General features: G+C 43.5%; 31 protein-coding genes, 1 long non-coding RNA gene and 4 other non-coding genes across 44 annotated transcripts; 20 read left to right on the top strand and 16 right to left on the bottom strand.

Annotated features, from left to right (window-relative positions):
• The first annotated feature begins 651 nt into the window (after window positions 1-651).
• Window positions 652-17,246, top strand: LOC139647368 (polyamine-transporting ATPase 13A3-like). Its single transcript, XM_071523253.1, has 32 exons — window positions 652-716; window positions 1,386-1,559; window positions 1,940-2,119; window positions 2,434-2,504; window positions 2,687-2,770; window positions 3,150-3,219; window positions 3,374-3,508; window positions 4,209-4,281; window positions 4,599-4,730; window positions 5,238-5,405; window positions 5,529-5,686; window positions 5,910-6,098; window positions 6,270-6,331; window positions 6,486-6,636; window positions 6,993-7,115; window positions 7,271-7,288; window positions 7,456-7,606; window positions 7,864-7,984; window positions 8,431-8,555; window positions 8,679-8,844; window positions 9,412-9,550; window positions 10,079-10,158; window positions 10,294-10,336; window positions 10,839-10,948; window positions 11,480-11,576; window positions 12,241-12,313; window positions 12,480-12,657; window positions 13,500-13,681; window positions 14,207-14,295; window positions 14,503-14,583; window positions 14,882-14,977; window positions 15,782-17,246. The coding sequence occupies exons 1-32, from the start codon at window positions 666-668 to the stop codon at window positions 15,962-15,964; spliced, it is 3,753 nt and encodes a 1,250-aa protein (XP_071379354.1). The 5' UTR covers window positions 652-665; the 3' UTR covers window positions 15,965-17,246.
• Window positions 17,247-33,440: 16,194 nt separating this feature from the next.
• On the top strand, window positions 33,441-34,966 carry LOC139647393 (transcription factor HES-1-like). Its single transcript, XM_071523287.1, has 4 exons — window positions 33,441-33,551; window positions 33,661-33,756; window positions 33,901-33,988; window positions 34,518-34,966. The coding sequence occupies exons 1-4, from the start codon at window positions 33,444-33,446 to the stop codon at window positions 34,964-34,966; spliced, it is 741 nt and encodes a 246-aa protein (XP_071379388.1). The 5' UTR covers window positions 33,441-33,443.
• Window positions 34,967-41,045: 6,079 nt separating this feature from the next.
• Window positions 41,046-42,629, bottom strand: LOC139647355 (carboxypeptidase N subunit 2). Its single transcript, XM_071523233.1, has one exon. The coding sequence runs from the start codon at window positions 42,627-42,629 to the stop codon at window positions 41,046-41,048; it is 1,584 nt and encodes a 527-aa protein (XP_071379334.1).
• A 1,063-nt stretch (window positions 42,630-43,692) lies between these two features.
• On the top strand, window positions 43,693-46,782 carry cldn1 (claudin 1). 2 transcript variants are annotated; one of them, XM_071523235.1, is made up of 4 exons: window positions 43,693-44,093; window positions 45,206-45,370; window positions 45,545-45,629; window positions 46,007-46,782. In XM_071523235.1, exons 1-4 carry the CDS (start codon window positions 43,871-43,873, stop codon window positions 46,167-46,169), a joined length of 636 nt encoding a protein of 211 aa, XP_071379336.1. In that variant the 5' UTR covers window positions 43,693-43,870; the 3' UTR covers window positions 46,170-46,782. The 2 variants fall into 2 exon arrangements, with proteins under 2 accessions (XP_071379336.1, XP_071379335.1); XM_071523234.1 differs by having other exon boundaries at window positions 45,206-45,442.
• A 29,712-nt stretch (window positions 46,783-76,494) lies between these two features.
• Window positions 76,495-83,179, top strand: bcl6ab (BCL6A transcription repressor b). Its single transcript, XM_071523264.1, has 9 exons — window positions 76,495-76,530; window positions 78,342-78,513; window positions 78,853-79,074; window positions 79,180-80,043; window positions 80,179-80,306; window positions 80,459-80,626; window positions 80,733-80,863; window positions 81,236-81,373; window positions 81,780-83,179. The coding sequence occupies exons 1-9, from the start codon at window positions 76,500-76,502 to the stop codon at window positions 81,921-81,923; spliced, it is 1,998 nt and encodes a 665-aa protein (XP_071379365.1). The 5' UTR covers window positions 76,495-76,499; the 3' UTR covers window positions 81,924-83,179.
• Window positions 83,180-84,419: 1,240 nt separating this feature from the next.
• cmpk (cytidylate kinase) lies at window positions 84,420-88,980 on the bottom strand. Its single transcript, XM_071523276.1, has 6 exons — window positions 88,739-88,980; window positions 87,095-87,241; window positions 86,203-86,355; window positions 86,019-86,095; window positions 85,546-85,642; window positions 84,420-85,074 (listed from the first exon to the last, which is right to left on the bottom strand). The coding sequence occupies exons 1-6, from the start codon at window positions 88,880-88,882 to the stop codon at window positions 85,033-85,035; spliced, it is 660 nt and encodes a 219-aa protein (XP_071379377.1). The 5' UTR covers window positions 88,883-88,980; the 3' UTR covers window positions 84,420-85,032.
• Window positions 88,981-90,039: 1,059 nt separating this feature from the next.
• Window positions 90,040-92,473, top strand: fam78ba (family with sequence similarity 78 member Ba). The gene is made up of 3 exons (XM_071523294.1): window positions 90,040-90,374; window positions 90,690-90,969; window positions 92,231-92,473. Exons 1-3 carry the CDS (start codon window positions 90,040-90,042, stop codon window positions 92,471-92,473), a joined length of 858 nt encoding a protein of 285 aa, XP_071379395.1.
• A 2,168-nt stretch (window positions 92,474-94,641) lies between these two features.
• On the bottom strand, window positions 94,642-104,167 carry slc35a3b (solute carrier family 35 member A3b). 2 transcript variants are annotated; one of them, XM_071523244.1, is made up of 8 exons: window positions 103,998-104,167; window positions 98,699-98,948; window positions 98,175-98,329; window positions 97,767-97,889; window positions 96,784-96,958; window positions 96,396-96,514; window positions 95,810-95,943; window positions 94,642-95,604 (listed from the first exon to the last, which is right to left on the bottom strand). In XM_071523244.1, the coding sequence occupies exons 1-8, from the start codon at window positions 104,037-104,039 to the stop codon at window positions 95,514-95,516; spliced, it is 1,089 nt and encodes a 362-aa protein (XP_071379345.1). In that variant the 5' UTR covers window positions 104,040-104,167; the 3' UTR covers window positions 94,642-95,513. The 2 variants fall into 2 exon arrangements, with proteins under 2 accessions (XP_071379345.1, XP_071379344.1); XM_071523243.1 differs by lacking the exon at window positions 103,998-104,167 and adding an exon at window positions 101,514-101,695.
• Window positions 104,168-104,686: 519 nt separating this feature from the next.
• imp3 (IMP U3 small nucleolar ribonucleoprotein 3) lies at window positions 104,687-108,419 on the top strand. Its single transcript, XM_071523246.1, has 7 exons — window positions 104,687-104,913; window positions 105,523-105,630; window positions 105,870-105,944; window positions 106,123-106,202; window positions 106,404-106,455; window positions 106,556-106,628; window positions 106,843-108,419. Exons 1-7 carry the CDS (start codon window positions 104,777-104,779, stop codon window positions 106,867-106,869), a joined length of 552 nt encoding a protein of 183 aa, XP_071379347.1. The 5' UTR covers window positions 104,687-104,776; the 3' UTR covers window positions 106,870-108,419.
• Window positions 108,420-108,429: 10 nt separating this feature from the next.
• sec22ba (SEC22 homolog B, vesicle trafficking protein a) lies at window positions 108,430-110,361 on the bottom strand. Its single transcript, XM_071523245.1, has 5 exons — window positions 110,176-110,361; window positions 109,472-109,581; window positions 109,146-109,306; window positions 108,794-108,940; window positions 108,430-108,587 (listed from the first exon to the last, which is right to left on the bottom strand). The coding sequence occupies exons 1-5, from the start codon at window positions 110,248-110,250 to the stop codon at window positions 108,433-108,435; spliced, it is 648 nt and encodes a 215-aa protein (XP_071379346.1). The 5' UTR covers window positions 110,251-110,361; the 3' UTR covers window positions 108,430-108,432.
• Window positions 110,362-110,405: 44 nt separating this feature from the next.
• On the top strand, window positions 110,406-116,805 carry LOC139647387 (uncharacterized protein C1orf21 homolog). Of its 2 annotated transcripts, none has more exons than XM_071523279.1 (7): window positions 110,406-110,455; window positions 110,646-110,838; window positions 112,028-112,166; window positions 113,397-113,476; window positions 113,687-113,757; window positions 114,281-114,344; window positions 115,199-116,805. In XM_071523279.1, the coding sequence occupies exons 3-7, from the start codon at window positions 112,076-112,078 to the stop codon at window positions 115,235-115,237; spliced, it is 345 nt and encodes a 114-aa protein (XP_071379380.1). In that variant the 5' UTR covers window positions 110,406-110,455; window positions 110,646-110,838; window positions 112,028-112,075; the 3' UTR covers window positions 115,238-116,805. The 2 variants fall into 2 exon arrangements, with proteins under 2 accessions (XP_071379380.1, XP_071379381.1); XM_071523280.1 differs by having other exon boundaries at window positions 114,284-114,344; window positions 115,199-115,334.
• A 4-nt stretch (window positions 116,806-116,809) lies between these two features.
• tsen15 (TSEN15 tRNA splicing endonuclease subunit) lies at window positions 116,810-118,331 on the bottom strand. The gene is made up of 4 exons (XM_071523278.1): window positions 118,206-118,331; window positions 118,022-118,103; window positions 117,099-117,234; window positions 116,810-116,996 (listed from the first exon to the last, which is right to left on the bottom strand). The coding sequence occupies exons 1-4, from the start codon at window positions 118,269-118,271 to the stop codon at window positions 116,825-116,827; spliced, it is 456 nt and encodes a 151-aa protein (XP_071379379.1). The 5' UTR covers window positions 118,272-118,331; the 3' UTR covers window positions 116,810-116,824.
• A 14-nt stretch (window positions 118,332-118,345) lies between these two features.
• Window positions 118,346-123,575, top strand: colgalt2a (collagen beta(1-O)galactosyltransferase 2a). The gene is made up of 13 exons (XM_071523232.1): window positions 118,346-118,402; window positions 119,070-119,209; window positions 119,854-119,964; window positions 120,180-120,297; window positions 120,524-120,658; window positions 120,837-121,041; window positions 121,180-121,299; window positions 121,715-121,788; window positions 121,912-122,018; window positions 122,341-122,473; window positions 122,628-122,755; window positions 122,930-123,136; window positions 123,290-123,575. The coding sequence occupies exons 1-13, from the start codon at window positions 118,346-118,348 to the stop codon at window positions 123,573-123,575; spliced, it is 1,821 nt and encodes a 606-aa protein (XP_071379333.1).
• A 381-nt stretch (window positions 123,576-123,956) lies between these two features.
• On the bottom strand, window positions 123,957-130,080 carry LOC139647373 (Krueppel-like factor 9). Its single transcript, XM_071523263.1, has 2 exons — window positions 129,301-130,080; window positions 123,957-127,760 (listed from the first exon to the last, which is right to left on the bottom strand). The coding sequence occupies exons 1-2, from the start codon at window positions 129,785-129,787 to the stop codon at window positions 127,504-127,506; spliced, it is 744 nt and encodes a 247-aa protein (XP_071379364.1). The 5' UTR covers window positions 129,788-130,080; the 3' UTR covers window positions 123,957-127,503.
• A 1,895-nt stretch (window positions 130,081-131,975) lies between these two features.
• On the top strand, window positions 131,976-177,112 carry LOC139647353 (uncharacterized). The gene is made up of 68 exons (XM_071523231.1): window positions 131,976-132,152; window positions 132,255-132,325; window positions 132,589-132,754; window positions 132,919-133,056; window positions 133,373-133,550; window positions 133,740-133,873; window positions 134,416-134,519; window positions 135,060-135,225; window positions 135,491-135,676; window positions 135,769-135,921; window positions 136,238-136,382; window positions 136,807-136,965; window positions 137,341-137,459; window positions 138,371-138,529; window positions 138,660-138,844; window positions 139,776-139,958; window positions 140,744-140,835; window positions 141,686-141,855; window positions 142,256-142,409; window positions 142,828-142,904; window positions 143,018-143,198; window positions 143,298-143,453; window positions 143,957-144,090; window positions 144,312-144,470; window positions 144,775-144,958; window positions 145,141-145,352; window positions 145,965-146,153; window positions 146,282-146,424; window positions 146,533-146,692; window positions 146,855-146,938; window positions 147,049-147,186; window positions 147,444-147,560; window positions 147,956-148,173; window positions 148,873-149,066; window positions 149,313-149,567; window positions 149,716-149,945; window positions 150,621-151,625; window positions 152,048-152,419; window positions 153,495-153,848; window positions 154,341-154,676; window positions 154,901-154,960; window positions 155,144-155,296; window positions 155,664-155,780; window positions 157,656-157,860; window positions 158,549-158,700; window positions 158,922-159,034; window positions 159,308-159,389; window positions 161,411-161,548; window positions 161,822-161,984; window positions 162,200-162,315; window positions 164,228-164,374; window positions 165,195-165,327; window positions 165,457-165,566; window positions 165,768-165,926; window positions 166,633-166,794; window positions 167,186-167,348; window positions 167,474-167,661; window positions 167,772-167,864; window positions 168,036-168,240; window positions 168,811-168,998; window positions 173,122-173,219; window positions 173,546-173,730; window positions 173,938-174,143; window positions 174,406-174,568; window positions 174,678-174,787; window positions 174,965-175,090; window positions 176,787-176,934; window positions 177,102-177,112. Exons 1-68 carry the CDS (start codon window positions 131,976-131,978, stop codon window positions 177,110-177,112), a joined length of 11,631 nt encoding a protein of 3,876 aa, XP_071379332.1.
• A 328-nt stretch (window positions 177,113-177,440) lies between these two features.
• Window positions 177,441-183,029, bottom strand: LOC139647394 (V-type proton ATPase subunit d 1-like). The gene is made up of 8 exons (XM_071523288.1): window positions 182,854-183,029; window positions 181,785-181,956; window positions 180,435-180,613; window positions 179,596-179,675; window positions 179,178-179,255; window positions 178,814-178,990; window positions 178,610-178,687; window positions 177,441-178,119 (listed from the first exon to the last, which is right to left on the bottom strand). Exons 1-8 carry the CDS (start codon window positions 182,981-182,983, stop codon window positions 177,958-177,960), a joined length of 1,056 nt encoding a protein of 351 aa, XP_071379389.1. The 5' UTR covers window positions 182,984-183,029; the 3' UTR covers window positions 177,441-177,957.
• A 725-nt stretch (window positions 183,030-183,754) lies between these two features.
• Window positions 183,755-246,331, bottom strand: asip2b (agouti signaling protein, nonagouti homolog (mouse) 2b). Its single transcript, XM_071523292.1, has 4 exons — window positions 246,304-246,331; window positions 246,090-246,209; window positions 185,961-186,034; window positions 183,755-185,586 (listed from the first exon to the last, which is right to left on the bottom strand). Exons 2-4 carry the CDS (start codon window positions 246,196-246,198, stop codon window positions 185,419-185,421), a joined length of 351 nt encoding a protein of 116 aa, XP_071379393.1. The 5' UTR covers window positions 246,199-246,209; window positions 246,304-246,331; the 3' UTR covers window positions 183,755-185,418.
• Window positions 246,332-253,612: 7,281 nt separating this feature from the next.
• LOC139647383 (sorting nexin-16-like) lies at window positions 253,613-259,014 on the bottom strand. Its single transcript, XM_071523275.1, has 9 exons — window positions 258,940-259,014; window positions 257,367-257,720; window positions 256,905-257,269; window positions 256,220-256,306; window positions 255,553-255,701; window positions 255,339-255,408; window positions 254,881-255,017; window positions 254,554-254,772; window positions 253,613-254,172 (listed from the first exon to the last, which is right to left on the bottom strand). Exons 3-9 carry the CDS (start codon window positions 257,238-257,240, stop codon window positions 254,091-254,093), a joined length of 1,080 nt encoding a protein of 359 aa, XP_071379376.1. The 5' UTR covers window positions 257,241-257,269; window positions 257,367-257,720; window positions 258,940-259,014; the 3' UTR covers window positions 253,613-254,090.
• A 302-nt stretch (window positions 259,015-259,316) lies between these two features.
• LOC139647382 (receptor-interacting serine/threonine-protein kinase 2-like) lies at window positions 259,317-269,970 on the top strand. Its single transcript, XM_071523273.1, has 11 exons — window positions 259,317-259,526; window positions 259,761-259,914; window positions 260,630-260,785; window positions 262,148-262,305; window positions 263,386-263,435; window positions 263,595-263,756; window positions 264,187-264,272; window positions 265,022-265,120; window positions 265,495-265,591; window positions 266,392-266,598; window positions 266,698-269,970. The coding sequence occupies exons 1-11, from the start codon at window positions 259,327-259,329 to the stop codon at window positions 267,135-267,137; spliced, it is 1,809 nt and encodes a 602-aa protein (XP_071379374.1). The 5' UTR covers window positions 259,317-259,326; the 3' UTR covers window positions 267,138-269,970.
• A 1,142-nt stretch (window positions 269,971-271,112) lies between these two features.
• Window positions 271,113-276,876, top strand: LOC139647345 (Y+L amino acid transporter 2). The gene is made up of 9 exons (XM_071523223.1): window positions 271,113-271,632; window positions 272,503-272,628; window positions 272,756-272,900; window positions 274,107-274,230; window positions 274,460-274,563; window positions 274,678-274,774; window positions 274,978-275,127; window positions 276,020-276,203; window positions 276,782-276,876. Exons 1-9 carry the CDS (start codon window positions 271,113-271,115, stop codon window positions 276,874-276,876), a joined length of 1,545 nt encoding a protein of 514 aa, XP_071379324.1.
• Window positions 276,877-284,598: 7,722 nt separating this feature from the next.
• LOC139647400 (uncharacterized) lies at window positions 284,599-286,923 on the bottom strand. Its single transcript, XR_011695513.1, has 4 exons — window positions 286,768-286,923; window positions 286,418-286,519; window positions 286,239-286,315; window positions 284,599-286,085 (listed from the first exon to the last, which is right to left on the bottom strand). It is a non-coding gene; the product is annotated as an uncharacterized lncRNA (long non-coding RNA).
• A 774-nt stretch (window positions 286,924-287,697) lies between these two features.
• Window positions 287,698-296,159, bottom strand: ccdc39 (coiled-coil domain 39 molecular ruler complex subunit). Of its 2 annotated transcripts, XM_071523295.1 has the most exons (20): window positions 296,070-296,159; window positions 295,864-295,983; window positions 295,521-295,667; window positions 295,106-295,264; window positions 294,626-294,718; window positions 294,382-294,510; window positions 293,888-294,079; window positions 293,551-293,654; window positions 293,312-293,444; window positions 292,634-292,828; window positions 292,345-292,509; window positions 291,563-291,700; window positions 291,134-291,342; window positions 290,877-291,000; window positions 290,600-290,759; window positions 290,243-290,349; window positions 289,807-289,947; window positions 289,371-289,550; window positions 288,818-288,906; window positions 287,698-288,054 (listed from the first exon to the last, which is right to left on the bottom strand). In XM_071523295.1, exons 1-20 carry the CDS (start codon window positions 296,157-296,159, stop codon window positions 287,862-287,864), a joined length of 2,868 nt encoding a protein of 955 aa, XP_071379396.1. In that variant the 3' UTR covers window positions 287,698-287,861. The 2 variants fall into 2 exon arrangements, with proteins under 2 accessions (XP_071379396.1, XP_071379397.1); XM_071523296.1 differs by lacking the exons at window positions 290,243-290,349; window positions 290,877-291,000; window positions 291,134-291,342; ... (10 more) ...; window positions 295,864-295,983; window positions 296,070-296,159 and having other exon boundaries at window positions 290,600-290,689.
• An 847-nt stretch (window positions 296,160-297,006) lies between these two features.
• dcun1d1 (DCN1, defective in cullin neddylation 1, domain containing 1 (S. cerevisiae)) lies at window positions 297,007-300,136 on the bottom strand. Its single transcript, XM_071523265.1, has 7 exons — window positions 300,077-300,136; window positions 299,102-299,315; window positions 298,716-298,884; window positions 298,389-298,519; window positions 298,216-298,298; window positions 297,999-298,095; window positions 297,007-297,689 (listed from the first exon to the last, which is right to left on the bottom strand). Exons 1-7 carry the CDS (start codon window positions 300,077-300,079, stop codon window positions 297,613-297,615), a joined length of 774 nt encoding a protein of 257 aa, XP_071379366.1. The 5' UTR covers window positions 300,080-300,136; the 3' UTR covers window positions 297,007-297,612.
• Window positions 300,137-300,431: 295 nt separating this feature from the next.
• Window positions 300,432-301,711, top strand: setd9 (SET domain containing 9). The gene has a single exon (XM_071523293.1). It carries the CDS (start codon window positions 300,455-300,457, stop codon window positions 301,319-301,321), a length of 867 nt encoding a protein of 288 aa, XP_071379394.1. The 5' UTR covers window positions 300,432-300,454; the 3' UTR covers window positions 301,322-301,711.
• Window positions 301,712-304,237: 2,526 nt separating this feature from the next.
• On the top strand, window positions 304,238-309,389 carry eif4a2 (eukaryotic translation initiation factor 4A2). Of its 2 annotated transcripts, none has more exons than XM_071523238.1 (11): window positions 304,238-304,319; window positions 305,221-305,278; window positions 305,431-305,563; window positions 305,894-306,033; window positions 306,475-306,643; window positions 306,738-306,847; window positions 307,229-307,372; window positions 307,795-307,932; window positions 308,061-308,150; window positions 308,450-308,529; window positions 308,612-309,389. In XM_071523238.1, the coding sequence occupies exons 1-11, from the start codon at window positions 304,291-304,293 to the stop codon at window positions 308,754-308,756; spliced, it is 1,236 nt and encodes a 411-aa protein (XP_071379339.1). In that variant the 5' UTR covers window positions 304,238-304,290; the 3' UTR covers window positions 308,757-309,389. The 2 variants fall into 2 exon arrangements, with proteins under 2 accessions (XP_071379339.1, XP_071379340.1); XM_071523239.1 differs by having other exon boundaries at window positions 304,291-304,319; window positions 305,233-305,278.
• Window positions 305,607-305,680, top strand: LOC139647409 (small nucleolar RNA SNORD2). The gene has a single exon (XR_011695517.1). It is a non-coding gene; the product is annotated as a small nucleolar RNA SNORD2 (small nucleolar RNA).
• On the top strand, window positions 306,305-306,380 carry LOC139647408 (small nucleolar RNA SNORD2). Its single transcript, XR_011695516.1, has one exon. It is a non-coding gene; the product is annotated as a small nucleolar RNA SNORD2 (small nucleolar RNA).
• On the top strand, window positions 306,945-307,125 carry LOC139647407 (small nucleolar RNA SNORA81). Its single transcript, XR_011695515.1, has one exon. It is a non-coding gene; the product is annotated as a small nucleolar RNA SNORA81 (small nucleolar RNA).
• Window positions 307,492-307,674, top strand: LOC139647406 (small nucleolar RNA SNORA81). The gene has a single exon (XR_011695514.1). It is a non-coding gene; the product is annotated as a small nucleolar RNA SNORA81 (small nucleolar RNA).
• An 8,234-nt stretch (window positions 309,390-317,623) lies between the features above and the next one.
• On the bottom strand, window positions 317,624-323,292 carry LOC139647385 (lactosylceramide 1,3-N-acetyl-beta-D-glucosaminyltransferase A-like). Its single transcript, XM_071523277.1, has 2 exons — window positions 322,979-323,292; window positions 317,624-320,241 (listed from the first exon to the last, which is right to left on the bottom strand). Exon 2 carries the CDS (start codon window positions 319,931-319,933, stop codon window positions 318,770-318,772), a length of 1,164 nt encoding a protein of 387 aa, XP_071379378.1. The 5' UTR covers window positions 319,934-320,241; window positions 322,979-323,292; the 3' UTR covers window positions 317,624-318,769.
• Window positions 323,293-336,948: 13,656 nt separating this feature from the next.
• LOC139647367 (F-box-like/WD repeat-containing protein TBL1XR1) lies at window positions 336,949-355,187 on the bottom strand. Of its 4 annotated transcripts, none has more exons than XM_071523251.1 (16): window positions 355,133-355,187; window positions 352,841-352,907; window positions 349,761-349,864; window positions 349,070-349,215; window positions 348,554-348,773; window positions 346,684-346,816; window positions 345,002-345,143; window positions 344,449-344,512; window positions 344,223-344,320; window positions 343,112-343,172; window positions 341,978-342,099; window positions 340,469-340,543; window positions 340,162-340,289; window positions 339,612-339,777; window positions 339,269-339,370; window positions 336,949-338,138 (listed from the first exon to the last, which is right to left on the bottom strand). In XM_071523251.1, exons 3-16 carry the CDS (start codon window positions 349,816-349,818, stop codon window positions 338,112-338,114), a joined length of 1,542 nt encoding a protein of 513 aa, XP_071379352.1. In that variant the 5' UTR covers window positions 349,819-349,864; window positions 352,841-352,907; window positions 355,133-355,187; the 3' UTR covers window positions 336,949-338,111. The 4 variants fall into 4 exon arrangements, with proteins under 4 accessions (XP_071379352.1, XP_071379351.1, XP_071379350.1 ...); XM_071523250.1 differs by lacking the exon at window positions 355,133-355,187 and adding an exon at window positions 354,884-355,050; XM_071523249.1 differs by lacking the exon at window positions 355,133-355,187 and adding an exon at window positions 354,888-355,050.
• Window positions 355,188-363,600: 8,413 nt separating this feature from the next.
• LOC139647403 (calcium-activated potassium channel subunit beta-2-like) lies at window positions 363,601-365,044 on the top strand. The gene is made up of 4 exons (XM_071523298.1): window positions 363,601-363,659; window positions 363,830-364,000; window positions 364,248-364,443; window positions 364,760-365,044. The coding sequence occupies exons 1-4, from the start codon at window positions 363,601-363,603 to the stop codon at window positions 365,042-365,044; spliced, it is 711 nt and encodes a 236-aa protein (XP_071379399.1).
• Window positions 365,045-366,446: 1,402 nt separating this feature from the next.
• Window positions 366,447-380,048, top strand: LOC139647366 (phosphatidylinositol 4,5-bisphosphate 3-kinase catalytic subunit alpha isoform). The gene is made up of 21 exons (XM_071523247.1): window positions 366,447-366,626; window positions 367,650-368,064; window positions 368,317-368,526; window positions 368,671-368,921; window positions 369,245-369,490; window positions 369,768-369,853; window positions 369,966-370,071; window positions 370,295-370,447; window positions 371,105-371,239; window positions 371,548-371,672; window positions 371,871-371,952; window positions 372,193-372,357; window positions 372,570-372,673; window positions 372,949-373,120; window positions 374,006-374,112; window positions 374,594-374,715; window positions 375,167-375,245; window positions 375,701-375,871; window positions 376,251-376,368; window positions 376,466-376,617; window positions 376,890-380,048. Exons 2-21 carry the CDS (start codon window positions 367,713-367,715, stop codon window positions 377,158-377,160), a joined length of 3,207 nt encoding a protein of 1,068 aa, XP_071379348.1. The 5' UTR covers window positions 366,447-366,626; window positions 367,650-367,712; the 3' UTR covers window positions 377,161-380,048.
• A 91-nt stretch (window positions 380,049-380,139) lies between these two features.
• Window positions 380,140-381,994, bottom strand: kcnmb3 (potassium calcium-activated channel subfamily M regulatory beta subunit 3). The gene is made up of 4 exons (XM_071523300.1): window positions 381,766-381,994; window positions 381,303-381,506; window positions 380,961-381,135; window positions 380,140-380,819 (listed from the first exon to the last, which is right to left on the bottom strand). Exons 1-4 carry the CDS (start codon window positions 381,849-381,851, stop codon window positions 380,451-380,453), a joined length of 834 nt encoding a protein of 277 aa, XP_071379401.1. The 5' UTR covers window positions 381,852-381,994; the 3' UTR covers window positions 380,140-380,450.
• A 1,568-nt stretch (window positions 381,995-383,562) lies between these two features.
• mfsd8l2 (major facilitator superfamily domain containing 8-like 2) lies at window positions 383,563-390,185 on the top strand. The gene is made up of 11 exons (XM_071523299.1): window positions 383,563-383,638; window positions 383,907-384,092; window positions 384,373-384,435; window positions 384,568-384,687; window positions 384,904-384,983; window positions 385,544-385,832; window positions 387,540-387,613; window positions 388,058-388,271; window positions 389,173-389,295; window positions 389,513-389,643; window positions 390,061-390,185. Exons 1-11 carry the CDS (start codon window positions 383,563-383,565, stop codon window positions 390,139-390,141), a joined length of 1,437 nt encoding a protein of 478 aa, XP_071379400.1. The 3' UTR covers window positions 390,142-390,185.
• Window positions 390,186-411,389: 21,204 nt separating this feature from the next.
• On the bottom strand, window positions 411,390-436,234 carry ephb3a (eph receptor B3a). The gene is made up of 15 exons (XM_071523254.1): window positions 436,103-436,234; window positions 430,467-430,531; window positions 427,529-428,201; window positions 425,248-425,403; window positions 422,895-423,230; window positions 422,071-422,195; window positions 421,387-421,543; window positions 421,091-421,199; window positions 420,733-420,785; window positions 419,874-419,996; window positions 418,994-419,241; window positions 416,403-416,618; window positions 415,851-416,000; window positions 414,081-414,274; window positions 411,390-411,501 (listed from the first exon to the last, which is right to left on the bottom strand). Exons 1-15 carry the CDS (start codon window positions 436,164-436,166, stop codon window positions 411,390-411,392), a joined length of 2,781 nt encoding a protein of 926 aa, XP_071379355.1. The 5' UTR covers window positions 436,167-436,234.
• Between the last annotated feature and the right edge of the window lie 12,593 nt (window positions 436,235-448,827).

Here is a 448,827-nt window from a genome sequence, read left to right as displayed (position 1 = left end):
GTACCTACTTTCTACCCTGCACTTTGGTCTAGGTATTTGTAAATGTGTTGCAGTGAATGAGATTTGTCATTTACAGAGATTTGCTGATTATAACCTGTCCAGTTATTTACAGCAATCATGTCAACATAAGGAATCAGCTTTTGTGGGGACAGTTTTGAAACATTCACCAAACTAGTAATTTTCCAGATGAGTTCTCTAACTCTGCTTGAGTTAAATTCATCTGAAGTAACAGCACAGTAATCAACAGTAATCCAGTATTATAACAGTATTTCAGCATTTCACTCTCCACCTCTGCTAAAGTGGCAGGAGAAATGTGGGTTAACTAGGCAAGAATGAGGGTCACTTGTTGAGGTGAAGGTCCCTGGTTTCTCATGCAATGCAGCGTAGGCATTAGAAGACTTTCTCCAGTGAGTAAATCTTAACTAGTATAACTGAGAGAGAAGTAAATGCATCACTGATTGCCTTTCTTATTTGGACTGTTATTGCTCTAGATGCCTGACTTCTTTGTTCTTGACTGAGTTCAAAGTTGCAACATCTTTATTGACCAGAACAGGCTGGAGACTTCCTTGTCTGATAAGGCAACTTCAGCAAATAAAACGCTTTGGAAATCAGGTAAATCAAGTAGTTTTTCTCTTCCTCTTTGTAGGTGCTGCACTTCTGACAGGATGAAGACGAGAGAAGTGAAAATCATCAACCAGGGCCTGGAGGATGAGATGGTAAATCTCATTTCAATTCTACTACTTACCTCATCTATCTAGCATTCACTTATCCCAAAGGGCTTTTGTATAGGTGAATATACAGTATATTATCAGTGTCCTTTGCATCTTCTTAAAACTTAAAACTTCTTAAAACTATCTCCAAAAAAAGTGAACTTTTCAGAAATTGAGAAAAAACAAACATTGGTGTGTTTGTGTGTGTTTTACAATTGATTGATTGACAGTAGGTCAGCTGGATACAAGTGTAATAAGAGTAAGATGTGAGGTTTTTGATCAGTGATATGTACTGTTGGCTTTATCAGTTACTGCAGGCTGAACTTATTAATTTGAATATGATACTGCCTCCGTACACACTGCTAAACAAATTCAAGCATAGTTTCAAGATGAAGTCAAACACCTTCTACCAGATCTAAACATCATTGATCCTTTATTTGTGATCCTTGATCCTTCATTGGAAGTAGATTTCCTCCTCCTTCATCCCTCAAAGAACTGGAGGCTTTCCTTCTTGAAGAAAGGTCCAGTATCTCTACACACAGTTCAGGATGCAGCATGACAGCATCCAAAGACTGGAGCTGTGTTATTGCACCCTTGATTTTCATATATTGCTATATTGCCAGGTGTTCCTGCACCAAACCAAACCACACACTCTGTCTGTGTTCTGTCCTGCAGGAGGTGTGGGGGTACCGGCCCTGTGTGTGGAAGATGATCTTGGTGGGCGTTGGTGCGGTTTGCTCCGGGGGTCTTCTGCTGCTGCTGCTCTACTGGCTGCCTGAGTGGGGCGTCAAGGGGACCTGCACACACACCTCGCTCAGAGACGCACACACACTGCTGCTCAGGTCCACGGTAGGTCAAAGGCTGGCCCACTCACTGGCTCTGTAACGAACCTCGCTGTCTCCCACGTTTCATGGTTCTCCTTTGTCACTTGTTTTACTTTGTTTCTAATCAAAGGTGTTTTATGTATATATGTTGTTGTTTTCATGCTAGGGATATATTTTTTTTAAATTTGCCCTTGGAGACTGGACCGACTCGTAAATGAGCCTCCTGTGTATGAATTTATCACTTCTATTACAGAAGTTGAAGGACAAGTTCAAGTATTTTGAAGCAAACTATGCAGCTGTACATTCTGACACTTGTGTCACTTCGGCACATTACAACACAAATGACAAGTTCAGCTACAGCCTAAGAAAAATGTAATCTCACTAGTTGTTTTATTGTTATGGCAGGATGAGTTCAGGCAGTGGTTTCGGGCCAAGGTGCATGTGATGCTGGCTCCAGGGAAGAGGCCGTTTGATAGTTTGGATCTGCAACCTGCAGCTCAGCTGGCTAACGGAGACGGGGAACACGCCCACGCTGCCACACAGGAGGAGCATCATGGGATATTTGCTGATATCCAGCCTGTTCAGGTACCTCAGTGGGAAAGTGTCCTTCTTTCCCATCATTTGCTGCTCATCAGAGGCTGAATCTAGATGTTCTAGATAGTAAATGACTGATCTGTTAGAGTCATTGATAGGGCAGGTTTTAGATACATTGCATGCATTTAATTTTATTTAGGTTAATAGTGTAGATTTAGGGAATAGAAAAGAATGTGTGAGAGGCTGCTATCAATCTGTGTCTATAAAGCTGTTATTCACTAAACACCCACCCATCTCTCTCTCTCTCTCTCTCTCTCTCTCTCTCTCTCTCTCTCTCTCCCTCTCCTCTCCTCTCCCTCTTTTAGATCCTCTACTTCACTCACCACAGCACTAAATACTACTGGAACGATGTGATACACAACTTTGAATTGTTTAAGTAAGAGCCCCACTTAAAAGCACTGTGTTGTTAACACTCTTGTAATCAGAAATCATTGCCATTGTTTTGACAGTTTTTTAATGTTTCATTGTTGTTCATGGATTTCTGTCACTGTGATGAGCAAAAGTAATATTAGTCCTACATGTGTCTGCAATAGAGATGAATGTGTGTTGCTTCTCTAGAGGCTTGGAGGATGTAAAGGTGAGCTGTGCTGGTATCCACTCTGACCATGGATCTGGACTCAGCAAACTGCTGCAGGACTACAGGTACGCACATGCCAGGTTTCCCCTCACATTTTGTTTTTAGTAGGTGGGGTGCAAACCTGTCATTCACTCATTCACTTACATTACTCATACACACATGCGCACTCATACACACTCATACACAGGGCTTGGTGAAACTACGTATTGCTGTTGTGTGAAAATCTCGTAACTCAATTTTTGTTGATTTTCATGTTTTCACTTCTATTGGGTTACATGTTTCTCTATGGGTTCAGAGACATGTAATCCTCCGAACTCTTTGGTTTATGAAACCCTTTCCAAACCCAGGTACAAGGTTTTCACCCAACAGCGACAATATGCTTATCTTTGTGTGATTTATCTTTATTTAAGTCATTACCAATTGCTTCAAATTGTTTTTCAACAGGAGGTTGTTTTTTGAGGAGAATGAGATTGCTGTGAGAGTGCCTTCTTTATTCATACTCCTTATAAAAGAGGTGAGTTTAGATTTCTGAATATACTCTCAGGTTTGATTTCACTCCTTTTAGCAGTATAAATTGACAGCAAAACCTGACCAATAAGAGTACAAATCATCAACCCCCCCCCTCCATCTCTCTCTTTCTCTTTCTCTCTCTCTCTCTCTCCCATCAGGTTTTGAATCCTTTCTACATCTTCCAGCTCTTCAGTGTTATTCTTTGGAGTGCTGAGGATTACTACTACTATGCTACAGCCATAGTTTTCATGTCTGTCATATCAATAGCCACTTCACTGTATACCATTAAAAAGGTGAGTCACATCTGATCCCAGACAATTTAACTACCACAACTGAACTAAACTATCATTTAAACTCATTGTGGAGATACGCTAAACATTTTGACCTGATTCAGCACCAGTCAGGCCATCTTTTATAATTTAGCAGCTTGGGGTGAAATCCCATAACAAGGAAATGTCTCTGAATATATATAATTTTTTTTTTTTGGTGCATCTGTTTTTGCCAGGAAAATTTGTATTGGGTATATGGAGGTTAAAAAAACACTTGTCCTGCCAAACAATTTATGAGCAGTCTATTATCAGACAGGAACAGAAAATAGTGTCTGATCCAACTCACATTCTCCACCCAGAGTTCCAGCTCTTACCTTCCGGTAGAAGATTCAGGGTTCCCAAGAGCAGGCTGAACCGTTATAAACATTCATTCCCGCCTATGTCCATTAAGCTTCTCAACACTAACATGTAATGTAGATGTTGGCCATGAGGGTTGTGCAATATGTCGCCATTGTCAGTAGGTGTGTTTGTGTATGTGTATGGAAGCCATGTGTTGTATGTATGATTTTATCTTCTGTGGAACTGCAGGACGGAGTCCAGAACAAATTTCCCTACAGGGACATTAAAGTATATCTTATCTCGTCTAGCCTTAGGTGTGTCCAGTTGTGTGTGTGTTTCCATAAATATTTTTTCATTATTTGATCCATTATCACTCTCATTCCAGCAATATGTGATGCTGCATGACATGGTGGCAGCCCACAGTGTAGTCCGCGTTTCAGTGTGCAGAGGAAATAAAGGTGCGTTTTACTTCCTGGTCTTAATGATAGCCTGCGAATCATCATTCATGGAAGAGGCATGTGATTAGATTGTCTTGCTGTTATAGTTACTATATTAAGTACTATTGTATGTAAAAGCTAAATAAGAATATGTGTTAATCCATCAGTATTCCCCCCTCTTTTCCTCAATATACAACAAGACATGACTGAACAACTTTGATAAAAGCACTGTTACGTTGTATCCGATTATTGACCGCTGATAACATCCTCATGATGGCCTGCAGTGCATCTGATATCATTTTCAGTGTCCTATTTCTTCATCTGTCTCTCGATCACAGATGTTGAGCAAGCCATGTCAACAGAGCTCGTCCCCGGTGATGTAATCATTATTCCAGCGAATGGGACGATCATGCCCTGCGACGCTGCGCTCGTCCAGGGAACCTGCATAGTGAATGAGAGCATGCTGACGGGTACCGTGTCTCCACGCCACCTCCTCCTCCTTATAGCTGACAAATGGTTTTATTTCTGCTTTGAGACTGACAACAAAAGAGAAGCACCAGCCTGTATTAGAGGCAGGCCATTATTTCTTTTGGCAGGTTCACAGCATCCTGTATGCCAAAAAGTGGTAGAATTTACTGCTATTCTGTCAAGAATTGTGCTGCTGAGATTTATACATTTGCCTTTTTACAGCCTAAAAATATTACTGGTATTAGCAACTACTACTGTTACTATTCTACAAATGATGACTAATGACTAATGAATATCTGTCTGAAATAGTCACACAATATGTGTTATATTTTGGTAATTTTAGTGATATTTTAAGCTCTAAATACTGTTCAAGAATTCAGACTCCTTTCTGGGAACTCTGCCATTTTTTTTTATTGCCTTTATTTACATATGCACACAACACTCCCTAGCTATTGATAGATATTAGGTGACTATTTGAGTCCCAATATTTGTTCTCCCTTCATCTTCAGGAGAGAGTGTACCTGTTACCAAGACCAGTCTGCCCAGCTCAGGCGAGGAGGGGGCCAGGAGCTACAGCACAGAGGAGCACAAGAGACACACCCTGTTCTGTGGGACCCACGTCATCCAGACCCGCTTCTACACTGGGGAGCTGGTCAAGGCTGTGGTGGTCAGGACAGGTGAGACAGAGTCAAAACCAGAGAGCAGGGATTTATTCAAGTACTGTACTGATCTTCTGTTGGCTGGCATAGAAGATTTAAATCTCAAAAGCAGACGTCATCATTACTGACCTGTTCCCTCAGGCTTCAATACGGAGAAAGGCCAGCTGGTGCGCTCCATCCTCTACCCCAAACCCACCGACTTCAAGCTGTACCGTGACGCCTACCTGTTCCTCCTGTGCCTGGTGGGCGTGGCAGGGATTGGCTTCATCTACACCGTTGTCCTCAGTATCATGTACCAGGTATCACTGCTCCTATAGAATGGATATAACCATGGATTATGGTAACTTAAAGGAGATGTGGTCCGATTTCTCACTCTTGTATCAAGCAGAGAGTAAGCATTTTCTAGAATACGATTTATGATGTTGTGACTATTTCTCACAGAGCTTTAGTCTACTTCATCCTACAGAAAGCTACTTTCTGTCACATGTCGGTTGTTGACAGTTCCTTCTCTTTATCTTCCAGGTTCCAACTAAGACCATCATCATTGAGTCTCTGGACATCATCACCATCACTGTCCCCCCGGCCTTACCGGCAGCCATGACAGCTGGTATCGTCTATGCCCAGCGGCGTCTGAAGCGCGTTGGCATCTTCTGCATCAGCCCCCAGAGGATCAACATGTGCGGTCAGCTCAACCTGGTCTGCTTTGACAAGGTAGTCCAACCCATGGCTGCTCTCTTTAACTGTGTGACAACAAAAGTGATTTTTTTTCTTCTTCTTAAGAATTCAGGAAATGCACAGATCATGAAAAAGTCTCTATTTTAATGTTAAAGCATCAGGTTGATAGCTTAGTGACCGTTATCACCGTCTGGTTTTCCTCCACAGACTGGCACTCTCACTGAGGATGGCTTGGACCTGTGGGGCATTCAGAGAGTTGAAGATGGCAGGTAGGAAAGTCCTTTGTGATTGAGAGCAGTTGGACTTCAGTTTATTTTTCCTCAAAAGTGCTTTTATGACATTTTATGACCTAGGGAAATTGCTCCTTGCATGGATACAGTTAATAGCAGAATTGCCGTGTCAGATCCTCCCTCTCCATTACAGCTTTTCTCCTCCAGAGGCTGAAGCAGCCAAAGACAGTCTGGTTAACACTGCATTTGTAGCCTGCATGGCCACCTGCCACTCACTGACCAAGATAGAGGGGGAGCTCTCTGGAGACCCTCTGGACCTCAAGATGTTCAATGCTACAGGCTGGGTAAGGAACAGTTTAAAGCGTTAGCACCCAACATGCTTGCATTCCTCCTTTGCCAGCCTGGATACCAATCTGTACGTGAATTATGCAGTGCCAAACTTTCTGCCTTGGCAAGGCAAGTGCTCCATGACTGAAACGGTTACAGTCTGGTACCATGGATACGCTTCACTGGCTCTCCAAGGCTGTCAGATAATGCCTGCGCTTTTTAACAGGAAGCAGGGCGGTAGAAAAGTCTAAGCAACAGACTCATTTTCTGTTACACCACACCTAGCAAATATACCGAGTATATATGCTTGACATTATCAAATATATATATATATATATAAACATATATATGTACTGCTGTCATTTTTGTGTAGATCCTAGAGGAGCCCACAGAGGAAGAGACCGCACTCCACAATCCCATCATGCCCACAGTGGTGCGACCACCCAAGCAGGTCCAACCTGAGGCCAACCAGAACATCACACTAACCCACAACATGGTACAGTGGCTCGCTATAGCTCGCCATGTCATTACTGTGTGATCAACAAATTTCTTAATGCCTATATGACTACATTATTCCTAGAAGTACTTTAGATATGCTCCTGCCTCCTAAAAAGCTTTGGAATTAAAATATCATTCAAACATTTTTTCCAGGAGCTGTCTGAGCTGTCAGTAAGTAATCTTTTTAAACTAAACTTTTGCTTTTCATGATTTCATGGTGCTAATGACTTCATAATTCCTAAATTCACAATGTGAAGGAAAAATAATATGAAGGTGTCGTTGCTTTGCTTTCCTGCAGTAGTTGACCATGTATGCCTCATGTGACTCTTTGTCCTCAGTCCTATGAGATCGGTATCGTGCGTCAGTTCCCCTTCTCCTCGGACCTGCAGAGGATGAGTGTGGTGGTCAGGAGGTTGGGGGAGAAACACATGGACGCCTACCTCAAGGGGGCGCCAGAGGTCGTGGCCAGCCTCTGCAAAGAGGACACAGGTCAGGTGCTCGTCCTGTATATTAAAGTTTTCCTAAATACTGTGAAGCTTTGGATGGATATTTCCTCTACGAATTACCGCAAATTAAACACAAATTAAATTAGCAAGATAATGACCATTTGCATTCATTCTAAACAACAACTGTCTTTTGGTACGGCGTCTCTATCTTCTCCCTGCATAAAGAATACATAAAGAGAGATGAGATCACTAACCTTGCAGTTGACATTGCTCTTTTCTTCTGTGTCTGACTCTCTCCAGTCCCAGAGAGTTTCACTGAGACTCTGGAAGCCTACACCAGGCAGGGCTTTAGGGTTATTGCCCTGGCACACCGACAGCTAGAGTCCAAACTCTCCTGGCACAAAGTCCAGAGCCTCAGCAGGTACGCCGCCCACCACAGATAGCACTGCATACAGTACATGGGGTGAAGTTTTGATGATGAAATAAAAGGGATAATCAGCCCTAAAACACTGTTCAACAGCTATTGCCTCTGTACCTTGCATTTTTGGGACTATTTTGTTGTTTGGTGGTGTATTTTTCTTAGTCCCACAGATAACTGGCCAAATGTAGACAACGTGAAGTCACATTGAGATACTTCCAGCAGCTACAATGGAGTTTGATAGCAGAATTTTTTTCAGCTATCTAAAACATCAATAGTAAACGTCTAGACTCACCGTTTTGCACTGACGTTCAACAGTCATACAGGGAGAAATCTATCGTAGAAGAGGCAGAGATACTAATTTCCCCACTGACAGTAGCCTCAGTAGACCAGAATGCAATGCAGCCACAACACGATACGTTTATATTTATATTGTCTCCTCCTCCCAGGGACCTGATAGAGACCAACATGGAGTTTCTCGGCCTCATCGTCATGCAGAACAAACTGAAAGAGGAGACTGCTGGAGTTTTACATGATTTACGACAAGCTAACATCCGCACTTTGATGGTTACAGGTGACACAGTTTAGTAACTGTTTTCACTTCTTTCATGTGTGTTCAGTATGCTACATTGTCACTGTTGTGGATTGATGTGAATTTGTATATAGAGACAGTAAATCCTTGTTTCTCATGTGTTAGGTGACAACATGTTGACAGCTATATCAGTGGCTAGAGACTGTGGCATGATCCGCTCACATGAGAAGGTCATTATAGCAGATGCCTTGCCTCCCAAGGACTTCCAGCCCGCCAGTATCACGTGGCATTATACTGAAAACCCTGTTCAGAACACCAGCAAGGACAATCAGGTAATCAGCCATTTCCGTTAATCAATCTATCAGTCACTCAGTGCATAAATGGGCGAACGTAAGTAACAAGCAAATGGGAAACATAAACTTTTTTTTTTGTTAAGCTAACCCTCAGAGGCTCTAAGGCTCACATGAAGATTGAGACTTGTGTTTTCAGGCATCTCACTGTGGTTATTTGGTGCCACTTGAGTTCTAATGGCATTTTTCTCACCTGGCCAAACAACCTAAAGGAGAAAAAGCTCCAGAGTTTGAATAAACTGCTCCAAACATGCTTGGTGTGAATGTACCCTAAGATATTATTCCAGGACTCCACTACGTGTATCCACCCATGTATCAAAAACCCAATTACTGTATGAACCAGTCAATTAGAGCATGGAAAGGTGTATACAAAGAGTAAAAGGGAAATGTGAACTTTTGTCAGTTCAACCCTGAAGCATTATTTCAGAAGTCATGCAGTTCACCTGGTTTGCTGCTCCTTTGTCGTTGCTCCCATAGAGCGCAGTACTGCAGTTTTCTGTTGTGATAGCAACAACTGATCCATCCTTTCTCCCTAATCCCTCCACTCTCCTCCAGGCGGTGGAGATCAAGCTGGAGGAGGGGGTGTATGATGAGCGACTCACTCAGCAGGACCAGAGCTACCACTTTGCCCTGAGTGGCAGGGCCTTCGCTGTTGTCACTGAGCACTTCCCCCAGCTGGTCCCAAAGGTGACGGGCTAACTTCAGACACACAAACATCTGGGTTTTTGGTTTCTTTTTGGGAATAGAATAATCACATTGAGTGGCCACTATACTCCGCCATACCTCTTCTCATCTCAAATGACATCCACACTCATTATGTACAATATATACGTAGTCTGCTGTTCAAGGCTTTCATACAAGTAGACCCCTTGTGGATTTCCCACCTGTCATCAGTAGCTTACATTGTTACAGTTATAGTGGTAAGTTTACTTGATAGTAACCATTTAGGCTGTAAAACAACAACACAAACAAAATATAGTATATATTCAGATTAGTATTTACTCATGGTTTATTTTCTTGAAAAACCCTATTTTCATGAAACATACATCAGTCCGATACTATTAACTTTAATGTATACTATGACTTGATATCATGGGTAAGGTGGGTAAAGTCTATTTTACAGATTAGCAGGTTGAGTTTAGGTAGGTTTCTCCTGACTTCATGATGGCCGGATGTTGTTGTGATTCTATGTCTCTCCACATGGGGGTGCTGCAGCTCGCGCTGAGAGCCACTGTGTTCGCCCGCATGGCTCCGGACCAGAAGACTCAGCTGGTGGAGGTCCTGCAGAGCGTTGAGTGAGTCTCTCATTTATTTTATTGCTCCAGTGTAAATCTGTTAATGAGCACCAGTTAATTTCCATGCTGTGGACACTATATAATTTTATAGCAGCACAATCTGTGACCATTTTCAGTTTTTTTTTTACTTTTCAGCTACACTGTTGGGATGTGTGGTGATGGTGCTAATGACTGTGGAGTAAGTATGCATTAGCTTTTTTAATATGCATGTACAGCACATTTCATAACACATTTCTTGCAAGTGTTTTGTCCTAGTTAGTAATGCTCTATCTGCCTCTCTCTCTCTCTCTCTCTCTCTCTCTCTCTCTCTCTCGGGTGCAGTTCTCTTTATCCAACACAGCAGACTTTTTCAGACTTAGGGTCATAAACTGGTCAACTTTCATAAAAATATGATATTCACTAGTGCTAGTCAAACTGGAGCAATTACAGTGATTGTAGCAATGCAAGTTTGCTGTAGTTGAGGCCAAAAAGACTAAACCATTTTTTTCTAAACCCACTTTTGTAATCCCACTTACAGGGCAATATCTGACTGTATCCCAGAAAACCAGCTGTAACACTTAAGAATACTTGTGTGCGTCTTAATGCAATTCAGTTTTGTCTGGCAATGGGTTTATGGGTATTTAGAGTGATACTGTTACAGCACAGAGATGTATAGTAATGAAGTTGTTTCTCTCTCTCAGGCACTAAAGCGAGCTCACAGTGGGATCTCTCTGTCTGAGCTGGAGGCCTCTGTCGCCTCGCCCTTCACCTCCACAACCTCAAACATCTCCTGCGTCCCCAACCTCATCAGGTGTGCAGCACAACACATCATAACAGCCAGAGAGTCTCAGGAGAGTCATGGAATTTCTGGAATATTATGCGCATTTTGAGAAGTGTATTCATGTCAGGGAAAGTCAGGGAATTTGATAAATTATCTGGGCAAGTGAGAGAATATCAGGGAATTTTAAAATGGGTCACTTTACAGGAATATACCAGAATGTATTTTACAGCTTGTTTCACACATTCATTGCATTAAATTTAGGTTCTCAGTTGTTTTTATACATTGCATGACTACTTCTCCTCAGCAAGCCCAGCTATAGTGGTAATCAGAGTTACGCCTTACAAAGGTTATTGAGCTGGAAAAATAAAGGAATAACATTTTTAGGTCATGGAAGCGCTCCGGCTTAGTTATGGAAAATTGTGAAAAAGTCATGGGAGTTTTACAGCAAGGTTACAGTGGGAACCCTGGACTTAAATGGCAGCACCAGATGTTTTCATAGAAAGCTTTGTAAGTCTGATTGTTTCTGACTTTCTAGTCTGAATAACAACTGTTGGTCCGCAGGGAGGGTCGAGCTGCTCTCATCACTTCGTTCTGTGTGTTCAAGTTCATGGCTCTCTACAGCATCATCCAGTACCTCAGCGTCACCCTGCTCTACTCTGTAAGTACACCGCAGTTTCTCATGCTTAAACTTCTCCCCACGTTAAGTTTCACTTTTTCTCTAGCATGGGACATGGAAAAATGTCTGGTTTCATATAGTATTATTTGAGTAACCGTGAATAAAATGATTGACCCCTGTAGGGATGTGTTAGATGTTTGCATGGGATTTTACATTTTACATTACACAACAAACAAAGCCATATATTGATGTTGTTGCAGGTCCAGCTCTTCTTTAGGAGTCTCCTTGATGGAGTTAGCCTGCGTAGTTAGAGCCAGGAGAGTTACAAACATTGATATGGTTCCTACGTAGGATACAGAGGGTTAATGGGCAGGATGGCCGACGTGAGAAGCAAGTAGAGGCAAGTTAGGGGGATTTAGGAGATGTGGAAAAACAGTGGGGGTTGTCCGTCCACCGGCTCTGAAACAAAGGGAGTAACTGCTGCGGAGACATGTGGCACACAAGTGGCAGTGAAGGCTATCACAGTAAAATTCACTGAATATAAATAAATGTGATAGCACAACTCTGCCTGGCTCCTAGAGCGAAAGTGAAGGTGCCTGATCTGTGTATCATAGATTTAGAGAGGGATGCTTTGGGGTTCCATCCTCTGCCACTGTATGAATGTGAATTCAGTGTGGATTTATCTCCATCTCTGTTGCTGCCGTAGATCCTCAGCAACTTGGGAGATTTCCAGTTCCTCTTCATTGACATCGCCATCATTCTCATCATCGCCTTTACAAGTGAGTAGCATGGAGACCCGCCCCAGCTTTAATTGATATTTAGGGTTTCTTTCAACTTTCTGATGGACTTCCTAAACAAAACAAATGCAATTCAGTATTATAACACATTGGTGGTACTAATACACTTATGCAAAGCAATTGATGGACTGTTTGTTTGTGTCTGTAGTGAGTCTGAACCCGGCTTGGAAGGAGCTGGTGTGGCGCCGCCCCCCGTCCAGTCTGATCTCCGGCCCGCTGCTCTTCTCAGTTCTGACCCAGATCCTCACCTGCTTGGTCTTCCAGGTCCTGACTTTCCTCTTAGTAAAACAGCAGAGCTGGTATGAGACGTGGACGCCTTTCTCAGAGTGAGTAGCATTTGTGTCACTACTGACCGGCAACTTTTTGACACAATAACATTTGAACGCCTCGGTTACAGTCTTTGGTTTTTGCCTGTTCTCAAACTTTGTCCCTGCTGACCACCGTACACTCCCTCTAACCGTGAGCAAATCAAAGCTCTTTATTAAACAGGCTGTTTTCTGATTGGCTGCCTGTTACGCTGGCTCTACGCAAAGTGGTATTGTCTAAACTTCTGCAAACCTTTCCTCCCGTGTCTCCACTGTCTAGATCGTTAATCAGCCTAACATACCAAAAAACTTAACATTATTCCCATGTGGCGACACATAGCAGGTGTGAGTGCGACAAAAAGAAAAAAATACGAAGACAAAAAAAGATCCATTGTATAAGTGAATGAGCAAGTTTTAAATTAAAACTCAAAATCTTGTGTTTTTAATGAAAGCATCACACATTACCTGATTACCACAAAATAGCAAAATTCTATACACTAAATTTAAATAGAGTGACATATTTCTATGAAAAATGTAGCTATATTAATTATTTAGATTTTTTAAAATGTATTGTTGGCAGGTAATTATCACTCCAAAGAGTTCATTTCCGACACTGATCATACCATTCAGTACTTTGTGACTTTTCAGCTGCACTGAGAAACAAGGGAGAGATGAAAAAGAGTTACAATTGAAGTAGAGTGTTTTTGTACAGCTAGCTTCATGGGACTGGAAACAGTGACAAGTGATTTTTACTCTTTCTACTTTTCTATTGCTCTTGGCGAGTCCTGCTATATGAAAGGAAAACTTTTCAAAGATTGCAGTAAGTCTCTCCATTCATCCCGCTCCTCTCCTCTCTCCGGCAGCGCCTGCAACGTCTCCAGTGCCAGTCTGTCCCACAGCCTCAACGTGACGTCCCCCCACGACCACAAAAACATCAGGAACTATGAGAACACCAGCCTCTTCTACGTCTCCTCCTTCCAGTACCTGGCTGTGGCCATCATCTTCTCCAAGGGGAAGCCATTCAGACAGCCGAGCTACAAGAACTGTAAGCCCCACTTTGACTGTCGAAACACGGACTGCTGCTGATTGTCTCAGTGATGTGTATGGAGAGAGATTAGAGCCAGCAGAGACTGTATTTGAATTTTAGGAATTTGAAAGCATAGGTGCATATTGAACTGTTCAATCTAAAAAAAATGGATGCCGAAAAAACAAATTCAAAATTTGAAGGCACAATTTAAAAATTGAATGCAGTGGCTTGAAGTTGAATGTGGTTATTATTGAATTTAACTTTTATCTATAATTTCAAATTCAGTTTTCCCAAATCAAATTCATTTTCCTGAGGCACACATCCGCACACAAGGGACTTTAATTCCCAGAGTGACGACTGGAAGGGTTTTTCGCCTCCTCCAAATCCATTGTTTTAATTTCAGTGGTTCAACACGAGCATGGTGAATTCACATTTACTGGCACTAAACTCTTTCCGTAGATGTACGATGTGCTTGGCATTTGGCATGTTGAATACATTATAACCAAATTCCACTGAATTTCTTTCTTTCTTTTATTTCACCAGGGCCGTTCATGCTGTCCTGCATCAGTCTGTATACCTTCCTCCTCCTCATCATGCTGTATCCTGTCCCTGCCATCGACAGCTTCCTGGAGGTAAACCGACCCCATCTTCTTTTCTTGCAGAACGGATGATGTTGTTGTTGCACAGGTTACTTGGATAAAAAGATGCTGCGAGTGTAGATGTTTGGGTTGATCTATCAGAAAGTCGTTGCATGATGTGATGAAAGCCATGTGTGTATTGTTGCTGTTGCCATGAAGCAGTGTAATCAATCCTCATCCCGCTGCTCTACCTCCCCTCAGATTGTGTGTGTTCCCCATGACTGGCGCATTACACTGGTCATCATTGTCATAGTGAATGCGGCTGTGTCTTTCATGCTGGAGGTACGCTTTAGGCACATTACACTATACAAGTTCTCTCTGACTACTCAGTCCTTTCACACAATTGAACCGAAACTGTGATTTGCATAATTTGATTCTTCCAACCGAATCAGTATACAGTGATAAATCACCGCCTAATGAATCAAATCAATTAATCACTGTCCAAACTTCCATTTGATTGCCGGTGTTGTTTTTGTTTTCCTGAGTCGGTGTCTGTGGCTGTAACCCAATCCTCATCCTCCCCGTTATTTATGATCCGCTGCCATCTTGTTTCTCAATTTCCCACCGAAATCTCCCGTAGACGTTGGTCCTTGACATCATCTTGTGGAGACTAGTGTTCAGAGACAATCAGGGGGTAAATCAGTCCGCGGTGTCCCCCTCTGCTGACACACCTCAGGTTGGGAAGCCTTTCACTACAGTCTGTGTTTGTTTTTGTCTGTTGCCACTTTCTAGATAGTGATGCATATTTCTTCGCTCTAACCTCATTCCACTAAGAATGCAGAATAGGATTTTTACTTCTCTTGCTTCCTTGCTGGATATTTTTCTCTGATGATTTGTTTCATGTCATGTCTGTAAATAATGTTTTGGTTTTATTATTTCTCATATTTCTCATATTTCTCCATTGTCTGTCAGTAATATTGAATGTTAAAAAGGGGGAACCTCAAATGTCATCTATAAGCAACAAAATGTTCAAATACATATTGTTCAACAGGCTTTCATTGTACTACATTTCAATGGATTATCTGGGTTGAAAATGTATTCCAACAATTCTGGGTCATCTGTGATGAGACTGGATCCTAACTGATGAATCCATCAGCAATCTCGCCAGGAATTTGTGACATTTTGATTGCAGGATTGTTTTTTTAAATGAACAGATCCTCACAGATATTGCAAATTGCTTGCAATTAACCAATCATCACAAATTAAAAAAAAAAACGACCACATCATCAGAACTTTGTCCTCTTTCTCATAAATTCTGCAAAGTGGCTTGCAATTAAAAAAAAAAGCCATCAAAAAATCTGGTGTTTTTGGTCACAGCTATTACAGAAAGACTTAAATTCCTGGAGAGACTGATTAATTAATTGAGCAGAAATAATATAAACATACTGCAAGTTTACAGTATTTCCCATGAATAAACATTATTACAATGCTGGTTCACTAACCTTACTCTCTCTAATATTTATACTGCATGTGTTCCCAGATGGCCAATGACCGCTGGGGCTCAGCCTTCCTGTCCTGGCTGTTCTGTCGAAAAAACAAGGTCCCAAGGGTGCGCTACAGGCACCTGGCCCTGGAGCTGCAGGAGGACCCCGCCTGGCCCCCCAGACCCTCCACTGTCACCTACGCCAGCGCGCCTCCACCCCACCTCCCCGGCCCCATGTGACACCAGTCCAGACGAGGCCATTCTAGCACTGCACAGAACCACTAAAGCCTGCACAGCATTTTTAACCCAACAGACCTTGAATTAGCTTGAGTCGAGCCCAGAGGACAGGACCTTCACCCAGGCAGGACCTCCACGTGCAAGAGTTGATCGACATTGTGAACTGCACATAGCCTTCCGTCATATTACTGTACTCAGTTGTTCATGCGTTTTATGAACAGTTGGGCTTGATTCACCTGCTCCAAAGGGACAAACACCCAGCACTTGGGTCTTAATGGTTTTGTCATGTCACAACACACTACTGAGACTTGAATTGGAGGCTCTGTTCAGACTGGATGTCTTAGTAACAACACTGGCCTCTGCTGCCAGTTGTATTCAAGAAAACGCAGCTACTCCATACTTTCATCAAGTATGTCACTGTTATAGATGCATAGTGTCCAGGAGTATTTTCACTCTTTGACCGTTCAAATGTATAAGGACAGTTACAGTTTTTGCTATCTGAGCCAATGTTGGAGTACATTATAACACTATCATGCCTGGCATTATCAGACCTGGAACTACTTGAGGTGAATTTATTTTCACTGTCAGCCTCAAAAGTGAACACATCCCATCCAAGATAAGATAGATCAAGGGCTCCTCGTGTTTTTTCATGTATGCAGAATGTATCCGGCTGCTTTGCCCGGGTTTGAAAGCCATTTAAGGACAATTAAAGGCCTAACAGTTCTGGATGACTCAACTTCACTAAGAGTGAGAACACACAGTCTTCCACTAACAGTTGCTGCTGCTAAAAAAAAAGTTGTAAAAGAGCATTTGGATTGAAAGAAATGGGTGTTATCTATCAACATGTGAGAATTATGCCAGTTTGCAAATTTTGTTGCTTTTTTAACATGACTGGCACTAGTATGTTTTTAAGACTGGAAAATATTCCATTTTGTTGCGTATTTCTTTCTTAGAATTTGCGTAGCTTTCTGATTGAACTTCTTCCTGTGGAAGAGAAAAGCACAAATTTCTGTGATCCTTTTGTAATTTCAACACCAGTGCCAGAATGTGTGTGTGTGTGTGTTTGTGCGTGTGTGTGTGTGTGTGTGTGTGCGCGTGTGTGTGCGAGCATGTGTGTGTGTGAGAGAGAGCAGATGAACAAGAGACAATAAAAATTAAAGCATTTCACTTTCCCTTTGTAAAAATATCAAAACTTGATTGATGCATAATGGAAAGTTTGTTCTCTTTTTCTCAAAATATAAATTTCTCTTTGAAGGAAATGTTTGTATTGATTGCTAAACTAAATTACACCATTTAACACAATTAAGCTACTGCACATGACCTATACTGCTTTAATTGAAAGGAATCAAGATATACCAGCTGCTGTCTGCATTTTATAACAGTTGATTTTAACTTACGATTTTTATATCCAGTTTTTACATAACTTTGTTTACAGCTGTTGTATTTACATTTTTTCTGTCCAACCTTACACAATGAAATAAACATAAAATTTGTCAAAAATGTGTCAAAAATGTGTCCAATTCTCTCAGCAGGAAGTTGAATTCCCCTTTATTACTACAAAAAACACATTATCTTCAAGGGAATGTGTTTTTGCAAATTGTTATACAGTATTTCTTCTTATTTTCCTTACTTTGTAACATCGTTCTACAATCAAAAATGCTCCAGTTTGGGTAAATGTCAACAAATATCCCAGTGTTTGCTCTGTAGAACTCCCATTACATTTCCCAATAAATCTGTATATTAAGCCACTCTTGCGTGCTTCGTGGGGGGCTGACCTTGGTCACACTTTTTCAGCCAAGACTTACTGATCAATTATGGGCTTTCCCAGCCTCCTCGCTGCCTGGCATATGGGCGCTTAAAGGCGCGAGAGTGGAGGAGAAAGAGGGGTATCATTTCATGTGGAGATCAGGGCCTATAGGCAGTGAATGGGTGGATTTAGGGGGGACTGTGAATAAGGGAAGGGGGTCCTTGGCTGTACCAAAGAAAAGAATCTCCCACAGATCAGGGAAGAGTCTGTTTGGGAATATTCATGATGAGGATGAGGAGGCATCATGAATTCATGTGTGTCTTCCACTTGCACGGCTCATCTTTTCGGTAAACAGTGTTGTGTACAGAGCCGGGATGTCTTGCTTTCGATCTGTGTTTGCAATGTAGTTTTCTGGATAGTGTTGCCTCTCCACAAAGCAATATGGGTTTTTGTGTACTCTCTGCTGTATTCCTTTTGTATCGGTAGAGCAACAGATGGAGACTGGTGGAAAGACATAAAGAACCCAAAACACACAGCCTTTCTTTCTCACAGCTAGCTACTCAGTGAGAAAGACTTTCTCAAGCTTGTGCTCAGACTTGTGCTATTTCAAACATTTTGGACTCCATCTCCTTTCTCTTTTACCCATACGTTTTTTGTCCAAGTCTTGTACTTTCAAGATTTGTGCCTATACACACATTCTTTGTTTACTCTTTCTTTACTTACAACGGTTCCCACAAAGCCTTCAGGCCCCGCTCAGACCGCCTAGTTAGTAGAATAACCGGCGGATTGGGGAGTTTTGCGGTTGTAACACTTGCAGTTTTGCACCAGAGATTGTTAAAAAGATTTTGTCTCTATCTCAATATGTCTGGCATACATAGACAGATTGTGAGCGCTCATCAAAACACATACACACGCTACGTAACTTATTCTTCACAAAGTTTGCGAGCAGAAGTCCATCCCACTGTTGGACACTCATACGGCCATCGCCTTGATTAATAGTCTGGACACAAGGCCAACCTGATGCTCACTTACGGTTGGCCTCATTTTACAGATGACACAAAGGCGGCCATGTCTGGTAAAAGGCCTGCTGAGGTCTGTGACCCAGCAGACGGTCACAAAGCCTTCCTCCTCCCTCCTGTCCCCTTAGCATGGGCTCCTTCCTTAGGCCTTTATGGCGTCCCTGTCCCCTTCCTTTATCAGTCCCCACAGCTCTGAATGGGCTCTGTGGTTGGTCAATAAATTCAGTGATTCAGGGGGTGGACAGTTGCAGCCGTGTTAGCGTTTGTTCACAGGCTTGTCGGAGGGACGGGCCCCGCCCCGCGGCTCTTTGTCTCCCCTGGTCCCTCGACAGGTTAGAAGTCAATGGAGGGCCTTGTGCTGAGGTGGCAGGGGCAGGGATGGAGCCGCCTCTCACATGGCGTTCACATAGGGGGAGGACCGGCTCATATCACTGTGACACTTGTTAGTGTGGGGCCACACAACGCTGTCGGGTTGCCTCCCTCTCTCCCCGAGGGCCCGTGCGATATTCAGCACTTTAAACAAACTAATGGTTAAGGCTGCAGGGTTGCATTGGGGTAAGGTGATCTGCACTTAGAGGCCCTGAGTGACCACACTGAAAAGAAGTTCGCCAGTGTATCTTACTATCTCATTTTACACATCAGACTCACAATAAAATGAGGTCAGGTCTTCATTTGGCCTAGCGTTTATACTACACACTGCAGTGATGGTATAGCCAATCTTTAAATCTGGACTAAGAATAGCAGTGATGTACTTTTGTGCCCTCCGAGCAAGGTGCCGTACTGCGGCTGATAGAGTTAGCCAGCTTCTCAGGCTCGGCTTGGGCGAAGCATGGGAACAACCAAACCGGGAGAAAAGAAGATGAGGAAAGAGAGAGAGAAAGAGAGAGAGAGAGAGAGAGAGACATAGATATAGCATCAGACACAAACAGAGGAGGGCTTTAGGAGACAGAAAGCAGCAGACAGAAAAAGACGCACAGAGACTGAAGGGGGACTTAGAGCCATGACTGAGGCCTAACTGTCATGAGAAGATGAGAGTTGCCATGGCCACCCAGGAGCCACCCAGCAAGCATGTGAGCAGGCGAGGCTCGGGGGCCAGGGGCCTGGGCCTGGGCTGGTGGATCACATGCACTAACCAGGGATTATGTGCATAAGTGATGAGCACTAAGCCGGCAGGTGAAGAAGGGAGGCCCTGGGACAAGGAGCGCGCCATCCCTCAGGACAGCTCCTCGAAAAGAGCAGGGACTTTTTCCCAAGTGAGGCTGATCTCCCATGTGAAGGGGACTCAGCCAGAGGTCCTCGAGTGCTGAAAGGCCATCCCCCAGGCTGCTTTCACAGCGTAAGTGGCCAAAACGCCGGTCTTGTGAGTCATCTTGAGCGGCAAGAATGGGCCATCTTCACATTCATAAATCCCAACGCAAACACACTCACGGATATGGACTTGGATAAGCACCACATGCTAGTGTATCAGCAGGTCTTTTGTTGAGGGGAGCTTTTTGGCTTGATGTTGATATAAAAGAACCAACAACAGATTCTACAACCCTATCCACGATAAAGAAAAAAGATCCAATTTCAGGAAGGTTAAACATATCATGGACATGGACAGCAGCGTCCAGGAAGCCCAACTTAACCAGCCAAAATCAACAGGTTCAGAGGTTGTTTTTCTGTTGTGAGTCAATCCTCATAATATCCATGGCCTTACAGGAATGTGTTTGAACCTTGATGGCACAAAGAAATCGCATTCCCATGGTCCACAAGAGAGAAAATACACAGTTAACCAACCTCCCCCAACACCTTTTCAAGACGATAGTATCCCTGAACATATTAACATGTAAATACACTTAGATACTTTGACAATGCACTGAAATGCATATAATCTACATGCTAACTAGTCCTTTAAAGAGTTTTCACTGCTGAATGTGGTTTAGAAACACTTTCATGTCTGGGTTTTAAAAATTAAATGTGAGGCCTCTCTTAGAATCTCTAAAAGCGTTTTTCAATTTGATGAGGGATAAGGCGATGACTGGATCCCCTTTCAAAGGGGAGACCCAGAGTTCAATAAGACTTCAGTCTCATTGCCTTTGCCTCCAAGTTGAAGGTCTAAATGCTGGCTTTTTAAGAAAGAGCCCACGTTAGGTGACAGATGGCAGGTTGTTATGCTCCTTGGAACTGAGGAATACCAGTTGCTATGGTCCCTTTTTCCTCTGCAGCTTCACTTGCCATAGCTAAGCATCCCTTCCACTGATTTGGAATAAGCTGACTTGAAACTGCTCAGGTTGTTGTTGACAAACATGAGCCCAGATGAGTCTCCTAATCTCCCAGCTCTTTATCCGTTCTGTATTGGCGTATAAACAGGGTTGAATAAACTAGAAAACTAAACCTCTGTTTTCAGCCTCCTCTTATCTCACGCAGGGTTTAATCTAATGCCCTCTACCCTTTTTACATCTCTGCCTCCAGTAAATTCGACCATATTTTTGATTCAGTGGGTTGTCATGACGACCAGTTATTTCCCATCCTTGAGCCCCCCTCCCCTACTCCTCTTCTCCATTGATACCACTGCCCCCCCACCCCACCCCTTCTTTTTTTGTCCAAATAAAACAAAGCGCGGAGTGAATGCGCTCTGAGGTAGGTAAATGTATTCAGTGACATCAGCCAGGACGATTCTATTCTGCCGGATTCCTGTACCACTTGTTTCCAGCCTTGTCTGGGGGCCGGACACTCTGTTGGGCCCATTGTCCCACGTGTATTCCACACAGGCCCGCAATTAATGGAGGCCTTGTCTAAGGCTTCTGGAGCAGAAACTGCTGTTGGGGAGGGGGACAAAAGGCGGGCAGGCCCGGGGCTGGGAGTTGCTATGGGAGGCCCCCCTTCTCTCTGTGAGGGGGAATTCAAAGGGAGAGGGAGGTACGGAGAGTGAGCGGAGCCCTGGATGAGATGTTTAAGTGATCCGCTCTGTCTGTCCCCTCCCCTCCTGGCCTGAGATGTTTTCATACCGGCAGTTGAAAGGGAACTTTCCCACTATTTGATGATGAGGATGGCCATTTCGCTGCCCGCTCGCTTTGACACGGTGGCGGCTGGGTGGAGGGTCAGCGTTGCCGGACCAGGTGAAGATGGAGAGAAGTGTGGTCGCTGACAAGTGGCCATTCCATGTAGAAACAAGCTGCAGCTCCCACTGTGCAGAGTTTTATCTGAGCTTCACAGAGCCGTTAATTCATCAGTGTTGCCTTCCCTAATAAGTCACATTTCTCTCCTCAAATGGGAATTCCTGTGCTGAAGAGAGCAATATATTTTAGCCAGCATATCCCGGAGGTAAAGGCCCTTCTAATCCAAAACAAAACAATTTATAAGTCTTCCTGCCCCCGTCCCGTCCCTCAGTTGGTGGTTATCAGACACATGTTGGCCCCTGATAGCTTTCTAACCCTTCCTCTGTGGTGTCTCCAGTCCCTGGGTTCCCACACTGATACAGATCAGGATTGTGCTATAAACCACAGGTCTACATCACCATCCACAATGCAGGGTTGTTTGTACCAGAGCAGCAGGCTTATTGAGAGTAGAAGCGATAGGACATAATTTATTGTTGGCTGTCCTCTCCAGTATCCTCTCATCTGTTGTACGAAGGAACCTCGGCCTATTTTAAAGGAGCATCTGGTTAAAACATCCTGTTAGAACATGAACTAACCATTTTATGTGATTCCTAAAGAACAGAAGAAATAGCACACTTATGTGAATTAGGTGTATTTCTGGACTACAGAGGAGGCTTTTGGTTCAGAGCTGCATGTCCTACACAAAATTGATAATAGTGAAAATACCCATCATGAACACTTATTAGATGCTGTAATATTAAAATATTTCTGGTAGGCCATACATGGAGATACAACAGCATTACTTGTATGAGTCTTTTTCTTTGGAAGATATTTCCCTCCTCTTATCCTCCTCAAATCTTGACTTGGGGAAATGTGTGAGGCTATTTTCTGTCTTGTATGTCTACCCTCCAAACCTCGATGACAAGTGCAGCGTTATCTTCACTTCTTTTTCTCACTGAGGACAACACCTCGCTATAACAGTCATCGTCGCAAGACAGTCAACATCGCAACCAATGGTGCTGGCAAGGTTTATGGTGCAGAGCTACTTTTTCAGACTTCATAAGAGAAAACAAAATATCTACATAGGTTTTTCCCTTACATGGACTAGTGTTATTATAATTGGTCAATCCCGTTTTGGCAGAAGACTTGATTTTATTTGGTTTAAATCTGTTGAATATTTGCTCAGTTGCCCAGTCAGAAAGCCAGTTGTGCTTGAAGTTCTCTTGCTCAAACAACAAGGAGGCTTTTGGGGTCATTTCACCTCTGAGGATTTAGCAGCTTTAGAGAAGACTTCTGAAGTCTATCAAGGAGGATAGAGCCATCTGATGATAAACCTGTACCAGATGGAAGGAGAGAAAGAGATGTCAGTCAGTAAACATTTCACAGGAAACAACTACTCATCTGGCCTGATACTGCAGCTTTGATGGTTGATCACATTGATACTGTACATACTGTCTAATTTGTAATAAATGACACATAGAGATGGTAAATAGATAAATAGTTCAGATATTTTGTGAGAAAGATGAAAAGGTTTTACTGCATGTTTGTTTTCTGTTTGGTCCAGTAACCAAACACTGACACATTTCACATTTAGTCCAGTAACCAGACATTCTATTAATTTATCTCTATCTCTGCTATCTCTGACACATTGCCTCCCCTTGGAAATTTTTTCTCTGTATTTTAGGGTAAGTGTTGATGATAAACAAAAATCAGTTGGCATGTAACAACCACAGAAAAGCTTCCCCAAATACACCTACATTTCTCACCCAGCACAAAATGGGCGTAGCTGTGAAGAAAGTGGAATAGAAAACACAACTGGGTAGGATGAGGAGAATCTACATGAAACTGACTAATCCCACTACTGTTACCACCTAGTCCCTCTATTTATTTGCAAAATCTTGTACTCTTTATAATGTCTGCACAGGTTTTTATACACAGCTCCTTTAACCTCAGGAACAACATCCATGCTTTACGAGACTCATACGTTTTTATATATTTTTATATGTTATATTTCCATCCTACTCAGTACCACTGTGTTATGGCATGTTGTTCTATTGCACTGCTGAACTCTCATCTATAGCTGCAACCTGCATCAATGCACATAGCGCCATAATATTTTTTATTTGTATTTATGTTGAGATATACAGTAAAAATGAGCACAATGAATCTCAAGTCTGCTTTTGCAATGTCTGTTATTGACACATCCTTAAAGGTTATAAAAGTGTAAAAAAAAAAAAAAAGAGATGAAATAGTTGATGAAACCGGATGATGAAACACAACATTGTCATTTACTTGCATAAACAGGATATCCAACACCCACATGCTGAACACAGGATCTGTAGATTTCTATTTCTAATTGTGTCTCATAATCCCATGTGGTCTGAAAATGAAGAGTTCTCCACCATTTGAAAAAAGTGATTCCTAATCTTATTAATAGAGTGTTAGCAAAAAATTAAAAATATGATGCTTCTTTAATAAATTATGGGTAAATTGAGTCCTTGGTTGACAGAAGAATAACACTTGTATAACTTTTTTGCTCCATATTTTACCAATACTGAATGATGAACTTCAGGTGATGATTTTTCCTAAATTGGATTCACAGTATAGCGTTTTGGAAATTAGCTCTTCAAATATTCATTGACAAAAACCCTTTTATTGATCCATCTTTAAATGAGTTTACAGTGGAAATCAGTCTTCTGCTCTGATTGCTTTCTACCTGATAAGGCAGACAGGGAGACAGAGTTAATGGGCGATGGAGGAGAGCTGAGTGTGTGTCAGTGTGTCAGGATGGAAAGCCAGGGATTTCCTCCTGACTGCAGCAGACATGAGGCCTGGAGTGTGTCAGGCTGGAGGAGGAGCAGGGGGTCAGGTCTGCTCCACAACCTTCAAGCACTCACTGACCCCCCAAAAAAACCCTCATACACACATGCTGCATCCAGGACAGTGTGTGTGTGTGTGTGTGTGTGTGTGTGTGTGTGTGTGTGTGTGTGAGAGAGAGAGAGAGAGACAGAGAGAGAGAGAGAGAGAGAGTTTATCTCCAATTGCATGTATTTGTCAGAAGAAGCAGAGCGATCTCACTCTGCCCCTGTTTCCAAGTAGCCTACAAATGTCACACAAAGTGCAGTGGACCAGTCTGCTGTCAATGTAGGTTAATGGAATACAAGTAAGATATGTAGTCCATGGGCCAAAGCCCAAAATTTCACTTGTCGGTACCACTCAAGGTGGCAAAATCTAGTTAAAAATTTTGAAAAGGTACATGTCCATAGATGATATTTTGGTATGATAACCATTGCTGAATGGTAGCTTTGTCACAGTAATCAGCTCATGAAGTTAACCACCCCCTACAATAAATTGGGTTGTAGGCGCTGATACATATCTTAATTTAGGCTCATTTTCAGGACCTTTAGTCAGGTTTTATGAGAATATGTTTGATATCATTTTAAAGGGTAGCTTCTTAGCTTTCATTCAAGCCCACTTGTGAGTCTGTCTGACAAATAAAGAGATCACATGGGCTCTTCAAAGTGTCAGTGACATTCATTTTTCCACAATTTTCGCCTAAACTATAGTCTTTATTTGAGCACTGTGACATCTAGGAACATCACAGACACAAACATCAAAAACTGGAATACTCACAGGACTGTAAGGATTCAGAAAAGGTATAATCTACCCATACTATCCCATCGTGAGGGGTGATTTTGGGTCTTAAAGTAGAAGAATGACTTCTCGAGGGAAATCTTATGTTCTTGATTGTGAGTAGTATTGTGAATTGTGAATGATTGTATTGTGAACTGGCCATAGCACATAGGCCTTCTATTTAATGACACATACTACTCTTCAGACAATTCCCTAAAGAATTTCAATGTTCAATAATTTACTGCCATTTCACCAAGAGGTTGCTAGGAATTTGTTTTAATGTGCCCAGGACTAGTGATTCTCAACCTTTTGTCTCTCGGACCCAAAGCTGAGAATATTTTAATTGCTAGATATTATTTTTTGGAACCCCCTCAAGGACACCTGGTGGTCCCCGGACCCCACTCGGAGAACCACTGCTTTGGACAAGACATACACTAAACAACCCTGTTCTATTTCACACAGGCTTCGCCCTCTAACGGGGCTTTATTTGCTCAACCACTCATCTAGTCACCTCAGCGCACTGAAAATGAGTAATGTGATGGAGTTGTCATTGTATCGTGAACTGGCCATAGCACATGCCTCAGGCCTTCTACTTATAATGCCACAGACTACTCTTCAGACAATTTCCCAAACAATTTTAAGATTCAGAGCTCTATTGGCTTAGGGGACTAAGTCTGATGACTTCAATCCCTTCCCTGCACCAACACGTTAACAACATACTGTATCACCAGCCTGAATTGACTGTAAACACCTTGGTCAGCCAGGGGGGGCGGACCAACACTACACTCCTACGTGTTAGCACTTGAGTCACCTAGCGCCGGACGACTCGGGGATGGTCTCAACAGTGCCCCAGTATGTTAAAGGGTAACTTCGGTATTTTTCAACCTGGACCCTATTTTCCCAACTGCGGGTGTCTAAGAAACTAATGGGGACAACAATTTTTGAAATTGGTCCAGTATTGAGCGAGATCGCTTCAGCCGGCAGCCGCGAAACAGGCTGCAATGTAATCCGACGGGGCAAATGCGCGCCGTCAATGTACGTCCACTAAAAGTGCTTGTTTTTGCCACTGACTGGCTCAGATTGTTATTATAAGTGTCTGACACAATATGGAAAGGACCCTATACAGAAATGAAACGTACTTCCTTACCTTTAGCTTGATCCCGTCTGTGTGTAACCAAGTCTCGCCCAAGTCCCGCGAGAGCTTAGTTGTTGCAGGAAGTCACCTGTGGAAACGTGAGTGAGAGTTGGAGAGAGGAGTGCCACCGGGAGGAGTTTGTTGTGTTGGAGTACAGAGATCGTAGCTTAGCGTTATCTAAAAGATCTAAAAAAAAAACAACAAAAACAAAACAATGGTTTGTGTTTGCGCATTTCCGTATTGTGCCAACAAAATGTCGCGCAACACTTCGCGCAGCTTTCACAGACTGCCTTTGTTGTGACCCGCTGAAGTTGTGGCAGAGATCGTAGCTCAGTGTTATCTAAAAGATTTTCTAAGTCATGGCTGAATATTTACCTGATTTCGACAACGTGGAAGAGGCCTTTGAATTCGATGGCGGCCCGTATTTATTTGAGCCAGAGTATACGGATGAAGAGCTCCTACTCATTGAAGAGCTACCATCATCATTCATTTCCAGTAAGTATCTCTATGATAGCATATCTGCTAATGTATAGGATATACAAATGTAGGCATAAAAGTGGGCTTATAGGTCGTATAATAGATAAGCATAAATGACATTTTTACACCACGCACACACACTTAGGCAACAATATTACACAGATAATTTCAGCTTGTTGATATCACTTATTGTATTATTATGAATGTCAACTGCTGAAAAGGGGAAATGAATCTATATACATATTTTATAATCAATCATGACTCAGTTGATAGGCTATTTTACACATACTACTGGCTAGCTCCGCCAAGGAGGTTATGTTTTCGGTGCCGTTTGTTTGTTTGTCTGTCAGCAGGATTACGGAAAAAATACTGGCCCGATTTTCATGAAACTTGGTGGAAGGGTGTAGCATGGGCCAAGGAAGAACCCATTAAATTTTGGAGCGGATCTGGATCCGACTCACGAACAAACAATAATAGCATGAACCTTGGCGGAGGTCTGCGCTCTCCGAGTGCCTTTCTAGTTTAGTGATTGTTTTTGCCGTGTGTACTGATGCCAGGACAACGCAATAACTTTAGCTAATAACTTTACCTCCACTCTGTCTGCAGCAGGTCTCTCCACTCTCGGGACAGCATTTTTCTTTAGGAAAAAGTGCTTTGGGATAGGATTTCGTCTCCTCTTTGGCTGGCTGTAGTCATCCCGGTCAAAATGGTCACTGCAGACCCGATGGTCTGCAAGGCGCAGCGTATGGACAGGAGTGTTGGCATCCATTTGTAGCACATCTAGCCACAACTTCAGCGGGTCACAACAAAGGCAGTCTGTGAAAGCTGCGCGAAGTGTTGCGCGACATTTTGTTGGCACAATACGGAAATGCGCAAACACAAACCATTGTTTTGTTTTTGTTGTTTTTTTTTTAGATCTTTTAGATAACGCTAAGCTACGATCTCTGTACTCCAACACAACAAACTCCTCCCGGTGGCACTCCTCTCTCCAACTCTCACTCACGTTTCCACAGGTGACTTCCTGCAACAACTAAGCTCTCGCGGGACTTGGGCGAGACTTGGTTACACACAGACGGGATCAAGCTAAAGGTAAGGAAGTACGTTTCATTTCTGTATAGGGTCCTTTCCATATTGTGTCAGACACTTATAATAACAATCTGAGCCAGTCAGTGGCAAAAACAAGCACTTTTAGTGGACGTACATTGACGGCGCGCATTTGCCCCGTCGGATTACATTGCAGCCTGTTTCGCGGCTGCCGGCTGAAGCGATCTCGCTCAATACTGGACCAATTTCAAAAATTGTTGTCCCCATTAGTTTCTTAGACACCCGCAGTTGGGAAAATAGGGTCCAGGTTGAAAAATACCGAAGTTACCCTTTAAGACTTCAGCACAACAGGTCTCTCACTCACAGGTCTTGGGTTCCAGTTCCTTGTCCTGAACACTGACCCTGAGAGACCCAGACACATCCAACAGATAAAATCTGATAAATGGACAGGGTGTCAACCACAGCCACACTCCTTATAGAACGTGTGGCTGTGGGAGGCTCCCTCCAACGCATATGCCTGAGAAATGCCGTCGCAGAGCCAATGGGCCAGCCCCTATTTTCACAGGGGCTTGCCAGCCACCCTGTGTGCATAGCACACAAACAACTGTTGTGTGCACCTGCACATTCCACATAACATGCCAATGCATTTACTGGACATAAGCAATGCAACCTCTCCATCCTCTCCCCTTCATGAGAAGTGGGATAAAATGCATCCAGCTGAATCATCTGAGACCTAAATTTACTCCTAATGTTCTTAGGCACAAGGATGGATTCTCTGAGTCTGTGGCGCCACTCAGGTATCCAAGTATCAGCATACAGCTGGGGTGGACCAAAAGAGCACACAAATCACACACCCTCTTAGCCGAAGTCAAAGCAAGCAGCAACGTGACCTTGACTGACAACAACTTATCAGAGGTCTGCCCAGTGGGCTTGAAAGGACCTCGAGGACCTCGAGGACCACAGGCAACTCCAACTGGGGGGCAGCGGAATGCATCACCGGGTGTTTCCTCCTAGCCCCCTCCTAACGTTTCAGGAGAGGGTGGCCAAAAACCGACCTCTCTCCAAGCCCCTCATCGCTGACGCATAAACCTTAATGGTAGAAAGCGCCAGTCTCTTCAGTAGGAGCTGGAGGAAAGAGACCAATTGAGCTAGTCAATGGATCAATGTCCCCACACCATTTCCTGCATTTTCTTGCCTTGTAGCCAGTAGTCCAGGTCGCTTCTGGCTATTCGGGGTATGGTCACCAGGTGTTGTTTGTGCCATCGTGGGTCCGAACTCAGTCTGGCAAACCGCCTCTACAGGCGTCTCATGTGCAGCACCATTGGAACCAAATGGTGAGCTGCTGAGAAGAGACCAAGAAGGTGCATTACAGTAAGTACTATCATGAACCTGTCATGCTGCACCATTGAACTGACTCCGCAATAGCTGTCTGTCTGAGTTCTGACAGACAAGCTCTCAGGATGGACGAGTCAAGCTGCAGGCCCAAAAACAGTGTCTGCTGGCACGGTTGAGGTACGCTGTTCTTCCAGTTGACCGCAAAGCCTAATGTCCTAGGGTCCTGCACCAATTGGATCATGTGAGACATGGCCCATTCTTTGGACCAGGCCATGAGGATTAGGTCATCTAGATATAAAGAGACCCGTATTCCCGACGGCACAGCGATTGAAGTGCTGTATCCACACAAGTGGAAAAGATACGGGGGACTAGGGAATAGCCAATGGTAGTCTGCTGTGCACATTCGGAATTCGGAATGTCCTATGTGTGATGTACACGTTGAGTGAGTGGAGATCCAGAGTACAGACCACTTTCCTGTCCTGCTGAGGAACTACAGGAATAGCGTCTTTCTGTAACAGTTCCTGGACTTCCCTGAACAGGGTGTCCACGTCCTCTGGCAAGGTCATGACAGACTCTCTCATTCCTGTGAACGAGGTGGGATGCTACGAAACTGGAGTGCATAACCCAATCTAAGCATCCTGTCCATCCATTCTGTCAAAACAAAGTGACTCCGCTATTTGTGATAAAACTCTGTCAGGGGTTGGGTGGCAAGCTGTGGAGTGGAGGCTATAAAGCTTTTATATACAACCTCAGCCCTCTTTGCCATCAGTCTGGTGAGGTTGTTCATCTGTCCCAGTAAGCGGGACACCAGATACAACTCTTGTGGTCTTGCTTGTTGGTAGCTGTGACAGGAACACACCCAACAGGTTGTTTGCTGCCGTTGCCGACTAGGCCTGCCAGGTAGAAAATTTTAGCAGGGGGAGCAGGCTTCCTGCTTCCCAACCAGCCAGCAGAACCAGGTGAAAAGTGGGCAGCCAGCATGTCGTCCAGTGGAGGATGCCATGACGCAAAACGTCCTATTTCCTTTTCACTCTGGTGTAGTCGGAGAAGCCGGAGACAGAAGCCACGATGCCTCCACACACTTCCAAGTTTCATCCAGCATGGGGGTGCCAAAAATCGTCCTTGTATCGGCCGCGTCTGTGGGATGGATTCATCCACCATATCCGGGTGGGGGCAAGCCAATGCTAGTGGATCTGTGACCGGGGCAGAGGGGCAGGGATCGGCAGAGCCGCCACCACATTCTGCCTCACCATCGGTGCAGCGGAGCTGGATCTCGGGAGAACACTGGTAGCACTGGAAGTGCTTCCATTATTGCTGGCACCGCACAAAAGACAGAGCCCACCAGTCAATGCACTCCGCCAGGTCAGCTACCCCATCTGCAGCTTGTTCAGGCCAAGGCAATCGAAGTATTCCACAGCAGCAACCAGACTGGGGCATGTTGGACAGTATTTTATCAATCAATGGCATCCAAGGCAACGTTGTTCGTCAGAGTACTGATGAAAAGTGGATGCTGAGTAATGAGCTGCTCGCCTTATATAGGGTGAGGCCTTGCAGAGTTGACTAGGCTCATCCTGATTGGCTGAGCGTATGTGTGCATATTTTCAGTGCGCTGAGGTGACTAGATGAGTGGTTGAGCAAATAAAGCCCCGTTAGAGGGCGAAGCCTGTGTGAAATAGAACAGGGTTGTTTAGTGTATGTCTTGTCCAGGGCAGTGGTTCTCTGAGTGGGGTCCGGGGACCACCAGGGGTCCTTGAGGGGGTCCCAGGGGGTCCTCAGCAAACTGATGAATTGTTGTGAATTAAACTTCACCATTATTTAATTTACAAGAAGTTAACACAATTAGAGAATGTAGGAGAATGACTGTTTTGATCATAGTTTCACTGTTATCTCTCTACCTGCATTATAGTCATGGAATTCTGGACAAAAAATCATATCTAGCAATTAAATTCTTCTCAGCTTTAGGTCCAAGAGGCAAAATCTCATCAAATGGGGGTCCATGGCTCTAATGTGGACTAAATTAGGGGTCCTTGATATAAAAAAGGTTGAGAATCACTAGTCCTGGGCACATTAAAACAAATTCCTAGCAACCTCTTGGTGAAATGGCAGTAAATTATTGAACATTGAAATTCTTTAGGGAATTGTCTGAAGAGTAGTATGTGTCATTAAATAGAAGGCCTATGTGCTATGGCCAGTTCACAATACAATCATTCACAATTCACAATACTACTCACAATCAAGAACATAAGATTTCCCTCGAGAAGTCATTCTTCTACTTTAAGACCCAAAATCACCCCTCACGATGGGATAGTATGGGTAGATTATACCTTTTCTGAATCCTTACAGTCCTGTGAGTATTCCAGTTTTTGATGTTTGTGTCTGTGATGTTCCTAGATGTCACAGTGCTCAAATAAAGACTATAGTTTAGGCGAAAATTGTGGAAAAATGAATGTCACTGACACTTTGAAGAGCCCATGTGATCTCTTTATTTGTCAGACAGACTCACAAGTGGGCTTGAATGAAAGCTAAGAAGCTACCCTTTAAAATGATATCAAACATATTCTCATAAAACCTGACTAAAGGTCCTGAAAATGAGCCTAAATTAAGATATGTATCAGCGCCTACAACCCAATTTATTGTAGGGGGTGGTTAACTTCATGAGCTGATTACTGTGACAAAGCTACCATTCAGCAATGGTTATCATACCAAAATATCATCTATGGACATGTACCTTTTCAAAATTTTTAACTAGATTTTGCCACCTTGAGTGGTACCGAAATCTGGTCTGGCCCATGGACTAATGGCCTTCAGTTGGAGATACGCAGAAAAATGTCAGTGTTAAATTAACTCTGAGAGTGTAAAAATCAACTATGCCAGTGAAGTCCACACCCATCAGAGTAAATTCAACTCTTCTCAGAACCATTTCAGCTCTATAAGTGAACAAACAATTTTTCAATCAACTCTTGTCAACTCTAATCGTCACTGAAAAATCAATACTTTAAAATAAAGTTTGCAGTGTTTGTTGTGTATCGTCTGTTAAAAAAAAACATCTGACGTTTATTTGGAACAAATTACACACAAACTGAAAATATATAGCCTAATGATAACATCCCAAACTAAAATTTATATTTTTGTAGTGAGAAGTTTTTGTCCCTATCAAGCGCAATGGAAACATTTTATGTCATCGCTGCTTGATCCCAAATCACAATTAATCTGCGATGCATTTGTGAATGCAAAGATCTTGTGTCTGAAATGCAGTGAGATGAAACTTATTAGATGTAGTTATTGATTGCTGTAGGCTATTAAAATATAATGTTTTGTTGCAGATCTGATTGACTGATTATACGCATGCATTAAACGCATTGAAATTGCTTTAGTGTAAGCATACATAATCAACGCATAACCTACAGGATGAATCCAGTGTTTCCCGCACCAATGCAATGCATCTGCAACACACTAATGCAACAGGTTCTCTCGTTTTAAATGGGGGAACTTCCATCAGAGAGTTGCACACTTGATTTGTACCTGAGGCCAAACTGCAGGAGAAGCCACGATGAGGAGAAACACCCGCTTTTGCAGCCAGTTTTTCCATTCTTTGAACTGCTGAGTGATTTATCTTCTGAAATATAGACTATCTTTGTTTTCCCGCATAAGTCAGCGCAGCTCTTCCTGACAGGTAGCCAATGGGAGGGCCTCCTTGCACGAGCCTACCGCCTCCCCGGCAACATGTCCCGCGCGCCCATTGGATAGGACGTTACAGTGGGAATGGAACCTAGAGAACTTGCGCACGAGCCGTTCGCGTGCAGGCACTGGCTCTATAAATAAGACCCGAGGTGCAAGTAACGGGAGTGAATTTGATATCTCCTTGGTGTCGGGACAGAGACTAATTCACTTCTGACATTTGTAAACTCCTCTTTTGGTTTCCAAGGAGAACGCGGGACACGCTGCCTGTGCAAACTTTTTACAACAGTTATTTCTCTCGGCTGTTCCACTGGTGTGAGCGCTTAACCTGAAGATGCCAGCCGGTACTTTAGAGAGGACATCCCCATCCTCCGTGGCTGCCACTCCGGCAAGTGGCAACACAACGCCGGAGAAACCGAGGATTCCGTCTGAGAATAGAAAGGTATTTGATAGCGACATAGACCCTTTTGTTCATATTCGTTTACCTGTCAACTGTTACTGAAATTTCAACGCTGTTGTACTCAAGAGTATTGTTTTTTCCTGTCTTTAAGTCCTCCAAACCAATCATGGAAAAGAAGAGACGCGCGCGCATCAATGAGAGCCTCGGCCAGCTGAAGACGCTCATCCTGGACGCACTCAAGAAAGACGTAAGGAGACACACATTTATAGTTTGTCTGCCTCCAAATCATTCACGTTTTAATCCTCGTTAGGTTCAGTGTAGGTTGATTAGGAAATACAACGAAATTTCAGTAAGTTCGAAACTACAACATATTTCTCCCTCGTGCATTCAGAGCTCCAGACACTCCAAACTGGAGAAGGCGGACATCCTGGAGATGACCGTGAAGCACCTGAGGAACCTGCAGCGACTTCAGATGACTGGTATGGAACTGTACGATTTCAGGATTTACTGTAGTATGCTGATCTGCGCACAGTCATTCTCGGATTGTCGGTTTAGATTAAGGTCCAACTTGTTCCCACAGACTCCAAAATATATTGCCTACAAGATCTGTATTGCTGCAATATATTTAGATTTATTATATTTAGAAAATATTATTGACCTCACTAATAAACTTAGTCGTGATCCAAAAGTCCACAACTCCTGGCTTCACTTCAGATATATTTTATTATATTTAATATGATATAATTATATATTTAAAATTATATTTATCTTTTCTGTCTTTTCATTGCCTTGATGAAGGCAATGAAGCATGTTGTTTGTTTTAGAAAAGTGCTACACAAATATCTATCTATCCATCTATCTATCTATCTATCTATCTATCTATCTTTGTATTTACGTTTATCTATCTATTAATCTATCTATCTATCTATCTATCTATCTATGTATGTATTTATGTCTATCTATCTATCTATCTATCTATGTATTTATGTATCTATTTTCCTTTGACAGCTGCTGTGAACACGGACCCGTCCATCATGGGTAAATACAGAGCCGGGTTCAGTGAGTGTGTTGGAGAGGTCACCCGTTTCCTGTCCACCTGTGAAGGGGTGAACACCGAGGTGAGGACTCGTCTCCTCAGCCACCTGGCCGCCTGCGTGACCCAGATCAACGCTGTGAACCTCTACGCTCCTCACCTGGGACAGACCGTCACACAGATACCGGGCGCCGCCGCCCCGCAGATGCACGGGGTGCCTTGCAAAAGCGTCTCGGCGATGAGCGTCCCCCCAGAAGCGGTGAAGCTGTATGGCGGGTTCCAGGTTGTGCCGGCCCCAGACGGACAGTTCGCCTTCCTCATCCCCAGCGCGGCCCTCGCACCCCTGGGTGCACAAAACAGCCATCACATGTCACCCGTGGCACCTCCTCCAGTCACCTTAGACTCTGTGTGGAGACCATGGTAGGGTCCCCTCCCTCGGATTTGGGGAAAGAAAGGACAATAACACAATGAGACATATTTTTGTATATTTTGTAAATGTTTTTCAGATCATACTTGAGAGTGATGTTTACACACATTTGCTTTTTTTTGTTATATGGACATCAGGAGATATTCCTGGCCTCCTTTTTTACTGTGTCATTCTCTGTTGTTGTTATGGCACATTTTGTTTGCCTCATGAGGTTAACAAACACCTTGAAAAGCTCTTCGGTGTCTTCTTTTTGAGATTAATAAAATGTTTTTGAGTTGTTTGATACTAAATTGGCCCCAAAGGCATCTTTGTCATTTCTCTAACCCCACCCTAACCCCAAAAATGTTTTTTAGTTTGTAATCATGCTGGAATGTGTTGATCTGGAGGCAGGGGGACCTGTGCTCCCTTTTAAAAATGCAATCAACTGCTCTGGGTGTTACACTTTGTCTTCATCTCAGACTTGTGTACAATCTTCTGAATTAACCGTAACATTTCTTGTATAGCAGCCATTTAAGTCTTCCTCCTGTGTGCCTCATCCACACCTGATCCCTTTCACCGTTCTTATCAAGTGTCAATTGGTAACAGTAACAGGGAAACCTGCTTTCCGGCTGGGAATTAATACCTCTCAAATGAGGTAAGGAACCTGAGAGGTCGTCTGCGAGCGTTGGGCCCTGAAGGCGTGCTGCCAGCCCAGGGAGGAGGGTGGGACAGGGTCTCTGCGACACGCGCAGGCCTGCCTGCCTTCCCGTCACATGGGAAATTGTGCTGATATATACAGTAGATAGGGCATGTTTGTGAACCTGACAGGGCTAAATGTAGACTAGACTTAATGTGATACTGCTATGGTCTGCTTTTCTCTGGGATTAGGTGCAGTTTGAAGAAACATGCAGCTAATTTTCGGGGCGCCCTTCTCAACATTTTATGTATCTGTTCCTAGAAGAGATTTTCCAGTGTTAAGTGACTAATTTACATTTGGGATGATCCAACCCTTTGACCAAGCATGACAAAGCAGACTGGAAATCTAATTTAAAGGGATTTGCATCCTCTTTTTTGATTTCCACACAGGAAGTGTGTGTTTGCGCATGGGATCCCACAGGCTTAGCAGCAGCAGCAGCCTGGGAGTTCAGTCGCAGCGCTGTCCATTTAGCGGACAGTTAAAGAGCCCACTGTCCCAGCGTGTGTCCAGAACATGGTGCTCACACAGCAGGGCACAAGGGGAGCAGGACCAGAGGTCACAGGTGCCCCTCATTCAGACTCACAGGACAACACAGCTCCAACAGCATGTTGCCCTAAATCTGGCAACCCATCAACAGACCTGGCAGCCCATCACCAGACAGGCAGGGCCTCCTTTTGACAGCTTCAAACACTGGCGCCTCAAGAGGCAAACAAAATCACACAATCCATGACCACTTGGTTGTTCCTGATTTCATATTCATAGATTCTTAGGGATTAGATTGGAGTAGGAATAGTAGTAACTACGTTAAGTAGTCCTTGCTTCTCAAAGACCTGAGTAACAGGAGTATATTTTGTCAGAAGTATATATTATATTGTACTTTTATCAACCTATCAAGGAACACGTATTTCAGAAATATATATACAGTATATTTTAAATTCAGCAAAAACAATGTGAAATGTGAACAAATCATCTTTCACACATCTCTGTCGCCCTAATAGTTATGAAAACTCCTCTACTTGTGCAAATGATACAGTCAATTAAGTTTACATCTCTGTTTTGGCTCAGCAGAGGGAATACTGGCAGCAAGGAGGACTAAAAGACAAAATAGAGCCTCCCCTATCAGGGCGGCCTTTGAGAAGGGCCTCTGAAACACAAAAACAAAGACTGGCCCCTCAGCGGCTCAATGGCTCCTCTCTTTGTGACCCTCTCCATCTTCATAAAGGGCCTTCCCCTTGTTTATCCAGGAAGAGGTTTAATGGTTCGCAGGGGGGAGGACCACGCTGTCACTTTCACCACGCTAAAGAAGGCTTATTGTTGAGTGCTCCCAAAGGTCCCAGTCTAAAGGCTTTTGGAGAACTCTTCAGGCCAGGCCATGGCCTTCAGATAAGAGGAGCTCTGAAGTGCTGAACAGGTTGCTCCTATCCATTGCTATAGGCTGCTCTATGGGGACGAAGTACAATGGGGAATTTGGAGTGGTTTTAGATGGAGCGACTTCAACAGACGATGGCTATTCTTGAGGAAATACGTTCTGTTTACTAGTGTTGGTCGCCTCCCTCCCGCTTTTGTCCGATTGTTTCTCATCCCTTCCTCCTGCCCCCTACTCTTCTATGCCTGGCCTTTCATTCCTCCCCCATCAAAACCCCAGTTTGATGCAGTATTTTCCTATACCTTGTAAAGGGGAGAATGGCAAACATGAAGCTGGGTAAGGCGTGCCCCCTCACTGTGCTCCATGATTCATGGTCTCTCCTCACAAAGACAGTGACACCACTGACAGGATCCCTGCTATGGAGACCGTCTCCTTCTGACACACACCGGAAACCTCCACTGCCGCCGCCTCTGGAGCGCATTGGTGTGGTATTGTTCTTAGGGTTGTTATGGTGTTTGATGGGGGTCGAACTAGTCAGCAATGGTTCACATCAAGGGTAATGAATAGATTATGCACTCGATATCAATGGTGAATGAACAATGCTCTTTGTCGCTCTGCTTCAATTCACTCCGTTTTGATTTAGCTGGTTGTTTTTGAAAAACTAAACAGCACGCTCTAGTGTAGTTTCCAGGGTGAATTTAGTATCAGCATGACACGATAACATTGGAAGTGCTAAATTTATTACCGCGGACCCACACAGTGTGATGATGGTGCGACCCTTAAAACCAAATAACTCTGGTGCTACATCACAAGTCATCACAACTTCAAAGGGGATGCTCTGTTGAGTTTCGGGGGGGGGCTCGTCTTCCCTGGCTCCTGCAATTCTTGGCCATATGCCCATGAGGGCTTATGAGGAGGACCATAAAGATACACTTTCACTGCAGGTGTCCCTTCAAAGTGAGGCGACCCATAATGCGGATGCTCCAGTTACAGCCTTGGGTTTTTGGGTCTGGCCAGGCGAGCACGACTGGAAAACCATGTGTGAGGCATCATGGTCAGCAAGTGAGAAAACCTGACAGAGTTTAGAGGGATTAGAGGGAGGTGAACTTGTGAGACAGCAGGTTTTTTTTTGTGGCTGGTAGAAGATGCTCCGTCAGTTTTGAAGCTTAACTTTAACTTTAGAATTTAGGCTTGACAAGGCAAGTTTTTAACTGGATGTCATTGTATACAGAAAATGTTACACATGTAAATATTGTCACATGTTTAGTTTGCTCTTTATTCTTGAATGATATTCTCTTAGGCATACAATAACTGGATGTTATTGTATACATAAAATGTTATACATGCAAATATTGTCACTTGTTTGGTTCTTAGCAATGCTTTAACGAACCATAAACTGTGATGCACACTCAACCATCAATGCAGGGCTCCTTCCATTGTGACACAAGGGCCTCTCCAGAAATTAGCTGTGCTGCTGGATGTTGGAGTGTGGGAGGTTAGTCAATTGTTTTTTTTTATTATTTTGGAACAACCAAGTGCTAAATTTCGCAGCAACTCCTCACTAGAAGGACTTGTAATATACAATGAAGCACTGCCTGAGTGCATAATAAGACCTCTCCATCTGGGGAGCTGGAAACAAAACAAGGATGGCCGTATAAGAGCAGGGTCCCCAGGGCCATAGATGCTGATTCATCCTCAATAATTGTAATTTGATGATAAGGAGCTTATAGGCGCTTGTTATCCTCCAATAGGGAAGACAAGACAAAAGGGCATACCAGAGTATGCTAAAAGATTATCATTCTAGTGACGTTTCTCCATCCACTTAACACCCACATCAGGTCAACTGTTGTTAATTTGGTCAGCAACACCAATTTAGCCTCCACCCGGGGGTCTGAGTGCATCCAGGGATAAATATTGACCCTTGTTTGTCAGCATGGCTCAAGTTTTGTCATGAGTGCAAAATGGCCTATTTGTGTTGTTGAGACACAGGTCATCGTATCATGGAGGATGTGCGTCACCCTCTCATTTGCTGAGAGGGACCTAATAGACACCTATCTGCGTAATAGAAATCGGTGTTGGTTAGTATCTCACGACTGACTGAACTCATTTAAGGATAGCTGAAAGAAAAACAATGAGCATATACTATAGTTGAGATTTAAATATATTTGGTTTCTACATTTTTCCCTATAAAGACTGAGGCATAAACCCCTGATTTTTAATCCAGTATGACATTATGAATGATACAGTTCATGATTACAGGCATGTATCACAACTCTGAGATTAGTCCACATTTTCAGATCAAAAAAATCTTTCCCAGTATTCCTACCCTGGGGCAGCGAGTCTCAGATGACCTCTGCCCTTTGTCCCTCGGACCCTGCCCTGCCCTCACAACCTCCCTCCTCGCTGCCTGTCCTAAACTCTGTGGGAAACCCCCCAGTGCTTTGTGTTGTTTGGACATTGTGTGTCTCCCCAGATAATGTCTCCTCCCCTCCGTCGCTTCCCTGGCCCATCTGAAGAAGGGCTGTGTGGAGTGTGGTGTCCCGTGCTAACCGCACACTAAGTGGGACAGAAAGATGGGGTCTGGCCGGGGGGTTAAGAGCTGCTTTTCATCCGGCCTCACAGGACAGCGCTCACACCCTGCTGCTGTAAATTTGCCAGTCGACAATAATGATTGACAGTGATGGAGGCTATTGAGTGTAACTAAATAATTCAGTACAAGTTATATTTCCTCTGCAATACAAAAATTACTTTACAGAATATACTTACTACATACCATTTATCAAAGTAATATGAAATCACTATTTTACAGAAATGGGTAACCTCATATGCTTTTCTAAACAAATTCATCAATATATTGCTTGTGGCATGGTTTATTTTGATGGTGGGATGTCCCAGTAGTTTCTTGCTTTAGCTGCTCTAAATTATTTATGGGTTGTTCAGTTTGAGTCTCAGTGTCCCTGGATAAAGCTATGCATTTAACAACTTCCATATGTTAATTGCTCATTAGCTAACAACTCTGTACCATCACAGTATTTCCCCACTTCACATGTTCTGTTTACCCCTTAGTTTTGGTCAAGTGAGGATTACCTCCACTTAAGGCCATCCCTCCAAACTTTGGAAGTAAGACAGCCTCTACTTTTTGTCATGTGAATTGTGATGTCATTCAACTCAGACCGAGCACCCAATCGACCCGCTGGCCTTTGACCCTTATAAACTATGGGGTTAGGGTGCTGTATTCAAGGTGTTGCCATCTGTGGCCTCGCTCTGTCGGGTTTTCCCTCCTCCCCACTCCACTCTCTCTCACTCTTTATCATCCTTCTCAGCATTCAGGAGCAGTGGGGTGTTAAGAGGAGTCTCACTGGATGACTTGTTTGTCTCGATCAACTTTAAAACCCCTAGATGAAAGAGTGGAAGGTTCCTTTGTACGCTCCTGCGACCGAACTGTGTTTGAATTAAGAATTTGATTTGAGCTTCAATGTCATGTATTTGATTGATTTGATTCCTTTTCAGTGTGTTATATATGTATGAAAATTGAACTGATTAATTGAAGACAACAACTACGAAAAACACACAGCTTTTAAGAGGACACATTAAACCATTCAGAAGCATTCTGTATTTAGCCGTTGCTGTCCTGAGGATACTTTCAGTATCCTGGGGAGCAAAACAAATTTCTCCTCTACTGGAAATTAAACACACTACAGTCAAAACATATGTTAGCAGATGATTAACAGTTTGCACTTAGTTCCCTTATGGCAGGGTCTTTATTGGGATGAACTACTGGGCTGAACTTTGAGCCTTACAAGAAAAGGTTCATCCACCCCTCTTATCTTTCAGCTGTGTTCAGTGTACTGGTTATCAGCTGTTGAGTTACAGGTTTGTTTGCATTATTGACTGCGACCACAGTCAGAACATATAAACCAAATTTAGTATGATTAAAGACCAAACTTATAAACAAAGGGGAAGTGTGAGATATTCGCACACAGAACAAAGTTTGATAAATTGAGAAATCTGCATAAAGAATAACAGGGAGAAATCTACTCAGTGGGACTCATGGTCTTTGTCCCATTGCTACATTGTAAATGTTCTGCCCACTCCTTTTTCACAGTATGCTCATATATACTGCCATCCTCCTCCTGGAACTGCAGCTTCACTGTCAGAGGAGAACATTTATTCACTTTGCACTTGATGATCATGGTATTATTGATAGTTTCTGTAGAACAACTGCTGAGATCTGGCGTCCCGTCTTTAGATATATGACACACCAGCTGGTCCTTGTCAACGGAGGCTACTGTCTGTCCTCTTAAAAACCTGGGGCCCTTGCAGAACACCTTGTCAAGCTCCTCTATGTCCGCGCTGTTCTTCATCACCCAGTCATGTAGGTACCACATTTGGCAGTCGCATTTCCAGGGGTTTCCGTGCAGCCTCACTATGTGCTGAAAGAGGAAGGGGTCAAAGAAGCCTGGCGGGAGAGTCTGCAGCTGGTTGTCTGACAGGTAGAGCTGCTGAAGGAAGCGCTGGTCCTCAAACAGCAAGGCGTCCACCTCACTTAGGTGGTTCCTGTGGAGGTGGACCACCTTGACGTTGCCGAGGTCATAGAAGATCTTGTCCGGCAGCAAGGTGAGCCGGTTGTCGGACAGGTCCAGACTCTCCAGGGCGGTGAGGTTCTTGAAAATGTCCACAGGGAGCTTGGAGAGCCAGTTAGAGGACAAGGAGAGGTGGGTGAGAGACTTCAGGCTGCCAAGAGCGCGAGAGGACAGCGCTGTCAGCTGGTTGCCTTTCAGGACCAGCTCCTTCAAACCTGAGGGAACAAGTCCAAATACTTCAGCGCTGAAGCTTGACAACAAGTTCCCGCGGAGGTTCAGTACCTCCAGTTTGGTCAGCGCAGAGAAGATGCCGTGAGGGAGCTCAGATATCTTGTTCCCCTCCAAGCTAAGCTCTTTCAACTGAGAAACATTGTGGAAGGTGTCAGAAGAAAGACTGCTGATGAGGTTGTAGTTCATTTTGAGGGTCTCCAGCTTAGCCAAGCCAGAGAAACTCTCCCTTTCCACTTCTGCAAGCATATTTTGGGACAAGTCCAGGACACGGAGACTGTGGAGGTTCAGGAAGAGAAGAGTGGGCAGATCTGATATGATGTTGCCCCTCATCTGCAAAGTCTCCAGCTCTTTAAGGGAGTCAAACATGCCTGGAAGCACAGTCTTGAACCTGTTGAAGTTGAGAAGCAGCTTAGTGAGGTTGCCCTGCTTTGAAAAGGTTCCCAGAAACAGCTTCTCCAGCCAGGGGTTCCCGCTGATCTCCAGCTCCTGCAGCTCAGTGAGGTTCTCAAAAGCCTGAGCGTGAATATCTCGCAGCACGTTGTTGAAGAAGACGAGCTTGGTGAGCTGGGGGCTCTCCCGCAAGGTGTTGGTGAACAGGTAGGACAGGGACGTTGTCATGACGATGAAGCCCTTGACCTGCCTGGAGATGTTCAGGGGTAAAGACGTCATTCGTTCATCAGAGCACAGTACTTGGGTCAGAGTGAAGCACTGGCACCTGGCTGGGCAAGGAGTCTGTGAGACTGTGTTTCCATTGTAACAGAGGAGCAGCATCAGGCCCAGTGTGACGCCTGTTGCCTTGTCCATTCTTCACTGTGGAAAAATGAAACAAGCTCATGTGAATTAATACAGGAAAACCCGACTGATATAGTTTTGACATATGAAAGAACATTCACACTGTATATTTATGATGTTTTGCCGACATTCATAATTCACAGGAGGAGAGTTAATGAGTAACATTCATTAAAACTGACAATTGTATATTTCCGAGTAAATAAAATAAACAAAGCTCAACATACCTCCGTGCCACAGGGATTGTGCCGCACTGAAACAAATTCCCTTGTGGATTTAAGAGCCAGCTGACACAAAGTGCAAATGACAACAAGTCTGAATTGGGCAAGACAAAACCTTTGGTCACTGGCCAGGTCCTACCAGAGTATCGTCAGCTCACAACAAAAAAGATTTTCTCCAAAATTAGCTGATAGCTCTGTAATTCAGAAACCAGCATGCAATAAGAAGCATTTGGTTATCTTTTATTTGACACTGTAAGATCCATGATATATAGAAGAAAGAAAGCTGAGTTAGAGGAAGTTGTTTTCATCTCTTCATCAATTTCCACGAAAGCCTGTCAGAGTTGACTCTGATTGCTTTGATTGTATATCAAAGCAAAACAGATCTGAAAGCAAATGTGCTTTCATGTGTCAAAATATATCACTGTTTCAAATGATTGACCTAGCTGTGTTAATACTAAGATAAGGCAGAAATAACTCAAAACAATCATAATAAATTAAGTAAAAGGGAACATTTCACAAACCTAAAAGTATTTTATACAAACACATTGTGTTATCACACAAAAACAAGTTTTTGTCCACAGAGCCCAAACTCACAAAGATATATATTCTTCATGACCTCTGACTGACTATACTACCTAAGCTTTCCATTTACAGTTTTGCATCTTTCCCTATAAGCACTGCTACTGCTGAACATTTCCAAAAAGAGTCTGAGTTTTCATTCATAAAACCACACACAGAACTAGATGTTCCAGGTTTCCAGTCATCTCTGTCTGCCTCCACTAGGTGTCGCACTGCTCCCCCACACCTCTGACTGAAGTGCCGGTATTCCAGGATCCTCCTTTCCTCCAGGTAATTCCCTGAAGATGCACAGCTAGACAAAACTGTGTAGGAGCAACACATCCTCCACCCAAAACCCTCAGGAACTACATCAAGGATTCTTTTTTGCAATTTGTCAAAGTATCCACTTGACTAAAAGGACTTTTACTCTTTTTCACTCTTTACTTTTTTCACATTTTTACTTTGTGGGGGTGAACCATGGCCAACGGAGGGATTCAGCTTCTTGGCTTTGTGCTGGCCTTCCTAGGTTTCATTGGCTTGATAGCATCCACTATCATGCCAGAATGGAAAGCTTCGTCCTACGCAGGAGACAACATCATAACAGCTCAGGCCTTGTATGAGGGACTATGGAAGACCTGTGTATCACAGAGTACAGGTCAAGTTCAGTGTAAAGTATACGATTCACTCCTCCAGCTACCAGGTAATTTTCTACTCTCACTTAATGTTTTTCATCACAGATTGTATGAGTTAAATTACTTTAGAACTGCCACCAACTGATTATATTGTGCCATCTCAGAGGGAGCAAACTGAACCTCCAAGTTATTGTTCTGTCCATAAGCAATTTCTCATTCTAAATGTATGGGTCAGGGAGCAAAATGGGTAACTGGCCCATGCCTGATGGGTCCCTAATAAAGTACTAGAATCCTTCCATTAGTCTAGGGTGAATATAAATGTATGAAATTTGTGTCCAATGCTGAAAAGTTTAAGAATCCTTGCCCTAAATTATAGGCTGTAAATTATGTTGTAAAACAGGAATGTGTATCCAATGTGTTATATAGTTCTTAAGTTATTCAACACTTTTAAGAGGTTTAAGAATGTGTCCTCTTCCCTGCCTGTAAGGCGACCTCACTCATACATGTAGAGACATGTCAGTCAAATACCAGTACCATCAAGGAGAAAATGCCTGAAATCCATTCAAAAGTAATAGAAGTTATAACCACCTTCACACTGTGCTTGATTGTGTTTTATGTCAGCTGTGATATATTCCTCTGGCTAACTGGAAATCTAATGCAAACTTCACCAGATAAAAGTATCTTTGAATGAATGTCTCCTGTAAAATTCTACTGAATATGACTCATGGCGTCTGTATTCCCGCCAGTTCTGTGAATGTTGTATACAAGAGGTAACCAAGAAGAAGAGCAATGAGACTGAAACAGACACTCTATTGTCATTAAACTGTGATATTCCTTTTTTCCATCTTTTATTGTGCCACTATATTGAACCATGTACAATGCAGTTGCCACACAATGAACTAATCCAGTGATCCTGCTTTGCCATCTGCACATCATGATGACCATGATGGAAATAAGTCTCTGAATTTAGAAGGAGAAGATGAAAGAGAGCAGGCAGTCCACTCACCTTCGGCAATTTATATTTATTTACACAGTTGGAAAGCAGAGAGGAAGACACGGCTCTGGAGACAGTGGACTCAACTACTTAACTATCTCTGGGCACAAACTTAAGCCAGTTTTTACTAAATGAGACATAATCAAATCAAATCGACCGATTCCTGTGCCTTGCCTGTGTGTCCAGGGATTGTACAGGGCACCAGAGGCTTGATGGTGGCCTCCATCCTGCTGTGTGCCATCTCCATCCTGGTGGCGGTGGTGGGCATGAGGTGCACCACCTGTCTGGCAGACGACACCGAGCAGAAGGACAAAGTGGCTCTCGCCGGAGGGGTTGTCTTCATCGTCTCCGGTCAGGGTTCACTCAACTTCAGTCCAGCAACACAGACTCATACACACATCTTAACCGTGTATTATTTGCCTTGTATGAAAAATTCTATCATTACCATAATATCAATGCACCACACTCCTGTATGTTACATCCAGTTCAATGTAAAAATATGTTTTTCTGCACATGGTTTCCCAGGTCTGTGCGCTCTGGTGGGAACGTCCTGGTATGGCAACAGGATAGCACAGGAATTCTACGACCCCTTCACTCCTACTAACGCCAGGTGAGGTCATCCCCCTCCCCCTGTAATTCACATGCACTAATCAGCAGGTATCAGTGTAGTTGTGTGTGATGACGCAGGAAAACGACACTCGCCCGACACACTCTGTTATCATGCTGCTGTTCTTCTGTCTGTCCAAGTTATCATATATTTGTGTATGCATTATTTTCAAGTACACTTCTCCATCTTTTTGTAATTCACTTGAATCCAAACGCTGTAATGATTGCAGGTTGTTGCTGAGAATGAGCCGTTATTGAATGTAATTTGATCAGTTTGCCTTTTGAGACTTGAGGACATGTAATACTTGTTAATGTGCAAAAACCCTGTTTCTTTACTAATGCCCATAACCATAAAGCCTGGTGTTATCTGTGTATTTACAGGTATGAGTTTGGAAAGGCCCTGTTTGTGGGATGGGGAGCTGCCTGCCTCACCATTATCGGGGGAGCCTTCCTCTGCTGCAACTGCTCCAGCAAAGAGTCAGGGAAAGCTCCGCGCTACCCGCCGTCCCGATCCGCAGGCCAGCCAGGCAGAGACTATGTGTAGGACTGGGGGCCTCCAGCTCCATCCAGCCTCTGCCTATGGGATAGAGCTGTCTTTGCAAGGGCCATAAGCGCCATAAGCATTGTGTTTCATATCACTGAGATTTGTTTAATGTTTTGCAGCATGTATATGTACAGGGGTTGTATTTGTTGTACATTTGTATTTGTTGGGAAATACACTCCCTTCTTTGGTAATCAATGCATTGCACAGAGACATAATGCTGTCCAGATGGTCTGGACTGTCTTGAGAAAATACACGAGCTGGGTGGGTTGTCAGTTCCATATAATTCATATTTCATGTAATCATTTCAGCCACTGCTCAAATTTTGGCTGCTAAGTACCTGTGTGGTCTAAAAGTTATTTTCAGGTACATTTCTATGCAAATCCTTGCAGTTTTTCATCAATTTAACATAAGTTCAAAAATTGTCTTTGTCCAGGACGTGTTTAGGACATTTCAGGAGACATTTTACTGCATCATTGGATAGCAGCTTAAAAAAGTTTAGACGTGTTAATCTACTACAGTCGATACCATTTCCTTTTTGTTACTTTGCTCTGTTTGAAGTGTTGCCACCATTGTTTCATCTCACCATGTATAAATAAAATTCTCATTATGTTTATGTGATGGTTTGGAGTTGACTCTGTTAGATGTGTAATACATAGTGAAATAGTGTAGAAGCAGGTTAGGCTGTAAGCTGTGGAGCTCGATCTTAAATCAGGATTCAGAGGGTTAGATAAGGATAGAGGACATCAAAGGTTGATTTACTCATCTATAGTCTCTGCTGATAAAAGGAAAGTGGTAAAATAAAGGTTTTCTCTGGATAAGATACTGTATGATGTCTCAGTACAGATTGTATGAGATTGGCAGCACGGACCGACACAACAGAGTACAGATCATGCAACTTTTTTCAATAGCAGACAAAGTTACAACAAACAGGATTTGATTGTCTAGCTTGCTATATGAAGGAATAAAGCTCCATACCATCTCCATTAAAATTTTCTTGAAAAGGAAAACACTTTGACTTTGCCCAGTGAAGACAATTTAGGGCTTTAGAAACTTAAAACTGAGTATGAGCATTTTTAGACTTTAGAAAATGATGATTTCTCAAGAAAATCTAATTTTCACGCCTGATTGTTGGAAAGCATGAAAGGTGTAACTTAAAATAATGATGCAAAGACATAAACCAAAGACATATGATCTTTCACCATTCAGAATCTAGCTGTTCCTAACTAGTTGAGAGCATTCTCCAGTAAACAGGCAGGAGGAGGAGAAATGTGTAGCCGCAGGGAAGGAAAACTGATCCAAAGAGAGAGAAGAATTTGGGGAGTGGCTCGGGCCAGATAGGCATACCTCAGACCACCATGCCTGTCCCAGCACGCCTGCTTACAACAGGCAGGAGTAGAGGAGTGTAGTCATCAGTCTCAGCCAAAACCAGCGCCTACTGTACCTCCTATCATCCCAAAGAACTGCTTTGTTCACTACACAATAGGGATTTTTGTGTGATCAGAATGCCGTACAAAATAAAAAAAGAGACATCAGTAACTAAATTGCTCTAATGCTTCCATAACTGTGTCCTTTGCTGTTCAAACAGTCTCCAGCCTAAAGACAGGATGTTTTGCATCTATTGTGGTGAGAAGTAAACAGTTGTTTCCATGTGCCAGTTCAATACCCACTGTGCAGGATTCTGTAGCAGAGAGCGCCATCCAGTGGTGAACGTTGACTCTGCTTCTCAAACAAGAAGGGCTCTGAAAAAGACACAGATCAGCTACCATGTTATAGTGCTAGTATGCTAGTATTATATGTAGCCTACTGTTGAATGTCTTACAGTAAGTAAAAATGCTATTGATTAATGCTAAATGATAATTCCATGAGATGAGACGTAATTTGATGCACAGTAAAATAATGTGGAAAATATGTAGTTACTCCAGAATTGTATTTATTCAGTCTATTGCATTGGCTCTATTGCAGACATCCCATAGAAACCTTTCATACCACATGGTGGAGTTAGAGTAGCAGAAGCTACTTTAAAAAAAAAAAAAAATGTTAAAAAATATCCACCCCTTTGGCATTTTTGAGATTTTTTGTGGCAGTAAAAAATTTCAAAATGCATTTATCCATTTTTTTCTTAAATCTGCTACAAAGCATTGTAACATTTACATTTTATTGTCTGATTCTCTCATCCAGACTGACTTACAATTAGTGTAACAGTACAATAAGATTAAACTCCTGAATTCCAACATTACAAGCAACCAATAGTAAGGAGCGTAGAGGTCAACAGCTGTAACAAAATGGTCTTGTGATATTCTTATGTAAGATGAGATAAGATGGAACTTTAATGATCCTTGTGGAGAAACTGGGCTGTTGCAACAGAAAATAATAATAAGATACAGCAAAGAAAATGGAATATAAATAAGAATAGAGCAAATTGTTATATTAAAATTCATAACCTACAGTTTCAGCATATTGCATAAAATAGCAGCAATAATAGAAATAGAGCTTACTGAGACAAAAACAAAATATTTGCAGTATGAAAGAAATATGTGCAGTATGAGAAAACATATCTAAGAAATAGTAGCCTAATATATGCAATATATAGCAAATGTGATGAATATGAGTAGAAAAACAACAGTATGAAGTATGAAGAAAAACAACATGTTAAAAATGACAGCATAAATATATGATATGCAAAATGTAAGTTAGAGAAGTACACATAATGAATCAAGAGCATATTGAATCAAGTGGAGGGGGAAGCGATGGGAGAGGGATTCAAAAGGGGAGACGGGAACAGGAAGTGAGTTGTCACTTAAAGTAGGCCTTAATAATACTTAATAATATCTGAAGGTATAATTCATGTAGGTTGAAAAGCCTCAGGTCCATGATTGGCTGCACATTTTATATCATATGTTTAATACTTGCTCTTTAGTTGGTAATTATTCTGGCTTTCCTGTTTTAATGCATTTCAGTGGGGTTTTAAGGTGTGGGCTCATCTCCATCAGAGTATTCACACGGCAATGTGGCTCCTGGAGGGACCGCATTCAAGTTCAAGAGTCAAGATGAATCACGACGAATGAATCATCAAGATCCTATACTTCTATAAATAAAAGTACAGAGCCCTTACGTGCCCTTTCCAGTGGGGTTATTCAAGTCCACGTTCTTGATTGACGTCTACAGCAAAGTTAGAGAAGAGAAAGTGCAGTGAGAGTGCAGGCTGTGTGATGTCATAGGGTAAAGGGGGGATGATCATTTATTTTTTCTTCACTCCAGGAACTGGACTCATATGACATGGAAGTGACACATGTATTCCATACTGTTGAAACAGAGAATACCACATACCAAAAATACCATCAAGATGTACTGAGGTATTTATGCAAGATCTGCAATAAAAAGGGTAAAATTAGGACAATTTGGAAAAGAAAATCAATTTAAAATGCCCAACTCCAACCTAAAGATGAAGTGCAAAATAAAATATGCTATAAAATGTTGAACTTTTTGCTAGTGAGGCAAATTAATCCAAGTGAGGCCAGGAGATAAATACTTTAACAAACTAGATCTATGTATTCTTTGATTTTTATACCTTAACATACATTTCTGGAATCTCCCTTACATGTTGACAGAGTAAAGTATTTGGCATAGATTTCAGTCCAAAATCCAAAATAAATGTATTTTGAAAAGGTTTTGTAGCACAAGAAAATGCATGAAAAGTCAAGGGAAGTGTTAGATGTACGGCCACTAGAGGACAACAGACATCAAGGTTTGTCTTGGATCACACTCTCCTGCACCACATCTAACACTCCTCAACTGCAACTGTAGGATTTTGACAAGAACACCAGTAAGATATATATTTAATAGAACACCTGCCTATAGAAATGTGATGTTTAAAACTTTCTCATGAATGGGATAAATTGTAATAGCAGTAAAGAAATATTACCTACTGTTCCTGCCTCTCCACCCAAATCCCCCCCACCCACCCTTATCCTCTTCCTCTGTCCCTTCTAATGTAATATAATATCCTCTAACATTGAAGTGTAACATCATTTCCTTTCTGCGTCTGTTTTTAGCTCATATTTCTCGTATGTCTTTTCTTCCCACTTCTCTTTTACATCCTCATTACAGGATTTTTTTTTTACATCTATTGTCACAGTATTGCGACTCTGATCTTTCCTAGATCATCAGCATTTCAAGAAACCAGTGGTAAGAAGTTACCAGTGGTTTCTTGAAATGCTGATGATCTAGGAAATTAACTCACTGGAAATGCACTCATTGCAAGTCACTCTGGATGAGAGCATCAGAGCGTCAGAGCATCTAAAATATAAATACAATGTAAACGTCATAAGGACTCCAAGGGGAATAGGCTAATAAGCTAACATGAATTAAAATCCATCAACAATAAACAGCTGTGACCTGCAGCACGTACAACAATCCATCTGACCTTTGGCCTTTTCAACACGTCATCCTTGGAAGGCTGTAAGAACTGTCTCAGTCGATAAGGACTGTCATCTGACTGTGCAAAGTGTCAAAATCTCCCTACTCGTAAGTCACTATTTGAACGGTTACTGTATGCAGCACAGGCCTGATTGGTGCTTTAGGTTTATCTTCAGCACCACACCACAATAAACACGACTTCTCTTTTCGTATTGTGTTTGCATTTCACTGAATAATACATAAAAAGTATGAGATATGTGGCAATAAAGCCACTTTTCCAATGCTTTAACAGTATGACATTTTTTATTATCTTTATTTAAAGGCTCAGGCATTTAGACTGATGAAATACATCGACAGAGCAGCACTTAACTCAAGGGCTTTCCCCCACTTTAGCCCAAGTATTGGATCTGGAGCTGATCCAGACGCTAACTGATATAATCAGTGCAGTGTAGCTGCCTGTACAGAGGGAGCGGTGTCAACCTGAGCGCTATATTGATGTAAAAATAATCTCCGTTCTACAGTATTGTCTGCCGCCCCCCTCATTATACAGTCCTGCACTGAAACAATGAGGTGAAGCACTTCAGTATAATTTGTTGTCTGACATCTGATATCTATTGGCATCAGTTGTTTAATGTGATTTGCATTAGCAGGTTTGAAGAGACAGAGAGAATGAATTCTGCCTACTCAGCTTACCCAGTTATTTTAAGTAGTTGTTTTAATTCACTGCATTTTCATAATCGTTTTCCATCATTATTTTATCTCCAGGCCTGAATTGACTTCTGTATAGCTGACTGATATGGATCATAGATTGCTTTGTCATGTATATCACTGCAAGTATTCCTCTAGAAGACAGTTATGCAGCTACTTTATTAGGTGCCTAATAATACAATGTAACACTATAATTTCTATACACTTTATAATGTAAGATTCATTTTTATAGACATGATCATTTGTAACATGGCAAATGTACCTTTAATTTCACTGTAGATTGATGGGCTGAACAAAGATTTAGTTGAAAAAAACTTTTATTGAACATTACCACAATCCAGCTCCTTTCATCCACTTTCAGAGGGCCTTGATGGGTGTAATATCATTTGAATGTTGGATCTAATGTTAAAATATTGCTATAGATATTGATATAGAGCAAAGGCTTTGCTGTACCCTCTGAGCTGCCCTCCCACCTGTCTTTAAACACCGTCAGCGGCCAGGCCTGAGGCTCAGTCTGGGCAACGATCCTCCTGAGGAAGCTGTGGCTCCCAGATCAGATTAACTTGATCTGTTAATCCACTCTGGGCTCCAGGAGGTGACGGAAGGAATAACCCCAGTAGTTTAGAGGGCTGTAGTGCCAGTCTGGGACCTCTACCACACAAATTTGATCCAGCATTTGCTAGATCACACTCAGCGGCATACGGAGCTACTCACACTGTTTCCTATCTATGGTAATAGCTGAGGAACTCAAACGAGGAAGAAGTAAAATAATGGAACAAGTAGGGCGGAACAAGTTCCCCCAGTGCCCATTCACTTTTTCACACAAACACAAACAGGTGAGGACAGATGGACCACTCTGTCTTCACCTGTCTTCACCTTGTGACCTGGTCCTGCCTCTCTGACTGATAAATATACCACAAGGACTGCTCTTCCCTTTTCTCTGAGTCAAATACACATCAGAGGAGAGAGAGAGAGAGAGAGAGAGAGAGAGAGAGAGAGAGAGAGTGCAGACCTTCATGGAGAAGTAAATTTCAGAAGTCCTAGCAGTGAACAAGTGATTCCTCCAGTTAAGGCCCATTCACATGTAGAGCGGTAAGTAGAAAGATAACTACAACTACAAAGTGATTGAAATTTATTAGAATTAATAGAATGTCTGTGTTCCCGCTACAACGATAACTATAAAAACATCTGAAACGATAAAAACATTTTCAACCAATCAAATTAAAGGTCGAAGAAAGGAGGAGGCGGGGCAATTCGGTAGCTCACTGCAGTGATGCTTCGTTTGCTGAGGAACGGATCACAGATATCATTGTAGTGTGAATGCTTGAGCAACATACTGTATATATCATTATAGTTCATAGTTACCTAACCCTAAACCTCTCACCAACATTGGAGATCAAACCTGCAATCTTTCAGCAATTCTTTTGGACTTTTGGACTTCCCCTTAAGTTTAGGAATGCTGTGTGTACAGAATATGATATCACACTGATCCTGTGCTTTTATATTCATGTAATCAATCAGTCTACACCTCAGGGGTCACACTAGTGGATTGATAAAAAACGGGATGCTCAATTGGATTATTAATTGTCGAGGAGGGATATTGTCTGCTTCATACAAGCTCCTCTGTGGGGGCTTGTTGAGAAAAGCATGAGTGATGGACTTTCTGGTGAAACTGGTGAAAAACAATGTCAAAAAAACAACAAAAAAAAAACCCCCACAGAGCTCTTTAGGCTTCAATACTAGGAATGATTTTCCTATGCATTCAATGTCCCGATCGGCCCATCTTTCTCCTTGCACTGGGCACTTCACATGCATACATGCACACAAACGGTAAGAAAAGACTCACATATAGGCACATGTTCACACGCACACTTAGATACACACATACACACAGTCGCTGGTTTTAAATTAGGTCTCTGAAAGTGAACTCTGGGTGATCCTCAGGACCTTGAAGCTTAACTAATGACATTGGCTGATGATGTGTGTGTGCGTGTGTGTGTATATGCATGTGTGTGGCTGTGTGTGCTTTTGTATATTCATGTGTATGTGTGTGTGTGTGTCATGTGGGTGAAGGCGTAATCAATTCCCAAAGTATCTTCACTGCACCTTAAAGATCATTAGCAGTTATTCAGACTTCACTGACCTCCTCCAACACCTGGATCGCTTCTGTACGCAAGAGCAAACTAGACGAGGGTCTCCATGGGAACATGTGAGTCTGGCACTTTACCAGCTCCATACCTGTCAGGAATGAACCCAGCAGGGTGGGTAATGTCTCCATCTGCTGCACCGCATGAAGAGCAGGACTGACAGGGCAATGAATACATTTTTATGCAACTAGAGTGAGTGTGCATTCTCTATAATCTTCACACAACTTTCTTCAGCTCAACAGCAACAAAACCGAGGCCATCGTGGTTGGCACCCCACATCAGGATCCAACACTTACCCAGAACCTTCCCTTTGCCTCAAACCACCCCCCTCTCCTACTCAGTCACCATCATGGGCATCAGAATCGACCCTCACCTGACTTTTAATCAGCACATAAAACACTCTGCACAGCTTCCTTCTCCTTCTGTGACTGAGAAGATGATCCGTGCTTTTATCTCTTCAACACTGGACTGTAATTTGCTTTTCATAAGGATCCCTGATCCCTTGCAGGAGTCTCCAGAAGCTCTAAAATGTCCAGCACAGCACTGCGAGGATCCGGATGAGAGTGTGTCCGGCTCCCTGTCTCCTCCAGGGCTGAATTCAAAACCCTTTTCGCGACTGTCCAGTGCGCGACAGTCGGGCCCCACCCTGCCTCAAAGAACTTATTAGGGTTTGATTGATACAGGTTTTTGAAGGCTCATAACAATGCCTTTTTGTTAAAGCTGATGATAGCTAATATATTGCGAAGATACCATTTTCATGCTCAAAAAATGACAAAGAAATCACAAACATTCAGTGTTTTTCTCCCAGAAATTTAGTCTTGGCAGAGAGGAAAATCCTCTCTGCATTTAGAGCAGCATTTAGACCATCATTTGACTGTAAAATGATCCACTGAAAACCATATTCATTAAATAGTTTTAGGTTGGTCAGATAAGATAAGATAGTACTTTATTGATCCCCTTGGGGAAAGTAAGGGAGACCCACCACACATTCAATGTTAGAGGGAATTCTGGGATACATTAGGCCTTTAAACAAAAAAACAAACAAACAAAAAAACCCATTACGGAACAATTAAATGAATAAATAAAAATGGAAAGAAAATTTCATTGCAGGTTTTACAGGCTGTTCTTATGTAACTGGGATCAGGGAGGAACCTCCATCTTATCAGACGACACTGACCAGGCCGTTATCTAATTCATAATAAAAGGCCAATATCAACCCAGCGTTTTGGCAACCTGATATGTTGGACTAACACCTTACCCCACAAACCTGCAGCCCGAGCTCCACACCATGTGGGAGCAGGCTTCATGTGTGGCTGCACCACCTGACCACCTGAGGGCACCGCTGACACCGAGCCGCTCACTGACAACAAGGTAATACTCATAATAATAATATAATACTTCCAAAGTAACAACAGGCCTTACAAACCTTTCACTGCAGAAAAATATTTTCTCTGAACTACTAAACACCATAACACTGCTTTTACCCCCTTTGCATTTATTTTATTTTTATATAATTAATCAATCAATGAATTTGTTTGTTAGATGAATTAATGAATCAGATAAATCAATTAGATGAATCAATCCTGTTTAATTAATCAGATTGATTGAAATTAGTTAAGTATTATAGTTAATAAATTAATTGTTTGTCTATCTATCTATCTATCTATCTATCTATCTATCTATCTATCTGTCTATTCTATTTTTCTGTTCTACTTACTTTTAATTGTCATTTTCTCGTTATTATTATCATTGTCACAAAATAGCATCACAGACACAGACAACTTTGCATACAAAGGCAACTTATTTCATGAGCACCATCATAAGGAGCATTACTTTCTGCCATTTAACGCATCTAATCTCCAAATCTCACCACCTTTCGTCCTCAAAGAGCCATGGAAATGTTTCCCCTTCAGCCTTAATCAAATACAGCAAACTCTCCACGTGGCAGACACATGGTTCTGATCATGAGACATGGAAAGCCAGAAATAATTTAAGTCCTCCGTTACAAATGTACACTGACTTCACTACTCTCATGGTTGCTCTTCACAGTCATGGATAAAAATTAATTTCTGATATTTTTTGATTATCGCTGCTTGTTGCGCACTGTCATAAGAAAGTGACATGAAAAAGCTTCTTGAAGGTTGTGCACCCATGTCGAGAGCCGGCGTCTGCAAAGGGGTTCACTCCTCAGGATGCATTAAGCTTTCTGAAATATCCAAAAGGACTGATACAAATGTTGGTGTTTGCAATTGGGAGTTTAGAAAATGCATTCAAGATCTGTTGCAGTCCTCCAAAACAGTCCCACAATCAGATCTCTGGTGTTTCAGTGCAGTCATCTGAATTTCATTAATCTCTCTGGTCTTCTGCTGGACATGTGTGGCATCATGGCAAAGGATGGAAAGTAGCTCAGTGTTTTACTTTAGTACTGTAGGCTTAGATTTGGCGGTTAAAATTGTATTCTCCTCTGTATTTAAAAATAATCTATATATTATTTTCCCTTAAGCACATTTACGGAACCACTGCAGAAACTAGTTATTTTAATCAATATAGATTTGCATACCAAACATTTGATCAGTTTATAAATAATTCAGCATTTTGAGCCAGCTGCCATTAAGCAAAAGCAATCAAAGTCAGCACTCTAGGGAGATTATAAGCATTGGACATATGATAAATATGATAAATATGTGGACATTATGTTAAGTATGCAATTTTACTTTTGATAGATTTGATGTCAAATACCAAAGTACTATTCTATCAGGGAGTTTGTACTTAGAACTGGTGTTGCTCTTCCAGAAGAGAGTATCTGAAACTGTGTCACTGTGTTCATTCCTTGTTGATAATGGGATCTGGAAAAAAAAGAATGTTGTTACTAGTTTTCCCTACTGTCTGTTTGGCCTCTGCCTTGGTCTAGCAAACAAGCAAAGTAGAACATCTGTATGTTTGAATGTGGCTCAGATTAGTGGAGTGGAGTGGAGCCAAACTGCAGTTTAGTGGCCCAATAGGCACGATATGAAATACTTCCATGATGGCTTACTGTGTGCCATGAACAAACTGTTTTTTTTGACACCCACTGTAGGTGTGTGATGTCCATGAGCAGTGCACTTGCCAGCTGAGGGTCATGTGGGTCCAATGGACAGTGAGGTGCAACTTGTTCCCACAACAACCGTCACACATATCCAACAAAAAGTTATGCACCAAATCATAGCCTAATTCGGTTGGGCCAAAATCAAATAAAATCAGGCAACTAAAACAACTTCTGTTAAGGATAAGCAAGTAAAACAACTTACATTAAGTTTAGGGCTGAGGTTAGGCAACTAAAACAACTCGGTATATTCCAATGAATATACTGTTTGTTAATTTATACAACTATGAAGAAGGGATTGCCCACTCCTCTAATGCTACTGCTACTATTTGACCAGCAGCAAGGCACCAATACAGAAAAGATACACAGACTTTTTAATAATGCTATGCAGAATTCAGTTGGTTCAGTGGCGTTAACATCCACTCTGAGATTTCTGGGATACGCATCTCAGCTGTTTGGTTGCCACCACTTGTAGAATTTTAAAATTATTTCTTGTAACAGTGTGTATGCATGTATACGACTCTGCAAAAGAAAACTGGTCCAGAATAATACCATTATTGAAGAAACTCTGTAGACAACAAGTTGGGGGTGACAGTTATTATCGGTGATACGATTACTTAACTGTCCCTTGACCGGAACGCTGTAGGTTTGCTCCTGTGATAAGATTTGTCCATTGTATCAAAGGGCCATTGAGAGAGACATTAAACATGTGCCAGCTGATGGCTGTTCCTGCCCTCTGGTTCCCTTCATGACATGCAGAACTGTGCACAGATTGTTATGGGGAAGGTTAAAAAAATTCCAGTAAAAAAACATAAAACTGGGGATCTGCCATACTCACTATGTGACTGGTGTTCAAATAAAGGACACTTGATGCACAGGTTGATGAAAAGATGGAACAAAGTGTACAGTAAAGCTTATGTAAATACATTATGTCCCATAAACAAGTGTTGAAGTCAATCATTCCCCATGGCCATGCAACTAAGGAATAATGGAAGATCCAGTCACGGACCCTCAAGGCTGCAGGTATTGAAAACAGCTACGGACGAAAAAACATCAATTGCAATTAGTTGTGGATCAGTCACAGGAAGCTCAAGGCAGCTAGGTTCATGTTGGGCACAGTGTGTACACAGTGTTCCCAACTGATTCAATTTACAGGCAACGTGTGCAGAACAGCGCTCAGAGGACAAACAGTAAAGAATAGGAACACGACAACAGGAAGCCATCGGTGCTTTCATTCCGAAATTGCCTAATACTTTGCCGTTTGGCTGTTTGATTTGACCCCCTCCAACACACGCACACGTCTCCCTGCTCTCTGAAATTTCCTATACGGATGCGTTCATGCGCCTGTGGCCAATTGCTTCAAAATTAACCCAATACGCCTGGAGGGAGGAGACGTACACGCTGTCTGTCTGTAATGAATAAAATGTCCAGCTCCCATTTCTGGATTATGAGCATGTTTTGTCTTCTGTAGTCTTTGTGAGCCGGCCTGACCCTCCCAAGTTGTGTTGGTTTCTGGCTGCCTCCTCCCTGCTGAGACATGGATAGGAGGACCAGGGGAGAGAGCTCAGGTGAACAGCAGGAGGGTATTTAGGCTGGGCCCTCAGCATCGATTGCGTACCCCAGAGAGCTCCTGTTGCCAGGGCTAATCTTGGCCAATAAGCCATGGGTCACTAAGTGTTCGTTCGAGAGTGATTCATCCTTCTACGGAAAAATCAAAGTGGCTGCTGCTGTGCTGGCGGCCTGTCATGCTGGTTTCGCAGAGCCAGTGGAGATATCGCATTAAGGCTGAATTGTGCAGTTTACTTTCATGTGCGTCTGGCACAGCATGAAAAACTAATCGGGGATGGTACTTTTTGATACCCGGAGCATCTGGGGGCACAAAGCCAGTGGTTCACTTTGAGGGGTGATTGAGAAAATACTGTCTGTGAGCCTGTTGGGAGGTGATGGTGTGAGTGAGACTTAGACTAGGAGTCCATCATGGGTTGATCCAAAGGGAGTCAATAAGCAGCTTAAGGCTACTTACTGGAAAAACATCTCTAAAAGATTCATTGTTAGAGGTAGTGTCAGAGTTCATGAACTCTTTCTTCAAGGAACACTCTGGAGATCTCCTCTGGTTACGATCTGAAGAACCCTAAAAACCCCAAAACCCTTTTATAGAAGTAATGGGGCTTGAAAAGGAGAGGTCCAACATCCAAAATCTCCTCACAGGACAAAAGCAAACTCAGAGTAATAATTATTTTTTGCATGAAGGCACATGGGACTGAGCTGAAAAAGATTGTGTTTTTGTCATCAGCTACATTAATAAAATACATGTTTGGAGCATCAAAACAGTGAGTTTCCTTTTTATTTTGAGATAGCAGTTTTGCAGAAAGCCCTGAGAATACATTCAGTTTTTCCACTGGCAGGGCAGCAGCAAGTCGGTTAAGTGGTTTGTTTTGAGAAATAAAGGCACTTAAGTGTGTGCAAATGATACAGTTTGAATTGGACTGTGGTGCCACACGGTTACATTTGCCATTGTTATTACAGACTTACAGCATAATGTAACTGATAAAAGGTTGGGGAGTCGCCTCATTATATTTGGTTATTATTATATTACATTCATTATATATATATTCATTATATTTCAAAAGTATCCATGGTTATTCAGCTACATTCCCTCAGGCGATATGCACTCACCTCAACTCAACCTTAACGCTTACTTTAACTTCATGCTCATGTGTAAACTCCAGTGTCCAACCTCCTGACTTGTGTTTTACATGCATCTTAAGTAAGCAGCCATATACAGTATCTTAATCCAATCTGTCCATGCTGTTATAAGAAAACATCATACAACTGACTCTGCAGCAATGAACAGGATCTGGAATGTAGGCAGCACTAATTCATTTAATGTGATCTCATAGCAAATAGCATCTTCTGTGGTTCTTGTGACGCTGTCGGGGTGCAGCTAAAGGGGCCGTGTCCCTGGTGGTTGGTAATGAAAAGTGACTGGAAATTGTCAGGATTAAGGGTGTGTAAGTGTTGCGCAACAGGCTATACCCAGTTGCACAATGAGCCGTGTGTTCCCAAGGGAATCGTTGCCAGCAGCACAATGCTGCTGTGCTGTGATCCCTTCACATAATCTGCTAAGTATCATATTTCCTTACATTTACCGAATTACATTGGACAGTTTGCATTTGAGGATAACCACTGCATAAATCGAGGCACATCAACACAACTGGACAGGCAGATGTTCCCTCTATAGTCCAGATAATGAATATTAAACTGTAATGTCACGGGTGAATCTTCAATCTTCTGTTTCAAATTTACTTTCATGGTGGACATGTGTACTGAAATGTGCCAATCAAAATAATGAGATATGGTCAGGGCTTGTTGTTGCTTCTCAATCTCACACCCAAATCAGTGATAGTAAGTAAGTGAGCCTATCTCTCTTGAGAGAAAAATTATTTCGTTGTCTGATATTTTCTCTCATGACTGGATCCGAATGTTTATTACATTCACACCAGTCTCTTCATGTTTCTATATAGAAAAAGGTGTTTTTTTGTTTCATAACCACGTTAGATGCTATCAATAATTTCCCATTGAAATATAATAGCAGTAGCTTTTGTGACATCTCATAAAACTATCTATATATATGCTCCAATACATATAATAACAGGACAACAGGAGTAGTTTGTGTTGAGTGTTGGCCTGTTGCAGACTCTTCATGGAGGTCTATTAAAAGTTTACTTTTCTGAGTTTCTCTCTCTCTCTCTCTCTCTCTCTCTTTCTCTCTCTCTCTGTCTCTCTCTGTCTCTCTCTTCTGTCCTTAGTAGTACATCATATGCAATACACTAACAATATTGCATAATTGTGTTGTATAATATATTCTCACCGAAACATAGCCCCGAGAGGAGCTTCACAATGTATACATCTACAAATTTAATTAAAGTATATTCCCATCGCATTGGACACTGGCCAAACAAAGCAGGTCTGAGCAGAGCTGTACGTTATGGTTTTCTTCCTAGCGGAGGAATGTGATCTCTCAATCCACCCAGATCTCCTGTGGCAGACAGTGAACCGTGTGTGAACCCTGTGCCCTGGATGAGGATCATCAACCCTCATAAGTCAGACATGGAGCATGACTGGACCCTCCAAGGAAAACAAGCCATCGGGCCTCATTCATACATTTTTTCGCACATTCATCTTACATTTGTTCTTGAGAGAAGTGGCAATGAACAAACAATGTGGGGTTCATGAAACATGCGCAGGCCCTCGATCTGTGCGTATCCTCAGGTGCATCCGATGAGCAATACCGAAATGTTTGTGGAAAGCACATTTCCAAGTCCCCATGACATGAACACCCATTACTTTTACGTCCTAGAAAATAGAGTATCTTTCATGGTGACCTCATGCTGCACTAGTAGGTGTAAAAATATTAATTTCTAACCAATAAAACCATCAGATTTTTTAACAATCCTGCCCCTCCGCACCCCTCCCATCCAATAAAACAGCTTTTCTCTCCCTGACTCATATTCCATTGGTTTAGGCTTTTGAATGATCCCTCACTGCATTATGTCCCGCCCCAACATCCTATTTCAATGGAAATGCATCAAATCAAGGAGGTAAAGTCTTTAAGAATGATGAACATTGTTGTGTTCACGTATACATGTACACAGAAGTTTGGATGGTTAGATTCAGGTCTGTCTATTGTAAGGATAGGTCACTTTATCCTTACAATAGATTGGACAAATCAGCCTTACTGTCACAGCATAAAGCTTGGATGTGTCCTGGATGTGCGTCACTAAAGTTCACAGGAGTTTCTGCTGTTAGGAAACAAAGGATGACAGGGATGCGTTTAGTAAGCGTAAGAGCATCGGCTTTCCACTCATTTCTTTGGTTCTTTCATAACTGGCAGGATACAGTAGTGAACAGTGTGGATTACAGCCAGCGGCCTCTCCCTCTCTGTAGCAGACGTGCAATGTTATTATGTTTCCTCCCTCCTGTCCCTCGTCCGTGCCGCAGCACCTCGCGGCAAACCGATCCAGACGGCGGTCACACAGTAGTCCTGGAAACCCGTCACCTGCAGGTGTCAAATACAAGGCCAGAAGCCCTCTCGCCACCTGGCCGCTAGCCAAACAAGCCCGGGTGATTTGTCTCACGCACAGCGCCGCCCCTTTCACACCTCCCCAGCACCGCCTTGTGAAACTGTTGTTTACCTCTAGCTCGGGTTTCCCTTATAGCTCTGCCTCCGTGGGTCTTGTGAAACCAAGGCGATGACCTGGAATTCTATCCTTTGACCTTTTTCTGAAAGGTACTCTAGTGACGAGTCTGCACTCACATGATTGGTTTGCACAGAGAGCCTCTTTCTTTCTTTCTTTCTTTCTTTCTTTCTTTCTTTCTTTCTTTCTTTCTTTCCTTCTTTCTTTCTTTCCTTCTTTCTTTCTTTCACATCATATTCAGCAAAGAAGAACTATGATTGCTATGATTGTTTTTGAAATCATTTATGTACATCAACATAAATCATTTTCTCCAAGGCTGTGCAAAATTAGAAACATGACTTAAATATTTAATATTGTGGGCGTCCCTGCAACTGAAACAGACTAATAAGACAGAAAATCCACCAACCAACCCTAAACTCAGAAACAAACTGTGGTGCACGGCACACATGGCTTCATATTTCAAGTCACATTTCAAACTGGCTCGACCACTTCAGTGTATAGCCTGACCTTGAGTGACGGGAATGTGAGCCATAGTTGACACGGGGCAAACAGAGAGCAAATCTTATAGAAACATGGCTGCCAGTGGGCCTCTCAGTGGATACACAAGAAGCTTGGCTACAGTGAAATAAACAGCCTGAACACTTTTGGATCCTGATGACCACAAAAAAGTGGAACTGGCAGCTATGGCTCCTACCAGTCCCTTGACAGACAAAGCAATGTTTTGATGAGCCTTAAAAAAGACACAATGTTTGGTTTATGTGTCTGTGTGCTTGGCAAAGCAGGAGCCACTATGGACAGAGTGAACAGAACAAAAGGTTAAAAGATAAAGACCCCAAGGTCAAGCTAACTGACTGCCAGACAACAGCTGCATTGATGCAACCATATAAAATTCAAACCTCTGTCGGCGCATTCTCAAATCATCATTATTTACTTGGCAACATCCATTACTTGTTTGTGTAGAGTTCAGTTAAACTGATATTCTGAACTTGATTTTGGATCCCAGCTGTCTGTTCAGCATGTGTGAGAGATTTATTCCAACTCTTCATGTAAATAATGCTACAGTAAGTTGTCAAACGCCACTTTCACTAATTGCCGTTTAGCTGATTTAGTGGGGCTTACATTCACAAAGCTCTGTGTAGCAAACTTGATCAATTTTGTTTTTCAGTGCATGAGTAACAGCAAGATCAATGTTATGCAGATATAAAGAGTTCTATTCCAAAATGCTGCATATTTCCATTTTGGAAACAAAACCGGAACAGGAGTTTATTATTCAATATCTCAATAATATCTATGAAAATATGGATGATCCAGTCTATAAAAGTGGTATCATTTTGTAAATCAAGAACTTGATTTCCCTGCTATCCTTTTAAAAGTACAAGTTCAAGGCATTTGCATGACATCTTTTTTTTTTTTACTGTTAATCATTTTGTATGAGTAGGAGTCAAACTTTTCAAATGGTGGATTAAAACTACCAGTTAATCTTAGATTCACCACTCAGGTACAGCACACTCTGGCATAATTTCAACCGTATAACTCAAATCATGCTGCGGACGGCTCCACCAATTAGACTAAGTGTTTTACGCAGTGATGACATCTTTAAAAAGAGTTCGGTGCAAAAGAGTTTTGTGTTTTTTAATTGATTTTTCTGGTACACTATGTGAAATGTCCAAATCAATATCCTCAGTGGCCACAGAATAAAGAATAGAGAAATGTAATAAAGAACTTACTAAAGTCAAATTAGATTTACTGTCTGTTCATTGTATTGAGTGGTCACGCACTAGTGATTTTTCAAATAGATTTTCCACAAGGAAACATCAATTTTCTTTCACCTCTCAAACCTCTGGCCTGTAAAACTCCAACTGAAATAGTTGTGTTGAACTCAAAGTCAGCCAAGACCTCGGAGGCTTTGACCTTGTTACGAACACAGGAGGGATCCAAACGCAGGACACGGACAGAGCGGTGTTGGTAAGAAAAAAGGTTTTATTGTAAGGGAGGATCTGGATGAGGGGCTGATGGCAGGGAATGGGAATCCGGTGGCAGCAGGGGTGAGTGATGATGAGGAGGAGCGGGGCTTGGCGTGAGCGTGGGATGAGGGGAAGCGTGGCCGGCAGGCAGGGAGACAAGCAGGAAGACGGGTGATGATCCTGGGGCACAAGAGAGACTGGTTAGTCACAGGAAACACAAAGAGACAAAGTCGCTAGAAGTTCTAACTAGATTGGCCTGGAAGCTTAACTACCACTGTGGTTGAAACGACAATCTGGCGAAGAATGGCTGAAGAGCCGGGATAGAGATACTGCAGGCAGGTGAGCAGACTGGGAGAGGTGATGAGCCGATTGCAGACAGGTGTGCAGGATGAGCAGAGCCGGGAGCCAGGAGAACGAGGAAGGGAGACCACGCCCACGCCAATACACACACAAACAAAACATAGACAGAGAGAGAGACAGACAGGAGAGCACTGGGAACACAGGGAAGGGGAAACACAAGGAAACACTAGGGAATCTTCTGGGGGTACGGCCACGGCCGTAACAGACCTCACAACTCATCCTCATGTTTAAGTTATTCCATCTTCCAGAAATTACATTAATCTAAAAAGTCATTTCAGCTTAATATATTTTTAACTCACCCTTAAAATAATAGTTCATTTGACATGGAATAAATTTGGTTTTTAATTGGTTTCTAATTCCATTCCTTAAAGATATTACTTTTAGAACGTATATGCAGTAAATTTAATGTTAGACTACACAATAACTTAATGGGCCGTGCCTCCTCTACTGCATCATTGGACCGAAGCCTGCATGCTGCGCAATTTACATTTTTGTGGTTTGTTTTCACTTAATTGAGGTTTCTGGTTGCCTGGATCCAGTTCCCCAAACTGCTATGTCATTAGGCTGGCTTCACTTTTTTTTCTTTTTTTTTTTCAAATTTCTAGGGAATTCATGGATCCAGCTTTGTTTTCCTCTGAAAACAAGTCATGTTTAGCATGAAAACATTTTATTTATCCTCTCAGAAACAATCAGCTCAACAAACTCACACAGCAACAAACTAACTGAGTAAAGGACTGCTCCGTTTTCAAGATTGTCTGACTGATCGAATGGTCTGCATTTAGATAGTTTTGCATATTATCATAATCTTTTTTTATAAATCACTTTATCCTTATTGTTACAAACTCCCTTTATTTATCGTTGATCTCTGCCCAACCTTAAAGTCTGATGTTAGCCAGCTGAATTATGGCAAAGAGTGTATTTTTGTGATACACATTGTTAACATTGTGTAAAATACTGAGTTTTATTACCAAAACAAAACAAAAAACCTAATGTAAAATCTAATGTGCCTTCATATAGGTTTAACAAAATGTAAATAGACACATGTACAACAAATAAACAAATATTCAACAAACTGTAAGTAGATACAATTTCATTTACTCCAAGTTCAAATATTAAATCAAGGTGCCTGTGTATACAAGGAAGACAAAAATGTAGGTAAGGAGTTCAGTGTAACTCAAAAGATAGCAAACTCAATTGCATCCCCCATGTGGTAATAGTGATCTGATTTCTTATCAATATCTACAGTATGTCTCTAATTAACATTACTCAATTTGTTCTAACACAATCAGTTTCCACAAAAAAAGCAGAGAAATGAGAGCACAATGGTCTTCAGAGTCTCAGTACCAAAACACAGCTTCAGTGTAATACGGACGATTAAAAGCATAACATCTGCTCCGTGAGTGACACTCCCTTATTTCCACTTCACACCAGCATTCCCCGAACTAACAGCACACATATATTAAGTGTCAGACAAAACCAAGCCACGTGAGTCTCACAGAGCGCTGCAGAGGAGGCAGACATCCAATGCTCCAACTCAGACGGGGGGGGGGGGGGGGGGGGGGGGGGGAGGACATATTTTCTCAGCACCAGTTAAAACTTTAAAATGCCCATCTGCCTGACGTTAACACAGGTTACACATTAACCTAGTTTTCAAACCGTTCCAGCGTAGAGCGCGCCTTGCTTTCTATTTGTTCCCTCACCTGTTTTCAAGGGCAGATTTTTTCCCCTTTGAGAACATGTAATTCACAGAGCTATAAATCACAAGTTGTTGGAGAGACCAAAAAGGTTGAAACCCAAACAGCGCTGGTATTCCTCGCGTGCTTTAGTGAGAGGATAATGCACCACCTCATCTGTTGACTCCCCAGCTCTTCCCTCCGACGTTTGCCCTGAAAGCTGTGAGGAATAAACACTATGTATGGAATCTGGAAACCCACAACCGAACCTTGGGGACTTCTCTGGGCTTCTTCGCCTGCACTAAAGCCTCATGTGAAAAGAAGTCATTTCATTTTGTCACAATAGCAACAGCTGGGCACAATGAATCACATCTGAACCCACGCTTAAGACAGTGATAGCTACCAACTGGGGTAACTAAGAGACAATCCTAACGATATGCCTGTGAAGCGTGAGCATACTGCCAGGCTGACGTAAGGCTGATCTCCTGGCTACATCCAATCACACCTCCTCTCTGCATGGCCTGAACATTGCTACTATGCAGCGAGTTATATGATTTACTCTGTGGACTCGGTGCTGCTCCAAACACAAAGCCTCGGTTAAGGTCAAGAGAGGATCTCTGGCATGAACATGCATGGAATGCTTTCCTCCGGTTGCCAGGAGGCTGTTGAACCTGACAGTGTTTGCCGTGGAAGACGAGGCACTCTGTCAGCGATCGTGTTTACAGGGGGACGTTGTCAGCCAGACTAGGTGGAAATGTCAGAAATCAAGCAAAGGAGGCACTGGGGGAAACGATTGCTATGCTTAATATGTAGCTCAAATGTGTTTTTTTTTTTTTTGCTTCACAGTATTATTCCCAAAAGATGTAAACTCATCTTTACTATTTCTTCTAGAACTGCACACACTATGGTCTCATATACTTGAACTGTGCAACACCTTGATTTTGTACAACTGAAAAAATGCATCACATTGACTTGTGATATGAATGTGCTTTATTGGACTAAAGGGGAAAAGTTACCGATAGCTAAAATGGCAAGTTAGTTTACCTAGTTACCTAATGCTGATCTGAACTTTGACTGATGATAAAAGCTATAAATAGCTGTTGAAGTATTTGTTGTGTAACCTCCATGTGAACAATTTACTTGTCTACACAGCTCTGTGTCCCCACTCTCCCTCATCTTTGGTATGCAGCCCTCTGGCATCTTTAGTAGCATCCTCCTGTAGCCAACTCTGCTCAGATCTGCTGATCGGAGAGGCCATATTTCACTACCTCACCAGAAAGGAAATAGATGATCCTCTGCCTACTTTAGTTCAGTGACTTATCTAATTCTCACATCGCATCTAGATTAGCTGCCAATTAGTGTGTCGGTCATGTGACAACTCCATCAGTAACTACAGGCTGGCATCTAGACAACGACTTATAGTATTAGCTGCCTAGTTTCTATGAGCCTAATCTCCTAAACTTAAAGGGACAATCACCAGTGTGTCTGGCCAGTTAGGTTTTGGGCATATTCACTTTTGTTATTGAGGAATGTGACTTGTAGATGGAAAGATTTTTTTTTCTTTTTTTTTCTTTTTTTTCTGGAGATATCTGAACCCATTGTAACTCAAAATACAGGTGTTTCTGCACTGTCTACAAATGTTACAAATACAAACAAACCTTTGGCAGCCTCAAACTCAACATGGAAAAATCATGTTCAGCGGTCACGTACAGGCAGCCCTTGTATCAAAATCTCCAACAATGAAAAGGGTGAAGAAATGTCTTATATCCAATAAATCACTACATAAACAAAGCAAGCAGTGCAGCAACATGTTTCAACAGAGGGTGCTTTACTACAGTCACAGATGGGGCCTTTTAAAGAGGCATAGGGACACAGGCAAGGTGTGCTCATTCACATTAATTGTTGTTGTCAAAAGTCATAATGGCTGTTCACCTGGTGAAATGCTATTAATTTGATGTTTGTTATCCTTTTAACCCTTATTACTCTAATGTTTTGCTCTGTGTTAACTACTCTTTCCATTTGCTTAAAACGAATAGAAAGCAGAACGCAATTAGAAAAAAAAATTGAATTGCAGTAGGGTTAAATTAGATGTCCCTGTAATACATGTTACAAACACTAATGCAATTTTACCCTAAACTACATTACACCAAACATGCATGTCCATGATGAGAGCAGTGATCTAATAAACGTATATGCATTATGCAAAACAAGTGACAGAGATAAGTCCAAGTTGGAGCCACAACTTGTTTATCTGGCTGCCTGAACCCCTATGTGGCAACCCAGGACCCTCAGACAAACAATGTTTACATGACGTGGATTCGTTTACATGAACTGATACTTCCTTGAAAATCTGGATAAACTACACACAAGACCATGCATTGGGTTCATGGGATCAGCTCTGTCACATGGTACGCAGCTTTAGCACTCAGTGTGGGGAGGTGATGCCGTACAACAGATTTTACAACACTGAAATAATTCAAGAGGGATGTTTCATGGAGTCTCCCTATGATCTGATCAGTTGTATTTTCATCCGGTTCAGCGACATTTCAAATCACGAAAAATCTTTTCCTTTCAATTCCGTCCTTCTGTAGTCCCACATCAGCGCTCCTTCATTGTTCACAAAATGTTGAGTAAGCATGGACAAAGAACAGCAGGCTACCTTCCCCCATCATCCCAACCCACTGTTTATATTTCAGTGACATTCACACAACCGCCCAATTTACTTTGTATGGAGTTTTTTATCTCTGGGAAGAAGACAACAATAAAGGTTCTCTCCATGCCCAGGAGGACAACAGCAGGAAACAGAAGAACGGGAGAGAGGAGTGACGACAGCGAGGAGAGAAACTCATTTCCAAACTGAAAATTGAAAAAAAGAAAAAGAAAAAAAAGAAAAGAAAAAATCATTAAGTGAAGTTAGTTCCCTGTTGCTATGCAGCAATAAAGGATGGTGCAGGGGTGTGTATGGAGTGCACACACACACACACACACACACACACACACACACACACACACACATTTGAAGATGATTCGTGCAAGAAATTGGAAATATAATAACTGCAAATAAATATACAGTATTCCATGAATCCAGGATGACCTAGTCCTTTATTTTCCACACCGGCTCCTGGGAGCTGCCCAGTGCGACCACAGCCTTCTCCTGCTGCCCTTGCTCAAGGACACTTTGCTGGTAGTTGTTAAGGTAGGAGAGAGGGCATTACTCATTCATTTTCCCCACCCAGACTTTCCCAGCTGGTCTGTGTGGACTCGATCGTAAATTGCATGAACTAAATCATCGGAGAGGCTCTCCGGATCGCATCGGCTACATTCCTCGCCCTCACCCGGCCTCGTCCCCCCTCTCCTGCCCTTCCTCCTTCGCACCTCCCCCTGAGGCTTCCCTGGTCGTTTTGCCAAGGTAACAAGTGTAAAACAACAGCAGAAACCATCATGGCATTAAAATGTCCCTGATGTTCCCTGGTAGTTTTCCACAGATAACGTGTACTGAGAGCTAGACGGCTGCAACATGTCTTCTCATTGATTTCCCCTGTTTATTGCCTCACAGCTTTTCAGCAGTCAATACAATAAGCTTTATTCATACAGCACACAACAAAACAGCATTACAAAGTGCTTTACAAGATGAAATAATAAAACATGTAAGCAATGAATAAAATTGTGAACAATAAAGACAAAAAATAAAATACAAAAGGACAAATGTACAGAATGGTTGAAAAAAGAAAGACACAATACAGACCATCAATCAAGTAAAAGCAAGCCTAGAAAATAATGTTTTTGAAAGTGTATTTAAGGAGGACACTGTTGGCCAGCCTGATCCGGTCAGGCAGGTCGGTCCAGAGACGCCCTGATGGAGAACGCTCCGTCACCCTCAGGGGACAGCCACACTCATCCGTTGTGTCCATTTAGTCATTTTCAATTAATTTCCAATGACAGATGTCCATTGTCAGGGCTGATGACGCATCCGTCTCCGTCAGATTTTGACAGACAGAAATTTTACTTCTACTGTATTACTTTTAACAGATTAGCAAGTCAGGGAACTGGCTAATGTAACAGAAGACAGAAGACTATCTGTCACAAACGGATCAGTGAGGCCGGAAACTTGACAGGACAACTGTATTAACCTCGTCCAGGCTCATCGAAAATGACTCCAACATTCCTACAGTATGAAGATATATAAGTAGACAGTGGGCCAAGGTGGTTTTGGATGTGAGCACTAACTGTAGTGGGCCCAATAATAACATCTTCAGACTTCGCTGTATTAGACTGTAATATATCAAGAGACATTCAGCTTTGAATATCCAGAAAACAGTCTTGTAAGATGGCCCTGGCTTTACAGACAGGTGCAGCTGGGTGTCATTGGCATTTACATGGAAAATAGGATTGCACCCAGAATGGAGCCCTGGGGGACACCATAGGTAACTTTTTCGGTAGTATCAGACAAACTTCAATCCCACAGACAGGATGAAAACGAGTCCAGAGCAGCAGCAGAGATGCGGACCCAGTGTTTGACATGTGTGAGTAGGAGAGAATGAACCGTGTCCAAAGCTGCACTCACTGTAGATCTGGAACTAACACAGAGGATTTTTCTGCATCAGCTGTGAAAAGCAAGAACAGCAAGACATTCCTCACTCTATTAAGAGTACTATGAAGAGTTGAAACAGAGTAAATCTTAAAAGTAAGTAGTTGTACAGTGTAATGTACTATTGCTGTAGTATTACTTAACATGACAGATGGAGAACAGATCAAGGACGGATATTTTCCTCCGCTGGTGTCGTTTCAGGACACTTATGTTAACTGAGAAACACAGAGTCTCATGGGAGGTTTCAGTGTGGGCTCATTGCATGTTTATGGCTTTGTTTCACTTGACAGCACCGATGTGCCCTGATTTGGCCTTGTATGGTCTTTCCAAGGTTTAATCTCTCTTAATCACATTTTCCACAGAGCAAACGAACATTTGCGGCTGACGTCACGTGCTTTAGATTGGCAATAATATCCTTTATCAATACGCTGCTTTCATCAGATACTTAGCAGAGGCACAGTTTGCACAGGAAGCCAGAATTGGGAACATGACCTCTGCTGAGGGAGTTTGCATCATATCACCTGCAAGAGATAGCACAAGAGCATTTTGGTTCTCAACATTTGTGCCTTTGTTTGACCTCATTTTGTATTTCCAGCTCATCTCATGGTGCACCCAGGGTTTGTGCCACTTCTTCTTTTTCCTAACAGGCTCAAGTGGAGGTTGAATTTTGGAGGCTGTGCACTGTGGAACACGTATGAAAAAGGCAGTGACATCACACCAGGTCGCCGCTGTTTTATGCACTTGGCCACTTCATGGTCCCTATGACACCGTTCTTCTTATCTGTAGTCACCAGGCATTACTTTGATTCTTACTTGGCATAAGTAACACACTCAAGCACGCATGCCCCCGCACAAATGACACAAACACACACACAGCTTCTAAGAAGCTGCATTTCATGCGAACACATGATCCCAAAGGCCTTAAGGCAGAGGCTGAATAGACAACAAAGAAACCATTCATGTTTCCCCTTTAAGCATTTTATTCAAGGCCATTCCATGAGGACATGAGGCCAGTTGCTGCACTTGAATGACCTGAGGACAGAAATTGTTTTAATTTGTTGAAGACCAAAAGGCCTCTTGTACACAAATCCTCTGTGATTAGATGCATCATTCAAATATTTTGATTCAGATTTTGGTTGATATTGAAGCTTGCTGTTGACTGGCCTATCTTCAGCACTCGTACTCTCGGGCACTCAATGTACAGAGGCCATTCATTGGATCTGTACAGAAGAAATTGTTGATGGACTTGCTTCACAGGTATGAATTCACATTTGTTCTTGTGAATTCATACCTGTGATTCTTTTTGTTTTTGGACGATCCAGGAGGGAACAGCAACACACTGTGAATTCCTTACAAAGCTCAAATTCTCTGTGCACCTGTATCAACAACAAGGAGGAAAAGGAGAGGTGTGCCGATTTAAAAGCATGAAAATATAACCAATATAATGTCAATAAAAAAAGGAGGAATACAAAACACTTCCTCTTAACAGCCTGTAACAGAACTACATAGATTCATATCACAAGTCCTCTGTGAGGGGAAACTTGATGGGCTGATATGAAACTTAACCTGAAGTACATACCACATCATGGGACATGGAAATAAAATTTCCAGACGTTTCAATATCCTAAAATATGCATGCAAGAACGCTGCCTGCCCTGAACTGATGCTGTCTGGTTATTTACCAAGAGATCCCTTTTGAACCTGGTTGTCTTTAGTTTTAAGGTTTGCTGTCCAACATTGTGCCTGGTGACAAGCAGCAACACGGTGGTTTGACATCCAAGTTGGTGAGTGCAATTTGGTAAAACGAAGATGGATTGCGGCCTTTGAATCGGTGCCATCTCCTGTTACTTATTGTGTGTTTGTTTTGTAAAAACAAATTGCTTTCATTTTAAGTTGTCTAATGTTGTATTTCATGTTGAAACACTCAAGTTTAATGCAAAATAACCTCCGTTTTGGTTACGAACAGAGACCCCTATTCTCTACCTGAACCTAGGGCAGCATAGCACTGTTGTCCTGTGAAAACCATGTAACTCCAATTTTGGTGATTTTCATGTTTTCACTTCAGCTGAAGGATTACTTGCTCCTCAGAGGCTGAGAAACTTCTCTGACCTCTTGGGCTTATGAAACCAAAGGAAAATCCACAGGATAAAGTCAGAAATGCATTGTGATCAAGCTAAAACTAGGCTGTTTTTCTTCATTTCTGAAAAGTTGACATTCTGGACATACAGGGTTTTCTCCTGACAGCGGCGATAGGCAGTCAGACACCACAGTATAGGCTACAGTGTGTATGAAGGTCATCTGAGGACAGGATCGATGGGTTTCAAAATTAAGTACACATGGTCTGCATACCACTTGCAGTTTAATTGTATACTTATGTCCCTTTAGACAGCATGAACGCAGCTTGAAGTTCACTATGTATAGCTCACAGCATCTATCTACTTACTATATTGAGCGTTTCATGGCGTGAGCTCAATGTCTAACTCAACAACAGCTGTTGAAAAATGACACTGACCTTTGTGCTATAGATGATTAATAAGTCTGTTATTTTTAAGCACACCATAATATTTTTACACCTTTTGTTCATAAAAAAAAAGCACGGTTCATGTTTTTGGCCTTTCTGTTCTAGAGCTGCTGTGAAGAATACAGGAACAATACAGTATATTCTTGCAAGATCTTGCACGTGAAGACTGAGCTAGTGTTTTTCCAGAGTCGTATTTTACTAACATGACCTTTGATCCCTGTCAGGCAACCATGTGCCTGGGTCATGTTTTGGGACAGGCACGTTGATATCCGTCTGTGTCTGGGCCTGGGTCAGGGGAGTTCATGAGTGGGGGTGGGGAATATTGCTTGTTAACACATAGCACACACTCTTTAAACAACCGAGCACAAGAGGAACGGCAGCAAATTTGTTTCATGGTTTACTGGTGAAATCACATGGAGCGTTGTTTCCATGACATGCAATCTGGAAATAGGCCGTGCCGAAAACGAACCAGGGGGTCTGTTTGATTTACGGTGGAACAAAACAAAGGCATACACAATCACAAACAAAGAAATTTAGTTTTCTTATTGAGTGTCCTTGTGCTTTTAGATACTTTGAAGTAAACTAAATTTTGAAGTTCAAAACACTAGACTAAACCCAGTTTAAAACTTGGGTTTGTCTCTGTGACCAACAGCAGGATAAAATAAATTTGCAGCTTTTAGAAGGCGTAGCGTTTGTATTTGTCTCTGTTTGTGGTGTGGCATCATCAGACCTTTCCTTGCAGGTCGACACACCGAACAGACATGTACAATCATAATAATTTCTGCAAAATGAGCAAGAAGCAGCATGTTTCTGCAAATAGTTTCTTTAGACAGTTGAAGGTGCAGAAGTCTGCCACAGCAGTCGGCTTGTTTCAGATCTGCTGTAGCTTTTCTGCTAATGCACTGCAGCAAACCTCTTGTCAGTATGTGAGGTTTAAGATGCTGTGCTGATATCAGAGAGGAAAAGGCAGACTGATCAAATCCACATCAAATCAGCCTCTGTCTGTGATGAATGAAGTAAATAAACAACTAAACTGGTACATCACAACTTTAATTTCTGGCAAGTCTCTATTATTAATAAACTGGATGAGTTCATGCCTCTTCTCATCATTTGGACCAGAAAGCACCTCTTGTTTCAAAAGGATGTGAAGATGAACAAACCACAGAAACTTGAGCCACTAAAGATAACCACGGGGGAAAAACATCTAGAGTGAAAACACAATGAACTAGAAATAGACCTCTTGGTTGCCATAGCCACCTGAACGGCTGTAGTTTAAACCTGTCGAGCTGGACTGCAGCTGTTGATGTTTTCATGTGTAAAGATCCAATGAGTTTATCTTCTCTGCCGCATTTAGAGATAATGATGGGAAACTTCTTTGCTGTTTATTGCAGTTTTTCCAAATACTTATTCTGCACTATTTTGGGTGTGGATGAGACGGGGGGTGGTGAATTATTAATAACATAATATTGGCACCCTACAAAATTATCACAATCAAATTATCCATTTAATAATGAATGATAATATGAATGTAATTTTTCACTATAATGGATGTGTATAATGTTGCTAAAGTACATTACAATGTGGCCTACGTAGTATAATGTGCTATTTTATAGCCATGTCCCCACCCAGATGATGTCACTTGCAAGATTCAAATTTTCATTCAGATTTACTGGAAAGGAAATCATCAGGCTTAATGGTAAAAACTAATGTGTGCAGTGCTGATATGAGCAGCCTGAAAAATACGGCCAAGTGTACACAGGAGTACTGTGGAGAATGTGGATACGATACTTTGGATAAGAGAGTTTAGACACAAGTGGAAACAACAAACACGTCAGTGAAAAAGTCTTATTTCTGCCTCTAACATAAGGTTCATAGCAGCAGCTGTACAGGCTGCTGTGGCCCTCGATGAAACCACAAATAGTCCAGTGTTTCATACTATTTCTCCCCAGTGAGGAGTCGTACCTGTCCAACTGGACAGAAGGCCTGGCTGTGTCTACGGCTTACTGTAGCTCACTGGAGAAAGTGAAAAGTTATGCTGCTGGGAGGTAATTCTATCTATCCAAAATAGAGAGCTGATTTGTTTTTACCATAGTACTTCAGTGTTGCATCTTTCTGCTTTTACTGGGATAGAGTGAGTTACTGTGTAGAACTGCTCAGCCACAACTACTGAACCACATCCCAAAACAAATGATTTCACTGGGAGTATTCACCTCTTTGCTTGCCCTTGGAGGTAATAAATTGAGGTTTTCTTTCCAAGAAGGAATTGCATAAAGTGATGAGAGCATAATAGTAATGTTATGTAATGTTAACACCATGTTGAAAACCCTCATCAGAATATTCCCAGACGCTTTTCTAACTAACTGGGGAGCTAGACAGGTTACACACAGGCCTATATGATGTGAACAGGCCACCACATGTTACTGTCGACTTGTCATGACTACAGCACTGTGATGTGAGGACCGGAAGTGGTTGAGAGGTAGAAACACAGCCTGAGGTGAGGAACTGAGGATCAGGATGTGCCATCATTGACCAGTGAGGAGAGAGGGCAACTAGCCTTAGAGTTTAGGATGGTCTTAGTGATGTCTGACACAGCCACACAAACTGTAATGTTTTCTTTAATAAAACTTATTTCAATAAAGTAGAAAAAGGTTGATTTCTTGATAGCAGTCATGTCAGACCTTGCGCCATGCACAGCTCTCATTTCCAGTAACAGACCAGCTGCATCCCATTTACAATCAAGCGTGTATAGGCCTGCTCTTTAAATTAACACATGACGTGGTGGTGGCAATTAGCAGAAATTAAGTTTCCCTAAAACGCCTATTAAATAGAAAACTGCCATGGCACGCCTATACAAAGCATCCTATACTCAAGACAATGCAATACAGCCAACAAAGACAATGCAATGAACTAAACATAGATACTAAAGAATAGTCTAGAAAACAGCAATATTGACACCAGAGGAGACGCCTGCGAGTTATCTCTATATACGTGTATTTTGCTCCCAACTATGTGTTTCTTCGGATGGATCCTACATAATGAGAAAGACTGATAAAGCGTGGTTGCTGACTCGAGCATAAACAATATAAATCTGCATCTGATGAAGTGTCACCTGAGAGACCGAGCAAAACAAAAATACGAGCAAAACAAAATTCACTCTGGTGTACACACGCCTAATCAAAAGCATAGTCCAATGCATGCAGCCGCCGCAAAACGATGCAGAAGGAACAGATCTGAAATTAGTGAATTTCCGTCGGAGAAATTCCGGTATGACTGCAGGATTAACATGACTTATTTCTCGTTTCTCCGCAGCACCCATGGAAGTAGACAGGTTTACCCCGAAAACACGCTGCAATTCTCCATGGTATATATAACTCGGTCAGGTGACCTTGTATTTGGACGCATCTACCCAAACAGGGGGACCAGGCCCCACCAGAGACATCAGATGAATAGTTAAAATCCCTCACAGAGTTTATATCAAACCTACAATGTTGTTTACATGCAAGTGCTTCTTAAGTGCCGACATGTTAAGCCATATTCCATATTTACGACACAGACATGAACCGGGACAGACAGGGGCTGATTCCCCCCGCCGTGGGTGAAATGGTACGGCCCTTTGCTGAAATTCCGAGAATTAAGCTGCTGTGTTTCTTAGAACTGGATTCTCAGAACTGGTGATGCACAGAGTTTCGAGGAAACTTTTACAAGGTGATTTTTTTTTCTTTCTGCTATTTCTCAGTAAGCATTATGTCAGGAGTCTTGCGAAGTTGTACGGGCGCGCATGTGGCCGCCTCGGCTGCTCCGAGGCTGGATTATTAAATACTATTTTATAATACTATTTTGTGATTCCTTTTATATAGTACATGTGAATTCTTAGATTTCACTGTTGTCTAGCCTAGATGTTGGTTTTGACAGCTGCACTGTGTTTGACTGTCTGCGGCTTGGAAGAGCGGTTTAGTCTACTTGAATAGTCTGATTTAATTTTCTTAACGTTACTCGTGTTTAGTATTTTTTGATGTAGAATATATCTGCTACTGTTAGACTAATAACTGAGTGGAGATTTACCACGGTTTTAGTGACGTGAACCTGACCTAGGCTACGGGTTTGCTAGCTCAGTGTTTAATCTATGTACTGAATAATATTTACTGAACTATTGGTCAAGTTCTGCCTGCTATCAGTGCCGTGCAAAGCCGCGCAACAGGACCAGCCTGTCTAGTCACATCTTGCTCTTCTTTTCGCCCTGCGCATTTCGTTTTCTCGCCTGGCTGTAATAATCACTTCACCTCACTAAACTTTACCAACGCATAGCCGATATATTTTAAACGATTTAATCCCTTAATACTTTATTTTAAAAAGTAAAACCCACGGCGTTGCACCCAGCCGTGATAGCTAATGCTATTTCTAAACTTGAACGGACTTGTGTCGGCCTGTTCAGTGGCATAGAAAGTTAAGCAGCATGAAAAAACCCCTTGAAATCACATCTTACGAAAGCCACCTCGTAGTTTAATATTTCAGGTTTATAAATAACTTGACGGGCTAGTAAATGTGAACGGGGTAAATAAGATGTGTTCTACTTATATCGGGAAACAGGAAACCTCTTAGTGTGCTGGCAACCTAATCTGTGCAGCTAGGACGGAATGTGCTTTGCCAAACACGTTTACAACCGACAGGACTCAACAGTGTTAGTTTGGTCGAGTGTAGTCAGTGTAAACCCTAACCAAGCGGATTTATAATAAAATGTTAGTTCACACCAGGCGCTGAATTTCAGATGTCACCAGTGTGGTTTTTCCATGTGCTTGTGTATAATTTGTAATTTAATGTCTCCTGTCTGAGTTGTTGCCGCCTACATAATATAGCCTATGCTGTCTCTTGTTTTCACTCAGAGAGCATATCAGTGTTTTTTAATAATAACTTGTTATGTTAATAATATTAATTATATGTAATTATCTCGTCGTTAAGGCCCCATAATAAGTCAAATTTGACTGAATTGGTTCAGTGGTTTAATGGCGCCGCCTGTTGATGAAACACACTCACACACACTTGCCAGGTTAAAAGCCAATTTTGATTATAAGCCCTGCAGGCATGTGTAGCTATATGAGAAACTGGAATGATCCGAAAGTGACAAAATCAAAAAGTAACGCAGCAGTGTCTTTTTTTTAGTTTTGTGGCTTGTGCAATGTAATTTCTCCAGTGTTCCAGTAATCATTTGTAGTCAGGATGTAGTGGAGGGTGAACTCACCTAAACTGTAAAACACAATTTACCCATCTTTTTAGGCTGACATATGTCTTCATGATGTAAATTCATAGTATAGTATATATTTATAGTATAATATCAGTTATGTGTTTGGTTGGTTTCATGAGTTTTTTTGCCTCATGATGGTGTACGCACCTATTTATTTACCGCTCCATTACTGTAGCCCTATGTATGCCTCTGTGTGGCCCTTCATGTAGGGATGGGTCTGTTTTTGAGCTGTGGATATGCTGTGAACAAACTCTTTCATATGTTTGCTCTCGCTCAGATTGTGACAGCATGGCCACAACTGCAGATGGCTGCATACAGTTCACACGCCACGCAGGCGACGTCCTGCTCAACTTCAACCGCCTCCGCAGCAGGGACATCCTGACCGATGTCACCATCCAGGTGGACGGACAGCGATTCCGCGCTCACAAGACAATCCTGGTGGCCTGCAGGTACGCTCCAAAACCTGCAGTGTTTGTTGCATTGAAGTCATCACAAATTGACAAAATAATGGCACCACTCATCAGGAATTGTCCCTAGAAATTTAGTTGATAGAAGCTGGTTTGGAAGTTTTGGCAGCAAATGCTGTTAAATGAAGGGACATCGCCTTATCTTAGGGTTTAGTGAATTGGCGCACCTGACACACCTTCCTGTGAAGAGTTGGTTCGAACTAAATTGGATTAACTAAAGGGATTGTATGACCTAATTTCATGCCTCTCCCACATAAATTGGGATGCTTTTAATCTATATAGATGTGTAACACAACACTCCCCTCTCTTTCTTGCTTATAGTGGCTTCTTTTACTCCATTTTCATGGACCCTGAGAATGCAAACCTTAGTGCCATCAGCTTGGACCCCAAAGTGGATGCCAAGGGTTTGTCCATCCTGCTGGACTTCATGTACACCTCCCGTCTGAACCTTAAGGATAGTCTAGTCCTGGCCACCATGAACGCAGCCCTCTACCTCCAGATGGAACATGTGGTCGACACTTGCCACAGGTTCATCAAGTCCAGGTAGGGGAGCAAAGAAAACGTGATAATGAATTCACTGCTATCTATATAAATATGAACGCGATCTGAATTGGAATTTATAATTTTTCCTTGGATGTGTTTCTCCAGGCATCAGTCTCTGAATATGCAGATTGAAGAGGTACAGAACAACTCGATGCATCTGTCTGAGGACATTTCTGCTGTGAGGCCCGTTGATGAAAAAGAGCCAAACTTTAGACCCAACCACACGTCGACCTCATCCCCTCTCCAGGAGTGCAGGGCTTATCTCCCCAGTGTTTTCAGCGGCATCAACACCTCAGGCTCCTATCATGTCTACGGACACCTCCACATCCCTGTTGGGAAGCTGGATGACGCCCATAAGGTCAGCACCCTTCCCCGAGGAGGTGCTTTATCTCAGAAACTCTGCACTCAGGTACCCGGCACCAACCTGGCTCGCACCGAGTCCACCGCCATCATCCACCACCCCGTGCCATCCCACCCCAACTTCCCCACCACGATCATCCGACCTCTGCCTAGCTCCGCCTGCCAAACAGGGGCCCACGGGAGCCTTCAAGGGCCTGGCTCACCCATGGAGGAAGAGACAGTTCAGCACCCGCAAACCAGCTGCCTAGGTTCGTCCCCAGGCTTCGGTAAAGGCGTCATCTGTAGCCCCCAGAGCCCACTCAGGTCTGACTGCCAGCCCAACTCCCCCACTGAGTCCAGCAGCAGCAGAAACGCCAGCCTGAGCCTCAAACAGCCTTCTGGCTGCTCTGAGGAAGCCAAGGCCCGGAACTGGAAGAAGTACAAGTTCATTGTTATGAACCAGACTTCTGATGAGAGTGACAAAGAGGCTCAGGGAGGCAGTGCTGAAGCTGGAGCCCTGTCCCCTACATCAAGCCCCTGCAAGACCGACGGGTCAGGTGGACACAGTGAGCCAGAAGAGCATAGAGAAGAAATGCCCATGTCTCAGATCGCTCACCACACCAGCAGCAGGTGAAACTCCATGATACTGACAGAATTAACAGTAAAATACAGCTTGGATATCTGTTCTGCTTTAATGAAAGAGATCTTTCTTATTAAAATGTCCATAACTTCACATTACCTCTGTGGTCTTCTTCCTTTGCGTAGCCACCTCAGATGCTCCTCCTGTGGCTGTGACAGCCCTCAGTGCCTGGAGATGGGTTCCCTCTCTCCTGGTTCATACAGCGGAGAGGAGACTACCAAACTACACTCAGAGTACTCCACCTCCAGCTGTGGTGAGCGTCCTCCTGGAGACAATAATCAACAAAGTTATAGTAATACCAGTGATTCAGCAGGTTTATTTTAGCAGGAAAAAATCCCACAGAGGCATAGTGAATGCACAATTGTATGCGCACATTGATTGAAACTCTTTCGCTTCCTTCTACAGAAAACAACACCTACTTCTGCAATGGGTGCGACTCCAAATTCACAGAGGAAGATTCCCTGAAAGACCATATGCTCCAGGTCCACAGCGACAAGCCATACAAGTGTGACTGCTGCCAGGCCGCCTTCCGCTACAAAGGCAACCTGGCCAGCCACAAGACAGTTCACACCGGTGAGATTAACAACATCTGATAGACTGCCCATTGTATCTTCACATTAGGCTTTATGGATGTCAGTGTCTCATTGCACATCCTGACCCTGTTCATGTAAAATTGCAGGAGCGAAGCCGTACCACTGCAACATTTGCGGTGCTCAGTTCAACCGACCAGCCAACCTTAAGACCCACACCCGCATCCACTCAGGAGAGAAGCCGTACAAGTGTGAGACCTGCGGTTCCCGATTTGTCCAGGTGAGAGGCGTTGAAGTTTAGACATTGATACAGTCAGAACAAAACAGCCAAACTTCATACTTACACCACAGGTTCCCCCTATAGAGTAGATGGTCTCATTCATTTCCGGAGTATCTTGCTGCATAAATTTGCATATCAATGAGGAAAAAGTGATTTTCTTGAAACTTCTATAACTCTTTAATAGAGTTCATATTCATACCACCCATGTTATGTGAAGACAAGTGTGTTGGGAGAGACATATTTGCTAATCAAATGCATTAATTAGCTTAATTAATGACCTCATTAGCATAGCTGGTTCTGGTTAATGCGTCATGGAGATTATGGCGGGACATTAAGTAGCTCAAGTGCCTCTTGTTTCTGATTTTCTCTCAGGTGGCCCATCTTCGTGCCCATGTGCTAATTCACACCGGGGAAAAGCCATACCCTTGTGAGATCTGTGGAACACACTTCCGCCATCTTCAGACACTCAAGAGCCACATGCGTATTCATACCGGAGAGAAGCCGTATCATGTAAGCTCCCTACTCAGTCTCCCCTCCTGACCTAGTGTGCCTGCTGGCCAAATGGAGAGTAATCCCGTCCTCCCTGTGATTCAACTGGCTATCAATAGTTATAAGCCCTGTGGCCAAGAGCGGTAATCCTGGAGAGCTATAAGCTATGTCTGTGTCAGTAACATGAGTGTAAATGCATTTTTAGCATGGGTAGGAATCAGACCCCCTAACACTGACAGTGTCAGAGTTGCACTCTGCCCTTAGAGCTGAACAGGAACATCATGTATAATGTCCCATGACCCAGTTTGGCACTGATTGTACAGCTTTGGTCAAAGCCCCAGGAAACTGAAATCCTGCTCAGCTACTTTGAAAACTGACTATTTAAAAAGTGATTCTAATGGAAATATATTTTTCTCTTTCTCCTCAGTGTGAAAAATGTGACCTCCACTTCAGACACAAGAGTCAGCTGAGGCTTCACCTGCGACAGAAGCACGGCGCCGTCACCAACACCAAGGCTCAGTATCGCAGGACTGCCACCAACCTGATCGTTGGCCTGGCCAAGTCCTGCTGAGCCCGGTACTATCCAGTTGTTTATCATTTTGTTTGTTTGTTTTTTCCTTTTGCATCTGCCACCATTGTCAAAAGATTTTTATTTTTTCTAAATACAAACACAGAAACATATAAATATCATATATATTTGTCATTTATGCATTTGTAAATGATGCGCATTATTTTATATAAGCTCTTTGGTATTTCAAAGATTGTAGAAGTTTATGCTTTCCTTGTGAATGTCTAACAATAGAATGTACATTTTGAATGTGAATTTGAGCTGTATTTTGCATTTACTTAACAGAATGTCAGCATTGAAGGACGGTCTTTCTCATTCAGATTGACACTGTTACGATCCTGTTTGAGATATCGGTATGGATTTGCCTAGTAATGCGGTAACATTTTCAGTTAGGTTGTTTTTGTGAATAAGATAATATATATTTACAGATTGCCATCTGCTGGCAGAGTATGATTGTATTTACACAAATGTAAAGTTTCTTTATCTTTAGTGCAGTGGGCTTCACTGACTGTCAATAAGCAAGGGCTTGTTATTTTGTCATTGCATAGTTGTGGTACGTATTGTTGTATGTACAGATTTTCATTCATTATTTTATGTTATGTACATATTTTCATTTTTTTCTTTGTCTCAGTACGTTCTACTGCTGTTATTTTGCACACACATTATGCTGTAACTCATATATTTTCATACTTTTCATTGATACATTTCTACTTAATATGTTCTTGACACATTGGAATTGTTGGTTATGTTTAGTAACCCCCACTTGCTATATTCCTATTTATATTCTATTTTTTCTTTGCTTTGTCCTATTACCATTTTGCTGCTGCAACGACCCAATTTCCCCACAGGGATCATTAGAGTTTCATCTTATTTGATCTTACCTTATCTAATCTTATGTATTATAGTGCACTTGTACATACGCAGTGTATTCACCGTGCCTTACACTGAGATTTTTCCAGTGGCTTCCTTCCCAGACTAAGTGTTAACACATTATAAGTTTGACAGCATGAAACCCCTGGTAGTTGTGAATTGCTCTTATGATGCATAGTACTTTTCCCCATTCAGTGCATTGCCATTTTGTCATGTGTCTGCATGTCAGGTACTGTTTTTTGTAAGGTCATTGTCTATTGTTATAGCTCTAAGACTGTAAATACACCAGGCCTCAAGCTAAAACATGCTCAGGAATGTTAGCAATATGTTAGCAACATGTCTTTGTAACTGCAGAGTATATGAAAATGAAAATAAAAGATACAGAAATAAAGAATGTATTATATATTGAGACAGAAGTGTTCATTATTTTTCTTTCTTTCTTTTCTTTGATAAAATACAATGATGGTTTAAGTGATGACTTAACTAAACCTGGGCTGAATCACTGCTCATGCAGCTCATGCAAAGTGCATTAACAGGACGTCCTGTGCAGTGGAGCAGTGCAGCTCTGCAGGTGTAGGTAAGGTATATGGGCTATATGGCAGTGTTCCAAAGTAAGGATTCAGGTTGCTGTCTTATCCCAAGTTATTCACAGACACTCATTCCTTCTCCTTCACACATATAATTTAACTGGCTGGGCGTGGAGATTAGCAGCACAACCCATGGATGGTTAACTGTCTGTAAGAGCCAGTAGATCAACCTATGGCTTTGTCGGGAACCTGGCAAAAAGCTATGGGGAGGGGTGGGGACTTGGATGGATGGACAAGGCCATGAACAACCATCTGAACAGGACATTCCCATTTCCCAAATAGCGTGTCAGGCTGCCCCCTGCTGGCTGTTTAGGTTGAAAGCAACCAAGCAGTGTTCAGGAGTTCATGGATTCGCAAATTGTTGTATAGTAGACATAGCTGTATAGCTATACTGCATTTGTACAGTAGGTGGAAGCTACTGCTCTACACTAACAAATCTTGTATAGTAGGAAATAATTATACAATAGGAGCAGTTCACAACTGCCAACTGTTTAAATTGTTCAAAATAAAAAGTTAACGCTAAGGCTGGGAAGGCAACCACTGGATGATTTCCTTTATAGATGCTGACTTCAATAACTACACACACACATATGTACAACCCTTAAAAACACTTGAGTTTAGATCCTAGAGTGACTTTAAACAGTAATAGACATTGGAGGAAAAAAAAGTCAGTATTCATTTTTGTTTTATTTCCCCCCGTCCATATGGAAACAGTATCAGATTTGATAAAACGTCCCTTTTTCCATTGTGTTTGTCATCCATGCTTAGTCTTAGATGGTAATCTTATGGTGCAATGCTTTAACACGTAGAGCCAAATGGTCATGGAAGAATGAGACTTCTATCACAGAAACTTTGTATTGAACAGCTTTACATGACAAAAAAACACCCTGACTGATAGGAGAGCTGCATTAAGCAGTCTGGCCATGCCCACTTTCATGGAAGTGCAAACTCATTTATGGCTAATGTGAAATTAATTCCTCTAAGCAAATGGGGTCTGCTTGTTGCTCTGGTCCTCTTCTCATTATTCATAAAACATGAGACAGTTGTTTAACGCGCTTTATTTGTACACCAGGCAGAGGCCACTCTGTTAAAGTGTGAAACAAGATGGATCCCACCGTCAGCCCGGTCCATCATCATCATGACCGGTCTCAGGTGAAAACAACCATTTGGTCTGTGAGAAGCATTACAGCTGCTCTGGAGATGCTGCTACCAATCACACGCTAATCTGAGGACTAGACAAGACGTTTATGTGATTTTTGTGACCATTTCTGTGAGGTTGCAGTACTATAAGTGTCTTTGCTTGACAACAACAATAAAGGTCTTACCAAGCTAGCAATACTACTTGTTCCTATGCAAAGGCCTATGATGAGAGATACGGCAGTGCAGATGAACTAGTGCCACTGTGAACTGTGACAAGTCGCTCACAGATGGCTGCTAGTCATCTCTACTTCTCATTCACACCCATACACACATACATACATACAGTACACACACTCTTGAACCAGCAATGTAGCATTTACAAAAGACAAAAAAAATGACCAAAAAAAAGTAAAAAGTCATATGAATGAACATATAAACTTATTATAGTGTAACTGCAATTGATAAAAAGAACTAAACTAAAAAGGTAACTGTGAATACTGTTGGCAGCTGGAAGCTCAACCCTCTTTGTCTAGGACGGATTTCACATCAGCAAACACCTGAAAGAGAAGCAACAGAAAAATACATACATTAACAAAAACTGGGTGAGTGTGCAATGATATAAATAAATGGATTCTATATTTCAATACAAGCCAAGTAATTTCAAAATCTTCCCCATCAAAATTATTCAAGATTAAATCTACTCATTCATTCATTCACCCCCATCTTGACTTCAAGTATTACAATGCCACAGAGTATCATGATACCACACCAAACAATGAAAAACCTGCATGTTTATTAATGTTGGATTGTCAATGTGGTACTACATCCAAAAACTGGTGAACATAACAACCTGGCAAACTGAATGTCTCCCTTGTTAGTTTTCTTGTTTGCCTTGAAATGATCTACTTTAACCGTTTAATTAGACATATCTGTATTCATATCCTTCCTATGAAATACCATGAAATATTATATTGTAGGGATGGGACGGGGTCGCGGTCCTGCGTCTAGTGTACCGGCCGTTTACTCACCTCGTCCACATTACGAGAGGCATCTACGGTGCGCACCTTGCCCTGTTTCTCATACTGGTCAATGATTGGCCGCGTGGACTGCAGGTAGGTCTGGATCCTGCAGCACAAGAAAATACGTCTCGTTATTGGGGTCGGCCAACACAGGGGACCCAGAGGAGGAACAAATTAGGTCAAAAATACACATGCAGGCACGCAACAGGAAGCTAAATGGGTCACAGAAGTCCAAACTGATCAGATATGCTTTCTGTGCTTGGTTACAGACAAATCAATATGTGAAATCAATGGTCAAAGCTCTACATCTTTGGAAGTACGACGCTCATAGAAGGACAGAGTATAATTTGGAAACTGGAACTTAATGTGAAGAGAAAAGTGGCTCAAGCTCTCCTGCCAGTGTTAAGTGGAGACTTGATGGTTTGGTTGGAGTGGAACAGGGAAGGGCAAATTATCACAGCATTCTGGTTGCAGGACTGTACCGTTTCTCCAAGCTTTCTCTGTTGTCATCTGTCCGCCCGCTGCTCTTCCCTCTTTCTAGACATCTGTTGATGCAAACCTGTAAACAAGACAATGTCCTCAACATCAAACAGCTCTCGGGATATCAGCCCACCATTGTGAAGTGTAACACTAAAGCGTATTAGATTTCTTGCCTCCATGACCCACCTCATTGCCACAGTCAAAGAAAAGCACAAATTTGACATCTGCTTTCCCGTCCATGACTGTGGTCCATCCCTGGAGGTTGTCCTCGTTGCGGGGGAAGCCGTCTATAAGGAAACGGAACTTTTTCTCATCTGCCTGCATGGTTTCTTCCATGGCCTGAAGGAACAGAAACAAAATCCTGATCTGCAACATTCTTTCTCTAAACGTGGCATGGCATCCAGACAGACCAATTAAAGAAACAGGCACAACAAACAAAATCGATAACAACAAACAAACTATATTCAATATGCTGAATGTACAGGTTGTGCATGATTTTTACTTTTCATATAAACCATGGACAAGGATTTCAGGAGTATAAACATTTCAGGCTTCCAACCACAAAAGAAGGTTTGCATAATAGCAAGTACAGATTCTGTATAGTCCCACAGCACATTGTGGTTTTTCAAGCTACAGCTAGCTAGCTAAAAACAATTTCAAAACACACTGTAATGTGTAAATATCAGCCATGATCCATATATATGTAGATATATATTTCCAATAATATATATTTTTTTTTTAAAAAGGAGATTTTTCCTCAGATGTAGTCAAAGATAGATCAGACAGAAAAATTCTTTCTAAATTCAAGAGGAGAATTGTGGCATTTTTATGAAAATGTGTGAAAGTGTGAAGATTCATAGTTAACGTTGAATTTTCACAATAACAGAACTTGTAGTTGCTTTTATTAAATAAATAAACAGACATGATTTGCAGAAAATAATTTTCTTCGGTGCTGTAAACCTTGACAAAATGTGATAGCACACAGGTACACAGTTCTGCTGTAATAACCTGGATGATTTCAGCTGGTATGTTACACGAACCTGACCAACAGACTTCAATAGCTGCATTTGGTACGTACCTTCCTAAGTAAGTCGATGGTGATCTCTACAGGGACAATTTTTCCTTCCTTGATGAAGCTGTCGATGAGCTGTCCGAACTCTGACCCCTCTCTAGCTCGCTCTGCCCTCAGCAAGTCCCCAGCCGACAGATGGGTGTAGCTGTAGTTCTGAGAGACAGCAAGAGAGACACACACACATTTAAAAAAATATATTATAAACTGACCTATTCATATGTAATAAACTGGAATCTCTACAAAGCACTTAAAGATCAAATTGGCTGTAATTTAGTTAATTACTGATATACAGTAAGGGATAACTGGTCATCATTTAATCCATGTTTGTAGCTCTATTAATACTAAAGGCCTGCAGTGGGGAGGAGAGCCTTATAAGAAATGCTAAATCCCTCTCAGTCGCAGGCCGAGGCAAAAGGCCAGTTCTTGTGCGCTGGATGAATGGAGTCTCTATGCATAGCTGCCATTCAGGCTTAACCACCATACCCTCAGCAAGGCAGGCAACACCCAGTAACACCCATGAACAAGAGTTAGGTTGTAGAGTCTCTCTCTCTGTGAGTCAGTCTAACACACACACGCATCAAAGCAGAATGAACGTCAGTCCCATGGAAGCCAGGCCAGCCCCCTGTGGACCTGCAGCTTCGTGAGCTTTCGTGGGTCTGACTCTCAGACGAACATCAAAGGAGCGTCCTTGGAAAGTGAAACAGTTCATCAAAGATTTCTTTCAGACTTTCACTTTTCAAACTTTCTGCGGGATTCTTAAAAATAACTTTATCTGCAAATAAACTTTGCAGTGTGGAGATAAAAACACAGTGTGTGGCTTTGTTACCATTGGACTGATTCACTCTGCCTTAATTAATGTGGGCAAGCTCAGAATAATTGATTATTTGATTTCATATTGTGCACAAACTACTAAATAGACTAGAAGACAGCAAAGTTGAGCAGCCATGATCCAAAACAGAGCCATGGTGGCATGGCATCACTGAAGCTTATCCGGAAAACACAGAACCAACCATTCTTTCACTAGGCTACACCTAAATGACCGAAATCACTCAGCTGGTGAATATCTACGTCACCATCTGTCTGTTTGTTCAAAGTCTCTGTTGGAGTGTCAGGTGCACTCCAGACTGACACTGATCATTACATAACAGGCACTGCCTAGATAAGTCAATGATAAGGTTGCAACACAGGGCGAAATGTCAATAGGGTATCACTGGGTGGCTGTTTGTGCATGGTGTATCTACTCAGTAGACATCATCTTAGCTTATTTATTTAGGCATATGATCTGAAGACTTCACAACAATAAAAAGTGGGGTGAAATTCATTATATTTTTTTCTTGTCGCCTCAGTCGTCATAAGAGTAAGACTAAGAAACATTTGAAGAGCTAACAACATTGAAACGGTGGTTCATAGTTGTTACATGCCTGGCCAAGCCAGTCTTCACCCAGTGTGGCTAACAGCTAGCTAGCCGGCTAATACAGAGGTTCATTTTAGAGGACAACCGGAAGTTGGTGTAATTAATGATATAAAGACGCCATTAAAACACAATCCCACCCCGACATAGACTAAATGATATTTTCCTAATGATTTGTTGAATCCTAACCGTTACGCTCGACTCCTTTTCATTGTTCTTTCTCTCGCCATCTCTCCTACCTCCACGATTTTGGAGCACTGAGTCCCCTTCCCGGCGCCAGGCCCGCCCAGCACGAACACAACCTGAGGCTTCATCATCAGCGCGACCCTGTACAAAACCTTCGGCACCCTCTGGGAAAAGTTACAGAGAAAACGGACAATCATAAACCGGACACGAAAAGCAAACAGCACAACAAACTACAAACATGAACCGGGAGCCGAGAATGAAAGACCGGTGAATGCGTGTCAGTATCAGTGGGAAGTCGATGGGCCAACCGACACCACTTCCGCTATTGACACCAGCAACCAATGGGATTTCAGATCGGCGTGACTCACGCTTGTAGCCACGCCCGCTCGCGCTTGTTATTTTTTTCAATGCAGAGGTCGGGTGACGCCCCTCCCTGACTGCCTGCCTCTCCAGCATCAGCACCTCCACCCCGAACAACGCGACCCGCGGCTAAGATGCTCTGCTTTCCGAGCGGTTTAGAGCCGTGATGCTCACCGGGTCGAGGACACAGTGTGCGGATGAGTCGAGCAACCGAGAGGCGTTTGAGCGGCTGGGTATATTCATTGTTTTGTGCACATTATACGCTGCCTCGCTGCCTCCATTCATGATGCACCATTCATGCATCCCTAAGAATGGAAGCACATTGCGAGGAAAACATTAAAATATAGCCCCGTTGCGTCTCCGCGATGAGTCACATCCTCGTGCGTTTGGGGAAGTTTCTTTTCACGCTGCAGTAGGGTCAAAGGGAAGAAGCTGTGGCGAGCGCCTATCTCGCCTTTTCTCTTTTGAGGGCGCCGCGCAAATGTAGGGCTAGTACGAGCCAAGCAAACAAAGGCATCCAGCCCCCTCTGACGCACCTGCTGCCCTGTCGCCACTTGACATGACAGCGCAGAGCCGAAACCAGACCACCAGGATCAAGGGGCACCGACGTGCGGCCGGACGCGTGGACTCGATAAGGAATAAAGGAGCCGCCAGACACACGGCGGAGCAGCAGCCCAGGGGAGGCCGGATTGCAGTTTCTGGGGACGAGCACCAAGGGCAGTGCGGCAGTCAGCAGACAGACCGGGGGAAGGAGGCTGCGGAGATCTGTGATACCTTCCCCCCACTTCCCACTGCGCTCTCACCTTCATACCATCCCATGTACCGCGAAGAGACGATGCCGGATGGTTTTATGTGTGATCAATGGTGACTTTACGTTTACTCCCGAAGTGATGCCGTTATTTTTGTCTCCCCTTTCTTCTCGACCAATCAGCGGTGATGGGCAATTAAAGGATTGATCTGCTCTTCGGGCAAGGGTGGAACCCGGAGGGGACTGATGTGCATTCTGGCCAGGTATCATTCGCTCCCTTCTTCTCTGGTTCTGCTTACTTTGCTACTCGCCAGCGCTATGGGCTGCATTCAGAGCATCGCATGCAAGCCGCGCATCAGACGGGAGAACATTGTGGTGTACGAGGTGTCGGCCTCCATTGACCAGTGTCCGACCATCATCGAGGAGAACTCACCCATCGTGCTCCGTTACAAGACGCCGTACTTCAGGGCCTCGGCGGGGATCGTGATGCCTCCCGTGCCCCGCAATGAGACCTGGGTGGTGGGCTGGATCCAAGCCTGCACCCAGATGGAGTTCTACAATACCTACGGTGACATTGGCATGTGAGTGTGTGTGTGTGTGTGTGTGTGAGAGAGAGAGAGTGTGTGTGTGTGTGGCAGGTCACATGGAAAGAGTTCATTGTGTGCATGTGTGTGTGTGTAAGGGGGGTTTGTGTTTGCATGTGCACACCCATGCATAAACCTCTGTCTAACCCCCAACCCCCTTTCTCTCTCTCTCTCTCTCTCTCTCTCTCTCACACACACACACACACACACACACACACACACACACACACACACACATAAACACAGACCACAACCTTGAACCTGGTTCTGTCATTAAAGTCTCTCCCTCTGTGTTCCTCTGTCCTCTGTCAGGTCCAGCTGGGAGTTACCGGAGCTGCGGGAGGGCCGGGTGAAGGCCATCAGCGACTCGGACGGCGTCAGCTACCCCTGGTACGGCAACACCACCGAGACAGTCACCCTGACCGGCCCCACGTCCAAGCCGTCCCGCCTGACCGTCAGCATGAACGACAACTTCTACCCCAGCGTGACCTGGGCGGTGCCCATCAGCAACAGCAACACGCCCATGCTGACCCACATCACCCGGGACCAGAGCTTCATCACCTGGCTGGTGGCCATGAACTCTGTCACCAAGGTAGGACAGGCACCAGACAGCCACTCAGGCTTTATGTACGGGCGAGAAGAAGAAAAAAACAAGTTTCAAGTATGTGGGGACCACTTGAAAACACAGCTTTACAGTGATTGAAGCACTTACATCAAAATTGCATCATTTACAACTGCAATTTCTATAATGCAAGAGGCTTCTGATTTTCTCAGAGGGAAAAGTGCTTCAGGCAGCTTCCAAAACAAAGTGTTCTTCTTGTGCCGTTCACACTCCCTGAATGAAATGTCAAGTTGCATGCAGGAGAAAACCTTTGATGTTGTTATGTAAGAAAGCTGTGGCCACATGTATCAAATTCATATCTTAATCACAACATTCAGACAAAAAAAATCACACTATGATTATTTTGTCAGTATTGTGCGTCCTTACGACACACACACACACACACACACACACACACACACACTGACACGTTTTACCCACTTAGAATGAAGAACATTGGCTACACAGCTTTGGAAATTGTGATTGCTCAGGCATCACATACTCATTACTCTCTGGCTGTGACAGTACCAGCTCCTGTATTTTCCCCTCTGGTGTAATTTATAAAGTTTCTACTGTACTACAGCTTCATCCTTGCCGTCATCAAGCCTGCCCATAGCCCTATGATGGCCTATCAAGGCTGCAGTAGAGCATATGGCATCCCAAATGTGTACAGTAGTCAAGAGTGTGTTTAGTTTATGCCTTTGTAGGAAAGACATATTTCTTCCAGGAAATCATAAGGAGGGTAGTCAGGCTATTTTTTGTTATTGTTGTTTTATCATTTAACAGGAACAGAACAGAACAGTCTCTTATTTTTGTATTGCCTAGAGACAATGTTGAAATTAATATTCTAGGGTCAGGAAACTGACATTAAAACCTTCCTGTTGTGTCTACCAACCCTCTGTATCTCTTTCATTTTATCTGCTGTCCCAATTAAAAACATATTACTTAAAGAGTCACTGCCCGCTCTCCTGTAAGATAACAGATAAGTAATACACTATTTATTAGGATATCCATTAACTACATATCTCTTGTCACTTGATCTGATTAGTTTATTGCTCCTTTAACCATAATGGTTATCAGTCTTAAGGTACTTTTATATATTTACATTTGTCCACGCCTGCCAGAGCAGAGAACATAATGCATAATCAATTGATGAAAACACTTTTCATGAACTTAACATAGACTGCACCACTCATAGTACTCATATGGAGTCTCATACACAGTTTTATGCTTTCTTCTCCTCCTCCTCCAGGAGCGCATAGTGCTGCAGACGGTGCGGTGGCGGATGCGGGTGGACATTGCTGTGGACCCAGACATGCCCCTGGGCTCACGGGCCTCGCTGGTGGGCCGTCCCCACCAGGAGCAGCCTCACATCCTCAACTACCAGGAGCCCATCCCTCCCAACGCGCTGGGGAGGCCGAACGCCAACGATGCCCAAGTGCTAATGTGGAGGCCCAGGAGAGGGGCGCCGCTAGTGGTTATACCCCCAAAATAAGGGGGTCGGTGGCAAAGACAAAGTAACTGTTCCCTCTCGGAGAAAGGGAGAGATGTCATTGGGAGTAATGAAGTGATGACGCCTACCGGAGAAGAGAGAATTGATGGTTTCCCTGTGCTCAAGATGCCAGCGGCTCATTATCATAGGAAGATTTAACCAGACCATTATGACGAATCAGAGTGGATATTATGTCTTGGATCTGGCACAGCGAGGTGTCAGGTTGGACGTCTACTGAGAACTGGTGTCGCGGGTTGTGTTGCATCAAGGCTTGTTTGGCCCAGACACGTTTTGGACTGTATTAGAGTTCTGCTTGCCCTTTGGCAAGGGAGGAACACTGTTTTTAGATGTACCACAGAAGTATAAGACCACAAAGAGAACTGCATCCTGCATCCTTATGTAGATCTTATTGCATGAGAGAGTAAGAGAGAAAAACTGTCCCTGAGAGGCGTAAGAATAGCATTTCTTTTGTATAACTTGATACCTGAAGACATTTTGATTGAAAATTAAGTTGCGTCGGCCATAAAATCCTGCAGGCTGGATAAACCTCGTCAGTGCCAATAAAGGCCTTTAGCACATTCAATACCACAGTTAAAGGATGCATTCAGAAATTTTAAAAGAGACAAAGTATTATATGAATCTTCTGTTAGGTTAAGATAAAACTCACACACCAGTCAGATTGTATTAAGAGCACCCACTTGGCATAAAGGTCTGGAAAAAACATCTGCCGTAGTCTTTACTGGAGTTCTGCTAATGCATTGGATTTATGCACTGACATATTTTCAACTCAAACAGTAGCTTCTGTACCCGTCGCCTCAGTAGCACAACTGATATTGTATCATATGAGTGACAGACTATTACAGGATGAGATGGCTGTTACCACTTTGAATAAATGGAGTTATCTATACTTTCAATCACAGTCACACTAAATGCCAAGTATTAGTCTTGGACTCGTGCCATACAATCTCATTTATGACAAGAGGCTGATATCAGGGCCGTACACATCAGAGCAAGGGGTGAGATCAGTTTGGAATAGAGCCATACCAAAGATATAGGGTATATTGTGTGTCAGTATGGGTTGGAATGGGGCCAAACTGCTTTCAGACCAAGGTTAGATTTGATATGGCACTGGGTCATGTCTCTAGCATATCATAACAGATGTCAATCACTGGATTGTTTTGGTATAGAGAAGGAGCAAGAGGCTGACATGATATGGATCAGGCTATCATCTGGGGATTTGTGGATGGACCCTATTTGTAATAGGGCCATCTTGTTCTGGCAAGACAATGTTAATATATGGATCATCCTGGGAATCCAGGGAATCCAAATCTATTCTTGATAGATTCTTTAGTGCGGGGGTTGGACCTGACTGATCTGGAGCAGTGCCACAATTTATTGACGGTGTGTATATCAGGTTAGAATTGGGTCATACCATAGTATCTCCTCACAGTATTGATTTTGTTTATCAGTTAGGGATAGGGCCATGGCAAGCTTTCTGTAGAGAAGCACAGAATAAGGCATTCCTGTGTCGTAGCTCAGTCTGTCCAGTGGCTCTTCCTCTTCCTGGTCCCTTTCCAAGTCCCTGCCTGCCACTCCACACACAAGTCACATGACTCATCCTCCATCTGTGCCTCTCTCCAGGTTCAGGCCTCACCTTCCCATCTGCCTGCTCTTTTTCTCCCCTGTCTGTCCACCTCATCACATAGCTCCATCCCAAAATACTCCTATTGCTCCGAGTCTCCATAACTATGCAAAGATCTGGGTGTGACTGTGTCGACAAAAAAGACAGGAGGAAAAATGAGCAAAATAAGAAAGATGACTTTTCCTTCATCTGCCTTAAGTCTGTCTTTATATGTCGGGGTTATTCTTGAATAAAAATGGCCGTTACTACCATGTAAAATACCCAAAGAAGTTGAAATGGGTTATATTTATTCAGCTTATCTACCTTTGTCAATGCACCCAAGCCCATTCAGCCATCTGTTGCTATAGAGACTGGTTTGGTTTTTCCGAGCGCACTGCAACTAGAACCAAAAAAACAGCTGAATCAAAATATTCATGGGTGTGCCTCAGCGTGTGTGTGTGTGCGTGTGTGCATGTGTGTGTGTGTTTATGGCTCCAGTGTATCCATTTATTTCACTTTGAAGTAAGAAGAAAGACCGAGGCAGAGCTAGTTCTTTGAACATAACAGACACCAATTTATTTTTTTGTTCTTTTATAAAAAGACATTTTCTCCATTTAAATAACAGTTGAATGTGTGCGTTTGATATTAATGCTCAGACTATAAGCAGCAAGGTCAAAGCACTCGCATCCCATCTCATCTCATGTAAAAAAGGACATTCAGCATCTCTGAACAGAAGTAACCCCTCCTCTTTGCAGCAAATGAGTTGCTCCCCGTTCCACCACTAGAGGGAACGCTCCATCAAAGATGCAGGGAGCTGCTTTGAATATCATCAGAACCCTTTCATACACACTTTTAAAACACACCTCTTTCCCCTATCCCACAATACATAAATATATGGTTAAATATATAAAACTATAAAAATAGCATTTTCCAACTGGCAGTGAGGTCTTGGTTTCATCCATGGTTTCTTCTTAGTCCCTTTAAATTGTCCTTAAAGTTCTAGGATTTAACTCATTGATTAAAACCAACATACAATATGTTCGTATTACTGCAACAATGTGTGTGAGCATGGAAATTAAGCGCCACTACACCCCTGTCACCCACTCTGATTTGAGAAAAGCCTAAAAAAAAATAAGTAGCAAATGTTCCTCTCACATTTTTGACCCCCATCTTTTGTGCAAATCAGCAGCTGCGTTGTTCCAGAAGAGCGATGGGCTCAGCCAGTCTGCGTTCCCCCTGAGTAACAACAGTCTCCAACGGTATTCCTATGGTTTTTTGGCAATAAATCTTACCACTTCCACCTTTTCTCTATTTTTTAATTTTGAGTCCAGTGCTTTCGTAGTTCATGGACTCCTGCTCTGTCTGTCTCGGGTTTCTACTGTAGTAGTAGGTAGGTAGTGAAGTTCTCTCAGTGTCTCTCATCTATACTTTGACGGCACCAGTGGCAGGTTTGCGCTCGTAGCTGTAGAGAAATGTGGCAGCAATGACCAGCATTGCCCCTATGAAGAATACACTGATGGATAGGCAGAGGGAAGGAGGAAAAAGAGACAGAGGAAGGAAAGAGGAATGAATTAGGTTAGTTTAAGACCATTTGTAGTCTCCATTTCATGTAAAAACCAGGATGTAATATCTTTTCTGATTCATTATTTGTAAAGCAAAAAACAAGGGTAGGCAGTCAGATTGTGTGGGTGTGCGTGCGTGAGCATGCATGTATTTACCTGGTGGGGTTAAAGTCCTCCAGCAAGAAATAAGAAACAAGTGTGGACATGATAATTGACACAGAGGTGGCAAATCCTTTGAGGATGTTGTCTGCATATTTGATGACGGCTGCAACGACCAACCCACCCAGAGCCTGCAAACACACAACAGAGAGCACAAAACACAGAGTTTGAATGTATTATGGACTTAATTCTTGTGAAAACACAGATACAAACACACAAGCACAACCAGACACACATACACACTGCAAAAAAAGTCCATCTTAACAAGTCATTTAGTCTCATATTCAGCCTTAAGATCTTATCTTAAAATGACATTTGATTCTACAAACAAGAAACAAGTTGAAACAAGATGATTTGTATTGGAAACGAGTGAAATGATCTAACCCTATTGGCAGATTTTTTCACTTATTTTAAGAAAATTACGATTTTAGGACTCAATGATAGACTAAATGACTTGTTAAGATGAAGATTTTTTGCTGTGCAACCACACACATGAAAGCATTTCTATAGCATTGTCACAAATACATCTGTAAATTAATATTAAGTGAGAGTGAAGAGAAACACAGTGATGAATGTCTCACACCTGTAGGACCACGACTGTGCAGGTGATGCTGTTGTAGCCCTGGAACATTCCAGACTCTCTCACCTTCTGCCCGTCATACACTAACATTCCTATTAAGCCAATCACAAAGCTAAATAAACCTGGAAGAGAGACAGAGAAAGAGGGAGTCAGAGAGGTGGGATTTGGCATTTAAGAGATTTTTGTATTGCGTGTTCTGGCATATTTTTGTTGGAACAAATAATGTGAAGCAACCTATTATCAGTCAATGGGAGACTGAGCTATCTGACTTAGGGTAAAGAAGCAAGCAAATGAGCCACACACACCACAGTGACACAGCTGTACCACTCCACACCATATTACACACACATACCAACACCACACACACCACACACACCACACTGTGTCTCACCTAGCTGTATGTTGCGGACCCACACGCTCTGTTTCGTCTCCTTGAGGATCTTCTCGAAGTAAACCCCAGCAAAGCCGCTGGAGACGCAGGCTGCCAGCACAGCCATCAGCCCCACGAGCTGGGAGCCTGCAGACAGCGGCTTCTGCTCCGGCCCGTCCACAGACTCTGTGGGCCACTGCGGATATTAAAACACACAGGGCTAAACACACAGGGCTAGGAGGGGGGCACAACATACAGCCAGGTATGAGTCGAAGAACTCTGAATGTACGACTAAATAAAATACTGAGGGGCGAATAAATATATATCCAGTACAGTATAGTACATCCATACATTCAGAAACAACAACTTCCTAAACAGTGTTATCATAGTTTGGGATTTGTCAATAGTTTCTATTTTCATATATCAATTTTTATTTGAATTTCAGTTTAGGTTAGTTTTCATTGTTGCTTCAGTAGTTTTAGTTTAAGTAGTTTCAGTATTTTTGGTAAGGGCAGTATTTTTTGAATGTATGATAGAAGTTGAGTACAGGTATTTGCAACAGGTATTGATACAAACAACAAACCATGAATTCTTCTTAAAATGTATTTAAGTTTAAATTTAAATTTACATTTTTAATTAGAATTCAGTAAAAAAAAAGTCAAAAATTCTCCCCATAAACTTAATTCTCTTTTTTACCCTGCACATAAACAAAAAAATGAAAGCTAAAAACATTTCACATATATTTTTTATTTTATTTTAGTTAGAAAAGACTGCTTTAGTTCAGTTTTAGTTTTTTCACAGTCTCGTGTTTATTTTTATTTCAGTTCACCACGATGATTTTAACACCTAGTTTTTTTCTTAGTTTTAGTTTACTATACTAATCTTGCTCTGAGAAATCACACACCAGCTACACGTTTCCGTATCTGTAATCTGCACTGGGACTTTCCATTGCAGCATGTGTAAACAGAGGAGCGCTGTGGCTTCAGGCTTGCAGAGTCTGCTACCTGCACTAGAGCCACTCCGGCCATGAGGATGAGCAGGGAGAGCCACTGGTAGAAGCCCAGCCTCCTCCCCAGCATGGAGACGGAGAACAGCGCAGTGGTGAGGATCTTCAGCTGGTACGTCACCTGCATGCCACACAGGACACACACACCACTCAGACAGAGAACACACAAACAGGAAGTACACATGTAGGATATGCAAATGAGAGGGGAACCATCAGTGATGCTACAGTATAAGAAGTGGTTTGCCCTTCATACCTTTTATACTTGTGTACACACACATTTTTTGTGTCTACTAACCAGTGCTGGCAGTTACAGTGGGAGTGTGTTTGAATGTAATAATGTCATGTTTGTGCCTTTATGTGCTGCTGTGCCTCAGCCACACCCACAATCAGCATATTCAAGTATAACCTGATAGGTGGCTGCGTCCAGGTTGGATAAGGCAACATAGAGCAGATTGTTCTGCAGTGTGTAGATCCCTGCAGGAATGGCCAGCTTCATGGTCTCCATGGGCTTGTTCACAATCTCCTCCTTCAAGAGCCGGTGCAACGCTCGCACATTGAGATCTGGCAGGGAGACAAGGGAGGGAGGGGAACTTAGGGACCACCCATGGAGTAAAGGAGGAGAGAGAGAGAGAGGGAGAGAGAGAGAGAGAGAGAGAGAGAGAGAAAGAGAGAGAGAGAGACTGGACCTGGCATCCAGAAGATGGAGTAACATTTATATGAGAAGTTGTACCCATTAGTGCCAAATCTACACTTGGAAACTGACTGAGGGAAAAGAGAGAGAGAGAGAGAGAAAGAGAGAGAGAGAGAGAGAGAGAGAGAGAGAGAGAGAGAGGGAGAGAGAGAGAGAGAGAGAGAGAGAGAGAGAGACCCCATCCCCTTACCCCCCCCACACCAACACACACTCTCACCTACCCCACCCGCACTACTCACTCTGCTCTCTGAAGACGAGCAGGGTGCAGGCGAGGATCTTGAGCACCTCGGCCAACACCACGGCGGAGGAGGCCAGGTAGCGGGGCCCATCTTCCTTCAGGGTGCGGGAGTAGCGCATGGTGAGCACCAGGGAGGTGGTCTGCAGCACCAGCACCCCCAGAGACATGTACTTCAGCCTCGGGGAGTGGGAGGAAGACATGGCGGCTGCGTACGATGACGCCTCCTTGGAGTCAGAGGACAATAAGGGGGCCTTCAGGACGGACGGACAGAAAAAAAAGACACACGGTTAGAAGTGGCGAGACAAAAGAGAGCAAAGGCTTTGTTACAGTGCAACGCTGTGCTTTGACGTCTCTGAGGAAATCAATCGAAATATGAAAAACAATTGATGAACGGAGCATGAGAGACAGAGCAGCACCAGAAAATGAGAATACTGGAGAGTGACAGTTGTGGCAATATTGGAAAAGAGAGTGAGGTGGTAAATTGCACAGAGAGGGAGGAGGCTGAAGAGTTCAAGAGAGGAGAGAGTGAATGCACAGCCATCTGGAATGCTAGTAGGTGGTTAAAGGTAGTTAAAGAGTAGTAAAGCTAAAAGATCTAGCCTGAGGCTGCATGTGTTGAACATTCCTGGGACCACTTTGCAGTCCAGGGACAGCAGCAGACACAGAATAAAGACTGGACCAATAATAATAACACTAATAATAATTTGCATTATGCAAAAAAGGTTAGCAACAACTACTCTTTCCCAGGAAGCTGGAGGAACTCTTATGTACGTACCATTAAATTGCTTAACTGCTTACAGTAATGTAATGTATTTTTTGTCCGACAGTTAGGACATGGTTATTGTGGTTTATTTTGATGCTAGATGAAGATCTTAATTCATGATTTTTGTGTCTTTTGCTATGTTTTACATACTTTTGTGTGTTTACATTCATATGTTTTTATGCTTGTTCTTATGCACCTGGCTGCAAAAGCTGAACTGAATTAATATTTGATTAAAACCATAGTCCTAGTAGTGACTGTAATGAGTGTGACAATATGCTCAGCTCAGCATATGATCAGGTCATCGATATGTTGGGGTCTCTAATGTTGGGATATTGAAATTAAGTGCTACTTTGGAACAAGGACATTTGCTTTTTAGTCACATCTGATTATGTCTATCACTTATTTAATAATGTATTTTGCACTTTCATAATGCACACACATTTTATCATGTCATGTCTCAATTTGAACATTCACAGGCCATTTTCACCAAAATCAAAGGTTTTTTCTTCAGAAGCCACCATCCTTGTGTTTGCCTAATCTATTTACCATGAGCTAAAACAAGTCAAGAAAGTACACAGCCTGTTATGCATTAATGGGTAGGTTATTAGTAGTACGACAATTATTAGCCATCTCATAACTCCAAGGTACAGAAGGCTATTTCGCAAAAACAGTTATCATTCACTCTGTGCTCTGTGGCATTTCTTTCCCCTTATCAAAGCATCTTATCACCTTAGCTGCTACCACTTTCCTTCGCCACCTCGTCCACTCCGCCCCGAAAATCAACAGAATCCTCCAACACGCAAAGCAAAATGTTTAAACAGGCACACCATACCAGACTGCTGGGGTAATGCTGCTCCTAGGTTGTAAAAGCAGAGGTCTGCTGGTAGCCGCCTCCTCCTGTCACAGCAGCAGGAGGAAGTGACGTGGGACCTTCCCTGGTTTTTACAAGGCCTCTGGAAGATGTGAGGATACTCATGACTAGGACTGGCTTTGGTGGATTGTTTGCATATGGCCGTTGCTCCCCTCCCACCACCTCTACCAGCTTACTCCAGTCCTCTGTACCACCATTAATATTTGAACAGAATCATTGTGTCACTGTGTGCCTCCAACACAGCCGACCACAATACTGTGATTTGCAGCAGTTTCTTTTAGTTTGCATTTCCTTCTTACCCTTTCTGCATGTTTCTCTAATTTCAAGCATAAGAACGAATGGTGACAATAACGTGCAGTGAAGGCACTGACGAAATTGGACAGAATTCCAGTTTTACTGAACCTGAGGGACAAAGTCCACTGAGCTGTCTCATAAAACAGCCGTATAATTCCTGCTGTATAAATCCTACTATTGTAAAGAGGGGATGTACAACAAGCCATGAAGGCCAAGGTAGCGATGACAGAACAGAGGTGTGGTGTGTGTTCAACACACTGGCCTCCTTATGCAGCCCCTCTGGTGGCTCTGTGCAGTGGGGCATGGCCGCACAATCCCCCTCTGTCTGTGTGAGTTAATGTGTGTGTGTGTGTGGGGGGGGGAATGGCACTGAAAAGTAGCCATGAACCCACCCTTTGAAAAAGAAAGACAAAATCAGCTTTCATTTACAGAAGAAAATTAAGAAAAGCAAAATATCTATGCATCCTTTTCAAGTCACTGACGTGTCAGAAACTGTGAACCAAAGGACATTCTGCGATATGATCCAAACAAATAACACATTGGCCTGCAGTTTAAATAGCCCAGTATGAATAGGGGGGAAGAAGAGGGCTATGTTGCTGGAAAATGACCTCCAGGGATCACTGCACACGTTTACAGAATATGAACATTTGAATATTGAATAGTGACGACATATTTTCACATTTCTACAGCTGTTCTCAGATGTTTGGCTACTGATTTACCTTCTTACACAGCAACCCTGCAGTTTGTTGCCCAACTATCGCTCATAAGTTGTGAAATCCGTCAGCTCGGAGCATTACAGCGTTGTATGGCACTTGCTAATATAATGCCACATTCATACCATCTGACACTTCCAGTTCCATACGCCCAACAGAAATATTTTAGGTGTACCTTAATGTCAGGAGTGGCTTCCTCCGTGGCTCCCTCATGTGGGCTCATATCTGGCTGCGGGTCTTCTTGAGACATTTTGATCTTAGCTCCAATTATGTGGAAAAAGGAATCGCAGGTTTCCCGAGCTCATCTGTTATGACCATGGCACTAAAGCCATGGCACTATCAAGCACTAAAAACCGGTTTGATTGTATCTCAAACTCTGCACAAACCAGTTTTCCTGAAAGCTGTGCCAATCGTGGACTACGTCACATGCTGATGACAATGACCAGAAGATAACCAGTATGGGTGGATCTCAGTTCATGCCTGAGGAAAAGGGAGAAATGGAAAAGCTAGAGTTCTGTTGGCCAATAGGGGGCCCATGGTGTCCTCCAACATCCTGAAAAAGTTTGAACTAAATCAGCATATAACAGACGTATCATACTATACTGTATTGCTCTTATTTGATCACTATCTCTACATTCCCTCATGTATTTTGTCAACATACTTCTTTTCAGTGCTATGCTGATGATACACAGCTGTAGGCTATTTGCTCACAAATCCAAGTAGTCTTCATAGAACTGATTTCATGGATTGCTTTTATAAATAGATTTTACTGTTAACCTTTAAAGCAATAACTGTATTGGCCCCAGTTTATATTGAGGAGATTTTAACAGATCCAGAGACTTAAATCTACTGATAAAGCAATTTTCACTGCTACAAAATCTATATTAAAGACAAAAGGATTTACAATCAGCATTTACAGTCAGGGCCCCTGGGGCCCCTTTGGAACAACCTGCCTGAGGAAATGTGATCAGCAAACTGTGATTCACAACCTAAGTGGTGCCATTTGACTAGTATGTAAACTCATGTAATATAGACCTGTAGTGACCTTTAAGTTCATGGAGATGATTTGGTGTACCAGAGTACTACTACTACTACTACCACTACTACCACTACTACTACCACTACTACCACTACTACCACTACTACTACCACTACCACTACTACTACTACTACTACTACTACTATTACTACTATTACTACTAATAATAATAACAATAATAGCCTAATACAATATTTGCTAAAAAAAACAAACTGCTAACTGTGATTTATTCTTACTTAGAAATGCAAAAAATAAAATGTCTCAAAGAAAGGATTGGGCAGTATGAGAACAAGTGTGTCCCTCTGAGAAGTCACAGTCCTTTTAAAGTGTGTCTATATCACCCATACACTCTTAGCAATAAGCATTTAAAGCCAAAGAAAGAAGGAAATGTGGGAATATACCCAAGCCTCCACCCTACAGAGAACCGAGCCTCCCTACAGTTCAAATCCTAAAGAAGCCCTTCACTTTCCAGTGCTCAGTGCATTGCTTTGGAGGAGCGAGAGGAAATGTCCCACGCGCCACTCCTAGGCAGACTGGACTGGGTTTGGCATCAGCAGAGGCACATGTGCTGCCACAGCAACGGGACGTCACCCTTACACTACACATCAAGACACTCCTAATGAGAAGGGTGCAGATGTAATAGCACAGCATGAGAGCATTGCCTTTCACTTTGCCAAATCATTAGATCAGGAGGATGACAGTGATCTAGCCCAGCTCAAATGACAGACAGGCCTATCTATGGGCCAACTGAGGGGTGGGCTTTCCCACACCTTGTGCTCCACCTCTAGGATATTTAGGACAGCTCTCAATCTGAGAGCTGAGCCTAGGTCAGGTAACACAAGACTAGTGAGAAAAAACAGGTCAGAAAAGCAGGCCTATGTCTTACACTTTGAAACACACTCAGATCATTTAGGGAGTGTGCCACGACTGCATATCGTACGGATAGAGCCAGCAATCTCATAAATCCAACCATATGTTCATCCAGCAAACAGCTGATGCTGTGGACTAGCGGATCTTTGTAGTGAAACAAGAGCTGATTTGGCAATCATCACCAGGATAACTAGATTTGTTTTAGTGGGAGTTGACTTGAACAGCAAATATTGAACTTATGTTGCGTCACAAAGGTTCAGGATGTGGATCCGTCAGGAACCAGCCTAAACAACACTGAGAGTAAGAGTCAGTGAGTGAGTGAGTGACTGAATTAATGAATGATTGAATGAATGAATGAATGAATGAATGAGTGAGTGACAGCAACAGTGTTTCTCATAAAAGCCCACACAGTTTAATTATCCTCTAAATAACTATAACTCATATTTGTAGGCTGCTGTCACCTATTGATACTAAGACAGCATTTGAGCAAACTCCCTATGAAGTGGTTTTAACAATATGACAACCTATAGGAGACAAAATGCAGCAAGAGCTACCCCTAAAATGCTACATATTTAAGTTGCACATAACTTGCAGGCTTATCTATATCAGGTTTCTTAACGTTAGATAATTCACAAGACCTCACCTCTCTCTTGTAAACACATTGCAAACCTAACTTCCCCCCTCCATGCCCCAAGAGGAACCAAAGGCGCCCACTCGACAGATGAAAATGTCTAATAAATCAGAGTTTACCTGCAGGATGTGGATCTGGGCTGACACTGTCCGGACACTCATTCGCTGGATAGTCTTCGCCCTGTTTGGCTCTTCTCTCTACTCAAGCAACTCATAAGGTTTTCGACTTTACCTTACGGCCAAGAGACAAAAAAGTCACTCACCGGTCGCGGATCGGTGAGTTTTATCTTGAGTCTGAACCTGTATGGTCTGAACTCGGGACGCGGTCTGGAGCTTCAGCCTCTGTCCTGAGTGAATCGACCTTTATGGACCACGTCCTCCACGGCTTTGGTGACACCTGCTGGAGAAATATATATTGCACTATTTCCAAGATGTGAAGAAATTTTAGAATATATTACAATTAACACACCAAAACTTAAATACTATAAGAATACTGTATTGATACCATGGGAGATAAAAAAATAAAAAAATAAATAACCTATCATAAACTACGATAAGGTCGCTATAAACTCAAGCCCCTATAAGAATATTATAGTGATTTTTCTTTAGTGGAACAAGGAGATGTAAATATTATAAATTTGTGATCAAACAATACCGCTGTGGTTCAAATGATTAACTGCATGATTATATTAAAGGTGAAGAGATACAGGAGCGGAATGGGAATGTTTACTATTGAAGTGCGATAGATGGCGTTGCATCCACCGTTGACTTGATAGTCAGCATGAAACTGTCGACGAAGAAGAAGCACACGTGTTCCTGTCCTTCCCCCGTAGTCTGCATGGGAAGCAGGGGGTCTTGTGAATAGATTGGGTTTATCTTGCGGGCTAAACGGTGCCAAAATGGTTCGTAAATTGAAATTTCACGAGCAGAAGCTGTTGAAGAAGGTCGACTTCATCAACTGGGAGGTGGACAACAACCTGCACGAGGTTAAAGTGCTGCGGAGGTTTCGCATCGAGAGGAGGGAGGACTACACCAAGTGAGCAACAGCGTTTAGTGGCCACTGTTGACCACCATCAGTATTTAGTTGTCGTTGTCAGTGTTTCAGCCGTGGAGATGGTAACCTGGTTACCGATAAAGAATTTTTAACGTTCTCATTTCGAGTTTTGGTTACAAATTCAGTTCCCATCTTGTCTTAGCAGCTAAGGATACTAGCTAGCTGTTGTCTAAAATCAGCTAACACGAGCTAATGAACACTAAAGGCCAGTGGATTTGGGGGGCCTAGTTGAAGGCCAACAACAATTTAAAGGGGGGGAATATGAACTGTTGCTATATTATAACTACTATTTCTCTGTGTGACTTTGAAACTGACACAGCTTTGTAAAGAAAGTTGGTCTGGAAAAAGTCATGGAGGGACATTCAGAAACCTGAAATATGTCACTTTGAAAATTCAAAACAGCCATCATCACCAGTGGTTTGGCCTTTGTAATGTTAAAAATCTGTTCCTTTTCAATGTGTTGTTTAACCTTTCCCATACTGCCTTACGTATACTAGTCAATAAGAGGATATCAGCTGACCAGAGGATACATGTCTGTGTGGCTTTTTAGTGTGTCAGTGCTAATAGCATTTCTTTGCACCGATGCCTCAGGTACAACAAGCTGAGCCGCAACATCAGAGATCTGGCCCAGAAAATCCGTGACCTGGATGAGAAAGATGGCTTCAGAGGACAAAGCACACATCACCTGCTGGAGAAGCTGTGAGTGCTGCAGCATGGCCTTGTTTACCTGGTTTTTAGCCTTTATGTGGTGTGATCAGCCGAGGATGTGCTGGTTTCAACATCTGTGGACACACACTGGATTTTATATGGTTGTGGACAGTATAGTGGCCCTGTTTTATCTGTGTTAAAATGACAACTCATTCTAAACCCTCAACTGTTTGTATGTGCTGACGTCACACTGATATTAAAACTGACATTTTGATTGTTTCCTCTCTAAGGTACAGCATTGGTCTGATCCCCACCAAACAGAACCTGTCCCTCACAGATAAAGTCACAGCTTCTTCGTTCTGCAGGTAAATCATCCCATGTCGTGATCGTCAAAAACACAAACACACTCCATTTCAGTCAGTAGACACCAAATTGATCACAAACCAATGGTACACCAAGACAAAGTTAAATTAATCCATGAATCCAAGTTAATCCATGAATGCAACCATCCATTTACTATCTTCATCTGTGTGTCTCCCTCAGGAGACGGCTGCCCAGCATCATGTTGAATCTTCGTATGGCTCAGAACCTGAAGATGGCCATCACCTTCATCGAACAGGGACGTATCCTTCGCCAGCACTTCATTAGTGTGTGTGCGTGCAAGTGTATGCCTGCATCTCTTTTGTTTTGGTTTTTTTACTAATATTGCACATTTCTTTGGGAGTGGAATGTAGTTGCTGTTTGCCTTTAAGCGACCAGTTTAGATTTTGTCTGTATCCAAGGTGAAAAGATGTTGTGCAGTAGTGTCCTTGACTCTGTCTCGGATGTGCGTGTGGGCCCAGAGATCGTCACAGACCCAGCGTTTCTAGTCACAAGGTTGGTGTCCGCATTTTGTTTTGTCTTATCTGAGTTTCTTTTTAACCACGTGTTAAATCTAGTCCCAAAATATTGTCATTTAAGTCTGACTCTTTTCCAGAAATATGGAAGATTTTGTCACTTGGGTGGACTCCTCCAAGATCAAGCAGCATGTCATGAATTACAATGATGAGGTGAGTAGTATTTTTAACCTCCTATTACATTCTGTAATAGTTGTAGTAGATATATATTGTAATAGCAGTTTGTTTCAAAGCAAATGACTGTATGATATTTGAATTGGCTGCATTACCATAAACACGCCCACACCCTTGAGCATATTTTTCTTTGTCTTGCTTCTGCCTATTAATGTTGATTTACATAAAAATGGCCTTGGTCTTTGTTTTGCAGAGGGACGACTTTGATCTGGTGGTGTAGATCTGTTGTCCTGTGGTCCATCCATCAACCCTGGGGAGCGGGACAGGAATATGAGCCCTGCTCTCTTTCAAGGGTGGCAGCAATGTAAGACTGAAGAAGTGAACTTGTTACTGGAGGATCACCAGTTTGAATCCACTACCAACTGGGAAATTCTGTGAAGAAAATATGAACTGCTCTCTCCACCCTCAACTACTACTACTTACGTTTCTCTTGAGCAAAGGGTATAAAGGAGTGTATGTATCTCTCAATTCAAGACTTTACTTGCACCAATAATTTGTAATTACATCATAGTAATTTAGTAGATGCACAGTCAACATTTGTAAACATTAACGATTCACCCAAAGCTGAAAAGCAAAACACCTATTTTTTTTTATGCCATCAGAATGTGCAGCTGAGATCTGCTCCACTGACAATGTAGATTTGTCAGTGAAGCAGTAAAAGAACTTTGTGTGAAGTGTCTGTCTCACTGGATTCCTTCTTGGTTTCCAGAGCTTAGAGTAGTTTGAAGAATGTGGTGTTGCTACAGTGGCTGTGGGGTTTTGTCTGACAGATCCAGCTGAGTCTTTATGCCAGGTGTCTTTCTCATTTGAGTCCATTCTACTGGCAGCACTCCGTTCTTTACTCCACTCTTGCACGGCCACCAAGGTGCAAGCAAATTCTTCTCTCTCATCTCTTGGGAGAGTTTTGCATGAACATTCAGATTCAGTGGTTTCCTCCCCAGCTTTTCCAGTAGAGCCTCTCGGAGGCCACCAACATGAAGTTGGTTGTACTGGGCGGCTCCCAGGTTTGTGTAGGTATGACTGTCGCTTCTCCTGTAACTCCATGTTGTCGCTCTACATAATGTGTTCTTTGTGTGAACATGAGCTGGCTGAATAGGGTTTGTATGTGTGACAGGGAGAGTGCTTGTGCATGAGTGTGTGAGTGAGTTTTTTTTTTGTTTTGTTTTTTTAAAGGGAGGGACTGTCAGTGTTAAGCGATATTGACAGAAATATAACTGTTGTGTCAAAGACTTGTAATACAGACACTGAGAATTTGGTAAATATATAATCTTATTTCCAAGAAGACTTTCTTACAATTGTGTACACTTTGTAAACAATAAACAACTTTTTGCCACAGAATAAGACTTTTCACACTTTAAGACCATTGCATATGGATAGATGGTTTCTCCTTCACGGTGAAACTTTGAAAGAAACCCCTCTACCACTGTGTAAACAGATAGCATGTCAAGCCCCTCCTCTCATTGTTCCAGTAAACAGGATTGTGTTAACTCACATCATTCACCATGACGTGTAGATAGGGCAGTATTCGCTTTCATACATAGAGAAGGCTGGTTATACAAATCTATGGCACAGAATAATATATATATGGCATAACTCACAGCTGGACAAAGCATAGAAAGAACATTTACTCTTTAACATGGACAAACTGAAAATTACCCCCTTAAGGCACCCTTTAAGTACTGTGTTGTAAACTGAAATGTAAGCGACAAGTTTAAATGTTTGGTTTTAAAAGGGGAAACAGACAAATTTTTCCCCTTTTTCAAAGTCCTTTTTTCAGAGTCCATCAGAGCCACCAGAAACGCACATAAATGATGAGAGTGATGAAGAAAACTGCCCCGGCTGCCACCTTGGCATAGGTGGAGCGGGTGTTGAGGTATTTGGCATCGCTGCGGTACTTCTTCGACAGGCTGGACAGATTGCTGGCTTTTGTGTCGAGAGCTGGAAGAAATACAAGTATAGAGTTGAGATTAATTGGATACTTCTTTGGTAGTAAATGTACATTCAGTTTGGCAAATACGCGTGGCAGCATTGACAATCAGTGTTTATTTAAATTTAATAACAGGAATTGCCTTTGAGATGTAGAATCTATTTTGTGATGGAAACCTGGCTGTGTCTGACGTTTTTTTTTTTTTTAGTGTACTTACCAGAAAGGGCTTCACCACGCTGCAGAACTTCCTCAATGTTGGCCACCATAATTCTCTGCACATCATGCAGCTCTGTGTTAATGCTGCCCAGGTTCCTCCTGGCCCTGCTGTCAATGTATGTCTTCTTTGTCTTCTGGATGTACGTGTCTAGAACAGTGGAAGTATGGTTTAAGCTCAGTCAAGGTTTTTGTCCATTATGGTTTCTGCTTGTAATTTTCATCGATTAATGTGAATGGTCTGATGCAATATATATATTAGCAGGTGAAACGACTTGATGGCTGCTCCCTCTGCAGTGTTTAGAAGAGCTCTAATGTTTCTTGAATGTGCTGAAAAAGAGAAGAAATCTGCTTACCAAACTCGATGAAAGAGTAGGGCCTTGATACTGTGGGCACTCTCTTCCCATGCTGGTCGTGGAACTCAGTTTGGATGTCCTCAAGGTACGCAAAAGCCATCTTCTTGGGAAATGCAGCCTCACACAGGGTCAGGTAGCACACACCGTGCTCTATCAGATAGCTGAAAACAAAAACACCCATGCAATGACTGACAGTAGGAACGAATGCGCTTTTGATTCCATGGAGCGAGAGATGAGATTTTTTTCCCTCTGTATCTCTGAATAAAACACACATAGTTAAGGCAGAGGAGTAGATAATCAATACTCTGTGTCTTCTGTTCACTTACTGAAAGGCCATGTCCCGGGCCTCCAGGGTGCAGCGGTTAGGACTCTGGGCGTTCAGTTTACGGCACAGCTGTTTGGCTTGATTCTGGTACTGCTGGAGGTCTCTTCCTGACTGATGAGGATACGCATGTTACAGCTTGAACTGGGAATTACCATACTGCATGTAAAGTTCAAGTTGAACGTTTCAGAAAGTAATACATACTGTATTTAGAAAGAGATATCAAGATACATGTCTGAATGACAGGCAAGCTATCCCAATAAGTGCCATTGTATTAAAAGGACGGGTCGCCAAACTCCCTTTACGAATAGTTAATCTCCTCTTCAGTTCGACGTGTAGCTATCCAATCCACCAAGCAACAACTATTTCAACCTAATTTGAACTTCTAGATTTGCTTCTTCTGTTATTCTCACAATCTTCTTCCACCAAAATCCGAAATTGATATCTTGTTATGTTAAGTGGTGTGTTAATGTTAAGGGGTGTATTTTAATCAAATGAATTCTGCTTGGTGGATAATCTATACGCCGAATTTACCAGTAGACCGTAACGATTCACAAAATGTCTTACGTCATGTTTTCGGAGGTATACCCTCGCCGATAAGCAAGCCATCATTAAATTGCAAGATTTTTGAATAGAGTTTGGTGTGATGTTCTCTCCAATAGAATGGCTAGTATTGGGGCTATGGACAGGCTAGCTTTTCATTCATACCTGTTCATCCTCCTGCATCGACGCAGCAAGCGGCAGTCCGTCCGCCACGCGAGCGATCATTGTAAGTATAACCATGTTGGCGGTGAAAAATATCGGCGGTGTCCACGGTCGGTTTGGGCTCAAAAGGCACACTTAACAAATTTAAGGAGTTAGCTGTCAACTTTGATGATGCAGGACGAATGAGCTGGCCGGAAGTCCATGGTGCGTCGGGGAATTAGGTCCGAGTAGCAACTAACTTTGTAGTCAATCTAACGTCTACCAAATAGCACTGCATAAAGAGGTACGATGCTTTAATTGTTTTCCTAAATGAGAGAGGCATGTATGTTCAGTTTTTGCACTTAAAATGACAAAGTGATTTTTCATAATTGTGTTGTTTCCAATAATTTTAGGCTTATGCTCGTCATATTTTTCCATTGTTTGTGTTAAGAATTTCAGTGAAACATGATTTTATCACTTTAACACAATACTAGGTTGTGAAATTCAGCAGACGGGCCAGACAGCGGGCAGACGGACTGACTGCATCTCGATTGCTAATGCCTGTGTTGAGAACTGAGAGATGCAGATGCGGTCTCCCGATGCGGGTCCTCCGCCTACAGTCTCGACTAAAGCCACTTTGAACTAGAAACCACGGAGAGGAACCATGGACAGATCCCGTACAGAACGGTATTTGTGCTCTATTGCTATAGCATTTGTTTTGTAATCTATTGTTTGTTTTTCTCCCGTCTATCTGATATGGTGTCTCCCGCTGGCCGTGGAATGGCTGCTCTTTTCGCATTTTCTTTTGTTGCTGTTTGTATAAGGCATCTTGACAATTATTTCCCCACCTTTGATGTTGTGAAATGAGACGATGATTGACATTTGCCGCACCGAGGCGCGTGTAACGTTATTTTCCTCGTCGCCTCTCTTGTTTCTAATGATGTGATAGCCTACAGTCGTCTGAACTAGCCCAGTGATGTGGAGTAGTTTATGGGCTGTAGCCTTTAGCCGGAGCTCTTTATCCAGGGAAATGTAGACATTTAAAAGGATGTAGCCTGTCGATACTGAGACGTGACAGCAGCAGCTGACTCTGCAGCTGGACTCAGCTGTGCGCTTTAGTGAGATCAGCCTCTCGACATCACGGTGTTTCAGAGAGCGTACCTGGGAAATGCAAAACACTCCGTCTGTGTTCAAGCCTGGATAGCAGAACATTAATATTAGCCTAAATGTTGCGGGCCGCACAGGCCGATCCGATGGAGGGGGGAGAGTGCTTGTGCGCGGCCACATTTTTAATCCCCTGAGCGCCACAGAAACCCCCCATTCACCGACAAAATGACCCGGCGCCTTGGCACGGTGGCATCGCTAAGAGCCTGAAAGGCCTATTGTTGCGGTGCAGCTGGCACCGTCGGCCGCTGTGATTGGTGCGTCCCGGGCCGGCGCATGGCGTGCAGCGTGCGTGATTCATAACCCGGCTAAACCGGCTATTTTATTGTCTTTCTAAGAATAGATCGCGTTTGCCTGTGTGTTTTAATTCAAGGGCGGGGCGTTTCATGACTAATTGATAATGTAAATCAGTGGTTCCCAAGCCGGAGTCTATAGGGATCCCCAGGAGGTTCCAGGGGGTTCCCAGCAACATGAGGAGTAGTAGTAGTAGTAGAAGTTAGCAGACAGAATATATTACAATGACTGTTATGATCAGCTTTCACTCTCTCCATTGTTATGTCTCCACTTCCAGTATAGGGACAGACAACCAAGATCTGGGGGTCCTTGGCTAGAAAAAGTTTGGGAACTCCTGATCTAAATAAAACACACTCTCCTGCCTGTATTTCCCATAAATCCCCCCCTCCCCCTCCCTGTGACCGCTCCCCCTCCCTAGGTCGGCCTGTAATGCTCGGGGGTGAGGAGGAGAGCGGCTGAGGAGGAGATGGGCTGCACCTCGGCCAAGCAGGTGTCGGCCGTGCCCAGCGGTGAGGAGGGCCGGAGTAAAGCCTACAGCAACGGGGACCTGCTCTCTGGTCAGTCTGGGGAACAGACACACTTCCTCTTCACCTTCACTTTATTTGCAAGGATTTAGGGTTTAGGGTTAGACCAATCTATCGGTTTGCCAATATAGGCCTTTTATTTAAAATCGGTCAGTCAGCGTCATCCACTGCCGATATGATGGAGGTTCATTCCCTGATCACAGCCACATGAAAACAGTCTGTAAAACCTGCAAAGATATTCACATTTTATTTATTCATTTATTTTTTCCATGTAACGCAAAATTCCCTCTACCACTGAATGTGTGGTGGGTCATCCTGACTTAAGGAGCTGCTGACCGACCTAGAAGTATTTCATCAGGCTGGGTTTCAGTGAGTTCTAATGTCACATGATGGTCTAAATGCTGTTTCAGCTGTTTCAGCTTTCCACCCTGCCAAGAATAAAATTATGGGGGAAATCCAAATACTTGTAATTTTCTGGCATGAACATGGTAATTAATAATGACACAAAATACCGGCTATTGGCAGCGTCACTGGAAAAAATGTTGGTATCGGCCCTCAAAAAAACCCCTATCAGTCAATCCCTACTTCAGTCTTACTAGATATTTCATTTCATCTAGTTGTCCTGTGGATGAAGAAATGTACTAAATAGCTTTTGTATAAACACCTGCACTAAATGACAACCTCATCACTGCAATATTTTTCATTCATTCATAGTTGGTAATGCTGCTGTAATAATCACACCTCATATTTAGCCAATACATTGTGAGTGTCAAATTGATTTTTCACACAATGGAATCAGGTAACTTCATTTGACTGTTCAGCTATTTAGTTGCATTCATAATCAGATTCGGTGATCCCCTAAGTCAGCGATAAGCATGTGCATGGCTTTGTCTGGGTGTCAGACCATCATTTCTGTGCATCATACCTTCTCTTCCATGTAAAAGGGAGAGAGAGAGGGAGACTGGGCATGTGTGAGAAAGAGGGAGAGGGAGAGAGGAGGGGAATCGGTCTGACAGCTCATGTGTTTTGCTGCTTGCCAGCCATTGTTGAAAGAGGATTTAGTTCGAAGCGTGAGAATTCAAGCATATAATTACTTTGCCAAGTACTGAACTGTGAGAACTGTTGACCTGGATTGTGCTGATCAGAGTGGCAGAGAGAGGACAGTCCTCTGCTCGCCTCCCGCTGCGCTCTGATGCCATGTATTAATAGGAGGAGCACTCCTCTCTCCCTCTCTGTCTACCACTCTGTCTCTCTCTCTGACAGAGGAGTACAAGATGAAAGGAGTGGAGAAAGTCAAGTACATCAGTGGAGAAGAGGGAGGAGGGGACAACCAGGACAGTACAGTGCGTGGTTTTATTTCATTCTGCGATCTATCTATCTATCTATCTGTCTATCTATCTATCTATCTGTCTATCTATATATCTATGTTTATCTATCTGTCTGTCTGTCTATGTGCTATTTTTCTGTTCTGCTGTACAATGGGACATAGACAATTATTTAATTAGTCAATTGTTTTGTGTATGTGTGTGTGTGTGCACGGATGTGCCTTACAGGAGAAATGCGCCCTACTTGGCAGTAGTCAACAGGCAGATGACACAGGACCAAATGGAAATGGAAAGATACTGTAAGTGTCACTGACTAATAACTGTAGATGACAATTTGCTATCACAGTGTCATTAACACATTATTTTTATGTCCTCCCTTATTCTCATACTGGTGTGTAGGTCTAGTCTGTACACAGTAGAACCTTGTTCATCCAAACTGTTTGTTGTCCCAGGCTGGGCCATCACATCATGAAGTGTGTGAGTGATTGTGAACTGTGACATGCCAGGCTTTTATAGCCTGGTAAGACCATCCTGATCACATGACCTCACATTCTGTTTTGCTCCACGGATCAGTCTGGACTTCTAGCCGCCAATCATGTAACCGGGCCAATCAGGGACTACGCCCGGTTACGTCATCAACTACAACGCAGTCCCTGATTGGCCCGGTTACATTGTAATTTCAGGAAATCGATGTGGGCGGCTAGAAGTCCAGACTGATCCGTGGAGCGAAACAGAATGTGAGGTCACGTGATCAGGATGGTCTTACCAGGCTAAGGCTTTTATACTGCAGATCTGTAACAGTCTGTACCATTTCCCTTGCAGCAGTATCCACTCCTCAGAGAGCCAGCAGGAATTCTTCAGGATGTTGGATGAGAAGATTGAAAAGGTAAGAAGTGACATCCCGTCGTTGCAGCATCATGTATCTCACAGAATAGGAGACTAGTTCCACCGCAGATGGCAAAAAGATATCACAAAACTTGTTACTTGCTTCACAACCTCAGCTGGTTCGCTGACTTTTATTTATCATACTTAAAGGAAAAATCCATCCTCGGATACTCTAACAATTATACAGTATATCATCAGTCTGTGATGATCAATGCATCCCAGGAGTTATTTTGTGATGAAGTGTTGTGACTTACTTTTCCTACCCGCTTTCCCTCACCGTGCCTCGTCTACTTCTAGTTCAGTTAGTGACTACCTACATTTCCCAGAATGCCTTGCAACAACCGCCATAGAACTTATTGCATTCAGCTGTGGGTTATATGTATTTTTCCAGTCAAGAAAAAAAACACTTGTCTCGTGGCTGTGTTGCATCATGGTCTATTGAGGCTACTGCCGGTGGAGAAATCGGCATCTCTTCCTCTTCTACAATGTATTTCTCATATGACTGTTGAAAGTCAGTGCAAAATACTGCGTCTAGAGAGAAGCCCTTGCTCTTTGACACCAAAACCTGATGTTTACCGTTGATGTTTTAGATAGTTGGAACATTTTCGGTCATCAAATATAAAAAATCTTGAAAATAGAAAATCTGAAATATCTGGACGTGACATCACTTAGCGCGTGGTTGTCCGATTATCCACAGGAATAAGAAAAATACACCACCAAACAACAAAATGAACCTAAAAAAGCAATGTGTTAAAGTGTTTTACGGTGGATTTTTCCTTTTAACTATTGCATCTACTCTGACTCAAGTTTTGTTGCTGAAAATGAAGCATATTTTTCTCTATCTCTTGTGTACAGGGGCGGGACTATTGCTCAGAGGAGGAGGATATGACATAGCACTGTGGCCGTGTCTCCATCAGTCCCAGTATGAGAGGAACTGTTATTCCCGTGTTATGGACGGACCGTACTCTATCTTGCTCTGACCGTCCCGTGTACACGCTTGAGAAGACTGGACAACCGACTTGAATTAAGCACCTTCTTGCCCTTCTACTTACGACCCTTTCTGCCCAGCACCTCCTCATCATATCCCCCCCAGCCCCCCAGCCCCCCCCCAGGAAGAAGCTGTCAAAATCAAAGCTGTTTCAGTGTCTATGAGTTCTCCTGGTTCTCCAATGCGAGCGCGCCGCATTTACGCTTACCTCCGACCACGAGCCGAGCGAGTACAATGGATCCTCTGTCTGGACAGAACTGCTCTCATAATGAAAGCTGTTATGAGGAGGTAGGATGACAGAGGTCCTGGGATCTTAAGGAAACACTTATCGTTTCTCCTCTGATCGGAGAACTCCTGAAAGGTCGATGTACACGGCCGCTGCCGCCGAGACTTCCCTGTAGGTGTTGTGAAACACTCCGACTGTTGCAGATGTAAATGGGTGACAGTAGAACTAGCAATGCTCTTGTCGACACTGAATAGAGAACATAATGTCTCCATCTGCATCATTCTGAATATTTCATCCTTGAACGCACCCCCTGATAAGTCAATGGGTTGGAAACTTCCTGCATTCCAAGACACATTTTGGACAGTATTAACTTCTTTTCTACAGTCTGTTGGCCATAAAGTGCGGTGTGTTTGTCTGTCCATGTCTGTTTACGTTATGATGTAGGGTATTTATGTTGAATAAGGCTCAGGGTTGAAGTGTTCTAGTCACCGTCTCATGTAGTCACGTCCTCCTTCTCATTAGACACTGTCGCACCATTAAGATGAAAACACACATGCACTCACACAACAGGGTCACGGAACTTTCCTGTTTCAGTATCTGCTCCATTAGCCGTGTTAAACCTACAGGGAGGACGCCGCAGAGTTGCGTAGTAGTCTGATTCTGTGTCGCTCTCACAAGTGTTATGTCATTGTGTTCGTTTGGTTTTTATGTTCGATTTTTGTTTTTCTAGAAAAATAAAAAAAAAGTGTTTTCAGGAAGTTATCCCAACAGCTGAGACTGTTTGTGTTGTTTTAATGGGAGCAGCCAGCATGACACCTGCCAGATCAATCATTTTACCATACAAAATATTAGTTTTAGTTTGAAATAAATACCGTGCAGCTGCATTCAACAAACGACATTCATCAGCACATGTTGTATGATATAATACAAAAAAATCACTCCAGGCTGCCGCACCACAACATGCTGGCTTACTGCAGCGTGGGTTAGGCTCCAGCTTCTGCCACTGTTTCTATTATTAACAGGACTTCAGTGGTTTGTGGTAGCCAGTGGTTTCTTATTCACTTTGTCTCCCTGTATCACCCTGAGAGCCACATACAGTACCTACAATGACACTAATGGACAGGTCCGTTTTCACCAGTTCAACCATTTTGTCAGTGGTCTTGTCTTCTTTCCAGACACCAGTCCCTCAGACACAGCGGCTGGCAGCCCGTCCCACATGGCTCTTCTATGGTTCGTGGTTTTCTCCCATGGGCCAGCTGCCGCTCAGTCAGTGTTGCTGGCGTCTCTTGCGGTGCTGCCGGCGTCCCTGGTCCTGGATGGGGCCCGCGGGAGGGTCGGGTGTCACTAACCCATCAGTCATCCTCTGGTAGACCAGGGTGGAATCGGACGCCACGGCGCACAGCAACACAGGAGAGCCTCTGTCCAACACACTTCGTATACTACAGGCGGGAGAGGAGGGGAGGAGGAGGATGATGGTGACGAAGAGGAAAAGATATTTTACGGTAAACGATAACAGTAAATTTGATCCAGTGTGTCGTCACCTTCGGTGGCTCAGGGAGCGGTGGACAGGCAGGGGGAGGACCGTCTGGAGGGGGGCTCCCTCCTTCTCCCTCCCCTCCAGCAGCACCACCTGCAGCTCAGCACTCTTGATGCTGGAAACCTCCTTCCACTGACGCACTGCAATGGACAGAGAAGCGGTGTGAGTGTGTATGGGGGTGAAGTGGTAGGCTTACTTACCGTCTATGCCGTCTATGGCGGTATATGTGGAGTTTATGACCTGGTGGATTCTTAGTACTTGAGTTCGGTTTCAAGTCCACTTTTCTGACTTGGACTTGTCTAGATCTCAGCTGTCTAAAATCTAAAAAACATCTAAAAAACATCAAAGATATGTCCCCCCCCCCCCCCAGTACTACAAACAACTTAGAAGATTGCACCTGTGTATAGCATGTAATGATCTTCAAACTATTGCGCATTGATTAGTCAAAAGGGTAGAGTACAGATCATCTCTGTTGATATGTAAAAAATAAAAACCTCCTGAAGCATTATTCTGACATTTGGAAAGACATGAACAGTTGTATTCCAAAATGCTATATATCCATTTGAAAGGTGTTCATCATTCAGTATCTTTAAAATATACAGCAATCCAGTCTGTAAGTGTTATAATTTTGTAAATGAAGGACTTCAGTTATCTGTTGTCCATAAAAAGTGTCATCATTTGTTTTGATTTTGTTCTGTCAGTTACTTTGGAAAAAGTAGGTGTCACTTTTTTCATATGGTGGACATCTAATTTTGGAATGAAAGCCTTCACATGTAGTTTTTTTTGTGCATATTTTCTTCTTCAATAGGACTTAATTTGCTCTGGTCTTGGTCTTGACTGCAGCGCTGTTAGGATGTTTTAATGAGCCCGGGTCTCTGCATGACACTATAACTTTACTCAGATTGTGTCTCGAGCGGTCAGACTCACCCTCAGCGAGGTCCATGTACACCAGGAAAGCTGCATGCACCTGGCCGCTGTCCTCCACATCCAGACTCATCATGTGCTGATACTAACATGAGGAGAGGCGAGGAGAACACTGGTTACTGCACCGTTTAGCATTAGCAGTCAGACTGCATCATCACCCAGGTCCCTGGACGGGTTTAGCACTCACCACCGGGTGCTGTAAGATCCAGTTGGGAGCTGAAGGTTTCTCTGCTCTGTCTGACGCTTCCCACATTTTCAGAACTAAACTGCGGTAACTACTGGTTAAGTAATGCAAGTCTAACGTCAGGACATCCTGCTGTCGCGGGCATGTGTGTGTTTTCAGTAGCGCAGTCGCGCGTCATTGGTTTGCCGACGTGCTACAATGTAAGTCGTCCGGGTGGAAAATGTTTCTCATACCGTTGTTAGAAATCAATAGGCTACTTCCATGCTGGGAAGCCGTACAGAAATTGATTCAATCATGCCCACTTATTTCAGTCCATGTGGTCTGATATATCCATTTGATAGTTATGTTTAAAAGTAATTAAAAGTGAGAGAGCAAATGTCAATATCTCCTTAGTGGAGAAATAAGAACTACAGAAATGAAATGAATTGAAATTAATAATTGAATGGATTAATGCATGATAAATGTATATATGAGATTTCATTAGCTTGATGAATTAGGGTAATGTTAATTTGCATATAAATTTTTGGGTTGTACCAGTTGGACGCTGACCTCCACATCACTGAAGACTAGATGCCACATGCCTTCAGTCTCTCTCTCTCTCTCTCTCTCTCTCTCTCTCTCTCTTCTCTCTCTCTCTCTCTCTCTCTCTCTCTCTCTCTCTCTCTCTCTCTCTCTCTCTCTCTCTCTCTCTCTCTCCCTCTCTCCCTCTCTCCCTCTCCCAGTTGCACCGGTGCGAGGCTGAAGGGAGACAAAGGTGCCACATTGGAAATAATGCCTTTTGGATTTGTAGGATTCGCATTGTTTCTTGTGATTTCAGCCGGGAGACTCTTGCACACCTGCACAGAGGAATTGCCCATTGATCCCCAGCCATCAACCCACCGGGAATCCTCCCTGCTGAAGCCCAAAGTATTGATCACCATCCTCGCGCGCAATGCACAGCACAGCCTCCCGTACTTCTTGGGATGCATTGACAGACTGGACTATCCAAAGGACCGCATTTCCATCTGGTAAGATTACATCTATTAATCTATTAATAGGGATATTGAGTGATGATTTAATTCCAAAAAATAATTTGTGTATCACTAACATTCAGTCTTGATTAGTCCCGGTAGCCTATAAGTAGGACAACAAACTTTCATAAAATGCACTGATGTTCTAAAAAATCCATTAACTTATAGCAATGCAAACAGATTTTAAATTGACTCAGAAAGTTATTGAGGAAAAAAATTATATAAATGTCGCTGACATAAGCAAACTTGTTAAAAACTAAGATGTAACAATTAAAATGTCAACAAGACAAACACTAGTAGCCACTTTGACAGCACTGGTTAAAAATGTCATTCTTGTCATTCTGCATCACCACTCATTAGCAAACAGGATGGATGATGGCCTGAATTCAACCCCTTCTCATTCAAGTGAGAAAGTAAACATGAGTTTTGGAGATGAGAGAGCGAGAGAGCGAGAGAGAGAGAGAGAGAGAGAGAGAGAGAGAGAGAGAGAAAGATGTAGAGAAGGAGAGAGAAAGAAAGAAAGAAAGAAAGAACAGATAGAAGGGGGATAATGTGGTAAGTCAAGATAGGTCATTGCATGCTGAAGGGAAAAGACAGTGGTGAAGTATTGTTCAGTAATGCTCCTTGACCTCTGACCTCAGGGCAGCGTCTGACCACAGTGTGGACAACACCACAGCTGTGCTGCAGGAGTGGCTTAGAGGCGTCCAGCACCTGTACCACTCTGTGGAGTCGAGACCCACGCAGCAACCAAGGTGAACTGCCACTGCAAACCCCTCATTGTTCACTTCAAACCTTTATCGAAAAATACCCTCTATCCTGGTATTGTCTAACCACAAGTTTTATGGCGTGGGAGAAAACCCGGCATGTTCCTATCCTCTTAAAATATCGTCTTCATTAGACTCAATTTAATTAGAGTTCACTGAATTAGACTTAAGACTGATAGCTTTTCTCTCTCTCTCTCCTTCAGCTCCTATGCAGATGAGCAAGGGCCGAAGCACTGGCCCAAGTCTCGGTTCACCCAGGTGATGAAGTTAAAGCAGGCGGCACTCAGAGCTGCCAGAGGACTGTGGGCCGACTACATACTGGTGAGACACTATAATGATCCGCCGATAAAAGCATTAACTACCTGCTTACTGCTTCATCATCCACTATCACAGTATCTGCTGTATCATTATATGCCACCAGACACTAGTGTCACTCTGTCATCTGCTGTGATGAAGGTCTCTCTGCTTCAAAGTGAGTGATCAGGGAAAAGTGATCATCACTTTGGAGAAAACGCTCCGGTGTTGATGTCTCCTCTGTGTCCCTCAGTTTGTGGACTGTGACAACCTGCTGACAAACCGGTGGGTGCTCACAGACATGATGGCAGAGAATCTCACCCTTGTGGCGCCCATGTTGGAATCAAGAGTTCTCTACTCCAACTTCTGGTGTGGCATGACCGCTCAGGTACAAACTCCTACAGACTAGAAAAAGACATGCTGGGAAACATACAGTACACTGTCGATGCACAATGCTCAAAGCTAATCGCAGAAGCAAAAAACTATGAAGCATTACTAAAAATACCATCAACTGGATTAATTTGTGAGTCTTATAAATACTCCTGGGTCTTTTAACACCCACATAGGGCTACTACAGACGCACTCCAGAGTATATCCCCATCCGCAAGTGGAAGCGTCAGGGCTGCTTCCCCGTTCCCATGGTGCACTCCACCTTCCTGCTGGACCTGAGGCGGACCGCCAGCCAGGCGCTGGCCTTCTACCCTCCACACCCCGACTACCCCCACCACCTGGACGACATCATGGCCTTCGCTTTCTCTGCACAGCAGGCAGGTCAGACCGCACGCACTGACAACTTCTGTTGTTATGTCTATGGTCTATAGAGGTGTCTTCAAGTATTAGGCATGTGAAAATACTGAAAGGATTTATGTACTTAAATCTGATTGTTCTTGTCCCACATGCACACTGCAGAGGTACAGATGTATGTGTGCAACAGGGAGCATTATGGATATTTGCCACTGCCGCTCAAACAGCATCAGACCCTGGAGGAAGAAGAGGAGAGTTTTACCCACACCTTGACAGAGGCGCTGAGTAAGCACTTAACTAACTGCATGAATTGCATGGCTCTCTATCTTCCTCTCTCTCATCTTTTGGTTTGCTCCTTTCTTCTTCCTCCCTTTCGCTCTCCTTCTATTTCAATCTGTGTATATCCTCATGCCTATATTCTCTTTGCTCACTCTGTCTCCTCGGCTTGTCTATGTGAGGACATTTGGTCCTTTTCACTCTCACAGTCCCGTCAGATCTCTCACTCCGCTGTTAAAACCCACTGCCTCTCTTCTCGCTCGCTCCCCCTCTTTTGAAATTTCCCACACCGGCTAGACGTTGAAGGGCAATAAGGAATTCCCTTAGAACCAAAGAATGCTTACCAAGACGGTGCTATGAAAGATTGAATTGACCATATTTCATCTGAAATGATTCAGTGTGAACGTGTGACATTTCTTTCCAGTTGACTACACCATGGAGCCTTCACAGTATGTGCACCACACACCCAAAGAAGCAGGAAAGATGGGATTTGACGAGGTACAGATACATTTGCAAGAGCTGAATAAATGTTTTCCAGTCCAAGTTAAGAAATGCGGTTTAGGTGAATTGGATTTGAGCAGTTGGACAGTTGAAAAACATTTTATTCTCCTCCACTTCTAGATCTTTCTGATCAATCTGAAGCGCCGTCCAGACCGGCGGGACAGGATGTTGAGCAGCCTGGCTGTCCTGGGCTTCAACATCACTCTGACTGAGGCGGTGGATGGCAAGTATGACATAACAGTTCTCATTAAGCCCTTTTTACATAATGAAATACCTGAAATAGGATAATAGGAGTTATTAATAGCCTATATTAGGAAATACACAATTAGAATAGCAAATTTTATGTGTTTTAAGTGTATTTAGCATTTTTGCTTTATTGACAGTAGGAACACTGAGAGGGAGACACAGGAGAGAAGATCTGGGCAATTCACAAACCATCTTTGCACATGTTCATACTCTTTAGTAAGCTTCACCTATCATGAAACTTCTGGAGCCAGTTTGAATGCTGATTGTGATTATAAGTACAATATTTACTTGTGTTGTTTACAGAGCCTTGAACTCTTCCCAGCTGCAGGCAATGGGTATAGATATGTTGCCTGGGTACAAAGACCCGTATTCAGACCGCGTGCTGACCAGAGGGGAGATCGGCTGCTTTCTCAGTCACTACAACATCTGGAAACAGGTTCAGTTTTTAACAAAATATATCTGAACTGAATTCACCTTTTGAATGCAATGCTGATTCAAGGTGCAGTGCAGTGAAGGTGATGCCTGTGCAGCAGTATGGAGAGGTTTAGCTGGACACGGTGAGGCAGCCTGTAGTGTGTGTCGCCCCCTAGGTGGTGAAGCAGGAACTGCAGCAGGTGCTGGTGCTGGAGGACGATGTGAGGTTTGAGCCCAGGTTTCGCAGCAGACTGAAGGCCATCATGGACGATGTGAAGAGAGCAGAGCTCCACTGGGATCTCATGTGGGTCCTGTTTGGAGCTTTCTTCTCTTCCTCACTGATTCAGTCCCTTACCTATTCAGCTTCTCCTTCAATAGTACTTTTTTACTCACTAAAAACATGCCACACCTCTTTGTCTCTACTCATCAATGTCTGTATCTCCCTCTCTCTCTCTCATTGTGCCACTCCCTCACACAGTTACGTTGGCCGTAAGCGACTGCAGGTGAAGGAGCCGGAGCACTGGGTGAAGGGAGTCAGGAACCTAGTGCACCCAGACTACTCCTACTGGACCTTGGGTTACATCTTGTCCCTGCAGGGGGCCAGGAGGCTCCTGGAGGCCGAGCCCCTGAGCAAGATGCTGCCTGTTGATGAGTTCCTACCCATCATGTTCAATAAGCACCCAAAGTGAGTCCCTGCTAGCTTTTATTTACTGTCAAATAGACAGAAGGCAGGCATTTTTGGCAAACATACCCCATTTCTACTTCCTTAACAGCAATGAATTGCATTATTGCGTTGTTTGTTCCGTTTTCTGACATGTCACACTCTCTGTCCCCTCAGAGACGAGTACATGCACTATTTTGAGCGGAGGGAGCTGAGAGTGTTTTCAGTGGAGCCGTTGCTGGTCTTCCCGACCCACTATACCGGCGAGCCCGGCTACTTCAGCGACACAGAGACCTCCACCATCTGGGACGACGAGGCTGCGGCCACAGACTGGGACAGAGGCGGCGCCAAACACCGCGGCAAGCGGGACAGCGAGGAAGCAGAGGCCCGACCTGTGACTCCTCGTCCTGCCCGGGGCGAGGTGCGGCCGCTCTCGGCCAGCGGCAACAGAGATGAACTCTGATGAGTGCTGATGTCATACCACACACCAGGACCACCAGGACCACCGCAAGTCCAGTCCAGATCGAGTAAAGATCAGGGCCAAAGTTCACATGCTACCATCTTAGGTTGCTCAAAGCCTCACTTTTGTCTTTAAACAGCCAAATTTCCATCTGGTGTCATGGTGGAAAATGCATTGAACAAGTTATTTTATGACATAATATCTCAAGTCATTAGCTCTTTAAATAAATCTTTCTGCTGGTGGCATTTCATTGAGGCTGACACATTTTTTCTTAGCTGATCTCTTCTCTATGCTCTATACTCTAATAGTGCAACATAACTCCAAAAGGAAAAAATATATGTCCTACTTAAAAGACGAACAAAGCAACATCAACTTAAGGATCTTTATTTTTTAAAAAGCACTGGTATTTTCATATCAAGCAAACAATGGAACCATTTAATATTAGTAGTGTTCCATATCACAAAATGAGTTATGAAAAGAATAATTAAACCACACAAATGGTACGTTGTAATAAATTAATCAGCATAACAAAAGAAACGAGACATGCTTGTACTTCGGTGTTGCACAGGAAATATTGAAATTCCAACGCTCAAAATTTAATACACCTGAGAATATAAATATCAAAACAGCATGTTGCAGCAAGTATTAATTCAGTTCCACAGTTCCTCCTATTGACCTTAACTAAAGCTTTGATAAGAGGATTTAAAAAATTACATTATTATTAATGTAAAAATTAGGCATCAATTTAAAAACATTTGTTTCTGTACAATGTGCATATCTGAATTAGTGTGGTGAGGAGAGAAACGGTGGCGTTGTTTCTCCAGAACGAGGCAGCGCAGCAAAATGGAAGTCAAATTGGGTCATGCTCGTTTGTCATTCAAGCCACATTTAGTGATATGAACAGATATTTTTGGACTGAGCTCTTTCAATCTACGTCTGGAGTGAAGTGACAGCCTACAGGTATCTTTGTGTTATATGTGAATATCACTCCTCAGTCTCTGTCCCAGTCAACAGTGAGTCATTGTCAAAGACATGGACCAGAACATTTCCCTTGGTTTAGTTTTTTTTTTAGAGAGGCTGTTACTACAGGATTCATCCAGTAGGTGAATTTACTCCAAACCAAGACTTTACTGACCTCTGTACTGACAAAAGGAGCTTGTTGTGGGATAGAAAGGGAATTGTGCTGCTACACAGGTACTAGTGATGCAGCATATAGGCCCAAATAAAGAGACAGAAAGGAGTGTGGGTATATAACAGACCATCTACAGTTAAGTACAGCCAAACTCAGTGTAGAGCAGCATACATCAGAAAATGCTGGACAAACAGTGTCGGTACAGCTGGAAAAAAAATAATTTCTCAAAGAAGGGATGGATGGATTTTCTATGGACACCACAAAATCACTGAGGTAAGTTCTTATGTGTGATACTATAGCTTTGATAAGCGACCCGGAAAGAGTCTGTATATGAGGAAACACTTCCATCTGCGGAGCGAGTTGGAAGGAAACATTTTCATTTGAAAACAAGTATACTGTGTGTTCCTTTGAAGCTGTACAGTCCGCGCGTTCAAGGCCGCTGCCAGCAGCGGCCAAGAACCGGCAACGGCTCGAACCTTTGAAGAAGAAATGTGTACAAATTCCAAAGCATTGCGGTCAAGTCAGTGAGGACATTTCCCATTAAATGAACAGTGATCAACAATGCAGTGAACTGATATATGAAAATGAGCCGATCTGGTGGTTTGACATACAAAAGAGGAAGACAGTGACAGTCATGCCCTTCATTCTTACTGTGGAGGAAACAACTTGAACAGATCTGAGCACCAAATGAAGTGAAGCTCTGTCTGAATAATAAAAAAAAACTAGTTACACATGATCAACTAGCATGACAAGAGATGGCCTGAATGACAAAAAACTGAGCAAACTGACAAAAAAAACCCAAACAAAACCCAATCCAAATAAAAATAATACCTACCCAGATCTTTTATCACACTTCCTAAAGCACTTGGACAAAGGCAGTTTTACAAACCATTGGTTAATGATAGCACATTATCAAAGTTCCACAGTGCTCGCTTGTAGAAGCATAGTAACAGTGCAAGCCATCACACTAGTTAGCCAAATAGATTTTAAAACAACACCTGTAAGAAAAAAGTGCCATATTGCATATGAGTATCTGTAATGAGCCCACAAAAGGGGCATATACCTGTAAAATGATCAACTGTAAACATGGTGCAAAGTAGTTATGACATAGTTTAAGGCTTTCTGAGTTTCCTGAAGTGTTGTTCACTGAGATAAAGGAATCATGTGTCCATTAGCTGGACAAACAGTGTGGAAACAGTAAAAAATTCAACCTCTCTATAAACAGACCTGGACATTGTATGCACTTAAATGGGTTTTAGATGTCTAAATTACTTGAGGTTTGCTTGATTCGGTTTAGCTTGCATGCGTTTTCATTTTTTGAGTGGGAATTTCCAAAATACATAGGATTATGGAATCTCTGTGGCAAGATGTCACTGGAAATATTTCAACACGGTACCGATTTGCTCACATGTAGACTCCAAGCAAATTCCCATAATGTGATTTTTTGTTCGGCATAGTACATTGGATTTGCTTTTCTAAATGGGAGCAGACCATGTTCAACTTTCCATTGTGAGAATCAAACAAAGTATTTCAACAACTTTTAAAACCTTAAATTGATTTTCATACAAAAAGTTGGTGCAGTTCTGACAGAATTAAGTCACCACACTGAGGGTAACTTGACTGCAGTGCAGTTGAAATACTGTTTCTCACTTCACGTGGATCATGACCGTCACACGTAAGATTCTCATTCATCTGGTGCTGAAACTCAAAGGTGTAAAGGAATGTGGACAGCGAGCATGTGAGCGCTTTTACTTTGAAGGCGCCCTCATGCATGGCAGGCTAAAATCAAGCTCACCTCATGGTCACCTTTTTCTCCCAAATATTTTGATACCATTGCATACACACTCTGCCCAGTTCTGTCTCTAACAAAAATGTAAATAAAGAAACACATACACACCAACACTCACAGGCAATGCCATCCTATCAAGCGTATACTGTTACCCCTAATATAAGGACTACAATTCATCACATGTATTACTTCTGCTGCTAGTAGCATTAAGTTTTTTCTACATTAAAAGCTTAAAGCTTATATACATTTGCATCAGTATTAGACATAATACTACTGTGTATTATGTGTCAGCGTTTCATGGATGCTAGCTGATCTAGACTTAAGTATGGCGTGCAAACTGCTCTTCTACACTGAAGTTTGATCCACTTTTCAGTAACATTAAAGTCTGACCTGCATTTTAATCAATAAGTTCTACAAGAAAAATATTGACGACAGACTCAATGATTGATGTTACTAATTCAATTAAAGGGAAAAAAAAGAAAAAAGGAATGTGCCACAGCTAAAACTTAGGATATGGAATCAGCAAAGCTAAAAAAGCTAAAAAGCTTCTAATCATTATCTGCCTCGCTATCTAACATCACAAAATTGTGCTAATCAAGAGAAGTAAAGGGCACTGAAGGAGCACAAAAACACCTCTACAAAATAACCACAAGAAAAAAAAGGATTTGGCTGATGATGAATGTGCAGTTTACAGAAAAAGTGAGAATCCCTGCAATTTGTGAGTGTTTTCAGTTGTAGTTTGAGAGAATGAGGTTGTACTGAGTTAGCGGATAGTGGTCACTTGATTCATCTGTGCGGATGGAGGCGAGGCTACTTCCCCCTCACATCCAGGTCTTTGTGTATTCGCTTGTGTGAATGTATATGTATGTGCACGTACGTGAACACAACACAGCAATGTTAAGTCCTAGCCAGTGGATCTGATTGTAGCTGGTTAACTTGAGCCCACTCCCTGTGACCGTCTGAGCTGCTGCTGCAGACCCCAGGATCCAGAAGCCCCGCCCCTCCCGACTCTACTGGCTGGAGGCATTGCCCTGTCCCAGGGCAGAGGAGGAGGCCGTGCCCTTGTTGCGGCCCAACATGGAGGGCTGGAAATCAGGATGACGGCGGGCGTGCTTGATCAGGTGGTCGCTGCGCATGAAGCGCTTATCGCACAGTGGGCAGAGGAAGCGTTTCTCCCCTGTGTGGGTGCGGGTGTGGCGAGCGAGCTCATCAGACCGGGCAAACTTCTTCTCACAGTCGGGCCAGGTGCAGGGGAAAGGCCTCTCGCCTGTGGAGGCAGAATAAAGTTGTCACTACATCAAAAATTTACATTAACATCATTATGTGGCGACTGGGTTTACACCATTACTTTAAAGCTAATAAAGTGACATGGAAGCATGCAACCGATTTGCTTGATGAGGAAAATATGTTAGCATCCAACTGTGAGTGAATGGCCTAGATAGCCTTGGCCTAGTACCACATCAGTTATTCTGTTTCTATGCAATTATAGAGCAAACTTCAGTTATTACTTTAATGAACCTCATCATTATGAAAACTAAGATAATGACAAGCCCACTCTACTCTTGACTGCATGACACTACTTTTAGAGGAATGACCTGGACAACTTTTTAGCTCTTCATAGTTAAATATGTGACAAAGTAGGCCATATATAGGATTTAGATAGTGTTCTTATTAAGCTACTACTAGCCTTAATCTCTTGCATGGTAACTGGAGTCAAGTCAGGAAAAGCGAGTTGGATGCTCAGAGCCACATTCAAGATCACAAAGCCAGACCACGTTTTTCGCAGGAGTCCTCACTGCTCAGCCGTTTGTGGGCGTTCCCAAAAGAGTTTCTTTACGCACAGTTTCCTGTCCTTAATCCGTTAGCGCCTGCTCAATGACCCTGAACACACCCACTCCCCCTCATTTTGATAAACCCGCGAGCATTTCAGCTCAGTTAACGTTGTACAGTTCTGGTATGAGTAACTATGAGATTTTACCATTTTCAACGAAACCTTTACTCTTACACAGCGGCTATACGTGGCTGAGAGGTGAAATGACATGAAGGGACTATGCGAGGTGAGGTGCAACAAAATATCCAGCGATGAAACCTGCGCAAAGACAACCAAAATGTAACGAAAATGCTAGCTGTGAGACACCCATTATCGGACGCGTCCCATTTGACCCCAATGCATAGGACTTTTTTTTTTTTGCTACAACACACATTTCGGAGCATAAAGTCAACTCTACCCGGCCTTTAAGCCTTGTGTCAGTGGGCAATGCAACAGCTCGTGTCCCTATCTTGTCAATAGATAGTAGAAAAGGGAAGTGATGCCGAGAAAAGGCCAAAACAATAACAGGCGCTATAAGCATTAGCCGCGACCGGGATAGGCTGCATGTCCGATAATGAACCTCTCTACGTTCCGTTCCGTTTACGGTTTCGTCTTACGTTCATTTCATATGCAAATCCGGTCTAGAGGAAGACCTTCGTCACCGGTTTTTACGTCCAGCCCAGTTCTTTTGTTAGTTTACTTCTTTGTCGGGAGCCCTCAGTAGGGGAGTTTTTTCCCTTTGTTTGGCAGAGTTATTGTACCAACTCGCGGGTAAATAGGAAAATGCACCCACCCACCCAGCTTCTGGTAACCCCAAAATGTGAAACGAGCACAACACTTCACACATAATGGTATATCTGATCTGGTAAGTTAGTTAGGGGCAAACTTGATGTTCTGGGAAACAAATACACGAACAAAGGGTCAATATCTGCACACAACATGCTTCTAAACTAGACTGCAATATCACACCGCCGCAGCCAACAAACTCTGGGCTTGCCTGTGTGGGTCCTGATGTGCGCCTTCAGGTGGGACGATTTCCCATAAACTCTGTCGCATCCGTCGAAAGTGCACTGATGTCGCTTCACTGGGGACCGCGGGGCCCCTCCTCCTCCCCCCCACTGCTGCTGTCCGGGGACCGGGGTGGCGGAGGGGGTCATGGTAGGGGTAGTTGAGTCAGACAACGTGGTGTAACCGCTTTCCCCGCACGAGGAGTTGCTGCTCTCCGAGTAGGCCGACATGGGGCGGAACTTGCCGTGGAGGTCGGTGAGGATCCCGGCCACCGCCATCATGTTGGCCCCCTCCAGCCTCAGCGTCTCCCGCACTTCCCTGTCCTCGCTCGACCCGTCGGGCTCCCCGGGGAGCAGGCCCTCCGGGGTCGGCTGGCTGGCGGGGGCGACCGGGGTGGGTCTGTGCAGGACGGGGCCGCTGGATATCGACACCAGACACTCGGCAGCGAAATAATCTGAATAGGCAGACATCGACATTGTTTTCTGCCTCGCTGTAGACGGAGGGTGCTGGCCTTAGTTTGAAAAAAGAAAACGATAAATCCGCCTTGTGTAAGTCGCCAGGAGGGGCTAGTTGGATCTCGACCTCGTTTTTTTTTTTTTTTTTTTTTTTATCAAACTCAACGAACCAACCGTTTCCAGCTAATCCGTGTTACCGCCATAAAGCGTGTCGATTGCTTGGAAATCCAGAGTTATATCAAATAAAAAGCACAAATAAGAATAACAATTTGCCAAAACCGTGCCAATGCCTCCAGCCCGACATGCGTGCCTCTCACCGGTTCATTGTGTCTGAGACTGTGAGAAGCCGGTCAAACCTACGCCCCCCGGTCCGGACTCATGGTGCGTTCAGGCCCTGTCAGAATAATCCCACTCCCGGTTAAAAGCGAGGATTTGGACATGTTTTATATATTCAAATTTGTTTGAAGTCGTCAGAATACTACGATTGAAGTTTTTCGTTGACTTTGATTGGTCATGATAATTACCCTCAGCTTTTTTTTATGGCATGATACATTCAAGTTAATGTTTTACAGCAGCACACAAATTGCAGTGTCAACCACAAACGAAAAGTCCAGCAAGTAGTTGTATCCTATCAGTATGTTTAAAAAAAACACAACATATATAAGGAATTTAAAATTAAGTTCAAGGAATCCCATAGTATTTGTGACTTGGGAGGTGAAGTGAACAGCATTTTCATACAGGAAGCTCGTTTCTACCACTTGTCTCATGTGCCTTGAATGCAGCATCAGAGCAACACGCAGTGACTGACGTCGCGGGCTGACGTGCAGCACAGGCGTGGACCACGGCGGCGAATGCATCGTGGAAAGTCGGTGGCCAGCTCGGGTAATGATGGGGGAAGAAGGGATGTTGGGTAATTTAGTGTGGCAGTTGGCGGAGGAGGGAACCTGAATGTGGCAGACTTGAGAGTATTGCACATTTTCTTTCAAAATGTTTTGTGAATGGCCATCACAGCGCCAAAGACTTTATACATTTTCAGCCTATAGCCCAGTGAGACAGACACTAGATGTCTCTCTTCTCTTATGTTTACTTCCCTCAACTGTTTTCTTTATTCTCAGAGAAGTCTGTGAATGAACTTTTATTACATTCGAGCCAAAATTGGTTCTGTGGCTTATTGATTAGTCAGAATTGTAAGTCATCAGTAAGTTAGAGGTGCAGAAGTGTGTGTGTGCAAATGTATTTTGAATAGCATTTTGTATAATACCCTTCCCTACAGAAACGTTTCTGATATATAATGTCTCAGCCAAAGACTGGGTATCATGCTGCACTGTTTTATTATAACACAATCTATCAGCTTTAAAACTGTGAGTTTCTGTAATAAACTGAATTTCCTATCCATATGTGGCTTATGTCTTTTCTTCTGGACTCAGACCCCCGTCCCAGTCATAGGGGGGTATTAGAAAAGCTCCTTTTTTGTGGGGCCCAGTGTTGTGTCAAGTGATTGGCCCAGTGTATGTTTGTAGCTCCAGCTTGGAAGGTATTTCCTGATTGGATGCTGTGAGCGGTATGGGTCACTGTGGAAGTCCACGCACAAGCATGGTCATTCACTGGCTGTGAACAGTGCTTGGTTTTCATCTCACTTACATGTGGAGGCTTGAAGGCGGCCGGAGCTGCAGTAACTCGGGGCTGCTATGGCCATGTCCTTGTTATTGCTTAATGGTCCACATTTTATGCTAATTTTGCTCCTTCTGCATGGTAAGTTTTCTATGGCTTTTGTTGTGAGTTACTAATGAATTTCATCTCATTTTCCATTCAAAGCAGAATTGACTTAACTAAGTGGAATTTTTAAATGACTTAATGTTCAGTATGAATGAGAAGTTCAACAGGTTTTTCTTTAAAAAAGTTTTTTCAGTATGATTAATTTAGAATTTTGAGATTTTTTATTTTGATTGAGTTTTTGACTTGTGTTTCCATGTAGCAGGCGATTGCTTTGAGATGGAACATAACCTCTGTGATTCAAGTTGTGCTGGTGAGAATTCAGTTTATTGTTATGCACATCAAAGTTGCTGCATGTTCAGTGATAAATACTTTGACAATGAACAATTATTGTCTTCTCATGCAGGAGAGCAAGTGATTTCTATACAGTTGAAAGGCAGGAATTGCGTCACGGAGACATTCATGATATTTTTCTCAGATTCTTAATTCTCGCGTCATGCCTGTAGGGTTTCCCACCCCTGACCTGTCCTACCAGAGAGGGGTGAGGTACACTTACAGGTACAGCACCACGGTTGCCACAACCCTCCATGGCTCTAACTCCGGCAGGAATGGACTGGCTCTGGACTGTGTGGTTGATATCGAAGTGATTTCCAAGTGTCATCTGATGATGCAGGTGGGTGACAAATTTTTTTTTGAAAACGTCCTTATAAGAAGGGATGCATTAAGTACTGGGAAAACAAATGATGTTGTGCTTTCATGTGTGCTTGCCCAACAGATTAGGAATCCACAGATAAAGCGTCTTTCCCATCAGAAGGAACACTCTGTGCAGCGCTTAAAGAGTTTGAGGTAATGCTGGAATAAATGTACATTTCATACAATTCAGTGTGCTTCCACATGAGATAGGGAATAGGTGCATGAATTTATCATTTATCTGTTATTTTGTGTGCATGTATGGTATTTGGTCTTATCGGTTCTCTGTCTACAGCGTAAGCCCAAATCGCTTTGGAATGCTACACTGTTTTCCCTCTGAACGTGATACTGTGTTCAGTCGTCTCTCTTGTCTGGGTTCCCGGGTCTTGGGGGACTCATCTGCTGTTTTTGTTTCCCAGGGAGTCACTGGAGAGAGCGCGCCTCAAGTTCTCCCTACAGGGGGGAAAGGTCGCGGCCCTCTGTCCACAGGAGGGGGAGCAGGTGTGGACCCTCAACATTAAGAGAGCTCTACTGAGCATGCTCCAGACCTACCGCACCACCTCCAGACAGGAAGTGGAAAAAGAGGTGAGGGTTGATGATGGCTAAATTATAGCTAAATTGTAAAGATGTTTGAAGTGTGAAGACGTCACACACCAGTCAAGTAATGATGTGGGCACAGAACCATTTTGACTGCTACCACCTCTACCCCTACTGCTAATAATAACCATCATCATCCCCCTCTTCCTCAGACTGATGTGTATGGGACCTGCAGCAGCTGGTACGAGAGGCGAGGACCTGCACTGCTGAAGACGAGGGATCTAAAACAATGTCAACAGTCCAGACTGTCAAACTTCTGGCCCCATTCAGTATCTCTTACTGAAGACACAGTGAGTTTACACTTCTTATGTCTTTGCTCAAAAGTGGAAGTTGAAACTGTGATTCATTAGTAAGCACGATCCTGGAAGATTCCCTTCCCTTTTTTTTTCGTTAGTGTGGTATCCCATTTCAAGAATAGCAGAAGTTGCAAAAGGGTGATCACATTGGTTGTCATTTGTCTGAGTTTTCTGCAGCACAAAATAATTAGGATTTCCCTATCCTGCCATATTGTCGGTATGACATCAGTAACCTGGCTCAAGTCACCTCCAGACAGTTGACCTAATTTTGTCACATGATGCATCCTTTTCTCGTCTGTTTTGCGTCCAGACGGTGCATTCAGAGCTCCAGTGTTTACAGCGCCATGGAGCTGCAGTGATGGAAGAGGTCAACTGCACAGAAGCTGTTTCCATGGCGACTTGGTCGGGGACGGCAGGACTGGTGAAGACCCAGACAGTGTCCACCCTGCTCCTGCTCAGAGCCCAGCCAGGCGCAGCTTCAGGAGTAGGTCTGTGTACTGGCTGTATGTGCGCAACTGGCAGACAAAAGCATCATCATTATAGTTTTCAGGACTGTTGCACTGATACATAGTACATTACACAGTCATTAATTATTACACAGTTAGAACTGTTGCACTGTTTTTGCGGGACTTGGACCCTTATGCCTGTTCCCCTCATTGCTCCATCAGATTCCTCAGGTGTGGGTGTGCTGACCAGCCTGCAGTTTGAGGAGGAGGGGGCTGTACGGCCGGGCAAAGCCAGGCCGTCCACACCTCAGCAAGCCAGTGAAACTATCAGGATGTTATGTAGTCTCGTCTCAGACCAGCAACAGGTAGGCCTCAATTGCAACAGGTTGCAATCAGTCCTTAATTTTTATTTCTTTTAAAAGTCTGGAACACACAGATCGAACTTTGAAACATTTTTCAGTCTACCTGCCTATAGGTGCTGTAAGTGAAAAAAACCCAATCCCTTTCATAAATGCAAATGTCTCGCTTTTAAGTAGCCCATCTCCTGCCAAACCAATGTTGGCTTGTTTGTGTTTGTCTGCTGGTTTGACTTCCCCCGAGGCTTTGCTTTCTATGAGCCAATGACTTTAACGCCTCCCTTACACAGGAGTTTAGTCAAACCCAATCTGGCAACCTTCATTAAAGTCTGTTTATATGGGAGATGTTTAAAAGGGGCCGTCAGACCCAGAACCTCCCGCACTCTGTGATAGAATTACTGTTTGGGCATCAGATGATTGATGAGCTGAGAGAGTCAGTTCACAGTTCTGCAGAAGTTATTTGGTTCATGTCCTAGTTCTGGTTGGCCAGAAATACTTTTGAATCTGTCTCTAAAATCATTTATGTGTGTCTGTATTTTACCTGTTGATAGATGTCACAGCAGTTCCTTCAGCTGGCCTTCCAGCTGAGAGATCTGTCTCTCTCTCAGCTCAAGACACTCTGGCAAGAAGCGTCTTTCAAGTGCCGCAATGACTGGTCAGTGTTCTCTCTCTGGCAATGTCCGTTTTCACAATTCAATATCTTTGTGCTGTCCCTCAGTGTATCTAAATCTGTCTTGGTGGGACTGTTTCAGTTGCATGTTTATAAACTCTGCACTGCGATAAATGAATTACCTTGTGCTGGGATAAATGCATTAAGGCCCAAAGGATGCTTGTTTATGGGCCGTAATGAGAAAAATACACAGCCTCTGGCCAAGTCTTTGGACAAAGGACAGTCTGTGTGTGGGACAGGAGCCAACTTTCTCAGGAGTTCCTCTCTGACACAGATGACGCAACGGGTCAGACCAGGATAGTGTCCCCTCCTCAGTTCTTAGCATTTTCTTCCACAGAATCTAGTATGCAGAATCCCCTGTCCTCTGAATACAACGAATACAAGTATTTATGAAAACATTTATGTTTTTTACATGTAAATGCTTTCCATTAATATCTAACAAGGTTATAACACCAAATTAGGAAGCCATAATATGACATAGTCTACAGACAGCCGATCTCTGTGTCGATTCATTTGTTGGGACAGGCAGCCGTTGTTGGATGCGTTACCGGCCTGTGGATCGGAGAGCTGCATCCTACTGCTGACTGACCTGATGAGGACCAGGGAGCTAGAAGATGACCAGGCTCACTCCTACCTCACCACCATAGCCCTCATCCCTCATCCGTCGCCTCAGATCATCGACTCCATCAACGTAGGAACCACTGGGTTCTGTGACAGGAACGATGACTTGAATCTCTCATCAAAACTAAATCCTGTATTCGGTCATTTCGGATGAGATATTTTGTCAAATTGATGTTGGCAGAGATGTCTTGTATAGAAATCTGTAAGAATAGTAGCTGCTGCATCCATCCAAAGAAGTATATTTCATAATGATTTCTTAATTTTTTGGAGAAGGAAACACATTAGCCTACACAGGCACAGAGGCCCACCACATCTCTCTCTGCTGTCTGTGTTAGGCCTTGCTGGAGATCACAGAGGTGCGGTCCAAGGCCCTGCTAGCTGGATCATCCCTGGTCTATCTGCTGTGCCAGAGCTCCCGATCCCCCTGCAGCAATCTTCCTCAGGTACAGACCTTCATACAAACACTAGAGGAAACCCTGAGGGAAGGCTGCGAGGGAGAGGAACCCACAAGAACCAGAGAGGTACGGCAAGTGCACTTCACATGTTTTAATGAATGTTTTGTCACAAATTCACATAAATAAAACCCAATCTGCATCATTATGTCCTCCTACAGCTTCTTTATGCATTGAAATCAGTGGGAAACGCTGGTCCGTCTGCTTCAGCACTCGTTCCTCTGCTCAGCCGCTGTGCGCTTGGCCAATCAGCGGCAATGGAGCTGAGACTTGCTGCCATCCAAGGCTTCAGACGCATCCCCTGCTCTGCTGATGTGAGTTAATGCTGACAGTGCTATTTTAGTCAATAGTGAAATGACATTTAGCAACAATACCAACAGGAAGTGTTAGTGTCAAGTGATTCAGGTATTTTGCTGTTGAATTTGTGGAAAATAATAAGAAAAGGTGAAACAACTCTCTTTTTGAGTTCCTTGGATTTTGGCAAAAATCAGATACATTTGAAAAATTGATGGCAGTGTAGGGAGCCAAATGAAGTGGTAATTGGTTCATGATGAGTTGAGGTGGAGGTGAAGAGGTGAAGAGGTGAGCGGGAGTCTGACATCAGTGATTGACAGCCAGTTTCCTCCTCAGAGGTCCTTGCTGTTGCAGCTGTACCGCTCCTCCCAGGAGGATCCGGAGGTCAGAATCGCCGCATACCAGCAGCTCATGCGCTGCCCCGACCCGGAGGCGCTCAGAGCGGTGAAGACGACTCTGAGCAACGAAACCTCCAGCCAAGGTCCGGTGTTAAGCTGCTGTTGTGAAGAGATGCTGCGGTTCATGGAGGGAATGTCCATAACGGCTTATTTCAGTGAATATATTCCAGCAGTGGGAAGGAAAGGATGCTATATCTGTGGGAGCCAAATACATCTAAGTTTATGAATTTGTAATTTTGAAAACCTCCTATTGTTTGATATATAGCCATTTGAGTTATTGATTATTGACACTGGCTGATAGCTTGGCCCCTTATAGATGTGACGGATGCTAAGGGGAAAAGGGAAGTGCAAGAGACAGAGGATGGACTCCTTTTCAGACCTTTCATATCCTGACGCACACATAGATACCACAAATATTAATACTGAACAAGCTTCTTTTCTGTTTGACATTATGAGCTTATTCTCCTCTCTGCTTCCTTGCTTACTTACCTCCTTACTTGTCTTTAGTGGGCTCCTTCGTGTGGAGTCACCTGACTAATGTCCTGAGGAGCGAGGATCCCATGAAGCAGGCCCTAATAGAGTCGCTGCCTGATGACATCATCAGCAGAGACTTTGAGGCAGAATTTTTGAAATACTCCTCCTATTCAGACTACACTGTTGGCTCAGGTAAACATGGGTTCTCAGTTTAAAGATGGGCGCTCTGTCAACTTCAGACATGGTCAAATCATATTAGAATGAATCATAATAGGAAGTTCTAGTCAAGTTCAAGTCTTAATTGTCCCTAATGGACAAATGGACTTAGTGCAAGGCAAATAACAAAATGCAAAATTAGATAAAATACACAAACATACATGACACATTAAACAAAACAGTAAAACATCATCAATATTCACATTAAAGACATTTTGAGCCATCAGTAATAAAGATAAAAGGTGATGCTGATGAGTAAGAGGATAATGAGGATGGTGATGCATTTTTAAGGTAGGCTACATATCAGCAGCCCATAACACTGTTTCTTTTTCTTCGTTTTGTGTGTTTCAGGTATGGGAATCGCAAATCTGGAAGGATCTTTGGTTTTCTCCCCCAAGAGTTTTCTCCCAAGATCTGCCATGGCCAACCTGACAGTGTATTTTCATGGCAGAGCCCACAACCTTCTAGAAGTGAGTTGGATATCCTTTTGATTGAGAGTGTGTTATTTTGTTTAGAAAAAAATTACATGTTGAATACATAAATTCTGATTCCCAATGTAGGTGGACCTTCATGTTGAAAATGCTGAACCGCTTTTGAAGAACATATTCGGTCACCGGTCGCACACCTCTGATCGAGAGCCCGCCGCTGGAAATGGAAGACATGTGCAGTCGAAAGACAGGAGGAGGAGAAGAAGGAAAACAGAAGATGGTGAACATAGAGGAGGAAAAGAAACGTGTTTATCCAGTACCAACAATTATCTGAACCAAGCCAGGGCCATGGTGAGGCCACTGCACAGTTAACATTGTTATTACTGTTTAGTGTTATTGATTGACAGTTACCTCGACTGGGCTGGCATCTTGTTGTAGTGGTGTAGATCACTGTGTGAATTGTACTGACAGAGCGGCTCTCTTGGCTCCTGGCAGGTTTAACATGTAAATGTATTTATGTGGGTAGAGACCTGTCAAAGACCTGCTCTTGTCCAGCAGGTTGGGGGTTTGCAGTGGACCAATAGCCATTTACATTACATTTTAGATTTTAGGTTTTTAGCCGATGCTCATATCTAGATTGACTTCAATGCATCACTAGAATAAGCTTAAATTCCCCTTAAATTCACCAACATTACAAGCATTATACAAAGGAATATAGCAAAATATCATGGCTTCCTTAACAAGGAGTAAAGAACATTAACTTTGAAGCAGGGAGAATGCTTATAGTTCATTTCATTCGATTTTAGAGAATATAAAATAATTTCGTGTTTTTCTTTAGATTTCAGTAAAATGTCTAGTGGTGGAATAAGAGGAAGGAAATCAAGTTGACCCAGAATCAAAATCCAGCAGTGAGATCTGTGGGACATGTCAGATGTTTTCTTTGTGTTCCCCAGTTGTCCGGCAGGAGCAGAGCGGAGCAGGACAGGCCCAGGTGTTGGGTCGGTGTGAAGGTGTTCGGTAACGAGCTCAGCCTGTCGACCTGCGATGACCTCTACGCTCACATCCACCAGCTGTCTCTGAGCATGGCCGGCCTGGCTGTCAAACTGCTCAAGGTAACACTGTCCAGCAGAACTGTAGATGCCGTGTCTGAGTGTCACAGTCGCTAAACTCCCTCTCTTTCTCATACCTGCTCTCTCTTTCTTTTTTTCTCATTCTCTCTTGCTCTCTCTCTTCCTCTTCCAGGGTCAGGAGGTCCAGCTGAGCCACAGGGCGGTGCTGCTGACAGAGGAGCTGGTTTTGCCGTCTCTCTCTGGTATGCCCATCAAACTGGGCATCAACATGACCTCGCTCCTTTCACTGCGTCTGAAGGGCAACGCAAACTACAGGGAGACAACTCACTTTTCTCTGGCCGGCTACATCAAACCCAGGTACGTTCTGTCTAGCTGATAAAGAAATCTTATGTTTGGAATAAAGGCATATACCAGAGTGAAGAGGCATTTAATTTCACCTGATTGGCTACCCGCTTAATGATGTTTGAGAAGCAAAAAAAAAAAAAAAGATTAGTCTATAGATACACACATGTTACCGGTCTCTCCGTTTACCTGTTATCATTACAAATACATTACGTTTTTGTTTTTTTACCATTTTACAATTTTACAGTGAAGACTGCTAAAAAGACATGATTAACATTGTGAAAAAAAGCAAAATAATGTGTTTTTTCTTATTTTTTTCCATGTGTATCTATATGTTGGTCGAGACATTTATTTTCACCCATTTCACTACCCACTGTACACAGACAATACACACATTTACACAACCTGCATTAATTATAGTAAGTCCCCAATTCATGAGTACCCATTTAAATGGGCAGTAAATGTCAGTTCGTACATGTTGTAGTCCATGCTCCTTGAGGTGAATGATTAAAAAAATAGAAAATAAAATAAAAATAAGACAGAAAAGAAAAAAAACACGAAGAAAGTAAAAGAAAGTGAAGAAAGTGAAAGCCATGTATTCATATGTATCTTTCTCCAACTAATGTAGTTTTCAGTAGTCATCAAATGTAATTTCTACTTATAAAACTGACTTTATTGTAGCACGTGATTACATTAAATACTCTGGACAACTATTCAAATGGTTAAAAGCATTGACATTCTCACTAGTCATAGCCTAAAAGCACCCTAACCTGGCTAGTGGTGGACGATGTCAACATACACACATATACATTACATCCATAAATCATCCATACATTACATCCATATCCACTGTTTGATATCTGAGAAGCTACAACTTTAAATTTTGATTATGAACTCTCACTAGTGTTGTTGGAATATCAGTAGTGGCTCATCTCTCTGTTGTCAGTGCCTATGTGGGCCTGGCAGCCAGGATGGGGGTTGATGGTGCGTTGGGTCAGGCCGGTGTGGACTGGGTGTCGGAGCTGAGGAGCTCCACCAGTCTGGATGGCAGCGTTCATCTACAGGAGGGACAGGACCTCAGAGTCACCCTTAACACGCCCGAGGACCTCATGGACATCATCTCTCTCAGGTAAGTTTGGACGTTTTTTTTTTAAACTACTTAAGCATCAAACATGCCATCCCAAATTACGACTAAGATCAAGAAAAGGTTGAGATACTGTACTGTATATTGGAAGGGCTTGGGAAATGAAAGAGATGGAAAGGTTGAAATGTATTGAAACACTGTATGACACTGCCTTTTCTAAAAAAAAAAAAAAACACTCTTGTTCGTTCAACCTGCAAAAAGCAAAGTGCCCAAAATATATAGACTGATTATTTTTACTGTGTAGCCACTGTCACTGTGCAAGGACTTCTAAAAGTCACCATTTCATGAAGATTCAGCAGATTCTTGAAAGCTGTGTGACTCTATGATTATGTTTTGCTCTAAATTACTCTGACACAACACATGCCATTTGGTGGATGCTTTTATCTAAACAGGATGATAAGGCCATCATTTTTGGTTTTCTAAAAAGGAAGAAGAAAACACTGGTCTGAGTTGTCACACTCACATTGAATCATTGTGCTCCTACAGCAGCTTGAAGATTGATCTTTAATGATTATTCGTTCCTACACATTTTTCTGTTGAAGTACACTGCACTGTAATTGCATAATTCTTGTGTAAATCCATGTCCACATTAATATAAGTTATGGAGCCAAAATGTCAAACAATGTGTTGCTGCCAAAATATACATGGAGCTTACTGTGCCAACAGCCTGTGATTGTCAGTTAGTTTATTTTTCTGGCAGTGCTGTTGCTTTGAGAACTGTTTTGGATAATGGTTTCCATAACAGTGTGTGTAATTCTTGTGTTTACCAGCTCCAGAGTGTTTCAGGTTAGTGGAGACCACAGAGAGGAAATAAAGGGGCCAAAGAGTCGTATAGAGAAGACCACCTGCACACCAAAGACCTGTGAGTGTTGACACACTGTATCTGGCATTTTGTATGATACAGGAAAATTGTTGCACAGGTTCTTGCAGATGGATGTCTGAAAATGAACCCTTTACAATCGGTACTGGCTTGACATTTTGAAACATACCATGGTACAACATAATTTGTCTCGTCAATATTGGCTTTTCACAAATATATCTGAATCTGCATCAGTGTCTGCACTGATGCATGTGACCTTTTCACTTGTGTTGTGTGGGCTTGTGCCATTGATTACTGTGGTTATATTTGTGAGTCTGTATCTGACTTTGCATCTGTCTGAGTAACTGACTATTTGGTTTAGCCATGTGCCCGTGCCCTGTCTGTCTGAATGTGGATTAAACCTAATAGTAGTAGTATTAGTACTAGTATTATTATTATCCAATATTATTAGCCGATATTGGCTGCCAATATTACTAATCCATATATGCCCATTTCTATTGTCATTGTACTTACAGTATGTGGGCTGCGGGCACTGTAAGTTTTTGCTGAAGTCTTCTGTTGCTATTTTTGGTATCATGAGTGTGTATCTGGGCTTAAGGGTGTGTGTTTGTGTGTGTGTGCGCAGATGCTTGGGTGTGTGTGGTGAGTGTGATAGCAAGATAATGTATTTTTTTCTCTGTTGTTTTTACGCATGATGTATAAATAAAGAATGTCAAATATATACCGATTTCACAGTATTATCTGATCTGGCATCAATTCACCTAATAATGCATCAATAAAATTATCACAAAAAGTGAGATTTTGGCACAGTCAGTTGTAATAGATAGATGGTCACATTTACAGTGGTTCAGTTGTTTATAAAACACTGACAGACACCTGTGCTTCCTCCCAGGGTCTAAGATGGTGGGCTGGCAGCTGTGCTCCAATGCCTCCTACCCCTTACCTGCTGTGGGGGTTTCACTTCCCCCTCCTGGTCCCGTCCACCTCTCCCTCAGGCTGCTGAAGCTGGACAGAGGTCTTCATTACTACCTGCTGGAGGCTGCCTACTCACTGCTCACACAGGTATGGGGAAACATGAAGATCTACCCCATTTTTGATGATTGTCTTTGAGATGATTCTCTCTTGTCTTTGAGTTTTCTCTGTGTGCTGCCTTGTGTGAAGTCTTCATGAGATATGTATCATTAGATATGTAGATGGTGTGGAATGGTCTAAGAGAGCTTGATGGTAGATTACTCTGTTAGTGTTTATGTCTGCACATTTCAATTTCATTTTTCAAGCGGTTCCTTTGAGACCATGCGATATACATTAATCAATACTCTCGACAAATGGAAACAGAGTGATACACAAGGCATTTTAGATCTTTTGGCAAGAAGTTGCTATCAGAAATCTTGGACAGCCAACCTGCTGAAGTGTAGTGTGTTGTTCTGGGGATGGCCACCAAATGATGTCACACATGTTTCAGAGGGGCTCCTGGCTTCCCAGAGAGGCGTCCCTCCACCTCCTGCTGGCCACCCCACAGTCCTCTATCCCCAGGGACACGTCTCTGGACCTAGTCTTCAACCCCCACAGGCTGCTGCTCAAGATCAGACATCCGCTGAAAACCATCCACATACAAGGCAGGGACACCGCAATCAAAGATCTGAATTGGTTTTAAGGCTTAGTGCTGAAAATCAGTGTTATTATATATATTTATATATATTTTCATTAGTTTTGATTTTTATATAGTTTTGATTTTTTTTAATTCAATTTCAGTTTAGTTGTAGTTAGTTTTCAGTGTGGGTTAGGTAATTTTCGTTTTTTTTTAATATATATATAAATGTTTAGTTTTTGTTTAGTTTTTATTTATTTATTTATTTATTTTTTATATTTTATTTAGTTTTAGATAATAGACAAGACTGTTTTAGATCAGTTTAAGTTTTCTGACAAAGTCTTGTTTTTATTTTTATTTCAGTTTATGTTTTTTAACACCTAGTTTTCAGTTTTCTTAGTTTTAGTTTACTGTAATAACTTGCTGAAAATGTGTTGTTTCCTCAGGGCAACTCGATCAAGAAAGGAACATAAAGACAGGAAAGCTGGAGCTGTTGATTGATAGTGTTCATTATTATATCATGGTATGTATAATGATTTTCTGTGACGCTACATTAGGTTGGGTTTTATCTCAAAGGGATTTCCCAGTGGTTTTGCCTTTTTGATATCCAATCAAGAATGCTGATGTCTCCTATAGGGTTTAGTTGACACCCAGACCCTCCTGTCAGAGCAGAGGACACGCTATCACCTGGAAGCCAAAATGGCCGCTGATGGACGTCCCGTGATCCTCTCTGCTAATGTTACTCGTGGCTTGGGTAGGAAGACCAGCTTTTCTGCCACTGTGAAGAATGTGTTCAGAGAAACAGCCTTACTCTCAGGTATCCTATCAACACCAACAATACCTAAAGAAATATTCTAAGTTGTGAACTCTATAGTGAACTCTATAAACAGTAGCTGTTACTGATGACTGTCCTCAGTGGCTCTGGAGCGCAGACTGGACGACAGCAACAGACAATACTCTGTAGAGGCAGAGCTCCTCTTACCTGGTGTGGTAGGCAGCAGGATCCTGGGACTGATGGAGCGGAAGGGTGGAGGGTGGAGCTCTGCGCTGAGGCTCAAATATGGCCTGGGAGGTGAGTGACTGTCTTTGAAAAGCAGGGTTTTCCTCAAGATTTCCTCAAGATCAACACATTTCTGAAGCCACCAGTTGAGCAACAGATGGGAGGTGCTTTTCTTTCATAGTATGACAGAGGAAAGAATACCCTTGCAACAAAGAAAGATTTTTATGTTAAAGTACACTCGTCTTATCGGCCAAAAATCACAAAGTGGGGCTGCAATGGAGAAAAGCATCCCATCCCCTCTAATTGGTCCCTGCAGATTCACCCTATTTGCCCTAAATCAAATTCTGGTGTCAGGTATGATCACTTGTCTACTCACACAAAGACACATCGAAACTTAACAGCAAAACAGCAGTGAGCAAATATATCAGTATTTTATTATTATTATTTTGTTTCTATATTAATTCGTAACTGTAATTAGTAACTATATTATTAGTAATATTAATATCATTATAATACTATTATAATACTGAAATCCCACCATTATAAGATTATGTTGACCTTTGACCCCTGTACAGATGACGCCCGGCACCTGCGTCAGGAGTGCTACATGTCTCAGAGCCTGAGGAGTGAGAGAGACCCGAACCTGAGCTACATCATGAGAGCAGATCATGAGTTCTACTGCTCAAACACCGCTCACATCAACCACAAGGTAACTGCAGATAATCTTTCATGAACCCAGAAATTATTAGTTATTTCACACAAACTTTTAGGGCAAATTGTTACCCAGTTAAATGATTTTACTGCATTCTGTTATTTGGGTTTATTGGCCATGTACACTTGTGCTATTTTTTTTCCAGCTTTTGAGTATAAGACGTGAGTTTTAGAGAGAGAGTATTTATGTGATTGTACTGTACTGTATGTGATGCCCAGATCCAACTGAGGCACGAGGAGAGCCCCAGCCACACCAAATCCTCCCTGGATATGAGCTATGGCAAACACTGGGACGAGATCAACAACAAGCGCACACTCCTTCTAAGCCAGTCCTTCAAAAACCAGACCACACAAAACCACACCAGCTACACACTGGAGGTAAACAGAACCGGATCTGTGATGGTCTGTCATCTTTGTCTCAAATTACTCTTGCTCTTCTCCCATAAGACATAAGGCTGCAGCAGGTTTATCCAATCAAATACACACGCATGTGTATAATAAACGATTAAGGTCATAGCAGTCTTATATATTTTGATATACAGCAGTTTTGATAAAATCTACCTCTGTTTAACCACTGTGAGATAATCATTGTATTTTCATCTTTTAATAAACAGCAAGCACTTTGTTCTTTGCCCACATGAATAGAAAACAACCACTCCACTGCTGCTCACTTTTGTTCCAGTTCAGTCTCCAGGTGCCAGAGAAACATTTAACCTACAGGACGCAGCTGCTGCACTCTCACCTGAGAGAGAGCGGGTCTGAGAGCAGCACTCACCTCAAAGTCAACTACAATGACCTGATGCCACTGGTGGCTGGACTACACTGGAAAAGCCCGCCCAGAGACGCCTTGCAGAAGAAATGGGAAGGTAAAAAACACTCTTATGGGAAAAGATGACTACGTAGACATACTTTTGTACTGAGATTTTGTGTTATGTTCCTTTAATCATATTACATTATTTGACTTTTAATGTGTTTTGTTGCTGATGTACAGTGATTGCTGTATATCCTAACAGTATATACTCTACTCTACCTTTGCTTTCTTGACCAGGCACATTTAACATGGACACACCGTGGCTGTACGTCTACACTGCCCACAAGCTGAGCCAGCCCCAGCGCCACACACTGCAGCTCACCTCGGAGCTGACAGCCAGGAAGTGGCTGACCGTCCGTAACCTCATCCTGGAGGGCCTCTACCGGGACAGGGGCAGGGAGAGGGAGGCCCGTCTGGACCTCTACACGCCAGCTGTCACCTACCTCAAAGTAAGCAGGGCAGAGGGGATCTTCATCTGAATACTCAAGGCACCAGTATTTAGTTTATTACACAGGACCAGCTAAACACTCAATACAGGGTTCCCACACCTTTTCACGGATGAAATTCCCAAACTTTTCCATGACTTTTCCATGAGCAGATTTTTATGACCAAATTTTAATGAGATGATCAACTACACTAACTTCAGGTATTAATTTGTTTTTCACTTTTAAATTTTCACTTTAAAAATTTAACTCTGTCAACAAAAACAGCAGCAACCAACAAGTTTGTTGTGACATTTGACAGTATTCAAGAAAAAAAATCATTAACAAATAAAATTTCATGACTTTTACACAACCTTTTTCCCTTTTATCATTTTTCATAACTTCTCCAGGCCTGGAACATACTATTTTAAAATTCCATGACTGTTCCAGGTTTTCCATGAGTGTGGGAACCTTGTTAATAGTTTGTATGATCAGCATTTTATTTGTCAGCATTGGGCTACATTACCACTGAAATGGCACCAAACAAGACATTGAGGATGTAGAAAAGTACATGTACTCTAGTCATCTACACAGTGTACTGTCCCACCACCTCCTCCTCCTCTCTCCCTCTCTCCCCAGGCAGGTGGCTGGGGCGTGGTGGGGAAGCGGGGTGTGAAGGCCTCCTGCTCCTTCAGCTCGTTGTGGAGTCCTCCCCTGAGAGGGGACATCTCTCTGGAGGCCTCCAAATACAGCCACACCCTGCAGATGGCCTCCAGCTACGGCAAGCACAACCTCAGCCTCGCTGCAGCCCTCAAATCCACGGACAAGGTGGGTGGAGAAACTGGGGCTCCACGTCTGTGGAGTGGGTGTGTTAAATGCTTTTCATGACTGATATAACAAAAGTCTCTAATTTCTGATGTTCTAACCATCTATTACTGTCAACTAACCTATTTAAGAACTTGAAAAAGAAGCAAGTGATGTTGAAGATGACCTTGTCGGAGCCCAGGAGCCCGTCCACAGAGCTGGAGTTAGAGGGAGCAGTTGAGGAGCTGAGGAAGGACAAGAGGATGTACCAGAAGACCGCAATGCTCCGGCTTAGGTCTGCACTTCAGTTTGTTGATGTATTTCACAATGATGATGATGATATGACACAAAACAGTTCTGACGATGAAGATGTTGTTGACCGTAACAACATCCTCTCGCACAGACAGCCGTTCCAGACCTTTCCTCAGAGTCTCCTCCTGCGGGAGACTTTCACCATTGACCTCCTCAAAGGCCTCTACATCCTGGAGTCCAGAGCTGGTTTCCATGGCAACAGAGAGGTCGTTCACACCCTCACCCTCGGCTACCAACCGCCGAGCCCTTTTGTGAGTTGAGAACAATTTAACGCACACATTCACCACATAACATTTGAAGAGGCAGGGTGGGGTGTCATGAATAATAACACACTTAATTTCTTTAGATCTGGGCAAAAAGACTGATTTCTCTTTTCAATGATTTCCATATTTTGTGAATCTCCTCATGTTTAGGTTTGCTCTGCCCTGATACATCCTTTCAGCTCTTACACTATTCCATCAGACTCAGAAATCTGTGTGACTATATCCAGCAACCAGGTACACTGCTATCCTTCATAACTCACAACACTGACCCAAAATACACAATAATAGTTTAATTTGAAGACAACAACTTATGAAACTTTGCAATATGGGACACTCTTCTACAGACCCAGAGAGAGGTACAAGGGAGGTTGCGGATCGGTAGCAAGGACAGACTGACGTTCTTTGGACAGGTTCAGCTGAACCCTCAAGACTCAAGACACCATGCGGTAAAAGTTAGAGCCAACCTCACCCACCAACTCCAGGTAAACCAGACTGTCTACTGGGGAAAACAAAGTTTTTAATGCTGAAACAGCAGCAGCAGATGAAATATTTCACACTTATATTGGGGAAACTGCAGATTTTTTATGGTGTATAATAATAATAATAATAATGATAATCATAATAATCATAATAATATTTGGTGCATGGTCACCTCCGTAAGTGTATTTATACTAGTATAGAAGAGGCCAACTGTTGAAATCTGTGTCCGTTGCTCAATTCACTATCATTGCTGTTACAGCTGCAACTCCCTTCCTCTGCCATAGTGGAGGGAGATGTATGTTGGGACCCCAAAAACAACACTGTCTTTGATTATCTGGCCAGAGGGAAATTGAGGATAGAGCGGCAGGAGTGCCAAGTGAGTAACACCAACTGTACATTTCAGTCGTTGCTTGTTTGATTGCTTCTTGTAAATTAGTGGTACCAATAGATCAGTAAAAGTGTTTTGTTTTTTTTGTTTTTAGTTTTCTGTACGCCTGAATGGAACATCAGGCAGAGTTGGTCTGTATTCCTCTCTCAGTCATCCATTCAAATCCAAGATTCCTAAGACATTAGAGGTGGGTTATGCTTGTGTTGTGTCACTTTATCGTGTACATTGTTCACAAAATATAAAAGGTCTAGGGAAGGGGCTGGTCGTTTTTGAAGGCCCATGGTAAATTAAATTTGCAGATAACACAACAAAATCTGTGTTTTAGCCTCCTAGTTATACTGTCAATGTTATTGATATGTCATTTTGACGTTTCACATTTCAAGGCGGAGGCCACTGCAGACATATCTATGGTGGGTAGAGGGAGTAGCTCAGTGCATGTGAGGGCTGATGGGAAGGACAGAATGCTGCTGGACGCCCAGATGTCCCACTCCCTCCAGAGGGGAGACAGAGCTGTGGGCCTGAGGCTGAACCTCTCCCAGAGTCTGCTGCCTACCGCCACTGACCTGCACCTAGACATGGCTGCCAACGTCTCCTCAGACAGGTGTGTCAGCGTTATGCCTGTGTTCCTTTATACTGTGTCTGAAATATTTTATCGCTTTTTAGTTGAAAGATCTGGGTCTAAACAGCTACACAGCGTCTAGTTTATCCAATAAACAATGTTGACTGTCTACTTATCCACTTTTAAACAGCGAGGGTCTGATATCACTTATTGCAGGTTTAAAGGAATAGTTCACCCAAAAATGAAAATTCTGTCATCATCTACTCACCCTCATGCCAGTTGAAACACAGGTGAAGTTTGTCCATATAACACACAGGGAGGTTGCCAGCACAACTCCTTAGCAGCCTTCTCCAAAACAGCTGAAGTCAGTGGGGACCAGTTCTTCAGAGTTCCAAAAAGACCTACAGTATATTTACACCATAATTTAGTGCAAATCTTAACTACAGCTGATTGATTTGCAACAAATAATGGTGTATAGGTCTTTCTATTCACAGTGTGATTGTTTGGCTGTTTTTGTTTTGGAACTCTAAAGAACAGGTCCCCATTGACTTCAGTTGTTTTGGAGAAGGCTGCTACCAAGTTGTGCTGGCAACCTCCCTGTGTGTTATATGGACTAATGTCATTTGGCATGAGGGGGAGTAGATGATGACAGATTTTTCATTTTTGGGTGAACTATTCCTTTAACATTTGAACTCATATTACTTTGCATTTCTGTGCTCTGCTTGTCTCCTGCACTCCCAGTGTGTCCATGCATGGCTCCTACACCCAGGGACATGAGGTCTTGCTGGCCCAGGTGAGAGGCTCTCTGAACCACACTCAGGGTCTCCAGCTGGCTGTGTCCGGGGACCTGAGGCACTCCATGGCCAGCCTCACCTCTCTGCCCTCAGCCCTGGGACTGGATGGGGCGCTGGGACAGTCCGACACACTCACCGAAGGTAAAGGTTAATTTGGAAATGATTCATGTGATTTAGTTAGGTCATTTGACTCTCTTGACCTGAAACCTTGGGCTTTGTGGGCAACATGGGTGAGTTTAGTATGGTATTTGGTATTTGGAGTCAGTTTTACTTTGAATTGCCTTTGTTTGGCTGTACAGTATGGAATTTCCTTAGCTTTGTAATCCTGCTGAAAATTCCAAGTAAGGGGACGTCATTTGACATTTCTTTGGCATGTGCACGTTGCAGGCCAGGTGAGAGTTAGAGTGTTGGAGGCTTTGTACAGTGTGGAGCTGAGGCATCAGGAGGATCCCGGAGAATCTTGGGACGGAGAAGATGAAGAGGGCATGATGGGAAAAGAAACCAGCAGGGCCCGTGATTGGCTGTGTGCTCGGTCGGAGGCGGAGTCTTTGTGTGTTAACGTGAGCCGTGAACTGGGAGGTCAAGGGAGGGGTGGGGTCTACGCCGAACTCTCTCACTCTTCCCACCTGCTCAGTGCCACAGGTAATTGCTATCATTATATACTGTATCAATGTGTTCTCTCTCTCTCTCTCTCTCTCTCTCTCACTCTCTCTCGTCCCCCAGATACCAAGTGTAGCCTTGGCACTAAGGGGCACAATCTCAAATATATTCCTCTATCTTCTGGATACAGGTATACCTGCTAACAGCAGTGCCCAGGTGAGCTGGGCCCAGGAGGCTGGTGGACTCTCAGTCCTGGCAGAGCTGCAGGCTGGGGCTGAAAACCTGAAGGCTGAGTTTAATGGGGGCAGGACAGGTCAGCCTTTCCCAGGATGGGAGTTCCTCTCCAGGCTGCAGCACCAAATGAAACCCCTGCTGAAAAGGGGGCTGTCAAGTTCCATACAAGCCAAAGCACATTACCAGGTGCAGGACTATTGTAATGATCAACTTTAGCTTGTTCAAATTTCATTTCAATTCATTAAAAACTTCAAACTCATTTCTGTCTTCTGTCTGACTTATCTCTGACTTATCTCTGTCCTCTGCCTCAAAATCCATCCATAATATCCATAATCTTTTGTTTGCCTTTCTCACATTTTTATCTTTTTCTTCCCACTCCAAGGTGGAAACAGACGGAGTGAACACAGGCTTGGTCCTTCACATGGAGGAGGAGAAAATGGCTGACATATTTCTTAATGTTGGAACAAATAACAGCACGGCTAGATTGGTAGCATCTCTATGGCAACAGATGAGGCAGCTCAAGGGAGTGATACCGACGTCTTTACAGGTGAAATGTACATATAATACACACAAGTTCCCTTGCAAATTTGTTTCTGCAGTGTCCGATATGCATGTGTCTGTTTTAATCATTGTACTTAATTAAATATGCAGAATGCATTATAATTTGTAAAGCTAGATGAAACAGAGTATTTCAACATAAAAAGTGTCATAAAAATGCCTCAGATTAGTACATTGGTGTAGCAGAATGTTTTATGTTGCGGCTGCAGTGTTCTGTAATCCCTCTGTGAAATCCTTCCATCTTCTCTCCCAGTTTTTCCTTTGAAAAACAAACTTTGCTAACAGGGGGTTTTGTTTTCACAGATGAACTGCACAGGGGACGCCACCGCAGACCGCCTCTCAGGCCAATGCTACGGAAGTGTGGCCGGCCGCCCTGTGGAGGTACGAGCCTTTCGCTCCTATAGACCACACAGCAGGCTCTGCTACGGCCTGGTGCTAGCTCATCTTAGCCTCAGTGCTCAAGCTAAAGGCTGTTACAGTCCCCATGGTCAGACAGAGATCAGGGCTAACCTCACCCATTCTTCCAGGCTATTGCTGATGTCCCTGGGCCTGCCCACCAACTCTAGTCTCAGGCTTCTGCTGCGGCCTGGGCCTCTGAGGTGGGCACTGGGGATGGGGTTGGCGGCTGGCCCTTGGAGAGTGGACTTGAGTGCGGGACTGAGGTTGGAGATGGCCGGGCTCTATGGCTGGCATGGGCTGGTTGAGTATGGGACCCCTGGTGTTACACACAAGGCTGAGGTGACGGGTCGGATGAGGTTGGAAAGCTGGTGTCACGTCTGGGTGGATGTCAGCGGAGCGTGGGACTCAGTCAGTTCCAGTCTGTTGGTGTCTGTCCGGTGTGGAGGGGTGGGGAGGCTGGTATGGATGCAGGTTAGGGGCAGTGAGGGGGGAGCACCACACAGGACCTCCCTAGCCATACGTGGAAGAGCTGGGAGAGATGGAATCAAAGGTTCTCTAGGTTTAGAAAACCAACAGGACTCCCTCCAGTGCCTGTTGTCAGTATTATTAAAGGACCATAAGGCTGAGGTGGGCTGGACTCTCCAGCACCACTGGGCCTCTCTGGCCTCCACCATCCCAGAGAGAGTGGACCTCCAAGGGTCAGGCCAGCTCCTGGATACCTCCTTCTCTGGAAGTGCCCGGGTCTCTTTCGACACCCATTCTGCCCAGCTAGACGTCACCGCTGCCTGGGAGCCCTATGCCTCCCTCAGGGTGATGCTCCAGCATAACTTGGCCACGCTAATGTCTGCTGGTGTACCAGGGGGACTCACTGTTAGCATGTTGTCCGGGTCCAGTCAAGCCCGGTTGGAGGTAGAGAGTGATGTGTGCTCTGTGCTCATCCTGGGAAATCAACAGAGGAGAAGAGAGGACAGGAGGACCAGCTGGAGTGTTTCTGTCCGTCAGCGATGTGTCTTACTGAAGGTTAGACAGGAAACATGGGGGCAAGAGAAAGTCCCAGAAAACATGTTTCCCAGCAGAAGGAAAGGAACGGAGACATCTTCACACTGGAGATGACTTTACTCTTTCCTTTACAGTGCAGCAATGATGACACTGTATGATACTGTATAATACTGTATAAGCATTTTTTCACTAATGTTAAAATGCCACACATGAGTCTCAAAGCTGGAAGACTTTATGGCAACACAACCTTATTATGTTAATACTGGTATCTGATCTGTTTGGATGGGCTGAAGAATGGTCCTGAGTTGTTTTTTTTTATCTTTCCTCCACAGACTGTCCTGCCTCCTCAGTCCTCAGTGAATGTCTCCATCAACCACTCCGGCTGCTCCACAAATCTGGATGCACATCTCCAGGCTGGGGGAGAAGAGAAGGGCAGCCTTAGTCTGTCTGTAGCCTGCACCCCCCACCTTAGGCTCAGGGCCTCCGTCCAGCACTCCATAGAGGGGATACAGGCCCTGGGCTTTCCCACTCGTGGTGCTTTGGTCCTGGGTGTATCAACTGCAAACCTCCCTGGTGTGGAGGTGGGCTTCGAGCTGGGACACTGCTATTTCAGGGTTAATCTGGGGGAGACCAAGGCTTCAGAGACAGAGAGAAACCAGTCTTCTTATGCTGTCAATGTGACCAACTACTGTCCTGCTCTACAGGTAAGGAAACCAATCCTTTTGTGTGATTTAAAGGATTAACATAGTGCCTGTGAAAACCTGAATTCCTCTTTACTGTTTATGTTATAAATATTAGTTATCTCTAATTGTGAACATCAGTCATTTCCACCCCTTATGTCTCAGTTATGAGCCCTGAGTTTTCCTACGTGACGCACCCTTATTCATATTAACAAAGCTTCCTTTGAAATAGGATTCCCGCTGCTATAAGGTCAAGCTGGAGCTCATTTGTCACTGGCAACAGAGCAGAACGACACCAGAGATGACATATCTGTATTTCTTCTCCACTTCAGAGCAAGCTTTGGTGATAAAGTGTGTTTGGTCTACCAGCAAGATCTTCCTGTAGATGAAATTGTGAGAACTTTGTTTGAATGGTAGGGGTTTGTGGATGCAGCTGAAACGGAGTCCATTTTGTCATCTGGAGAATCAAATGGTGGTCAGGAGGAGAGGGATTTGTGTTGAGGGCACAGGGAGAAGTTTTTAGGTTGTAAAACGTATGCATTTTATGATGTTATGTCATCCGCCATCCGTGTGTGTATTTGTGTGTGATCATCAGTGTTGGGAAATGTTACTAAAATGCAGCTAGTGCCTTCACTCTGTTACTAACCTTAGAAAATAACTAGTTACATTATAAAGTTAGTCTTTATTAAGAGCAGCTTGGTAGAGTGCTTTGGCGATACTCACTTCAAAAACATGCCGTAGCAATATGGCTTCTGCTGTGTGTTGTCGTTCATTGTTTTGAAATGCAATGCAAGACTATCACTGTGTTTTCAAAACAATAAGATAATCTCATTCATATCAAGCAGGCTTAGCTTGCATTTTAAACAGCATGTTGTCTGCACAAGATGCCACAAAATTTTCATTTTTTTTTATACTTCTAAACACTGTGAAATAAAAAGTACAAATAACAACATTCTTATTTAAAAAAAAAAAAAAAGCAACCAATAATGCATTACAGGAACTGAAAAATTAAAGTTACTAGTTACCACAAGAAAGTAATCTGATTACCTCAACACTAATGAACATTCTCCACCGGTGTTTGTGTGTCTTTCTTCCCTAGGGAATGATCCTCCCAGTCTCTCTGGTTCTTCATGGCCTCCTGGCAGTATTCCCCTGCCAGCTGACCTTGTCCTCCACGCTGAGGGCAGACAACCAGGACCTCACCCTGGAGCTGGGCCAGTCCTGCAGGCCCCCGCGCCTATCTGGGACCCTCACTCACTCCTTCCCCGGGCTGAGGAGCCGAGGCCTGCCCCAGACGACCACCATAGAGGCCTCTGCCCCCGGCGGCCCAGGCCAAGCTGGGGCTCTGCTGATTAAAGCTGGGGCGTGTCACATCAGAGCTGAAGGAATCATGGAGGCTGCAGGAAGGACGCAGTGGCTCTGGGCTATGGAGTCTGAGTGCCCATTCTTACAGGTAGGGCTTTGTGTATGCCAATTACTAAAGCTGTGATGTATTAGATAGTTGCACTATGGATCAGGCTTTGTCTGTCCGTCTGTCCATCAAATGTGACACCACTGGTCTGATTTTACTGAAAATTGGAGGAATGATGCAACTTTGCATTGTGTTCCAGTGTTTTAAATTTTTTAAAATCAAATAATACCTCAGAAGCCAGTGGTCCGATTTTGATGAAACTTGGAGAAATTACATATTTTGTCACTGTGTTTTGGAATTTACAAAAATACACTAATTGGCCTGATGAGGGCGCTATAATTAAAGCTCAGAACTTTCTAAGGCCCTAACTCCTACTCTGTAAGTCTGACTCACTGACACAAAACTGGCAGCACACATCCAGTTATTCTTACAAATTACACTGATTGCCTAATGAGGTTACAATTTTAAACAACATGTTTACTTGTTTAAGTTTTTATGTTAATAGTAAAGCCACTGGTCTTGGTCTCTCCTCAGGCCCATTTGAATGGCTCAGTGTGGCAGGACAGCCAGGGTGTCTGGACAGCCAAGGTGGACACTGGTGTGGAGGGCAATAGGGGTTCCCTATGGCTGAATGCAAGTGCCAGACCTGAGCTGAGGCTGGAGGGCGAACTCAGTCACAACCTCCCTGCTCTCAGAAGTTTACCAGAACACGGCAGGCTGCTAGTAACCGGCAGGGCTGGAGCAGAGGGATATGACACTGAAGCCCTGATACAGATGGAGGAGTGCGCTGTCAGAGCCAGGGGGGCTGTCATGTCACGGCCAGACCTGCAGGGGTCGCTGGTGTATTACAACAACTGCACAGTGCTGCAGGTAGAGTGCAGATGTCACAGATAATGCTTTCTTTCACTGTTATCCACACTACAATGTGGAGGGGTTTGGCTTACAATTAAATAATTGATCTGTGAGTCTACTTGCTGCCTATTAAGTCCATCCATAATATCAAATCCTATTTGTGCTTGTAGGAATGGGGGAGTCCGAACAGGATGCAGGCCTCTGGGTCCTTGGTTGTCTCCCAGACTCTTCTTGAATCTCAGGTCTCCATGGCAGTAGACAACAGAGAACTACAGGCTTTAATGGCCCTGAAGAAAACAAAGGTATGGAAATACACTGAAACCCCAGTGGTTTTACATTTGTAGCATTTTGAAATTTAGATTGTTTGCCCTTCATGTGCAAAATCTACCTCTCAAGTCATAAAATGATACACAGCGTACATTTTGCTGTTTAGAGACCATGTGGTGTGATCCCATGTAGCATGATTCTGTGTTGTTGTTTTTCAGGATAAAAATGAAGCATCAATCCATCTCAACCACTCTGTGCCCCTGTTGAAGAAGGTGGGTCTCCCTACCGATGCTGCTTTGACAATGAACACCGGGAACCATGGCAATGGCTCGTACTATTTCCTATCGCGCTGCAGTACAGGCAATCAACAGGTAGGAGGCAATAACAGCACATGCTCTTGAAAACCACACTAGCCAGTAATCCATTTGACAAACCCTAGTTTAGGGTTTGTCAGGTCCAGGGCCAATATACTATGTTTAGAGCATGACGTCAAAAGTATAACACTATTCATTGATCTATAGCCACTGCCCAGCTGACAACTTGTCTCTGCTGGCAGCAAGATGCAGAGAGAAGCATAAGAAATTTATTTTGGGTTAACTCAGCAGAATGAATAACGACCAACCCTGGCTGGCCCTGTTTGAAGCCAGATCACAGTGGAGGTTCCTCAAAATGTTCAGTTTTTGTTCACGACTTCACTGTGAAGGCTGTAATTGATGTGATATTCTGAATGTTTTACAGATAACACAAGAGATGACAGTGGCAAAGACGTCTGAGTCAGTGAGAGTCAAGAGTCTTTTTAGGCACACAGTGAACTGTCTGAAGAAAATGGGAGTCCCTGGAAACAACAGCATCCAGGTTAGAAACTCATAAATGGATTTAACCAATTAACCATCAAGGATCGATCAGTCCATGGTGTCTGCCTATATGTGCTGTGCTGCACTGCAGACTCCATTTGACCATGGTTGGAAGTCAAAGGCATAAACAGTTTGAGACTACAGTAATTTTGTGCTGGTATATAGATAGTGTCATCACAAAATGTCTCATCTCATCTATAAATTGCTTTCAGATATATACAGGTAGATTTTGAAAAGAAGGTGAAGAGGAATATAGACTTTGTGAATGGACAGTTGGGCCACTCTTCCACTATAATAACCCTTGTGCTCTAATATCTTCTGTGGTCCTCTGCTGTCTGCCTGCACCATACTTTAAGTTTACAGTTTACTTTTTTTTTTATTTGTAATGCGTTGTTTCATTTTTCAAATTACATCACATGAAGTTTTCCATACTTTTTCAGAAAGAAAACTAATTGCAGATTTGAAAAGCAAATGTTTTCTAGCAATAGCATCCCAACAATTTGGTGTAGAGAGGATGCACATTTTGCCAGTTACTAACATGCACTCATGTGTTTTTGAAAATCTCTGTTTATGTCAGATGCTAAATTTCACTGTGACTATGTGCATAGATAGAACTCGGTTCTGGTGAGGGGAAGACTTTGATCTTGCAATCCCAATTTGGAGGTCAGCACGCAGGCTTGAGGCTCAAAATGAAATGCTTCCCCATGACCACGGAGTTAAGAGGAACCATGTGGCACAGCTGGCCATGGCTACAGAACAGAGGACTCCCACTCATTACAGAGGTAATCTAATATAACAGCATGCAACAACCCCTAAAAACATCAAACGTTCATCATCTCTTGTTTGTCTCCTTTGTTTTATTGATATATTGATTGACTGATATGATGAGATCCTCCACATTTCCCTCGGACTCATGGCTTCTGTTTGTTATTAGTGTGGCTTAAAGGTTAAATGTGTAATGTTTCTGCTTTATTGAAGTATAATGACTTCAATGAGTAAATATCAGCAGAGGTTCCTGAATGGTAGTGAGTGAAACAAAGTGAACAGCCACGGCGCACGCTCTGCAAAGATTTCTGCATTCAAAAACACAGGAGCTGGCGGTGGTTAATGTTTTTGTTGTTTGAAGACCCTCCTGCCATGCCAAGGTCCATTCAAAAATCTGTCAATTTGTTTTTGCGTTGCTTATCAGCAAAAACACACATCAGGAAATTTAATTGAAGACTTAATTACTAATCTGTAGGGTGTTCTGGTAAATTTGGCATTTATATAATCCTCCAAACAGCTCGAATTTTAATGGACCAGCCCATTTATGCACCGGGGAAGTGGTGTTACTTACACAAAATAGTGACTGTTTCCCTTCGATATTTCCCATAAATCCACAGACAACAGTAATCTTGGTAATATATCAGTATCCTAATCGTGGCAAGCGTCCATCAAATAAATAAATTAGAAGGGCATTCGGAGAGCGCAGACCTCGGATCCGGATCCGCTCCAAAGTTTAATGGGTTCTTCCTTGGCCCATGCTACACCCTTCCACGAGGTTTCATGAAATCGGGCTGGTAGTTTTTCTGTAATCCTGCTAACAGACAAAAAAACAGACAAACAAACAAACAGCACCGAAAACATAACCTCCTTGGCGGAGGTAAAAATGCACTAACGTGATTCTGAAAGAGTGCAACTGGCTGATGATGGTCTCGCTCTACGGAGGGCAGAGTGTTGTTGCTGAATGACAGAGGCCAGCATTGGACCAGAAATTACACATAGACCCTTTAAACATGTCCTTGTTTCTCCCTGTAAAAAGCATACTCAACTTTGTGAATTAGGGTTGTAACAAAAAGCGAGACTCTCAAAATGACTCTCACCTTTCCTGTCCCAGGGCCTGTGCTCCATCCAGGGCAGCTTCTCTCAGCTTCAGTCCAAGGCTCAGCTCACTGTGGACAAACACAAGCTGCTTGACTCCGGCTTGAACGTCAGTGTAGCTGATGGACGTCTGGCCATGCTGCTCTCCTACAGTCCACCTGCCTCCTCTCAAACAGGGACACGACACAGTCTGGACACCGCCCTCACTGCTCAGTTCAAAGGTCACATTGATTAGACACTTGGTTATACATTTTTTGTGCACTCTGACTACTCTGTCAATTACTTTAATATTGTCTCCTGAAGCTCACTATTCCTAAATATTTCTACAGTTGTTTCCCAGTATACATAGAACCAAATAAAAGAGAACAAGACAGTGACACCATCACAGTAGTGTCTGTATTAGTTGGATTATATTTAACAAGCTTATGGGCCTGGCAGGTTCTCATTATGTTCTCTGCATGGCACATGGCAGAAATTCAAAGTTCATAGGACCAGCGTTGGCATCAAGGCTGTGTTTGTTCAAGTATGAAAGCCACAGAACATAAAAAAACAGTACATATAAATTGGGCATGACACCTACTTCACATACCCATAATACCCTTATATTTTATTGCTTATTTTGATCCCCACCAACTGGTGCTAAAGCAGCAGCTGCTCTTCCTGGGATCCATACAAAAAACAGAGAACACAAAAAGCGCACGAGAAGTAGCAGAAAAAACAGTACGTACATACAGTACCTACATACAAGACCTGATTACATTGAATTATATATAAAAATAAAACAGACAATAAAAAACAGACAAAAAACAAAGGACCCTTTAGGACATTCTTTACTGTGATCATGGATATGAGACCCTCTCAGGTGTTATTGCTATAATCAATGCCAACTGTACTGTGGTCCACTTGCAGGTCCCCTGCGGAGTGTGTCAATAGATGTGCGCTGCACAGACTGGAGGGTCCGTGTGGTGGGGGATGTTGGGGGCTGGGCGACACATGGGTCCAAGGAGGCCAGAGTTACTCTGAAGCACAACATTCAGGGACAAATTAGCCCTGTCTTACAGGTGAGGATAGCATGCACTCAAATTCCCACAACACAATATATTCTGTTTTTTCTTAAGTGTGCGGTCATACAGTCCAGATGTAACTCGAACCCGGCCACTGGGGCCGTGCAGTTCAGAAGAATAATAATCTGTTTCGTGTCAACAGAGGCAGAATGGATTATGCTTGGCTGCTTGCTGGATGCTTTGTTCTGCTGTCCTAAGCTGTGTATGTGTTGCTGTAGGTTGAAGCCTGGGGCAGACTCACTGACTCACAGCTCAGGTGCTCTATGGCTGTGAACCCTGAGCTCAGCTCCTCACTGGCACTCATTGTTCAGGGACACCGTCTCCCTGACAGGTACACACACACACACACACACACACACACATCACTCATATACATTGGTTAATAGTTAAAAAAAAACAAAAAAAACATACTGTATGAAATGAAACACTTTCCAGCTGCCAGGCTTTGAAAATAGCATACAGTCATCCAACGCTGTGCCAATGAGCCTGCTATAAGTGTAAACCTTTTCCTTCACATACAAAACCTCCTATCAAACAAATACATTAACATGCACAGACATATACACACACACATACTTTTAGTGATGGATGTTCTTTTGTCCAGCAAGGAACTGATGGTGAAGGTGGTCCAGAATATTCCCCAGTTGTTGGTCTACCTGCCTGCTCAGCTCAACACCAGGTCTCAGGTAGTTTCCTCTATTACTGATAAACAAATATGGCACATTTTCTGACAGCGGCTCACTGGTTGGTGATCTTGATGGTCTGTTATCTCTGTCTGTCTGCTTCTGTCTATCTGTCACTTTCTCTACAACTTCAATGGTGGAGGAAAGGTATCTTCTCTGAGTCCTAAGCATTGGCTACAGTTACATGCAGACTATTTTATCATTACAGATGAACATTTTCCGATTGAAGATTAGAAACTAACATTTTAAACAAAGTGTTTGGAGTGAAGGCAGGTGGATTAGTGCATGAGTGATTGTCTGTCTATCTGTGTTAGCCATGTGTTGGACTGGTGACCTGTCCAATGCAACACCTTCTTCCTAATGCATGCTGGGATAGGCTCCAGCCTTCCGTGACGGCGATAGGAATAAGTGGATAAAGACAATGAATGAATGATCACCAAAGCATGCAATCAGAATAAATGTTGAGGAGAATATTTTAGACTTTCCCAGAAAAAGTGGATGTCACTTACTTTTAGTGGTAGTCAGTTGGTGTAGTCATATCGAGAACTTTACACCGCTACACAGCACATAATGACACACATGATGAAACAAGGATAACGGGACCTCACATATAATGGACAGTGGAGTACATACAGTATATTCATTCACTGTCAAAATGTAAGGATGGTTTCAATCCATCACCCTCTGGGTTACGGGCCAGCACGCTTCCTGTGCTGCATTCTGTTATCCAACACCCGAGAAAGAACCTGAACATATAATTCCTAGGAGGCCGGTGCCTTAAGAAGAATAATAGGCTGTGTCAAGGCTGTGTCAAGATCAGAGGTGAAGCTCTGAGTGGAAGTTTCTTTTTGGAAGTTGTTTTTATGGAGGCAGGTTTGGGGCAGAGCGGAGGAAGAGTAATTGAAGAGTGTTGCTGCTCTGTTGAGAGCGAGAGGATTTTAGCATGAGGATATTTTATTGTGGCTTATATTATTACCTCCACCAAATGTTTTCTCCCCATTCCGTCTGTTTGTCTGTTAGCAGGATATCAAAAATTTATCAACGGATTTGCAGGAAACTTTGTGGAAAGTTGGGTCATGGAGCAAAGAAGGACTGATTAACTTTTCACACAGATTGGCCAAAGGGGGTGTGGCAGTGGGCGTGGCTTCTCATAAATAGGCATATACAGTATCTTCTGAACAGATTCACATAACACCATCAAACTTTGTGGCCTATCAGCAGACATAAGAAGAGGCAAACCCTCCACTATTGACCCAAACAAACAACATGTGGCCAAATTTCCAAAACTTGGTCCAGTGGTAGAACCTCTAATGGCCACTGAACAGATTCGTGCTGATTGGCCATGTGGTGTTGTGATAATTGGCTAAAATGCTTAAAATGTCCCATTTCAGGTACAGTCATGAAAATGTGTGCATTTTGTGCAGGGCTTTGTGCAGGGCTTTTCACCTCATGTGAAACAAGTTAATGTGACATGGAACAAATTATCAAATTTTGGTGAAATCCAACATGTGGAACTGGTATATCTTGACAATTGCATAGTGTTGGTGCAGGTATGCACTCTACTGAGTGCCATCTAGTTTTGTTTCTAATGACAGAGCCATTTTGGAATTTGGAATTCAGATCTCCCTCTTCATCTCTCTCTCTCTCTCTCTCTCTCTCTCTCTCTCTCTCTCTCGCACGCTCTCGCTCTCTCTCTCTCTCTCTCTCTCTCTCTCTCTCTCTCACTCTCTCTCCCTCAATTCAATTCAATTTGCTTTATTGGCATGAAAGTTTACAAACAATGTTGCCAAAGCATGAAGGTAGAGAGTGTGTGTGTGTGCGTCTGTGTGTGTGTGTGTGCATGTGTGTGTGTGAGTGTGTGTGCTGGGTTAGCACTCCATCATATAATGCCTATCAATAGTCATAACAGTTCAACAATACATTCAATAAAACAAGAATCAAAAATACAACACATTGGTCAACGTGTGTGTGTGTGTGTGTGTGTGTGCATGCGCATGCATGCGCATATGTGTGTGTGTGTCCAGCTGAACCAGACTCACTCCAGCGTGGCGGGCCTGGTGGAGCTGTCGTCTGGCCGGAGGAAGCTGTGGGCACTGGGGGAACTGGCTTCCATCGACGGAGGCTACAGACAGGCTCTGGAGCTCAACCACTCCTACCCACAGGTATTCCTGTGCTTAACCTTCTCGTAACAATGTGTTCAGTGCGCTCAATGCACATTTGACACTCATGACCATGTGCCCTTAAGAATCCATTCAAAACCCATTTGAATCTTTCAGAAAAAACATGGCTCTTGTGAAACTTGTGTTTTTTCATCCCCGAAAACGTTGACTACTTGGAAAAATCTTTATCTGATAGCCACACTTAACATATTTGTCCACTGAACATCCGAACATCCTGATGTCCTAAATGTTTCTGTGATTGGTTCTGTTCACCAGCTGAAACCGCTCCCCAGGACCGTAGCAGTGAGGACTCTGTATGAGGCAAGGAACTGGAGCTACCAAGTTCAGCATGGAGCCATATGGGGCAATCAGGAGTTCAGCTTGGCCGGCCTGTACTCTGTTCCTCCAACACTGGAGATGGGAAACCACACCCTGAAGGGTAGGCTATCACACACAATTACAGGGGCAATGTGTTTTTTTTCACGAAAGTTTGGTGATTTCCATTGCATTTTCCTGTCATATCAGGCCTACAAGTAGATATAATAGAAGGCTATTCTTGAGTGAGCAGTGCTAGATAGTAAAGTCTTCACTACCACTTTTGTCCTTGCAGCTCACTACAAATTGATGATATCTTTTTCATGTCCTTGCTCTTAGTTCAGATCACCTGTGTTCCCCGTTGGAGCAGTCTGGAGGTGACACTGGAGCGCTCCCTGCAGGCCCGACTGGACAGTGTTTTACTGGGCTGGAGCAGGCACGGCCGCCTGGAGCAGGTCAGCACACAGAGGCTGTCGTGTCCCAGAGACAATGAAGGCCTTCATTCGAAACTTAGGCTGCTAGACTTCCATCTGCCTGCCTCTCTGTCTCTGTTTCTGCCCCCCTCTCACTCTGTCTCTTTGAATATGCAATAGTAAAAGTGCCATAAATGGACTGAATTTTCGAAATTTTGTAATACTATAGGACAATTTCACAGCAAGGAGATATACGTTTCTGAATGAAAAAAAAAATCAGAGTGAAAATCTGATATGTAAGGAACATCTTAGTGAAAAATTTATCTGAAACTGGCCCTAAAAGATTGTTCACACCATATTCACAGGGTTCATGCGGTGAAAAGTTTATTTACAATTAATTTAAATAGAGAAAACTGATTTTTTTTAAAGCAGAAAAGTTAGATAATGGTAGTAAAACATGTATGATTCATGCAGGGAGTCATCCACTTAGTCTCTCTGTGTCTCTGTATGTTGTTAATGCAAGTAAAAGCAGTTGTAAACACTGTATCCTAAATTGTGCAAGAATATAGTTCCAAAGTACAGTATACAATATAAGGCGTTGGACAGCTTTCAAAGCACCATGTCCCACCCAGACCAAACCCCTGCAACCCACACACTGCTCACCAGGAGAGGGGAAGAGGGGAAAAAGGAGTGAACTATTTTACTCCTCTACCTTGTTAAAGGCAGTAAGTTATCATACTATTCCAAGAAAGGAGCCCAGATTTTCATGAAACAGTTTTTTTTTTATCCTTTATTAATCCAGGGAAGGTCGACTAAGCATTCTCGCTCTTTTTCAGCCTGCTTCACATTCACACACATTCACATTTGGGAGCTTCCCAGTGCAGCCAGAGTCTTCTACTGCTGGCCAATGAGCAGCTCTACTGGATCAGTTGGGGGCTAAGTGCCTTGCTCAAGGGGACCTAGGCAGTGGTTGTTGAAGGAGGAGAGAGCGTCACTCCTTCCATTTTCCCAGCAGGTCTTGGGAAAATGTCTGTTCACACGCCTGCCTCTCTAACATCTGCGCTGCCACTGCCCCAGGTGTCCGGAACTTCAGAGAGTGCATCTGATTTCCTCTAGTTTCAAAAAGTAAAAAGTTCAGGATATCTTTTATCCATCTGGAGAAAGATGGTGGAGATTAATGTTTCCATTAAAGGAGAATAAGACGCCTTGCACCTTAAGATATTTGACCAGAACATCTGAAAACATGAGCAGGACCAGAGGATGTAATAGTAAACAGATTGGACTGCCCACCAGGGAGAAGAGGGGTTGTCAATATTGGAATAAAAACTATAAAGTCTAGCTTTAGTGAAGTCAAACTGGAGCACCACTTTAAGATGAATCAGGTCATGTCTGGCATACATGCAGCAGGTGTATATTAAACTGCCTCCCACTGATTGTCTGACATTTTCACCAAAATCATTGTCCCCAAGCCTTTTAGAGTCTGGCATAGGTGAAGGCAAAATGTTCTAATTGGTTTCAGACAGAAGTAACAGACTGCTGCGACCAGCTACATCTGAAAAACAGTCAAAATTCTTCTGGACATATTGTCTGATTTGTAGGTATCTAAAGAAGTGTCTGCTGAACTGGGACAAAATCCTGATTGTATTGGAAATTACTGGCCTGGAGCTAATTTTATGATCTAAGGAAGGCAGATGGGCACAAATTGCTGAACCCAAATGGTTGTGAGAATTCAATTCCCAGGCTTCCAATAATAGTAGATATAGTTATATAGTATAGGTAGAGCCAGGCTTTGAGAGCTTCTGGGTCTTTGTAATGCTTGTGTTTTTTTTGTTCTGTGAGCTTTATTACTTCAAATAAAAGCAAAAGAAATAATGTTAAGTATAAGCATCTGTAAGGGTTTCATTTCTGCGTTCTGTGGTCATAAACTGAGGCTGGGTGATTTGTTCATCTGAAGGTGCGGGCTCTCAGCCTGTGGAGCCGGTCGGAGGAGATGAATGAGACCAAGGTGGAGCTGAAACAGCCCTTCACCTCCACGGTGTCCCGGCTCTCCCTCCACACGCTCTCACACATCTCACAGAGGGAACAACGCAGCAGCCACCAGGTACACACAGTCTGACATGTACATGTTGCACTACCAAAGGTTCCATCTCAGTATATTTAGCCCTAATGAGTCTAACCGTTCTTATCAATTGATTTGACATATTTTGACAAACTAGGACTCATGTTCTCAAAACAGGTAATACAGCCATGTGAACACAAGAGGTTTTAGTTGTAAAGATTGTGCCAAATGTAAAGAATTGTGTGTAGTGTTTTCAAAAGTTCTGATTTAGAATTACAATCTGAGTGAAAAGCAGAAACTGTGCTTGTATTTTTGCAGAATTGGTTTATAATAATATATATTATATAATATAATATATATAATATAATATTATAAATATATATATATATATATTTATAACATATTAGACTATTAATTAAAGATACTATTAGTTTTGCAGAATTATAATGAGTTTAGACTGCTGTGTGAACTGTTTTGAGAGGTCCTGGCCTGGTTGATTTGTGCTGGAAACAAGTGAAATTATCTCACTCCTTTGCAGATTTCTTTCCTTCCCCTTGTTTTAAGAAAAGTAAGATTTTGAGACTTGCACGCTTTTTTTTTTTAGCAGTGTAGACATTATATTTGACATCAATATGTAAATATCCCCTCCTGAATATAATCATAAGCACCCAAGTGTATGCGACATTTTCACGTCCAATCTTTGAAAATGTGATCTCAAAAGGAACAGCAACTCTGACTCTCATTCTGTCTTTCCACATGCTGTTTCTCTACTTGGTTAATCAAATCTGTTATGGACAATGTTTTCAGCAGAAGCATCACTGCACCTTTTTTTAAAAAAAAATCTTTGTTACTGTGCACCCAGACCCATCTGTCATGGGACAGCGCGGTGCCGGTGAATATCTCCCTCAGCCTGAACAAACGGTGGCAGGACAACTCCAGCAGGGGGCAGGCGTGTGCTCTGTTCTCATCCAGACAGGTAGGTGAACCCTCTCCAAGTTCAAGATAGAAAGCTTTTCACAAACATCTACATCAGAGTGGGCTGAACTGTTTATGAAGTGCCTTGCTTTGTGTGTGTGTGTGTGTGTGTGTGTGTGTGTGTGTGTATGTATGTGTGTAGGCGGTAGTCTCTTCTCTTAAAGGTTGCGTGTCAGTAGGCCAGGAGGGAAACTCATATTCCCAAAATGCTGAACTAAGGTGGGACAACAGGAGTGTCAAGCAAGGCATGAAGTACCAGGTACTAACAATATCAGTGTTGGAAAGTCTTAATTTTTCAAGGCAGATCCTGCATAGACTTAATTCATTTAAAGACAAATTGATCAGCATGAATGTATACGGACTGGAAAGACATTTAATACACAACTTAACCTCTCTTGAGGTCGTTTAGGATGTCTGGAGTTTTAAAATATCTCTGTATCTATTTCTGTGTTGTGTCTAGAATGGTCTGAGGGGAATGCACAGTCTCCAGATCAGTGCCGGGCTGGAGAACGTTTCCCCTGCTCCCTGTCCTTCACACAGCCTGCAGGCCAAGGTCCAGACCAACCTCAGGGACCGGCTGGAGCACACAGTGCAGCTGGGTCTCTGCCCCCCGCGGCCTGTGAGTCCACACCTTTCTGTCCTTCGTATTTAGTTTCTTTTGTCATATATGTCCATGGTCATTTCTTTCTGCTGTGACAGTTGAGTTATTTTACCTCTCCTGTAACATTCGGGGAGTTTGCACATTCTCCCCGTGCTTTGGTTTCCCACATTTCAAAGACATTCAAGTCAGGTGGATTGGAAGACTCTAAATTGTGCATAGGTTTGAATGTGTGTGATTGTCTAGCTTATTATCTATCTACGTTTGCCCTGTGATGGACTGGCGACCTGTCCAGGGTGTTTTGCTGAACACCCTAAATAGGAATAAGCGGGTAAAGAAAATGAATGAATATAACATCATGTATAGAGATGCTCAACTTGATTCACAAAAACAATGACTAGAAAGTAGAATGCAACAGTGTCTTTTCTTATATCCACAGTGGAACTTCTTGATCTGAAAGGCAGACTTTAACCTGACCGGTCTATCGAATAGGCAATGTGACAGAAAAAAGATAACTTCAACAGCAAATAATAATAATCAATAATGATCTGTCTGTATTTCAATATGTTCAATATGTTTTGTTATTTTGGATCGACCAGAGTCTGAATAAATTGCAATGCCATAAACACGTCATCCTCCTGTACGAGTTCCTTATCCAAAGGGCTCAGACCTGACAGACAAGATTTCCTTTCCTCCAGCTGTTTTCTCCTGTCTGTGTTTCTCTCAGACTCTGTCGTGGTCCGGATCCCACAGAGTGAACTCAGGAGAGGAGCTGTTTTACACTCAGACTCGCCTGTCAGTGACGGGACGACCCTACCATTGCAGCCTCACCCTTGCCCTCACCAACTCCTCTACTGTTCATGGCACCAACATATCCCTCTTCTCTGAGGTAAACCAGAACGACTCCATAGAGATTCATTACCAACTTATTAACGTGTCTCAGTTAAGCCAACTCATTAACTGCCAAAATGGTAAGAAACAATCCGACTGTAGTGGAACAGAGGGAAGATTCAAATCCCTACTGCAGATTGGCAAAAGTAAAGGCAGATTTAATAGTTACATGTAGTTAGTAGAAGTTCAGTCTCTGTTATTTGTTACATACATATTATATATATATATATATATATATATATATATATACACATACATCATTTCTATAGCTTTCTACTAGCACTTCCTATTAGGTTTTAGGCTTTCCTTGCTTATTGCCATAATTAGAATTTGATTAAATTGTATTATATGCTGCAAATGTTGCTACTGTGCGTGTGTATACTCCATAGTCTAGGATTGGTAATTGGAGTGTGGAGGTGGGAGGCAGTGCTCTGTCTTCACCCCGAGGGTCCGGGCTGCAGGTCCAGACCAGACTGGACCGCAGTGAGAACTTGTGGCTGAACGGGATGGTAGAGGGCAGATGTCTTCAGACCACAGCAGGTTATAGGAATGGTAAATACTGAATCAGCTATGCAATATACCATGAGTCTATGGTTTAAGTTTTGAGCTTGGTAAAAATATGAATCACTTATGTGTACAAAGTTTTGTATTGTGTGTGTGTGTGTGTATATGTGTAGGTTCAGGGCTCGATGAGGACCTCACCGTAGCGGTGTGTGTGGACACAAATTGGAGGCTGACCTTAGATGTGCAGAAACGAGAGGACCGAAGCAAACCCGAGACTCTTGGCAGCGTCTCCATGGGAACAGCCAATCAGAGCTTAGTGCTGAGAGCCCATGGCTGCTCACAGAGCCTATTTGCAGTGGAGGTATGGCCAACAGAAAGTGGGCTAAATCTACCATCTCAAAATCAAAATCAACCATGTGGCAACAGGAAAAATGTTGCAAAGCCAGTTGCTTAATATTCATATTTTCACAGGCGCGAGTTCACTACTTGAGCTCACAGATAAGGAATAAGCTGCTGGAGAGAATCAAGACGTTACAGCATCTCCTCATGGAATTCAGACGGCAGGTAACCACAACATACAAAGTAGATGGAGACTTTCAACAGATGCTGTAGGCTTGGATTAGGCTTAGCCATGGCATAAGGATCCATTTCACAATTTTACAGCAGATATCATGATGTACCACACACATGGGTAGCATAGTCCTACTGTGTTTCTCTTCTGTGAATTGTTCCCAGTCTAGAGACAGCGAGTTGCTCCAGGAGCTGAGCGCTGTGCCCCTTCATGTTACCCAGCGAGCGGAGGCTCTGCTGGGGCAGAGAGACAGAGGTTTGTGGGCTCCGTGGAGGAGCAGCCCCCTGCGCCACATCCTGACCGACAGCCTGCCTCGCTTCCTCAGCCTGCTGCAGCACGCCTCACTGCTGGGACAACAGGAACTCAGGAGTGAGTCTGGATAGCTGGGGACTCCGCCCTCTGCGCTACTCTGCTCTCTCAAAAATGCAAAGAATCCCTTCATGGACAGAAAGAAAGAGAGCCATACAGAGCCATAATTTCCTGTCTATTCCTTTCATAGCCTACAGGGGAGGTTCTGTTACAACAACATGTATATGAGCTACAATGAGAGGAAGAGAGTGACACATTTGACATTTGACACAACTGTGACATTTATAAACACAGTTGCTTTAAATGTTGGAATGTCCTTGGTACTCCAGTCAGGACGGTAGAGTCACTCCCCACCTTTCATCATCTTTCTCCGCTACTTTATTTTGAAGCAAAAAAAAAAGACTTCTACCTATCACCTCTTTTGCCTTTCTTTTCCTATCCCTTTTCTCTTACATGATCACAGGAATCTTGTTAAATCTTTTGTCAGGACCCCTGCACTTTTTATTTCTTGTCACTTTGGTGATCTAGGAACTGAAGCTTATTCTGCCGTTGCTCTCATTATCAGTCTAAGAGTGTGAAGCTAAATGCTTAAAATGTAAAAATGTAAACAGTGATCTTCCCCATCCTCAGGGCCACTGGCCACTCTGGCAGGCGTGTACCATGATGTGACGGGCCAGAGGCTGGAGGCTTTGTGGAGGCAGGCGGTGTCGCTGTGGACAGCCAGGCTGGTGGGGGTCCTGCCTCCTCTGCTGGAGAATGCCCAGCTGAGACCGCTGGCTCAGGCCAGTGTCACCAGCCTTAGCACCACCATGGAGCTGGTGAGGAATTACTTTCTAGTGTCTCGTTTTGTGATTGAATATTCATCACCTGGGGACCGATTGTCTGTTGGTTCATTCAAAGCATTTGTAGGGGTCCAAGCACGTAGTGCTGGAACCCTATTGTATTTGCTGGAATTATTCTTTCTTTCTTTCTTTCTTTCTTTCTTTCTTTCTTTCTTTCTTTCTTTCTTTCTTCTTTTTCTCTGCTAAAAGTATCTGCAGCTCAGAAACCGTAAGTCCTACAGCAGCCATATTTGGCAGGTGGGCTGCTACGGCACACCGCTACTCAGGCAAGGCAGCCCACACACATTGGCCAGATGGTGGCACTATAACAAGCAACTTTACATTTTGGCCAATAACTTCTGAACCGTGTCGTAGACTGAAAATTCTTGTGTTCCTAGATTCTTTGGAATGTGCTGAGTCCAACCCATATATCACTTCCAATATCCAACATATTGCATTGTCTGCCATTTTGAATTATTTAAGAAACACCTTTTTCACAACTCCTCATTCATCCAATTTACATTGGCCATTCATCCAATTCACATTAAACTTGGTGTGGAGAATCTTGGGACTGTCCTCTTTCAAAGTTGTGTAAAGGTTATTGATAGGTCAAATGGTTTGGCTTTTATCGACCAATAAACTTTTAATGAAACATGCCATAACACTAAATTGGCCATAACTCATTAAGCCACAGAACTCATTCATCTAATCAAGCCAAAATTTTAAACAGATGTTGAGAAGTGTTGCGTGAACACACCCACAAAAGCATTTTGAGCTGTACCACTAGTGGGCGCTACAAATGCAAAAAGTTAATATCTCATAATTGACTGCATAGATTTTTATGAAAATGTTCTAGGATGATGTCCAAGTCGATCCATGAAATTTGGTCATTATTGATGAAAGTGGGCATGGCTTATTGCATAATAACCAAATCTTGATTGGTATTAAAGTCACAACTTCAAAAATTCATTAAAAATTCTTTCTGAGGCTTTCAATATGGTTTCGACTAACACCTGTGACCTATCACTTGTCCCTTTGTTTTGTTTCCCCACTGTGACACACACCAAAGTGGAAGTTGGCAGAGTGGTAAAGCTCAGATCTTTGGACCACATCGTGAATTTTGAAGTTTTATGAAAAGTAAATCAACACTAAAACACACAGTGCAGAAAACTAAAAGCAGGTGTTTGACATAATCTGTCAATGGCAAAATACCTGAATGTCATCACTGATTAGGGTGTGGCCAGACATTTCAACCCATAGAGAGCAGTGCAGCAGCGGCTTTCTGGCCCATGTCACTTACTATTGTTTTATTCGTTAATGGAGAGCACTACAATGTTTTATAAAGTGATTAGCGCTGTCAATCATAGGCTGCAGTATCACAATACTTCTCCCTTTAGTTATTTTCTCCTCAGTAACCCTGTAACAGGAGTTTACCTCAGTAGGTAAAGTGTCTGCCTCTTGCGTGGAAAGTTGTGGGTTCAAATCCAGGCTTGTCCTTTCTGAAGTCATTAGTTGTCAAGAACAAGCGGTATGTGTTCTAATAGAAAGTCTGGCCATTGTGAATAACTTCAACAATGTGGTTGCAATGAAATGATGAACTTTACAGAAGTCACGGGCCAACACAAAAGCTGGTGCTAAGCTTTAACTAACAGAGTGTGTGTCCGATCATCACAACCTGTCAGCTTTTGTGTGTCTTTCTACCTTCTGTTTTGTCTGTCTTTTCAAATTGTGCTTGGACCCCGCAATTGCCGCTTGCGGCTATATTTTTAGATGTTTTTACAGTGTGTCTGTGTGTGCATGTGTGTTTTTGTGTGTGTTTCTGCATTCACATGGTTGCGTTCATGGTTGCGTGGTTATGTCCATGCTCATGCCCGCATTTAACTCTCCTGTCTGGTAGTATCCAGTAACATATGGAAAGCAGCTCATGTAATGCCCTTACATAAAGGTGGGGATACCAGTGATCCAAATAACTACCGCCCAATCTCCAAACTGTTGTGTTTAGCCAAAATCTTAGAAAAACTCATCAATAGTCAACTGCATCAATTTCTGTCTGATCATTGTATTCTAAACTCCCATCAATCTGGTTTCAGACCTCGACATAATACAGTGACCGCAGCATGCAAAGTAGCAAATGACATAATCTGTTCATTAGATAGGAAAGAGAGTTGTGTTGCCCTGTTTATAGATTTATCAAAAGCATTTGACACTGTGGATCATTCTCTTCTTCTGGATAGGCTTAAATCAGTTGGTTTTGACATCAATGCATGTAACTGGTTTCTGAGCTATCTTACTGGCAGAACTCAAGCAATATTTGCTGATGGCCATCAATCTGACTTCACTGAAGTCACTAAAGGGGTGCCCCAAGGCTCAGTTTTAGGTCCTATCTTGTTCACGTTATACATAAATGAGCTGGGCTGCTTAATTCAGAACAGCTCTATTCATTATTATGCTGACACTGTAATTTACTCATCAGCGCCCTCTATTGACCCAATTTTACTAATTTACAGTCAGATTTTTTGGCCATTCAAAATGCCCTGATTAAACTTAAGCTAGTGCTAAACCCAGATAAGACAAAATACATGCTCTTTACCAGTTCACATACAAAAAATCCTATGAATTTTAACATTAGTACAATAAATGGGGTTCAAATTCACAAGGTCCAGTGTTACAAGTACCTAGGTATCTGGTTAGATGAAAAAAAATTCTTTTAAAACCCATGTCAATGAACTGACTAAGAAACTAAAGTTTAAACTGGGTTTCTTTTTCAGAAATAAGCAATGCCTTACAATGAGTAGTAGGATGCAGATTGTACAAGCAACATTTTTATCAGTGCTTGATTATGCAGATGTGATTTATATGCACACTGGGGCCCTGACACTCAAACCCCTTGATACTGTTTACCACAGTGCTTAGATTTATAACCAGTGACATGCTTAGAACACATAATTGTATTCTCTATGAGAAAGTAGGATGGCCATCTCTTACCACTCGAAGAGAACAACACTGCCTTTTGTTTATTTACAAAGCCTTATGTTGTCCGCTATGTTGTCCGCTATTCATATCCCTCCACTGGCTCCCAGTTGCTGCCCGCATCAAGTTCAAGTCCTTGATGCTCGCCTACAAAACAATAACCAAAACGGCTCCGACCTACCTGAACTCCCTCATTCAGGTCTACGCTCCCTCCCGCTCACTACGTTCTGCCATGGAGCGGCGCCTGGTGCTGCCACCTCAGCAAGGCCCTAAGTCTCTAGCCAGACTCTTCTCTTCTGTGGTTCCCCGGTGGTGGAACGAGTTGCCAAACTCCATTCGATCCGCAGAATCCCTCTCTATCCTTAAGAAAAGGCTAAAGACCCAGCTCTTTAGCGAATACCTCCTTTCATAAAAAAAAAATAAAAAAAAAATAAAAAGATTTGATGCACTCTATGCATTACCTCATAGCACTGCCTTGTAGCACTCCCTCGTAGCACCTATGTCCTGTTGGACCAGAACTTAGCTTGTTGCACTGTCTCGTAGCACCTTTGTCCTGTTGGACCAGAACTTAGCTCTATAGCACTTACTCTCGTTGTTCTCTCCTATCTAGATACTTGCTTGTGTTGTATGCAAATCTCATGTGTAAGTCGCTTTGGATAAAAGCGTCTGCCAAATGTGAAATTGTAATTGTAATTATGTGGCAAGCTACCATTGTATTTGTCTTCGCTTTTAAGTTTCAGTGCTACAGGATATCATACACGTTCGCAGGCATACATTAGATTGGACATTCCACATATGAACACAGAATCAGGAAAGACCGCTTTCACCTTTTACGCTCCTAATAGATGGAATAGGCTTCAGGACTCACTCCAATTGGACCGAATTGTCTCCATAGAGACATTTAGGGTACTGCTGGATGATGCATTATATAGGGATTGCTCTTGTTTCTCTTATTTTTCTTATTTTGTCTGCATGTGGATTGTCTGGAAATAACTTATCGTGAATTTTGTTTGTTTTGTTTTCTTGTTGTGTACACAGGTCTCTCTTGAAAACGAGATCTCGATCTCACTGGGACTTACCTGTTTAAATAAAGGAATTGATTTGTGTATGTGTTTGTGTGTTTGTGTGTGTGTGTGTGTGTGTGTACCAGGCAGGCCAGCAGACTTTCCACTGGGTTGAGACCAGGTTGGCAACGGCGCTGTCTGGAGTCAGGAAACGCCTGGCATCTGTCTACAAACTCTCCCCCAGGTACTCCACATGTCTGAGACCTGGAAGATGAAAAGATCCCATCCTTCCACTCATTTACAAAAATACAACAACAATAGGTTAGGACGTCAAAAGGATATTCTTTTGATGTATTATGGCTGTGTTGGTTCCAACAGTGAACAAGAGATAAAGAGATACAAATGTTTTGAAATGTGACTTGACCACAAGCTTCAAAATGTTGTGAATTATATGAATCTACTATAAGGTGAGCCAGGGACAAACAGAGGTAGGGGAACTGTTTATGCACCAGCAGGTATTTTTCAATAAGGTAGTAAGTTATTTTGAACAAAATGTTCTTGGCTTTCCAGTGAGTGTTCAGTGTTATTGGTAGCACCCCTGCCGCGGGTCGCCTGGTCAAGGGTGGCTGAGGCTGGAGTGGTGGAGGTCGTTTTGGAGGAGTGGCTCCTGAGGCCACTGCAGGCCCTCGCCTCTGTCAGGCCCACCGCTGAGCTGTACCGCCTCAAGAGGAGGATCATGGACAGTCCTTTCATACGTAAGCCAGGCTTGCATTTATGGTTTTTGTACTTTTTTGAGCAATTTTATGAAGGGTTTAAGCAAATCGCCACATTAGTGCATTAATGCTGTCCTTAAATTGAGGACTATGGAACTTACATATTTTTGCTGTGTCCTTATAAGTCTGTCTGTCTCTCTCTCTTTCTCTCTTTCTGTCTCTCTCTCTTTCTCTCTGGCTCTCCACCAGACCAAGCTCTGTTGGTAGCAGATCAGTTTGTAGTGTCGTTTGATGGGCGCCTATATGAGCTGCCAGGCTCGTGTCCGTTCCTTCTTGCCCAAGACGTCACCCAGGACCCCTCCTTCACACTGCTGCTCGGTTCAGACTCACACTCGCAACGCGTCCTTGTGGTCGGGATGAACAACAGCACCATCAGCATCCAGCAGAATGGACAGGTATGCTTTACTGCTGCCAACAAACAGCTGATTTAAGAGAAGATAGACTGGAGCATTGTGATAGATGAGCAGGCTGATCGTATTCTTGCAACATTGTGGGGTCCAGCTTTCCAGCAGCCTATTTGACCCTGATTCCCTATTGTATGTTCCAGGAAAAAGAAATTATTGCAGTTTTGTATTAGGAACATTACTGCAGACAAGGTCTCTGAGAAATTGTTCACAAAGGGAACATTTACCAAGGAGAAAACGGTTGTGTTTGCAGGTGAAGGCCAACTGCCATGCAGCGCATGCATTCCACAATGAAAATGGAGTGGCTATCAAAAGAGGTTCAAACACTGTGGAGGTGTCCAATCACAACGGAGTGTCAGTGTCATGTGATCAGTCGCTTGATGTGTGCAGCCTGACTCTCGATGGATGGTTGCATGGTAGGAAAATGAAAGATTCCATATGATTTGCAATATACATGAGCTTCATTGCTGTCAACTTCATACTTTTTAATGACATGTAGTAAAACATTTTTACATGTCTACACAGGAATGTCCACTGGTCTCTTGGGGACCAATGACAATGAAGCAGGGAACGATTTTCCATTGCCTGATGGATCTCAAGCTGGGAAGATGGCAGACTTTTTCTATAGCTGGCAGGTAGGGCAGAGAATGGCACTGCTTGTACATCCAGTAGAGACAGAGGGGAATCCTGTACATTTGTGTGTGTGTGTGTGTGTGTGTGTGGGGTGGTGGATGGCAGGAACTCGCTTGACATCACGGTATCCATTTTGTCACCTGTGCAGTCTGGTGATGATCCTTTGTCTGTGTCTCCAGATGAGGCCTGAGTGTATCAGATCACCGGCCATAACGGAGCCATGTTCTAAAGTAGCAACGAGCCCAGTGAACTGTGACCTCCTGTTCTCTTCCCCTGATTCTCCACTGAGTTCCTGCTTCAGAGTGGTGAGTAGAACAGCACAGCTGAGTGCAGTTAGCAGTTTTGCACCTTGCATTATCTTAAATTAAAGGGGCATTAATTAATCCATTACCTTTATCGATCAATATTGGGAATCTGTAGGAATTGCAACAACATGGATTTAACTTTTTTCCGATGCACACCCCCCACCCCTCCCATCTCCTTGAGTGATGGTTGCCTGTATTTGACACAATAAATTCACATTTTCACAATAGAGATGAGTAAGCTAGCTAAGTAGAGCACAGATCTAACCGAAATGTCTAGTGAAGAGGTAACAGTGCAAAATACTGTATAGTAATATTGTTTTGACATTTTCTTTTTGGCCTGAGAATGAGGCTTTATAGCCTTAGTAGGTGAAATGTCTTGTGAGCAGTTGAAAATGGAAATAGATGGGGGAGGAAATTGTCTTGAAACTCCAATGGGCGGGGAGTATTTGTTCCAAACAGAGTATGGGCAGGACAGTGAGTTCTGAAAGCCAGAAATCTCAGAACTTGGCTTATTAGTATTGATCAACAGCTCTATCAATCAACTGCAGACACGGCAATTTTGTGCTATGGGGCAGTAAAAATCTTACTCATCACCCTTAAAGTATACAAGAATGTTTTGTCCTGTTAGATTGGTCAGAACATGGAGCAGACTTTGTCATAACATGGATCTACTCAAAAAATTCTCATGGCAGATTTTCTGAGCACCATGTATTCTAATTTTCTGTACCCTCTTGCACTAATCACAGTGTTGTCATACTAAGCTATTATTTTCTACTGAGGTTTGATTTAAGAAGAAATCATGCCAAGATTGCCAAGATAAGCAGCAGGTTGTGATGGTTATCAAACCATTGACATATACTTCAAATTCATAGCAAACTGGAGTTGTTCCATAGGATCTCAAAGCTACTTAAGTAGTTTCAGTCTTTAACTCAGGTGAGCTAAGGGCTTTTAACAACCGTCGTCCCCTTCTGTCTGATCATCAGTATGGATTTAATATGAACTATTTCATAGAAATGCTATCCTACAACTTGTTGTAAAGTGATTGACACTAATAATGACATTCAACTTTACAAATTAGCACTCTACACCCTCTTTGGACTAATCTACAGCTGGCCCCATAATTACTTTCTTGGCAGGAAACAATTAGTAGTTGTAAATGAGTGGACACTGGATAGGGCGACAATAACGTGGTGTCCCGCGTGTTTGTTCCTGGTCTGCATTAATGGCCTAGTCATCTTCATCACACATCTTCATCAATGCATCCTGTTCTTTCTGTTGATGATACCAACTTGATCTCATCACTTCTCTTGCGGCCTGGTCTAGGACAAATATCCAAATGGGCACAACTAAACAATTTTTCCCTGAATATAAAACAAATCGAACTTTGTTTTCAGAAGAAGAAGAAACACTGCAACACAAATGTCCATATTTTCAGCTGAAAGAACCCGTACTAAGGTTACTGTTGGTTCCCTGCCTGGCGTGAGCTTGTGATTGGCATGGAGGAAATCCATTTCAGGGTTTGTGCATCTGCCAAAGTAAATGCATTTGTAATTGTGTAATTGAATTAGCCATACATTTAGGAATTATGGCTTGTCTTTAGTCATTGATAAATTACTGTTTGTGATTCATTGTGACTTGCATTTTTTCAACAGCATGTCTATGTGTATTGCACATCTGTTTACTGCCTCTCTGTCAGGTGGACCCTGGCCAGTTCTTGTCAGTTTGTGAGATGAGCCATTGTGGCTCTTTCCCAGGCCCATCGAGATCCCCCTGTAGATTAGCAGCTGCTTTTGTTCATCTCTGCCAGCAGAACTACATCCCACTGGAGGTCCCTGTCCAATGCTGTAAGTCATAATATTACACAGCCGAGATGTTCAAGATTAGAGTCACACTGTATCTTGTCTGTATTGTTTTACTCTCATGATGTCGCAAGTGGTTTAAATTCATTGACGCAATAGCGGCATAAATAGCTTTTACGTTGTTTTCTATTTGTTTTTTCTTTTTGTTTCAGTACAAGTATGAAGGAAGGAAGGAAGACCTGACGAGGAGTAAGGATGAGTGTTTTTGTCCACATCTGCTAGCTGCTACAGCTGACAAATTTACTATCTATATACCACTTCTTGAACTTCATTACTTTACTTATGTGCTTACATTTCTGATTTGATTTTATACTGTATTGTATAGTCTTGTATTTTCATACCTCCTGTAATGTACAGTATTGTCCTGTTTAGACATGCTGTATGTCAGATAATGTGTCAATAATGTGAATGTGAACAATACTGACTATAACAAGTATCCTCGCAGTAGTTTATTGTTAATCAGAATGTTTGTTGTCTTGTATGATCTGCCTTTGAGTACAAACACTGAAGATATTGGTGACTGACTTGAGTGCAACAAGTTCATCCTCACAACCTAAGTTCAATTAAAGGGATCAACAAATATTTTTTACATGGGATTTGATAAAATCCATTTATTACATCATGTTGTATGCATGTTATATGCATTCCCTGTCATTGCTCAATCAGCTTGTTCTATAGAGCAGTGGTTCTCAACATGGGGTCCAGGAACCAACATGGGTCCTTGAGGGGGTTCCAGGGGGTCTGCAGCAAATTGATGAATTGTTAAACTTCAGCATTATTTCATTTACAAGAAGTTAACACTATAGAGCATGTAGAAGAATGACTGTTTTGATCATAGTTTCTCTGTTATCTCTCTACCTACAATACAGGTAGTCATGGAATTCTGGAGAAAATCATACTTAACAATAAAAATATTCTCAGATTTGGGTTTGAGAGACAAAATCTCATCAAAGGAGGTCTGTGGACTACATTAGGGTCCTTGATATGAAAAGGTTGAGAATCATTGCTCTAGAGGATGGGTATGTACATGTCTATCTTGGACTTCTGTCTCTGTGTGACACACTCAGCAATCCAGACAATATTACGATTCTCCTGCTCCTTCAGTTTGACGTAGGAGTAAAATACTCCAAAGTGGAACTGCTGCAGGAATGCAAGTGTGTTCAGCTTCACCTGCACAAGAGAAGAGAGATGAAGGGACAGGCAGAGCCACACACATGGGTAGAAAGATGGGCTGACATATAAGCAGACAGACATACATCAGTCGACTTGAAAATGTGATTTTTGCTGTTTGCAGTTGGTACATGCTGTTTCAGCTCTACACAAATGATGGTATATAAAGATCCACAACATTATTCACCCGTAGGCCATCAAATTATTTATCTTTTGAATTTTTCATAATGCCAATAAAAATATTTGGAGCAAACCACCCTTCTATTGCATTACCACGCTGATGAGTGAACTTGACAAAGCAGAAATGTGACGTTTGATCTAAATGTTTTTACTTGCATTATGAAAATGTAAAAAGAAATCATTTGAAATAAATTTCTCTATGGGTGATTAAGTGTATGATGATTTTTCCTGCATTTTGCCTGCACCTCTAGGATGTGCAGCTGTACATGGGACACTACACTCTTATTGAGAGACAACAAAGTTACTTTACCTCTTGCTCAAAGAATCTGTCCTCCAGAGTCCTGGAATTTGATCCTGGCTCAGGCTCGTCGAAAATGATTTTATAGTCCTGGAGGGCAGGTTTAGATTAAAGTTACTGCACGTCTAACTTAAATGTTAATTATCTCTCTGAGTTTATACGGTAATGACACAGCAACTCTCACAATTGGGTCCTCGCAGCTGAGTCCAGACTTACCGGGTAGCAGTCGGCCACAGCTTTGACCTGCTCATGGTCCTCTGCCTGGGCCAGCAGCTGCAGTCCCTCGGGGTGAAGTTTGCCGCAAGACGGGTACAGTGTCTTCCTATCTGCACCAGTGAGATCTGTCCCGAAGGAGTTCACTGTAATGATGAAGGCCCGCCTGTCTGCCTCAAACTGCAGCACACAAACACGCACATAGACACACACACAAGCACAGGTAATACTGACATAAGACGTAAGATTGAGTCCACAGACTGAAGTCCATTTGCAGCGGAAAATCAGATATATATGAAAACTGAAGAATCCATTCGTCATATGGCCTTAATGTAACCAGCCAACGCAGAAGAAATTATTGCAGTACCTCCAGGACAGGACACATAATATCCTTTGTGGCGCCGCCAATGTTCTTGCAGAATGAGTGGAAAGACTCTAAATAAGCCTTGAAAAAAAAGAAGCAAAGGTCAGGTCTAATTGGAAAAAGACATAACCTGCCCTCTATTAATCAACTTCAACATAGGTTATTATAACACTGACTGCAACCAAACGCAGTAACTTGACCTTTCACTGCACCATTTTAAAATTTGTGTTCACTGTATGTCAGTCCCACCCATTTTAGACCTTTTTGGTAGTTATACAGACACATGCACAACACAATAGTAGACTGTGTACATATACATACTTAAGTATGTATATGTACACACACACAGAGACATCATGTCATATAATGGTATTCACGCCACCTGATGGGTATAGTGGTAATGTGGGCTCCTTATAGTCACCTTGTACAGCTTGTTTCTTAGGATCTCAGCTCCCATCTCGTCCAAGTTGGACTCAGATACAGCATCCTGGAAAAATGGAGCTGCCACACAAACAACATCACAGTGGGCCATTTGATCATATCTCTGTGTTGTATAGCATTGTTTAGCCCCCTGTTGAATGGATGGACTGTCTTGCCCAGTAGAGCTGTCAAACTGCTTCAAATAATTTAATCAGTATTGCTTGCATAGTAGAGCTTTAGTGACTTTTATCAATACACAGGATATGATGTTACTATCCCTTGTGCCATCATCCAAGGTGAGCATTCATATACAGGCCCAATTCAGAGTTTAACAGAATGATATAGTACCATGCAAATGAGTACCATAGAAAACAGTGTATTCCAGCCTCTCAGAAACACCCGCCTCTTTGCCTCAGCAGACCCAAGTCCACTACACTGCTGTTTGTTACCAACAACACTACTTTATAGTACACATTAGTACCATCAATATTCCTTTCTATTCACAACACTAAGTTACACGCTACATCTGCACCCAAGTCACACACTATAAATGTAGATAGCAGATACCCGGCCAACTCAGCAGTCCAGCCACCCTCATTGTTTATTGAGCTAAGTCTCACGATTACACAGAGGCCCCATGTGTGCAGCAGAGGACGGCCTTCCATTACCACTGTTAATTATCACTAGTGCCTGGCAACGACTGTGGGTGTCATGTGTGTTTCTGCTCCAGCTCGGCAAATCAATCAAAGCACTGAAAGGGCATTAGCATTTCTAAATCATTTTCTGACTGAGTGTCTTTGAGAAACCCACAAAGGCAGAATCAAGAAGCGGTTTGGTTACCTAGCGGTGTGTCCACCAGGATGGCTGAGTAGAGTTCGGTGGGGGTGCGGGCGATGCCCACCGCTGCCATCTGGTCGAAGGCACCTAATGGGTGGCACCGTGGGAGCAGCTCTGCCACATCCCTTTGCTTCAGGGCCCCGGTGATCAGCATCACCACATTGTCAATCATGTAGCTGTAGCTATGGCAACAAGGAAACACAGAGAACAGAATGTCCCTTTATTTATATTTGTGGAATTTGCTGTTATCTTTTAGCCTTCTTAAGGGTGTATTTTTCTTCACATATGCCATCGTTTTGAAAAACTGTAAAATTGAGCGCGCAGATGCTTAGTGAAAGGATTTTTGAATGCAGTGAACTGCATGAGGAGGATAGAGACCTTGCTGTGTGTTGATCAAGTTTCAAGAATATGCTTTCCAGTAGATTTGGCAAGTCATAAACCCACACTGCAGCTATTTATTTCAATCACTGCAACTGATGCAAACAATTAAAAAAAATCTATGTATCTAAACCACAGTTTGTGGTTGGAAAGAAGCAGGAAACAATGCAACATTCCAGGAGGATTAGAGGGAAGAAATGAGTAATCCAATCAATCTTACATGGTCAACAACTTTTTCCAGGATTCAACTGAAGTGTAAATAATATGGGTGGTGCTGTGGCCCTTCAAAGAGCACAGATCCTGGTATTAAAACTAGAGCATATGTAACCTTAGAGTGTGTGGGGGCAGGGACACTCAGTACCTTAGCACAGGATGTGGTTTTGGAAACTGACATAGAACAGGGCCCAGGTGTTTTCACTGCCAGTCATTTTACATTTTCCTGTATTAATAATCTCTGCTGCCAAAGCAGCAAAGTAGATTATGATAGATTTATACAGGCATTCTACTGTTATTGAAATGATGTGTAACGCTTTGCTTAGGAAGTAAATCAATTCCAATTTATTTTGGATTAACCTTTTTTCTCAGGATTCAAAGCCAGGTCAGGATTCTCCAAAGCCTTTTTAAGACATCAGATGAATTACAGCAACTATGGACCTTTTTAGTCAACATATAAATGTGGACTCTGGAATGATTCCAAGAACCACTCAGATGTCTGCTGTGGGACTCAAGCTGCACCTAGGCCACAGTTTGGGAGTCACTACTGTGTACAAGTTATACTGTAGGCCTTTGTAGCACCCATTTCCATCCCATGATCTGAGTTGATCATAACCGGTTAAGAACAAATGTGTTACAAAATACATCTTAACAGATAGTGAGCGCTAAATGCAAAAGTAGAATTGAACTTAATGATATGAAGTGGTAAATCGATGTTGTGTCCAGAGAAGCTGAGAGTGATTTTATGATGCCATAACGTACGTGATATAGTCAAGGAAGGTGGAGAGGGGCGGCAGGGCACTGGAGCGCAGGCAGCTGAACTCGGCCACTAGGTTTTCCCTCAGCTTGCTGTCCACCAGGGACACAGTCAGGTCCTCACCGGCCGAGGACAGCAGGCTGCCATAGTCTGTACTCTGCAGGTGAAGCTTCATGTCTGCACAGAGGAGAGGAGAAGAGAGAAGAGATTACTCATGGTGTTTGTACTCCTCCTCTCTTTCTTCACTCAGCTAACACACATCACAGGTAGTGCAGTGGAGGCTGGCTCTGCTAACTGCTGCTCTCTGTTATTTCCATAGCAACATCCATGCTGAGTAAAATGTGAATGATCTGCTGCAGTCTCCAGAAATCAGGAGGGGGTGAGTTATATTTTGCACACTGACACATGGCTATTTCTGGCTGTCGACAAAATTGACATAACTCATTGCTTCCACTGTGAGGAACAGCTGACGATGACCAACAATACACACACGCTACACACACACACACACACACACACACACATACACACACAAACGCTTATGGTGTGTGGTTTTGCAATTATTCCATTTACTGTTATAGACATAGTTTAGATTTTTTTCAAGTCTGTCTTTTTGTGAATTGGGAGTTCCAGGCAGCAAGAAGCATCCAAGAAGCACTTACCACAGTGTTTATACTGGCAGCAGCATTGTTAGTGATGCTAGTGTGAGAGAGCGAGACGAGAAACATGTCTCTAAAATATCAAATGCTGCACCTCTGGTTTTCTAACTGTTCTCAGCATAGTTAAGCATAGCAGAGAAAGACTTTCTTTAGTCCTGCCAACAAACAATCTCCTCTCAATAACCAAAATGGATGTTTTTTTGATGGGCTCATGACAAATCAGATTATCTTCTTGAAACATGGAATTGACATTGACAGATAAGCTCATTCCTGTCAGTACTCAACTGCAGCCACTCTTGACACACACACACACACACACACACACACACACACACACACACACACACACACAGGGAATTACTGAGAGAAAACTAAAAATCATGATAAAATGACATTATATGATATAACTTCTTACCCTCAAGTGTGTCACACTGGGCCAGATTGTGATAGTCAGTGCGAGTCAGAATCCCAGCCTTCATTCCTCGAACCAGCCCCTCCAGGTAGCCATGATCCACATTGAAACCAAGCTCTGGACACACTACCATAATGCCAAACAAGCTACAAGAAGACTGGCTGCACTTGTACTTATGATTTAATTCACAAGTGTGTCTCTGTCTGTTTTAACTTCTGCATTTTCACATCCCTGACTAACACTCATGCAGTTATTTTCCCTTCCTCTTTGATACCAAGAGATTCCACAGCCGCTCCACATGGGTCAGCATTAACTCAAAGAGTGACCGGCGTTCCTCTATCACTTCATGGTGCCAAGTGCATTTAGTCTGCAGGTAAACTTCTACAGCTCACATTAGCTGGTGTGCTACTGAGCTCTGTGTGTAGAGAAATATACATATGCTGAGTGGGAAATAAGGTCTAATTTCCCTGAGGTCTAATTTGCTTGTCATGAAGCACTTACATGAAGAATTGGCTGCATTCGTCTCCCATGCAATTTGTATACTATGCAATATACGTAATGTACAAATCATTTTTGCAATGGAAAATCCAGGCGTAATTCCAATGCTGTGTGTGTGTGTGTGTGTGTGTGTGTGTGTGTGTGTGTGTTGCTTTCCATAATCAATGAGCAGCACATGCTCACACCTCTCCTGTGTTCAACGCTGTACAGATGATGATGGTCTCACTCTACCTCTATAATATGCATTGCTATAATATCCTAGCTGCTGTTAAATGCTGCATTACACCTGAGTTCCTTCCATGTATCCTTCAGTTTCCAACAGTGGGAGAGCAGACATGGGGACAAAACACGGTCCAGAAACAGTCTTGATGGAATTTAAGAGATTAAGATTGCTTTATTTGGCAGTTTACAAGGTAACTTGAATGTGTCTCTTTGCACGTCCCTCCTGGATACACTCACACATAGGCTTACTGCTTATTAGCTCTGCTTTCAACATAATCATCCTGGTCCAGTCAAAGTTTGTACCCCTTTATCCACAAGATAGCTGCCAGCAAACAATTTCAAAATAGTTGTGTCTTTTTTGATGCTATCTCGGCGATCTTTTGATCCCATGTCTGATATTTCTTGAATTAACTTTGGTTTCTTTTTCCATGAAGCCACACATGAACAATTGATAATTCCATATTTGGGACCCACAGCCCTGCTTAAGAGTAACTCTCATTTAAAAAAGAACAATTTTCCGGTGGGTATGAGGGAGAGAACAAACAAAGAAGGATAATATAGGCTACAAGGTATTTGTTCAATAGCAAAAATAACCACAATCTTTACTCCAAGGCTTGATTTGCATCGGAAAAAAGGAAAATCTGCTCTATAACTCTTGACGAACCAAATCTGGTGTGTTTTTTGTCTCTGAGTTTAAAGCAGAAATTTATGTTCCAATGCAAATCCAGGTATTTGGTGTTCCCAACAAGGTCAACATGGCTTGAGAGCAGAAACAGTGAAGATATTCAAAAGCAGCAGGAATACAAATACATGGGAAATACCCAAGGTGAAGGCGCAATCGGCACAACACACACTGTACACGTGATTGTCTACATACATGAAATAACATGTCATTCATCCTGTTACACTGACATGTGTTGGGTTGTTAGATATCTTGTAAACATTTCTTTAATGACTGCTATGTCATGATTGAGCTTATATACACTGAGCGTACAGAATATGTGGAACATCTTCCTAATATACAATTACACCACTTTGTTTTTCGCATATCCATGCCTCAGCTGACTGAAGACTTAAAGTGATGGTGAACTTTGGCAGTACCTTGGGTTGTGTAGCTTTCTGGCCATGATATAACCGGAAAAAAAGTGAGAGACTCGTTTTTTATAAATCAGCAGAATCTGCTTTGTCAAAGTCTTGTCTCCCACCTTTTTTCTCCTATTTACAAATATTGGTAAACATACTATTTTCTTTGTTCCATTGGCATAAGTTTCCTCCAACCAGATTTTGGTGTTACACATGTTCAAACTGAAAGGTTTAATAAACATAAAGAAAGTAACAATTCAGCAACATGACTAGTTTTTATATAGTCAAAATCTGCTTTGTTCATGTGCTACAAGTGTAATTTTGAGCTGTTTCACCATACAATGGCAATGAATGGAGAGAGAGAAATTCTCCAATCGTCTCTACCGGAGCAACAGATAACAGAGAATCGTCAATTTTGGGATTATATCATGTCCAGGAAGCTACACAACCCAAGGTTCAGCATAAGTTTAATATATCATATGTCTCACCCCCTTCATCCCCTTCATCTCACCTTTGACAAAATAAGTAGATTTAATAGTGGAATCCACAAGGGATTAGAAGCTTCACTTTTCACCTGATAAATCTATTTCATGGGAAGAGCCGGTATTCCAAATATTTTGTACTTTCTTCTGCACCGTACTAATATTGTCTGTACTGCACCTGTGTTGTAGATCCCTGTATTAGAAGAGGCGTCCATGTGTTTTGGGTGTGTCTGTGTGTGATTGTGTGTGAGTGTGTGTGTGTGTGTGTGTGTGTACGCTCCGTCTAAGTCCTCTTTGAGCACTTGGGGCCCATTCTCCAGCAGTGGCAGATGGTGTTGAAGAGTCGGCAGCGGCAGGAGGCACAGGGGTCGCAGCACGGCACATGAGAGGAGCAGTTCTCCATCAGGCGGCCACAGCGGCGTGCAGGGGTCACCGCGTCTGGCTTGAGTTTCTGAAACAACACACACACACACAGAGAGAGAGGGAGAGAGAGAGAGAGAGAGAGATTTGATGAAACATCTCACAACAAAAATAAAAGTCTAAAATCTAAAATCCCCATTAAAACTCACCGATTGGCTCATCCACCCACTCACAGACACACACCTGCATACACACATGCACGCAGAGAGAGAGAGAGAGGGAGAGAGAGGGAGAGAGAGAGCGAGAGAGTAAGACAATATCAAAGCCAAGGGTCTGGATCATGAAGTGGATTATCGTTTCTGCACAGAAACGCCTGCCAAGCATGAAGCTCCATGCGCTGTAGGAGATCCTTCTGTTAACATATTTGAAATAGAAGGCTAGCTAAAAAAAAAAAAAAAAACTTACAGGAATTTGACTTCCCTGTGGCGGAGAGATCCTTCGCCTGGCAAACAGCCGTCTGTGCTTCCCTTGGTTCCACACTAGGGGATGGAAATATTGGACATATGGAGATATCAAATGCTGTTAATCAATCAGTCAGAAGCTGAATTCGGTCTGAGAGTGGTCTCCCAGGCCGAGGAATCACAACACACTCTCTCACCTGAAGTGGAATCCCAGTGAAATAAGAGCAAGAGACGTGTATATTTAAAAGATTGATATTGAGGCTTTCACCAAGTGCCAAAAACTATTCTTTTTAACTGTAATACTGTGTGATACAATCATTTGAAACTATCCATTTGAACTTCTACACAGATTTGTAAAAAAAAAAAAAAAGAGGCCTATTTTCTTTTCAGTGTATATATCACGTACCATAAGCAGCTATGATATGGCTTGTGCTTGATATGGTTTGTTTTTCTCTCCTTCGTCCACTGGGTAAGTGTTTATTTGTTAATTTATTTGTTTAAGTGTTTTTTGGGCTAACTTTACAGCAAGTCTGGGTGGTTTGTTATTCCATGCCAAAAGCATCTTTGTCCATCATTATCTTTCTGGATTCCCAGTAATGCAGCCACACTACTGTATTACTTTGAAGAAAGTACATTCCTTCTTTGCATGATTGCAATGACATAGGAGCTATTATTCCAGAGGAATTGAAGACGGTTTCAGTTTGCTGTGGCTTGTGGTTGCAAAATAACAAATGTTTCAAAGTTCTGTACATCTGACAGCAGCGCCACAAAGCCCAGAGCATTGAGAATGGCACGTAGAATAAATGTAGTATGTTTTTTCCCCCACTGCATTAGTGTATCATGCCATCAACCCCACCCATTAATCCCAATGAAAATCCAAATGATCCTCAGTCTGTATGCCGGCCTGGTTCGGATTTTGAAAAACAAAATTCAACTCAAAAGTATTGTGAAAGTAGAAAGCAAAATCCTCCCCTAACATCCTCAGTGACTGCAGCCTCTTCTCTAATCTCCCTTCTTTTAATGTATTATTGTCCCATCTAGCCAATAAAACAATATGAACCATGTCAATCCTGAAGCACTCTGAAACAACCCCAAGCGAACTCCTCCTCATCTCAGACACTGGCTAATACAGCCTGAGCACAATCCAACTTCACAAAAGTTCAAATGCAGAGAATCCAAAATCCTCCTTTTTGGCCTCTAAATCCCTTTCCCACACAGACACTGACTTCTCCCTCACAGTTGCTGGCTGCAGGTTTGAAACCTTGGGGTAATCTCTGACCAGATGTTTAGACCGTATCTATCACCAAAGTTACTTCTTTCACCTCTGTGATGTTGCATGCCTCCATCCCCCATTTCCTCCTGCTGATGCTCAGACCCTCAGCCCTGCACTATAAGAATGTAGCACATCCAAATATAAATATAGCCGCAAGCGGCAATTTCAGGGTTCAAACCTTTTTTCGCTTCATGGAAGGAAGCAGCTCAATCAGCCAAAATTAAAGCCGTGAGCAGCAACGAGCGGGTTTCAGGCTTCACAAAAGTGAGCAAAGTCACTTGAGCTAGTTTAATTCTGTTTAAAGAAGGAGTGAGACCAAGCACCCTACTTGTTAGGGCCCGAGCACCGACTTCAGTGCGAAGCCCTATTGTATTTCGTTTGTGGAATTAAAAATTGCGTTTTTGAGGGGCTAAAGGTGCTCGAAAACTCACCAAACTTCGCGCACGCGTCAGAAGTGGCAAAAAATTATATATGTTATGGGTCTTGCACATGGGCATGGCAAAATGGCTCGCTAGCGCCTCCTACAAAATTTGTGTATCATGTCCAGACTTAAAAAAAAAAAGTCAATTGGTGCCATGCCCTAAACCCAACAGGAAGTCGGCCATTTTGAATTTATTGTGACATTTTTGTGCATTTTTGGCGGTTTGCAGGGGTCGTACTTTAACGAACTCCTCCTAGGGGGTTGATCGGATCCACGTCAAACTTGGTCAGCGTGTATAAAAGACCTCGACGATGAAAAGTTATCAAAAGCTTGAGTTTTTGTCACACGGCGTGGGCGTGGAAAGGCGTCGAATTTCCATGTTTCGCCACGAAACAGGAAGTGGTTTATAACTGGACTGTACATGGTCAAATCTGCCCCAAACTTCACATGCTTGATAAGTGTCCCGGCCTGAACACACCTACATGCCGATATTCGGTTATAGTCATAGCGCCACCTACTGGCAACAGGAAATGACATGTTTTATACTTTGCTGTACTCCTCCGAGCGGGTTGATGGAATCCACCTCAAATGTGGTCAGAAAAGCCTTAAGACCTCGATGATGCTTCATTGTGAAGATTGGGAGTTTTCATCGAATGGCGTTGCCATGGCGGCACGGCAAATTTCGATGTTACGCCATGCAACAGGAAGTTGTGTTACCTTGAGTGTACATTGTCCAATCTGCACCAGATTTCACATGCTGGACAAGAGTCCAAGCCTGAGGACATCTACAAGCTAATTAGGAGTCATAGTCTTTGCGCCACCTACTGGCAAGAGGAAGTATGCTGTATGCAGCATTTCAATAATTGTGCACTCAAAGTTCTGCCATTCGTCCCCCGTCCATCAGATTTGAACGAAACTCGATGTGTATGTTCAGGAGATAGCGCAGGATGTCTCCAGTTAGTTTAATCAGGATTGCTCAAAGGCATCTTGAGTTATGAGCAAATATGTGATAGGCCACACCCACTTGCACCGATCAATATGGCACTTCAGATTTTGGTTAATACTTGCCCCCAGAGCATGCACACCAATTTTGGTGAAATTCTGTCCACAGGGTTTTCAGATACATGTTTGTGGCATTTGTGGCACCCCCTATGGGTCAGGCTCAAAATGCAAACACGGACTGAAGTTACCTACCAAGATTTATGATGATCGGACAAATGGTTAATGAGTTATGGCCAATATTTGCTAAGCCCCGCCCTTTGCGAAGATATTTTGGTTGATGGCGGCCATGTTTTTCGACCGATCTTGCTAATTAGGGCCCGAGCACGACTTCGTGCGAAGCCCTATTGAAACTGAAGGAATTATTATTAGGGCCCGAGCACGACTTCGTGCGAAGCCCTATTGAAACTGAAGGAATTATTATTATTATTAGGGCCCGAGCACGACTTCGTGCGAAGCCCTATTGAAACTGAAGGAATTATTAGGGCCCGAGCACGACTTCGTGCGAAGCCCTATTGAAATTGAAGGAATTATTATTATTATTATTATTATTAGGGCCCGAGCACGACCTCGTGCGAAGCCCTATTGAAATTGAAGGAATTATTATTATTATTATTATTATTTATGATTTTTATTTTTATAGTTTGCTTGCATTTTTGAGGGGCTAAAGGTGCTCGAAAACGGACCAAACTTTGCACACGCGTCAGAACTGGTGAAAATTCAAGTCTTTTATGGGTCTCCGACGTGGGCGTGGCAAAATGGCTCGATAGCGCCCCCTACAAAATTTCAAAACCAAAGCCCCCGCCTTTCTGTTTCCCCTAGACGTACGAAACTTGGTAGGCACATGTATCATGTCCAGCCTTAAAAAAAAGTCTCTTGGTGCCATGCCCTAAACCCAACAGGAAGTCGGCCATTTTTAATTGCTTGCAACATTTTGGGGCGTTTTTGGCCGTTTGCAGGGGTCGTACTTTAACGAACTCGTCCTAGGCGAATGATCGGATCCGCGTCAAACTCGGTCAGCGTGTATAAAAGACCTGGACGATGAAAAGTTATCAAAAGCTTGAGTTTTCGTCACACGGCGTGGGCGTGGTGAGGCGGCGAATTTCCACGTTTCGCCACGAAACAGGAAGTGGCTTGTAACTGGCCTGTACATGGTCAAATCTGGACCAAACTTCACACGCTGCATGAGAGTCCCGGCCTGAACACGTCTACGTGCCGATAATCGGTTATAGTCATAGCGCCGCCTACTGGCGAGAGGAAATGACATGTTTTATACTGGGGTGTGCTACTACTAGCGGGTTGACCAGATCCACCTCAAATGTGGTCAGAAAAGCCGTAGGACCTTGATGACGCTTCGTGATGAAGATCGGGAGCGTTCGTCGCACGGCGTTGCCATGGCGGCGCGGCGAATTTCGATGTTTCGCCTAGAAACAAGAAGCTGCGTTAACTTGAGTTTACGTCGTCCGATCGGCACCGGATTTCACATGCTGGTCCAGAGTCCAGGCCTGAGGACATCTACAGGCCGATTGGGAGTCATAGGCATTGCGCCACCTACTGGCGACACCAAACAGGAAGTGGGTTGTAACGCGACTCTACGTGGTCAAATCTGGCCCAAACTTCACATGTCGGATGAGAGTCCCGGCCTGAACGCGTCTACGTGCCGATATTCGGTTATAGCCATAGCGCCGCCTACTGGCGACAGGAAGTTGTGTGAACTTGAGCGTACGTTGTCCGATCTGCACCGGATTTCACATGAGGGACGAGAGTCCAGGCCTCAGGACATCTACATGTCCCGCGGCTGCAACACGCCCCGACTTGCACACGGAGGCGAGGGCCCGCTCATCACTGCTTGTTAGGGCCCGAGCACGACTTCGTGCGAAGCCCTATTGAAACTGAAGGAATTATTATTATTATTATTATTAGGGCCCGAGCACGACTTCGTGCGAAGCCCTATTGAAACTGAAGGAATTATTATTATTATTATTATTATTATTATTATTTTTCTCCTTCGCTAAAAAAAATCGGACTTTTGAGGGCCTAAACGTGCACGGAAAGTTGTGAAACTTTGCACACGCGTCAGAAGTGGCGAAAAATTTGATATTTTATGGGTCTCGCGCATGGGTGTGGCAAAACGGCTCGATAGCGCCCCCTACAAATTTCAAAAAAATACTCACGGCCGTACGTTTGTCCTAGACGTACGAAACTTGGTAGGCATGTGTATCGTGTCCAGACTTAAAAAAAAGTCCATAGGTACCATGCGCCTAAACCCGACAGGAAGTCCGCCATTTTGAATTGAGTGCGATATTTTGGGGCGTTTTTGGCCGTTTGCAGGGGTCGTACTTTAACGAACTCGTCCTAGGCGAATGATCGGATCCGCGTCAAACTCGGTCAGCGTGTATAAAAGAGCTGGACGATGAAAAGTTATCAAAAGCTTGAGTTTTCGTCACACGGCGTGGGCGTGGCGTGGTGTCGAATTTCCACGTTTCGCCACGAAACAGGAAGTGGCTTGTAACTGGCCTGTACATGGTCACATCTGGACCAAACTTCACACGCTGCATGAGAGTCCCGGCCTGAACGCGTCTACGTGCCGATATTCAGTTATAGTCATAGCGCCACCTACTGGCGACAGGAAATGACATGTTTTATACTGTGGTGTACTACTCCGAGCGGGTTGACCAGATCCACCTCAAATGTGGTCAGAAAAGCCGTAGGACCTTGATGACGCTTCGTGATGAAGATGGGGAGCGTTCGTCACACGGCGTTGCCATGGCGGCGCGGCGAATTTCGATTCTTCGCCGTGACACAGGAAGCTGCGTTAACTTGAGTTTACGTCGTCCGATCGGCACCGGATTTCGCATGCTGGTCCAGAGTCCAGGCCTGACGACATCTACAGGCCGATTGGGAGTCATAGGCATTGCGCCACCTACTGGCGACACCAAACAGGAAGTGGGTTGTAACACCACTCTACGTGGTCAAATCTGGCCCAAACTTCACATGTCGGATGAGAGTCCCGGCCTGAACGCGTCTACGTACCGATATTCGGTTATAGCCATAGCGCCGCCTACTGGCGACAGGAAGTTGTGTGAACTTGAGCGTACGTTGTCCGATCTGCACCGGATTTCACATGAGGGACAAGAGTCCAGGCCTGAGGACATCTACATGTCCCGCGGCTGCAACACACCCCGACTTGCACACAGAGGCGAGGGCCCGCTCATCACTGCTTGTTATTATTATTTTTCTTCTTCTTCTTCTTACTCGGACAAATAAATCGGGCTTTTGAGGGGCTAAACGTGCTCGAAAACGGACCAAACTTTGCACACGCGTCAGAAGTGGCGAAAAATTTGATATTTTATGGGTCTCGCGCATGGGTGTGGCAAAACGGCTCGATAGCGCCCCCTACAAATTTCAAAAAAATACTCACGGCCGTACGTTTGTCCTAGACGTACGAAACTTGGTAGGCACGTGTATCGTGTCCAGACTTAAAAAAAAGTCCATAGGTACCATGCGCCTAAACCCGACAGGAAGTCCGCCATTTTGAATTGAGTGCCACATTTTGGGGCGTTTTGGGGCGTTTGCAGGGGTCGTACTTTAACGAACTCGTCCTAGGCGGATGATCGGATCCACGTCAAACTCGGTCAGCGTGTATAAAAGAGTTGGACGATGAAAAGTTATCAAAAGCTTGAGTTTTCGTCACACGGCGTGGGCGTGGTGAGGCGGCGAATTTCCACGTTTCGCCATCCCGCGGCTGCAGCACGCCCCGACTTGCACACGGAGGCGAGGGCCCGCTCATCACTGCTTGCAGTTTTAATTATTATTATTATTATTATTCGCCGGACAAAAAAATCGGACTTTTGAGGGCCTAAACGTGCTCGGAAAGTTGCGAAACTTTGCACACGCGTCAGAAGTGGCGAAAAATTATATATTTTATGGGTCTCGCGCATGGGTGTGGCAAAATGGCTCGATAGCGCCCCCTACAAATGATACCTCGCCGTACGTTTCCCCTAGACGTACGAAATTTGGTAGGCACGTGTATCATGTCCAGACTTAAAAAAAAGTCTATTGGTACCATGCGCCTAAACCCAACAGGAAGTCGGCCATTTTGACATTTTTGGACGTTTTTTGCCGTTTGCAGGGGTCGTACTTTAACGAACTCGTCCTAGGCGAATGATCGGATCCGCGTCAAACTCGGTCAACGTGTATAAAAAAGCTGGACGATGAAAAGTTATCAAAAGCTTGAGTTTTCGTCACACGGCGTGGGCGTGGTGAGGCGTCGAATTTCCGTGTTTCGCCACGAAACAGGAAGTGGGTTGTAACGCCACTGTACATGGTCACATCTGGACCAAACTTCACACGTTGGATGAGAGTCCCGGCCTGAACGCGTCTACGTGCCGATATTCGGTTATAGTCATAGCGCCACCTACTGGCGACGGGAAATGACATGTTTTATACTGGGGTGTGCTACTACTAGCGGGTTGACCAGATCCACCTCAAATGTGGTCAGAAAAGCCGTAGGACCTTGATGACGCTTCGTGGTGAAGATCGGGAGCGTTCGTCGAACGGCGTCGCCATGGCGGCGCGGCGAATTTCGATGTTTCGCCTAGAAACAGGAAGCTGCGTTAACTTCAGTTTACGTCGTCCGATCGGCACCGGATTTCACATGCTGGTCCAGAGTCCAGGCCTGAGGACATCTACAGGCCGATTGGGAGCCATAGGCATTGCGCCACCTACTGGCGACACCAAACAGGAAGTGGGTTGTAACGCGACTCTACGTGGTCAAATCTGGCCCAAACTTCACATGTCGGATGAGAGTCCCGGCCTGAACGCATCTACGTGCCGATATTCGGTTATAGCCATAGCGCCGCCTACTGGCGACAGGAAGTTGTGTGAACTTGAGCGTACGTTGTCCGATCTGCACCGGATTTCACATGAGGGACGAGAGTCCACGCCTGAGGACGTCTACATGTCCCGCGGCTGCGACACGCCCCGACTTGCACACGGAGGCGAGGGCCCGCTCATCACTGCTTGCAGTTTTAATTAGGGCCCGAGCACGACTTCGTGCGAAGCCCTATTGAAACTGAAGGAATTATTATTAGGGCCCGAGCACGACTTCGTGCGAAGCCCTATTGAAACTGAAGGAATTATTATTATTATTATTAGGGCCCGAGCACGACTTCGTGCGAAGCCCTATTGAAACTGAAGGAATTATTATTAGGGCCCGAGCACGACATCGTGCGAAGCCCTATTGAAACTGAAGGAATTATTATTATTATTATTATTATTATTATTATCTTTATTCTGACTCTTAAATCGCATTTTTGAGGGGCTACAAGTGCTCGAAAACGGACCAAACTTTGCACACCAGTCAGAAGTGGCGAAAAATTTGATATTTTATGGGTCTTGGACATGGGCGTGGCAAAATGGTTCGATAGCGCCCCCTACAAAATTTCAAAACAAAAGCCCCCACCTTTCTGTTTCACCTAGACGTACGAAACTTGGTATGCACATGTATCATGTCCAGACTTAAAAAAAAGCCTCTTGGTGCCCTGGCCTAAACCCGACAGGAAGTCCGCCATTTTGAATTGAGTGCCACATTTTGGGGCGTTTTTGGCCGTTTGCAGGGGTCGTACTTTAACGAACTCGTCCTAGGCGAATGATCGGATCCGCGTCAAACTCGGTCAGCGTATATAAAAGAGCTGGACGATGAAAAGTTATCAAAAGCTTGAGTTTTCGTCACACGGCGTGGGCGTGGTGAGGCGGCGAATTTCCACGTTTCGCCACGAAACAGGAAGTGGCTTGTAACTGGCCTGTACATGGTCACATCTGGACCAAACTTCACACGTTTGATGAGAGTCCCGGCCTGAACGCGTCTACGTGCCGATATTCGGTTATAGTCATAGCGCCACCTACTGGCGAGAGGAAATGACATGTTTTATACTGGGGTGTGCTACTACTAGCGGGTTGACCAGATCCACCTCAAATGTGGTCAGAAAAGCCGTAGGACCTTGATGACGCTTCGTGATGAAGATCGGGAGCGTTCGTCGCACGGCGTTGCCATGGCGGCGCGGCGAATTTCGATGCTTCGCCGTGACACAGGAAGCTGCGTTAACTCGAGCGTACGTCGTCCGATCGGCACCGGATTTCACATGCTGGTCCAGAGTCCAGGCCTGACGACATCTACAGGCCGATTGGGAGTCATAGGCATTGCGCCACCTACTGGCGACACCAAACAGGAACTGGGTTGTAACGCGACTCTACGTGGTCAAATCTGGCCCACACTTCACATGTCGGATGAGAGTCCCGGCCTGAACGCGTCTACGTGCCGATATTCGGCTATAGCCATAGCGCCGCCTACTGGCGACAGGAAGTTGTGTGAACTTGAGCGTACGTTGTCCGATATGCACCGGATTTCACATGAGGGACGAGAGTCCAGGCCTGAGGACGTCTACATGCCCCGCGGCTGCAACACACCCCGACTTGCACACGGAGGCGAGGGCCCGCTCATCACTGCTTGCAGTTTTAATTATTATTATTAGGGCCCGAGCACGACCTCGTGCGAAGCCCTATTGAAATTGAAGGAATTATTATTATTATTATTATTATTTATGATTTTTATTTTTATAGTTTGCTTGCATTTTTGAGGGGCTAAAGGTGCTCGAAAACGGACCAAACTTTGCACACGCGTCAGAACTGGTGAAAATTCAAGTCTTTTATGGGTCTCCGACGTGGGCGTGGCAAAATGGCTCGATAGCGCCCCCTACAAAATTTCAAAACCAAAGCCCCCGCCTTTCTGTTTCCCCTAGACGTACGAAACTTGGTAGGCACATGTATCATGTCCAGCCTTAAAAAAAAGTCTCTTGGTGCCATGCCCTAAACCCAACAGGAAGTCGGCCATTTTTAATTGCTTGCAACATTTTGGGGCGTTTTTGGCCGTTTGCAGGGGTCGTACTTTAACGAACTCGTCCTAGGCGAATGATCGGATCCGCGTCAAACTCGGTCAGCGTGTATAAAAGACCTGGACGATGAAAAGTTATCAAAAGCTTGAGTTTTCGTCACACGGCGTGGGCGTGGTGAGGCGGCGAATTTCCACGTTTCGCCACGAAACAGGAAGTGGCTTGTAACTGGCCTGTACATGGTCAAATCTGGACCAAACTTCACACGCTGCATGAGAGTCCCGGCCTGAACACGTCTACGTGCCGATAATCGGTTATAGTCATAGCGCCGCCTACTGGCGAGAGGAAATGACATGTTTTATACTGGGGTGTGCTACTACTAGCGGGTTGACCAGATCCACCTCAAATGTGGTCAGAAAAGCCGTAGGACCTTGATGACGCTTCGTGATGAAGATCGGGAGCGTTCGTCGCACGGCGTTGCCATGGCGGCGCGGCGAATTTCGATGTTTCGCCTAGAAACAAGAAGCTGCGTTAACTTGAGTTTACGTCGTCCGATCGGCACCGGATTTCACATGCTGGTCCAGAGTCCAGGCCTGAGGACATCTACAGGCCGATTGGGAGTCATAGGCATTGCGCCACCTACTGGCGACACCAAACAGGAAGTGGGTTGTAACGCGACTCTACGTGGTCAAATCTGGCCCAAACTTCACATGTCGGATGAGAGTCCCGGCCTGAACGCGTCTACGTGCCGATATTCGGTTATAGCCATAGCGCCGCCTACTGGCGACAGGAAGTTGTGTGAACTTGAGCGTACGTTGTCCGATCTGCACCGGATTTCACATGAGGGACGAGAGTCCAGGCCTCAGGACATCTACATGTCCCGCGGCTGCAACACGCCCCGACTTGCACACGGAGGCGAGGGCCCGCTCATCACTGCTTGTTAGGGCCCGAGCACGACTTCGTGCGAAGCCCTATTGAAACTGAAGGAATTATTATTATTATTATTATTAGGGCCCGAGCACGACTTCGTGCGAAGCCCTATTGAAACTGAAGGAATTATTATTATTATTATTATTATTATTATTATTTTTCTCCTTCGCTAAAAAAAATCGGACTTTTGAGGGCCTAAACGTGCACGGAAAGTTGTGAAACTTTGCACACGCGTCAGAAGTGGCGAAAAATTTGATATTTTATGGGTCTCGCGCATGGGTGTGGCAAAACGGCTCGATAGCGCCCCCTACAAATTTCAAAAAAATACTCACGGCCGTACGTTTGTCCTAGACGTACGAAACTTGGTAGGCATGTGTATCGTGTCCAGACTTAAAAAAAAGTCCATAGGTACCATGCGCCTAAACCCGACAGGAAGTCCGCCATTTTGAATTGAGTGCGATATTTTGGGGCGTTTTTGGCCGTTTGCAGGGGTCGTACTTTAACGAACTCGTCCTAGGCGAATGATCGGATCCGCGTCAAACTCGGTCAGCGTGTATAAAAGAGCTGGACGATGAAAAGTTATCAAAAGCTTGAGTTTTCGTCACACGGCGTGGGCGTGGCGTGGTGTCGAATTTCCACGTTTCGCCACGAAACAGGAAGTGGCTTGTAACTGGCCTGTACATGGTCACATCTGGACCAAACTTCACACGCTGCATGAGAGTCCCGGCCTGAACGCGTCTACGTGCCGATATTCAGTTATAGTCATAGCGCCACCTACTGGCGACAGGAAATGACATGTTTTATACTGTGGTGTACTACTCCGAGCGGGTTGACCAGATCCACCTCAAATGTGGTCAGAAAAGCCGTAGGACCTTGATGACGCTTCGTGATGAAGATGGGGAGCGTTCGTCACACGGCGTTGCCATGGCGGCGCGGCGAATTTCGATTCTTCGCCGTGACACAGGAAGCTGCGTTAACTTGAGTTTACGTCGTCCGATCGGCACCGGATTTCGCATGCTGGTCCAGAGTCCAGGCCTGACGACATCTACAGGCCGATTGGGAGTCATAGGCATTGCGCCACCTACTGGCGACACCAAACAGGAAGTGGGTTGTAACACCACTCTACGTGGTCAAATCTGGCCCAAACTTCACATGTCGGATGAGAGTCCCGGCCTGAACGCGTCTACGTACCGATATTCGGTTATAGCCATAGCGCCGCCTACTGGCGACAGGAAGTTGTGTGAACTTGAGCGTACGTTGTCCGATCTGCACCGGATTTCACATGAGGGACAAGAGTCCAGGCCTGAGGACATCTACATGTCCCGCGGCTGCAACACACCCCGACTTGCACACAGAGGCGAGGGCCCGCTCATCACTGCTTGTTATTATTATTTTTCTTCTTCTTCTTCTTACTCGGACAAATAAATCGGGCTTTTGAGGGGCTAAACGTGCTCGAAAACGGACCAAACTTTGCACACGCGTCAGAAGTGGCGAAAAATTTGATATTTTATGGGTCTCGCGCATGGGTGTGGCAAAACGGCTCGATAGCGCCCCCTACAAATTTCAAAAAAATACTCACGGCCGTACGTTTGTCCTAGACGTACGAAACTTGGTAGGCACGTGTATCGTGTCCAGACTTAAAAAAAAGTCCATAGGTACCATGCGCCTAAACCCGACAGGAAGTCCGCCATTTTGAATTGAGTGCCACATTTTGGGGCGTTTTGGGGCGTTTGCAGGGGTCGTACTTTAACGAACTCGTCCTAGGCGGATGATCGGATCCACGTCAAACTCGGTCAGCGTGTATAAAAGAGTTGGACGATGAAAAGTTATCAAAAGCTTGAGTTTTCGTCACACGGCGTGGGCGTGGTGAGGCGGCGAATTTCCACGTTTCGCCATCCCGCGGCTGCAGCACGCCCCGACTTGCACACGGAGGCGAGGGCCCGCTCATCACTGCTTGCAGTTTTAATTATTATTATTATTATTATTCGCCGGACAAAAAAATCGGACTTTTGAGGGCCTAAACGTGCTCGGAAAGTTGCGAAACTTTGCACACGCGTCAGAAGTGGCGAAAAATTATATATTTTATGGGTCTCGCGCATGGGTGTGGCAAAATGGCTCGATAGCGCCCCCTACAAATGATACCTCGCCGTACGTTTCCCCTAGACGTACGAAATTTGGTAGGCACGTGTATCATGTCCAGACTTAAAAAAAAGTCTATTGGTACCATGCGCCTAAACCCAACAGGAAGTCGGCCATTTTGACATTTTTGGACGTTTTTTGCCGTTTGCAGGGGTCGTACTTTAACGAACTCGTCCTAGGCGAATGATCGGATCCGCGTCAAACTCGGTCAACGTGTATAAAAAAGCTGGACGATGAAAAGTTATCAAAAGCTTGAGTTTTCGTCACACGGCGTGGGCGTGGTGAGGCGTCGAATTTCCGTGTTTCGCCACGAAACAGGAAGTGGGTTGTAACGCCACTGTACATGGTCACATCTGGACCAAACTTCACACGTTGGATGAGAGTCCCGGCCTGAACGCGTCTACGTGCCGATATTCGGTTATAGTCATAGCGCCACCTACTGGCGACGGGAAATGACATGTTTTATACTGGGGTGTGCTACTACTAGCGGGTTGACCAGATCCACCTCAAATGTGGTCAGAAAAGCCGTAGGACCTTGATGACGCTTCGTGGTGAAGATCGGGAGCGTTCGTCGAACGGCGTCGCCATGGCGGCGCGGCGAATTTCGATGTTTCGCCTAGAAACAGGAAGCTGCGTTAACTTCAGTTTACGTCGTCCGATCGGCACCGGATTTCACATGCTGGTCCAGAGTCCAGGCCTGAGGACATCTACAGGCCGATTGGGAGCCATAGGCATTGCGCCACCTACTGGCGACACCAAACAGGAAGTGGGTTGTAACGCGACTCTACGTGGTCAAATCTGGCCCAAACTTCACATGTCGGATGAGAGTCCCGGCCTGAACGCATCTACGTGCCGATATTCGGTTATAGCCATAGCGCCGCCTACTGGCGACAGGAAGTTGTGTGAACTTGAGCGTACGTTGTCCGATCTGCACCGGATTTCACATGAGGGACGAGAGTCCACGCCTGAGGACGTCTACATGTCCCGCGGCTGCGACACGCCCCGACTTGCACACGGAGGCGAGGGCCCGCTCATCACTGCTTGCAGTTTTAATTAGGGCCCGAGCACGACTTCGTGCGAAGCCCTATTGAAACTGAAGGAATTATTATTAGGGCCCGAGCACGACTTCGTGCGAAGCCCTATTGAAACTGAAGGAATTATTATTATTATTATTAGGGCCCGAGCACGACTTCGTGCGAAGCCCTATTGAAACTGAAGGAATTATTATTAGGGCCCGAGCACGACATCGTGCGAAGCCCTATTGAAACTGAAGGAATTATTATTATTATTATTATTATTATTATTATCTTTATTCTGACTCTTAAATCGCATTTTTGAGGGGCTACAAGTGCTCGAAAACGGACCAAACTTTGCACACCAGTCAGAAGTGGCGAAAAATTTGATATTTTATGGGTCTTGGACATGGGCGTGGCAAAATGGTTCGATAGCGCCCCCTACAAAATTTCAAAACAAAAGCCCCCACCTTTCTGTTTCACCTAGACGTACGAAACTTGGTATGCACATGTATCATGTCCAGACTTAAAAAAAAGCCTCTTGGTGCCCTGGCCTAAACCCGACAGGAAGTCCGCCATTTTGAATTGAGTGCCACATTTTGGGGCGTTTTTGGCCGTTTGCAGGGGTCGTACTTTAACGAACTCGTCCTAGGCGAATGATCGGATCCGCGTCAAACTCGGTCAGCGTATATAAAAGAGCTGGACGATGAAAAGTTATCAAAAGCTTGAGTTTTCGTCACACGGCGTGGGCGTGGTGAGGCGGCGAATTTCCACGTTTCGCCACGAAACAGGAAGTGGCTTGTAACTGGCCTGTACATGGTCACATCTGGACCAAACTTCACACGTTTGATGAGAGTCCCGGCCTGAACGCGTCTACGTGCCGATATTCGGTTATAGTCATAGCGCCACCTACTGGCGAGAGGAAATGACATGTTTTATACTGGGGTGTGCTACTACTAGCGGGTTGACCAGATCCACCTCAAATGTGGTCAGAAAAGCCGTAGGACCTTGATGACGCTTCGTGATGAAGATCGGGAGCGTTCGTCGCACGGCGTTGCCATGGCGGCGCGGCGAATTTCGATGCTTCGCCGTGACACAGGAAGCTGCGTTAACTCGAGCGTACGTCGTCCGATCGGCACCGGATTTCACATGCTGGTCCAGAGTCCAGGCCTGACGACATCTACAGGCCGATTGGGAGTCATAGGCATTGCGCCACCTACTGGCGACACCAAACAGGAACTGGGTTGTAACGCGACTCTACGTGGTCAAATCTGGCCCACACTTCACATGTCGGATGAGAGTCCCGGCCTGAACGCGTCTACGTGCCGATATTCGGCTATAGCCATAGCGCCGCCTACTGGCGACAGGAAGTTGTGTGAACTTGAGCGTACGTTGTCCGATATGCACCGGATTTCACATGAGGGACGAGAGTCCAGGCCTGAGGACGTCTACATGCCCCGCGGCTGCAACACACCCCGACTTGCACACGGAGGCGAGGGCCCGCTCATCACTGCTTGCAGTTTTAATTATTATTATTATTCTTTTTCTTAGTCGCTAATGAAAATCGGACTTTTGAGGGCCTAAACGTACTCAAAAAGTTGCGCAACTTTGCACACGCATCAGAAGTGGCGAAAAATTTGATATTTTATGGGTCTTGCGCATGGGTGTGGCAAAATGGCTCGATAGCGCCCCCTACAAAATTTCAAAAAAATACTCACGGCCGTACGTTTGTCCTACACGTACAAAACTTGGTAGGCACGTGTATCGTGTCCAGACTTAAAAAAAAGTCCGTAGGTACCATGCGCCTAAACCCGACAGGAAGTCCGCCATTTTGAATTTAGTGCGACATTTTGGGGCGTTTTTGCCCGTTTGCAGGGGTCGTACTTCAACGAACTCGTCCTAGGCGAATGATCGGATCCGCGTCAAACTCGGTCAGCGTGTATAAAAGAGCTGGACGATGAAAAGTTATCAAAAGCTTGCGTTTTCGTCACACGGCGTGGGCGTGGTGAGGCGGCGAATTTCCACGTTTCGCCACGAAACAGGAAGTGGGTTGTAACACCACTGTACATGGTCACATCTGGACCAAACTTCACACGCTGCATGAGAGTCCCGGCCTGAACACGTCTACGTGCCGATATTCGGTTATAGTCATAGCGCCACCTACTGGCGACAGGAAATGACATGTTTTATACTGGGGTGTGCTACTACTAGCGGGTTAACCAGATCCACCTCAAATGTGCTCAGAAAAGCCGTAGGACCATGATGACGCTTCGTGGTGAAGATCGGGAGCGTTCGTCGCACGGCGTTGCCATGGCGGCGCGGCGAATTTCCATGTTTCGCCGTCAAACAGGAAGCTGCGTTAACTTGAGTTTACATCGTCCGATCAGCACCGGATTTCACATGCTGGACAAGAGTCCAGGCCTGAGGACATCTACAGGCCGATTGGGAGTCATAGGCATTGCGCCACCTACTGGCGACACGAAACAGGAAGTGGGTTGTAACGCGACTGTACGTATTCACATCTGGCCCAAATTTGACACGTTTGACTAGAGTCCAGGCCTGAATACATCTACAGGCCGATATTCAGTTATAGTCATAGCGCCACCTACTGGCGACAGGAAGTTGTGTGAACTTGAGCGTACGTTGTCCGATATGCACCGGATTTCACGTGCTGGACCAGAGTCCAGGTCTGAGGACATCTACAAGCCGATTAGGAGTCATAGTCATAGCGCCACCTACTGGCGACAGGAAGTTATGTGAACTTGAGCGTACGTTGTCCGATATGCACCGGATTTAACATGCTGGACGAGAGTCCAGGCCTGAGGACGTCTACATGCCCCGCGGCTGCAGCACACCCCGACTTGCACACGTAGGCGAGGGCCCGCTCATCACTGCTTGCAGTTTTAATTAGGGCCCGAGCACGACTTCGTGCGAAGCCCTATTGAAATTGAAGGAATTATTAGGGCCCGAGCACGATCTCGTGCGAAGCCCTATTGAAACTGAAGGAATTATTATTTTTCTTCTCCTTACTCGGACAAAAAAATCGGACTTTTGAGGGCCTAAACATGCTCGAAAAGTTGCGCAACTTTGCACACTCATCAGAAGTGGCGAAAAATTATATATTTTATGGGTCTCGCGCATGGGTGTGGCAAAATGGCTCGATAGCGCCCCCTACAAAATTTCAAAAAAATACTCCTCGCCGTATGTTTCCCCTAGACGTACGAAACTTGGTAGGCACGTGTATCATGTCCAGACTTAAAAAAAAGTCCATAGGTACCATGTGCCTAAACCCGACAGGAAGTCGGCCATTTTGAATTGTTTGCGACATTTTTGGCCGTTTTTGGGCGTTTGCAGGGGTCGTACTTTAACGAACTCCTCCTAGGCGGTTCATCTGATCCGCGTCAAACTTGGTCAGCATGTATAAAAGACCTCAACGATGAAAAGTTATCAAAAGCTTGAGTTTTCGTCACACGGCGTGGGCGTGGCGTGGCGTCGAATTTCCGTGTTTCGCCACGAAACAGGAAGTGGCTTGTAACTGGACTGTACATGGTCAAATCTGGACCAAACTTCACACGTTGGATGAGAGTCCCGGCCTGAATACGTCTATATGCCGATATTCAGTTATAGTCATAGCGCCACCTACTGGCAACAGGAAGTTGTGTGAATTTGCAGGGGTCGTACTTTAACGAACTCCTCCTAGGCGGTTGATCGGATCCGCGTCAAACTTAGTCAGCGTGTATAAAAGCCCTCGACGATGAAAAGTTATCAAAAGCTTGAGTTTTCGTCACATGGCGTTGCCCTGGCATCGCGGCGAATTTCGATGTTTCGCCGTGAAACAGGAAGCTGCGATAACTTGAGTGTACATCGTCCGATTTGCACCAGATGTCACATGCTGGACAAGAGTACAGGCCTGAGGACATCTACAGGCCAATTAGGAGTAATAGGCATTGCGCCACCTACTGGTGACATGAAACAGGAAGTGGGTTGTAACGTGACTGTACATGGTCAAATCTGGCCCAAACTTCACACGTTTGACAAGTGTCCAGGCCTGACGACATCTACATGCCGATATTCGGTTATAGTCACAGCGCCAACTACTGGCGACAGGAAGTTGTGTGAACTTGAGCGTACATTGTCCGATCTGCACCAGATTTCAAATGCTGGACGAGACTCCATGCCTGAGGACGTCTACATGTCCCGCGGCTGCAACACGCCCCGACTTGCACACAGAGGCGAGGGCCCGCTCATCACTGCTTGCAGTTTTAATTATTATTATTATTCTTTTTCTCCTTCGCTAATGAAAATCGGACTTTTGAGGACCTAAACGTGCTCGAAAACGGACCAAACTTTGCACACGCGTCAGAAGTGGTGAAAAATTTGATATTTTATGGGTCTCGCGCATGGGTGTGGCAAAACGGCTCGATAGCGCCCCCTACAAAATTTCAAAAAAATACTCACGGCCGTACGTTTGTCCTACACGTACGAAACTTGGTAGGCACGTGTATCATGTCCAGACTTAAGAAAAAGTCTGTAGGTACCATGTGCCTAAACCCGACAGGAAGTCCGCCATTTTGAATTGATTGCGACATTTTGGGGCGTTTTTGGGCGTTTGCAGGGGTCGTACTTTAACGAACTCCTCCTAGGCGGCTCATCGGATCCACGTCAAACTTGGTCAGCGTGTATAAAAGACCTGGACGATGCAAAGTTGTGCGAACTGTGAGTTTTCGTCACATGGCGTGGGCGTGGCGTGGCGTCGAATTTCCCCGTTTCGTCACGAAACAGGAAGTGGCTTGTAAGTGGCCTGTACATGGTCAAATCTGGCCCAAACTTCACACGCTGCATGAGAGTCCCGGCCTGAACACATCTACGTGCCGATATTCGGTCATAGTCATAGCGCCACCTACTGGCGACAGGAAATGACATGTTTTATACTGGGGTGTGCTACTACTAGCGGGTTGACCAGATCCACCTCAAATGTGGTCAGAAAAGCCGTAGGACCTTGATGACGCTTCGTGATGAAGATCGGGAGCGTTCGTCGCACGGCGTTGCCATGGCGGCGCGGCGAATTTCGATGCTTCGCCGTGACACAGGAAGCTGCGTTAACTTGAGTTTACGTCGTCCGATCGGCACCGGATTTCACGTGCTGGTCCAGAGTCCAGGCCTGAGGACATCTACAGGCCGATTGGGAGTCATAGGCATTGCGCCACCTACTGGCGACACCAAACAGGAAGTGGGTTGTAACGCGCAGGGGTCGTACTTTAACGAACTCGTCCTAGGCGAATGATCGGATCCGCGTCAAACTCGGTCAGCGTGTATAAAAGACCTGGACGATGAAAAGTTATCAAAAGCTTGAGTTTTCGTCACACGGCGTGGGCGTGGCATGGCGTCGAATTTCCGTGTTTCGCCACGAAACAGGAAGTGGGTTGTAACACCACTGTACATGGTCACATCTGGCCGAAACTTCACACGTTGGATGAGAGTCCCGGCCTGAACACGTCTACGTGCCGATATTCGGTTATAGTCATAGCGCCACCTACTGGCGAGAGGAAATGACATGTTTTATACTGGGGTGTGCTACTACTAGGGGGTTGACCAGATCCACCTCAAATGTGGTCAAAAAAGCCGTAGGACCTTGATGACGCTTCGTGATGAAGATCGGGAGCGTTCGTCGCACGGCGTTGCCATGGCGGCGCGGCGAATTTCGATGCTTCGCCGTGAAACAGGAAGCTGCGTTAACTTGAGTTTACGTCGTCCGATCTGCACCGGATTTCACATGCTGGTCCAGAGTCCAGGCCTGAGGACATCTACAGGCCGATTGGGAGTCATAGGCATTGCGCCACCTACTGGCGACACCAAACAGGAAGTGGGTTGTAACGCGACTCTACGTGGTCAAATCTGGCCCAAACTTCACATGTCGGATGACAGTCCCGGCCTGAACGCGTCTACGTACCGATATTCGGTTATAGCCATAGCGCCGCCTACTGGCGACAGGAAGTTGTGTGAACTTGAGCGTACGTTGTCCCATCTGCACCGGATTTCACATGAGGGACAAGAGTCCAGGCCTGAGGACGTCTACATGCCCCGCGGCTGCAGCACACCCCGACTTGCACACGGAGGCGAGGGCCCGCTCATCACTGCTTGCAGTTTTAATTATTATTACGATTTTTCTTTTAATTGTTTGCGCACATTTTTGAGGGGCTAAACGTGCTTGGAAAGTTGCGCTATTTTGTAGATGCATCAGAACTGGTGAAAATTTACATATTTTAGGGGTCTCGCGCATGGTTGTGGCAAAATGGCTCGATAGCGCCCCCTACAAAATTTCAACGAAGTAGCACGCGCCGTACGTTTCCCCTAGATGTACGAAACTTGGAAGGCACGTGTATCATGTCCAAACTTAAAAAAAAGTCTCTTGGTGCCATGCCCTAAACTCAACAGGAAGTCGGCCATTTTGAATTGATTGCCACATTTTGGGGCGTTTTTGGGCGTTTACGGGGGTCGTACTTTAACGAACTCCTCCTAGGCGGTTGATCGGATCCACGTCAAACTTGGTCAGCGTGTATAGCAGACCTGGACGATGAAAAGTTATCAAAAGCTCGCGTTTTCGTCACACGGCGTGGGCGTGGCGTGGCGTCGAATTTCCACGTTTCGCCACGAAACAGGAAGTGGGTTGTAACACCCCTGTACATGGTCACATCTGGCCGAAACTTCACACGTTTGATGAGAGTCCCGGCCTGAACACGTCTACGTGCCGATATTCGGTTATAGTCATAGCGCCACCTACTGGCGACAGGAAGCTGTGTGAATTTGCAGGGGTCGTACTTTAATGAACTCCTCCTAAGCGGTTGATCGGATCCACGTCAAACTTAGTCAGCGTGTATAAAAGCCCTCGACGATAAAAAGTTATCAAAAGCTTGAGTTTTCGTCACACGGCGTTGCCCTGGCGGCGCGGCGAATTTCGATGTTTCGCCGTGAAACAGGAAGCTGCCATAACTTGAGTGTACATTGTCCGATTTGCACCAGATTTCACATGCTGGACAAGAGTCCAGGCCTGAGGACATCTACAGGCCAATTAGGGGTCATAGGCATTGCGCCACCTACTGGTGACATGAAACAGGAAGTGGGTTGTAACGTGACTGTACATGGTCAAATCTTGCCCAAACTTCACACGTTTGACTAGTGTGCAGGCCTGAGGACATCTACATGCCAATATTCAGTTATAGTTGTTGCGCCACCTACTGGCGAGAGGAAACAGGAAGTGGGTTGTAACGCCACTGTACATGGTCAAATCTGCCACAAACTTCACAGGTTTGATAACGGTCCCGGCCTGAACGCGTCTACGTGCCGATATTCGCTTATAGTCATAGCGCCACCTACTGGCAACAGGAAGTGGTGTGAATTTCAGCGTACGTTGTCCGATATGCACCGGATTTCACATGCTGGACAAGAGTCCAGGCCTGAGGACATCTACATGTCCCGCGGCTGCAACACGCCCCGACTTGCACACGGAGGCGAGGGCCCGCTCATCACTGCTTGCAGTTTTAATTATTATTCTTTTTCTTAGTCGCTAATGAAAATCGGACTTTTGAGGGCCTAAACGTGCTCGAAAAGTTGCAAAACTTTGCACACGCGTCAGAAGTGGTGAAAAATTTGATATTTTATGGGTCTCGCGCATGGGTGTGGCAAAATGGCTCGATAGCGCCCCCTACAAAATTTCAACGAAATACTCCACGCCGTACGTTTGTCCTAGACGTACGAAACTCGGTAGGCACGTGTATCATGTCCAGACTTAAAAAAAAGTCTGTTGGTTCCATGTGCCTAAACCCGACAGGAAGTCCGCCATTTTGAATTGATTGTGTCATTTTTGGGCGTTTTAGGCCGTTTGCAGGGGTCGTACTTTAACGAACTCGTCCTAGGCGGTTGATCGGATCCGCGTCAAACTCGGTCAGCGTGTATAAAAGACATCGACGATGAAAAGTTATCAAAAGCTTGAGTTTTCGTCACACGGCGTGGGCGTGGTGAGGCGACGAATTTCCACGTTTCGCCACGAAACAGGAAGTGGCTTGTAACTGGCCTGTACATGGTCAAATCTGGACCAAACTTGACACGCTACATGAGAGTCCCGACCTGAACAAATCTACGTGCCGATATTCGGTTATAGTCATAGCGCCACCTACTGGCGACAGGAAATGACATGCTTTATACTGTGGTGTACTACTCCCAGCGGGTTGGCCAGATCCACCTCAAATGTGGTCAGAACAGCCGTAGGACCTTGATGACGCTCAGTGGTTAAGATCGGGAGCATTCGTCGCACGGCGTTGCCATGGCGGCGCAGCGAATTTCGATGTTTCGCCGTGAAACAGGAAGCTGCGATAACTTGAGTTTACGTCGTCCGATCTGCACCAGATTTCACGTGCTGGACAAGAGTCCAGGCCTGAGCACATCTACACAGCAATTACGACTCATAGGTTTTGCGCCACCTACTGGTGACACGAAACAGGAAGTGGGTTGTAACGTGACTCTACATGGTCAAATCTGGCCCAAACTTCACACGTTTGACTAGAGTCCAGGCCTGAGGACATCTACATGCCGATATTCAGTTATAGTCATTGCGCCACCTACTGGCAAGAGGAAACAGGAAATGGGTTGTAACGCCACTGTACGTGGTCAAATCTGGCCCAAACTTCACACGTTTGATAACGGTCCCGGCCTGAACACATCTAAATGGCCGATATTCGGTTATAGTCATAGCGCCGCCTACTGGCGACAGGAAGTTGTGTGAACTTGAGCGTACGTTGTCCGATCTGCACCAGATTTCACATGAGGGACAAGAGTCCAGGCCTGAGGACGTCTACATGTCCCGCGGCTGCGACACGCCCCGACTTGCACACGGAGGCGAGGGCCCGCTCATCACTGCTTGCAGTTTTAATTATTATTAGGGCCCGAGCACGACTTCGTGCGAAGCCCTATTGAAACTGAAGGAATTATTATTCTTTTTCTTCTTCGCTAACGAAAATCGGACTTTTGAGGGCCTAAACGTGCTCGGAAAGTTGCGCAACTTTGCACACGCATCAGAAGTGGCGAAAAATTTGATATTTTATGGGTCTCGCGCATGGGTGTGGCAAAACGGCTCGATAGCGCCCCCTACAAAATTTCAAAAAAATACTCCTCGCCGTACGTTTCCCCTAGACGTACGAAACTTGGTAGGCACGTGTATCGTGTCCAGACTTAAAAAAAAGTCCATAGGTACCATGCGCCTAAACCCGACAGGAAGTCGGCCATTTTGAATTGATTGCGACATTTTTGGCCGTTTTTGGGCATTTGCAGGGGTCGTACTTTAACGAACTCCTCCTAGGCGGTTGATCGGATCCGCGTCAAACTCGGTCAGCGTGTATAAAAGACCTCGACGATGAAAAGTTATCAAAAGCTTGAGTTTTCGTCACACGGCGTGGGCGTGGCGTGGCGTCGAATTTCCGTGTTTCGCCACGAAACAGGAAGTGGCTTGTAACTGGCCTGTACATGGTCAAATCTGGACCAAACTTCACACGTTGGATGAGAGTCCCGGCCTGAACACATCTATGTGCCGATATTCGGTTATAGTCATAGCGCCACCTACTGGCGACAGGAAGCTGTGTGAATTTGCAGGGGTCGTACTTTAACGAACTCCCCCTAGGCGGTTGATCGGATCCACGTCAAACTTAGTCAGCGTGTATAAAAGCCCTCGACGATGAAAAGTTATCAAAAGCTCGAGTTTTCGTCACACGGCGTTGCCCTGGCGGCGCGGCGAATTTCGATGTTTCGCCGTGAAACAGGAAGCTGCAATAACTTGAGTGTACGTCGTCCGATCTGCACCAGATTTCACATGCTGGACGAGAGTCCAGGCCTGAGGACATCTACAGGCCGATTGGGAGTCATACTCATAGCGCCACCTATTGGTGACATGAAACAGGAAGTGGGTTGTAACGTGACTGTACATGGTCAAATCTGGCCCAAACTTCACACGTTTGACAAGTGTCCAGGCCTGACGACATCTACATGCCGATATTCGGTTATAGTCACAGCGCCACCTACTGGCGACAGGAAGTTGTGTGAACTTGAGCATACATTGTCCGATCTGCACCAGATTTCACATGCTGGACAAGACTCCATGCCTGAAGACATCTACATGTCCCGCGGCTGCAACACGCCCCGACTTGCACACGGAGGCGAGGGCCCGCTCATCACTGCTTGCAGTTTTAATTAGGGCCCGAGCACGACTTCGTGCGAAGCCCTATTGAAATTGAAGGAATTATTATTATTAGGGCCCGAGCACGACTTCGTGCGAAGCCCTATTGAAACTGAAGGAATTATTATTATTTTTCTTACTTGGACAAAAAAATCGGACTTTTGAGGGCCTAAACGTGCTCAAAAAGTTGCGAAACTTTGCACGCGCGTCAGAAGTGGCGAAAAATTATATATTTTATGGGTCTCGCGCATGGGTGTGGCAAAATGGCTCGATAGCGCCCCCTACAAAATTTCAAAAAAATACTCACGGCCGTACGTTTCCCCTAGACGTACGAAACTTGGTAGGCACGTGTATCGTGTCCAGACTTAAAAAAAAGTCCATATGTACCATGCGCCTAAACCCGACAGGAAGTCCGCCATTTTGAATTGAGTGCGACATTTTGGGGCGTTTTTGGCCGTTTGCAGGGGTCGTACTTTAACGAACTCGTCCTAGGCGAATGATCGGATCCGCGTCAAACTTGGTCAGCGTGTATAAAAGACCTGGACGATGCAAAGTTGTGCGAACTGTGAGTTTTCGTCACACGGCGTGGGCGTGGCGTGGCGTCGAATTTCCGTGTTTCGCCACGAAACAGGAAGTGGCTTGTAACTGGCCTGTACATGGTCAAATCTGGACCAAACTACACACGTTGGATGAGAGTCCCGCCCTGAACACGTCTACGTGCCGATATTCGGTTATAGTCATAGCGCCACCTACTGGCGACAGGAAGCTGTGTGAATTTGCAGGGGTCGTACTCTAACGAACTCCTCCTAGGCGGTTGATCGGATCCACGTCAAACTTGGTCAGCGTGAATAAAAGACATCGACGATGCAAAGTTGTGCGAACTGTGAGTTTTCATCACACGGCGTGGGCGTGGCGTGGCGTCCAATTTCGATGTTTCACCATGAAACAGGAAGCTGCGTTAACTTGAGTTTACGTCGTCCGATCAGCACCGGATTTCACATGCTGGACAAGAGTCCAGGCCTGAGGACATCTACAGGCCGATTAGGAGTAATAGGCATTGCGCCACCTACTGGCGACACAAAACAGGAAGTGGGTTGTAACACGACTGTACGAGGTCAAATCACGCCCAAACTTCACACGTTTGATAACGGTCCAGGCCTGAACACGTCTACAGGCCGCTATTCGGTTATAGCCATAGCGCCACCTACTGGCGACAGGACGTTGTGTGAATTTGAGCGTACATTGTCCGATATGCACCAGATTTCACATGCTGGACAAGACTCTATGCCTGAGGACATCTACATGTCCCGCGGCTGCAACACACCCCGACTTGCACACAGAGGCGAGGGCCCGCTCATCACTGCTTGCAGTTTTAATTAGGGCCCGAGCACGACTTCGTGCGAAGCCCTATTGAAATTGAAGGAATTATTATTATTATTATTATTATTCTTTTTTTTCTTAGTCGCTAATGAAAATCGGACTTTTGAGGGCCTAAACGTACTCAAAAAGTTGCGCAACTTTGCACACGCACCAGAAGTGGCGAAAAATTTGATATTTTATGGGTCTCGCGCATGGGTGTGGCAAAATGGCTCGATAGCGCCCCCTACAAAATTTCAAAAAAATACTCACGGCCGTACGTTTCCCCTAGACGTACAAAACTTGGTAGGCACGTGTATCGTGTCCAGACTTAAAAAAAAGTCCATAGGTACCATGCGCCTAAACCCGACAGGAAGTCCGCCATTTTGAATTGAGTGCGACATTTTGGGGCGTTTTTGGCCGTTTGCAGGGGTCGTACTTTAACGAACTCGTCCTAGGCGAATGATCGGATCCGCGTCAAACTCGGTCAGCGTGTATAAAAGAGCTGGCCGATGAAAAGTTATCAAAAGCTTGCGTTTTCGTCACACGGCGTGGGCGTGGTGAGGCGGCGAATTTCCACGTTTCGCCACGAAACAGGAAGTGGCTTGTAACTGGCCTGTACATGGTCACATCTGGACCAAACTTCACACGCTGCATGAGAGTCCCGGCCTGAACACAGCTATATGCCCATAGTCAGTTCTAGTCATAGCGCCACCTCCTGGCGACAGGAAATGACATGTTTTATACTGGGGTGTGCTACTCCGAGCGGGTTGACCAGATCCACCTCAAATGTGGTCAGAAAAGCCGTAGGACCTTGATGACGCTTCGTGATGAAGATCGGGAGCGTTGGTCGCACGGCGTTGCCATGGCGGCGCAACGAATTTCGATGCTTCGCCGTGACACAGGAAGCTGCGTTAACTTGAGTGTACGTCGTCCGATCAGCACCGGATTTCACATGCTGGTCCAGAGTCCAGGCCTGAGGACATCTACAGGCCGATTGGGAGTCATAGGCATTGCGCCACCTACTGGCGACACCAAACAGGAAGTGGGTTGTAACGCGACTCTACGTGGTCAAATCTGGCCCAAACTTCACATGTCGGATGAGAGTCCCGGCCTGAACGCGTCTACGTGCCGCTATTCGGTTATAGCCATAGCGCCGCCTACTGGCGACAGGAAGTTGTGTGAACTTGAGCGTACTTTGTCCGATCTGCACCGGACTGCACATGAGGGACAAGAGTCCAGGCCTGAGGACGTCTACATGTCCCGCGGCTGCAACACGCCCCGACTTGCACACGGAGGCGAGGGCCCGCTCATCACTGCTTGCAGTTTTAATTAGGGCCCGAGCACGACTTCGTGCGAAGCCCTATTGAAACTGAAGGAATTATTATTAGGGCCCGAGCACGACTTCGTGCGAAGCCCTATTGAAACTGAAGGAATTATTATTATTATTATTATTATTATTATTATTCCGCGTGTTTGATTGCATTTTTGAGGGCCTAAACGTACTCGAAAACGGACCAAACTTTGCACACGCGTCAGAACTGGTGAAAAATTATATATTTTATGGGTCTCGCGCATGGGTGTGGCAAAATGGCTCGATAGCGCCCCCTACAAATTTCAAAAAAATACTCACGGCCGTACGTTTGTCCTACACTTACGAAACTTGGTAGGCACGTGTATCGTGTCCAGACTTAAAAAAAAGTCCGTAGGTACCATGCGCCTAAACCCGACAGGAAGTCCGCCATTTTGAATTGAGTGCCACATTTTGGGGCGTTTTTGGCCGTTTGCAGGGGTCGTACTTCAACGAACTCGTCCTAGGCGATTGATCGGATCCGCGTCAAACTCGGTCAGCGTGTATAAAAGAGCTGGACGATGAAAAGTTATCAAAAGCTTGAGTTTTCGTCACACGGCGTGGGCGTGGTGAGGCGGCGAATTTCCACGTTTCGCCACGAAACAGGAAGTGGCTTGTAACTGGCCTGTACATGGTCAAATCTGGACCAAACTTCACACGCTGCATGAGAGTCCCAACCTGAACAAATCTACGTGCCGATATTCGGTCATAGTCATAGCGCCACCTACTGGCGACAGGAAATGACATGTTTTATACTGTGGTGTACTACTCCCAGCGGGTTGGCCAGATCCACCTCAAATGTGGTCAGAAAAGCCGTAGGACCTTGATGACGCTCAGTGGTGAAGATCGGGAGCATTCGTCGCACGGTGTTGCCATGGCGGCACGGCGCATTTCGATGTTTCGCCGTGAAACAGGAAGCTGCGTTAACTTGAGTTTACGTCGTCCGATCAGCACCAGATTTCACATGCTGGTCCAGAGTCCAGGCCTGAGGACATCTACAGGCCGATTGGGAGTCATAGGCATTGCGCCACCTACTGGCGACACCAAACAGGAAGTGGGTCGTAACGCGACTCTACGTGGTCAAATCTGGCCCAAACTTCACATGTCGGATGAGAGTCCCGGCCTGAACGCGTCTACGTGCCGATATTCGTTTATAGCCATAGCGCCGCCTACTGGCTACAGGAAGTTGTGTGAACTTGAGCGTACGTTGTCCGATCTGCACCGGATTTCACATGAGGGACAAGAGTCCAGGCCTGAGGACATCTACATGTCCCGCGGCTGCGACACACCCCGACTTGCACACGGAGGCGAGGGCCCGCTCATCACTGCTTGCAGTTTTAATTAGGGCCCGAGCACGACATCGTGCGAAGCCCTATTGAAACTGAAGGAATTATTATTATTATTATTATTATTATTATTATCTTTATTCTGACTCTTAAATCGCATTTTTGAGGGGCTACAAGTGCTCGAAAACGGACCAAACTTTGCACACCAGTCAGAAGTGGCGAAAAATTTGATATTTTATGGGTCTTGGACATGGGCGTGGCAAAATGGTTCGATAGCGCCCCCTACAAAATTTCAAAACAAAAGCCCCCACCTTTCTGTTTCACCTAGACGTACGAAACTTGGTATGCACATGTATCATGTCCAGACTTAAAAAAAAGCCTCTTGGTGCCCTGGCCTAAACCCGACAGGAAGTCCGCCATTTTGAATTGAGTGCCACATTTTGGGGCGTTTTTGGCCGTTTGCAGGGGTCGTACTTTAACGAACTCGTCCTAGGCGAATGATCGGATCCGCGTCAAACTCGGTCAGCGTATATAAAAGAGCTGGACGATGAAAAGTTATCAAAAGCTTGAGTTTTCGTCACACGGCGTGGGCGTGGTGAGGCGGCGAATTTCCACGTTTCGCCACGAAACAGGAAGTGGCTTGTAACTGGCCTGTACATGGTCACATCTGGACCAAACTTCACACGTTTGATGAGAGTCCCGGCCTGAACGCGTCTACGTGCCGATATTCGGTTATAGTCATAGCGCCACCTACTGGCGAGAGGAAATGACATGTTTTATACTGGGGTGTGCTACTACTAGCGGGTTGACCAGATCCACCTCAAATGTGGTCAGAAAAGCCGTAGGACCTTGATGACGCTTCGTGATGAAGATCGGGAGCGTTCGTCGCACGGCGTTGCCATGGCGGCGCGGCGAATTTCGATGCTTCGCCGTGACACAGGAAGCTGCGTTAACTCGAGCGTACGTCGTCCGATCGGCACCGGATTTCACATGCTGGTCCAGAGTCCAGGCCTGACGACATCTACAGGCCGATTGGGAGTCATAGGCATTGCGCCACCTACTGGCGACACCAAACAGGAACTGGGTTGTAACGCGACTCTACGTGGTCAAATCTGGCCCACACTTCACATGTCGGATGAGAGTCCCGGCCTGAACGCGTCTACGTGCCGATATTCGGCTATAGCCATAGCGCCGCCTACTGGCGACAGGAAGTTGTGTGAACTTGAGCGTACGTTGTCCGATATGCACCGGATTTCACATGAGGGACGAGAGTCCAGGCCTGAGGACGTCTACATGCCCCGCGGCTGCAACACACCCCGACTTGCACACGGAGGCGAGGGCCCGCTCATCACTGCTTGCAGTTTTAATTATTATTATTATTCTTTTTCTTTTTCTTTTTATTTTTCGCCGGACAAATAAATCGGACTTTTGAGGGCCTAAACGTGCTCGGAAAGTTGCGCAACTTTGCACACGCGTCAGAAGTGGCGAAAAATTATATATTTTAGGGGTCTCGCGCATGGGTGTGGCAAAATGGCTCGATAGCGCCCCCTACCAAATTTCAAAAAAATACTCACGGCCGTACGTTTCCCCTAGAAGTACGAAACTTGGTAGGCACGTGTATCATGTCCAGACTTAAAAAAAAGTCCGTAGGTACCATGCGCCTAAACCCGACAGGAAGTCCGCCATTTTGAATTGATTGCGACATTTTGGGGCGTTTTTGGGCGTTTGCAGGGGTCGTACTTTAACGAACTCCTCCTAGGCGGTTGTTCGGATCCACGTCAAACTTGGTCAGTGTGTATAAAAGACCTGGACGATCAAAAGTTATCAAAAGCTTGAGTTTTCGTCACACGGCGTGGGCGTGGCGTGGCGTCGAATTTCCGTGTTTCGCCACGAAACAGGAAGTGGCTTGTAACTGGCCTGTACATGGTCACATCTGGCCGAAACTTCACACGTTTGATGAGAGTCCCGGCCTGAACACATCTACGTGCCGATATTCAGTTATAGTCATAGCGCCACCTACTGGCGACAGGAAGCTGTGTGAATTTGCAGGGGTCGTACTTTAACGAACTCCTCCTAGGCGGTTGATCGGATCAACGTCAAACTTAGTCAGCGTGTATAAAGGCCCTCGACGATGAAAAGTTATCAAAAGCTTGAGTTTTCGTCACACTGCGTTGCCCTGGCGGCGCGGCGAATTTTGATGTTTCGCCGTGAAACAGGAAGCTGCGATAACTTGAGTTTACATCGTCCGATCTGCACCAGATTTCACATGCTGGACCAGAGTCCAGGCCTGAACACATCTACATGTCGATATTCGGTTATAGTCATAGCGCCACCTACTGTCGACACGAAACAGGAAGTGGGTTGTAACTGGACTGTACATGGTCAAATATGGCCCAAAATTCACATGTTGGACGAGAGTCCCGGCCTAAACACATCTACATGCCGATATTCGGTTATAGTCATAGCGCCACCTACTGGCGACAGGAAGTTGTGTGAACTTGAGCGTACATTGTCCGATCAGCACCAGATTTCACATGCTGCACCAGAGTCCAGGCCTGAGGACATCTACAGGCCGATTGGGAGTCATAGACATTGCGCCACCTACTGGCGACAGGAAGTAAGACTTGCGTGACAATCACCACATGATTTACATGGAATTTTCACGGTGTGGGCCACGTCGACCGGTCAGTGTCCGGTAACGACGCCGCGGCTGCAGCACACCCCGACTGCAGCACACCCCGACTTGCACACAGAGGCGAGGGCCCGCTCATCACTGCTTGCAGTTTTAATTAGGGCCCGAGCACGACTTCGTGCGAAGCCCTATTGAAACTGAAGGAATTATTATTATTATTATTATTTTTCCTCCGAAAGAATTCCATTTTTGAGGGCCTAAACGTGCTCGAAAACTCACCAAACTTTGCACACGCGTCAGAAGTGGCGAAAAATTATATATTTTATGGGTCTCGCGCATGGGTGTGGCAAAATGGCTCCATAGCGCCCCCTACAAAATTTCAAAAAAATACTCACGGCCGTACGTTTGTCCTAGACGTACAAAACTTGGTAGGCACGTGTATCATGTCCAGACTTAAAAAAAAGTCCGTAGGTACCATGCGCCTAAACCCGACAGGAAGTCAGCCATTTTGAATTGATTGCGAAATTTGCAGTGGTCGTATTTTAACGAACTCGTCCTAGGCGGTTGATCGGATCAACGTCAAACTTGGTCAGCGTGTATAAAAGACCTCGACGATGAAAAGTTATCAAAAGCTTGAGTGTTCGTCACACGGCGTGGGCGTGGTGAGGCGGCGATTTTCCACGTTTCGCCACGAAACAGGAAGTGGCTTGTAATTGGACTGTACATGGTCAAATCTGCCCCAAACTTCACACGCTGGATGAGAGTCCCAGCCTGAAGACATCTACGTACCGATATTCAGTTATAGTCATAGCGCCACCTACTGGCGACAGGAAGTTGTGTGAACTTGAGCGTACGTTGTCCGATCTGCACCGGATTTCACGTGCTGGACCAGAGTCCAGGTCTGAGGACATCTACAGGCCGATTAGGAGTCATAGTCATAGCGCCACCTACTGGCGACAGGAAGTTGTGTGAACTTGAGCGTACGTTGTCCGATCTACACCGGATTTCACATGCTGGACGAGAGTCCAGGCCTGAGGACGTCTACATGCCCCCCGGCTGCGGCACGCCCCGACTTGCACACGGAGGCGAGGGCCCGCTCATCACTGCTTGCAGTTTTAATTAGGGCCCGAGCACGACTTCGTGCGAAGCCCTATTGAAACTGAAGGAATTATTATTATTATTATTATTATTATTATTATTCCGCGTGTTTGATTGCATTTTTGAGGGCCTAAACGTACTCGAAAACGGACCAAACTTTGCACACGCGTCAGAACTGGTGAAAAATTATATATTTTATGGGTCTCGCGCATGGGTGTGGCAAAATGGCTCGATAGCGCCCCCTACAAATTTCAAAAAAATACTCACGGCCGTACGTTTGTCCTACACTTACGAAACTTGGTAGGCACGTGTATCGTGTCCAGACTTAAAAAAAAGTCCGTAGGTACCATGCGCCTAAACCCGACAGGAAGTCCGCCATTTTGAATTGAGTGCCACATTTTGGGGCGTTTTTGGCCGTTTGCAGGGGTCGTACTTCAACGAACTCGTCCTAGGCGATTGATCGGATCCGCGTCAAACTCGGTCAGCGTGTATAAAAGAGCTGGACGATGAAAAGTTATCAAAAGCTTGAGTTTTCGTCACACGGCGTGGGCGTGGTGAGGCGGCGAATTTCCACGTTTCGCCACGAAACAGGAAGTGGCTTGTAACTGGCCTGTACATGGTCAAATCTGGACCAAACTTCACACGCTGCATGAGAGTCCCAACCTGAACAAATCTACGTGCCGATATTCGGTCATAGTCATAGCGCCACCTACTGGCGACAGGAAATGACATGTTTTATACTGTGGTGTACTACTCCCAGCGGGTTGGCCAGATCCACCTCAAATGTGGTCAGAAAAGCCGTAGGACCTTGATGACGCTCAGTGGTGAAGATCGGGAGCATTCGTCGCACGGTGTTGCCATGGCGGCACGGCGCATTTCGATGTTTCGCCGTGAAACAGGAAGCTGCGTTAACTTGAGTTTACGTCGTCCGATCAGCACCAGATTTCACATGCTGGTCCAGAGTCCAGGCCTGAGGACATCTACAGGCCGATTGGGAGTCATAGGCATTGCGCCACCTACTGGCGACACCAAACAGGAAGTGGGTCGTAACGCGACTCTACGTGGTCAAATCTGGCCCAAACTTCACATGTCGGATGAGAGTCCCGGCCTGAACGCGTCTACGTGCCGATATTCGTTTATAGCCATAGCGCCGCCTACTGGCTACAGGAAGTTGTGTGAACTTGAGCGTACGTTGTCCGATCTGCACCGGATTTCACATGAGGGACAAGAGTCCAGGCCTGAGGACATCTACATGTCCCGCGGCTGCGACACACCCCGACTTGCACACGGAGGCGAGGGCCCGCTCATCACTGCTTGCAGTTTTAATTAGGGCCCGAGCACGACTTCGTGCGAAGCCCTATTGAAATTGAAGGAATTATTATTATTATTATTATTATTATTAGGGCCCGAGCACGACTTCGTGCGAAGCCCTATTGAAACTGAAGGAATTATTATTATTATTATTATTATTATTATTATTATTATTCGCCGGACAAAAAAATCGGACTTTTGAGGGCCTAAACGTGCTCGGAAAGTTGCGAAACTTTGCACACGCGTCAGAAGTGGCGAAAAATTATATATTTTATGGGTCTCGCGCATGGGTGTGGCAAAATGGCTCGATAGCGCCCCCTACAAACGATACCTCGCCGTACGTTTCCCCTAGACGTACGAAATTTGGTAGGCACGTGTATCATGTCCAGACTTACAAAAAAGTCTATTGGTACCATGCGCCTAAACCCAACAGGAAGTCGGCCATTTTGACATTTTTGGACGTTTTTTGCCGTTTGCAGGGGTCGTACTTTAACGAACTCGTCCTAGGCGAATGATCGGATCCGCGTCAAACTCGGTCAGCGTGTATAAAAGAGCTGGACGATGAAAAGTTATCAAAAGCTTGAGTTTTCGTCACACGGCGTGGGCGTGGTGAAGCGGCGAATTTCCGTGTTTCGCCACGAAACAGGAAGTGGCTTGTAACGCCACTGTACATGGTCAAATCTGGCCCAAACTTCACACGTTGGATGAGAGTCGTGGCCTGAACGCATCTACGTGCCGATATTCGGTTATAGTCATAGCGCCACCTACTGGCGAGAGGAAATGACATGTTTTATACTGGGGTGTGCTACTACTAGCGGGTTGACCAGATCCACCTCAAATGTGGTCAGAAAAGCCGTAGGACCTTGATGACGCTTCGTGATGAAGATCGGGAGCGTTCGTCGCACGGCGTTGCCCTGGCGGCGCGGCGAATTTCGATGTTTCGCCGTGAAACGGGAAGCTGCGATAACTTGAGTTTACATCGTCCGATCTGCACCAGACTTCACATGCTGGACCAGAGTCCAGGCCTGAACACATCTACATGTCGATATTCGGTTATAGTCATAGCGCCACCTACTGTCGACACGAAACAGGAAGTGGGTTGTAACTGCACTGTACATGGTCAAATATGGCCCAAAATTCACATGTTGGACGAGAGTCCCGGCCTGAACACATCTACATGCCGATATTCAGTTATAGTCATAGCGCCACCTACTGGAGACAGGAAGTTGTGTGATCTTGAGCGTACATTGTCCGATCTGCACCAGATTTCACATACAGGACAAGTGTCCAGGCCTGAGGACATATACAGGCCGATTGGGAGTCATAGACATTGCGCCACCTACTGGCGACAGGAAGTTGTGTGAACTTGAGCGTACATTGTCCGATCTGCACCGGATTTCACATGAGGGACAAGACTCCAGGCCTGAGGACATGTACATGTCCCGCAGCTGCAACACACCCCGACTGCGGCACACCCCGACTTGCACACGGAGGCGAGGGCCCGCTCATCACTGCTTGCAGTTTTAATTATTATTATGATTCTTATTCTTATTGTTTGATCGCATTTTTGAGGGCCTAAAGGTGCTCGAAAACGGACCAAACTTTGCACACGCGTCAGAACTGGTGAAAATTCAAGTCTTTTATGGGTCTTGGACATGGGCGTGGCAAAATGGCTCGATAGCGCCCCCTACAAAATTTCAAAACCAAAGCCCCCACCTTTCTGTTTCCCCTAGACGTACGAAACTTGGTATGCACATGTATCATGTCCACACTTAAAAAAAAGTCTCTTGGTGCCCTGGCCTAAACCCAACAGGAAGTCGGCCATTTTTAATTGATTGCGACATTTTGGGGCATATTTTGCCGTTTGCGGGGGTCGTACTTTAACGAACTCGTCCTAGGCGAATGATCGGATCCACGTCAAACTTGGTCAGCGTGTATAAAAGACCTGGACGATGAAAAGTTATCAAAAGCTTGAGTTTTCGTCACACGGCGTGGGCGTGGCGTGGCGTGGAATTTCCGTGTTTCGCCACGAAACAGGAAGTGGCTTGTAACACCACTGTACATGGTCACATCTGGCCGAAACTTCACACGTTGGATGAGAGTCCCGGCCTGAACGCGTCTACGTGCCGATATTCTGTCATAGTCATAGCGCCACCTACTGGCGACAGGAAATGACATGTTTTATACTGGGGTGTGCTACTACTAACGGGTTGACCAGATCCACCTCAAATGTGGTCAGAAAAGCCGTAGGACCTTGATGACGCTGCGTGGTGAAGATCGGGAGCGTTCGTCGCACGGCGTTGCCATGGCGGCGCGGCGAATTTCGATGCTTCGCCGTGAAACAGGAAGCTGCGTTAACTTGAGTGTACGTCGTCCGATCAGCACCGGATTTCACATGCTGGTCCAGAGTCCAGGCCTGAGGACATCTACAGGCCGATTGGGAGTCATAGGCATTGCGCCACCTACTGGCGACACCAAACAGGAAGTGGGTTGTAACGCGACTGTACGTGGTCAAATCTGGCCCAAACTTCACATGTCGGATGAGAGTCCCGGCCTGAACGCGTCTATGTGCCGATATTCGGTTATAGCCATAGCGCCGCCTACTGGCGACGGGAAGTTATGTGAACTTGAGCGTACGTTGTCCGATCTGCACCGGATTTCACATGAGGGACGAGAGTCCAGGCCTGAGGACGTCTACATGTCCCGCGGCTGCGACACGCCCCGACTTGCACACGGAGGCGAGGGCCCGCTCATCACTGCTTGTTAGGGCCCGAGCACGACTTCGTGCGAAGCCCTATTGAAATTGAAGGAATTATTAGGGCCCGAGCACGACTTCGTGCGAAGCCCTATTGAAACTGAAGGAATTATTATTATTATTTTTATTTTTATTTTTCGCCGGACAAATAAATCGGACTTTTGAGGGCCTAAACGTGCTGGAAAAGTTGCGAAACTTTGCACACGCGTCAGAAGTGGCGAAAAATTATATATTTTATGGGTCTCGCGCATGGGTGTGGCAAAATGGCTCGATAGCGCCCCCTACAAAATTTCAAAAAAATACTCACGGCCGTACGTTTCCCCTAGATGTACGAAACTTGGTAGGCACGTGTATCATGTCCAGACTTAAAAAAAAGTCCATAGGTACCATGCGCCTATACCCGACAGGAAGTCCGCCATTTTGAATTGATTGCGACATTTTGGGGCGTTTTTGGGCGTTTGCGGGGGTCGTACTTTAACGAACTCCTCCTAGGCGGTTCATCGGATCCACGTCAAACTCGGTCAGCGTGTATAAAAGACCTGGACGATGAAAAGTTATCAAAAGCTTGAGTTTTCGTCACACGGCGTGGGCGTGGCGTGGCGTCGAATTTCCGTGTTTCGCCACGAAACAGGAAGTGGGTTGTAACACCACTGTACATGGTCACATCTGGCCGAAACTTCACACGTTTGATGAGAGTCCCGGCCTGAACACATCTACGTGCCGATATTCGGTTACAGTCATAGCGCCACCTACTGGCGACAGGAAGCTGTGTGAATTTGCAGGGGTCGTACTTTAACGAACTCCTCCTAGGCGGTTGATCGGATCCACGTCAAACTTAGTCAGCGTGTATAAAAGCCCTCGACGATGAAAAGTTATCAAAAGCTTGAGTTTTCGTCACACGCCGTTGCCCTGGCGGCGCGGCGAATTTCGATGTTTCGCCGTGAAACAGGAAGCTGCCATAACTTGAGTGTACGTCGTCCGATTTGCACCAGATTTCACATGCTGGACAAGAGTCCAGGCCTGAGGACATCTACAGGCCGATTAGGAGTCATAGGCATTGCGCCACCTACTGGTGACATGAAACAGGAAGTGGGTTGTAACGTGGCTGTACGTGGTCAAATCTGGCCCAAACTTCACACGTTTGACAAGTGTCCAGGCCTGACGACATCTACGTGCCGATATTCCGTTATAGTCATTGCGCCACCTACTGGCGAGAGGAAACAGGAAGTGGGTTGTAACGCCACTGTACATGGTCAAATCTGCCCCAAACTTCACAGGTTTGATAACGGTCCCGGCCTGAACGCGTCTACGTGCCGATATTCGGTTATAGTCATAGCGCCACCTACTGGAGACAGGAAGTTGTGTGAACTTGAGCGTACATTGTCCGATCTGCACCAGATTTCACATGCTGGACAAGACTCCAGGCCTGAGGACATCTACATGTCCCGCGGCTGCAACACACCCCGACTTGCACACGGAGGCGAGGGCCCGCTCATCACTGCTTGCAGTTTTAATTATTATTATTAGGGCCCGAGCACGACTTCGTGCGAAGCCCTATTGAAATTGAAGGAATTATTATTATTATTATTATTATTATTATTCTTTTTCTTAGTCGCTAATGAAAATCGGACTTTTGAGGGCCTAAACGTACTCAAAAAGTTGCGCAACTTTGCACACGCATCAGAAGTGGCGAAAAATTTGATATTTTATGGGTCTTGCGCATGGGTGTGGCAAAATGGCTCGATAGCGCCCCCTACAAAATTTCAAAAAAATACTCACGGCCGTACGTTTCCCCTAGACGTACAAAACTTGGTAGGCACGTGTATCGTGTCCAGACTTAAAAAAAAGTCCATAGGTACCATGCGCCTAAACCCGACAGGAAGTCCGCCATTTTGAATTGAGTGCGACATTTTGGGGCGTTTTTGGCCGTTTGCAGGGGTCGTACTTTAACGAACTCGTCCTAGGCGAATGATCGGATCCGCGTCAAACTCGGTCAGCGTGTATAAAAGACCTGGACGATGAAAAGTTATCAAAAGCTTGCGTTTTCGTCACACGGCGTGGGCGTGGTGAGGCGGCGAATTTCCACGTTTCGCCACGAAACAGGAAGTGGGTTGTAACACCACTGTACATGGTCACATCTGGACCAAACTTCACACGTTTGATGACAGTCCCGGCCTGAACACGTCTACGTGCCGATATTCGGTCATAGTCATAGCGCCACCTACTGGCGACAGGAAATGACATGTTTTATACTGGGGTGTGCTACTACTAGCGGGTTAACCAGATCCACCTCAAATGTGGTCAGAAAAGCCGTAGGACCTTGATGACGCTTCGTGGTGAAGATCGGGAGCGTTCGTCGCACGGCGTTGCCATGGCGGCGCGGCGAATTTCCATGTTTCGCCGTCAAACAGGAAGCTGCGTTAACTTGAGTTTACATCGTCCGATTAGCACCGGATTTCACATGCTGGTCCAGAGTCCAGGCCTGAGGACATCTACAGGCCGATTGGGAGTCATAGGCATTGCGCCACCTACTGGCGACACGAAACAGGAAGTGGGTTGTAACGCAACTGTACGTGGTCACATCTGGCCCAAATTTGACACGTTTGACTAGAGTCCAGCCCTGAATACATCTACAGGCCGATATTCAGTTATAGTCATAGCGCCACCTACTGGCGACAGGAAGTTGTGAGAACTTGAGCGTACGTTGTCCGATCTGCACCGGATTTCACGTGCTGGACCAGAGTCCAGGTCTGAGGACATCTACAGGCCGATTAGGAGTCATAGTCATAGCGCCACCTACTGGCGACAGGAAGTTGTGAGAACTTGAGCGTACGTTGTCCGATCTGCACCGGATTTCACATGCTGGACGAGAGTCCAGGCCTGAGGACGTCTACATGCCCCGCGGCTGCAGCACACCCCGACTTGCACACGGAGGCGAGGGCCCGCTCATCACTGCTTGCAGTTTTAATTATTATTCTTTTTCTTAGTCGCTAATGAAAATCGGACTTTTGAGGGCCTAAACGTACTCAAAAAGTTGCGCAACTTTGCACACGCATCAGAAGTGGCGAAAAATTTGATATTTTATGGGTCTCGCGCATGGGTGTGGCAAAATGGCTCGATAGCGCCCCCTACAAAATTTCAAAAAAATACTCACGGCTGTACGTTTCCCCTAGACGTACGAAACTTGGTAGACACGTGTATCGTGTCCAGACTTACAAAAAAGTCCATAGGTACCATGCGCCTAAACCCGACAGGAAGTCGGCCATTTTGAATTGAGTGCCACATTTTGGGGCGTTTTTGGCCGTTTGCAGGGGTCGTACTTTAACGAACTCGTCCTAGGCGAATGATCGGATCCGCGTCAAACTCGGTCAGCGTGTATAAAAGAGCTGGACGATGAAAAGTTATCAAAAGCTTGCGTTTTCGTCACAGGGCGTGGGCGTGGTGAGGCGGCGAATTTCCACGTTTCGCCACGAAACAGGAAGTGGGTTGTAACACCACTGTACATGGTCACATCTGGCCCAAACTTCACACGTTGGATGAGAGTCGCGGCCTGAACACGTGTACGTGCCGATATTCGGTTAGAGTCATAGCGCCACCTACTGGCGAGAGGAAATGACATGTTTTATACTGGGGTGTGCTACTACTACCGGGTTGACCAGATCCACCTCAAATGTGGTCAGAAAAGCCGTAGGACCTTGATGACGCTTCGTGGTGAAGATCGGGAGCGTTGGTCGAACGGCGTTCCCATGGCGGCGCGGCGAATTTCGATGTTTCACCTAGAAACAGGAAGCTGCGTTAACTTGAGTTTACGTCGTCCGATCGGCACCGGATTTCACATGCTGGTCCAGAGTCCAGGCCTGAGGACATCTACAGGCCGATTGGGAGTCATAGGCATTGCGCCACCTACTGGCGACACCAAACAGGAAGTGGGTTGTAACTCGACTCTACGTGGTCAAATCTGGCCCAAACTTCACATGTCGGATGAGAGTCCCGGCCTGAACGCGTCTACGTGCCGATATTCGGTTATAGCCATAGCGCCGCCTACTGGCGACAGGAACTTGTGTGAACTTGAGCGTACTTTGTCCGATCTGCACCGGATTTCACATGAGGGACGACAGTCCAGGCCTGAGGACGTCTACATGTCCCGCGGCTGCGACACACCCCGACTTGCACACGGAGGCGAGGGCCCGCTCATCACTGCTTGCAGTTTTAATTAGGGCCCGAGCACGACATCGTGCGAAGCCCTATTGAAACTGAAGGAATTATTATTATTATTATTATTATTCGCCGGACAAAAAAATCGGACTTTTGAGGGCCTAAACGTGCTCGGAAAGTTGCGAAACTTTGCACACGCGTCAGAAGTGGCGAAAAATTTTATATTTTATGGGTCTCGCGCATGGGTGTGGCAAAATGGCTCGATAGCGCCCCCTACAAAATTTCAAAAAAATACTCACACCCGTACGTTTGTCCTAGACCTACGAAACTTGGTAGGCACGTGTATCGTGTCCAGACTTACGAAAAAGTCCATAGGTACCATGCGCCTAAACCCGACAGGAAGTCCGCCATTTTGAATTGAGTGCGACATTTTGGGGCGTTTTTGGCCGTTTGCAGGGGTCGTACTTTAACGAACTCGTCCTAGGCGAATGATCGGATCCGCGTCAAACTCGGTCAGCGTGTATAAAAGAGCTGGACGATGAAAAGTTATCAAAAGCTTGAGTTTTCGTCACACGGCGTGGGCGTGGTGAGGCGGCGAATTTCCACGTTTCGCCACGAAACAGGAAGTGGCTTGTAACTGGCCTGTACATGGTCACATCTGGACCAAACTTCACACGTTTGATGAGAGTCCCGGCCTGAATGCGTCTACGTGCCGATATTCGGTTATAGTCATAGCGCCACCTACTGGCGAGAGGAAATGACATGTTTTATACTGGGGTGTGCTACTACTAGCGGGTTGACCAGATCCACCTCAAATGTGGTCAGAAAAGCCGTAGGACCTTGATGACGCTTCGTGATGAAGATCGGGAGCGTTCGTCGCACGGCGTTGCCATGGCGGCGCGGCGAATTTCGATGCTTCGCCGTGACACAGGAAGCTGCGTTAACTCGAGCGTACGTCGTCCGATCGGCACCGGATTTCACATGCTGGTGCAGAGTCCAGGCCTGAGGACATCTACAGGCCGATTGGGAGTCATAGGCATTGCGCCACCTACTGGCGACACCAAACAGGAAGTGGGTTGTAACGCGACTCTACGTGGTCAAATCTGGCCCAAACTTCACATGTCGGATGAGAGTCCCGGCCTGAACGCCTCTACGTGCCGATATTCGGTTATAGCCATAGCGCCGCCTACTGGCGACAGGAAGTTGTGTGAACTTGAGCGTACGTTGTCCGATCTGCACCGGATTTCACATGCTGGACGAGAGTCCAGGCCTGAGGACGTCTACATGCCCCGCGGCTGCAGCACACCCCGACTTGCACACGGAGGCGAGGGCCCGCTCATCACTGCTTGCAGTTTTAATTATTTTTATTTTTATTTTTCGCCGGACAAATAAATCGGACTTTTGAGGGCCTAAACGTGCTGGAAAAGTTGCGAAACTTTGCACACGCGTCAGAAGTGGCGAAAAATTATATATTTTATGGGTCTCGCGCATGGGTGTGGCAAAATGGCTCGATAGCGCCCCCTACAAAATTTCAAAAAAATACTCACGGCCATACGTTTCCCCTAGATGTACGAAACTTGGTAGGCACGTGTATCATGTCCAGACTTAAAAAAAAGTCCATAGGTACCATGCGCCTAAACCCGACAGGAAGTCCGCCATTTTGAATTGATTGCGACATTTTGGGGCGTTTTTGGGCGTTTGCGGGGGTCGTACTTTAACGAACTCCTCCTAGGCCGTTCATCGGATCCACGTCAAACTCGGTCAGCGTGTATAAAAGACCTCGCCGATGAAAAGTTATCAAAAGCTTGAGTTTTCGTCACACGGCGTGGGCGTGGCTAGGCGTCAAATTTCCACGTTTCGCCACGAAACAGGAAGTGGCTTGTAACTGGCCTGTACATGGTCAAATCTGGACCAAACTTCACACGTTTGATGAGAGTCCCGGCCTGAACACATCTACGTGCCGATATTCGGTTATAGTCATAGCGCCACCTACTGGCGACAGGAAGTTGTGTGAATTTGCAGGGGTCGTACTTTAACGAACTCCTCCTAGGCGGTTGATCGGATTCACGTCAAACTTGGTCAGCGTGTATAAAAGAGTTTGACGATGAAAAGTTATCAAAAGCTTGAGTTTTCGTCACACAGTGTGGGCGTGGCGTGGCGTCGAATTTCGATGTTTCGCCATGAAACAGGAAGCTGCGTTAACTTGAGTTTACGTCGTCCGATCAGCACCAGATTTCACATGCTGGACAAGAGTCCAGGCCTGAGGATATCTACAGGCCGATTAGGAGCAATAGTCATTGCGCCACCTACTGGTGACACGAAACAGGAAGTGGGTTGTAACGCGACTGTACGTGGTCACATCTGGCCCAAATTTGACACGTTTGACTAGAGTCCAGGCCTGAATACATCTACAGGTCGATATTCAGTTATAGTCATAGCGCCACCTACTGGCGACAGGAAGTTGTGAGAACTTGAGCGTACGTTGTCCGATCTGCACCGGATTTCACGTGCTGGACCAGAGTCCAGGTCTGAGGACATCTACAGGCCGATTAGGAGTCATAGTCATAGCGCCACCTACTGGCGACAGGAAGTTGTGTGAACTTGAGCGTACGTTGTCCGATCTGCACCGGATTTCACGTGCTGGACGAGAGTCCAGGCCTGAGGACGTCTACATGCCCCGCGGCTGCAGCACACCCCACCTTGCACACGGAGGCGAGGGCCCGCTCATCACTGCTTGCAGTTTTAATTATTATTATTTTTCTTACACGGACAAAAAAATCGGACTTTTGAGGGCCTAAACGTGCTCGGAAAGTTGCGAAACTTTGCACACGCGTCAGAAGTGGTGAAAAATTATATATTTTATGGGTCTCGCGCATGGGTGTGGCAAAATGGCTCGATAGCGCCCCCTACAAAATTTAAAAAAAATACTCACGGCCGTACGTTTCCCCTAGACATACAAAACTTGGTAGCCACGTGTATCGTGTCCAGACTTAAAAAAAAGTCCATAGGTACCATGCGCCTAAACCCGACAGGAAGTCCGCCATTTTGAATTGAGTGCGACATTTTGGGGCGTTTTTGGCCGTTTGCAGGGGTCGTACTTTAACGAACTCGTCCTAGGCGAATGATCGGATCCGCGTCAAACTCGGTCAGCGTGTATAAAAGAGCTGGACGATGAAAAGTTATCAAAAGCTTGAGTTTTCGTCACACGGCGTGGGCGTGGTGAGGCGACGAATTTCCACATTTCGCCACGAAACAGGAAGTGGCTTGTAACTGGCCTGTACATGGTCAAATCTGGCCCAAACTTCACACGCTGCATGAGAGTCCCGGCCTGAACACGTCTACGTGTCGATATTCTGTCATAGTCATAGCGCCACCTACTGGCGACGGGAAATGACATGTTTGATACTGGGGTGTGCTACTACTAGCGGGTTGACCAGATACACCTCAAATGTGGTCAGAAAAGCCATAGGACCTTGATGACGCCTCGTGGTGAAGATCGGGAGCGTTCGTCGAACGGCGTTGCCATGGCGGCGCGGCGAATTTCGATGTTTCGCCTAGAAACAGGAAGCTGCGTTAAATTGAGTGTACGTCGTCCGATCGGCACCGGATTTCACATGCTGGTCCAGAGTCCAGGCCTGAGGACATCTACAGGCCGATTGGGAGTCATAGGCATTGCGCCACCTACTGGCAACACCAAACAGGAAGTGGGTGGTAACGCCACTCTACGTGGTCAAATCTGGCCCAAACTTCACATGTCGGATGAGAGTCCCGGCCTGAACGCGTCTACGTGCCGATATTCGGTTATAGCCATAGCGCCGCCTACTGGCGACAGGAAGTTGTGTGAACTTGAGCGTACGTTGTCCGATCTGCACCGGATTTCACATGAGGGACGAGTCCCCAGGCCTGAGGACATCTACATGTCCCGCGGCTGCGACACACCCCGACTTGCACACGGAGGCGAGGGCCCGCTCATCACTGCTTGCAGTTTTAATTATTAGGGCCCGAGCACGACTTCGTGCGAAGCCCTATTGAAACTGAAGGAATTATTATTATTATTATTATTATTTTTATTTTTATTTTTATTTTTCGCCGGACAAATAAATCGGACTTTTGAGGGCCTAAATGTGCTTGAAAAGTTGCGAAACTTTGCACACGCGTCAGAAGTGGCGAAAAATTATATATTTTATGGGTCTCGCGCATGGGTGTGGCAAAATGGCTCGATAGCGCCCCCTACAAATTTCAAAAAAATACTCACGGCCGTACGTTTGTCCTAGACGTACGAAACTTGGTAGGCACGTGTATCGTGTCCAGACTTAAAAAAAAGTCCATAGGTACCATGCGCCTAAACCCGACAGGAAGTCCGCCATTTTGAATTGAGTGCGACATTTTGGGGCGTTTTTGGCCGTTTGCAGGGGTCGTACTTTAACGAACTCGTCCTAGGCGAATGATCGGATCCGCGTCAAACTCGGTCAGCGTGTATAAAAGACCTGAACGATGAAAAGTTATCAAAAGCTTGAGTTTTCGTCACACGGCGTGGGCGTGGCGAGGCGGCGAATTTCCACGTTTCGCCACGAAACAGGAAGTGGCTTGTAACTGATCTATACATGGTCAAATCTGGACCAAACTTCACACGTTGGATGAGAGTCCCGGCCTGAACGCGTCTACGTGCCGATATTCGGTTATTGCCATAGCGCCGCCTACTGGCGACAGGAAGTTGTGTGAACTTGAGCGTACTTTGTCCGATCTGCATCGGATTTCACATGAGGGACAAGAGTCCAGGCCTGAGGACATCTACATGTCCCGCGGCTGCAACACGCCCCGACTTGCGCACAGAGGCGAGGGCCCGCTCATCACTGCTTGCAGTTTTAATTAGGGCCCGAGCACGACTTCGTGCGAAGCCCTATTGAAACTGAAGGAATTATTATTATTATTATTATTATTAGGGCCCGAGCACGACTTCGTGCGAAGCCCTATTGAAATTGAAGGAATTATTATTATTATTATTATTATTCTTTTTTTTCTTAGTCGCTAATGAAAATCGGACTTTTGAGGGCCTAAACGTACTCAAAAAGTTGCGCAACTTTGCACACGCACCAGAAGTGGCGAAAAATTTGATATTTTATGGGTCTCGCGCATGGGTGTGGCAAAATGGCTCGATAGCGCCCCCTACAAAATTTCAAAAAAATACTCACGGCCGTACGTTTCCCCTAGACGTACAAAACTTGGTAGGCACGTGTATCGTGTCCAGACTTAAAAAAAAGTCCATAGGTACCATGCGCCTAAACCCGACAGGAAGTCCGCCATTTTGAATTGAGTGCGACATTTTGGGGCGTTTTTGGCCGTTTGCAGGGGTCGTACTTTAACGAACTCGTCCTAGGCGAATGATCGGATCCGCGTCAAACTCGGTCAGCGTGTATAAAAGAGCTGGCCGATGAAAAGTTATCAAAAGCTTGCGTTTTCGTCACACGGCGTGGGCGTGGTGAGGCGGCGAATTTCCACGTTTCGCCACGAAACAGGAAGTGGCTTGTAACTGGCCTGTACATGGTCACATCTGGACCAAACTTCACACGCTGCATGAGAGTCCCGGCCTGAACACAGCTATATGCCCATAGTCAGTTCTAGTCATAGCGCCACCTCCTGGCGACAGGAAATGACATGTTTTATACTGGGGTGTGCTACTCCGAGCGGGTTGACCAGATCCACCTCAAATGTGGTCAGAAAAGCCGTAGGACCTTGATGACGCTTCGTGATGAAGATCGGGAGCGTTGGTCGCACGGCGTTGCCATGGCGGCGCAACGAATTTCGATGCTTCGCCGTGACACAGGAAGCTGCGTTAACTTGAGTGTACGTCGTCCGATCAGCACCGGATTTCACATGCTGGTCCAGAGTCCAGGCCTGAGGACATCTACAGGCCGATTGGGAGTCATAGGCATTGCGCCACCTACTGGCGACACCAAACAGGAAGTGGGTTGTAACGCGACTCTACGTGGTCAAATCTGGCCCAAACTTCACATGTCGGATGAGAGTCCCGGCCTGAACGCGTCTACGTGCCGCTATTCGGTTATAGCCATAGCGCCGCCTACTGGCGACAGGAAGTTGTGTGAACTTGAGCGTACTTTGTCCGATCTGCACCGGACTGCACATGAGGGACAAGAGTCCAGGCCTGAGGACGTCTACATGTCCCGCGGCTGCAACACGCCCCGACTTGCACACGGAGGCGAGGGCCCGCTCATCACTGCTTGCAGTTTTAATTATTATTATTTTTCTCCTTCGCTAAAAAAAATCGGACTTTTGAGGGCCTAAACGTGCACGGAAAGTTGTGAAACTTTGCACACGCGTCAGAAGTGGCGAAAAATTTGATATTTTATGGGTCTCGCGCATGGGTGTGGCAAAACGGCTCGATAGCGCCCCCTACAAATTTCAAAAAAATACTCACGGCCGTACGTTTGTCCTAGACGTACGAAACTTGGTAGGCATGTGTATCGTGTCCAGACTTAAAAAAAAGTCCATAGGTACCATGCGCCTAAACCCGACAGGAAGTCCGCCATTTTGAATTGAGTGCGATATTTTGGGGCGTTTTTGGCCGTTTGCAGGGGTCGTACTTTAACGAACTCGTCCTAGGCGAATGATCGGATCCGCGTCAAACTCGGTCAGCGTGTATAAAAGAGCTGGACGATGAAAAGTTATCAAAAGCTTGAGTTTTCGTCACACGGCGTGGGCGTGGCGTGGTGTCGAATTTCCACGTTTCGCCACGAAACAGGAAGTGGCTTGTAACTGGCCTGTACATGGTCACATCTGGACCAAACTTCACACGCTGCATGAGAGTCCCGGCCTGAACGCGTCTACGTGCCGATATTCAGTTATAGTCATAGCGCCACCTACTGGCGACAGGAAATGACATGTTTTATACTGTGGTGTACTACTCCGAGCGGGTTGACCAGATCCACCTCAAATGTGGTCAGAAAAGCCGTAGGACCTTGATGACGCTTCGTGATGAAGATGGGGAGCGTTCGTCACACGGCGTTGCCATGGCGGCGCGGCGAATTTCGATTCTTCGCCGTGACACAGGAAGCTGCGTTAACTTGAGTTTACGTCGTCCGATCGGCACCGGATTTCGCATGCTGGTCCAGAGTCCAGGCCTGACGACATCTACAGGCCGATTGGGAGTCATAGGCATTGCGCCACCTACTGGCGACACCAAACAGGAAGTGGGTTGTAACACCACTCTACGTGGTCAAATCTGGCCCAAACTTCACATGTCGGATGAGAGTCCCGGCCTGAACGCGTCTACGTACCGATATTCGGTTATAGCCATAGCGCCGCCTACTGGCGACAGGAAGTTGTGTGAACTTGAGCGTACGTTGTCCGATCTGCACCGGATTTCACATGAGGGACAAGAGTCCAGGCCTGAGGACATCTACATGTCCCGCGGCTGCAACACACCCCGACTTGCACACAGAGGCGAGGGCCCGCTCATCACTGCTTGTTATTATTATTTTTCTTCTTCTTCTTCTTACTCGGACAAATAAATCGGGCTTTTGAGGGGCTAAACGTGCTCGAAAACGGACCAAACTTTGCACACGCGTCAGAAGTGGCGAAAAATTTGATATTTTATGGGTCTCGCGCATGGGTGTGGCAAAACGGCTCGATAGCGCCCCCTACAAATTTCAAAAAAATACTCACGGCCGTACGTTTGTCCTAGACGTACGAAACTTGGTAGGCACGTGTATCGTGTCCAGACTTAAAAAAAAGTCCATAGGTACCATGCGCCTAAACCCGACAGGAAGTCCGCCATTTTGAATTGAGTGCCACATTTTGGGGCGTTTTGGGGCGTTTGCAGGGGTCGTACTTTAACGAACTCGTCCTAGGCGGATGATCGGATCCACGTCAAACTCGGTCAGCGTGTATAAAAGAGTTGGACGATGAAAAGTTATCAAAAGCTTGAGTTTTCGTCACACGGCGTGGGCGTGGTGAGGCGGCGAATTTCCACGTTTCGCCATCCCGCGGCTGCAGCACGCCCCGACTTGCACACGGAGGCGAGGGCCCGCTCATCACTGCTTGCAGTTTTAATTATTATTATTATTCGCCGGACAAAAAAATCGGACTTTTGAGGGCCTAAACGTGCTCGGAAAGTTGCGAAACTTTGCACACGCGTCAGAAGTGGCGAAAAATTTTATATTTTATGGGTCTCGCGCATGGGTGTGGCAAAATGGCTCGATAGCGCCCCCTACAAACGATACCTCGCCGTACGTTTCCCCTAGACGTACGAAATTTGGTAGGCACGTGTATCATGTCCAGACTTAAAAAAAAGTCTATTGGTACCATGCGCCTAAACCCAACAGGAAGTCGGCCATTTTGACATTTTTGGACGTTTTTTGCCGTTTGCAGGGGTCGTACTTTAACGAACTCGTCCTAGGCGAATGATCGGATCCGCGTCAAACTCGGTCAGCGTGTATAAAAGAGCTGGACGATGAAAAGTTATCAAAAGCTTGAGTTTTCGTCACACGGCGTGGGCGTGGGGAGGCGTCGAATTTCCACGTTTCGCCACGAAACAGGAAGTGGGTTGTAACGCCACTGTACATGGTCACATCTGGACCAAACTTCACACGCTGCATGAGAGTCCCGGCCTGAACGCGTCTACGTGCCGATATTCGGTTATAGTCATAGCGCCACCTACTGGCGAGAGGAAATGACATGTTTTATACTGGGGTGTGCTACTACTAGCGGGTTGACCAGATCCACCTCAAATGTGGTCAGTAAAGCCGTAGGACCTTGATGACGCTCCGTGATGAAGATCGGGAGCGTTCGTCGCACGGCGTTGCCATGGCGGCGCGGCGAATTACGATGCTTCGCCGTGAAACAGGAAGTTGCGTTAACTTGAGTTTACGTCGTCCGATCGGCACTGGATTTCGCATGCTGGTCCAGAGTCCAGGCCTGAGGACATCTACAGGCCGATTGGGAGTCATAGGCATTGCGCCACCTACTGGCGACACCAAACAGGAAGTGGGTTGTAACGCGACTCGCGCCACGAAACAGGAAGTGGGTTGTAACACCACTGTACATGGTCACATCTGGCCGAAACTTCACACGTTTGATGAGAGTCCCGGCCTGAACACGTCTATGTGCCGATATTTGGTTATAGTCATAGCGCCACCTACTGGCGACAGGAAGCTGTGTGAATTTGCAGGGGTCGTACTTTAACGAACTCCTCCTAGGCGGTTGATCGGATCCACGTCAAACTTAGTCAGCGTGTATAAAAGCCCTCGACGATGAAAAGTTATCAAAAGCTTGAGTTTTCGTCACACGGCGTTGCCCTGGCGGCGCGGCGAATTTCGATGTTTCGCCGTGAAACAGGAAGCTGCCATAACTTGAGTGTACCTCGTCCGATTTGCACCAGATTTCACATGCTGGACGAGAGTCCAGGCCTGAGGACATCTACAGGCCGATTAGGAGTCATAGGCATTGCGCCACCTACTGGTGACATGAAACAGGAAGTGGGTTGTAACGTGACTGTACATGGTCAAATCTGGCCCAAACTTCACACGTTTGACTAGTGTCCAGGCCTGACGACATCTACAGGCCGATATTCAGTTATAGTCATTGCGCCACCTACTGGCGAGAGGAAACAGGAAGTGGGTTGTAACGCCACTGTACATGGTCAAATCTGCCCCAAACTTCACAGGTTTGATAACGGTCCCGGCCTGAACACATCTACATTCCGATATTCGATTATAGTCATAGCGCCACCTACTGGCGACAGGAAGTTGTGTGAACTTGAGCGTACATTGTCCGATCTGCACCAGATTTCACATGCTGGACAACAGTCCAGGCCTGAGGACATATACAAGCCAATTGGGAGTCACAGTCATTGCGCCACGTACTGGTGACAGGAAGTAAGCCTTGTGTGACAATCGCCACATGATTTACATGGAATTTTCATGGTGTGGGCCACGTCGACCGGTCGGTGTCCGGTAACGACGCCGCGGCTGCAGCGCACCCCGACTGCGGCACACCCCGACTTGCACACAGAGGCGAGGGCCCGCTCATCACTGCTTGCAGTTTTAATTAGGGCCCGAGCACGACATCGTGCGAAGCCCTATTGAAACTGAAGGAATTATTATTATTATTATTATTATTATCTTTATTCTGACTCTTAAATCGCATTTTTGAGGGGCTAAAAGTGCTCGAAAACGGACCAAACTTTGCACACCAGTCAGAAGTGGCGAAAAATTTGACATTTTATGGGTCTCGGACATGGGCGTGGCAAAATGGCTCGATAGCGCCCCCTACAAAATTTCAAAACAAAAGCCCCCACCTTTCTGTTTCACCTACACGTACGAAACTTGGTATGCACATGTATCATGTCCAGACTTAAAAAAAAGCCTCTTGGTGCCCTGGCCTAAACCCGACAGGAAGTCGGCCATTTTGAATTGATTGCGACATTTTGGGGCGTTTTTGGCCGTTTGCAGGGGTCGTACTTTAACGAACTCGTACTGGGCAAATGATCGGATCCACGTCAAACTCGGTCAGCGTGTATAAAAGACCTGGACGATGAAAAGTTATCAAAAGCTTGAGTTTTCGTCACACGGCGTGGGCGTGGCATGGCGTCGAATTTCCCCGTTTCGCCACGAAACAGGAAGTGGGTTGTAACTGGCCTGTACATGGTCAAATCTGGACCAAACTTCACACGCTGCATGAGAGTCCCGGCCTGAACACATCTACGTGCCGATATTCGGTTATAGTCATAGCGCCACCTACTGGCGACAGGAAATGACATGTTTTATACTGGGGTGTGCTACTCCTAGCGGGTTGACCAGAGCCACCTCAAATGTGGTCAGAAAAGCCGTAGGACCTTGATGACGCTTCGTGATGAAGATGGGGAGCGTTCGTCGCACGGCATTGCCCTGGCGGCGCGGCGAATTTCGATGTTTCGCCGTGACACAGGAAGCTGCGTTAACTTGAGTTTACGTCGTCCGATCAGCACCGGATTTCACATGCTGGTCCAGAGTCCAGGCCTGAGGACATCTACAGGCCGATTGGGAGTCATAGGCATTGCGCCACCTACTGGCGACACCAAACAGGAAGTGGGTTGTAACGCGACTCTACGTGGTCAAATCTGGCCCAAACTTCACAGGTCGGATGAGAGTCCCGGCCTGCACGCGTCTACGTGCCGATATTCGGTTATAGCCATCGCGCCGCCTACTGGCGACAGGAAGTTGTGTGAACTTGAGCGTACGTTGTCCGATCTGCACCGGATTTCACATGAGGGACGAGAGTCCAGGCCTGAGGACATCTACATGTCCCGCGGCTGCAACACGCCCCGACTTGCACACGGAGGCGAGGGCCCGCTCATCACTGCTTGCAGTTTTAATTATTTTTGTTTTTCTTCTTCGCTCAAATAAATCGGACTTTTGAGGGCCTGAACGTGCTCGAAAACTCACCGAACTTCGCACACGCATCAGAAGTGGCGAAAAATTATATATTTTATGGGTCTCGCGCATGGGTGTGGCAAAATGGCTCGATAGCGCCCCCTACAGACGATCCCTCGCCGTACGTTTCCCCTAGACGTACGAAACTTGGTAGGCACGTGTATCATGTCCAGACCTAAAAAAAAGTCTGTAGGTACCATGTGCCTAAACCCGACAGGAAGTCGGCCATTTTGACATTTTTGGACGTTTTTGGCCATTTGCAGGGGTCGTACTTTAACGAACTCGTCCTAGGCGGTTGATCGGATCCACGTCAAACTTGGTCAGCGCGTATAAAAGACCTCGGCGATGAAAAGTTATCAAAAGCTTGAGTTTTCGTCACATGGCGTGGGCGTGGTGAGGCGGCGAATTTCCACGTTTCGCCACGAAACAGGAAGTGGCTTGTAACGCAACTGTACATGGTCAAATCTGGACCAAACTTCACACGCTGCATGAGAGTCCCGGCCTGAACACGTCAACGTGCCGATATTCTGTCATAGTCATAGCGCCACCTACTGGCGACGGGAAATGACATGTTTTATACTGGGGTGTGCTACTACTAGCGGGTTGACCAGATCCACCTCAAATGTGGTCAGAAAAGCCATAGGACCTTGATGACGCTTTGTGGTGAAGATCGGGAGCGTTCGTCGAACGGCGTTGCCATGGCGACGCGGCGAATTTCAATGTTTCGCCTAGAAACAGGAAGCTGCGTTAACTTGAGTTTACGTCGTCCGATCGGCACCCGATTTCACATGCTGGACCAGAGTCCAGGCCTGAGGACATCTACAGGCCGATTGGGAGTCATAGGCATTGCGCCACCTACTGGCGACACCAAACAGGAAGTGGGTTGTAACACGACTCTACGTGGTCAAATCTGGCCCAAACTTCACATGTCGGATGAGAGTCCCGGCCTGAACGCGTCTACGTGCCAATATTCGGTTAGAGCCATAGCGCCGCCTACTGGCGACAGGAAGTTGTGTGAACTTGAGCGTACTTTGTCCGATCTGCACCGGATTTCACATGAGGGACGAGAGTCCAGGCCTGAGGACATCTACATGTCCCGCGGCTGCGACACACCCCGACTTGCACACGGAGGCGAGGGCCCGCTCATCACTGCTTGCAGTTTTAATTAGGGCCCGAGCACGACTTCGTGCGAAGCCCTATTGAAACTGAAGGAATTATTATTATTATTATTATTATTATTATTATTATCTTTATTCTGACTCTTAAATCGCATTTTTGAGGGGCTAAAAGTGCTCGAAAGCTCACCAAACTTTGCACACACGTCAGAAGTGGCGAAAAATTTGATATTTTATGGGTCTTGGACATGGGCGTGGCAAAATGGCTCGATAGCGCCCCCTACAAAATTTCAAAACAAAAGCCCCCACCTTTCTGTTTCAGCTAGACGTACGAAACTTGGTATGCACATGTATCATGTCCAGACTTAAAAAAAAGCCTCTTGGTGCCCTGGCCTAAACCCGACAGGAAGTCCGCCATTTTGAATTGAGTGCGACATTTTGGGGCGTTTTTGGCCGTTTGCAGGGGTTGTACTTTAACGAACTCCTCCTAGGCGGTTGATCGGATCCGCATCAAACTTGGTCAGCGTGTATAAAAGAGCTCGACGATGCAAAGTTATCAAAAGCTTGAGTTTTCGTCACACGGCGTGGGCGTGGTGAGGCGGCGAATTTCCGGGTTTCGCCACGAAACAGGAAGTGGCTTGTAACTGGCCTGTACATGGTCAAATCTGGACCAAACTTCACACGTTGGATGAGAGTCCCGGCCTGAACACGTCTACGTGCCGATATTCGGTTATAGTAATAGCGCCACCTACTGGCGAGAGGAAATGACATGTTTTATACTGGGGTGTGCTACTACTAGCGGGTTGACCAGATCCACCTCAAATGTGGTCAGAAAAGCCGTAGGACCTTGATGACGCTTCGAGATGAAGATCGGGAGCGTTCGTTGCACGGCGTTGCCATGGCAGCGCGGCGAATTTCCATGCTTCGCCGTGAAACAGGAAGCTGCGTTAACTTGAGTTTACGCCGTCCGATCGGCACCGGATTTCACATGCTGGTCCAGAGTCCAGGCCTGAGGACATCTACAGGCCGATTGGGAGTCATAGGCATTGCGCCACCTACTGGCGACACCAAACAGGAAGTGGGTTGTAACGCGACTCTACGTGGTCAAATCTGGCCCAAACTTCACATGTCGGATGAGAGTCCCGGCCTGAACGCGTCTACGTGCCGATATTCGGTTATAGCCATAGCGCCGCCTACTGGCGACAGGAAGTTGTGTGAACTTGAGCGTACGTTGTCCGATCTGCACCGGATTTCACATGAGGGACGAGAGTCCAGGCCTGAGGACGTCTACATGTCCCGCGGCTGCAGCACACCCCGACTTGCACACGGAGGCGAGGGCCCGCTCATCACTGCTTGCAGTTTTAATTAGGGCCCGAGCACGACTTCGTGCGAAGCCCTATTGAAACTGAAGGAATTATTATTATTAGGGCCCGAGCACGACTTCGTGCGAAGCCCTATTGAAACTGAAGGAATTATTATTATTATTATTATTATTTTTATTTTTATTTTTATTTTTCGCCGGACAAATAAATCGGACTTTTGAGGGCCTAAATGTGCTTGAAAAGTTGCGAAACTTTGCACACGCGTCAGAAGTGGCGAAAAATTATATATTTTATGGGTCTCGCGCATGGGTGTGGCAAAATGGCTCGATAGCGCCCCCTACAAATTTCAAAAAAATACTCACGGCCGTACGTTTGTCCTAGACGTACGAAACTTGGTAGGCACGTGTATCGTGTCCAGACTTAAAAAAAAGTCCATAGGTACCATGCGCCTAAACCCGACAGGAAGTCCGCCATTTTGAATTGAGTGCGACATTTTGGGGCGTTTTTGGCCGTTTGCAGGGGTCGTACTTTAACGAACTCGTCCTAGGCGAATGATCGGATCCGCGTCAAACTCGGTCAGCGTGTATAAAAGACCTGGACGATGAAAAGTTATCAAAAGCTTGAGTTTTCGTCACACGGCGTGGGCGTGGCGAGGCGGCGAATTTCCACGTTTCGCCACGAAACAGGAAGTGGCTTGTAACTGATCTATACATGGTCAAATCTGGACCAAACTTCACACGTTGGATGAGAGTCCCGGCCTGAACGCGTCTACGTGCCGATATTCGGTTATAGCCATAGCGCCGCCTACTGGCGACAGGAAGTTGTGTGAACTTGAGCGTACGTTGTCCGATCTGCACCGGATTTCACATGAGGGACAAGAGTCCAGGCCTGAGGACGTCTACATGTCCCGCGGCTGCAACACGCCCCGACTTGCACACGGAGGCGAGGGCCCGCTCATCACTGCTTGCAGTTTTAATTATTATTATTATTATTATTATTATCTTTATTCTGACTCTTAAATCGCATTTTTGAGGGGCTAAAAGTGCTCGAAAGCTCACCAAACTTTGCACACACGTCAGAAGTGGCGAAAAATTTGATATTTTATGGGTCTTGGACATGGGCGTGGCAAAATGGCTCGATAGCGCCCCCTACAAAATTTCAAAACAAAAGCCCCCACCTTTCTGTTTCAGCTAGACGTACGAAACTTGGTATGCACATGTATCATGTCCAGACTTAAAAAAAAGCCTCTTGGTGCCCTGGCCTAAACCCGACAGGAAGTCCGCCATTTTGAATTGAGTGCGACATTTTGGGGCGTTTTTGGCCGTTTGCAGGGGTTGTACTTTAACGAACTCCTCCTAGGCGGTTGATCGGATCCGCATCAAACTTGGTCAGCGTGTATAAAAGAGCTCGACGATGCAAAGTTATCAAAAGCTTGAGTTTTCGTCACACGGCGTGGGCGTGGTGAGGCGGCGAATTTCCGGGTTTCGCCACGAAACAGGAAGTGGCTTGTAACTGGCCTGTACATGGTCAAATCTGGACCAAACTTCACACGTTGGATGAGAGTCCCGGCCTGAACACGTCTACGTGCCGATATTCGGTTATAGTAATAGCGCCACCTACTGGCGAGAGGAAATGACATGTTTTATACTGGGGTGTGCTACTACTAGCGGGTTGACCAGATCCACCTCAAATGTGGTCAGAAAAGCCGTAGGACCTTGATGACGCTTCGAGATGAAGATCGGGAGCGTTCGTTGCACGGCGTTGCCATGGCAGCGCGGCGAATTTCCATGCTTCGCCGTGAAACAGGAAGCTGCGTTAACTTGAGTTTACGCCGTCCGATCGGCACCGGATTTCACATGCTGGTCCAGAGTCCAGGCCTGAGGACATCTACAGGCCGATTGGGAGTCATAGGCATTGCGCCACCTACTGGCGACACCAAACAGGAAGTGGGTTGTAACGCGACTCTACGTGGTCAAATCTGGCCCAAACTTCACATGTCGGATGAGAGTCCCGGCCTGAACGCGTCTACGTGCCGATATTCGGTTATAGCCATAGCGCCGCCTACTGGCGACAGGAAGTTGTGTGAACTTGAGCGTACGTTGTCCGATCTGCACCGGATTTCACATGAGGGACGAGAGTCCAGGCCTGAGGACGTCTACATGTCCCGCGGCTGCAGCACACCCCGACTTGCACACGGAGGCGAGGGCCCGCTCATCACTGCTTGCAGTTTTAATTCTTTTTTTTATTTTTCGCCGTCCAAATGAATCGGAATTTTGAGGGCCTAAACGTGCTCGAAAAGTTGCGAAACTTTGCACACGCGTCAGAAGTGGCGAAAAATTATATATTTTATGGGTCTCGCGCATGGGTGTGGCAAAATGGCTCGATAGCGCCCCCTACAAAATTTCAAAAAAATATTCCTCGCCGTACGTTTCCCCTAGACATACGAAACTTGGTAGGCACGTGTATCGTGTCCAGACTTAAAAAAAAGTCCGTAGGTACCATGCGCCTAAACCCGACAGGAAGTCGGCCATTTTGAATTGATTGCGACATTTTGGGGCGTTTTTGGGCGTTTGCAGGGGTCGTACTTTAACGAACTCCTCCTAGGCGAATGATCGGATCCGCGTCAAACTCGGTCAGTGTGTATAAAAGAGCTGGACGATGAAAAGTTATCAAAAGCTTGAGTTTTCGTCACACGGCGTGGGCGTGGTGAGGCGGCGAATTTCCACGTTTCGCCACGAAACAGGAAGTGGGTTGTAACACCACTGTACATGGTCACATCTGGCCGAAACTTCACACGTTTGATGAGAGTCCCGGCCTGAACAGTTCTACGTGCTGATATTCGGTTATAGTCATAGCGCCACCTACTGGCGACAGGAAGCTGTGTGAATTTGCAGGGGTCGTACTTTAACGAACTCCTCCTAGGCGGTTGATCGGATCCACGTCAAACTTGGTCAGCGTGTATAAAAGCCCTCGACGATGAAAAGTTATCAAAAGCTTGAGTTTTCGTCACACGGCGTTGCCCTGGCGGCGCGGCGAATTTCGATGTTTCGCCGTGAAACAGGAAGCTGCGTTAACTTGAGTTTACGTCGTCCGATCTGCACCAGATTTCACATGCTGGACAAGAGTCCAGGCCTGAGGACATCTACAGGCCGATTAGGAGTCATAGGCATTGCGCCACCTACTGGTGACATGAAACAGGAAGTGGGTTGTAACGTGGCTGTACGTGGTCAAATCTGGCCCAAACTTCACACGTTTGACAAGTGTCCAGGCCTGACGACATCTACGTGCCGATATTCCGTTATAGTCATTGCGCCACCTACTGGAGACAGGAAGTTGTGTGAACTTGAGCGTACATTGTCCGATCTGCACCGGATTTCACATGCTGGACAAGACTCCAGGCCTGAGGACATCTACATGCCCCGCGGCTGCAGCACACCCCGACTTGCACACGGAGGCGAGGGCCCGCTCATCACTGCTTGTTATTATTATTATTCGCCGGACAAAAAAATCGGACTTTTGAGGGCCTAAACGTTCTCGGAAAGTTGCGAAATTTTGCACACGCGTCAGAAGTGGCGAAAAATTTTATATTTTATGGGTCTCGCGCATGGGTGTGGCAAAATGGCTCGATAGCGCCCCCTACAAATTTCAAAAAAATACTCACGGCCGTACGTTTGTCCTAGACCTACGAAACTTGGTAGGCACGTGTATCGTGTCCAGACTTAAAAAAAAGTCCGTAGGTACCATGTGCCTAAACCCGACAGGAAGTCCGCCATTTTGAATTGAGTGCGACATTTTGGGGCGTTTTTGGCCGTTTGCAGGGGTCGTACTTTAACGAACTCGTCCTAGGCGAATGATCGGATCCGCGTCAAACTCGGTCAGCGTGTATAGCAGACCTCGGCGATGAAAAGTTATCAAAAGCTTGAGTTTTCGTCACACACCGTGGGCGTGGTGAGGCGGCGAATTTCCACGTTTCGCCACGAAACAGGAAGTGGGTTGTAACACCACTGTACATGGTCAAATCTGGACCAAACTTCACACGCTGCATGAGAGTCCCGGCCTGAACACGTCTACGTGTCGATATTCTGTCATAGTCATAGCGCCACCTACTGGCGAGAGGAAATGACATGTTTTATACTGGGGTGTGCTACTACTAGCGGGTTGACCAGATCCACCTCAAATGTGGTCAGAAAAGCCGTAGGACCTTGATGACGCTTCGTGGTGAAGATCGGGAGCGTTCGTCGAACGGCGTTGCCATGGCGGCGCGGCGAATTTCGATGTTTCGCCTAGAAACAGGAAGCTGCGTTAACTTGAGTTTACGTCGTCCGATCTGCACCGGATTTCGCATGCTGGACCAGAGTCCAGGCCTGAGGACATCTACAGGCCGATTGGGAGTCATAGGCATTGCGCCACCTACTGGCGACACCAAACAGGAAGTGGGCTGTAACGCGACTCTACGTGGTCAAATCTGGCCCAAACTTCACATGTCGGATGAGAGTCCCGGCCTGAACGCTTCTACGTGCCGATATTCGGTTATAGCCATAGCGCCGCCTGCTGGCGACAGGAAGTTGTGTGAACTTGAGCGTACTTTGTCCGATCTGCACCGGATTTCACATGAGGGACAAGAGTCCAGGCCTGAGGACATCTACATGTCCCGCGGCTGCAACACACCCCGACTTGCACACGGAGGCGAGGGCCCGCTCATCACTGCTTGTTTATAATAGAAATGTGTATCGCAGTCCCCCAAGGCTGTATACCAAATTTGGTGTTGACAACGTCAAAATCCAAAAAGTAGATGTCACATTACTGTTTTTCACATTATGCAAATTAGCAAAAAATCCATCATGGCGGACTTTTATGGTCCAAGATGCGTTTTTGTAGAGCACATTGAGCTGGACTTGTGTGTCAAATTTCAAGTCAATCGGACTCACGGTGTGACGGGTGTGGCCTTTCCAAAATTGCATTTTTGGGCCTTAATTACAGCGCCACCATCTGGCCGATTGGGCTCATATTTCTTGGGAAGCATTTGCACATCATTTCCAGTTATTGGGCCAATTTTCATGGTTTTCGCTCATTCCAGCTCACGGCAATTTGAGCCGCGGCAGAAGACAATAATAAACCGGCACAAACTTAGAAGGGTTCTACCCTATGGTAGTACTCACTTTTCACTTGAATTTGTTGGCGCACACACAATAATGCTGACAATGTTTTGGCCTACACAGCCTTCATCAGAGCATATATCATGTATCTAAGGATCTTGAAAGGCTCCTGTCAGGCTGCAGGTAGAGGCAAGCAGAGGCTACATTTGCATAACTATAAATCTGCTTAACTGTAACAGACTGCACTGTCCTGGTCATTCAACCTAGGCTACTGCCCTTTCCACCGTTTTATTCAAGGTGTCATATAGGTTTCTATTCCACAATTTCATTTCAGATGTGATCTCCTAGTCTCCCATTGGCTGAATGACCATGACTTGGTCTCAAATAATAAGCCGTTATAACGAAGTGCAGCAACGCAAACATCTTCTCGCTTTCTTGTTAATTCGCCTTTAACACTTTGAAAATAAACAGTGAAATCTCTGAATGGCAGCATTGCTTTGACCTGATAGTGTGGAAGATTTGTTAATGAGATGGCGAAGACACGACAGAAAATATGATAATTAGGTCAGTCATCGGTCCTAATAATTTACAAGTCTGATTATAAGAATGAGTTGTTTCCCTTACGAAAAACAACTAGCCTATAGATTTATATATATATATATATATATTATATATATATATATATATATATATATATAATTTATTATTTATATATAGCCTATATTTTTTTTAGAACGATACGAATATCAAGGCAAATCTATTGAGACAATAATATCCTATAGAAATATTACGGTGATACGACGGGAGATTAAAACTAGGATAGGAAATTGAAAAATTAATTAAATTAAAAATATTAAGATCACTATAAATTAACTAGCCTATTTATCGCCACAGACACACTGTAATTAAGTCCCTATTGGAACACTATGTTTTTTCGTTATTGTTAATATAACATCAGTATTTAAACTCTATAAGCAAACTGAGTCGTTCTACCTGTTGATTGTTGTGACTGGAAATAATAAAGAGCGGGATTAGGTAACATTTTAGTCCCATATAGAGTTTAGGTCACACATCACCTCACGGTCAGTAATCGGCATCAATCTACATCAATCTCTGATACCCACACATCGATTATTTATCCACGCCCAATGTTCATTCATATTGTCGGCTACAGGCTGCATCGTTTTCCCTGACGCACGACAAGCATCACTGACGGGCCTGAATGGAGCTGAATGAATCAATATGAACCTGTAGTCTATAAGCAGCTCTTTATACTTCCACGGCTCAAACCGAGTTCAGACATCAACATGACTGTGTTCGTAAAATGGTCGCAGTCTCACCTGAGTCATTATCATCTTTACTCGCATCGTCCTTCGTGTCCTCTGCCCAAGAAAGCGGGATGGCGAGCAGGCAGATGCAGAGCAAGTGTTTACCCGTTATCTTCCACATGATGGGCAAATCTGTTGAGAGGTTCAAAATCACTGTTAATACATTCAACAGCAGGCGGTCAAGTGCTGTGGCAAAAAAAAAAAATCCATACATATCCATCCTTACATGTTTCCTCCTGTAAATCGCCCTGTCTGATCGGTTTGCTCCCTCAGGTCCCTTCAAAAGCAATAAATAGGTATTGCTTCGAACGATCCAGCGTATAATGTGAGCCTGCTGTGATGTTGGGAGGGGAGAGAGAGGGGTGTGCGTGTGTGTGTGTGTGTGTGTGTGTGTGTGTGGTTTCCATGCTTCGCCAATTTATGCTTGTATACCCTATATGTTTCTCTTCCCTTAGTCGCTTATTGATGAATTAGGTAGGCTAGATTAAGTCATATAATAAAATTGCAGTCCACATATGAATGTAAAATACAATGTTTTTGAAAGTCCAGTCCGTACAATTTAATAGGCTACGTTTCTGATTGTTAGTATCTTGGTTGTCCCATATCCTACCATTACTTTGTGTGATTTAAAAGGGAGACCCAGAAATTATAGGCTACATGTAGGCTTAAAATGTAACTATAAATGTAAATGCCGTAAATTTAGTTTGATGTATAGGAGAACCTCAGGTCCAGTCGTCACGTTTGAACCGTGTTGTCCAGTTAACCAAATAGGTATAATGAGCAATATAGCTAATCTATTAAAACGTCATGCAGTGTCACTCGCCTTAAGCAGCACCACAGAACAGGCAAAAGCCTAAATAAAACGAATGCTTCAAATTGTAATAAGTTATTCTCACAATCAGTAGACTACATTATAAATCAACATTTTAGAAGGATACTACAGCAAAAGTATAAGTAGGGATGTAATATCACTTGAAAATATCGCTGAATCAAAATATCGTGTTCATTATCAGTATTACTGTGACTTGGGGAATTAATGCCAACCATAACTCATAAATAGAGTTCATAATTACAATTCTGGAGGAGAGATTCTTATATTATAGGCTACCAATGCAGGATATTTATCTCTCAGCAGTGTGCGCTTTTACGCACAAAACCTCCAAACATCTTTTCTCAACGTGAGGAAGGTTGGCCAAGTCCAATCAACCAATTAACAAATTATTCAGCATCGTGCTCTCTGTCTGGTGCCTCAGAGCCAAATATGTTGCACAAACACTCAATTTCACCATAGTGCAATTTATAACACATTATTGCTCCATTCTTAAACGTGACAATCTCAAAGTAGTGACCACCAGAGGGTGCCAACTCTGTAATACACACTTTAATTGTTGGATTACATTAGTTTGAATTGCCTTGTTTATCGGCCTGCATGCAATCAGAAGCTTCTACAATGCAAATGACACTGCAGTTAACTGTTTTGGGATATGTGTGCATGCATGTTTCATAATTTGAAAAGCTCAGAATAGCCTAGAATAGCTCATCTCTAACATATATTTGAATTAGTCTCTACTTTCTCCTTTCAGCCAGATTTGCAATAGTTGACCAGCTTCTCACATGTAACATTTACGTTTACAGTATGTGATATGCTCAAATATACAAAGACAACAGGGAGCTGTAATTGGATAAACTTTTCATCTAATGGCATGACATACATTGGCACTTGACTTTTTCAGCGTTTTAACCTTTCTAAGGGCCTGGTTTAGAAGTTTTGGTTTATTCCAAATCAATATCATCAAACCTGTGGGAAGAACATGAATATGGCTTGGCATATTTAAGGTATAAGTCAGTTTGGTCATCCAGGATACTAACACAGCCTCAGAAGTGGACGAGTAGAAAGTTCCCTCCATCTCTGTCCATTCATCATGGCTGGTGTTGTTTGGTGAGTTGTTGGAAATGAGAGAAGAGAGAAATGGAGCTGAAAGATGCTTCAAAAACACTCATGAGTCAGATCTGTCAGACGCCTCCTGCTCTGGACCAGACAAAATGCGACTTTGCTGTTTGATTTGTTTGAGGTTTGAGTATCAAAGGTGAACTCTCTTTTGGTGTGGGTTGGTTGATGACACGTTGATTACGAGTTTGTAACACAAAATTGATAGCAAAGTCAGAGGTGATGTTTCTTTATCTCTTGAGGAAATAAACCTCCATGAACCTGTGCAGACTGAAAAGGAGAAGAAAACACTACTGGGATACACATGAAACATCTAACTTGGGACTGGAAGATCCCCTTTATTAATGTTGTTTTCACTGGAAGCCACAAAACAACAAGAGGACCAAGACACTCATAAAATGCCTTTATTGGTCAGCCATTGTTCTAAGTGACAGAGCTTAGTGATTTGAAAGGGTCTTGGTCCACTTGTTTTTGAAAATTCAACTTTGTTCAACCTCTCTGGTGAAGCTCCCTTCTGTAGCAAATAGAGGGCGACTGTGCCTCTGTTTGACAACCCCCAAACCTCCTCCAGCATCCATCATTATAGAACGTTCAACAAGCAATGAGGGTGGACTTTGCTCATTGGAAGTTGACCTATGTGGCATTAACAAACTCAACTGAGTTCAACTCAACTCAAACTGCACCGCTAAATCATTTGCTAACCAGCTTGACTCCATCAAGGAGCTTTGTGACAGCACGGCAAAGCAACGGGCAGGAAGGATTAGCCTACCACCCACATGACCTTTTCAAAAAGTTAATGTGGGTGGTAAAAGTTTCAAAAACTTTACTGTGGGTGACAGCAGAGGTTCATTAACTTAAGCAGACCTTTTAAGACTCAATAGTACCAATAGTAGTTGTAAAGTAATACTGCTTACAATGTTTGAACAACAGACACTGCACATTATGCCACTTGTCAGCCTGAGGATTCATGGCTCTGTTTAAGGCTCATAACTAATTACATGCATTGCATTCTACACAGTACAGCTGGATCATGGTAGACTGGACTAATGCACTACTCCTGACCCCATACAGTTCCCGCCAAAGCTGCAATTCTATAACATTCGTTATATAGTGTTGTTTTTGAATGTAGATATTCAAAGAATGTAGATATATAGTTCATTGTCTATCATATGCCTTGCACCGTCCCTCTGTGATCTTTGTGATGTCCTTTTTTCCATGTGTGTCAGTATGTAGTGTGAAACTTGATAAGCCGTCGATACTGTATGTCTCTGCACCATTACACCAAGATTCTGGTACATATTTTGAATTTGGTGAATAAAATGATCCTGGATTTTGACTTTTTTTTTTTTTTTGGAGATATGGGCACACTAGCTAGTAACTGTTAATACAGTAAGCAGATTCAGTGTTTCAATGTAAAAGCTTAAACAGACATTTTGAATCCACACTCTATTGTGATGGACTGGTGACTTGTCCAAGGTGTTTCCCCCCCAGTGCATCCTGGGATAAGCTCCAGCTCCCCGTGACCCTGGATAGCAATAAGCGGGTATGAATGAATGAATGAATGAATGAATGAATGAATGAATGAATGAAATTTACCCTCCAATTTGTTGTCACTGATGCAGCTTCAGGTTTTTTTCTCGAATTTCCCCAAGGGGATTTATAAAGTGATATATTATCTTATCTTATCTTATCTTATCTTTAAATTACATTTTTAACTTTGAAATTTTGACCAATTGCATATAGCTATTGTTTGAACTGTGTAAGATGATGGGAATATTGTGGTGAATTCTTTTTCATGTGGATTTTTTGCTTTAAAGGGTTAGGGATGGTTGAGGGGTTGAGTTCCCTGCCTCTGTCCACGGGCCTGTTGGGTCCCACCACAGCTTCCTTTCTACTTTCCAACTGTCTGAGTAAATAAAAAATATTAAAGGTGAGTGGACTGCCTTCTGTTCTTTAAACAAAAGGCACTTATCTAATGTCCCAATGCATCTCAATGCTTTAATTAACAAATATTTGCAAGTGAATAAGTCATCATGTTAACTCAACTTGAGCCTTCTGTTAGATTGCCAATTTAAAGAACAAATAAGAGACCAGCTAACCCTGTTCAAAGAGACAAACCACACCACAGCAATATCTAGGGGCCTGTTTTGGGAAACGGCTAAGGCTTTCCTACGAGGGCACATAATTCAGTATGCAGTCTATAAGAAAAAAGCTACTATGAAAAAACAGACAGAACTAGAAGGGCATTCAGAGAACACAGACCTCTGCCAAGGTTTGTGCTATTATTGCCTGTTTGTGAGTCGCATCCAGATCCGCAATCAGCATCTAACTCGATAGTAATCGGTACAGCATCTGGCCCACAAGAGGTACCTTTTTCTAAAAAGTTAGTTGAAGTATTTGGGAAAGGTCATGAAACATCCAAATATTACTCCACCCTATTGCAACAAGTATATGGAAATAGTAACATTTAAAGACTCAACACTAGACTGAACGACTTGTCAAGATGGATTTTTTTCTTTCAATGTAAGACAAATCAAGAGCTCCTTGTGTATTTTCTTGAATTCAACTCAATTAAAAATCATATGGGAAGCAGATTTGGGAATAAGTTTTACACAAGAAGAGTGGTCCAACATGCAACATAATATCAGAAAGCTGTCCAGAGAACTAAAAACTAAACTAGTGCAAATTAAGATTTTGAACAGAGTGTACTGGACACCCAACAAGCTTCATAGGGCTGGCCTTAAAGAGAACTCTCAATGCTTGAAATGTAAGCAAAAGGTTGGCACTCTGCTGCATTGCGTTTGGAACTGTACAAAAGCAAAAAGTGAGTGGCAGAGGGTACAGGAAACTATAAAACACATTGTTAATGTCAACTTACCCCTATGCCCTCGTCTATTTGTCTTGAGTGACCCACTACAAACAAAAGGGTTACCTGGCAATACGGTTGAATGGGTGCACACAGCTCTGATGGTGGGGAGAAATTGTAAACGAGACACTGGAGGTCTGAAAATGTATTCACTATCAAAGAGTGGCTTAAAGAACTTAGTACTCTTGCAGCATATGAGAGAACCTCCTATAGATTAATGGGCACTCCAAACAGATTTGAAAAGAAATGGCAGCTATTCTTAAAATATATGGACAACAGATAATAAGGGATGGAGAGAACAAAGTGGCTACAGAGAATGCTGAACTTGTGTGCTAAGGTTAGCGGAGTGACAACGTACTGTGACATCACCAACCTGTCAATCAATAAATCATAAGCACACCATATGACTGTGTCAAGAGCTGTGTTTTTGTTTTTTTTGTTTTTCATTGCTATTATTATTATTATTATTATTATTTTATTTACTTATTTAGTGTTAGTTGGTCTTGTTTTGTTTTGTTTTTTGTGTTTTGTTCTCATTGGTATGTTGTATAAAAGAAATGAACGGAATTCATGATAGATGCATGATGTAACATATACTTTCAATAAAATACTAATTGCAAAAAATTAATTAGCAAATATTTCTATGTCAACATACTTGTCTTCACATAACACATGGTTGGCATTAATATGAACTCCGTCTCTTAAAACATTAAGGAGTTACAGTAGTTTCAAATGAAGTTTTGGAATCAGCAGCTAAAGATGTTTGATATAGACCAAAGTTATCAGCCATAACAAAATAGTACTGTATGTTTTGACAACTTAATAATACACACTGAATTTTGCGTAATATTTCTTCTTCGACATCTCTGGCCTTACTCTCTATGAAAAACCTGGAAAGCACCTCCAGTTTATCAAACTTGTAGGGAAAGAGGAAAATAATAGCCAATACATCATGACTTTTTACCCCTGTCAAGGAGTTTATGTCTTCATCCCTGTTAGTTAGTTTGTCTGTCTGTGTCAGCAGGACATCGCAGAAACTTTCCATGAAATTTGGCGCACAGACAAGTCTTAGGCCTGTCTGTAGATTTTGGTGGAGACTCAGATCTGGGATTTCTGCCATTACAGTAAAACAATTATCCTTTATAACTACGAAACTAAGAGATAGAGACTTGATTCAAAATCCTAAGGGGACGTTTGCAGGGTCAAGAAATCAATGTAGCTCAAAGCTTAAGTGATAGGAATGCTGTTTTTGGATGAAGTTGGAAAATTCTTCAGTGCTTGTTTGTGTTCTCAGAGTGCCTTTTTTTTTTTTTTTTTTACGTCTGTGCTACAAAATAAAGTACTGTGTAAATTATTTGCGTCAGAATGTATGTGCTGTTCATTGTCCACAATCCCATCTAGCTATTCGTTTGACATTTCTGTGATACATGATATCCCCATTGAGTTTGTACCTTGTATTGATGATGAATTTGTCTTTTCTTCAGAGCTTTTTTTTTTTTGGGGGGGGGGGGGGGGGGGATATGTGTGAAATAGCTGATCCCATGCAGAGCTGTAGCAGCAAGTATGGAGCAAGGATCAGGATGAAGGATGGCAGTCCACCTGATGGTGCTTCATCATTCTGAAACAGACTTTTCCCACACACACTGATGGGGGCTACCTCTTTGGGTTTCTGGGAATTTAGCCCATACACCAGCAGCACATTTTGGACTCCAGGCATTATATTCATAAAGCGGATACTAATTTGAGAACTCGTCATAACTGATAACAAACTTTATCATATATGCAAATGATTTAATGATATTGTTTTATTTTTGGCCCAGTTAAGAAACAAGAATATTTCCACTGATAGAACATTTCAGGAGAGGATTATTGATTTAATATTGTCTGTTCATTCACTGTTCGCTCAGATGCTACAGTTCATCGTCGAATGACAACTTTGTGTGGGCTTCATAATCAAATCTTATTTGGACCCACAAGTGTCTAATTCTTCAGAACATTTAGTTCAAGTGAAATTATCAGCAATTTGGACTTTGAAAGGGCCAGATTTCCATGACACATGGACATTAAGAATCATTGCAAAATTATTGTTACAAGAAGGGCCAATATTAAAGATAGAGGACTGGTCCAAGGCACGTCTCTTCCTGTTGTAAGTAACTATGAATATATATATGTATTAATTGCTTTCATTCTACTGATATATATTAGAAACAATATTTCACTGCTAAGGTATGCCGACCTTCCCAATTGCAATCGCAGAAGAGGATAATGTGTCTGTTCATATACACATTGGATCCTGGACCTCAGCCAGGCAGCATGGATGTGATCTAACCCAGATGGGTCTGACGCTCTATGAAACACTCTTCAGTTATCAACTGAGAAACTGCCATTCACTGTTGGAAAGAAAAACATTTTCCAACTGCAACTCTCTTATGATGAGATGATTACAAGAAAACTGTCCCTGCCCATTATCAGAGAGTACTGTGATATGTTCAAGGTTTACACAAATGCCCTTGGATGTGCTGAGAACAGAACATCAAGTTCCCAATTTCCTTTTCATTTGGGTTCAGTCGGTTTAGCTTTGGAAACCGTTATTAGACTGCCACCTTCTGGTAAGATCTGTGTTCAGGTTCAACACTGAACAATGTATGTTCAAAATCATAGCAGGACTCATTTTGGACCCCAAGACTTCAGTTTAATAACAAATTTTAATTTAATTTTCTAGTTACGATCAGTTTCTTCCTTCTTAAAACACAGATAATATAAAGGCACTTCATGTGAATACAAGTTGCAGGATCTTTTTGAGTGTGTATGGTTGACACTATTAACACCAAATGATGTTCATGAAACATGGCAATGTCACTTTCCTCTAATATCCTGAGATGAACAGCTCTATTCTCACTCACACACTAAGGTGCACTCACAGACACAAACACACTCTCTCACACACACACACACACACATACACACACACTATCCTTGTCAAAAGCAAGAGAAATAATTTCAAATGCTAAATCACATTCAGAATAAACAAATGCAGCAGAAATCTGCAAGGTGCTAAATTCGACCAAATTTCTTTGTCCATGATTCTCCACGATTTTTCTCTCCATGAGTTTGTGCATCTTTGGGCTGAGGCTTTGGTGTAGAATCAGATTCTGCAAATTCTGAAATGTCTGTTGTTATTTCCTCGTATTCTTTGAACTTAAGATGGGGCGGGTGAATCAGCGATGACCAGAGTGCTCCAGTAAGCTCCGTGACTTTTTACTGGTGCAGCAGCCTCACACCTGGAGAGGAAGACAAAAAAACAAAAAAAAAACATCATCAGTACCCAGCAGAGAACGTGAATTTTTAACTTTTCAGGAGATGAGAAAAAACGGAATGACTTTCCCATCTACATGAATGTATTTTTAACTTTCCATGACCATCTGTATTGTAGGTAGAGAGATAACAGTGAAACTATGACCAAAACAATCATTCTTCTACATTCTCTAATCATGTTAACTTATTGTAAATGAAATAATGCTGTTAACAATTCATCAATTTCCTGGGGACCCCCGGAAACCCCTCAAGGACCCCTGGTAGTCCCCGGACCCCACGTTGAGAACCACTGACTTAGCTATTGAATAAAGAGGGGGGATAGGAGGACTACTAATCAGATACTCTACCTTGTCCCAGGGTTTGATTCCTGGTCAGAGTCAGTAACAGAGTATTGCCTGCCTGTGTCTTCCTCTTCCTCTTCATTTCCATCTGTATGTCTTTGTCCGTCTCCATTCACATCCGCGTCTCCTTCTGTGTGTGTGTTGGTGTGTGTGACTCTGTGTCCGTCCAACATAGCTGACAGCTGACAAGGACTCTCACAGCTCTCCGGACTAAGGGACACGCCGCTGTGTGAGATAACAGTGTCTGTACTGATACTGTCTATGTACACATACAGTATAGTTGCACACACACACACATCTGATTTTCCCAACTGCGCAAAAACAGATCTTTACTTGACTCGTTTCTCCAGGAGGCCGATGTGGCTCTCCCTCTCCTCCAGAGTCGTCTTCAAAGTGTCGATTTCTCTCTGCTTCTCCAGCAGTTCCCTCTGGAGACGGTGGTTAGTCTCCTCCAGAGTCTCGCAGAAAGCCTGCGCACAACACAGCAGCGAGTAAACAAAAGCCATGCTTATTCTCAACACACAACAGTCTGTACTGACAGAGGGTAAGAGTGAGAGATTCGGCTCTAGGTTCCAAGAATATGCTGAAGAATAAGTGAAGAAATTGATTAGTTGAAACTTGCACCATTAGGTTTGACATAATTTGGTCATTGTGTAGACATTCTTGTCCAGTGGAACTATACTGCAGGTTACATTTATGACAATTGATTTAAAGTGTGAACAGGGGTTTACAGCATTTTGGCAGGTGAGCTCATCACTATAGATATATAGCAATATGGAGAAAGATCTCACCCTGCTCTCCTCCAGACTGTCGAATGGGCTTGGTGGGTCGTCCAGACACAGGAACTGTCTGACCGCTTCACTGAGGAGGAGGAAACAGATTAAAGGTCAAACACGGCTCAGTGCAATCTCTGAATAACTGGAAAAAGTCACAGACTTTTGGCCACAACATGAGCTATGGTACACACACACACACACACACACACACAAACGCACTGCTGTGTACCTGCCGATGATGTCTTTGTGTGCTAACAGGTTCTGTAGAAAGGTCTGCAGTCCGATCTGCCGCTCCTCTAGAAACTCCATGTCATAGTTGTCCTTGAACCAGCGCTTGGGAGGCAGAGCTAGACGAAACCTGGGAAACAGCTCCTTCAGCTGCAGCCATGAATACAGCAAGGGGTGAAATAACAGAGAAATACAATAACTATAGAAAAAAAATATCTCCTTCATCAAGAGTGAGTCAAAACTGTTACAGGTTCATGATGCCCAAAACCTAAAGAACAATCAAGAAAAAGACATGTCATGTACTACACTAAATATAATTGTTTGGAGGCAGCAGACTGGCGTAGCTCTGCTTAAGTGTCCTTGAGCAAGACAGTGAATTCCGACCAGGTCCAGGGGTGCTGAGCAAGCAAAAAGAGAATTTCCCCTTCTGAGATCAATAGAGAAAAAAAAGTCAATCCAATAGCAGGACAGTAAAAGGGAAAACCTCCTGACTCCTCTGTGTGCCATGACATGTATTTGTAATGGATTGCACGATTACAACCTCTTCCTTGTCCAGCCCAAGGCTACTTGGGGAAGTGCATGGTGCATGTTTTTCACACCCTGATGAAAGCGATATCGCTGAAACATCACGGATTAATAAGCAGAGAGGTTCATGATGGGCTGCTCACCTTGTCGTTGAGCCTGGAGAAGTCGGCGTACCTTCTGAAGATCACCCAGCTGTCTCTGTGACTCCCCGTCACCAGGATCTTATAAACCTACAGACACAAACACACACATCACACCTGACTTACGATGCCACAGTGCATTTGTGCAGCTTATCTATTTGCTGTACTGACTGAGCATCGTCTTGAGTAAAAGTGTTAGTGTGCATATTTATTACACACATGTTCTATGGCCAGCGGTCATTATCCTGCGAGGAGAATGGGGAATCTTATCGGCAGTTGCTGCAAACTGAACGACCCTTGTTACACTCACGTCCTTGTGACTGTGACTGATTCTGTGCACTCAACACACACTCACACACACACACACTAGTTCAGCTTTATAAAAGGAAGCCATATGATGTCAGTATGACACACATTATCACACACAGTCCATTAGTCTGTCTCTGTAAATACATGTATCCACTCTTCACCAATGCTAGAGTCTGCTTGATGAAAACATCTGTAAAAGATTTCATAAAAATACAATATATTACTGAAGTCTGTCCCTAAAAATTGGACAAAAATGTGAAATGTTGACTTAAACCACCGATCCAAGTTCAGTCCTTTTCTTCCAGGGATTGGATTGATAAACAGAAAATCTAGCTTCGACCTCCTGCAGGAAAAGCAGACCTGTTGTTTAAATCCCTACCGTGAACTTTGCCCTCTCCTCCATGACCTCATGGCCCAGCAGCGTCGGGGTGGCGGGCCTCTCCACCCAGCTGTCCCCTCCGCTCCCATCCTCCAGGAGCGACGATGACCCCTCCGCTCCGTCTCCTCTGGGTCTTCTCTGGCATGCCTCCGGCGTGGGGCGCCCAGCTGGGGCACCCCAGGGCCCAACGCCTCTCACCCAGGGAACACCCTCACGGGGGGAGGGCCCGCAGTTGCCGGATGGAGAACTACTTGTGGGAGACATCCTCTTGTGCCAGGACCTGCACCCTGCTGCCCGACCCATCGGTAAGGGGACTGGGACAAAGGGGGCAGCCATCTGTGTTCGTCCCCGGTGAGCTTGTGATACTGTAGATGAAATGTAGGAGAGGAAGCACAGTGAGTCAGTCAACACAACAGGCGCAGGAGCAAACAAGTGGAAACACAGAGGGTGGCGCTTACTTACACCAGATCAGTGCAAACACAATCCCTGCCAAAGCCTGGAGAGAGAAGTCCAGCACAGCTTCTTTGATTCAACTTTTGTCTTTTTTTTCAGCTGTATTTCTTGCCTGAGTTGAGCAGATGTCGCTGTAGTCTTGTGCTTCATCTATTGCTTCATCTGTAGATATCTTATTGTAGGATAATCCATGACTTTAAAAGAAAGGCGCGTTGTCCGAAATCCACGTAAGCAGCCGTTATAACGCGGTAACAGACGTGTTGACACCCTTTTCCTCATTGGGGCTTCGGGTTACAACGTAAACACGGTCATGTGCTTTCACGGTGCGGCGCGTGCTCCCGGTCCTCCCAGGAAGCGCTCTTCCTGTTTAAATAAAGGAAAAGAACCTAACACTATCAAACAAACAGACATCCTTCCTTAGAAAGACAAATTTCCAAACTTTACACTCTAATATTTATCCATGATATTTATGTTGGGATTTATTACATTTTTGAGTAAAAAAGGAAAAGGAAAAATTCATACAAAATTATAAGTCCTTACAGGAATATTATAGGCATGATGACCTAGGGAAAAAATCAACAAGCCCAAACTACGACAAGATCACTATACAGTCAATATTGAGTACCACAGACACACTATAAGTGTGTGTTATAGGAATGTTATAGTGATTTTTCGCTGACTGAAGGGCATATTTTGGGAAGTTGGATTCAAACAATATTGATGTATGTCGTTTGAATCATTAAAAGACATGAATTTACTTTATGGTATTTTTAATATGCTATAATATTGCTTTAATGTTCATATAGGGAACTATAGTATGTCTAAGGCACTCAACGGTGAGTTAATAGTGACCTTAGCATACTTTTTGGTGCTTTTTTCCCTTCTAAAATTGTAATGCGATTAATTAGGCTATCTTTTTTTGTAAGGGACAGAATGGCTTAAAATGAGTGCAGCGAACTTGGCAAGATCAGCAACATGACAAGCAGCCAATAGGCCAGAGCCACATACTACTACTAAGATTATTAGAAAGAGTATTATTTATAGTCATAGCGTCAGCTGATAAAGGGATTTCTTTTTTGTTTGTTTTCCTACCATTGGTCCTTGAATTCTTGTTCAGGCATTACATCATCATCACCCTGATTACCTGTTCGGGAAATTCCCACGTGGAAATTCTAGCATGTCAGTGAGTTCATGCTTGGAGGAGGACATGTTGGATATCGTTGAAGCGAAGGGTGTGTCAGGAAAAATATGTACTTTGTTCCTACAAGGTTGCTAAAATGTGGTTATGTAAATCCAGAAAATACTATAATATAATTTTAAACTAGAATTGTAAACTCCTCGCTGTCTCATGTGGGAGTGTCTGAATGGCTGCGACCATAAGCGCACTACGACGCCTTCAGTTGTAATTGTATCGCTTGTATCCGATTATCTGGATGCGTATTTATCCCCATAAAGACAACTTTACATTATGTTGCGAAGGCTCAGGAAAATCCACCGCACTGATAAGATGTTGAAACATGCGGGCAATGAACGCACCTCGTGAAACCCGGAAGTGTGTCGTCATCAGCAACAACAAACCCACCTGCCATAAATGACAACAGAGCCCCGCAGCTCCCCGTTGTCCCTCTGGAGTCTGTCAGCCGGGTAGTGCCAGTCTGCCAGCAGCGATAGTGAATGAACAGGAGACTGGAAGCGTGTTTATTTCGTCCTGGTCGCTGGGTGAACACACGGCGTTAGCCAGCCGGTGGATAAACCAATTTCGGTTGCTCTTTTCGCTCGTCTTCCTCCACCGCTCACCAAATTAACGTTAGCCTAGCTTGCTAGCAGTCAGCGACGGCTGAATGCAGTAGTTGACATATGAATGGGACAGCTCTTCCTTGCTGTAACCAGGACGGGCAGTTCTGCTTTCTGTGGCTAAGTTAGTGGATGTTAAACCCTCGGAGAGTTCCTGTAAAGGCTCACTACTGTTATGGAGCCGCACTCGGCTACAGGCTGTGTGAACATCGGCAGTCTGACCAGCACCTTGCCAGTTATCCCCTACCAGAAGCTGACGGACCTGTACTACCTGAGCAAAGGCGGGTTCGGGACCGTGTTCAAGGCTCAGCACTCCGACTGGAGGACGACTGTGGCCATCAAGTGCCTGAAGCTGGATTCTCCTGTTGGCGAAAGGTACTCAGTAATATATCTGATATGACCACCTCATACTGTATCTAACATTAACTTAAGCCATGTGCATTCTTGTAAATTTAAAAGGACAACCCCTCTCTCCCTGTGTAAAGAGGGGATGACCACTTACACCCTTGTACACAACAAGGCACTATGTCAGCACCATCTTGGTAGTGTTTTTTTTATCACTTTCTTCTGAAGGCAAAGACTGACTCAAGATAACTGCTTGTGTTGCAGGGAGAGGAATTGTCTGCTGAAGGAGGCGGAGGTGCTCCATAAAGCCAGGTTCAACTACATCATCCAGATCTTTGGCGTCTGTAATGAGCCCGAGTTCTTCTGCATAGTCACTGAGTTTATGATCAATGGCTCTCTGGACCTGCTGCTCCACGAGGTAGCTACATGACTTAATCTGTTACTTCAGGATTTACAGTCTTGATAATGTTGTATAACCCTAATCCAAAGATCTATCTTAAAGTGTTAATCTTAGACACAGATTGTCTTGTCTATAAGCAGTTGTTAATTTCTTTATCTTTTCCACCAACTCTCAGTAAAGGAGAACTAAGATGTCTATAGTTGCGGTTCTGTTAGTATGGGCTAAGTTGAAAAAGCAAGTGGTTTCATTTGACATGCAGTGCCTAACCATACAGAGTGAATTTTAGCATCAGTATTTTGTAGGTTTCTAATGAAAGTCACTCTTATCAGTCTATTTTATTAACTAAGTGGGTTATTTTTCCACTAGTGACGGTCGCAAAATCACTAATAGAAAGCTCAGAATGTCTTAAGCATTATCGGTTCTTGTTTTTGCAAAGTGACACTTGTGTTGCCTAACTGGTTGGAAGTAAAGAGAGAGCAAGTAAAAGTGAAACTGGGAAGTACTCCCATTGTCTGATGAAACCGGCAGGGGAAGGAAAGGCAGAGCAATGAGGAAAGTGGACAAATTTAAATTGGGGAAATTCCCAGCCATCTGAGTGTATTACATTCTCTTGCCTGCTCTTTTCTTACATTTTTCTTTTTTCTATGTGGTGTAACACTCCCTCCCACCGTGTTATTGGTACATCTAGGCTCTCATTATTTTTATACCTGGTCTCTCTCCTTTCTGCCTACAGAAGGACCTGTACCCCCTGCTTGCCTGGCCTTTGCGGCTGAGGATTCTGTATGAGATCGCCCTGGGGGTCAACTTCCTTCACAACATGACTCCACCCCTTTTACATCATGACCTGAAGACACAAAATATCCTGTTGGATGGTGAATTTCACGTTAAGGTGTGTGTGTGTGTGTGTGGTGGGGGGCAGTTTCAGTATGAACTGAATAATGAACACTGTAATATTATATGTATATATGTGTGACAGAGAGAGACAAATGTTTTTGACAGTGTTACTGAGTGCGTGTGTCTACTCCGATAATATCATAGTTAGGGATGGGAGGATATAAGATTTTATCTTTTATCGTGATAAAAACACTCAAGATAATTTTATGTTGGTGAATTTCCATTATCGGGATAATCATGAGTATCCTCACATGAGCGTGAATATCCTCACAAGTGACTTGAAAAATCTGTCTAGCTCACTAACGTACAGTCCTATTGATTTCCTGACAAATTATTCATTTACTGTGCATTTACAACACATAACTAATTGAACCATGTGAATGCTTGGATATCAGGTTGATAGGTAGATTCTTTTTATTAATTATTAATTTTTTCTCTCATTGTGATTACCTGCTGGGTGTTGGCGAGAGTCTGAATCTGTCCTTGTTTGTTTTTCACTAAAAAGGATGTTCACAAAAAAAAGATATGTGTCCTATGATGCAATAAAAATATTTGTTTCTTAACAAAATGTAAGGTAAAGTGATTCAAGTATGTTTTAGTGCCATTTTAAGAGTTTTAAGCATATTTTGATGATTATCGGGATAATATCGTGAATCGCAATTATTTTGCCCAGGATAATCGTGACATGAAATTTTCATATCGTCCCATGCCTAATCATAGTCACCTGAATCCCTGTGTGTATGTGCGTGTGTGTGTGCACACATGGTGACAAAGACCATCTCTCTAATACAGTGATATTTAAGTTATCACAGGTCCAATTAAACTCTTATGTGTCCCACAGAAAAGAGGGCAGTAGTGGATTTGCATACAAATGAGCTTTTCATTACTCAAAGTCATCCTTGATCATGAACCACCTGCAACTTAGTCTGACTCAGTTTGAGCTTAATGATCCTGTTTCAGGTCTCTTAGATTGGTTTGAACTTTTATTATTTCTTTGATGAAAAGCCATTCCGCATTTTTGTAGAAAAAACGCTGCCTCTACCTCATTTTGTGCCAATCCAAAAAAAAAAAAAAGGTCTCAAAACACACACTTTGTTTTCATAACGGTTTGCCGCAGTAGCTGCCACTATCAGCAAACAGCACTTAGGTACAACTCTCAAACACTTAAGAGAAACTCCCACAACATGGTTGATGTGCTTGCAGTCTCTCTCTCTCTTATTGTAAATGTAAAAACTGGTGCTGGCAATTTGAAAAATCAAGGACAGTGTAAACATGGCCTGATGTCCCCGTGGAGGATAAGTCATTTTCTAAACCTGCCCATCAGTTCTCTGTAACATTATGCTAATGTTCCTCCCAGATTGCGGACTTTGGCCTCTCAAAGTGGCGGCAGCTCTCCGTCAGTAAAGGTTCAGGGTCCAAGCCCACAGAGATGGGCGGCACAGTGATCTACATGCCCCCCGAGGAGTACGAGCCCTCCAAGACCCGTCGGGCCGATGTGAAACATGATATGTACAGGTGAGACACCAAGCCTCAGTAACCGGTAATTTGACTCAGGTTGGAAACTGTGATGTGTTTATATGCACATATATGTTCTGACATTATTCAGGAGAGTGCTCAAGTATTGAAGAGGTAAGTGTGAGTAGGAGCATGTAAATGCCATCTTTTCTTGACAATAGCCAGGATGTGCTCTCATCCCAATTATTAGAAACCTGGATATTGTAGCTAAGGCATGTGAATACCTTATTGCATTTATTGTTGGCTATTTCTAATGTGTAATTGCTGTTTCCATTGTAAACTTTGAAATATTCTGTTTATTCATATGTACATGGGATATTTGTGATAGGGATATGAAAGTGCATATAAATAGCTTATTCCAAATTTGTCCATAACCTAGGTATGATCTAGTATCTGGAATACTGTCTGCCTGTACTCAACAATGCCTTCAGCTAACTTTCTGAAGCTCCTTAAATGTTATGTCTTAAGTACACAATGTTCAAATGGTCGAATTCCACAGAAGCGTGAGCCTCGCCCATTCACAAATTTTGCAGAAGTATTTTGGCCATCACTCAATGCCCTTAATGCACCGTTTCTGATTTCAGATAGAATGGGAAAAATGCTAGTTTCCCAGCACAAGCAACATTGCAGGGTTAAAAGGTTTCCTGACTGGCAAGGTGAAACTACTGCGTGAAACTTAAGGTTGGACTGTCAGCATACCAGAAGGGAACACAGTGCGGGGCATGGGGCCAAGGGCTAAATCTGTCTGTCATATCAAGTACAACCAGACAGACATACACTCTGTGTTAAGCTCTGATTGCAATAATCTGTCAGAGAGAGGGAGTGATGACTGTAGTTCAACAAAACTATAAGGAATACACAAGAGCCTTTGGCTGAAGCTGAATCTCCCCTCGACTGTGACTGGCAGTCTCTGGATTGCTCCAGTTGTCGAGTCATGTATCTCTCTTCCTCAAACAGTCGGTCTGGGTGGAAGACAAAGCTGGCTGTGAAGTCCCTTTTCTGTCAAGGGGAATACCAGTTCGCAAGAATGATGTAAGGCTCATTCCCCTAATCGTTTTCCCCTTGATGTTTACATTGCAGCTATGCTATCATCATGTGGGAAGTACTGTCCAGGCGGATTCCATTTGAAGGTAACTCATTTTTTATTTTTATTACATTACAGTCCCATTTTTATTTATACCCAGGTTCGATTTGTCATACTCTCATTCCATTCTTTTGCCATTTGAGTTACTCTTCATCATCCTACTACAGGATTAATCACTAATCCGTGTGTGTGTTTGTGCGGGCAGAGGCAACCAACCCCATGCAGATCATGTTCAGCGTGCTGCGCGGGATGCGTCCTGACACGGGCCTGGGCAGCCTGTCCGCTGACATCCCCAGCCGAGAGACCCTCATTAACCTCATGACCTGCGGCTGGACCACTAACCCCGATGAACGACCCTCCTTCCTCAGTAAGGACACACAACCATATTGTGGGAAGAATACTTATTACCGAAGGACTGTTCACTCTGCTGTACAGTCTTGACCCCTTCCCAGTTTGGGATGACATCTCACTTCACGCTGAGCAAAGGGCAAAGTCAAATTCTGCTCAGAGCTGAATTTGACTCCGACTGAACTGTGACTAAGGATCAGCTTCCTTTTATTAATGATTAGTGAAGGAAACCTCACCATTCCTGTCGCCCTACTGCATTCTTCTCTACTGTCTTTACTGAAACCCCATGCATTTCCCTTTTTTCATAAAATTAATTTGCTACAAGCACACAGGACTAGACAAGATGTGAAAGTTAAATATGAAAGTTGTTTAGTTTTACTCTAGTTTTACTCTATTTCCTATATTATGTTATGTCATATAATGGTGTGGTATATTTTCTGCCATTTCAGAGTGTTTGATTGAGCTGGAGCCCATGGTGAGGAATTTTGATGAAATTGACTTCCTAGAGGCCGTGTTGGAGATCAAGAAGTCAAAGGTCAGTCAGGAATAAGGGTGCTGATGACGATAAAGATGATGATTATAATAATATGAAGAAGAATAGGGGCACTAGTAACTTAAAGATTAGCTTGAGACCGGAAGGTTGCCAGTTCGAATCCCAGACCAGGTAGGAAAATCTGGGTCGGGAAAATGAATTATAAACGCTTTTAACTCTGAAAAACTACAGTAGATAAGCAAATAAGGCATGTAACCCCCAACTGATCCATTCAGTGGCCAACAGTAGAAGACATTGGTTGTACTGGGCAGCCCCCAGTAAAATTTAGAATAACTTAAATTATGAGTTATGACTCATGCTGATGACCTGATGTCTTCACACTGAAGTTGGGAAAAGGAGACTTAGGCGATGAACTTTAATGTAATTTGGGGCAGTTTGATTTGTACCATGACTAGGAGTGTATGACTTGACTCATTCGAAAATGCATTTCACCATTTCCCCTAGACATATCCTTCCTCATTTCAGTTTTGGTGTATATGTGTAAGACCACGTGTACATGGAGTTGCACAAACTTATTGACAGATTGTTTCCACTTGACAAACTATTTGAATGGAAAAAAAACAACCACAATTGCTTTGAAGTTTCAGTTGGATTGGGGCCAAAAGTAGGTTATCCTAGCTGGGCTGAAGTCTTGAAGTCAATTCATTTGAAAATAGAAAATAATAATTGGGTTTGCTTATCTGTCTATGTATTTAGTGTATCTGATTTAATACATTTCTTTCATTCCACAGTTGATGCAGAGAACGGGCTGCTGCTCGGCCCAGCCAGTGTGTGAGAGGAGAGAAGAGAAATCACTGAACATCCTGAAGTACAGCCCCAGTCCCTGGCCAGTCAGTATCCACTCTAACACCACCTCGGCACTATCCAGAATATACAGGCCGATATACAGGCCAATGTTGGGCCAAAATGCCGTTCTTCTCTCAAGCGGACTTGGCGTACACTCAGTCAGACCTGAAATAGATGTTTTCGGCAGAACTACCTGGATTATGCCTTTTTATGGAGAGAAATGTTAAGAGAAAAGCCAACGTCATTGTCCCAAACCTGACTTTACTGGTGAATAATAAACAGTGATACTTGGATTCACTTACACAACGTAGCTATTATTTTACTCCTTGTCTATTTTTTGTAGTTTTCAGTGTGTGTGTGTGTGTGTGTGTGTGTGTGTGGGCGGTAAGTTTACCATCTCTCTGTGTCCCTGCCACAGGAGAGCTCCACCTCAGGCTCAGGGTCTTGCTCCTCCCAGGAAGCAGAAATATCTCAACCAGGCCTGCTCACCAGCAGCAATGCCCCGCCCTCTAAAGGTAATTAAACCATGTCCAAGAAACATGACTGTCATTTCATGTCTGGAAATGATTTACTGTATGGCTGTGCTGTTGCTTGGTGGAGCTCTAATTAGTGGATAGCTCTACTAGAACAACACATTTAAACTTGTAGTCTTATATTGACAAGATTAAAACAGCAAAGACTGTTGAGAGATGTGAAATAAAGCTCCAGCTCACAAAATTAGATGGTATCATGTGGATACTAATCTTGTAGTACTGGGTACCTAATCTTTCTGATTTTTTTCCTAAATACTGTTAGAGGTTATCTGGGATTATTAGGTGCTTTTGTATGTGTATAATGCTTTTTGCCATGTGCAGTATATAGGGGAATTACAGTCTGCACTGTTTAGGTGGTGCAGAGCCCCAAGAGCCCTGCATAAGGGAAATACAGTGTGCGCTTGTACACCAGGCAGTACGGTAGAAGTCAAACAAGCATCAACCAGCTCTGTGTTGGTGCACTGAACATCCACATAACGGGAAGTAGCTTGTTGATTTTCCAACTGTAGTGGCTAAGTCAGTGTAAGAATTAAACATTTTGATCAGCGATTCTCTTAGTTACAACAACACTGTGCTGCCACAGCACTTTGGTGTTAACAGGTGGAGTTTTTAGAGTTTCAGCCACTCCAATCATGCGAACCCCTCCAGCCTTCCACCTGAGCACCCATAGTAAACTCATCAGTTCACACAAATTTTAAGTTTGGTATCAAATTCTGTATGCAACATGGGGTTCAGTTACCGTCCTGGTATATCCCACCTCTTCTTCTCTCTTTCTCATCTAGACATGTCTGCATCGTCATTCATGCCCCACACTCTGGAGCCTCCTCATTCCCTGAAGGACCACAGCCTAGTCAACAATCTAAATGAGTATCCCCAGAGCGCCAGACCTGTCAGTGACTTGAACATACCCATCAAGCCAGGCCTGCCCGTCACCGCGTGCGAGACCCTTCTGGATAACCTCACTCTCAAGCAGCAGAACCAGCAACAAGGTACAAAGAGTTAAGGCATCACAGTGCATGATGGATAATACTGCTTGCTCACAATTCCAGATAATTAAATCAGACCAAATGTTTTTCTTGTTTTACCAGCTCCTGTTGCCTATGAACCAAAACCGCCCCCCTCCTCGATCTTCTCCCTTGCAGCAGACTTTCCCCCGTTGCAACCCTCCGGACCCTCGCAAGGCCCCATCGCCCACTGGATCGCGGCGCGGCGCGAGGAGATCGTCCTCCAGATGACGGAGGCCTGTCTGAACCAGAGCCTGGACGCCCTGCTGGCGCGCTCGCTGCTGATGCCGGAGGATTACGAGCTGGTGGTGAACCAGCGCACGCGCACCGCCAAGGTCCGCCGGCTCCTGGACACCTGCCACCGCCACAGCGAAGACTTCTGCCGCGTGGTCGTCCGCAAGCTGCACGACAACAAGCAGCTGGGCCTGCAGCCGTACCCGTCCGAACTCTGCTCCCCCACCGCCGCCCCTGTGCCCAGCGCACCGCAGCTGTCCATGTCCTACAATTTCCCCAGGAACATGTAGCAGCGGTCCACAGCCAAGCAGTGGAAACTGTGCCGACTTAAAAAAGACTGCGCCAGCTTTACACTACAGTTTATTCTAGATGGTTCCGTTGTCATCAAGATGGTCATTGTGGTTCCTAGTCTCTCGCTTGAAAAGACTGTGTTGGTCTGACGAATGGCTTGTTGCCTTGAAGTTGAGCAAAAGGAGTCACAGTTAAAGATGCTTTTGAGTTAAGCTATTGAGTTCAAAGTCATCCACTCGCTAAAACCAAGGCAAAAATCTGTGGTTTATTTAACAATGTTCTGGATTTAATGAGGTCAGTAATCGAGTATATTATTTATAGTCCCTTCATTCTGAATGGATGTATTGTAGGGGTTTCACTCTGTTTGTTATTTTAAGATATTGTCTCCTAAACTCAAAGTTACCAGAAAATGAATGCATAATTATGTAGCCCAATAATTTTTTTGTGTGGCCTTATTTGTAGAATGCAGACATTCTCAATATACTCAGTTGATCTGAGTAAGATACAGCAGAATTAGGACTGTTAAAAAGCTGGAAAACCTACAGCAAAAAACAATGTTTATTCATATTGTAGCGATCTTGTCTTACAGTAGCTCATTGCTGTCATGGATTATTTATCCAGACATGTTTACCACCTGAGTGCAGTGTGAGTTTTCGGCCCTCACACAGCCTGTCGGTGTCTGTGTATTTGTATTGAAGCACATAACCTATAAGCGAGTCAAGGAATGGACAGTAAAGTGTTGTGCAAGGTGGACTGCAGAGCTAATAATAGGAACCTAACTATGTGGTCTTTAACATAACATGTGGTCTTAAACATAATATCGTCAACAACTTCACATAACTCATTTGGTGAGTTGGAATGTGTTGATTCAGCTAGAGGATGGTAATCTGAAAAAAACTAAATCGTTGCTGCCTGGGCTGTTTCTTCCCCAGAGTTTTTCTGCTGAGCTAAAGAGAGTTGGTGGGAAATTGACAAAAGAGGAAGTGATGATTGTAACGTGACACGAGGTGTGTGTGTGTGTGTGTGTGTGTGTGTGTGTGTGTGTCTAGATTAAAGGACCAAAGCAGTCTTCCCTTGGATTTCTTATGGTCTTCTCATTAGTAGCCTCACTTCTCCCATAAAGCCCCACAGCACACTCTAGAAAGGAAAGTAACAGAAAGGGTAACAACAGTTCCCTACTCACCTGGATACTCCCAGAATTAAGGCTCTTCCATGGACTCTTGGATGGAGTAGTTTTTCATATGAACAGATAAAATAATTACAGCTGTATGTCTGTATGTTTCATATCTTTGCTCATACCAAGCTGCTCTATAGAGACATAAGATACCTGCAACACATGACCGGAGTACATCAAACCGGCCTTGCTTGTAGCTTTAGGCTGTGACACGGTTGTTTAGTTGTGCTGGAACTGAATCGATTCCAGCAAGTACCTGCACTATACAGTATTACTGACGAGTTCAAGGAGTCAATCTGCACTGTTTTTCAGTCATGGTACAAGTATGTTGCATAACAGTGATTTTTTGTTTTTTTTCAACCACAATGTTCTCATAGACCGAGATTAGTAACATTCGACAAGGCATAATCCTGTTAGTTGCAAATGGATACACATATTTACATTAAGACTGTTAGTAGCATTTTATCTGTCTAAATGAAAATAGTATCTGTTTGTCAGCCACAGTGCTCTCTGCCACTTTTATTTCATACATTTTCAGTGCCAAAATACTTTGTAATTAATCAACATCCCTATCAGAACAAAATGATCTCTGTTTCCATGAAAGGTTTCTTTTGTCCCTGTTACCTTCTCTCCTCTGTTATTTATTAGAGGCCTTACTGTCTTCATCTTTGACGTCACTTCCTCAAAATGGATGCTGAAATGACTGTAGCTGTGGCATTTATAAGCCGTATATAAATTAGCCATGAATTAACCATCGTCAGTTCCACTCTAACTCTAAAAGGGGAAAAAAAGAAAAACATATGGAACACCAACTGATAAATATACTTTATACTTTTTCTCATTTTTCAGATATAATAATGGTCTAGCAGAGAAGTAATTTAGATAATAACTCTACCACAGTTGATTGTTAAACAAGTGGTAGTTTTACTAATTGTTTCATTGCCATTGTTGTAGATTTATATACTTGGCAGATATGCAGTACAGTTTCTCCATCGTGAGGGCAAAAGCAAATTGCATACCAATAAGTAACTTTGTGTTTTCAACAACAGAATCTGGATCTTCCTAAACTCCCGCTATAACCTCCTCCTAAAGACTCTCATTGGAAGGTGGGCCTCTGCTGGTAGTTCTTAACAGGAGATTGCTGGGAGGTGTTTTGGTTATAATGTCATTTAGTAGCGGACAATAGGAAGGTCCAGCAGGGTAGATAAGCTTCCAAAATCCTCTGGGCCTCTATTGCCTTGTCTTTGATAACTGTGCCTCATATTCTGCTTTTGGTTTAAACAATAGTTTTGTGCAAAGCCTTTTACACATATCAAGCAAAGTTGAGAAAAAATGCAACAAATTTGAATTTGTCTGTTAGCCATAAATATGTTGTAACATATTTTGTACGGTAGATGATAGTTTCATCTTTTTATATAATTTTTTTTTTTCTGTGATCTCTTGTTAAAACTCATGCATTGTTGTTGTAAGGTGTTGATTTGATATTCTTAGAATTGCCTTTTGCAAAGATCCAGCCCACTTTAGTGCCCATGTCATCATTGTCAGTTGATCAAAGAAGACATGATATAATATACAATAAGTTCAGTTGATGTATAGGTGTGGCTTCAACAGGAACATGGACTATATTTCACATTTTTCAATAAAATGGGTACTCTCTTTTCACCTCTGTCTGTTTCATGTCTTTATTTTGGATTCCCTTTTGCCCATCTGCACTGGGCACCCATGATAAATATTAGTATTGTTGAGGCATTTGTTTTTTGCCCCCAGTTTTACCCACAACTACATAATCATGAAAGGCCAGACTGAAGTACACAGTTATCTCATGTTATCATCTATATATAGCTTCTGATTGGGGTGCCAAAAACAAACCGGGTCTATGTATAGCAACTGATTTGGGTGACGGGGCTGGCGGTTCAGTCATGGTGGATGGGGGTTATTCTTAGAAAGACTTTAGAGCATGAGAATCATGATTGTATATCATACAATGTATATATCTTGATCCAGAAGCAGCTCGACTCCCCCTGCCTTGGGTTATTAGGCTCCCTGGGGGGGCAGGGAGGAGGCCTGCTTTTCTTTCTCAAAATAGTAGTGGGGGAACACGAGAGTGTGGTACGCCTGGTACTGGAAAAACACCCGTTGTCGTCGCGCCGGGCTGCAGGGATTGCAACATCGGCCGTCTTGTTGCTACCTCTCAGATGTGATCTCACCCGGTTTGCACTGTCTGACTCACAGCGCTCGGTTCAGAGGAATAGCAACGGTCTGACAGAGACTCTACATGTTTACAGGGTCAAACTCACCTTTTGCTCTACCTGGATATACGGTAAGTTCACTTTCTTGACATATTAACCTTGTATGTCATGAATTACTGTACTTGTTGAGTTTCTTTTGACCATGTCTTGAGGAGACTAAGAGGTTTACTATAGGAAAAGACAGATAAATAATGTTCATAAAAGAAATCACGGGACAAGAAAGAGTGATCTTCGCCTCAAATTCCTCAAATTTGAAAGATGAAAGATACACCTGCTTTTGTTTGATCATTTTGAACACATTTGAATACAGAATTAGTGTGAGTGACCCTTGCTGGGGGAATGAGAGCACATGCATGACCTTTTCTTGAATGCAGGACATTGGTGGGGTGGTGTTCAGGTTCTGTGCTTCAGTCTGGAGTTTTTCAATCAGAACTTAAAAGGAAAAGTTTTTGTATCGAATGTGGCACAATCTAACTGTGTTTTGACTGTAGAGCTTGAGTAACCCCATTTAAATCTTGCTCTGTCATCTGTACATCAGCGTTGTTGGAGTAATGGGGGAAATGAGACAGAAGCTGGGGGTCATGTCGCAGACAATATGCCCCACCTCACGAGCTCCGTCTGACGAGGACTTAAAGGCACCGAATGGTGGGAAAGGAGAAAAAATGCAGATGAAGAGAGAAATCTCCCTCATCAACGGGATCTGCCTCATCGTGGGCAACATGATCGGCTCCGGGATCTTCGTCTCGCCAAAGGGGGTCCTGATGTACAGCGCTTCCTACGGGCTGTCGCTGCTCATCTGGGCGCTGGGCGGCATCTTCTCTGTGTTCGGGGCCCTGTGCTACGCCGAGCTCGGCACGACCATCGGCAAGTCCGGAGCCAGCTACGCCTACATCCTGGAGTCGTTCGGCGGCTTCCTGGCCTTCATCCGTTTGTGGACGTCCATCCTGCTGATCGAGCCGGCCAGCCAGGCCGTGATCTCGCTGACCTTTGCCAACTACCTGGTGGAGGCTTTCTACCCCACCTGCCAGCTGCCGTATGATGCTGTCCGTCTCATCGCTGCTGCCTGCCTCAGTAAGAAACACTCCTCTGTTTGAGTGAGTTGGCGAGATGTGAGTTCATCATCTAGTTATCTCAGAAAAAAGATGGCTAAGTTCTCCAGTGCAAAAAAGAAAGAAAAACAAGATTCGTTTTTGATTGAGAAATTGAGTAACATCCAGGGGTATTTTTTTCTGTCTGGGCTGGAAGGATGAAAGGAGTTTTTGTACTCCCTATGAAAGAACTTATCAATGAAAGAGAACTGTGAGAAGTGGTGGGGCGGCATTTGGGCCTCTGCCCATGGAGGGCAACTTCAGTTATCTATTCATGCCAACGCAAAACCCCAGCGCCGCTGTGTGCGACTGGTATCGGCTATTGTTAGACTAAAGGTCCTGCAGAAATACCACCATGGTTTATAGCCTGGCTTTGTGCAGAGGGGAACTTAGCTGCCAGTAGGTGAGAGAGCAGCAATGCCATGAGTCAGCCAGTCTGCCAAGAACTGGGTTTCTGTTTCTGTACTCAGATATGTGCCCCACATGTAGGCCAGGCCAGCGCTGACACAGTTACAGTAAAATTATGTGTGAGCAATGGCAACTCATGTAACATGGAGCAGGTTGGCATACATCTGGTGTGGCACACAAAGAGATATACAGTAGGTTGTTCACATACAGCTTACACTCACACACACACACACACACACACACACACACACACACCACAGTGGGCTCCTGCAGTCATTTATGAACATCAGCGTAATACGTATTAAAAAGCACAAATTGTTTTCCCGAATGTTTCCTATCTGAATTCCTGCTGTAACAACAATTTAGTAGCTGCAGTTGACCCAACAACATCTTAGTTCATCACATCATTACATTCTACTCTATCCCATTCCTCTGGTTTACCCAGGCATGCTCATCTTCATCAACTGTGCCTATGTGAAGTGGGGCACTCTGGTCCAGGACCTCTTCACTTACACCAAGCTCATGGCACTCCTCCTCATCATCATTGTAGGAATCCTGAAGATATCCAACGGTAAGTGGGAGGAGATATGAGAAACAAAACTACGGATGCATTAGAGGAAACAAGCTCAAATAAATACTACAATAAATATGACAATGTGTGCGTTTTATGTCAGCAACTTCTCTCTTTCTCTGTCCAGGAGAAACAAAGAACTTCCAGAGTCCGTTTGAAGGTTCCTCCACCGAGCCCGGTGCCATCGCTCTGGCTCTCTACTCCGCTCTCTTCTCCTACTCTGGCTGGGACACACTCAACTTTGTCACTGAAGAGATTCAGAATCCAGAGAGGTAACACACACACACACACACACACTCATACAGAGACATGCAAAGGCAAATACTTTGGCACAGTTGAAGTGTAGGGAATCTGCTTTTAGTCACTATGGTCCCAAACTGTGGAACTGTCCCACTGAACCTGACAGCCATTGATACACTCAGCACTCATATTTGTTTAGTATTGCTTTTAATTAGCCACTGTTTTTTGTTTTTCATTTTGTAATCTGCAAATTTTCTGTTTCTGTCTCACTGTTTTAACTCTTATGTTTTACATGATTTCTAAACTGTTTTAAATGTATCAATTTTTCTCTCACTCTGTATTTTACCTTAATTTGTGTTTTCCTCTATTTATTGTGAAGCACTTTGAGCTGCATTTTATGTATGAGGGGTGCTATATAAATAAAGTTTTATTATTATTATTATAAAAGACAACAAACAAGGAAGCCGGCCTTGTCACAATGCAGGTGAGGTCAGAGTCTATCCATCCTGCTTCTAGTTCTCTTTTTGGATAGTGAGGTTGATTAGTCAGGCTGAATGGTTTTCATGGCCCAGAACAAGTTAGATGTGATAGAGCAGCTTGTGAAAATGGAGTCCACTGGAGATTAGGCTAAACCAGGAAAGTGGCTACAGGTCATTTAATGACAATTTGTTCTTGGTGTTATTGTGTAGTATCTATTTTTCCCAAATTACAGTATGCAAGACATTTTTAGCACCACAAAATATGATTATGACATGTTTTTAAACGTTTTAATTGTTCTGCGTATTGTATTAGCGGTGGTAGTAGTAGTAGTAGTAGGAGTAATAGTAGAATCAAATGACCAGAGTTGGGAAGGTTGCTTTCATAATATAATCAGGGGTTGAGATGATGTGGAGAGGATTGGGGTTAAGGAGTGGAGTGGTGAAAATGTTTTTATTACTTTTTTGTTTACTTTTGAGAATAATAATTAAAAAAAAGCATATATATATATATACTGTATATGTAATGTAATCTATTGTCTTACTCCTACTCCGTACCATAATCTTATTATATCTTATATCTTGTGGTTATTTGGATAACTTATTTTCCTATCTATTGGAATTTATCGTTTGGAATTGTAATTTGTGTAAAATCATTATTTCTGTCATAATCACCTGATTTTTTTTTATGTATCTGTAATCTGATTACTGTAGAGTTTCAGTAATCTCTGTAACCATTTTGTGTTTTTCTTTCTGTCACAGGAATCTTCCCCTGGCCATTGCCATTTCCATGCCCATAGTGACCATCATCTACCTGCTGACCAATGTGGCGTACTATGTGGTTCTGGACATGCCTTCTCTGCTGGCCAGTGACGCTGTGGCTGTGGTAAGAGCCTGCAGTCACCTGACCTGGACGCTTCACTGTTGCTAAATATAGGACTGCTCTGCTTGGAAAGAAGAAGTTTTGCCCTCTTAGACACTGAGATAAAAACAAGAATGCAGAAACCTCAGTGAAAGTTGATTGAGTGGATGTGTGAGGCGTTTATACTGTATGCTCTTTATATTTTTTTTCTGAAATACAGATCTGACAAAGCTTCTCGAATTTGCCCCCACAGACATTTGGGAATGCTGTCCTGGGTCCATTCAGCTGGATCATCCCCGTTTCAGTAGCTATGTCTTGCTATGGAGGACTCAACGCCTCTGTTATTGCTGCCTCACGGTAATCAAGAAATACACAGTCATTCCCTGTAATATCATGGTAACATCATGATAAAACGACAGGAGTGTTTTCCCCCAGTAACCTTTTATCCTCTCGTCTCTATCGTTGACCCAGGTTGTTTTTCGTCGGGGCCAGAGAGGGCCACCTCCCGGACAGCCTGAGTCTGATCCACATGAAGCGCTTCACACCTATACCTGCACTCCTATTCAATGTGAGAGGCTTTTACCTTCCTCTCAAACTCAAATGCACCTATTTTGTCACTGATTCAACAAACACTTTCACACCCATAGCACTTCTAAGGACAAGGAGCATCTGAGCTCAGACACAGTATGCAGGAACAATATATTATTCTACTTTGTGCACCATTTTCTATTATAATAACGAGTAACTTTGCATTGTGCTGTGTGGTTGCAGGGTTTAATGGGCCTGATCTTCCTGTGTGTGGAGGATGTGTTCCAGCTCATCAACTACTTCAGCTTCAGCTACTGGCTCTATGTGGGCCTGTCTGTGGCCGGCCTCATCTACCTCCGCTACACCCAGCCAGACAGACACAGGCCTGTCAAGGTAGTGCACACACACACACACACACACACACATACATGTATATTCGTACGTTTACATGCATTGCAATACTTCACTTACTGGGAGTATTTTAAAACATTTACATGGTTTCAAGTAACATGAATTCTCTAACCAGCGGATTTCATTTCATTTCATTTAATAATCGGTCTTAAGGTGTAAAAGAACCGACGTCAGAGCCAAAATTCCCAGCACTTTCTCTCTTTGTCCACATGCAAACATGTCAGAATATTTTTCTACATTTTTTGGTATGTCTTTGTTCTTTTTGCGTTATTGCAGAACGCCTTAACAGCAGCGTTCTTATCTGTAATCCTGTTTGAAAGAAGCAGATACCGCCATGCACTTTGTGACATGCATTCCATTCTATCCATTTTAAAAAAAAACCAAAAGGAATCTGACTAAAACTTTACCTGCCCCGATAAATCAAAAGTTTGCGCAAAAATCTGTGTGTGTAATCATATCATGCTTACAAATGCAGGGGTGGACTTTGTGATTTTGGGACCCTAGACAAGCATGGCCCCCCCTGAATTCCAGCCCTCATCCTTTTCAATCCTTTCATTCAAGAAGAGTGCCAGTATGCCTGAAAAGGCTGCTGACAATAACACTGGAGCTGATCTCTCCTTACTGAGAGAAGATTTACACTCACGTCGTCACTCACCATGCTTTGATGCTCATTATCATTCACATTATCATCACTATTTCTAATATGAACTTGCCCTTGGCTCTGAGCATCACTTGGCAGGGCAGCACATTCACCATCATTGTTGCTGTTGGAGCTAACGTTTGCTCCACTAGAGGCAGTGGGAATACTGCTAGCAACAAACACTAGCAGCCGTTGATTTCACAGACTAACCAGAGTTTTGTCTCCTCTCCACAGCTGACCTTATTCTTCCCCTTCGTCTACTGCCTGTGCAGCCTGTTCTTGGTCATCGTCCCTCTGTACGGGGACACCATCAATTCCCTCATAGGAATCGGCATCGCCCTGTCTGGGGTGCCAGTCTACTATGTGGCCATTTACCTGCCTGAGGACAGGAGGCCCAAATTCCTAAGAAGATTAAACGGTAAGGTTCACACTCTATCCAAATCTAATATATTATTAATATAATAATATTAATATCAGCGCAGTAGGAGTTAGATCACAAGTGTGTGTTTTGCAAGGCATGTTCAGACATGTTAGCGTATTAAAGAGGAAGTGACAAAAACAAAAAAGGAAACCACTGTACTGTGAATTCCTTTCTATGATGTTGACTTTTGCTGGGAAGAGATTAGTCCTGCATTGGTCGATCGGAACTTGCAATCACAGCCATAACAACCACACTCCCATAAATACTCAAATCCTCAGTATCTGAAATGCCTGTGTCTGAGAAAATAATGATTGCTTTGGCCCTGAGAGCATCAAGCAATGGTGGTGAGTGATATAAATACTATGTTCATCACACAGCATTCCTGGTTTTTCAAATATCTGTCCCCTATGACTTACTGTGATGTACTGTATCACTTCCAAGATGCAACATTAATCACCATGACTTATCAGCGCAAGCTATAATTGACCTCTCATGTACCCTTCCACTCTCTGTCTTTCCATTCCTCCTCCTCTCTCCGTACATCTTCCCTTCTTCCACCTCTTTTCCTACCCCAGCCTTTGCCACCAAATACACCCAGATCCTCTGCTACTGCTGTCTGACCGAACTGGACCTTGAGACAGAAACTCCAGCAGACGGTAAAACACAGTGAACTGCTCCACTCCTCTCAGACCCCCCCGCCCAGGCCCGGATTAACACAGTGTGGTGCCCTAGGGTGTCCTCACTTGAAGTGCCCCCCTTCTTCCACTTTACACGCAAAAAAGTTACATTTACTATGGCAATAAAGATCATAAGATGGCCCCATGACACCCTCGCACTCTGTTTATAGAGTAGATAGAGCGGCCCACTGGGAATTCTCCCGGTAGACCCGATGGCCAGTCCATCCCTGAATGTATTGCAATGCGTAGGCTATTAGAAATTATGGTTGTTATAAGCATCACAAACCGCGCATCCAGTTCAAAGAGAAAACCTTTCCACAAGCATCAGCTCGACCAGTTCGTTCTTCACTCTTTTAAGTTGTGAAAAAAATCTCTCACCCTTACAGTTAGTAACAGGCAGGTTAAGAAAAGCCTGACTGCGGCGAACACACATTGGAAAGTAGTTTTCAGCCTATCTTTTCCCAGCAGCTCTTTCAGTGAACGGTTTTTCTCTTACCACAAAATGCTTGAACTGGACAAATTTAAATGTGATGGAGAAGCGGGGGGGCACCTACACACCAACCACGATTCTTTCTCTTTATATTCTTTTTTAGCATCAAAGGTTAATTTTGGCCGTGTATGCATTCCCGCCAGAGAGTAATATATAAAGAAAATATGACGAAACTTTTAAAGGTATAATTGTGGTTTGAATGCTGTGATGCCCCCCATCAAGGCAAATTGGCTGGTGCCCCCGGGCACTCGCCCGATGCCATATATGGATAATCCGGCCCAGCCCCCGCCCTCTCCCCCCTCGATCCCTCCCATGGGCGTGCACGTGCCTGGAGCGCACGACACACGAGGCCCTGCAAGGACAGACTGCCAAGGCACAGGCTCACCCTCGTTCCACTGGGCATTGGTGAGGATTACTCATGCCAATTTGAGTTTACAAAAAAAAAAAAGAAAAAAGGCCCGCCATCTCAAATGTCTCGCGATGAAGAAGTGGGCGCTTGAGAAACTACACACTGTTGCTTTCTTTCGTGAACATGCAATTCTTTTCTACTCAGATCGAGGAATATCTTGGAAACAGTGAAGAGGATTTCAGTAAAACTAAGGGGGAAAAAAATATGTAGCTCATACATTTTTTATATTTGTGTAAGCGGATTATTTTGTATCTAACATGGTTTGATAATACAGCTCACATTCAGGGATGTATTTTACTCACATTTTACATATTTTGTGGATTTGCTAATTATACTGTTGGAGTTTGTCTCAGAGTTTCTTTCAGTTTGTTTTTTCCTCACTGTCAAACGATAATAGACCAACATATATGGTGCCATTTATATCATGTAGCATTTACTGTGTGTTCTTTGTGCCTCTTATTTATTGGAAATGATTAGACTTTCATTTTCTAAATGATTTATGGAATACAATCCTATTTAAACACACAAACAAATCAATCAATACTGCCTTACAACCTTATTCCCTGCTTCTCTGACCCTTGTGTGTTTTGTCTTTCCTCTTCTCCCGGTATCTTGTCTTAACATCTCCTGCAGGTGACACAGTTTATTAAATCAAATCTCATTTTTATGAGGTTGTGTTATGTACTTATAGTCTGCTAACTGAATGGCAACCTCTCAGTTGTCTTCAGTCAGTGTTCTTTTATAAGTTTAGGAACATTTTCTAACCATGTATTTGGTCTCGAGTGACTGAAGTGGATCTATTATGAACGTTATGCTTTTTTCTTCATCATTTTGTGCTATCATTAAAATGCATATATTTTTTATGCATCATATTACTTGTGTCTTTTCTTTGCCAAGGCTCACCTCAGTGCATCACCTGCGTTCACAGTAGCATCTCATAGCTGTCAGCATCACAGGATGTGTGGTCGTTCCTCCAGGCTGTCGCTATATATAAGAATGTATTCTTAGTCAAAGCTTTGGAACTCCAAATTATAAAGGAGCGGTTGCAATGAAACACTTTCATTTGACGATGGTTTGCCAAAAGTCTATCCTAGCTGCAGTCATTGTATCCCCTTGTTGCGAGCAGAACTGAGCCTAAATACAAGGGGGGAGGAGGAAATCTACTTCTATGTGATCAATCTACGTGATTGAAGATGCTATGGAAGGTGTTTGATCTCATCCTGAAACTCTGCTTGAGTGTTTGCCACACTGGGGGCTCCTGGTCGTGTGAAACAGATTTACATTCCTCACCACACAGAGCAATCACCAGACCTGGGGGACTTTCATGAGATGGCAGCCCAGACCAGTACAGATCCACAGCCATGTTTAAGGTTCAAAATGTTCTTTGGCTTTCTCTAAACACAAAACCACTAAATGTTGAGGACATGTCATCATTCATTCCAGAAGCGTCTTCAGTTCGAATTAGTGCTGGGCAATTCTCTGCCATCTAACCCCTGAGGCCGATTGACAACATGAAGTCACGTGGGAGTCGTTGACGTCACATGACAAAAAACCCCGAAAAAGACACGACGACTCCCACGTGACTTCATTGTGTCAATCGCCCACAGCGCTTAAATGCCAGGGAATTCAACACAACTAATTAGAACTGAAGAAGCCTCTCAGATGAGTGGTGAAACGTCTTCAACTTTCCATTTTAAGCCCAGTGGATTTTGTGTCTATTTCTATGTTTTTGGATTTCAAAGTTAAAGTCAATTTTCATGTGGTATTTCCCTTATTTTGCCCATGCCTTATATGGTTTTATGCTGCTTTCTATTCATTTATTTTAAACTAGATTTAGGCTATATGTTTTTGTTTGTTTTTTTTAACCACAAAAATAATGATTCACGATTTTAATAGACTGCAATTTCAACAATCTTGATGTTTTACTGTAGACTGTACTACTGGAAAAACTAACCCGTCTACATAGCTGACATTAGAAAATATTTATTAATCATTAGAATATCAATACTGAATGTCATATTAGATGATCATGTATCTTCTATGATTGACAGTGCAAATACAATTTTACTGATCTATACCTACTTACCCGTGTCCTCTGTATAGTTTAACCTGCAGTACAACTTTCTTGCCACTAGTGGGCAATAGCTGCATGGGAGTCTCAGAGTGATTTAAGGGGCAATGAATGAAACTTACGCAAGCAGCTGCCGTGTTGATAAAAGCATCACACTGTTAGCTTGTGGCATGCTGGGAAGTCTGACGTAGATACATATTTAAATATTTTGTCAATAAATTAATTTAATAAGGTTTCAATTTTTCCTGTTTTTGCTGGAAACAGAATATTCCATAACTTTAACTCTACCAGACACATTTGAATCTCCAGCACATGAACACAACTGACAAAAAACAATGAATTACATACTTTACATACTCGGATCTTGATTCAAGTAAGCACAACACTAAATTGATGAAAAAAACTCAGTGTGGTCACATATGTCCCACAGTTTTGTCCAGTGTATTGCACTGATGATTGTGAATTGATAGTTTGCTTTTTGTTGCCATGACTTTTCCAGCCTGAATATTTCAAGACTTTTCAGTACTTCCGTCTTTACTTTCTTCCTTCCTTCCTTACAAACAAACTGGTTTTTCAGACATGTAAACCACCATCAGTTATTAAATCGTGCTACAGATATGTGTGTAAATAAGATAAGAAGAACCACTTCTGTCTTGCTTTGAACTGCTGTGATCTGTACAGGACTCAGTAGGCCTACTTTACAGTCTTCATTTCCCACTTGGTCAGCCATGTGTGTGAATGTATATCTTTGTAACAGATTGCCATATAATACGGAAGAGGATTAGAGCCACAGGTGTAAAATTGATTTGAGTTCTGAGATTAAAGTCAGAATTCTGAGTTCGGACTTTATTCTCAGAATTACAGGATTCTGCAGTTACATGGCAGTTAGTTTCATTGCATGTCGCACACCAGTGGTTGGGTGCAAGCAACACTGGTGAACCACACCATACTGATTGTTATGTTTTGGTTTACTGAGTCATAGCTTAACAGACTGTGGGATTTTTTGGTGGTGGTAAAACTACTGTCTGTTGTGCATTCACTTGAACAGCATCTACCAAGTGAGATGATTTAGAGGTGATGGAAACGAAACTCATTACTGACAGTACAAGCTGATGATTCTTCATTCAACATTAAGACAAAGATGATCTACAGTAGAAACACAAAAATGCTTTCAATCTAACTCATCTTGCATTATACAATTTTAACATAAGAATAGTTCAACTAACTGAAAACATGATGCACATAGGAACAAAGTACTACTGTCATGAACCTTTTTGCATGATCCTAATATGAAGGAACTTTTCGAGCCAGGAGTTTTTACCCTCCTGCAACAAACCAAACGCAGTGTCAGACAATGCTGCAGTTGGCAGTAGCAGACGCCGGGCAGATCCACTTGTTGGTGAACGGCTTGTATCCTGCAGCCTTTGACAGTCCACTACCTGGCAGGAGAAACACACATGAACACAGTCATGTAACTGAACATTAATGATGTGACACAGCAGAGGGCCTGAACATCTGAGGTTGTCTGACTCAGCACTGCATCATCACTGTGATCCAGAACAAAGAGAGACCCGCTCACCTTCCACCAGGTTCTGGAGGCTGCAGTAGCTGGTGCTGTTATCAGCCGGGTCTACGGCCTCTGACACAGAATCTCCCTGCACAGTAAACCACAGGAGGGGTCGGCTTTCATCACAGACTTCAGGTCAGAGTATGACAGTGTTTTTGTTTGGTTCACAAAAGATGCACTTACAGACAGTTTGCAAGCAGCGGCCTCTGCTGCCGCCAGAGCAAACTGAAGATCGTCCACATGCTTACTCTCTGGGGAGATGTGCCGCGCTTTGATCAAGTCAGGAGTTGCAGACAAAAGCTGCGGCACATTGGATAACATTCAGTGAAATATGACAGGAATTCTGCATACGTTTTGCACATTTATACATACATTACTTGTAATATATCTGATTGAATTCAACGTGTGGATATTGCAACCAAGGATATTTTCCGTATTGTACATCATCTATATGGTGCATTTTGTGAAAAATGTACATTGTTCATTCAAACTCTCCAAGGCAATTCTATTATGTTTAGAGATGTTTCCATAGTTTCTGACCTGATACGAACAGTTCGCTCCTCCAGATCGACAGCTGCCAGTCTGCCAGGCCTTGATCTGGTTCACCAGATCCTCATACACCTCAGGACATGAGATGCCAAACGACCTACAGACCAAAACAGTGAATATTGATCACAAAGATGATGCATTGCATTATTCAGTCACAGAGTAAAGGCTTATGCATCCACTGCTCAACAGTTTTCCAAAAGACCAGAGGAAATCCAGGGAATGAAAGGTGAAATATCCTGCGAGTCTCTGCATATCCAACATAACAAGCATGAGAAATTAGTCTGCACACAAAGTTAAAGTCACAAGCACCTTGTCTAACATGCATTTGACCCTCTGACATGGTCTGGACAGCAGATGTCATGCAATCCAAATACCATCATAAAGCATTATCTCTGTCTAGCTGGTCACATGATGTAATGTCTAAAGTATAAGCATTAACAACATGAACAACAGCTACAGTGTGGATATTAATTACTCAGTATATTAATCCATACAAAATACATCCATTAAAATGTGAAAAGTAACTTCACATTTTGTTTATATATCCAACATTCACTGAAAGACTGCGTAGCTATTTATCATATACAGTTACTTTGATTTTGATGTAGTTTAGTTAGACACAGGTTTAACATAAAAGGTGCACAAAAATAAATTAAAATTGACATTATTATCACCATCCATGTTCACAAATACTCTCAGATAGAAAAACTTGAATACATACCATTTGACTTTGCACTGCTCACTGAGGGCCTGAGGCAGAGAGATGGTCATGGCGGCCCCCAGGATCACAGCAGCTGCTATAAGCAGGGACTTCATGTACATGGTGAAGGTAGGTGGCTCTGTCTTGTGTCTAATGTGTTGTTGGGCGTGTGGGCTTCTTCTGAGTGTCCGCTTATTTTGTGGTCAGGATTTATAAGGGCAGCGCACAGATCATGTGAAAAAGTGGAAAAGAGGGCAGTGCAGCATTGATTGACATGGCCCACAGCATGGGAGAGAAAAAGAAGGGAGGGAATTGGCTGAAGATAACTATCAGGCCAAAGTTATTTGTTCAAGGATAAGTCTTAATACAGGTATACAATTTGAGCATTGATTGGTAAAAACACTCACTTCAGGCCAGAGTTGGGGAGTTACATTCATTTCTTGTTATATTCACTGTCTGCTGCTGTTAGACACCGTAGCACATGGGCTAATGGGGAATGTGCTGCTTGTTTCTCTGTCTGTTTCACATGTGTAGAATGAGACACTGAGTGGATTCTGGTGCCACATATTTTATTTTAAAACTGCTTCAATACAGCACAATACTATTCTATAACAGACTATAAAGAAAAATGTACATTGCACAATAAAGCTTAATTCTCAATTTGGATGCAACATAATGACACCTGCTATTAACAATTAAATACACAAATAACATCTCCATGTTATTACCCCCATTAAAGTATTAATAATATGAAGGTATACACATTTTCTATAACTTTTACAGTCAATCTAACAATTAGTTTAGATTCAGTTAGTCTACCTACTACTAAAACTGAATTTGTTTTAGCTTCTGCTCAGTTTAGATTTCTTACAAATGTTTGGTTTAGTTAAATTGAATATGTTAACTTTGATAAACACAAACATCTCATTTCACATAGCAGCAACATAAATATGCTAACAAAGCTGGCAAGATGGGCGCAGTGCTAACATGGGACTTCCTGGAATGTGATCTTGTCATCGCCAGTTAGCTTAGTTAGCCAATAACCATGCTGTCACTCTAATAACTTATGAGTCAGAAACATCTCAGTCAACCAACATATTGTAACTTATAAATTATGAATTCAGCAGCAGATAGATCTAAACCAGTGATTAGCATTGCTTCTTTGGTTGTAATATTCACAGACTGAATTTAATCAGATATACATTATTTCACTGAATGTCATGTGCTTCAGCTTTTGTCTGCAACTCCTGACGTGATCAAAGCCAGGCACGTCTCACAGGAAGTAAACAAGTGGATGATCTTCAGTTTATTCTAGTAGCAGCAGAGGCCACTGTGTGCAAAGTGTCTGTGTGTCTATTTTGTGTCCAAGAGTGTCTAAGAGTTTTTCGGTCTACTGTAGATCATTTTTATGTCAATGTTGAATGAAGAATCATCAGCTGGTACTGTCAGTAATGAGTTTTGTTTCCATCACCTCTGCAGATGATTGGTTTAAATCATCTCACTTGGTAGATGCTGTTAAAGTGAATGCACAACAGACAGGAGTTTTACCACCACCAAAAAAAGATCCCACACTGCTGTTAGGCTATGACTCAGTAAACCAAAGCATAACAATCAGTCTGGTGTGGTTCACCAGTGTTGTTTGCACCCAACCACTGGTGTGCAACATACAATGAGAAACTAACTGCAGAGAAACTGTATGAAAACTGCCAATCTGTTACAAAGTCTGCAGTGTCCTGAATCCTGTGAAGATCACAGCAGTTCAAAACAAAACAAGTGGTTCTTCTTGTCTTATAGTCACACATATCTAGCACAGGAGTCAAACCAGTTCCCTTTGTAGTTTTGTTGTGTGTTAAACAGAATGTGAACACGAAGCCAGGTGTTGCATGCTGGAGTGTGCTCAATCTGACGCCACTGTGTTTTATTCCAGATATGATTTTATTGAGACACTGAACATATATTATCATTCAACATAAATGACAAGATGAAATCAGATATTGTGAGCAGAATTTCACAATGAATACATTTATTGGAACTAAGCATATTAATATAAAATTCTAAGTAGCGTACAGTCCATTTTTTAATCTACATTATGCATATCTTACAATCACAATATGTCCAAACCCTTTCCAAAATTACTCCAAAGGACTCATCTCATACATACATTCATTCATTCATACAGTTTTCATATCAGATTGTACTTATATTTAGTAGAAAAAATTGATTTATCACCCAGTAATCACCAACATTGGTGAAAATGCCACTTAAACATGTTGGGATATAATAGGGTGATTACATTGCAACCAAATATATCAATAATGCAAATACAGTCATCAATAAGTTTACCTTTTTTTTTTTTTTTTTTTTACTCTTGCTGATAGGCTACAAAATTAGGCAATTATTTGGGATTTATTTTTCCGAGATCTACACAAACAATTCTATGAAAATGAAAATGTAAAAATGTCTGTAAATTGAAAAATCTAGCGTGCAAAAGAACACATTACCCTTGCTTTGTTCATTTGGACTAAATTGCACAACTGGCAAATAATATTTCCACAGCTCCTGCTACATGTCAATCAGCCTTCAAGTTTACATTACAGATCATTATTTTCCATTAAAAAGTGCTTTAAGTCGGCAATATTAGCAAATAAAAAATAAAAAAATAAACCTAAAACAGTTCCCTTCAGTATCTCAGTGAGGTTTTAGGGTTCATTTCAGAAATCAACAGCATAGCATGGGATGTGGTGCAACTTGGCATGGCTATGAGGTTGGGTGTTTGAAATGCTTTGATACCAATTCTGATACTTCAAATTTGATACCAGTGCCTATCCTTTCTTCAGTACGTCATAATATGTCATAAATTAGTTTCGTTTTTTTTTGTTGAACATTTCCACATGGTACCTGCTTTCCTTTATAAAATCAGACCATGCTCAGTCGATTTCCTCAATTAAAATGCCCATAAATGAGACCTGATTCCTTATTGTAAGACTCTAGCATGTTGAAGCTTTAACATGTCTCTTCTAATACCTTCAGACAAAAACAAAAAACAAAGACAAAGACAAAAAAAAGACCCCAAAAAAACAGTATCAATATAATACCTAGAATTATTATTAACAGTTCCTGGGGTTTCAAAGGGAGAAAAATCATCGGTAAATGTGAAAATACACAGTGTGCAGTTTCAGTGGCGTCTTCCCTGTCCAAAAGTCAAATTAGACAAAAGAAATTCCACTGAAACTGTTGACTCTCCTCTCAGTATTGTAGCTACATATCTTAAAATCTCATGCTCATGAGTCTTTCAGAACAAGTTAGTAAATACTTATATGAAGTGGTGTGGCGAGAAGGTTTCAGACTCTGGTGATGTTCTTCACTGTGAGACTTAAGTTCTCAATGGGTTGGTTCTGCTGGATAATCTCAGAGAGCTGAAAGAAAGAAACACATCGTTTTAAACTCATCATATTCACTTTCTGGTCCACTAAACAGTAAATAATCATAATATAGAATTATGGATTGTTCAGATAATGCTCTATAGATAAGAAAGTAATTTAGCAAAGATAGTTAACAAAGGCAATTACCAGGTTCAAGACTGGAGCAATTGTTGTTGCATTTAGCTCACGAGAAGACTGAACAACTATCTGAAGGATTGCCACAACTGTGAAGAATAAAAAAAGTTCATGAATTTAAAATCTTTCACATGATTTTATAGTTTATAGAAGATTCTAATCTGTTGGAAAGCCTTATGAAATGCACTCACTGCTCTCCGCTGACTCGGTTGTCGACATGACTGCCATGGTTGACTGCGAATAGGGAGTACCTGTCACGGTTGAGGGCTCCATGGCAGTGGAGCCATGTGTTGCTGGGGAAACATTTGAACTAAACTTGACCATATTTCAAATCCACACTTTGGGATAATTAACAACAAACTCATTCATTCATTCATTCATTTCACTCACTGTAAGCCATTCTTTCAGCTGTATGGAATAGCAACAATTACAAACCAAATCAAACAACATGTAAAGCTCTTGTGGTGAAATGCTGAATTGTAGATTATTCCAATGAAAAAAGCCAGTGTAAAGAAATAAAACTGATGTCATTGCTCCTTACTTGTTTGCCCAGCAGACGAGGCCAAACAGACAGCGCACAGGATCAGCAGCAGCATGCTGGAGTTTCGGTCAGAGAGTGACTGTGCGGTGGGAACGTTTTCCTCCTGTTCTCTCAGTGTCTGCCTGCTATTGTCCTGGGTGAGGAAGGAGGAAGTGACGCCCTTATTCAAAGGCTGTTGGTGTATAGATAACAATACGGGCGGCCCTGGAGAACTGCCTGAAGGCTTGAGTGACTCAAGCAGGAAAGAAAGGTCAAATCTGTTCCACTGTTCAATGAAATATGAGGAAGTAATACACCTTTTTAATGATTCAAGCAAGAGATTGGTTGTTTTGCATGAGTCCAAATCTGAAAGTTTCTCTACGTTTTTTTTAATCAATTGACCAGTTGTTGTTGGATGGCAAAGTTTACCAGTTATATTCAAATCTTTCGTAGCCAAATAGTTTATTGAAATAGAAAAGAACCCAGAGAATGATGGTGTGTTATTTGCCAAAGCGGCTCATATAGAAGGAAAGCAGACCAGCCACAGCAACAATTTACCAGTTTGGCTGGAGGCCATTTCTTATTCTTCCATATTATTTGTCTTTAAAGTTTTCTTGGAGTTGATTTTATGTTTTGAAAGAAAAAAAGAAAAAGAAAAAAATAAATTAATCCTTTTCCATATTTTAGTTTGCCTCTATCACAAACTACAATATGTCTGTCTAAAGAGTGTAAATCCTATGGCAAACATTTCCTTGTGGGATCAAAAGCGTCCTTACTGTTACTATGGCATCAATTGTTGTTTATGATTGATGAAGTCATACTTTAAGGCTACATTAAACTTAAAACAAATATAATAACTACAGTGGAACGTGAACAAACAAAGTCAACATACAACTCCATTGTGAATAATTTAGTTTTCAAAAATCACATCAAAATACATTATGACACTTGCAAGTTATGCAGAGTTCACAACTTAAAAATTCAACACGTTTTTGAATTGCCTCACTCAGTTCCCTGAACAACAACACTTCCTCTCCTGATGCTAGAGGTATTTACAAAGACAACAACAAGTGAATGATGGTTGTGAGGCAGCCGTTAGACAGCAGGTTTGCGTGCTAAGGGCTTTTGAGCTGGCTGCGACTGCGACTGCTGCTGCTGCTGCTGCTGCTGCTGGCGGAGCTGGCCAGGCGCGGGGAAGCGGTCCGAGGAGGGGAGGTGACAGTCAGACCCAGACCCAGCTCCACGCTCCTGGATGTGGACTGGACTGCAGAGAGCCTGGGGCTGCTGCTGGCTGAAGACCCAGCAGACCTACAGCACAGAGGACAACACCTTGATACGCACACTGACATGGACTGAGGTGGAACAGCAACATACTAAAATCTCTAATTAGATGGGGAGGGGGGTTGATGTGATGAGTTTTATTAGACACTAGGCGATGTATATCAGCTCTGGGACAGCTATTTTGTCAGCAGTGGTGGAAAAAAATACTCAAATACTCAAGTTAAAAGACAGGTTGAACAAAACACATTCATGATCAGTAACATGCAGCTCCTCAGAGCAAATAGAATCAATATTTAAGGTCCTGCATTCAAAAGTTTACTTATGTAAAAGTATAGTATTAGCAGTAAAATGTACTTGAGTATCAAAAGTTAAAGTAGTCATTTCGAAGAATGGTCCCTTTCAGACTGTTAAATTATTAATACATTAACCTGTAAGAGGTATTTTAAAGTTGTAGGTGGTCTAGGTGGCGGTAGGTCCACCTACTCCATACTGTAAACTCTAACAATGCAACATGTTTTATGAGCTTTGTATGTTTTGCATGTAAACCTTATTCTGCAAAGTAACTAGTAACTACAGCCGTCAGATAAATGTGGTGGAGTAAAAAGTACAATATTTCCCTCTGAAATGTAGTGGAGTAAAAGTATGAAGTCTCACAAAATGGAAACACTCAAACATGGAAACACTCACTAAAGTGCCAGTACCTCAAAGTTGTACTTAAGCACAGTACTTGAGTAAATGTTCTTAGGTACTTTCCACCTGTGTTTGTCAGACTGGAGAGCTGGAGTCTAACCTGTGAGAGGCAGAGCTGCGGGCGGAGTTTGTCTTGGAGCTCTGGCGGCTGGCAGGAGTGGAAGCAGGAGACGGAAGAGGCAGGTTGGCCTGAGAGAAACAGCAGAGCAAACATCAGAACAACGACATTTTTGTCGCTGGAAACACTTATTTTCACTCTGTCTTTCTGAAAGCACAGCAATACAAATTCTCTACAAAGGACTTACAAGACGGATACTTCCAACTGTTACATTCAAAGCTAATAATACTTGATAAATACAAAACCGTCACCACATGACAAGTTAAATATTGATATGTTAACCAAAATCACCAGTCATATTGGTGTTAGTGCTACACCACTCAGTTCAAGAATTACATCATTAGAATATAACCATTAAAAATAAAAGATTTATTAAACATTTACGTTCTTGTCTATTACAATGGTGTGTTACTCCACCACACATCATGCCCAACTCTTACCAGTCTATAAATGACAGTATGGCATGGCCTCTCATGGATAATTGGTTATTTTGGTGTTCAGAATATAAAAACACAGTGAAAACAACGTCTTGTACCTGCAGGAAGTGTTTCTCAAGCGCTGATCTGAGGTCAGGGTTGTCCTCCATGGCCTCATGCAGCATCCTGTTGACAGACTTGTTGAACTCTCTCATCTCCCTCAGCTTAATGTCCCTCTCCTCAAAAGTCTCTGCCCTGGTCTTATTTGCCGAGCGGATCTCTTTGGTCAGCTTAGAGCACTGGCAAACAGCAAGGAGATAGTAGAACAATATAAAACTCGGTTATGATAAGTGCTGATAAATGTTTGTATTCACACATATACACACAACATTCTTCCTGGAGCGCTGAGAGCGGTTTATTTACCAGCCACTCCCAGTGAATACTGTATACACTGTATACTGGGTTGTGCCAAAATATCCAAGCTATTTCTACATTAAATATGACACCATTCTAGTAATGGGGAAAGCTATAAAAGTGGCATGCTGCACATCAAACCTGTTTTGTGGCTCTGTCAAGTTTCTCCTTCTGGGAAGCCAACTCTTTGTTCAGTTGAATGATGTGTGACTGAGTCTGCTCCATTTTCTCACTCTGCACCTGCTCCTCTTGCAGAAGACTGTCCAGGGTATTGTTCATGCCCTGGAAATGGAGAACAGAGCAGGGGCTGAGTTGTTGAGCAAGTTAGTTCTGACCTACTGAGAGGCAGGGAGAGAATATCTTGGAAAAAAAAAAAGGATGAGTAAATGAAAAAAGGGGGGAATTCAAATAAATGAAATGTATAAAAAATGAAAAAAGGGGGGAATTCAAATAAATGAAATGTATAAAATGTTAACATGCCAGAAGCAGTGAAGATTAAATACAAAAGATTTCATTTGTATGTGGTTTAGAGATAGCCCTATGAAACACATGCGCTCATACTGTACATAGAAATAACCTGAATGTCTTCTTGCAGCTCTCTGATCTGTCTTTTCTTGTACTTGTTCTTGTCTTCAGCTGCCCTCTTCTGCTCTTCCAGTTTCAGTTTCTCCTGGTACTCTGCACCTAAAACGCAAGCAGACGAAACCAACAAATCAAGACTGAGGTGTTTTATACCTCTGCTTCCATTTCGGGTTTTATGTTTTCTTTCAAAGTAGATGGATGAATGAATGAATGAATGAATGAATGAATGAACAAAGATGAAGATTTGATAGACGGCTAAATAGCTGATATAACACATATCTTCCTGTTGATAAGAGACTTGTGCTGGTAAGGTACTGGGTTATTTTCTGCCACTCTATTTCCTCATACATACTGGATTCGTCCACTTTGTTGAGGGATTTACGGTACGTCGAGTTGCAGTTGTTGATTAATTGAATGGTGTTCTCAAGCGCTCTGTTTTCCACCTCCATCTTCCGGATTTTGGCATCCAGATCGTCTCCCTTCCGCTTGAGCTCCTCTTTCTCTTGGGCAGCCTGGGGAAAACCCACATTCCGGTGATTCAAAGTGCTCATCGGATGAGCAAAAATTAACCGGCTCCTGCTCCAACAGGCTCCGTGTGTGGCGTGATGGTGTGTTCGAGGACCTCTCACCTTTATGACATAGTAAGCCTGCGAATTCTCCTCTTCCCCCTCGGGAGCAGCCATTGAAATGGTCAAGATCTCATAGCGCTTCCTCATCATGTCGATCTTCGACAGCCTCTCATGCAACTCGGCGCTGAAACAAAATGAGTGGCTGAATTATGCAATCCTTTATCTATTTTATATGGATTCGGTAGTATTGAATATCGACCCAAGCCTCAGTGAATAAGGTGCGATTTGTGACAAGCTGTCACACCTGGGGGTTTTACCTGAGTGCCTGTCTCTCCTGCTCACTGATCTTCACCTGCTTACTGAGCATTTCTCTGTGGACCTTGATCTCCTCCTCCCTCTCCCTCATGGCCGTCTGCAGCTCCAGCTTCCTCTTCTCCAAGGACAGCACGCTGTCCGCCTTGTTGTACAGCAGATCCCTCAAGCGCTTCACCTCCAGCTTCAAGATTTTGTCCTCCACCATGGTGTCCTGATGAGGAACAAAATGAAAATGTTCTTCTAAAGTGAGACGCCGCTTCAAATCAAACAATGACTCAAGTTCAAAAGTGGTGCCATCTTGATAAAAGCAACACTTATGTCATATCTCCTAAATACAGTACTATCCAAGGAGAGGAAGTCCTTCAGCGACTACCTGCAGGTCAGCAGTTCAAGTAAATTGATGATACCTGGCTGTGACAACTGTTAGTCACCTGTTTCTTGAGGCTGAGCTTCTTCAGCTCCTTTTCTGCGGTGTCATTGAACAGATGGAGCTCCTCTATCTTGGTGGTCAGATCTCTCTTCTGTGCTCCAGTCCTCTCTGTCACTTTCCTCACACAGCGGATATCATCCTGTCAGAGGGAGAGACATGTGTGAGACAACAGCAAGCCTGCTGTCTGCCCTTGAATTACAAGACAGCCAACACTCAGTGAACCCAAACAAATACAGAGGCACATTTGTGGTTTTAAAAGCTACATCTAGCTAGCTAAAAAAAAACACACTGTGAAAATGCAAATATCAGCCATGATCCATGTCAGATAGGGTTGTGAATTGTGACCAAAATGTCATACATTTTAATAGATATGTACTTCCAATAGTATACATCAAAAAACAAAAAACAAAAAACAAAAGAAAATTCTTCCTCAGATGTTGACAGTCAAATACAGAGTAGATGGAGTAATCATTTCTGAATGCAAGTTGATAGTGGGACTTGTGTTAAAATTCGCAGTTATGGTGTGAAGATTGGATTATTATATTAATAGTTATGTTAACCTTTCACAATAATAATACTGCACAATAAACAAGCAGCAAAGTTATTTTGTGTGCTGTAAACCATACTGAAGTTTGATAGCACACAGGTAGAGAGGGGTGAAGAGTCTGTTGCCTGGTTGACCTGAATCTGCATCCTTTCTCAGACAAAGAAGGAACTACTTCACCAATTAAATGTGAGCTTCGCTCTGGATACTACAGTGAGGTAACGAGCAGACAGGCTGACCTCGAGCTGCTTGAGCTGGACGATGAGCATGTTGGCCGTCGTCTTCTTCTCCTCTAGGGCATTGGTCAGCTCAGTCATCTTCTTTTCTAACATTTGCTTTTCCTCTGTGTTGACTTCACCTTGCAGCCGAGCCATTTTTCTCTCCAGCGGCTGGATCTGAATGTCCTACGCAATAAAGGAGAGACGAAGATGACAAGTGAAATCTGGCAATAAGTTGTGGTAGTGCAGAGCCTAGGGGCTTGTGTGCAGCCTGGCATGGAACAACTTGAACCTAACAGGTAAGCCATGCCTGGTTGGACATGATCTCCTGCTGTTTGAGGGCGTTCTGGTCCAGCTTGCTGAGGTGGCTGTCCAGGCTGGAGATGGTGGCTTTGCTCCCCGAAAGCTGGGCGATAGAATCTTTCTCCTTCATCCTGAGGGCCTGCAGGTCTTGTTTCTGACGGAACAGCGCCTCCCTGTGGCCCTGCAGCTGGACATCCAACTCCTGGTGCATAGCAAAGAAAAAAACAGGGTTATACAGTATATTACAGCAAGGAAATGTGCTCTCATATTCCATACAAGTGACCACACAAAGGTTCACACCACACAAAGGTTTGACGTAGTAGATTCAATAGTTTGTAAGTGTTTTTCACCTTGATCCAGTTTCTAGGTTTACTGACATCACGTTACATGTTTTGAAGTCTTCCAAATTCAAACAGTTACCTCCTCACTGCCATTTGGAGCTGCCAATGTGCCAAGTTGCCTTGTGCAGCTTTAAATTCAGGGCAACACCAACATATTTTTTTGATAATGTGTACACAAGCTATAAGAAACATCAAAAATAATAGTGAAAGTGTGCTGAGAGGCAAAAAATTGCTGAGACGAAAAACTGAAAATAACAAAGGTAAACTTGACAAGTGTACAGAAAAGTGCTCAACATAAAAGGCAAACATTTCTTGCTGTTAATACGGAGTGTCAGGCTGCTCACTTTGATGGCCTGTTCCTCGTCCTTGAGCAGCTGGTCCATCTGGCTGGCTCTGTCCTCCACAGTAAGGGCCATCTGCGTCACTGCCTTCAGCTTCTCCTCCAGTCCGGCATTGTGGAGCCTGGCCTTGCTCAGTCTACAACACACAAACACACACAGACACACACAGAGCTTGTGATAAAAGCACTAGAGTAGATTCATTACTGTTATTGATTAACAACAACAGTAAGTGTTTTACTGACTTTTCAGTTTTGTCCTGGGTGTCCTTCTTGATGCTGGTTATGTGGGACCTCACAGACTCCACATCGGTGGCTGTTCTGTCCACTGTGCCCTTGAGACTGTCCAACTGCAAAGACATGAAAATCAATCAGGCATGTTCACTCTTACAACACAGAGATCAATAAGCTAAATTACAGATCAGGTTCAGATTCATGGTGTGGTTTCTTGAACACAGATTCCCACGACTGGCCATTTTTATCAATGGGATTCTCCACTGACAAAACTTTAGTCAAGAACTAGTGAAGAACTTCCACTGAATATTTCACTAGCGGTTAGTGACAGCTGCTTTGAAATGCTGACCTCATCCTGTAGCCTGCTGCGGTTACTCTCCTGCTCCTTCAGATCTTGCCTCAGTTTTGCCGCCTGCCGGTTGCCCATGGCTATCTTCTTCTCGTATTCCTTGTTGTTCTTTATCTCGTTCTCCATAAATTGCTGCTTCTCTTTAATGGTGACATTCCTTTCCCTGATTTCTTGGTTGACCTGGGCAAGTTGCTGGAAGGATCACACAATATGTCTTTCATTCAACATACTTGTTATTACAATCATCATGCAATCTGTATTGTTAATTAATCTGATAATCAAGAACCAACAGAAGTAAGGATGTAAAATAGTTTACTGGATGTGACAGCCTATTGTCAGAAATGATGCATAACAAGGAAGTTGGTGTTATTCAGGTGCATTGTTCAGTGTGCGTTCAAATTCTGTCCTGTAATGAGGACTTAATATGCTTTGGTGTGTGCCAGCATGTTGTGTTGGTAGTAGTGTAAGGCCACACATGGCCAAGTAACAGTTACCAGCGCACACTGCTGCATCTCAGCGTCTCGTCTCCTCATCTGCTCGATGGTGTTCTCCCACTGGCGGATGAGCTCCTGTCTCTCCAGGTGGGCCTGCCGGAAATTCTCTGCAGTCTTGTCCAAACCGATCTGTTGACGAAACAGAAGAAAACCCATTCTCATAGACACCAGCAAGGGAAAAGCAGCTGTTTTCTACTATAATCACAGTTCCCACGAGAATGATAATCAAAGAGCTAACATGTACCTGTGCTGATATTGTCTCAGTCAATTCGTTGTCCAGTGCTTTGCGCTTTTGGTTGGCCTCCAGCGTCTTCTTCTCTATATCCACAGTGAGCGACTGTATCAGGACAGATAATAAAGCTCCATAAGACACAGTACTAAACAACAACTGAGTTTGTATGGAACTACTGCTGTACATGGAATGAACAGGCGACTCTGGTATATTTATCATCAATCAGCTGTGAAACTTGATTGTTTTATGGACTGTATGTTACTTCTAATCTTGTTTCTAATGTTTGGCTGTTTCTTATTGATTGATTTTAAACCACTTTTTTTTAAGCATTTCCCAATTTTTAACTGCTTTATTTATATTTTCTATTCCTTATTTTGAATTCCTTTATGGAAAGCACTTTAAACTCTGCCTGTAGTCTGAATAGCCATTCCATGTGAGCCCTGCTGTGCCAGTGGCAGGACAGCAGTGAAATGACAGGACTTTGCATCTTACCTTGATCCTGCGCTCATCTTGCTGGGCGTACTTGACGATGGCCATGGTGTCCTCGTCTTTGCGCGCGGACTCCTCCAACCAGGCGTCCAGGGTCTGCTGGTCCCAGTTCAGCTGGTTCCTGAGCTCCTCCAGCTTCTGTTTGGCCTTGAAGATATTGTTCTGAGGATTTGAACACAAGTAGGACATTTCAGCGCCGAGCACCAAAGACACTGTCAGTCACTTGAATCTGACCAAAGTTTGAATTTTGTTCCGTCTGTATGAAGATGTAAGTACATCTATTAATGTTTGTTGACTTATAGTTCCTTCATTATTTTTGGTTACTTTGTAACATAAAGAAGGTCAATTTCTCTCATTTTCATTTTTTTTTTTTTGTTTGTTTTAGTATTATGATCAATGTGATGTTGATGGAAAGGACCTCCTGCGCGTTCTTCTTCTCTCTCAGAAATCCAAGCTCACTCTCCAGCTTTCCAAACTCCTGCCGCAGGCGACCTGCCTCTCTCTCTGCAAGGGCTCTGAAATGTTTCTCCGACTCTGTCTCCCTTTCCTTGGCCTTGCACAGAGCCTATGTACAAAAAAAAATAAAGTAAAATTGAACTCAGCAACATATCCTGATACTGTGATGTGATGTTTACTGTGTATCATTCTGGTTTGAATCTAACCACTGGAAGAGAGTCATACACCAGTCATATGACAGATATAATAAAATATAATAAACACTGTATTCTGAAAGGAAATGTGTCTACTACAACCTAGCTTACCTGAGTGTGTGACAGCTCTTGTACAACATTTTTGAAGTGTTCAGACAAGGCTTGTATGTTGTCCTTGTATTCCTCAAGTTTGTTTTCCAGCTGCATCTTCTTCTTCTCCTTCTCATGAATCTGTTATCGGGGGAGAATGCTCACCATTAACATGACTTGGACTGCTCAATAATTTCATCCGTGGTGTGATGAATAATGACACCCACCTCATCTTCCAAAGCCTTGTTTTCAGCATTGGCCATGGGGATGGCAAGGCCGTCACCCCAGCCTAAATCAGCTAAAAGTGCGCTCGTCATTATCCTACGCCGCTAAACAAGTACAAGGCGACAAAAGACTAATCGCTAAGTAGATCAATTCACTACACTATTATCAAATACAGCTGTATGTAGGCTATTGTTAGCTATCCAAGTTTTCAAATTGTGAGTGGCACTGCGTGCTCCTAACCGCCGTGTGTTGGTCAGTTGCCCTTAGCAACCACACCGTCTGTTTGTAGGTGATGCTCTCGCCACGAGGGGGCAGCACCAAGGAGCTTGCACACGGTTCTTCTAAAACTACAGCTTCAGGCAAGAAAAATCAGATTTAATCACACTATTTCCATAGAAGGACATTTTACGCCATCGAGTTATGCCACAAACAAAAAATTAAGCACACGTTGTAGAGTAACTGGTTTCTACAGTCATAGGTTCAAAATGACTGTAGAAACCTGACTACAGGTTTCTGCAAGTTAAATTTAGGACTTCTGAAGACCATTTTAATACTAATTCTAATACAATTTAAGGCCAAATACACCGTAATATTAAACCTTACGAGTTAAAAATGAATAAATATCAGAGTATAGATCGATGCAACAAAGATTTCTCATAAGTAAAATTTTTCATACATTTTTCATAAATTATGCAATGAAAAACATTAAGACCTCTTAAGACTCAACTGCAACATTTGACCACATTCAAGACCTTTCAAGGCCTTGAATAGAGATAATTCAACTTAAACCATACGACTGCAGACGGCCTGAAACCATAACCAGTTATTCAACAACAAACCAGTAAGATTGAGTGCTATCAAGACGTCTATTAACAATTATCCATAAAGAAATCAAAATTGTATGCATAGAAACACATAAAGAGGCTTGGAAACATTAAAGAGATACCAAATTGAAACATTTATTTTATCTTTATACATTTGTGTGTATGGAACAGCATTATGCTTAAAACAAAACAAAAAATATTACAATCAATGTTTTATACTGATCTGTCACACAAATGTTTCATAAAACAAAAAATCATAGCAGGAATGCACACAAAAGTATTAAAATTCAATATTTTAAAGAACGACATTCCCTCATGGACCCTTGTGTTTAGATTACGATTCAAAGGTATGTCTATCTAGGTGCTTCTGAGCAAAGCCCAACCACATCAACTAAACACTGGGACAGGAACCGCATGGTCCAAGATGGTGACTCATCTCCAGTTGGCTTGAGTACACACAAAAAGCCCAATACTTTAGATAAAAGCCCCAAATCACCACAAGTCGACCGACGAAGAGATATGCCTTTTTATATATATACATACATATATATATATATATAAAGTCTCTGTTGTGTAAAACATCTCAGTCCTGAGGGTTGAAAAGGCAACGTAGATCTCAGCTCAGTGCGGTCCCCCTGTTCTCCATTCACCACCTTTGTTGTGTGTTTTGTTTTTGTTGTGTAGAAACCTCATGTGGACGTTCCTTCAGCGAGGCCGGCCCTTAGACCGCCGTGCTTTTGGTCCCGATGTGTGGCCGCGCAAACTCCACAAAGTCGTCGATAAGGACTGGCCATGCTCCTTTAAAAAAATTTAAAAAAAAAACAACAAAAAAAGGATAGACAGCAAGCAATTACAAAATCTGAGTTTTCACAACCTGGATGAAGACATATGGTCAATCATGCATTTTTTCTGAATGTTAACAGACCATAACACTGTGTGAAGCTATATTCAGGGAGGAAGCACTTCACCTAAAAGGTTGTGTATAAAGGGAAGGGGAACAATTATGGGTCACAGATGGGACAACAGACTTATTCAGAGACACCTTGTCATGCACCCAAACCGTTACAAATGGATTTATCTTCAGCCCAGGGTAAACACAGTACAAACCTTCCTCATCATAATTTGACATGTCATCTGTGATCATTGTGCTGAAGTCTAATAAGAGGTTCCATGTGTCCTTGGGAATTGATCTTTTATGGTGCTCCTGCAAAACGCAAGGAGTAGAGAGAAGTTAATGCAGCATAAAGAAAGAGAAAAATGTTTGCATATTTAGAGCACTCTGTTACTAAAGTGTAAACACAGTGAGTTATAACATTTAACTTACAACTAAAAATTTGTTCCACAGGTCCAGGAACTTGAATCTTCCGGCCAGTACTAAATTCCAATATGCAATTGCCATTTCTAGGTCTAACAGAAACAAAAACAGGGATTATGTGAATATACATTGTCTAACAGACAACAACAAATAAATAAAGGACACACATGAAAGATTCTTACCCAAACCTTTCTGGCCAGGATTCTTAGCAAAGTTAAATGTAAACTGGTAAAAGTCCTTAAATTTCCCTTGGTCCTTTAACTCTTGCTCCATTTTTGGTAGTTGAGCTTTTAGCTTCTCTATACTGTCACATCTGAGGAAATATAGAGCAGGTTTCAGGAAATGTAGAAACATATAGACTTTTTGCACAGTGAACTGTACCAATCAGGGAAATTAGATTTTTCTTGTAATAAATCATTAACTTGAAAGATGCATGTGTGCAACTCATTTCCTGGAGATAATCAGAGTCTTGTCTTTCTTGTTTCTAGCATTTGAAATTGCATCCTCACCCCTGCTCTGCCATGCCATCCATGAACTCCTGTTTGGAGAACTCGCACTGTGTTGCTGCCCGGAACTTCCAGGCTATGAGGAGCACACTTATACTGGCTGGGTCCAAGCCCAGGTCGTCACAGAACTGCTGGATCCCATCGATACCGATTTTGTTGTCATCTTGAGGATCTAAGGGTAACAATGAGAAGAGCGCATTGATTTATATTGGATTACAAAAAAAAGAGGAAATAAAAAAGAAGAGGAAAGCATGTACCCTAAAAAAAAGTGTGCATTTCATTTTTTTTTTCCAATGTTGCACTCTTTTTTATTCCTGCATTGTCTATAACAAATTGACAAATGCAATGAGCATTGTAGTAATATCTTATTTATACATATGAATACCTACCTCTGTATCTGTTGTACAGCTGCTCAAGCTTCTTCTTGTCTAAGGCTCCCTTTAGATTTGAAACATAGAGCTCTGGATTTTGGAAAAAGTTGTCAGTGGCAACGTCTAATTTCCAGTCATTCTGTGACAGACAGGCCAATGCAGTCTTCTCATTGGATTGTGTGAAGATCATGAACTGACGAACTTTATCCTTCTGTGAGGACTTCAGCTTGTTCTGTACAAAGACACGCACAAAAGATCTCAATAATGCTTGTGCATAATTATCTCAGACTAGTTTGAAGGAGAACAGCATCAGCAGAAAGAAACTCCCTTGACAAGTGTGAGTGCAGCACCTACCAGTTGCCAAATTGGGTGAAAGCAGAGCCTGAATGATATTTAAACAGTAATCTGCATGTCACTACAGGGCTCTGACCAGATAAGATGTGCAACTTCTCTGATAGTAATAAGTACCAGTTATCATCAAGTGCAACAAACGGTTACTACTAACTGTTAACTGGCAACTGTTATATAAAACCTGCAGAAGGGTGAAACTCGCCTCAAAACATCACTCACTTAATAACCTGGTTAAGGTAATTAGCATCAGCGTGCTATCATGACAACTAGCTTGTGTCATTGACCGATTAGCATAAAGCTGACTGTCAGCTGGCTGGCTGGCATCGTACAACATTTCTGATAACATTCAACTAGCAATCACAATCCAATCGACAGCTGTTAATGGCTAACGTTACTGCAGTGTAATCCTGCTGGTCAGTTGATTTGCTAACTAGCAAGCTAGGCTAGCTAGCTAGTTTTACCGTTAGCTAGTTAGCTAATGTTGGCTAGAGAGCTACCTTTGTTTTTATTCTTTAGCGAGGATATAAGGGCATTTGCGCTAGTTCTTGATTATATTAATTACCCATAAGTATTAGCTCAAGTAACTGTAAGCAGTATTTACATGTGCATCCCACTAAAAGAATAAACGGATCTATTTCTTACCATGTTTGTATTTGCCCGACTCCCTTTTTTCCATCCAGCTGGCTAACGCGTGTAAAGTTCACAAGAGTTTTGTAGAATAATCATTCCGGTTTGAGCATTGCTCTTCAAAATAAAAGCACGAAGTAAATCACTCTTCAAATTGGCGTCTCGTAATATGTCAAGTTATATTAATTTGCACAACACAATAGGTAACTCTTTTCAGAAACGCAAAAACAACGTTTTATCACATATTGGCAGTTTAAGTTTGATTTTGGAAAAAACAAATAACACAAATAACCGTGTTTATAAAAATGTACTTTTATTTTAATACAACTAACCGGACGTGACTCCAGTATTCATGAATGTACTCTCCCTAACTACTATCAAACCTCGCGCTGGATGTTCAGAACTGCTCTGAAAAGATTTCAGAACAAATGGAAATCCTACCGACACAGATTTGTGCCTTGGCTTGTACTGAACCTCGGTAAAAATGAGAGGACTCTTCGGCAAGTGACAGAGCGCTCCAAGGACAAGCTGGTCTCAGATGAGGAGGTGTCTCAAAGCTTGCTGAAGCTCTTCAGAGTCCTGCTCAGGACAGACATAACACAGCACGGAGAGGCCCTGGGTCTGAATCATGAAACTCACTATGCCAGACAAGCAAGAAACAAAGAGGAGAAATATGGAGGAAGACCAGTGGGCGGACTGGATGCCATGTTACAATCTATGGGATTCTGCCTCGAGCGGAGGCCTAGCACGTTGCCATTTGCAGGAACTGGAGTGTTTGTCACCAGGGGTTTTGTACCTAAAGGAACTACAGTTGCCATGTATCCAGGCACAGTCTATCAGGTGTATGAGCCCATTTTCTTCCAGTCCATCAGAAACCCTTTCGTGTTTCGGTGCATTGACGGTGTCTTGATTGACGGGAATGATAAAGGCATCTCCAAAATAGTGTACAAGTCATGCAGTGGAAGGGACCGGCTGGGTCCTTTCATGCTGAGTGACACCAGCTGGCTGACCACCGACCCACACAACCAGCTGGCGGTGGGTCAGTACGTGAACAACTGCTCCAACGACCGGTCTGCTAACGTGTGCTACCAGGAGTACGACGTCCCTAGCGCGTTTCCGCTCGAGCTCCGCCGGTATCTTCCTAATGTCAACTACAGTCATGACACACAGAGGCCCGTGCGGTGTGTGGTGCTGGTGTCGCTCAGAGACATCAGAGCAGGGGAGGAACTCTTCTCCAACTACTACACCATTGTGCATTAATTTAGGTCAACTGCTGGAGTCAAAATACTACTGCTTTTGGTTTCAGAAACTACTGTATAATGTGTTGTGCCATTTCTGAGTAGAATGTGTTCTTGTACATTTTGAAGTGCTAGCCATTATTTTCAAGAGTCACATTATCTGACTATGAAAATTTCCACTAACTTAATTGTGTTTTTGTAAACTAGGCCTCTCCTGAAGATCTACTTCTTTGTCTATGCTCGGACAATTAAGGCAATAAAAGTGAAATCCATAGGCAAGTGGTAGTTCATATTTAAGAACATTTTGATTTATTATTGCATATGTACACCCAATATTGGACTTGAATGTAAAGGTAAAAACAGTCATAGGTAAAAATGAACTGTATTCTTGTATCGTTTAATGAACAATAAACAGTATTTTAAGATGAAATAAACCTCACTCTCGTCTACCTCTTTCCGCTCATCCTCATTTTTATTAATGTAAATGTAATATAGTCTTATGCTGGAAAACAATGGGCTGTAATGTTTTTTTTCTAGGACAGGGGTGTCAAACCATGTGCATTGGTTTGCTAAGAGTCTTCAGGTTTTCATTCCACCAAAGACTACACCAGGTTTCACTGGTTAGTTCCTCCTTTCTGGTTGGATGTGTATGCTAATCAGTGAAATCACCTGGTGCAGTCTTTGGTTGGAATGAAAACCTGCAGACTCTTGGCACTCCAAGGCACATGGTTTGACTCGCCTGCTCTAGAGGAAAGAACTGTCTAAGCAAAAAAAAAGTGCAAATTGTTCCCTACAGAAGTTGTGACAAATATAACTTTTAGCTCAGCACTGCTAAGGCTACCTATGCGGCAAGGCCATTTAACTTATCAACAAAGTTCAAAAGCTGAAAAAATGTACGCCTTAAATTAGAAAGAAACAAGCAAATAGTAAACATGTTGTCCCCCACCAGTGATGTAGTTCCACCCTTGGGTCAGTCAGTGATTGCTGAGTGGACTTGAAATATGAGTGAAATTGTATAAGCATTTTCGTATGGGACAATGAAAGGACAGATTGACCATTCTGTTGCCTACTCTCCTCAGAATTAGGCTTACAAGGTATATCTTGAAATGTAGTAACTGTAATTGTCCTGTTTTTACTCAATACAGTACAAAACAGAAGAACTACAATACGCAATAAATACAATCCTTACATAATGTACACTACAATACAATTTATAATACAATATACAATATAACATACAACACCAGGAGCGTGAGTGTCATGATTAATATAAATGCTAAATGATAAGTGATATATGGTATTGCACAGTAGGTAAGTGGTAACATGATATAAGTAGTCAAACTGACGGCACAGTGGTAGTGCAGTGATGATGCAATAACAGTACAACAGTCCAACAACTGGACAATAACTACAGTGTCTTGTGGTTAGAGGTTTGCCCAGAAATTCTCCATTGACTCTCACTTCAACACATCAACCCAGTCTGATCTCTCCAAGTGTGTAGCGTGTGTAGGCTATTATGTTACCTATGATAACTTTAACTGTATTGCTTTACCACTGAGTCCCCATTCATTGTCCCCCACATTGTATGATAACTTTTAACTGTATGACCTGCTTTACCACTGAGTCCTCATTCATTGTCAATGCCGCCCCCTAGCGGCACAAAGTCAACATTACTGGGTGACTAACTAACTAACGAACTAACTAACTAACGGACGGAGACCGATCCATAGTCCCCCCTTTGGTGGGGGACAATGAGTATGGATAAAAGAGCCAAGCAACTTATAGTATTCCAGTTTAAGTGCTGAAATGAACCATCTAATGATGAACAATTAAGTGCACCCTTCCTTTTTTCAGTCTCAACTTTCTCTCATTGTTCCCCGCCAAAGGGAGGACTATGGATCGGTGTCCGTCCGTTAGTTCGTTCGTTCGTTAGTCACACTGTAATGTTGACAATGAATGGGGACTCAGTGGTAAAGCAATACAGTTAAAGTTATCATAGGTAACATAATAGTCTACACACACTACACACTTGGAGACATCAGACTGGGTTTATGTGTTGAAGTGAGAGTCAATGGAGAATTTCTGGGCAAACCTCTAACCACAAGACACTGTAGTTATTGTCCAGTTGTTGGACTGTTATTGCACTCATCACTGCACTACCACTGTGCCGTCAGTTTGACTACTTATATCATGTTACCACTTACCTACTGTGCAATACCATATATCACTTATCATTTAGCATTTATATTATTCATGACACTCACGCTCCTGGTGTTGTATGTTATATTGTATATTGTATTATAAATTGTATTGTAGTGTACATTATGTAAGGATTGTATTTATTGCGTATTGTAGTTCTTCTGTTTTGTACTGTATTGAGTAAAAACAGGACAATTACAGTTACTACATTTCAAGATATACCTTGTAAGCCTAATTCTGAGGAGAGTAGGCAACAGAATGGTCAATCTGTCCTTTCATTGTCCCATACGAAAATGCTTATACAATTTCACTCATATTTCAAGTCCACTCAGCAATCACTGACTGACCCAAGGGTGGAACTACATCACTGGTGGGGGACAACATGTTTACTATTTGCTTGTTAATTTATTAATTAGAGTTTGCAGAACTATTTTTGGAGTTGGTCCGCAGTAATGTACTGCAAAAATTTGGCACAACCTTGCCAGGCCTAGTTTTGACCTGTCAGAGACTCTGTAGCAGCCCAAGCACCCGTTATTACTGCAATATCCTTCCGCTAAGGAATATAGTCTGAATTAATTTCCACATTATTATCGCTTATTGAAATTAACCTTTGCATATGGCAGATAATAAATAACATATAATAAGTAAAAAAGTTTTGGTCAGTACAGTGACAACATATTGTTGACAAAATTGAGCACTAAGTTCAGCGGTGAAAATAGTCCGGCTACATAAAGGCAGTTGGCATCGCCATCAACGATCTTTCCAGTCGCATGCCGAAGTTGGGAACGGATCATGTCTAGCGATTCTGCTGATTACAACAGGTAACATCCTTTAGCTGGTTATTTTACCAATCAATTTCCAGAGTACAGGTATAAGATAACGTTTTGCACAAATCTGTATTCTGTGTCATGCTGACTTTTAATGGTGGCTTGACGTTATCTAGCTAGGCCCCAGCCACGGTGAGCTGGATGTTAGCCGTGTAGCTAGCTACCTGTCCTGGCTAACCCGCAGCTGGAAATCAACGTTTGCAGCCATTTAAGTGAGATGCGTTTACTTTATCTGACGTAAATTGTGCCATTTAACAACACCGCACTGCAATCTTTAACCCGCCTCTAGCTAATCCCGGTCGGAATCAAACGTACCGCCCGGCCAGAGCAGTGCACGGCCTAGTTCTCCAGCCCTCCGCTGGCTGCACAGGCCCGACTGGCCGACATATTGGCTAACCGTTAGGGGAGCACAGCTCCATGTTGGGACATGCTGGAAATGTGATGTCAATATATTGCTTATGATACTAAGGTTGAAACGAAGGTAGGCGTGTTAGTCGGTCCGAAAACCTTTCGAGGTTACATAACCGAGGCTTATTCCAAGGACCCGTTACTCAGCCCCGCTTGTGGAATTTGACACGTGCGCTTTGCGAAGACCCGAGCCCTGTAACGGGATGCTTTGGGCGTAACCTCGTTGCTGTAGAGCAGTAACCACATTTCACTTAACTTCACGTCTTAATTATTCCGATTAAACGTGAAATGGTGGCATTTAGGCCGACTTGACAATGATGACTGTTTGACCGCATCCTTCTCAACTTGACACGTGGTAGGAGTGACTGCTTGTTGTAGGCTAGTTGCCTGTATTTGGATGTCCAAATGCGCTCCCACCTAGGCCCTTTTCCCTATTTTGAAGGGAATATGATTTCAATAAAAGCTGAGAAATCTTTTTCTTTAACAGCTCAAGAGATAGAGACCATGGGGGGCCAGAGGGAATGGAGCCTGATGGTGTCATCGAGGTGAGCACAATGCCAAAAGTGACAAAATTGCATTGAATTTTCTTTACTAAACTGTAAATACAAATAAATAAATAAATCACTGATTCAATATGGAGTTTGTACATGTGTTTACTTAATGCTTTGACCCACTATTTTGCATTTCTTTTCTTCAGAGCAACTGGAACGAGATTACAGATAACTTTGATGATATGAACCTGAAGGAAACTCTTCTCAGGGGAATATATGCATATGGTTTTGAAAAACCATCTGCCATTCAACAGAGGGCAATCATTCCTTGCATCAAAGGTACAGAAATCAGAGTTTAGTCAGGATATAGGTTGCATGCTTTGAGTGAAATGATGCTTTACCATCTTTCGGGACTTACCCACCCATGGGGATAAGCTTTTTATTCACTGATCACTCAAACTGTTCATAACCCAGTAGTTTGCATATGAAAATATTGTTAATGGATTTCTTGCTCAGACGCCAAAGTGCAACCGTAATGCACCACAAACTGAAGGTTGGCTGACGTTTGTACATTTCTCATATCGCCATTCGATAACATGATTTTGAGTTGGAAATTTAAACTATAACATGTTTCACTGCTAATCACAATCTTTGTTTCCTCGCTATTAGGCTATGATGTCATTGCCCAAGCCCAGTCAGGCACTGGTAAGACGGCCACTTTTGCCATCTCTATCTTGCAACAGCTGGACATAGAGCAGAAGGAGACCCAGGCTCTGGTGCTGGCTCCCACCAGAGAGCTGGCACAGCAGGTATGCTGTTCCTGAGGTCACGATTAACTTAACTGTGTCTCAGACCTAGGCGGCATATTGGGGACAGTGACTCAAAAACTAAGGTACCATTTTCAAAACTTATCTCAATATTCTGAAAATGTAAAAGACAAAGCAAAACCCAAAAGGATCCTCTTAAGATTGGTGTAGTCCCTGTCCATGACTGCATTGGTCTGAAAAGGTGACCTGGCTTCACTATTGTGTTTTTTGTTTTTAATAATATTAAATGATTCATGTTTTGCTGTGGAAAACTGAGTGAAATGATGGCATACCATCTTTCGGGACTGACTCTGAAATGGAGAGTTCTACATTTTTTTTACTGATCACTCACTTTTTATGTTTTTGCATGTCATGTCGCACTACCTTTATCACATTGCCCTAAACTAGTATTTGTTTTTTTTCCCTCCTCTGGCCGCCCATTAGATCCAGAAGGTAATTCTGGCTCTGGGTGACTATATGGGGGCAACCTGCCATGCCTGCATTGGAGGGACCAATGTCCGTAGCGAAATGCAGAAGCTCCAGGCTGAGGCCCCTCACATAGTGGTGGGCACTCCAGGACGAGTGTTTGACATGCTAAACAGGAGATACCTGTGTAAGTATCATACTTGTTATTTGGATCATGGAACTTATTATTTATTGGATGTTTTTTGGGGAGTATGACTTCTAACTGCCATGTTTCTGCACAGCCCCGAAATGGATCAAGATGTTTGTTCTGGATGAAGCTGATGAGATGTTGAGTCGAGGTTTCAAAGATCAGATCTATGAAATCTTCCAGAAGTTGAGCACAAACATTCAAGTAAGCATTGTTTTTGGGTACAGACATGACTGACAATGCCAGTATGACGATTCATACTGACGGTAGTCTTTAAGTCAGATTTTGAATTCTTAAACCGCTCTTCTGCATTAACAGAACTCTGCTATAATTGTGTGATCCAGACTCTTCTGTTTCACGCAATGATGCTAGCAGAGTATTGCGCGGAAGGAGATTATTGTGCAATGCGCTGCAAATGAGATGTGGTCGAACCTCTTTCTTAATGTTCGTTGGCCTCTGTCTCAAGGCTCGGTGCCACAGATATGGTGTGCACTTGAATGTTAGGCATTCTGATACAGCATCAAGTGTTTTTGAAGTTCAAGATTCAGTCTCCTGACTCTTGAGTAATGTGCATGTCTTTCTCAGGTGGTCCTGCTCTCTGCCACCATGCCAGCAGATGTGCTGGAGGTGACCAAGAAGTTCATGCGAGACCCCATTCGCATCTTGGTGAAGAAGGAAGAGCTTACCCTAGAGGGTATTAAGCAGTTCTACATAAATGTGGAGCGGGAGGTGGGTGGTTCTTAGCAAGCGCACCACTCGGCACACTAGTTATGTTCACATATGGGACAACCAGCTTATCAACAAGCGTACAATTTATACTCTCTCACTGCAGTGAATGCCATACATTTCCCTTCTTTCTAAAGCACCCTGCTAAAACTGCAGGAGCCAAGCCTCAGGGTTTAGCTCTTGCGGCCGTGTAAGCATGGGTACACCAGAGAAGGAGATCAAAGGCACAGCATCGCAAATGAGACCAGGAGGGACCTCTTTCTTAATGTCCAGTCTCCTTCGTCTCAAGATTCTGTGTTATACTTTAACTGCTGTTTTTAGTAGAGATTCATGCCAGAGATCAGACTTGTTTTACTTTGTTCATTTGAAGAAGACTGTACATCACGTGACATAATTTCATTTTTTGTGATCTTGGCCGTCTCCAGGAGTGGAAGCTGGACACACTGTGTGATCTGTATGAAACTCTGACCATCACCCAGGCTGTCATCTTCCTCAACACCAGGAGAAAAGTGGACTGGCTGACTGAGAAGATGCATGCTAGGGACTTCACAGTCTCTGCTCTAGTAAGATCTGTTCTCTTGCTGGGTTTGCCCTGCAGCTAGATGTTGGAATGCTGTCGTGCTGAACATTTGTATCTGGTTAATTCTGCACATCGTGCCTAACTAAAACATGTCTTTTTTTCCCTTCCCAGCATGGTGATATGGACCAGAAAGAGCGTGATGTGATCATGAGGGAGTTCAGATCTGGCTCAAGTAGAGTGTTGATCACTACTGACCTTCTGGTTAGTATGGGGGTGGGAGAAATGTCACAAATAAGCTGTAACCTAAAATGGTGGCTTGCTTTTTGAGCTTCTGGATGTGAAAGTTGAAACCCCAAAATGTTTTAATTCTGCAGCAGTCTTGAAAATGACCAAGCAGTCAAACCTTTTGGGAGATTAGGGCCTGTGCTCCACAATAGGTTTCTCTAAATGTAGGAATCTATTACTTATTCACCGGCGACATTTACAAACAAATGTTTATTGTATTCTACACTGGCGTCTCTATTAGAGTTGAGTATAACTGGAATGTCCTTGCTTCTTAGGCTCGTGGGATTGACGTGCAGCAGGTTTCCCTGGTCATAAACTATGACCTTCCTACAAACCGAGAGAATTACATTCATAGGTAAGTTGCGGTATGCTTTGTACCCAAATGTGCACATTGATCTGGTGTGAAAATCTAATCTGCTCGTCTCTGCTCCTCCCAGAATCGGTCGTGGCGGCCGATTCGGCAGAAAAGGAGTTGCTATCAACTTTGTCACTGAGGAGGACAAGCGGATCCTTCGGGACATCGAGACGTTTTACAATACAACCGTGGAGGAGATGCCTATGAATGTGGCTGACCTGATTTGAGCCCTGAGATTTTTTTTTTTAAACGCAGTGATAGCGATCGTCCACTTGCATTGTGCTTATATTATTCGAAGGGGGAAAAAAACTCTTCTCAAATGCTAAACCTTGGATCAGAATTTCGATGTGTTAAAAAGCGAGGTGACTTCAATGGTGGTCCCTCTCGGACAGTTGTAGATTCTAACCTTGACAGTTGGCTGGTTGGAGCTACAAAGCCATGGGGTCTGTAAACATTAAGGTCCTTATCAGGTATTTCTTTCCATGTTCAATTAAGATGCGTGTATTAGATGTTCTCCACCATTTAGTAATTTACTTGTGGACTAAAAGGTATAAGTGCTGTATAAAGTCTGCAAATTATGTTATGCTAACATATGTGCGATGTATTGTGGGTCTGCTAAATAGAGGCACTCGTCATGTTATACTGTAGATTCACTTGCTTTTTTGTTATCTTTTGTGAATGTGTTAATTTAAATGTATCATATTTTTTATCCCACTTGCTCTATCAGAATTCCTCACTTGGTTGGCCATATTTTGCTGACGTGGTTTTACCCTTACCAGAGTATATTGCTATTCCCCTGGACTTCTTTTCAGATTTCCTCCTCCCAAGAATTGTATGAATGTCTTAATAAAACTGAAATTGCTGTATTAAAGCCCGCTTGTCCCTTCTTTTTTTTTTTTGTGTGTAAGGGAGAACTACTGTGCATTATATTTATAGTTGGTCTTGATGAGAGAGGGGTGTTCTCAGCTGTCCTGCCTGCGTTTAACATTTGAGTGATCCTGTAATCTGGAGATTTGACGGAATGGACGTTGCAATAGATTAAGATGACTCCTGGCAAAGACATGGCCATCTGCACCTTTTTTTGTTATTAAATGTAGCTTTAGGTCAGTGTCCATTAGTCTAAATTCTGATATATGCTCTGAAGCGATGAGGGTGGTGCATGGAGAAGAGGGGGAAGCTTGTGCATCCCATTCATGCACCATTTAGTTTTACTGCTAGATAACATCACCACCTACTGGCCAACAGGCAGAGCTAACCCATGCTGTCAACATTACTAGACTGGATGAACTGAAAAGGCTGGGGCGAAATAATGTGCCGTTTATTCCTCCATTCAATAGCACTCTTGATCATACATTTTGTAAAAAAAAAAAAATGTTAAAGACACTGATGTGAGGAATAACTTCGATGGCGTGAGTTAGAACAACTTAGTCTCACAGCACGAGGACAACAGGACCTTGCATACAGTGCAGGATGTGGAACAGACGGTAGACTGCATATTAATCATAAAGGCAGCAGCCACGCGCATCCAAAACGATAGTACTATGCCGTATAGTCTTATCTTACTCTAATCTTTCATTTGTATTGCAAACGGTGTCAGAGCACTTTCACACTGTAGGAAAGTCTGAAAAACGAAAAAAAAAAACGAATGTCCGAAGCCAGACAGTTGCCAATTTAAAAATATAAACTTACATTTTTGAGGATTTTATTTTTCAGTCAAAATAAAAGACAAATACTGAAAATATTGTTTACTCATTATCTAAATTAGGCTACTTTATAAATTCATAAATGATAATGTTTTATCAAAAAGTGCCCAAAGATTTGATGTCTGTGGTGTTACTCAATAGAAAACATCTGTTTAAAATTAATCAGGAAGAGCTTTTGAACAGCTTCCTGTTTGAAGAGGTCATTCAATGAGGCGCCAACTTAACACTTCCAGGCTTTGGAAGCACATGGCAGATCTACATACCTTCTCCTATACTTTTTGATAAATCTGACCAAAACTCTGTGTCTCTCTTTCATCATGTCTGTGTTACTCATTTAAAATAAAGAGAATAAGTTCCTTAGAAAAAAAAAAATCACTAATAATGGATAGTTTAGAGTTTCCCCATGCTCTCTAGCTAGCAAGCTAACATGGCCATGTGTTCTAGGCAGAGGTGGGGTTGTAGGAGCAGTATTTTTAGATCTACGGAAGGCATTCGACTCTGTAAATCACAATGTTCTTCTGTCCAAGCTTTCAAGTTTTAACTTCTCTGAAAATACCATGAAATGGATAGAGTCATATTTAACATTGAGAAAGCAATGTACACGGGTTGGAACAAAGCTCTCTTCATCACTTGACTGCCCTACTGGGGTCCCACAGGGGTCTGTCCTGGGACCCCTGCTTTTTTAGCTTATATGTTAATGACCTTCTTACTGTATGCCCTGAGGTAATGACCCAGATGTATGCGAACGACACCATTATTTATGTGCATGCCAGAACAAGACAGCAGGTGGCGCATAAGTTAACGGCAGCCATGTCTAGCATCTCTGACTGGCTCACACAGTCTTGTCTCACTTTAAATATTAGCAAGACCGCATGCATGTATCAGCAAGAAGGAGGTCCATCATCCTGATATCCTCGTTAAGGGTGAAAATTGTTTCAGATATGAAATATCTTGGGATAATCATTGATTCACACTTGACCTTTGAAAAGTGAAAAAGGTAATTAGTACAGCCAAACTGAACCTCAGAAATTTTAAATTTATCAGGAACCAATTATCAACAGATGCTGCTAAGTTATACATGCACTCTAAGATTTTTCCACATTTGTCATACTGTATCACCACTTGGTCCCAGGCGGGAAAAACCATTCTCAAGCCGATGTACAGTTTATACAAATACACCCTGAAAGTCCTGGACAAAAAGCCAGTTAGGTATCACCACTGTCATATCATTTCTAAGTATAACCTTCTGACTTTTGATAATTTTGTCAACTATGCAAACATCTGTTTAATGTACAAAATTACCCATCATTTTGCTCCTCCTCCTCTGAAAGAATTTGTTTCACTGTGTTCAGAGAACATCAGGCAAACAAGAGCCTCCACCAGAGCCAACTGTGTAATGCAACTCAGGCGCTCTGAATTTGGCCGATCAGCTTTTTCCATTAGAGCTACAAACATTTGGAACTCCACTCCTAGCAGTATCAGACAAAGTTCAAATTTGACCAGTTTTAAATTACAACTAAAATCATGGCTGAAATCAAACCAATCATGTGACCATTAGCTCCTTTAAGATACCAAGCATAGTGTACTTATTTATGTGTTGTATTTCATAATGTTTATGTACTGGACACTGCAATTTTAACTCTTGTTGTAAAGTATTTTGTAAAACTGCCTATCTTTGTATCACCTGCCCAGGGACTGCAGATGAAATTTAGCTTTCTAGCTAATTCTGGGACAGTTACAAACTGTCCATTGTCCCTGTTAAATAAAGATATAAATAAAAATAAATAAATTTCATGGATTTCTCATACTTGTGAGAAATAACAACTTTAATAACACCACAGAACTGTCCATAACAACACAGACATATACAGTATGGCTACAATGTTAAGATATATGAAATGTGTTACCAACAATTTAGCCTATAGCCCACAATTTTCAATATTCATTATATCAAATACTGAATTGCTATATTTGTGTCTGGATGTGATGGTAAAATTTCAAAAGTTTGAATTCATTTGGAAAGAGTTATTCAGATTTAGATAATTTGTGATATTTAAAATGGATGTCCTCAAACATAAAAAAACAACAACAATGATTGCTATGAAAGAGTCTTTCTTAAACGTGATAAATTGTGTTCAACTTTCTTATGTGTTTGTAGAGCATAACCAATTAAGGTAAACTGCACATCAAGCAGCAGAATGATTGTTTTCAAAAGGCATGATATTGGATCACAAGCAGTGGTAACACCACACACATGAATGATTTTTACTTGTCAAAAGAAATAAAATAAAGTAAAATATAAGAAAAGTCAGAAATACATTAAGCTCTCAGAAGCCAGCTAAGAAAATGTCAAAAATCTCTTTTTTAGATTTGAGTTAAAACATAGGCTAATGGTAGTGCATTTAGCAGCATCTCATAATTATTTTCACACAAATGATTCTTTGCAACAGTCTGCAAAGAATCACCCGGTGCAGCTGGAGGGAGAAGTGTGTTGGGAGAGTCTGTAGTGCTGTAAGGCTGTATAGAGTGAATAGCATTGTAAAAGGCATTAAAAGAGTGTTAAACAGCGCAGACATATTTCCTGTGCAAACCTGAAAGTGCAGACATTGAATGATTAAGCCTATACTGCTTCAGTAATAATAAAAAGCATGGTAATAAAAATATAAAAAGGTAAAATGCTGACAGTCTTTTGGTAGGCAGTAAAGTCAAATGTTTATGAAATGTGGAAAAACTTTTCACATATTTGTTACATGTTGAAAAAAATCAAACATGTTTTAATTGTGGAAAAACTTCACATGTTTGTTGAATGCAAAAGAATGTAACATTTGTTAAACATAAGAACTTTGCCATATGTTTAATAAATGTCGAGAAATGGTTCAGATATTTATCAAATAGGCTATACTATTTTGCTATAACATATTTAACGTTTAGGTATCATATTAAAGTGAATTCAGAAAATTAATAAATCTGAGAAAAGTTATCAATTCTGACTTAAATGTGAGATATTTTCTGACAGCTTAAATAATGGAAAATTTGCACATGAAAAAAAAGTTGTTTCCTGTTTTTACCTTGTGAATCAACCACAGAGCTGTTTTCAGTTCCCTCCAGACTCATTATGAGCCTTTATTAAGAGACAAAGGGTTGTAAATGATAAAGAACAGGTAATGTGCCAAAGTTTATCTTTTTGTAAAATTGCATGTAAATGAACTATATCCCATCCTGCTCTACTGCTCCACCTGTCTCTTTAACATGCTCTCTGTCACAAACCGGGTTAAACTTACACGCATAACCAACACTGCTGCCAAGATAATGGGTCTCCCCCCAACCTCTCAGAGCTAAGCTGTAAGGCCATCACACGCATTGCAAATACAGTAGCACAGGACATCACACACCCACTCAATCGCTGCTTCACTGCACTGCCCTCTGGGCGCAGGTACAGGACCCTGAGGTGCAGAAGGGCTCGCTTTGAGCCTGATACCCGCAGCCATAGCAGCCTTAAACAGGGTGACTCGCTGAGGGAACTATGAGTCTTGTCTTTTTATGTTGTTTTTGCCCGCCACTATTATGTGCTGCTGTGTTATACTTTACGTATTGTTACTGCCTGCTATTGTTGTGTGATGATGTGTGTAAAGTGTATTGTTGGTTCTCCTTGTGATGTACAGTTTTGTACCCCGGGGACAATAAACTAACTAACTAACTAACTAACTATATATCTGCTTCACATAGAAACCATCACAAGATTCATGGTGTATTTCAACATACTCCACAGGCCTTCACTGAGCTTGAGTGCATCTCACAAGAGCTTTCAATTTGGTCAGTTTCTATTTTGGTGCACTGTGACTTAACTTGTTCAGACAATGACTACAGCTTGCTGAGGTTGAGGAAGTAGATTGACACCTTCAACTTATCTGCCACTTTGTATCAAGACAATATGGGGTAGATTATTCACAGAGCCGGTCTGATGATAGTAAAGCATTATTCAACCATGAACTCCAAACTCCCAAGAGCAGAGTAAGAAAACAGGAAAGAAGAAAGAAAAAAATGATCCTGAAAATCTGATAAATCCACTGAGATTTGAACTTTGTTTGACAGTGGAATTTATTTTGCAGTTTTTCTTGCAGGTGACAAATCTTGTGTGAGTTAGGGTTGTCATACCTGTCCATGATACACTCAGCCAGTCTCTGTAAGGATAGATATGTATGTTTGTCATGTTCTTGCCTCATTTGCAGGCTGCGTTGAGCATTGCCTTCACACTTGTGAAACTGTGAGGTTGCAAACTTGGATGTGGTGAAAGCAAATGCAGATCAAAGCTTCATAACACAGATAGAAATGCAACAATGCAGACAATAAAGTTTCAGAATCTGAATCTGAAAAAGAGAGGTCATAAACAAAAAGAAAATAGACAATGTATTTAAGAGTAGAATAAAATGGGAAAAATAAAAATAAACAATGTACTGTATATAAGATTAAAATAGAAAACAGTAAAAAATAAATTACAAGAAACGCTAGGCTAAACAGTTATGTTTTAATTTTCTGTTTAAAAGTGTCCACATTTTCTGTAATGGTAACAAATAACAGAATAGTCTGAAAAAAATCTTTAAAATTTGTATGTGTTAGAAAGTAGTCACTAAAGTAGGCACTGTTTAGCATTTAACCTGTCATCATTGACAAGTTTTGACCCATTTTTTTTTTCATGTGTAGTGTTGAAATATTCCAGCCTCACCACATGGTGACAGTTAGAGGTTTAACCTAGAACTTGATGTAGGATTTGTGGGTAGAGAAGCAGGTAACTGGAACATCAATTTCCTCTGCACAGTGTCTCTGCACTGCATGTGTTAGAAGCAATCTGGTTTAAGTAAACTACAGCTCTACTCTGCCTCTGGGGCCCTATGCCGAGTTGATGTATGATTGACCATGACATAGTATGTGAATCTATATTTAGCATGTCAACTTTGTTCGCAGAAGTCAACGCAATTATTCTGCGAAACCACCCAAGGGAAGGGAGGAGAGATTAGGAAAATCAATTACCTCTCTGTTCTGATGAATAAAGAGAGCGGGTGATGCTTCATGCTCCGGTTCTCTCTATCTCTCATTGTAGGAAATCTAAAACTAATAAACCAGTCTATCTCCACAAATTAGACAAAGTAGCTTTAAATGAACTTAACTGTATATTTGTCATTCTCAGTAGGATATTTCAATATGAAGCCACAGGCCATTTCAAGCCGTCTGGAGGTAATTCTGCAGTTGCTGCAGTTTAGCAAACAGATGCAGGCAGTTGTCCATGTTTTGAGCCCCATCTAAAGCCTTTGTGTGAATTATTCTCTTTTTGGGGGTTGCCTTGGAAACAGAGCAGCTGTTTGGAGAACAGCTAATCCTGGCCACATCACATTTCAGGATGAGGTGCCATAAATATACATATAGAAAAGTCACAGCGGGTTGAGGTGAAATGAGGAGAGAGCAGCATTTTTCTGTGACTCCACAGGCACATTGTCTAAGACACTGAGATGTTTACTTAGTTATTTTAGTGAGCTGGATGTTCAGTTTAGATTAGATTAGATTAGATTAGATTAGATTAAATTTCAGTAGTCCCTCGGAGGAAATTGAGTTGTTGCTACAATAGAGAAGAGGACTATACTGAAGATAATACAAGAAGTAATGACAACAAAAGGACATACTGAGAATAATACAACAGATAATTAAGTGAAGATAAAGCATCCCCATTGGCAGGTTTACAGGTTAGAAGTGGATGTACATCATTCACTGTTCTCATTAGTTAACTTGGTTATTGTTTAATAAATTATCAACACTCTTTCACTAATATGCTGTATGTGTATGTTAATCTCAATTCCTTCTTAAAAGGCATAGCCTATTGTAGTAGTTTCAAGGGTGGAATAAACTAGTTACATTTACTCACATGACTGTAATTCAGGAGCTTTATAGGCTACTTGTACTTTTTTGTACTTTTTAAATCTGCTACATTTTAAATCAAATCCATTACAGAGTACACATTTTGTGGCTCTCCATAAGCAGCAGAAATTGGACAGTTGTAAATTGGCTAATTTTGGAGCCATTTGCAGCAAAGAAGAGAAGAGTAAACTAGCTTTACTTGTTTGTGCATTTTATTTTGTTAATTCCAATTTTTCCAATTAAAAGAAATGAGTTTGAACTCTGTCCTCTGCTCCTTTTAGAATTGCATGGGGGGGGGGGGGGAATCACATCTAACAACATTCTCTTTTCTAAGTAAGTAAGTAACTCAGCAACATTTACTCTGAGTACACTTTAAATGAGCTACTTTTTACTTTTAAGTAGATTTTTACACCAGTACTTTTACTTCCACTTTAGTAAAATATGAGCAAAGTAACAGTACTTCTATTTGCGTAGGACATTGTAGTACTCTTTCCACCACTGAGTACATTTGGAACACAGTGTGGTGGTCTGTGAAGGTTCAGGTCAGTTACCTCATGTCTGCTGAACACTGACCCAGGGCCAGCTCCCCCTCGGTTATTACAGTTTCAGCAGGGGCTCTGGGAGGCATGTGTGACGTCACGCCGCAGGCAGCAATGTGCCAGATGCCTCTCTGGATCACACACTCTGATGACACCGACTCTCTGGCCAGCGCTGGGTATGTTTAGGGCATTGTATTTCAGATGGAAAATTCCTAGACCAAAATAATAATAAATGATAATCCGGGGTACATCAGAATGAACTAGGCGGAGGGCAAAATCCATGCCTGCAGCCATATAGTATTGCTTGGTAGTAAATTGTGGACTGAGTTCATACAAGACGTGTGCACTTCAACACTAATGAGGCTTGTGTGTTGCGGTCACCCACTCTCTAGCTGCTCAGCAAACTGTTGCTATGGAGAGGAAGAGAAAACACATGGAGGGATTGAACGCTTGTAGCTATGTATGGTAAGATAGTTTTAGACCGTTGTTCCATGTGGATTAATCTGCACTGCACCGAAAATTGAGGGGGTGATCAAAGTAAGGAAAATGCAAAAACAGGATAAAGACTGGCCTCAGTGATGATGACTGTTATAATGTGCAGGTGGCTGCTTTTCATCAGTTATCTGTTAGAGAGTAACGTCAGCGCTAGTCTCTGTTTTCATTGTGGTTATGAGTAATATAGGTACTCCGTCTTTATGACGCTTATGAAAACTACTCAGAAATGCCTCCTTGTTTAAAACTCAATAAAGAGTATTTTTTTTAAAAAACAGACAGCACAAAAAAAAAGAAAAAAAAGAAATGCCATATTCATGCTGCCATGTGATTCATGTCAGTGTGTAACCACGTTGTTTCTTGTGGCTTTACCCCGCTGAACGATACCACTACCATGAAGGAAGAAATGCATTGTGGGATGAGGTTTATTCATTTCCTTAAAATTTTTCAGGGTCACAGGGGACTGGGAGTCTATCCCAGCATGCATGATATTTGCTTTTTAGACAAATATAAATAGTGAAGTTGATGCCTATCAACTTCACTATTTCTTTCCAAAGCCTTTGCCTTTCCATCAAGGCAAAGGGCGGCTACTTTAAAGAATCTAAAATATAAGATAATTTTGATTTGTTTAAGACTTTTTGGTTACTGCTTAGTTCCATTTGTGTTATTTCATAGTTTTGATGTTTTTACTATTATTCTAAAATGCGGAAAATAGTAAAAATAAATGACTTTTGACTGGTAGTGTATGGATGCTGGAATATGTACCCAATTCAAGTTTTGATTCAAATGAACACATCACTGTAGGGAGACTTGATGTTTTATAATATCCTGTATGTTTGGGTATTTTTATTTTTTTTCTTGGAGGTTAGATCTCAAAGAAATTCGAGGACGTCGCTCCAACATGTCTGTGGGTAACCTTTTCTTCAAGGTCTCAATGTCACAAATCTTTTGGATAGAGAACTTGGTTTGTTGTTACATAACACAGAGAAGTGGTTATTTCATAAAAACAAAAAATGTATTTTTCAGAAATTCAGTTACAAAAAATGATAAAGCATAATACAACAACACTGTTAAAATAATTGAATCCACACATATAACATTGCTGTTCTGCCGTAATGACAGCATCATTATTTTTAGAATAGCAAGTTATTGTAAAGTCTTTCCCATTATATAACTTGCTTTACTTCACTGTGTGGAATTTCACACTTCATGACACGTAGACATTTTTGGCACTGACACTTAACCAGCCTATGTGTTGCGAACAATGATTCACGCATAAGGCACACACAAATGTACCATTACTCCTCTTAACATGACCCACAACCTCACATTTACAGTAACAGAAATGACTCATCTGGTCTCTTTGTCTCAAGCAACACTGAACATAAACTCCAATATTTCAGTTGATTGGGTGTCCGACTGAACGGACTGAGGTAATGGTCACAGTAATGATCCCCATTTCATTATGGACCAAGATACTCTCTCTCTCTCTCCCTCTCTCTCTCACTCTCACTCTCTCTCTCTCACTCACTCTCATTCACTCACTCTCTCTCTCTCTGGAATACACACACGCACACACAGACATAACCTCAAGTAGTTCTACAAAAAGGCTGCTTTGCAAGGGTATGTGTTGAAATGGTAGGGTTTACAAAGGAGAGCCAGTTTCACCGCTGTGCAGTACAGCCTCCCCATGAGTCCAGAGGTCCTCTGTTTGACCTGTGGGTGTGTTGCTGCCTTCCAGAGGTCATAGATGTCCTCCACATGACCGTGTGAAGTCATCATCTGGTCATAGATACACAGGTGGTAGGGCGCCTTGCCTTCCCCTGAGAAATAGACGTGCTCCTGTGGCGACACACCCATGGCATTGGCACAGATGCCCATGAACACATCGTCTATGTAGATAGAGGCGTTCAGAGTCAGAGTGGCCTGGTAGATTTTGTCTGCTACGTCCCTGGAAACCACGTACCCCGCCCCGGCCGTGTAGTCAGGGTAAGACGACCACTGGTACATATCGACGGGAACATAGTACTTGCTGTCCCTGCTGCGGATAGGTGGCGCCCCTCTGTGCACACGACCGATCCAAAAGTCCGTGACCCCTCTCCTGCTCATGTCCTGCAGGTAGTTCACCAGATTAGGCATGTGAACGAAGATATCATCATCAGCGGTCATGAGGAAGCGGGCGTGGGCGCAGCGGGCATGTGCCCAGCGGAACTGCAGGATCAGCTTCAGAGTCAGGTTGTGGAACGAGTCTAAGAAGTCCTGCTGGATCAAGTCGCCGTGGAGACGGTCCTCGCAGACGAGCTCCTGCTGCAAGCCCACTCCACTCCTCTTGCTCCAGGAGGGCTCGTCCTTCTTGGTCCGAGGCGCTCCTAATGCGAACACCACCTTGACCGTCACTCCCAGGGCGTCACGGATGTAGGTCTCGTTACCCCAGGTGGATCTGATGGCATTACGCCTCTCAGTGTTCTCCGGGGACGTTTTGACAAAGAGCAGGAGGAGGACGTCTTGGCCAGCGCACTTCTGCGGGTGGTCCAACAGGTAACGGAAGTTGCTGAAGCTCCAGGCCTCCTCGCGTGGGATGGTGAAGCTCTTGTTGATGAAGGTGAAGCGGTTGACCAGGTAGCGGTAGGAGTAGGACTTGACATGGCTGACTACATTGTTGTCCAGCTGCTCCCAGCAAACCATCACCACTGACAGCACCAGGCACGTGGTCATCAGCTGCACACATTGGCACTTGCGGATCCGGCGGAAATTCACAAACATCCTGGAATCTTCTCACCCACCCTCTCTCCCAGCTGTGGTCTCTGTCAGGTCCTGGGGCCGGTGCTGGAGGGGATGGAGGAGAAGTGATGGCGGAGGTTGAAAATGTTGTTCCAGGGACTCAGAACTGGGTCTTCCATCCTAGGTTTCCCACATGCAGCGGAAGGCATGGACGCCGGTGAGATTCACAGGTTCTGCTGAGAGGCCACCTCCATCACAGCAGAGTCGCTCACACTTTCACCGTCACGGACACACAGCATCGTTGCAGCAGGGGATTCATCGCTCAGCCATGGAGCTGTGGTCCCATCGCTCTGAAATGGAACAGGGTACATGTTTACTGTGGTGATGGGATGTGCAATAAAACCTACTTCTGTCTGCAGGAGGATCTGAGGAAAGGAGGAAATGATGAAAACAATGGGCCTACATCTTTTTTTCTGATTGCTGACAAAGAAAGGCTGACAGATGACTTCCTTATATGGAAGTAAATGAAAGTTTGGTGGTTATAGTTTTTCTTTGCTTTCTTTTTTTTAAATGTTGAATAATGATTGTACAAGCAGGTGTGTTTGATGATATGCTATCTACTGTACGGTATTTTGTAATGGCCATAATAGAGATTACCTGCTGGACTCATGTCATCAAATAAAACCAATACATTCAACCACAATGGAAATAAGTCCTGTGACTTTTTTGTGTTATCCTTGATGTTCTTTTAATTGTGCATGTACATTGGTGTTGCAACCATGGAATTGTCTTTTTAAAGCGAATTGTCAAATAAAAAAACTAAAACTAAAAAAATGACTGCACTGCACTGGAGGCCTACTGTATGCTGCATGAACAGACACTAAATAGCAGGCTTATTTATTGAGGGTGGAGCAGCAGCGCATGTAAAAGTATGTTAAATTGAAATATCTTTTATGGCTGCACCTGAACTTAGGCACTGACTACACCCACTTGTGTTCAACAGTGTTGCTATGCTAGAGCGGTAACACTAGCTGAAAAGTCAAACATTAGCTAATGAATGCAAAAGCCAACACAGCAAATGTGGCGGTGCAGGCCCGTCCATAATGGAGGGGTTTAAGGTGCAGACCCACTGAAATCGCTGAGAGCCATGGAAAGCGTTCGGACACAATGGGGACCGTCAGAATAGCTCTGGAGCACAATGCGGGATGAGAATAGCCTGCTTCCGCCTGGGCCCGGCCTGAAACCAAGGGGGGATCATGATGGGCCCGGGACCTGGGACTCCCAGCGCACCCCGAGAGCTTTTTAAACATCATTTGATGGCCCGCGCCTAATGGGGTCACTGGCTTAGAATGGCTCTCTTTCTCTCCACCTGATTATGAGAACTGAAACACTACCTAACCCCTGGTTCACATCAACCTCCCATACTGTATACACTAAACACTTTGTTCCACACTGGGCTTAATACCATACTACGCGGTTTGTGTGTCATAAAAATCTATATATCATGCTTAGGCTTGTCTGTGCTTGTTTTACAAACTTTGACAGAGGGTAATGCATTTTTACAGTCCAACAAGGGAGATAAAGACAGAGGCATCGCTGTTGAACTTTGACCTATATAGGAGAGCATCTGGAAACGATTAAAATGACTGCAAAAGGCGTGGCACGCCTAATTTGAGGAAACATTTATGATGTGGGGTGGGGCAATTGACTACGTATCTACACTCACCCCTTGTCTTCATCATCTCATATAATTACACATAAGTAGTTGTAAACCTTTATTTATACAGGGAGGGCCATTGAGAGCAAGCTCTCTTTTTCAAGGACGCCCTGATTAGTCACCCCAATGATCAGAGCACAGCAGATAATCACATCACATCGTTTCCATTAGTTCATCAAGCTGTGGGACACTTGAATAGCATAGAAATCAATATGTATTATAGTGGGCTAGTGGGAAGAAATTATAACTCTCTGAAAAACTAGGAAGTCTGTGTGATACCATGATAACAAATACATTTTTTGATTTGATTTGATTTTTTAAAGCTTTATATTGGTCTATATTAGACATGTAACAACTGTTTGAGTCAACATTGAGAGAGACTGACTATCTCCTGGATATGGTTATGTGGTAAATAAAAATAGCTTACTTTCTATAGTGACATCATGAAATAAAAGTAAGCTACACATCTGTATATGGACTATACTGAGTCCGTAATTTAAGCCTTAAGCACAGACGATAAGTTGGGGTTTGTGCGTGCGGTGCGTTCTGTAACCTTCACATCAATCAATTCAGGCTCATCTTAACTGAGCTAGAGTCGAGCTCCCAACGGCCCACATAACACTGAATCATTAGTTTGCTTGACTTGAAAATCAAGATGAGAGATAATAGATTGCAAAGTGAACTGTGTCACAGAGGCCCTGTGGACATTAAGCCTGCGAGAGGCACATCATCTGACAGGTGCACCGTGTCAACTGCCAACAATGTGACAGTCCTAATTTAACACTGCCTTGTTTTCAGCACGGGAGTCCGTGTGTGAGCTGAACATACGAGTCTCTTCTCATATGCAGATAACTTACAAGGGCATTTTGAAAACCTATTATATGATCATGTATGAAAATTCTTCTTCAGAGTTTGTTTTCCATACGGATCTACACAGTTTTCGTTATGCTTGTTAAGAAACTCAAGGTTATATTTCTGTCATATATATACATTTTATTGTGCTTTCATTGTCTAGCGAAAGGCTTCATGTATTTGCTGACAGTAAAAGATTCTGTATAGATTATTGACAGAAGAGTGTTGGCATAGACTATCTTGTCTAACAAAAACAGGTTCTGCTATTTGTACTCGTGACTCACTCCAACACTCCAAGTACTATACAATACCTTGGATTCTGTACTGGATCTGTCAGGAAAAAAGAAAAGCCTTAGAGTGTTGATCCTCACTCTTCTGTCTCAGCTGGATCTAAAACAAGCCCTGTGAAAGTGAACCGGCCCACTAGCATATTTCCAAAGTCACCACTCACATAAATAGATTTGGAACAGGGAGGGAGGGAAAAGCACACCATCACTCGACTGAGTACCACCACTCACCGGCAAATATCTGTCTGTTGTTGTGCGTATCCAAGACAGAGGCAGCAGCGGCCTCCCTTCCAGTCCAGATTCTTCTTCTTCTTCTCCTCCTGTACAGATCCTCTCCTCAGCTGAAGTTCCCCGCTTACTTTTCCCTCTGATGGCCAGAGAAGACACACTCGTCAGAAGCAGGCATCAGTTGTCAGTGAAGCCCTTTGTGTGGAGAAAGAGTGTGTGTGTGTGTGTGTGTGTGTGTGTGTGTGTGTGTGGGTGTGTGCGTGTGTGTGCCGGCCTGTCTGGGTGTGAATATGCGAGTGTGTGAGTGAGTATCTCTCTGTTTGAGCTGAGTGTGTGGAGTGTAAGTTGCTGGTAAATTGGTATTGGTTGCCTTGGTTCTTCTCTCTCCCCTCCCTCTCTCCCCTCCCTCTCTCTCTCTCTCTCTCTCTCTCTCTCTGTGTGTGGGGGTGGCCAGTCGGTGTAGGTGGTAGTGGAGATGAGAGGAAGAGCTGCCCCCCCTTGCCTTTACTCTCACCATTTTGCTCACGCTGAGTGACACCCAAAGGCTGAATCTCAGAGGCACTGAGTAGCGCTGAATATTTGACTCACTCATTTCAAAATGAAACACGGCCCACTGACTTTCAAGAGGAAGGGGGATTTTGGTGAGCAACATCCAGGTGACTTACTGCTCTTTGTTTCAACACTGACTGTCTTTTCCTGTTTCCAATGAAATGAAATGACTGTAGTTTTGTTCCAGTCATTTAGACCCCTGCCAGAGCAGAATGGATGGCAGAAGAGACAAAGCACCCCACCTTTAATCTCCTGATTTATGATTGGATATCAAAGTCCATCAGTTGAATTTTCACAATGTTACCCATGTAAATAAAATAATTTTTCATGAACCTCAGCAATTTGTACTTTGGAATTTTCGCTCCCTGACTGCAGGTTTACCGAAAACGTTGCATTTAGTTTCACTGCTGCTCTCTCCTCTCACACTGTGGGGGGGGAAAGCTTGAAGGACTAGATCTCTCTCTTATTTTTCATAACAAAGGTTTTCTGCAATGCAAATCCTCGGCTAATCATTGTCGTTCTAGGTGCCGAGCTCCAAGAGGTGATCTATTCAGCGTGTTGTTTCTCTATCAGCCTCTATCACTTTCACACCTCCCCCCTCCCAAGTACCGCACTATAGGAGCTCAATAGGCCTAAGTGCCTCCTAGGACGGGGGGTTGTAGTTGCCAAAATCAACACTGTGTTAAAATGGTGCCCACTGATAATTTAGTGGAGTAATTTGTTGATAAAAAAAAAAAATCAAATAGCGGCAGTTAGGGTTGGCTTCCAATCATTTTCCATTTACCAAACTACACCAAAGATGTTAAAAAAAAACAAAAAAACAGAACCAAATCAGCCTCCTCAGCAGTGAGTCAGACTTCATCAAAGCAGCTTTCCAGAGTCTCACTTGAGAGGGTTTGGGATCAACAGGTAGATGGATGTCTAAAAATACATGGAATGATCTCATTAGAGGAAAAACAGAAATAGAGAGATGACAGTGAAGTGCAGCCGAACTCCCATGACACAGTGCGTCACGAGACAGTTCAAGGACAGTGCCATACAGTTTAAGAGAAAGAGGAATGTGTGTGCACACTTCTGTTGCACCGCAATGAACTTCTGTGAAGGCTTTCCTGTTGCCTTCTTGTTTCTAAGTAAGAGGTGAGTCGACCGAATGCATGAATTCTTAAGATTGCCCCAAAACACTGTTATTGTTAACATTTTGCAATCACATTGCATAATGACAGCACCAGCGGAAACAGAGGCAGGTGTTTCCTCTTTTAGATGACTAGTGCAGTGCCCGTTTAAAACATGCTGGCAGCACGGTGCCAGGAACCTACAACGGGGTTTTAGGGCCACTGTAAAAAAAAAAAAAAAAAAAGATAAAATCTAAGATATCGAGAATAAAGTCAAAATATTTCAAGAATAAAGTCAGAATATTTCGAGAAAAAAGTCGAAATATACTATCAGCAGTCAGTAAGGACCTGTCAGAGAGAGAAGAGGAGCAGTTCACTTCCCGACAGTCCCGGCCAAGGTCCCGACAGCTGCCAGCAGCTCCCAGCATCTGAGTTACTGTCAGCTAACAGGTAACTTTACATTTGCTCAGGGAACTTTTAATCGATTTATCAGTGTTTAGACGTTTGGTAAATGCGATTTCGGTCGTGGTGTAGTTGCTACTACGAAGGTATAGCCTAGCTAGCTACTAGGCCAGTGATTCTCAAACGTTTTCATATCAAGGACCCCTAATTTAGTACACATTAGGGCCACAGACACCCATTTGGTGAGATTTTGTCTCCTGAACCCCTTACCTCAATTACTTACTGTTTTTAATTATACAAGCCAGTGTTACAAGAATATATACTGATACATTTTTGAATGTCTTCTTTGTGAGTACTTTCTGACAATATTGACTAAAGCCACATATCTAGACCACATAGTCCAAGTTACCGATTAAGTACAATAGCTACTCCACTCCCAGTGTCAGATAAGGAGATAAGAACAAAACAGGTGCAAATGAGGTAGACATTCACTAACTCTCTCTTTCTCTCTCCCTCGACTTCACTTGACCTTTGTTGTTGTTTCTGCTGTTGTTGTTCATTGTGAGATCTACAAATCCCAGAGAGAAATATGACCAAATCTGTGGTGTCTTAGAACTGCTACATGATGCCCAAATGTGATTTTCCGCTGCTCACAGGAATCGTCCCGCAGGTGTCTGTAGTTTTCGCCTATTCTCTGATCTGACTCAGTCTGGTTTCAGCCCCTCGCAATGGATCATATGACAACTTTTGATTGAGGGACAGATGAAGCACATGAGGAGGCTCTTAAATATTTAAAACACAAAGCACATGGTGGGCCAGAGTCATCAGCTTTCTCATAGCAAAGGAGGCATGAACTGCTGAAGTATCAAGTCCTGTTTGAACATAATGAAGGTTTTTGTAATTATAATAACAGTTATTACAGCGTTCAACAAGTGTATTTTGCGTGTTAAGGAGAGAGGCCTGTACACAGAAAAAACACTTGCTGGCTGAACTTTTTTTCTTCCTTAAAATATCTGATCGTTGAACACATCATATCTATTCTTAAGCCATATACCCAAATGAGGGGATTTTTTATGGAGGTAGATTTCTATCAATAAAAAACAAACAAAAGTATAATCCACAATTATTTTTACCATCCACACACAAACACCTCTCAATTTGTGTTTCGTAAATTAATCCACAAATGTGTTTTTGCCATCCACACACAAACACCTCTCAACTTGTGTTTCGTAAATCATCATTTGAATGAATGCAAAAATTATATTCACAAATGCAAATAACATTTTCAGATACTGTATCGTTCCAATGTTCACATTTACAAATCAAAAGCTTGGCTTGCGAACTGGCGAATCTACATTTGTGGATCGAAGGACACGCTTGATCTGCTTGGATTTACGTACGGATTTTATTCCGCTGTTGTGTGTCTTCTTCTTCGGCGCTACCTAACACGGCCCGCCGATGTTCGGCTCATCAGCGCCACTTTTAGAACAAGTGGCCAAAATCGCACATTATCTTTAAGAAGTGGATGCGCCCTGACATCGTCCTCGCTGTCAAGTCTCGACACAATCGGCCAAAGTCAGCGAACGGACCGCTGTAATGGAGCACGGTGCCAGGAACCTACGACGGCCTTTTAGGGCCACTGTAAAAATAAATAAATAAATAAATCTAAGATTTCGAGAATAAAGTCAAAATATGTCGAGAATAAAGTCAGAATATTTCGAGAAAAAAAAAGTCGAAATATACTATCAGCAGTCAGTAGACCTGTCAGAGAGAGAAGAGGAGCAGTTCACTTCCCGACAGTCCCGACCAAGGTCCCGACAGCTGCCAGCAGCTCCCAGCATCTGAGTTACTGTCAGCTAACAGGTGCTTCACAAAAGTGCTTCACAAATGAAATAGTTTTCACCCGGTCATGTAATCATCATTCCATGAAGTTGATGTTTGTATGCAAATTGTTCTCTGTAAGACACTGAGCCTCAGATACTTACTGCACTTTCTTCTGTTACAGAAACTCCTGCTCTTCAGGAACCACCTGACACTTCTCTGGAAAATGCTCCCAGTGTTTGTTTAAGAGCAAAGAGAAATTAACTTATTTATGATGTGTTCTGGCCTTTTCACTAGTAAATTGCTATGTATTCAGATGTAGTGTTCATAGTGTATACAATTTACCTATTTATTTGGGTACTCAAGTCAAAGAAGGTTGTAAGGTATGAGACAAGCATCTGCATCTTTTTTTATCTCACTTTCAGCGCATCGAGGCAGTTTTATATGCTCCAGTGGCATGTTTTTTGTTTAAGATCACTTTTTGTTGTTTGTGATCCTTTCTGATGTTAAGCCTTTTATCAAACCAGGAGCTTGGTTCATATATTGGAAGTAAGCATGTTCAATTTGTTACAGTAACACCTACAGTAGATGTCTTCCCCTTGCTGAATCTTACCTTGTACTGAAAAATTACAGCTGCCCTCTGTGGACTGGAGCTATTACAAACTAGTGTTTCAGTCCATAGATGATTGGTCTTATTTGTATCTGAGACTATGTAGTAATGCTTAATTTGGCTTAGAATGTTTCGCCCATTGGAACGTTTTTATATTGAAATAAATGTGTATTACTTTACACTACATATAACAAATTGTCTTACCTGTCATCACATTGTAGTGAACTGCCCTCAAATTACTTTTCTCCATCTTACCTTGGTTATTACAGCAGCATTACCAACATCTACTTACATGTTTTTCAAGTCACAAATATCAATATTGTGTTACTAACAGTGTTTTTAATTATACAAGCCAGTGTTACAAGAATATATACTGATACATTTTTGAATATCTTCTTTGTGAGTACTTTCTGACAATATTGACTAAAGCCACATATCTAGACCACATAGTCCAAGTTAATGAACGCTGTTGCCTCAGTGTAGAGATAGTATTGCTTGTAGTCATTATTATGATGCTGCACATACTGATTTCAGATTCAACAACACTGGATCAAAGGTGAGTCGCCTCACAACATGTGGCCATGACATAAATATCAAATTCTCTGATCAAATGGAGTCCTGTGTAAACAGTGTATGAAGATAGGTTTGCATTATGCAACTCAAAGTTATGCTAAAGAGTTGTAGTAGAAGAGAACAGAGTCATAGTACAAGACATAACGTCTGTCATGGTAGAAGGTGTTAATCAATACAAGAATGCAGAAGTAGCCTAATAATCTTCCCAGTTAACAGTTACTAACCAGTTAATGAGGCTCAATGAGAGGAGTTCTGCCAAGAGAAACTAACCAAAAACTGACATCCCTTGTAGGAATCATAGGTAGAAATGTATCTTTTGAGCAGACATTAACGTTGCACAAATCAATAATATAGGTAGAGTTACCAAACAATTTCCCTACAATGTCAAGTAGGCTAACACTAAGCATGTCTATTAACAAAGTTGCACAGTCTGTGTTAGCCTAGTACAGTGGTTCTCAATGTGGGGTCCGGGGACCACCAGGGGTCCTTGAGGGGGTTCCAGGGGGTCCCCAGCAAATTGATCTATTGTTAAACTTCACCATTATTTCATTTACAAGAAGTAAACACAATTAGAGAATGTAGAAGAATGACTGTTTACATTTTTTAGATTCACTGTTATCACTCTACCTACAGTCGGCCTACAGATAGTCATGGAATTCTGGACAAAATCATATCGAACAATATAAGTATTCTCAGATTTGGGTTCAGGAGACAAAATCTCACCAAATGGAGGTCCGTGGACCTAATGTGTACTAGCTAGGCTATACCTTCGAAGTAGCAACTACACCACGACCGAAATCGCATTTACCAAACGTCTAAACACCAGTGGTGTAAAGTAACTAAGTACATTTACTCAAGTACTGTACTTACCCATACATAAATCTGATATATGACAAAATATCTAAACTACATATATAGTGTATATGTCCATGTATGTCTCACACATATATGCGTATAAATGTGATATACATATAAGTCACCATATATACACATATATGTCAGATATATTTTAAAATATAGCAAAAATGGCCACTTTCATATAAGTCTCATATATTTTTCCAGATATACACATATACAATAAATATATGTCTATTGCATAAATGTTAATATATGATTTAGTTATATACTGGTACTCATATTAGGGTTCCAAATATATTGAAATATGTAATGTTCTTATATGTAACATTTATGTAGCATTAAAATATGTCACAATAGATGTATAGTACATAAATATAAAATCTTTGATATTCCTAAGAAAAGAGACAAATAACTTTAATTCTTTTTATTGAATAATATTGAACAGTATATTGAACAGTTTGTTTTTTTTAAATAATATTGAACAGTATATTGAACAGTTTGTTTTTTTTAAATAATATTGAACAGTATATTGAACAGTTTTTTTTTTTTTAGCAAGTTGATTTTTTGGCTGCTGCCAACCGGAGCTCCGCCATTTTACAGTTTAAGGCCGTTCCAATTTGGCCTTGGGTTACCCCCTGGTGCTTCAACATAACAGCATCTAGGAATGTAGAGAAAAAAAGTAATCAGTTATAAAGCAGTCTTCATACTGGTGTGGATTAACTCATCATCATTAGGCGAAACGTACAGTAGCATGGGTTCTGTAAACTTAATAAAAGTATGTTAACCACATTATGTATGGTAAATATTCACAGCCATGAAAGCAACCTCTTATTTTACATGACAGACAGATGGATGGACGGACGGACGAACTGAGAGATGACCGGACAGACAGACACAGACAGATAGATAGATAGATAGATAGATAGATAGACAGACAGACAGACAGGCAGATGGGAGATAGGGAGATGCAACGAAACTCAGAAAGAATATAATCTTAACTCATAATGGCTTTGACTTTTAAGTCATCAAGGCCGCTCCGACGCTCCCCTTTTGCAACTTTAGAGTCACCTCCTGAGAGAGTGGGATAGTGGGATTTTATTAGATTTGCTTAGAAAATAATGAACATATGAACATGACATGTTAAAAAATCATAGTAAAAATATCCTTGATTAAGCCAAATAAGAACTGTACACAACAAAGGGTCAAGACATAAGTGATAATAAATTTAAAAAAAAAAAAAAAAAAAAAAAATATATATATATATATATATAAATAAAAATACTCACTTCTAATCCTAATCCTAATCTAATAATACTGTAATCAGTACCCAATTATGCTAATAATTCATTTCAGGTAGTCACTGACATTGTCTCATCAAAAACAAGAAGTAATAGTTTGTCACTGAGCACTATTATTGTGACTATCCAGTGAGTATAACCCAAAAAAGTACACAAAAATACCTGCCTTGTAACAGGGAATACCAAGTTGATCCCATGTTTTTTACCCACTGGTTGTATTTACATACTTCATATTAGCACTGATGGTTCTCAGGTAGTATCTCTAGACCCCAAAGCAACCTTAAATTAACCACAATGTCCAAATCGAGGGCTTGGAGCCAAAGTGCGATTTTGGTTGAATATGAGTATTATATATCAATTGAAAGGTCTCAGTGAGATCTTTTCAGTGCCAAAAGCACACAACTGAAATCATGACCCATAAGTTTTAACAAAAACTGAAAGCCGTAACAGTAAAAGTAGGGTTTTGCTTGCTGTCAAAAGGGCGTAACTGCACTTATGCCCTTTTGACACCAAGCAAAACCCCACTTTTGACACTGAACAAGCATTGTGGGTAGAGGATTCTAGCAGCACTTAGGTCAGCTCAAAATGCATGCTGACGTAAGTAATGCTAGCATGGCAGCATGATCACATCATTTTTAGTATTCTATTCATATCCTAATTAATATTCTAGGTCAATATTAGATGAATGTAAATATGTTAATATTCCCATTAAAAACTTAGGCCTATAGATTCAAAATGTTATTTTATAATGTTAGGAGTGTGAACTGGTCAAGATGAGCTCTGACAGTAAGACTGCTGGTAGCTGAAGTTCTCCCTCAGTGTTATGAGGAGTTTATTGAACTATGACTTCTTGTTTTTGATGAGACAATGTCAGTGACTACCTGAAATGAAATATTAGCATAATTGTGTACTGATTACAGTATTATTAGATTAGGATTAGGATTAGAAGTGAGTATTTCTCAGAAAAATTAACTGTTTGATATTCCCGCCTATAATAAGGCCTTATATAAAAGGCTGCTGATTCACAATAGAACCATATTTTGTCATTCTGGTTGTTTTGGAGTGTAGGGACACTACCTGTAGACCATCAGTGCAAATATGATGTAAATACAACCAGTAGGTAGAAAATGACATGGGATTAATTTGGTACTCCCTCTTTCAGGGCAGGCGTTTTTTTTGTACTTTTTGCCTATGTGGTGAATCACTTCACTGAAGAATTTAATGACTTTTGCAGTAAAAAGAAAAATTATGACCATCCATTTCATGAAGGGGACATATCAAAGTTGTGAAAAAACAAGGTCATGTTTTGTTCTAACCTGGGTAGGGGTAGAACAAAATTTTGTGGGTTTGGTTCCTGCTCTAAATGTACAAGAACCAGCTTCTTGACTTCCTATAATATTTCATACCTCTCGGATGGATTAAAACGCCTTTGATTTTCCTCGGAATTATGGAGTCGCCTCACCATGTCCTGTAACATTCACGATATGATTAAATTATAAAATCATAAGTCATAGCTATTCTATACTGTTGTACAAAAACAAATTTACACTTGAGGCCATGTGTCCAGTGGTCAAATCATAGCCATGAGGTTACAATAGCAGTCTCTACCTTCTCTCTCTCTCTCTAACGGCCCACGGTAAAATCACTATAATATGGCCAAATCATATTCCATAAACGCAAAACATACCTTAGCGTTCCCTATTTAAATAAGCTTTATCTGTTTAAATAATGCTATCAAAAACAGTTGTGGCTCACCAGAGCAAACGGCTTCCTGCCAAATAGCACACACGTTGTGTAGCAGAAAACTGTAACGTTACGCTGTACTCCATTGAAACGGCTTCCTTTGTCGTTACACATACATAAATTTGATTATTCACAACTCGACCCGAAAGATTTGTAGAAAATAACATATTCTAACAACTAATTAATTAATCTGCTTTAGTTGCTTGTAAACAGATTGATATTACCGATAAATTGACAGATTTACATTTGGCGCGTTAATTTACAACAGCATATCAGGCCGCTATCAATGCATTATTACACATAAAAAGCTCCCTGGTCGGCTTAAATCATTTAAACAAATCATTAAATCATTAAAAAAAATATACTGTATATGGACAGGCAAGTTGGGGTTAGTTCTGCATAAGCTTGGCTGGCGCTACCGTTAAGCCAGCCTTTTAGTGGTAGGAGTTTGGCTAGCGCACCCAGCAACTAAATTAACAGATTTTTAAACGAATAAAGTTGATAAGGTAGCTGTACAAACAAGGTAACCTTGGCCTACTGACTATGTGGACACAAGTCATGTCAAACACCCAGATGCCCCAGCATTCCCCAAACTCCCTGCGATGATGCCAAATTTCCACTGCCATACACTTTGTAAATTGTATAGGCTACACTATGAACACTACATCTGAATACATAGCAATTTACTAGTGAAAAGGCCAGAACACATCATAAATAAGTTAATTTCTCTTTGCTCTTAAACAAACACTGGGAGCATTTTCCAGAGAAGTGTCAGGTGGTTCCTGAAGAGCAGGAGTTTCTGTAACAGAAGAAAGTGCAGTAAGTATCTGAGGCTCAGTGTCTTACAGAGAACAATTTGCATACAAACATCAACTTCATGGAATGATGATTACATGACCGGGTGAAAACTATTTCATTTGTGAAGCACTTTTGTGAAGCACCTGTTAGCTGACAGTAACTCAGATGCTGGGAGCTGCTGGCAGCTGTCGGGACCTTGGTCGGGACTGTCGGGAAGTGAACTGCTCCTCTTCTCTCTCTGACAGGTCTACTGACTGCTGATAGTATATTTCGACTTTTTTTTTCTCGAAATATTCTGACTTTATTCTCGACATATTTTGACTTTATTCTCGAAATCTTAGATTTATTTATTTATTTATTTTTACAGTGGCCCTAAAAGGCCGTCGTAGGTTCCTGGCACCGTGCTCCATTACAGCGGTCCGTTCGCTGACTTTGGCCGATTGTGTCGAGACTTGACAGCGAGGACGATGTCAGGGCGCATCCACTTCTTAAAGATAATGTGCGATTTTGGCCACTTGTTCTAAAAGTGGCGCTGATGAGCCGAACATCGGCGGGCCGTGTTAGGTAGCGCCGAAGAAGAAGACACACAACAGCGGAATAAAATCCGTACGTAAATCCAAGCAGATCAAGCGTGTCCTTCGATCCACAAATGTAGATTCGCCAGTTCGCAAGCCAAGCTTTTGATTTGTAAATGTGAACATTGGAACGATACAGTATCTGAAAATGTTATTTGCATTTGTGAATATAATTTTTGCATTCATTCAAATGATGATTTACGAAACACAAGTTGAGAGGTGTTTGTGTGTGGATGCAGCGGAAAATCACATTTGGGCATCATGTAGCTGTTCTAAGACACCACAGATTTGGTCATATATTCTCTCTGGGATTTGTAGATTTTACAATGAACAACAACAGCAGAAACAACGACAAAGGTCAAGTGAAGTCAAGGGAGAGAGAAAGAGAGAGTTAGTGAATGTCATCACCTCATTTGCACCTGTTTTGTTCTTATCTCCTTATCTGACACTGGGAGTGGAGTATTGTACTTAATCGGTTTAAATGTTCTTTAGCAATCCTATTGTGTGTGGCAACTGCACTTGTGGTCAAAAAAACAAAAGTCAGGGTACGCACACACACACACACACACACACACACACACAAACATACAGAGGCACACCTACGCCTCAAACCTGCCTCTATGAAAGCAGAACTTTCCTTCAAGTTTTTCAATTTTTTGCACAAGACCTTTAAATCAAGACAACATACTGGAATCTATCAGGTTTTCTAAAGGGCATCCTGTTGTCCTCAGTCTTTCAGTCAACCGAAGGAAACTGTAAAAGACTGCAAGAAAAGTAACACAGGTATTTCATTGAACATTTAAAATTATAGCTCAACATGCAGCAACTCACAACACATTGTGTAATGACGGCACCAGAGGAAACCGAGGAAGGCGTTTTCTCTTTTCGATTAAAATTTAAGATTGTCTAGTGTATTCTGTGTTTTGTCTTCTTTTGGGTTGAGCTGAGCTAAACTGTGTGCATATACAGTAGGTGGTACACATATAGGTACACATATAGGTGTTACATACATTCACATGCTGAAGTGTTTTTCAAAAGTTTTTGGGCTACACTCAGTTGAGTTGATACATACGAGTTTCAAGTTTTAGTGATTGTGTCCCAAGTTCCAGTTTTAGTGTGTAAACAATTGTGAAAAACTGTAAATTCTACAGTAAATTGAGATTTGCTGCCATGTTCACTAACACTTAAGTTATTGCGTCTATTCACACTCAGACATACACAAACATATATAGATACATAGTTACACATGTATATTTAATACACACATATGTACAGTAGGTGCACATAACACACAGTATCTCCTCTATACATATCTGGAGGCTGATTACAACACCACTAATCCCTAACCTCTGCAGAACGTTTGTATTTACCTAGCGCTTTGTACGTTTAACTCTTTCACTATACCCATAACCCCTAGTCCTTGTCAACATGATGTTCACTGTGCTTGTCGTGTTTTGTTTTGATGTCTCTTCCACATGTGATAATATTGTCTTGTTGTTTTGTATCTGCTTTTGTCTGTAATGTTAGCATCTACAATAAAAAATAAAAAAAGTTTACGAGTTATTTGCACATACCAATGAGACTCAGGAAATACAGACTGTGCAAGTGAGACAAAAAACAATGAAAAAATGTTATGAACACACTGTGGTCTACATGTTCCACTGACTGCACCACTGGGTGGCAGTCATCCACTTCAAACCTTTTCGTCCTGCACATCACAGCAGCAGGCATCCTCACCATAGTAGGACTCAGTGTTGTTTTCAGGGCAGCTGTGTTGAAATCAAAAGCAAACAAGCAAACACCTTGATATTATCAAAATAGATTTTATTCTAGACCTTGAGATCTGAGTAATATTACAACAGTCAGATCAGGGGGCTGCAGACTGCAGCCATGTGAGTGAGAGAGAAAGAGAGAGTACAACATAGGTGAGGGCAAAGACAACACAACAAAAATCTGCAAATTGGTATTTACATGGTCTGGGTGTTATAATACATCAACATTGAATTCCAGATTTTATCTTTTTTTTTTTTTGTTCATTTTGAGTACATAGCTACAAATAAAATCAGAATTACAAAAGTTTTTAAAGAGTACAAAACCTTCAAGGGCTTTCCGACATAGCAAAGATAGAATTAGTACTTTCGGTAGGAACAAAAAAATAGCAAACACACTCGAATGCAGTGTAAAAAGCTTATCGTCTAAAAACAAAACATTATAAAATACCATTCCACTGTCATAGACATCATATGAAATAGTGTCTTTGTGGTACAGTCCAATCACTGTTGACCGTATTAAAGCAAACTTCAAAATACTCTTCATACACATCAGTACAAAATTTGTGTTTTTTTTTTTTTAAACAAGTAACATTCTGAACAAAAACTGCAAACAAAACTTCTGAAATGTCCAACATTGGTGTTTATCAAGCCGTTAGATGTTAGTTATGGCTATGAGATGAGACCTGGAATGCCATGAAGTCGGCTTGGTTTGAATATGTACCCCAATGAGTCACCAGACAAGACACTATTCACCCTTACAATTGCGCTGAAACACTGCACCTTTTCCATATCAATTCTGATTCGTCTTTTAAGAGCATTTTAACATTGGATGCATCTAAGATGCCTTGAATAAACACATCTCCCTGTTTTTCCATTTTTAGTCTAAAGTGCAGAGAAAAAGAACCTGTAAATACCCTGCGGAGGGCTGCTCTTTTTTTTTGTTTAGCTATGACTGTTTAATGGTATTTTATAAAGAACCATTCCTCATGGTCGAGACCCCACATGATGCGTAAGAACATCACAGATTTCAAGCGTGTCTTCAAAAAGTTACGCAGAATTTTAAAAACCACCCTTAGCGGACGAGTGGCATACAAAAGAATCCCCTGTGATAGCACAGATATATATATTATATGCAGTTACAATGTTACATCAAGTCATATGCTGCGAGTCTGCCTTCTTTTCACCCTGCCTAGGAACAAAAACACAGACTTGCTTCAAAACGCCACCTCTGAACACTACAAACAAAAGCACCATCTATCCGTGCGTAGGCCTCGACAGCCTGTCTCCATAGAGTTTGTTATTAATGCTGGGCAACAACTGCTCGACGACAGCAAACCGAAGCAGGGACTGTAGTGTGTACGAAGGTCGACACTGGACATTGCACACCGACGGGGACGCTATCAAAAGAAAAGGCCAGACACTTAAGCTAACTGAACGTCGTAAACAATCGCTCAACATGACAAAACTGTGATATGAAGTCCAGCATCATCCATCAACCGTGTGATGAGAGCGAAGCGTTACGGGGCCCCGGTTGGAATCGTCCCAGCCAGGCCTGCCGGGGGCCTGCGCCGTGTTTTGCAGAAGGTGCGCTCACGACCCTGTGCACAAGCCGGTGTGGAACAGCGACGCTCCTGATAATGTCCTGATAATATTTAATGACCAAGCAAGGAGGCGAAAAAAGAAAAACAGGAGCATAATTAAAATGGCTTAGTCTGATTATCATTCAGCATTGGTTAGCGACAAGCCATGAATTGAGGAAACGAGTACACTAATGGCTATGAAACGCTCTCGGCAAATGGATGCTAGTTAGTGGTTATGGGCCTGTCCCCCCCCGACCCCCCCCCCCCCTCTCTCTTTCTCCCCACAGATCCCAGAGGCAGCAATGACATCAGAAAGCAAGCGATTCCTGCGCCCGTTACCTCGCAGACTACACAAAAAGCACAGCCAGGACGAGCTCGCTTCCCACGGACTCTGCCCTTCACAGTAGCTGAGGGGGAACGCGAAACTTACTGCAGATCAGCGTCTGTCTTCCCGCCACGCCTCGACCCTGAGCCCGGCGCGCCGTTAGCACTTGCGATCGACAGGGTGTGTGTAACAGCTACAGAGATAATCTTTCAGCCTAGAGGTTTTGAATCATTAGAGCTCTATATTAACCTGATAAATATTGAACACCTGAAAAACCATTTCTGAGGTTGAGTAGGATAAAAGCCACAAACGGCTTACCCTCTCATAAACTGCTTTCTAATTTGTTTAAAAAAAAAAAAATGGTAAAAATGGAAAGAAAACAGATGGGATAAAAATTACAGTTGAAACAAATTATTCACAATTTGAATTTTTTGAGATATATATCTTGAGTTTTTGAAACTAAACAAAAATAATAATAAATTCAGAGTGCCAAAAAGTAAATGGATCTCTCTCCCAATAACAGCTTTGAACACCAATCGTAAAACAAAACAAACAACTTTCAACTCCCCCTCTGTTCTCTCCCACCCGACATGTAATACAAAACCTACAGAGATCAGTAAAATCCTAATTCAAAACAACAATGGCCACAGGACACTAAATGCTGACATGTGCAATATGCACACACCAACGGAGGAAAAACAAAATCATTACAATTCTGGTACAAAGGATAAAAAGAGCAAAGGGAGAAAAATCCTGATATTTTGGTATGCATGTCATGGGTCCGTTTTAATTCTTCCAAGAATTTTGTACTGTGTGAGCGTGGAGGAATCCGTTCATCCTGCGGGTCTGTGCGAGCAACACCGATGTCCATGAACAGACCGGTTAGATGTCTGACACGTGTGCGTGTGAACTTGTGTATGTGGCGAGGGTCTGGTCCTTGGATGTGTGTGTGTGTGTGTGTGTGTGTGTGTGTATATTGGGGAGGGAGCGCTCCGTTTGGCTGTAATGGTGGGCCATGGCATCTGATGGGACTACAGCAGTGTGGCGGACAGGCAGGGACAGTCAGTCATTTTGGCTATGTACACATTCGTAGTCGGTCCATGGCTCCCCCAGACGAGCGTCATTTCCTCAGGTCTAATACACACACCTGGAACACAGGAAGGAGCAGGGAGCAGAGCGTCAGGGCTAAAATAACAACACATTGTCCGCCACGAATGGTTCCACCTTCATGTCATGTCAGCGCAATTAATTCATTTACCACACGCTGATCCAGGCCCATGTTGTTTTGAAGAAGTTAAGTTGTCCTGATTCACTACTGTTCACACTAAACCCACATACTGTACATCAGTCTGCTTCCTTCATGGTGCGGGCTGTCACCTTATGACAATGCTTCCCACAAGTTGTCAGTTTACTTTGGCGGCATCGTGAGGGGAGTCGACGGCAACTTGCTACTGACGTTCCACTTAGCGAGCCCGGTAATTTTTTCAGGCACTAAAGTCTCTCAATCTAGTATAAGCCAGTGGTGTTGCAACATTATCTGACTTTTATACTTCCAGCTGATTATCGAGGCTGTTTTCAAACTGTCTCTTCATTCACTTTGTGTCGGCACACACACACACACACCGCGACTCCGAGGAGCACAGATGCACCTGTGTGTGCAATTAATTATGGTCATTGTAATTCACCAACATGCTTTCTGCATTTGGAAACATAAAATTTTGATTGTTTGAAGACTACATCGGAAGGATTCGGCAGTGTCATGCATCACGGCAACCCGAAATTAATTCAAAATATTTACCTGCTGGGGTGTGGATTTGCCTGCACAGGCCGCCCAAATATTAACAGTGTAAGGGAAACACTGTTCAGGATCCCGCACATATTTTACATTTCAATTCCAAAATGTTTCCATAACTTTACACCAAATTTTCATGACTGCACTACTGCGGTGTAATGTGTGAAGACACCGTTACAAAAGCTGACATTGAAAATAGATTTGACCGTGGCCTACACCTTGAAGATGGACAAATACATCTTCCTATGCAACACTTAAATGTATTTAATACTCAATCATCCCAGGCAGAACAGAGCTTGACCCGGGTGTCAACCCCGATTTTGATCAGGGGCATTTTATGATGTCAGTGTACATGGGTCAAAACTTTCACACAGATTCACACAAACCTCCTGGGCCACTAGCCTGGTGTGAAGGGGGTATAAAGAGGCGTGACTATATGTGAGGGACTACTTTCATCAATGATTATAAGGGGTTCCACAACTCACCGATCCGTCTGATGCACTGGCTCCCACTTTGTCCCCCGTGGCGTTCCAGCACACCTCGAAGATCCCTCCTGTCCCCCGGTAGCTGTGGACTAAAGCACCCGTCTGAAGACACACAGATACACACACACACACACATTTAGCAATGGAAGGCAACAACTTAAACATACAACTTTCCTTACTGTAGTCTGTGTATTTCTGTTATTTCTGTCATTTTAGTACAATACAACCAGGACGGCTAAATTAACTCCCAGTAACGTTCAATTGACTTCCATATTGTACTCTTTAAAGCTGTGTTTATGTGCGAGTGTGTGAGTGGTTATAGGTGGAGTGTGTCATCCTGCACCTGAGTGTTCCAGATGTGGACACACTTGTCGAAGGAGCCGCTGGCCAGGTGCCTGCCATCGGGGCTGAAGGCCACGCTGTAGACGGGCTCCTGGTGGCGGGTGAGTGTGTGGATACACACCCCGCGCTCCACGTCCCACAGACGCACCGTGGAGTCGAACGATGCGCTGGAACGGGGGAGAGAGAGGGGGAGCGGAAGTGAGTCAAGCTGAATCATACCTCATGAGGATAAGCTGCAAGCTACTGCATGTATAGGGTGTGTGAGTTGGAGATGACAGCTACTTCAAATCAAATTATAACATCTATCTAATTGACTTATGTGCAGGAGAGAGCTTCAAATTTCTATGATTTAGAAATTATTTTTAGAATTCATGAATTTAGGGTACCATACACACGGTGTAATAAGGAATTTCTTACTTCACATATCGCACCCTGTTGGCTGCTGCATCGTTCCTGTCCTGCAGCATTTACAGTCAAACGACCGAGAGGGAGAAGATGCAACCTTCCCCTGAGAGCGAGGCTGGTGTTCCAGTGCTGCGGTGCGATCTTACCTGGCCAGCATGAGATTGGCGCTGGGGTTGTTGGTCCCGGGGCCCGTGGGGCTCCACTTGATGGTGTAGATCTCCTTACTGTGGGCCTGCAGGTCGTGGACACACGAGTCCTGCTTCATACTCCAGATCTACGGCACAAGAGACGAGGGAGTGATATAAGAACAACTGCTAGACTGGATATGAACACAATTCACACTGACACATTTAATCTGGAACGTGTGTGTGACTGAGGCTGATTTTTGTGCTTCTTTTGGTCACTGTGCAATATTCACTGTGAGTGTGTGCTGTGTGCACTCCTGGCACTGACCTTCAGTGTCATGTCATCGGAGCAGGAGGCCAGCAGGCTCCCAGTGGGATCCCACTTGATGGCATTCACCTCATTCTGCAGCGAAGAGGAGGCAGGGAAAAAAATAAAACACAAACTGCAAACGTGAGAAAACTACACAGGCAGCAGCAAGGTCAAGGTTACCTATTTATGAATAATGAATGCTCTTATATCAATACATCAAGATATCTCAATAAGTCCTCATCAATATAAGAATGTCATGCATGTGGCGTGCAGCTTGTGGCTACGTGCCAAGCCACGTAGCGGGTGCCATGGATGCTGCAAAACCACGGCTTGACATTTCAGAGCAGTGCGGTGGGTCTTCCACTGAAATCACTTTACTTTTAATCCTTTCTACCACCCAAACAAAGTTCATTCACTTTGAGGAGAAGCCAACTGAGCCAGTCTGCACAGTGCCAGCAGTCGTATCAGCTATCCTCCAAAGAACAGGAATGCAATTCTTAATTTGTGGAAAAGGAGTCGCTGTGGTGCTATACCAAGCTTTATCTACCAGGCTTACAGAGTCAGTGGGTGCTCTGGGGTGGAGAATACACCAGCCTTTTATATTATGCGCTCCTTTGTTATGTATGAAACGCTATACAACAACACTTATGGACCACTGACTTTTACACTGGCATGTAGCCTAAGATTAGAATGTGTTGTGTGCAACACTGTATGGAAAATAAGTCCATGGCCTGTGTTAATCACAACAAGAAACACCACCAACCTCTACCATCATGTGAAAAGATAGATGTTGATTTGTAATTTATGTGCATTACCTCCACGGTGAAGTTATGTTACAGTTAGTTTGATTGTCTGTCTGTCAGCAGGATATCTCAACTCAAACGTATGAATGGATTTCCATTAAATTAGACAGATAGGCCTTGGGCCAAGGAACAACTGACTATAGTTTGGTAGTGATCTGGATCTAGGACAATTATTGTTTTTGTTAGCAATAACTATGACACTAACAGGGACACATCCTTGATTCCACATCCTATGTGGATGTTTGCATGTTTGGCCATATCGCTCAGCCCTAGTTAAGTACATGCTCCACACACACACGCTGTACTACAGACATAAGGTTGCATTACTATTACAAATCCATCACGGTGCTTTACTCCTAAGAATGGGGGTGGCAGCATATGAAAAATCAAAGTCTTTTGTGATACAAAACCTGTCTTGAAAGGTAGACAGACCAAATCGACACAATAAGGCAGAAATTAGTTTGTGTATGTGTGCATTTAACCCCGAAGTTATTGAACTTGTTGTCCACGAGCCATGGCAGCTGGTCAATTCTGAGGTTTACCACTTCCAGAAAGAAAAAATATTTTCAAAACAAAAAAAAACCTTATACAGTGGTTGGTTGCTGGCTGGAAGAAACAGCAAACCTACTAGCCTCTGCCAAAATACAACAGTACTTGGTGGTGGATGGTATAAATTTCCCTGTGAGAGAGCAGCGGTTACACAGAAGGAGGAGCGCTGCCTTACCGTGTGTCCCTGGAAGGTCTTGACAGGTCGGTCCTGGCCCAGCTTACACACATGGATGCACATGTCTGTGCTGCAGGAGGCAAACGTGTTGTTGCTCTGCCAGTCAACGTCCAGGGCAGGTGCTGTGAGGAGGCACACAGGACAGAGACAGAGGGACAGAGACATGGGGAGAGCAAGATGGCATTAATATGAAGGGCTGGCTGTCTCTGGAATATTTTTTTCATACAACACTGCGTCCGATACTTCAATTTTGACGACAATTCTAACAATACTTTTTTCGCTTCCTTTCTTAGGTGACTGAAAGCACATTTGACATGCAATAAGGTAAACTATTATCTCTGTAACCTTTGTGCTAATTACAATTGTATTGACATTTGAGCATGCCGTCTACTTTTCTAAATAAATTCTGAGCACGCTCAACTGAACTCACCCAGTTCAAATTCTGAACCTGAGCTGTCATTTTACAAATGCCACATTGAGAGTTTTCCATATCTTTTCACGCTTTCAACTCAATATCAAAAATTGGTTCTGTATATTTCGGATAAATGACCATGTGCATGTAACTGAAATAAATGTTCAACATTTTACAGTAGCTCATGAACTGGCAGTGAAAATGTAGTGGATAATAAACAATAACCAAATATTTGGATAAATAGGCAATCACAGCTGTATAATCAATGAAAGATCATAGTTTGGACAACAGATTATAAAATTCTGTTACACCATCTGGACACTTTCCCTCTTCCAACACACATCTAACAGTTTGTCAGTTTTACTTATCTATGACAAACAGAGTTCAGGTGACAGTTGTATTCTGCAGCCTGGCCTCAGGAGTGCAAGGTGGCAATATAATCCCCTTTCTTTTTTCCTGAAGGTGCAGTCTGTGTATAATCAGAGTGTGATATGATTGACTTCACTTACTTCCCCTCTGACTACAGTTAGTTGTCTTCAGGAATAAATAAGCCTTGCTGTGCATTAGTTTAGCGGTCTAGAGAACCATTGTCACTCTCCAAGCAGGTCTGAACATAGTTATCACTGTGTCTTCACTGCAGTGAGCATAGGGTAACATCTGTCTAAAAACCTAAGGACTCTTGCATGAAAAGTGGGATGATCCAGCTGACTCCTGTCACTCACCTGAGTGGAAAGGAAACTGCTGCTTTGCCTCTCCTGTGTGGGCGTCCCAAATAATCGTAGTCTGAGCAGGAGAGAGATATTCATTATTTACACTAAACTAGCATCAGTCGTGAGTAAATCAATAAAGACAAGAAATCAAAATATATACAAATTGTTCTTTTTCTCATTAAAACTTAAATGATGTGCACAAGTTCCTCAGATAAGACAGGAGATATGCGGGAAAGCTATAAATCACACACACCTAAGGCCTTTTTTATACCTCTGCGATGTCTGGATAGTTTGCCTGTGCTGCACAGAGCATGTCACTACACTTACGGACACTAGATGGCGATGTTGAACAAGGTCCATAAATTACACAGAGGAAACTGTAGTCTACTTGAACTTGACCGCTATGAGAATGGCTGCATACACAAGTTTGGAGGGAACTGAATCATAGCGGTGCCGGCAGCGGCGGACCTCTAGTCTTTCTTCAAACTGCTCCATGCTTGTTTGTTGTGATTTTGTGACAGAAGGTGAGGTCGGCTACATGTTTATTGGTGGAAATCCCACCTCACCGTCGACCCATCATATTTGTGCAGTGTATTCGGGTCCTGACACACAGTTACATTTTGAGGGAGGTGTGTGACATCTGTGAAACCTATGCACACAACACACATGCTGCGCAAACCATAACTATATAACTATACTATAGGTATAAAACAGACCTGAGCTACTGTGGTCACTACTGTTGAAGTCTAGAAGATCGACATTGCATTTTATTTTAACTATCATGAAGCAACTTATGTATCCACAGCTCGTCTTAGACTAGGGCCTTTTAGTGCAAATTATCTGTGCTTTTCTTCAAAATACCACTAGGTTCTCTAGAACTATTCCACCTCCTAACCCTGATCCTCAAGAGCAAATATCGAACATCCCAAAAGAACTTAAGTGGCAAGTCTGGATCAGGAACATCTCGGGAAACGACTATATTTTGGGGAAGCTGCACCCCTCGCACAGTTACTTGAGAAGCGTTTAACACAGAAATCTGAGGTGTGAATACTGATACTCACAGTTTTGCCATTAAATCCTCAGCATGTCAACTTATTCAACCCTGAATCAGCTATTTGCCTACCTTGTCTACACCAGCACTGAGGATGAAGTTTCCTTTCTTATTCCACTTGAGCGCAAATATAGGACCCTTATGCTGACCCAAAGTACTGGCCAGGTTACCTGAAAACATAAGACCATGCAAGTTATTAATAGGAAAAGGACTATAAGAGATCATTGCTTTAAACATACGATTTGTACTAAGAGTTTTGGAGAGCTGAAAGTGATGCAGTAGAAGCTGAAAGTCTTACCGTCCTTTGTCCATATTCTGGCAAAGCCGTCATACGAGCCTGTTGCTAGCAATGTTCCCTCACTCTGAAACACACAGGTGATTCTCATTATGTTGCCATCAATCGCATACAATCTTTCTCAATTGCAGTCGCATATTTTGATTCCAGCAGCGGCACGGATATCATTTTTTGCCTCATTTAACTTTCACGAGTATCTTACAATTTCTCAATTAATATGTGGCTCCCAGCTTGTTCCGATTACTGAGAGGGTATTTCATGTTAGTTAAAATATTTGTGCTGATTTGGCATTGTGCATTAACTTGTATTACCCAGGGAAAAAATAGCTTGCAGCTGAGCAGCCCCCCCCCCCCCCCCCCCCCCATGGGAGTGACTCGGCCCCATATATCCGGTTGGGAAGGAGAGCCAAGGAATGCCTTTGGCAGACGTAGTGGTCACATGCATGCACACATACACACACCACACAAGATCAGATTACTAAAAACTGCACTCAGTGCAACACACACTCCATCCTCTATCATACTGTACAACTACACACACACACACACACACTCACATTCCAGTCCAGTGAGGTGACGTCTTTGTTGCTGGGTACGTCCTGGCCCCCCTCCCGTATGCAGTGCCTCAGCACCAGCTGGGTGGAACCGCCTGTGCTGTTCTCACTCAAGTTCCAAATCCGTGCTGTCGAGTCCCCGGACCTGCATGTGTCAACGCACACACACACACACGCACGCACACACACACACACACACACACACACACACACACACACACACACAAACTAACATTAGGCACAGTAATATAGCTCTTAAATCAGCATTGAAAATGGAATAAAACTGACTAGAGCTGCAACGATTAATCGATTAATCGATTAGTTGTCAACTATTAAATTAATCGCCAACTATTTTGATAATCGATTAATCGGTTTGAGTAATTTTTTAAGAAAAAGAAGTCAAAATTCTCTGATTCCAGCTTCTTAAATGTGAATATTTTCTGATTTCTTTACTCCTCTATGACAGTAAACTGAATATCTTTAGATTGTGGACAAAACAAGACATTTGAGGACGTCATCTTGGGCTTTGGGAAACACTGATCGACATTTTTCACCATTTTCTGACATTTTATAGACCAAACAACTAATCGATTAATCAAGAAAATAATCGACAGATAAATCGACAATGAAAATAATCGTTAGTTGCAGCCCTAAAACTGACTATCATTACTTTTAAGATTATCTGTCTGTTTTTGCTAAAGCCAAAAAACACATTCGGTAGACTGCTCAAGGTGGTAAATCAAGATGGCAAGAACTGAGAGGTGAGAGTGAGAGAAATGAATGAGAAAAGAAACCAACAGATGAAAAAGAGCAGTAGGAGGCTTCCTTCTCTGGACCAGATGTAAAATTCTATGACATTTGGCATGGTTGTACCCTTTTCCGTCTCAGCAAAGTTTTCAAGAAATAGTCTGATTTACACTATAGTCCCAAACGGGGCTTACTATTTAAGTTACTCAATTTCCTCCAAGGCAAAAAATGTGCTGTTCGTTTTACGCCTTGTTAACTACAGGGATGATTTATTAGCAAGGCTCTAGTTTCAAACAGACAAATAGTACTTCAGCCTCTGTTGTAAACACTCTGAGCTGACACTGGCCCTGGTAAAGCCTGTCTGGCCTTGCTATTTGAAAAGTTTAAGCTTCCCTGCCATTGAATTTAAAAACCAGCTGATAAACACTATCTACTGAACGTGCGTGAAACAAACTAATGTACGCTCTGGTAGATTCCTGTGAAGTGGCCCGCACCTCTGTGACTTGATAGAATTTAGGAATCTGTCTTTCCCTGTCTGGATTACACCTTTCCATGATGTTCCAGAAACTACATGAAACTAGGGCTGGGCGACTTTCAGTGGAATCATATCGTGATGATATGAAAATATTTTGATATCATGACACACATTTCTGCTTTCTGAATTGATGACAAGCAAATTTTACTCTTTAAAATGAGGTATGGTAGGAATATTATTTGAATATTTCTGTTTTGTTTGACATCACACCTAACATTACCATTCGGTTCAATGAGATGAACATTAATTTGATTATTTAACGTGATTTTGCATACATGAACCATATCGTGATATATATAGATATCGAGACAAATCCTTATCATGATATTGATTTCAACCATATCGCCCAGCCCTAAGTGAAACCCTGGGGAAAGGGAACAGAGGGGGGAGTGGTGATGCTGACCCGGAGGCGAGGAGGTCGTTCACTGGGTTCCAGGCACAGATGAAAACCTCAGACTCGTGGCCCCTCAGGACCATGGCCTTACTCTGGGGGATCTCCACGTCCCGGTCCACCTCCATCATCTCCGCGTGGTGGTCTACAGAAACAAGCAAACGAGAGACCAAAATGTTACAGATAAACACACACACACACAGAATATAACAGATTTACACACCTAGCCACGAAGAGACTTACTAATTGACACTGAACATTGTAGTTAAACTAAACGTATTCATGTATCTACTGTTCTATATAGTGCTGCTCATTAATTGTAACCCTCCGTCTGACCTTAAAGAGATGACATGATTTTATAACAGTTCTTTTACTGTCAAATAAGATAAGTGAAAGTAGAGACAGAATCCACCTTGTGCCATTTCTACACTTGCTCCAGCTCCATAAAGGTAATAAGCTCTGCTGTCCACTCAAAGAGGGTAGAAAATGGTCCTGTAAGTCCAATTTCTCCATCATTAATTTCTACAAATTGTCCTTACCACAAACACTTTTCATTCAACACCTTTACAGAAAACAGGCGTATTTTAAGGAATATTTAACATGACAGGAAACAGTATGCAAAGGGTTAGGGTTAGGTGGATTCTGTTAGTACTGTGCAACCAGCTATTAGTAAGTAAGTAAGTAAGAGAACCACTGTTAAAATTGCACTGAGATTTTTATGTAAAAATACACCCGTCTTATCAGCCAAAATCACAGAGTGGGGATGCCACAGAGAAGAGCGACCCATGCTCCCTAAGTGAATTTTGCCGTTGGGTATGATCACTGCGGAAATCTAAGAAACTAAAGAGCGAAATACAAAACAGCAGAGAGAGCACACTCCATCAAGAGAAAGCTGGACTCACATATGATGGCTGAGCCCCTTCACCACCTCTACCCACACCAGCCACAAAGAAAAATAAATTTAGGACCAAAGAGTGCGCAGCTTGCCAACGTAACATTACATAATCTCTGGGTATTGAAGTCCTCAAAATTCAAACAGTTACCTCTTGCTGCCATTTGGGGCCACAGATGGGCAAAATTGCCTAGTGCCTAGTAAGTAATGCAAAATGGATGATAAATTACTTTGATGAGATGATTTCAACCATATCTGAGTCCCGTTCTGCTTTCATGTTTGCTTTGAAATGCAGAGCAGCAGCATTATAAATGCTGCCATCAGGGAGAAAAACACAGTGACAAGGAATTATTTTGAGGGAGAAGAAAAAGCAGAAAACTTGACGCTCATCCAAACATAGTGGAAAAAGCAGACAATCAACAATGGGGGTCAACACATGATGCCCAACAGGGTTTCTCTGGGAACTGGCCAAGTGGGGCAAGATATTGATTTGAAGTTTCAGGCAGCAAGTTCAGCTACAGTTACATGTTATTCCACAGCTCTTCAAATATATTATACTATCGGACATTTGTACAGTGACAGCCTGTTGTGCCTGATTTGGACATACTTAAAAAATGTGTCAATTATGTCTGTCTGGCCTCTCTGGTTTGAGATTAGCCAGCATTACACCTTTTGTTTAAACGTCAGCAGCACAAGCTGAAATGCCCTTCCCTCACTCTCTGACACATACACACATACAAGTGAGAGGCACAAAAATACACATAGAGACCCTAATAAAAGACACAGGCCAATCCCAAACGGCTCACACAGCCTCTCGTAAACATTAATTTTACCACACCAAGCCACACCTCTGTGCAAGCCAGGGATAATATCTTGGATAGAATCATCAAAATTTTCCACAATGTGGTCAACTCCGAGCACCAAAAAAAAAAACCCCTCCTGTTTTAAGTGCTGATTCAAGGATTCCTTTCAGCCGTGCAGCGTCCTTACTGGCTAAGGCGTGGGCTCCGTTCTCCTCCCCGTTGGCAGCACCCTCTCCGTTCTTGGCGCTTCCCTGGGGCCCCGTGGCGCTGCCGCTGCCCGCCGCCGCCTGCTGCTGCTGGGCCAGCTTGTCCCTGTAGGCCTGCTGCCTGGTCTGGACCACGTCCGGCATCACGGCGTCGATCAGAGACAGGGACTCAATGGGCCGTCCGTCAAACAAGGTCCCGTCCTGCACAGAAAACATGCCGACGCTGAAGCCACTTCACTGTTGTGCAACTTATAAATATAATACTAATGAAGTATAAATAGACTTCTGCAAATGGAAAATACATGTTGTTAATTATGGCCATTACGACAGATGATACGTTATGAGAAAACGGACCAAATACAGTAAAAGGTATTAAAAAGATAGAAGGTAACAGACACACCGAGTCAAAATATAAAGCTGACACTGCAGCTGCAGTTGGCAGTGCAGCGGAAGGTTATGCCAGCTAGTGGCTGCTAGTGTGAAGAAAGGTGACTGACCTCGTTGATGCTGACTTCAGCCTCCACGTACTGCAGGCCCTTCTGGATGATGGAGATGAGGGCAGCAGGGGGCACCAAGGCTCCATTGATGTTGGATTGGCTGATGTGGCTCTCTATGCCAAAGGTGAATGCTGAGTGGGAGAAGCCTGGAGGAGATAAGGAGGAATTGAAGAATGGGATGGAGGGAAAGCGCAGAATTTGAGAGAGGAGAAGAGCAGGGAGGGAGGGAGTGAAGGAGAGGGAGAGAGAATGATTGAGATATAACAGGAGCGGTGCAGCAATATCCTGCAGTGGCTACATCCCTTGTTGGACAACATTTGCAGCGTTTCCTTTAAATAAAAACATGTAAATAAAAGTGTAAATACAATTAAGACCCATTATCTGGCCTCATTTCTTGGCCTGCTATAAATAATGAAAAAAAAAAAATTGTAATTATGACACAACTACCATGCTATAAATGTCAAAATAACATTCTTTAAACTACATCTCCTTGAATTGATTCTGCAATTGGCCCATGGGTCTGAGAACCCCCCACACACACCTCTCCTAAATATACTGCATGAAACACTACATTTAATTGTGTATATGTGTATAATTTGTAAATATACTGTATATAACATTAAAAATAAAACCATATTTAAATTAAGCCAATGCAATACATTGCAAGCCATAAACTCTTCCTGAGACCTACCTGACTCTTGCAGGTATCTGTACACCAGGAAATTGACTTCATCACTGCTTATGCTCATTTTTAGTCCTGGTGGTTAAACCATTGGGTCAGCGCAGGATAGGAGCCTGTGGAAGTGACACAGCACATTAGAACAGAAAGCCTTGCTTACTCAGAGTGGTTATTACACACTGTGTTGTTAAGGAGAGTCGAGCAGAAAAGGGGGCTCGCTTTGAAGATGGAAAAGTATCTTCTTCACTGTTAATTCACAACTAACATCCTGCAGTACCACACAAATAGATAGTAAATAGTCAGATGACATGCTAGGGGCATTAAGGCAGGTGTGAAAGAGACTGTCACACGCAGAGGGAGGATGATGTAACACCACCAGCTTGCTACGTAGCTCACTACCAAATGGGCACACGCTTGATGAAAGAGAGAGACGAAGGGGGGGGGAATCCATCACCTTGCTTGACCTAGATCTTGCAATTTCATAACAGAGAAAGTGGGCAAACACAAACAGTGATCGTCATTTGACACAGCAGTAATGATGTTTAATTCCTCTCTACGTCTGGTGGTTGGAGAAGCCTCCTGGCCCTAGGCAGGGCACCAGTTTCCATTCATTAACCTACAACTGGAAATAATTACCAGCCTTCTTCATGAGGCAGGCTGGCTCTCGTGGACCAAAACTTCTGGAGGAAACGGGCTTTAAACTGCAGCAATAACAGCCCCGACGTAGCTTGCATCCTTGCACCGTATTTATTCAAGCAGAACCCGCACTGTTTAAATGGGACTGTGGAAATAAACAAGGGGCTTGGAAGAGGGACAGAATTTCCACTGCTTCCATCATGCCAGCCCGCGGAAAAGTCAACATGTCTACCTCCTGCTGCCTCCCAAAGGCTGAGATCCAAGACCAACTGGACCAAGAGGCCTGGAATCTAGCAAAAGCCCCTCACCAATCACTGACAAGGTTGTCATGAAATCCTGGTGGTTTGACCTTCTCACAGCGAAGCCGTGCCAGCAGGATAAGGCAAATGGTTTGATAAAATCGGAATATTTCACACAGCTGACAAAGGTTTTGGTAAGGATGAAACTGAAAATAACTGACAAAAGACAATATGACCACGCAAAACGCAGTGCATGAATTTAAAGAGAAAAGAGGTGTGTGTACCACACTGCACCCGTGCTGTCACAGTACAGTATGTTTTTCCACTGGATTTTGTTCACGGTTCAGTAAGGTAAGGGTATAGTAAAAGCGTACTGATACATGTATCTCATGTATCTGATACCAGCCCACTTTCAAAGGGTGCTGGCAGGATTTTTGCAGCAATGGGAAGTGGAAGAAATACAAGCACTAATCACATTATGGGCCAACAAGAAAGTGCAGAACGATTTAAATTCCGCAGTGTGCATTGTAAAATGTTTTTGTACATAAGTCAAGACATACTGTAGGTTATGTCAGAATATTGAAAGGTCTAGGGCTGCAACTAACGATTATTTTCATTGTCGATTATTTTCTCGATTAATCGATTAGTTGTTTGGTCTATAAAATGTCAGAAAATGGTGAAAAATGTCGATCAGTGTTTCCCAAAGCCCAAGATGACGTCCTCAAATGTTTTGTTTTGTCCACAACCCAAAAATATTCAGTTTACTGTCATAGAGGAGTAAAGAAACCAGGAAATATTCACATTTCAGAAGCTGGAATCAGAGAATTTTGACTTATTTTTCTCAAAAAATTACTCAAACCGATTAATCGATTATCAAAATAGTTGGCGATTAATTTAATAGTTGACAACTAATCGATTAATCGTTGCAGCTCTAGAAAGGTCTTTTCAGAGGAGCAACAACTGGTGGAACTATGGCAGCTGAGAAGAAACAGGCAAGTTATTATTTACGTAAACCTAGGTTAACTGCAGTTGCTATAGTTACACAACTGTTCTGAACAGGGTCCCATAAGATTAAAATTGCAGTGGAGAACCAAACGGTACTGATCCTGAGCCAAACCATACCCAGACCCAGCATGGGTACAGTACAGTACTTCTGCAGTGGAAAAACCATATTAAAAAACCCAACTCAGATCAACCTCTGATCTCAGGACAGCTAATGAAATACCACAAGTACAGCGTGACCTATATATGTTGGTGTTGGTCTGTGTTGATTACTGCTCCGGCAGGGTGCCTTCTTAGAAGATGAAACAGGTCCAATTTTCAGTGGGAATTAATGGGGTTGAACCAGACTATAAGCTCCCTCTCCCTCTGCTGGAGCACAGACAACAACCGACGGCCACAACAACCATTTCTTCCCACAACAGAACCACATAACCTTGAACCCATGTTGTTTGCACAGTTGTCCCAGTGAAACATTCCAAAACACTGAATGTGTTTATTCAGTAAAAATCTTCACCATGCAATGTAATGTAACAACGTACATATGGCAGAAAACAGAACAGAGCCATTCACTGCCATAGCCAAAATGATGCATCTGAAACCGTGGTGTTGCATGCGCAACACTCAACCATCTGCAACCAAGGAGGTCTACATTGCATCGGCTCTGTAATTCCCTTCCTTTCTTTCACACACTGCTCAAGGACATTTCTTTCTCTCACCATCTCACTGCTGAAACACTCAATTTGGACTCTACATTCCAAACATAACTCCTAAAAAAAACATGTCAGCTCTAAGAATCCCTCACGGGGCGGCTGGCGTGTTTGTTTGTCTACTATCGTCACGGATGGAAGCAACTAACCCCGCATGCAAACAGTCACAACACTCAGGAATGGCAAATGTTTCTCTTTCCACCCACTGTAGCTGCTTCAGGTCGTGGGGGAAACAACACGGCAGCCGGATCATTGATGGACATGTGTGAGTCCCCCCCCCCCGCACGCACGCTGTCCCCCCTCCGGTTAGTTACAATGCTGAGTGAGACCCATCCCCCTCCTCTGTGTGACTCCTGACACCTTGCCAAGGGAATACTATCTTCCAGTATAAGAGTGCAACAATGGAAAGAGGGGGGAAAAAACTATGCAGGAAAGGAAAAAAATGACAAAGGTCTGACATTAGAACACTGCAGGGAGATTACTGGTGTCATTTGCATTGATACACTACCCATGTGATCAAGATGTCTTCAAATGCTCATCATAGCTCCGTTGTCCTGAGCAGGAACTCTGGGCCTCTGAGAAAAAGAGAAGAAAATGGAAGCGTTTTACAACTAAGGAAATATAGGCACATAAAGCCATGTTAATGGTGCACATCACATCTATACCGTACTTCTACATCTATACAAGTACTAAGTCTGTACTTGTGTCTAACATGTGAAATCACTTGCACTCCAAATTGTGCAACAAAATGACAATTTCGTGTAGGCAAAATCTTAAATATTTTAACTGATATATCCCCATGAATGTTTCAAGAACAATTCAAAGTTAAATCAAAAGTGATTAATTTCATTCTGTGATTCTTCAAACTTTGGACAAACCACCGTGGGTGGGAGTTTTGCGCTCTTTAAGTCCCAAATTCCCAAGAAATGCCTAAGTAAAATGTTTTGCGTGTGTACTATTTAATCAAGTCTTAGTTAAGTAATACAACGACCAAGCAATCATCACCACTGTACAGAACATATGGTATTTCACAATCAGTGTTACTAGAAGTTGCCATTATTGCAATGGAAATTTTAGAGGAAGTGTGTCAGTGAGTGGGTGAGAAGATGCAAGAGAATGTCAGTGAATGGGTGCAGGAGAAAAGTGTAAAAAGGGGTGTGTCACTACACAATCAGAGAAACTGGGTCAGCAGCGTAGAAGCCAAACAGCCGGTGGATATTTGTGCTCTGGGCCAGGAAGCAACATGTACCATAGCCCTTGAGGATAGTAATGAAAGGAAGTAGTATGTTATGCCGATTTTTTGTTATTTATCTTTTCAGAACCGATAGTGTAGACGAAGACGGACATAGTTCAATTCATTTACAATTGATACATTTCAGCCGCCTAATGATTTACAATTGCCAACATCTTATTACTGGTGCTGGATCAACAATTGAGGTGAAGGAGTACAGTGGTTAGTTTTAAAGCAAGAGACTCCGTTTTATATGAACACCTAACTGAGCTAATCTGCGTCATCCAGATTGTGTCTTTTGTCGCCATTTCGGAAAGAGTTATCTAGGCCGGGCTCAGTTGCCCCTCTGCATGTCTGGTTGCTTTCGTGTAAGTTGACTGCATGCAAGTTATGTCACCATGCTAATCTACCGGTAGCTAAACTAGCCAGCTAGCATTGCATGCTACTTGCGGAAATACAATACCCATCCCCCACACACGGTAGCGAGTGAATGGGCTCAGCAAACTACCGAGCAAGCGTGCTCTTTGAGCTAACGTTAGGTGAGGGAGCGTCACCAGATAGCCTGTGTTAGCTGCTAGCTGCCAGAATGTGTGGCTCAAAATTTACTTTATTTACCTGACAGGTGTAAATAAAACACTTCCTCTTTTCAATAAGTAGAAATGAGGTGATGCAGTTCTACATCAATGAAGGCTAAGAATTAACTAATGCTATCATTAGTTATTATTACTCGTGAGGGTCGTAACGATAACGTTAGACTGCCAATTGTCCACATGTCATGAGTCACTAAGTGAATATGCGGGAAAGCCTAAAATGGAAAATGGTCTTAATTATTAAAAACTACTTCTGCACAAAGCTAGCTAATCTAAACATCACAAACAAATGGCCCCAGCTTCTTTTCTAGAGTCATTTAGCTAATGGGGTTCGCCGCATATTATTTACGACTCAGGTTAACGACTTAGCCAGTCCGCATCACCGTGAGCTAACTAGCTTGCTAGCTAACTAACTGGTAGTTTGTCTTGGCGGCCGTGCCCATCACCACACATGCCAGCCAAGCAAGGCGGTCTAAATCTGGTTAACTTGAAGTGAGTCGTCAAACGTCAGCTACAAAATTAGTTAATGTAGTTATATGGGTTAGCATTAACTTTAACAATATTCGCTGATTTCAACTGAGGTTAGTGGACCTGGCTAAGACAGCTTTTTTGAAATAGCATATCTAGCAAGTTACCATCAGATCATCAGCTAGCTACCATTCAAAACCTGCTAGCGCGCTAGCTAGCACTAGCAGGCTAAGCTAACGACAGTGTTGCCGTAATCCCGTACCTACTTGTGTTAAACCTTTCAATAGACGATTTCTTCTGCAGCCCCTGTGTTTAAATCAAACCATGTTATCTCTTTTTATCGATCGCAAGAATGATCGTTTTCGCACAGAAATTAACGATCATATTAAAGCTAAAGAGCCAGGCGGTAAGAAGCCAGCAACGGCTTCAGACATTCGACACAGTGGAGTGACCCGACCTGCGAAAATGCGCTGGCTGAAACAGTACAGTATTATTTCCAAACACCACTCACTGAAGCCCAATGTGACGATAAACCCGTGACGGCGTCAGTGTACAAGGTGCTCACCATCTTACCGGAAAATGCGACAAGTTGGAGAGAGTCGAATATTTATATTTGCGAAATTCTAATAAACACATATTTATTGACAGTGATGTTTTTAATGTATCACAAACGAAACCAGACAGAAAACAGCCAACACAGATTTAACCTTTTTCGCATTAATGCAACAAACACGTCACTAATAAAAACGCTGCATAGTTTAAGTCTAAATATTAGCTCGTGGTCAGTTTTAAACGTTCACACAGCAAAACAGAGCGTTTCCATTGGCAAACCCGACCAATCAGACAGGAAGGAGAAAAGGACTGAGGCCTCCGGATGCTTGTCCCGCAGCCAAGCACCAGTCATAACAACAGTGCCTCGCCCATCCCCCACTACACCTCATTTTCGCCTGTGCGGTCATCACTAGCCATAGATTAATTACACCCCACCCCCTATCCTTTGCTCAGTCATTCAGACTGGGAAAGTCAATAACAAGCTGACATCATCATTGAAATCTGTGTTTTACACTGATATTTTGTAGCTGTATACATAATCCATAATCACATCACGTTTCCAGCGCCATGTTCCTGTCAGAGATGAGAGCGAGGAAGTATTTACGCCCCACCCCGATGATCCTGTTATTATTCCATATGTAGGATTCATTGCAACTGTCCCCACTCTGTACATGGCACGAGACCCTTCCCCATTCATCCAAATTAGGTTCTGACCTTCAGAGTTACACTGTCAGTGTCAAGATGCCGTGGCCTACCTAATGTACACAGAATGCACCTTGTGTGTTTGCCTGAATGTGATTAGCGTCTGTCCCCATGCGAGTGGCTTCACTGCCTCCGTCTTTTTCCTATGGGAGATGATGACATATCATGAAATGCTGAATTTGTGGCCAGCAGTTGTACAGCAGCAGCCACCGTGCAGCATATTCAGCACATCCTTTGTTGCAGTTGATTTTTCCCTGCTTCTATGGAATGGTATAGTCTCAGCAGGAAGCACAGACGCACACACAACATCCCTTCTTCATCTCCCACATTCACTGCATGTTCACACCCATGCACTGCAGACACAAGAAGAAGACACACCAAACAGCCACCACAGCAGCAAAATAATGTGTGTGTGTAATTACATGAGATCAACCATTTATTATTGTAAAACAATAGCCGGCATATCATCTCAAGCCATCAGATAGCAATACCGAAAGTGTGAAAGGTTGACATTTACTTGTACATCTGATAAGCAGCTCTGCAGCCTTGTCTCCACTCTGTGTTGGTGTGTGATGGATGGGGCTGTAGCCGATACTGTATGCTGCTGCAGTCCACTGATGGTTTTCCTCATTGCTGCCTCCAAGGCTGTGAGCTGTCTTTGATCCTCCCACTCAATTATCTCAGTGCTCATCTGGCCCTTTGTCAACATCCCAGCAGCTCGACCATCAGAGACCTCCCAGGCTAATATCGTTCTGGATGTGCCACGCATTCACACCACCTGCATTTTAATCATTAGAATGGATACAGTAAAATCAACACTGTCCTTACATTGTCTAAAAATGGGTGGGTGACGGGGAGTTACGATATCGTGTTATGGTAGAAATGGATGTACTAGAGCAATATTAGAAGGATTGTACTATAGTTGGTCTTCTGTCAATGTGACTAACACTGACAGGATTAGGGATTGTATTCTTATAGCGGCCCTTTATACTAAAAATGTATGCACTAACAAAAGGGCACAGTGCTTAGAATAAAAGCACCCACCCACTAGGCTACAAATCATACTATATACAGAATGTGTTGAGAAACTAAGGAGTACTATGAGAGTGTAAAAAGGGGACTAGTTATTTCACATTCATGTGTATATTGTTTTGAAGCCTTGCACTAAATGCTGCAGAAGAGGGTTTAGGACTATATATCTCCATTAGTTCAATCATGGGTATTTTCCCACATTCTGCCCCTCGCTTCTTTCTCCTCAAGCCAGAAGAAACAGAAATATGTGCTCCATCACTCCCACTGTGTGAGGGTGTTTTGGCTGACAGCAAAGAAATGTGAAGCAAATTCCTAATTTCCAATGCCAGGCTTTATGCAATGTATGATTCACTGTAGGGGTATTGTGAATTGCCACACATCTTCCCTATGACCGTAAATCCTACTATTCCACTTTTACACACTCATACAGGGACGTAAATGGAGTGAGAAATGCATGTATATAGGCGTATGTGTGTGAAAACTGTAAAATGTTGAAGATCCATCCATAGGGTTTGCACAGTAGCTCCATTATAGTACTCTGTAAACTGAGATTATCACTGTTTTTTAAATGTGAGAAGAAGAAGAGTACAGTATTATAGATGTGGTATCTTTGTGGGGGCGGGGGACTAATCTGCAGGACCGTAACATGAGGTTGCTGGGGATATGAGCACAGCAGCAGCTCTGATAAATATGTGTTGGACCTGTTGGCATTGTGTAATTGCTTGGATACAGCCACGCAAGTGAAAGCTTTGTCAACTGCCTTAGCAACAGCAATATTGCCTATTAATTTTTTCTCTCTCTCTCTCTCTCTCTCTCTCTGTATTTGTGTGTAAGGAAGAAAGAAAATGGACAGGGAAGTAGGTTGGGTGGAGGAGATTGGTGATAAGGAATAGTCTAAAACCTTTGAGGCAATTTCTAATCTGTTTTTTTTTTCGTTTTCATTACAGAAAAGATGTCAAACTAAGAATGTTATATCAGCAGTTCCCAATCTTTTTCAGCTTGTGAACCCCGAAATGAAGCAATGCCTACTTGCCGAGCCTCTGTTGCAGGTGTAAATGTGCAGAATGGAAACTCTGACACCAGATGATGGTTTTTATTTTCCCTATTCACCTAGAGGCTGCAGATGGTCATTATTTCACAAGGAAAAGGCATTTATCACAAAGATTAGAAACATGATGAGAAATCTGTACATTGGAAATATATTTTTCCACGTTGCATAAATCACTTTAACCTTCCAAACTCATCCTCCAGACTGAGAACCCCTGTGTTATATCATTCAGCAGACACATATAGATGATTGCACTGGTGACACGCTGCTCAATCACCATACAGTAAAACACAACAAGGATGCTCAATGTATTCACTAATGTACATGCTATATGCTTCACATCAGTTATGCACACAGGACAAGACCCTATTGACATTACAATAACTGTAACACATTAGAACTAAAACGCATCTCACATGCAACATTAACATGGTGCATTATTTCTGTGAGAAAGCGAGGGAGAGAGAGAGAGAGAGAGAGACTGCTGCTTGGCTTCACTGCCTGCTCAGCAAGAGCTATTTTTAGATCCAGAGAAACAAAGGAGCAGAATCGCCTTTCATCCCCCCTGTAACTATGTTGTTTCACCTCCAAATGTGGCCCACGAAGACAAGTCTGCAATTCTTCTGTGGCTATGTTTAGGCCTAACCCCAAGCACACAAATGCCATATACATCTGCCCTTGTGTTGTCCCTGACCCTGCATGTTGTTTAATCCTTTTTTTCTCCCTGTATGTAAAGGGAGTTATATTTTCTTCAGGGCTAAATCTGAAGTATAATTAAAGGAATAGCTTTCAAGCTAAGAGGCAGGAAACAGCTCTATAGATCTGCAGTCTTGTCGCTCTTATACTTTCTGAGAACGGCCATTCTAGCAGAGTCTGCTGCTGCTGCATGGGAATGACTTTCACAGTCACACACAAAAGGGAGATGAGTAATGATTACATCCAAGATGGCTTATCAAGGGGTCTGCTGGGGGAAATCCCCGGCTGGCCAGACCAACACTGTGGTGGGAATCACTTAAGCTGTCAACACAGGAAGACACAGAAGGCAGCTGAATAGCCTAGATGGACTAGATTTGGTGGAAAAGTGTAAAATGCCATGGGTCATCATACCTACAGGACCTTCACCTTTTAATTTAAGTTTACAATTTTCATCTACTGAGATGCTGAGATGAGATCCTCTGAAAATGGGTGTGATGAATTTACCTATTAACACACTATAATTTCAACCAGTGCATTTTCTCATAGCCTACAGACTGGAACAATGATGACCTAATCAAATAACATGTTTTCTCTTGAGGCTTTTTTGGATTTAGTGGTTTTCTGATCATACACTGAGAATTTAGAATATCTTACATGTGCAATAAACTGGTAGGTTTACAGGGGTTAAATAACCGCTTCATCTTCCTTACTGTGAATCTTTCAGGAAAAAAAGAAAGTTTGTTATAGAATCATGTTGGAGCCCTTTTCCCCAAAGGAGAAACAATGGGATATAAAATGTCTTATTCTTTAGCAACACCAATAGATTTTCACACCAACTAACATTTTCACTTTTTTTTACCAAATTACAATAGTCACCCCAAATCAAAACATCAAAGACATTCCACATTAATCACAGAGCTGTTGTTAGCAATAATTCATTGAAAGAGGAAACCCCCATTTATGTGTCTGTACTTTCTGAGGCTGCAGGGACACCTAGTGGCAGAATGTAGCAACGTTTTCCTGTCATGCTGATTGCAGCCGTGGCACTCAAGCTCTCACACACAAGTTTGTTTGAATTGATTGAGCTGCTGCTGAATTCATCTGTGGATGTGCAGTAGTGTCTGCAGTAAAGATAGCAATGGGCCCACACAGGAGCCAGTCACAGCCAGTTATTGGGAGGTACAGTTGAGATTCATTGTGCTTGACCAACTCATGACGGCATTGTACAGGGAACTCATATTACGTACACAGGTATGACAGGCATCCTGTTCACTTGGGGCAACAGTTTAAATAAGAGGGAGCCGGCTGCTGTCCCCGAGAGCCCAGAGCATGCTGGAGAGCCACTGCTGACAGTTGTAGCCCCAAATCTGGATTATCATAACAACCCACCAACAAGAGGTAGGACCTCACAGATTAGACATATTACATCCGCTATTTCAGCTCAGCACACATTAGTCACACAGGAGCTGAACCTAATTATAATTTAGATGTGCAGGGAAAGCGATACATTATTATAGGCGCCAGGGGGAAACACTGAGGCCAGGCACAGATTGAGCAGACGGTGTGGTTAGAAATGGTATAGCACACAATAGAGCATAGGTCAACACAAAGCATATGACTGCAAATACAGTGGGTTTTTATCTTTAGCATTCTCATACATGTTAAATAAATTTATAAGGCCTCAGAATGAGCTACAGTATGGAATTCCCTGATTGGCCTACAGTAAAAGCTTTTGAACTTTCATTTCATTGCCTATTTGTAGAAGTGCACTGATGAATCATGATTGGATTATTTTCCCTACATTGTCTGGAACATGCCCTTTTTGAGGAACAAAAACAGTGTATAAAACAGTGTAACACGTAATTCAATAATGAATGGATGATTGGGTTCTGACATTACATTGTGTTACAATTATATTAACAGCATGTACAATATGCTCACAACAAGTACTATATGTCATATACTGTATACTATGCACACACTGTTCATACTATCAAACTGCCACTCTCCTCTTTGTGCACCTCAGGTTGTTAAGTGTTTACTGCTCTGTTCTACCTCTGCTGAGCAGTGGAGCCTGTGTCTTTTTAAAGTCACCAAACACGAGGACACCTGCCCAGACGGCAATAATCACTGGAAGGACGAGGCAAAAAATACATCCCGAGACATTCTTTATCAAAGAGCAGGCCAAGCTTTGAAACCCACTGTGCGCTGAATGTAATGTGCGAGCGTGAATGTTAGTGTGGAAGATGAGAGTAAGCACTGACTAAACCAAAAATTGCCTGATCAAAGCCGAGCCTTCAGGCGTTAAACTAAAAAAGTAAACCCCATAGCTACCATGTCTCTACCAGTTATGCACACTGTTTTGATCACTTTCACAAACCTTTATTTCTCTATTTTTCTCTGATTTACATGCAGTATGTGCTCAATGGAATCAAAGGAAATTATAGATAGCTACACAAGATACACCTGCCGTATGATCCTGAGGTTTGCCACATGCCGGTTTGGCTTATCATTCATTCATTCGTGTTTTCTCACAGTCTCACAAGACGGGAGAAAGGCAGCTGGGAGAAATATGAACCAAGGACACACCCATAAAGAATTTACAGTGAGGTCCACTGTCCTATCTGCCTCTGGCCTAGGACATGTAGTTCATTAAAAAGATAATGGGAAAGAACAATACGTTCCTGCTGTGGCAAGCAGTTTCAGTCAGTCCTGTGCATTGAAGCATCTCATCTCTGCCTCAGACACAGAAGGACTTTCTGCCTCCAGCGCTTCATGTGATGACGCTGCTCACTCAGTATCTCTTCAATAATCAGTGATAATGAGAAGGACGCAAATATATCCAAAACCAGTCTTTCAAGCCGGTGATTAGAATAAGACATACATGCAACTCTCATTCAGAACCACTTACCAGCCTATATTATCTCTTATGAAGTTCAGTCCAGCCTACCGTTTCAGCATGGCGCTTCAATATTTTCACATTTTCAAGTGTCACATGAACTCTACTGGGCTGAACATCCTTGTTTACTAATGAAATGGATCTACGATATTAATGGAATATTCTCAAACATTTCCATCTTTTATACAGAACATTATAGAGAACATTTTGTCATTTTTGGAAAGTATGTATTTTATTTTTATATTACATTATCAAATGTTTTAAAGTTTGTTTCATTTCATTAGGACCTAACTAGGAAAGCCCAAGGTCAGGCGCTGAGCCTGAATGAGCCTACCTGCTCCATATATCATTAAAGGGAGCGTCACTGGCCATTCCTTATATGTTATTATTAGGTAGGAAGTCACTTGCCGCGGCAAGTCCAGCCTCCATGGTGCATGAAGCGCAGCTAGCAACAAATTTACTGCCCTCAAAAGCCTTTAAAAGCTTTGCTTGACTCCAGAGTTGGTAGATGGAGTAAGGCGGTCATTCTGAAAGTGTGTGTCCATGTTTAGCTGAAATCAATACAGTTATGTGTGGAACTTGAGGCACTCAGGAGGTAATGGTCAGCATGCTTTTACGGAGGAGAAAAGTTGGGAAGTTATGATAACGCAGAACATAAAATGAATGTAAGTTTGATTCTTTGTTGTGGGTGTGCATGCCGGCTTGCAGACTTCATGTTGTAGCTACATCTACATTTACATTTCTCTTGGAGGTCTTGTTTGACACTGAAGTTCTCTCTCAGCAACATTTCTCCTAAAGCAGCTGGGAATGTAATACAATGAGGAAATTACTCATCTTTGTGGAACTTGTTGGCTTGTTTTCCCTCTATTCTGTTCCTGGCAGTGAGGCAAGGTTGTTATCCCCCACAAGAATGAAGCAGGCCTGCTCATTCTGCTTGCCTGGGACCAGACTGAATAACTGAGTGACTCTGTTCTACATTGTTTATTTACATCTGTGGCTGAGTAACTAAACAATATGATTTGATTATTGATTCTCCAATTGATTATTGGTTGGTATTAGTGTTTCTAATTCAAGTTTGGATCAAGGTGGAGCAAAGGCAAATTACCTTACTATTTTGATATTAACAAATGGACACTCAGGACTGGCAACATGGCCAGTAAATGGTAAATGCCTTTGTTCCAAATGACGCTTTTGAAAAAAAAGCGTGGCAATCTGGAAAGTGGATTTGCATCGACCCTCACCTTAACGCTAACCTCTGGCCGACCTAGAACTAATAACTCATAATGTCTTGCTCGCCCGTTCCCTTTGCATATGAATCAAGCCTAATGTCTTTTAGAGGAACAAACCTGTGCAGTATTGAATGCTGTGTTCGCTTCAAACGGTAGGACGGGGACAGAGAGGAGGCAGGAGCGAGGTGTTGTTGTTGTGCCATGAGAGGACCCAATGACTTTGTGTTGACAGCAGAAGGGTTCAGGCTACAGCAGGTATGTTTTTCATGAGCACTTCATCAGCATTCACACCTTTCATCTGTGGCAATCCATCATCTTGTTTACCCTTATTAGCGTTTCTTTGTGTTCAAAATGGGATGTTTACCTGGTAGCTGTGACCGCAGAGTCCACTATATTGCAGTGAGTGTTTCTGCCCTGACACATCATAGCATTCTGAGGTCTCTCCTGTGGCAATGAGGGATTGCTGTATGCCGTGTTGTTAAGAGCAACACATACTTTCCATTTCCTATGTACAAAATTGGATTTATTTCCAAGAGTAGTGAGTTTGACAGCAAAGATGCACCAAAGGTATGGTATAATTTCTCATGCTCTTCATTTAAATTAGAGCAGAGAAAGATTTCTTTGCAAATCAAATAATGGAAACTTGGGGTTTGAGGTCTTGGTATTGAAAGTGTATTTGAATGTCACAAAACTGACTTCACAGTCAATTTGTGGTGTTTTTTTTATAGTTCATCTAACTGGCTATAATTCTACTCAGGTCCTTTCAACAATCTTTCCGCACCCCTTCAGCAAGCAAAGGAGCACGAGGGTCATCAGGAAAGATGTTCTTTGTAGCGGGGGCCAAAAATACAGCAGGATCCGCCAGAGGAAATGAAAGGAGGTAACAGGTTCAGTCTATTTCAGCCCTAATAATTTAGCATGCGTTTTCAAGATCTCTTCACTCTGTCGCCCATCACGCGCTTGGAAATTCATGTCATCGCAACCTTTATGCCACAGCTTTCAAATGATGTTGTGATTCCTCCTCCTCGTTTCTTCTGCTCCCGTCATCAGGTCAATCTACCAGAAGTTCCGTGAGGTAGACATATTGGACAAGAAGAAGACGGTGACGGCTCTGAAGCCCGGTGAAGATCGGGCCATTCTTTTGGGTCTTGGAATGATCCTCTCTTCAGTCATGATGTACTTTGTCCTGGGTATCACTGTACTGCGCTCCTATGCAGACAGGTACAGGCCTGATCTCTGTTTTGGGAGTTTACTTTGATATTTTCTGTCAGATACTGTTTTATTCATTAGGTGTGCTTGTTGACAAAACCACTCTCTACCTGAAAATCACAAAAATAAGTGCTTTATAGACCCAGATATCATTCTGTACCAATTCATACCACAAGTTTAGTTGTTTTCATAGTATCAGACGCCAACATGTTCTTTCCTTTTTGCATTCAAATTGCTCTTCATTTAAATGTGAACGCAGCGTGTGGACAGAGGAGGGAGTGTGTGTTGTTCTCAACTCCACCATCGCCGCAGACATGAACTGTTCCTACAACTGTGGGTCAGACTGCTGGAGAGTCTCCAAATACCCTTGTCTGCAGGTCTATGTGAGCGTCAATAACACGGGCCGTGTCAGCCGTTTATCTCACAATGAAGAGACCCAGGACGCCAGCTCTGAAGTGAGTGCAGTGCCAGAGGGAAAATACTGGGAATTACTGAACCGTTTCAAATGTTGACACAGGCTGTCAGATGTTGGCCTGGTTACCTGATTTAGATCTACTCTCCCGATTCAGAAAATGTTAGTAGATACGACTTGGAGTTTTTCCTGGTCATGCTGAATTGCCATGAAGTGCTGGTTCTACACATGATATACGGGGGTGATATACTTAGTGTTGTGAAACAAAATTAGGAACTTAGACGTTCACAAAAACAGCGAGTATGACTGACTGAATGCCCTTGAGATAATGTCAGTGTCTTTCACTCCTCTCCTTGCAGTGTTTCTATGTGCCCAAGTGCCAAAAGGACAGCGTGGTCATGCACACCATGATCATGAACATCTCAGAGCGTTTGAAGGTGAACCAGCAGGTCCCATGCTACTACGACCCCAGTGAGCAGCAGGAAAGCGTCCTCCTGACCCGGCTGTACGGCCACAGCGCCGTCTTCCACTCGCTCTTCTGGCCCTCCTGCATGCTCACAGGAGGGACCCTCATCATCGTGATGGTTAAGCTAACACAGTACCTCTCCATACTGTGCGAGGAGATAGGGAAGCTCAAGAGGTGAAACGGGCACAGCAGCTGAGAGAGCCGGGCATATGGTTTGGTGATGGACATGTGACATGAAAGGGATTGTTTTAACCAAACGACCCCGCCGTGACCTCTCGCAACTTTCCTCTCCGGCTGAGACATTTGGAACAGCTGGCTCGCTCTCCACACCAAGGATGGGACTGTTTTTAAAAGCGAACTGAATGTTCCAAGGCAGTAACTGTCAAATGTGTAACTGGCTGTTACACGGAACACTATAAATGACCTTTTGCATGTTGTTAAAGAAACAAACCATTGTAAAATGTTTTGAAGGTATGTGTTTACAGGGGCGTTTGGTATACCTCTTTCTGGAATCCTAAATATGGTATATTATGAGCATGTGCTTGCTATCTCACATACGATAATACCAGGCTAAATTTGAACTGACAGAACAAGGCACGGGCTCTCTTTCTTAAAATGTCTCCTGTATTTGCAGTTGTTAATGTTTAGCAATGTTATATTTTGGGTAACTTTCTCAAACTTTCCTACTTTTTTTTGATAAACTATATGTGATTATTTTCTAAAACACTCAATAAAATTTTCTTGTTTTATATCCACCTTCTCAGTGACCAAATATAACTCTTCTTATGAAAAGTAGCAGATATTGTCGCTCATGATGAAAGCATGATGAAAGCATGTAGCCTAATGTAATTTTTGTCTTTGACGATACTTCAGTGCTTGTCTCAATAACTTAACATCTAGAGTTTTTTGGAGGTGTCCTATTGTGTCTGAACCATAATAAAGTAGAAATACTGTAAATATATATATATATCTAAGAAAGACATGGGTATATGAAATAGTACGGAAGATCTTTGAAAACTAGATTAATTCAGATAGGTTAGGACAAACATATATAGCCTACCTATACATGTATAGAAAAACATTTAGTTAGTTATACCTAAGCTACAAAGTACTACTATTAATAAAACACCTAGATGTTACTACATCCACTTAAGTATTATCTCACAAGAAGAACGGAATTCAACCCTCCTATGATGGTGATACAAACTACATATCCTTTTGTAATAAACTATTTTTTGCATCAAATCTGATAGGCTTGCAGTTGTAATAAATTGTGATCTCCCCATCATATTTCTAAATGAAATGGAATCTGAAATAAAATGAATGAAGACACTGTTGTAATGAATGGCATTGTTTTTCTCATGTGCTGTTGGGTGGCATTTCTTTAGAGGCATTTTCTCCTCTCATGGAAAACTGTGAACAAGCGGTTTCCCGTGAATTCCTCTCATCTTGTCTCATGACAAACTGTTTTCTCCTCACACCGACTGTGTGGGAGGGCGGTCCATGATGATGAGCCTGCTAGCCAGCTTCGAGCAAGCTAGCCGTGTGGAGCTAGCGTGCTACCAAAATTTGCAGTTTATTTCGGGACGGCACGATGAATAACATCATGGAGTGTTATAGACGTATTCCTCCACGATATATTGACAACATCGCCGATAGCTAGGGGCATCTGTCTTGAAAAGCTGGACTGTCCCGACTCCTGACAACCGCTGCTTGAATGGAGTAGAGCTAGCAGCGCCTGGTCGAGACGTCTAGAACGGGTACATATGGGATTTACTGAGCTAGCGAATGCTAATGATCGTGCTGGCTAATAGCTTCGTAGCTAACCGGTTAGCTACTTGCTATAGGTAGCTGTATATTTGTTGTTTCGTGTTTTGGTCGTGAAATGTGTGAACCACAACGATATTAAAATAACCACACCATTACTCGCAAGGCATGAAGTTAATTTCCACACCCTTTATTTAGTGAAATGCGTGCAAGGCGAGCTTTTAAATTTGCAAATTACAATGATTTGCTTAGTGAACTTGGCTAGCCAGGTTAGCTAGCTAAGAAATAACACCTAACCCACCCAGCAGCAGCACTACATAAATTAGACGGGGTGACTGGCAAGCCTGGGCTAAAGCTAACGTTAGCAATGTTAGCTGTACTTTACCGATGCTAATGCTCGTTAGCTAACGTTAGCTGGTTTGTTTACATGATTGTTTATAAGCCATTTCATTCGACATCTGTATTGCTAGCTGTTAGTTGACAACCAGCTTCTTGCTGCTGACTTTGAATAAATATTAGCAGCCACTTTAGCACTAACTTACTAAAGCCGGAGTTGTTAAGATTTTCCATCTTTGATGTGATGACATCTATGTTAACGTTAGCTAATCTTGGAATGAACGTGGTAACGTCTTCATAGCAAGCAGCTGACTAGTTGTAGTATTTAATTTCATCACGAACGCATAACGAAGTTATAAACTTGTTACTACCACTAATAAGTCAATTTAACTTCTATTTTATATTAACTGATATATGTAATAAGATAGGCCTAAACATATTTCATTACAATACATTGGTCATCTGTCATTTCCCCTGTATCACTTAACTACGTTATGTGTTCATGAAATGCTTGACATCCCATTTATATAGAGTTACTCCTAGGAGTGTATATTTAGCATCTTTTTATGCTGTCACTTTGCAACTCTACCCTCACTCCAGCTAAATGTTTACCACAAACATTTTGCATTATTCTAAACAGGTCAGTGGCTCTTATGTAATTCTCTCTCTCTCTCTTTCAGTAGGTTGACATTACTCATCTTGTAATTACCAGACGTTGAAAAGAGTGGACTGCTGGCACGACCATGCCTCCCAGGCCATCCTCAGGAGAACTATGGGGTATGCACTTGATGCCCCCCAGCATCCTGGTGGACTGCCTTCTGCCAAATGGCATGATTCTCACGTTGGAGTGCCTGAGGGAGTCCACACTGATCACAGTCAAACATGAACTGTTCAAGGAGGCCAGGAAGTACCCTCTTCACCATCTGCTGCAAGAGGAGACCTCCTACATCTTTGTCAGTGTCACCCAGGAGGCAGAGAGAGAGGAGTTCTACGATGAGACCAGGAGGTTGTGCGACCTCAGGCTCTTCCAGGCTTTCCTCAAAGTCATTGAGCCAGTAGGCAACAGAGAGGAGAAAATTCTCAACAGAGAGATTGGTACGGGTCTTGCCCCAATTTACAATTCCAAAGCCTAGTATGGCACTGAGGGGTGCCCAAATGTCATTTTGCCCAAGTGAAGACAATTAAATCACATGTATTCTGTTTTGTGTTTCATTCTATTATGCCATGGCATATGCTGATTTTTGCATCCAGATGTCATGAGATGCATCCCGAACTTGTTTTTCTAATGAGGTTCATGGATATAAGACTACACAGTTAATTTCCATTACATTCATTTTTTTTCTGCAGGTTTTGCTATTGGGATGCCTATATGCGAGTTTGATCTGGTGAAAGATCCAGAAGTGCAGGACTTCAGAAGGAACATTTTGAACGTTTGCAAAGAGGCTGTGGACCTTAGAGACACTAACGGACCCCACAGTAGAGCTTTGTACGTCTATCCTCCCAATGTAGAATCCTCAGCAGAACTTCCCAAGCACATCTTCAACAAGCTAGATAAGGGTAAGTCATTGTCACTTTTTAGGGGCCAAATGTTTCTTGTGTCAATATATTCTCAAACATTAATATTTCATCTTTTTGTCTCTATGCATAAAAAATGATATCATATTTGTTAGATTTAATATTTTATTTTCTTCTTTCCCTCAGGTCAAATAATCGTGGTGATATGGGTAATTGTGTCGCCCAGCAATGACAAACAGAAGTACACCCTGAAGATCAACCACGACTATGTGCCGGAGCAGGTGATTGCCGAAGCCATCAGGAAGAAGACTCGCAGCATGCTGCTCTCTCACGAGCAGTTAAAGATGTGTGTGCAGGAGTACCAGGGCAAGTACATCCTCAAAGTGTGCGGCTGTGACGAGTACTTGCTGGAGAAATACCCTCTGAGTCAGTACAAGGTAATCTAATTTAATCTTGGGCTAGCTGCAACTGATGCTACTTAGTGGCTAAGAGATCCACTTCAGATGGACTCAACATTTAATCCAAAACAGCCTGGCATTCATGACATGAATTGAATCTTATTAGAAAATGTGCTGTCTGTAAAATGTGCTGATACAACACTATAGATCATGGGATATCATGGTATATAAGCACAAAGTGCAGGATGTTTCAGTTGTAGCTGTAATTGTAAAATCCAGTAAGCTAAATAATGATGACCTATAAATGGTATGAACGACTTAAAAATAGCACTACTAATATTCCCTTTGTCTTTCCTCAACAGTACGTGCGCAGCTGTATCATGCTGGGCCGGATGCCCAACTTGATGCTAATGGCGAAAGACAGCCTGTATTCCCAGCTGCCCATCGACAACTTCACCATGCCGTCATATGCACGACGAATCTCCACAGCAACGCCCTACATGAATGGGGAAACGGCCACCAAGTCTCTGTGGACTATCAATGGAACGCTGAGAATCAGGATACTGTGTGCCACCTATGTCAATGTCAACATCAGAGACATTGACAAGGTACAGATACACCAGCGTGGTCCCATGGCTACCTTATCTCGCTTTCTATAGGGATTCTCTGGTCTCCAGTGTCCAATAGTGCTTGTGTCCTGCACTAGTTGAGATAAATCCTGACTGTAATCTCACTTTTATTGGACTCGCTAGTCTCCAATAAACTGTCGGATATTGGAAGATATTTTATATTGTCCTTCACTTCATCCAGTCAGAATTGAAGTGAAAGATATCCTTCTTAAGAGATAGATTGCTGTCAAATTGTGTGTCCTTGTGGCTGTTCTAGATCTACGTCAGGACGGGGATATACCACGGTGGGGAGCAGCTGTGTGACAACGTCAACACTCAGCGCGTGCCATGCTCGAACCCCAGGTATTACACAATTGAGCTCAGCGTTCCATCGGATGGTGTTTCTCTCTTCGGGCCAGCTTTGCGACGATAGTGTGTTTGATTTTGGGAATGTGTTCTTCCATGTTTATTCCAGGTGGAACGAGTGGCTGAACTACGACATGTACATTCCAGACATCCCCCGTGCTGCCCGGCTCTGCCTCTCCATCTGCTCTGTGAAAGGGAGGAAGGGAGCTAAAGAGGTGAGCAGAGCAATTTTCTCCTAACAGTGCTGAAAATGCTGTAATTTTTGTTAAGATGTGATTTTGTCTTTTGTTTTTTTGTTTTCAATTCAGAAGGGTTAACAAAGTAGGTTAATGTATGCATGGGAAATAAACAACTTCCCTGTGTTCCACATTGCACCTGTCTGTTCCATAGCCTTGAGCTGTTGCTTTTCATAATCGTTTTACTGGTATTTTCCTTTAGGAGCACTGCCCTCTAGCCTGGGGCAACATCAACCTGTTTGACTACACCCACACACTAGTGGCAGGGAAGATGGCTCTCAACCTATGGCCCGTTCCACACGGCCTGGAAGATCTACTGAATCCTATCGGCGTCACAGGCTCTAACCCCAACAAGGTGAAAAGCAGTAAAAAACTAAATACTGCTCACTCATTGTTTCGTGCTTCCAGTAGTGTCTGTATTTTTCTTTCAGGGCAAAAAAAAAGTCAAATATTGATGGGACAGAGAGGTTTGAAATGTAAACAGACATTGTACTCTGTTCTGTCCTGGTAGATTTTTTTTGCTAGTTAGCCAGAAAACACGTGTTTGCTGAAAAAGTGCAAAACTGTATATGTGAGAAATATTTATGACCAAATAATATAAACATTCAAAAATATTAAAAGTCCAAACCACAGGATTCCAAAGTGAATGTGTTTCAGTGACATGGATAAGATCAGTCTTTCCAGGTTGCCATTATTATCATGACATACCAAACAAGAGTGAATTACATTACATCCGTCACCAAGTTTTTCTCACAATTTGCGGCTTTTCAGATGTGCATTATGCATGGGTCTGCTCCTGACCTTTAAGCCTTGTGACCTAGTTCTGCAGAGCTGGTGACAACCTGCAAAGTTTCAGAGCTGGGCATAAGCTGCCTCGCTTTAAGTAACCAAGCTTCTTATCCCACTTAATTAATTACTCATTGACACATCACCCTCTCCAAAGGTACCTTTGTTTGAGTACAGTAAGCACCTTGAATGACCCTTTTCCTTTCACTGCTTTACAAACACACAGGAAACCCCTTGTCTGGAGCTGGAGTTTGACCATTTCAGTTGCCCAGTCAAGTTCCCTGATATGACCACCATCGAGGACCATGCAAACTGGAACATATCCAGAGAGCTTGGCTTTAATTGCTGCCACACCAGTTTGGTAAGCTAACAGGCCTTTGTGCGCTGTTTTTGTGTGGATTCTTGTTTCACTTTTGACATGAGTAAATTCATCATGGGAATTGATTTTCACCGCATAAACAACCGCCACAGCCTAGTTCTCTCACTCCACCCACAATGACATTGTTTTACCCATTCATTCAAGTGTTTTGTGTGTATGTGCTGTGTGTACATGCAAGTCCCTGTAGACCTCATGCAATGCTGATGCAGCAATCTTAATCTTAGATCGGCAAAGAGGATTCTCAAGTCATTGAGGTTTTTTTTTAATTGCGGTTTTATATGGTGTAAAAGAGTAACAGGTTGGCGCGTGACAACCCCCTGACGGACAGTGACAATGAGCAGCTACGCCTGGTGTGTAACAGAGACCCACTGTCTGAAATCACTGAGCAGGAGAAAGACTTCCTATGGAGGCACAGGTAGTGTGTGTGTGTGTGTGCGCGTACCATTGTATGAGGTTTAATTTGAGATGTGTGAAGGGTAGATTGACTTAACATTTGGATTTAAACAAACCGTTTCTCAAACCATTACATTTTACACAAAAGCCATTGCGCATATGGGGCTGATTTAGATGTTATTTCCATAAAAAAACCTAACCTCTCCCCGATCTATTTCAGACATTACTGTGTCAATATGCCAGAGATCCTTCCCAAGATCCTGCTGGCTGTGAAATGGAACTCCAGAGATGAGGTTGCACAGGTAGGCCGAGCTCAGGTTTCCGCTGCTGACACATCCTTATTTTGAAGGACAGCATATGGGCAACAGGATCTGCAGTAGGCCTGTTTGTTATAGTGATGCAACTCAACAGATTTTATGCAGATAGTGCAAAGTAACTCACCTTCTCATGCATTCTAGGATTGTTAAAAAGTGCAACAATGTTAAATGAAAAGTATATTTTTTTAACAAAAATATGTACTGTGCACTGTTTTTCTGCTTCAGATGTATTGCCTTCTGAAGGACTGGCCAGCTATTAAGCCAGAACAAGCCATGGAGTTGCTGGATTGCAACTTCCCCGACCCTATGATCAGAGAGTTTGCCGTGAAGTGCCTTGAGAAATACCTAACCGATGACAGACTCTCACAATACCTCATTCAACTGGTTCAGGTGTGGTGCATCCTCATCTATGGACTGGCTGTGCTGTAAATATGCATGTAATGGATAGTATGAAGCTTGTTGTTTACGGCATGTTAGTCTGATTAGAAGACTGCTGAACACCAAACCCTCAGCTTGATATGATACAGTGTTTAGGGAATAAATGACGTTTTCATGCTGTGTTTTTAAACGGACTGTGGAGTAATCCTTTTGTCTGTGCCCAGGTTCTGAAGTATGAGCAGTACCTTGATAACCCACTTGCACGGTTCCTGCTGAAAAAAGCATTAACCAATCAGAGGATAGGACATTTCTTCTTCTGGCATTTAAAGTGAGTTGATTTCAAAAGGTCTCCTAGACAATTGGAATTGTTTGTGTGCGAGTTGAAAGGTTAGGCGATTGCTTGAATGTCACTTAACTGTCAGGTCTCAGATCCTGTTAAACCTGTTGAATTGAATTAAGTTCTGTGGAAAAAGCTGACCTCAGTCAATATTTTTCAAATACTGTGTGTGTGTGTGTGTGTATGTATGGAGGCTCGTACACATTTTCCATTACGACACAAACAGCTTGCTGACGGCTCCCTCTTTCTCGCCTCCACATCTCCAGGTCAGAGATGCACAACAAGACGGTGAGCCAGCGGTTCGGCCTGCTGCTGGAGTCGTACTGCCGGGCCTGTGGCATGTACCTGAAGCACCTGAGCAGACAGGTGGAGGCCATGGAGAAACTCATCAACCTCACCGACCTCCTCAAACAGGAGAAAAAGGATGAGGCACAGAAGGTAATCTGACTGCCGCCAAACTGTTGCTTATAATCCACTGAATTGCAGAGTTTAACCCTGACCATTTCTGAACCAAATGGAACTCTCATCTTATGTTCTACAAGGTCTGCAACATGATATAGAGTGAGAAATCTCCTAGCAGTAACCACAGCTGGTGCTATCTTGGAGGTCTCTTTGGAGAATTGTCCGTTATCTTACAATAGCTAAATATATTACAAGTGGACCAGAAAGCTATCTGTAAAAGATAAATTGTTCCATACAGTAATGTTATAGCTAAAGGTGAAAAGGCACTCCGAGTTGTAACTTGATAAGTGTCAGCTCAGTTAACCTTAAACTAGTTGATTTTTGGCATTGGTAGCTAGCTAGCAAGTTAAGTTAGCAAAGCAACTAACATTAACCTTAATATGTAACTACTGGACACTACTAGGTACAAGCCACCTAACGTTAGCTACTGTGCCAACCAATCAGATGTGTTACCGATGATGGTAACCTAAGCAGATGCCACGGTTAGCTAGCTAACTAACAAGCTGACAGGATCTAACCACAAAATTGATCAGCTGTATCAGTGATGAAATGATCACTGCCCAGTCAAAAGCTGCACTGAAATGAACCATATCTATTCAATACTGTTCAGATGAGTCAAAAGTTTCAAAATCTCATCAGCTGTTTTCAGCCGTTGCCACCAGAGGGTGTGTTACATCACCTGAAAGTCCTCTGTGACGCATCGCCGTCTCACTATGAAACATTCAGAAAAACACCTGAAAGGTTTTACTGAAGAAAAGGGGCAGCGAACCGACTGCACATGCATTCACTAGTCCGACTGACTCCTCCAGCTGTGTATTACCAGAGCATTACTTACTGATCCAGTCTCTTGTCTCCTCTAAGGTTCAAATGAAGTTTCTGGTGGAGCAGATGAGAAGGCCCGACTACATGGACGCACTGCAAAGTTTCACCTCTCCTCTGAATCCAGCACATCAGCTGGGCAACCTCCGGTACATCAGCAGTCTCTCTTATCTCACACTATCTCTTCCTCATCCCAAACGGGCGGCCGCTAATATTTTATAGTTACTTGTCTGTGGGTGTTTCTTTTTCTCCTCAAGTCCCTTTGCACAAATGCTTAAAATATATCACTGCCTGTATGGAATGAAAACAGCTTTGTGTGTTTTGTGTGTGGATGAAGCATATTCAACAAAAACACATATTCTTAGAGCAATCTCTAAGAACAAAGCCCCTTTTTATAGTCAGACCAATCCACATGACATAGTTGAAGTAAAAAAAATGTATATTCTTTTGATACAAAACTTGCAAGCAAAACCACAATCCTGGGGGTTTTGGTCCCATGCTAAATCACCATTTTTGCTTGAGGATTTCAGGGGTTTTGGACATAAATTCCCTTTTCATTCCTGTTTTACTGTCTTCCTTTTGCCTGTATTTTGTGTCCCTGAACATATCCCCGTCTTCTGTTTGTTTCAGCCTGGAGGAGTGTAGGATGATGTCATCGGCCAAGCGACCTCTGTGGCTCAACTGGGAGAACCCAGATATGATGTCAGAGCTGCTGTTCCAAAGCAATGAAATCATCTTCAAAAATGGAGATGGTGAGCTGTCTCTGAGTCTTTCGCCTTTTTCTCTCACTGTCTCTTTCGTTTTCTGTTTCACTATTTGTCTCTCCCTGTCTGTCTCTTTCTCTCTCTCTCAGTGTACACACATGCACAGACACACTCACAGACTTGGATATGCTGTTGCTGAGCATGCAGCATAATTCACAGCCTGAGCCAGCCTGCATGGCATATGGCATACAAATCCAAACACAACCTCATCTCTGCACTTTACACAGTACACAGACAAGAACAAGAACAAGTTGTGTTATTTGAATCTCACCCTACCGCAGCTGCTTGTGCATTTTGCTACACCATGTATGACCAAACTAACTTTGACAGCTCTGTTCCATTATGCATCATGGAGTTGATCAAAGAGCGGCTTAGCAGCTAATATTCACCTCACTGTCATCTACCCTCCCTGTCTCCCCCACCCACCCTCTTCCTCTAGATCTGAGGCAGGACATGCTGACGCTGCAGATCATTAGGATAATGGAGAACATCTGGCAGAACCAGGGGCTTGATCTCAGGTAGGCGCCCCTCTTTACCATGACAGCAAGGATGCAGGTAGACATGAACAGGCACTGGATACCCTTCGTGTTCTCTACTCCATGCCTGAATGCAGATTAGCGGCAACCCCTGCCACCCACCCAGTTCATTTAATATAAAGTCCATTATTACTGCGGTTGAGTGGTGTAGTTTGAATGAGCTACACAGAGAGTCCATGTAGGTCAACTGCTCACCGTGCCATAGTATGCTTTGAGAGATTTGAAGAAGCAGTGATTTCAATTTGCAATCTTGCTCCTCTGACTCCTTGACTGCTTCCTCTTGTGCTAATGTATTTTTTTGATGAAAGGACATGCCAATCTTTGTTTGACCTCCAGGTAAAAGGAAAGACATCAAATATATGGTTGTATCTGAGTAATTAGGTTTCAGTCTATAGGTATGTTCAAATATGGTCAAATGTCTGTCTTTTTCCTCCCAGGATGCTGCCGTACGGTTGTCTGTCCATTGGTGACTGTGTGGGTTTGATTGAGGTGGTGAGGAACTCCCACACCATCATGCAGATCCAGTGTAAAGGAGGCCTAAAGGGGGCGCTGCAGTTCAACAGCCACACACTGCACCAGTGGCTCAAGGATAAGAACAGGGGAGAGATGTGAGTGGCAAGAACAATGATGATTTATGGGGCTTCTCTTGTGCTTCGCATGGAGTACAGGTGGTAGTGGTAATTTAGATGGAGCAGGATTATTATTATAGAGGTAATATCATGAATACATTATCTTTATATATGCCAAATGCTTCTTGATCATGTCATGGATTTCCTTAATCTGGATAATATACATAGCGTTTGCATTCGCTCACTTGTGAGAATAGTTGCTCAATTTCTTTGTGGGTTTTATTTGCAGTGTAACCTCTCTTTCCATGTATTATCTCTTTCAAATGTTACTAAATCTTGATTCACTGTTTTAGGGCTATGGTTGCATTGAACAGGGATTCAGGGTATATATTATTTAAGTATGTGTTTTATTTCTTAGGTATGACCAGGCAATAGATCTGTTTACTCGGTCGTGTGCGGGCTACTGTGTAGCCACGTTTATCCTGGGCATAGGAGACAGACACAATAGCAACATTATGGTCAAAGATGATGGACAGGTAAAGATTATATTTTGACATAATTTCTGTTCTTTTAATACTTTCTATTTCTGTGCAGTTTTATAATTGTATTATTCCTTTCTTTTTCTTTTCACAGCTGTTCCACATAGACTTTGGCCATTTCCTTGATCACAAAAAGAAGAAGTTTGGGTACAAGAGAGAACGAGTGCCTTTCGTGCTGACACAGGACTTCTTGATCGTTATTAGCAAAGGAACCCAGGAGTGCACCAAAACAAGGGAGTTTGAAAGGTAACAACTACGCTTTGTATGAGTTGATTATCTTGGGGATTAAAGAATAATTGTTACTGAGTTTTAAAACGCACCAGAACCAAAACAAAATCTGTCATTGTCAGATTGTCATTGTCATTGTCAGATTAAGCTTTCCTTCTCCTTTTTTTGCCTTGTGGTGTATTTGTGGAAGCCCCCCCCCCCCCCCCCGTTACTGCCACCTCTGTGTCCCCTGCCTTCCTTCCCTGCTTCCACCCCCTCTTATCATTTTGACCTTCTGTCCCTCCCATCAGGTTCCAAGAGATGTGCTACAAGGCCTACCTGGCAATCCGGCAGCACGCCAACCTCTTCATCAATCTCTTCTCCATGATGCTGGGCTCGGGCATGCCCGAGCTGCAGTCGTTTGATGACATCGCTTACATCCGAAAGACCCTGGCCCTGGACAAGTCCGAGCAGGAGGCCCTCGACTACTTCATGAAGCAGATGAACGACGCCCACCACGGCGGCTGGACCACCAAGATGGACTGGATCTTCCACACGATCCGCCAGCACGCCATGAACTGAAATGCCGACCAGAAGAGGAGAGAAGAGACGAGCAAAGGAGTGTGGCACAACACTCGCCGCCGTGAACTAACAGAGTAGCGAGGAGGGGCAAGTTGTTTTGCCATACACACTAAGGCCTAGATAATATTATTTCTGCCAGTGTGTGACTCTGAACATTGCCTGCCAGCGCACCATAAAACAAGTGTGCTAAGAAGGGTTTATTTCAGGGACATAAATGCTCAAATGCTCCTGTTTCTACAGGCGTCGGAATATCATCTCCCTGCACTATGAACTTAAGAAGGCAGGGTGGATTTATATTTCATCCGTCTTCTTCATAAGAACTAGACAAGTATAGTGGACCTTAACGACGTTGGCCTTCTTCATGTGAACAAACTATGGGCAAATCTGTTTTGTTTTTCAGTACAACATCTACACCCATCAGCATTAAGGAACAGGAAATCATCATGAAGTGGTATACCACGATCATAGCCAGCTTTTTCTCATTATGAACTGAGAGATTATAACTGCATTATCCCCCACTACCGATTTCGAACTGATGAAGGCAGAGGAGATCTCGGTTGGTGTTTGTCAGCTGAGACAAAAGTGGAAGGGACGCTGCTGTCCAGCTGGGCGGGTGCCCACAAAATCACGATTACCCCCTACAATCTTAGAAAACAATCACCAACGCTCTAATTACAGGACTGACAGAGTGTCACTTCTACCAAGATGTCTGTTGTCGAAAACACTAAAATAGCATCTAATACTTCCGAAGCATCATGTTTGCTTCGGCTGAAATGACGACTAATGCTCATTATTCACAGCCTACACACGGCATGCCCTCGGTTTAGAAATCACGTCATGACAGATTCCTGACTTTGAGATTTTTGTACAGCGGTATATCCATAGTCTTGTATGCATACTGTGCACATATTATTCCTTTTTGAGTCTTTATTTTCTACTGAGCCAAAGTACTAGACATGTAACCCCACTACTCTGCAGTCTTATTGTTAAAAAAAAAAAGGAGAAAAAAAAAGTCACTACTATTCCAGTCCCGTGTGTGTTCATAGCACTGATCTCTGCAGTATTTGTGTTTTGTTTTTGTTTTGTTTGTCTATCAGTATTATTCTGTGTCAGATGTTGAGGCACAAATGTCTGTCATCCACCCCACACAGCTGGAACACCGAAGGACTTCAGAAAGCCCTTTTGAGGCTAGAGGATGGCCAGCTGTATGACATGTTTTGAATTGATCTTTGTTATTCAGTTGATTTTTTTTAATTTCTTCTTTTTGAAAGGGTAAGGAGTGCAGGGGGAAAGGATGTGCAATGTTCTTATTGTGTGCTGTGCTGTTACACTATGCAAGTTGTGATCTTAATATGTACTGTACACTGCAAACATGTTAAGCTGATGTCAGAGTAAAGTAGTAAAGAGAGCGAAGTATCTCCCCGACGTGCTTACATAGCCATTAAAGGTGTCAATGAAATTTGTACAGACAGTACATGGAAGAAGAAAAAAAAGCACAGTTATGCACTGTAACAGTATCACCTATTTCTTCCCAACAGGGTGAATCTGAAAAAGAACTGTGAGAAACGCCTTTTGACCCTGCCTTTTACTTGTCACCAGATTTTTCTTTTAGTCTTTAAATTTGATTTGTGGAACATCTAGCCATCTGAGAAATCTGTTTGTTTTTGAGTTGTCGTGTTTTGTTTCAGCCTCTTCGTTCTAGATCTCAAGTTGACATAGTACATATAACAGAGTATTTACAAGATAGGCTTTTTCTCTTCCTTACATTTGCTATATAATCCCAGATTGTGACAGTTAATCCACGGAAAGACATGTAACCGAAGTGAATTTTGTGGTTTTACCTTCAAGTGTCTTTTTTCCCCTCATCTTTCCTATGATTGTTGCCCTTATGTGTGGAAGAATGGTCCATGCAGCTCGCTCACTGCATAGACACATAAGTGGTCAGTAAATGTCCCAGCTTTACCAAATGATACAACATAGGGCGGTTTCCTGGACACTCAAGTCTGTCTGACAGTCCAAATTTATTTTGAATGGAGACTATCTTCTAAAGATGTTTTTTTAACTTGGGTATGGACTTAAAAATTGCTCAGGAAACCGATCCTATGGAATGCATGTGTTTCTGTACAGGATACAGACCAGTGGGCCGGACCCATTCAATTCAAAACGAGAGAACTAGACCCCATACATAAACTATATGGAAGAACTATCTAAAAGATGTTTTCTTTCCTTTGTACTTGCTATACTTATCTTTTTTCTCACACTGCATTATGCATGAGGTCCTTGAATATCCTCTTTTGTTTGACCTGATGTTGTTTACTTGAATTTCATGTATGAAAATGACCTTGTTACTTGTGTGAGGTACAAAAATGTCACAATGAAGGTAACAGATACTGATACTGCTACTACATGTGCAAATGCTTTCCTTGAATAACTACAGAGGTAATATATTTTTGTATTCTAAATGTAGGCAAACTCATATATATGTAACTGCTAACCAAAAAAGCAAGAAAAGGTGGAATTATACATTATGTGCAACATCCTCGTACAAACCCAGTAGACAGCTTCTAGTTGTTGAAATGATATGAATGACAAACCAGAAGTGAGAATATGCTGAATGAAGGACAAGAACTTGATGCTGTTGTCAGAGTGTGATGGACTGAGGAGAGCACCAAGTGAAGGTCTCTTGCCCCAAATGGATAAAGTCTGTAAGCACAATAAGGAGAGAGAAGCTATCCTGCATGTTTTTAAAGAGTCAGATCCATATGTTAGTTTTCTTTGCATCTGTAAATATCATAGAACCTCTTAGAATACTCGTGTTACTCATCCTCATATGACCATGTCTGACGAGAAACTGTATCCATTCATTCATTCATTCATTCATTCATTGTACTGTTAAATAAAAACATTTCTCTGTATCTGATATTGTAACTCCTGTAAATATTCTTTAATTCCTTCACACTTTATTTGAAAGGTGTATGTAAAAAACTGGGGGTTATGGGGTTATGCACATATTATAAAAAATGACAAAAAAGTAAATCTGGGACAAGGCTGGTATCAGAGTTACAATCAATCCTCCCATTTATGTGAAAAATCGTTAATCAGGAAAGATGTCTTCTTCAGCCAACTCAAACTTATTGAACCATCTCTGCCAAAGAACTAGAGGCAAGATTCACTCTTGGCTTGGCAACTGGTTTGCATTACATATTGATTCCGTGATTACAAACTCCATTGTTTTGCCTTCTCACTGCGACTGCTGTAGGCTGCATACATATTGGTCATTTGGCAGAGTCCTATGAGGGGGAGTGTGCGCTGGACCTCCTGAGCAGCTTGTACAGTTTGCCCTGGGTGTATCTGGAAGTCGCCCGGCCCTCTGCGGCCTCGCTGCGCACCTCAGAGGACAGGTGGGCCAGGCACTGCGTCAGCTTCACCAGGCCCACCAGCAGAGCCCCGCCGGCCAGCATCAGACTGGGCCACAGCAAGGCGAACAGGGCCATCCTCCAAGTGTACTTCCTGCTCAAGATGGCGTGCTCCGGGTGCCGCGTGCGGTCGGCGAAGCAAGGCAGGGAGCCGCCCAGCTGAGCGTCCAACTTGTTTTTCACTTTCAGGACTTCATCTTGAAGTTCCGTCCTGTTCATCTGACATTTGGGTATGTAGAAACACTAGAAAAAGAAGATACATTTCAGGTTTCATTTATATCAAGAGGCTTGACCTTTTCAGTATTGCTGGCAACGCTGATCAAAATCAGTTGTCTGATGCACTGGGGCACGGTGTGGCCCTGCATGTCACACACAGAGCCGTACCGCGGGGCTGAGGTGGACCGACTCCTCGTCGTAGTGGAGGAGAGCCTTCTGCTTGGAGCCTGTGAGGTTCACCGTCACCCTGAGGCACGGCACGGAGCTCACCCCTCTGCAGTCCACCCACTCCTCCAGAATATCAGCCTGGACCAGCACACAGCGGGCCTCCTCTTCCCAGTTACTGGAAAACAACAACAACCAGGAAGTTCAGCTGGGGAAATAGAAATAATATTTGAGTATCTTGAACTTGGAATCCTTGAAGCCAATTGCAGGAGTGAGCAATTATGATAAAATCTCTAGTATTGTTGAAAAAAGTATGCATCTTAGCAGCATGAGCAGACAGCGTACCTGTTAACACAGGGCTTGACCATAGTGATTCCCACCACAAAGAACATGAGCACAGAGAAGGCCATCATGGTGAAGCCCAGCAGGACGGCTCTGTCCTCCCCAACGCTGGACACCGTCACCTGGCTCCTGGCCCGCTCCGCTCCCCGCCCATCCCCACCTCTCCTCCACACCTGCTCCTGTACCGCCGCTGGGTGGAAGAGGTCTCTGTGGTTCTCACACACACACACACACACACACACACACACACACACAGGGATGCACATACACATGAATACATGCATAGAAACATATGCACGAGCCTGTATGCACATACACACACAAACTTGCATATACACAAACCCACAAAACCCAAGACGTTAAGTTGGAAATCTGAATCTGAAACTGACAGTGTTTACCTTCATAATAAACCCCCAACAGTGGTTGAAGATACGGTTGCCAAGCCCAGTTGATGTCCCTCTCTTACCGTGTCTGCCGCCTGCGAGCCCCCTGCAGGTTGATGTTAATGGGGATGCTAAAGGACCTCCGGGGAGAGGCTGTGTTTAAGAACATCCCCGCTTCTAACTCAGCCACCTGTCGGACCCAAGCAGCCTATAACAACCAAACAAGCTCTTCTCTATCTGTAAGTCAAATGGCCTTCTGTCAACAGCATACTCTGATAATCTCTTATCTTCAGCGGGCTCCAGTGTGACACGACGACTCACTCAATGGACTGGATTGCAGTTTGCTCACTGGGGAACTCCCTGTTGTTTACCAAGGCTCAAAGGTGAGCGCAAAACACCTTCCATCCTCATCTCTCCGCTGTTTCTATAGAAACTGTCACAGGTAAGCCAGGTAGGATGCTAATGGCCTCCCACTGGACCCACTGGATTTATACCGGATGAAATAACATGACGACACTGCCCAGGTGAGTCAGCACATGTTCTCTAAGAAGTCGGTTTGAAAGGAGGAGAAGAGAAAGAAGCATGCGCTGACAGTCATGCGTTTACACACACACACACACACACACACACACACACACACACACACACACACACACACACACACACACACACACACACACACAGACAAACACAGAAGGGATACTGACCCAAATGGATGTGTCCTTTGACATCTCACCATGCTGGCAGCGAGCTGAGCTTGAAGCAGGAACTCTCAAATTGTCCCACCACTGCATGATATCAGTGGCAGATATTGGGGAAGTTTGTACATGTTATTCAAATAATCCATTATTCATGACTCCTCTACATTGAAACAACTTGTATTATTCATGGGTTGTTGATTATGTGAGTCGGAAAAACATATGGAGGTATTAACTTGGTGACAATTCTGTTTAATATAACAAGCCCAAGGCTAGGAAAACCACAGCAGCTTGAAAATGGAGCCAGCTATTCAATAAGCCAGACAGCGCTGTCACGCCTAATGTATTCAGTATTGAACACAATGGAGTATTATTTTGACTATATTTTCCCACATCCTTTACAACATACTCTGCTATCAGCCTCCACATATTGGTCACTGGGAACTGTAATCATGTTTGCATGTTTATCTGATATAATTCATTATCTGAGTATTAATGTGTATGTCATTTATTGTAATTGTGGACTGGCAAGTGGAGTTTATTTTTGTACAATAGTAAAGTGATTTGTATCTATGACCTACAGGAGGGCAGGTGAGCCTGGCACATTCTGTGTCTTCATGGGCTTGTGAGAGAATCAACTGTGTTTGATGAAACAGGAGAAAACACTATTAAAAATGTATAAAGCTCAGTGTACTTTACCTCACCTGGTAACGCGAGACATTGCCTTGACCGTGAGGCTCGCCGCGTGGTGCCGCGCTGTGGACTTGGCTCCAACAGAATTTCCTCTTTTACATAAATGCTTAATGGAAAAGGACTACTGCAATCGCTTCTGACAGGACTGCATTGTTCCCCTGCTTTTGGATGATGGTTTGGCGTATTCTATCATTCAGATAGAAGCATTACCTCAGCGGAGAAAGTGGGCATCAAGATAGGCATATTCATTTCAAGTGTCACCCCTGCTGAGCCTCTTCCACTGGGGGAGGCCTGGTGTAATCTCTATTTTTCTAACTCGACAAAGCTCTGAGATGAAACTCCAAAATGGTGAAACAAATTCCTCTCATTATCCGGGGAAGCAGTTCTAATTGGACGCATGGTGTCTCCTATTTTCTGAATTTGCCCCTGAACAACATCTTCGAACAACATGCGGAGACAGAAGTTGATGTGTAACAGTCATTCAGCATAATGGATAATCACCAAAAGAGGAATCTAACTTTTTTTACCATTGGACTGATATTTCTGCTAAGCGGCATTGAGTATGGTGAGTTCATTATGACGGCTTTATAGACTTGAAGACATGGGCTAACAGTCTCATTGAGCAAATTAGAATAAAATGATGTCTGGCGTTGTGGTTGTATGCTCACATTACAGAGGATATGGTGTTCGCTGATCACACACACCAGCAGCATCTGATTAATTGAAATGTATTGTGCTGAAGTTAAATGAGGCATGGCATCCTCTCCTCTCTTCTCCATCTCATTCCTCTACCTCTCTCCCTCTTTCATTCCCTGTTTCTTCCCCCCCCCCAGCTGTCATTCTCCCTACAATATGGCGATACCTCCAGATTTTGGAGGCCCCTCCTTACTTCCTGGGTCTGGGCCTGTCAGCCTTCAGTGTGAGCGGGCTGCTGACCGGCCCGCTGTTCGGGTTCTGGTCAGACCGCAGCCGAACTACAAAGACCATCATCCTTTTCTCCAACCTTTTTGAGATTGCTGGCGAGTACACGAGCCGCAGGGGCAAAATCACATGATGGAGAGAGAGCTGCACTTGGAAGGAAGGCAGTGAGATGAATGTGTAGCCTGCTGCTAGTGTGTGTGTGTGTGTGTGTGTGTGTGTGTGTGTGAAAGAAATGTCAAAGTATGGTATGGGAATGTTAAGAATGTCAAAGAAAGAAGTGAAATTCTATAGTTCATTCTCAAAGTCAAGCATTTGTTTCACTCTGGACAGTATCACACATATAACAACATATGGTAATCTTTTCATTTTTGTCCTCAGGTAACTTCATGTATTTCCTGGGATATTCAAAATGGCTGTTGTTATGCAGTCGACTTGTAGCAGGTGACTACCAAAGAGTAGTTTTTTAATACCACACACACACACACACACACACATACACAGACTGCTAGTATCAGCATGTGTGGACACTGTGCAGGTCTAACAGGAGGATGCTGTTGTCCTGATGCCACTCAGGTGTCGGTGCAGGCGCCGGCTCCTCCATCTTTGGTTTCCTGACCCGGAGCACGCGGCCAGAGGAGCGCGCCGGTGTGTTTGCCGCCATCATGGCCTGTCGACAAGCTGGCCTCCTCGTCGGTCAGTCTCTCCACCAGCCTCCCTCTATCATTTTAGGACTTCTAATATCAGACACCAGGAATGATTTTGTGATGTCCTCTTTCATGTCAGATGGGCCTTTTGTTCAGATTCAACTGGCATCGTGTACAACCACTAAGACGTACCACTTCCTCCGCAGCACATCCTCTCTGTCTTTATTCCATCTCCTTTATATGCGTTTCCTCCTGTTTTTTGCAGGGCCGGCGTTCAACCTGTTCCTGCGGCTGTGTGATTTCAAGCTGGGGCCGTTTGTTGTGAACAAGTATACGTCTCCTGGGGTAACGGCATCCAGATTATCAGTAATCTAAAGTTCCTCCGACAGCTCGCGTCGCTCTCGCACGCAGAAACAATCCTCAGAAATTCATCGTGCTACATTCTGCGCTACAGCTGGCTCACATTTCTGTCTTTTGTTCTCCTTCCGAGTAAGAAGAATACAAAACCCCTGCAGCTACGCAAGCCCATAGCCACCCATATCAATCTATTTCCATCTCACTAGTCTCTCTCTGAATGAAACACCTGTAACATGGATATAGTTCAAATGAGATGTAGCAATGCCCTTCTGCGCCTGCTTCCATTTTTCCACATAAGTTTGACACTGCTCATATCTCTGGATCTCACTGCACAAGGTTACTCCAGTGTTTGAACGCTCAGATCCCTCCACCATCTATCAAACCGGTTATCTCTCCTGATAGTCTATTTCTACGCTGTAAAAATAGCCATTTTTGTTTTGCCGTTGTAAGATTATCAAACGTATGAGGACCCGGAAAACATTTTTTTCTCACATTTTCCTTTTTTTCCCTTTCCTTTCCTTTTCTACTCTTCACACCTGCACTCTCAGATCTTCATGTGTCTGCTGTGGACCCTGCTCCAGTTTGCCGTCCTGGCTCTTTACTGGGATGTCCCGCCCATCGGCTCCGCGGAGGGGGGAGCCGCGCTGGTGGAGATGAAAGAGGAGGAGGAGGTGCCGCTGGTGGGGTCCGAGGAGGAGCCGGCGCACACCTACAGCGCCGTCAACTCGGACCAATTGGAAACCTGCGTCTCGTCCGAGAGCGAGCCCTTCCGCGGGCCCCCGTCGCCCCCTTCCTCCGCGGCCCTGAACCCCTTCAAGAACTTCAGCGCTAGTGGAGGTGAGTGAGGAGGTCTGACTTGCCTGTCCCGAACAATGAATGTTAGCTCTCCTCCTCTGCCCCTGTGTGTGGAGCTCATGTAGGAAGAGGTGTCACTGCCAATGCACCTGTTTTGTATCTGCTCTATTGATTTTCTTGCATTTACACACACACACACACACACACACACACACACACACACACACAGTACACCTACAGTATATCTGATTATTGTTAACATTATGAATCTCTGCATTCTTTCAAACTTCAAAGAACCACTATGTCGACTGAGTTTTAATGTTGTGTGTGTATGTATGTATGTTGTCAGGTGTCCTATTGGATTAGTGTCACGGGAAGTTTACATGGGATGCAAGCAGTGATTGTGTGGTGGTATTGATTGGCTTTTTCTGTACTTTCTGTTGTTCTCCAAGCTCTCTATCTCTCTCTCTCCACTTATGTGTGTGTGTATGTGTGTGTGTGCTGGTGTCAGACCCTCCTATTGATTCTCTCACTCTTTGAAGATGTGGCAGAGGGATGGATAGCAGACTTCCTTTCATATTGACTCGCTTGCTGTAGTTGACTTGTGGATGAAATAGAGACAGAATTTGTAATGTGGCCGACATTCTTCTCATTGATTCCTTTTTGTTTTTGAAGAAACTCTACAACGGCAGAAACTCTGGAGCAAACTGTAGAACCTCTGCAGCTCCAGTGGTTGTACGTTAGGAGTTATACTGCGTCTGGTATTCTCGCTGCTGAATTATTGATCTTCCCTGATGTTTTGTGGAAGGATGAGGAACCCTTGAAGCCGAGGTGGATCTTCCACTTTCACAGAGTCTTTTTCTTTGTAGTCCGGGTTCTTGAGCACAAACAGCACAAGCAATACCTGTGTGATTTTTGTGTTTTTGAAATGTGGAAAATCATATGAATCTCTCTCTCTCTCTGTCTATCATCTCTTTCTCTCTCTCTCTCTCTCTTTCTATCAATTTTTTTTCAACTCAAGTTTATTGGTATGACAAGAGAAGGTTATGTGTTGCCAAAGCATTCAGAACTCGAGTAAATACAGTGTTTTTAGGAAAAAAGCATCATAGGCCATACAATACTATTATCATTGTAATATTTCCGCCTACATACAGAGAACGTACACACATACAGTAGATCACAAGCATGAAACAACAGTGCAAACACTCAACAAAGCAAAGTACACCATAGTAAAGCAGGCTACAGTGTGATATCTTTGTCAATTCAAACCGTTTCCCCAGCCATCTGGCAAACAGATACACTTTTAGCAGCAAGCCCAGCAGATTTATCCTCCTCTCCAAGTACACAGGGTATTTTTTGTTCCAGGGAGAGGACAGAGAAATCTGGTATCAAAATTTGGAGTTTAATTAAATAAATGTTTGTTGTCCATATTTTGGACATTCACATAAGAAATGCATCTCTGTTTCTGCCTCTTGCTTGAATCACACAGCCTCTGATCTTGTGGCACAGAGGATTTTTCTATCTCATGATTACAGTCAGATAGTCTTGAGTTGTGCAATTTCTTCTGTCTTTAACATTTTCATTCTAAGGTAACTTGCCAATTGAAACTTTCAATTTCGAAGCGAATAGCACTTGTTTTGATTTTTCTATTTAATTTCTCCAATTTTCAGTGTTTCTCTCTCTCTCTCTCTCTCTCTGTGTCTCTCTCTCTCTCTCTGTGTGTCTCTCTCTCTCTTTCTTTCTCGGTAGAGTTCCTGAGAGAGGAGGTGGTCGTTCTCCTCACGGCTCAGTTCATCACTCTCTTCAATCAGACAGCGCTGGAGGTGAGAGCAGCCACCGTTGAGATCCATCAGCCCAAGTTTCCAAACATTTCACACAATGTCATGCCATTTTCCTTTGGGTTTAGTACACTGCATCAATTTGAAGCTTACCTGGAAAGACCTGCAATGTTACTTCGAGAAGACGAGTGTTGCTCAATGCCAAGAGTCAAACTAGTGTATGAGCAACACATTAATCGGTCTCTGTCCCAAGTATGAATAATGAAGACGCTTCCTCTATTCACCTCTAAACTGTAGTGGCTGAATATCCACACAACACTGACCTGGTTCATAACATCTTTTTTAATATTAAAACAGTATAATCCTTCTGATCTGGAGTGGGTGAAGCATTTAAAGGACTTAAAACATGCACATTTCATCTCCCCCTTTCTAAATCGCTGTGCCTAACTGGCTGACCTTGCAAACATCTTCCCCAAAAATCCCCTGCAGACCATGGTGACCCCCCTGACGCAGCGCGACTTCAGCTTCGGGGAGCTGGGCAACAGCCTGATGTACAGCCTGTGTGGGGTGGAGGTCATCCTGGGCTTCTTCTTCGTGCGCTGGCTGAGCAGCAAGGTGGCGGACCGCGCTGTGCTGGCCGTGGGCCTGGTCATCTGCTGCGCCGCCTGTATCTGGTGCCTCATCTTCCTCACCAACCCCCGAGGTGGGACGCTGGGGAATACACAAAACACACACGTACACACACCCATACACACACACACACACACACACACACACACACACACACGGTCTGTCTCTCTCTGTCTCTCTCACACACGCACAGACTCACACATGCCTCATTTTCTTAGCCAAACCCTTTGTGTGAGACTGTGGAGCCATATTGGGTTACACACTAGCCGAATTGACTGCGCTCTGTAAGCGATATCATTCGGCAGTGGCAGGAGATCATACAGGCAAACTCGATCCTGTATGTGCGTGTTGGCCTGCGTCTGTTGGAGCTTGTCACGTTTGCTGTTGTGATCACAAGTGACAGGTGCAGCAGCTGGGGAGTGCCTGAATGCATATACTGTACAGGGAAAGTACAGTAATCAAATTAGAAAAAAAAACACGACGGCATTTGCTATATGTTACAGTCGCTGAAAAGACAATCAAGCACAAAAATAAAACATAGAAAGCAGATACCGAAGATTCCATCCCTCCCTACTTACATTTTACAGAGAGATATGGAGCGTCCAACATTTTGAGTGGGCACCAATTCACACAAATGTGCATGATGCAAATCAGTAGAGAACAAAAATATAGTGACTGCCAGCTTGGCGATAGTTTCATTTTCAAATACAGCTATGTCTGATGGTGCCAGCTCATTTGGTGAAGGAACTAAAAAAAATGGGGGAGGGAGGGTTGGATTAAGTATTTTCTATCACATACTCTCAATTATCATGAATACATATCAGAAATGAAAAGCAACACATTTATTTTATTCTGTTTAGGGGCTGCTGGATAATTGTAGTTGCCTAATAGTACTAAACTGGATTCCATTCCTGATCAGAAGTTTAGACAAGTAATCAGTATTCTGTAACAGACAGTGTTTCCGCCCCTGCCAGGTGGTTATGGGTGGGAGCTGACGGCCTTCATCATCGGTGTGTTTCTGCAGCTGCTGGGGCTTCCCTTCGTGGCCGTGTCTCAGGTGTCGCTCTTCTCCAAAGTCACTGCAGAGAAAACACAAGGTTGGCTCATTTTACCTTGCCGCTGTTTGAAAGGTTTAATATGTCAAACCAATATATTGCCTCTAAGTATGAGTGATGCACAGACAGCAATAAAAACCTATATTGTCTTTTTGAATGTATGCTTTTTAGCCATGTTTTAGATGTTTATAGATGAAAGAAATAACCTCGCATCCCTTCAAATATGTGCGTATCTGTGCTGCGATGCCTTTGTCAAAAGGGTTCAGTCAAGGTGTGAGACGCTCAGTTGGGGGCCTGGCCACCATCTTGGGGCCGCTGTGGGCTGGAGGACTGACCAATAACTTATACATAATGCTGGGCATGATGCTGGCTCTTCTCACTATGATCACAGTAAGTACAACACTTTTTGCAGCACCTTTCAGAATGTGTTTCATAGCACATTTGGTACGCTTAATCGCATCAGTCAGGTTGGAAATGGAATAAAAAAATTAAAAAAAATGGATAATAATAATAATAATAGAAAGCATAAATCAATTTGACCACTTGAAGTAATTTTAATACTATCCAAGAGATGGAACTAACAGAGTTAATGCGTTAGCCCACTGCGCCTAGTTTTCTTCCCTCCACATTAGAAACTATTCAAAATTGTGGCTAATGAGGACAATTTTTCACAAACCCAGACTGAAAAATACTAGCTGCAGGCGTGCAGGCCAGCAAAATCCTTATCTCAGCACGTCCCTGATAGCCTGTACTTATTACTTGGCGCTCTCTATTCTCTGTAGTGATATTATGCTGTGCTGTCTCCAGGTTATGACGGCGTTATCCTATGGCCGTCTGACTGAGCCCAGGGCGGTGCAGTGCGCCCAGAGCTCCGACAGCGGAGGCTAGAGCCGCTCTCCGTCTCTCTGCCTGCACAGCAGCAGAGGCTGAAGATGGACAGAGGTGTGGAGAGAGATGCCCTTCACTTCCAACAGAATCAATGCAAGTTCACTGCAGAGGAAGATGTATGTCTGTGGAATAAAAATGTTCATATAACATACCTCACAACTTGCCATAGAATCAATCATACAGACTAAATTACTGTTTATGTTTTTTAAGCCTTGCACAGTCTCAGCAATGATGATCAAACATGTTTAGACTGTTTTCTGCAGCATTTTATGGTATTCACAGTATATGCGTGCATCAGTATCAGACTATTAATTACATTTTTACACAAGGGGGCACCATTGCCCTCATATTGAATATTAAGAGCGGTGTAATTGAAGATGAAAGCCATTAGTTTTAACCTGTACTATTTATACTCCCAGGTGATGATGAAAAGATAATAGAGCAGGTTTTTCCATGTGACCCATGTAGCAAAGCTAATTTCTTGTCCCTAGACTTGTTTCCTGAGAAACCTCACTGCATATAAAGCAGCTGACACTGGCAGTGCAGGAGTGGAGTTATCAGCATCTTAACAGCTCCATGTCAGCATGCCTGATGGATTAAGAGGGTCAAAGAGAACGAAGCGTTACACATTTCCTAATATTTATTTTTACAGCATTGGAGTAAAATGATGCATTTTTATCGTGAGAATCAAAAACTGAAACAAATGCCTGAATGTAGCAAAATCAGCTTAATGTTACATGAATCTGTCCCTCCGTGTCTTATATGCAATTGAAAACTCCCTACATTAAAATAAAACAACGAAATCCTGCTTAATTATTGATTTCTATGTATTTACCATGGGAGGACTTTAAAGTTTAATTACCAGCATTCATAATTCAAAGCATGACAAGGTGCGACTGGTCCATTGTTTCTGTCAGCTGTTCTGGCGTGTGTTCTCCTCTAGGATGTGCTGCATGCTACGCACATGCATCTGAGAGGGGAACGCTCAAAGCAACATCAAGGGGTTGTAGATTCCCTTTGTACCAGTGACCATGGTTTCAGCTAATCTCTGTGTTTTTGCATAATTGCAGATAAGACTGAGTAACCTTTCCAGTTCTCTACACTCAGCATGTGATGTTTGGCTTTCCAGAGGCTTTCTCCTGAAATGGAAATTCTAATCTCTGGGACTCCAGGACATAATATAGAAGTACTTTCATGCCCTGATCAGCGTATTCAAGGTACTTGACATTTTAAGGGAGATAGCAGGGTTCACAGAATTAGGTCAAACTCAAAGTTTACTCTCTTTAAACTAGCTCACTCTTTCAACATGAGTCCAGCTTTCATGTCTTTGTCCAGGGAACTCCTGTACAGGCATTCAAACGTTTGCAACCAATATGCATTTTAAAAGAGCTTGCATTAACTTTAACTCATAAGATATACTTCAAGAAAACTGATGAAAGGTTATTCTGCTTCACTCTCTCTATATGGCACCAGAATATGAGACAAAATTGCTCAGACCTGTCCTATTTTGTATTGTGATGATACTGCAGAAGATGTCCAGATTGATGTATCAACTAACCCGGGGTTTTTCTTCCCACTCAGCTTCTGTAACAGTCTATACAGGCGACACACAAACCCCAAAGGACATAAATGGAAAAGTCAGTGGTCCTGAGCTTTTATGTTAAATATACCAAAGGAAGGCACAGAAGCACAAGTTATGAAATTTTAAAGGTACACAGAAGAACCATTTGATGCTAGAGCCAACAATTATTTCTTTGAACCGTGGAGATGAGGGTTTTCTTTGCTGTGGAAATGAAATTTTTTGAGGGAAAGTAAAAAGCCAGTGATAAAATATTACAATGTAATTTGAGAGAGGGAATCCTAGTCGCTGTAATGTTATTGACTGTGGACCTGATGTAGGTGTAGTGCAGCTAGTGGAGACACCTGTATGTGGCACTAGTATGTGACTATGAGTAGCTTAGTCCTGTTTCCATGTAGCCTGCTGCTTCCATGCCATGTGTAGGAAAGTGTTATAATAATAAAATAATAATACTAATATATTATATGTGTGGGTGCTTTGCAAGACACTCAAGGTCAACTTACAGAACAGTAAAATAAAAATTCACTGCTGTTGTACAGTAACTGTGCTGTGCAATGAACAGTAGTCCATCATTACCAAATCACATCATGCATAGTTGTGATTAACTACATCCCTGGATGGTTTTCCCCTATTTAAAGGAATGATTTTGAGATTTGTTGAATAAAATATCTCTATTTTTACAGCAGGGTATTCTGGTGCCTGGCTGTTTCTATGGGAATAATCTGCTTCTGTTGGATATTTCTTTCTTTCTTTCTTACTTGGGTCATGTTAACTCTGGAGTGTCTAGACTGAAAACGTCAGTATGTTTCACTTTCTGAATTAGCCAGCTTTGAAGGTAAATTGACTTTGTCATCTAACAAAGATAAAGGTAATTGGTCGCAAAGAAAAACAGTATATCATTTGACCAGAGCCAATGTATAACAATTATCTTACCGGCAACAGAGGGGCAGAGAGTGGCTCTTCTCTTCCTGATGGTATTAGCTGGACGGAGGATGGCTGTTAATGGGCCGTAGATGATAGATGGGTTATAGTCAGATGAAAAATATGAAGGGGAATGAAATCAGGCCAGCTACATTCACTCCATAATTCACTTTTTCCGCTGCTATCCATATTTTGTACAGAAAGATATGTCCTTAAAATACATTTATGAAGAGATTTCATTTTGCAGGAATATATTTGTTCAGTGTGTAATTTTGTTTCCCTGGTTGAGGCTATCCATTAAAAAACCTTTTAAATAGATGTCAGTGGCTGGAGCTATATACTCCAGCCAGCTTGGTTAAGGATCTGCTGTTAAACTGTTGTTGTTGCTGGCTTTAAAGAAATCTAACTTTTGGATGTCATTGCCAGTGCTGCTGCCAGGTTGTGACTCAAGTTCATTATTCAATATTGAGTGTGTGGGCGAGAGCTATTGCTTGTCACACAGAAAGGAAAATTTGCGATCAATGATATGAGAGCTATCCTTTTCTCTAAATCACAGGCTTATGTGTGTGAACGGGCATAATTGGATGAATAAGAATTTGAATTGCTACACCTTATAGCGATATCTAGATAGGATACTAATGAGGTGACAAGGGACGGAAGGAGAATGTGAAGAGAAGAGGGGGCTTGATATCGATGAATGCAAATCGCAATTTCTGCCTGTCCCTTTCTCATAAGCAGCTTGAGATTCAAAACTAGCTGGTGGGAAAGCGAATGATTTGATTTATTGCATGTGATGCCAATGCACTGGGGCATATATACAGTATATAGTGGCTACAATTATTCAGCTAGCCCCTGCTGTATTTCTCATCCATAGGCTCGGCTCCCATCACTGTGTTTGTGTTCTGTGTGGCTGGCATAGCCTCAGATACATTGAATCAATTGCCTCCACCCACACCAACCATCCACCCCCATACTCATATGTGTGCCTCTGTGAAATTAATACCTCTGGGACATACACTTCCAGCACTGAGTTTAAGGAGGCTAGGCTCATTGATTGGAGCCCATTGTATTAGCGATGGAAATATATTCAGATAATTAGTAAGCTCATTTGTGTATAAGAAACTTCTTAGGTAGCTTGTGCTGCCTTGAGAAGGGAGAGATGGGTGTGTGTTTTTTTTTCTCCCAGCAGCAGAGGAGAGGCAGTTAGGCCCTTACAGCTGACAGTGAATATGCTCATAAACCTGCTCAGCTCCAGTGTGAGGTAAAATTAGTATTTCACGGCCCTCTGATGGCAGCATTAGTCAGCAAAGCTCTTAGGTGAAATAGGGAAGCGTACATCGGTATTCAAACTGCCGCCTCGTTTTCATGCCCCGTCCGACCAGCTGCTGCAGTTAACGAATGATGACAGATTAGAAATCCCGAGCCTGCGTCTGACATCACATGCCTTCCCATCCCTTACTGTCTGTCAGCGACTGCCGCGGGCACAGCGGCATCTTCCATCACCAAGACAAAGTTAAACAAATAACAATAAAAAATCAATAGCCTCTTACCCTGGGCAGCTGAAAAAGAAAATCAATTAAACACAAACATCTAATGGCATCCTCATATTTCACTTCACCGAGTCACACAACTTCCCCACGTTGTTCCCACATGGTAGTAAGTGCCTGGTCATGCTTGTTGCCTGACACTGTTAAGGTCATGGTTTATCTGTGGATGGACCTGCGGGACACCATTGATCTCATTAACAGTATGCGTGAAGGATATTATAAAATGATGAGTACTTCATAGGAGGTCAGCCAAGGATCAATATTAAATCCTATCTCATTTTTAATCCTGCTGAGCAGAGAGGCACCGCGGGGCTTAGCTGCTTAAAGAAGACAGCGTTTGACAATTTACTTTAATGCTCACATGAATAAATGTAATGGCATAGAAGTGCTTGGAGATGAAATTTTATTATCTGTTTGCGGGCACTTCAGTCCTATCCATTAGTCAACAAATACGCTATATATGTATTGATGGGTGATAGAGAGGCTTATACACACACACGCAAATGTGATCGGGGGAAATGAATTGACACAGAAGCAACATTAAATAAAAACCACTTTGTCACTTAAACAACGTCAAATCATTTAGTTAATGTTCATTACACCAGTTTGGGGCCTGTTGATGTATAATAGTATGGTGTAGTCCCCAGCTATCTTTTAAGAAGATTTGGCTGCTCCTATCTACTATCTCCACCCTCTTAGACACAGCATCTTCAGTTCAAGGATTAAGCTACTTATTATACATATCACTTGGAGGATTAACCCTTTCACACACACTCATTTCCCCGAGTTTGGTCTCTCAAAACTAGTGGATATTGGATTTGATGAGGGGGTTGTGACGTTGATTTTGACACACAGTTAAAATCCCAGTATCTATGCAAAAGCTGGGCAGAAACATTTCTCCCTCCCCCAAAATCGAGGAATTTAACCTTAGATTTTGTATGTTCCTGAGCCAATTAAGCTGTGAGGCTTGTTTGAAGTTCTACATTGAAAGGAAGGCTTGCCAGTCAGGGCCGGAACACTGGAGAGAGACCACAGGGGTCCAGGTTCCCAGAGCCTGCATGTGTAATCCAGTCTAACATGCATGCAAATCTCATCTATGCCCGCACACAATGGCCTGTCTGTGTGGAGGAGAGAGAAAGGGAGCGAGAGAGAGAGAGAGAGAGAGAGAGAGAGAGAGGGGAGAGAGAGGAAAAGCTATAAGTGCATGTCCTCTGTGCCAGAGTATGTGCCATGATCGGCCTGAAGAGACAGAGGCCAGACAAAGAGAGAAAGGTTCAGAGACTAGCAAGAGTCTTTCAGAGGGGTTGATATTCAAACATCTGCATAATTAATCCAATAGTCTTATCTCTGCAGGTCTCTGAGGAAAAAAAGATACAGCATCGCCGGTGGAAAAGAGAACATTGTAAATTCTTGGCACTGCTCTGAATGCAGTTCTTCTTCTGCGCAGCATAAAAACAAAAGTTGGCAAGGCGGATCTCAGGGGAAATTAAAATCTTTGTCTTATCCGGCCAATTAAACGAAATACCCTTTTTGTACATGGCTGGAGCTGGCCGCCGGAATCTATTTATGACTGTGTTGTGGTTGCCACTTTCTACGCTCAGTTTCCCCGGCGAACGGTGTGGGAGTCGGGATAGGTGGAGGAGTGCGGGGATTTTTCCCAAGGCTCCCCGATCAGAGGCAGAGACACAGAGAACTTACTTTCCATCTGTCGCTATCATATAGATTTATAGGATTAGGCCATACGCTGGTTTAGTGCTCAGCGGAGGCTCAACTCTTTCGTGTGAAACATTGGATTAGATAGTCACTGAGCCTTTGTGCATTTATCTGTGTGTGCTTCAAATGGATACGGGCCTTTTCCCCGGCTTCCATGCCCTTATGCCATTGTGTGTGTGTGTGTGTGAGAGAGTTTCTGTATGCACGCCACGCCTTGAACTTTATTACAATTCGATAACCATGTCTGTGTGTGTGTATGTGTATGTGTATTCTCCCAAGCCAGCACCTCTGCTCCATTGTGATCCCACTCGGCAGACCATGGCTCAGCAGGGGGCCTTCACTCCAATTTGCCATCGTTTGTCACCATTTGTTCGCCCAACAAACAAAATGTTGGCCCTCTGTCGCTCCCATTGGCCGCCGCCGCACATGGGATCAGCTGCACTCCTCTTCTCATGGTTTTATTTAGCGGGACCCATTCTTTTGCAGAATAATTGCGCTCGGCGTGCTAGATAGGCATACATGTGCTTGTAATATTTTCCCCTCTAATTACCTCATTTCATCTGACATTAATATTGTAGCGTGCTACCGCTGCATTATTGATGGGGTGTTTGTCTTGGTGTATGAGATGTTAATTAAAAGATAAACTGGAGCTGTGGCTGTATGACAGTTTCTTTGTCTGGGAGTCACTGGGCTTCTGGAGACTTTGCTCCCTCTCTCTCTCTTTCTCTGTGTGTCTGTCTGTCTCGCTCTCTTTTTTTTTTGTCAGACCTTGTCTCCTTGTCTATTGTTCGTTCACTCAAACGTCTCTCCCAGCCTCAGTCAACAGGCATTGTATTTGGCGGATATCTTTATTGCCGGCCCTTACGTTCCAAGGTAATTGCATTATGCAGTTTGCCAGGTCTTGCTGCATGGTGGTTTTATGATGTACTGTAGCTGAACAGACTTCCTCACATGAGGGGGGGCGGGGGGGGGGGCAGCGGGGCCAGGCCCCGACGACACGGTCAAGATGAACTATTTGATCCAGATAGTGGCTTTTGCAGAGGAGACACGGCAATCTTCACTGTGGTTAGGCAGCTAATGTTGATTTCCAACGGTCGGGTCATATCGCTTCTTACATCTTTGCCGGTGTAGCAGAGAATCTTAAACATGTTAAATTGCTCCCCGGCTCCATAAAAAACACAGGAAGGTCAGGCAGTTAAAGAGCTCTCCGAGGCTTCCTGGGAGACTAAGCCTCGCTTTGGATTGCTTGCAAATGGACAGGCAATAAACTTTAGGTGACTTTACGGTGTTAACAGCAAGGAGTGAATCCAGTGAGGGATTTGGTTTCACTCTCTTCTCCCTCCTCCTCCTCCTCCTCCTCCTCCACTTCCCACTGATGTTCTGTGTCATAATGTTTTAGCTGCGAGTTGTGAGATGAACCGACAGATGACCGTTCCATTAGGCTGAGTGGCTGGCTGCTTCTCTGGTCAATGAGGCCGCAGTGACAAATAAGTTGGCACGGACAGAGAGAGAGAGAGGCTGCTTGGCACCCAGGCCCGAGCCGCTTCCCCCGGTCCGGTGAGGGCCGGAGAACAGATGTCTGGTTTAAAGCCACAGAATTCCTCTCGCTGTAAATTTGGTCTTTGAAGCGAGCCCTAAGGCGCATCTCATTTTCAGCCCCTGTACCAAATCATATGCATACCTTCATTCACATCTTGAAGACTCTCATTAGGTGAAATGAAGAGTGTCAGATATGGGGGAAGCTATTAAGGAAGAGCAGCGAGCGCAGTGGTCTGTCGTAATTGGAGACACTAGCGCTGAGATGAGCTTTATATCTCCAACTCCAGAGTAAATACTGACCTTGCTGTTTTTATGTTTCTTGCCCTAAGGGTGTTTTTAGACTCCAGTTGTGATTCATATTAAAGTAATGGCAAAACATAAATTCATTTTTAGGAAAAAAGGGCAAATGTGTTGGATTTGCCGATACCGAACAAGTTGTATGATCATTAAAAGGATTTATGTAGGGTAAACACTTTTCAGTTTTCGCACTTTTCACTAATTTGTCAGAAATAGTTTTTGCGTGATATTATTGCATTCATCAAAAAACTTGTTGTACCATTAAAACATTCCTACAGATAAAACTCAAGAAAAGGTCATGGTGTTGCCTCTTTCATGAGTTTATTGTTCAAAACTAGGATTCTCAAGATATTTGCTGACTTCCAGAGCAAAGTTTCTCTTACAAATAATCATTAGATTTGATTTCCTTCTTTGAAAGCATGTCTTTTAATATGAATCTTACATTTTGATCATTTAATTATTGATTTGAATGACTGCATTAAAATATCATCTAAGAGCTCATTTTAATTGAAAGAGGGAAGCTGATATTCGGTCACTCTTGAACTGAATGGTGTATTAGGTTGATTTTATTGGCATTAAAACTGACCCAACTAGTTTGACCTCACTGGAATTCCCCCAGTTTGTTCTCTTTGCTAGGACTCTAGTCACACTTTTAATTGTGTTCTGTTTTAACTCTCTTTTCTATTGTCCAATGTCCCTGGTTTATTATTATTAGTACTGTGATACTTAAATGATCCCCATTGGGAAGTTGTCTTTTCAGTCGCTGCTCTCCACAGGGAGGTCAGAGGTCAGAGGTCAGGTCAGCTACAGAGCAGCAGCCTGGAGCGGGTAGGAAATAAGTATTTTGTGCATGGACACTTCAGCAGGAAGGATGCTTTCCAACACAGCTGCTTGAACCCCGGTCTTCTGGTTGAAAGCTTGTCTCCTTACTCAGTTCACCTCACCGCTGCCTCGATACCTACACTTCATGATCTATTAGCCTTTATACAGTATGTCAAGGTGACAGCAATACAGATACAAATGATAACAGCAAAGATTCCAGAAAATCAGCTCTCAGGTTGACAGTCTGTTGATATATCAAAGAGGGATTTCTTTTTTTCCCCATACAGCCAAAATGATGGATGTAAAATTGGGAGTAATGTGAATAATAACTGAATTATTTTGGGCATTGCTATGATTGGGTCTTTTTCAGCAAAGGTACAGTGAGTGGCCATATTCTTACATTCTTCTGACTTTAATTAATTAAGGTATTGTATGTCATAAGCATCCTCAGTTTACCCTAGGCACTATTTTCTAATCAAATCGCTATCACCTATTTGTGAGTTCATCTAGTTGGTGTAAACTTTGTAACATGTTAAAGTGAGTAAAGTATCCATCTAAGTAGTTGTAATCACCACAGGGTTTGTCAGAGGTCCAGTAGGTTAAAGACCACAACACAATGGGAAGGTGGAGCAGAGGAGCAGAGTCAGCAGGAGGAGAAATCTCCTTCCTAATTAAATCAGGTGTGCCCTTCACTTTAACTCCACTTCCACGTCTTCTCATTATCTCCCAGTGAATGTTGGACTTGTCCTCAGATCGCCGCAGAGCACGGTAACCTGCATGGGACATTTGAAAAATAAAGTCCTGAATTGAGACTTCTGGAATTAGATTAAGTCCCGGTCCCTACTGTATTCATGAGCTACTCAGCATCCTTAATGGAAACCACACCGCTCCTATTTGGAAAACGTGGGGTAATCATACAGACAGAAGTTCGCAGCCTCGGAAATGACAAACTCCTCATGCCGGAACACTAACTGACAACTGCTGCTAAGACGTCGGCTCCGAATAGAGGCTTAGCCAACACAAATCAAAAAGGCTTAAAAAGAAGTTGATTAATCTTTTTTCACTGCACTTTCCCCTCCTCCATTCAAGAGAAAACGGAGAACGGAGAATGCTAGTCTGGTGCAAATTCCATTATGGTTATGTAATGTTTCACATTATCAAAGGACAAACAATTTCTTAGAATTTCAGAGTATGACTTGAAAGTTCTGGCCTCTGAAGGACTGAACATGAGGTGTTAGGGTTAGATAACATTATGAATTCTATGAGAAATACACAATACAAAGAAGTTCTTCCTCTTTTTTAAATTTCCAATCATCATAGAATATGGCCCTCATGTCAGATTTTTCTATCTATCTATCTATCTATCTATCCACCTATCTATCTATCTATCTATCTATCTATCTATCTATCTATCTATCTATCTATCTATCTATCTATCTATCTAACTGCTCTAAGTATGGACAGACAAGCGAAAAGATAATTTCCCTACAGGGATCAATAAAGTATGACATTATTAAACATCTGATTGGGGGTTGAAATGTGTGTTGTACATCGATCAATGACCATCAGTGATTATTTACCATGTGAAAAGCAACACTGTCTTCTACATTCATCCCTTCTGCCCTCTCTCCCTTAAAGGATAAGGCCGGTGTTTTTTAATGCATTGCTTACCGTTAACAAATCCTTTGAAAATAACAAAATCAGCAATGATTTTGTTTTGCCAGCAAATCTCACCCGTGTAGCCGGTGCCCAATGCAGCCATGTCCCAGCAGCCATAGAACTCCATTGTATTAAAAAAATGATTAAAAACACGTCAAAGAGCCATGCTGTTGCTCTGGGCAGCATATTTCATCATCACGATGCACCGGGCCAGCCGACTTTTTCCTCAAACAACTTAATAATAAGCCGTCTGTGAACACTTTGCGATCTCAGGAAAGTAGTTCCGTAGCACAGAAAATAGTCCCCGGCGTAATGAAGAATTTGTTCCCATTTGAATTTGATTTGGTAAGAACTATAACAGCCTGACTTTTCGTGGTAACAGTTAGCGATTTTTAAAATTGAAAATATGTCTTTGTGAGCTGTATTTCAAGGTTTTTAGCTTACAATTGGAGCCAATGACTTCCGGGTTGAAGGCTAAAAACGGTACGTGGGAAGAAAGAAAGTAGAAAGTAACGGGAGTAGAGGAAATGCATTTTTGATTTAGTTATTTTCATAGGATTTGCTGACAGTAAGCAATACATTAAAAAAACACCAGCCTTATCCTTTAACACTGATCTGTGCAGAAACACATACTCTCTCTCTCTCTCTCTCTCTCTCTACTAAATACAGAGTGAAGGTTTCTACAGCGGCCCCCCTAAAATCAGATGACAGAGAACGTTCACAGGTTTGAATTCCTTCCAGCCCTCCGACGACCAAGACACAAAAACAGAAAATCATTTTCTCAGAACCCTATGCGAACGTATTTAACTCAATGAGTTCAGTTCAGCAAAAAGGTCAATTTCTGTTTTCTGCAGTATTGCCAAGGAAAGCGTGCAGCTATTAACAGTCAGCATCAAAACGCAGTGCAGATGGCCCTTAGACCGAGCATTTAGCCATTCAAAGGTTTTGTACCAGCAATCAGAAGAATGATCAACAAGCTTTCCTGCCAAAGAAAAAACGTCTGTCAGTGTAACATTAATAATACACTGACTAAAAAATAATTTATCTAATACAGTTAAATCAGTTTAGTCATTTGAATATACTTCATCTTCACTTCATCAAGACATTCAACAGATTTTCTGCCATATCAGTATTTGGAATTCCTTCATATCCCGTGAAAATAAGTTATCAAAATGTTTTAGAAAATATAGTGCAGTTTCTCTGGACATTTGACCTTACTTAAGATATGAGCGGCAGGCTGTATGAGATGCACATGCAAAATTAAAAGCTGATTTTTCAGCGAGTTATTTTGATACGTTTTTTGCTTTTAGAAACTTTTTGGGGCTAAAATGTAATTTAGATGAGCTTTACCTTGTGCTTGACCTATGTTGACAGCACAAAATATAGGCTATGCAGGTACAGATCATAGGAAGCATATTCACACTAAATGACAAGGAACTGAAGGACAAGAACAGAGAAACAGAGATTTTTTAAGTGTGTTAGAAGTTTCAACCAGTAAGTCACAAAGTGAGTCTAAAGGGAAACACACACATTTACAGAGTGTGCGCCATACTCTACACAAGACCAAGCCAAACAATCAGAAGACTGAAATCAACATGAAAGACGCTAGCAAACACTGATTTTCACACAAATGTACTGATTGTGATCATCGTGATCATGCTGTATGGCATGTGAGAGCATCTGTGTGAAAACATGACATGAAACTGACATGAAAACATTAGTCAGTCCCACCAGTAACCCAATAACAGCACAATCACTTGAAAATATATGAAACCTACAAAATTAATCACAACTAACAACTTACAAATAGTAAAAAAAACAAAAAAACAAGTTATACTCAATTTGAACAGGTTTGTGCCCAGCTCAGATAGTATTGTAAGTATTCCAGTGTAAAATGTAGATCTTCCCTGTAGACATACATAGGGAAATTAATTGTATTTAACTGTTTCTACTTTGCCCTCTAGCTGTATAGTTTGTTTTTTGGAAATTAACATTTTTTATTAAAGTTGAGTAAAGCTCATTTACATGTTTTAGTAAAGTTAGCTTTCAAGTTTGCTGTATTGATTAATTTAGGTAAAGTTGCTGAGTCAGTCTGACTGAGACTCTGAAATAATATTTACAGTGCTGCATTCATTCACCAAATAAGTCATATGTAAATAATGCAGAAAAACAAACTATGTGTATTAATGTGTTGTGAATTGCCCGGTGCAACGTAATAGATGATTTTAAGTTTTTGTAGTAGTGTTGTATTAAATTTGTAGTGAAATAAATCACTAAAAGTCCACATTTTTACAGCTTACATTGTGACGAAAATGGGAGTTTCCAGCGCGAATCAGACTAAGCTATTTAAGCACTGGCAGTACAACATGTTGTTGCAGAGAAGAACTAGTCCTAAAATCCCTCCTCTCCACACTGAATCTCCCATCTTTTCCCCATTTTTCATTATCCTTACAAATCTCCCAGTGTGCTAACAAGCCGCTACGCTCTGTGAGTGAACAGAAGGAGCTCAGGGGGGAGAGGAGGATCAGAGAGACTTGGAGCTCTTGGGCGGGTGTGTGCTTAGAGATTCACATCTTTTTACATACAGCTGGGGCTCAATTAGTGTCCATTTTTCCTAATTAAGTACACTCTGCCTGAATCAGTGGTGCAAAAACTAACGTTGTTTGTCAAATCATACGCTGTATCTGGCTTGCTGCCCCTGAGGCAGGCTGGAGGCCCTTCTAGGTTGCTCTCTCTCTTTCTCTTTCTTTCTCTCTCTACCTATGTCTCTCTCTCTATCTCTTTCTCTCTCTACCTATGTCTCTCTCTCTCTCTCTCTCTCTCTCTACCTGTGTCTCTCTCCTAATGTGTTCAGAGAGGAAGAGAGGAAATGAAGAATTCCCAGCGGTTTTCCGAAGCTGGTACCTACTTTTTTTCAGTCTTGTTTACCCAAAATCCTATTCACAAAGAGTACAGTTTGAACAAATTGGGCCAGAATGAAAGTGTGGATATTTCATTTGTTGCCTTTATGTGATCACTCTCCTTTTTGAACCTGAGCTCTTGATGTTTAACGTCGGCTATTTTCTGCATGACATCCGCTACTGTGCTACTGTGTCAAAGCTGCGCTAAAGGCACAGTAGTCGAGTTTTGTGCATATTTTCCTAACAATGTGAGGAAAAGTAAGCCCGGCACGCCAAGTAAATCCTAAAGGACTTGAGGAAGAGACCTCCAGTCACAGACATTTACAGTGTGAAAATACCCTCAGTAGCGTCTGAAGTTAACACTTTGTGGGACGATATGTGTTAAATTGCTCCCACAGAGAGACCCGGGTCCGAGACCGTCAATCTCTACACACCATCTGCGTACGGTATTAATTTCCCAGGCAAGACGGCGGTCCTTCTGCAGAAGGGTCAGACTTCTCCAAAATGATCTGTCAACCCCTTCATCCCCTGTCGCACTCTTATCAATGCCGCACACTTCCCTTTCCACTGTTGCCATGGCTACGGTTTGGCAGGGATGAGTGGTATCAAAAGCGCTCTGGAGTTTAGCAAAGACTCCTCTCCACACTTCCCTCTGTTATGTAGCTCTAATCCCTTCCTTTTGATCTCCTTTTGATGGAGACATTAAACCTGGAGGAATTCAGGATGTACCTTACAAAACCTCGCGGTACAGTTTGACTGGATGAGGCTCGCGGTCTGGTCCGGCTGCGCTGCTCTCATCCCGCTATCAGATACTACCTCATTATCTGCAGTCGACAGATAGGAAACCTCCACCGCTCGCAAGTAGAGCTGCTATTTCTGCTACTTATTCCCTTTCAAGCTTAAGCAAAAAAAAAAAAAAAAAAAAATTGGACTTAACAATTTCAGCTTGACGAACCCTTTAAAAAGCAATACTTCCTCCTGTCAAATTTTGACTGGCAGGTTTTATTGAGAAAAAAAACCCTAAATCTGACAAAAAGACATTGTAGTCCAGCATCAAGGTTAAACTTCGGGTCTCAATGCCTGTCCCCCCCAGCTCTATATGAAGAAGTGATGAGAAGACATGTATGACTGCATCGCACAAATATTCCCTCACTCAGCCTCCTTTCCTTAATCCTGAGCCCTATGGCTGGATGACTGCAGTAGCCCTTAGTGAGAAACATCAATACCACTGACAGATGGTAGAAACATAGTGAGAGCGAGGAAAAAAGAACAGCTACAGAATGAATACTCAGGCTATGTATACATCCTCATCTAGCCTAATTTAAAGCTAAGGAAATGTCCAGTTTGTCCTGTATTAATGGTCAGCGAGGCTCTGATTCCTCAATATTCATCCATCAAGCTAAATGTCACCACACTGTCACTTTACGCCACCCAGGCCAAAATGAACTGCACATCATAATCAACAATCTACTTATTTAAGTCAAGATCGCCTTTGCAAATTCACATCCAACGGCACCTGTCACATTTAAACCAGTGGCTGCCAATTAAAGAGGATGAAAACACATGATGCAATATCACACACACGTGCGAGCAGATGCACCCACACACACACGCCTGCACACAACTGACATGTAACTAAGCTTATATGTTAACGAGGCCATTTAATTGCAGTTGCATCATTGTGCGTGTGCATAGGTCTACTACGTGTGGCTATTTGTCAGCGGTGGGTATTAAAAGTTAAATGTGTGACTTGTTGTGAATATGCGGGAGTTTATATGGGCTGCATGATGAATAGCTGGTGTCAGGTGTTACCATGGGGATGATTACTTGAAAGCAGCCAAGGCAGTATAAGCATGTGGGATTTCTAGCCAACCCATCAAATGCTTGGCAGGCCATTTATTTCGAATATACAGGTAGTTTCAGGCGATAAGAATCTGCCACAGTGTGTGTGTGTGTGTGTGTGGGTGAGGGTATGTGAGTGTATGTGTGTGTATATTTGATCTGATGTTTGTATGTGTGTGTGTGTGTGTTTGCCTCTTTGTGAAAGAGATAAAGCGAGATCATGCCGCATTCAGAGAGCCTCTTTCCATTTAATTACAAAGCCGCAGTGACACAAATCACTGTCTGGCTCTCTCAGCGGCGGCTCGGTTGACCTCGGTGACAGGATGCGACACGGTGACACGCCGGCTCGTCGCTTTCCCCCCCGCTCCCTCAAATGGTGAGGAAATGTTTTTTGTTCCTTGTCTCTCCTCATCATTCCAGTGAACTGTGAAACCCTCCACATGTAGAGGAGCTCCCTGAAGCCACGCCAGCCTTCTCACTCACAGCCTTGTTGCTAACACGCCCCACAGGCCACAACAAAGAGGCTCTGAAAACAACCTCTCAAAACTTTGACTGGCTGCCTGGCAGCGCTCTCCGCCCCGATGCTCCTCGGATACTTTTCAGATTTGGAGAGATTCGCAGAGTTAAGCTCAGGATCCATCAATCCCTTTGGTCTTCTTTTCTTTTCTCTCCCCAATTTGGGACATCTGCTCTGAGACCCCGGCTTCAAAAACCCACACTAAGTTTACTCAAAGGCCTAAAGTCCTGTCTCTTCCTCCCCTTCTCTATCCCCTGTCCCTTCCCCTCCCTGGTGGGGATTTGTGATTCAAACTGGTCTGTGGGACCTAAACCCTTCTATCTCATCAGCAAACATACAAATGCATAATCTGTCCTTTCTTCCCGGCCCATTCACATGCATGCTAATGATCTCTGCTGGCCCCTCTTTTGACCGAGCGCTCATTGCTCTGGTGCTTTGAAACACAAGCTGGCAGCCACATTTGCTCCTCTAAGATGCTGCATCAAAAAGTGTACTAGATTTAGTATAGAGTGGTTTTCTATTATACTGTACAATGCTCAGCACTGCAGTTTAGTAGAACAGAGTAGTCACATTGTTTCTTAAAGGATAATAAACTATAATGGCACTCAGACACCCTGAGTGTTTCACCACACGGCAAAGTAACAGTGCAGTCATGGCCTTCTAGCTGGACGCAAGCACAAGGCTGCAGTGAAATGTCACATCCTCACCCCTCCGAGTCACGATTAGCCACCTCCAATTAACACGAGATGCGTCAAAACTGCAGATGAGTGATTTATCCCCGACCCCTCATCCCTACGTTTGCTCCTCTCCTCTGACTCTCCCTCGGTCCCTCGCTCCTGACCTCATTCGCTGTCCTGTCCCCGCTAATTCTCCTCAAACCGTGGGTGGCTACGGCCCACAGATCAGCAGCCGTGGCAGCAACAGCGTATCGTTCAGAGCGGGGTGGGGGGTGTGGGGGGGGGGAGTGCTAGCAGCTAGCAGCCACTTTCTGATGCACAGTATCCTGTCCTTCAGGCCAGCAGGGTACTGACACCCGTTAATCAATGGCTGGGGCTTAGGAGGCCATTTAGCGGGTCACACAGCACACTGATCCTGCAGCCAGAGGAGGCAGCTAGGGGCCGAGGGGAAGCCTCTCCAAGCACAAAGTGCACTGTCATGCTAATCCCCCAAACACTGAGGGCATTCATGACAGAAGCGCTGGGAGGTAAGGCAAAATTGGGAACCATTGTTTACCATAGCAGACGTAAAGTTGCCACAGTGCACGTGCGTGTGTGTGTGTGTGTGTGTGTGTGTTGCTGCTTTAATTAAATGTGAACAAATCATTTGAGGGGAAAATTGAGTATTCCTGTAATGAGACGTTTTGCAACTACCCATTTATCTTTTCATTAGACGTGATATTGCAGCGACGATTACAGTTGCTTTTAGAGGCATTCAGTGTCAGGCTTCATTGAAATGTGTAAATATAATGCTTGGAAAACAGGGTGAGGGAGTAATGGATTATCGTTAACAAGATTACAATAATCTGGTTACAAAAAATGGTAAATGTAATCCATTAATTTGGATTATAAAAACACAGTTGAAAGGGGAAAAAAAAATGTCATTACAAGTTGCATTGCTCCGAATTGTGAATTAAATTGTAAAATTATGGGCACAAACATAATTATACAGCTCTTTATAATGGTTAATAATGGTTGTGGATGATGTTAATGACAGTAGTTTAATTATTGTCTGTGGATGGGGAAAAAAAACAACTTTCCACTTTGAATAACTTAGCAATAGATGACATAGTTGATTACAATTTTAAGCAGGTAGTCAGTATGAAGTAACCCCCTCCCCCCCATCCACAAACAAACAAACAAACAAACAAACAAAACTAATTAAATACCACAGGGACGCTGCATTAGGCACAGCTGTGATCAATTAATGTTTCATGCTGTGTGGAGCGTCAACACAGCAGAGCCACTTAATGTACATTTCTCTCATCGTGGTGCACACTGTCATGCGGTCAGACTCATCATACGTGACAAACACATGACTGATATGGATTACATGTGCCATATAACACGGACGTAAATGTGTTTCTGTATTACTGTCGCTATCTTATCCGTAATGTTATGTTTCTGTCATGGGTTGGCATTACAGCACGACACTATGCTGCGAGACGTACAGTGTGTCAGAATATTCAATTAAAATACAGCCCCTTTTACATCCCACGGCCGCTGAAAAGACTGTGATTTTCATTTGTGCTTGCAGTGCATAGATGCAGAAATTCCTTCATATGGAGCGAGAGAAAGAGAGACGGTACTGAGCCCGGTTGAAAGCCTGATATTTTTGTGTCTCTCCTCGCAGTTTCGGCTTAGTGCTGCATGCGTTTCACCATAAAGAGGGTAGTTTTCCATTGATGAGCCTGCACAGGCAGCTACAGCACCACCAGCAGCAAATCACTACTCTGTTAAAAGGCCCTGATGCGTAGCAAACTCTCCTGCCAAGCCTCCTCGCTCCAAATCTGCCTGCTTGCAGACCCCCTGTAATTGGAGGCATTAAACTTGCTTTGGACAGGATGGCAAATGAGTGCTTTGAGCTTGGAGGAGAACTGGCTGCTGCATTCAGAAGGGGTACACAAGTAGATACAGCTAAATCTGACAAATCACTGCCAATCCACCAGATCTCTGTGTGTGTGAGTGTGCATACGCTTTAGGAGTTTGTGTGTGTGTGTGTGTGTGTGTGTATAGTCATGCATGTGAGCATGTATGTGTGTTTGCAGTGTGTGTATGTCTTTTTTCTGTGTGTGCTGTCTTGGCTAGTATTTGTGTGTGATTATGTACATCTAGTGTAACAGCCTAGCTGCTGTTAATCTCGCAGTAATCATAGGGATCACTCCGGTGATGTAGGGATTTGACGTTGAACTGCAGAGTGTCTGGCCATTGATGAGCAACTAGCAACCATGAAATAAACCGCCCTAAAAATTGTCTGTCAACTTGCCATGGTGTCCTCGGGTTTTTACTCCAGCAAGCACACTCATTAAAATCTATGGGTGAACTGTCTCAGTTGATTTCTCATCACTTACTGGTCTGTAATAAGATAATGAGATATTTTCCTATAGGTTTGCTGCCATTTTTCATTATGCTTAAGACGTGGCAGTGAGAGGTATTTCTGGAGGAATGAAATGGGGGTGTGAGGTGGAGGACTGCAAATGTTTTGTCTGGTGAACGGCGAGCCAGAGAGAGGTGTGGGAGACTGGTGTGGATTCCGCTGTTTAACAAAGAACAGGCAGAATCCCACTTTTGACACCGTGTCAAATCTCAAAAGCAGTGGCCAATGCCAAGCGAAAAAATCTCTTAAATGGAGACTTTTAGTGTGTTTTACCCTTTGATTCTCAGCAGTGCGGTGGATCCTTTTAAACACAGTGAAGAGCTTTTCACTGGAAGGCTTTCCTTGTAATACCAGGTCAACGAGTACAAAACTCTCAAGGTCAAACATTCCTACATATCTTATTTCTTACAAACAACATTGAAGAGAGGAGCTATATCACCAAGCCGGATGGTAAATGCCAAGCTTGGTTAGATGCTCCAGTGGAATGACATGCAGCAGCTCTGTATCTGCATGTGCTGCATGTTTCTACTGTATCCGCATGCTTCTGAGGGCCTCTCTGTGCCGATCCGGTGTGTAAAAGCAGCAGAGATGGAGAACACGCCACCATCAATCTTCCCTTTGGTGGATGATCATACAGCTGCTATCTCTGCATCAAGTCAAAAACGGTTAAGTATAAGCCCTCTGCGCCCCCCGACAGATGAGTTTCCTCCCAGTCAATAAAGACAGAACATCACAGGTTAGCGGGTGACAGCTTAGCTCATCAATACTGGTAAGGGGAGAGACTAGGTTTGTGTTCTGTGAGCTGCCAGATTAAAACCAAACAACACTGACATTTGGTGTAAAGCCAGATTAACTTTGCCTCCTTGAAGCCTTTCCAACAGCAGAGGCTGAAATCCCCAGAATAGTCATGTGGTCTCACTAATTGGCAAGCTGTGTGGACTGGTCTTTGATTAATCTTAAAACTTAATGAGTCCATCCAAAGCTGCTGTGATATTCTGACTGAGGAGGTAAAGCACACTTGCTATTCCCTCTTTTCATCCCTCGGCTGGATGAGAGAAGACCTGGAAATCCAGCCTGGTGAACCCGCAGAGAAATCAAAGAGAATACCAGATATCCGTTTAATAATTTATTTGCATATGATTATCGTAAAAATACTGAAAGAGAAATGCTTATTTTTGTTCTAGTTTTCTTTCTTTTTTTTTTTTTTTTTACAATCTAATACACCTTTAATTGCACAGGAAAAAGTCTGCCCTAACAGACACACATTTTCTTCTTTCGTTGTGACATATAGTTTTAGATATGTAATGACCATTAAACTGTAATTTTCCATTTGTTTGCTTCTCAACAATAAACAAACAAGCATATAAACGAGGGTCATGGAGAGGCCGAAGTCAGGTCAAATGACTGTGAATGCTAAGCAGATTGGTCTAATAGAAATATAGTATATACAGGCAGTCTGTTAAATATGAACTGCACTGACAGCCGGCGTGCTCAACAGAATACATGTCAGAAGAAATTAACCAATGAGCAATTCGAACCACATTAATGTTTGTAGGTCAGGTTGATATTAAGGTCACAAAGCTGTCATCTGGATAGTGACCGTTTTAATTCCCATTGATCTGCAACACATTTGCCAAAGTAAATATACAACACACCACTACCACGGGCACTTCTCATTTGAAAATGCGGAACAGCAATCTTGACAAAATATCTTCAGTGTTCTGAAAGTTTTCGTCCCGCCTGGGCAGAGCGTTGCCTTCTCGTTCACTCATTCATGTCTGTCTAGTTTGTTAATGTGTGAAAAAAAACAAGCATTAGAATAAAAAAGATAAGCCCCGATACTTGTAAAAAACACAGAAGACTCTTTTGCAGTAATAGGTAATAACTTAGCATTCAAAACAATGCATATATGAATAAAATAAGATTAAGAAAATATGGACATTAAAGTCCATACAGTAAATGCCAACAAAGCGACAGTTATGTGGAATCTATTTCTACTTTTGCTTGTTTTTCCCATAAAGCTTCCACTTTGGCATGCACATGATGTGGCCTGCACAGTGTCCAGTCAGTTACATCTCTGAGCCGCTCCCATTGGCCGGAGCAGACAGAGAGATTGTATGAAGACTCAGATACTCGGATACTGTACAGAATTGTAACATGATAAAATCTCCCAGTCCATGTGGAAGACGACATTTATGAGGAAGGACGAAAGATTTGTTTTTTTCCCCCTAAAAAAGCAAAACAGCAAAAGAAAGAGCAGAGTTGATTTTGGATTTAAAAAGGTAATTGGATTGAACATCTACAGATGTCAAGCTCTCTTAGAGTCAATGTTAAGCAGAAGGCCGCTTCATCTTGGCACTGAAGTCTGTCATTTTTGTGAGTTTCTCCCATCCGTAGTCTGAGGAACCAGGTATGAGGAGGTGAAGGAAAGGAGGGACTGATTTCACTGAGGGGGAGGGAGCGCTTCCCAACCAGCAGAAAACACATGCAGACATGCAAACACAACCTGAGAAGGGGCAATAGGAAGTTTGGCTTTATGTCAGTTTATGTCAGTAGACATTTTTCACAAATCCACAAGTGTCAAGTAATGAACACACACTGCGATGGTAAGTTCTGTTTTCACGGACATTAAAATCTCCATTTGCTCGCGGAAAGAAATCTCCGAAAAGGTCCTCTGTGTAGCAGGAAATTCCTTCTTTTTTCTTCTTCTGTTTTTTTTTTTTTTTTTTTTACACACATCAGGCTCTTCACGTTTAAGAGTTTCTAGGTAGTTTGTACGCATTCTGCGCTCTGTATTCTCCAGTTTGCCTCTTATTTTCTCACACTCTGATGGGGAGAGTTTGGCTCATCTGCTGTCGAACGATTTCCTGACTGCTGTCCGGACTCTTCCTGTGGTGGCCGGGCAGCGTCCCTCCCAGCCGCAGCAGATCCCTGCCAACACACACACACACACACACACACACACACACACACACACACAGGTCACCAGCAGGTTCACGGACACTTTAAACAAAACACAGAGGATACATCTAATTACACTTGATGCTATCGAAGCGGCGGATAAAGACATCCTTCTGATCCAGTCGGTTTTAGTCATAAATTGTTCACTGGCTGCTGTGCAAAATCCTCACAGTCTGTGAGCCTCAAATGTCAGGGCAGAGCGATGATGTGTTAGACAATAAAAATAACAAATACAGCACGATGAGAATATGTTCAAAACTGCTGATGCTGACCCTCCTCTGCTATTTACCAAGTCCAATTCAAACACTAAGCCAGATCAATTCATCACACTGCAGGTTTTAATAAAAGCTGAGCATATATCTCAGCTATCTGGGCAAGATACAGTGTCGGAGTGTCCTTTGTTCCGCGGCCAGCGTCCTTGTCTTTAAGGCTCTCCTGGCTGAAGATACTTTAGAGATAGGGATGCATCTCATATCCTCCCTCTCTCCCATTATCTGCCCCGACATCATTGATCAGCCAATGGCAGGTGAGCAGCAGCGGCGACACATGTGCATTGGCTGCCTCAGAAGCACAGGTTCACACACGCAAACACGGCAGACGCTCTCTAAATCACACTCTGACAACATGATCCTTTCTCTCTCCCCTTCTCTTTCTGTTGCTCCTTCTCCATCTATCTCTCGCTGTCGCATACAGATGAGGCTATAAATTAATCATTGGCATGTCATCCGCATACAGCGACACGTAGCATAACATGCACACACACAAGCGTGCGTGTGCAGACACACACGCACAACCCTCTCCCATTCGCTAGTCGTAGCATTGGGCGCGCCCTCCCCCGACGCATTAAAAAGCTCATTAGCAACCTAATTAAACACATTCCTCTCTTTTAGCTTCTCCTCAATCTCCCTTATTACTCACACTTCATCACCTCCTGCTTTTCCACATCAGCAGCTCTGGCTGCTGTCTGTCCTATCACCTACATTCCAGGATCCAGCCAAGTGTAGGGGGAATTAAACCTAGGTCAGCCATTACATTTCCACACACAATTAGCTTCACTGAGCCCCAATCCTGGCATAGGAGTCGCCCTTGGGGCATGGTGTTATAGTGAAACTGTGAGCCAAGGAGCTGGCAGAGGACCCGGTTACTGTATGTATGAATTCTGCCTTTTGTGTCTGTGGGAAATAGGAAACTATTGCGTAGTCGGAGCCACGCGCTTGAAGATGTGCACTTGATGCATTATACATCACTATAGAGCTCAAGATCTACCATCTAACCCAACACTAATGATACTGTTGACTGGATGCCAGGGTTACAAAACTCAGAACAAACACGTCAGTAAAAATGTTCACCATATGCAGAAGATGGCTGGAACAACATTTGGATTCACTGAAGCCGTTCCACCGAGGCTGTTCCTGTTTGACTGTGCCACTCCAACAGCAGCGACTGCAGAAAGTTTCACTGCACTCCACCCTGAAGGAGATGTGCACTCAAAACAAAGCTGAAAAACAACTTGTCAATGCAGGGAGGACTATCTATGAATAAGGCAGCTTCTACACTTCGTGACTTCCAAAGAAAAGGAATCAGCGAGAAAGAACCAGACTTCTGACATGAAAACTCTTCAATTCAAACAGCTAATCTCTTTGATGACAACAGCCAAAAGCATAAAGCAAACACCAACACCAACAAGCATGAACCTTGATGTGCCCCTTTACAGGCCAACCATGATTTTTTTTACTGTGACATCTTACTCCCAGAGGCAAAGCTCTGGTCTTCTCTGTACTAGAAAGTCTTCTTCACCCAATCCACAGATCGTATATACAGTATGGGACAAGTTTGGAGGGTGAAAGGCAGGGTATCATATCACCCTGTTAGGGTGTGTTCACAGGATTCTGCTTTCATTGTAGAAAAAGCATAGCCTCAACTGCTTTTTGTGCCAATATGGTAAAAAGCCGGTTGCACGATGCATACTTTGTTTCCATAATGACCGGCTGCAGTAGCTACCGCTGTCAGCAAACAGCACTTAGGTACAATTTACAAACACGTAGCAGAAACTCCCACAGCACAGCCAACACGCTCCCATACCGAGTCTCTATGATCAGAGTTGCTGGGAATTAACAAATACTACCAACATTTCCACTGCTACTTTTCGTATTTCTGCTCTGGTTGTTGTTGTTGTAAACTGCTGTGAAACTACTGTGAAACTCTGATTCTTCTTACTTGTCACTGGTTGGCTCACAATAAATGCAATCCAAATCATGTGTGCTCCTCTAACAACTTCAACTTTTCCCAACTTTAGAAATCGCTCCAGTGTTGCCAGCTCTCTTCCCAGGAAAGTGGCTGTTGGCTGCTCGAAAAGTCGCCAGATGACATCATGCGCTAATTTGCATGTGAAAAGTGGAACAAAACAAAAGTGTAACAGTGTGACCGCAAGCTTAGGCACAAATCATGACATGCATCTCTCTCATTTGAGGAAAAGCGGGAGAGAAAGCCAGTGAGTGAGAGAAAATACTATCCAAACAAACCATCAAGCCTCCTGTACTTCCACTCACCCTGAGTAGGTGCTGGTCACCACCTTGAGGCTGGCTGCGTTGCGGAGCAGCTTGTCCAGGGTGCTGACGATGCGGCAGAACTTGGGCCTCAGGTTCCTCTCCTTCACCCAGCACTCCAGCATCAGCTGGTGCAGCACCATGGGACAGTCCATGGGCGGGGGCAGCCTGTAGTCCTGCTCCACTGCCGTCATCACCTGAGGGGCGGGAAATAATTGGTGAAAACACTGCACTGTAGAGTACCCAGAATGTCCTGCATAGAGAGAATAATGCAAATTTCATACGGTGTTTCTGGGATGGATTGGATGGAGATTGCTATGTAGTAGAAAACTTGACCTCCAGTTACTGTATTACGTCCCGCATTAAACTCTTTCTCAGCGCTTGCTATATGCTGTCACACATTCCTCTCCTCTTCCCTGTAACTATCCTCACAATACTATAAAAACATTGTTATTAGAAAGTATTCTCTAACTTGTCAAATCAAGAGGCATGATTGATAGGGAGGATAAGTAAGTGGAGGATGAAAATGTGTGCCTCATTGATATGATTTTTTTCCTAGCAACTGCATTTCCATCCATATGTTGTGTGTCCCCACAACAATGAGAATTGCCATTTGGGAGCAATAAAGCATCTCTGCAGGGCTCTTCTTCTCCTGCTGCCTGTCCTTTGATTTTTATGTTGTACTTCTAGTCTACAAGTACCTCTGTTTACATCCACTATCTGTTGACTCTGTTGCTTATTGAGCGATGACTGTGGTACAAAGGCTATAGAGAACAATAAAAGACCTCTACTTTGATGCTTTCATTACTGCATGTGGATTCGGTTACTGAAGCTATACATACATTACTGGCATTTTTCATTCTAGCTTCTTTGCTTTATTGCCATCAGCATTACAACTCTCTTTTGAAGCACAATACAGAGCACATATTCCACGGAGAGTGAAGTGGAGGTGTACACAATGCTACGCTACTTTGTTAGGGGAGGAGGAACCGAGAGGTTTCTTTTCTTTCCTGCAAGCTCACTGCTGTAGTTACAATGTCTGTGCAGTGCAGATAGCCTACAGGTAACAACGTCCGTAAAAAAAAAAAGCCTTTTCCGGAATATGCTTCTGTGTGTGTGTGTGTCTGTGAGGCTTTGCAGTATGGATTTGTAGAGGGTGGGCAGGCTAGGGTTGTAAATAAGGTGGTAAAAACTAGAACACAGGCACGCAGCTGCACCAGCATCTGCAGTGTGGAGATAAAGACGGCAGAGCAGAACAGAACAGAACAGGCCCAGATCCAACATGTCAGGCTGGAAATCACAGCCACAACAGCTCAGCTGAAACTCTGCTGGCCCTAAACTTACACATAACAGTCTGTGTGTGTGTGTTTGTGTTTGGTATACATATACAGTATGTATAAAAATACAGGTGTAAATGCGGCCAAGACGCACGGAGGACAGATTGTAATCCGATCGCCCAAACCAGCTCTGGAGCTGATCAGGGACGCATTCGGCCACATTAACAACAAAGTGTAAATGCAATGCGTCTACAATATAGCAGCGTCCACATATAGGAGCTACGCTAACTGAAATAAACGTTTGCGTGTGGATCCAACCAGGAAGCAGCAGGCTGGTTGGACAGTCACATACTACTAAAAATGGTTTCCCCTGAATTATTACAAGGGTGAGTAGATGGATTCTAACGCCAGGTGTATACAACCCAGCTCCATCAGATCTAGACACACTCCAGACACAACACGTGTTCATGCCAGGTGTAAAGGGAGTGTAACTCACGTCCTGGTTGCTCATGTCCCAGTATGGCCTCTCTCCATAGGACACCACCTCCCACATGACGATGCCGTAGCTCCACACGTCACTGGCGGAGGTGAACTTCCTGAAGGCAATGGCCTCCGGCGCCGTCCACCGGATGGGAATCTTCCCTCCCTGCTCAGACACACAGAGGGGGATGGTACTGAGACCCCAGGAGGCGCTGCAGGCATTGTAACCACACACACACACACACACAGGGGGAAGGAGATACACAAACAGGCAGATGCACAAACTCGCACAAGCTGGCTTGCACATACACGCATGCGTACACACACACACACACACACACACACACACACACACACAGAAGCTGATGCAAATTTCCCAGACGGTCTTGAACACTAACACAAACATTGGCACACAAGAACAGTCACACATGCATGCATATGCACATGTTAAACAAGTGAAGGGGATCAAATTAACAAGCTCAATTAAACATGCACAGAATGTACAAACACAGAGGAGCAGACTAGAGTTGGTACACACACACAAACACAAACACACACACACACTGACCAGAGAGCTGGTGTAAGTGGGATCAGCGGAAGTGTCGTCCAGGAAGCGTGACAGGCCGAAGTCGGAGACCTTGCAGACCAAGTTGCTGTTGACCAAGATATTGCGGGCGGCCAGGTCTCTGTGAACGTAGTTCATGTCTGACAGGTACTTCATCCCTGCAGCGATGCCACGCAGCATCCCGACCAGCTGGGTCATTGTGAAGCGCCCGTCGTTCAGCTGCAAAGACACAGCCGGAGCCAGAGCGGGGGGGATGAGGGGAGGAGAGGGAAGGTAAAAAGGGGGAAGAGAGTGAAAAGTTTTAAAATGAATAGAAAAGGTGGAGAAATGAGGAAAGGGGAGAAGAGAGAGGGAGAAGGGAGATAAGAGAAACAGTCAGTCACTGAGTCTACATAAACATGACATCTGTCATAATGTTTCATGGCTGGCCCTGTCAGCCGTTGACAGCTGACCTTTTCATGCATGCTGTCCAATTAGCTGAATAATTAGACTCCTTACTGTGACACTGAAGGCATTAAAGGCTCAATATTTAATCCCAACAAAAACAAAAAGAGAGCCGCAACGCTGAAATTAAAAACATGGAACTGGAGGTATTTTTTCCATTCTCAAACTGACTGACAAACTAGTTAGAGGGACTGGCAGTGCATGATATTTAAGAGCGCGTGTTAACATGTATTCTCTGAAGCAAAAAGCTCTGTTTGCATTTTTAGTTTGTGAACATTAAAGTAAAATTGTCCTGTCAACTGAATTACAATGGTTTGAGTGGGTTGCGCAAAGCTTATTTTCCATTTCAAAGCCTTTGACTTGCAGAATCTAGCCTTTTATGTTCAAAACTCAGAAGCTCAAAGAAATCTGAGATTAGGGCTTTGAGGGTTTAATTTGCTTACAATGGTCCACATTTATGAAGAGTGCCACAGTAGGAACACTAATCTAGGATAAACTTTGTTCTGTAGATCGTAATGAATGAGAGTCAAGGAACACTGGCCAGTGATCCCAGGTCAGCCCTCCAGCCTGCGAAGGCTCATAAATGAGGCCCATTGTAACTACAAACCTGATAAGAGTACATTTAATTAATACTAGTCAGTGGGATGTCAATTTACAATTAACTGACAGATAATGAGGAAATCCTTCCAGCCCTCTATGATGCTGAAACTGCACTGTGAACTTTTCCATAGCTAGAGACGTAAGGTTTCCTGTCGTGACCTGAGTTATCGGCGGAATAAAAAACAACAGTTTGGGACAAAATCAATCCCTTCTTTGAAACTACAAAATGGAGAGAGGAGAGAAGAAAACTCGACATGACAAAAGCATAAACATTCTGCTTTGTACTCTGCACACTCCAGTGAAGTCTGACAGAGAAACAAGCTGGGATGGATGGATGTATAAACAACAGGCATGATTCATAGCAGGCCTTCAAAGCTCTTCTCTTCACTGGCTCTTGGGTTGAGCATGTGTGTACATACATACATACATGTGCCTGTGCCTATGTGTGGTCCACTGTGTGTTTCTGTGTGTGTGTTCGTGTCTCCAGGCACCATATTATGAACACCACAGTCTGTGTGTGTCTGTATGTTTGTATCTGTCTGTGTGTGTGTGTGTGCTACTCTGAAGGGCCCTCCCTCATTAGATCAGTACTCAGAGTTGCTCTGAGTCACGCGCTGTGTGACATTGGTAGGAGCGGGGGTGGGGACAGCACAGGCCTTGGACTTTTTTTTGTTTTTGTGTTATTGGCCGGACAGCTGACTGAGAGGAGTGGGTGAGAAGGAAGGAAGAGGCTCAGGCTGGACTCGCAGATGCGGTGTGTGTGTCCCTACCAGAGTTCAGACGAGAGGTATCAAGAAAAAAACCCTGCTGCTTTTCGATATAGATCTCAAAGCTAATCTGTATCAAACGCTGCCCGGTCCTTTTGATCATGTACGGACTGGACGGTCTGATCGGGGTGTGTGTGTGTGTGTGTGGATGGAGAAGGGTCGGCTTTATGTTGCTTTAAAGAACAGCGGCAGAACATCAGCGCACCTCCAGCGTTAAGTAACCCCTTCCAAGGTAACAAGAGTTCGTCACGGCGCACTAATGTATGCAGCCGCAAAAGAGCATTGAATGTGAAAGACATATAAAAGCCCTCTCGCAGCTGGAAATGTACAGCGTGACCCCTGTTCTCCCATCATGCCTTTATTCAGCATTAGTTTGTGTGTAGGTGGTGGTGAAACTCCAATCAGTTATGTATTCTATAGCTGCACAAAGACTCTCTAAACACACTGAAGTGAGACCATCCAAAGGTCTAGCATGTGACACTGTTCCACCAGGAGTTTGTACACTGGAAGCCTGTCAGTATCACTCAGTCACGTCAAGCAGAAAGACTATGCCTGTCTCCAGGCGTTATATTACACATTTAATCTCTATCACTCAGCAACCGAGCGCCTCGGGGTGTTTTACAGAGAGTAAAACATCCCGATAACCCAGAGGTGTTGTGAATGACTGTGTGTATGTGTGTGTGTGTGTGTGTGTGTGTGTGTGTGTGTTCCTCGCAGCTTTGATACAAACAGAGCAGTAATCTTCTCTGTCAGAGGTGCCGCGCGCCTCCCGACCGAGCTTACCCTGAGGAAGGAATCGAGTGCTCCATTCTCCATGAATTCGGTGATGATGAGGACGGGGCAGCTGCGCGTCAGGACGCCCTCCAGCCTGATCACGTTGGGGTGGTCGAACTGGCCCATGATGGAGGCTTCGGCCAGGAAGTCCCGCCTCTGGCGCTCGGTGTAGCCGGCCTTCAGCGTCTTGATGGCCACCACCACCTCCCTGCGGCCGGGCTGCTTGAGCCGCCCGCGGCACACCTCACCGAATTCACCTGGGGCGAGGGGGGGTGGGGGGTGGGTGGGTGAGGGTGATGGGGGGGGGGGGGGGGGGGGTTGAGTGAGCAGGGGGGAGGGAGGAGGAGGAGAGTGGAGGAAAAAGGAGGGAGTCGGGGGGGAAAGTGAGGGAGAGGGAACATTACTGGTTTGCACGAGGAGGAGAAAAGTCGGTGAGGGAGTGGAGTTGAAAGAGCTGGGGGATCGGTTTCAACCGTACAGGGAAGAGTGAGAGAGGAGAGCGCCAGGCAAGAGGTCAGAGGTCAAAATGTCGGGGGAGAGAAGGAGTGACCGGTCTCGATAGAGAGTGCAACCTGGAGGCGGTGGAGGGAGAGAGAGGACGGGTGAGGAACTTGGGGGTTTTGCATTTGGTGCCTGAATGAGAGTGTTTACGAGGGAGAGAGAGAGAGAGAGAGAGAGAGAGTGAGAGAGAGAGGGAGGGAGGACGAACGAGCGGGAGCAGACCGTCATTTGAGGTAAAGTTAGGACACGACATGCTGCTGAGAAAAAAACCCCAAAAAAAACAACAGACTAGGCGGGGGGGAGAGCTGCGGAGAAGATATTGACTTCAGCCCCTTCCAAAACCGATTCATTGCCCGTTCTCTCGGACAAAGCCGATGGCGTTGTTTACCTGCACCGATGACTTCTTCTATTTTCACACAGGAGATGTCGATTTCTTTGGCAAACTCGTGGACGGCTTCATTGGGGTCCTCATAAGTGAAGGGGTCGATGTACACTTTGACCCCCGGAGAAACTGAGATGGAGAGGAAAAAAATCAAAGAGTCAAAGTCAGCATTTCTGCAGGCAAATCCGATTTGTTTCTCAAATACAATCTTTAGGACTGACTGTCCACACTCTCATTTACAAGTGAGCAGGTCGTATTTGTGTGTTCAGGCACCAATAAGCTATCTGCATTGGTTGCCGTGGTAACGACGCAGGCGTGTCTACGTATGGTAACTGATGGCACGTTTTTTCAAATATGGAACCAAACCAAAAAGCGGCAAAACGTCAGGTGTCGTGTTGCAAGTGACATGAAGGACAGTTTGAAAACCGCGTCCAGAGCGGTCAGACTGCAGAATTCCAATTTGAATTGCATTTCAAACCACATACAAATGTGGCTTAAATCTGATTTGCAAAAATTGGTGTATGTTTTTTGCCAAAAATCTGATTTGAGCTGGCAGTCTGAACATAGCCTTTGTCATAGGAGTCTGGTAATAAATATAATTGTATGCATGTGGATGGTCTAGAAGTTTGGTCTTGTTGTTTGTGTTTTACAGCTCAGCTGATCAGTCTGGTCATGACTTTCATTGAGCAAATAGAGAAATGATTTCCTGCGTCAGTCAGGTGATTGGATAATTGATTGAATCATTTGGTTAACTGTACTGGCATGAGCAAAAGGCCGCAGTTCACCTGACAGGACCAGAGGGCCAGAAAGATGTGAAACACACACACACGCGCGCGCGCACACACACACGCACACCAAAACTCACTGTATTGCTGCAGTTTCTCTGTGTACTCCAGCTCAGAACCGCTGCGTTGCTTCCTGTAAACAAGAAGCACACAAACAAAATCACATTCACATCATGAATCTTCAGCCTCGACCCATTCCAGGTAGAGGGAATGAAACTAATATCTAACTTAACTACCATATGATGCCACCGACTGCCAAGGAAGGAACTCATGAAGAAATTCTATTTATTTATTTATTTATTTTTGGTTCAGTGCTCCTGTTTGAACTCAAGAATACCCTTTGAAAACAACTTCAAATTGAATGAGACTCTGTTGAGAATGCAACTAATAAAATGAAACATGCAGTTCAGGGTTGTGGTAATAAAATCAAACTCTTACTTGAGGCAGACCACAGCGATAACCACCAAGGCAACAATGACCACCAGACCTGCAGAGGCCGAGCCCACGATGAGAGGCAGCTGGTCCTGCACCGACTTCTGAGGGTCACCTGGGAGACACACACACACACACAAATAAGTAAATAACAGAAGTACTGTTAGGGATTATAGAAAGGCTTGTATTGCATGGCCACCAATCAAACCATAAAACCTATTTAGCCTCAACACGCATCAAGAAAATTGTACCACCAGATTATAGGCATTAGACTCGGAGACTAGGAGAAAGGTTGATCATACTGTGCAGGCTGGTGCTGAAGTCCATGGGGTTGCTGTAGCGTCCGTACCCCGCAACAGTGCGGGCTCTGACCTGCACCACGTAGGGCGTGGCAGCCCTCAGCCCCTCCACCCTGGCTGAGCTGTGCTGGGACGTTACGGTGTGGGACATCGCCTGGCCCTGTGGCACAGCATAGGACCGTTAAAGGAGAACTTTTTTCCCTTGTGATTTTCAGATGGGCGATTCGCCTCAGAGACCTTTTGGTTCTCTGTTAGCGACATGGTAGAAGACAAAATTTAGACACTGCTGGTGTTAAATGAATGAAGGATAGACAGGCAATAACAATGTGTCAGTATTCAGCCTAAATCAAAGCGTTTTTGTTATTTTAAGGGAAAATAAGTACGATTTTTACTGTCCCATAGCACAAAACGACCATAATATATCTGATAGGTTTGATAGGGTTGTTGATCAATACTCAACATGACTCAACTCATTGGAATTTCAAGACACTCATAACCCCCCCCCCAACAACACATATATACCCACACACACACACTGAAATCAACACCATCTAACAAAAAAACAATACAAAAACAAAAAAGTACTTTCTTTACTGGGCTGGTCACTCTTGAAAAGGACATTCTCAGTGTCAATAAGGCTAGTGCTGTGACCTACATTAAGGCAAAGGGTAAAAAGTGGGAGCTTACCCTCTCATAGTATTTAATCTCATAGTCGAGGATGACCCCGTTTGGTTTCTCAGGGGGCAGCCATGACAGGCTGAGGGTGTCTGAAGTGGATCTCATCAGATGGACGGTAGGCACTGCTGAAGGCGCTGGGGTCGGACAACAGAGGAGACGTGTTACTGTGAAGTCACCCTGACTCCCTGACCTCTCAGGCCGCGAAACCAGAATTTCCCTTTGGGAGTCACTAAAGCATCACAGTATCGTTAAGACAATTATTATTCAAAACTGTCCAACCTGAACAGGTTAAGACAATGGCACACGTTTCACCTTCATCGTGTCCTGCAGCTTATTGATTAGTGAGGCCTGAAATTGACTTAATCGACAATCATTGTCACGGGTCCATAAACTGCACTAAGGTGGATTAAGTGCAGGTTAACTGGGAGAGTAATGACAGGCTCTGAAAGGTGCTGACCAGTTTGGCTGACGGTGACGCTGCAGATATTAGGTGGTGATGCTGAAAGGTGACATTGTCGGGGTGAAATATAAGATATTGCCTGGTTGATAATGTGCTGACAGTGGAAATGTGGCGTAAACTATACATTTCACCTGCTTTTCCCGAGACTCACTGGGAACAGCAGCGAGGGACGCCGCATGAGTCGCTCTTGATGAGCTTGTCCCGCCATGTTGACTCACAGCATTAATACTACTAAGGATACTGAGAGCTGACACTCATTGACACTGACTGAACGGAGGATCCGCTAACCAGCGTGTCTGATAGTGATGTTAAGTGTTATTGATTAGAGCGCCGCTATGCATCGGCTCGGACGGGGAGAGCTTCTGCTACTAACCGGCTTGGTTGGTGGTGATGTTGACGGTGGAGTAGCTGGGTATGGAGGGGTTCTTCCCGGAAACCCCGTTGACGGCCTGGACCTCGAAGCTGTAGCGGGTGTGCGCCTGCAGGTTCCTCACCACCACCTTCCTCTGCCTGAGCCCCAGCCGGCGCGGCGCGATGTCCACGTTGTCGTCGCAGCGCGTGCACGGGCTCCGGTCTCGCAGGCACTTCTTGCACACCACGTTGTAGACCAGGTCGCTCCGTCCGCCCGTGTCCTCGGGCTCCTCCCACTCCAAGGACAGCGAGGTCTCGTTCACGCTAGAGATCACATTCTGAGGCGCTGAAGGGATAGCTGCACGCGCACACACACACACACACACACACGCGCAACAAACACGTAGGTGTCCAAGCAGGCGGGCGGGCAGGGATAGAGAAACAGGCACGGACACACACACACACACACACACCACAGAGGCTTTAGTCATGCTCCCCATCCAGTGCTTGCTTACAGTATTCTCCCTGCTTCTGAAAGAAAAACCTGTTTTTAATATTTAATAAAGTGTAAGAAGGTGACACGAGGTAGTATTTCATGTACAGAAATAGGCTTTACAATAAAATAATCCTATTCCTTTTATAGAGGCCTTTTCCACAAAGAGATAGCATGCTTTACAAGCCCCGGACAAAATCCTCAGGATCAAGTGGAGGACATGGAGTGCATGTAAAAAGATCACAAGAGGGGAACATCTTGGGGGGGAAAAAAATCTCTTTTCATGGTGTAAGAACATAAATCAACACAGGATAAATAGGACATGTCATGCATAACAAGAACGGCGCCGAATCCACCGCTCGTCACTTGGTAATGTTCTCCGAGGAAACACACACTCCTATGCATAACTGCATAAATAGCTATGGAGTATAACCCACGTCCATCCCCACGCATAACATCTCTATCGCTATTCATGGAAGTTGGATAATCCACGATGATAGAAATTCATATTCTTGTATCAGTATACCCTGAGGCCAGCGCTTCTCAATAAGCAGTGCTGCAGTTTGAGTAAAGAGTGTTTGAAACCTGGATAAAGTATGATAACTGCAGAGGGAGGCAACAAAGATTGCTTCAGCCGACACTCTTTTCATCCTATTACAGCAAAAGAAGAGAACTGCTCTCCCTTAAGCTTCCAGCTGGGGAAAATCTAACCTGTCTCAAAGCAGCCAGAGAGAGAGAGAGAGAGAGAGAGAGAGAGAGAGAGAGAGAGAGAGAGAGAGAGAGAGAGGCAACTGCTGCATGGCACACACAAGGAAAAGCTTTCGGGGCATCTCCCTTCAATCTGCTCCTCACAGCCAAAACTGCCTGTCCGCTCAGTTCAGTTCCTCAGCCAGCTAGCCTTGAGCCGCGTTTCGCTTGCCCTGTCCTTTCTAATTAGGCAGACACGGTTCAGAGTGGAGCCTCTTCTAATTGGACACCCATCTAAAACACACGCTGAGTCCAAGCTGCCGGCCATTGACTTGCCGGGGCTCTCTTGTGCAACACACCACTTCCAACACAAAGCACAGACTGCCTGGCACAAGCTCTGACAGACCATCGGGACAGAGCTGTCAGGGTGGCGTGCATGTGTGTGTGTGTGTGTTTAGTCTGCGGTCGTGCCTGTGTGCCTGCCCGCCTGCCCGCGCACGCCGGTCAATGTCACAGTCCAAAGTGTTCCTGTGACGAGGATCTGGGGAAGACAGTTACGGGCCGTGTGTGTCATTTAAGGCAGTGAACGGCCCCTGGGGGGGATTTCACGCGGTCAAGGCAGCACATGTCGTCCTCCATCAGCACGACTGCTGGGACTTCTCCCTCTGAGAAACCTGTCTGTGAGGAACGGCCGTGGACGCCGCGGCCAGCACCGCACTAGCCTAGTTAACACCGAACGCACTACTACTGCCTTTTGTAATATTTCACATGCAGAAGTCCCCCCTCTCCCCCTCTGGAAACACACATTTTATTCCACAAGCAACGTCTACACACAACAACAGAGGCAACCTGGCACTGATAATATCGCTGTTGTCCTGTGAAAACCATGTAGCTCCAATTTTGTTGATTTTCATGTTTTCACTTCAGTTGAAGGATTACATGCTCCTCAGAGGGCTGAGAAAATTAGGCTTAGGCTTATGAAACCAAAAGAAAATCCACAGGATAAAATCAAAAATGCATTGTGATCAAGCTAAAACAATTTTTTCTTGACATACAGCGATGATAGACTTTATATAACCCACGCCCTCGTTTCACCTTTGAAAAAGAGATTTCGTGTGCATAAGTAAATTCCAGTATTCAGGTTTTTCTTTATTTTTTTTCCACCCCGCTGTTTGTGTGCTGCAGGATGGCTTACTGGTGCAGGCAGAGTCGGGGGGGTCGCTGTCGGCGCGGTAGAAGCCGTTCTGGCAGGGGCAGATGTTGGCTCCTCGGGCGCTGGTGCGACTGTTGGAAGGGCAGGGAAAACAGGATCCCTCCCCGTATTTGGATTTGAAGGTCCCAGGGCTGCAAGCTAGACGAGAGGGAGCAAAAAAAAAAAAGGACAATAAGAAAAGGACGCTGTCACTGTCAATCTGCCGTAGAAACAAGCCGCTATCACATCTGTCAAATCTAAGACAGTCAGGCTTGAGCTGACAATTCTAAAGCACCCTGTAAACCCAATATTTATGGAGAATATTTTTGAGATGTATGTGAGGAATGGCGCACAGTTAAGCCCGAATTCTTATCTATACGTTGGCGTCTGCTCTCGCATTTTCGCTCTCTCTAACAGGTGACATTAATCTCCCCAAAAGAGAGCCGGGATGACAGCAAAGTTCCATGTTGGAAGCGGAAGAAAAGGAGGAGGAGAGAGATGAAGATAGACTGCTGACAGTAGATTGCTGTTGTCAGACAAACAGGGATTGAGAAAGCTTCTGAGAAAAGGGATACACCCTAAACCCATCAATCAGCGTCTGGTTGGTGCTAAGCTCTCCAAGCCACACTGCTGAATACAAACAAGGCCTCCAAATGCATGCAGAACAGCTCAATAATAAACCAATACATCAATTCAAATGGAGGGGCGTCAGACTCAACGCGAATTAGCCGAGGAGATTTATTAGAAAAATATACAAAGCGGCATAATCTTATACGATGTGTCCAAGCGATTAATTCAAATTCTAAGGTGTCAAGCTGAAGGTTGGCTGATATCTAGTCTTAGGGATAAACCAACATAAGCCTAGACTAAAGAAGGATTCAGATAAAGGGGATTAGCAGTAAAGGGTCTGGATATATCAGCCTCCAGAGCCCCAGATTTTACTGTTTGCCACATTCCTGACTCGCGGTGTAAAACCGGGGACTCTGGCAAACATCTGTCCTATCAGCGTGAGGGCTCATAAAACCCAGCCAGCGAGGGAGTGTGATTAACTAGTTAGGCTAAGTGGTCTTTCAGTTTGAACTCAAGTTCCACCCTAATTCCCAAGAATGCCACTTTTAGGGAAATCAGTGTAGCTAATGGCCCACAATGTAGCTCTAAAAACCATGCAATAAAAAGCCAAGGAAGATAAGATGAAAATGTAGTTTTTTTTTCTCCCTCTCATAATTCACAGAGACCTTAAGGCCCTGCACACTCTCTGATCTGATTTATTTTTTTCTATTACACACTGCATCATCATTTTCTTTTGTTTTGTTTGTTTTCCTTGCTTCTTTCAAACGGCTGCTGAATCACCTCACTGTCTTGCTTCAATCCATTAACCTCTTTGGAGGGCATGATGATTTCCTTTTTTGGATACACTAAGGTCTCCCTCCTTCCCTCTGTCTCTCTGTTCTCCCTCCCCCCTCCTCTCCTCTCCTCTCCTCTCCTCTCCTCTCCTCTCCTCTCCTCTCCTCCTCTGCCTTCTCTCCATCTCATGCAGTGTTTGGCTGTGAGCAGCAGCGGGACTGAGGTAAGAAATGAAATGTCTGAGTGATTAATGTTAGCGTGGCAGTGTTGGCTCACGTTGGTCTGAGTGGTGTTAATGAGTGTGGCCGCCTGTAGATTAACTAACGGGAGGCCGAGGAGGAAATTACACTTCCTCATCGTAACCGCTGGCTAAAGCCCTAGAGAGCTTTTTATCAGGCATTGGCGGCAAGCTTTTAACCTTGAGCCGCCAAATGGCAACGAATGAGCTCTCCAGCACGTGTTCTACACTATTTCTCACGCCCAGGTGAGAGAAACGCTTCCCCTGTCTTTCTTTGCCTCTCTGCAGCCCCCCTCCCCCTCTCTTTCTCCCTTCCTTTTGGCCACCGCTTCTGTCCCTGCCTTGGCAATTCACACCTCTTAACTCTCACTATCTCTCTTTCTCTCTTAATATCTCTCTTCCCTGGCCCGCAAATACCTTTCCCTCCCATTATCTGCTTTTTCCTCGCGCAAAATCTATTGGCTCTCTATTTTGTGCCTTCCCGCTATCTTTCTCTCCCTCCTGTCCTGCTCTCACAATATTTGTATGCTGCTCCTCTCTGCAACACCTCATTAATTCATACTCTCCTCCACCCTCCTTCACCCCCTTTCAGGAGCCACACAATAAATGCAGAGAAGAGGGCATAGACTGAGGTGACTTGCGCTGAGCATATAAAGAAGGTTTAGTTAAATAAAAGTCGAAATGTCTCTTAAATACACTAACCCTGGCACTGGGTATCGTCTGCAGACGGTTCGAAACCGGCTATGCAGGTGCAGGAGCCCACAGGAACCATCCACTCCCCGTCCCCGTTGCAGTAGAGCTTCAGAGGGACGGAAACCTCCATGGCGTTGGACACACAGGCCCCCGGGGCGATGACTAAGGAGGTGGCCTCCGCGCCCGTGGCCGTCTCGGGGAACACGGCGAAATTGGCGATGGTGGTGGAGCACTTCTTGAAGAAAACCCTGACGGAGATGAGAGACATGCAGGCGCCGAGGTCCTGGAAGGCCAGGTAGAAGCCGGCCTTGGAAAGAGGGCCGAAGCTGCGCACTTTGGTGTTGATCCGGCCCGCCTCCAGCAGGGAGAAACTCTCGTCCGGGGCGATAGTGTCCACCTTCACGTAGGGGTTCTCCCTCCAGAGGGGGCTGGTGTCTGTGGCCGTGTCCCCCTCAGACTCGTAGTAAAACAGGTTAAAGGTCTCTTTGCAGGAGCCGGGGATGTTGGGGATGCTGGCGCAGTCGCGGACGGAGAACTTGAGCTCCACGTAGACGCGCAGCACGCCCTTGCGGGGGATGAAGTCCGTCCGCAGCCAGTTGTTCTGGTTGGGCTGCCGGACGTTACACACCTGGTAGGTCCTGATGGGGCTCATGGAGTCGTCGTAGCCGCTCACCTCCTCCCACTGTGGAGACAACAGAGAGGCATTGTGACAGAGGAAGACATGACAGCAGTGAAACTGGAAAAAATATCAAAACTATACAAAAAAAGCACTGATGGAAGACTGATGAAAACAATGGGGAGAAAAGAGTAGGGTAAGCTGAAGTGTGAAATGAGACATTTTAATTCCTTATGTATTGATATTATTTATTTTAATGCAAGTAAGTTCCTATTCTTCCAGAGACTCATTTACTAATATTAATTACTACTGAGTCATATCAAATGCAGTGCAGCCTAATCCAAAACAAGCACAGAGGGCATTCAAACAAGTGAAATGTTCAGATGTCTGAAACATGATATAAAATTCATAATCAAAATGCAAAACATGCACACACACGTTCACAAGCGTGTTCCGCACGTGTGCCCTGTGTGGTATAATTTGCAGCTAAAATGCTTCTAATTGCATGAATCATTCAGAAAATTCCAATCATTATGCACTATTATTAAGACATATTTCACGCATTATGCCTTATTTGACTAATGGGTCTGATTGTGATCAGATGTACTGTAGAGGTACTGTAGTCCAAACCATCACAAATGTCTTGGTAAGGCCTTTATCATGGTAAACCTACAGCAGCTAGTAAATAACCTGCAGACTGTGGCAGATCTATAAGAAGCACCGCAGTGCTCACACATATAATATTGCTCAAAACAGCCTCACCAGGAAATCTGGTTTCTAAATAACATATAAATTTGCTAGTTGTACTAAGAGATATGAGAGTATGCATTTTAAATGGAAACATTTCCCATATATCCAAGTGGTTATTCTATAATGCAAACAGTGAGTTATTTATTAAAAAGGCAAGTGCGATGTGCAATGTCATCATGGCAGCACTCTGGAGCACTTCAGGTTAAGTGGGATATATATATACATATATATTTTACATGCCTGCTCCTCCAGCACGAGTGCAAATATTTGCATCCCATCTGGTTAGTATGCCTAGGACTGGAATCTTCTCAGGATGTTTAGCTTTGAAAATTCAAAACAGTGACCTAAGGATGATGATATTCCTGTCTGTACATCAATATAAAATAAATCAGAGATCATTTGAATTCAAAGCTTTATTCTTGGGTAATAGTAGTCTGTGTGTATGGTAACTAACATTACAGTCTACCACTTGAGAGCAAAAGGTATATCCAGATTATGAACAGGTTGCATTGGTCAATACATTTTGTCCATGAGGAAATAACCTTGCGAGAAGTCAATCTTTTTTGATTTTTTTCCCCCCTAATTCCCCTTTGCACTGAATGCTTCATTTCCATAACAAATGAGCTTCCCAGAAATTGATTATTTCAACTGGAAGAAAATAATGCATAACTCCACTCACGTCCCATGAGCTCGCGCGCAATTTATTCCCAAACGATGAGTCCAAGAGTCAGCATTACATGTCGTAAATCAACGGCAACACGTTGATGCACTACCTGACAAATATGATAATTGCCGGCCCCAAACGTATGGGCTTGTCAGGCGGGAGGAGAAGGGCTGCCTCGCCTCTCCTGACATATGACTTCATGGATGCCGGGACATTCAGAGCCGGGCCTTGTAGGATACAAGAAGCCGGGCTGCCGGAGATCGTTTCCATGGCAACCCACCGTTTCCATTGACTGACTTTGCGCTCACGTAGCAAAGACAAATTACACTGGCCGGGAGTGGGGGAGGTCTGTCAGGCTGTTAGCCCCGGGGTCAAATTCATGTTGTTTTATTTTCTCGCCATTCCTATGGGGGGTATCAACTGAAAACCTTAATTCCTGCCTGTAATGCGCTCTTGGGTCCGGATTATAAAAGACACACATGCTTTCAATTATCAAGCCTTCTCTCATGGGGAGACATGCAAGGTATAGCCCGCCTAATAGCCTCTTACATACTGTGGGGGTTTGATTTGTTTGCTTGCGTTTGTTTGTTTGTTTGTTTTAGGTAGGGGTCCAATATGCACAGATTCTATAGATATATACAGTATATATATATAGAGTTTTCTCATTTCTAAATTTTCTAAGTATGTGGTTCATTTCCAAAAGTGTCACACAGTGTGTTTCTCATTTGTTCTTAGTATCCAAGAAAACAAACATACACTGCGTAAACAAAGATATAAAACAGTGGGAGGTGTGTTGTTCAAGGCAGAGTGGGCTCTATTAACAAGCAAATGGAACAAATGCTGTGAGAAAAAAAAGGGAAGGCAAAACGAGCTATGGGTACACACACACACACACACACACACACACACAAACTCACCCCACTCTCCGGGAATGTGGTCCAAGCCAGCTCTGTGGTTGCCCACCGACTGTCCATTAGGGTTTCTGCAAATCAAGAGTAGGAGGGTTGACAAACTATAACTTGAATAAAGTGGTGAGAGGAAAAAAAACACACACACACACACAAATCATTACACAACATTAAGGACCACACAGAAGTCCTTTTTGCTTTATAAAGGATGCAGGTAAAACTTTCTCTCGCTCTCTTTCATAACCTCCTCCCACACATACACACACACACTTTTTGAAAGCCTTAGTACACTGTCAACCACAACATATCTGTGATGTCACCTAATTAAAGCTCTCTCATCCCAAAAAAAGTGTGTGACACATGCAAACGGCCATTCTTTTCTCTATTCATTTGCGGTACTAGACATCCTCTAAGACAGTGATTCTCAACCTTTTTCATATCGAGGACCCCTAATTTAGTCCACATTAGGGCCATGGACCCCCATTTAATGAGATTCTGTCTCTCAAACCCAAATCTGAGCATATTTTTATTGATAGATATGATTTTGTCCAGAATTCCATGACTATCTGTATTGTAGGTAGAGAGATAACAGTGAAACTCAAAACAGTCATTCTTCTACATTCCCTAATTGTGTTAACTTCTTGTAAATGAAATAATGCTGAAGTTTAACAATTCATCAATATACTGGGGACCCCCTGGAACCCCCTCAAGGACCCCTGGTGGTCCCTGGACCCCGCGTTGAGAACCACTGCTCTAAGATACTGTCAGTAGAAAATATTCCATTAACTAGCGCACGTTCAGAGAGGTCAAATAAGCTTGAGGAAATTTAACATATCCCATTTGGAGAGATGCTTTTACCCAAAGCGCTTGACAGAACCATGAATTTCCCATCTGTGTGCTTCACGGGAGGCCCGGGCGGTGTGTGTGCTCTCCGTCTTTGTGCGAGAGTCAACCGACTGAGATCTATCGATTCCTAGCAACAGGTGATCTTAGTGGGGTTTTCCCCCCCTCACCTGGCTGTTTACGACTTTGCGGCGAGGTGCGAGAGAGGGCGAGACAACCGGAGGAGAGGCAGAGAATAAACAGCGGTATCAATGGGCATTGTGTGTCAGGCTGTCAATCAGCTGTTATCTGTGTGACGGCTGAGCGACTTCATTAAACCTGAAAAGGTGCGTCTGAAGCACCGGCCCTCTTGATTCTCCATATACAGCTGTACTCCAGTTTACTGCCATTGTTCCGCTGTTGTTAAAGCATAATTACTTGCAACAATTACACTTTTTTTTTTTTTCACGAGGACTCAATGACATGAGGCCTGCTGTGTGCCATTTGCTCACAGGTCGTTGTTAACTGTGCTAAAGCGAGGGGGTGAGAGGGGGTGAGAGGGGGTGAGAGGGGGTGAGAGGGGTGAGAGGGGGTGAGAGGGTCTCCTTGGTAAACAAATGGCACTACCTGTGAAGAACCACCATAGCAGGACTGCAAAATAAAGACACAACTAGGGCTGGGCAACATTGACAAAATCAAATATCATAATATTTTAGACCGAATACCTGGATATTGAGGATGTGACCATAAGATATTTGAGAACATTTTGAAAATAAGTAATGATCATTAGTAATCAGTAATGTGCAATCAGTAATAAGTAATGTGGATATGATGATCAGGTGAAGCCAATCAATGTTTATTTTACTCAGCCAGAACAGGCTAGTAAGTTCAGAAAATTGGATCACTTTACTGTACCGCAGCCTTTAAGACCAGGAAGAAGTGACATTTAAGTTTCACAATATTAGGATAACCGAAATCCCAGACGATATCTAGCTCATATCACAATATCGATATTATACGATATATCACCCAGCTCTAGCCACACTAATGTCTTTCTAAGGAATGCAGCATTGCTTTGGTGCCATAATGGCAGCTGATATTTTGCCTATACACTGCTTTAAACACAGAAGACTATTCGGTCAACAGTATATCCTTGGCTTGAGTGTCTTCTTCTTTGATTGAGCGAACAGATCACTGTTTGGTCCGTTCACCTATAGCTGTAGACACTGAGCTGGAAGTAACTACATGTACAAGGGATCAGACTATCAATGGTGACAGTCTGAACTACATGTGCATTAGAAACAGCAACGGCTTTTCATCATTCTTGAGGCAGGGAATAATCCAATAATGAATACAAGTCTGTACATCCAGCAGGTTAAACGACATGCCCGCGCTGCTGATCCCCAGATCCAGCTCGTCTCTTGGGTGTCTGATCCCCCCCCCCCCCCCCCCTTTACTCCCAGCGCCCGCGGGCAACAGAGTCAGACGACACTCTGACAGCCTCAGATTTAGAAGTCTGCACTGACGCTCTCCTAAACAGGCTTCACCTGCCAGGTCACGCGCGACACGAAGAGCACATGTAGGGGCAACAGAGCGGCATAGTGAGTGGGGAGATCGCCCTGCACCCGTGGGACCTATAAGTTCAAGCCCTGCTTAAGTGTCTTTGAGAAAGACACTGAACCAGCTCCAGGTCGCAGTTCTGGAACTGAACTTTGACCTCCCTGTGGAGGAGGGCAGAAAGAGAATTTCCCTAAGGAGATTAATAAATCATATTCTTTTTACAATTATTATTATTAGCCAGCAGAAGAGAGTGATAAATTCTAAATCTGAGTTATGTGTTGCTGTAATGCACTAAAAATACATGGTCAAGTCTCTTATTACCAAAGTATATTATTGACAACTCGCTGGTTCCCAGAAACCGGTTTAGATCGAAAAAATATCCCAATTGTTCTACAGTTCCCATCGCCTGTTAAATTTACTGTGCCTGTGAGATTCCCTTGCTGCTATAACTCAAATCCAGCAATCCCCCCCTCCTCTCCCATAAAGCTGCAGCGGCGCTGGAGTCAGTCCACCCCTGGGGTAAGAAAACAACGCTCCAGTGGGAACTTGTCCTCAGAGCATCACCACCCGTGGCATTTACTGTTTTTGATCGCCGGAGCCAAAATGCCACACAACTCTGCATTCTCCCCGCGCTCTGGGAGCTCACACATGCTAATGTTTTATTCACTTTGTGAGAGCGGGTGCATCATGAAAGGGAGAACTCTCCTTGTATTACTCTGACACGCACTGCCAACAAGCAAACACATGAAATATTAAGAGCTGAACATCATCTTCAGTGATTGGAGGATGATCAAATATGTGTCTATAAATAGGCATACAACACTGGCATTTTGACTCAAACATCTAACTTGTGATTTAACTTCTGAGGAGCCGAGTTTACAGCTACAGCAGACTAATTCTAAGCAACAGTTAATTTGTAGCTGAGTGCATCTGTCTCTGCAGAATCACATGTAATTACAGTCCAGTGTGATGCTCTGTTTGATGCTTGATGAGCAGTTTTTTAAACAAGTCAAGCTGACCTAATTCAATCTCTCCTCAGGGCCGCTTGCATCTGCTCTTACGGGTCAATAAATAATTATTCATGTTTACATTCTGATGTATAGAGAGAAGGCAGATGAGGATGAAGCTCGCTATTGATGTGGAAATTCACTATTGCTTTTGAACAATCACAAAGGCTGGACTGAAAACTGAGTATTAATGCATTTCCTTCAGTCACGCCTATGCTAGATGACTCCTATAGAATGTTTTCCAAGTAGTAATCCATCTATTTTATGAGCTTTTAAACTGTACGCTAAAGACTCACTATAAATTACATTAACACTGCATTGCTGAAGGCTTTACTGTTGTCTGTTGGTGAGAATGTGAGATTTGTAATCACTGTACGCACTGCACATAAGAATGTACTTAAAGTTGCGATCCAAGTCACACCATCCATCATGCACAAACACTTGACGATCTGAAAAACAAATCTGAGACTCAAGCCATGTGTTGAATTCACTGAGTAAGCGGCTAAACGACGACGTCCAACTGAGCGAAAAGCTCGACCTCGCGCCGCCTCCCTTCCCACGTTCAAACTCATCCGCTCATCTGCCCTTCATGTTTATCCTCAGAGGACAAACATTAGTTAACCTCCGAGCGCTGAGTAACTGGGAGCTGTTGGGTTGGAAACAGGCTGATCATCGGGCCATGAGGGCCTACTGGGACTCGGAGGGCCGCTGCCGCTGCATTGATTTACTTGCTGACACCAGAATTGATGAGGGATCAAGCTGGCCACGGTCCAGGAGAAGCAGATTGGACAGGGAGAAGGAGGCAGGCAGAGAAATGTAGCTACAGCACACAGAGGAGCGGCGTTGCTGGGATGCTGCTGGGTGTGAGTGAAGGCGCTGTGGTGCGGGTGGGCTGCTCCCTGAAGCAATACTCAGATAAACACAGCTTCAGGGGCCGAGGCGCACTACTTGTTAAGCCATTGACCTTTAATTCACACTTGTCATCTAACATGTTTCACATGTGAGTCCTGTGGCGCTGCTGGGGCCGGGACTGATCCGCTCTGGTCTGCGTTCACAGCACTGTGTGGTACCTGAACCCAACGGCACCTTTGGTATTCATCGTCATACGAAGGCGTCCAAGATGAATACCAATAGGCTCGTTTGAGATGAGCAAGTCCTGCGCAGTTTTGACCAGCGACTGCTCGGTCCGTTGCATGATGGTTAGACACAGTTGTATCACACACCCACAGTGAAATGAAGAAACTTCAGTTTTTATATCTGTTCCAAGACATCACTCCATGAGCAGTCCGTATATTAGAACGCTATGTAATATTTTCCATAAATGCCACCTGTAATGCCTACGTTAAAATAAAAATAAGTAACGTGAAGGTCTGGGTCGTTAGAGCAATGAGTGTGGGTGGCGGTAATGCATCTTTTAAATTGTTTATCAACCGCCGTTAAACAAAACTGAAGAAGAAGAAAAAGAGCAGTGAGTGTGCATTCGGGAGTGTTCGGCTTGTTGATTCCTCGCCTGACTGCACTCGGCTACTCTCGTCTATTCTCCAGGCGTGCAGGTAGTCATCTCAGACGAGCCTAATGTTTCTGTTCTACACCGGCAGGAGACCTCCTTGAGAGGGACGCCCACTCGGTCCGTGGTAAGAATCTACCCATGATGCTGTGTTAGAGGTGTGGGTGAGGGAAGGTGGGGCAGGTGGGCATCCTCACTGAGCGGGTGGCTGTGACAACAAAAGGGACAATAGCAACAGGGCAGTCCCTCAGCCGCAATGGAAACACAGGGGTGTCATCGGGGCACACACACACACACACACACACACACACACACACATATGGAATGGGCTGTGCTGCGAGCGCTGTTGATACATGTGTGCATTGATTACAATCATACAGTACAAAGCAAATTGATACTCAGCGGAATTGCCAATTTAACAGAGCGGGTCCGCATTACACTAACAGCCTTGATTAACCCAAACATGAATTAAACACTGTTCACACCGAGGCCATTTCACCACCCAAAATACAGTCTGATCTGCTGTGTGAACTGATGGAACAGACTCGCCCCCGATTAAATTCAACTACTGAAAATGTCAAAAAAAATGCTCATTCTTAACTTTTCATTCCTACACAGGGATTTTCTTCCTGACAATGGTAGATGATTGTGGAGTTTTATTTTCAAACATCCAATCCAGCCCGAACAGCCCATTGTGCATCTTGCGGGAGGGAAAAGTACTCGTAAAAATGTAAAATGGCACAGCCTACCTTCTACAGCCAGGACCACGGGGAGAAGGAGGCTGCATACCCACAGCAAGTAATCCATTGTCATAAAACAGGGTCTTGCAACATGAATAAAGGTGTGTAGACTGGACCCTTCCGATGGAGACTCAAACACAGATCGCCGCAGCCGAGCGTTTGCTTACACTCCCAATTCTCATGTCTTCAGTCAACATGAGGCTTATTACCGCCCCATTCCACTAAATCCAAACGCGTCAAATAACCAAGCGCTTTTTTATCTTTCCCATTCAAATGATGCTGTTATTCCACGGAGTTATGAACGCGATGCCACGGACCACTAGGCTACACTGCGCCCTTTCTCATTCTCTTTATCTCACTTTACCGACACCGAACCACTGTCCGAGGGCGCATCTCTCGGTCCCTGCTCTCGCCAGGTAAAAAAAAATAATCAAAAAAAACAGGTGAAAAAAACGTTTCTATCCCCAAAAATCTCAGTAATCCACTTTGCCAACTCCGCGTGTAGCTGTTGCTCCTCCAGGAATGAATGTGCGTCGGAATGGCAATTCTGGGACAGAGGGGGCTGGGGGCTTCAGCGGCGTCAAGCTGGCCAGAATAAAACGCAACACTGCCGGTCATGATTTTCAAAATAATAGCCCTATTGACAACAGTCAATGTTTTTGAGCAACACAAAGCACAGAAGTGTAAATACAGAATGGCTAAGATATAAGGAGGATTTCAATTAATTGCTTTATTTAGCCTATTTCATTTTGTAAATGAGAATGCAGTAAAAATGCAATAGAATAGCCTTTAGGCACAATTGTTACAATGTCACAATGTGACTTTTTTTTCAAGTTCAAGTCATCAAATAGCCCATAAAATAGACACTCTTTCGTCAGGAAATTCCATGCACCATAATACAATTCAACAAACAGTATAATTTTACTCGATTTTTTTTCGAAATCATTTCTTTGTTCTCTACACCCCACTGTTAATCAGCTTTCTTTTATCGAGTGAGACATTTTACGCCTTTATTTTTGAAGGCAAAGCCGCCGTATTTCCGGTCTTGTTCTGGCTGTCTCTGTCTGGCTTGACGCAGTTGCCGGGGGCGCGCGGAGGATGGTGGGGGTGGTGGGAGGAGGCTCGCGGGCCAGCAGACAGAGGCAGCCACTAGCCCACGGTGTTGATCTCCCCCGGCTCCAGGTAACACCCGCATGGACGGTTCAATTCACCCGAACAAAATCTGGATCAATTCTGGCATTAAATGGACTGTGGCTGCATTGGCGGCGAATGTCAATACGCTTTGATTTCAATGGATAGACAGCGCCTCCCGCGGGTTATTGAGTGGCTTGTGAGACTGATACTGCATAGCCCACTGTGATTTGAATTACACGACCGAGGGGGACAATGTGTTTCAACAAAAGCGGATTCTCACCTATAACTTTCCCTCACAAAAATGAACTACGGTAAGCCTATAATAAAATTCATGGGATTGTTTAAGGATTCAATACAAATATCACTAAGAACTATAAGTCCCTGTAGGAATAGCCTATTATAACCTGGGTGTGTTATGATGCCAAGGGATATAAAAATAATACCATTAAGGTACGATAAAACCACTGTAAACTCACCACCGAGTACTACACACACTACTATTACAGGAATATCATGAGATTTCTTTGGGGTTACTATGAAAGGAGATATTATTAAGCAAAGGGATATCCTCAAAGCAAAGCAGTATCTCCTCACTGCCACCTCCACCTCCATCACTTTCTGTCATATTTGCCCTTTTGCAGTCTGTTGCTCCCCTTGCTCCCCTCTATTTAAGGGGGCTTTCTATTTCTCTGCAGGTCTTTGCCTTTATTTCCTCTCTTTTCAGGTCCTTTACCAAACGGACCCACCCAGTCTTTTTGTCCCTCTCCAGGCTCCGGTAGAGAGTGTGCTCATGGCTGGCAGGGCGAAAAGGCTGGCAGGGTATAGTCTTCAGACAAGGCTCCCCTTCACACTGCTAATTCATCTGTCTGCTACACCCCCTACCCCCCACTCACCCAGCACCCCCCCCCCCCCACACACACACACACACACACACACACACCCCACCACCACCACACACATACAAACTCCTCACACCCCCACCCCAAAACCTCCCTCTGTGCCACAAACTCAAGACGCCCTCCCCCACCCTTACCCCCCAACCCACCACGGCCCCAGCCTCAAATCTTCACCCATACCCCCCCCCCCCCATATCACCCCCCACCCCTCTTTAAGACCCTCTGAGCTCATACCACCCCCCCACCCCCACCCCCCACCCCCACCCCCTCCAGCTCCTTTTGTCCCCCCAGCTTTGTGCGCTAATTAACTACAGTTCAGTTCCCAGCAGGCTTGGGTCAGCCTCCGCTATTGAAACCAGTGATGGACAGCTCTCTTTAACCAGCGCAACTATATTGAAACTAAGGCCAAAAAAAATAAATTAATACAAAAAAATATGACAGTGTCCTTCATGGCAGAATCAATAAGGCCATTGTGAATAGGTCACACATACAGCGAAGCAGAGGGAAGCTGTTTTGAACCGTTTTGGCACGGTCCAGATATCAGCGGGTGCTGCTGCTGTGTGGGTCTTTTCTATTTGCTAAATGTCCTTCATTGACTGTACAGATTTCTTGTTTTTTGTGTGTGTTTGTGTTTTGAAAGGGGGGCTATTAAGAGATTTAATGAGAGTTTTGGACAAAATCTGTTCCTGACAGCCCTTAAATTCCCTGTTATTGTGAAACATAGTGCAGGAAGAGGAATCCTCCAGTTCCATTTCCGCTTGTATTCAGGCCATTATGTTTGCTTTGCACCAGGGGAGAAAAATAGGTGCTTTTGTGTCTGTTTGACTGCCAAAGGGCCCCATACGATACTCTGAATCGATGCCTTCAAGTTCCTCTGCTTCTCCAAGTGTTGTTAGCGAGTAGCCTCTGACCCCTCCGACATGATGGAACGGCAGTCAAAGTCCCAAGCCTCACAGTTGCTGACTGCACTGAGATTGCGTGCTTGAGTTGTTGCTGCGACAGGTGGAATAAAGAATCGCTGCTCCGGAGAGTCTTCCCGTCCTACTGCAGATGAGAAATCAGTCCTCAGGCTCAGGGGGGAAAATACATATTTTACAGAGCATGGAGAAGAGACAAGAAGAGCCCAGGATGAGGTGGAGGGAATAAAAAGCAGCTCTGTGGGACAGTGGTGTTAAGCTGACAAGAAGGGATGACAGAGCATCTCCACAAGCCCAGACCGTATCCTGCAAACTACTGGTGAATTATGGAGTTGGTCCAATCCTCTACTTGCTGTGTGTGTGTGTGTGTGTTGTGAGCTTGTGCATGTATACACACACATATGAGAGTTTGTGTGCATTTGTGTTATACATGTGGCCACTTTCTTAGTTTTTTTTTTTTTACATGAATGCAGCCATTTCCTTACTGGTGTTTCAGGCTTATGTTTTCTATGCTTTTCTTTCTTTCTTTCTTTCTGTCACACATTTAAAAACATATCATGTATGCGTGAGAAGAACAAGCTAACATGAAAAACATCAAATACAACTATATTCTTCCTAGATGCATCATTTATAAAAACAAGTAGGCTAGTGCTAATATCATACAGCAGGGAACAGATGGGTTACATAAGCCAGCCCCTTATAAGAGGATGCTTTCCAATAAACTCTCTTTAATTCTGCCCGTGAATATCAGTAGATTCTGGATATGTCTAATGTTAAGAGGCAATTTATCCCTCTTCAGAGCTCCAGTATACAAAAACGAAACCTTACCCATCATGAACTTGTACCCACAAAGATTTAACTATGCTTGCACCACATGACATACGTAACAAATTCACCAACCCATGGTAATTATACATTACTTACAAGTTCCATATAAGAATCATGTTGAATTTCCACTAAAGCTTCTATATCAGGACATGAGAGTGAGAATAGAAAAACAACAATGGCAAAGCTGCTAAAAAAAATTCAGGGCATAAAACAAAGAGAATCAAATCGTATCACATAGACCAAAACAAAAATGTAGATTTTCTGTTTGTTTTTTTTTTTTTGTTTTTTTTGTTGTTTTGGGTTTTTTTGGGGGGGGGGTTGCTGATGTGAGACAACCAAAATATGATCTGTCGACAAACACAGAGAAACAAAGTTAGTGAGGCACACGCTGACAGATAATGAGGGAGAAACAATCAGGAAAAAAAAAAGACTTTGCCCAATGAATCCTCACATAATTCTGCATATATTTGAATAGCTGTCATTGTGCGAGTTCCTCGTTTGCTAACAAGGCCAAAATAAAGAGTTCAGTCTCGTCGAGAGCATCCAGCGAGACAAGACGTGGAATACTGCAGCGGTGGCGTTTTGCTTCATTGATTGGCAAAATAATGATACATGATTATGTTCAGAGAGGGAGTCGGTTGCTGGCTGGCGCTCGAGGGCACGGAGACTGCTGGGCTTTTCACAAACTGCTGTCAGTGCGCTGCGCTGTGCTGCGCGCCACTGATTGATTAAATATGAATTGGTGTTGGTTTGGCAACCTCATTGTGTTTGTCTCACTGAAACCGGTCCTGAATCTACATTACTCATGAAGCTGTCAGTGTCAGCCACGGCACCAGGTTGGGCTCGAGCTCAACCGAATGTCAGTAGTAGTTCCCGTGACACCTCCACTTCACAGCTAATCAGTGGGAAGTTGTCAGCTATTTTGCCGCTGTGCCTATAGGAGCTCGCATAATGGGGGAGCTCGCGGAGGCTTCAGCAGCCCAGGTAACCCGCGCTGCGAACGAGGAGAGCCCGGTAGTGAAATAATGAGTGCTCATCCACAAAATGAAGCAATACACAGCAAAAACTAATTAAAAACAATTCCATTTTAGTAGGGCTATACAGTTTTTCAGCAGAAGTCTTTTTCCTTCAGAATTATTCACAGGAGGCGTTATTGATGATTCGCCACATTCGGCAATTTTCCCACCATTCTCCTCCTCCATTATTCATCCCCCTCTACTTTTTAATCTCCTGTGAGCTGACTCAGAACTCCAGTTCCATTCGGAGACTGTGCCTCCTCTATGCTCATGTCTCTAGCATTGATTAAATGGACCCCAGTGGGCTAGGGATTACATTGGGGTCTATTTGAAATGGCATTTCTACGGTGTTTTTCCATTACTGAGCATAGTATTGGAATTTAGATAAACTGGGCCTGGGTAGGCTTTGTTGATTTCTGAGTTTATTTGCCTGGTTCACTTGGGGTCCATTTGCTGCAATTTAACAATTACTGGCTTTGGCTTGTTTGCTAATTTTCTATGTTCACATCCCTCACCAGCTGAGACTGCGAGCCAACTGGGCTCCCACAGGAAGGCAGGGGAGAGAAAAAGGGGAGTGGTGGAGGCAGAAAATGAATAGAGACAATTGTGTTTTTCATCAACTGAGATGGAGCAAGGAAATGATCAGATGGGACTGAGACAAATCAGATAACAGACGACTGAGATTGAAAGACGCCTGCTATGCCGCTCTTTGTGTTTTGTAAAAGTGATATGTGGTTCTATCTTTAAGTTGATCACACAGCCTGTTAATGAATAGTATAGTTTCATGGTGAATTATATACAGAGCCGGGCGGCCCTATACGCTCACTACGCAAGTTGCGTAGGGCCCCGCAAATTACGCAAGGGCCCCGCCTCCCCCTCGTGTCAAAGCGTCCTTGGTGTCAATGTTTACAACTTCGATGAGAGGATGAAGCGGAACTATCCTTCTGGTCACGAAAAGAGGGGGGGGGGGGGGGGGGGGGGGGGAGCACCATGAGAGTGAGTTGCAACTATTTATTCCGTCTGATAAACGCCAACGGGCAACGGTGTTTATGGACTGCTGCTCAGAAAAGATAACCGCATCGCGCATGAACATGCGTTCATATGCACGTGCACAAAATGAAACTCGCGCTTTCCAGCAGCAACCTCTGTGGGGACCAGTCCAGACAGTATAAGGGCGTGATGCCACTCCTCATAGGCACACATAATTTTAAAACACGACAATGATTATCTAGTCTCTCAGTCAAGGTTTAGTTACAACTCTGGACTAATGCAAAATGGAAAGCAATGGATTGACATTGACTATTGATTAAATATTGAATTTAAAATGTTGATTAGCTGGGCATACTGGGCAATATGGATGCACATTTCTCAGTAAATAATAACCACCAAGTATTCAGCCAAGCCATAGTATAAATAGTATTTTATATTTGAAAATGTATAAAAGGAAATCTGGGGGAGCCAGATATATATACATACCATATATTTATACATTTCTGGCCATACTGCCATTCTTAGTCTCATGCATGCAGGTACTAATGTGACATTCAGAGCTTTTTCTACTGGTGGGATGAACACTCGCTAATGATTAATGCCAAGAAAACCGACGGCATTTGACCCCTCGTCGGATGCGATTACCCATGATCACACAGCGAGCAGCTCATGCAGGTATGTGGGTGTGTATACAGACAACAGGCTGACGTCAATTGTCCAGGTAAGTGGTGACTGCTGCAGGATCCAACGGCATCTCCACTTCCCCATAGGTTGAGTAATTGGTGTCATCCAGTCGGTTTTCGCTTCTCACACCTCTCATTTGTAGTTAAAACTGTCTTGTGCTCTGGTATCCCCGCTTGGTTTTTTGGCAGCCACATTCCAGCGAAAGGTCCACACTTCAGCAGAGTATTTCTTCACCCTGACAGCCTGCAAAATGATGGGAGTCAGGCAGCGTCCTCCACTTCAGGTTCTCCTCAAGCGGACAAATTATCAGGCGGGCCCAGAAGACTGGTGCAGAGCCCACTCATGTGTTCCCCGCAGGCTATAAGTTCAACCAGCACAGGAAGTCCTGTGCCCCTTTCCATTAAAACCCTGAACACCAGATGGCCAGGTCAAGCCCAAGGCTAAGAGGGGCAGACCGTAAAAATGTCATGTATTTTTTTGCATTGGTGATGATTAGGCAGCAGAGTTATATGATGCAATGTATGTTCTGCAGCTAATAGAGTATGTTCCTCTGGCACTATAAAATCTATCGAATCCTCCATCATTAACACAAAGCAGTTAGAAATCTATTTATAGTCTGTCCCACCTACCAAACACAAATATTAGTTCTGCGTTTCCCCCCACAGAACAACACTTCTTAATCCTGTGGTCCCATTAAAAGGGCATCGCTTCTCCCCCGGAGACCCACCTAGTAACAAACCGGTGAGCCTCAGCTTGATGAAAAAGGCAGAGCGGTCAATCTGCGGGTCGAAGGCCCTGTGAAACATCTTCATAATGAGGTCAGGGTGATGCTGCGCCTGTGGCCCCCCCCCGTGCGTATGAGTCAAGTGCCTTAAGAAAGGTTCATTTCATGTATGAGTGGATTAGCCGGACAAAACCCCTGGGACGAGTGCGGGCAGTAATAAATTACATGTACCAGGGCGATGACGTGTATTCCGCAGCCAAATTTAAAGGTATGTTGATGATCAGTGCTTCTGACTGCTTGCCGCCTCTGAGCCCTCTGCTTCTCCTCATCCCTGCGACGGGTGACACAGGGGAAGGAGAGGGGGGAAGGTTGGTTGCTACACAAACTGAAATTTGGGTTGGGGACTGTGTAATTCTATCTGGCATGAGGACACAGGGAATATCGCATCACGTTGCAACCTGCTGTATGCTGTATGCTTCAGTAGGTAGCATGCCTCCTAATGCCTTCACTGGATGTTCATTTAGTTATGGAACTTGAGCGCCTTCTAGTGTCGGATGGGCTTAGTGCAATGACTAAACTCCCAGTGTTGAGTCACAGGCTGGAGGGCAAAGGACTGTTTGTATAGAGTCAGCCATAGGCTCTAAATAAACTGACCAGAGCCTCGACCAATGAGAAGTACCCCTGTATACAATGCTGTGATGTTATTTGTAATGACCATAGTACATGAAGAAAATACAGGGGGTGAAGGTAGTGTAGTGCACCCAGCCTGTAATGTTAGAAGCCCAGGGGGGTTATGTATATATTAGGGGGGTTATATATATATTATATGTATATTTCAGGGTAAAAACTGGACCTTCCCCACCTGGCAGGACAATTAATGTAGTCAAACTGTATCATGTTATTAAATGCAACACTTTTCAGGTTTCTTTTCCTAATCTAACAACAGGATATAATGCATATATATATCAAATGATATACCAATGCAGCACATGTTTCTTTTCAGTATTTCTGTGTTATATAACCTAGTGAGTGGATACTGTTCACCAGAACCAATGCTAAGTGCTTTCCTGTAAACTCTCAAACTTGTTAAATCTAAAAATGGTCTCTACCCAAGTTTGGAGAAGCAGTGGTAAGACTCCCCATCACTGCTGCCCTCCTCAAGAAGTCAGTGGCAATGACAGAGAGTCTAACAACCTCTGCAGAAGAGGACATAAACATAATTGTGGATTACGCCACTTTGAGCTGTTGAAGAGGACCAATAGTTGAACCGCACCACAAATATGCTGTGCTGAGCTATTCATCTGTATCAGCCTACATTCTATTCAAGAATCTATTTTCTTTCTTTTAAAAACTGAATGTCATACACCACAAAAAGACAAAGGGATGTGGCTGTTGCTGCAAGAAATTCACACATCTCTTCACGTTCATGTTGCTTTTGGTTAGACACGACTCTGAGGTTAAATCAGACTCAAAATCTTCCTGTTCTCTGTAGCTAATACAATCTTTTCTCTTTTGGAAATGGACACCTAAAGGCCATGGGCAATCAGTTAGGCTCCATTCAAAACTTCCAGCTTGATGAACCCACCAAGAGACTGAATTTATTTGACTCCAGCAGTCTGTGTCTGTCAGACTCACAGTCTATCAGCATGACACAGAGCGAATAAATCTGGAATATAGAAGCGTCACTGTTGGGCGATAACTCGTATTGTCAAAATGTAGATTCTTCAGGAACTAAGAAAAACAGCCTTGTTTTCAGACTAACCAACATGTATTTCTGAATCTAATGAGGTTTGAAAGGGTTTCATAAGACTATGGGTCACTGCATTTTCTCAAACCATAGAGGAACCATGTGATCCTTCTGAGGTTTTCACATGACAACAGCGAATATATACATACATACTGTGTTTGGGATGGAGTCTGTGCATGCATGTATGTGTATGGGTGTGTTTTCCCATAAGTCCTCACACTTTTAAACAAGATAAAAGCTGAGTCTAAACCTCTCTAAAGCTCAAGACATACTGGACATTGGGCTGACGCAGATCGAACACTACTTAACAAAGATGGGCTCATGCAAGCCACCGGAGGATCAAAAGCACATCTCATGGCATGAAGCACAACACTCTGACGGCCCTTCTGAATCAATTTCCCTGCACCTCAGAGGAAATTCCTACTAGTATCTACTGAAGATTTCAATCTATTATTGATTGTGAGTGTGTGTGTGTGTGTGTGTGTGTGTGCCCATGTATGAAAGAAAGAAAGAAAGAAAAAAGAAAGAAAGAAAAATGTATGCTGCCACAGTTCTTAGGTATCCAACTTTTACAGTGTCACTTGTTTTTCCAGCCTTGCTGCTCAGGCTCAGCTCCTGGTTCAGTGCCTCTAAGTGTGTTCTTTTCCTTTGCCTTGCTCACACTATTTTCCCATTGCACCGAGCCATAGAAAGCAGACATCTATTGTAACTGGACCACAGAACCAGGATGGTGCTGAGGATCTCTGCTGGGAGTTGTTGGCCCATGTCTGCCCACATCTCTAATCCCTAACTCTAGCTACTGATATTTACTGCATATTCCGTTTTCATGTACCAAACTACCTGCTTCATGCACCAAAGTAATATGTTGATGTATTCATTTTGACATTTGATTTTGATTTGCTGAAAAAATGCCATATGTATCATATTTCTGGACATTTCTGTACATGCTTGGGACACAAATATATATTCTCACACTATACTGAAATATAATCACAGTCATGTGCACAGTCACACTATCTATCATTGATGTGGAACTGGTGAGGCTTCAAAAGCTTGTAAATGGAGTCTGAAAAGGCTTAAATCTGTAACAGCCAGAATGTTGGCTCTGGAAATTGGAATCTGGCAGTAGTAAGGTTATTTTTTTTCTGTTTATTATCTATGCTTTATGAGTTATTTCTATATTTTTAACAGGAATAATGAACTAATTTGATAATGGAAGCCATTAATACCACTTCAACAATTACTGGCAATAGATAATTGTCAAATAGCACTTAGCCATTCATTCATTTTCTTCACCTGCTTGTTTCTTCTCAGGGTCACAGGGGGCTGGAGCCTATCCCAGCAACTGGGCAGAAGGCAGGGACACACTGGACAGGTCACCAGTTGATTACAGGGTTAACACAGATAGACAGACAATCACACACACTCACATTCAGGCCTATGGGCAATTTTAGAGTCTCCAGTTCACCTGAGTTGAATGTCTTTGGACTGTGGGAGAAAACAGGAGCAAGAAGAAGAACTGTCGCAGCTTAATTCGTCTTTAAACCAAGGTGCGTGAACTGGAGATAACTAGGAAAGGAAAAAGGGGAAAAAAATCAGGGTTGCATGAAAAAAGAACAAGGGATCTTAAATACCTATCTAAAAACAGGAGCAGCCAGAGGAAAGTGCACACAGAAAGGGATGTTTCTGCTGTGAGGTCACAGTCCTAACACTGAGCCACCATGAGGCCAAACATTTAATCACCCTATAAACAAAACATTTATCATTTATCTGTCTACAAGCACCTGGCATATACTTCAGAAGTTATTTTTCATGAGCACAAACACGCATGTTTCAAATGTTTTTATTGTGAAGCATCATCTTTCATGCAGAAACGGAATGACACGCCACATGCTTCTGTTAATGTTAATTAAGAACGCTTGCTAAGTCTACTGATTCGCGACAGTCTCTCCAGTACAATGCAGCATAATGTAAAAAAGCTAACATTTTGTATGGGTTTTGAATCCTTTCTAATGTGATTCGTATTAAATGAGCAAACCGATAACCAGAAACAAAGCAACAGCCGTGAAATGCTGGCGCTCCTGCTTGGCCGTACAGCAGCACTCCCCTCCCTGCTTTGGAAGAGGCTGCTCTCCACTGTCCACTCACCAGCTGCAGCTCTGAAGAGCCACTGGTGTGCTGATCAGTGTGATGCAGGACACACTCCAGCAGGCATTAATGTTTCTCCAACTGTGTCACTCCTCGTAATGGACACTGTGATGGAGGCATGCTGCTGGCTGAGTTCAAATGAAAGAGAACCTCTCTGCTGGCCTCTTTAATACATCGACCCATTGCAAACACGCGCACGTAGACGCACTCAAAAAGGCATGCAGGTACACACACACACACACACACACACACACATTTGAAAATGAATGCAAAATGCACTCAGTTAACATTGAAAGAATACATTTAAATGTCAATTTTGTTTAAAAGTAATTGGATTCATGGTTAGAAAAATGCCAGCGTCCCTGTTATCAGTGCTGCATTACTGCATATAAATAATGTCCATTCATTAACAGCCCTCAGTAACAAAAAACAACCTCTTTTCTCCATCCACTTTAATGGAGAGTGAGCCCTGAATACTGACCTATGTATTTCTAAGGTGCCAGTTTTTACACCGGCAATAACAAAAAAACCTTCAAATGAGAAGGATGCAATTAAGCTCTCACGGTGAAATAGCACACAATTACTCAAACTTATAATGAAATTCATTAGCAGCCATAAACCATGGAAATACTGCAGATGAATGGGTTAGCCAGTGGCGCGGCTTAAAGCTCAAAAGTGCAGTGTTGGGAGAGTTGAGGTAGCTGTGTAACTTGGTAACAGGAGAATTGTTATTGGATACTAATTCACTGTTTGGTATTTAAAAGGAACATCCTTGGATACAGGCAGAACAGTGAGAAGCCGTGGGAGTTGTTCTCAACCTTTCTGTCAGACACGCTGCAATAGGCCTATTCACTCCTGTTGTTCATTTTGCAAACAATACAAGCATAAGCAAATAATTTACAGCTGAAAAATAGCTTGAAGACTCCGCATGCACTTAGTTAGCGCTCAGTCAGCCAGTTATGAGCGAGGATGTTTTCCATACAGTGCAAAAATAGACAATAGAGACAAACAGAGCTATTATTTGGGTGATGCTCGTGCCACAGGTGTTGCTATACTGAGTCTAGACTGCGCTTCAATTGGAGGCGCGACTCTTTTATGCAAGCTCCACTGGCATAAGTGATAAAAAGGAAGCAATGAGCACACCGGAGAGCCGTATGCAATGCAATCCTTTTGACATGCTCACTGACATCCATTCTTATATGATACTGTGTAATCACAACGGATAATTTCCACAAAGATTACTCGTGGCACACTATAAAACGTACGGTGATGCTAAATAAAGAAATAGCCACTGTTGCCTTAGACTGGCTCTTGAGGGCGTAACGTTGCAATTAAGAGCTTTGGGTCTCACTCACTCCGATGCAGGAGCCTAATTATCGTGCGGCTAAATGGAGTCAGCAGCCGGAATATGTCAGCTTCATGCCAGGGCAATATTGGAGCCCCCTGCATTGGGATTAAAAGATGTGATTGAATTACATACCACCAGGGAGGGAGGTGACAGAGGGAGACAGAGGAACAGGGCAGTGGGAGGGTGCGTGTGTGTGGGAGGGGAGGGGAGGGGAGGGGAGGGGAGGGGAGGGGAGGGGAGAGGAGAGGAGAGGAGAGGAGAGGAGAGGAGAGGAGAGGGGGGGGGGGTGCAGCTTCAAGATA

Source organism: Centroberyx affinis, unplaced genomic scaffold, assembly GCF_046629955.1.
Source record: "Centroberyx affinis isolate AG114_WGS23_722 - 3 ecotype Tasmania unplaced genomic scaffold, CSIRO-AGI_Caff_v1 ptg001078l_1, whole genome shotgun sequence".
In the NCBI taxonomy this organism is placed as follows: Eukaryota; Metazoa; Chordata; class Actinopteri; order Beryciformes; family Berycidae; genus Centroberyx; species Centroberyx affinis.
Note: the sequence above shows the minus strand (reverse complement) of the source record. Positions and strands in the feature narration are given on the sequence as shown.

Bases quoted from the DNA above. Each gene is read 5' to 3' on its own strand.
- LOC139647368 (XM_071523253.1), top strand. From the start codon at position 666: ATGAAGACGAGAGAAGTGAAAATCATCAACCAGGGCCTGGAGGATGAG. The intron at 10,337-10,838 runs GTAAGTATGCAT...TCTCTCTCTCAG, and splicing joins ATGGTGCTAATGACTGTGGA to GCACTAAAGCGAGCTCACAG. The intron at 11,577-12,240 runs GTAAGTACACCG...TTGCTGCCGTAG, and splicing joins GCGTCACCCTGCTCTACTCT to ATCCTCAGCAACTTGGGAGA.
- LOC139647393 (XM_071523287.1), top strand. From the start codon at position 33,444: ATGCCAGCCGGTACTTTAGAGAGGACATCCCCATCCTCCGTGGCTGCC. The intron at 33,757-33,900 runs GTAAGGAGACAC...TCGTGCATTCAG, and splicing joins TGGACGCACTCAAGAAAGAC to AGCTCCAGACACTCCAAACT. The intron at 33,989-34,517 runs GTATGGAACTGT...TTCCTTTGACAG, and splicing joins GCAGCGACTTCAGATGACTG to CTGCTGTGAACACGGACCCG.
- LOC139647355 (XM_071523233.1), bottom strand. From the start codon at position 42,629: ATGGACAAGGCAACAGGCGTCACACTGGGCCTGATGCTGCTCCTCTGT.
- cldn1 (XM_071523234.1), top strand. From the start codon at position 43,871: ATGGCCAACGGAGGGATTCAGCTTCTTGGCTTTGTGCTGGCCTTCCTA. The intron at 45,443-45,544 runs GTATGAAAAATT...ATGGTTTCCCAG, and splicing joins AACCGTGTATTATTTGCCTT to GTCTGTGCGCTCTGGTGGGA. The intron at 45,630-46,006 runs GTGAGGTCATCC...GTGTATTTACAG, and splicing joins TTCACTCCTACTAACGCCAG to GTATGAGTTTGGAAAGGCCC.
- bcl6ab (XM_071523264.1), top strand. From the start codon at position 76,500: ATGCACAGAGTTTCGAGGAAACTTTTACAAG. The intron at 78,514-78,852 runs GTACGCTCCAAA...TCTTGCTTATAG, and splicing joins ACAATCCTGGTGGCCTGCAG to TGGCTTCTTTTACTCCATTT. The intron at 80,307-80,458 runs GTGAGCGTCCTC...TTCCTTCTACAG, and splicing joins GTACTCCACCTCCAGCTGTG to AAAACAACACCTACTTCTGC.
- cmpk (XM_071523276.1), bottom strand. From the start codon at position 88,882: ATGATTGTCCGTTTTCTCTGTAACTTTTCCCAGAGGGTGCCGAAGGTT. The intron at 86,356-87,094 runs GTACGTACCAAA...CTGTTCCTTCAG, and splicing joins CCATCGACTTACTTAGGAAG to GCCATGGAAGAAACCATGCA. The intron at 85,075-85,545 runs GTGAGTAAACGG...CTTCTCTTTCAG, and splicing joins CCTCTCGTAATGTGGACGAG to GTGTTTGCTGATGTGAAATC.
- fam78ba (XM_071523294.1), top strand. From the start codon at position 90,040: ATGTGCATTCTGGCCAGGTATCATTCGCTCCCTTCTTCTCTGGTTCTG. The intron at 90,375-90,689 runs GTGAGTGTGTGT...GTCCTCTGTCAG, and splicing joins ACCTACGGTGACATTGGCAT to GTCCAGCTGGGAGTTACCGG. The intron at 90,970-92,230 runs GTAGGACAGGCA...CTCCTCCTCCAG, and splicing joins CCATGAACTCTGTCACCAAG to GAGCGCATAGTGCTGCAGAC.
- slc35a3b (XM_071523243.1), bottom strand. From the start codon at position 101,588: ATGTCTCAAGAAGACCCGCAGCCAGATATGAGCCCACATGAGGGAGCC. The intron at 98,949-101,513 runs GTACACCTAAAA...TCCGTCCTGAAG, and splicing joins AAGCCACTCCTGACATTAAG to GCCCCCTTATTGTCCTCTGA. The intron at 95,944-96,395 runs GTGTGAGACATT...GTGTGTTTGCAG, and splicing joins GCACAGTCGTGGTCCTACAG to GCTCTGGGTGGGTTGGTCGT.
- imp3 (XM_071523246.1), top strand. From the start codon at position 104,777: ATGGTTCGTAAATTGAAATTTCACGAGCAGAAGCTGTTGAAGAAGGTC. The intron at 105,631-105,869 runs GTGAGTGCTGCA...TTCCTCTCTAAG, and splicing joins CATCACCTGCTGGAGAAGCT to GTACAGCATTGGTCTGATCC. The intron at 106,629-106,842 runs GTGAGTAGTATT...TTTGTTTTGCAG, and splicing joins TCATGAATTACAATGATGAG to AGGGACGACTTTGATCTGGT.
- sec22ba (XM_071523245.1), bottom strand. From the start codon at position 110,250: ATGGTTATACTTACAATGATCGCTCGCGTGGCGGACGGACTGCCGCTT. The intron at 109,582-110,175 runs GTATGAATGAAA...TATCCTCATCAG, and splicing joins CGATGCAGGAGGATGAACAG to TCAGGAAGAGACCTCCAGCA. The intron at 108,588-108,793 runs GTAAGTACACTA...TATTTCTTCCAG, and splicing joins GCGTGGTGAAGCCCTTTCTG to CTCTCGACACAAAAGCCAGC.
- LOC139647387 (XM_071523279.1), top strand. From the start codon at position 112,076: ATGGGCTGCACCTCGGCCAAGCAGGTGTCGGCCGTGCCCAGCGGTGAG. The intron at 113,758-114,280 runs GTAAGTGTCACT...TTTCCCTTGCAG, and splicing joins AATGGAAATGGAAAGATACT to CAGTATCCACTCCTCAGAGA. The intron at 114,345-115,198 runs GTAAGAAGTGAC...TCTTGTGTACAG, and splicing joins TGGATGAGAAGATTGAAAAG to GGGCGGGACTATTGCTCAGA.
- tsen15 (XM_071523278.1), bottom strand. From the start codon at position 118,271: ATGTGGGAAGCGTCAGACAGAGCAGAGAAACCTTCAGCTCCCAACTGG. The intron at 118,104-118,205 runs GTGAGTGCTAAA...TCCTCATGTTAG, and splicing joins GGATCTTACAGCACCCGGTG to TATCAGCACATGATGAGTCT. The intron at 116,997-117,098 runs GTGACGACACAC...TCCCGCCTGTAG, and splicing joins CGCTCCCTGAGCCACCGAAG to TATACGAAGTGTGTTGGACA.
- colgalt2a (XM_071523232.1), top strand. From the start codon at position 118,346: ATGTGTGTGTTTTCAGTAGCGCAGTCGCGCGTCATTGGTTTGCCGACG. The intron at 119,965-120,179 runs GTGAACTGCCAC...TCTCTCCTTCAG, and splicing joins AGACCCACGCAGCAACCAAG to CTCCTATGCAGATGAGCAAG. The intron at 121,042-121,179 runs GTCAGACCGCAC...TGCACACTGCAG, and splicing joins TTTCTCTGCACAGCAGGCAG to AGGTACAGATGTATGTGTGC.
- LOC139647373 (XM_071523263.1), bottom strand. From the start codon at position 129,787: ATGTCGATGTCTGCCTATTCAGATTATTTCGCTGCCGAGTGTCTGGTG. The intron at 127,761-129,300 runs GCAAGCCCAGAG...CTGCCTCCACAG, and splicing joins GCACATCAGGACCCACACAG to GCGAGAGGCCTTTCCCCTGC.
- LOC139647353 (XM_071523231.1), top strand. From the start codon at position 131,976: ATGCCTGTAGGGTTTCCCACCCCTGACCTGTCCTACCAGAGAGGGGTG. The intron at 149,946-150,620 runs GTGCAGGACTAT...TTGTTTTCACAG, and splicing joins AAGCCAAAGCACATTACCAG to ATGAACTGCACAGGGGACGC. The intron at 151,626-152,047 runs GTAGAGAGTGAT...TTTCCTCCACAG, and splicing joins CCAGTCAAGCCCGGTTGGAG to ACTGTCCTGCCTCCTCAGTC.
- LOC139647394 (XM_071523288.1), bottom strand. From the start codon at position 182,983: ATGGTAGTGTGTCCAGAGCTTGGTTTCAATGTGGATCATGGCTACCTG. The intron at 178,688-178,813 runs GTAAGTCTGGAC...CCTGCCCTCCAG, and splicing joins CTGTGGCCGACTGCTACCCG to GACTATAAAATCATTTTCGA. The intron at 178,120-178,609 runs GTAAAGTAACTT...TCTCTTGTGCAG, and splicing joins ACAGATTCTTTGAGCAAGAG to GTGAAGCTGAACACACTTGC.
- asip2b (XM_071523292.1), bottom strand. From the start codon at position 246,198: ATGTGGAAGATAACGGGTAAACACTTGCTCTGCATCTGCCTGCTCGCC. The intron at 186,035-246,089 runs GTGAGACTGCGA...TCCATCCCCTAG, and splicing joins TAAAGATGATAATGACTCAG to TGTGGAACCAAGGGAAGCAC. The intron at 185,587-185,960 runs GTAAGTTTTTTT...GTGTTGTTTCAG, and splicing joins CACAGGGAAGTCAAATTCCT to AAACTCAAGCCAGACGCGGT.
- LOC139647383 (XM_071523275.1), bottom strand. From the start codon at position 257,240: ATGGCTGCCCCCTTTGTCCCAGTCCCCTTACCGATGGGTCGGGCAGCA. The intron at 255,702-256,219 runs GTGAGCAGCCCA...TCATGGCTGCAG, and splicing joins TCTCCAGGCTCAACGACAAG to CTGAAGGAGCTGTTTCCCAG. The intron at 255,018-255,338 runs GTGAGATCTTTC...TGTTGTGCGCAG, and splicing joins ACAGTCTGGAGGAGAGCAGG to GCTTTCTGCGAGACTCTGGA.
- LOC139647382 (XM_071523273.1), top strand. From the start codon at position 259,327: ATGGAGCCGCACTCGGCTACAGGCTGTGTGAACATCGGCAGTCTGACC. The intron at 259,915-260,629 runs GTAGCTACATGA...TTCTGCCTACAG, and splicing joins TGGACCTGCTGCTCCACGAG to AAGGACCTGTACCCCCTGCT. The intron at 263,436-263,594 runs GTAACTCATTTT...TTGTGCGGGCAG, and splicing joins CAGGCGGATTCCATTTGAAG to AGGCAACCAACCCCATGCAG.
- LOC139647345 (XM_071523223.1), top strand. From the start codon at position 271,113: ATGGGGGAAATGAGACAGAAGCTGGGGGTCATGTCGCAGACAATATGC. The intron at 271,633-272,502 runs GTAAGAAACACT...TGGTTTACCCAG, and splicing joins CATCGCTGCTGCCTGCCTCA to GCATGCTCATCTTCATCAAC. The intron at 272,629-272,755 runs GTAAGTGGGAGG...TTCTCTGTCCAG, and splicing joins AATCCTGAAGATATCCAACG to GAGAAACAAAGAACTTCCAG.
- ccdc39 (XM_071523295.1), bottom strand. From the start codon at position 296,159: ATGACGAGCGCACTTTTAGCTGATTTAGGCTGGGGTGACGGCCTTGCC. The intron at 295,668-295,863 runs GTAAGCTAGGTT...TTTTGTACATAG, and splicing joins AAGAGCTGTCACACACTCAG to GCTCTGTGCAAGGCCAAGGA. The intron at 292,829-293,311 runs GTGAGCAGCCTG...GCTATGCACCAG, and splicing joins ACGAGGAACAGGCCATCAAA to GAGTTGGATGTCCAGCTGCA.
- dcun1d1 (XM_071523265.1), bottom strand. The intron at 298,885-299,101 runs GTAGGTATTCAT...TGTTACCCTTAG, and splicing joins GCTGTACAACAGATACAGAG to ATCCTCAAGATGACAACAAA. The intron at 298,299-298,388 runs GTAAGAATCTTT...TGTTTCTGTTAG, and splicing joins TCCTGGCCAGAAAGGTTTGG to ACCTAGAAATGGCAATTGCA.
- setd9 (XM_071523293.1), top strand. From the start codon at position 300,455: ATGTTCAGAACTGCTCTGAAAAGATTTCAGAACAAATGGAAATCCTAC.
- eif4a2 (XM_071523238.1), top strand. From the start codon at position 304,291: ATGTCTAGCGATTCTGCTGATTACAACAG. The intron at 306,034-306,474 runs GTATGCTGTTCC...GCCGCCCATTAG, and splicing joins CCAGAGAGCTGGCACAGCAG to ATCCAGAAGGTAATTCTGGC. The intron at 307,933-308,060 runs GTAAGATCTGTT...TTCCCTTCCCAG, and splicing joins ACTTCACAGTCTCTGCTCTA to CATGGTGATATGGACCAGAA.
- LOC139647385 (XM_071523277.1), bottom strand. From the start codon at position 319,933: ATGTTTGTGAATTTCCGCCGGATCCGCAAGTGCCAATGTGTGCAGCTG.
- LOC139647367 (XM_071523251.1), bottom strand. From the start codon at position 349,818: ATGAGCATAAGCAGTGATGAAGTCAATTTCCTGGTGTACAGATACCTG. The intron at 348,774-349,069 runs GTCAGTCACCTT...TTTTCTGTGCAG, and splicing joins CTGAAGTCAGCATCAACGAG to GACGGGACCTTGTTTGACGG. The intron at 338,139-339,268 runs GTGAGTTGTGGA...CCTGTGTTCCAG, and splicing joins CCAGTGCATCAGACGGATCG to GTGTGTGTATTAGACCTGAG.
- LOC139647403 (XM_071523298.1), top strand. From the start codon at position 363,601: ATGTTCTTTGTAGCGGGGGCCAAAAATACAGCAGGATCCGCCAGAGGA. The intron at 364,001-364,247 runs GTACAGGCCTGA...ATGTGAACGCAG, and splicing joins CTGCGCTCCTATGCAGACAG to CGTGTGGACAGAGGAGGGAG. The intron at 364,444-364,759 runs GTGAGTGCAGTG...CTCTCCTTGCAG, and splicing joins CCCAGGACGCCAGCTCTGAA to TGTTTCTATGTGCCCAAGTG.
- LOC139647366 (XM_071523247.1), top strand. From the start codon at position 367,713: ATGCCTCCCAGGCCATCCTCAGGAGAACTATGGGGTATGCACTTGATG. The intron at 371,240-371,547 runs GTAAGCTAACAG...ATGGTGTAAAAG, and splicing joins ATTGCTGCCACACCAGTTTG to AGTAACAGGTTGGCGCGTGA. The intron at 371,953-372,192 runs GTAGGCCGAGCT...TTTCTGCTTCAG, and splicing joins CCAGAGATGAGGTTGCACAG to ATGTATTGCCTTCTGAAGGA.
- kcnmb3 (XM_071523300.1), bottom strand. From the start codon at position 381,851: ATGTTCTTAAACACAGCCTCTCCCCGGAGGTCCTTTAGCATCCCCATT. The intron at 381,507-381,765 runs GTAAGAGAGGGA...TGAGAACCACAG, and splicing joins GCTCGCAGGCGGCAGACACG to AGACCTCTTCCACCCAGCGG. The intron at 380,820-380,960 runs GTACGGCTCTGT...TTCTTTTTCTAG, and splicing joins CGGTCCACCTCAGCCCCGCG to TGTTTCTACATACCCAAATG.
- mfsd8l2 (XM_071523299.1), top strand. From the start codon at position 383,563: ATGGATAATCACCAAAAGAGGAATCTAACTTTTTTTACCATTGGACTG. The intron at 384,984-385,543 runs GTAACGGCATCC...CTGCACTCTCAG, and splicing joins ACAAGTATACGTCTCCTGGG to ATCTTCATGTGTCTGCTGTG. The intron at 387,614-388,057 runs GTGAGAGCAGCC...AATCCCCTGCAG, and splicing joins TCAATCAGACAGCGCTGGAG to ACCATGGTGACCCCCCTGAC.
- ephb3a (XM_071523254.1), bottom strand. From the start codon at position 436,166: ATGACAATGGATTACTTGCTGTGGGTATGCAGCCTCCTTCTCCCCGTG. The intron at 425,404-427,528 runs GTTAGTGTATTT...CCTCTCGTCTAG, and splicing joins AGACGATACCCAGTGCCAGG to CTTGCAGCCCTGGGACCTTC. The intron at 421,544-422,070 runs GTAAGCTCCCAC...GCTGTGCCACAG, and splicing joins AGATTAAATACTATGAGAGG to GGCCAGGCGATGTCCCACAC.